The sequence below is a fragment of the Tenrec ecaudatus genome, chromosome 10 (assembly GCF_050624435.1).
Source record: "Tenrec ecaudatus isolate mTenEca1 chromosome 10, mTenEca1.hap1, whole genome shotgun sequence".
Taxonomy (NCBI): domain Eukaryota; kingdom Metazoa; phylum Chordata; class Mammalia; order Afrosoricida; family Tenrecidae; genus Tenrec; species Tenrec ecaudatus.
In genome coordinates this window covers 32718578-33284271 of record NC_134539.1, presented here as the reverse complement: position 1 = coordinate 33284271, position 565694 = coordinate 32718578, and the positions used below count along the sequence as shown (strand labels likewise).

The 565694-nt window shown below is 49.6% G+C and overlaps 26 protein-coding genes and 5 pseudogenes across 50 annotated transcripts; 18 read left to right on the top strand and 13 right to left on the bottom strand.

The window, feature by feature from the left end:
• Nucleotides 1–4330: 4330 nt before the first annotated feature.
• LOC142457874 (olfactory receptor 13J1-like) lies at nt 4331–5269 on the top strand. The gene has a single exon (XM_075558971.1). It carries the CDS (start codon nt 4331–4333, stop codon nt 5267–5269), a length of 939 nt encoding a protein of 312 aa, XP_075415086.1.
• Nucleotides 5270–14470: 9201 nt separating this feature from the next.
• On the top strand, nt 14471–17710 carry LOC142458475 (olfactory receptor 13C7-like; annotated as a pseudogene).
• A 27179-nt stretch (nt 17711–44889) lies between these two features.
• Nucleotides 44890–45828, top strand: LOC142457873 (olfactory receptor 13J1-like). Its single transcript, XM_075558970.1, has one exon. It carries the CDS (start codon nt 44890–44892, stop codon nt 45826–45828), a length of 939 nt encoding a protein of 312 aa, XP_075415085.1.
• Nucleotides 45829–63491: 17663 nt separating this feature from the next.
• Nucleotides 63492–64430, top strand: LOC142457872 (olfactory receptor 13J1-like). The gene has a single exon (XM_075558969.1). The coding sequence runs from the start codon at nt 63492–63494 to the stop codon at nt 64428–64430; it is 939 nt and encodes a 312-aa protein (XP_075415084.1).
• Nucleotides 64431–75419: 10989 nt separating this feature from the next.
• LOC142457871 (acidic leucine-rich nuclear phosphoprotein 32 family member B pseudogene) lies at nt 75420–76367 on the bottom strand (annotated as a pseudogene).
• A 12076-nt stretch (nt 76368–88443) lies between these two features.
• On the top strand, nt 88444–89382 carry LOC142457870 (olfactory receptor 13J1-like). Its single transcript, XM_075558968.1, has one exon. The coding sequence runs from the start codon at nt 88444–88446 to the stop codon at nt 89380–89382; it is 939 nt and encodes a 312-aa protein (XP_075415083.1).
• Nucleotides 89383–107409: 18027 nt separating this feature from the next.
• LOC142458474 (olfactory receptor 13C7-like) lies at nt 107410–108384 on the top strand. The gene has a single exon (XM_075559501.1). It carries the CDS (start codon nt 107410–107412, stop codon nt 108382–108384), a length of 975 nt encoding a protein of 324 aa, XP_075415616.1.
• Nucleotides 108385–123116: 14732 nt separating this feature from the next.
• LOC142458472 (olfactory receptor 13C7-like) lies at nt 123117–124091 on the top strand. The gene has a single exon (XM_075559499.1). The coding sequence runs from the start codon at nt 123117–123119 to the stop codon at nt 124089–124091; it is 975 nt and encodes a 324-aa protein (XP_075415614.1).
• A 13527-nt stretch (nt 124092–137618) lies between these two features.
• LOC142457869 (olfactory receptor 13J1-like) lies at nt 137619–138557 on the top strand. Its single transcript, XM_075558967.1, has one exon. It carries the CDS (start codon nt 137619–137621, stop codon nt 138555–138557), a length of 939 nt encoding a protein of 312 aa, XP_075415082.1.
• Nucleotides 138558–154189: 15632 nt separating this feature from the next.
• TMEM8B (transmembrane protein 8B) lies at nt 154190–177528 on the bottom strand. 6 transcript variants are annotated; one of them, XM_075560128.1, is made up of 14 exons: nt 176788–177528; nt 172364–172553; nt 171849–172056; nt 169276–169330; nt 166268–166368; nt 165678–165843; nt 164679–165004; nt 162462–162555; nt 162191–162314; nt 161973–162115; nt 161637–161815; nt 157241–157387; nt 157009–157125; nt 154190–156775 (listed from the first exon to the last, which is right to left on the bottom strand). In XM_075560128.1, the coding sequence occupies exons 1-14, from the start codon at nt 177320–177322 to the stop codon at nt 156440–156442; spliced, it is 2721 nt and encodes a 906-aa protein (XP_075416243.1). In that variant the 5' UTR covers nt 177323–177528; the 3' UTR covers nt 154190–156439. The 6 variants fall into 6 exon arrangements, with proteins under 6 accessions (XP_075416243.1, XP_075416242.1, XP_075416241.1 ...); XM_075560127.1 differs by lacking the exon at nt 169276–169330 and having other exon boundaries at nt 165678–165946; XM_075560126.1 differs by lacking the exon at nt 169276–169330 and having other exon boundaries at nt 154191–156775; nt 165678–165946; nt 166268–166401.
• Nucleotides 177529–178150: 622 nt separating this feature from the next.
• Nucleotides 178151–187484, top strand: FAM221B (family with sequence similarity 221 member B). Its single transcript, XM_075559498.1, has 7 exons — nt 178151–178287; nt 179740–180475; nt 180663–180803; nt 186185–186295; nt 186476–186673; nt 186841–187130; nt 187416–187484. The coding sequence occupies exons 2-7, from the start codon at nt 179740–179742 to the stop codon at nt 187482–187484; spliced, it is 1545 nt and encodes a 514-aa protein (XP_075415613.1). The 5' UTR covers nt 178151–178287.
• A 3777-nt stretch (nt 187485–191261) lies between these two features.
• Nucleotides 191262–193801, top strand: HINT2 (histidine triad nucleotide binding protein 2). Its single transcript, XM_075558965.1, has 5 exons — nt 191262–191396; nt 192783–192923; nt 193073–193177; nt 193281–193353; nt 193611–193801. The coding sequence occupies exons 1-5, from the start codon at nt 191316–191318 to the stop codon at nt 193700–193702; spliced, it is 492 nt and encodes a 163-aa protein (XP_075415080.1). The 5' UTR covers nt 191262–191315; the 3' UTR covers nt 193703–193801.
• Nucleotides 193802–194937: 1136 nt separating this feature from the next.
• SPAG8 (sperm associated antigen 8) lies at nt 194938–197213 on the top strand. Its single transcript, XM_075559497.1, has 7 exons — nt 194938–194975; nt 195066–195921; nt 196040–196214; nt 196446–196491; nt 196576–196690; nt 196768–196830; nt 196939–197213. The coding sequence occupies exons 1-7, from the start codon at nt 194938–194940 to the stop codon at nt 197131–197133; spliced, it is 1488 nt and encodes a 495-aa protein (XP_075415612.1). The 3' UTR covers nt 197134–197213.
• Nucleotides 197214–197343: 130 nt separating this feature from the next.
• Nucleotides 197344–214810, bottom strand: NPR2 (natriuretic peptide receptor 2). Of its 2 annotated transcripts, XM_075560123.1 has the most exons (22): nt 213340–214810; nt 212254–212459; nt 207340–207453; nt 206956–207091; nt 206630–206724; nt 206311–206443; nt 205983–206067; nt 204843–204963; nt 204600–204674; nt 204296–204373; nt 203992–204096; nt 203780–203851; nt 201832–201991; nt 201487–201642; nt 201240–201408; nt 200971–201117; nt 200383–200506; nt 200144–200212; nt 198338–198512; nt 198164–198262; nt 197807–197898; nt 197344–197676 (listed from the first exon to the last, which is right to left on the bottom strand). In XM_075560123.1, the coding sequence occupies exons 1-22, from the start codon at nt 214004–214006 to the stop codon at nt 197611–197613; spliced, it is 3144 nt and encodes a 1047-aa protein (XP_075416238.1). In that variant the 5' UTR covers nt 214007–214810; the 3' UTR covers nt 197344–197610. The 2 variants fall into 2 exon arrangements, with proteins under 2 accessions (XP_075416238.1, XP_075416240.1); XM_075560125.1 differs by lacking the exon at nt 205983–206067 and having other exon boundaries at nt 206307–206443.
• Nucleotides 214811–221808: 6998 nt separating this feature from the next.
• LOC142457867 (dynein light chain Tctex-type 1 pseudogene) lies at nt 221809–222499 on the bottom strand (annotated as a pseudogene).
• A 21869-nt stretch (nt 222500–244368) lies between these two features.
• LOC142458469 (cyclin-L2-like) lies at nt 244369–246359 on the bottom strand (annotated as a pseudogene).
• Nucleotides 246360–259008: 12649 nt separating this feature from the next.
• On the bottom strand, nt 259009–265939 carry RGP1 (RGP1 partner of RAB6A GEF complex). Of its 5 annotated transcripts, none has more exons than XM_075560118.1 (10): nt 265633–265939; nt 265142–265457; nt 264620–264756; nt 264250–264324; nt 264093–264113; nt 263837–263986; nt 263480–263626; nt 263139–263266; nt 262744–262933; nt 259009–262286 (listed from the first exon to the last, which is right to left on the bottom strand). In XM_075560118.1, the coding sequence occupies exons 2-10, from the start codon at nt 265255–265257 to the stop codon at nt 262063–262065; spliced, it is 1188 nt and encodes a 395-aa protein (XP_075416233.1). In that variant the 5' UTR covers nt 265258–265457; nt 265633–265939; the 3' UTR covers nt 259009–262062. The 5 variants fall into 5 exon arrangements, with proteins under 5 accessions (XP_075416233.1, XP_075416231.1, XP_075416232.1 ...); XM_075560116.1 differs by having other exon boundaries at nt 264093–264176; nt 265633–265937; XM_075560117.1 differs by having other exon boundaries at nt 264093–264176; nt 265142–265389; nt 265633–265937.
• GBA2 (glucosylceramidase beta 2) lies at nt 265741–278463 on the top strand. Of its 2 annotated transcripts, none has more exons than XM_075560114.1 (17): nt 265741–266623; nt 269818–269957; nt 270056–270171; nt 272236–272454; nt 272799–273038; nt 273244–273346; nt 273506–273659; nt 273747–273872; nt 274076–274248; nt 274486–274590; nt 274755–274862; nt 274945–275096; nt 275196–275302; nt 275432–275574; nt 275986–276101; nt 276195–276386; nt 276547–278463. In XM_075560114.1, exons 1-17 carry the CDS (start codon nt 266310–266312, stop codon nt 276817–276819), a joined length of 2781 nt encoding a protein of 926 aa, XP_075416229.1. In that variant the 5' UTR covers nt 265741–266309; the 3' UTR covers nt 276820–278463. The 2 variants fall into 2 exon arrangements, with proteins under 2 accessions (XP_075416229.1, XP_075416230.1); XM_075560115.1 differs by having other exon boundaries at nt 265742–266623; nt 269818–269909; nt 276547–278462.
• CREB3 (cAMP responsive element binding protein 3) lies at nt 276937–281403 on the bottom strand. Of its 2 annotated transcripts, XM_075560122.1 has the most exons (9): nt 281066–281392; nt 280776–280923; nt 280633–280700; nt 280439–280528; nt 278660–278766; nt 278495–278563; nt 277778–277862; nt 277596–277680; nt 276937–277509 (listed from the first exon to the last, which is right to left on the bottom strand). In XM_075560122.1, exons 1-9 carry the CDS (start codon nt 281192–281194, stop codon nt 277172–277174), a joined length of 1119 nt encoding a protein of 372 aa, XP_075416237.1. In that variant the 5' UTR covers nt 281195–281392; the 3' UTR covers nt 276937–277171. The 2 variants fall into 2 exon arrangements, with proteins under 2 accessions (XP_075416237.1, XP_075416236.1); XM_075560121.1 differs by having other exon boundaries at nt 280633–280923; nt 281066–281403.
• A 144-nt stretch (nt 281404–281547) lies between these two features.
• On the top strand, nt 281548–312580 carry TLN1 (talin 1). Of its 2 annotated transcripts, none has more exons than XM_075560113.1 (57): nt 281548–281855; nt 287815–287977; nt 288217–288314; nt 288558–288687; nt 288776–288928; nt 289195–289337; nt 289429–289556; nt 290130–290190; nt 290736–290840; nt 291218–291373; nt 292042–292143; nt 292319–292395; nt 292578–292758; nt 292926–293039; nt 293147–293255; nt 293425–293633; nt 293783–293881; nt 295028–295195; nt 295368–295662; nt 296196–296362; nt 298349–298477; nt 298647–298763; nt 298854–298967; nt 299164–299298; nt 299420–299548; nt 299657–299759; nt 299887–300095; nt 300567–300686; nt 300800–300997; nt 301203–301342; nt 301534–301627; nt 301729–301818; nt 301936–302058; nt 303629–303772; nt 304240–304401; nt 304568–304708; nt 304797–304978; nt 305154–305286; nt 305483–305584; nt 305664–305834; nt 305918–306064; nt 306171–306272; nt 306352–306471; nt 307118–307264; nt 307349–307515; nt 307657–307840; nt 307927–308052; nt 308150–308266; nt 309890–310075; nt 310223–310330; nt 310649–310754; nt 310917–311041; nt 311149–311274; nt 311405–311467; nt 311574–311756; nt 311832–311960; nt 312054–312580. In XM_075560113.1, the coding sequence occupies exons 2-57, from the start codon at nt 287848–287850 to the stop codon at nt 312177–312179; spliced, it is 7623 nt and encodes a 2540-aa protein (XP_075416228.1). In that variant the 5' UTR covers nt 281548–281855; nt 287815–287847; the 3' UTR covers nt 312180–312580. The 2 variants fall into 2 exon arrangements, with proteins under 2 accessions (XP_075416228.1, XP_075416227.1); XM_075560112.1 differs by having other exon boundaries at nt 305915–306064.
• Nucleotides 312581–318601: 6021 nt separating this feature from the next.
• On the top strand, nt 318602–326597 carry TPM2 (tropomyosin 2). 4 transcript variants are annotated; one of them, XM_075560110.1, is made up of 9 exons: nt 318602–318832; nt 319198–319323; nt 323144–323277; nt 323367–323484; nt 323580–323650; nt 324068–324143; nt 324286–324348; nt 324471–324540; nt 325471–325748. In XM_075560110.1, exons 1-9 carry the CDS (start codon nt 318719–318721, stop codon nt 325551–325553), a joined length of 855 nt encoding a protein of 284 aa, XP_075416225.1. In that variant the 5' UTR covers nt 318602–318718; the 3' UTR covers nt 325554–325748. The 4 variants fall into 4 exon arrangements, with proteins under 4 accessions (XP_075416225.1, XP_075416224.1, XP_075416223.1 ...); XM_075560109.1 differs by lacking the exon at nt 325471–325748 and adding an exon at nt 326450–326597 and having other exon boundaries at nt 318603–318832; XM_075560108.1 differs by lacking the exon at nt 324068–324143 and adding an exon at nt 323753–323828 and having other exon boundaries at nt 318604–318832.
• A 931-nt stretch (nt 326598–327528) lies between these two features.
• CA9 (carbonic anhydrase 9) lies at nt 327529–334504 on the bottom strand. The gene is made up of 11 exons (XM_075560106.1): nt 333886–334504; nt 332890–332919; nt 332441–332611; nt 332203–332345; nt 332025–332117; nt 330525–330591; nt 329408–329565; nt 328989–329133; nt 328849–328875; nt 328413–328494; nt 327529–327754 (listed from the first exon to the last, which is right to left on the bottom strand). The coding sequence occupies exons 1-11, from the start codon at nt 334310–334312 to the stop codon at nt 327688–327690; spliced, it is 1410 nt and encodes a 469-aa protein (XP_075416221.1). The 5' UTR covers nt 334313–334504; the 3' UTR covers nt 327529–327687.
• A 9768-nt stretch (nt 334505–344272) lies between these two features.
• Nucleotides 344273–348665, top strand: ARHGEF39 (Rho guanine nucleotide exchange factor 39). Of its 3 annotated transcripts, none has more exons than XM_075560102.1 (9): nt 344273–344456; nt 344613–344707; nt 344941–345061; nt 345293–345411; nt 346238–346308; nt 346539–346667; nt 347205–347434; nt 347685–347773; nt 347951–348665. In XM_075560102.1, the coding sequence occupies exons 1-9, from the start codon at nt 344319–344321 to the stop codon at nt 347961–347963; spliced, it is 1005 nt and encodes a 334-aa protein (XP_075416217.1). In that variant the 5' UTR covers nt 344273–344318; the 3' UTR covers nt 347964–348665. The 3 variants fall into 3 exon arrangements, with proteins under 3 accessions (XP_075416217.1, XP_075416216.1, XP_075416215.1); XM_075560101.1 differs by having other exon boundaries at nt 346220–346308; nt 347954–348665; XM_075560100.1 differs by having other exon boundaries at nt 346220–346308.
• Nucleotides 344873–352276, bottom strand: CCDC107 (coiled-coil domain containing 107). 3 transcript variants are annotated; one of them, XM_075560105.1, is made up of 6 exons: nt 352099–352276; nt 351879–352009; nt 349465–349528; nt 349293–349383; nt 349099–349189; nt 344873–349010 (listed from the first exon to the last, which is right to left on the bottom strand). In XM_075560105.1, exons 1-6 carry the CDS (start codon nt 352202–352204, stop codon nt 348909–348911), a joined length of 585 nt encoding a protein of 194 aa, XP_075416220.1. In that variant the 5' UTR covers nt 352205–352276; the 3' UTR covers nt 344873–348908. The 3 variants fall into 3 exon arrangements, with proteins under 3 accessions (XP_075416220.1, XP_075416218.1, XP_075416219.1); XM_075560103.1 differs by having other exon boundaries at nt 344879–349010; nt 349099–349214; XM_075560104.1 differs by having other exon boundaries at nt 344881–349010; nt 349099–349214; nt 349465–349525.
• On the top strand, nt 352203–357038 carry SIT1 (signaling threshold regulating transmembrane adaptor 1). The gene is made up of 7 exons (XM_075559496.1): nt 352203–352328; nt 352613–352796; nt 356082–356126; nt 356247–356382; nt 356479–356537; nt 356660–356721; nt 356805–357038. Exons 1-7 carry the CDS (start codon nt 352203–352205, stop codon nt 357036–357038), a joined length of 846 nt encoding a protein of 281 aa, XP_075415611.1.
• A 20328-nt stretch (nt 357039–377366) lies between these two features.
• Nucleotides 377367–382867, top strand: CD72 (CD72 molecule). Its single transcript, XM_075560099.1, has 7 exons — nt 377367–377448; nt 377544–377657; nt 378079–378150; nt 378370–378459; nt 378646–378978; nt 380970–381121; nt 382728–382867. The coding sequence occupies exons 1-7, from the start codon at nt 377367–377369 to the stop codon at nt 382731–382733; spliced, it is 849 nt and encodes a 282-aa protein (XP_075416214.1). The 3' UTR covers nt 382734–382867.
• A 499-nt stretch (nt 382868–383366) lies between these two features.
• On the bottom strand, nt 383367–388636 carry TESK1 (testis associated actin remodelling kinase 1). Its single transcript, XM_075560098.1, has 10 exons — nt 387450–388636; nt 387237–387358; nt 387101–387149; nt 386323–386469; nt 385928–386010; nt 385648–385738; nt 385163–385246; nt 384951–385040; nt 384716–384830; nt 383367–384490 (listed from the first exon to the last, which is right to left on the bottom strand). Exons 1-10 carry the CDS (start codon nt 387666–387668, stop codon nt 383604–383606), a joined length of 1887 nt encoding a protein of 628 aa, XP_075416213.1. The 5' UTR covers nt 387669–388636; the 3' UTR covers nt 383367–383603.
• A 3552-nt stretch (nt 388637–392188) lies between these two features.
• LOC142457866 (profilin-1 pseudogene) lies at nt 392189–392828 on the bottom strand (annotated as a pseudogene).
• Nucleotides 392829–394358: 1530 nt separating this feature from the next.
• Nucleotides 394359–396125, top strand: CIMIP2B (ciliary microtubule inner protein 2B). Its single transcript, XM_075558964.1, has 6 exons — nt 394359–394414; nt 394777–395000; nt 395092–395300; nt 395484–395535; nt 395622–395819; nt 396037–396125. The coding sequence occupies exons 1-6, from the start codon at nt 394359–394361 to the stop codon at nt 396123–396125; spliced, it is 828 nt and encodes a 275-aa protein (XP_075415079.1).
• An 89-nt stretch (nt 396126–396214) lies between these two features.
• RUSC2 (RUN and SH3 domain containing 2) lies at nt 396215–462546 on the bottom strand. Of its 5 annotated transcripts, none has more exons than XM_075560091.1 (12): nt 462254–462546; nt 406446–408533; nt 401701–402342; nt 401269–401454; nt 400970–401110; nt 399886–399962; nt 399503–399677; nt 399314–399419; nt 398360–398406; nt 397217–398027; nt 396980–397111; nt 396215–396897 (listed from the first exon to the last, which is right to left on the bottom strand). In XM_075560091.1, exons 2-12 carry the CDS (start codon nt 408463–408465, stop codon nt 396696–396698), a joined length of 4539 nt encoding a protein of 1512 aa, XP_075416206.1. In that variant the 5' UTR covers nt 408466–408533; nt 462254–462546; the 3' UTR covers nt 396215–396695. The 5 variants fall into 5 exon arrangements, with proteins under 5 accessions (XP_075416206.1, XP_075416210.1, XP_075416208.1 ...); XM_075560095.1 differs by having other exon boundaries at nt 406446–407769; nt 462254–462541; XM_075560093.1 differs by lacking the exon at nt 462254–462546 and adding an exon at nt 437954–438040.
• A 12962-nt stretch (nt 462547–475508) lies between these two features.
• LOC142457864 (phospholipid-transporting ATPase FetA-like) lies at nt 475509–560812 on the bottom strand. Its single transcript, XM_075558963.1, has 28 exons — nt 560452–560812; nt 533452–533530; nt 528097–528152; nt 527489–527602; nt 526610–526708; nt 526178–526239; nt 523628–523700; nt 523239–523309; nt 521973–522055; nt 521149–521307; nt 519278–519366; nt 506189–506385; nt 502369–502577; nt 501156–501199; nt 493919–494084; nt 492358–492546; nt 491565–491680; nt 487581–487745; nt 485467–485578; nt 484232–484337; nt 483723–483861; nt 483003–483186; nt 481236–481459; nt 479842–479925; nt 477990–478235; nt 477683–477821; nt 476498–476628; nt 475509–476394 (listed from the first exon to the last, which is right to left on the bottom strand). The coding sequence occupies exons 2-28, from the start codon at nt 533471–533473 to the stop codon at nt 476134–476136; spliced, it is 3540 nt and encodes a 1179-aa protein (XP_075415078.1). The 5' UTR covers nt 533474–533530; nt 560452–560812; the 3' UTR covers nt 475509–476133.
• Between the last annotated feature and the right edge of the window lie 4882 nt (nt 560813–565694).

Below are 565694 nucleotides of genomic sequence, written 5' to 3'. Positions count from 1 at the left end.
ATAAGAACCTGATTCCAGGGCCTTAGGTGGAGAGCAAATGTTTTGAGCATGATGAGGACAATGAATGTACAAATGTGCTTTACACAATTGATGCATGTATGGACTGTGATAAGAGTTGTATGAACCCCTAATAAAATGAGCCCCCAATAAAATGATTTTTAAATGAATAAAATGAGGATCTACTTCATATAAACCAGACCAAAAACCAAAACAAAATAAAGCAAAAACACAGTGACCAAGAAGGTGATTCAGATTCATGCTGATCCTTGTGTTGCTGACTAGACGTGTGCTCCGGAGGGCCTTCCACATGGGATAGGAGGCTACATGATCGGCTACTAACAGCCAGCCAGGTCAACAGTTCCAACTCACAAGCCACTCCGCCAGCAAAGATGATACTTTCTGCTCCTGTTCAGATGTCCAGCCTCAGAAGCCCACAGGCAGTTCTGTTCAGCCCTTGGGGTCACTATTAGAATCAGCATGCTGGCAGTGCGATGTTGAGTGGTTCGGTTTGGACCTTTCAGAAGCAGGTAACGGAGCATTCCTGCCAGGACTTCTCTGGGTTCCCCCAAACAGCTTCTCACTGAACCTATCACCATCTGCGCCACTCCGAGACTCCATGTTTGTTTTCCGCAGGTAAATATAAAAGTAACAACAGTCACAAGGCCATGGTTCGCTGACCCTGACTTAGCCCTACACTCATGGTGACCCAGGCAAAGAGTAGCAAACGTTGCCCAGAGCTACATCAGTTTTAAATAAAGTGGCCTTGCTCTTAGGGATGCGCACCAATGATCAGCAAGGGCGTTGTGAGCACAGGCCTAGAGAGCAGGTAGTCAGTGGTCCACTGAGCAGCGCTGCTTGGTGCTGACTGGGCGAGAGCAGAGAGGTGTCTCAGAGTGGCCCTTCAGAGTCACACAACAAAAACCTGGCCACACATCAAAGAGAGGCTGAGCTCGCTCCGTCACAGTGTTCGGTCTGTCCAAGGAGCAGTGGCCATGAAAGCCTCAAGACTTTCTGCTCTGATGTCCCATGATCCCTTTGTCCAGCTCCCTCCCCTGTAACATTTTCTCCAAATTTGCCACTTTCCTAAGAGCCCACTGAGAGCACCACCAACCTCTACATCCTCTCTGGGGGGAAAATATACCTATAATTTTTCTACCACCCATTCATTGATTTTTAAACTTATGCAATGAAGATGCAGTTTATACTTAATTGTTCATTCATTCACTCTGTAGTCAATCCTGGTCCAGCCCTAGCTGAGGACTTGCCTGTGAGGACACAGCCCTGACCGGGAGTCACTTTCCCCAACTTTTCCACACCAATTAAGATTTCTACAGAAGCTGTGTAATTGGGTCTTTGGGACATCATCCCTGAAGCAGCAAAACTTTCTAAGCTGGGCACATCCATCCTCTCCCTCTAAATTGCCTCGGGGATCGTGCAGTCCCTGGGTACACAACGAGCTTTAAAAGCCACCTCCTCCATCTGGCCACCTACTCCCCAGGAGGCTGTCAGCCGGGATGGAGCCCAGAGCCTCCCAGCTCAGGGGGTCCTGCTGCCCACAGTAACGACTCTGTGCTCTGTCCAGCCCTGAGCCCTCCAGCATTTCTAGGTTGCACCAAATCTGATCCAGTGCAGCGTGCATTCTAAGCCCTTGCTGTAATCCCCCCAAATCCCAACAGCTCCACCAAGTTCCTCTCAAATACTCCATGAAGTCTGGGAGGTTCTAGGCACATTTTACAGTTGGAAAGCCTGTTCAACTGACACCCAGTGTCCTTCCCACTGGCATTCCCTACACAGAGGAAGCTCAGGCCTGTATTCCTCTAGCTACAGCCAGAGAAGCAAGTCTCTGGTCTGGAAGCTTTGAAACCCCTTCAACACAGCCAGGAGCATGGATCGAGAAGAATGTGAAGGTGAGTGAGGTGTGGGGGAAGAGGAAGGAGCCTGGCCGGGAGTGAGGAGGCCTGTGCCTTGCTGGGGCTTGTGATTGCTAAGCCTGTTTGATGTGGGGCTTCAGTTTCCCTGCTGAGGAGGGGAGGCAGGGCCTCCACAGGCTGGGAAGCAAAGTTTGTCTCTGCTCAGTGGCTCCTCTTCCTCCTGCTCATGCTGGGCAGTGGACTCCCTGATATCAGGGCTGTTCCTTCTGGAGAGACAACTCTGAGGTCCCTTCCTGGTGGTGGTGGTCATCTCTGTATGCCTCATGCCAGGGCGAAGGCTTCACGCCAGCTCTGTTCAACTCTGCTCAGGGGCCCAAGGGTGGTTGACAGTGCCAGGTGTTGTGTATTGTGTGCGTAGGGGAATATGTTTGTTTGCAGGTGTGTGTGTGTGTGTGTGTGTGTGTGTGTGTGTGTGTGTGAGAGAGAGAGAGAGAGAGAGAGAGAGAGAGAGAGAGAGAGAGAGAGAGAGAGAGAGAGAACATGAGTGAAGTGTCTGGCCTCTATGGGTTTCCCTGTAGTTGAAAGTTAATCACAATTTGTGGACACTCATGAGTCTTAACTGTAGCACATTCTTTTGAGCCCAGACACATACATCTATGCAGCAAGCTGCTACTGTTACAGGACATGTAGCTGGTAGCATGTGTGTGTGGGATCCTCTGAGCATGGAGATACAGGACAAGTAGGCAGATGGCTACAAATGTTGCCTGGTAACTGGAGGATGAATTCTTGCCCGTGGCCCTGAGCACAGAGGGGGCTATGACAGCCCAGCCACCAGCACGGCAGGGGAAGCGTCCTGCTGCCTCTGTGTCTGCCTGCCCTGCTGCTCCCTGAGAAGTGGTGGTGGGGGGGGCTGTCCAGGAGCCCGGTCCCGGAGTTTCACAACTAAGTCTGGGAGGGAGCTCACCACTAATGCACCCCAACCCACAGACCCTCAGGCATAGTCAGACTGAGACAAGACCTTCTACTGAGGCCCCAGAGGGGCCCTTACGTCTCTCACGCCAGCTATCAAGGAGAGCTTGAATTACACTCTTTAGTTGGGAGAAGGATGTGGGAAGATGAGGGGGAAAGATGCCCACAGTATATGGGCAGCATCTGGAGATGTGGACGAAGGAATCTCCTGCTCTGAGTGTAGTGGACAGAGTGCCAGAAAGACTGGATTCTAGAATCATCTGACCAGAACCCCACGGTGTGAACTCATTTTCCCCGCTTGCATAGTGGGAGACTCCCAGCAGGCTTTCCACTCTGATGCCCTGGGAGAAGCTGGAGGTAGATCAGCACAGGCTCAGGCCCAGAGGAACAAGGAGGGCTGGCAGAGGACAGGCAGACTCTGAAGGCTCAGTGCACACATGGTGACAGAGGGAGCAGACGATGAGTGAGGACAAGTGACAAACCAACCGATGGCCTCAGAGACTGGCAGCACCACACCACACCCTGACCTGCGGCACAAAATATGCTTTCTGTACAGAGATCCGCATCGTCTTGACGAGGTGAGTCAGACTTCTGAATTCTGGAGGACAAAGGGCATTCAGAATATCAAGGACACTGACACCATGGTTCAGAGGCTTCCTAAGACCCTTAGCCTTCCAGGTAGCTGTAGGTGGGACACTCCAGGTAGATGAGCTATATCAACACCACCCAGGGGTGCTGAGGCAGAAACTGAGGACGGAGTACACTAATGTGTTTTTAAAAAATCACAAGGTGAATTGTAAGGATTTCTATTCCAAACCATGACTTTCCACACTGTGTTCTTGGAACCCTGAGCTCAGAAAGGGTGGCCCTGGGGCTCTGTGAAAGCAGAATCCTAGGTCAAGTCCACTCAGAAGCTCCTACCCTATGCTGCTCTCTCAGAGTCCCAGGCAGAGGAAAGGTTCTGGGCACACAGGCAGTGGAGAGCTGGGTTCCTTTGGTATTTCCTAGAAAGAAAATTTTTTAATAAATCATTTTATTGGGGACTCTTATAGCTCTTTTCAGAATCCATAAATCAATTCAATTGTATCAAGCACATATGTACATATGTTGCCATCATCCTTTTCAAAACATTTTCTTTCTACTTGAGCCCTTGGTATCAGCTCCTCTTTTCCCCCTCCCTCCCCCATCCTCCTACCCTCATGACTCCTTGATAAATTAATATTTTCATATTTTACACTATCCACTGAATTTGTTTTTTGCAGATTGTCTAGTAACATTTCACCTGAGCCCTCTCTTGGGGAAACACTGGTGAAATCAATTTGCCTATTTTTCAGATGGATAAACTGAGATCCAGGTGGATCAGAAAGAGATCGTCTAAAGTCACAGAGCTGGAAAAGAGGCTAGCAGTCTGCCTCCTCCCAGGACAGGCTCTGGGTGACTGTACATCGTCATCCCCTCCTCCCAGCCTGAGTCTCTCCAAACCCTGCAGCATGGATGCGCTCAACAGCACACAGGTCTCTGAGATCTTTCTGAAAGGCTTCTCTGAGTACCCAGCCCTGGAGCGCCTGCTCTTCCCGCTCTGCTCAGCCATGTACCTGGTGACCCTGCTGGGGAACACAGGCATCGTGGCCGTGAGCGTGCTGGACGTCCGCCTGCACACCCCCATGTACTTCTTCCTCAGCAACCTCTCCATCCTGGACATCTGCTACACATCCTCATTTGCACCCCTGATGCTGGTGCACTTCCTGTCGAGCCAGAAGACCATCTCCTTCGCTGGCTGTGGGATCCAGATGTGTGTGAGCTTGTCCACAGGCTCCACAGAGTGCCTGCTGCTCGCCATCATGGCCTATGATCGCTACCTGGCCATTTGCCGGCCACTCCAGTACCCCGTGCTCATGAGCCACCAGCTCTGCCTGCTGCTGGTGGGACTGGCCTGGTCCTTCGCCCTCCTCAAGTCAGTGACGGAGACGGTCATTGCCATGAGGCTGCCCTTCTGTGGCCACCATGTGATCAGCCATTTCATGTGTGAGATCCTGGCAGTGCTGAAGCTGGCATGTGGTGACATGTCAGTTAGTGAGGCCTTCTTGCTGGCTGGCAGCATTTTGCTGCTGCCCATGCCCCTCACACTCATCTGCCTCTCCTACACCCTTATCCTGGTCACCGTTCTGAGGATGCCATCAGCTGCCGGGCGCCGCAAAGCCTTCTCCACGTGCTCGGCACATCTTGCTGTGGTGGTGCTGTTCTACGGAGCTCTCATCTACATGTACATGAAGCCCAAGACCAAGCAGGCTGACGTTTCTGATGAGGTCTTCACGGTCCTCTATGCCGTGGTCACGCCCATGCTCAACCCTGTCATCTACAGCCTGCGGAACAGGGAAGTGAAGGAGGCTGCCAGGAAGGTGTGGAACAAGAACTGGACCTCCAGGTGAGGCTGGCCCGTGCTCAGTGTTGACAAGAGTCTCAGGGGAGTTGTCCAGGCCATCTTCTGCCTTCAGGAGTCCAGGATGGGGAGAAAGGACATGAGGCTGGTGTCTTCATGCCTGAGAGTCCGCAGGAGACAACCCACAGTTTCTGTCTGGTCCCAGAGACAACAATCACCCTGAGAATCTAGCTGCAGCTTCCAGTGCCTCTTCTGACACCCCAGTATTGTCTGGCTTTGAGAGGCTTGTTGTGGCATCCCTCCCCTCACCACCTGGGTGGGGTCTTGCCATACCGATCCCCCCCACCTCCCCTGCTGCTCAGTCCCTTTCCAGCTTTCCCTTCAGAGTGAACAGAACTCCGGGAGCACACAGTGACAACGGACTCTGGAGCAAAATTCAGATTTCTGAAAAAGACCAGGCTTACTGGATTGAAGGAGACTGAAGTGAACCCCAAGACTATCATCCTAAGATATCCTTTTAACTTGGAACTGAAGCTACTCCCAGCCAAATAATACATTATTCTGTAAAGTCTATCCCCCCTGAGGAGCATGCTCCCCTATACCATTAACTGTGAGACCAAATGTTGTGTTCCCCGCAGAGTCAACGTGAGGAGGCAAGGAAGCTAAATGGGTGGACACAGAACACACAGAAACAATGAGGATGAGAAACGCTGGGGACATTGTCACCCGAGTCACAGAAGAATTTGTAAAACCTGTGACTGGGGAAGCTTACTGTAAAGTTACTCTAAACTTTCACCTAAAATGCAATAAAGTATATGTCATTGTTTTCCAGTTCCTTTGACATAGCACACTGATTTCTAGAAATTGAGTCTAGAAAGATAATTAGAGGTGTAATAAAAGAGGTGAAAAGAAGGATATTAGTCTCAACATTATTCATTGCAACAAAAACGTAATAACTTAAATGCCAACCATAGAAAAATGCACAAGGATATCCTGGTTTATTGTTAGATTTATTGCAGTCATTAGAAATCTTAAATGTTAAAGAATCTTTGACAATGCAAACTATTTCTAGTGTGTCTAGAAAACAAAAGTATAACACTTAATTTTTATTCACTATGATCCCAATTTTATTTTTAAATTATTTTTTCATATGAGGTATGTATGTATATGGTCAACTGAGAAAATATTGAAATTGTCTATGGTTTTGTCTTGCTCGATTCCACAATCAATGCTCATGGAAGTAGCAGTAAACAAAAACCAAACGATCATTGCATTGGGTAAATAGGCTGCACACAACCACTTAAAAGTGTTGAAAAGCAAGATGTTACATTGCGAACTAAGGTACACTTGACCCAAGCAAGTCATGTTTTCAATCACCTCCAATGCATGTGAAAGTTGAACATTGAAGGAGGAGGACAAAAGAATGATTGATGCATTCGAATTATGGTGTGGGTAAGGAATATTGACAGTACCATGGACTGTCAAAGGCACCAACAAATATGTCTTGGAAGAAGTACAGCCAGAATGCTCCTTAGAAGCGAGTATAGCTAGACTTTGTTCAAGTACTTAGGACGTGTTCTCAGGAGAGATCAGTCCTCGGAGAAGGACATCACATTTGATGAAGTGCAGGGGCAGAAAAAGGGGAAGGCCTTTGACAAGATGGATGGGCACAGTGGCTCCATAAAAACATGAGTCCCATAGTGAGGATGGCGCAGGACCAGCTGGCATCTTGTTCTGTTGTACAGCGGGTCGCCGTCAGTCGGGACGGACTCTATGGCACCCAGCAAAGACGATTGGACATGACATCCATTCCCAGTTGTTCCCGCTGATACAACCTTACAAGTAAGTAGTATTGCTTAATGACAATGTTCAATGTAGTCTAATTCTTCTAAAATAAATATACTCTGACCTGAAAGGGGAATAAAAAGGTTATTTTTATGAAATAGCCGCACCTTGGCTCCAGGTGGAGGACGGAGTAGAAGAGCTGCAGACAGGGGAAGTCAGGAGGCTGTTACTACTAGTAGCCCAGGCTGGTAATGAATCCTGAGCCAGGTGGGCAGAAGAGGAGAGAAGGAAGAGGTCAGAAAGTGTTGGGATAGTTCTGGAAGGAGGGTGAGGGAGAGAGAGACAGAACTCTGGACTGAGGTCCTGGGTTGGGGCTTTATTGACAGGGAGTAGAATGCCCACTGAGATACTGAACTGGGAATCTGGGAAAAGCATGGATGGAGGCTGGAGATAATGAGTCTTAGACTCATAGCAAGAGGATGCTCTTCCATGAGGACTTAGAAAATCAATCGTAGTAAGCAATGTTCCATGAGTACTTAGAAAATAAATCACAGCAATCAAGCTTCCGTTTTATTTTTTTAACTTTTTTTGGTCAAAATTCCAAAAGGCAAATCTGCACAATGTGAGAGTTTGCAGCTTCTGTTGCTTTATTCAAAGTCAGTTTGTCATCCCTAAACTGCGTCACCTTTCCCATCATATGTGTGTCGAAGTTGTATATCCCTTCACCACACTTAGTCAATCTATATGCGAAGCAAGTCACCCAAGAAGCTCAAACTATATGGAGGTGAAGAAGACATGGGGATCGGAGGAAAACTCATTGACAACTACTGGCGATATGCAGATGGTTGTTAACGATATGCGGACACAAACTTCCTGGCTGAAAAGGCGGAAGGCTTGAAGCACTAATTGAGGAAACTCAAAGGCTACAGCCTTCATTCCAGCTCAACTTACAGAAAACAACTGTCCTCACCATTGGGCCAATCGGTAACATCATGATACACGGACAAAAAGCGAAAGCTCTCAGGGATTTGTTTTTACTTGAAACCACAATCAATGACATTGAGAGCTGCAGCCAAGGCATCAAGTGGCGCACTGTATTGGGTGAATATGCTGCAAAAGACTCCTTTCAGATGTTAGCAAGCAATGAAAATTAAGGCGAACCTGATCCAAGCCCTGGCCCTGGCATTTTCTAGTGTCTCATTTGCATGTGAAACTTGGGCAAGGAACACAAAGAGGACGAAACAATGGAAGCAGCTGAATTATGGGGATGAGAGAGAATGTTGGCCATTCATACCATGGACGTCCAGAAGAATGAACAAAGCAGTCTTGGCAGCAATACACTCACATGGGTCTTTGTAGGCAAGGAAGGTAAGGTGTCCTCTGGGGCTTGTTATCAGGAGGGGTCTGTCCCTGGAGAAAGATAGCAAGCTTGGTCAAGCAGACGATCGCTGTTGGAGGGGAAGCCCCCCGAGGGCATGGGTTACACCTTGTCTGTACTGATAGGCTTCAGTGCAGCGATGAGTGTGAGGGTAGCACACAATGAAGCACTGCTCCTGTTGTTCAGCAGGCTGCTGGGAGCGGGCGGGGACTTGCCTGGCCCTCGTGAAAACCTCACCGCACAAGCTGTGTTAACTTGTGCTTCTTTCCCGTAAAGACAAGGAAAGAAGAGAGGGTGGGGGGAAGGGGAGGAGGGAGAGCGGGAAGAAGAAGACCAAGGAAGGAAGGCATAGAAAACAAGAGAAAGTAGAGGAGGGGAGAAAGAGAGAGGTGATTTGGAAAAGTCAGGGAAAGGAAAGAGAAAGAAAAACACTTTTATGACGTTCTCAGGGCTGCAATCCTGGAAGGAGACAAGAAAGTGTTTTCTCAGCCCGTTTCAATGTCCAGGACACCCAGGCCCAGGAAGGAACAGCCATGCCAGAGCCTGTGGGCTCCTGGGCAGGACACTAAAAGAAGGGGAAGTCACCAGACCATCTTCCCAGCAGGCTCTCCTCTGCCCACCTCCCCCCAGCAAGACCTTCCAGGAACCAGCAGGACATAAATCTCGGGAGGCTCTGAGCCCGGGCTCGCAGATGCCAAACTTTGAGACTTGCTGTCCTTGCGGAGTTTGAACTTTCAACTGGGCAGGGACCATGAGGTCCCTGAGAGCACCCAGCTGTGCCTGTGGTGAGAAACCAGGAAAGGATCCTCAGGACCCCTCTGCCCCAGCCCAGCCCAGCCCAGCCTGCCTGCTCGTGATGAAGCCAGTCCTGCCCTCTACAGTCTCAACCTCCCAGTTGCTGCCCTGGAAGCAGGTTGCAGCCACCTGCAGGCACTTGTGCCACTGGGCCCCCTGGGGAGGAGGTCAGAAGCTGCTATCTACCATGACCTTTGTTCTCATTGAATATTTTTAAAGCAGAGTGCCAGAAAAACTCCTGCACCCTGCGCACCGTGTAGCCGGCGCTCCTAGCGGTGCCTTCTCCCCACGACTCCTTGCACCTCTTCAGCATACAGCGATTTTTGGAAAAGTTCCAGCTTTAAGGAAGCCCTGACCCAGATCCAGGAGCTGAAAGAGAAGGCCATGGAGTTGCTTAAGGAGTTCATCCAGCAGGGCTCAACCTGGCTTGAGCTCTCGTGACCAAGCAGCCAGACTATGACCTGGAGACCCTGGTAGACAAAGCAGATCCCCTCTCGCTGAGCTTGCCCAGCACTTTTCAGCCGTGCAAGGTGTCCTCCAGGTCCCGCACCTGACCATGCAGCTGGAAGAGTGGCCCACCAACAAATCGGCAGCAAGAAGTGGCCCCAGGGATGACTGCAAATAAAACTAAAAGTTTTCCACAAACTTTGAAGCCCCCTTGTATATCTATCACACAACTTTTGCCCGTTCAATTATTTATAAGTGTAAGCATTATTGACATCAATTACAAGAGTCCATGTCGTTTTTCCATCACCACAACCCTCCACCACTGCCACCACCTTCTCTATACTGAGCCTAGTGACCACTAATTAATTTGATAGCTATTATTTATAAATATGATTTAAGAATCAGAATCTCTGCTTGGGAGAAGGGACATAGGAATAATAATAACAGCTACCATTCATGACTACTTAGCATGAATATATGTAGCTCCATGCTGAGCACTTTGCAGATATTAGCTCACTGGATTCGCAAAACAACCCCACCAGGAAATACCATTATCATCTCCACACTTACAGGTAAGCAATCTGACGCTCAGAAAATTGGTAGCAGAGCGGGGACGTGGACACTGTTTGATGGGACTCCAAAGGTCACATCAGGCATTTGAGGGAAATTATAACAGAAGCTTTCTTCTTGTTATGCCTCCCTTTCTTTTCAAATAACCCCTGAATCATAAAAGCAATATTAAAGGCCTATAGCTAGATTGATAGGCCTGTGAAATTGATATTTGATCTTAGTCTTGCCAAGTAGGCTGAGGTTGGGCATTGCTGGCAAGATGTGAGGAGAGATTTCAGGGATGGTAAGGTGTCATTGTTGCTATTCACTGCCTTGGATCGGGACCTGATCTGTGGGGACTCCATGCACAATGGAAGGATGTCCCTAGTCCTGTGCGGTCACCCTGACCAGCCACAGATGGTCTGCTGTGACCCACGGGTTTCCGCTGCCTGATTTTCAGAAATAACTCACTTGGTGTTTCTTCCTAGTCTGGCCTAGTCCAGGAGTTCTGCTGAAATGTGTTCGTCAACATTGCTTGAAATACAGGTATGTTACCCTGAAGCAGCACAGCCAATATACTCAGGCCAAGTTAGAGGAAGAACTCCAAACTCCAAACTCATTGCTATTGAGTCGATGCCGACTCATAGTGACCGTCTAGGACACGGTAGAACTGCCCCCCGTGGTTTTCCAAGACTGTGACTCTTTCTACCCTGGAGCGTCTGATGGTTTCAAAGTACTGACCTTGAGGTTAGCTGCCCAATGCATAGCCACTAGCCACCAGGACTCCCCCAGAGGAAGAAAGAGACGTTTGTTTAGACTGTACCATGAGGAGGCCAAGGGCGCTGCCGTCTCTTTTTGTGGTGTTCTGTTTGAAATAAGAATGCTTGGAGACTACACACTTTTTGAAGGGCCCTGGAACATAGTTGCTACTTGTTCAGCTGTGATCCTCAAGGTCAGCAGTTTGAAACCATGAGCTGCTCTTCAGGAGAAAGGCTGGACTTTCTACTCCCATAGGCAGTTACAGTCTTAGAAATTCACAGGGGCAGTTCTACCCTGTCCTATAGGGTGGCTATGAGTCGGCATCAACTCATAGGACAGTGAGTTGAGTCACTGTATATGCCTTTTACTTGTATATGCCTTGGGGACCCACGGGGCTTATTCAGTGGCATTGCTTTGCTTCTAAAAGGTGTTGAATGGGAGAGTGAATTTATTTTTGGAGACAAGCAATGTCCTTTCCCTCCATGAATCTGCTTTGCCAGGATGTGACAGATGTGTAACATTGGCAGAGAGATGCTAACATTGCTGTCTGAGTGTACTATGACACTCCCTTGTGCCCAAACAGTGAGGATATTCATGGTGCTGAGCAGTAGCTCTGGATCTCCCCCATCTGAGTATGAAGTAGAAGGAGATGTGGGAAGATGGGTTGTATGCATCTGAACACTTGATGTTGCTGCTGCACGGTGCTCCCCTGTGTCTTCCCCCACCATACTGACTGGTGACTTTCTGATAGTGGACTTTGAGGAAGATGACAGGGAGCAGAGGCCCAGAGCCCTCACAGCAGACATCTAGCGAGTCATTTTTAAAGACTAAGATTATGAGGCTGTACAAGAGAGCACCCCAAAAATCCAGGAAAAAAAGCTCTACTGGGCAAACCTTTTATAATACGTATTTTTCCTGCTAGGCAAGCATAGAGCAACTCACTCTGAGTTAGTGCACCCAGTGGCATCACCTGGAAAGGTTCTCTCTGGTCACAGTGAATTTTTTCATGAAATGTTGTTTACTGCTCAGGAAAAATGCCTCAGATACTCTTGCAATGTTGAACACAGCTCACAAAGACAGTGTTATGAGAAAAACTCAAGTGTACGAGTGGTTTTCTCATTCAACAAAAGTGAAATGCCAATTGATGACAAACCTCGTTCTGGATGTCAGTCAACTTCCCAAATGGATGAAAATGTCGACTTGTAGTGCATTTAGAGTTTATTACACCAGGTCAGACCATTAGTCAAGCTTTCTGTTTAGAGGAAGATTGCATAACAGCGTGCAACAAAAGAGACTTGATTTGTGGCAGATGGGGGACTGCTTTTGCCACCACGACAATGCACCTGCTCACGCAGCCATCTCAACGCACCAGTTTGGGGCAAAAACAGCTTGCCCTTCTTGCCCCACACACCTGATTCCCCTGATCTCGCTCCATATGACTTCTTTTTGTTTTCATGAATGAAGAGGGACATGAAAGGACAGTGATTTGATAACATGGAAGAGGTGAAGAAAAAAACGAGGGAGGTGCTGTCAGCCATTCAAACAGATGAGTTTGAAAAATGTTTCCAAGACTGGAATCACAGATTTGACAAATGTATAACATATAATGGAGAGTACATTGAAGGTAATAGGTTGTTTTGTATAAAAATTTAAATACATAGCTTTGAAAAAATACCGTTTGGGGACTACCCCCTTATAAGTATAAATTATTAAAACATCTTGTGGACATCAGTCAGTGTAAGACATGAAAAATGATAATAAAGTATCAAGGGATAATGAGGGAGGCAGAGTAGGCTGGGAAGGGGAGAATTAGGAGCTGATGCCAAGGGCTCAAGTAGAAAGCAAATGTTTTGAGAATGATGAGGGCAACAAATGAACAAATGTGCTTGACACAAGGGATGTATGTATGGATTTTAATAATAGTTGTACAAGCCTCCAATAAAATAATTTTTAAAAGAAGAGGTGAAAGAAAAAACGAGGGAGATTCTGTCAGCCATTCAAACAGATGAGTTTGAAAAATGGTTCCAAGAATGGAATCACAGATTTGACAAATGTATTAAGTGTAATGGAGAGTACTTTGAAGGCGATGAGGTTGTTTTGTAAGAATATTTAAATACATAGCTTTGAATATATATATACATACATATACATATATATATCCCATTGGGGGGGGAGGTACCCCCTCATATGTTCCTGCATAGGGCCTTGCCACCCTGACAGCTGCTCGCTGGTGTCCCAGCCTGTGCCCGTGTTGCAGAGTCAAAGTTTGCAGTAATCTGGAAGCAAGGTGTTCTTAGGACACAGATTCTGCTGGTGCCACAAGCTTGTGGCCTGGTGAGCTGGTTCTACTTTCCACAAATGTGATACAGTCAGACCCATATTTGTGAGGAAACCCTACTCTCCAGATCCAGTACCCTCAGAAAGAACAGCTGTTATTTCAGACAGAAGCCTACTCCCTCCCTAGGCTTTTCTCTAGCAATCACAGTGGTCTGTGTAAGGTGGTGGAGGCAGGGCAGGATCCGGATAGGATAATTGGGACCAAGGTCTTGGTAGAACAGCAGGGCGTGGGAGGGTGACAGTGATGAAGCTGTTTGTCTCCAACAAGTCACTGACTGCCATACTCGGCAGGATGAAATTCATCGGTGTCCGTTCCGGGGAGGCATCTGAGAAGGCTGCACAGGAAAGGTGGTGTGTGAGCGGAGCTTTGAAGGGTGAATGGACAATAAAGACCAGTCCTGCCTGGGGAGAAGGCGTGAGAAGAGAGGCAAGCTGAAAGCAAGGTGGTGGGCTTGATGCCAAAATGGGGAGTGGTCTGTGAGATGATGCTGAAAGGCAGGAGGGCAGGCTAGAGCCTGGTCAAAGAAGACCTCATATACTCCATCATGGCGACATGGTCTTTGGTTGGAGACGCGAACAAGAGACAGAAATGCATAAGCGGGCGGTTTCCCTCTCGCTGCACACATGTGCCCCATTGAGAATTGAAGACCGACATAGGTCTTTCTATAACAACAGCCCCAGCCCAGCCCCCATGCCCCTGTAAAGACCAAGCCTGGGGGACACTGAGGACTGGAAAGAGGATGCATGCGGACAAAGGCTTGAATTTCATATTAAGACGCCTGGGAGGTCAAGGTTCTGAGTGGGGGGGGGGGGACCTTCACACTTGTGAGTAAGAGATGAGTCCCGATCACATCCTCATCATTCATATTAATCACAATATCCTCCCCTAAAGGTGCTGCCTTAAAGTTACCTCTTACAAGCACGTGGCTAATTGCTACCTGGCCGGCAATCTTTATCTACAGTTGCAGACATATTGTTCCTGCTCTCCTTGCTCAGGGGACAGACACCCCCCTCTACTTCCCCCAACACTAGTGTTAGGTTACTCCTCCACTAAACTCAGGGACCTCTAGGGCTAGGGTACAGCCTACTGCATTGTGTATGTGGTTACCTGTAAGTAGGGCGCTTGGGTGCCCCAAGACTATATAAGTTGATGTTAACAATACATTCACTCTCTCCTGCTCAGACCTGGTTCCTGAAGCCATGGAGGAGGTGAGCACCCCCAACACTTTTTTCTGTCTCATAATTTCTTCCCTTCAATTACACAATCGGCCTCTAGGACCCATCAGGATGTGGGACTGGATCCCACACAAGCCCTTATAATTCTTTCTAGATTACAGGTTTCATTTTGTTACTACTTCTTAGACTCAAAGACAACCAGCCTTTGAACATTCTAGAATCCAGAGAGAAGAAGAGATGCGTCCAAAGCCACCAAGGGACTAAGTGAAGGACTGTGAACTCCACGTGGGCAGGCACTGCCTCTGCCTCCCTGTATTCCAGCCTCTAGCACAGGGTCGTGGACCACTTGCTCAGTGAGTAAATGAACCAATCATCACAACCAGGCCAATGGTTGGGGTTGGTTTTGTTTTTCCTCCTAACCTCATTAAAAGAACCCTGTAGGAAAAGTTCATGTGGTTAAGATTAAAGGATCGTTGCTGACTCCATGAACCTACTTCCCTGTCTGTTCAAGACACGGCTCCATAAAGCATCCAGATTCAGGGTGGAGGACAGGAAGCCAGTGTCAGTTTGGGGGTTGGGGGCTGCTGTGAAAGACCTTTGGTGTACAAGGTGCAGACCCAGCAGGTGCCTTTTAGCTAAAGATGCAAAGTTCACATCTGGAGTCTGTATAACAACGAATGATTGTGTACCCTGGGCAGCTAACAAGCAGGTGCAATGCGTATGTCTCATGTGAGCTACCAAGCAGACCCATTTTTTCAAGGAGGAATCTCAGAGAGGTCAAGTAACTTATCCAATTACACACAGCTAGCTCGTGCCAAACTTCAGATACAAAGTTGGATTTTTGAATCATGATCCAGCATTCATGAGTGACTGTTATTGGCAGGACTTTCTGTACGAAGCTAGAAGGGAGAAGACGGAGCCCTGCCATCCGGTATACACCGCCACGATGGGATGAGGAGAAGGTGGTGGGACCACCAGAAGTTGGCAGGTAACTCTGCAAAGGGCAGGAGGTCTAGGAATGAGGAACCATGGAGTTGGGCTCTGATGATTGAGCAGGATGCCTCCACAGGGTGGGAGGGAGGACAGCGAAGGGAACTTTCTGGACAAAAATGTAGAACTAGGGAAAGCAAATGTTTATTTGGGAGAGGGGGGCCTGTAGTCTCCTACAGGTGGCAGCTGCAATCAAGTAAGAGGAATGGGGAACAGAAAAACTGCCAGCCTGAAGGACAAGTGGGGCTCCAGGACCCTGGCCTCCCTGGCAATTCAGGAGGGAAGGGAGAGAGGAGGTGGGGGTGCATCCGCTCAATGATAAAAGTTCATACTCAACTCCTACTTCTTCAGATCAGGGATCTCCTGAGCTATGAGACAGCTTTCCTCTCCTCACAGGATTGCTGTGCCTTGGGGACACTTGGGTTCCCTCTTGTGATTCCCTGACACTGACTTCTCTCAAGGAGGCAGTGGGACCAGCTCAGAACAGCAAGGTAAGTTATCTTGGAGCAAATGTAGCCTCTTTCCACTCTCAGGCTCTAAAGGTCGTCAATGAGAAGCCATGTTGCTGCCAGGTTAGAATCAGACTGTCCTCCTTGTGTGGCATCATTGTCAATACCATTTCTCCTAACAAGCAACATGGAAACCAAAAAATGAGTCACGTGGATTTCATGACCAGGAGCTAGATTAAGATACGTATCTTGTTACATGTCCGTTAAAAAGGAATTGATAGTCTGTGATTCCTTAAGGCAAGATGACCACAGATCATGTTTATACGTTCAGTGGAACTTCAATATGCCACCTTTAGGAGCCAAAAGAACTAGGTCATCCATCTAGTACTCATTTGCCTTTGAAAGTTCCTGTCACCTAATTCAGGGAAGAGGAGAAGCACTTGGGAAGATGGAATCTTTTCCCATTCATTGTTCTTAATCAGTAGTCCTAGTACTTAAAATATATTTAGCAAACAGTGGGCGCTCAATAAATATTTCATGAATGAAGTAGGGTTTGATATACTTGGGATCTAATTCAACAGTTTGGAGTCATAACTATAAGAAACGTTTCCTTTTAACAGCCCAGAGAGCTTTTTATTCCAAAGGAGCGTGTCAGATAGGAACTGCCGTCTATTGTGGAACTCCATCTGGGGAGAACAGACAGGTTCCTGAACTGGAATGTACAGTATCTTCTCCTAACACAAGTTGGTAAAACTGCAGAGCTGACAGGACCAGCTTCCAGAGCTCATGTCCAACTCTCTCACCACACAGATGGTGAAACTAAACTCCAAAGATGAGGATGACCTGCACCAGGTCATACGTCCAGATGACTTGACTCCCCTGTCAGCCAGGGATTTGTCCAAAGCCCACTTGGGAAAGAAGGAAGAATGATGGATGGGGCAAACCAGACAATCAACAGGGTGTATGTTCTGTTGGGGTTCCCTGAGCACCATAACCTGGAGTTGGTCCTGTCTCTGCCTTTCCTGGACATCTACTCCATGAATTTGCTGGCGAATTCCCTTCTCATAGGGCTGAACTTGCTGGACCCCCGCCTACACAGCCCCATCGTACTTCCTCCTCAGCAAATTAGCCTTCAAGGACATCCGAGGCAGAAAGTCCAAGGAACCATCTCCTTCCCCGGCTGTGCCCTACCGATGTAGCTGGTCCTGGCTGTGATGGCATATGACCGTTATGTGGCTCTCTGCCAGCCACTTGGGTATCCAGAGAGCATGAGTGTGCCGACGCATCTGTGCATGGTAAGCGTGAGCTTGGGCATAGCTTTTCTCTCCTGGTCTGGCACCTCCCCCTCCGTGGCCACAGTGTCATGAACCTCTTCTGTAGCTCTTAGCCATGGTGAAGCTGGCATGTGGTGACACCTCCCTCAGTGTGCTGGCAATAATGGTGACCACACCTTTTGTCCCACTGACCCCACTCCTGCTCATCTCTCTGTCCTACATCTTCATCCTCGCTGCCACCCTCAGGGTACCTTCTGCTGCAGGCCGGCGCAAAGCTTTCTCCACCTGCTCCGCCCACCTCCATGGTGGTGATTTTCTACGGGACCATCTCCTTCATGTACTTCAGGCCCAAGGCCAAGGACCCTGACTCGGACAAGCTTATTGCCTTGTTCTGTGGGCTTGTGATGCCCTCCCTGAACCCCGTCATCTACAGCCTGAGGAACACAGAGGAGAAAACTTCCCCCCATAGCTTTGCTGAAAAGAAACCTGTTCTTCAGGAAAGTGTCCCAGTGTTCATGCTGCGCTCCTACCTGTCCGTCAGGGTGAGCTAGGCTATGCTGTAGTAATGGCCTCATCGTTTTCGTGCCGTGCCGCCATGAAGGTTCAAGCTTAAGGCTCATTGGATGGTATGTGAGGGTTATGCTCTGACTCACCACATCTTTATCCCTCTGGGAATCAGGGAGACGAGGCAGCTAGCATCTGGAACATTACAATTTTTCCTTTTGTTATTATGACAAAAAGAAAAAAGAAGTGACGAGGCATGCACTTATTCTTAATGTTTACCCTCAGAAGCCTCATCTATTTTCCACTAGTGTTTCATCAGCCCATGCAAGTCTCATGGCCTCATCTAACATCAAAGAGGCAGGGAGTGCCTAGCTGGCATGTGACCACACGGAGAGAAAGGAGCAAGCGAATGAGGTCCCTACCATCCCAGGGACCCCAAGAGTTACTAGAGATTCTGCTTCCTTCCCCTGCCTCCTGATCCTTCATGCTGAGTGGAAGGTTATTCATCTCGTGACAGCCTGGACTATGAACACATACTTCGGTTACACCTACGTTTCCCCAAAATTCCCTTTCCAAGAGCACTCAGAGTTAAGGTTGATTACAAGAGAACGTTTCGTGGGATTTGAAAGGTAAACGTGGAACAGTGACTGCATTTTAATGCTCGGGTCAGTTGCAGGCACTTGAAATGATGGACATACACATTTTGCCACCCATTTGCTACATCACCTTGTTAGGACGGGTCAGAAGCTCGGTCCTCGGCTCCTGGGGCCGCACCAGATCTCTTTTGTCGGCTCTTCCGAATCCTGGGACAAGTACATCTTCATGGGGAAGAGCAGCAGCACTTTCTTTAGGCCTCCCGTGTCATTGAGGTTGAGTGAGAGAGACACAAAGTCCAGTCTGTCCTCACAGGTCCTAATGTATCTTTACTCCCCTAACCTCACACATAACTTTCCTTCCAGACTGGAAGCCTAGCTGACCGACAACAGGCACAATTCCAAACGTTGAGGCCACTGTTACGCATAGACTTCACCAACTGCTGGCCCAATCGATTAAGGTCCATTCGGCTTAACAAACCCTGTATGTTACTCACAGTGGTGCTACAACTTAGCGAAATGCCAACTATTTAATCACCTCTGGTCAGGAACTCTTGATGAGTTCCCATTACCAGAGCAGAAATCCTCATTCTTCCTCTGGTCCTCACTGTCCTTCAGAGCCTGGTCCTCATAGAGCTTTTTAAGTATAATTTGTATTGGGATACAGTTCACCTCTCATGCAATCCAATAGTTTCATCATGTCAGGAAGAGTTGTGCAGTCATCACCGCAAGTTTAGAACATTTTCTTCTTTCTCATATTTATTGTTGTTAGTCCCCAGCTCCCCTGCCATACTCCTGGGTAACTAACCCGGCTGCTGACTATAGATTTACTTATCCTGGATTTCACATACAGGGGAAAAAAGACCCATAGAAAACAAAATCAAGACGCAAACAAACAAAAAGCTAGCAACAATGATCAGGCACTGGTGATTTCTTCACCACAGCTTGCTATAGCGCCCATACCTTCAGTGATCTCCTCATGAGGGCATTTCTAGAGTGGGGCCATATCCTAAGACTAAGTGTTCTTACACAAGGGCTAGGATGAAGTGTGATCCAAGATCCATTGACATGTCTATGGTTTGTATGTGTCCTGGGTTCATTCTAGAGACAACATTTAGAAAACTGCCATTGAAAAGAAATTTAAAATACAATATTAAAAACTGGAACAAATTTAAAATGAGTCAAAAGGGAAATAAAATAAGATGTTACATGTTAACCTAGCTGTGTCTGCCATGATTGACTTTACAATACTCTCTGTCTAATAGCAAGGTAATTCTAATCTCTGGACAATGGTCATAGGCTTAATCCTCATGGGGACCTTCCGAATCGATTTGGGGTTTCTACTCTCATCCATGGTCTTCTGAAAAGTGGGTATTCAGAAGTTAAGTGCTGATACCATGCCCTCCTCCTAATTTGAATTTTATTATTAATATCCATGGATCACATAGGCTAGGGTGATCCTTTCATGCATGCGGACTTAGCTGATGACTCACTTGAATGGCTGCTTGTTTTGAGACAAGCCTTTAAAACTCCAGACACTATTTCTTCTGCTAGTGATCACCCTCTGCTTTCTACACTACACTCTGCTAGCGCACCCATATCCTCAGCGATCTCTCTCCTCACGAACCTGAGTATGGGGTAGGGCTATCGCATAAGAACCCATTGTTCTTAGATTAGGACTAGGATTAAGGGTGAGTCCAAAGTCCATTCAAATATCTATGGTTTCTGTGTGTCCCTGGTTCATTTTAGAGACAGCATTATCATTTTGTTGGAGAGCATTTCATAAATCATCTCCATGGGGCATGCTGGTATCAGTAATTTAGCCCATGGCATAGAATTTAGACTGCTGCTGAGAAAAGTTACACGTGTACAGGGCAGCTTTCTAGACCACAGTACAGAACTGTTGATGTGTACAGATTAAACGCTTAAGTGACTGGACAATATTTACACTAACAGTGAGGGCTGAGGATAGGGCAAAGCTTTCAATAATGCTCATTCACAGAGGCAGAACCATGCCTACTAAACTAACCCATATCATTTTTTTTAAAGGAGAGCATGAAAATAATAAATGTAGGGTAGTCTTGGGTGAACATACAATACACTGGGCACACTCAAAGGAAGAGATCCCAACCAAGGCCAAGGATCAGCTATGGCCTTGGGATGGTAGTCATCTGCTTCTTCTCACACTGGGGCGTTTTAGCCTTAGTCCACAGGAGTATTACAACTCTTTAAATCTACTCCTACAGGCTAGTTTAAGGTAAAGTCCCGTTTACTTAGTGGATTTTCCAAGTTGGACTGATGTGGTCTGTGAGATCAGAATCTAATGTCCCAGTTGTCTATAACATGTGGCCTGGGTTATCAAGGTCTGGACAGAAACTAGGTAAAAAAAATGTCCCATTAGGAACATGGTATTAAGCATATTCTCCCCTGAAGTTCTATGGAAGTAATGTTAAGCAGGCAGGTTGCCTCATCCAGTTGACTCATGAACAGGTGTGTAATCACACTCTCTGAGACAAGTATGCCACGTACCCTCACCCCTGCTACCTCTTCCAGTGGGGTTCACTCATTACTCTTGTAGGAGTTCCTGTTAATTTGGGTGACCATGCATCTCATTAGATGCTGCAGCTGGTTTTCCACTACCCCCATTGGCATGGGCCATTCTCCTTTGGTAGATAATCTATACTTTCACACCTCCAAATCTTCTTACGCTGGTCTAGAAAAAAAAGCCTTGGCCTAATTCTTTAGAACTTTGTTTTGAATTGAGTTAAGGTTTACAGAGCAGATCATCAGTTGTACGCCCAACAATTCATACACACGTTTCATCTCATTCAATGCCATTCCTTCAATGCGATATCACTTATCCCGCTTCCTACCTGGTTTTCCTGTTCCCATTTCTCCAATTTTACTAACCCTTCTCAACTTTGTCCTTGGGAAAATACTATGATTTTCATTCCAGATGGTCCACTATTCTAAGATGTGTATTCCTCGCTAGAGTTATTGTTCCTCTTAGCGACCTCGCTGTTGTTCTTTTGAAGAATGTCCCATGGGTGAATTCAGTTCCAGACCTAAAGGGTGACTCAAGGCCATGGTCTCAACTATCTCTATAGGAACTGCAATCCTAACACCTTTTAGGATTTTGAATTTTGTTTCACATTTTCCTTCCACTCAATCCAGAACCTTCTAATGTGATTCCTTTCGGAGAAATTGTTAGTGGTCTCAATGGCATGGAAACCAATTTTCTAATAGTTCGTTAGTCCATTGGACTAATTGTTTCCATGTGTCTTCAGTTTTCACTACTCCTCTTTCCTCTGTATATATAGAGAAACCAATAGTTGTGCCTTAATGACTAAGCTTTTAAGACCCCAGTCTCTGCTCACCAACGTAGAATCTAGAATATTGTCGTTGTGGAATATGTTATGTCCTGGGATAAGACTACAGACCCAAGACGTCAAGCCTAGGGACTCTCCCTGAATTCATTTTAAAATCCACCACATCTTTCATGGATTCCCCCTTCCAGATGCACCTGGAAATTCTTCTTTTCCCTTTATATTCCATGGCACTTGGCAGCTCTCTTATCCTGCCTTGTTTAGTTATATTATAATGCCAACACCTTATAGGCAGATTCAACCAAGCTGGTTCAATTCTGGAGCTTCTACAATGTCTTCCTTAGAGATCTGATTAACTACATCGTTGCTCAGAAGAACTCACAGTCACCATCTCTGGATCTACACCTGTGTTAGCCTAATTGCTCCAAGCAGCTGTTGACGATCAAAGGTTCTAGTCTAAATCCATGAGTAGACACATATGAGCACCCACCAATATCTGCTGGCCACAGCCATGCATTCAAGGAAGGCAGTCCTTGTTTGCATCTTGTGGTCACTCCCCTGAAGCAAAGTGAGAGACAGCCAAGGAGAGCAGGGTTTTAGGTCTGAACTAGCAACTGTGCCCAGAGCTGTCATATTTTAGACTCCCTCCCTGGAAGAATCCTCCTGAAATCTTAAACTCAAAATGTCCCAAACTGAACTAATCTCACACATTCCACCTAAAAGTCATGTCACCATCTCTTCATTGGAATGGCTCTCCTCTAAACCCTCCCTGACATATATCAGTCACACAGGCAAGCAAAGCATCAATTGTTTACAACTTAAATCCTTGCCTAATTCCTGCTTGATTCAGATATGTCCTGTATTGGTCCACCCTCAGCATTCGTGGTTTATCTCCCCTGCCCTACTCCACTTTCACATATCTTCCAGTGCCAAGTGCACTTAACTAGTTACAGGTTCTGAAGAGTTTCGGTCTTTCCTGTCCCTATGTCTTCTCCTCCTTGTGCCCTTTCCTGGTCCAAACAGGAAGCATAAACTGAGCACTTAGTCTGTGCTAGGTATAGAACTGTGCTGTGAGCTTTACCCGCTGGGGGACAAATGGTCTGAAGAACATCTCAGAGGAGATGTGAGATGTGGGCCTGGTGACCAGTGTGAACACTCGTCAATACGGCGGCAAGATGTAAGCCTGTTTTATTTCCTCTTAGCCCTCCTCATCTAGGAGGCCCCTTTGGACATAGCTGGGAAAGACCAGGACCAGCCCCATCTCATCCCAGCTGCTGACAGCGCTAACCTACCTCACAAGGAAGACCCAGCGAAGTACTTCCAAAAAGGCAGCCACTGAAAACCCCACGGAGCACAGGAAGTGGTGACATTCAAGGATACGACGGTGGTCTTCACCAAGGAGGAGCTGGGACTGCTGGGCTCCACCCAGAGCATGTTTACCGAGACATGGCACTGGAGCACGTCCAGAGCCTGGTCTGTTTAGGATATCGGGGCTGCAAGCCAGATATGATATCGAAGTTGGAGAGAGAAGAGATGACCCAGACCCAGAGAGACGGGTGTTCAGGAAGTACAAATCAAATTGACATAGAGACTCTTGAAGCAGGATTAAGGTGCCTTTCACTGGGAGACCTTTCATGCTGGCGAATCAAGGGACATGTGAGCAAATGAAGTCATAGCCAGGACTACGTGAATTCAGTTGGGTGCTGGACTCAGTGGTCATCAGAAGGTCTACACAGGAGTCTACTCACATCCACAGTGTGGTCAGGGCTTCAGGTAGGCCTCCCGTTTCACACACACCAGAGAGTTCCCACTAGAGAGAAGCGATGAGGCTGCCTGGACACCGCGTGGGTGAGTGGCTGTGAGGGCTGTGGATGCTGAATATTCTCTGGGGGAGGCAAAGAAATGGGGCCTTTGATATCAAATCCAGAACAGGTCCCATTCAGGCTAATCCCCGGATGCATCTTCCAGGACTGGAGTAGGCACCATGAGGGGCTCCAGGATGATGACCAAGAGCATGTTCACCTTAAAATGAGGACCAGGCACCCTGAGCCCTGCACCCAGGTTCTGTTGGGACTCCCCACAGTCTGCCCCAGCCTTGCCCACACTGTGCCTAAGATCCCCAGGGCAAAGAAATGGATTTCAAAAGGTCCCAGGGTTTCTTCAGGTACCACTGCAGAGCCATGGAAAGAAGCTTACCTTTCAGAAAATACAGGACTTATTCGGGAGAGAGGACTCGAGAGGCTGAGCCAGACTGGTGACAGCACTGCAGAGGATGAAACAGGATGGCAAGGGACACTTAGCAACATCTTCAGGATGAGGTTGGGAGGGATCAGAAGTCACATTTGGGCCAAACTGGGAAATTCCCAACATCCCCACTCCTGAGAAGGATGTGGTGGGCAATGTTGGTCTGTCCTGTAGGCAGTTAATTATCTGACATCCCTAACCCTTGTCCTAATTTTCACAACTGGGATATATTGTGGAGAGCACCTGCCCCGTGAGTCCAGATGTTTCAAGTTAAGACAAATCCCTGTCCTGTGTCCTAGTGTTCACTTTGGGTCATACCTGTAATCCCTGTCCCTGGCCACAACTCTGGGACTCAGTATGTTGCCCCCCACCCCAGGCATCAACCCTTCCCTGTGGGCACTGTTGGCTCTAAAGCTCAGACTCTGAGATGGGCTTTCACCTCAGGACCCTCACTAAGTGGTGCTATCCATCCTCTCCCACCAATGTCACAAAGGACACAGTCAGGGGGGAAAAATCCCCAGCATTCTGTGATGTTCACCCTCTCAGCACAATTGCTGAAGACAAAATGGGTGCACAAGCAAAGGTAGCAAAGAAAGCAGATGGTGCCCGGATATCAAACAATATGGCATCTGGGGTCTTAAAGGACTGAAGTTAAACAAGTGACCACCTAGCAGAGAAGCAACAAACCCACAAGAAAGAAGCACACCAGCCTGTGCGATCATGAGGTGTCAATGTGATAAGGTAACAGACCCAAAACAAACAAACAAAACCATATTGCTGAGAACAACAGGGGTCAGAGCAGAGACCCCAAACCCATCTGTAGACAATGGGACATCACAAGGAAGGGATGAGTCAACCAGAGTTTACTATAGCACAGATAAAACACACAATTTCCCCCTGGTTCCTTGAGGCTTCCTCATCCCCCCCCCCACCCCCCACTACAGTCCTGCTTTTCACTGTGTGCTAGACCAGAGTATGTACACAGGTAAAGATAAGAGATAAGAGCTCATAATATGAAAAAATCCAACAAAAACCTAAAGCCCTATACAAGAAAAACTACAAAACCCTACTACAGGAAACCAAAAGCGACCTCCACAAATGGAAAAACATCCCATGCTCATAGATTGGAAGGCTTAACATAGTAAAGATGACAATCTTACCCAAAGCACCTTACAAGTTCAATGCTATACCAATTCAAATACCAACAAACTTTTTCAAGTAATTGGAAAAACTGATCACCAATTTACATGGAGAGGGAAGAAGCCCAGAATTAGCAGAGAACTCCTCAAGAAGAAGGACAAATTTGGAGAACTTACCTTACCCAATTTTAATGCCTATTACACAGCCACAGTGGTCAAAACAGTGTGGTACTGGCACGACAGACACTCAAAGCAGTGGAAACGAATAGAAAGCCCAGGAATAAAATCATCAGCATATAGACAACTGATCTTCGACAAGGGTCCCAAAACCATCAAGTGGAAAGTGGATGCCCTTTTTAACAACTGGTGCTGGAAACAATGGATATCCACATGTAGAAAGATGAAACAAGACGCTTACCTCACCCCACACACAAGAATAAACTCAAGGTGGATCACAGACCTAGAAGTAAAACCCCAAACCATCAGGACCATCAAGGAGGGAATTGATGGTCCAGGGAATTCATAGGCTCACTGCATAGGGAAGGGTACACACACAGGTGGACTGGAAATCAACAAATGAGATTTAATAAGAATAAAGCACCTGTGTACCTCGAAAGACTTCACCAAGAGTGTGTCAAGACAACCCACAGACTGGGAGAGGATTTTTAGTAATGACACATCGGACAAAGGGCTCATTACTACGAACTGCAAAAAGAGGAAAACAGTTAACCCCTAAGGAAGTGGGCAAAAGAATTGAAAAGAACTTTTACTAGGGAGGAGACCCATATGGCCAATAAGCATATGAGAAATTGTTCCCGGTCATTAGCCATAAGAGAAATGCAAATTCAAACCACCATGAGACACCACCTAACACCCCGAGGCTAGCCCAAACCAGCAAATCAGAGAGCAACAAGTGTTGGAGGGGCTGTGGTGACGTAGGAACCCTCCTCCACTGCTGGTGGTTGTGCAGATTTGTACAGACACTGTGGGAAGCAATCTGGAGCTACATAAAGAAAATGGAAATTGACCCAGTCATCCCTCTACTGGGATTATACCTAGGGGAGGTAACAAAAAAAACCACGACCAGTCATCTGTGCTCCAATGTTTACTGTGGCACAATTCACAATCGCAAAGACTTGGAAACAGCCTGTTTCCACTGATAGATGAGTGGATTAGTAAACTCTGGCACATACACATAATGGAGTACTATGCAACACTGAAAGGCACGACAATCACACGAAACACGTCATTTCATGGGAAGTGTTGGAAGGAGTTATGTTTAGCGAGGTAAGCCAATCTCACGGGGACAGGTATAACATGAGTCCCCTGAAGTAAATACAATCAACACAGCAGGAATAGAAGAATAGACACGTAACTCACAATAAACAGGTGGAAGCATATGTAGTCAGGGGGAGGACAGAACACACCCTGGGAGGTACATGTGACTCCAACATAAAGAAGGGGAAAGGGGGAAAGAGGAGGCAGAATGGGGGTGAGAAGAAACTGAGACGATGACATGGGGGGAACAGGGCACTAACCCACCCAGGGGGTTATTGGTTGTATGCCCACAGAATTGGAATGTGCATACAGACCCCACCATGACACGCCAAGCCAGGAAGGCAATGTAACATGTGGAGGAATCCATAAAAACACTGGACTATAGGGCCGGCCTGAACCAGAATCAGCCTGACCCCCACCATGGAAGGGTGTGCCACAGAGAACGACAATGGAACTTCTGGTGGGGGAAAGGAACTGACCTACCATACCCAGAGGGAAGCGGAAGCAAATGAAGGGCGTGGAGCACACCCTGAGCCACCAAGCCCTGAGGACAATAGCCCTGCTCAGAGCAGCCAATGCACAGAGAGGACCATAGGGCCTGCCCCACCATGCGACACGACATCCCGTACTGACCCACAGCCCTACATGGGACAACACTGGAGACATAGTGTGGGATATGTGACCAAGCTGACCCCACCACACGAGGCAAAACACTAAGGGTGTGCAACAGAACAGCAAGGGGAGTAGAATAAAGAAGTCCCGAGGGAATATCAAAAATAGACTTTGGGGCCAGGCCATGGCACCCCATCAGACTGGACCAGAAAATACTCCTAAAGGTCAACAAACAGACCTTGAACTATTTACAGGCTGTTCTTTCTTCTTCTTCTTTTAGGTTTTGTATGTCATTGGCTGTTTTGTTGCTGCTGTCATCGCTTTGTTTTTCTGTGTCATTTTGTTTGGCATCATTGAGTTTTTATGTGCATATTATTATCTCTGCAGGTCTATCTAGATAAGATAGGCTGGATAAACAATGTAGAGAAGAAAGCAACACGACCTATGGTTCTGGGGAAACATGGGGGGGGGGCCAAGAAAGTGGTGTTAACCAACCCAGGGACAAGGGAACAATGAGTGATTCAACACTAGTGGCAAGGAGGGTGTGAGAGGCCTGGTAGGGATTGATCAAGGACAATGTAACTGAGAGGAATTACTGAAGCCCAAATGAAGGCTGAGCATGATAGTGGGACAAGAGGAAAGTAAAAAGAAATAGAGGAAAGAAGTAGGAGGTAAAAGGCGTTTATAGAGGCCTAAATACAGGCATATACATATGTAAATATATTTATATATGATGATGGGGAAATAGATCTATGTGCATATGTGTATAGGTTCAGTATTAAGGTAGCAGATGGACATTGGGCTCCACTCAAGTACTGCCTCAATTCAAGAACACTTTGCTCGACTAAATGGACATTCCATGATACCAACCTTCCCAAGATGATCGCTGAAGACAGATGTGTCCATAGTAAATGTGGTGAAGAAAGCTGATGGTGCCCGGCTATCAAAAGATATAGTGTCTGGGGTCTTAAAGGCTTGAAGGTAAACAAGCGGCCATCTGGCTCAGAAGCAAAAAAGCCCACATGGAAGAAGCATATCAGCCTGTGTGATCACAAGAGATCGAAGGGACCAGGTATCAAGCACCAAAGAACAAAAAATCATATCATCATGAATGAGGGGGAGTGCGGGGTGGGGACCCAAGGCCCATATATAGGCAACTGGACATCTCTTTGAGGAGGGGTAGCGGGGAGGAGACAAGTCAACCAGGGTGCAGTGTAGCATCGATGAAACACACAACTTTCCTCTAGTTCTTAAATGCTTCCTCCTCCCCACCCCACTATCATGATCCCAATTCTACCTTATACACCTGCTTAGGCCAGAGGATGTACAGTGGTGCAGATAAGAACTGGAAACACAAAGAATCCAGGACAGATGAACCCCTCAGGACCAGTGGTGAGAGTGGCAATACCAGGAGGGTGGAGGGAAGGTAGGGTAGAAAGGGGGAACCAATTACAAGGATCTACATATAACCTCCTCCCTGGGGGATGGACAACAGAACAGTGAGTGAAGGGAGATGGTGGACAGTGTAAGATATGATAAAATAATAATGTATAAATTATCAAGGGTTCATGGGGGAGGGGGGAGGTAAGGGAGGGAAACAAATGAGGAGCTGATTCCAAGGGCCCAAGTGGAAAGCATATGTTTTGAGAATGGTGATGGCAACAAATGTACAAATGTGCTTGACACAATGGATGTATATATGGATTGTGATAAGAGTTGTATGAGCCCCAATAAAATTATTTAAAATTTTTAAAAAGAGCTCATGATACATGGAGTCCAGGAACAGGAATGGGAATAGGGATACCAGGGGGTAGGGGGAAGGTGGGATAAAGAGGGGAAGAAGGGGGAACTGATCGCAATGATCGACACATAACCACCACCACCCAGGAGGACAAACAACAGAAATCATGGGGGAAGGGAGGCAGTGATTGATGTAAGATATGAGAATAATAATAATTTATAAATTATCAATGGGTCACAAGGGTGGGGGGAGGGAAGGAAAAAGGAGGAGCTGATACCAAGGGCTCAAAAAGAAAATCAATGTTTAGAAAATGATGATGGTAACATATATACAAATATACTTGATGCAATTGATGTATGGATTGCTATAAGAACTGTGAGAGTCGCCAATAAAATTATCTTTTAATTTTAAAAAGTAGAGAGAGCAGAGCTGTAATAGCCCCCAATAAAATGATCTTTTAATTAAGAAAAAATCTCTAAGACTGGGGAACAATATGGGTAAGAGACAGCAGCCCCCTATCCTACCTGAGAGAACATAATAAAGAGGGTAGACCAGTACTTCTCAACCTCCCTAACGTCACAACCCTTTAATACAGTTCCTCATATTGTGGTGATCCCCAATTGTAAAATTATTTTTGTTGCTACTTCATAACTCTAATTTTGCTACTGTTATGAATCAGGCAACCCCTGTGAAAGGGTCATTCAACCCCCAAAGAGGTCATAACCCACAGGTTGAGAACTGCTGGGGTAGACTATTTGGGAGGTTCAGAGAAGGTACAGTGGACAAAGGTGACATTGGATCCAGCTGAAAGTCAAGATGGCTTAAGTACTCACTGATGAAGATCAAAGACCACAGCTTTGTGCACAGAGCAGAAGAAAGAAACCTTTCACTGATCCACATCCCCAGAGCACACCCGGAAGGAGAAAGGGGAGGATTTCCTCACTCCATTTCCTACCCTATGACACCCAGACCCAAGGACCCATGGGTTCTGGACCTGTGGCATCCTAGCAGGGTGACACTGGATTGAGACCCAGTTACGGGATTCTCTTCCCAGCAGTCTCCCCCCACCCACTTCACCAAGGCAGGGCACACCTGTGCCCCATCCAGGAACCTGGAGTCTATGAATTCCAGACCCACAGCAGCCAAACCCTGAAACTTTGCATAATTGTAGTTAGAAGTTTAAATTGTACAGGGACCAAGTGGTCCCTGAGAACAACCTGTGTCTGTGACATGGGACCAGGAGAAGGTCCTTGGGGCCTCTCTGCCCAAACCTGGCACAGCCCAAACCAGCGCGCTTGCTGACAATGAGCTAAACACTCCTTCTGCCATCTCAGCTTTCTGGTCTGCTCCCCTGGCAGCACGGGCCAGCCACCTTCATGCACTTTTGTCACTGGGCACACAGGGAGGAGGTAAGGAGCAGGCACCTAGCAGGTTGACAGTCTTCGTGAAAAAATATTTTTATAAAGTTTGAAAAACAGAATCATGGAAATTATTAACAGAATCTTCCTTCTTGTCGTGTTTCCCTTTCTTTTAAAATCATCTGTGATGCACAACATTTATATTAAAACGCTAAAACTAGAATTTTCAGCTAGCGTAGCTAATGTTTCATCTCTAGCTTGTAGTCACATTGTCACTAACTGTTTCTTCTAGGAGATCTCGGCAGTGGGGAAACCGGCGTCAGGTGGTATGTATGCTATCATGAATTGTGTCCGATACATCGCTGAGGCTGAGGCTGGCCCTGGTCCAGCACATTTTTCTGTCCTGCATTTTCGTCCTTGCTGCCATCCTTTCCCCTAAGTGCCATCCCTCATGCTAGAAAAAGGTTACTTGGAAACCAATCACAATGACCTACAGATAACCCCCTCCCTGGGAGATGGACAACAGAAAAGTGGGTGAAGGGAGACGTCAGACAGTGTAAGACATGACAAAATAATAATTGATAAATTATCAAGGGTTCATGAGGAGGAAAATATGAGTTGATACTAAGAGCTCAAGTCGAAAGAAAATGTTTTGAGAAGGATGATGGCAACAAACATGCAAATGTGCTTGACACAATGGATGGATGGATGGATTGTGATAAGAGTTGTGCGAGCCCTCAATAAAATGATTAAAAATAATAATAAAAGGTTACGCATCTTGTAACTGTTTTGAACTGTCAATCAACTCACTGACGGCCATTGAATCAACTCACAGTCATAACAACCCTATAAAACTGCCCATGTGGGTTTCTGAAACTGTAAATGTTTACGGGAGTAGAAAGTCTCATCTTTCTCCCTTGGAGCAGCTGGTGGTTTTGAACTGTTACTGTTGTGGTTAATAGCCCAGCATGTAACTCACAATGACACCAAAGCTCCTTACATGTCAACCAAACCAGGGTGCAACTGCTGTGCAAGGATTTCTCCACCGGCTCCGCCCACCTCACCGTGGTGGTGATTTTCTACGGGACCATCTCCTTCATGTACTTCAGGTCCAAGGCCAAGGACCCTGACTTGGAAAAGATCATTGCAATTGTTCTACAGGTTTGTGGCACCCTCCCTCACTCCATCATCTGCAGCCTGAGAAACATGAGTGAAATCTACCACAATCGCTCTGCTGAGAGCAGACCTGCTCTCCAGGAAAATGCCCCACTTACATTGTGGCACTCCATCTCTATCAGACAGGATAGGCTAGGTTATGTTATGATAAGTACTTCAAAACTTCAGGGGCTTAAGTTCATTTCTACTCAGGCTTCAGGTCTATTAGATAGTGAATAAGGTGTTTTGTTTTTAATCATTTTATTGGGAAGGGGTCTTACAAGTCTTAGGACAATTCATCATTCGATTGTATCAAGCACACTTATACATATGTCACCATCAACATTTCCACATTGATGAAACTCACAACTTTCCTCTAGTTCGTAAACGCTTCTTCCTCCCCACTCTCATGAGCCCAATTCTACCTTACAAACAGGATACACACTGGTACAGATAGGAACTAGAAACACAGGGAATCCAGAACAGATGAACCCCTCAGGACCAGTGGTGAGAGTGGCGATACCAGGAGGGAGGAGGAGGGAAGGGGGGGCTAGAAAGGGGGAACTGATTACAAGGATCTACATATAACCTCCTCCCTGTGGGTTGGACAACAGAAAAGTGGGTGAAGGGAAACGTTGGGCAGCGTAAAATAGGATAAAATAATAATTTATAAATTATCAGGGGTTCATGAGGGAGGGGGGAGTGGGAAGGGAGGGGGAGGAAATGAAAAATGAGGAGCTGATTCCAGGAGCCCAAGCAGAAAGCGAGTGTTTTGAGAATGATGGGGGCAGCGAATGTATAGGTGTGCTTTACACAATTAATGTATGTGTGGATTGTGATAAGAGTTCTATGACCCCCAATAAAATTATTTTTTTAAACACACGAACAAAAAATACATAAATTATCAAAGGTTCATGAGGGAGGGAGGGTAGGGGAGAGGAGAAATGAAGTGATACCCAGGGTTCAAGTAGGGAGAAAATGTTTTGAGAATGAGGATGGCAACATATGTACAAATGGGCTTGACACAATGGATGGATTATAATAAGAGTTGTACAAACCCCCAATAAAATGATTTAAACAAACAAACAAAAAAATTTCCAAAACATTTTCTTTCTACTTGAGTCCTTGGTATCAGCTCCTCTTCCCCCCGCCTCCCTTTCCCACCCTTGTGAATCCTTAATCAATTATATATTAATGCTGTTATTTCGTGTCTTACACTGTCTGTTGTCTCCCTTCATCCACATTTCTGTCATTCGACCTCTTAGGGGGTGGGCTATATATCCAACCTTATGATGGGCTCCCCTTATTGCATGTCACCATGACAAAAGGAAAACAGAAAGAGGCAAATTAGCTTCTGATTTTTCAAGTTTTCACTCAGAACTATCATCTTGCTTCCAGACACATTTGATCAACCAATACAAGTATCATGGCCCCATCTAACACCAAGACGAAGAGAAAGTTAATCACCATGAGTCTACAAGGACAGAGGGAAATTTCTGAATAGACTAATGACTGTCATAAGATCCCAGTCAACCCGAGGGCTGCTAGAGATGGGTCTTCCTGTCCTGACTACCCATCCTTCATGTTTAATGAAAAGTTATTCATCTTGTGGTAATTTTGTACTATGCCAATCAAACTAGAGTAGAACTGTTGTCCAAAATTCTCTTTCCTATATAGTTGAGAGTTTGGGTTAAGCAGTAGAGAAATTGGCAAGAGAATTGAAGACAACAGTACAGCAGCATCTATTTGTAAGTTAAGGCCATTGTAGAACAGCAGACACTGGGAACACATACACATCTTGCCATTCACCTACTGGCTCATTTTGTTAGTCTGAGGCAGAACCATTTGGTCCAAATTCTTCAACTAAGTCCTCAAGATCCACCAGAATCTGACTCTCTCCCACCAGATTCTGCAACCTTGTTTTCCCTGAGGCCCATTCACGTGGGCTTTACACCTTAAGTACATTATCTGTAGTGACCCACATCCATCTCTGCTCTTGCTGTTCAATTATAAGACCTGGACTAATTCAAAGTCCCCGCTTAGAAATCACCTCTTCTACGCATTGTTATACAGGTTGAAATTCTTCTCTTCCCTTTTCTACAGCACTTTATTGGATTTCTCACTTGGTAGTGATCGCATCCTGCCTCTCATTAGTTCTACGACACAATGGCAGCTCCTTGAAGGCGGAATTCAACCAGATCTGGCTTGTCTCTGTGACTCCCACAAAGCCTTCCCAACAGAAGATTCCCTGAACTGAAATCAGCAGCCCCCACAAGGCATTCAACTGGAATTCGAGGCTTGTGTTATTTTAATTACTTCGGGCAGCTGTAGGTATTCAAGGGCACTAGTGCAGCTGGCGGCGACACACAGGAGTGTCCAACAATATCTGATGACCACGGCCATGTATTTGGGGGAATCCGGGTTCTTTGAGCTTGTTCTCTCTCTCACTGAAGTAGCTTGGAAGACAACGAAGGAGAATAGGGTTCCAGGTCTGGTTCAGCAGTTATTCCCAGGGTTCTCATACTGCAGGCCCCTGCCCCACAGAAGCCCCCCAAACACCTCAAACTCAATGTGTTCAACACTGAACTAATCAGAGACAACCCCTGAACATTAAGTTACCATCTCAAGGAATAGCACCAACAGCCCCCAAGTCACCAAGCCAAAAACATGGTAGTCGTCACAGACTTCCTGTCACTCTTTCCTACTCCACAAATCCATTCAGTCACTAGCAGAGAGTCTCTTCCAAATAGCTTTCAAATTACACTCTTTTCCCCACTTCCACGGCATTAAGATCTTTTTAGTATCTCATTCAAATAGTGTAACCTATTTATCCAACATAATCATCAGCTGCTTGCCTCCATTTCCCCACTCTATTTCTACAGGCACTACAGGCCCAGTTATGCTGAACTGGTCACAGTTCCCTGGCAAAGGTCACTTTTTACTGTCTCTGTGTCTTTCGTTTCTCATTGCCTCCACAATTCTTGCCCTTTATTAAATGCATATGAAAGACTTACCATGATTTCACAAAAATGACATTTAAATGGCTAACAAACTGTGTTGGACAGGGCTCTCTAGAGAGACAAGACCAGATTGCTAGTAATTATGTATAAATATATTTATAAAGATAGATATATAATACAAAAATGAACCGTTAAATTATATACAGATAGATAATACAAGAAATTAACAGTTAAATTATAAAGCAGTGAGACACTAGCAGTCCTTTAAGGCTTAAGAGCCGCTCGTTGCCAGTCCCCTTCTGTAGAGAGGGCTGGGCTATATATACCCAGGCAGCAAACAGCAAGGCAGGTCCCCAACTGTCATCAACTGTCAGTCCCCAGCTCCACAGACGAACATTCTAATCGTGTGGGCTTCAAGGGACCTCAACTTACAGCGACACAGTCCACAGGCTAGGCATCCCACCAGTAGTGTACCCCCTTTAAATTGAGGCACAGAACAAGCAAGGCGAGGCTCACCGAGTCATTTATCCCTCTGCCCTTCAGTTAATCCTACTTGTGTTTATCAGCCAGGATGGCACAATAAACTATCACACAATCATTAACCATCTGGGAGATTGAAATCTAAACAATGATGAGATATCACCTTCCACCAACAATGACAACCAAAAAAACCAGAAAGCAACAAATCCTGGAGATGGTGTGAAGAGAGTGAAACTCTTGTGCGCTGCTGGTGAGTCCGTAAATATGCACAACCATTGTGGGAAGCAATATGGTGTTACCTAAAATGACTGGGAATATGAATTTGATGTAACCCAACGATTATAGCCTTTGCTGACTATGTACTCTAAAGGAGTAGGAACCTTAACGTGAGCAAAGATAGGCACACACGTGTTCATCACAACACTTGTTTACAATAGTAGGAAAATAGAAACAACCTAAATGCCCATCAGTAGAAGAGTGGAAAAAGAAACGTTGGTACGTACATGCAAGCAATGGAACAGTCCTCGTTGCTCAAGAATAACGATGAGCTTGTTTTTCTTTCTTGCGTTCATTCCCAGCGTCTTTCTTTCCATCCACTTTCTTGATCCACATATGCAGGTCTTCCTTTTTTCACGATATCTGCCCAGTGTCAGGAATCATTTGTAAGCTTTTCCAGGAACCGAATCTTCCTTTGTCAAAACTTAAAAAAAGGAGAATGATGAGCCACAGAAGCACCTCATGACATGGATGGACCTGGAGAACATGATGCTGCGTGAAGTTAGACAATCACAAGAGTAAAAACAGTGTATAAGACCACTGCTATAAAATTAGGAATAAGACTTTCAAAAGACAAAAACTTGGAAGGTTCCCAAATGAGAGGGGGAAAAAGTCAGAAGAAAGAGTGACAGACTAGAGAGCTGAGGAGTATTGAATTGGGTGACAGGGAGCATGGATATCCATAAAAGAGAGACAGGGAAACGGGAGGGGATAGAGAGACTACAAGGTTCGGGCTGGATGAGAGGTTTGAACTGATGAATGGAGAACTGATGGACTGAAATCAAACGTAGGCCATATGTTAGACCAAAAGGCAAAATTTAAGAACATTCTTTACATTGAAACATTACAAAACATCTTCCCAGATCAAAATGCTATAAAATTAGAATTCAACCATTGAAAGATCAAGTGGGGGGTGGGGGGGTAGACCAAATACAAAGTAACAGCAGCAGCCTTGTTTAGAATTGCTATTTAACTGAAAAAATAAAGAATGAAAATTTAAAATTCCTTTACCCAAATGAGAACAAAAATACACTATACTAAAACCTTAGAGGCTTTTCCAAAGAAGGAAAAATTATGTGGGAAAGCAGTACCTAGAGGGCAATTTATAGCAATAAACACACACATAAAAAAGGGAGGCGAAAGAACCAAAAACAACACCTTAGTCTGACATACGCATCAATCAGAACATGAGCAACAAAATAAACCTTCCGCCACCAGAAGAAAATAAAACATAAAGATTAGAGCAGAGATAAATGCACCAGAACACAGAAAATCAATAGAGTCGGCAAGACAAGAATTTGGTTCCTTGAAAAGCTTTAAAGAAAATTGACAAACTACTCATAAAAATTTGTCAAAGATGAAAAAGGGGAAGATGAAAATATAATGAATAAGAAATGAAATGGACACTATCACAACAGCATCAGCTGAATTAAAAATGATAATAACAAAATTATGAAGGACTGTATGCCAATAAATTTGAAAACCTAGAGGAAATGGACACATTTCTAGAAACACTACCTACCTAAGCTAACAAAGATTGATGTAGAAAAGCCTCAGCAGACCTATAGCAAAAGAATAAGTAGATCAGATGATTAAAAAGCTCCCAACCAAAATAAGTTCAGGACCAGGCAGCTTAACTGAGGAATTCTACTAAACATTCACAGAAAAGTTGGCCCAAAGCAATCTGTAAATATAATATAAGTCCAGTACAGAGCCCAGCCTAATTCTTTAAAGAGATGAACCCTATTCAGGCTGTTCCAGAAAACAGACATGAACAGCACACTCCCAAGTTCATTTTATGGAGCAATCAGAACTCTGATACCCAAACCAGGAAAATGATCAGATTCTCAACCAAATCCTAGGCAATCTAATTCAACAAAATATAGAAAAACAATAATAATACCTCATGATCAAGTGAAATTAATACCAGGAGTGCAAGTAGAAAAACAATCAACAGTAGAAAAGCAATCAATATAATCCACTCTATAAATTAAAAATTACATGATAATACCAATTGATGCAGAAAAGTCATTGGATAAAATTCAACACCCGTTCCTGATAAAAAAAACACTCAACAAAAATAAATAGAAGGTAAATTCCGCAAAATAAAAGGGCATATATACAAAATTACGCTTCCAGGGAAGACACTGAAAGCATTCTTCTTGCAAATGGTAACCAGACAAGGATGCCTTTTATTAGCACTCTCAGCTACTATTGTTCTAGAAGTCTAAGCCAGAGTTACTAGACAACAAAATAAATCAGAGGCATCTAAATTTGCAAAGAAGTAAAACTCTCTGTTGGAAAATGATATAATTTTATATGTAAAAAAAAGTGTTAACTCGACAAGAAAATTTGGGGAACTAATTGAAAGAATGAGTAGTATGGCAGGTAACATGATCAATATTGGATTCCTATAAAATAATGAAGAAAGCACTGAAAAAGGAAATCAAGAAAACTACCATTTATGGTAGGCACCCAAAAGATCAAATCAGTAGGAATAAACCTAAGATGAGAAACAAAAGGCTTGTACAAAGAAAACCACAAAATATTACTACAGGAAACCAAGAGCATTACATGAATGGAGAAATGTACCATGTTCATGGATAGGAAGAGTTAACACTGAGAATATTGCAAAATTACCCAAAAGCAGCCTATAAATATAACACAATCCCTATCCAGATCCAAACATTATTCTTTAAAGAGATGGGAAAACAAATCACCAACATTATAAGGAAGGAAATGAGGCCCAGGGTAAGCAAAGTACTACTAAAGAAGAACCAAGTAGGAGCCCTCTCACTTCCTGACCATAAAACCGATGACACAGCCATGGTAGTCAAAACAGCCTAATACTGAAATGGTAGCTAAACAGACCAATGGAATAGAATAGAGAGTCCAGAAATAAATCCATCCACCTACTTCATTTTATTTTTAATTAGTTTATTTTCTTTTCTATGTTTAATTGTAAATTAGGTGGAAGTTTACAATTGAGATGATCAACAATTTCATCAACCCCCTCCAACAGTTTGCCATCACCTGATCCTTGATTTTTCCTCCTCCTCCTCCTCCTCTTCTTCTTCTTCTTTTTCTTCTTCTCCTTCTCCTTCTTCTTCTTCTTCTTCTTCACTACTATCTTCCATCACAACCCAGGTAACACCCATCAACAGTCCAGCCCATGCCCTTATCTTCTCTCCCCTACCCTCCCCTGCATGGAAGTCTGTATGGTCTGTTCCCTTGGTATTAAACTATCGTTCTTGTTTTGTTGTTCGTTTTCCCGTTAGAACAGCAGGAAGACAACTGATTTTTGACAAAGTACCGAAACACATTAACTAGGGCAGCTATAATCTCTTCAACAAATAACTCATTGCGTTGATGCTGACTCATAGGGACCATGAAGGACAGGGTAGAACTGCCCTGTGAGTTTCCGAGACTGTGACTCTTTACAGAAGTAAAAAGCCCCATCTTTCTCCTGAGGTGGTTTCAAACTGCTGAACTTCTGGATGGCAGGTCAGCTCATAACCACTAGGCCACCAGAGTTCCTCTTCCAAAAAAACAGTACTGGCAAAACAATTTCCCTTTGGAGAAGAATGAAATAGAATCCATACCCCCTCTGTATACAAAGACAAACTCAAGATGGATTAAAGACCTAAATGTAAACTCCAGAACTATAAAGAGCATCCGTGAAAAAAATAGGGACAAACGGAAGGGCCCTAATGCATGGCCCGAAACATACCATCAGACAGTGAAAAACACACGCATACATAGGAGAAGATAAACAACAACAATAATAGCTAACTCTTAGGGCTAAATGCAAAAGATGCAAAACTTACTCTTTGAAATTACAAAACATTGTTGAGATAATTGAAAATCTAAATAAATAGAAAAGGACTCCAAGGTCCTGGATCAGAAGACAACATCCCAAGGGATCTACTGATTCAACACAGTTACTGTTGCAATCTGTGTGGATCGCCCCAGCAGCCAAAACGATTTTGAAAAACAAAGCACTTCATCTATACCAATTTCAAAACGTAATGCAATGTTACTATTATGAAGATATCAAGATAGCAGTGGCATAAAGAAAGAGAGAACACTCTGTTGGGAATTTATAAATAAAACTTCCTATTTACAGTCAATTGATTTTAACAATGGTACTAAGGCAATTCAATGGGGGGGAAATACACACATCAGCAACTAGTGTGGGGCCCAAAAAAATGCACACGTACAAGAGTAAAGTTGGACAACTATTTCATACCATATTCAAAATAACTAACTAAAAATGGATCAAAATCTAAATTCAAGAATTACAACTACAAAAATAGTTTCAGAAATCAGAGGATGTGGTGAATATAACTTTGCTGTAGAAACTATTGAATTGCTGTGTATATTTTCCACAATAGTAATCAAACAGAATTCAGAGAAAAAATAAAATGGGAGACCCCTTCAGACTAACTAACTAAACAGCAGCGACCCTCAGGTTGAGTCAGACCCATGGCAACCCCATGTGTTGCATCGACTAGAAATGTGCTCCAGAGGACTTTCAAGGTACAGGTGGTGTAGAGGATTACCTGTAGGACGACAAACCTCCAGGCCAGCAGTTTGAACCTACCAGCTGTTCCACTGGAGAAGTCTGAGGCTCCTGCAGTGGAAGAGCTGTACCTTCAGAAGCCCTCCTGGGGTGCCATTGCTCTGGTTAAGACTAATGCAGCGAGTCTTGTTTTGCTGTGTTCTGTTCTCGTTCCTTCAGAGGCAGATAGCCAGGCCTTTCTGCTGACACACCTCTGGGTGCATTGAAACTGAGAAACCTTTCAGCTCATCACCATTTGCACAACTCAGAAACTCCATTTTTTTAATAGGTAAGTATAAATGTACCAATAACCATGGTATCATTAGCTGGTGTCAAGTTGGCCCCAAACTCATAGTGACCCAGGCACAGTGGTAAGAAACATTGCCCAGTGCTACATGACTTTTAAAATGAAGTGATCTTGCACTTAGAGACTCTAAGAATGGGAAGGAGTCAAAATAAAAAGAAGAAGAAGAAGGATCCACATGGGCATTTTGAGATTTTGAGCCTGGACAGAGGGAGCAGGTGGAGGCACGGGTCTCCTGGGCTGAGTTGCTTTGTGCCAACGAAAGGAGAGAGATGGCTCAGGGTGATCATTCAGGGTCACACAGCAAAGCCTGACCGTACATCAGCCACAGGAAGAGGGGCTGAGCTCGCTCCGTCACAGTGTTCGGTCTGTCCAAGGAGCAGTGGCCATGAAGGCCTCAAGACTTTCTGCTCTGATGTCCCATGATCCCTTTGTCCAGCTCCCTCCCCTGTAACACTTTCTCCAAATTTACCACTTTCCTAAGAGCCCACTGAGAGCACCACCAACCTCAACATCCTCTCTGGGGGGGAAATATGCCTATAATTTTTCTACCACCCATTCATTGATTTTTAAACTTATGCAATGAAGATGCAGTTTACACTTAATTGTTCATTCATTCACTCTGTAGCCAATCCTGGTCCAGCCCTAGCTGGGGACTGGCCTGTGAGGACACAGCCCTGACCCGGAGTCACTTTCCCCAACTTTTCCACACCAATTAAGATTTCTACAGAAGCTGTGTAATTGGGTCTTTGGGACATCATCCCTGAAGCAGCAAAACTTTCTAAGCTGGGCACATCCATCCTCTCCCTCTAAATTGCCTCGGGGATCATGCAGTCCCTGGGTACAAAACGAGCTTTAAAAGCCACCTCCTCCATCTGGCCACCTACTCCCCAGGAGGCTGTCAGCCGGGATGGAGCCCGGAGCCTCCCAGCTCGGGGGGTCCTGCTGCCCACAGTAAACGACTCTGTGCTCTGTCCAGCCCTGAGCCCTCCAGCATTTCTAGGTTGCACCAAATCTGATCCAGTGCAGCGTGCATTCTAAGCCCTTGCTGTAATCCCCCAAATCCCAACAGCTCCACCAAGTTCCTCTCAAACACTCCATGAAGTCTGGGAGGTTCTAGGCACATTTTACAGTTGGAAGGCTTGGTCAACTGACACCCAGTGTCCTTCCCACTGGCATTCCCTACACAGAGGAAGCTCAGGCCTGTATTCCTCTAGCTACAGCCAGAGAAGCAAGTCTCTGGTCTGGAAGCTTTGAAACCCCTTCAACACAGCCAGGAGCATGGATCGAGAAGAGTGTGAAGGTGAGTGATAGGTGTGGGGGCAGAGGAAGGAGCCTGGCCGGGAGTGAGGAGGCCTGTGCCTTGCTGGGGCTTGTGATCTCTAACCCTGTTTGATGTGGGACTTCACTTTCCCTGTGTGTAACAAGGGGTAGTCTAGCTGCTCTCTAAGACCCCTCTCAGCTCTACCAGGGTGTCTTCTAAGCTGCAAGAGCCCATGTTTGGCAGGTGGCTGCTCACTCTGAACTAGTGGCAGGAGTCAAGGCAAGACAGAGGAGAAGCAACAGTAAGGTGTTGTGGGGAGTCAGGAAAGACATGGACATCACCCTAGTGATGCAAACACTGGACCTGGGGAGAGAGGGCTCAGGTGGTCAGACAGGATACAGGAAGATGCCTCTCTGGGGAGACTCTGTGATGGAGATGATGGTTGAACTGATCCATAGATAGGATCTAGCCCAGGGAGAGGTGGAGGCAGAAAGGATATTTGGGGTCTGTGATTCTGCTTTGAGGACCAGTGGTACAGAGCACCCCACCCAATCCCTCCTCCCCAAATCATCCTCAGACCCCTCTACCCACTGAGGAGGGAAGTCTGAGGAGGTCCCCAGGCTGGGAAGCCAAGCTGCTCTGTGGCCTTGTCCCTGCTCAGAGGTTCCTCCTCCTGCTGCTGCTCCTGCTGGGAAGGGTGCTCCTGCTCTAGGGCTGCTCCTCCTCGGTGACACCTGCCAGGTCCCTGCCTGGTGGTGAATCTCTATGTGCTTTTTACCAGAAAGAAATACCCTGCCATCCCTGATGAACTCTTGTCACAGACCCAAAGATTTGGGCGGGGGGTGGGGGTCAGAAAATCATAAAATAAAGAATTAAATGCTTGGCCCCTATGGCACATACTCAGGCCATTCATAGACACACGTGAGCCTTCCGTGTAGCACATAATTGTGGGCACATACATACACATCCACACACCAAGCAGAGGTTTCTGTACACATGTGTATATGACAGCATATATGTGCAACCCATATAAAACTCCAAACCAAGCTCACTACCATAGTATCGATGCTGACTCACAGTGACCCTGCACGTCAACAAGTAGCCAGTGGCTGTAAATGCTACCTAGTGATCTTAGAAAATAAACAAGGGACCACGGAACAGTGCACCCAGCCGGGTGTGACCATCCAGCGCAGCAGGGGAAGTGCCCTGCTGCCTCTGTGTCTGCCCTGCTGCTCCCTGAGAAGTGGGGGGGCCTTAGTTTCACAACTAAGTCTGGGAGGGAGCTCACCGCTAATGCACCCCAACCCACGGACCCTCAGGCACAGTCAGCCTGAGACAAGACCTTCTACTGAGGCCCCGCTCAGAGCCCTCCCTGCAGCTGACTGGCCATAATTCTCGGTGTTGGATCTCAGTGTATCAGACTGCGAGCTGTGTGCCAGGTGGGAGTGGCTAAAGGGGACAGGCCATCTAATAATGGGTAGAGGTCAAGTGAGACCCAGGGAGACTCCGATCAGGAAATTTTGCAACCATCTGCAAGACTAACAGCAAATTATGAAAGGAAGAACCTGGAGAGTAATGAGCCTCCTGTCACCAGGAATATGCAAACAGACACTGGGTGAAGCTAGGCATGGAAAACTGTTGGACCCAGGAACCTGTGGTACATCTAGTTCACAGCACAATGCAGCGGCTTCTAGAGTCTGAAGTCAGTGAAAGAGGAACAAAGGGAGGGAACACACTCACACAGCTGAGGTCCTCGGCCCAGGCTGAGTCTGGCTGTGGTCCCCACAGGATGCGCTGGCACCATGCCAGCTATCAAGTTGGGAGAAGAACATGGGGAAGATGAGAGGGAAAGTGCCTGTAGTGTGTAGACAGCATCTGGGGGTGTGGAGGAAGGAGTCGCCTGAGTGTAGTGGGCAGAGTGCCAGAAAGATTGGGTTCTATGGCCATCCAACTGAGAAGCAACAGAGCCCACATGGAAGAAGCACATCAGCCTGTGTGGTCACGAGGTGTTGATGGGATCAGGTATCAGGCAACAAAGACCCAGAACAAAAAATCATATCAATGTGAATGAGGGCGGGTTCAGAGTGCAGACCCAAAGCCTATCTGTAGACAATTGGATATCCCTTTACAGAAGGGTCATGGGGAGGAGATGAGCAAGTCAGGGTGCAGTATAGCACCAATGAAACATACAACTTTCCCCTAGTTCTTTAATGCTTCCTCCCCCACACTATCATGACCCCAATTCTACCTTACAAATCTGGATAGACCAGAGGATGTACACTGGTATAGATAGGAACTGGAAACACAGGGAATCCAGGGCAGATAAACCCCTCAGGACCAATAAAGAGAGTAGCGGTACCAGGAGGGGAATGAGAAGGAGGGGGCGAGAGCAGGAACTGATGACAACGATCTACATATAACCTCCTCCCTGGGGGACAGACAATAGAAGAGTAGTTGAAGGGAGAGATGGGTCAGTGTAAGATATTAACTAATAATTTATAAATTATTAAGGATTCATAAGGGTGGGAGGGTGGGGAGAGAAGAGAGGTGAAAAAATGAGGAGCTGATACCAAGGGCCCAAGTAGAAAGCAGATGTTTTGAAATGATGATGGCGGCAAATTTACAAATGTGCCTGACACAATGGAGGTATGTATGGATGATGATAAAAGCTGTACGAGCCCCCAATAAAATGATTTTTTAAAAAAAAGACTGGGTTCTAGGATCACCCGACCAGAGACCCACAGTGTGAACTCAGTTTCCCCACCTCCCAGCAGGCTTTCCATGCTGATGCCCTAGGAGAAGCTGGAGGTGGATCAGCGCAGGCTGCAGCCCAGAGGAACAAGGAAGGCTGGCAGAGGACAGGCAGACTCTGAAGGCTCAGTGCACACACGGTGACAGAGGGAGCAGTGATGAGTCAGGACAGGTGACAAACAACTGATGACCCCAGAGGCTAGCTGGCACAAAATATGCTTTCTGTACAGAGATCAGAGGTGACCTGAAGAGACAAGTCAGGCTTTTGTTTTGTGAGGGAGACGGAAGGGAACAGAGCAAGCAATAGTTTAGAGGCCTCCGTAAAGCCAGGAAGGCCCTGAGCATTCCAGGTACCTCCAAACAGGACACTTTCAGGACAAATGAGCTAGACCAGCAGCAGCAGCATCACACAGCCCTGCTGAGTCAGAAACTCTGGGGTGGAGACCTGTCGTAGGTGTTTCAGGAAATCTCCAGATGATTCCATGCGGAGAACTGGTGGCTTAGTGGGCACCCATTGAGCTGTGATACGCCAGGTCCCCAGATCAAAGTCAGCAGCTGCTGTGCGAGACAAAGACGGGCTGTCTACTCCCATCAAGAGATCCAGTCTCCGAAACCCACAGGGGGAGTTCTAGCCTGGCCTCCATCGACAATGGCAGTGAAAGAGCTACTGCTGTAGCAGGTAACACGTGAGGGTCTTTATTCCACTCTACTGCTTCCCAAATTGTGTTCCTAGAACACTGCTCGGAAAACTGGCGCTGGTGTTCCGAGAAAGCGGGACCCCTGGTCAAATCAGGGGCAGAGCACAACACGCTCGACATTGCTCTTGGAGAGTAACCACTCTGGGAAACCGGACAGTAGAGAACTTGAGTTACATTGGATTAACCCAGAGGTTCTTCAACAATTCTTAGAGAAATGCCTATTGAACCCAATCCTTGTTTTTCAGATGAATAATCTGAGGTCCAGAGGGGCAGAAAGAGATCGTCTACAGTCACAGAGCTGGAAAAGAGGCTAGCAGTCCACCTCCTCCCAGGACAGGCTCTGGGTGACTGTACATCGTCATCCCCTCCTCCCAGGACAGGCTCTGGGTGACTGTACATCGTCATCCCATCCTCCCAGGACAGGCTCTGGGTGGCTGTACATCGTCATCCGCTCCTCCCAGCCTGAGTCTCTCCAAACCCTGCAGCATGGATGCGTTCAACAGCACACAGGTCTCTGAGTTCTTTCTGAAAGGCTTCTCTGACTACCCAGCCCTGGAGCGCCTGCTCTTCCCGCTCTGCTCAGCCATGTACCTGGTGACCCTGCTGGGGAACACAGGCATTGTGGCCGTGAGTGTGCTGGACGTCCGGCTGCACACCCCCATGTACTTCTTCCTCAGCAACCTCTCCATCCTGGACATCTGCTACACATCCTCATTTGCACCCCTGATGCTGGTGCACTTCCTGTCGAGCCAGAAGACCATCTCCTTCACTGGCTGTGGGATCCAGATGTGTCTGAGCTTGTCCACGGGATCCACAGAATGCCTGCTGCTCGCCATCATGGCCTATGATCGCTACCTGGCCATTTGCCGGCCTCTCCAGTACCCCGTGCTCATGAGCCACCAGCTCTGCCTGCTGCTGGTGGGACTGGCCTGGTCCTTCGCCCTCCTCAAGTCAGTGACGGAGACAGTCATTGCCATGAGGCTACCCTTCTGTGGCCACCACGTGGTCAGTCACTTCACATGTGAGATCCTAGCAGTGCTGAAGCTGGCATGTGGTGACACATCAGTCAGTGAGGCCCTCTTGCTGGCTGGCAGCATTCTACTGCTGCCCATGCCCCTGGCACTCATCTGCCTCTCCTACACCCTTATCCTGGTCACCGTTCTGAGGGTGCCCTCAGCTGCCGGGCGCCGCAAAGCCTTCTCCACGTGCTCGGCTCACCTGACCGTGGTGGTGCTGTTCTATGGAGCTATCATCTACACATACATGAAGCCCAAGACCAAGGAAGCCCATGTTTCTGATGAGGTCTTCACGGTCCTCTATGCCGTGGTCACGCCCATGCTCAACCCTGTCATCTACAGCCTGCGGAACAGGGAGGTGAAGGAGGCTGCCAGGAAGGTGTGGGCCAGGGCCTGGACCTCCAGGTGAGGCAGCGCAAGAATCAGCGTTGGTAGGACTTCTGAGATGGTCTCCATCATTTCCCTTCAGGGAGTTCAGAATCCAGGATAAGGTACTGAGTATACTGCCTTTATCCCCCAAAATTCCCAAAAGTCAACACCAAGCCCCACTGAAGCTACCACAGAAATAGCTCATACCTGGGCCTTCTGCTCCTTCCGCTAGCCTTGTCTTAGGCCATATCTCATTATGAATCCCTCCTGGCTTGCCTCCAAACTTTCCATCTTTCCCCTAGAGAGATTTGTTTGAAAAGCTCACACTAAACTCTTCAGGGGGGCATGCAAGGCCCCACAAACCTAATGAACACCCCCAGCCTCTGTCTCACAGCTTCCTTCCTCCCACCACCAGCCAGATGTGCGTCCTGGTGCCCCCACACCACCCAGTACTGTGCCGTTCCTGGGCTCTTCTACAAAGCAACCTCCTCTCAGCAGACAACTACCCTCTCTGGCCCTAGATAAAAGTAATGTCTAACTATGAAGGCTCACCTCTAACGCCACCTCCACCAGGAAGCCTCCCCACTTTGCTCCGCTCACTGCTCCTCCTGCCACATTGTCAGTGTTCTTCCAGTAGAGAGAGTCAGAACCCACTCCCTCCTTAGCTCCAGCCTGCCCAGTCTCGCACCTGAATGCAGTTCTTCAATGAGCACATTATTACAGTGGTGCTTATGGCAGAGCCCCGAGTCCTCCCTACATCTGAGCAGAACTGGCTAGGAATTCCCAGATGGAAGACACAGCCTAACTTAGTGGGCAAGATGAGGCCAGAGTCAAAGATGTTCAGATCGATCCAGTCCCTAGGACACTAGTTTCCCAGAGCCCTGCTCATGCCCACTTGGTAGCAAAAGTAGCCTTCAAGCTCTGGTGCAGCTTGCCGCCCTCTTCCTCAGCCCAACCCAGGTCCCCACATCCCCGCCCCACCTGCTGCTCAGCCTCTTTCCAACTCTCCTTTCTCAGGGAACCCCTAGGAGAAATGGACCCTGGGGGTCCCTGGTCACAGAGCACCTCCCTTCTTTGGTCCTCTGTCCTGGAAGGTAAGCAGGGGCTCATTTGTGCTTATTTACTTGTTTCTAGTGAACCCGTGGCACACGGGTTTCACCACATCTTTGCAAAATAGAGGTTAGGTCAATGAGTTGCCCAAACTGTAATTCCTCTTTGATTATGTTTGAGGATAGAGTTTCCACAGCAGGTTGGGTGTCTGTCTAACCACTGGCATACACATTGCTCTGTGACATTGTAAAACCCAGGTGGACTTTCCACTGCACATTAGTGAGGAAGCCCATGCTTACCTTGCTTATTGGCTGCTCCATCCCACACAGGGACTGTCCATTGAAAGATACTTTGATTCTGTAGGCAGGTGCTCTGTAGTTTGGGAAAGAGTCAGCTGTTAACCAAACTTGGTGTGAACAATGTGACATTGTTCACTGCAGATGGGGAAGCAGGCCCGAGGAAGCCTGTGCTTACCTTGCTTATTCATGGATCGGACGCTGCCTCTGGCCTCAGGGAAGCACCTCTAGGATGAGTGAGCTGGGCTTCCCTCTGCTCCTCTGGTTCCTGACGGCATGGGCTTGGTGTCCCTCCCAGGCCCTCTTCCTGCCTCCTCTGCGAGTCAGGAACAGGCCCATCGAGGGCACATGGGCGCACCGCCTGCTCTCGGCAGTTCCTAGCCCAGGGAGGGAAACACAGGACCCTCTCGGTCACCCAGCTGTGACCTTCTGCTAGGCCCTGGACGCCATGACAGGAGTCTCCCCTGGATCCTATGGATAGTGGGGGCTTATTCAGATGTACTTTTAGAAAAGTTATTGGCTAACTACCATTCCTCATCCATGAATTTGGTGGAGTGTTTGTTTTTTAATGGAATGCCTTTTGTCAGTTAAGGCACAGTCAAATACAGTGATATCACACATTGCTGTTGGGGGGGGGAGGTGATGAGAATAAATGAATACAAACTTCCTGGAAAGGACGTTGGACAGATGAACCAAATTCCCAGCTCCACAAAGGAGAAGGAAAAAGTAAAACTCCATGAAGAAACCAGTCTGCGGTACTAACAGCCGACTCAGTTTTCCCAAAGTGGGCAACACTGTCCCCTGGGGTGCTGCACCAATCCAAAGGGGCTGTGAGAGCAGATACCTATTCTTTATTCTGAATTTTGTGCTACAGTATAAAAGTGTTTACTTGCTGGGGGTGGGCACCGAGGGTTGGTTTGTTTTCCTTTAAATGAGTGGTAGTCCAAATAAGTTTTGGAGCCTGTGGCTCACAGGAAGCAGGGCTCCTTATAGCCCAAAACTGTGAGAATGAGAGAGTGCCCAACCATTCTGACCAGGAAAAGACTAGAAGGTCCCAGGTAGAAAGGAGGAAAATGTAGAAAGAGAATCAAATTCCTATAAAACACCAGACTTACTAGATGAGTAGAGACTGCAGGACTAGAGACCGTCGCCCATGAATGTCTCTTTACCTTGAAGTTGAAGCTACGACCAGAGGTCACCTTTCAGTTAAATAACAGATTGGCTTATAAAAAATTTTTAAATCACCAATACTGCTTTAAATAATGAGCTATAAAGACCTCACTGGAAATATTTTCACAAAAGGAAACATATGGAAGTGTGAGAAGGGCTCTAAGGGGGTGGTGGTATAATTGGCAGGAAGAAATTAAGAGACAGACAAAGGTTTTGGGGTCTCACCTCTGCCATGAGTTCAGGATCCAGGTCCTCACAGAGGGAGAGATCGTGTATTCCTAATATCAGCTCCTATACTCTCTTGGGGCATGGAACCCCCCCCCCCCAATGACAGGTAACCATACACATCGCTAAGTGGGCTGTACCCTCACCCTAAAGGTCCCTGAGTTCACTGGAAGAGTCACGGACAGCAGTGCTGGGGCAGGAAGGGGAGGGCCTGTCCCCTGAGCAGGGAGAGCTCCTGTAGATAAAGCTGCTGGGCAGAGAGCAACCAGCCAGGCGCTTATAAAGGTAAAGGCAGCAGTATTATGGGAGGATACAGTGGGGAACAATATTAATTATGATAATGTGATTAGGACTCATCTCTAGCTCATAAGTCTGAAGGCTTCCTTCCACCCAGAATCCTGGCCTGCGGACTTCTTAAAATATGAAAATAAAGAATTCATCCACCTCCACTTTCTTCCTGATCCTCAGTTTCCCACACAGAAGCAAGAAGGGGAAGGAAGCTAGACAAATGAGGGGGAAAAAATGCCCTTAATAGAAAAACTGTTAAGTGGGGACCTAATTTGCTGTGTAAATTTTCACCTAAAGCACAATCTTTTTGTTTGTTTGTTGTTTTAATTTTTGAGCTCCTTTTATCTAACATCTGGACTTCTAGAAACCAAATATATATTTTTAATTAGACACGCAGGTAGAGATATATGAGGATAAATATATGGACATATTAATCATAACATTAGCCGCACTAACAAAAAATGTTAATAACCTAAATGTACAGTCTTTAAGAATTATTTAAATAAATCCTTCATGTATCCAAGGATGCCACTAGAATTCAACATTGTACCAAAAAAATAATAATGACAATTAATGGATAAAAACAAAGTAGGATTCATATCAGAGATGCAAAGATAGTTCAACATTAGAAATACAGTCAACATAATCCTAAAATAAGATAGCCACATGCTCATATTGATCAATGGAGTAAAGACATTTGACATAATTCAACACCCCCTCATAATAAAAACTCAACAAAATAACAATAGATAAGAAATTCCTAAACATAACTAAAAAGATATTTGCAAATTCAACAGCCAATATTATTCTCAGTCGAAAAAGACAGAAAACATTCCCTCTGCACACAAGAAACAGGTAAAAATGCCCTACATCAACACTGCAATTCAATACAGTAGTGGAAGTCCTTGCTACATCAATAAGGGAAATCAAGGCATTTAACTTTATATGTAAGAAGTAAAATTATCTCTATTTGTACAAAACATGATCCTATAAAGATAACCTCAGAGACATAACCAGAAAAAAATTAATTAAAGGCAACAGCAAAGTGTCAGTTTACATCTTATGAAAATCTGTCAGGTTCCTTTACGATAACAATGAGAACTCTGGAGGGAGGGGGCAGGGGAAGAAGTAGGAAAGCAAGACTACTTACAATAGCCACGCAAAAAGAAATATTTAGGAGTATAACTAACCAGATCATGCAAAATTCTTCTACAAAAACTACTACAAGAAATTGAGACTTTGCCCACGGATAGAAAGACGTACTATTGTGAAAGTGTTAATACTACCCAAAGGGATCTAACCTAAGTTTTAACAGTGTTCATTAAAGACATGGAAAAACTAGTCACCAGCATTAGATGAAAAGAAAGACTCGGCACTTCCTGGAAGGTGGTGACTGTGTAAAACATACCAGAGGGACTACGCAGAAATCAACCCAGGAGAGATACTAAAAGGGGAATTCAACACTGCTGGATCGCAGGAGGAGCATCAAAAAGATAAGTAGACACAGACCCACAAGGTTTTAAGGGGCTAGAGGTTTTGGCTTACCACAGTGGAGACAAGCTAGGGTTTGACCTCAGCCCCGCCACTGTTTCGGGCAGAACCAGGATCATTTGGAGCTGGTGCATGGCTTTATCTAACCATAGCCAAAGCTTGCCACCGCCTCAGGGCAGGGATTAAGTCCTTGCAGCCCCACAGGCAGGGATTGGGGCTGAGCTACATTGTTACTTTTGTTTCCTTCTCTTTCATCTCTTTATCCCTGCACAGTCTCGGTGGGCTTAGTTGATATTTTCCTCTTTGTCTCTTCCTTGTTCCCTCACTGCTAACCTCCAAACCACTACCTTAGCTTAGGGCACTTACTCCTGCCCTAACTCAGGTGAATTCCACCCTGTGCACCAAGGCTGGGGAAAGCCTAGCCGACCTCCACCAAGAGATATTCCACCTAACTTCTTCCTGGGGAATTGTGGCCTGTGTGGCTGGGGGAGTGCCTATTTGTCCTTTGTGGGCCCATGTGACTGAGGAAACTTCCTCCTGCCTACCTTAGGGCGTTACACAGCCTAAGGTAGCTCAACCAACACTTGACAACATTTCACACTGCTGCAGGAACCTCTGCCCAACTTCCGCAGTGATCTACCTGACCAGGGCAATTCTGCCAGAATTTGTGGTGTTCTCCAACAAAGCAGGCAACACACCAGCCTTCTGGGGCACTCCCTTGAGAGAGAAGCCACAGGAGGATAAAGTGGTAGGCTAATTCTATAGCAAAATTAGTTGCAGGCAGTTCAAAGAAGCATTCCGATGAGTCTCCCAGAGATAGCCAATGCTCTCCAACTCCCTGGAAAATGGCACCTGGCTCCTCTAAAACAATGCAATGCAAACAGCAATAAACCCCAATGACTTCAACGAAAAAACAGGAGAAACAAAGGCAATGGCAGAAGATGTCCTGATCCTAACAACGTGCATAGAAGCAGACATTTATCTGCCACAAAAATAAATTTTCAAAAAGCTGCTTGGAGTCATACAGAATATGAGGGAAACAATGCAGAAAAATGATGAAATTATAGAAGAGATAAAGTCCATATATGAAAAGAAAGTATAAGAGCAGAGTGAAGAGATAACAAAAGTCAAAAGCAGACTCACAGACCTAGAGAATCAACTGGATGAATCAGAGCTCCACACCAGTGACTTGGAGGAAAACCAAGCAGACTTTAACAAACGCAGAAAAAAAATCCAATAAGATCATTAGAGAAGCTGAAGAAAACCTAAAAGCTATGCCTGATGGTATGAAGAGGAACAGCATCAGAATAATTGGATTACCAGAATAAGACATAACAAAGAAGTCATCTGCAAACTTCCCCAGCATAATGAATGAAAACCAGGCAACCATTCAGGATGCTGAAAGAAAACCAGCTCGACTGAATCCCAAGAAGAAGTCACCAAGGCACATAATAAGCTATCCAAATTTGAGGAAAAAGAAAAAATCATGAGAGCAGCTAGGGAAAAACAAGCAATCACATATAAAGTTTCCCAAATAAGAATATGCTCAGACCTATCAGCAGAAACTATGAAGAGGAGAGAGTGCAGTAACATATTCCAAAAATTGAAGGAAAACAATGCAAACCCAAGAATACTCTACCCAGCCAAATTATCTATCAAGATAGATGGAGAAGTAAGAGTCTTCCCAGACAAGGAATAACTCAAAGAATACGTTAGAAGAAACCAAGCCCTACAAAAAATCCTTGCCAACCCAGGATGGACAGAAGAACAACATTCACCAAGCAGAAATAAGAGACCGCCACATAGAACAACCTCACCGAGAGGGTAACAAAGAGAAAACAGACCCCAAGATAGCATTGGATTAAGGATGGAAAGAAGTCAAGAATGATACAAACACATGCACAACACACTAATAAGAAAGGAAGGTAGGAAAACACCCAACACAAAAAGTATAAGATGACATCACAGAGTCCACACATGGAGATAATAATACTGAATATCAATGGACTGATCTCTGGAATTAGAAGACTGGGGCTAGCAGACTGGCTTTGAAAACACAGCCAATCAAACTGCTGCCTACAGGAGACACGTGGCAAGGCTACAGACAAAAATTGCATGAGAATCAAAGGCTGGAGAAAGGTATACCAAGGAAACAGCGATTCAAAACAACAACAACAACAACAGTGGTTTAATCCTAATCTTAGATAAAATTGACCTCAAAGTGCAAACCATAAAAAGAGATAAGGAGGGACACTACATAATGCTCAAGGGAATGGTAGACAAAGAACCACTAAGCATTGCAAACATATATTTCCCGAATGAGAGACCAGCTGAATACGTCAGCCAAACACTGCAAAAGATGAAAACCGAAATCACAGCCTCACAATTATGGTGGGTGACTTCAATACACTGCTCTCTGAGAAAGAAAGATACAGAGAAAGAGACTCAACACGGAGGATAGAGATCTAAACTCTCCAATTAGACAATTTGACCTGATAGATATTTACAGAGCTTTTCATCCAAATACAAAAAAATCACATTCTTCTCAAGCCCATATGGCACATATTTGAAGATAGACCACATGCAGGAGCATAAGACAAATATACATAAATTTAAGCACATTGATATACAGACCTCTCTTTCTGACCACTACAACATAAGACTGGAAATCAACACAAGGAAGATGACAAAAACAAGAGCAAACAATTGGAGGATGAATAACTCTCTATTGCAAAAGGAGTGTGTACTGGCACAGATCGGAGATGAAACTAGAAAATTTCTAGAAACCAACGAGAATGAGAACACGACATACCAAAACTTACGGGACACAACAAAGGCAGTTATTAGAGGAAGTTTCATAGCAAAAAAGAAGAAAGTCTCATGATTGATATACTGGGACAAAATTTACTACTAGCGCAGAGTCACCAGGATAATCTTACGAATAGCAAAATAAAAGAAATAGTAAAAATCAGGACTGAGATTCAGGAGAGGGAAAATAAGAAAACTATGGGGAAAATTAATGCTGCTAAAATTTGGCTCTTTGAGAGGATAAACAGAATCAACAGACCACTGACAAACCTAACCAAAGAAAGGAGGAAAGAAATTTCAATAGCAAGAATGGGGGATGAAAGAGGGGACATTACAACAGACCCTAATGAAATCAAAAGGATAATTACACAGTACTACGAAGGACTGTACTCCAATTAATTTAATAACTTGGAAAACTTGGACAAATTCTTGGGAAAACAATCCTTCCCTAGACTATCCCCATGGACGTAAAAAATCTCAACAGACGCATATGAATAGAACAGATAGACAAGGTTATTAAGGGATTACCAACAAAAAAAATCCCTGGACCAGATGGCTTCACAGGAGAAGTCTACCAAGCATGCAGGGAAGAACTGACACCAATCCTACACAAACTATCCAAAACATAGAAAAAGATGGAAAACTCCCAAACTTCTTCTATGAAGCTATTATAAGTCTGATTCCAAAACCGGGGAAGGATCCCACAAGAATCGAGAATTACGACCAGTAACCCTAGTGAACATTGATGCAAAAATCATTAACAAAATACTGGCTAATAGAATACAAAAGTATATAAAACAAATAATTCACCATAACCAAGTGGGATTCATACCAGGGATGCAGGGATGGTCCAACATACGAAAGACCATTAGTATCATTCACAACATTGACATGAAAACTATAAGAATCACATATTAATATTGATAGATGCAGAAAAAGCATTCGACAATGTCCAACACCAATTCCTATTTAAGACACTAGCGAAGATAGGAATGGAAGGAAAATTCCTCAAGACAATTCAAGCTATATAGGAAAAACCAACAGCCAAAGTGGTAGTCAATGGAGAAAAGAGTAACACAATCCCACTGAAAAAGGGGACCAGACAACGATGCCCCTTGTCCCCACTCTTATTTAACATCGTACTGGAGGTTTTAAATAACAGCATAAGGCAAAGAAAAGACATCAAAGGTATTCGTCTGGGGAAGCAAGAGGTGAAACTATCTTTATTTGCAGATGATATGATTTTATATATGGAAAATCCCTAAAGCTCCACAAGGGGAATACTGGAAGAAATAGAGGGGTTTGGCAGAGTGGCAGGATCAACAAACAGAAGCCCATTGGACTGCTATACACATCGAATAAGACCACAGAAGAGGAGATAAAAACGGTGGTATCCTTCACAATACCCAAGCACAAAGTGAAATATCTAGGAATATACCTAACTAATAGAACAAAAGATCTATATGAGGAAAACTATAGAACACTATTACAAGAAACCGAGAATGACCTCAACAAATGGAAGAATATCCCATGCTTGTGGATTGGAAGACGCAATATAGTAAAGATGTCAGTTCTGGCCAAGGCGCTATATAAGTTTAATGTAATCCCAATACAATTACCCTCATGTTTCTTCAAAGAAATGGAAAAACTGATTACCAACTTCATATGGAGAGGGAAGAAGCCTCGAATTAGCAGAGAACTCCTCAAGAAGGACACAGTGGGAGGGCTTGCTTTACCTGATTTTGGCACATATTATACAGCCACAGTGGTCAAAACTGCATGACATTGGTATAATGACAGATTATACCAATACCATAGACAGTGGAAAAGAATTGAAAACCCAGAAATAAAATCATCAGCATTACAGACAACTGATCTTTGATAGGGACCCAAAAAAATATCCAATGGGAAACAGATGCCCTCTTCAACAAGTGGTACTGGAAAAAAATGGATATTTACCTGCAGAAAAATGAAGCAAGACCCTTATCTCACTCCATGCACAAGAATAAACTCAAGGCAGATCACAGTCCTTGAAGTAAAACCCCAAACTATTAGGACCATCAATGAAGGAATTGGGACCAACTTGAGAACTTTGGCACAGGGAATACAGAGGCTGTCAGAAATAGGGAAAGACACAAACACAGAGGAGGCACAAATTGACAAGTGGGACATACTGAAGAGAAAACACCTGTGAACATCAAAAGAATTCACCAAGAGAGTAATAGAGTCCACGGACTAGGAAAACATCTTTAGCAATGACACATCAGACAACGACCTTATTACTAAAATCTACAATACTCTGATAGCTTCCAAAAAGAAAAAAAACTAACCGCCCACTGAGCAGGTGGGCAAAGGAAATGAACAGAAATTTCACAGGGGCAGAAATCCAAATGGCCAATAAACATGTGAGAAAATGTTCCCGATCTTTAGCCATAAGGGAAATGCAAATTAAAATGAGATAGCAACTGACACTCTCAAAGACAGCCCAATTCAAATAATCAGAAAGCAACAAGTGTTGGTGGGGCTGTGTGGAGACAGGAACTTTCATCCACTGTTGGTGGACCTGTAGGTCTGTACAGCCACTAAGGAAATTGATCTGGCGATATCTAAAACAGATGGAAATCGAGTTACCATAAGACCCAGCAATCCCCCTACTGGGTATATACCCAGAAGAGGCAAGAAACAAACCATGGTCAGGCATCTGTGCTCCAATGTTCATCACAGCACAGTTTACAATTGCAAGGAGTTGGAAACAACTCAAATTTCCATCAACTGACCGATGGATTAAAAAACTGTGGTACATACATACAATGGAGTACTACGCAACATTAAAAAACAGTGATGAACGTATGAAGCATATCACCACGTGGGGAGAACTGCAGGAAATTATGCTATGTGAAGTAAGCCAAGCACAAAAGCAGAAGTACGACATGAGTCTGCTGAGGTAAGCTTAAAAAAATGCAAATGGGGCATAGGGAAAAGCTACTGTATACAAACATTCCTGGGGTGAGGACCTGGTAGGATGGCAGGGGCCAGACCAAATCCAGGGATACATATGGTAGCCAACTAAAAAGGAACGGGGAAAGGGAAAAAGTGGGTAGTGGGAGAACAGGGCACTAACCCACCCAAGGGGAGGGTATTGTTTATATTTCCACAGGGAAAGAGGGACCAGACTTCAACCCGGTGCTCCAAGATGTGAATGCAACATACTGGCATGGAGTAGGGAACCAGTGGAAAGTGCTGAGGGGCCAGCCCTAATCCCAACTACATGGACAGCTGCCCTTCCCCTCCAGAAGAATTTATTTCAGAGGACAGCACTGAAGCTGCAGCTCAGGGAGAGGTACATGTCTGATCAGAGCACACAGGAGCAAATGTAGAGGGAGGAAGAGAGAGTGGAGCACATCCTGGCCCACCAAGTCTTGAGGATGATATTCCCGCTGAGAGCAGCCAATCTATAGGGAAGACCAGATGGCTAGCCCCATTATGAGACACGACATCCCTCACTGACTCATAGCCCTACAGGGGACAACACTGGAGACACAGTGTGGGAATTACGCCCGATCTGATTCCACCACACCCAGGTAAAACACTAAGGGCATGCAACAGAACAGGAAGGGGAACAGAGCAATGAAGTCTGCAGAGAAGAGCAAAAATAGACTTTGGGGCCAGGGCTTGGCACCCCATCAGACTCGACTGGAAAACACTCTTAAAGGCCAACAAATGGACCTTGAACTAGCTACAGGCTTTTCTTTCTTGCTGTTGTTGGTTTTTTGTGTGTGTCATTGGCTTTTTGTTGTTGTTGTTTTCTTTTCTTTTGTTGCTTTGTTTTGCTCTGTCTTGTTTTTGTGCATGTTATTATCTCCGCAGGTCTGTCTAAAAAGATAGGCTGGATGAACAATCTGGAGGAGAAAACAATAGGACCGATGGTTCCGAGGGGATGTGAGAAAGGGGGGTGTGGGGGGAAAGGAAATGATGTTAACAAACCCAGGGCCAAGGGAACAACAAGTGATCCAAATCAGTGTTGAGGAGGGTGTAGGAGGCCTGGTAGGGTATGACCCAGGTTAAGGTAACCAAGAAGAATTACTGAAACCCAAATGAAGGCTGAACATGATAGTGAGACAAGAGGAAAGTAAAAGGAAATAGAGGAAAGAGCTAGGAGGCAAAGGGCATACATAGAGGACTAAATAAAGGCATGTACATAGTAAATATACTTATATATGAGGATGTGAAATAGATCTATGTGCATATATGTATAGTTTTAATATTAAGGTAGCAGATGGACATTGGGCCTCCACTCAAGTACTCCCTCAATGCAAGAACACTTTGTTTTATTAAACTGGAATTCCATGATGTTCACCTTCCCGACTCAATCGCTGAAGACAAAGCGGGTGCATAAACAAATGTGGTGAAGAAAGTTGATGGTGCCCAGCTATCAAAAGATATAGCACCTGGGGTCTTAAAGGCTTGAAGGTAAACAAGCGACCAACTAGCTCAGAAGCAACGAAGTCCATATGGAAAAGCACACCTGCCTGTGTGATCATGAGGTGTCAAAGGAATCAGGTATCAGGCATCAAAGGACAAAAATTCATATCATTATGAATGAGTGGTAGTGCAGATTGAGGACCCAAGGTTCATCTGTAGGCAACTGGACATCCCTTTGCAGAGGGGCTGCAAGGAGGAGATGAGCCAGTCAGGGTGCAATGTAGCATCGATGAAACACACAACTTTCCTCTAGTTTTTAAGTGCTTCCTCCCCACCCCACTATCATGATCCCAATTCTGCCACAAATCTGGCTAGACCAAAGGATGTACACTGGTACAGATAGGAACTGGAAACACAGGGAATCCAGAACAGATGATCCCTTCAGAACCAGTGCTGAGAGTGGCGATACCGGGAGGGTGGAGGGAGGGTGGGGTGGAAAGAGGGAACCTATTACAAGGATCTAAATATAACCTCCTCCCTCAGGGATGGACAACAGAAAAGTGGGTGAAGGGAGAAGTCATACAGTGTAATACATGACAAAATAATGATAATTTATAAATTATCAAGGGTTCATGAGGGAGGCAGAAGTGGAAAGGAAGGGGAAAATGATGAGCTGATACCAAGGGCTCAAGTGGAAGGCAAATGTTTTGAGAATGATGATGGCAACAAATGTACAAATGTGCTGACACAATGGATGGATGGATGGATTGTGATAAGGTGTACGAGTCCCCACTAAAATGATTTTTTTTAAGGAAAGAAAGCCTAAAGACTGGGGAAAAAATATTTGGAAATGACATGTCTGAAAAGGGACTAAACTCTAAAATGCATAGAAAACTTTACTACCTAAAAACAAAACACAAACAAAAATTGCTATTATCTTTTAATTCCATTTTCCATGAACTTTTGGAAATGCCTTTGTATGGGATCAAAAGGACAATAACACATTAAAAGATTCGCTTTGAATGGGTCAAGGGCAATTAATTCATGCTACTGAAGAAAGAGCATGTAAGAAAGAGGGGGAGAATAGCTGCATGACACAAAGGCTGGTCAATATAGGGAAGGAAGTCTACATGCGGAAACTGTTGAAATGCTGTGCTTCATTGTATGCATCAACAAAAACAAGCTCTTTTAATTTAGAGAGGAAAAAACACAACCATAATGAGGTACTACTTTATATGCACTAAACCAAAAACCACCAGCCACTCTGAGGAAGAATAATTCTCGTAAAGCGTTACGCTCTCAGGAACTCACAGGGTAGATGTGAGTCAACAGCCACTCAATGGCAATAAGGAGTGAAACCAAAGAAATAGAAACAGAACTCAAATCAATTACCATCCAGTTGATTCGGGCTGTGGAAACGCCCTGCGTGTGGGTTTCCTGGCTGTGACAACACAAAAGCAATCACCACGTCTTTCTTCTGAGGCACCTCTGCGTGAATTCCAACAACCAAACCTTGCAGATAGCTGAGCACTTCACAAATTGCCCAAGCCTGGGATTCGATTTTTTATAAAGTTACCTACAAATCCTCTTGTCAGCTGCCATCGTGAGTTGACCCTCAACTCATAGCAACCCAGACACAACAAAAGGAAACGTTGTCCAATTCTGCACCAAGTTTAAAATAAAGTGAACCTATTTGGCCTCCAAATCGGCTGTAGATCTCAGATAGAATCTGGATATAATCTCCAGGAGGAGCCAGAAGATGCAAGTCCTAATCAAAGGGAAGGGATACCAGGTGAGACATTGGTCTCCTGGAAGAGCTATTTGCCCTGTGAAGTCCGAGACTCAGGCAGGGCATTCAGTGTCACACGGCCACGCCTGAGCCCTGCTACAGGTTCAGTAAGGGACTGGGCTCCTGCTACTCCAGTGTTCCAAGCTCCAAGGGCTTTCCTGCTCTGATGTCCTCCAGTCTTGGGTGCCTTCTTCCATCCAGCGAGTTCAACCGTAACATGCTTCCCGATTCACCACTCACTTAAGATTCTGTGAGATGTTCTGGAAGGAAGGGAATGGATCCTTCTATTGTAGAACAAGACGTGTGGATAAGTAACCCTGACAAATATCTACCATCACAAAGTAATATCTCACAGGAAGAAGAAACTAAAATTCCTTTAGGTCAATCAGTACTAATTGATAATAAAAGTCTCACTGGAATGCCATCTTCTTGAGTCACCAGGCTGAAATGGCAGTAAGCCCTTTATTAAGACAAAGAGGAGACAGAAGAACCTGCCCAACATATCTCTTTGGTGACAATCTGATTGCCTTTTCACCGCTGAGGCCCCTCTGTGGAGCACGGCCAGAGGAACCTTGAATTGAAAAGGTTTTCTTCATGTTAGCAATGGCTGTGATATAGATAGTCTTGGAAACACTGAACTTCCGGAGTCTAGAGATTTGCACTCACTTCTGTTCATGTAATATTTTGGAAATATTCTGTGGGCATCAAAGTGTGCTAAATATAATACTATTTCTTAAGGGAGTCTGGGATATTTTATACATTATTAACCATTCACAATGCTTAAGCTAAAAGATAAGTGTAATTTCTTACCACTGATGAAGTATTCTTCAGTTTAATCAAAATGTACATTTCAACAATGATAGAAATATGTGAGGCATTGTGTATTTTATTCTCAGGTTTAAACCCCTGAACCTGTTCATTCTGAACAGCTCTGCACTTTGTACTGTCCAGTGTGTATTGAAAATCCTATGAGAAAGTCTCTATATTCGGAAGTCAGTTTATATGCTATAGTTTCAAATTATTAGATTATTAAGGGTAACCATTGAAAAAAAGATCCCTGTGAAAACTGAGCCAACATCTAACTCCCCATCTACAAATCAACTCTGACCATCATTTGTTCCCTTACTGATTCAATCATTTTTTAATTTACTCCTTCATAGTTGTTTATGCGCTTCATTGTTCATTGATGTATTAATTCCATAAACCTTCCTGGGCCATCTCTGGATGGGGACTGTGAGGATGTGGCCCTGGTCCTGAAATACTTTCTCAAACTTTTCCACACCAATTAAGACTGCAACACAAACTATATAATTGGGTCTTTGGGACATCATCCCTGAAGCAGCCCAAACTTTTTAATCTGAGGACATGTATATATTTATATATATCCTCCATCTAAATCGCCTTGGGGTTAGATAGTCCCTTGGTACACAGAGAGCTTCAAAAGGTGCCTCTTCACTTTGCAAATTATTTATGGGAAGCTGTCAGCCAGGATGTAGTGGAGAGATGCTGGGCCTGGGCTGAGGGTCTTACTTGTCCAGGAAGGAGCTGGGAGATGCCCAGCTCAGGGAGTCCTGGTGACTCACAGTATACTATAGGATGCTCTGTGTACCCTTCAGCCAATGAGAGGGGGGTTAGGATCATCCATATTAGATACCTGCAGAGTGAATTCTAAACACTTTGCATAAATTTACTAAATTTTAATGGCTACCATGACTTTTCTCAGATTCCTTCAAACACTGCATGACCTCTAGGAGAGTCTGGGTGTGTTTTCCCAGTGTAGAGGGCTGGGTCAGTGAAACCCAGAGGCCTGCCCTGTGGGGTCTCCAATGTGGAGGAGACTGCCCAGGCCTTCATTGCCTGCAGCCACTGAAGAAAGGCTCTGCTCTCAACCTTCTGAAACGCCCTCCATACAGCCAGGGCCATGAGTCCACACGACCTGAAGGTGAGCAGAAAGTGGGGGTGGAGGAGAGGGGAAACTGGACTCGGAGTCAGGAGGAAGGAGAATTCCTGGGGCTTAGGTCCCTCTGTAACTCATTTCTGCCTCTGGGCCTCAGTTTCTGCAGATGTAACGGAGGGTGGTCTAGCTGCTCTTGAAGACCCCCCTCAGGTCTATACACACAGGCCCTGGGTCGGCAACCAGCTGCTCGCTCTGTTTACCACAGCATCACGAACGAAAGAAAGAAAGAGGGAGAAGCTGGATGTGGTCAAGTGGGACGTTCAGCTTAGGCTGTATCACCTGACAGAGAAGCAGAAGGGAGAGGGTATCCCTTTCAGACTGGCACCACAAGGGCATGGATAGGGGGTGACCATGAGCATCACCCTAGTGGTGCAAACACTAAACCATGGGAGAGGGCACCGATGGGCACTCAGAATACAGGAAGATGCCTCCTGGAAGATGCCCCCCTAGAGAGACGACTTTTGAACATGGTTGAAGTAGGATGTGACCAGGAATAGGAGGAAGCAGAAAGGCTATTTGGGCGGTCTGGGCACATCTTCTTGGTTCTCCTTTAGAGACCAGCAGTCCACAGCACCCCACCACAGGCTCCTCCCCACCTCACCCTCAGATCCCTCTCCCCACTGAGGAGGGAAGGCAGATCAGGGCCTCAGCTGGGAAGCAAAGCTGCTCTGTGCCCTTGTCCTGCTCAGGCTCCTCCTGCTGCTGCTCCTGCTGGGCGGGGTGCTCCTGCTCTAGGGCTGCTCCTCCCTGGTGACACCTGCCAGGGCCCTGCCTGCTGGTGGTCTCCTAGGGCCGTGGGGTGGACACAACAGCCTGTGGACACATCTTTGCTCATTTGTCCGCCTAGTATCTAGCAATGTGATCACTTGAATGTGAAATAAATAAGCAGGTGAATAATAGAGGGAGGAAATTGACTCAGACAAGTAAGACCCTCAGCCCAGACCCAGGGTCTTCCCACTACATGACCACGCAACAGGCCAGGTGCCTCTGAGCACCAAAGAGAACTTGACACCTGCCCTTTGGTGGGTAAGAGTATGATGGGGAGGATGTGAGAGAAAGATGCTCATGTAGTTGAGGTAACATTTGGGGACAGGGATGAAATAAACATCAGCTCTGAACATAGTGCACATGTGCCACTGCTGGGAGGAGTAGATTATACAACACTTGGCCAGGGACCCACTGTGTGAACTCTGTTTCCCCACCTGCAGAGGGCGAGACTCAACCAGCTGATCTCTGAGAGTATTCCCATGCTGATGCCCCAGGAGTTCTCGAGACCCAAGGGTGCTGGGTTGGGTGCAGAGTAAGCAGGAGGAGGGCTAGAGGACAGAAGTAGAATGTAAAGGTTCCATGTGCCCATGGTGATGCACAAGGCTGGTCCTGGGGGGGACAGATGGCAAACCCAATGATGGCTTGGCGTCTAGGAGCAGTCTGTCTTACCCCACCTCTACCCCCTAATCCAACACATGAGGTAGGATTTGTGCAGGAGATCAGAGTTGACCCAAAGGCACAGGTGAGATTTCTGGGTTCTGAGGACCAACAAGGGTATTCCTAAACATGGGGAGAGAGCAAGCCAAGGCTCAGACTTCCTTCAAGTCAGCAAGGTTCTGAGCACCCCAGGTATCCCCAACACAGCCCTATGAGGACCACTGAGCTGCATGATAGTATTAGGACCACCACTAGGGGGGAATCTGAGGTAGGCACAGAAACTCTATTTGAACACGCTCTCTCGGATGAATGCACAGCAGATACCATGTGGGCATGTTGATTCCAAGCCCTTACTTCCCACGCTGTGTTCTGAGAATGCTGATCTGAAAAGGGGGCCCTGGGGCTCTGTGGGAGCAGCGCTCCCAGTCAAGTCCACTCCGAGAGCTCGCACACTCTACGCTGTTCTGCCAGAGTCCCGGGCAGAAAAAAGGCTCTGGTCATGCTGGTCGTGGGGGGCTGGAGCTCCATTAGTTGGATCCTGGAATTGATTTCTCAGATTGCTTGCTGACATTTCACCTTAACACTCTCTTAGAGAAACACTGGTTGAAATCAATCCTCCCTATTTTTCAGATGAATAAACTGAGGTCCAGGGAGGAGAAAGAGATTGTCTAAAGTCAGAATTAGAAAAGAGACTAGCAGTCCGCCTCCTCCCAGGACAGGCTCTGGGTGACTGTACATCGTCATCCCATCCTCCCAGCCTGAGTCTCTCCAAACCCTGCAGCATGGATGCGCTCAACAGCACACAGGTCTCTGAGTTCTTTCTGAAAGGCTTCTCTGAGTACCCAGTCCTGGAGCCCCTGCTCTTCTTGTTCTGCTCAGCCTTGTACCTGGTGACCCTGCTGGGGAACACAGGCATCGTGGCCGTGAGCGTGCTGGACGTCCGCCTGCACACCCCCATGTACTTCTTCCTCAGCAACCTCTCCATCCTGGACATCGGCTACACGTCCTCATTTGCACCCCTGATGCTGGTGCACTTCCTGTCAAGCCAGAAGACCATCTCCTTCACTGGCTGTGGGATCCAGATGTGTCTGGGTTTGTCCACGGGATCCACAGAGTGCCTGCTGCTCGCCATCATGGCCTATGATCGCTACCTGGCCATTTGCCGGCCTCTCCAGTACCCCGTGCTCATGAGCCGCCAGCTCTGCCTGCTGCTGGTGGGAGTGGCCTGGTCCTTCTCCCTCCTAAAGTCAATGACAGAGACGATCATTGCCATGAGGCTGCCCTTCTGTGGCCACCACGTGGTCAGCCACTTCTCCTGTGAGATCCTAGCAGTGCTGAAGCTGGCATGTGGTGACACATCAGTCAGTCAGGCTCTCTTGCTGGCTGGCAGCACTCTGCTGCTGCCCATGCCCCTGGCACTCATCTGCCTCTCCTACACCCTTATCCTGGTCACCATTCTGAGGGTGCCCTCTGCTGCCGGGCGCCGCAAAGCCTTCTCCACGTGCTCGGCTCACCTGACCGTGGTGGTGCTGTTCTACGGAGCTGTCATCTACACGTATATGAAGCCCAAGACCAAGGAAGCCCATGTTTCTGATGAGGTCTTCACAGTCCTCTATGCCGTGGTCACGCCCATGCTCAACCCTGTCATCTACAGCCTGCGGAACAGGGAGGTGAAGGAGGCTGCCAGGAAGGTGTGGAACAAGAACTGGACCTCCAGGTGAAGCCGGCCCGTGCTCAGCACCAACAGAGCTTTCTGGTTAGTAGGCGAGGCCCTCACCTGCTTTCTGGCAGCCAGAAGCAGGAGAGAAGCCACAAGTCCAGTGTTTCTGTGCCAGAAAGACCCCAGAAAGGAGCACCAAGTCCCCCTTGCCCATACAGAGAAACAGACCATAAATCGTCCACTGGTCCTTCCCCTGGTACTGCTCTAGAGCACATCTCAGCATCAATTCTTGGACATTCACACCCGCCTTCTTGACTGCCCTCAATATTTCTAATCTCTCCTCCAGGCGACGTCTGTTTGTAAAGTCATACCACCTACTGGAAGGACGCATGGCTCCCACAGCTCTAGGAAAGTACATAAGCCTCCAGACCCCACTAGCTGTCACGCAGGACAGACGCCCCAGTCTTCTGCCCCTCAAGCTCTTCCTCACACCACATCCACCAACCAAATGTGTGCCTTGGTGTCCCTGTCCCACCCAGCTCTGTGCCTTTCCCACATGCTTCCCACAAGGAAATCCTTCCCAGCATTCCACTGCATAGGTGAAAGCACTGTCTGACCTTGAAGACCCAACTCCAACACCACCTCTGCCAGGGACCTCCCCACTTTGCTCTCACTGAGCAACTCCTGCCATATTTCGCTATTATGCCTGAAGTGTCTAGTCCAGCTTCAGCCGTGGTCAACACGAGACCAGGCAAGTAGTTTTCCAATAGATAACTCAGTATTTTAAGGGAGGCGATAAAGCTTAGAATCTTCCCCACCTCTAGTGTCCTTTTCCTGGCGCCCAGGCATCACCTGGCTGTGGTGCAGCTTGCTCTATCCTTAGCTACCGCCCTCCCCCATTGGGGTCCTAACGTTCCCTCTGTCCCACGTCTCTCAGCCTACACTTTATTCTAGACCTTAGAATAAATTCTAGCACTGTAGCTCTTTATCCTAAGTACTACAGCATAAAGTGTTTGGCTGGTGGTGGGCACTAGGATTTTTTTGTTTTGTTTTCCTTACAAAGTGGATGCTCATCCGATTCAGTGCTTGAATCTGTGACCCAAGTGAGTGGTGGCTCCTTCTAGCCCAAACCCCTCAGAATGAGAGTGTGCCCAGTGACCACGATAAAACATGTTGACCAGGAGCACACTAGAAGAGCCCAGGTAAAAAGGGAGAAAATCAAAGAAAGAGATTCAAATTCCTATAAAAGACCAGACTTGGTAGATGAGTCAAGATTACAGACCATCACCCAAAGATGCCTTTTTACCTTGAAGTTAAAGGATGTCCAGAGGTCACCATACAGTCAAATAAAAGATTGGTTTATAAAATAAAAAATATTACCCATGAAAACTATATTTTTCTCCAAATGAAACCTGCAGAAGAAAGGAAAGGAGGGTATTGGAACTACTTGATAATATATTCAAAAAAATTCAATTTAGATACTTCTAGCAGTTCAAGAGAAATATCAAGAAAGAGGTAGAAAATTCCAGAAAGCCACAGGCAAAACTTTAGAAGAATTCATGAAGGTACCAGAACAAATTCACCAAAAAAAAAAAATTAGAACCTATTCAAAAACATCAAGTAGATAGCCCTAAGATTAGTATAAATATTTCAGAAATAGATAAGCATTGAAAGGGCAAATAAATAAAATAAAATAAATGCAAGAGTGAATTAGTGAGATGAAAGACAACTCTCTCATTACCAATCAGGTAGAGGAACAATCACCAATTAGAAACAAAAAGAAATGAAGAAAGCATAATGAATGCGTAGGACACCATCAAGAGGAACAGCATATAATCAGAATTCCAAAACAGGATCACACGCTTGCACACACAGCTCAGAAACACCAACAGTGTTTCTGGGGGAAAACATCCTTAACACACCACTTCTGATGAAGGAGAGGACAACTAGAAAGAAACTCAACAAAGACACAGAAGACTAAGCAACACAATCAACCAACTTGACGTGATCATATACAGAACATTCTGCCCCTATGTTGTATGTAAAATTACAACATACATTGTTTTCCAAATTACATGGAACATTCTCCAGAATAGATCACAGGTTAATCCACAAAGCAACCTCAATTAATTTGAAAACATCAAAATACTATAAAGCACCTTCTAAGATCACAATGGTATAAAATTAAATATCAACAAAAAGAAGAATGGGGCAAGAATCACATACACAGAAATTAAGTAACACCCTTCTTTAAAAACTGCTGGGTAAGGGGGAAATTTTTACATGTTCTTATGCTTAAAACACACTCACACAGACAAAACCTTTCCAAATCTTGGCACACGGAATAATTTATAGCAAATAAAAATACTCATCAAAAAAGAAGAAAGAACCAAATTGCTACTATGACCCAATACCTCTAACAAACAGAAAAAGAGCAGCAATATAACCTGCAGCCGCCAGAACAAACAAACAATGTAGACTAGACCAGAATTGAATGAAACAGAAAAACCATAGAAAGAATAAATAAGACTATACATTGGTTCTTGGGAAAGATTACTAAAAGTAACAGACCACTGGCATATCTAACAAAGGAAAAGAAGAAGGTGCAGAAAACACAAAAAAGAAATAACATTCGTGTTGTCACAACAGTACCAACTGAAATGAAAAGGACAATAGCAGAATATAGCACAGAATTATATTCCAATTAATTTGAAAGCCAGGAAGATAGGGACACATTTATACAAGCACACTACCTACCTACACAAAGACAGACTAAATATTTGGACAGATCCATAAAAAAAGAAGAAATTGAGCAGGTCATTTAAAAACACAACAACAAACAGAAGCCAGACAAGTTTATTGGTAAACTACCAAACATTCAGAGTAGAGCTGACGTCAATTCTATTCAAACTAGTTGAGATTATAGAAAAGGATACAATACTCCAAAGTTCATTTGGGGAAGGAAGCATACCCCTGATAGCAAATCCTGGCAAAAACATCACTAAAAAGGAAAATTGTAGCCCAACACTCTCCATGAATGGAGATACAAACATGCTCAACACAACCATGGACAATAGGGTTCAACTTTATATCTTTAAAAGATGGATAAAAATAAAATGGGATTGATCAGTGATGCAAAGATAATAAACAGAAGAAGAAACAAACAAAATGTATATGTGTATATATGTAAATCTATATATTTAAATGTAGGTATATTTGCTTATGTATATATTTAAATGCAAATGCAACAAGGAAGCAGATGCACTTTGGGACTCTACTTGAACCTTATCTCAGTACAAGAACGGTTTATTCTAATAATGTGGCATTGTATGATACCTTCCTGACACAATTGCTTATGACAAAATGGGTGCATAAGCAAATGTGGTGAAGAAAGCTGATGGTGCTCAGCTATTAAAAGATAGAGTGTCTAGGGTCTAAAAGGCTTGTAGTCAAACAAGTGGCCATCTAGGAGGGTGCAAAAAAGCCCACATCAAAGAAGCACACCCGCCTTTGTGATCATGAGTTGTCGATGGGAAAAGTTATCAGAAGTTCAAAAACAAGCAACCAAATTGATGTGAAAGGATGGGGATGTAGAGGAGACCCAAAAACCACCTGCAAGATAATGGGAGAGTCCCTCTCAGAAGGGCCAGACAAAAGGGATGATAAATCCAGGGTGCAGTATATAGCACTGATATAGCACATAGCTATCCTCTAATTCTGTAATATTTCCTCCCCTTACTATTGTGGTTTTCATTTGTCTTACCTCATTTATCATGTTAGATTTGTGTATGTTCATTTGTACAATTAACATAGCATGTTACATGAAAGTCAAGTAACCAGAGTAATGGTTCCCTGAGGGAATGGGAAGTGGGGGGTGGGAGTAGCTGACAGCACTGATGACTGTGTGACCCCACTCAAGGGGAGTGAACAACAGAATTGTTTGTGAATGGATATATTGGATGGTGTGGTATGCAGCAAAAAACTAATAATCATAATAAGAGTTCCTAGGGGGGTCCAGAGTGGGAGGGGAGAAAGGGGAGCTGATATCAAGGAGTCAAGAAGAAAGAAAATGTTTAGAAACTGACTGTGGTAGCAACTGTACAATAGTGCTTGGTGTGATTGAACTATGGACCAGGATATTTGTAAGTGCTCCCAATAAAACGATTGCTTTAAAATACAATCAAGATAATCTAGCATGTTAGCAAAACAAAGTAAGATAGCCACATGACCATATTGATCAATAGAGTAAAGACATTTGACAACATTCAACACCCACTCATAATAAAAATTCAACAAAATAAGGACAGGCAACCCCTAAACATAAGTAAGGATATTTCCAAAACCAACAGCCAACATTATTCTCAGTGGTAAAAGACAGAAAGCAATCCCTTTAAAACAAGAAATGGGCAAAAATGCCCTCTACTACACTACAATTCAATACAGTATTGGAAGTCCTAGCTACATCAATAAGACAAGAAAGGGAAATAAAAGGCATTTAAATTCACAAGTAAGAAGTAAAATTATCACTATTTGTACCTAATATGGCGTGGGATACAGAAAGATTTCTCCCCAGGTTGTCTCCCCCAAATATATGCCAAACCTAAGCAAGATGTTGCTTGTTACACATGGCAAATGACCATACACTTGGAGGTCATTGCAAGCAGGTCAGAGATTATCCTTCCTAAAGGTTGTCAGCTATCTAGAGCAATCAGACTGTATTGTCTGTCTCACCCTGTGTTGGTCTTGGTATACTAGGGAAACAAATCCATAGAAACCCATATGTATATAAGAGAGGGTTTTATACAAAGGGTAAGTGTACATTAAGAAAGCATCCAAATCCAATACTGTCCAAGCCCTTAAGTCCAACATTAGCCTATGTCTGACACCGATCTATAAAGTCCTCCTCAAACTCACAGAACACACACAATGACGCTGACTGTAGGGGCAAAGCCGAATCAGTGATGTAAGCATCTCAGCGCTAGCAGGAGTCTCCACGTGGCTGCTCTAGTACCCAGGGCTGCATCAGGGTAGGTGCATGTGGCTTCCCCTCAGGGATGTCTCACAGGAAGTAAGCCTTGCTGGTTGAAACAGGGAACTGGCTAAGGCAGCCACATACTGGTCCGACCACCAGAGAGCAAGAGACCCAAAGAACTAGAAAGGCGAGGCTCACCAAGCTATGTATCTCTCCACTCTTCAATTAATCCCACATGTGTTTAGCAGCCAGGTTGGGACAATAAACCTTAACTATCTCACACCCTAAATAGGGGCCACTCCCTTCTGATAAGGATGGTGGGTTGTTCCCCTGAGCGGAAACATCCCATGTGGACCACCAAGAAGGGCTGAGGTGAGCATACTACCATGATATGTCTGACTCCTTTATTTTACTCTCTCTCCTATCGCTATTATTCTCTATGACTTTACTAGGGACCTTATATCTTATAACCGCACAATGGCACCTACCAAAACTGTGATAGTGTTAGGGGCTGGTCTCCCATCACAATATGCTACTATTCAAAAATAATCCCAGAGACACAACCAGGAACATAATAAAAGGCATCAGCAAAGTGTCCGTTTACATCTTATGAAAATCTGTCAGTTTCCTCTATTATAACAATGAGAACTCTGGGGGAAGAGGGAAGGAAAGAGCAGTAGGAAAGCAAGACTACTTACAATAGCCACCCAAAATGAAATATTTAGGAGTATAACTAACCAGATCATGCAAAATTCTTCTACAAAAACTACTACAAGAAATTAAAATAGGCCTACATTAATAGAACAGACTTTGCCCACGGACAGAAAGACGTACTACTGTGAAAGTGTTAATACTACTCAAAGAGATCTAACCCAAGTTTCAACAGTGTTCATTAAAGACATGGAAAAACTAGTTACCAACATTAGATGAAAAGAAAGAGATTCTGAATAAATAAAGCACTGCTAAAGGCGAACAAAGTAAGAGAACTCCCTCATCCTAATCTCAAAATCTAGTACCCAGCCACAATAGTCAAAATATCCTGGTCAGGGTACAATGACAGACATTTAGACTAATGGGACAAAAGTGAGAGCCCAGGAGTAAATACATCTACCTATAGATATTGGATCTTTGACAAATGGCTAAAAATCATGATATAGAGGATGAGAGAGTTTGTTTGTTTTAACAATGGTTTGGCAAAACTGGATTTCCATTTGCAAAAAAAAGAGGACCAATATTTCACATTGCATACAATAAAAGAATTCAAAATGGATAAAAAATTTTAATAAATATCCTCAAACTATAAAGACTATTTGAGAAAATTTAGGATTTGTAGAAGGTTATGGAGGACAGTAGGAAACTAAAATCCATCTGGAGATTGTCTAGTCAGATTAAGCCTCTGGCAGATCCGCTCTAGCCATAGGCGAGGGAATCGAGCAACGTTACTATCAGGCGGAGTTTATTGAAAATTTGATTGTGGTGGATCACACCATGGTATAATATTGTGTTAGCATGGGTAGACTAGAGTAAAAAACCCAAGAGACTCATATGTATATAAGAAAGAGCTTTATACTAAAAAGCAATTGAATATTGAGAAAACATTCCAGCCCACACCAGATCAAGTCCATAAATTCAATATCAGCCCATGTGTCCAATACAAATCTATAAATTCCTCTTCAGACTCACACAACACATGCGATCATGCTGAATGCAGGAAGATCACAGGCCAGTGGGTGGAGAGTCTTATGGATCCAATGGCAGTAAATACATCTCAGGGCTGGCAGGGTTCTCCACGTGGCTCCTTCCGTTCCAGGGCTCTAGCGCAGCTCCATGTGTCTTGTCAACAGGAATGTCTCCCAGGGAGTGTGTGTCCCGCCTCCAGCAAGCTATTTATCTCCTTAGCACCTCCAAATGAGGTCATCAAGCTGTGACCTGATTGACAGGCTAAACGCCACCCCTTCACTCTTCAGTCTCAAACTGACAACAGATTATCTAACTACCACAAGTACGATACTTGATCAGTTGACCTCTCTCTTGACCCAGTCTGAATTTACTCTAGGCTGAAATATTTCCAGGTTGCTCCACGACAGAAATTTCATCTCTAGCTTTTTGGAAATTATTGATGGTCTTTTCTATACTCTTTATTTATATTTTTTCCTTTTTGTTTCATTTGTTTTTGTTTTTCATTGTTTCTGTTAGATTTCCAAGTTTATGAAGCACACAAGGAGTACATGCATAGAGACAATAAATTATCCAATAGTTTATCAGGAATGTGGACATGGGGAGAACAGGAAGAGAGTGTATATGGGTGAATCCCTTCTTCTCATATATTAAGAAGACTGGCAGGCTGGGTTTCTAGGGGGAAGGAAGCCTTCACCCTTGAGAATTGAAGGTGAATTCCAATCATATTCTCATTATTAATATTGTTCCCACCATGTCCTCCCATAATAGGGCTGCTTTAACGTTACCTTTTACAAGCACATGGCTGATTGCTATCCATCCGGCCAGTTCGATAATAGGAGCAGACATGGGCTATTGCTCTGTAGTCTCTGGAGACAGTCACTCACCCTTACCTGCCCCAGAACTTGTATTCCTTTACTCCTCCAATGAACTCAACGATAGTTAAGGTTAAAGTACAGCACACTTTGTTATGTGTGTGGTTACCTGATGTTAGGGGGGCTTGCACACCCCAGAGTATGTATAAGCCTTTATTGTAAATATATTCTCTCTCTTTGCATGGACCTGGCTCCTGAGGTCATGATTGTGGAGGTGAGCCCCTGCATGCTTTGTCTTATCTGATGTCTCTCTAGTTCACCCCTCAATTACACAACTGCCCCTTGGACCCATTTGGTTTGGGGTGGGGGGAGGGATCTGGTACTCCCACACAGTACTAGTTGATAATAAAAGACTCACTGTGGAATGCCATCTTCTTGATTCACCAGGCTCAAATGGCAGTAACCCCTTTACCAAGAGGGAGAGGAGACACCAGGAGCATGCCCAACACATCTCTTTTGGTGGCAATCTGAGGCCCCTCTGTGGAGAACAGCCAGGGGACGTTTGAGTTGAATAATAAATTCAACATGTTTTCTTCAAATTAACAATGGCTGTGATATAGTCTTAGAAACACTGAACTTTGGAGGAATACAGATTTGTTTTCATTTCTGTGCTCAAGAAGAGGACCTGAACCTAGCAATGTACAAAGAAGAAGCAGAGTTTGGACCACCACAGAAAGAAATCTTAAGTATGCTGCTTCGAGTCGTACAGGATATGAGGAAATCAATAGAGACAAAGGATGAAATAATAGGATAGAGTCCACATACCGAAAGGAAATACAAGAGTTAGGGACAAGGCGGTAGAAACAGAGAAGATGGAAAAAGACTTCACCAACAGGCTGGAAGAAGTGGAGAACCATGTCAGCAACCTTGAAGATAATCAAGCAGAATTCAACAAATGTGAAAGACAATCAAACAACATAATCAAAGAAGATGAAGAAAATCTGAGAATAAGGAACAATGCTATGAAAATAAACAATATATAAGTAAGTGGGATACCAGATCAAGATGTAATGAAGAAATCAACAGCCAAAATAACTTCCCCAATATAATAAAAGAGGATCCAACAATCATCCAGGCAGAAAGGACACCAATTACGTGGAATTCCAGGAAGAACACACCAAGGCATATACTAGTCAAATTATCTAACTTTGAGGAAAAAGAGAAAATCCTAAGGGCAGCTACAGGAAAAAATGAAGCTACCTATAAGGGTAATCAGATAAGAATATGCTCAGACTTATGAGCAGAGACCATGAAGAAGAGGAGAGAATGGAGTAGCATCTTCAGATAGTTGAATGAGAATTGTGCCCAAGAATCATCTACCCCACCATGGAAACCAACTCTATCTAACTCTCCAGTGAAATAGAAAGGAGTGTGTTAGTCCAGGTAGACTAGAGAAACAGATATTTGAATACTCATATATGTGCAAGAGAGAATTTTATGAAGAAGTAATTATGCATCGATAAAACATCAGAGCCCAGTCCAGATCAAGTCCATAAATTCGATATTACCCCATGAATTCCTCTTCAGAGTCACACAGCACATGCAATGATGCCAAATGCAGGAAGATCACAGGCTGGTGGGTGGAAAATCCTGTGGGTCCAATGGCAGTGGATGCATCTCCAGGTCTCTGGTTGTCTCATGGACCCATCAGTGTGGGTCCATGTGGCCTGACAACAGAAATGTCAAGCTGAGAGAGTGTGTCCCACCTCCAGGGAGGAAGAGAAGAAAACTCCCAGAACCCTCATGAGAAGGCCATGCCCACAAAGAGGCATTAATCAGGCTGTGACCTAACAGGCGAGATTCCACCCCTATAATCTATTTATCAAGTTGACATGAAATTATGTAACTACCACAAGGAGGTCAGGATTTTCTCAGATAAGGACCACTGTAGAGAATGTGTAAGAAACCCAGCACTACATAGATCACTTTCCACCTCATCCACAGAACACAAACATAAGACCACCACATAGGGCAACACTCTCCAGAAATCATGACACTGAAAGCAATGCCCAAGTTTTCTTTGACCCAATGGAGAAAAGAAGGTAAGTATGAATCTTACACACAAGTGCAATGTACCGCTAAGGAGGGGAATAGGAAAATAATTAACACAAAATATATGAGATGGCAGCAAAGAACCCACAGAAGAATGTACCTGCTCTGAATGTCAATGGTCTGAACTCAGCCATTAAAGACAAAGACTAGCAGACTAGACTACGAAATAAAACCCATCAATCTGCTGTCTACATGAGTTGCATCTCAATCTCACAGACAAACACAAGGTGAGGGACAAACGATGGTGAAAAGGATATCAAGCAAATGGCAATCTAAAGAAATCAGGAATTGCAATTCTAATCTCTGACAAAACTGACATCGAGGTGCAAAACATGGCAAGAGATAAGTATGGGCGCTATATAGAATGCTTACAGGAACAGAAGACCATTGAACATAATAAACACATACACGCCCAATCCTCCAAAAGATGCACACACAAAAAATCCCAGGATTGACAATTATAGCAGGAGACTTCAATACACCGCTTTCCAAGAAAGACAAAGCGGGCGGGGGGGGGGGGGGAAGCTAATCAAAGAGGCTACAGAACTAAATGCTACAATCAGACAACTCAACCTGACAAATACATTCAGAGCTCTGAACCCAAATGCCAAAAAACACACATTCTTTTCAAATTGACAGGTCATATATTCTACATATAGACTGTGTTAGTCTGGATGGACTAGAAAAACAAATTCATAGACACTCCTATTTGTACAAAAGCTATCTATACAAGAGCAATGGAATATTGAGAGAACATCCCAGACCACTCCAGATCAAGTCATAAATCCAATATTAGCCCATATCTCCAATACCAATCTATAAATTCCTCTTCAGACACACACAACACATGCAATGATGTCAAATGCAGGCATATCACAGGCCAATGTGGCAGTAGAGACATCTCAGGGCTGGCAGGGTCGCCATGTGACTCCTTCAGTTCCAGGGCTCTAGTGTAGCTCCATGTACCTTGTCAGTTGGAATGTCTCCCGGCGAGTGCACATGTGTCCTGCCCCCAGTGAGCTATTTATCTCTTTAGCACCTCCAAATAAGGTCATCAAGCTGTGACCTGATTGACAGGCTAAACCCCACCCCTTCATTTTTTTTTAACCAAAGAGGAACCTATTTATTTCATGTAAATTCGTAAAAATACTTTTTTTGGCAGTTGTCACATAAAATGTCCGATGTTAAAAAAAAAAAAAAGAAAGCATGAAAAACAGAACAAAAATGTTAAGATTTTATTTACAAAGCTTCTTTGTTGTACAGAAAGTAAAAATGTGGTTACAATCTCAGTGTAACTGGCAGCCATGAGTGGTTCAGACTCACTGGTTACAGCTGCCCGGGCTACAGCGGAGTCTCACACGGACACCTAACAACGTTTACAATTGTGGTGGGTGAGGTCCCCAGGCTTGGTGGTGGATTTCCACGTGGGACTAGAGAGGAAGGTGGAATGTCTCAGGAACGATTCTTTGGCTCTTTGGGTGGGCAGGTGTCCTGGGGTTCTGAATCACTGCTACTTTTTAAAACTTAAACAGCTACCAAATCCTTAGGAGCAGTCCGCCCAATCCTGAACAGTTCTTTTTCTACAGGCTAGTTGGGGTCTTAATCGTCTTCTCCTTCGTCATCTGTTTCTCTCTTCCGCTTCTCACCTTTCCCGCTGTCCTCCTTCTCTTCCTCTTCCTCTTCCTCTTCATCCTCAACTTCTTCATCTTCATCAACTTCTCCATCTTGGCCAAACTCTTCTTCCTCCCCACTGACTTCATCTTCATCGTCTTCCCCTTCTACGTCTTCATCCTCTTCTTCATCAAAATACTCCTCACCATCCTCATCTTCCTCATCTTCTCCTTCTTCCTCCTCCTCCTCCTCATGTACACTGTCCACCTCAGCATCAGAGTCAGGGGCTTCCTGGTCTTCGAGGTCATAGCCATCCAGGTAAGTCAGCTGGGGCAATTGCTTAAAGACACTCTCTCGGTAATCATTCAGGTTGGTGACCTCACAGTTAAACAGATCCAGACTTTCCAGACATTCCAATTTTTTCAAAGGTTCCAAGGTGCTAATATCTTTCAGCATATTCCCACTTAAGTTTAGATGTGTGAGGTTTGGAAGTTTCTCAGCTAACATGTCCAGACCACCGAAGATTCTTTTGTCACTGAGCTCAAGCTTTTTCAATTTCGGTAGTTTGGGGAAATTTGAAACTGAAATCAAGCCTACATTTATTAAGCTGAGGAACTCCAAGTTCACAAATTCAGGTGTTAAACCCTCAATCTTTCCATCATTTGATTTGCAGTTGTCCAGGACAAGTTCTTGAACAACCACCGGCGTCCGGTTCCTCAGCTCCAGGTGGATCCTTCTCTCCATGTTTCCCTCTTCCCCCCTCTTCAAACTTAACATTCTGTGGCGGGGGGCGGAGGAGGGAGAGGCGTCCTGGCCTGCGCAGGCCGCGGCCGTCAAAAGAGGTCTGCTCGTGACAGAGGACGGTGGCCCCCCTTCACTCTTGAGTCTCAAATTGACAATAGATTATCTAACTACGACATGGGCTAATATCGGACTTACTGGACTTGATCTGGACTGGGTTGTGATGTTTTCTCGATATTAAATTGCTTTTATATAAAGCTCTTTCTTTTACACATATGAGTGTCTATAAATTTGTTCCTCTAGTCTACCTGGACTAACACAGCAGTCACCAGAGGATTCTTCATCTCAATAAATGCACATATGAAGAACGGAGAGATATTTGTGGCTGATATTCTATCACAAACCTTTCAGCATTTGGAACAGAGTCAACAGAATAATCCATCTAATAGCAAAAGAAAAGAAATTATTAAAAATAAGGTAGAGATAAACAAAAAACAATAGAAAAATCAACTTAGTAAAAAGCTGGTTCTTACATCCTGGCCCACCAAGCCCTGAGGACTATACTCCCACTCAGAGCATCCAAAGCACAGAGAAGACCATAGGGCCGGCCCTGCTATGAGACACGGCATCCCTCACTGACCCATAATGCTACAGGGAACAACACTGGAGACACAGTGAGGGAATTGCGCCTGCTCTGACCCCACCACACTGTGGTGAAACACTAAGGGTGTGCAACAGGACAACAAGAGAAACAGAGCAACAAATATAGCTAAAACCAGGAAATCCTAAAAATAGACTTTGGTGCTAGGGCTTTGGCACTCCATTAGACTCAACTGGAAAACACTCCTAAAGGCCAACAAACAGTCCTTGGATTAACTACAGGCTTTTCTTTGTTGTTGTTTTGGCTTTTTGTTGTTTTGTTTTCTTTTGTTGCTTTGTTTTGCGCTGTCTTGTTTTGTGCATGTTATTATCTCTGCAGGTCTGTCAAATAAAATAGGCTGGATGAATAATCTGGAGGCGAAATCAATGAGACCAACGCTTCTGGGGAGATACTGAAGAGGGGAAGGTGGGGAGAAAGGAAGAGGTGTTAACAAACCCAGAGACAAGGGAACAAAAAGTGATCCTGAGAAGGGTGTAGGAGGCCTGGTATGGCTTGATTAAGGCCAATATAACCAAGAGGAATTACTGAAACTCACATGAAGGCTGAACATGACAGTGGGACAAGAGGAAAGTAAAAGGAAATAGAGGAAAGAACTAGGAGGAAATGGGCATTTATAGAGGACTAATAAAGGCATGTACATATGTAAATATACTGATATATGATGATGGGGAAATAAATCAATGTGCATATATTTATAGGTTTATTAATAAGGTAGTATTGGGCTGCTACTCAAGTCCTCCCTCAATGCAAGAACACTTTGTTCTGTTCAACTGGCATTCCATGATGCTCACTTTCCTGACACCATCGCTGAAGAAAAAGTGGGTACATAAGCAAATGTGGTGAAGAAAGCTGATGGTGCCTGGCTATCGAAAGAGATAGCATCTGGGGTCTTGAAGGCTTGAAGGTAAACAAGCAGCTGTCTAGCTCAGAAGCAACAAAGTCCACATGGAAGAAGCACACCAGCCTGTGAGATCACGAGGTGTCCATAGTATCCGGTGTCACAGGCATCAAAGAACAAAAAATCATATCATTGTAAATGAGGGGGAGTGTAGAGTGGAGACCCAAAGCCCATCTGTAGGCAACTGGACATCCCCTTTGCAGAAGGTTTGCAGGAAGGAGATAAAGCAGTCAGGGTCTGGACAGTACCGACAAAATATACAATTTTCCTCTAGTTCTTTAATACTTCCTTCTCCCCACTATCATGATCCCAATTCTACCTTACAAACCCAGCTAGGCCAGAGGATGTACACTGGTACAGATAAGAGTTTGAAACACGGGGAATCCAGGACAGATAAGTCCCTCAGGATCAATAATGAGAGTAGCGATACCAGGAGGGGAAGAGGAAGGACAGGGAAACTGATCACAATGATCTACATATAACCTCCTCCCTGGGGGACAGACAATGGAAAAGTGGGTGAAGGGAGACACTGGTTAATGTAAGACATGGAAAAAATAATGATAATTTATTATTTATCAAGTGTTCGTGAGGGAGGGAGGGTGGGTGAGTGAGGGGTAAAAATGAGCTGGTACCAAGGGCTCAAGTAAAAGAAAATATTTTGAGCATGATGACGGCAACAAATGTACAAATGTGTTTGACACAATGGATGGATGAATGGATTGTAATAAGAGTTCTATGAGCCCAGTAAAATGATTTAAAAAATAAAAAGCCAGTTCTTTTATTATTATTATTATTATTTTTAAGATATCATTTTCAAAAGCCGGTTCTTTGCAAGAATCAACAGAAATGACAAACCACTAGCAAAACTAACGATAGATAGGAAAAACAGATGTCAGTATCCAGGATGAGGGATGAAACTGGAGAAATTACAATGGACCCTAATGAAATTAAAAGAACAATTACACAGTACAATGAAATATTGTACCCAAACGAATTCAACAATGTGTAGGACATGGACAAATACCTGGAAAAGCAAACTCTCCCCATGTTATCTTATATGAGCACCAAGAACCCTTAGCAAAAGAATAAATAGATATGGTTAGTAAGGAACTACCAACTAAAAATATCCTCAGTCCAGTTGACTTCACAGGAGAATTCTACCAAGCATTCAGGGAAGAGCTGAGACCAATCCTCCATAAACTCTTTAGAAGATAGAAAAGGATGGTAAACTCCCAAACACAATTTAGGAAGCTAGTATAACACTGATACCAAAGCCAGCCAAGGATCCCACAAGTATAGAGAATTACAGGCTGATAACTCTAATAAACATAGATGCCAAAATCCTCAACAAAATTTTGACCAATGGAACACAAAAGTATATCAAAAAATAATCCATCATGACCAAGTGTGATTCATTCCAGGTTTGCAGGGATTGTTCAACATCCAAAACCCCGTCAACATTATTCATCAAATTAACAAGAAAAAGAACCACATGATGATATCATTAGACACAGAAAAAGCATTTGACAAAGGAACTAGAGGAAAGAGCTATGAGGAAAAGGGCATTTATAGAGGTCCAAATAAAGGCATGTGCATATGTAACTATATTTATGTATGACAATGGGGAAATAGATATATGTGCCTATATTTATAGGTTTGTATTAAGGTAGCAGATGGACATTGGGCCTCCACTTTGCTCTATTAAACTGGCCTTCTATGATGCTCACCTTCCCAACACCATCGCAGAAGACAAACCGGGTGCATAAGCAAATGTGGTGAAGAAAGCTGATGGTGCCCAGCTATCAAAAGATATAGCATCTGGGGATTTAAAGGCTTGAAGGTAAACAAGCGGCCATCTAGCTCAGAAGCAACAAAGCCCACATGGAAGAAGTACACCAGCCTGTGCGATCATGAGGTATCAAAAGGATCAGGTATCAGCCATCATCAGAACAAAAAATCATATCATTGTGAATGGGGAGGGGAGGGTCAGAATGGAGACCCAAAGCCCATTTGTAGGCCACTGGATACCTGCTTACAGAAGGGTCTTGGGGAGGAGAAGAGCCAGTCAGGGTGTGATGTAGCAATGATGAAACTTACAACTTTCCTCTAGTTCCTAAATGCTTCCTTCCCCGTACCCTGCCCCCCGCCTCCCCACTATCATGATCCCAATTCTACCTTACCAATCTGGCTAGACCAGAAGACATACACTGGTACAGATAGGAACTGGAAACACAGAGAATTCAGGGTGGATGATCCCTTCAGGACCAATGGTGAAGTGGCGATATCGAGAGGGTGGAGGGCAGGTGGGGCAGAAAGAGGGAACCAATTACAAGGATCTACATACAACCTCATCCCTGGGGGATGGACAACAGAAAAGTAGGTGAAGGGAGACGTCAGACAGTACAAGATACGACAAAATAATAATTTATAAATTATCAAGGGTTCATGAGGAAGGGGAAGCAGGGAGGGAGGGGAAAAATTAGAAGCTGATGCCAGGGGTTTTGAAAATGATGAGGACAATGAATGTACTAATGTGCTTTACACAATTGATGTATGAATGGATTGTGAGAAGTGTTGTTTGAGCCCCTAATAAAATGATTATTTTTAAAAAGCATTTGACAACATTCAACACCCATTCCTAATTAAGTCACTCAAAAAGATAGGATTGGAAGGAAATCACCTGAATAGAATAAAGGCCATATACAAAAAACGAACAATGAGCATCACAATTAATGGAGAAAAAAGTGAAAACTTTCCCACTGCATCCCAAGGACGTCCCTTGTTTCCACTCTATCCAACACTGTCCTGGAGGTCCTAGCTAATAATATAAGGCAACAGAAGGATATCAAAATTATATATTTGGAGAAAGAAGACGCGAAATTATCACTATATGCAGATGACATGGTTTTATATATTGAGAACCCCAAAGATTCCACAATAGGAATGTTGGAAATGATAGAGGAATATGGTAGAGTAGCAAGCTGTAAGTTCAGAAATCAATTAAATTACTATATACAACTGATGGGATTACAAAGAGGTCAGGAAGGTGGTACCCTTCACAATAGCCGACCATAAATGGAAATATCTAGGGATATACCTACCAAAAAACAAAGGAGCTGTACAAGGAAAACTATAACACATAGTCACAAGAAACCAAAAGGGATTTTTACAAATGGAAGAATATCCCATGCTCGTGGTTCGGAAGAATCAATATTGTAAAGATGTCAACCCTGCTGAAGGTACTACATAAATTCAAGGCAATCCTGATACAAATTCCAACATCATTTTTCAGAGAAATGGAAAAATGACTACCAACTCCACATGGAAGGGGAAGAAGCCCAGGATTGACAAAGACATCCTCAAGAAGAACCAAGTGGGCGGGCTTGCATTACATGACTTCAACACTTACTATACAACCACAGTTATCTAAGCAGCATGGTACTGGTACAGCGGTAAATATTCTGAACAATGGATAGGAACAGAAAATCAAGAAATAAAAACAGCAGCATATAGATACCTGATCTTTGACAAAGGCCCAATAAATAGCAACTGGGAAGCAGATACCCTTTACAACCAATGGTGCTGGGAAAACTGGATATTAGTCTGCAGAAGAATGGAATAAGACCCTTACCTCGATCCATGCACAAGAACAAAACCAAGGTGGAGCACAGACCTCAAGGTAAAACCCAAAACTACGAGGATCACCAGTGAGAGGATTGGGACAAAGCTAAGCACCTTAATGCAGGGACTACATGGCCTATCAGAAACGAGGAAGGATACACACCCAGAGGAAGATAACACAGATGAGTGGGACATTCTAAAGATAAAACACTTGTGCACACCGGAAGACTTCATGAAGAGAGCCCACAGAGTGGGAAAAGATGTTTCGTAATGATACATCAGACAAAGGGCTTATTACTAAAATCTACACAATCCTGCAAGCTCACAAGAAAAAATGAAAAGCCCTTCTGAGGAGGCAGGAAAAAGACTTGAACAGATGATTTATAAAGGAACAAACCTGAATGACCACTAAACATAGGAAAAAATGTTCCCGATCATTAGTCATCTGGGACAAACCACTGTGAGACACCACTGAACACCCACAAAGATAACCCAATTAAAAAGAAAGCAATAAATATTGGAGGGGGTGTGGTGGATAGAAATCGCATTCACTGCTGGTGCTCCTGTAGCTAGGTACAGCCACTGTGGAGAGCGATTTAGCGATACCCCAAAGAGATGGAAATCAAGTTACCAAACAGCCCAGCAATCCCACTACTGGACACATACCCAGAAGCTATGAGAAACAGACCATGACAAGTCACCTGCTCCCCAATGTTCATCACTATGCCATTCACAATTACAAAAAAAATTGGAAAAAGCCTAAATTTCAATCAATAGATGAATGAAATTAAAAACTCTGGTATAATCACACAATGGAATACTATGCAGCCCTTAACAATAGTGGTAAAAAGATGAAACTCCTCATTTTGTGGAGTTGGAGGATATTATGCTGTGTGAAATTAGCCAAGCACAAATACAGCATGAGTCCAGTGAGGTAAGTTCAAACAGCAGAATAGGCACAAGGGAAAATGCACATAACACACAATTCCCAGGCTGAGGACCAGATATTCTGGCAAGAGCCAGACCAAACTCAAAGACTCACACATCATCAACAACAGCTGCTAATAGCACCTGTGGTGAAAGGCATCTTCTTTCCCCCGTCATATGCCTTTAAGGCCTACAGAAAGTTGGGGGAAGAAAAACAAAGGTAATGTGGGGTCTGGGGGACTAAGCCACCCAAGGGGAAGATTGTGTCTCCACAGGAAAAGAAGAGCAGGAGGGGACCTCATTCCAGCAGGCATATGCACAAAGTCAATGTTCCTGAGTGGAGCAGTTCGTGCCCAGAGATGACCGCGGGGCTGGCCTCAGCACGAGGCAGTACAGCCTCTCCTCAAATGACAGTGTTGCTGAGGACAGCCCTGAAGATACAGTTTGGGGAGAGCAACCAGTCTGACCCACTCACATGGGCAGACCAGGAGTGGAAGGCAACAGACCAGTGATGGGAGAAAAGCCACGAAGTCCCTGAGGAACCCCAATTGTACACTTCTGACTCGGGGGGTAGCCCTTGGCACCCCACTTCAACTGGTTGGGGGTTACTCATAAGAGATCTACACTGAAAGTCTAAGCTGTAAATGGGGAGGGGGCTGGCTGGGTGGGCAACGAGACTGAGGAAATCGCAGTGGGGACCGATGGGAAACTTGCCTTTTGGACACAAATGCAGCTCTGTGCCATGATCCCTGTTAGTCTGCTGGCTAGCAGTACACTGTTGTTTCTGTTTGATCTTTTATTTTATTTTTATTATTGTTTTGGTTTGGGGTGTTGATCTATACAAGAAATGCAGCATGGACCATTGCATAAAGGCAGCATGGTTCCTGGGGGCATGGGAGGGGAGAAGGATGGGCGGGGGGTGGGGGGGAGACAAGGAGCCAGCAATGACAGGTACAGGGAATAGTGAGTGTTCTAAAAAGGACCTCGAGGAGGCCGCAAGGAGGGTGTAGCTTTCCTGGGTGTGTTTGATCAATCAAATCCTATCTGAGTGGTGAACAACAGACAAGCATGATAGTGGGGGAGAAGGAAAAAACAAAACCCAATATATGTGTGTGTGCATATATGTAAATATATCTATGAATATGTATATTTGTTTTAGATATATATATATGAAACAAGGAAGCAGATAGACTTTGAGCCTCTGCTTAAATCTTACCTCTGTACCAGACTGGTTTGTTCTAATAATTTGGCACTGTATGATACTCACCTCCATGACACGATCACTGAAGATAAAATGGGTGCATAAGCAAATGTGGTGAAGAAAGCTGATGGTGCCCGGCTATCAAAAGATATAGCATCTGGGGTCTTAAAGGCTTGGAGTTAAACAAGCAGCCATCTAGCAGGGAAGCAACAAAGCCCACATGGAAGAAGCACACCAGCCTATGTGATCATGAGGTGTCGATGGGAAGAGGTATCAGAAGTTCACAAAATACGCATCCAAATTCCTATGAAGGGAACTGGATGTAGTGATGATGCAGAGTCCTCTGGAAGGAGAATTGGACAGTCCCTCTTCAAAGGACCTCATGGAATGGAGGATAAATCAGGATGCAGCATGGCACTGATGAACCACATAACTATCCTTTAGTTCTTTAAGATTTCCTCCCCTTACTATTGAGGTCCATATATTTCATACACCTTGGTCGTGTTAGATTTGCATATGTTAATTTGTACATTTAAGATCTCTCCGTATATGCTAGATGACCCCTCAGAGACACTGAGAGGAGTAAGGGTTCCCGGAGGGTACGGGAAGAGAGGGGTGGGTGAGGGTGGAGTTGGTAGCACTGATGACTGTATAGCCCCACCTGATGGAACTGAACAACAGAATTGTATGGAAAGGGAAGAGAGATATTGGAATGAGTAAGCGATGTCAACAAAATACTGTTTGTTTAAAAAGAAAGAAGCAGGGATGGAAACAGAAAACACATGGAGGAAGTGGAATAAGTGATGGTACACTACAGGGACTGAATGCAAAAGTCGAAAGAAAACGATTAATTGTTCAACATGGAAGTTGTGATCTGTTCTACAAATCTTTGCCCAATTCCCAACAAAAAGTTAAATAAATAGTTAAATGATATAAAATTACTCTTGAGGACTTAGCCTCTAACTCCCCGGTTAGAAAGCAACTGTGATCGTTGGGTTTATTGTGCCAACTAGGCCAATGGGAACATGTGAGCGGAGTTTGGTCTGGTCACAGCTTGATTGGAAGATGACTGAAATAAACAAGACAGCTGGCATTGCATCTCCCTCCTGCTCCCTGGTGATTGGACCAGTGTGCTGCTGCTTTAGCTAGTTCTCTGCTTCAACCTGTGTGCTACACTACCTGTGGGGCAAGCCAACCCATGGACTGTGTTTGCTGCTGGTGCATGCAGACATTGCTTGAGCTTGAGGTTGGTGGATCCTGTCACCATGCTTGAGTTCCGGACACCATCAGGGTCTGCCTCCCTAAACTCCTGAGCTACTGACAGTTGCTGACCCACCCTGCTGTCTGCTGTCTGCTGCCAGACTCTGCCTGCCTTGCCTGAGGGGAGACTCCTTCGACTGCTGCCTTGACTTTTACCCTGCAGCCCACATGAGTTGAAGGACTTCCAATAAATTAATGAACTTCCAGTAAACCCACAAAAGTGAGTTGAACTGAGCCCTCTGCACTGCTGTGTGGACTAATTAGCTGTTATAATCCTTCTCGCTGTATAGACCACTCCATATATATAGATGTATATGTAAATATAGATGTATATACTTTTTATCTGTATATATACCATCTATATTTAATTATAAGCCGACGAAAATATCAGTTGAGGCGCCTAATTTTACCATAGAAACTGCATTGAAAATGTGCTGGAAAACGCAGCTTACACACAAGTATATGTGGTATGTGCATATATATATAAAATAAATGTCCTGGCTGGGTTTCACTAGAGAACTCTGCCTAACACAGCAACTCTGGCCATCATTTGTTCACTTATTCATGAATTTATTTTTTAATTTTTTCATGGATTGTTGTTTATGGGCTTGATTGTTCATTCATCTATTCGTTCTATAAATCTTCCTGAGTCATCTCTGGATGGGGACTGTGAGGATGCAGCCCAGGCCCTGACATACTTTCTCTAACTTTTCCACGCCAATTAAAATTCTACACAAACTATATAATTGGGTCTTTGGGACATTGTCCCTGAAGCAGCCCAAACTTTTTCATCCGAAGACATTTATCCTCCATCCAAATCGCCATGGGGGTTGCATAGTCCCTTGTGCACAGAGAGCTTTGAAAGGTGTCTCTTCACTTTGGAAAATGACTTATGGGAGGCTGTCAGCCAGGATGGAGCAGGAAGGTGCCCAGCTCAGGGGCTCCCGGCTACCCACAGTAATCTATAGGATGCTCTGCGCATCTTTGAGCCCACAGGGAGGCTTAGATCGAACAAACTGGATACAGTGCAGAGTGAATTCTAATGGCTACCATGACTTTTCTAAGATTCCTTCAAAGACTGCATGACCTCTAGGAGAGTCTGGGTGTGTTTTCCCAGTGTGGAGGGCTGGGTCAGTGAAACCCAGAGGCCTGCCCCGTGGGGTCTCCAATGTGGAGGAGACTGCCCGGGCCCTCATTGCCTGCAGCCACTGAAGAAAGGCTCTGCTCTCAATCTTCTGAAACACCCTCCATACAGCCAGGGCCATGAGTCCACACGACCTGAAGGTGAGCAGGAAGTGGGGGTGGAGCAGAGTGGAAACTGGACTCAGAGTCAGGAGGCAGGGGAATTCCTGGGGCTTAGGTCCCTCTGTAACTCATTTCTGCCTCTGGGCCTCAGTTTCTGCAGATGTAACGGAGGGTGGTCTAGCTGCTCTTGGAGACCCCTCTCAGGTCTATACACACAGGCCCTGGGTCGGCAACCAGCTGCTCGCTCTGTTTACCACAGCATCATGAGCCAAAGAAAGAAAGAGGGGGAAGCTGGATGTGGTCAAGTGGGAGGTTCAGCTTGGTCTATATCACCTGACAGAGAAGCAGAAGGGAGAGGGTATCCCTTTCAGACTGGCAACACGAGGGCATGGGTAGGGGGTGAACATTAGCATCACCCTAGTGGTGCAAACACTAAACCATGGAGAGGGCACCGATGGGCACTCAGAATACAGGAAGATGTCTCCTGGAAGAGGCCCCCCTGGAGAGACGGCCTTTGAACATGCTTGAGGTAGGACGTGACCAGGAATAGGAGGAAGCAGAAAGGCTATTTGGGCGGTCTGGGCACATCTTCCTGGTTCTCCTTTAGAGACCAGCAGTCCACAGCACCCCACCACAGGCTCCTCCCCACCTCACCCTAAGACCACTCTCCCCACTGAGGAGGGAAGGCAGATCAGGGCCTCAGCTGGGAAGCAAAGCTGCTCTGTGCCCTTGTCCTGCTCAGGCTCCTCCTCCTGCTGCTCCTGCTGGGCAGGGTGCTCTTGCTCTAAGGCTGCTCCTCCCCCGGTGACACCTGCCAGGGCCCTGCCTGCTGGTGGTCTCCTAAGGCCGTGGGGTGGACACAACAGCCTGTGGATATATCTTTGCTCATTTGTCCGCATAGTATCTAGCAATGTGATCACTTGAATGTGAAATAAGTAAGCAGGTGAATAATAGAGGGAGGAAATTGACTCAGACAAGTAAGACCCTCAGCCCAGACCCAGGGTCTTCCCACTACATGACCACGCAACAGGCCAGGTGCCTCTGAGCACCAAAGAGAACTTGACACCTGCCCTTTGGTGGGTAAGAGTATGATGGGGAGGATGTGAGAGAAAGATGCTAATGTAGTTGAGGTAACATTTGGGGACAGGGATGAAATAAACATCAGCTCTGAACATAGTGCACATGTGCCACCGCTGGGAGGAGTAGATTATATAACACTTGGCCAGGGACCCACTGTGTGAACTCTGTTTCCCCACCTGCAGAGGGCGAGACTCAACCAGCTGATCTCTGAGAGTATTCCCATGCTGATGCCCCAGGAGTTCTCGAGACCCAAGGGTGCTGGGTTGGGTACAGTGGAAGCAGGAGGAGGGCTAGAGGACAGAAGTAGAATGTGAAGGTTCCATGTGCCCATGGTGATGCACAAGGCTGGTCCTGGGGAGGACAGATGATGGCTTGGCGTCTAGGAGCAGTCTGTCTTACCCCACTTCTACCCCCCAATCCAACACACGAGGTAGGATTTGTGCAGGAGATCAGAGTTGACCCAAAGGCACAGGTGAGATTTCTGGGTTCTGAGGACCAACAAGGGTATTCCTAACCATGGGGAGAGAGCAAGCCAAGGCTCAGACTTCCTTCAAGTCAACAAGGCTCTGGGCACCCCAGGTATCCCCGACACAGCCCTATGAGGACCACTGAGCTGCAGGATAGTATTAGGACCACCACTAGGGGGGAATCGAGGCAGGCATAGAAACTGTATTTGAACACACTCTCCCGGATGACTGCACAGCAGATACCATGTGGGCATGTTGATTCCAAACCCTTACTTTCCACATTATGTTCTGAGAACGCTGACCTGAAAAGGGGGCCCTGGGGCTCTGTGGGAGCAGCGCTCCCAGTCAAGTCCACTCCGAGAGCTCGCACACTCTACGCTGCTCTGCCAGAGTCCCGGGCAGAAGAAAGGCTCTGGGCATACTGGCCTTGAGGAGCTGGAGCTCCATTGGTTGGATCCTGGAATTGATTTTTCAGATTGCTTGCTGACATTTCACCTTAACACTCTCTTAGAGAAACACTGGTTGAAATCACTCCTCCCTATTTTTCAGATGAATAAACTGAGGTCCAGGGAGGAGAAAGAGATTGTCTAAAGTCAGAATTAGAAAAGAGACTAGCAGTCCGCCTCCTCCCAGGACAGGCTCTGGGTGACTGTACATCGTCATCCCCTCCTCCCAGGACAGGCTCTGGGTGACTGTACATCGTCATCCCCTCCTCCCAGGACAGGCTCTGGGTGACTGTACATCGTCATCCGCTCCTCCCAGCCTGAGTCTTCCAAACCCTGCAGCATGGATGCGCTCAACAGCACACAGGTCTCTGAGTTCTTTCTGAAAGGCTTCTCTGAGTACCCAGCCCTGGAGCCCCTGCTCTTCTTGTTCTGCTCAGCCTTGTACCTGGTGACCCTGCTGGGGAACACAGGCATCGTGGCCGTGAGCGTGCTGGACGTCCGCCTGCACACCCCCATGTACTTCTTCCTCAGCAACCTCTCCATCCTGGACATCGGCTACACATCCTCATTTGCACCCCTGATGCTGGTGCACTTCCTGTCGAGCCAGAAGACCATCTCCTTCGCTGGCTGTGGGATCCAGATGTGTCTGGGTTTGTCCACAGGATCCACAGAGTGCCTGCTGCTCGCCATCATGGCCTATGATCGCTACCTGGCCATTTGCTGGCCTCTGCAGTACCCTGTGCTCATGAGCCGCCAGCTCTGCCTGCTGCTGGTGGGATTCTCCTGGGTCTTCTCCTTCAGTATATCACTGACTGAGACGGTCATTGCCATGAGTCAGCCCTTCTGTGGCCACCATGTGATCAGCCACTTCACATGTGAGATCCTAGCAGTGCTGAAGCTGGCATGTGGTGACACATCAGTCAGTGAGGCCCTCTTGCTGGCTGGCAGCATTCTGCTGCTGCCCATGCCTCTGACACTCATCTGCCTCTCCTACACCCTTATCCTGGTCACCGTTCTGAGGGTGCCCTCAGCTGCCGGACGCCGCAAAGCCTTCTCCACGTGCTCAGCTCACCTGACCGTGGTGGTGCTGTTCTACGGAGCTATCATCTACACATACATGAAGCCCAAGACCAAGGAGGCCCATGTTTCTGATGAGGTCTTCCCGATCCTCTATGCCGTGGTCACGCCCATGCTCAACCCTGTCATCTACAGCCTGCGGAACAGGGAGGTGAAGGAGGCTGCCAGGAAGGTGTGGAACAAGAACTGGACCTCCAGGTGAGGCCGGCCCGTGCTCAGCAACGACAGAGCTTTCTGGTTAGTAGGCGAGGCCCTCACCTGCCTTCTGGCAGCCAGGAGCAGGAGAGAAGCCACGAGTCCAGTGTTTCTGTGCCAGAAAGACCCCAGAAAGGAGCACCAAGTCCCCCTTGCCCGTACAGAGAAACAGACCATAAATGGTTCACTGGTCCTTCCCTGGTACTGGTCTAGAGCACATCTCAGCATCAATTCTTGGACATTCATGCCAGCCTTCTTGAGTGTCCTCAATATTTCTAATCTCTCCTCCAGGTGACGTGTGTTTGTAAAGTCATACCACCTACTGGAAGGACGCGTGGCTCCCACAGCTCTAGGAAAGTACATAACCCTCCAGACCCCACTAGCTGTCACTCAGGACAGACGCCCAGTCTTCTGTCCCTCAAGCTCTTCCTCACACCACATCCACCAACCAAATGTGTGCCTTGGTGTCCCTGTCCCACCCAGCTCTGTGCCTTTCCCACATGCTTCCCACAAGGAAACCCTTCCCAGCATTCCACTGCATCGGTGAAAGCACTGTCTGACCATGAAGACCCAACTCCAACACCACCTCCGCCAGGGACCTCCCCACTTTGCTCTCACTGAGAAACTCCTGCCCTATTTTGCTATGATGCCTGGAGCTGAAGTGTCTAGTCCAGCTTCGGCCCTGGTCAACACGAGACCTGGCATGTGGTTTTCCAATAGATAACTCAGCATTTTAAGGGAGGAGATAGAACTTGGGAGTGATAGGTTCCCAGATCTGTTTGGTCCCAAGACGTTAGCCACTAAGAGCTCCTAAACCTTGACCCACCCCAGACCCCTTCTAGAGTCCTTTTCCTGGCACCCAGGCATCACCTGACTGTGGTAGAGCTTGCTCTATCCTTAGTCACCCTCACCTCCATTGGGGTCCTGTCATTCCTATCTCTACCACTGCTCAGCCACTTTCCAACTTTTCCTTCTGAGAATGCAGGGAACACACAGTGGAGACAGACCTGCAGGGCGGCAGGTGCGGTAAGATCCAGGGGTCAGCTACTCAATCAGCAAGGTAATCATGCGTTTGCTTGTACTTACTTACTAGTCTGTAGTGAGTCGTGTCACACAGGTTTCACAGCATCCTTGTAAAATAGAGATGTGAAGTGAACGAGCTGAAAACAATTTTAAATATACTGCCTGTGTTTTAGGCGAGGGTTGACACTGCATATTAGGGTGTCCTTTAACAGTTTCCATACAAATCACTCTGTGACACTGCAAAGCCCACGGGGAGCTGTTTACTACACACTCCAAGTCAGCTCCTGTTTACCTGGCTGCCGGAGCATTCCATCCTTCCTGAGGATTATACATTTTAAAGACGACTTGGATTTTGGAGGAAAATGCTCTGCTGATTGGAAGACAAGATGCCACCCATTCCTAGAAGCCTTGAGGGGGTGAGAAACATGGAATTGTTCCCTGCAGATTGGTAAACTAGCTACCAGTAAGCCAGTGCTTGCCTTGACTGCTAAGTAATCTGCCATTGCCTCTGCCCTCGGGGGCACCTGGATGATAGGTAAGCTAGGCTTGGCCTCCAGCCTCAGTCCTGCCCTCCTGATCCTGGCAGTATGGCCATCAGTCTCCTTCTAGGCCCTCTTACTGATTTTGCTGCTAGTAAGAAACAAGCCCAACACAGGTACTCCGAGAGCACACAGGAGTGCAGTCCACTGTCCAGTTCCCAGCCTAGGGAGGGAGACCCAGGAACCTCTCTGTCAGCCAGCTGTGACTGTCTGTTGGGCCCTGAATCCACTGACAGGGATTTGGACTTGATCCTATGAAGAGTGGGGTTTTGAATTCTGATTTGCTTTTGAGAAAGCTTATGATTAAAAAGAAAAATAACTCTTCTTCATCTGTGGGGTTTTGTTGTTGCTGTTGTTTTTAAATGTAACGCCTTCCGTTTGTTGGCGGGACACGGAAATGCGTGATTTCATGCACTGCTATGGAGGAGGGGGGATGAGAATACATTATTATGAACGTCCTGCAAAGAAAATTGGAACCTTGAACCCAGCCACGTAAACAGTTCCAGTACCACAAATGAGAATGAAGGAAGCCAAAGACTGAAAGTAGGAACTAGACCACACGGCCACAGCCCCTTCTAGACTAAAACTAAAAGAGCTAACTGGTGCCCAGTTACCACGACCCACCCTTTTGACAAGGAACACAGAAGCATGCCCCTGGTCGAAAGTGATAAAACTACAGAACAAGAGTCGAATTCCGAGGAAAGACCAAACTTGCAGGATAATTAGAGATCGGCGGAACCCTAGAGATTATCATCCCGAGATGCCGTTTTTAACTCTAAACTGAGGCCACTTCCAGAGGTCACCTTTCAGCCAAAGAATGGGTTGGTTTCTAAAATAAATCCAGGAGGACTGTGTCCTTTAAGTGACCGAGTGTAAGAGACCTCATTGGGAACATTTTTCCAAGAGGAAATATTTAGAAGCATGAAGGGTCAAGGAAGCTAGATAAATGGAAATAGCAAACAATATAAAGGAAATTTTATACCCCCCAATAAATGGTTCAATGGTAACCTCGTTTGCTGTGGAAACGCTTACCTAAAACATGATAAAATAGCTTTACATATTTCCTTGAGCTCCTTTGGGCTCATATCTGTATTTCTAGAAATTAAGTAGATCAAAATTTTAGATACAGGAAAAGATACATGCGGATAAGTATAGGGATATAGTAATCTCTACCACAAAAAGCTTTAATGACCTAAATGTTCAACTCTAAACAATGATCTAAATAAATTCTGGTGGTGCCCAATGATGATGATGCTATTTTAAAAATTGTGCACGCACGTGCGTGTGTGTGTGTGTGTATGTGTGAATTGAGTGGGGGTTTACATTTCATACAATCAACGTTGCAGCCTACAGTTCAAACCACTCATCAACCGACTCCTCCCACCCCCGCATTCTGCCCCACTCCCTTCTCCTCTGGTTTCTCTTCTCCCTCTTGTGGTCCTCTGTCCTCCTGTGCACAAAAACCTGCACCGATGAGCCCTCTGCTGTGCTAACAGCCCTTTGACCCCGCCTGACTGGCTGCTTCCTTTTCCATCTCCATCTTGGTAATATCCAAAGTCTGTTTCCTTTAATCAGCAAGTCTTTGTCTTTTTTATTCTTATAGCAGTGATCTCATACAGTAGTTGTCCTCTTGTGATTGACAAGCTTCACTCAGCATAATCCTTTCTAGGTCCACCCAAGTCAAGCTGCTTCATGGTTTCAGCATTGGTTTTTTTGTGGTGCATAGTATTCTATTATATGTAAGTTTAAAAATTTTTAATCTACCCTACTGATGGGCATTTGGACTGTTTCCAGCTTTTTTCTATTGTGAACAGTGCTGAGATTAACCTATGTGGGATTCTGTCCACTCGTTCTGTGACTCTTGTTTCTCAGGGTATATCTCCAGTCGAATGACTGCTGTATCAAAGAGAATTTCTATTCCCAGTTGCCTGAGGTAGCACCATCTCACTTTCCATGGTGGCTGTACGTATTTACAGTCCCACCAGCAGTGTCTGAGTGACCCACTCCCTCCACACGCTCTCTAGCTTTTGCTATTTTCTGGGGTTTTTCTTCAGTTCAGCTGTCATTCCATGTAACGTGATATATCATTGCTGCTTTGAAGAAATCTTATTTTTGAAAAAAATTTGATACAAAATGCTTCCAATGTAATTAGTAGATAAAATCAGAACAACTTCTAATTATACTGTAAGATTACAGTATTATTGTGTTTTCCTTAGAGATAAATAAGTTTATACATAGAAAATTCTAGAAAACTATGATAAAAAATAACTTAACTGTTGATTCCTCTAAATGTAGCCTTACTTGTTACACAGGTAGGTATTGTTTCTTTTTTTTATTGTTCAATTGATATAAAAATGCTCTGAACTAGAAGGAAAAAACAACAACAATTCACTTTAAGAAACATCACCCTTGACTCCAGAATGGAGGATGGTGTAGAAGGGATTCCAACTGAGAAGTGAGGTGGTTCTTGCAGTCACCCAGGCAGACAACAGACCCTGAACCAGATGGGCAGGAATACAGTAAGCCTGTGTTAGTCTGGGTTGACTAGAGAAATAAATCAAAGGATACTCATTTCTGTATAAGAAAGAGCTTTATACACAAGAGCAATGGAATACTGAGAAAACATCCCAGCCGACTCCAGATCAAGTCCTTAAGTCCAATATTAGCCCATATGCCCAATACCAATCTATAAGTTCCTCTTCAGACTCACACAACACATGCGATGATGCCAAGTTCAGGAAGAACACAGGGCAGTGAATGGAATGTCTTGTGGATCCAGTGGCAGTAGCAGCATCTCAGCACTGGTGTGGGTCTCCACTTGGCTCCTTCAGCTCCAAGGCTCTGGCTGCATCAGCATAGCTTCATCAGGCTCATTGTCAGTCATGTCTCCCAGGGAGTGTGTGGGTGTGAGCTCTTTGTCTCCTTAGAGCCTCCAAATGAGGTCATTAAGCTGCGACCTGATTGACAGGCTACACTCCACCCCTTCACTCTTAATACTCTCAAATTGACAACAAATTCTGTAACTACCACAAAGCCAAAAGAGAGTTGGGATATACCAGAGGTCAAGAGCAAGGGGGAAGCCGGGACTAGATTATTTCTCCAGTTTTTGACTATTTAGGAGGAGAGTGGAGCCCCACTGAGATGCTGAGTGGAAGAAGCATGAGTGGAGGCTGAAGAACGCTACTCTTAGACTGATTGAGTTCGGACACTGAAGGCGAGCAAGAAAGCTCTGTTCCATGAGCAGGAAAAGAGGATGGGCGGGAGGAAGGAAAGGGAAAAGGGAGGGCCAGGGACATAGAGAGGAATTGAGAAAGGAGGTTTTGGAGGAGGGGGAAAAAACTTTCATAAATCCAGGTCCTCATCACCCCATTTCCTAGCTCAGAACACCCAGACCCAGGAAAGAGGAGTCATGAGCTGTCTGCACCCCCAGCTTGTGGGATTCTAGGGGTGACACTGGCTTGAGACCCAGTGCTCTGATTCTCTGTCTAGCCTCTCCTCTCCCCACCACCCCAGCAGGGTCTGAGGATGCCCCATCCAGGAATGTGGAGTCTCTAAAGCACAGTCTTAGAGCTGACAGACCCTGACATTTGGTGTAGTTGCCGAATTTGAACTTTAAATTGGGTAGGGAGCATAAAGCCCCTGAGGGAAGGCAGCTGTGTTGTGGCAGGGGACTAGGAGATGGTGCTCGGGGCTTCAGTGCCCTCGTCCAGGCCATCCCAGCACGTTGGTGAAGACCTCAACACTCCCCCTCTACATAAAGGCAACCACATGACTGATGTAGTAAAGCTGTGGGGGCTTTTACAGAAGAAACACTGTAAACACCTGGTAATAATTAGAAAGTGTAATGTAAGAAGTATGACTCTAGAAAAGGTGGAAACCTTCAAAAATGAAATGGAACACATAAAGAGCAATATTCTAGGCATTCGTGAGCTGAAATGGGCTGGTATTGATCATTTCCAACCAATCATATGGTTTAGTAAATTGGGAATGACAAATTGAAGAAAAATATGCCACATTCATGGTCAAAAGGAATATATCAAGCTTTACCTTGAGCTACAATACTATCTGTGGTAGGATAATCTGTACACATATAAGGAAATCATGTTACTGTAACTGTCACTCCAACTTATGCACCAACTACTAAAGCTAGTGATGAAAAACTGAGCAATTCTATCAATTGATCAAACACGCAGTCAAGGTGCATTTATAATGATTGATAATTGAAATGCAAAAGGTGGAAGCAAAGAGGAAAGAGTAGTATTTGAAAATATGGCCTGGGTGAGAGAAGTGAAGTGGGAGAGCACTTTGTAAAACCTATGGCATCTTCATTGCAAATATCTTTTTTCAACAACATAACCAGTGACTAGACATGTGAACTTCACCAGATGAAATACACAGGAAACAAATGAACTACATCTGTGGAAAGAGACCATGGAAGAGCTCAATATCAAAAGCCAAAACAAGGCTGGGGCTAACTGTCAGACCATTAGTTACGCATATGTAATTTCAGACTGAAGTTGGAGAAAATTAAAACAAGTCCATGAGAGCCAAAATATGACCTTGAATATATCCGACCTGAATTTGGAGGACATTTAAAGAATAAATTGGCTCATGGAGCCCTGATGATGGGATGACACCAAGGACATCACACACGAGGAAAGCAAAAGACCACTTAAAAGACAAGAAGGAAGAGGAAAAATTAAAGTGGAAGCGGAAACAGTTCTGAAACTTGCTCTTGATTGTAGAATAGGTAAAGCAAATGGAAGAAACGATGATGGAAAAGGACTCAATGGAAAATTTCAAAGGGCAGCTCAAGAAGACGAAGTATTAAAATGAAAGGTGCAAATACCTGGATTTAGAAAACCAAAAAAGAAGAACATGTCCAGTGTATACCAAGCTGAAATAAACAAAGAAACATTGTAAGCCTCAAATTTCAATACTGGGGGATTCTATGGTGATGTAGAAAGCATCCAAAGAAGATGGAAGGAATACACAGAGTTACTGCGCCAACAAGAACTGGTCGATTCCTAACTATTTCAAGAGGCAGCATATGAATGAAAGCCAATGGCATTGAAGGAAGTTCAACCTGCACTGGAAGCATTAGCAGAAAACAAGTCCCCAGGAATTGACAGAATTGAGATATTTTAATAAGCTGATAAAGCACCGAAAGCACCCACTAATGCCTAGAATATTGGTCTTTACGTGTCCCATTTTCTTTCTGAAGACTCCCACTGTGTCTAGATTCATACTTCTTACATTACTCATACCAATTATTATCAGGTGGAATAAGTACAAATATCGATTTCTTCCAGTTGATTGGCCAGGTAGCTATCTTCCAAATTTCTTGGCATTAGTGAGCTGAAATGCACTGGCATTGATTATTTCCAACCAGACATCCATATGGTTCAGTAGATTGGGAACGACAAACTGAAGAAGAATGGTACCAGGTACAATGCTGTCTGTGGACAATCAACTGGAAGAAACTGACACTTCTACCTATTCCAAAGAAAGATGACCCAACAGAATATGGGAATCATCCAACGGTATCATCAATAACAATACAAATGTTGTTGAAGACGATTAAAAAATGGTCACAGCAGTACATTGATAGAGAGGTACCATTCAGAACAGGATCTGGCATGTGGGATATGATTGCTGACATCAGATGACCTTGGCTGAAAGACTGGGAATTCCAAAGTATTTCATTGTGAATGGACCAAGACACAGATGTTTGACCCGAACAAGCGAAGGTAGGCATCACATATGTACTCCATCCCTTATTCAATCTGTAGGCTGAGAAAATAATCCAAGAAGCTGGACTAGACTGTGTGGAGAAGAATTCAGCAGCTGAGGTGGAGGAAGACTTATTAACAGCCTGCAATAGGCAGATGACACAACCTTGCTTGCTGAAAACAAGGAGGATTCGAAGCACTTGATGATGAAGATCAAGGACGACAGCCTTTAGTGTGGAATGCGAAGGAAGCAGACATCCTCGCAGCTAGGTGGCTAGATAACACATTGACAAAAGTAGAAAAGATTGACATTGTTGAGGATTTCATCTTGCTTGATCCACAATCAATGCTCATGAAAGCCACAGGGAAGAAATCAAGGGATGTCCGACACTGAAGCAAATCTGCTCCACAGACCATCTTTAAAGTGTGGACCAAGGAGGTCAGCTGTAGGACTAAGTGGTGCCTGACTCAAGCCATGGGATTTTCAATCGCCTCAGACACATGTGAAAGTCGGACAAGGAATAAGCCAGGCTGAAGAAGGGTAGATGCATTTGAATTGTGGTGCTGGTAAAGAATACTGATAGTACTGTGAACTGCAAGAAGAACCAACAAATCTGTCTGGGAGGAAGTACACCAGAATGCTCCTTAGAAGCAAGGAGGGCAAGACTTTGTCTCACATGCGTTGGACACGGTATCGAAAGAAATCAATGCCTGGTAAAATCAATGCCTGCTCGGTAAAGTAGGAAGTCAGCAAAAAAACAAAACAAAACACCAAGAACATTCTAAGAGAGATTGATTGACACAGTGGCTACCTCAATGGGCTCAAGAATAACAATTGTCATGGTAGGGTTCCATGAGTCAGGATCAACTTGATGGCACCTTACAACCACAAGTTGACAAAGAGCAAGAATACCTCTCTATTTGCAGATGGTATGAAAAAAATCCCAAAGGCTCAGCAAGAAGATTATTGGACCTGAGAAATTCAGAAAAAGGTCTACAAGATCAACAAACTTAATTTGGATTCCTTTACACCAGCAGTTCTCAACCTGCGGGTGGCAACCCCTTTGGGGGCTGAATGACCCTTTCACAGGTGTCACTCAATTCATAACAGTAGCAAAATGACAGTTATGAATAGCAGCAAAAATAATTTTATGGTTGGGAGTCCCTACAACATGAGGAACTGTATTGGGCAAGATATGAAAAAATAATAATTTATAAATTATCAAGGGTTCATGAGGGAGGGGGGAGCAGGGAGGGAGGGAAAAAATGAGGAGCTGATGCCAGGGGCTTAAGTGAAGAGCAAATGTTTTGAGAATGATGAGGGCAATGAATGTACAGATGTGCTTTACACAATTGATGTATGTATGGATTGTGATAAGAGTTGTATGACCCCCTAATAAAATGATTTAAAAAAACATGAGGAACTGTATTAAAGGGTTGAGGCATTAGGAAGATTGAGAACCACTGCTTTACACTAACAAAAAGAACTCTAAGAGCTGATACCAAGGACTCAAGTAGAAAGAAAATGTTTTGAGAATGATGAGGACAACAAATGTACACATGTGCTTGACACAATGGATGTATGTATGGTTTGTGATAAGAGTTGTACAAGCCCCAATAAAATGATTTTTAAAAATAGACATAATGGAAAGGTTGACACATTTAAATGTAAATTGGGTTTAATTTCAGAAAAATTTACACCATATTCTTCAATAGTAATAGATTTGAAGGAAAAATTAAAATAGTCACACCAAGATTTTTTTAAAAGGAGCTCTAGAAACAATATCGCTTACAATAGCCACCAAAAGAAATACTCAGAAATAAATCTAACCAGAGAACCAAAAGACCTATACAAAGAAAGTTATAAAACTGTTACATACACAATCCTGCAATGATGATGATCTACATGTCATGGACAGACGTGCCTGCTGAAAGGGTGTGGGAAGGAGAGTGGGAGTGTGTGTGTGTGTGTGTGTGTGTGTGTGTGTGTGTGTGTGTGTGTGTGTGTGTGTTTGACAGAGAATGTTTGTACATGGGTATTTTCCTTTGCTGCAAATGCAAGCATATATGTGATGGAGCATACAGGGGACAGAGTTATGAACACTTACACATACCTAAATATGCTGAGCAGAGTCACTGGGCCTGAGGGTCAGGACTAGAAACTCAGGGGGCATCAAGGTAAATTGGCATAGCATAGTCTTTGTGGATAATCTACATCCTACTTTGGTGAGTAGCAGCTTCCCTCTCAAAAAGCTCAAAAGTGGCCATTGAAGGAACAACGATTGGTCTCTCCTTGTCCAGAGGAAGGAAGAGTGATGAAAACTGAAACACATTGAAACAGCTCCATGAACTAATGGATCACTTGAACATCAGTCCCCACGGCCCTGAGACCAAAAGAACTAGATGGTGCCCAGCTACCACTATTAGCTGGTCTCAAAGGGATCCCATTAGAATCCCACTAGATGAAGTGGGGTGGAGCCCTGGTGGTGTAGTCATTAAGCTTTGGGCTGTGATCCACATCACCAGTAACAAGGGAGAAAGAGCGGGCTTTCTACTCCAGAAGAAACCCGCAAGGGGTCACTTTGAGTCAGCATTGACTCAATGGCAGGGAAAGAGCTAGAGTGGGAGAAAAATGTGGAAGAAGATTCCAAATCACAAAAGAGACCAGGTTTACTGGTAAAATCAGAATCAAGATTATAACACCCCCACCCCACCCCGTCAACCTTCAGATCCAAAAATGAACCCACCAACAGTGCTCATTTTTCACCAAAAGACAGTCCGCTCTACCAGGGAAACAGTAACACGCCCCTTAGAAGGAGCCTCCATTTGAGATGCAAAGGGCAGCATTCGCCCAAAGGCAAAGTTCAGAAGGGATGAGAAAGAAGGAGGAATGGGAACAGGAAACACAGGAGGAAGTTACATTGTCCGGTTGGGGTTGCATTGTAGGGATTGCAATCCATGAGATGAAACAAAACCCATGTGCAGTGTGTGGGCAGCTCCCGAGTGACACAGTGAGCGGGATACAAGCTGTAGCGTGCAGTGGGTGAGAACAGTGGGCCCACAAGAGACCTCCCTTGGAGGGAGGGAGGAGCCAGTAAATAGAGCTTTCAAACATTTCCCTTTACTTGGATCCGTAATAAATGTTCATGGAAGCAGCGCTCGAGAAATAAACGATGTACTGCGCTGGGCAAAGCTACTGCACGAGACTTCTTCAAAGTGTTGAAAAGCAAAGAGGTCACTTTGAGGGCTACGGTTCACCTGAGCGAGTCCATGGTATTTCCAATCACCTCATACGCAGGTGAAGGCAGGCCAGTGAAAAAGGATGGGGGAAGAACTTGTGTATTTTGAGTGACGGTTTGGGGTACAAGACAGAATGAATCTGTGTTGGAAGACATCTAGCCAGAAGAGGTTTTAGAAGCAAGATGGAGACATTTCGTCTCGTGTGCCTTGGACATGGTATGGGGGTCCAGTCCCTGGAGAAGATCATCACGTCTGGTCACATAGAGGGTCAGCAAAACCCAGGAAGACACCCAAGGGGGTGGTTGACCCTGTGGCTTCAACAACGGGTGCAAACGCAGCCCCGGTTGGGAGAATGGTGCAGAACTGGGCGTGGCTCGTTCTGCTTGATAGGGGCTGGGACACAGAACACCAACTCAACAGCACCTAACAACAACCAACAGCGACGCTTTGTAATTACTTGTTTTAAAGAGAAGTAAGACACGTAGAGAAGGAAGGAACGGTCAGAGGAAGGTAGGGAGCTGGGAAGTGGACAGAGAAGGGAAAGAAAGAAAGCTTCCGTGAATCTGGGTTCTCAGAGCCATCCTGGGAGAGGACAGGATGGATTTTCTCACCCATTTCACAACCCAGAGCACCGCAGCCCAAGCAAGAGCCGTTCTGGGCCCCACACCTGTGGTCTCCTAGGTGTGACCAGAGCCTGCCTTTAACTTCTCTGTCAGGCAGCTTATCCTCTACCCATCATACCCCAGGAGGGACTGTGTGAGCCTCTGATTCCTTTCCTGAAAGGAACTTGCAGTCTCTGAAGACGGGGCCCACAGCTGACAAACCCTGAAACTTTGTGAAGTTGCAGCGTTTGAACTTTAAATTGGGCAGGGACCATGAGCTCCCTGAGAGCGTGAGCTGAGAGCATGGCAGGGGACAAGGACCTGTCCTCAGGGTCTCTCCGTCCCAGCCCTGCTCAGCCCTGGGGGCCTGCTGGTGATGAGCCCCACACTCCCTCTGCTCTCCCAACCTCCGGGACAGCCCACCTGGCCGCAGCTCCAGCCACCTGCACGCACTCAGCCGCTGGGCCAACAGGGAGAAGGTGAGAAGCAGGCATCCACCCTGTGGATTGTCTTCAGGAAACTTACTTTAAGCTTTTAAAACCTAGACTCTCTGCTTTGGAGAAAAGACATATGAATAATAAAAACAACTCCAATTACTGATTACTGAAAACACGGCTTACCTTGTGCCAAGCCGTATGCTGACGGCCTCCCAGGCACTGGCTCACGGGACCCACCAAACAGCCCACAGAGAAACCGTCAAAGGTAAGGAATCTGAGGCTCTGGAAATGGCTAGCAAGCGGCACAGCTGGGCCTCGTTGATGGGACTCCCAAGGTTCCGCTCAATGGCTCTGCTTCACATCAAGGCGGTGGTGAAGCAGGGATCCAAGAGTCGGGCACTGGAGGGAGGTTGTAACCGAAGCTCTCTTCTTGGTGTGCCTCCCTTCCTTTTACACTAATCTGTGAAGCATTCAAAAAAATCAAATGGCTAGAACTATAATTGACCAGCTAGCGAAACTAATATTTTGATCTTATCTTGCAAAGCAGGCTCAGGGTTAGAAATTGCTAGAGGGGTGTCAGATGTTTCAGGGGTGGCAGCGTAGTGCCATGATTATTGTCATGGTGACTCGCTGTGCAGCTACGTCAGCTAGGCCGTCTCCATGGTCACAGACCAATTGGATCACCGTGACGTGTGGCACATCCATGGCCTGGTTGTCCAGGCCTTTCTTCCTCGTCCATCGTAGACCAGAAGCTCCATTGAAATTTCAGCAGCATAAGGGAACAGGCAGGACTTCACTGACTGTGAGGAATTGGGTGCACACAAGATGATTTGACCAGGAATTGAACCAGGGTAACCCACATGGAAGGCAAAAACCCTACCATTGAATCAGTGATACTTTGTACCAAGTAGCCCAGACCAGGCCTCGGCAGAATGGAGCTCACAAGCCATAAGCAGTTCTTTCGGTACGTCCATGTGATTCTGGAGTAAAATTGAAAAAATCTTAAATGATATTATTCAGAAAACGGAGATTTCATTTGTTTGTAAAAATATATTCAGGGCTCTCAAATGGTTTTTACATTGTTGTGAGGGACAGGATTTGACTCTTCCCTCTCAAAATTTGGCCAACCCTAGACCATCCAGTTTAATGTCTTCGTTTTCATACAAGGAGTGACTTCACCAATGTCACGGAGCAGAATGGGATCAAAGACAAGAGCCAAAGCTGAGTGCCCTCACCCCGTGTGCAGGCCTCATTCCACGGCATCACCCTGCCGCTGAGAGGGGTAACACTGGGAGAGTGCCATTGCTCCCAGATACTCCATGTCCGATCCCTCCGTGAATCTGACTTTCCAGGACATGGCAGAGGGTGCCGCTGGGGCAGCGAGATGGCAGCTGACTTTCTGAGTGTGTTGTGACACTGCGTGGCACCCCGCTAGAGAGGACATTCATGCTGCTGAGCGATCATTCTGGGCCTCCTCTCTCTGGGCGTGAGGCAGAATTACACACACACACACACACACACACACACACACAGGGTGATTGGCAGCCGTGGCACCTGTCATTGTGGGTCAGAGCATCTAACTCCTGTTAGAAGATGCTCCGCTGGCGTGCCCTTCCCTCGCCATCCCAATGGTGACACTCCAGTCTGCGCTGCCTCACTCAGCCAGGGACTCTGAGGAAGACGGCACGGAGCAGAAGCCCAGAGAAACCAGGGAGACTCTATGGAGCTAGATGCTGCTACAGCCAAACCTCACCCATCCCGACTGAATGCAGGGAAATAGCAGGTGCTCCACGACGTCCCCGCCTGTGCCTGTGGTCGCAGAGTGGAAGCTGGAGATATCTGGCAGCATGGTGTTTTCTAGAAGCAGGCTGATTTTGTTAGGGCCTCTGGCCTTTGGCCTTGTGAGCTGGTTCTAATGTCCACCCATGTGGTATGATCAGAATGCTGATTTCCTTTTTGAAAAAATGCTGGTTTGTGAAGATTTAGGTGTGTGTGTGTGTGTGTGTGTGTGTGTGTGTGTGTGTGTGTGTGTGTTAAAAGGGTGGGGGTGGGGAGTGGGCTATCCAGGTAAGATATTTGGGGATCAGACTTTTGGACAGAACAGAGCACTAGATCGAAACACACAGTCAGTACCTCTCACTAAGTCCTCCTAGGTCCAGAGCCTAAAAGGCTGACCATGATGAAGTCCTTTGTCTTTCGTCCCCAGGGAGAGGTACATCATGAACTAGCGACGGCAAATGGAGAATGGGGTGAATCTGCTTGCGAAAGCTGTCTTCAGAGTGGTCAAAGGTGGTATGTAAACTGAGTCTTCAAGTGGAGAGCAAGGGGCAGCCCTGCCTGACAAGACAGCACGTGGTGGGAGGTGAGCTAGGGTGTACGTACACGATTGGAACAGAGTGGCGGGGCATCGTGAAGGATGTGCAGGAAGTCACAGAAAAACCGTGAGCTACTCCCCCCTCCCCCCTGGTCTTTGGATCAGAGATCGTGGTGAGGGAAAGAAGGACAGAGTCAGATGGGACTCCATCCCTGTCCTTCTTGAGAACACCTCCCAGGTGCGTCCTGAGTCAGAACTTGAAACTCATCTAGGACTTTTTGTCCCCACACCCAGTCCTCATGGTGAGAAAAGACCAGGACTCTGTCATTCCTATTGCCACATTTCCATTTCCATCTTTTCTGAGCCTCACAGACAATAGGTCCTGGGAAGGACTTCAAATGTCCCTAGAGCCCAGAGAGAGTCACCCCGAGGGTGAGTGAAGGGTTGTCAACTCCATGGAGGCTCTTGTTGGTCTGTATGCCCTCCTTATGGACAAGAGCTGGGTGTCTGGCTTTCTTTTTGTAAAAAAAATCATTTTATGGGAAGGTGGGGTAGAGAGGAGGAACCGATTACAAGGATCTACCTGTGACCTCCTCCCTGGGGGATGGACAACAGAAAAGTGGGTGAAGGGAGACGTTTGACCATGTAAGCTATAACAAAATAATAATTTATAAATTATCAAGGATTCATGAGGGAGAGGGGAGCAGGGAGCAAGGGGGAAAATGAGGAGCTGAAGCCAGGGGCTTAAGTGGAGAGCAAATGTTTTGAGAATGAGGAGGGTAATGAATGTACAAATGTGCTTTATACAATTGATCTATGTACAGATAGTGATGAGAGTTGTATGAACCCCAATAAAATAATTTTTAAAAATAAAAAATAATTTTTGGGGGGCTCATACAACTCTTATCACCATCCATACATATATTCACTGTGTCAAGCACATTTGTACATTTGTTGCCATCATCATTCTCAAAACATTTTCTCTCTACTTGAGCCCTTGGTATCAGCTCTTCATTTTTCCCCTCCCTCCTTCATGAATCTTTGATTATTTATAAATTATTATTATTATTTCATGTCTTACACTGTCCGATGTCTCCCTTAACCCACTTTTCTGTTGTCCATCCCCCAGGGAGGGGGTTATATGTGGATCATTGTGATCAGTTCCCACTTTCTCCCCCTCTTTCTCCTTCCTAATATCACTGCTCTCATTATTGGTCCTCGGGGGTTCATCTGTCCTGGATTCCCTGTTTCCAGTTCCTATCTGCACGAGTGTACATGCTCTGGCCTAGCCAGATTTGTAAGGTAGATTGGGATCATGATAGTGGTGGGTGGGGGGAGAAGGAATATTTAGGAACTAGAGGAAAGTTGGAGGTTTTATCATTGCTATACAGCACCCTGACCGGTTTGCCTCCCCCCAGCGACCCTTCTGTAAGGGAATGTTCAATTGCCTACAGATGGGCTTTCGGTCTCCACTCTGCACTCCCCCTCATTCACAATGATATGATTTTTGTTCTTTAATGCTTGATACCTGATCCTATTAGTACCTTGTAATCACACAGACTGATGTGCTTCTTCCATGTGGCTTTGTTGCTTCTCATCTAGATGGCTGCTTGTTTATCTTCAAGCCTTTAAGATCCCAGATGCTATCTCTTTTGATAGCCAGGCACCATCCGTTTTCTTCACCACAATTGCTTATGCACCCGCTTTTTCTTCATTTTTCATGACACCCCTCTCCCCACATCCTGTACTGGTTTTCCCACCTCCACCTGAATCAGAATGACCGTTAGGGAGCAGTGTCTGTAACACTGGGACAGTTGCCTGTCCTCTATTCCCAGCACTTACCCAGAGCCTAGCACATAGCAGGCACTTGGTAGCTATCTGTTCAATGAATAAAGGAAGGCGCCATCATCACCAGGCTGTTCTTTTTGGCCAAATCTCAGCAGGAGAAAGCCTACCTTTTGTAAGAGTCCATGTGAATGAGATTAAGGACTAGTTGCTGACCCAAATTAACCACCTGCCCCATTATGCCAGAAACTGCTCCTTAGCAATCATCCTGATTCAGGTGGAGGGGGCAGGGGACCTGTATAGGGTCTGGGGAGAGAAGAGGTCATATAGAGACCGTAGTCCTTGTCCATGAAATGGACAGTGCAGAGCAGCAAGAGCCTTCTGGCTGCAGCTGCAGTCTCCCCATCTGGAACGGCCATACCAATGTACTAGTGTACCGCCTGGGCTGCTTACATGCCTCTTCGAGTATATGTCTGATCTGAGCCCCGTTTTTAAGGCAGAATCATGTCGCAGAGAGGCTGCCAATGGCGTAATGAATACCACATGGCTATAGAGTGCTACAGTTTGGGTGCAAAGTTTTGAATCGGCATTCAATAAGTATGCGTGGCTTCCGGTGGCAGCCTTGGCACTATGAAGGACTAGAAGGGGAGGACTGCCTGCCCTCAGGGTATGCACCACCCCAGGGGGAGCAGCAAAGCGAGTTGGGAGTGTAAGGAGGAGGCAGACAACCCTGTCAGGGGCCAGAGGGATAGAAGTTGAGATAACATGGAGCTGAGTCCTGCGGAATGCCACAAGACCTCCACTAGGCGGGAGGGAGGCCATGGGGTAGTCAGGGAAGCATGAGCCGGCTGGTCCCATCGAGAGTAGATGTCATTAAGTATGAGGGATGGGAACAGACTAAGCCCTAAAGAGGCACAGGGAGGCCTGCAAGACAGTGCTAGGACACTGGCCTCCCCTTCCCTTGGGGAGGAGGCTGGGGTTCTGTGACCTGAACGAGCACAGTTCCTACTCAACTCCTACTTCTTTTGCAAACCAGGGATCTCCGGAGCCATGAGACAACTTTCCAAGATGGCTGTGCCTTGCCGTCGCCTGAGTTATCTCCTGTGAAGACCCAACTCTGACCCCAGGGAGCTACCTGCTCAGAAGAGGAAGAGAGGCCATCTGGGAGAACGTGGCCAAGCTCATTCCATTGCTCCACCCGCAAAGGTCATCAGTGACTAACAATATTTCGGTCAGGTTAGACTCTGATCTCTCCTCCTTGCGTGGCATCTGGCGATGGCATTTCTCCTACAAAGCAGCATGGAGACCAAGAGGAGAGTCGCTTCATTTCATAACAAGGGTTCTCTACTGTGATCGGGAACTCTGTTAGAGTATGTGTTTTTATATATTCTTTGAAAATATCAATAGATGGTCTGAAATTCCTTAAGGAGCGGTGATCCGAATGCAAGCTGATAGTCCTACCCCGGCATTGAGTTAAATCCAACTCAGAGTGTCCTTATAGAAGGATTTCTGAAGCTGCATATATTTATGGGAGATGGGGGGTGGGGGTGGGGGAATATAATGCCATCAAGTCAATTCATACTCATAGCGGCCCTATAAGACAGAAAAAAGCTGCACCCATTGGGTTTCTGAGGCAGTGGAGCCACGTGGGAGCCTAATGCCTTCTTTCTCCCGTAGAGAGGCTGTTGGCTTTGACCTGCCCTCTTTATGGTTAGCAGCCAAAGATTATCTGACAGTATAGCCAAGGCCCCTCTCCAAGTTCTTTGGGGCTTCGAGTTGACCTTTATTGCCAAAGACCTACAATAGCATCATCCAGCCTCTGCTTTCTTATAAAGGCTCTCTCACGTAACTCAGGGCAGAGAGAGTGGGCAGGCATTTGGAGCAGGGGAATATTTTTTCCACGTACTTTCTTCTGTTATAGCCCCAAACTTAAGGCATCATTAGCACACAGGGGTCACTCAATGACGTTCAGTGAATAAATTAAATCTGAAGTCCTACGGGCTTCATTCAACCACCGGAAGTCATAACCCAGGGGAGGGGAGGAGAATGCTTCCTTTTAACATTCCAGAATTCTTTAGATTTCAAAGGAGCGCGTCAGACAGGAGCCCCATTCTTTGTCCTGGGGAGAACTGAGACATGTGCAAGCAAGTAGATTGTGCAGCACCCTCTCCTAAGCTATGTCAGTAGAACTGCAGGACTGAAGGGCCAGATTACAACCCTGAAACCAAACTCACCCAGAAAATGCTTGGTAAAACCAGAGGCTGAGCAGCGCTGCCTCAGGTCAACATACATGTTGATTGACTCCTGGACCAGCCTAAGCTTTTCCCAACATCTGTGCAGTCCAGATGCCAATGGATGAAGAATGACGGCTGGGAGAAACCGGACAGTCATCAGGGAGTATATCCTCCTGGGCTTGTCGGAGCACCATCACGTAGAGATAGGCCTGTTTCTGCTGTGCCTGGGCATGTACTCCATGAATTTGCTGGGGAACGCCCTCCTCATAGGGCTGAAATGGCTGGACCCCCGTCTACAAAGCCCCATGTACTTCTTCCTCAGCAACCTCGCCCTCATGGACATACTAGGCACATCCTCCTTTGTGCCGCTCATGCTGGTCAACTTCCTGCAAACCCAGAAGACCATCTCCTTTGCCGGCTGTGCCCTACAGATGTACCTGACCCTGGCTCTGGGCGCCACCGAGTGCCTGCTCCTGGGTGTGATGGCATATGACCGCTATGTGGCTATCTGCCAGCCACTTAGGTATCCAGAGATCATGAGTGGGCAGAGATGCACCTGGATGGCAGCACTGAGCTGGGGGGTAGCTTTTTCTGACTCACTGCTGCAGTCTATCTTGGTCTGGCGCCTCCCCTTCTGTGACCACAATGTCATTAACCACTTCTTCTGTGAGATTTTGGCAGTGATGAAACTGGCATGTGGTGACATCTCCCTCAATGCGCTGTCACTAATGTTGACCACAGCCTTGCTAACATTGACCCCACTCCTGCTCATCTCTCTGTCCTACATCTTCATCCTCGCTGCCATCCTCAGGGTACCTTCTGCTGCAGGCCGGCGCAAAGCTTTCTCCACCTGCTCCGCCCACCTCACCGTGGTGGTGATTTTCTACGGGACCATCTCCTTCATGTACTTCAGGCCCAAGGCCAAGGACCCTGACTCAGACAAGCTCATTGCCTTGTTCTATGGGCTCGCGATGCCCTCCCTGAACCCCGTCATCTACAGCCTGAGGAACGCAGATGTGAAAGCCGCAGCCAGAGCTCTTCTAGCTCAAAAAATGCCCCCCTTCCACAGCTGCATTGCTTCTCTGTCGGCCCGGAGAGGCTGATGTATAACACTTAGCAGACCCAGTGCTTATAATACATAGTGGTCCTAACACCTCAGGTCCATTGGAAGACAAATGGGGATCCTGCTCTACAGCGTCATCTTCATGCTTCTGGGAATCTGGGTGTGAAGCGCCTACCAATGAGGACGCTGCGGGCACCGCGGCAAAAGGAAAAGAAAAACGTGGCAGCGCAGGCACAGACACAACGCTCCCCTTCAAAAGTGACCTCTCTCCCGACTCCTGTTTGGTCGGCCTACACTCGTCCTGGGACCACCTCTGACATCGAGGAGGAAGGGATGTCCCGCTACCGTGTGTAGGCAAGGAGAGGAAGGACTGAGGTCTTTGTGAAGAGCGGCCATCCTGTGGGAGGATGGGCTTCCAGGCCCTCCTGGTCCCCTTTGGCTTCCTTTGCCCTGACGGCCATGCTTCTGCAGAGCAAGAGGTGACTCCTCTTTTGGGACTGTTTTACTATGTCAACACATGTAGGTTGAGACTAGTTGTGTTCCAAAATTCTGTTTTCCTGCATGGTTCAGAATTACAGTCAATCACAAAATAAATTTGCATGAGATGTCAAAGGTAAAGATGAAGCTGCAACTATTCCTTCTGCTCTGATCAGTGCATAATACACTGGAGGGGATGGGGAGAGGGCACACACAGTTTGTCACTCATCGGCTGAATCCCATTGTTAGTTTGGGGCAGAAACCGGGCCCTCCGCTCCTGTAGTTCCACCAAATATCTGCCTTCATCTACTCTGAATCCTGGGAAAAGTTCAGCTCCGTGGCCAAGAGCACCGGCTTCTTCTGTAGACATCCCCGTGTCATTAAGATTGAAAGCAGTGAGAGGCAGGCACGGTGAGAAACACAGTTTGTCCTCACGGGGCCTACTTTATTCTTCTTCTCCATCAATTCACATCCAGCTTTCCTGCCTGGTTGCCAGCCCAGTTGATCTATGTTGCTGTTGGGTGTTGTTAGGTGCCAATCCACGGAGGCCCCATTCAGAACAGAAAGAAACACTGCCAGATCCTGCACCATCCCAATTGTCCCTATCCTTGAGCCCATTACTGCAGCCACGGTGTCAATCCATCTTGTTGAGGGCCTCCCCCTCGTTCACTGACCCTCTATTTTACCAAGTTGGATATCCTTCTCTAGGGACTCATCTCTCTGACAACATGCCCAACGTATGCGCAATGAAGTCTCACTACCTTGGCCTCCACGGAGCATTCTGGCTGTACGTCTTGCAAGACAGACCTGTTTCTTCTTTGGCTGTCCATGCTACTTGCAATATTCCTCACCAACACCACAAACAATTGCATCGATTCTTCTTGCAATAGGTCTTCCTGCCTCAGGGTCCAAAATTCACAGGCATAGGAGGCTATTGAAGGTACCATGGCTTGGGGCAGGCCCACCTTCATCCTCAAAGCAACGTCCTTGTTTTTCAGTCCTCTTGGGAGGCCTTGTGTGCAGCACATACACTCCATGCTCTGATTCTCTTGTCTCTTGACTGCTACTCCCATGAGCGTTGATTATAGATCCAAGCAAGACCAGTTGGTCTAAAGCAGGTCCAAAACCAAATGCAACATCTGACATGGATTTCTCCACTTGCTTCCCCAATTGTTTAAGATCTAGTCTCCCCAATAAATGCTTAATAACACTTATAGAAGTTCTAGCTTAATAAACTCCAAATGCTTCATCGTTCTCCCCAACAAGGACCTGTGCTGGCTGCCCTTACCACAGGATTAAGTCCCAGTTCTTCAGCCGAGCACTTAGGTCCCTCAGTAAATGGTCCCCACAGATTCTGAGACCTGTGTTGCACTAGCCTCCTTTACAAGGCCGTCCCATTTAGAATATTATCTGTGCTTTCCCAATTCCATAGCTGCTCAGGCTCTTCTCTAGCACTTTGAACTCATTTTAAACGCCTGCAGAGTCACCATCTCTGTCCTGCTGCTTCCCGATGTACTTTGAAAGTCTTCTCTTGCCTTTATATTCCTATCGCCCTTTATTGGAATCACGCGCTTATGAGCGATCCCATTCTGCTTTGCTTTATTTGTGTTTCACCATGTCAGCGCCTTGAGGAATTCAACCAAGACTGGCTCATCTAGGTAGCTTCCCCAGAACCTTACCTTTGACGTTTTGATGGACTTAATTGTCACTAAATTCCTGCCCAAAGCCACTATCTGGGGATCAAACCCTTTCTTAATCAAACTGCTCCAGGAAGTTGTCAGTGGTCAAGGGACCTGGTCTGACTCTGTGAGCACATGAAGGTCCACTAATATCTGCTGGCACAGCCCTGCATTCACAGAAAAGAAGAGTCGTTTGCATCTGGTCCTCTCCGCCACTGAAACACATCAGGAGGTAACCAAAGTCAGCAGCGGTTCAGTCCTGGTCTGGAGCGGTACCCGCAGCGGTCCCCCCTCCCAAGAATCCCCAAACGACCAATGTGCAAAGATCCACACCTTTGCTGGTGACACCCATCCCCTCTAGCATGCTGGTACTCAGGGAGTACCACCACCAGTCCGGAGCCGCCAAACTAACACATGGTGGTCCTCATAGGCTTCCCCTCATCCCTCAGTGTCCCACTCACTCAACCAGTCCACCTCCCAGTGGTGTGTCAACCGGTGCTCTCAATGGTGCGATGCTTATGTACGTCCCTGTTTGATTGCTCACTAGGCAGATGTCCCAACTCATTGTCTGACATGTGAGTCTGGGATGAGATGTTGGGTAAGGGATGTTGCCCTGTGAGGGTTCCGTGAATGACAAGAAGCACAAAGTTGAAAAACTGATTTGCTCTCTAGAGTTCGCCGAGTTCACGTTAAATGTTTGCATAGACGTATATACATATACATACATATATACACGAATTCTCCTTTCCGCTGCTACTGCATGAAGAACTGTCACTAGGGCTCTCTCCAACATTACAACAGCTGTGTCACTGTACTGCTGTCCTCCAAACTCCTGCCCAAATCCGTCCTTCACACAGGCATCACACTTCAATTCAAGCTACTCTCCAGCATAAGACCCTGCTGATTCCTGTAGGCTAAAATGAGGCGTGTCCCTTATTTGCCGAACCTCATCATTACTGCCTGTCTTTCCTGACCCACTCCACTCCCAAACACTTACACACTAGGCCCCGCCCCGCTGAGAACCAGGCCACAGCAGGATTCCCCATGTCAAATGACAGCAAAGTTCTGGTTCACCAAGACCTCGACATCATCAAACATATTCCCACATGACACAGAATGGTATACAGATTTGGAAAAGGCTTTGCAATGGGAACAAGAAACTTCTCTGGGATGACGCACCTGGACCACTGACTCGGGGCCAGCCGTCATGATGACCATCTCCAGGGAGGGATGCAATATGGACACGGGACCCCAGACAACACGCTCTTGCCATCCAAGCATGATGCAAGGTCCTCAGAACTCAGCTGGGACTATGTAGGAAACAAATCCAAACTGACAAAAGTTGATGCTCCTGGTACTCAGGCAAAGTGAGCGCTCAGCATAAAAGTGACATTCTTGTGATATTTCCCACGGGTCTGACATAACTTGGACAACATCACTGACGAAATGGAAGGACAAGCCACACAATATAAGAAACTTTTGCTGGTTGCATATTTGATGCTTCTTGAATATGAGCTATATAAAGAACTCTGGCAGCTTGTCATAGTTATCCAGGGCTGTTGTAGCACAATGAATGGCTTGAACAGCAGAATTTATTTTCTCACACTTGAGGGGCTAGAAGACTGAATTCAGGGTGCCATCTGAAGGAGTGTTTTCTCTCTTTGTCTCTTTGGTCCTTGACTCTGACTGTCTGCTTCTGGGAGGTCTCCTTGTGGGTTGGCACCTCTCTTCCTCCTTCTCTTCCATGTGCTTACCTGTTTCATTTTTTAAATATTGTGAAATCTATTACACAGCCACAGTAGTCAGAACCACCTGGTACTGGTCCTGTGATCCAAAGTCCGATGGTACTATGATATGTGTACATATGCAGCAGAATAGAGGAGCCACGGATAAATCACTCTATTCACATACACACAATTACTTTAAACCTAGGGCCAAAAAGCATTAATTGACCAGTAAGCATCAATGAATATTGCTGACAAAATTGAATTTTTATTTGCAGAAGAATGAAATAGGACCCATATTTCACCCTATATTTTAAAATTAAACTCAAGATGGATTAAAGACCTAAATTGTGAGGGTTGGGTGGGGGGGAAGAGTAAATAAACACCTAAATGAACGCCCCAAAGCTATAAAGATCATCAATAAGAAAATAGAGACCAATTTAACAGCCATTGTATGAAGCATAAACATACTACCGAACAAACGAACACACACACATAACAAAAGACAACACAGATGCCTGGGAGTGACTGAAAATAAGACACTTATGTGCATCAAAATATTTCATCAAAAGAGAGTCCACAGTCTGGGAAATTTTATTTTGGAAATGGCATATTGGACAAGGGACTAATTTCTAAAATCCATAAAAAACTGCAACACCTTAACAAGAAAAAACGATGAATAATCCACTTCAAAACAGTCAAAAGACATGAACAGATGGTTCACCGAAGAAGACACCCAGATGGCCAGCAAACAGGCCAAGTGATGCTCACAGTCACTAGCCATCCTAGAGATGCAAACAAAAACAATGCGAAAATGCCACCTGACAGCATCGCTGACAGTAAAGCTTAGGGGGGGGAAGACCATCACAAAGCTGGAGAGGATGTAAAGAGATTGGAACTCTCATACACTGCTGGTAGGATAGTGAAAATATGCAACCAAGGTGGACAGCAAAAGGGTGCTATCTCAAACAAGTGGGAGTGGAACTTTCAGATAACCCAGCGACCCTTTTGCTGAGCATATACCTCAAAGAAGAACCATCTCACAAACAGATATGAGCCACATCCATGTCCATTGCAACACTGTTGACAATAGCAAGAAGATGGCAATGATCTAAATGTCCATCACTAGAAGAGTGGATGGACCTGGAGAACATTGTGTTGTGTGAAATTACCGAAGTACAAACACCGTTGGAGAATACGGTTAGAAAGAAAGAAGAAAGGACAAAGATTTTCATTGCAAAGGAAATAGACTCCGATGGATACTGAGGAAGGGGAAGGAAGAAAAGATAAAGCAACAAGCTAGAGGGTAGGCAGATATTGCCTTGGCTGGAGGGCAGGCTAGGGTTCCACAAGACAGAGGCCAGAAATCAAAGGTGGGGCTCAGGGCAAGATATAGGGGAGATTTAATAAGTAGTGAAGTTGCTGAATACAAAATTGATCATCTGAAATGTAAATCTCCAGCTAATCCACAATTTAAAAAAATCAACACCTTAAATCAACATCTTCAAAAATTAGAAAAAGAAAGAACAGTTAATAAGCTTACAGTCTGCAGAAGAAAACAAGTAATAAAGATTAGGGCATAAATAAATGCAAGAGGAAAATAATATAAAGCATAAATGGGAATATAAACTGGCTTTGTGTTTTCTTGTTTTGCTTTAGGTTTACCAGACAGGGAGCTCTTCTCTTCTCTTCTCTTCTCTTCTCTTTCTTAGCTCAACAGCTGCGTTGGCGTGTAACGCACAGGGACTACAGCGCGTGAGGTCCGGCACATCCAGAGGACCTGTGCTGTCATCAGCCCAATCCGTCTTAGGACACTGTCCTCCTTCCGGGACTCGTCGTTATTCGCTCCCCATTTCCCAACACACCCACTTAAGCTGCCTCTTCAAAAACATTAATCAGATCACTGAACCACTGGCAAATCTCACACACAAGAAGGACAAGTTTCCAACAACCCAAATAGGAAACTAAATGGGTGACATCGCAGTAGAACTTGCTCACGGATGATAACAGGATATTAGGAAGAGCTTATGCTCCAACAAGTCTGAGAGACTAAGAGAAAAGGACAAGTTTCTGAAAACACAACATTTCGCCAAAGGAACACAATCTGACATGGAAAGCGTGAACAGTCCACCACAGAAGAAGAAATTGAATACGTGTTTGCTTGTTTAATTGTTAATGTTTAACCTCCCGACAACAAAGAATGATGGTCCGGGCAGCCTCACTGGTGAAGTCTACCGCACATTTGGAGAAGAGCTAGTTCCAGTTCTGCTGAAACGACTGCAGAGCAGAGAAAATCATCGAATGCCCCAAGACTCACTCTGTGAAGCGAGCAGAGCCCTGACACAAAAACCAGGCACAAGCAGCACTCGAGAAAGATAACTGTAGGTCACTATCCTTCATGAAAGATAGCACAGTAGGGTACACATTAGGCTGCTAACCACAAAGTTGGCAGTTTGAATCCACTAGCCTCTCTCCAGGAGAAAGATGAGGTCATCTGTTTCCTTAAAGATGTACAACCTCAGAAATCCAAAGAGGTACTTCTACTTTCTACTACAGGGTCCCTGTGACTCCAAATTGATCGTTACCTAACTGCATGTCAACTGGAAGATATATAAAAGTATAGATCTGCCAATCAGGTCACAGCCTGATGGTGCCTTCTTGGGGCATGGCCTTCTCATAAGGAGGACACAGGGAAGCCCGTCACCACCTCTCTGCCTTCACCCACCTGCTTGCTGGTCACCTGAGAACTGCTGGAGCCCGGCTACATTGCCATCGACTTTGGATCCACACGACTGTACACCCACCAGCATGTGAACTTCCTGCATTCTGCATGATTGCATGCGACTGCATGAGTCTGGAGAGGGACTTATGGACTGTTATCAGACTTGTAGACTTAAGTTAGATTGGGCTGGGAAGTTTTCTTGATATCTAATTACTTCTTGATATAAAGCTCTCTCTTATGTGAGTGTCACTATATTTGTTCTTTAGTCAACCCAGCATAACACACCTCATAAATATAGATGCAAACATTCTCAAGACAACTCTACATAATATAATCCAACAGCTTATTAAAACGTAAGTTCGTACAGATGTGCTTTATACAATTGATGAATGTATATGTATGAACTGTGAAAAGAATTGTATCAGCCCCAATAAATTGTTAAAATAAATAAATTTTAAAAAAATAAAATAAAATGTGAAAAAACGAAGCCTAAAAAAAATAATAAATAAATAAATAAATAAAAGGTTAAAAAAAAAAAGTAAGTTCATCATAAGCCAGTGGAATTAAGACTAGGTGTGCAAGAATGACTCAATCCTAGAAAAATGATCAATGTAATCTAGCACACAGCAGAGCGAACGAAAAGAATAGCATCATGCTGATGTCCCAATACCTGACTACTTTACCTTATATGGCCTCCAAACAGCCCGGTCACATGTTCTCTGGCTATATAAGCACCGCCCCTGTAGCCTGGGGTGCAACTCCCCGAGCCAGACATTGTAGACCATGGGACTTCGCCCAGGCTGGGTTTTTCTCCCCAAAAAGCCTATTTGCTCTAATTTGACTGATTTGGTCTCTGGCACCTCTCGACTACCTTACAGTATCAAATATGAAAATCACAATCATTTATCAAGGGTTCATGAGAGTGGGAAGGCAAGTGAGGGAGGGGGAAAAGAGGAGCTGATACCAGGGGTTCAAGTAGATAGAAAATGTTTCCAAAAGTATAATGGAAAAATGTGTACAAATGTGTTTGCTACAATTGATATATGGATTGTTAAAAGAGGTGTAAGAGGCCCCCAATAAAATGATTTATTAAGAAATAAATTATCAAATATAACGGAAAACACATGAACAGTGGAAGGCAAACTAGATGATTGAGAGCTGCTCAAAGTCAGCCACCAGTGCCTCAAAAGATCTCACTCAAGCAGTAAAAAGAGACCTTCTAGACTGAGGGAAATGTGGGGCAATACATGTTCAACAAGAGACTCGTCTCTAAAATCAATAGGAACCTTCAACCCTCGACAAGAAAAAGGTAACTAGTCCAATGTAAGAATGGTTAGAAGACATGAACAGACACTTTACCAAGAAGACAGCCGGCAGAGAGACGACACAGCCTTGTGGACCTGGCGCCCGTGCTGATGAAGACCACAGCCCTCGGCCCATGTCACCCCTCAACATAAAGAGAGCGAAAGGCTGGGGAACGGCAGGGTGGGAACGTGGCCCGCGGGGTCCCCTCTCCAGGCTGTGTGTGCTCCACTGGCCCAGGGGTGGCAGCGCTGGAAGGGAGGGCGTGGCGCGGGCCTGGACACCACAGGAGAGGATCTGAAGGGACTGGAGTGGATGCGCCTCTAACCAGGGATCCCCGGGCCTCAGGGCGGCCTCCGCACAGAAGAGAGCCGCGCACACGGCCCCAGGACGGCCGCAGGGGAGGTGGAGCCACCAGGCCTTTGAACAGGCTTAGTGGCCTGGGCAGCGATTGTCCCCCCAACCCCGCCCCCCCACCCCCACGATAAGTCACCAGCCACACACAGGGTCTGAGTCACTTTGCACTGCCACGTAGATGTAGGATGAGCGGCGCTCCAACCAGGGACCTATTGATAAGCCTCCCTTTCTCTCCACGTTCACTTTGACGTCCAGAGGTGCCAGTTTTGCCTACAATCTGCACCTGCCATCCATGCATACAGTTAAGCGCCCTGCCGGCTGCGGGGTTACGGCTTCAACCTCATTTCACGTAGGGATGTCCCCTTTGTCCCCATCCAGGGGTTCCTGGCAGTTGCCGAACCCACTGATGGTAGGATGAGTTCCTATCTACTAGCCAGAGTCAGTAAAGTACGTTCTGTTGGTATGCGCGCGTGTTCACGGACGTTTGTTGTTGTTCAAGGTACTTTCATACTTGGCTACTCGTGGAAAGGTTCAAAACAAGTAAATTCTTTAAAAAATAATAACTGATCAAAAGATTGGCTCATACTCAGGATTCTAGTTCCTCACGCGTGGAAGAGACCATCAAAAACAGACAAAAAACAAGTGCAAAACTAGACGCTGCAGAGGATTGTTTTATCTTGTTGACATGTACAATGTCTTTCCATCCTGTTTCCCATGGGCCAAACCTCTAAGAAGTTCAGAGGACAGGAGCCAGGCCAATGGAAAGCCCACGTCTTGAGCAAGACCGAAATCATGTAGAAGGTTCTTACCAAGAGTGGAGAAAACATGTGTTCGTTTGCTCTGTCTACCGATGAGCAGAGGTTGAGAAAGGAAGTCGAGTCCCTAAACTGCAATTGTTGAGTGGGCCAATAGACCTAGGAGGCTTAGAAAACTCCAGCCACACAAAACCGTGTGGGAACACAAAACTCCACTATGTCCGACATCTTCCGCATTAAGATGAAACGCACTCACACAACATTGTAATGATGAAGCAGGAGGAAAAAAAGAAAACGAACATCCTCACAAGTGATGAACACACGGAAACTGGGAGGGGTCAAGCATCCCGTTTCACTCGGATCCGAAGCAATGCCCACGGGCGGCCACAGCATCGAGAAATGAAGGGTGTTTATTGTTACACTGGGGACAGTTGCTGCGGGGACCCCTTCGAAGGACCAAAAGGGAAAGTGTCACTCAGAATGGAGGTGCACATAAGCCAGTGCTTCTCAACCTTCCTCATGCTGCGACCCTTAATGCGGGTTCCTCAGGTTGTGGTGACCCCGCATGTGGGCGGACCCGCCTGGAGACAATAGAGAAGTGCTGTCTCAGTTCCTAGGTCCATCTGAAATAGGGTCTTAGGTGACTCCTGGGAAAAGGTCGTTTGAGCCCAAAGGGTTCGCAACCCCCATGTTGGGAACTGCTGACATAAGCCAAGCCATATATTTCAAATTGTCTCATATGCAAGTAAAAGCTAGACGAAAAAGACGATGAAGAAGAATTGGCTTATTTTGAACCATGAGTCCAGAAACATACAGTCTCTGAAGCCCCGGCCCAGAGCTGACAAACCCTGAAACTTTGTGAAGTTGCCGCGTTTGAACTTTAAATTGGACAGGGACCGTGAGCTCCCTGAGAGCGTGAGCTGAGAGCGTGGCAGGGGACAAGGACCTGGTCCTCAGGGTCTCTCTGCCCCAGCCCTGCCCAGCCCTGGGGGCCTGATGGTGATGAGCCCCACACTCCCTCTGCTCTCCCAACCTCCGGGTCAGCCCACCTGGCTACAGCTACAGCCACCTGCACGCACTCAGCCGCTGGGCCAACAGGGAGAAGGTGAGAAGCAGGCATCCACCCTGTGGATTGTCTTCAGGAAACTACTTTAAACTTTTAAAACCCAGAATCTCTGCTTGGGGAACAGACATATGAAAAAGAATCACAGCTGCCAATTAGTGATCACGAATAGCACTGCTCACCACCAAACAGCCCACAGGGAAACCACGTTATCGCTCTACATCACAGGTAAGGAATCTGAGGCTCAGGAAATTGCTAGCTAGTGGCAGAGCTGGGCCTTGGACCCAAAGGCCACACGCAATGACCCGGCTTCACATGGAGGATGTTGTGAAGCCGGGGTTCCAGATTCAGCCCCTCCAGGGAATGCATAACAGACGCTTCTTCTCGATGTGCCCACCTTCCTGATAAACTGATCTGTGAAGAATAAATTAAAGGTTGAATAACTAAGACCAGGTTTACCAGCTGGTGAAATTGCTGTTTGCTATTGTTCTTGAAAAGCAGCCCAGGGTTAAAAGTTTCTGGAGAAGGATGAGAGAATCTTTCCGGGGCTGACAGAGTAAGTACCCTGTATACAACAAAACGAAACCCTGCCTTGTCTGTGCCATGTTCGTGATGACCGACCGAGTGGATCGCTGATATCCACAAGATTCCCGTTGCCTGATTCAGAGCTTTCTTCCTAGTCTATCCTGGACTAGAAAGTCCACTGACAGACCCACAGCATCATGCATATCATGCAGATCCCACTGACAAGCAGTCAGGCAGTGGGTGCCAAAGTGAATTAGCCAGGAACTGAACCTGGGTACCATTCACAACAGTCAAAAATCTTACCAAGACCTCATGCCATCAGTTGAATGTCTCCATTTTCATAGAAGGAGTGACTTCACTAATGTCACGGAGCAGAATGGGATCAAAGACAAGAGCCAAAGCTGAGTGCCCTCACCCCGTGTGCAGGCCTCATTCCGTGGCATCACCCTGCCGCTGAGAGGGGTAACACTGGGAGAGTGCCATTGCTCCCAGACATTCCATGTCCGATCCCTCCAAATCTGACTTTCCAGGACATGGCAGAGGGTGCCGCTGGGGCAGCGAGATGCCCGCTGGCTTTCTGAGTGTGTTGTGACACTGTGTGGCACCCCGCTAGAGAGGACATTCATGCTGCTGAGCGAAAATTCTGGGCCTCGTCCCTCTGGGCACACACACGCAGATGGGCAGATGTGGGACCTGTCCTTGTCGGTCAGAGCATCTAACGACTGTTAGAAGATACTCCGCTGGCGTGCCCTTACCTCGCCGTACCGATGGTGACACTCCAGTCTGCGCAGCCTCATTCAGCCAAGGACTCTGAGGAAAACGGCACGGAGCAGGAGTCCAGAGAAACCAGGGCGACTCTATGGAGCTAGATGTTGCTACAGCCAAACCTCACCCATCCCGACTGAATGCAAGGAAATAGCAGGTGCTCCGTGACGTCCCCGCTGTGCCCGTGGTCACAGAGTGGAAGCTGGAGATATCTGGCAGCATGGTGTTTTCTAGAAGCGGGCTGATTTTGTTAGGGCCTCAGACCTTTGGCTTTGTGAGCTGGTTCTAATGTCCACCAATGTGGTAATATCAGAAAGCTGATTTGTGAAGATTATGATGTGTGTGTGTGTGTGTGTATTAAGAGGGTGGGGGAGGAGAGTGGGCTATCCAGGTAAGATATTTGACCAAACAGCAGCACTCAGTCTTTGTAAGTGGTCAGTGCATCTCACTGAGGCCTCCGAGGTGCAGGGCTTAGAAGGCACACAATGACGAAGCCCTTTGCCTTCGGTCTCATCAGAGAGAGAGGGACATAATGAACTAGCTACAGCACAACGCAAACTAGAATCAACTGTCACCCGAGCAGTCAGTTCCGGGGAGGCATCTGAGAAGCGGCACAGGAAAGACAGGGTGTGAGCCGAGCCTTAAAGAACAAGAGGAGAACAAGAGGCATGGGGGCCTGAGGAAGGGCCATGAGAAGGAGATCGAGCAGATGTCCACAGAGGGGAGCTGTGTGTGGTGCGGGCAGGCTGACCCAGGGAGCAGGACGGCTCTGGTGGAAGGGTGGGCTGCAGCCTGGTCACACAAAACCTGAGACACTCCCCCGTTCCCTGAGGTCTTGGGATTGGAGCCAAAGGGGAGAAAGAAAAATGCATAGTCAGGGGGGTTCCCGTGCATTTGCTACTTGCAAACACCCCATAATTGTGTCCCAAATCAGAATTTGAGTCTAACCTGGGTCTTTTGGGTAACACTCCAAGCACATCCCATGTCCAGCTTGCTTCTTTCTACATTTCAGCTTTCCCTTTTGTTAGGGAAAGACAGTAAATCTTAAAAGGAGCCCAAATGTCCCTAGAGAAGAACGGAGGACAGGTCAAAGTCACCAAGAGCGAGTGTCGAATTGTAGACCCTAGTAAGGGCAGAAGTTCCATCTGCCCTGGGCTGTGTTCTTGGCACTTACCCAGAGCCTGGCACATAGTAGGCACTACGAAAAATTTTGTTCACTGACTAAGTGAAGGAGGTTTCATGAGTCTTTTCAACAAACCTCAGCAAGAAAAAACGCACCTCGAAGAGTCCATGTGGATGAGAGTAAAGGCTAGTTCATCAAATTAGCCAACTGTCCAAGACACCGCTCCTTAGCAGTCATCCTGATTCAGGTGGAGGGGGGAAACCAGTGTAGGATCTGGGGAGGAAAGAGATCATGATAGAGACTGTCATTCTTATCCGTGAGATGGACAGTGCAGACCAACGAGAGCCTTCTGGCTGCAGCTGCATTCTCCCCATCTGCAACGGCTGTACCCATGTACTAGTGTACCGCCTGGGCCGCTTACAAGTCTCTTTGCAAGGATGTCTCACAGGTAGACGGTGCTAAGTTTGGATGAGAAGTTCTGAATCGTGCATTCCATATGTGTGGTTGGCTTCCATTGACAGGACTTGTGGAAGCTAGAAGTTCTAGCAGCTAGGAAATCGTCTTGCTCTCAAAGTGGGCTGTGTCCACGACTGGAAGTGAGGAAATCGTCTTGCTCTCAAAGTGGCCTGTGTCACCGAGGGATGAGCAAAGGGATGAAGGAGCACAGAGGAGGCAGAGAATTCTGTCAGGGGCAGGAGGGGGAGGAACTGAGGCCCCAGGGAGCTGGGCCCTAAAGAAGGACAGAGCATCTCCACTGGGTGAGAGGGAAGCCGTAGCTCTGAAAGGAGACTTCATGAGCAAAAAGGTAGAACTGGAAACAGGGATGGTTTATTCAGGAAAGGCGAGTGCTTTGACCACTGAAGATGCTAGATGCAGTCGAACAAAATGAGTGAGGTGGGGGTTGGGGGTGTGGAAATACTTAACAGGCACATGGGCCTCCGGGAATGTTCCAGAACCTGGTCTCTCCATCAGTTCAGCAAGGAAGAGAGGGGAGAGGTGGGGGGTTGTATCCTCTGAGTGATAAAACTTCATACTCATGTTTCTTCTTCAGACCACGGATCACCTCTGAGCTATGAGACAGCTTTCCTCTCCTCACAGGATTGCTGTGCCTTGGGGATATTTGTGTTCACTCTTGTGATTCCCTGACACTGGTTTTTCTCAAGGAGACAATGGACCAGCTCAGAACAGCAAGAGAGGCTACCTGGGGGGACGTGGCAGATTTTCATTCAACTTCTCCAGCCAAAAAGGTAGCCAGTGCCTAACAACACTTCAGCCACGTTTGACTCTGTTAACCTCTTGGTGTGGCATCTCCTACAAAGTGGCGTGGACACCAAGATGTGAGTCACTTGGTTTGGGAACACCCGGGCTATACACTGTGACCAGGAGTTCTATGGGGTTTTGTATGTCCTTAAAAGGAGCCGTTGATGGTCTGGAACGCCTTAAGAAAAAAACAAAACAAACAAACAGGATGCAGGCTTGGGTGTGCTCCCTTTGCCATCAAGGCAATTCCAACACTTAGCAGCCCTGTGTAGGGTTCCCAGGGTGCAGGTCTTTACCAGAGCCTCCTCTCTCTCCTGTGGGGCAGCTTTTGGGTGTAAGCAACCTGCCTCGCAGTGAGAAGTCCAATGATTACCAGAGAGCAGCACCATCGAGACCCATCGACCCACCCTATAATACTGATATAGTTGACCTTGATGGCCAAAGAGCTAGGCACCATGTATCACCCCCCTTGCCTTCCAAAGTCTATCTCACCAAAGTCAGGGAAGAGGGAGCAGCCCTTAGGACGGTGGAATAGTTTTTTGTATTTATCTTTCTTCTCTGGTAGTCCCAGACTTTACACCATATTGGATCGAGGTCATAGTAGGCTCTCAAAAAATATTCAGTGAATGCCTAGTGAAATACTACTGGAATCTGAAATACGATGGGTGTGATTCTGCCAGCTGAAGTCACAACTGAGAAGGGTGGGGGGTGCTTCCCTATAACAGACCAGAGTTTTGTAGATTCCAAAGGAACATGTCAAGCAGGAAACTCATTCCTTTGTCTCCTTTAAGGTTCCCCTGGGGAGAACGGAGAGACCAAAGGCCCTGGGATGTGCAGCATCCTGTCCTAGGCTGTGTCAATCGAACCGCAGGATTGAGAAGGCCAGGCAGCCATGAAATGCAACTCCCTCCTTATACATTTGGTAAAACGAAATTTGAAAGATGGGGACAACCTGCCCCAGGTCACACATACAGGCTGATTGACTCCTGGACCAGGCTGATTGCCTCCAATGGACGAAGAATGACGGCTGGGAGAAACCAGACAGTCGTCAGGGAGTATATCCTCCTGGGCTTGTCAGAGCACCATCACGTAGAGATAGGCCTGTTTCTGCTGTGCCTGGGCATCTACTCCATGAATTTGCTGGGGAACGCACTCCTCATAGGGCTGAACTGGCTGGACCCCCGTCTGCACAGCCCCATGTACTTCTTCCTCAGCAACCTCGCCCTCATGGACATACTAGGCACATCCTCCTTTGTGCCGCTCATGCTGGTCAACTTCCTGCAAACCCAGAAGACCATCTCCTTCGCTGGCTGTGCCCTACAGATGTACCTGACCCTGGCTCTGGGCACCACCGAGTGCCTGCTCCTGGCTGTGATGGCATATGACCGCTATGTGGCTATCTGCCAGCCACTTAGGTATCCAGAGATCATGAGTGGGCAGAGATGCACCTGGATGGCAGCACTGAGCTGGGGTGTGGGCTTCTGCAACTCACTGCTGCACTCCCTCTTGGCTTGGCGCCTCCCATTCTGTGGCCACAATGTCATTAACCATTTCTTCTGTGAGATTTTGGCCGTGATGAAACTGGCATGTGGTGACATCTCCCTCAACGCGCTGTCATTAATGTTGACCACAACTTTGCTGACATTGACCCCACTCCTGCTCATCTCTCTGTCCTACATCTTCATCCTCGCTGCCATCCTCAGGGTACCTTCTGCTGCAGGCCGGCGCAAAGCTTTCTCCACCTGCTCCGCCCACCTCACCGTGGTGGTGATTTTCTACGGGACCATCTCCTTCATGTACTTCAGGTCCAAGGCCAAGAACCCTGACTCGGACAAGCTTATTGCCTTGTTCTATGGGCTCGCGACGCCCTCCCTGAACCCCGTCATCTACAGCCTGAGGAACGCGGAGGTGAAAGCTGCAGCCAGAGCTCTTCTAGCTCGAAAAATGGCCCCCTTCCACTTCCGCACTGCTTCTCTGTCGGCCCGGAGAGGCTGAGGCACGTTGTGGTGCCAATGCTGCCGCTCCATTGGAAGATGGTAGGGGTTCTCCTCGGCGTCATCAGTTTCTGCCTCGGGGACTCAGGTCGATAAAGCTGCCACCATTGAGATCATTGCAGGTCGCCATGACGAAAAGATAAGTGACAAAGCAGGCAATCATTCTTAAAGTTCCCACACAGAAGCGATCTCTTCCACATTTCATTGTTTCTCAGCCCATACAAGGCCCGTGGCCACCTCTGGCATCAAGGAGGAAGCGATGTCTATCTACCGTGTGTCTGTGGGGGTAGAAAGAACTGAGATAATTGTGAATGAGCTGATGACTTCCATGCCATCCGAGTCAACCCAACAGCTACTAGCCCTTTGGCTTCCTTCACCCTGATGGCCCATGCTTCTGCGGAGCACGAGGTGACTCCTCTGGAAGCTTTTTTCAATGTCAACACAAGTAGGTTAGGCTAGGTTTCCCAAAATTCTGTGTGTGTGTGTGTGTGTGTGTGTGTGTGTGTGTGTGTGTGTGTGTTTCAGAATAAGGGTTAGGCATAAAAGAAATTTGCATGAGATGTCAAAGGTAAAGAGGAAGCTCCACCTATTCTTTCTGCTCAGGTCACTGCACAATACACAGAGAGGGTGGGGGCTCACACACACTCACGGCTTGTCACTCATCGGCTGAATCCCCTTGCTAGCTTGGGGCAGAAACCGGGCCCTCCGCTCCTGTAGTTCCACCACATATCTGCCTTCATCTACTCTGAATCCTGGGCAAAGTTCAGCTCCGTGGCCAAGAGCACCGACTTCTTCTCTAGACATCCCCATGTCATTACTATTGAAGGCAGTGGGAGGCAGACACGGTGAGAGACACAGTTTGTCCTCCTGGGTCGGTCCTAGTTTATCCTTCCTCTCCATCAATTCACACCCAGCTTTCCTTCCCGACTGCCAGCCCGGCTGACCTGTAACAGGTCCAAAAGCAAATGCAAAGGCAATCACCTGCATAGGCTTCTCTACCTGCTTCCCCAGTCGTATAAGTTTTCTATTAAAAATGTTTAGTAGCAGGTAGAGGGTTGGTAGGATCGGCCCAAATGACGGAATGCCTTGTAAGCATGTCGCATGATACCTGGAACACAGAAAGCCCTCAGTAAGTTGACACTCATCATTTTCGTGATGCGGATTGTGTGTTGAATGCATGCTTTCTTGTTAAGAGTTGTGCAGTAAAAAGCACATATGTAATCTGTCCGTCAGCTTGTAATGACGTTGCATTAGAAACCTTTTTCGCGCTGACTGTAAGTGTTGAGTACTTGCTATCTTTTATATTTGTGATAAGTAGTCACCCCATTGTTGATTACTGTCGGTGATTTGACTCTGAAACAATCGTTTACCCTTCTGATTACGGGTCCTTTGACCTGAAGAATACCAGAAGAGATTGGAAGAGACACATTTTCCCAAATGTACCCGTAACCATTTGCGATGATTTATCTTTCTGAGTTACACAGGTTCTCATTGCTGTTCAAAATGAGATAATTGTCCTCCGATTTCATGTTTTTGTAGCCATGAACAAGGCGTCATTGTTCTCAATTACTAAACGTATGTAACTGTGATAAATGTGAAGTTACAAAACAAATACATGCTAATAAAGTACTGTTTTTTCTGCAAAAAAAAATGTTTAGTAGCATTTATAGTGGTGATATTACTTTAATAAAATCCAAGTCATTCATTACTCCCCCAATCAAGGGTCTTTGATTCTTATGACCACAGCATTATGTGCAAATTCTTCCAGTGAATCGTGAAGGTCCCAGACAGTGGCTCTCTGGAGTCTGCAGCATGGTGCTCTGCAAGCCCCGTTCACTTGGGCTGTTCCCTTTAGAACGGCAAGTGGTCAAGGCCCTGGGCTGGCTGTGCGGGCAGACACACATGAGGGTCCACCTATAACAACTGGTCACAGCGCTGCATCTTGTACTCTGTGCCCCTGAAACAAGCCAGGAGACAACCAAGGAGCACAATGTTCCAGGCCTGGCTCAGTAAGAAAAAATGAGGAGCTGATAGCAAGGGCTCAACAGAAAGCAAATGTTTTGAGAATGATGAGGGCAACAAATGTACAAATGTGCTTGACACCATGGATGTATGTTTGGATTATGAGAAGCGTCGTACGAGCCCCCAATAAATGATTTTTAAAAAGAAGAAGAAGTGTTCACTAGGTCACCCTCAAATATGATAACCATGTCATTGTGCTCTTGGTCTCCAAATACTCTCCCAAATCTATCCTTCAGACAGACATGAAAACATCAATTTGACATGCCCTGGTACATCGCGGTACTATGGAGCTTTATGCATCAACAAAAACAATGACAACGCAACCGCCTGGAGACAAGGGAACACATTGGTGAACACAGAGAACACTATGCTTAGCAAACTCAGTCAATCTTACAAAGTTAACTATCAAATATCACCCCTAGTGTAAGGGATAACAAAGAAGAAATGTGGTTTATACACCAATAGGCAAGACTTTGTTGACCACGAAGAGGCCAGGAACAGGGTGGGAACAGAGAAAAGGGAGGGATGGGGGAGGGAACCCCCAAAAACCCATCCATTTAAAATACTCTTCGGCTTAAATCTCTAGTTATTTCCTGCAGGGTCAAAACCAGAGGTGTCACTTATTTGTCCAACCTCGTCATTGACTGCTTCCCTGCACTGACCCACTCAGGCCCAGGCACCTGGACTGAATGACTCACAGTGCCCCGAGAGAGAGCTTCTTTCCCCTCTCCATGCTCCAGCAAGTCTCTCTCTCTCTCTCTCTCTCTCTCTCTCTCTCTCTCTCTCTCTCTCTCTCTCTCTCTCTCTCTCACACACACACACACACACACACACACACACACACACCATTTATCACAGTTTTACTGGCACTTCATGTATATATCATGTAATTCAATAGTTCAATCATATCAAGAAGAGTTGTACAAGTCTCCAGGACCTGCAGGGCCAGCCCCAATCCCAACTATGTGGACCCCCCACCACCCCACCAAAAGAATGCACTTCAGAGGACAGCACTGAAGCTACAGCTCAGGGAGAGGGACACATCTGATCAGAGCGCACAGGAGACACGAAGCGGGAAGGAGAGACAGTAGAACACATCCTGGCCCACCAAGCCTTAAGGACAATATTCCTGCTCGGAGCAGACAATGCACAGAGAGGACCATAGGACTGACCCTACCACAAGACACGATGTCCCTCACTGAACCATAGCGCTAATGGGGACAACACTGGAGACACAGTGCATGAATTGTGCCAGATCTGACCCCATCACACTGGGGTGAAACACTAAGGGCATGCAACAGAAAAGCAAAGCAATGAAGTCCTTGGAGCATACCGAAAATAGACTTTGGGGACAGAGTGTGGCACCCCATCAGACTCGACTGGAAAACACTCCTAAAGGTCAAAAAATAGACCTGGAACTATAGGCTTTTCCTTTTTTGTCATTGTCTTTATTTTTGTTGTTGTTATTTTGTTTTGTTAGTTTTGTCTTCCTTTGTTGTTGTTTTTTGTTTTTGCATTGTTTTTGTGCTTGTTAATTTTATGATTATGAATATCTATCTAGATAAGATAGGTGAGATGAACAATTCAGAGACGAAAACAACAGGAACGATGGTTCTAGAGGGGTGGGGCATGGGAGAGGGGGAGGTGGGAGAAAGGAAGGGGTAGGGTCAACCAACCCAGGGACAAGGGAACAACAAGTGAACTAAAATCAATGGAGAGATGGGTGTAAGATGTCTAGTGGGGTTTAATTAAGGGCAAAGGAACTACTGAGACCCAAATGAGGGCAAAACATGAAAGTGGGACAAGAGGAAAGTAGAATAAAATAGAGGAAAGAACTAGAAGGCAAAGGGCATTTATAGTGGTCTAAATACAGGCATGTACGTATGTAAATATAATTTCTATAACCATAGGGAAATAGATCTATGTACTTATATTTATATGTTAAGTATTAAGGGAGCAGTTGGACATTGGGTCTCTACTCAAGTACTCCCTCAACCCAAGAACACTTTATTCTAATAATCGGCATTCTGTGATGCTCACCTTCCCGACACAATCGCTGAAGACAAATGGGTGCATAAGCAAATGTGGTGAAGCAAGCTGATGGTGCCCGGCTATCAAAATATATAGTATCTGGGGTCTTAAAGGAAAATAAACAAGTGGCCATCTAGCTCAGAAACAACAAAGTCCACATGGAAGAAGCACACCAGCCTGTGTGATCATGAGGTGTCGATGGGATCAGGTATCAGGCATCAAAGACCCAGAATAAATAATCATATCAATATGAATGAGGGGGAGTGCAGAGTGGAGACCCAAAACCCATCTGTAGACAATTGGACATCCCTTTACAGAAGGGCCACAAGAAAGAGACAAGCCAATCAGGGTGCAGCATAGCACCGATGAAACATACAACTTTCCTCTAGTTCTTTAATGCTTCCTCCCCACCACCCTGTCACCCACTATTATGACCCCAATTCTACCTTACAAATCTGACTAGACCAGGGCATGAACACTGCTACAGAAAATAAACACAACACAGGGAATCCAGGACAGATAAACCCCTGAGGACCAATAATGAGAAGAAAGATATCAGGAGGTGAAGGGAACGATGGGGGAAGTAAGGGGGAATTGATCACAAGGATCAACATATAACCCCTTCCCAGGGGGACGGAGAACAGAAAAGTGAGTGACGGGAGACATCAGTCAGTGTAAGACATGAAAAAAAAATAATAATTTATAATTATCAAGGATTCATGTGGGAGGGAGTGGAGGGGAGGGAGGGGGAAATGAGGAGCTGATACCAAGGGTTCAAGTAGAAAAAAATGCTTTGAAAATGCTGATGGCAACATATGTACAAATGTGTTTGACACAATGGATGAATGTATAGATTGTGCCAAGAGCTGTAAGAGCCCCCAATAAAAGTATTTTTAAAAGAATACTGATTGCCCTTAATGATCTCATTATTCTTTCATTAAATATATTATGAAAACTGAAAAAAAGACTTGTAGAATCATTACTACAGCCAACTGTTAGAACACTTTCTTCTTCCTTCTACTTATTGTTATTTGTGTCATTATTGTTTTCATTGTGACAAAAAATATATACAACACGGCATTCTCCAATTCACCGATTTCTACATGTACAAGCCAGTGCCGTTGATTATACTCTTCCTGCTGTGCAACCGCTATTGAGACCCTTTCCCAAATAGTTCCATCCCCGTGAACATGAACTCACTGCCCCTAAGCAAATGCTCTACCAGCCTTCCTTCCCCTTTAGTATAGTGAACACTTACCATGTGCCAGACATGCACGTGTGCCAAGTGAGTGTCTTGCTGGGGCTAAATGGAATAATGGAAATCTCAAGGGATGATGCACTGCGGACATAGTGACCAGCCAAGACACTCCCCCAATACCTTGGCATTATGTGCGATCCACTCATTCTCCCACACGCCCCCTTTTCCAGGAGACTCCGTCTGATCCCCCAAGTTGGGTGTGATCTGTCTCACTCCCATCGGAAATCCCAAAGCCTTCTATGCTCCGTTCTTTCCTGAATCCTAGCTACGTGGGTTCATATGTCCTGTGAGCTGGCTCTGTGCATCTTAGTGTGACAGAACACTGCTTACATTGACACAGTCACTTGTTTTTCTTAGCTTCTGATAAAGGCACAGAGACGTGGCCCACTTGCTTTGGTCTTTGCAACAATTCAGTTGGCCCCAGCAGTTCTCTCTAATTGGGGTACGGGGGAAGTGTGATAATAGAAAGTAGAAAACAAAGAAATTTGTTCTTGGTCTTTGGGCTTCAAAAGTCTACACCGAAAGGGAATCCAAAAGATTTAAGGCATAAACAGAAGCTGTGGGAGAAAACATGGGGAAAAAGTAAGAGTTCCCTACCTCCATTAGGATGCATTTAAATTTGTTGTGGTTTTTAGTGTTTTCTACTCTCTTTTTGATATAGGTTTTTATCTATTTCGCCTTTTTGTACTTGTTCATTTTTGTTTGCGGCGTGTGTGTTTGGTTCTAATGTCTTTCTGTGTGTGAAATCCAGGACAGGTAAATCTATGGCGACAGTAGCTGAATGAGCAGTTCCTTGGGGGTGTGGCAGGAGAGGATGGAGAGGAATAGGGAGCTAAAAACGACGAGGACACGAATGAAGAAAACCTTCTAAAGCGAATCGTGGTGATGATTGTACAACCTTCTGGATGCGACTGAGCTATCAGATTGTACGGGATGTGAATTATATGCCAATAAAACTGTTGGGGGGCGGGGGACGGTTCCCTGAAGAAGAAGGAGCAAATGTAAGGAGAGCATAGGAATAGAAAGATCCCAAACGTGAGGGGCCTGAGCTGCATCCCACAGTCCAAGTGCTGCGTAGACTCGCGGCATTTACAAATTGGAGCAGCCCCTGGCTGGAAAACCAGGGAGGTAGCAGGAGCCCCCCACAAAAAGGACCCTAGAGTCTTAGACTCATATGCAAACAAGCAGCCATCTATGGGAGGCATCAACAAAGTCCACTTCAAAGAAGCACACCAGCCCGTGTGATCCAAAGATGACCATAATAAACTCCAAATATGATGAGATTACTCTCGGACATATAGGCTAATATCGGACTTGTGGACTTGATCTGGCCTGGGCTGGGATGTTTTCTCAACATTATTAAATTGCTCTTGTCTATAAAGCTCTTTCTTATACGCATATGACTGTCTCTGTATTTGTTTCTCTAGTCCACTCAGACTTACACAAAGGGACAAGTATCAGAGCTTAAATTGTGAACACCCAATGTGCAGAAGACCTTATAGAGGACAGTGAGAGCCCAAATCCATCTGCAGAGCATCTGGTCAGATTAGGCCTCCGGCAGACCCCGTCTGCCCACAGGCAAGGGACTCAAACAGAGATTATTGTAAACTTGATTACGTTGAATCGATTCACGGTATAATATGATACTTGGTCAGTTGACTTCCCTCTTGGCCCAACCAAAATTTGCTCTAGGCTTATTTCTCACTTGTTCCATGACAGAAATTCCTTCTCTGACTTTTTAACTATTGTTGGTGGTCTTTTCTTCCTTACTCTTTATTTTTATCTTTATGTTACTAGTATTTGTCTTCCTTCTGTCTTGTCTTGTCTCTGTGAGATCTCCTAGTTTAGGAAGCACAGAAGGAGTGACTGCACAGAGATAATAGCTGACGTCAGAGCTGATTGGGGACAGGAGGATGGGAGGGTGAGGGAAATGGGGAAGCAGACAATGAAGGGGGAGCCGGGAGGAAGCACTAGAACTGCTTGTGATGATGCATATGCAACTCTTTGTTAAAGTGACTTAACGATGAAAGTGTATGAGATGTGAAAATTATACAAGAAAACTACCCCAAAAATGTAAAAGAAACCAAAGGTGATCATTGTTTATCGTGGGTGCTTAGGAGGCATTGGGTTTATGTTAAAGGGGGTGGAATAATTTGGAGAAAGGTATCAATAATGATTTCACAGCGTGAAGAGGATAATCAATGGCACTGGGTTATACATGTCGAAGCTGTTGAATGGGAGGATGATTTGTGAACACTTATGCCACAATTTTCCATAACTATGCTAATAGCAATGAGTATAGGGGAGACGAAAATGATCTAAAATTGACTGTGATAGTGACAGTACAGCGCTTCCTGATATGATTGAACTATTGAACTGCACGATACGTAAAGTGCCCAGGAAACTGGGTTTTTTAATGTTCCAGAAAATGTTCCTGTTAAGTTTATAAGGTTGTCATTAAAATGAAAACACACTACTAAAAGAAGTCTCATAGAAGATGAAAAAAAAGACTCCAGAGAGGTTCTGGGTAGCCACGGCCTTAGACACCTCAAATGCTTCCCCATGTGACATAGGAGTGGCAGGGAGCACTGAGCAAGGTTACATCCATGGGAGCAAGAACTCTCTCTGGGTCACCAACTTGGGACCAGATGCCGTGATAGTGATCGCAAGGAAGGGATGCAACGTGGACACTCGGCCGGAGAGAAGTCTCCTGCGTTAGGTATTGTGTCAGGTCCTGAGAACGCAGCGGAGGCCCAGGTAAGAAGAAAACGAATCCAAATTGACACCAGACGTTGCTCCTGGCACTCAGACAAAGTGGGGGCTCAACCTGAAAGTGACATCCTGTGATACTTCTCACAGGCCTGACATAAATCGGACATCAACAAAGTCAAACCTCGGCGATTCAAACAACATCGCTGCTGTGGTGCGGTGCACGGAGTCCGTCTTCCAGAACCCGACAGAAGGAGACACCGCCCGGGCCTGCGGCGGCCTCGCAGTTGTTCTAGTGTGCGCCCATTGTTGCAGCCAGTGTCAATGCTGCTAGTCAAGGGCCTTCCTCTTTCTCGCTGCCCCTCCACTTTAGGGACCGGTCGGTCGCTCCTGAGAACGTGTCCACGGCGTGTGGGACAATCTCGCCATCCTTGCCCCTGAGGAGCATTCTGGCTGTACTTCTTCCAAGACAGACCTGTTGGTTCTTTGAGAAGTCCATGGTACTTTCACTGTTCCTCACCTGCACACCGTTCAAATATGTCACTTATTCTTATGTCTTTCTTAGTCAGTGTCCAGCTTCCACGTGCTTACGAGATGATAGAAAATGCCAGGGATTGAATCAGGCTCCACTTAGTGCTCAAAGGCGCCTCCGTGCTTTTGAACACTTGCGCGGAGTCTCGTCAGCAGATTTTCCCTGTGCAGTGTGTCCTGTGATCTCTTGACTGCTGCTTCCATGAGCGTCGAGTATGGAGCCGAGCAAGACAAAATCTTCGACAACTTCAGTCTTGTCTCCATGCATCATGAGGTGACCTATGGGTCCCCGTGGGAGGGTTTGGGCTTTCTTTACTTTGCGTGGTCATCCATCCTGAAGGCTGTGATCCTTGAACTTCGTCAGCAAGTGCTTCGAGGCCTCCCTCCCTTCCAGCAAGCAAAGTTGTGTCCTCTGCATATCGCAGATTTGCCACTGAATCAGGATCCCTGTGAGATCCGGTCCACTCCGCCTATCATTTTTTTACCCACCCATTGATGAATTTTTGTGGATACATGCCTTTAATTGTTCATTGGCTCGTCATTCACTCCCTCAGCATGCCTGGGGCTTCATCGCCGGTGGGCGATTGGTCAGAGAGGGTGCAACACTGGCAGGGAGCCACTTGCTCCCAGTCTCCACACCAATTAAGATTGCCACACAAAATGTGTAATTGGGTCTTTGGGACATCATCCCCAAAGCACCTCAAACTTTTAAGCTGGGCACCTCTTTTCTCCCTCTCAATTACCTTGGGGGTGCGCAGTCCCCTGGGGCACAGGCAATTTGGAGAGGTGCTTACTCCACCTGGCCTCGGCGTCTCTGAGAGGCTGCCAGCCAGGCTGGGGCGAGGAGCTGGCCAGCTCCCCGGCCTGGCGGCCCACAGTCATCTACCTGGCACTCTGTCCGGTTTGAGCTCCGCAGCATTTCCGGATTTGACGATATCCGATACGCTTCAGAGTGAATTCTAAGCACACCATCTAATTCCACCAAATTCGAACGGCTCCACCGCGTTCTCTCAAACTGTCTTAAATTCACTTCATGAATTTTAGGACATCTAGGCATGTTTTCAGTTTCTGAGTTTGAATTCCGTTTCCATTTCTGTCTCCTGTCCAGTGGGCTTTCCTGTGTAGAGAAGGTTCAGACCTGCCTTCCCTGATCTCCAGTCAGAGAAGCCAATCTCTATCGCAAATCCTCTGAAACACCCTCCACGCCGCGGGGGGGATGGATCCAGGAGACTCTCACGGTGAGTGGGAAGTGGAGGGTGGGGGCAGAAAAAGGGTACCTGGCTCGAGTCAGGCAGCAAAGGGATTCCAGAGGCTTAGCCTTTTCTCTGCAATTCACTGTGTGGTGCTGGACAAGCCCCTGCCTCTCTCTGAACCTCAATCTTCCCATGACTAACCAGGGGTGGTCCAGCTGCTGTCTATGAGTCCTCTTGGCTCTACCAAGGTGTTCTCTGGTCTGGAAAGACCCTGTGTTTAGCTGCTGGCTGCTCACTCCCTGTTTGCGTTGGCCCCAGGAGCTGAAGGAAGCAGAGAGAAGCTGCCATGATCAGGTTGGGGTCTCGACTTAATCTTTAGAACCCACTGGGAGAGGAGCAGAAGATAGGGGGCACCGCTTCAGACTGACAGCACTAGGGTGTGGGCAAGGAATGAGGAGAGACATGAATATAATCTTCCAATATATGAAATGACCACAGGGCGATAGGGGAGAGAGTTCACATGGCCAGGCAGGGCGCCACAAGATAACTCCCTGGGAGGTGGCATTTGCACTTGTATTAAGGTAGGAACTGGCTGGAGAAGGTGGAGCTCTGGGTTGTATGTTGGGCTGCTAACTACAAGGTTGGCAGTTCGAAGTCACCAGCCATTTCTCTGAAGAAAGATGCGGCTTTCTACTCCTGTAAAAAGTTAGTCTTGGAAACCTACCGGAGCAGTTCTACCCCTTCCTATGGGGTTGCTATGAGTCGGCATCGACTCGATGGCTGTGAGTTTCATTTTGGTTTGAGGTCAGAGAAGAGAGAAAAGACCTTTTGGCTCTACTGCAAAAGCCTCCAGCTCTGTTTTGGGGACCAGCAGTCCACAGCACCCCACCACTTCCCTCTTCCCCAACTCATCCTCAGACCCTTCCCCCGACTAAGGAGGGAAGGCAGAGCAGGTCCCCCCCGGCTGGGAAACCAAGCTACTCTGTGGCCTTGTCCCTGCTCAGAGGCTCCTCCTGCTGCTGCTCCTGCTGGGCAGGGTGCTCTTGCTCTAGGGCTGCTCCTCCCTCAGTGACACCCGCCAGGGCCCTGCCTGGCCTTGGTCCCTTCTTGGGAGAAGGACTCCTGCCAGGTCTGCTTAGCCTTCTCACTTGTCACAGGTCCAAGAGTCTGTACTAGGCACTGTTGGTCAGTGCTAGGTGTGTGTGTGTGTGTGTGTGTGTGTGTGTGTGTGTGTGTGTGTGTGTGTGTGAGAGATATTGAGCATGAAGTGCCTGAGCCTTACATACATGAGCCTTACATGTCTATATACTCACGTGTACCTACATACACATCTACACAACAAGCAGATGGTTTTTCTTTTTTCTCTTTTGTAAAATCATTTTATTGGGCTCCTATTAGCTCATATCACAATCCATCCATCCATCCATTGTGTCACACACATTTGTACATGTGTTGTCATCATTCTCAAAACATATTTTACTTGAGCCCACAGGTGTTTTTTTCAAGAAGGTGTGGGATCCTCTGAGCATAGAGATCATGACTAGTAGGCAGATGGCTACAAATGTTGCCTCGTGACTGGAGGATGAATTCTTGCGTGTGGCCCTGAGCCCTGGGGGGGCGATGACAGCCCAGCCGGGTGTGACCACCCAGCGCAGCAGGGGAAGCGCCCTGCTGCCTCTGTGTCTGCCCTGCTGCTCCCTGAGAAGTGGGGGGCCCTGTCCAGGAGCCCGGTCCCAGAGTTTCACAACTAAGTCTGGGAGGGAGCTCACCACTAATGCACCCCAACCCACGGACCCTCAGGCACAGTCAGACTGAGACAAGAGCCTGTACTGAGGCCCCAGAGGGGCCCTTACGTCTCTGTGGGTGGGCCTCAGTGTATAAGACTGAGTACTAAGCACCAGGAAGGAGTGGCTAAAGAGGCCAGTCTGCCTATTAGGGGTTAGAGACCAGGGATGCCCTGGGAAACTTTGTGTCAGGAAGGCTTTTGTGCCCATCTGCATGGCCTAGCTGCAAAAGAAGAACAAAAGTCTAAACTAGTAGTGGGCCTCCAGTCTCTAGAGGAGTACAAGCAGCAACCAGAGGGGGTAGGACTGAAGAGTGGAGGCAGATCATTTAAGACAGTGGTTTTCAGCCTTCCTAATGCCGTGACCCTTTCCTATGGTTCCCCATGTTGTGGTGAGCCCCAACCAGAAAATGTTAATTGCTACTTCATAACTATATGTCTGCTACTGTTATGAATCGTGGCATACCTATCTGATATGCAGGATGTATTAGGCGACCCCTGTGAAAGGGTTTGTTCGACCCCCAAAAGGGGTCGCGACCCACAGGTTGAGAACCACTGATTTAAGGAGCCAGGTTTTAGGCAGTAAACTACAGTCCCCTTCTCCTCCTTTTCAACCTGACAACCTAGCACAATGCAATCACTTCCTGGTTCTCAAATAAACCAGAGAGATGACTCACAGGCAGAAACTGTCTCCTGCAATTGAGGCAGTTGACCCAGGCCCAGAATCTGGTGATGTTCCTCAAAGGACTACATGATGCCATGCAAGGTACCTCAACACACCAACCACGAGGTTGAACCGTGCGTCTTAGCTGGGGAGAAGATTGTGGGAGGACGTGGGAGAAAGCTGTCTACCTAGTTTGGTCAGTGTTTGGGGACGTGTAGGAAAGAGAACATAGGCTGCAAGTCCCACTGCCAGGAGGGCTAACTTCCAGAATCACCTGGCCAGAGACCCACTGTGTGATCGCAGTTTCCCCAGCCGCCCAGTGGGAGACTCCACAGGTGGACATCACACTGTGCCTTCCATGTGGATGCTCCGGAAGTTGTGGAGCCAAAGCCATGCTGGCTCAGGTGCAGTAAACAGGAGGATGGGTCGAGGACAGAGGCAGATTGGGAAGGCCCCAGTGGACATGTGGTGGTGGAGACAGCAGCCCCAGGGGGAGGACAGGTGATAGGCCAACTGATGGGCTGGGACACCAGCAGCATTGTACCTCACCCCCAATCCTAGGCAATCAGAGGTGACCTAAAGAGACAAGTCCAATGTCTGTTCTCAGAGGGACAAGGGTGTTCCTTAGGAGGTTCGGGCCAGATAAAGGCGCTCACCATTCCAGGCACCTCCGGGTTGGACATTTTGAGAACCACTGTGTTAGACCAACAGCACCAGCATCACCCAGACCTCCTGAGTCAGAGGCTCGGGGCTGGAGCCCTGTAGCAAGTGTGGCCACAAACGCTCAAGGTGAAGCGTACAATCTCTACCCCAAACCAGGGCTTCCAAACTGTATCTGTAGACCTGGAAGGGGGCAAGGGGATTCTCTGAAAGGGGATTACTGGTCAAATTGGTTCAGAGAGCTGGGCACATGCCCTGCTACTCTCAGAGAGGCAGAGGCAGAGAAATGGCTCTGGGCAGTCCTGTAGAAGAGAGTTTGAGTTACACTGGACTCATCCAAAATTTGCTCAAATTGATGTTTAATCTGCATAGGAATTTTTTCACATTTAACACTCTCAGGGAAATGATGCTTTAAATGTATCCTCCTTGTTGTTCAGCAGGATGAACTGAAGCCCAGGGGGCAGAAAGAGATTGTCTAAAGTCACAGAACTGGGAAAGAAGCTAGCAGTCCACCTCCTCCCAGGACAGGCTCTGGGTGATTGTACATCGTCATCCCCTCCTCCCAGGACAGGCTCTGGGTGACTGTATATCATCATCCGCTCCTCCCAGGACAGGCTCTGGGTGACTGTACATCGTCATCCCCTCCTCCCAGCCTGAGTCTCTCCAAACCCTGCAGCATGGATGCGTTCAACAGCACACAGGTCTCTGAGTTCTTTCTGAAAGGCTTCTCTGAGTACCCAGCCCTGGAGCACCTGCTCTTCCCGCTCTGCTTAGTCATGTACCTGGTGACCCTGCTGGGGAACACAGGCATCGTGGCTGTGAGCATGCTGGATGTCCGCCTGCATACCCCCATGTACTTCTTCCTCAGCAACCTCTCCATCCTGGACATCTGCTACACATCCTCATTTGCACCCCTGATGCTGGTGCACTTCCTGTCAAGCCAGAAGACCATCTCCTTCGCTGGCTGTGGGATCCAGATGTGTCTGAGCTTGTCCACGGGATCCACAGAGTGCCTGCTGCTCGCCATCATGGCCTATGATCGCTACCTGGCCATTTGCTGGCCTCTGCAGTACCCTGTGCTCATGAGCCACCAGCTCTGCCTGCTGCTGGTGGGAGTGGCCTGGTCCTTCGCCCTCCTCAAGTCAGTGACGGAGACGGTCATTGCCATGAGGCTGCCCTTCTGTGGCCACCATGTGATCAGCCATTTCTTCTGTGAAATCGTGGAAGTGCTGAAGCTGGCATGTGGTGACAAGTCCGTCAGTGAGGCCCTCTTGCTGGCTGGCAGCATTCTGCTGCTGCCCATGCCCCTGGCACTCATCTGCCTCTCCTACACCCTTATCCTGGTCACCGTTCTGAGGGTGCCCTCAGCTGCCGGGCGCCGCAAAGCCTTCTCCACGTGCTCGGCTCACCTGACCGTGGTGGTGCTCTTCTACGGAGCTGTCATCTACACGTACATGAAGCCCAAGACCAAGGAAGCCCATGTTTCTGATGGGGTCTTCACGGTCCTCTATGCCGTGGTCACGCCCATGCTCAACCCTGTCATCTACAGCCTGCGGAACAGGGAGGTGAAGGAGGCTGCCAGGAAGGTGTGGAACAAGAACTGGACCTCCAGGTGAGGCCGGCCCATGCTCAGCATCAACAGAGCTTTCTGGTTAGTAGGTGAGGCCCTCACCTGCCTTCTGGCAGCCAGGAGGGGGAGCAAGGGTATCTTCATCCCAGAAAGATTCCAGAAGGTAGCACCAAGTCCCATTGGGCCCTCATTGGGCCTTTGTTCCTTCCTCTGGCATGGCCCTGGGCCAGCTCCCAGTGTCCATCCCACGACCTCCACAGTGGCCACCTGGATGACCTCAGGGCTTGTCCGACCAGAGCATGCAATCAGCTCTCCTTCCTCATGGAACTGCATGTGGCCCCCACTGCTCTCAGGTAAAGGACCAGCGCTTCAGTGGGATGCTCCAGGACCACAGGCTCTCCCCGCCAAAGGAATGTGCCAGCCTTCTGCCACACAGTCTTCCTCCTCACACCAACCCACCAGCTAAATGAGTACCCTGGGAGCCCTGCCCCACCCAGCACTCTGCCTTTCCTGGTTTCTTCCACAAGGTACCCAGGGCCCGGCACACAACTAAAGGACTGTCTGACCTTGAAGATCCAACTCAAATGCCGCCTCTGCCCCCAAAGTCTCTGCACTCTGCCCCTCTTAGCACGCTCCTCCTGTCGCGGGTCAGTGTTTCTCCTGGAGCAGAGAGCGGCCACTGAAGGACCGCGCCAGTTTCTTCCATAATCCAATGAGCGCATTAGCAGAGAGGTATTCGGGGCAGAGCCTGGTGGTCAGTCCTGCCCACATCTGGGTGGGACGGGGTTGGAATTCCCAGAGGACAGACATGGCCTCCATCGGAGGAGGTCAGCAGCTGAGATTCCCAGATCTCTCTGGCCTGGCCCCAGGACACCAGTCCCTTGGGGCATCTAGAGCCTGGCCTATGCCCGCACATCTGATCCGATCCCCCTTCCTGGCCCTGAGCCTCACCTGGCCCTGGTGCACCTCTTCCTCAGCCCACCCCCTCCCCCAAGGGGTCCCCACATCCCTCCCCTCCTGCCGCTCAGCCTCTTTCCAGCTCTCCTTTCTCAGGGCACACACAGTAGAAACGGACCCTGGAGGCCACGGTCACTGAGCACCTCCCTTCTCTGTCCCTCTGTCCAGGAAGGTAAGCACCAAGTTGGCTTGCCTGGGCTTTGTTACTAGTTTGCAGTGAACATGCCACACAGGTTTCATTTATGATGTGCTGGAAAACATATGGAACCGTTCACCACAGATTAGTAAGTGTGCACCGTCCACGTGGGCTTGCTTGCCTGCCTTCACTGAGGACTGCATTGCGTTGGGAGAGGATCGGCTTGTAAAGGAGCCAATTCTGTAGGATGGGGCTGTGTGGTTGGAGGAGAGATGGAAACCAGCCCGACTTAGAAACAGAATCATCGGTGTGGTAAAAAACAATGTGACATTGTTCACTGCAGATGGGGAAGCAGGCCCAAGGAAGCCTGTGCTTACCTTGCTTGTTCATGGATCGGACGCTGCCTCTGGCCTCAGGGAAGCACCTCTAGGATGGGCGAGCTAGGCTTCCCTCTGCTCCTCTGGTTCCTGACTGCATGGGCTTGGTGTCCCTCCCAGGCCCTCTTCCTGCCTCCTCTGCGAGTCAGGAACAGGCCCGTCGAGGGCACATGGGCGCACCGCCTGCTCTCAGCAGTTCCTAGCCCAGGGAGGGAGACACAGGACCCTCTCAGTCACCCAGCTGTGACCTTCTGCTAGGCCCTGGATGCCATGACAGGAGTCTCCCCTGGATCCTATGGACGGTGGGGGCTTATTCAGACGTATTTTTAGAAAAGTTATTGGCTAACTACCATTCCTCATCCATTATGTCAGTAGACAGTTTGGGTTTTGGTTTGGTTTTTTACCTTCTTCTTTAATATATCACGTTTAGTCAGGTAAGACTCAGAGAACTCTGCGGTATCACACGCTGCTGTGGGGGATGGGAATGCATTATATCAGCAACTTCCTGGGGGGAAAAGTTGGGTGAAAAAGAGTCTTACATTCCCTTCTCTACTAAAGAGAATATAGAAAGCCAAAGACTCAAACAAAGAAACTAGTCCACAGGACTAGTCGCCCACAGGGATCAAACCCTCTTATAGCCAGAGACCAGAAGAACTAGATCAGAGATTCCCAAACGTGATTGGCCTATCACCCCCTTTGCAGAAAAAAAGGATTACTCAGGACCAACCCCGGCCCCTCCCTAGGCATTTACAACCTCTTCTACAGGGGACAGGACCACTTTGGGAAACAACAGGCTGGATGGTGCGTTGGTTAGCACGACTGACCATTCTGACCCAATAGAAAGTCCCAGACAGAAAGAGAGAGAGAAATATAGAACATGGTTCAGATTCCTATAAGAGACCAAACTTACTAGACTGATAGTGATGAGAGGAGGCCCGGAGACCATCACCCAAAAAGGCCCTTTGAACTTGAAGTCAAAGCCACTTCCAGAGGTCACCTTTCAACCAAATAACAAATCGGCTTATAAACAAATATCACCCATGAGGATTATGCTCCTTTAAATGATCGACTCTAAAAGACCTGATGAGGAACATTGTCCCCACGAAACACAGAGACCCAAGGATGGGCAAGGGAGCCAGACCAATGGAACTTCCACGAATGCCGACTCACTGGCCCAAGGCCAAGGGAAACGTGTGTGACAATGATGAAATGGGAATCAGATTTGCCGTGCAAACTTCCACCTAAAACACAATCTAGATTTTTTTTAATTTGGTTCCTTTGACCTAAGACCTCTATTTTCAGAAACAATAAGGACGACAGGAGGTGCAGTGAAGACAGATGCATTCGGTTATAAACCTCAACACTAGTCACAGTATCCAAACATTATAACAACTGAAATGTCCAACCACAGAAAGAGGTTTCAATAAATCTGGGTGTCGTTAAAGGTGGAATTGATGAAGCCATAAGAAATCCTATTTTTGGAAGAGTCATTGAGGTACAAAATGCCCCCAATGGAATTAGCAGATAGATGTAGTCGAATGGTAGACTTTGTGATCAGTGTGACACCAATTTGATTTAAATCGTTTCCCTATAGGTATAGGAATAAGTATGTGTATAAGACAAAACATGAACTAACTCTTAGAGCCTAGCCATAGAAGTGACAGGTAATTATTGTTTCTTAATTATTATTTTCAATATTGTCCAATTATTCTGAATGGCATGCTCTCACCTGGTTGGGGAGGGGGCGTGAGGGATATGGAATGCTCATTTTTAAGAAACAGCACCCCGTGACTCCAGAGAGAGGATGGAGTAGAAGAGCTGCAGGCGAGGGGGCAGGGCGGAGGCTGTTGCAGTAGCCCAGGCTGATGAGCCCTGGACCAGGGCGAGCCAAGCAAAGGTTGGGGGCATACAGGTCGTTGTGGAAGAGCTGGAGAAAGCGAGGAGACTGTGGGTTGGTATGCCTGCCTCATGTGGGTCGAGAGCAGAACATTCACTGAACCCATTGATGGGAACGTGGAAGAAGCCTCTGTCTTAAACATATTGAGTTCCGGCCCCGTAGGGTAGCAACTGGGTGCTGGGTGGTGTTTGTGAGCTCTTCAAAAATAAGTCATAACAATCTTTCAACTTTTACTTTCTGGATCAAATTTCCAGAAGACAAATCAACATCATGTGAGATTGTGAAGCGTGCGTTGCTTCATTTACCATCAATGTGCAGCTTCTAACTGGTTTGTTTTTCTGTATTGCAAAGGGAAAGAGAAGAGACCAGGGGCAGGAAGAATGCAAAACAGAAAGAGAGGGTGGAAAGGAGGACAAAAGAAAGGGAAAGAAAGAAAGTGTTCATGAGTCCAGTCCTCAGCACAATCCTGGAAGGAGACAGGAAGGCTTGTCCCACCCCATTTCCCAGCCCAGGGCACCCAGGCCCAGGGCAGAGCAGCTGTGGCCACCAAGCGTGTGGTGTGCATCTTAGGTGAGACCCAGTCTGCAGTCTCTGCTCAGCAGCCTCCCCTCCCCCACCACACCCCAGCAGGCCCCACCTGGGTCTGAACCAGAAACCTACAGTCTCTGAAGACTGGGCCCACAGCTGACAAACCCTGAAACTTTGTGAAGTTGCCACGTTTGAACTTTAAATTGGACAGGGACCGTGAGCTCCCTGAGAGCGTGAGCTGAGAGTGTGGCAGGGGACAAGGACCTGTCCTCAGAGCCTCTCTGCCCCAGCCCTACCCTGCCCAGCCCTGGGGGCCTGCTGGTGATGAGCCCCACACTCCCTCTGCTCTCCCAACGTCGGGGTCAGCCCACCTGGCCGCACTCAGCCGCTGGGCCAACAGGGAGAAGGTGAGAAGCAGGCATCCACCCTGTGGATTGTCTTCAGGAAACTACTTTAAACTTTTAAAACCTAGACTCTCTGCTTGGGGAACAGACATATGAAAAATAATCACAACTGCCAATTAGTGATCACTGACAACACTGCTCATCATGAGCCAAGCCCTGCGCTGACGGCCTCCCAGGCACTGGCTCACTGGACTCGCCAAGCAGCCCACAGAGAAACCGCTTCATTGTCTCCACACCACAGGGAAGGAAGGAATCTGAGGCTCGGGAAATTGCTAGCTAGTGGCAGAGCTGGGCCTTGGACCCAAAGGCCACACACAATGACCCTGCTTCACATGGAGGAGGTGGTGAAGCAGGGGTCCCAGGTTCAGGCCCCCCAGGGAATGCATAGCAGGCGCTCTCTTCTCCATGTGCCCCCCTTCCTGTTAAATTGATCTGTACTACATGACACGGATATTAAATGACTAAAACTACATTGACCCATCAGGAAAACGGATGTGTGCTATGTATCTTGCAGAGCAGCCTCGGGTTAGAAGTTGCTGGAAAGATATAAGGACACATTTGAGGGACGATGGAGCTGCGTTGTTTGTGGCTGCGGAGCCAGGACCTAACCCTCGTTTACCCCACACAGTGGGAGGACAGGCTCCCTAGGCCTGCATGATCACTATTACCCAGCGGGAGCCACAGGGTGCCCCTCGGCTGGCTGTGGGAAGTAATTCACCGGGCTTTTCTCTCTAGCCTATCTTGACCTGAAAGCCCACTGAATCTGTTGGGCACAGCAACCTGCAAGCCCCCTTGGAGTGGGATCGTGAGCTCCTGTGGGGTGGGTCGACCAGGAATCAAGCTCAGGTCTCCCACCTGAAAAGCAAGAACCCGCCCCCTGCACTACCAATGTGTCTCATGTACAGTCCTATAGATCACCTCCATGCACGGCTCCACGTCCTAGAAGAAGCTTGCCCGAAGTTACACCACAGAAGAGGCTCAAAGACAATCAAAGCTGAGCGTCCTCACTCCTTGTATGGGGCTCGGGCCACGGCATCACGCAGCTCCAAGGGATTCCAACGGGGAGAGGGACATTTTTTTCAGAGACTCGCAGTGTCCTATCGCTCCATGAGCCTGCCTTTCCCGGACACGACACAGGGTGTGGCATCGGCACATTGATATGCCGAGGGTGTGATGGCCCGCCATTGACCCCAAACAGAGAGGACATGAGCGCTGGGCTCGGGGCAGGGTTACACATGGCGGGAGCAAGCAGGCATATGTGACATGTCACTTCCAGGTCAGAGCATGAAACTCCTCATAGAAGGTGCTCTGATGTCCCCTTCCCCAGCCACAGTGACTGGTGGCTTCCCGGCTGTGGAGCCTCCCTCCGCGGGGACCTTGACGGAGGTGGCGCCCCATAGCAGAGCCGCCCGACACCCTGAGTGAACATGCAGCAAGTCCTTTGAAGGCTCTGAAATCCTTGTGACAGTGTTGAGGGGGAGAGCCTACATAAACCACTGCTGCAGGCCATCCTGGACGGGCGCCTCCCCTTGTGTGGCCACAGTATCATTAACCATTTCTTCTGTGAGATTTTGGCCGTGGTGAAACTGGCATGTGGTGACATCTCCCTCAACGCACTGTCATTAAAGTTGGCCACAACATTCCTATCCCTGACCCCACTCCTGCTCATCTCTCTCTCCTACATCTTCATCCTCGCTGCCACCCTCAGGGTACCTTCTGCTGCAGGCCGGCGCAAAGCTTTCTCCACCTGCTCCGCCCACCTCACCGTGGTGGTGATTTTCTACGGGACCATCTCCTTCATGTACTTCAGGCCCAAGGCCAAGGACCCTGACTCGGACAAGCTCATTGCCTTGTTCTATGGGCTCGCGATGCCCTCCCTGAACCCCATCATCTACAGCCTGAGGAACGCGGAGGGGAAAGCCGCAGCCGGAGCTCTTCTGAGGGGAGAGCTGCTTGCCCGAAAAATTCCCTCCTTCCACAGCCGCACTGCTCCTCTGTCGGCCCGGAGAGGCTGAGGCTGCCATGATCCCAATGCTGCCGCTCCGCTGGAAGATGGTGGGGGTTCTGCTTGGCGTCATCGGGATGATAAAGGAGCCACCATATGGAACATCTCGTGACACCAGGACAAAAGAAAAAGGAATAGAGAAATCATGCACGGACTCTTCAAGGTCCCACTCAGACGTGGCATCTTCCTTCCACTTGTTTGTCAACAACACAAGTCCCATGACCACTAAGTCCCATGACATCTAAGAAGAAGCGTATGTGCCTGCCTGGGCCTGCAGCTGATGACCTCATGACTTCCACTCTGTGTGAGTCTGGGGACTTTAGGACAACTCCACAGACTCATGTCTAAGAGAGAGTTTTATATAAAGGGTAAGTGCACATCAAGAAAACATCCCAACCCACTGCTGCCCAAGCCCACAAGTCCAGCATTAACCCATATGTCCAACACCAATCCACAAAGTCCTCCTCCATCTCACAAAACACACATAATGACGCTGACTGCAGGAGGAAGGCTGAGTCAGTGAGCGTGTAAGCATCTCAGCGCTGGCAGGGGTCTCCACACGGCTGCTCCAGCACTCAGGGCTGCATCAGAGGAGGTCCATGCAGCTTCTCCTTGGGGATGTCTTGTAGGAAGTAAGCCTTGCCAGCTGAAGCAGGGAACTGCTAAGGCAGCTGCACCCTGGTCCGACCATCATAAAGCAAGAGACCCGAGAACTAGAAAGGCGAGACTCACTGAGCCATTTATCCCTCCGCCTTTCAATTACCCCCACATGAGTTTATCAGCCAGGTTGGCACAATAAACCACCTCACACTCCATCCTAATCAACCGAAGTGCTTCTGGGAGTTCTGGCTTCCTTTCCGCAACCACCCGTCCTCCAGACAGAGGGATCAGTGGCTCGTTTTGTGGTAGCTTTGTACTATGTCAACCTAACTAGGTTTAAACTATTTTTGCCAAAATTCCCTTCACGGTGCGGTTCGGAATTAGAGTCGATAAGTAGAGAACCTTGCATGTGATTTGGAAGGTAAGGTACAGCAGCACCACTTTGATGGTCCGATCCGGGGAAGGCAGCAGACAGCGAGGGGACGCACACTGCCTGCCTCTCAGCTGCGTCACCGCATTAGCGCGTGCCCCCTCGGCTCCTCCAGTTCTCGCCGGCTCCCTTCCTTCCGCTGTCCTGACCCCTGGGCCCACTGCAGCCCCATGGGAAATAGCACCAGCCTCAGAGTAATCTCGTCACCACAATGGAAGGCAATATGAGGCAGGTACTAATGTCAATGTGGTCTCATGTGGGTCTTCCCTTCAGATCCAGTTTTCCTTCTGAACTGCCAGCCCAGCTAACCGACAGGTCGAACCACAATGCAGAGGTAAAATAGTGTTGCACAGACTCCACCGACCTCTACTCTCTGAATAGGATGCCCTGGTGGTGCTGTGGGAAAGCACGGGGCTGCTCACCATTGGGTCAGTGGCCCAAACCCACCAACCACTCAGTGGGAGGGAGATGAGGCTGTCAACTCCCTTACAGATGCACAATCTTGGAAATCCAATGGAGCAGTTCTAGTCTGCCCTATATGAGTCGGAATCTTATCGGTAGCAGTGGAGATGATTTTTGGTTTATTCTCCATAATAAATCCCTTGTGTCATTTATAATATGCTACTTTGATAAATTCCAATTAACTTTTCAATCTCCTTGGATAATGTGATAATTAAGGTTTATTGTGCCAACCTGGCTGATAAACACATGTGGGATTGATTGAAGGACGGAGAGATAAATGGCTCAGTAGCCTCACTTTTCTAGTTCTTTTGTCTCTGGTTCTGATGGTCCGACCAGTGTGTGGCTGCCTTAACTAGTACTCTGCCTCAGCTGGCAAGATTCACTTCCTGTGAGACATCCCTGAGGAAGAAGCCACATGGACTTAGCCCGATGCAGCCCTGGGTGCTGGAGATGCTGCGTAGAGACCCCTGCCAGCACTGAGATGCTTACACCGCCACTGGACTCAAAAACTTTCCACCCACTAGCCTGTGACCCTCCCGCATCAGCATCATTGTGTGTGTTTTGTGAGTTTGAGGAGGACTTTGTAGATCGGTGTCGGACATATGGGCTAAGTCAGACTTATGGGCTTGGACTGGATGTGGTTGGGATGCTTTCTGAATATACATGCACCCTTTATATAAAACTCTCTCTTATACACATATGAGGTTCTGTGGATTTGTGTCCCTAGTGTACCCAGACTAACACAGATGACTTTCCATTACCACAGCTTTCAGTCCAAATTCCTCAGATGGGTCTGACCTGCCAGGCTCCGCAGCCCTGTTCTGCACTTCCCCCTTCACGCGGCCATTCCCCCTGGGGCGGTACCTCCTTATTGGCTCATGCTGTTCTACCGGGAACTAAAGTTCACAGCCCTCTTCTTAGACACAGCCATTTACAGACATCCCTTCCTGATGCACTTCTTTTACTCTTTACCTTCGACCCTCCTTTACTGTAGTCTTCCACTTGGTCCCTATTCCACTCTGCCTTGCTTTAGCTATGTTTCCCAATGTCAACTCTTTCAGGGCAGAAGTCAACTGAATCTGGCTCATTTCTGTAGCTCCCACAGTGCCTTCTCTATTTGCTGAACTAAATTGTCATTCACAAAACCCCAGAAAGCCCCTGACTTGACTGAATTGAGCCTTTTCATTACTCTAATGGCTCTACATGGCCAGAGGTCCCGGTCTGGGTATGTGTGCAGACACACACGCGGGCCCCACAGGTCCTGCTGTGTTCCAGGAAGGCAGCGGTGTCTGCATCTCGAGCTCCCTGCCACTGAAACAAATCATGGGTCAACCAAGAAAAATGGGGTTCCAGGCCTGGTTTAACAGCTATGCCCACCCCCACAGGGATCCCCCAAACTCAAAATATCCAAAGCTGAATCACACACATCTCCCCTGAGGATATAGCACCCAGGCTCTGACTCGCCTAGCTAGAAACATGGTGGTCTTGATAGACTTCCTGTCATCCCCCACCACCCACACATTTCAGCAGCCAGTAACTCCTATGAAGACTGCCTCCCTCGGAGTTCTTAAATCAGCACCCTTCATGCAATGTAGCACCGATGAAGAACACAGCTTTCCCCAAGATCCTGGATGCTTCCTCGCCCCCAACTACCATGATCCAAATTCTACCTTGCAAGTCTGGATAGAGCACAGGTTGTACACTGGTGCAGATAGGAGCTGGAGGCACAAAGAATCCAGGTTCAGGACCAGGGGTGTGAGGGGCGATGCTGGGAGAGTGGAGGGTGAGTGGTTTGGAAAGGGGGAACTGATTACAAGGATCCACATGTGACCTGCTCCTTGGGGGACAGACAACAGAGAAGGGGGTGAAGGGAGACGCCGGATAAGGCAAAATATGACAAAATAATAATCTATAAATTATCAAGGGCTCATGAGTGAGGGGGGAGTGGGGAGGGGGGTGGGAAGAGGACCTGATGCAAAGGGCTTAAGTGGAGAGCAAATGCTTTGAAAATGATGAGGGCAAAGAATGTGCTGATGTGCTTTATACAATTGATGTATGTATATGTATGGATTGTGATAAGAGTTGTATGAGCCCCTAATAAAATGTTTTTTTAAAAAATCAGCACCCTTCTTTACTGCCACTCCATTAAGAAGCTTTCTTCTCTCAAATATTTCAACAGCTTATCATTCACCGTCCTCCAAACTCTCTCTCAAATCCGCTCTTCACACAGAAATCAAAATATCAAGGTAATCTACTCTCCAGCTTAAGTAACCTTCTTACTTCTGGTAGGCTAAAAGTCACCAGATACGTCGTTTACTTGTCCAGGCTCATCGCTGACGGGCTGCTTGCCTTCACTGACCCACTCAACCATACACACACTCCAGGTCCCGGCACACTGTCCCTTGGTAAAGTATCAGATTTCCTGCCTCTGTTTTTCCTTGCATTTTAGGCATTTTCTGTGTGGATCATAAACTATGGATAGCATTGAGAAGAAAGATATGTTAGACAGGGTTCTCTAGAGAAAAAAATAGGACAGGACACTTATGATTTTATGATTAGATAGATGTTAGACAGATAGATGATACAGCATGAAGGAATATAACAGCTAATTAGTTCACACAGCAGCAGTACAAAGGACCCAGTTCAACTCACTTCCATGGAACAATGAATATACTGGAAGTCCTTCAACTCACAAGGGCTGCTCGGTCCCAGATCAAGGAAGCAGACAGCTGAGTCTTCCATAGATCAATGCAGGCAGTCCAGTCACAGGCAGCAAACAGCAGGGCGGGTCACCAACAGTCAGTCAGATGACAGGATCCAAAAGTCCCAAGCTCTAGCAATGTATACACCAGCAGCATGGTGAAGTAGGTCTTGAAGGAACCTCAAGCTCTAGCAACACAATCCACGGGCTGGGTGTCCCACAGGTAGTGTAGCTTGAAAGTTGAAGGAGAAAACTAACTAAGGCAGGCACACACTGGTCCGATCACCAGAGAGTAAGAGAGAGAGAGGCGGGGCTCACCAAACCATTTAGCTCTCTGCCCTCCAATCAAACTGCAACCTTATTAATCACACATGTTCTTATTGGCCAGGTTGACACAATAAACCTACCTATCACAAATGGGAATTCCAGAAGACTTCCTTGTGTTTATGTGGAACTTGCACATTGCATACTACAAACCAAGAAAGGGGAGTCTCAGGCTTGTTTCCTCTCACCATACTTATTCAATCTGTATGCTGAGTAAATAATCCCAGAAGCTGGATTACATCAAGAAGAATATGGCATCGGGATTGGAGGAGAGTCTATTAACTATAGGCAATATGCAGATGACACAATCTTGCTTGCTGAAAGAGAGGACTTGAAACATTTGCTAATGAAGATCAAAGATTGTGGCTTTCAGATTACAGGTCATTGTAAAAAAAAAAAATCCTCACAACTGAACCAATAGGTAACATCATGATCAATGGCGAAAAGACGGCAGTTGTCAAGGATGTTGTCTTGCTTGGATCCACAATCGATGCTCACGGAAGCAGCAGTCAAGAGATCAAAGGACACATTGTGCTGGGTAAATCTCTCAAGTGTTGAAAAGCAACGATGTAACTTTGAGGACTGAGGTGCCCCTGACGCAAATCATGGTATTTTTGATCACCTTATATGTATATGTGGCAGTTACATAATTTCATGTCAACTTGATAAATAAGAATGGAGGGGTGAATTCTAGCATGCCAATCAGGTCACAGCCTGGTGATCCCTCCTTGTGGGCATGGGCTTCTCATGAGGTTTCTGGGACATTTCTTCCTCCCTGGAGGTGGGACACACTCTCTCGCTGCTTCCACTTCTGGTTGACAAACCACGTGGAGCCATGCTGATGGCAGCCAGAACCCTGGAACTGGAGGAGCCACGTGGAGATCTGCCCTAGGACTGAGATCCTTCCACCGCCACTGGATCCCCCCTGGCCTGTGATCTTCCTGCATTCAGCATCATTGCATGTGCTGCATGAGTCTGAAGAGGATTTTGTGGGTTAGTATCAGACATATGGGATAATATCGGGCTTTATGAACTTAATCTGGACTGGGCTGAGATGTTTTCTTAATATAGAATTGCTCTCTGATATAAAGCTCTCTCTTACATACATATGTCAATGAATTTGTTTCTCTAGTCTACCTGGATAAACACAGCATGTGAAACTTGGATATTGAATTAGGAAACCCGAAGAATGTATCCTTTTAAATTATGGTGTTGGTGAGTAATACTCAAAGAACCATGGACTGCCAAAAGAACAAACAAGCGTGTCTTGAAGACGCATGGCCAGAATGCTCCTTACAAGAAAGGATGGTGAGGCTTTGTCTTATGTATTTTGGGCATGTCGTCGGGAGAGACCAGTTCCTGGAAAAGGACAGCATGCTTGATGTAGTAGAAGGACAAGAGAAGACCCTTGACAAATGGTATTAAGAGTCTTCCTCTTTTTTGCTAGCCAAGCTTTACCAAGCACGCTGTCCATTTCTGTCTCTCCGCATAATATGTCCAAAGTCCTTAAGCCTAAGTCTTGCCATCCTCCCTTCTAAGCAGCATTCTGGCTGTCCTTCCTCCACCTTCTTCTGGCTGTCCGTGGTCCTTTCCGTCCTCTTCACCTACAACATCATTCAAAAGCATCAATTCTGCTCATCTTCCTTATTCATCACCCAGTTTTCACATGGGTATGAGGCAATTGAAAATGTTGTTGTTTGTTGTTGTCGTTGTTAGGTGCCACGAGCCAGGCACATCTTCTTAGTCCTCAAAATGGCATCTTTTAGCATTTTTAAGAAGCCTCGTGCAGCAGATTTGCCCAATGCAATAACACACCGTTTCATTTCTTTTTTTTTTCTTTTTTCTTTTCCGTTTCATTTCTAACTGCTGAGTCCATGACACTGATTGTGGAGACAAGTAAAATTAAATCCTTGACAACTTCAATATTTCCCTCATTTTCCATGATGTTGCTTATTGGTTCAGTTGTGAGGATTTTTGTTTTTATATTAAGATGTAATCCATACTGAAGACTATAGTCTTTGACCTTCCCCAGTGAGTGTTTCAAGTCCTCTTCATTTTCAGCAAGCAATCTATGCAGCACAGCTGTTGATGAGTCTTACTCCAATCCTGGGGCTGGATTGTTCTTCCTATCGCCCAGCTGCTTGGAGAATTTGCTCAGCATACAGATTGAATGGGTATTAAGAGAAGCTACAACCCTGACACACATTTTTCTAGATTTGAAGCCACTCAGCTTCCCCTTGGCTGCTTGAATGACTGCTTTTTGGTCTAGGTCTAGGTTCTAAATGAGCACAATTAAGTGTTCTGAATTCCTGTTCTTCCAAATCTTATTCATAGTTTCTTGTGGCATACACAGTTCAATGTTGAGGTAGTTTATTGTGCCAACCTTGCCGATAAACACATGTGGGATTGATTAATTGAAGGGCGGAGAGATAAATGGCTCAGCGAGCCTTGCCTTTCTTGTCTCTTGCTCTTTGATCATCAGACCCATATGCAGCTGCCTTGCTTGTTCTTTGCCTCACTTTGCAAGCTACACTACCTGTGGGACACCTAACCTGTGGTTTGTGTCACTGTAATTTGAGGTTCCTTCAAGACCTGCTTTGCCACACCATTGGAATTTACATCTCTTAAGCTGGGGACTGTCGGACCCTGTCATCTGGCTGACTGTTGGTGAGCTGCTTGCTGTGTGCTGCTTGTGCCCAGATAGCCTAAATTTCTCTACAGAGGACTACCCGGCAGCCTTCAAGACTTGAAGGACTGCCAGTGTCTCACAACTGTCTCACGGGAGTGAGTTGCACTGAGCCATTTGTACTACTTTATAATTTAACTATTTCTTATGCTATATAGCTATCTGTATAAATGTATATAAAATTATTAGCATTCTGGTTTTGTTTCTCTAGAGAAGCCTAACACAAATGTCTATGTATAGTCAATAAAACATAAGTAAGCATCTTCCTGGTATTCTCGGCTTTTAGCTAAGATCCATCTGATGTCAGCAATGATATCATTTGTTCCTATCCTCTTCTGAATCCAGTGTGAATTTCTGGTAGCTCCCTGGAGATATACTGCTGCAACTCTGGTAGAATTATCTTGAATAAAATTGTATTTGCATGTGATATGAGTTATATTTGATAATTTCCCACATACTGTTGGGTCACCTTTCTTTGGAATGGTCTCAAATAGGACCTCTTCCAGGCTGTTAGCCAGGTAGCTGTCTTCCAAATTCCTTGGCGTAAAGTAGTGCGTAAGTCCGATACTGCGTCGGTTTTGTAAAGCATTCCCATTGCTTTCCACCACATGCTGGCACCTTGTCTTTTGCAGCCTGGATTCGTCCTTCAATACCATTGGTTCTTGATCATATGCTACCTCTTGAGCTGGTTGAATGCTGCCCAATTCCTTTTATTCCAGTGACTATTTTTTTAATCTCCTTTTGATGTTTTCAATATTTTGCCCATATCAATCCTTTAATACTGCAACTCGTTTGTGTTTCTTTTCCAGCCCTTTCAGCTTGATATAACTTGAGCATATTCTTCTTCCCTTTTGATTTTCTAACTCCAAGTCTTTGGACATTTCATTATAATGCTTTATCTGCTCAAGCCACCTTTTGAAAATTCCTGTTCAGTTCATTTCTTCCACACATTGTACTACTCTACATTCCAGAGAAAGCTTCAGTCCCTTCAGACACCCACCTTGGTCTTTTTCTTAGTGATTTTACTCTATTTATATATATTCAGACTTTTTATTGTGAATTAGGTTTTATACATTTCATTGCAACTTACCCATTACAATCTCCCCGATGTCCTTTATCACTTAACCCATGTCCTCCCTATGTCTCTTGATAGTAAATGCTTGATCAGTCTAAGCTGAGGGGGAGCTCAGTTCTAGACCTGAAAGGTGACTAAGGACCCTAAGATGCATGTCTTTGATGTCACCACACAACTTGCCTGGTCTTCTAGCAGGTAAAACTATTCTTGAGATGTTCTCTAAACTCAGGTGAAATCCACTCAAGCTCTTATTTTGGTTCTAGATGACTCTCTTCATTTTTCCTCCTTCAACCTGAACTTGCATATGAGCAATTGTCTGTTCCATAGTTGGCCTCAGGCCTCATTTTGGCTGATACTGAGGTGTCCCATCATTTCTTCCCACAGATGTAGTCAGTTATTTCTGTATATTACAGCTAGCAAACTGTATGTGTATAGTCACCATTTATGTTACTGGCGGCAAGGTGGGGGGGCGCAGTATAAGTTGGTCTTGCAAAATTTTAGCATGAAATTTCTAATTCCACTTAGATTTCCATGACATATTTTCCAACTTGTGATCCTTGTTCTGTTTCCAACTTCATATTCCATTCACCACTAATTATTAATGCATCTTGAATTTTTTGGATCGATTTCTGATATAAGATGTTGGCAGAATTCTTTGGTTTCATTAGCTTTAGTGGCTGGTCTATACAGTTACATAATAATTTCATTAATTAGTTTTCCTTATAGGGGTATGGATTTTTCATTCCGGCCATAGTCAACCATACAAGTATCCTATTCAAACAGGCCAGCACATGCCCATCTCAGCTCACTAGTGGTTAGGGTATTGATCTTCAAGTGTTACATTTCATTTTTGACTTCTTGAAATTTTCTTAAGCTCATCCTTTGCACATTTCACATTCCAATTACTAATGGATGTTTACAGCCGTTTCTTCTCCTCTTGAGTAGCGCTTCATCATGAAGGCCCCGAAAGCTCTGTCCAGTTTGCATCATTAAGGACAGTCCTACTTTGAGGAGGCAGCTCTTCCCCAGTCATATTCTTAAGGTGCTTGCCGGCACTGTGCCGTACACCATTCCTGTGCTGCCCGTGTTCCGTGGCCAATCCCCCAGAAGTGAGCCGCCTCTTCCTTCTTCCTAGTCTGTTCTGTCTGGAAGCTCCACTGGACCTTGTTCACCATGGGCAACTCTGCTGGCCTTTGAAATACTGGTGGCTTAGCTTCCAGCATCACGGCAAGCAGCATGCAAGCCAGCACAGGACAGGTAACTGACAGGTGAGTGTAGAAAGACTTCCCCCAGAGAAAGCATGCATTGAACACTTCGCGTCTGCAGGCATGGAACTGTTCCCAGTGCTTTACTCACCGGGGGATCAAATGAAAGGATGGAAACCTTCAAGGAATAGACGCAGTATGTGTGATGCGTGGGGGGAAAAAACCACTCCCCAACAGCTCGGCATTGTGTCCGTTCACTTTATTCTCACTGAAGTCACCCCTTCCAGGAAGCTCCTTCTAACCCCACTCACTGGGTGTGATCTGTCCCATCTCCACTTCCTTCCTCAGTGCTGTCTGTATTCTGTTGACTGTCCTGAGTCCCAGCTACTCAGGTTCCTGTGTCCTATGGCTAGCTCTGTACATCGTAGCGTGTGGAATATTTCTCATATAGGAAGGGTTTGGGATGTTGTTTTGCTTTTTTGTTTTACTCAATATAGGAGCAGACACATGGCACACATAACCCTGGACCTTCTCGTCACTGTTGGCCCCATCATTCCCAACTCCATTCCCCAAGGAAGAAATGTGATTGCAGAAAGCAGACTAATGGAATCTTTGTCTGGCTTTGGGGCTTCAGACGCCTAGGCCCAGAAAGGAACCCAAAAGACTTTAAGGCATAGACAGAAATATGTAGGGGAAGATCTGGAAAAGTAAGGCCTTCCCGTCTCCAGATTAACAAAAGATTCCCTGAGTTAGGGCAGAGGAAGACAGAGGAAGGGCAAATCATGAGAGCATTGGCACAAGAGGATCCCAAGGGGAGGGGCCCTCGGCTGGACTTCTCGGGGAAAGTCCTGTGACTACAGCAAGTCTCTGCATAAGCAGGCAGAATTAAGAACCACAGTAACCTATGGAGTGCCAGTCAGCTGAAACCCAGAGGCAGCAAGACCCTCCAACCGAAATGGCTTCAAAGAGTTTCAACTTCAAACATCTTCCCAAGAGGCATAGAAAGTGGCAGGAAGAGTCTGAGGACATAAGGGTTGGGGGGGGGGGGGGAGTTATGCCAGGGGAACAAGAAACTTCTGTGGAATAAGGTGCCTGGGCCACTGTCTTGGGACAGATGGAGACCTCCAGGGTAGATGTAGCATGGACAATGGGACAAGAGAGAACGCTCTCTCAGCATCCTGGCATGATGCGGTCAGGCCCTCAGAACTCAGCTGCCGCCCTTGGAGAAATAAAAGAAATCCAACATCCGTAAAAGATGTTTCTGGCACTCACAAGTAGAGACTCCAAGTAGAAATTACATTCTTGTGACGATTCTTCCAGGTCTGGGATTCCTACTTGCTCCACCAGATATACCTAGACACCTTTCCCTGTGGGTATCAGTTCCATGAGGGAGGCCTGCCTCACTGATCTCAGTCACCTCCACAACCCTACCCTCCCCCCACATTCACACACACACTCACACACTTCCAGCTACTGCAGCCTGGCCTCCCTTCAACCTAGGCCAGTGCCTGGGATCAGGAGGCATTTTCGGGTATTTGCAGGGACTAGAGGGGAGGGGTAAAATGTGCATGGTGGGATCAGAGGTCAGAGAGCCTGCAGCTCCTTCAGCTCTTCAAGACTCCATCACGGTCCCGCTTCCCCTTGCCGTCACACCAGTGGCCCCAGACAAAAGGCCGCAGAACCAGCAGATGCTTCCTTGGAGACACACCAGACTCCATCGCCATCATCTCAGGATGCCAGCACTCCCTACTCTACTGAGCAGCACAGCCCAGGTGCGGTCTCTGGGGAAGGAGAGGCCGGCCATCGTTGTTGAGCTACGAGGAAGATCCGGAGACTGAGTTTCCCCAAGACAGACTCCATTTCCGCAGGAAGGAAGCCAAGAGCTCTGTCTTCCAAGATAGGAACCCACATCCTCTAGGAGGGGCTGTGTCCCTGCACAGGATCCAATCCTTCAGGAGATCCCTATGGATGAGGATGTGCGCTACGTCCCTGGGGCAGACGCTGGGTCCCTGGAAGAAGTCTGCATCCTCAAGAAAGACTCCCGTGTCCTTGAGAAATGCAGCTTGTCTCTCGACTCTGGGGCAGGGCTCTCTGCCCTTGGAAAGGTTCCGGTTCCCAAAGGGCCAGGCCCAAAGCCCCTCTCAGCTGGCGCAGATGCTGCTCACAGCAGCCCCTCCTGGACCCACAAGGCCCAGCTCCTCCTGCTCATTGATGCACAACTGGTACCCACAGCCCCGGGCCCGGACTGCCGGTGGGACCCGGTGGTCAGTCTTGGCACGAGGGGGCAGCAAGAAGCCCACGCTACCGGCAATGAGCATGTGCCAAATGCTGTGGATGTAGAAGTAGTTGTCCTGGGTCTCCACGAAAGCATAGAGTAGAACAGCACTGCCGGCGATGAGGCTGCCTGGACACAGGAAGAAGAGCCAGCGGCGCCACGTGGGCGGATAGCAATGCCGGCGGCGGACACTGCGTACTGTCTGGGGGAAGCAGAAAAGCAGGGCCCTATTAGCCACGCCAGAACCAGACACTCTCGGTTTGATCCCCTCCTCCCTAGTTGTGACCTAAAGGCATCTTCCAGGACTGGAGGATGATGGGGAGCACACCCGCCTTAAAGTGAGGGCCAGGTACCCAGGGCCCTGCACCCAAGTTCTGTTGTGTACCCGTTCCCCCGCCTCCCTCACCACACACACACAGCCTTCCCCACCAGTACCCAAGCTGTGGCCAAGATGCCCAGGGCGAAGAGACTGGGTCCCAGCAGGTTCCAGAGTCCGTGGCGGTCCAGCTGCAGAGCCATGGAGAGCAGCATGGCCCCCAGCAAGTACAGCACCTAGAGAGAGAGGACCCGGGGGGCTGGGCCGAGGATGGTAAGGGGACTTGGCCGTGCCCCAGGGAGACTCTTTGGCTAGGGTTGCCCCCCGTCCCACGACCCACCATGCACTGACCTGCTTGACCACAGGCTGTAAGCGCGCCATGGCGATGACAGTGACCCACACGGACATGAGGGAGCCCAGGAAATCACAGAACTGCAGCACGTCGTAGTCCATGATGCAGAAAACCACGATGCCCGGCTGATCGCAGGCATGGTAGAACTGGAGACGACAGGAAAGGGGTCAGAGAACTGGGGGCAGAGGTCTGCTGAAAATGGAGGAAGAGCCCGAAGGGGTGGTGTACTGCTGTGAGAGCAGAGGTCAGAGGTCACTGACGGAGCTGAATTGGGAAAGGCCCACCCACCCCATTCGAGATCGGATGTGGTAGGGAGGTCTGGCCTGCCCTGTCAGTAGTTCTAAAATCGGACAGCCCTGACCCTCATCCTAATCTTCCTGCTACTGGAATGTGTGTGGAGAGCACCTGACCCGCAGTTCAAGTCTCTCAAACTGAGACCAACCTTTCTTGTCTCTCGTGGTCACATGGGACCTCCCTATAATCCCCACCCTTGGCCCACTCACCGGCCTCCAGCACGGTGGCCAGTTCAGACCCCAAGCCGCCTGCAATTCCCAGCTCCCCCTGATAGCTCAGACACTGAGTCGGGCTTCATCTCAGGGCTGGTCCTCTCCACCTCCTCCCACCCAACGCCTTGAGGGGCGCTGTAAGAAAAATGCTTAAAACCATGGAGAAGAACAGGGCACTTCACAGCACGGAAAAAACAAGGGCAGAAGAGAGTGTCCGCCTAGCCTACTATGGTAGAGACGGTGGTAAAGGGTACTCGACTCAGGAGTCATGGTGGGGGCGGGGACACTCAGGGAATTGGATCAAACTATTGCGGACACTTTAATTAAGGCACTAGTGTCGGCTGCCAACCTCACATGATCTACCGACCGTCCCAACCCCTCTGTCTCGCCTGCATTCCAGCATGTCTGAGAAGTGTCACCCGGGGAGGGCACGAGCCCTCTCGGTCTCCATGCATCTGCTGTCTGGCACCATTCTCCGAACTCCTAAGTAGGATTTCTACACTGAGTATTAATTGGCATTCTGAGGCCAAACACGAAAAGCACCTCTCTTGTGCGTAAATATGATAGGGGCATGGAGCCTTCCGTGGCCTTCTCTAGTATTCCTGGGCTGATGAGTCCACAGAGAGAGAGAACACTGGGTAGCATCTCTGAGATCCATACTGAGAACAAGGACACGGGCTAGCTCACTGCTTCCAGGAAGAACTGGGAGAGGGTCATGGAACCAGGCGAAGAGGAAAACAGAAAAGGCTGTAAGGTGTCAGAAGCTCCAAACAGGGCTATCCACGGTGGGCGCCGTCGAATGGAGAACATGTTTAATTCGGGCAGAGTGGGCACTGTTTGCACTCCAGAAGCAATGCAACTTACTGCCCGGGGAGCCCACTGCCAGTCTCTTATTTTCTGCTTCCATTTTCTCTTGGAAAGAGTGGGAGGATTCTGCCAAGAGCCACTGAGAATTCCTTGTGATGGGCTGAGGAGCAGAAGAGCTCACGAGAACGCAGGCTTGTAGCCAGGCTGTGGGCAGCCAGCAGGGAAGGCCACGTGGCCCCTGGGTGTCAGCTCTGTCTTGCTGTGGAGGACGTGTAGTTAGTCAAACACAGTAACTTAGTATGTTCTCCCTGATGACATATTTGAAGTGGTGATACTTTCTTTCTCATCTTGGGATGGGTCATTTTTAGTTTTTAAGGCTCTGGGAAGAACTACTGAACCGAAGACTCGAACTTCTATCTAAGGTCCAGGGTTTCAGAGAAACTGAAGTCAAGTTCGAAAGTTCTCAGTGAACGCTCCCTGCCCTGCCCCGCTGCGGAGGGAGCCACGCAGCTCAGGGATGCGTGGACGATGTGGACGCAGGCTGATGGAGAATCTTGGTTACCACTCACCTTGCACTCAAAGTACTTCACCCTCCCTCATCTGCAAGGGATGAGAATAAAAGCTTCCACCTACTCTTACCGTGCTAGTGTGAGGACTTGGGGGCCCTGATGGTGCGGTGGTGGGGCGAGGCTGCCGACCAAAAGGTCTTAGCGCAAACCCACTAGCCACTCCATGGGAGAGCGATGGAGCAGCGGGCTTGGAGCCCCTCGGGGCAGTTCTGCTCTGTCTGATCGGCTCACGGTGCGTCAGGATCGACTGGACTCAGTGGTGTCTTGGGTCCCCAGGAGCACAGTGCCTGGCACACAGCAGGACTGCAGTAGGTGATATGCTCTGGCCATTACTTGAATTGTTGGGCTACATAAAACTTAAGAGCTGGATCTGCCACCTTTTTGTTTTTGTTTTTGGTTTGGGGATTTTGTTTTGTCTTTTTGTCTCTTAAACACATTTCACAGCCATAAGCTCCTGAAGAACAAACCTATGTCCTGGATAGGAGCCGATGCCCTGCTCCCAGACGGAGGCGGTCCAAGACTTAGTTAGGCCCGGGAAGAAGGCTGTCGTCTGGAGCTTCCTGGGCCTGTGAACCACAGCGTGACCAAAGGGAGAATGCTGCAGAATGCAGTCCGTCCCGGCTAAGGAAAGAGCAGGGCGGGGAAGCGGGAACCTGCCCAGGAAGTCTAGCTGGCCCACATGGTAGGAGGGGGATTTAGAGCGGGGCCGTAGGCAGCACCGCAAAGCCGGAGTCTTCCTCGCTCTTCCGCCTATTGCCTTATTTCAGACCGTGGCTCCGCAGTGTTCCTACTCGGGGGAAGCCCGCTCTCTCCTTTTCAGATGGTCACTGTGTCCAGATAGCGAGGCTGGTCAGAAACTGACCATTCTGGAGCCAGTGCCCAGGACAGCGGTGCCCAAAGTCCACAGTGACCATGCTCTCCCTACAAGCTCCGGGCTCCTGGCATCTGTGCCCCACTGAGGCAGCGGGACTAATTGCGGCTCGTGCTAGATCTGCGCGGAGCCCAGAGTGGCCTGGGGAGACAGCTGTCCTGTCAGATCTGGTGAGCCACAGTACCGAGAAGGGCGTCTGGCAACGACAAGGGCAACAGCGCCTGAGACAAAAATAGGATGAGGCGGTTGGAACAGGCCTCAGAGGGAGGCAGCAGAAGTGGGGTGTGCATATGCGTCCCACCAAGGCTCCCTACAGCCTGCTCTTCCTCATGGGTGGGAAGACCCCAAGACCCTCAGGTCCAAAGCCTGCGCCTCTGCTTTCCCCTAGAGCAGCGGTTCTCAACCTTCCTAATGTCGTGACCCTTTCATACAGTTTCTCATGTGTGGTGACCGCCCCCAACCATAAAATTATTTTAGTTGCTACTTCATCACTGTCATTTTGCTACTGTTATGAATGGGGCGACCCCTATGAAAGGGTTGTTCGACCCCCAAAGGGGTGGTGACCCACAGGTTGAGAACCGCTGCCCTAGAGGGTAAGTAGGCTGTTTGTGTAATGTGGCCATCAGTCCATCTACTCATGCTGGAGACTATGACAGCACGTGTTGTGCCCAGACATGAAGAAGGCAGAGATTCGCCTAAGATTTTTGCAGGACACAAGGCGGGCACTGTATGCTGCAGACGCCACGAGCCGAGGCAGGAAATGACGAGCTCTCTCAGTGTGGCGTCTCAGTGGGCAAAGTCACATCAGCAGGCTCAGTCCTCTGACTCTCTTTGTAATCGCTGACGATGCAGACATTTCAGACTCAGGGTGGGGCGTGGGGAAACAATGGGAACGGGTCTGTGTTGGGGGTGGAGGGTTTCATAAATAGTCACTCATCAAAGCTGCCTCTTGTGAGCTGGAATTCTATGCCACACTGCCACGAAGACAGCGCAGCACCGAGTGTCCTTCTGTCATACACAAGGTTAGCTCTGGCCCCGCGGCACCTAGCCACCACCACCTCCCATGATGCCTCGGGGAAGTCACAGAGTCCATAAAAGTTCTGAGGATTCTAAGGCCCAGTTAGCAAGCTCCCTTCTGTCTTCCAGAAGTTCCCATGAGGATTTGGGAGGCCATGGTGCCTAAAAGGAGAGACACCCTTCAAACCATAAGAAAGGACCGGCTGAAGTCACAGACGAGCCCAGGTCAGGGGAGACCCTAGCACAGAACAGAGAGCCCTCCTCCCACCGGGAAAGGGCCCGATGGAGGGCGGGGCTGTGGGCCATACCTCCCCACAGGAGACACATTCCTACACCGCACCACACACCTCCTCTGCCAGTGGGCTGGGGCAACGAGGGGAGGGCAGGGAAGCTTGAGAACCCACGCATATTATCTTAAGTGGCAAACAGCCTTGTTCATCCTCCCCACAGCACCCCCTCTACACACACACACACACACACACACACACACACACACTCCTGATGAAAAGGGGTAGGAAAAGGTTGGGAGGCTCTGCTGTGGGCGACAGACCCCCACAAGACATCCTCAAGCTCGCGGTGGGCACGGGGGCAGGCGGCGGGGCAGAGGCCTGTGGCCAGTGCTCACCGTGGAGAAGAACATGGTGAACACATAGACGGCAGCTTCGAGCACGTAGCGGCTGCGGACGGCCAGGACGACGGGCGGCAAAAACATGAGGTTGCTCAGGCAGAGCAGGAGGGTGGACAGCAGCTGAAATCCATAGGTGAGCGCGTCGGCACTGTCCGTGCAGCCCCAGCCCCGCCACCCTGCGGCGGGAGGGCAGCGTGGGTTCAGCGGGCCGTGGCCTCCCGGCCTCTGGCCATCACTAGGCCACTGCCAGCCCAGGGTGGCTTCCCAGGGGCTCCGCCCTCCCATCTTCTCCACGGCCCCCAGGGGTCACGCCGATTGGGGACGCCCACTCACCGGCCTTGCACTCGCAGGCCGCGTACAGGTAGTTGTGCGTGCGCAGCAGCTTGCACTGCCCGTAGGGCCCGCAGTCGTCCACGCACGGGGACAGGAAGGTGCGCAGCCGCACCTCCGCCGTCGCGTTCCGGCATCGCACGAACCTGCGCACACACGGCCGTTACCTGGAGGCCGGGGTGGCAGGCAGCCAGTTGTCCCGCCCACCCCCAGCCACTCACCGAGGCCCCACCCCGCACAGGGAGCGGAGGGTCAGGAACCAGGTCCCTGTCTGCGGGAAGGGGACGCGCAGCCTGGCCACTCTGGAAGTGGCGCTGACCGAGAGGAGAAAGCCGGCCAGGGTCTCTACAAGCAATGGGGGGTGTGGAGGGGGGTATCAGTGTGGTGGCAGGGCACAGGGTCCCTCACCCACCGACCTCCCTGCCCCTCTAGCCCTGGACCCTAGCGGCCACCCTGTGCCCAGGACTTCCCGCTTCCTGCCCCTCCGTCTACCTTTGGAACATGTCACTGCTGCATCCCCCAGGCTCAAAGGCACCTCATGAGTCAGGCATCCAAACACGGTCACATTTTCCTGGTGCAGGGAGCTCTGGGAAAAAGAGGGAGGGGAGGAGGTGGCCTTACAACCCTGATACTGGTGCACAAGCATGCGTGCACACACACACACCACACCATGACCCTACACCTGTTAGCTTCTCCCTAGAAGCCCCTTGGGGTCTTCCATGGACATCCCATTCTCCCAAGTGCCTCGCTCCTCCATTCTCAGGTCAGGACCCATGCTCAGACCCTCAGCAGCAGGCACTTCTCAAAGACCGACAGTGGGAAGGGAAGGAAGGACCCAGTGGAGTGGAATTGCCTCACTTATGTCCGGGTGTTCTCTTACCGGCTCCTAGCAGCCAGCAGGGGGTGAGCACAGGGGTGGGGAGAGGGAAGGGGCTTTTACAGAAACTTATTGTGAAATGAAGAGAGCCATCAGGCTTGCCACCATCGTCATCTGGGCCTGAAGCCACGCCCTCAGGTAACATGATCCCCCGGGACAAAGGACCCACTGGTGACGGAATGAATGCTTGGGGGAGAGAGTGTTTTCCTCCACCTGGCTGGAGGAAAAGGGAGGAACCAGAGGGCCCAGGAGCGGCTGTAAGGGGCTGTCTGCAAGAATACAGGTAACAGAATGCCAGGACACCTCGTTCAGGGATTTCAGACAGGTAAGAGAGTACACCTAACAGGATACCCGAAACGCATGAGGGACATCAGAAGAAGAGGGGGACACAGTCAGGTGTGTCCCCAGATGCAGGGCACCGGGGAAGGCAACGAGGGCAGCAGAGTGTGCCGTCAGAGCTGCGCGTCACACGGAAGGAAGGCTCACTGGTGTCTCTGGAGATGCCCGGCAGCCGGAGCCGGGGTCAGGAGGGTCCTCATACAGCAGCGTTGTGCTCCGCTCCACATCCTGTCCCAACTGCCAGCATGAGCCTCGGACACCTCACTCGTGAGTTCCTTCAGTGGAGCCCAGGAATGTGCCAGAGCGTCCACCAGGAAGTCATTCCGCGAGGGCACCAGAACAGGTGCGATGCGTGGGAGTTTCCTGACCCAAATGCTCAAGGCAAAAACTCAGGCTCTCTGGAGGGAACGAGAGTCTACCTACCAGAATGGACGCACCTTTCAGAAAGAACGTGACAGGCTGTCTGAGAGGGGCAGTAAGGGTCACAGCGTGCAGATGGGTGGAATATAAGCGGTGTCCTGCAGCGTGAATGGACAAGAAGAATGAGGATGGGGAGAGGGTGAAGGCTGCAAGCGGGTGAGGCCTCTATTTCAGGATACTGAGGGAGAACAAGTACAGGTGTGGAGAGAACTTGACTCGAGACATCAGAGTTCGAGACCTACAGCATCCAGGTCAGATCAAAACCTCACAGCCTCCTCTTGCGTAACCACAAACCCCATGGGACCTGGGGTTGAGGGTCATAGTTTCGTGGGGCAGTCCGATTCATTGGCCTAATGACATTTGTGGTGCTTCTGCTCTACCTCATTTGCTGCATCATGTCAGGGGTCTTAAAAGGTTTTGATCAGCCATCCAAGCCCCACAATTCCTCTCCAGTCACTTAGAGCAATAAAGGAAGAAAGGGCGTCAGGAAGAGGAGGACGTGGAAGGTGTGGCTGATTGCCCCGTGAACAGCTGGCCCCTCTCCCATGATCACAACCAGATAAACCGTGCAGTTACTGCGGACAGAACCGAGAGGACCCAAAGCTCAGAGCTAAGCTGTTGGGTTAGGGGGGTGTATAGCTCTACTTTCTGAAGGTTTTATATGTGTTTCTATTGCTTTATAATAATAATTTTGAAAGGTAAAGGTGTTTAACTGATTTGTAGAAAATAAAAACAAAAGGATCTTAGTGGAACACACGTGAAGTAAGCCTTGGGCCATCAGAGCTGCTGAGCATGGCTGCAGGGCCTTGGGAGAGGGCGAGCCGCCCATTCCAAGAGATGTGCAAGAACAGAGTGGACACATGCCAGGGAGAGAGGCCCTTACCAAGTGAGAGGTAGTCTGCCCTGCCCAGCAGAGTCCACACCCGGAGCACGTTTTCCAACTAGAATTGGGCTGACGCATGGTCCCTGACTGTAAGGTTGGGTGGGAGTAGCCTGGGCAGATTTCCTGGAGGAGATAGCGTCCCCCACCCCGGGCTCCCCCACACGACAGCTCCCTCCTCTTCCCAGAGTACCACGTTGAGCTGGAGCTCCAGACTGAGGACGCCTCCGCTGTCCAGCACAGGCAGCAGCCTCAAGGCGAACACGGCTGGGCGCTCCGGGGGAAGCGCCACGCTGGGGCCAAAGAAGATGTAGAAATGGACCGAGAAGGTATCCAGCTCATTGCGCAGTGTCGGGCGCACTGGCCAGCAATGCTCGGGCGGGGACGTGGCCCCAGGCCCCTCTGCACGGGTCCCAAGGGATGGAGGCTCTGGGGGCAATGGCTGGTTGCCCAGTGACTGGGGCATGTTCATGGCAGCTCCAGGGACCAGGGCGCGGGACAGGCTGGGCTGCGGACACTCTGTAAGGGAAAGGAAACCAGAGCTGGGGTCCGTGCCCACCCCACCTTGCAGCCCTCCCCCCTGTCCTCCCCCAGCCCAGATCTGAACCAAACAGAACTGAGCAAAGGGTAGGCAGGAATCAGGACTAAGTGTCCGGGTGAAGGCTAGAGTTTCCCATGGTCACAGCTAATGGAATGCTGTCCTGTTTGGGGGGGGGGGGGTTCCTCTGTCTCACCCCAAGGGCAGTAAAGACAATGCTGAGCCAGAAGTCAAGGGTGATGTGCCCTCCCATACGCTTGCTTTGCTGAGGCCAGTGTCCGAGAGGCCTGACTATTCCTGCCTCCCCCAGGACAGTTATGAGGTCCCTTGCAGTGGTGTGCCCTCAAGTCAATTCCGACTCGCTGGGCCCCACCCGGAGTCCTGGGCCTGCATCTTTATGGGGAAGACAGCCGGGCTTTTCTGCCCAGCCTTTCGGCTAGCAGAGGAATACCTAACCATTGTACTGCTAGGCTCTTATCTTCTGAGAGCCCTGGGTTTGCCCCATGGCCGAGAACTTCAAAGGGCTGGGGAAGTTGTACATGGAGCATGACCCAAAGTCCGTGAGCCCAGCCGCCCTGCCTGCCTCTCCCCAGGCACGGACAGATGTCTGTCCATGGATAAGTGGGGCGGCTGCCACAGATGAGGGGTTCTGACCTTGCAACCGCACACACAGCTGGAAGCGAATGGTCCTGCTGGGGCCCCGCGAGGGCATCTCCACACGCACGTAGACCCAGTGCCCCCACGGGGGCAGTGGCAGCTCCAGCTGGCATGCTGAGGCACCTCCACAAGTCACTGAGCTGGAGTTATGCAGGGGTGGGGCCTTGGGACGTAGGCGCAGGGTCAGGGGGCAGGCGGATGCCCCCCGGACCCCCACACACACCAGCTGTGCTGAAACCCTGTAAGTGAAGCTGGGCACAAAGACCCTGGGCAGGGAAGGTCGGGTTAAGAAAGGACATGGAGCAGAGATGAGAGAGGGCCCCCAGCATACGAGGAGGTGGGGGACGGGGAGGGGGGCGGGGAGGGAGATGGAGGGGGGTGGGCAGAAGGAGAAGAAGGCCTTTCCTGGTCTTCCCCTCGGTGCTAGGAGAAGGGACAGGGATCCGACCCACCCGGGGGCTCTGGGTGACCCTGAAGTCCACGCTGGCGGGAGGCAGAGCTGAGGAGTCAGGAGAGAGGCCCCCTCCCTGTTGGAGCCCCAAGAGAAGGAAGAGGGGAAGGGGCAGCCTGGGGAGCATCTTACTCACTTGAACAGCGCAGACCGATTGTGGGGGCAGAGGGTCTGCTCCGAGGGGCGGCCAGGGACCAGCACAGCCACGTCCAGCAGGCGCCGGATGATGAGCTGCGGCTGAAGGAGGTACTGACATTCATCCTGCAAACCCTGAGGTAGAAGCGGGGGGGCACGGGAGACAGCGGGGGTGCATCTAAACCACAGCCAGCAGGGCCTATGGGGCCACAGCGAGACAGCCTCCCCCCAAACCCGACCCCTGTTCTCTAGGCTCTGGGCTCGGCCAAGGTCTCTCTGAGCTCTGGGTCCCTGCTGCCTTGACAGCCATATCTGGTATTCACCACTGCCCTTTCTGGGTCGGCCGTCATCTTCAACAAGGACTGAGGTTCCCTCACCCAACCAGAGCCCAGCAGACATCCGGGCCCTGCCTGGCCACGGTCCTATCTGACCCTCCTCCTCTGCCTTCCTGAACAGAGCAGTCTCCCGTCAGTCATTCCGAACCACTTCATGCCCCACCAGGCTCTCCAGGAGGGAGAACAAGGCTCTCCTTTTGGGTTGGAAAACCCCTTAAAGGTCTCCAGGCCAAAGCCTTCCATCCCTCTGCCGCCATCAACCACTCCTCCACACCGGCTCCCTTCCAAATGCTTCTCCAGCCTCCAGCTCTCACGCCCCTGGTCAGCTACCTCCCTGGCAACCTCCGGACACTGGACAACCTGACAACAGGGGCCTTGCCTGAGTTTTGTCTCACACACACACACCCTCACAGGAAGTGCAGACCTCCCTGCTGACTGCTTGCTGAGAAGGAATAAATAAGTCGATCAATCTAACTGGGGGCAGCTCTGCCCTTTATGAAACCAAGACCTCCCTTCTAGTGCTCTGCTCTCGAGGAGCCCAAAGATCCATCAGTTCCTCCTTCCTGGCAGTTCCTCCTTCCTGGCAGTTCCTCCTTCCTGGCCTGTCCTCCCAGGTCTCTTCCTCGCATGAAATCCAGCTCAGCTGACACCAGCTCTTGAGCCTCCCAGCCTTGTGAGTCTGCAGTGAGCCCAGTCCCTGGGGCTCCCCGTCTCCCCAGGGAAACGAACCCCTGCAGCCATTGAAGCCCTGCACAGCCAGCAGCCGCCGCAGGAGGGAGAACCACAGACGGCTCCCCTGATCTCAGCAGATGGTTTCAGACTGACCCAATAAACTAGGCGCTTAATTTAACCAAGACTTAAATCCTTGTTCTAACCTAGATGTACCTCCAAGCCCTGTTCTGGGACCAACACTCCAGGCCCTGATTCTCCCCCGAATGCCTGCCTTGGCCAAGCCAGCCCAGACCCTGACATCCAGTAGACGCTCCATCAGGCTGGAAGCTTTGAGAGATGCCAAGATCCTGTCGCTCTCTGCCTGGAACTGCACTGTCCTATGCAAGGCAGCATCCCTCAGGTCTGGCACACCACCTGGCATGCCCTCAGACAGCTTGGGTTAAGGAATGGGTGTCAAGAAGAAGGGGACTCCAGAGAGCTCCTGAAGCAGCCAGGGTGCTCAGAGACCCGCATGGCAGGAATGCAAAGCAGATGCCCCGCGCCTTCAGTGCCAAGCTCTAAGGACCGTAAATAGCCTCACAAGTCCTTTCATCCATCCAGTCTCTTAGGAAGGATGAATGAAACCTGTGGGCAGGTGCTGGCGCTCATGAGGCAGCCCATTTCCTTCCAAGACAGTCTAAGAGGAAGACACCCTGTTTCATCTATTGCTCACTGTTAGTCTCACTTCAAGTTCCATGGACATGACCTCTCTGGTGTGCTTCCTCCCTGAAGCATATAATATGCGCATTCAGTACCATTCCCTTGAGGGGAGGGTTATGCCCATGGGGAGCACGAAAATGCAGGGGTGCTGCACCCTTCATACTTGTGATGGGGTCAGAGGAAGGGCACCTGAAGCCAGGCCCGCAAGAGCCGCCAAGGCAGAAGCCAAGTGCACGAGTCCAAACAGCATCGCCCATCAAGAGGTGAAAGCGGGATCAGAAACCGTGGGAGGAACTGGACCGAAGCAGAGTCTTGAGAAACCAGGAGAGCCAACAAAGAGACGTGACGGAGATGGGAAACGGCCTGGAGGATCCTGGAATGGGAGGCAGATGGATTCGGAGCACATCCCAGAAAGAGTGGGCTGGGTTTCTTCAGAACAGTCTGCACAAGGCTGCCAAGGCAAAGCTCTGGAGTGGAGCTTGCAGCCTGATGATGCCCATCGATCCTCCACCTTTTCCAGCAGCCAACACAGCCCTCGCACCCCTTTCAATCAGCATCAATCAGCATGGAAGGAAACTAGCGCTGGCCAGACTGCTCGGGGAGCAGAGTGGCTACAGGGAGCCCGCGTGGGAGGCTCCTGTGGCGGCCGAGGAGAAAGCTGGGGGAAGGGATGCTAAGAGAGAATGGAGAGAAGTAGACACACTCAGGGCATGTGCGTGTGGGCGAGTTAACAACCCCTTTGGGGGTGAGAAAGAGAAGGAGTCAAAGGTGACAGATGGCATTTAACTTGGAGCTTGAGCACTTGGTGATAGAAAGGGCCATTGTCGAAAAACGTGAGAAGGAGAGTAGGACTGGGAGAAGGGGGACGGATACCAAAGAGCCAACTGCTTACCTCGGATTTGGGTCTGATTTGTACATGCTTAGTTCGAGACACCTACTAGACATCGATCTAGGAATGCCAGTGCTTGAGATTCCGAAAAATCAGAACAGGCTGAATACACTTGCAAGGCACCAACGTATAGATATCATGGAAAACGACTCTTGTAATGTCCAGAAAGAGAATGCAGAAATAAAGGGGTGTCCCAGAGCCCGGCATGGGGGCACTCCAGCACAGAGCTGTCGGGCAGAGGAAAACCAGCGAAGGAGAGAGAGCAGGAGTGACCAGGACACTTGTGCAGAGTCGCAAGGGCCCGGGGAGATAGTGCTTCAAGAAGCAGCAGCAATACAGGTCGGAGGTGGTTACGACTTAACTCTGGGGAAGGGCTGTGGCGGGTGGAGGGAAGAAGGAAAGAGCAAGACTTACTTTTCACTGTATGCCTTTTGTACCTTGTGAATGTTGTGCCGGGAGCATATATAACCTATTTGAAATATAAACGAAATAACTTAGAGGCGGGGGTGGGGGGTGAGAAGAAGCGCCGTTAGCAGATTTAATCACTTCGGTTGCAATACTGAACCACGCTTGGGCCTAGCTGGTGGAGTTAACAGAATCGCACTCATTCTACAATCTTCTGGTTTCCTTATTTTACCTGGTTTTCCTTCCTTTCGTGTCTGGGGCAGAAGAAGAGGGCACCCTGCGGGAAAGCCTGTGCCCTGGGCCTTTGGCAGCACGGACATCTCGTGAGCCATCTGAGTGCCAGCTGGTACCCACAACCAACAAGCCAGGGCAGACTGGCGGCTGGGACATGAACGCATGTGCCGAGAAAGGCCAGGCAAGGAGATGGAGGGAATGGGGACCAGACAGAAGTGGGTGCTAGGAAGAAGGGACAAGCAAAGGAGGAGAAATACAATCCGCTTTGGACACTGTGTTTGAGAAGGCGGCAAAAGGCAACAAAATGTGCCGTGTCCTCACTGTGTGGGCAGGCCCTTGACCGGGAGCAGTGATGACTGCATTCCAAAGGGCCTGCAGAGTGTGGATTAGCTCAGCTACATGGCTACCCTTGGGCAGTCTCTCCCGGCACCCTCTCGCTTTCAGGATAAAAGTTCATCTCGGGCTAAAACCCACACTTGTTAGCCCAGCACTGTAGTCCCTTCATGATTCCCTGGCCCAACACCTGGGCCACAAGGAACCACATCCGTTTTCACGTCTAAGCTTTGGCCCATGCTATTCCCATAACCCTTGCCTGCCTTAGCAATATCGGGCCACACTTCCAACAGTCTCCTAACACCACTTCCACCGCACTGCCAAGCTGGGTTAGCCATCTCCCCCACCTCTCCTTAGCGTCCCTCTTGTGTGTCTGTGTCCTCAGCGCCCAGGCCGAGGCCTGCCTCAGAGCAGGTGCTCAAGCAGGCGGATGAGAGGCCTGAGCTCAGCCCCAAAGCTGCGGCAGAGCCCTAGAAACAACACTGCCTTCTTACCTCCGGGACTCCTCTGACCTGTCCCAAACATCTCCATCCCACAAACGCCCTTTGCGGGACCCAGGTACAAGCAAAAAGCATGAAGATGAAGCCCTGGGAGAAAGCTCTAGAAACACCCCCACGAGCTTTAGTCTGAGAAGTGAACAGGGTCTGAAGAGCTTTAGACTCTTAAGAGACTCAGAAATGATTCAAGAAGGTAATCAAGCTTAGAGGAGCCACAGATAAGAGCCTATCATATTCTGAGCAGATCTCCTGCCACTCAAAGCTTAGGAGAGGAGAGGGTCTCCGTGTGCTCGCCTTTCTCCGAGACCACACCACATCCCTGAAGCCCTCCCCTGGCTGGGGTCCCAGCTTGCAGTGTGGGCTCCTCCAGGCCCCGCTTGCTATATCTAGCATGTCCGGCCAACGTCCCTTCCCTCTGCCCATCCCCCACAGCTGGGCACTTGGAATCATCTTTTGGGCTCTGGCCAGTTTTACTCAGCTGGTATCTCTAGCTTCCCATTGTCCCTGCTGCAAGCAATCCTGACCTTGCTCAGCCAAGGCTCTGCACCCATAACCCCAGCCCAGGCCCAGGCACCAGGTTCCCTCTGCGCACCCAGAACAGACCATTACCCATAGCAGGACTTCTGGAGCATTTTCTCTGGCACTACAATAGTCAAAAATCAGTTCTCACCACAATAGTCAAAAAATCAGAGTTGCGATAAAGGATAAGCTCTTTGAGATTTGACCAAAAACCAATGAAGACATGCTTCCTGCTAGAAAAATCCTCAGTTTTGTTGGGAGTCCAGGCTTACCTAGAACCCAGAGCCCTTCCAGGTGAGCGCCTCACCTCTTCTCATGCAGAGGCCCCCAGGCCTTGATTCTCTTGTACAGCACTGTCACCAAACACAGGTCTCTGACTGAGGCCTTGCAATGCATGGCCCCCTCTCTGACCACAGCAATGCCAGTACCCTTGTCCCTGTGCAAATCTCAGCACATCCAACAGCAGTATTGCGCCCACAGACTGCTGAGCGACAGCGGGAAGAGAAGGGCGTCTGATCCAGCCTCTGTCCTCAGCAGACTCAGCCGGGAGGGATACATCCAAATCCTCCTCTGCCTGTTGGCCCTTGCTGCCCGTCTGCATCTGCAGCAGTCTAAGCCTCTCACTTTCTTCCTCTTCATCATCCCAGCCCGGCCGTCACATCCTCACTCTGCCCCTGTTCAGTCCTTCACCCGACATCACCACTGCCCTCCCCGCTCCCTCCCCCGACCTCATGGCCACCCCCCTTCCAATAGGAAGGGGTGCACTCCCCCATGCCAGAATTCTGATTCCAAGTCCTCGAGTGCTCCTTCCGCTTACCTGGTGTGTCCTCAAATGAACGCCGGCCCACCCAGAGGACCCGGCAGCCCCTAGCCGTGTCCCATCCCAGCCACCTCTGTGCTGCTTCCTCCAGGAGTGTGAGGCTGGTGACAAGTAGCCTCCGGAGGGAGAGAATTCAGCCGCTCTACAACCGCCCCCCGCCTCGGACAGCTTCCACCCACCTTGACAGAGATGTGGCCATGGGCCTGGGGAAGGTGGGCAGCCAAGAACCAGTCCCCAGGTAAGGGGCTGCTGACGTTAAAGATGCCTGAGGTGCGGTTGGGCAGTGTCCAGCTGAGGGTCAGTGAGAAAACCCCAGGCACAGCCGTGTCCCCTGGGAAGTGTGTGTGCTGGGGGTTGATGACAGGGGGTGCCCCGGACCGGAAATACCTGGGGAACCAGAATGAGGGGAGGAGGAAAGCAGGCATGGGGGTGGGAGGTGGAGAAGAGAAAGGAGAACTGTCACTTGCCATGGGTAAAACAAGTAGGGTCCCCATCACGACACATAGGACAAAGTGGTTCCAGGTCAGGGGGCAGGTCATAAGGGCAAAAGGCCCTGGCCCTTTACTCAGCTCTGCTTCCACCAGGACCCAGGGGTCCGGGGCGGGAGGTGAGTTTACTCGGTAAAGTCACACTTTCGTTTGGAAGGCAGTCAAGGGTTGAAAGCGGGAATCCGAAGGTTATCTCCGACACTCACACAGTCACGCTTTGGTCTGGGCAGTGGGCCCCAAAGGTCCCCCCCTGCTCCTTGAAGATGATGAGGTTCCAAACAGCCAGGAACGTGTCCTCGGGAACGTGGAAGTGGAAGAGTTCAGTGCTGGCGAAGGAGCGGAAAGGACTCAGCTTGCGGGGTGAGCAGGTGGAGTAATCGGTCAGGAAAAGGCCTCCTGGGGGCAGTAGAGAGAGGGGGGCAGGTAGGACAGAGCGCCGCTCCAGGACACACAGGCAGAGCATCTCCCCTCACCAAAGCCACGTAATCAGGGCCCACACCACAGAAATGCTCCTCCCAGCCCAGCCGGCCCGGGAACCAGGTCTGGTCCAGCCCAGCCACCCTCTGGCTCAATCCTTACAAAAGCCCTGCGAGAAATCAACTTTCCTGACTGGGAAGGGAACTGGGGCACAAAACTAAGATTCAGGCATGTCCAAATCCAAACTGACCCACAGCTAACCCTACTTAAAAGCCACTGTCCTCCTACTGGCAAGTCTAACAAAACAGGGGGTGGTGTGTGTACATGCACACCACTGAGCAGGCCAGAGCTCCACCGGTGGGGCTTGGGAGTCAGCCTGGGGCTGTGTGATCACTTCTCTGCTGATTTGCACCCCTTGCTGGTCCCCTGTGGTTCGTTAAGGGCCATGAAAACCTTCAGCAGCTTCACAGGGCTGGCTGGGTACTGGCTCAGGGCAAGCAGGGGGACAGCAAAGTGTGGCGAGGTTACAAGGGACCTGCTGGGTGGCCGCGGCCGGGACAGGAGCTGACAGGCCACCACGTGTGCCCCCAGGAATCAGGCCCTCTCGGATTCAGAAGAAGCAGTCGGCGGTGCCTCTCTGGGGAGAAGCCCAAGGAGACAGTCAATCAGTGGCCCTGGAGAATCTCTAACCACTTGGGTACATTCCAGCAGGCCAGGGTGGAGTGAGGCTGGAACTGAAATGCCAAGCTGCCTGATCGTGGTTGTCAGGAATAAAGCCCCAGTGAGCTGGAGAACCCCAGTCCGAGGCTGGCCAGGCAAACAGAGGGGGGCTGGGGGAAAATCATTAAGAGCTGAGCTGGGGAGGGGATGAGGGCCGCAAATGGCAGGCCAGGCAGGTCCCTTGGAGTCAAGTTGGGTGGCACGGGGGTCTGGAGGTTAACTCGGAAACTCACAGTCACACCTTGGTCTGGCAGCACTGGCCAAGGGAAGCCGCTGGGAAACTTGGCTGCTTGGGAGACTTGCAGCCAGCGCAGAATAGCCCAGGAGGAGACCCCGGAGGTGGTGACCCTGAGGGGCACTCACGCAGCTCTAGGACCGAGTAGGGACAGAGTCGTTCAAGCAGGACAAACCCACAGGGCTCACTGAGCCCATGACAGAAGAGGAGACTTCTGGGAAAGGGAGGCTGCTGCAGGAGGCTGGCCCTGCCCAAGTACAGCACCCTCCACGGTCACCCGGGGAGCTGCCCTAAGTAGGTGGTGGCTACTGGTCCCAGGTGGCCCTGGCCTCTGCCAAAGAATCATCACCCCGAGGACTAGTCTGGTCTAAGTCACATAATTAGCCTCAGGAGTCAACGAGGGCGACCTGCCACCTTGCCAGCTGCGCATGGCCCGGGACCCCAGATGGGCTCACAGGTCCGAGTGTTCACACTCAGCAGTCCCAGAGCTGTGCCTTGGGAGGCAGGCCAAGAGGTCCCTGCTGATGGAAGACAGCGGGGCTCTAGAGCACCCTCTGCTGGGGTTAGGGGAGGATGGCGCCTCCTTAAAGCTGGTACCTGGATTAGGACAATGCATTAGCCATTCCAACTGTTAGGAAAGGAAGCCTGGTGGTGTAGTGGTTACAGGTTGGACTGTTAACCCCAAGGTCGGCAGTTCAAAACCACCTGCCAGTCCTCCAGGAGGATGACAAAGCTTCCTACTCCTGTAAAGAGTCCCAGCCTCGGAAACTCATAGCGGCAGTTCTTCCTGCCCCGTCGGGTTGCCGTACGGGCAGTCCTACTGTCCTGTAAGGTTGCTATGAGTCAGACTTGACCAGATGGCAGGGCTTTGGGCTTAGAGTTGGGTCTACTGCTAGGAAAGAGATGTTGGCCAGGAGTCCAATGCCGCCGGTGGCCTTCGAGAAACAGGGTGGACAAGCTCAGTGACCTTTGTGACTCAGAGGAACACGGCATGAACACGGAGGGCTGGGAATTAGCTAAGCCACCCCCAAAGTGGCCTACAGAGGTCACAAATAGACTGGTGGGGAAAAGGAGCGGGCAGCAGTTCCGGTAAAGGGTCTCCAGGCCCCCTTGACGCCAAGCTTTGGTTTGGGGTTTTAACAGGGACTGTCAGAGCCATGTACCAGAGGTATGCAGCCCTGCCCGTACTTCCAGAACAGAACAGAACGACTATTCTCCGCCTAAAACAGACAAGGACACACACACACACACAGGCTGAGGCTGGCCCTGCACCCACATTTTTTAAGAAGTGTTTTTAAACAGTGGCCATCCAGTCAATGGTTCACGGCAACCCCACGCATGTGAGAGCAGAGCCGTGTGTCCTAGCAATTGCATGTCTGTGACCTTTCACAAGGAAACCACCAGACCTGTCTTCGGTGCCTCTGAATGGGTTTGAACTTCCTACCTTCCTGTTAGCAGCCAAGGACTTAACCCTTGATGCCCCCCAGAGACTCCCAGGCTCACACTGGGCAGCACAAACCATCACTTCCTAGACTAGGCCGGCCGTCAGCTAAGCCAGGGAGACCACTCAAGGGTTCAGGGATGAGGCTAAAAAGTCGAGGTGGTGACTTCCACTCCTGATGGGAGATCAAACCCAACGATGACACTGACTGAGGCCAAATGTGTGCAGTCCCATGCTGTGGTGCTTCCATGGCACTGCCAGACTCTACACTGCCATCACTACTTGCCAGGTCCCAGTGTGTGCTGGGTCCCAGTGACCAGGCAGTGACTACTCACTGCACCCAGTGAGCCCTGCCTGCAGTGGGACCCATGTGGTGTTCTAGGCCACCACTCTGACCAAAGCAACCACATGGGCCCAGAGTGGATCGTGTCTCCAGCTACATCTCTCAGCTTTGTATCACTGTCTGTCTGTCACACTCTACCCCTAGCCAGCCCAATGTCGCTCCAGGTGCTCATGATGGCAGGGCTGGGGGTTCAACAGTTCGGACTCCCCCTCACCAAAACTGACCTAGCTACTGCCTCTGCTGAATGCCCGATTTTTCCACGGCAGTAATCACCCTGAGCCCCTTCAGGAGAGTGGCCGGAGGCAGCTGAACTGCTTATTTGTTGGGAAGCACCTAGCACTGCCTTCAACCCAGGAGCAACCACTTCTGAAGGGGCTGCTTTAAGAAAAGCTGAAGAGATGTATGCCTGGGTCACAACATGGATCCTCCCTGTGGCAAATCACAAAGGCATTCGGGGAATGCACAGACGCACATGCACCCCAAACAACATACATGTGCATGCACTAAGCAACACACAAGCATGCACACAGGCTGCATATGCCTGGCATGCCTCAGATACACACACACACAAATGCTCAGACACATCAAGCTATCCACATTGCTAAGGCCAGGACCCCATTCTCACTCATAGCCCACCCACTGGAAAGTTGACCCTCTCCCTCCCTGGCTGCGGGGCCTGGGCTGGCAACTAGCTAGCTCAGGATGGTTTGTGAAGGAAGCCCTCTTGTGGGCAGTCAGGGTAAAGAGGGCTTGTGCTTTGAGCCTTTCCCCACTTGAGACTGCTTTCCTTTTAGGCATAGGTTGCAGTAGAAAGAAAACACAAGGAATCAAGAATTCCTGGAAAAGGAATTAAGGACACCCCAGTACTGCCATTTACAAGCTGTGTGAGCTTGGGCAAACCCACCTCCTTACTAACCCTCAGTTTCCCCAACAGTAAAGTGGCCTGGGGAGCTTGTCACCCTGCTCTTAAGAGTGTCAGAAATTATCTCTAGGCAAATCACACTTACTTAAAATAAGACTCATTACAAGAAAATGTGTTCGAATGGTGACTAAGCTACCCACGTTCATCTGTTTGTTCCACGGTATCTTTCAGCCTGTTTCCTTCACATGCCCCATATTTCAAAGGCTTTGGGCTCTATCTTCCCACACTGGCCTAGAGGCTCTCTCGCGTCAGACCATGTCTTGTCCCATCAAACTCTGAGCGCGACAGCAAAGCTCTGGAGGATTCCTTGGGAAAGTAAGAGGCAGGGTGGGGTTAGGTCAAGCATTAGGGCCACCTGCTGAATCTCCAGGCCCACAGTTACCACCCCCTCCCAACTCTGCGGGTTGTCGAAGACCTCTCTCTCCCAGTTCTTTTCCCCTGCGTCTCCCTGGGAGATCCAGTTCCCCAGGCCACCCCTGCAGAACCCCTCCAGTCCAGCCCTCCCGGTCGGAGTCCCCTCGCTGCCTCGGTCTTTCCTGCTTGTGCACTCACCAGCCCCGTGGCCAAGGACAGAGAACAGCAACAGCAGCAGAAGGGCTGGCGACAGCTGGAGCCCAGATCTGATTCGGGGCTGGGAGAGGGGCGGGGAGTGTGAGAGAGGGGGGCGTATTGGGAGAGCCTTAGGTAAACTCAGGGCTGTGGGCCACGGCTGGGCTAAGGCGCTGGGCTTGTGCGCGGTTAGGGGAAGGGATAGAAGCCTGGGTTGGCAGTGGGGATGGGGTCGAGCTAGGGGCTTAGACAGACCCTGGGAATGGGGTTGGGATAGGGGCTGGGCTGGAATGTGCGAAATGGGGTGGAACACCGGCAGGGCCGGGGACGGGGGCCAGGCCACAGGCAGGGACTGGGACGCGGTGGGTGGCCGGAGCTGGGACCCAGAAGGAAGCGAGGAGAACTGGCATCCGGTCCTTGGCAGTGGCTGCGACCCAGGCCGGGACGGGGGCCGGTTTGGGCAGCGGGGCGAGGGCGGGCCCCGGGGCCGCGGCCCGGGTCGGGATAGGACAAGGGGCCGGGACAAGGGCTGGGCCATGGCCCCGGGCAGGGGCGGGGCCGGACGGGCCAGCGCGGGACGCTCTCAGATCTGACCCGCAGCTCCGCTCCCCAACCCCAGGGTGTGACCTCCGCAGTCTTCGCGGGCCGGAGGATGGGGATGAGCCGGCTGGGACCAGGCCGGGGACCTGGGCGGGAGTTCGGGCCTGAGCGACTCCGGGCAGCGCTGGACCGGCGATCACCAGGCCCCGCGGCGGCGGCGGCGGCCTCGGCTTGACGTCAGCATGACGCTCCGCCCCCGGCCGGTTCGATTGGTCTCTCACAGTAGGACCCGCCCCCTTCCCTATTTTATTGGTTTCCAACTTGGACTTGCGGGGTCTAAGACAGACTCCGCCCCAGCGCCGGCTACCTGAGGTCCCGCGGTCCTCACCGGGTCACAGAGCCCCGCTGCCCCCCAGAGCCGCAGGGCCCACGGTGACCTCTCTACAGAGACCGCACAGGAGTCCCACGGGGCCCTGGCTGAACCCAAACACCTTGCCCACCTCCTCGCAGATCTTACCCAGACACTTCGATTTCGAAAAAATTAAATACACGCTTTCCTTCCGAGGTCCTCTCCAGGCCCAAGGCAATCCCCCTCACGAGACTTATGTTGCCGTGGAGACTACTGGGCGTTTTGGTTGCCCTAGCGACGAATCTCTCCCCTCCCACCTTGGGTTCCAGAGGCTTCCTTCAATCCCCTCCCCTCCCTTCCCTGGAAACCTCCCCTCCTGCCCTCCCTTCTTTTCCCTTCCCTTCCCTTCCCTTCCCTTCCCTCCCCTCCCCTCCCCTCCCCTGCCCTTCCCTCCCCTTCCCCACCCGCATCCAAGCCCTCTCCTCTGGCCTCTACTGACCGGCCACAGCTGACTCTCAACCCCACCCACCCTCCATCCGACCAACACTCCCCACTCCCATCCTCAAAGGAGCTCCTGACCCAAGGACTAGTGGTAGCCAGGCCGAAACCCAGAGGTACGCCTCCCTCCGGAAATCCTCAACTCCAGACACCTGCCCTTCCCGCCTTGCCGGTCCAACCTTTGCCTTCTCTACTCAGCCTGCCCCCACCCTCCTCCTCCTCCTCCTCCTCTTCCCCCTCTTCTCTCCTCCCATCTTTCTGGCCCTCCGCCCTGATTCCTCTAGTTTCTTGTGGAACCTCCGGTCCTCCTCATCCCCATCATCTACCTCTCCCCCGCTACTTTCCTTCCCAAATTGCCCTTTGGGAAAGGCTTGGGTGAGTTTAAGAAGCGATTTATCTCACATCTCTGAAGAGTGAGGCAAATAGAGAGTGTGGCAATGTTGCAAATGATGACAGGCATCGAATGTCAGGCCACGATATTTGGCCTTAATCATTTGAGTGGGGACACTGAATGGTCTTAAATAAAGGAATGCCTGTGTTTGTTTGTTTGTTAAGTTCTTAGTTGGGTTCCTAAGGATGACTAGCCTGTTTTGGTCATGCCTCCTGCATCCTGAATTTACCCCAACACACCAACCCGTTCACATTGGCATTATTGGTTCATGTGTGTCTCTGTCACACTTTCAACTGAGTTCAGCATGTAGCACCAGCCTGAGCAACACCGCAAGTTACATAAAAGAATGGACGGGAGGGTTATGTGCTAGGGCAGGTGGTATTTCACCATCCAGACAGAACATTAGGAGGACGTGGACAGAATTGGAAACAAGAGAAGGGACAGAATGGCTTGTGGGAATACTCCGAAGAGTGGTACTACAGTTCTGGGTGCCTCTTTGAAAAGGAAGGTTCCAGAACCAAAGGAGACTTCTAGCATACTTCCCAGAGTTCTGTTGTGATGCCCTTCAGGGACGTCCCATTAGATGTGTCCAGTAGGCAGCAGGAGAGAAGTCTAAAGTAGAGGGGTCTAAAGAGGTCTGGCTGGAAATATGACTGAGGAGTCCTCTGCATATTGCTGGAAGCCGTTGAAGGCCGGAACGTGGATGACATCATGAGAGGAGGGTGCTGTGTGGGGCCGAGACAAAACCAGACTGGGTCGGGCCCTGCCTGGCACATCGTGGCTTCCTCCCATACTCTCTGAAGCCAACGCCCATGCCACTCTTGCCCAGTGTGACTTGGTATTCTCAGTCCCTGGAGAGCTGCAGGCTGGCCGCCAAACTTCCGAGCTATGGACTTGCTATATCAGACTCCCTCCTGTTCCTACCGTCTACTGCCTCCACCGTTCCGCTTTTAAGTATCGGAGCTGTTACAAGCCACAGCAGCAGATCACATGTAACCTGACACACGGGTGGCCGCCTGACATCATGCTCTGAACCCAGAGCTCCTCTTGCTTCCTTCTGGTATCTCAGGTGCACTAAACACTGTCTCTTCATCCCACAACCCTCTGAGTGTCCGGGATTCTCTTGCAAATCCTCCAGTTCCACCCTAATAAAGTCTGTACCCTATTCTACCACTAGATGGAAGCGGGCGAGGTTACAGAGGAGCCTCATACCAGCAGTGATGCAGAAGAGCACCCCTCTCCAAAGGACCCCGCTGCTGAAGACTTGCAGGAGCCCCAGCCCTCTGAAGTTCCCGTGGAGTCTTCCATCTCTGAGACCCCTCTGGAGCCTCATAGCCCCATGTCCCCTCTGGAACCTCATAGTCCCATGTCCCCTCTGGAACCTCATCGCCCCATGTCCCCTCTGGAGCCATCCGGTTCCAATAGCCCTTTAGGGACCCACACCTCTGAGACTCCTTTAGAGCACAGTGCCTCTGGGTCTCTGTTGGAGGCCAACAGTTCACAGACCCCACTGGAGGTCAACACCTCTGAGAGCCTATTAGCGGTCTACCCCACTAAAATCCCGTTAAAACAAGACCCCTCTGGGACTCCCTCAAAGACCTCCCTATCGGGAGCCTCAGTGGGCTCTCTCGGCTCTAAGGACCTTGTTTTTCGGCTCTCTGCATCTTCCTCTAAAGATGATGCTCAGGGGGAAGCCCTCCACAGTGAGCCTTCCTCCAGTGAGGTTCCACAGAGCAAGATGCCCGCCCTGGAGGCGCCTGACGTGCCTCTGAAGCCCTCCCTTTCAGGCCACTCAGCCCAGGTGCACAAGGACTCCGCAGCAGGGCAGAAGGAAGAGGCTGAAAAGGGCAAGGAAGGGGCGGCTGTCAGCGATAGCACTACGCCCACTGCGCAGCCTGGATGCCAGCTGGGAAAGAAGAAGGGGAAGAAACCAGCTAGCCGTAATTGCTCCTGTCCTTCCCACCCCACTCCCCACCCACCCTGGCATCATCACCTTTCCTTGCCCTGGGAGGGCAGTTCTTTTAACATGGCCCCTCCCCTTATCTGGAAGGCTTGAAACTAGATGCCCCGTGATTACTCAGTCCCTCCCCTCCCCAGGATACACAGTTCGCCCAGTAGTCCCTGCTAGGCAGGCCGAGCTGGTGGAAGTGGCTAAGGCAATGCACAGAGGTCAGTTTGGTGCTCAGGTGAATCACCTTTTCCATTGGGAGAAGCAGGCAGCCCTGAGTGCCATCCAGACAGGTGAGTCCAGGCAGCTTTGTGACAGGCCTGTGGCCATCTCACAACAACAGTGTCACCTACCCAGAATGCCAGGGTGGATGCCAGTGAAATATAAGGATATTGATAAAAAGCTCGGTAGAGACAGCTATTTAACTCAAAATTATTAGAAGGGCATGGGCCTGCTCTAGGTCTAGGGCCCTGATAACCTACACAGACTCTCAAAGTAGAGATGGCCCCGCAGCCTGCATCGCTTCCAGGAGACTTACTGCTCTCACAGGGCAAAAGCCCTTGGCACCTCTGCTGGACCTCATTCATGAGTGCCAAGCCCATGGTCCCAGGTACCCAAAAGGTTCAGGTCTCCTCACCACAGAGGAAAGCTGGATCTTCTAGCTCTGTGGTTTTCCGTCTCAACCTGGGACCAGAACTCTTGACAGTCCTGTTCATAGCATGCTGTACATATGAATGCCTGTAGATGAACTACGTAAGTGCATGCCGTCCTGTCAGTAAGCGTGTACTTGTGATACCAAATTCCATCATCTATAGAAACTCCCTTCAGAGAAAGGGCCACCATGAGCTGCTGTGAAGATACCGGGGTTTCTAAACTAAGCCCAATCCATGTCACTATTTATATTGGTGTTCCATCCTTCCCTTCCCATTGAAGAGAACTACCTAGGTGGGTCTAAGATAAAAACTAGTTAACTGGAGCGATATCCTTCTGCCGTGTAATTGACTTTCCCCCATTCCCATCAGAGGACCCTCCCTCCTCTATCCCTGGTCGGGAAAGTCATGGTGACCACGTCTGTTTCTCGTTCTCCATGATGGCTTTGCTTGCTTATTTTAGCATCTTTTTAAAATAAATCATTTTATTGGGGGCTCTTACAGATCTTATAACAATCCATATATCAACTTTATCAAGCACATTTGTACCTATGTTGCCATAATCATTTCCAAAACATTTTCTTTCTACTTGCATCCCTGGTATCAGCTCTTTTTACCCCTCCCTCCCCCACCCTCTCACCCTTGTGAGCTCTGTCTCCCTTGTCCACTTTTCTGTTGTTCCTATCCCTGGGGCAGGGGTCAGGGAGTGTTGATTCCCTTTCTCTCTCACCTTCCCCTACCCTCATGGTATCACTGATCTCATTATTGGTCCTGAGGGGTTTATCTGTCCTGAATTCTGTGTGTTGAGAGCTCTTATCTGTACCAGTGTACATGCTCTGGTCTCACTGGATTTGTAGGGTAGAACTGGGATCGTGATAGTGGGGGGAGGAAGCATTAAAGAACTAGAGGAATGTTGTGTTTCGTCAGTTCTATACTGCACCCTGGCTGACTCGTTCCTTCCTTGTGACCTTTTCTGTGAGGGGATGTCCAATTGTCTACAGATGGGCTTTGGGTCTCCATTCAGACCCCCCGTCGTTCGCATTGAAATGGTTGTTTTGGGTCTTCTGATGCCTGATACTTGATCCCATCGACCTTCGTGATCACACAGGTTGGTGTGCTTTATTCTAGCATCTTCTGCCCCTCTTGTTCTCCTTAAAGACACAGGGGCTACTCGGTTCTCTCATTCTCAGAACATCAAAGGCCACTGCAGCCCTTCCTCTGCTGAATGACCTTCTCGGTTGCCTGTTTAAACAGGCAGTTTCCAACAGCAATTCAAACGTGGCTCAATCATAGACAGAGATATTTGGAACTCCCTTCTAATACTGTAACCCTTGAATCCCTGGAGAGTCAGCACGCCATCACAACAATTTAGGGGATGTGGAGAGAGATGTCAAGCATCAGCATTCAGTTTACACGTTTGCTTTCAATTCCTCCAACAAACGTTTATTGAGCTCACACCGTGCCAAGGATGAAGCTAGCTGTGGGGTCAGGAGACAGTGAGCTTGAAAAACAAAAATCCCTCAACTAGTGTGCTTCCCACAATAGTAATAACAAACGGGCAACTACAACTTAAGCACTGTTGCTCGAGGCCCAAGCAGAGAAAAGGGGGGCCCCAGCTTTGGGGGCTTGGGACATCTATCTTGGAAGAGGTGTCTTTTGGCTGAAATCTGTGAAATAATTATACCCAAGGCAGCCAGGTGAGAAGTCAGGTAGGTGAGAGACGACAAAGCAAGTAACCCTTGTGCACAGTGCTGGGGCAGGTGCAATTCGGCTCTGGGTGCGCAGGCTTGTGTGGGCATTTCTGTAACAAATGTAAGAGATGGGACTATACTCTGAGGGTCACTGGGGGTTGCTTTAAGTAGGAGAATACCATGAACACACTTATGCTTCTGAAAGATCACTCTGGCAGTAACTCTGGTAGACCAGAGAAAGACAAAACCAGAGACCGGCAGACCATTGGTATTGTGAGGTCCTGGTAACAACCCCAGTAAGAAGTGAAAGGGGGGGGGCGTGGAGAGTAGATTGAGCAACGCTATAAAGGTACTGTGTCAAATGAGAGAGAGGGATGCCTAGACTGATAGCTGGGCTCAGGGCTTTAGAAACGACTGGGGCGGTGGTGCCAGTAGTTGAATGCCTACAACAGAGTAGATGCTTGGTAAGTGTTTGTTGGATAAATGGAAGACAAAGGACAAGGGCAGGTTGGAAGTCATAAAACCTTTAAGTGCTCGTGGAACATGCTGGTAGACGAGTCTAGTGGGCAGACAGTTGACTATCTGGGTAAAGAGTTCAGGAGAGAGGGCTGGGCTAGACACATCATATAATATATGGAGACATTCTAAGAGCAAAGGGATGTTGTATACAAATATCATCATTTCAATCATCATGGGGAATGTGTTTTACAAAGGCAAAATGGTGTCCTGGATAAGCTACTTCCCCTGCCAGCCATACCAGGTGGGGATTTGAAATTAGGACAGAGAACTGAGGGCGCCACTCAGGAATCGGTGGGCAGGTGTCAATGGTCATTCCGAGGACACTGCCACCTTCACTAGGGCGTGAGGAGTAGTAACCATTCTCTTTAGTCAAACTCCCGTCTTGGAGTTGGACACTCCTAGTCCAGTGCTTGCACATGACACTCCCCCAGCCCCTGCGACTAAGCCTTGAGGTACGGACACGCTCTGATCACCTCTGAGTCGCAGCTGCTAACCCAGTATGTCCTCCTGCTCTGGACAGAGAATCCCTCTAGTACAGCGGTTCACAACCTTTGGTTGGGACCCCTTAGGGGGTCACCTAATTCATAACAGTAGCAAAATGACAGTGATGAAGTCGCAATGAAAATAATCTTGTTTGGGGCTCACCACCACATGAGGAAATGTATGAAAGGGTGGCGAAGTTAGGAAGGTTGAGAACCACTGAGCTAGTAGAACCTTGGCCCCCCCCACCCACTTCCATTGTGACTCTGCTATCCTAACCAAGTCTCCATGGTGTGGTTAGGGGACTGACAGTACAGGCTATCAGCAGGATCAAGACAAAGTTTACAATCAAAAGCCACGCCTGGTCAGGTTTTAGATCCTGAAGGACTATGGGTAAGACAATAAAACCTAGCAGGCCAATTAGGTGCAGAATGGCTGGTGGTGCTCCTGGCAAGCGGCAAGCGCCAGACTAACTCTCTCAACTTCCTTCACGGAACTTCAAGATCATGCCTCCAAAGAGTCCTAGAGTCCTGGGCAGCTCTTCCTTCCTAAGAACCTGTTTCTGCGCAGTCACCAGTTCAGTCAGGCAGTCTGTGTTCTCTGAGCTGGTATTTAGTGGAAGGCCCTAAGCTAGGTCCAAAAAGAATCACTGCCATCCAATTGATCCCAACTTCTGGTAGGCCCGTGGGTTTCTGAGGCTGTAACTCTTTACTGGAGGAGAAACCTCGGCTTCTCCTCAGCGCCTGTGGAGCGACTGGTGGTTTTGAACTGCTGACTTTGCAGGTAATAGCCCGACTCATAATCCACTCCATCAGCAGGGCTCTTATGGCTAGAGAGACCTTTGAGACACTCACCGACTAAAGGCACACACCACTGTGCCACATTGCACAGTCAGGGGAAGAACAGTGTCCCAGACAAGAGCAGTCAGTATGGCGATGGTGACATGTTGCTTGAGCTTTTAAGTGGCGATGAAAGTCTTTAACTAGAGGCATCGTTCCAGTGGGCTGGAAGCGAGATGTCCCGACACTGACTTGCGGTGTGAGCGGCCATGGCGCCAGGTGGCGGTGCAGCCCCCACTGCCGATGAGCTCTGGGGGATTGGGGCCGCTGGTTGGGACCTGTTCTCAGATGATTTTTTGGTTTTGTCTTTGACGTCTCAGTATGAAGTGGGGAAAGGAGCAGGTCAGTCTTCCACTCGATAATCTGTGCACATGTGCTTCCTGCCATTGTGCAGTGTTGCATGCCTTGTCTCACTGCCGGCCTCCATCCCTCCTCCTTTCCTAGCCCTTTCTCGCCTTCGGGAGTTTGCCCTTGGCCGAAGGGTGCCCTTTGGATCTCAAGTGGTTACTAATTCTGAAGCGTGTGTTACCGTTCGCCATGTAGACCTCCGTATTGTTTGGCTGAAAACGGCACCACGCATGTGCGTTAACTTCTAGGCCTGAAGGGCACTGAGGGACTGCCGTCTGAGGGGTTCAACCCAGCTCGATCCGATCGGTAAACCTGGTCCCTTTTCATGATTCTGAATCGTATTCCACATGTTTTGCCCACTCTATCCAGAACCGTCTATTGTGAGGCCGGGCCCCATCTGGGTCTTCTGGCCTCGGGCGGTCGAGAGTGAGGTTCCCACGGTCCAGCTCATGCCTGCTTCTTTTCCCCATGCCGCCTTTCTGGGCCTCACGAGCTGGACTTTTGGTGTGCACTCCCCGTCCCACCGGGCTGCCTCTTCCTTCTCCTGGCTGTGGAGCTTCCTGCGCAGCCTCCCAAGCTCACAGAGGGCCCATTTCAGCGCCAGCCACCACGCACACAGCAAGTCTGAAGGAAACCACCTGAGCAGTGAAGGGGGGCCCTTCTCCTGCCGCGAGGCCAGCCCAAGGGTCTCCTCCTTTCCAAGTCTCTTCGGAGCCAACCCGTGCCACCGTCTCTGCACCCCGCCACTCCTCCTCACCTTAGACCCCCCGAGGAAACCAAGGGAGTGGGGGCTCTGATGTGGGGAAGGGAGGAGACGAGGCCTCCACAGTCATAGAGAACTCAAGTGAGAGGCATGTTGATCTTCACATAAAATTTCATTTATAATCTTCCAGCTGTGAAACTGAAGACTTGCTTCAGCCTCTGACAGGGGTGGGAAGGGCACAGAAGACACTGTGGGGCGATGAGAAAACCTTGAGGAAAAAAGTCTAAGGGGTAGAGGTGAGGACCCCGGGGTGGAGATGAGTACACCTGGGGGGAGAGGTGAGCCCCCCCACTCCCAAGGGGAGAGGTAAGAACACTCTGAGGGAAGCTCGGTGTCGTCGGTTCCGTCTCACACTCCCTTCTCGTTCAATCTCTCCACACGCAGGTCTCTACATTGGCTGGCGCTGTCCGCATTACCTATGGGACTGTTTCCGGATTGGGGACGAGTCCCGGTGTTTCTGTGGCCACTTGCTGAAGGAACACAGGATCATCTCAGGTAGAGGGGAACTGGCCTGCGCTGCGGGCTAGGGAGGGATGACGGACTCTGTCATACCGTGGGATTTATGCGGCAGAAAGGGGACATGTGTTGGTTTGAGGGACAGTTGGCATATAAAGGTCAGCTGGGCAGGCCCCTGTCAGGTGCTGGTTCAACCCTACCCCCATCTCCACCCCCCAGGCATATCCGTGCCCTGCGGGGTGAGCCAGTGCCGCTGCCTCATGTTCTGTTTCATCCCATCGCGTCCCGAGGAGGTGGGCGAGTTCTGGCTCACTAGACGGGCCACCTTCAACCCCAAGGCCTGGAGGGCCCAATGTCGCTGCAAACACAGCCATGAAGATCATCTCGCCACTGGGTCACATCCCTGCAGGCACCAAGGTACCTTGCAGGGCAAAGGGGCTCTCGGAGGAGGGCACCCACCAGGAGGGACAGGGCTGCAAATGGGTCCAGGTGGGATGCTGGCAGGGGGGCTCTGGGCTGGTGGGGAGGGCGGGCGAGAGTGTGGCCAACCCACGTCATTCCTGCCGCTATTCTTCCCGTCCCAGGCTGTTGCTGCAGGTTCTTTGAGTCAAATTTCCTCTGCGCAGCCTGTGACCGGCGATGGGAAGAACACGAGACTTTTTTTGAGACGGAGGAGGCACGGAGACGAGGAGGGAGGCCTCACGGTGAGGGGCAGCCGGGGGGGGGGGTGTGTGACCATTCCAGAACCTATAATGAAAGCCACGCCATAAAGCACTGTCACTCTCAACGGCCTCCCCAGTACAACTTCACACCCCACCCCACCCTGCTCCCCATTTCCTCCACATCTCATACCTGCACCGATTCCCACCGCCAGGTGCAGACTACTTGCCCTTTGCAGAGATGCCAGCTCTTCAGGAAGTCATCCTACACAGCTCTGACCTCACAGCCCAGGACTCGCAGGGGCCCTCTGGCCTGCCCAGCTCCCAAGCCGCGCCCCCTGGGCTTCCTGGCCCAAATAACCCTCAGCGTCCCCCCAGATCTGACTCTCATACCTGACCCTTTCGTAATGTCACCCCCTGGAGCAGGCCATTGTGAGCCTGGTTCAGGTCGTCAATAAAGGGGAAGCCACTGGAATCTCTCCTGCCTCTGTCTGGGGCAGGCCACGACCCTGGGCTCTTGGGATCAGCGCCTCCTGGGACAGTGGGAGGGAGGCTGGATCCAGCCATGAGCCTCCATCGGCAGCAGTCGGGCTGCTGGCATGAAGGGAGAGTGGCTTTGGGGAGGCCAAGGCGGTTTCCAGATCTCAGTGACGTCCGACGGGCCAAGGGATCCGGACCGACGAAGATGGAAAAGGACTCGTCACATCTTGCACTCAGAAGGTCCTGGAGGACTTCAGAGGCCATGGCTTTAGTGGGGACAGAAACTACATGCACAGCGGCGAATCTGGAGGCACGTCTTCAAGAAGCTTAGAGGAGAAATCAGACAATAGCTGAAGGGAGGTGTGGGATTTTTTTAAGGACTTTATAGACTGAGAAAGAGCCAGAAGGATGCAACAGGGAGAGGGGAGTTGCCTGATAAAAGAAGATCTCAGAGAAGGGGGGAGAGGATGAAGTCGAGCATGGCTGAAGGGACTCACTGAGGACAGGAAAAACTGCTTCCTAAGACCCAGAGGAAGAAAGCTGGAGGCTTTGGGGAGCGGGGTGCTGTAGAAGCTCCTTGCAATGGCTTTCACATCCCTGGGAAGCAGAAAACAGGTCAACTACTGGGGGCGCGGTCGAAGCGGGAAGTGAGGGGCCAGGAACCAGGACTAGAAGGCAAGAAAAGAAAGGGGTGAGGGTTTGGGGGAGAGGGGGCCCAGAAAGGCAAAATGTTTAGGTTAAAGGTGGTGGTGGGCGAGTAGAGCAGCAGGCAGCAGGCTGGCCGTGCAGGGGGGAGCAAGAGGAAGCTGGGGACTGCCTGGCAGGTTGACAGCAGGGGCCATCAAGAGCATGCCATCAGTCTTCTGTCCCGTGGGTCAGGGGAGAGGTGGGAGGAGACATCTGCAGGGCATGGACACTTCAGGATGAGAAAGGCCCAGGGCCCACGGTCAGCGAATACAGGGGCGCGCCTAGGAAATCCACCGAGGACTCTTAGGAGAAGGATGATATTTGGACCTAAATGGGCTCTGAGGCCCTGAGCCAGTCGCTGCACCTCTCTCAGCCTCTGTTTTCAAATCTATAAAACAGGGAGAATCCTCTCTGGGCTTCCTGCCCTCTAGAACCCACAGAAATGACCGGTTTTAGAGGGCGCTGTACTCACCTACTCCTTCTGGACGGTCCCCCTCCTCCCTAGACATCAGTCCCTTCTATCTTCTGCCCTTCTCCACGCAGGCTCTAGAGGGTCCTGCTGCCCCAGAGAGGCCACGCAAACCGTGGGTGTCTGGGACACACTTCCTTACAGCCTGGGCGGCGAGGACCCCTGAGGGGAATCGCATGGTCAAATGGCTGCTCTTCAGGGAAAAACAACTTTCCAACAACACAAAGCTCAAATATAAAACTCAAACTCACTGACTCGCCGCGCCCTATAGGACAGGGTACAACTTCTCCTGTGGTTTTCCGGACTAACTCCACAGGAGTAGAAAGCCCTGTCTTTCTGAGGAGCAGACTGGTGGTTTCAGGTCGCAGCCCAACTCATAACCAGCATGCCACCAGGCCTCCTAGTAACAGAAAGAGTTCTACCTCCTGCAGTACAGAGCGAATCATTGGTTACAGGTAGCTAGTACTGCATGCGCTCACCTAAAGGAATGCAGGTAATAGAGAGGTATCAGTACTGTCCTAGGTAGTTAGCCCCACAGCAACAGAGGTATCGCAAGCGGTGGGTGGCGGGGTGCTTGGCCACCAGCTTTCTCTCCTTGGGTGCTGGGAGGTCTTGTCTCCCTGAACTTCCAGGGACATGGCATCCCTTGGCAGTCTCCAAGTGTTTGGGCGTCAACCTTCTCCTAGTTCTAAAAAAAGTCTCAACGCGGAGACCCACTCTTCGGAGACCCACTCTTTGGTTGGCTCATCCTTCGTGGTGGTGCTGAAGTCCCTCCCATCTCTGCTGTGTTTAATCTCTCATTGCTCAAAAAGGGTTGGCTCAACACGCAGCCCAATCATGTAGAAGTGACCTGCCCATTAACATAATCGCCTTTACTCCTGCCTCATTAACATCATGGAGGTAAGGATTTACAACCTATGGGCTCACACAATGGAGGTTAATTACATCAGAGACTCATGACCTTGCCAATTTGACACATATTTTTGGAGGATACAATGTAATACATAACAATTACAATGAGGTACTCATTCGAGGAAATAGTATACATCCACTATAAAGTATGTTTAAATAAACCTACTGCCATGGAGCCTATTCCAACTCCTTGGAGACCTCCCAGTGGTTTCAGAGGCTGTAAATCTTTGTGGGAGCAGAAAGCCTCATCTTTCTCCTACAGAGAGGCTGGCGGGTTTGAACCACTGAACTTGCAGCGCAGCTCAACCCGACAGTGCCACCGGGGCTTCTATATTCACACAAAGAAATAATGTGGAGCTGAAGCAATGCTGTCCAGTAAGCACTGGGCTGCTGATCACAAGGTCAGCAGTTCAAATCCACCAGCTACTGTGCAGGAGAAAGATGAAGCTGTCAGCTCCCATAATGACTTGGAAAGCCTTGGAAACCTTGGATAGGAGTTAGAATTGATCCCATGACAGTGGTGGGTTTTTAAGTAATAATAAGGAAAACTGACCATGTAGAGAATAAATATAGATGTATACCACAAAGGGGAAATACCAAATGTTAATTATTCATGTAACCAATAATGATTGTGCACCTCTATGGAACGGGTCACTACAGAGTGGTAATGACCTGTGCTGTGTGCTTAATGCCAGTGTTAAACTGTGGTATGAGTATATTAGCATTGTCAAAAATACATATTCTGGCGGCACGAAGTATGCTGCTGACCTATGTCCATGATGCACTTCACTGAACCTGCCAGCCACTGAGCTGTTTCTCTGCTTTCCCCAATTGTAAAGAACATTCAACACACTCCTCTGCTTAATTGGTAGTAAGCCAAAAACAGAACACCTGCCCCAGTCTCCCCTACATACAGCAATTATTAAGAATGCAAAAACCGCCCTAAAACAGGCCAAATGGGCTAACAAGAATATGAACAGAACTGCCCTCCGGTCTGTTAGGAAAGGGTCGACCACCCCAGAGGGCGTCCAGGGCCCGTCACTCTTTAAGGAAGCCAACTGGCAGAGCTTTCAAGCAGCTGGCAGCTTCAACCTCCCACCTTTGAGTCAGCAGCCAAGCCCTGTACCCAGCTCCCGCAGGGACCCTGCACTTTGACCAGGAAATTAAAGTCCTCGAAGCTCAAACCGCCCCTTGTACAATGTTTAGACATGACACCCCCTCAGACCCACCTTCCTCCCAGTTCCCCTGGGGCCGTCCTGCCCTCCCCGGACTCCCAGGGCCTCTACCCCCAGGGCGCAGCGGCGAATGTGGGTGTTGGGTGTCCTGGCCCCAAAACGTGCTTAGTTAGCTCAGAGCAACACCCTCCTCTGGGCCAATTCGGGGAAGGAATACACCACCTTAGAGCCGGCAGCAGGGGACGGAGGGGAGCCCCCTCCCTCCCCGCTTACCCCGGGACCCGAGCTGTTCGCGAGCCAATCACGCGGATGGGGGATAAGAGCCCCCATCTAGATGAGCCGATGTTAGGGCTCCGGGCCCAGGCCCCCGCGTCTCAACCCTTCCATGGAAGAAAAGCCCTCGCACAGCGACCCCGGCCCGGGCCGAGGGTCACCGGAGCGCAGTCACCTCCGGCCGGCCGAGCCGCCCAGGCACGGAAACACCGCCTCCAAAGCGGCGGAGCCAATGGGTGAACAGGGCCGCCTCCGGGGCGGAACCTGGTGGCCAATGGGGCGGCCCCGCTGCTCCCGGCCGCGGGCGGAGCCAATGGCGACGCCCCGCCCCCGGCCGCCGCCGGCGTGGAGCCCCGCCTCCAACAGGCCTCGAGGGCCCGCCGGGTTCCCCGTCCCCGCGGAAGATGGCGGCCGCCCTGGTGCTGGCCGCGAGGCTGCGCGCGGCGCTCCGGGCAGTGGCGGCCGAGGGGCTGCGGGGCGCGCAGGTGAGAAGGCGCGGGGTGGGTGGCCCGAGTCCCTGGCTTCTGCGGGGCCGGCAGGTGTGCGCTATGCGCGCCCCGGAGGCCTCCGCCGCCTCCCCCTGCAGACGCGGAGTGGAGAAGGCCGACGCCCGGCACCAAGATCCCGACCGGGTCTGTGCGGGCACCGCGGCCGTCTCGGGCCTGGAGTCCAGGGACGGGGTGCCGCCTGCGGGAAGTGCACCAGCCTTCCGTGCCTTTCACGCCCTGGATCTTCCCCAGCCACTTGCCTGAGCGAGTCCGGAGTCTCAAAACCAGAAAGCAAACTCATGGCCATCGAGTCGATGCCAACTCACAGCGACCCTGTAAGGCATGACAGAACTGCCCCCCCACCCCACCCCCAGTCTGTAACTCCACCTGGAGTAGAAAGCCCGTGGCCTCTCGTGAAGTGGCTGGTAGTTTTGAACTGCTGTCATGCAGTTCACAGCCCCCTGTGTAACCACTACGCCACCAGAGCTGAGAAGTCCAATGGACCCTCTTCGCCAAGTGTTTCCATGGATTGAGGCTCTGGGATTGCTGGGCAGCTGGAATTTCCTGTCCCTGAACCTGGGCAGACAGTTCACTTAGTTGGTCTCCACCCACCCACTGATCCAAGGGACACCCCACCCCCCTTCTCTTCAAACATCCAGGACGGCTTGCCAGCCCTTCTCAAGACCACCTGGGACTCTTGCGGTTTCTCTCATTTGGTGAAGATTTCCACTGACGGATTTCCACTTAGTCTTTTCGGATCTTTAAGCCCGCTCATCTATTCTATTCAGATTTTGGGCAACTGTCATTTGCCACTCGTTGATCCCTCTAGGTTTCTCTTTCCATGAGTGGTACCGCTCTAGGACAGGGATTCTCAACCTTCCTCATGCCGCTGCCCTTTCATACAGTTCCTCAGGTTGTGGTGACCCCCCCCCCAACCATAAAATTATTTTCGTTGCTACTTCATCACTGTCATTTTACTACTGTTATGAATTGGGCGACCCCTGTGAAAGGGGCGTTAGACAACCCCCCCTCGAAGGGGTCGCGACCCACAGGTTGAGAACCACTGCTCTAAAAATCTCGTCAGGATTCCACTCCCTGCTGCTCAGCCCCCCAGTGCCAGAGTTCCCTAGACAGGAGAAGGAAACATTTGCTCTGCTGAATCCTTCCTTGTAATGCCTGCTCCCTAACCAGGCTTACCACCATCTGCCCTCCCAACTACTGCTGATGCTCCGAGATTCAGGAATTTTCCCCTTGGGTGAGAATCCCTGATCTATTCACTTACCTGTGAATTTAGTGGCTGACAGAGCTCAGCTTCTGCTGGCCCTGGGTCCATAGTAAAGGTATTGCCAACTCCCTCTTTGGCTGTATCTGCCCCACCCACAGGTCCGAGGAGCTTCGGGTGTGACTAATGAAAATGAAGTGACCAGGGCCCAGCAGGCAGCTCCTGGGGGAGCAGCCCCAACCATCTTCTCCCGGATCCTGGACCGCAGCCTCCCGGCTGACATTCTATTTGAGGACCATCAGGTGGGCTACCCTGAGGACCCATCCCCTCCCCAACCCCACTCCCAAGAACGTCATAGATAACTCCTCAAAGATACAGTCCTGCCTATTTCAGTTACCTAGTGACTTCTGGCCTGGCACCGCCTATACCATGCCTTTCCTCCGACTTCTAGTGTCTTGTCTTCCGTGATGTGGCCCCTCAGGCACCTGTGCACTTCCTGGTCATTCCAAAGAAGCCCATTCCTCGGATCAGTCAAGCTGAAGAGGAGGATCAGCAGGTGGGAAGAACAAGGCCAGGGTTTCACTGGAGGAGCCCTGGACCAGCTAAAGGCTTTTCTCCTTGTGAATGACACTATCGGGCCCCCTTTCTTCTTCCTGTAGCTTCTAGGTCACCTCCTCCTCGTGGCCAAGAAGGTAGCAAAGACTGAGGGTCTGGCAGATGGATACCGACTTGGTGAGTAACTCTTGGCCCGAGAGCCCCTCCCTTGTGAGTTCTCATACCTCCTCCTTGATATAAGGTGCCCTGGTGGCGCTGTGGTCAGTGGGTCCAACCCACCAGCCCCTCCTCAGAAGAAAAATGAAGCCGTCTGCGCCCACAAAGATTGACAGTCTCAGAAACCTGCAGGAGCAGTTCTGCTCTGTCCTGTGGATTTGCTGTGGGTTTGGGTTGCACCTTACTAGAACCTTCGGTGTTTGACATGCTTCTTTCAGTGATCAATGATGGGAAGCTGGGCGCACAATCTGTGTATCACCTGCACATCCACGTACTTGGTGGTCGACAGCTCCTATGGCCTCCAGGCTGAACCATCCAGTAAACTGATGGACAGCTCCTAGCTGGATTCTTGGATGGGGAGGAATGGGGAAAGGACACTGGGTTGTCAATAAACCTCTCTATAACTTTGGAGCCGTGTCTTCAGTATATAAAGACATTACCATAGTGGGGGGTGGGGGCAGGGGTTTGATCCAGAGGTATGATTGCCCCTTGACTGTGGCCTGAATGAGAAACACTGAGGAGGCCCCTCTTGTGAATAAAGGGGTAGCTACCTACAAATCTGTAAGTCCTCGTGACTAGAAGCACTCTTTAGAGTCAGACTTCTAGAAAAGTAGTAGAAATGAGTAGGACACAATTGAATGGCAAGTATGAGGCTTGCCCAGCCCCGGCCCTTATTCAAAAGCCATTTTGGGGTGGGGGTGGAAGGACAGCTGTCAATGTGAGGATCCTGTACCTTTTATCAGAGGAGACTCACTCATTCGGCAGAGTCGATTCGGATTGTGACTCACGGTACTGGAGAAATAGTCACAATGAACCCTGCTACCACAAAGAAAACCCTGCTACCATACAAGGGGACTTCAAAAATGTGAAAATTTTTCATTTTCGATTCAGTAGTTCCATGAACTTTGTGAAGCCCTCTTGGATGTGTGCCAGAGTCTAAATTCTTAGTACCCTTTTGCAGAGGGCTATGGATGACACTGAGCTTGGCCAAGCCCATTATCAGAGTCCCTGGATAGCTGAAGCCTCCATGGAATTCTTTCTGCTCACTAACCAAGGATGGAGAGACTTCAAATTATATTTGAGACCAGTATCTCTTTCGTACCCTAAAATAGGTTCCCTTTTTTTCTAACTGATCACCACATGTATATTCGCCACGTGTTGTTTAAAAAGCACACGCAGTTTTGAGAGTGAGCTAAGGGGAAGCTACTGTTCCCCCTCCGCAAACACACCGAAAAGGCGCTAGCCTTTGATGCCACCGCTTCCTGCTTGTCCTCATCTCGAGAAACACCCCGAGCCTCCATTGCACCATACCAGGACTGAGTCCGCTGAGAAGGCGGGCCCGTGGGCCAGCGGAACCCCAAACGCGGGTCTGCGGCGGAACGGAGTCGGCAGAGGCCAGCGCACGGACAACCCGGACGCCATCTGACGGGAGACTTCCGCCCCGCAGACGACTGGCTCCGCCCACACGTCCGCTCACCTCCCGTTCTGCGCCGCCTTCTCCGGGAGAGTTGCGTATCCACGGCAACCGGTCGCTGTGGTGCGAAGATGGCGAGTCAGGAGGGTCTGGAGGAATCGGACTCGCGGTGAGACGGGCCGCCGGGGCCGCCGGGGTCAGAGAAGCTGCCGTCCCCGGCTGTTTTTTTTGACAAGACTGGCGGCTTGCTCTCTTTCAGGTCTCTAGACGTCCAGCCCAGCTCCGAAGGACTAGTGTCCACTTCAGATGGCTGCCCTAGTTCTGCCCTGGCAGCCGCAAGCGCAGCAGCTGTTTCGGCTGCATCCGCTGCATCCGCTGCAGCAGCCGCTGTAGCCGCTTCCACTGCCAAAGCAATTGCATTATCTGCAAAGGGCCCCTGCTCTGAGATTGCTCTCACGGTCCCCTCCTCTGACCTCGATCTCCTTGGGGCCCCCTGTGCCGAAACGGGTTTTACCCATAAGATAAGCCCCGAGAACCCGGGCTTTGAACCCACCTATATTTCTTGTGTTGAGCGGGACCCCCGTACTACAACTGACAGCTCTCGCTCCTGCCTTATGCATGATTCTAGCTCTGGGCCTATTCTGGAGTCTAGTTCTAGTCCTAAGCGGGGCTCTGGCCAGGACGGCTCTAGTTCTAGTCCTAAGCGGGGCTCTGGCCAGGACGCCTCTGGCGCTGGATCTGGCCCTGACTCTGGTTCTAAGCCTGGCCCTGGCCCTGGTCCTGGCCCTGACCCTGGTCCTGATCCTGGACCTGGTCCTAGTCCTGGTCCTGGTCTTGGCCCTCGTCTTGGCCTTGGTGTTGGTGTGGGCACTGGCACTAGCACTGACCTTGGCCTCAGCCCTAAGCTTGGGTACCTTAGATCAAATCTGGTCCCTAAGTACAACTCCTGGCATCAGCAAGGGTTCCCGGAGCCTTCCAAGCAGCCAGGTTGGGAGTTTTTGCCAGTCCCAGAACCTTGTGCCCAAGGGTTGCCCTCAAAGGTTGAAGAGAAATCTAATAGGCTCTCCGAAGCATTGATACGGGGCCATTGTCTCCTTCACAACTGGGAGGAAGAGGTATTAAGGTTTGGGCATGCCCCTTTTTCTTGAAGGTTACCGTCAGTTTACTCAGGGGTGTGGTGGGAGTCCTTCATACCCAAAGGGACCTCATGGCCACTCAACTTGGGACCCACAGAGAGCCACCAACCACCTGGATCAAGTCCCAAATATTCCGGATGGCTCTGAGAGTTTCTTCTTCCGACACGGACACCGGGGACTGCTGACCCTGCAGCTACAGTCCCCTGTGCCTTCCAGCACCACCCAGAAAGACTCCTACCAACTACCAGCAAAGCCGCAGCGGCCACTTCGAGGTGGGAAGCCTGAGGGACAGCCAGAATGAATCCATTAGGGGAAAAAAAAAAAAGAGAGAGAGGCAAGGATTTCCAGTGGGACCGTGGCTAGTGCAATGGATATAGAAAAGAAGCTGGGTGGGGGAACTAACCCATAGGATTTTCATTCCTTATCTCAAACGCGTTTCTACTCAACCTGCTCACACGCAGACTTCCTATTCTCTCTAACCCCCCTCCCCTGCCCTTCCACAGGGAAGAGGGAAGCCCTGCTAGAGATGACCCTGCACCAGCAGATCTGGTAAGAGGCAGGGGGGAGTTGAGAAGGGGAGGAAAGGACCCACACTGGGAGAAGGTGGCCTTGACACTCTGCAGGGGTGGATAGTAAAGAGGTACAGGCGCAGCAGGAACCCCCCAGGATGCTCTTGGAAGCCGAGTCTGTGACACACCATGACTACCGGACGGAGCTGCTGCCAGCAGGGCCTCCTGCCCCTACCAAGGTGAGAGCCCGTGCTGCCCGCCGCCCATGCCCGGGGGATGGTGAGCTCAGAGTTACTACTCAGTGTCTCCCTCCCAGCCCCACGACTACCGTCAGGAGCAGCCTGAAACTTTCTGGCTACAGAGGGCATCGCAGCTACCGGTGTGTGAAGGGAGACTCAGTGTTGGGGAAGGGGATGGACGAGGAAAGAGGGGCTGTCCTGGTTTGCCCTAGGGGCGGGGCTCTGTCCTCATTTGGGCACTCCTCCAGGGCGTCAGTACTATCAGGACACTGGACACACCATTCCGGCGGAACTGCAGCTTCACCACGCCGGTGCCCTTGTCTCTAGGGCAGCCTTTGCCCTATGAAACAGAGAATTACCCCCACCAGTGGGTAGAAATGTCTTCCCTGGCTTGCCAGGGTGGAGGACCGTGTGGTAGAGATGGGAGAACTCCTCCCACCTAAGGACCGGGCTGGGGTGTACATGTAGAGTGTGAAGGCTGTCCAGAATGGCAAGGGGGCAAGGGAGCGGATTCTGTTATTTGGGAAGGCACATTACATAAAAAATTCTACTTCACCCTGAGACTGCGAGCCCAGTGATTCTGTCACTTACTCTCCATTCCCCACGACCTCCTTCCCTTGGGGTCCCCTCAACTCCAGACCATGACGCCATGATTTTGTTTGTTTTATATTTGACCAAAATATTCTGGTTTAGATACAGATATTTACAGAAGGTGGGGTGGGGCGCAAGAGAGAAGGGCGGGTGTATGTACAAGGCTAAGCTGCGGAGGGCAACGACCTCCACACTAAGGCAGGGTTTTTGTGCACGTCGGTTTCCATCCCACGACCATGTTCGTCTTTACTGTGCAGAGAGGCGGCAGCCACTGCCTGCCCACCCAGGTACCAGCCACAGGAGACTGTTGGCCTTGGGATGAAGGAGGTTTATAAGAGTCCAGCAGGTCCTTTCTGCTCTCCTAGGAGCCAGTACGTTCGCATCTTTCCCTTTCCCTGGAAGTGGGGAGGGGAAGAGACCTCAGATTCCTCTATCTTGGTCCCTACAGTTCCTGCTCTTCCCCCAGGGCCCCCTGATCACATTAATTCTCCTGCTCCACTCCCCCTCCCTGTGGCCTGCTGTCACCTTCATCTCCACATCCCCCCGAAGCTCCAGCTGGAAGCAGCCGAGCTCGTCCAGGGCATCCTTGGTGGTAGAGGAGACATGGATCTTCAGGGCTGGGGTGGAGAGGGATGGTGGAGAGGAGAGTCAAAGGAATAGCCCAGGAAAAGTGGCAGGACTGGAGGGCACTGTAGCCAACCACCCTGCTGCCCTCAGGAGCCTCCCAGTCTCCCCACTGCACATGCACCACACCCAAACTATCCTCAAGGGCGGGGCAGTACACAACTGTGATTACTCGGCTTGAGAGGGCTGAAGGAATCTGAAAAGCCAGCGAGAGCAAGAAGGATTGAAGTTGAGGATGGGCCCAGACTAACGGCTCACCTTCTCCATTGGACTCCATTCGGGAAGCAGTGTTCACCGTGTCTCCAAAAAGGCAATAGCGGGGCATCTTCAGGCCGACGACCCCGGCGCAGACGGGCCCTATGGGAAACAACAGGTTGGGAGAGTGTGGCGAGGCTAGAGACAAGCGAGGCCCGGGGTGAGAGGCAGCCTTACCAGTATGGACGCCTATGCGTAGCCTCAGCTGGTCATGGGGCCGGTGGCGGATGCGGAAGGAAGAAACCGCATCTAGGAGCGCTAGGGCCATACGGGCAATTTCTGGAGCATGGCGTTGACCATTGCGGCCTGGGAGGCCAGAGACCACCATATAAGCATCTCCAATGGTCTCCACCTGATTGAGAGGGGGAATAAAAGGTTACCTCTATCTGTATCACTGGGGACGGGAAAGGAAGGAGAGAGGGGCATACCTGGACCCCAATATAAGTCAGCTTGGGGGCCAGGACACTGACGAGAAACCAAGAGAACCTTTAAATCTCTCCGCCGCACTCCAGCCCCTGGTGGATCCTTGGGAAACCTCTGCTGGATGAAAGGACACCCTGTCTGCAGCAGAGGGTGGAAAATAGGCTCTGCTCTCTGGAAACAGGAGGCAAAACAACAGGGCCAGATTGAAGCGCTCAGGGGGCCAAAGAGGAGGGAGAGCTGCCCGCTGCAATGGACCGCAGACAGCCCAGCTTTCACCGGGAAAGAGAGCGAGCAGGCACTGGGTTTGTTGGTTGAACTGTTATTGTTTAAGAGAAAGCCTGTGTTTTGAGGCTAGCCACAGGAAGGATTTTAGGCAGAGACCTGTGGCTGGATCCCTGAAATGATTGAGAAAATAACGAGCGTGTTTTTTTTAAAAAAGGAAATGGAGGGAAATAGAAACAAGTCCAAAGAGAAGGGGCGGGGCTGGGTCTGTATCACCTGCCTGCGGAGTGCCAAACGCAATGTTAGGCCCTTTCCATTGGACAGATACCACATCCCCATCCTACAGACCAAACACCAGCGGCAGGGTAGGGTCTGCTATTGCCCAAGGCCACACAGTGAGTGACGAGGGCAATATGCAAGTCCAGTCTCCGCCCCAAAGCTCAATGAAAGCCCGCGCTCCACCAACCCAATGACTCCAACCAAGAGCTTCGTGACAATATTTTTCAGGACTGGCCGCTCACCCTAATAAGCCTTTCTGTACCCACATTCTGTGTGATCCTTCCACGCCCAGAGGGAGCTGGAGAGAAAAGAGGGCTAGACTGTCTATCTCCTCAAGCAAAGACGCAGCAGGTAGAGGCTAGGTCCCGAGCAGGGACGGTTCTGCTCTTTGGATGGCGACAGATAGGTCTTTCTGGACTTGAATGTCCCAGCAAGCAGCCGGCTCTCCATTGTTTTGTCTGTAAAATGGGGAGGGGCCGCCGGCTCATTGGAAGGGGTCTAACATTGAGTTTGCACATGGCAGGTAGCACACATCTAGTATGTGACCAGGGAGGCCGACAGTTCATGAGGAATTAGACTGGAATGCCTATTATGGTGCCAGGGCCACGTCTGCCTACAAAGAGCACTAGGGTCGACATGGCATCTCCCCCCTGGGCCCGGACAACAGAAAAGCGGGTGAAGGGAGACGTCGGACAGTGCAAGCTATGACAAAATAACAAATCATCAAAGGTTCATGAGGGAGTGGGGAGCGGAGAGGGAGGGGGAAAATGAGCTGATGCCAGGGGCTTAGGTGGAGAGTAAATGTTTTGAGAATGATGAGGGCAACAAATGTACTAATGTGCTTGACACAGTTGATGTATGTATGGATTGTGATAAGAGTATGAGCCCCTGATAAAATGATTTCAAAAATATAGCTGAACTCACTGCCATCGAGTCGATTCCGACTCACAGCGACCCGAGATGCTTGGCCACTCAGAAAGGGAAAGCACAGGGTAAGGCTGGGTGCATCAAGAATGGGCCTTCGAGGGCTCTCAGTAGAAAGGTGGCCCCAGATCTCACCTTGTAGACGTCAAAGTTGTCAATTATGGCATCGAAGCAGGTATAGAGGTCATTAAGAAGTGTCACCACCTGACAGGGATGGAAAAGCAAAGGTCCTGAGACTTACACCCCACTTTGGAAGGATTCTTTACCCACACGCCATACCAAGACCCAGGAACGCCAATACCAAGGATCCCTTTGCCCTGATGGTGCTCCCCCAGGCCCCTCTCTCCCCTCCCCGCTCCCACCCTGGCTCTCACCTGCATGGGGGTGCTCTCTGCTGACAAGGCCGTGAAGCCCACGATATCACTGAAGTAGATGGTGACACTGTCAAAGGCCTCAGCCTGTACAGTCTCTCCCCGTTTTAACTGCTCTGCCACGGAACTGGGAAGCAAGGGTACAGTTTGCACCTGCCTCCGAGAAAGGGCTGCACATCCGGCTGTTGCAGGAATGCACTCTAGCGCAGTGGAGGAGGACAGTGGCTGGGAAGACCTCACAGTCTGGGGGGCAAGGTGAGGTGCACAAGTGGTACGGGGTTGGAAAGGGAGCCCTGGGCATGGGACGCAGTGCCTTGAGGTGGGGTGGTTGTACAGCCGCTGGCTGGAACCAGGGTGTGATAAACAGTGCCCTGAGGAGAAGGGAACGCAAGGCAAGCCAGCAAGGAGGCACGGCAGCACAGCTCGCTTAGAGGCAGAATGATAGCACGTAGTCCTACTGGGTGCCCTAGAGCAGCTGACGAAGGCATGACAGAACCAAGCAGCGGGCTACAGCGTGAGAAGTGAGTTCTCAGTGAGGCAGACTCCCTGCGGCAGAAGACCCTGGGAGCCGGGAGCAAAAGCGGCACTCACTGGGGGAGGATCTGGTAGAGCAGAGCCTCGGCCTTGCGCTTCTCCTCCAGGTAGGCCTGCGTGCGCTCCTCCACCAGCTTCTCCAGGTTATTGGCATACTGCTCCATGCGCAGCAGCAGGTTGTCCAGGATGCTGGTGCCACCCTCCCTGCAGGAAAGCCGGGATACGGGTGTCTGCTTCGAGATTCCCAGGACCCCCTCCCCAACCCATGCCCTGGAACCCCATCCTCCAAGACAGGTGAGGTTTCTTATCCCTTCGGGCCCTCTCACTTGTTAAAGCGACGAATGAAGCCCTTAATCTGCCCGAAGTCTGGCCGCTCAGCTGGGTCCTGGGCCCAACATCTCTCCATCAGCAAAACTAGCTCTTCGTTCAGTTGGGTCCGGTCGATGCTTGGCCGGAAAAACGGCCGCTGACCATTTCGGACCTTCTGGACAATCTCTAAGGGTGACACACAGTTCGGATGAGGAGCATGGCCTCTCAGCTGGAAGGGCCCGTGGATAGTGGGCCGACTCTCACCTTTAGGGCTGAGGTCCAGGCCCTCCAGGTAGAAAGGGCCGCTGCGAAGGGCTATCTCCTGTAGGATGACCCCAAAGCTGTAGACATCAGCCTTTTGCATGCCCGCGGTTGGCAAGGCGTTACCACGGAGCAGCTCCGGGGCAGTCCAGAGCTTCTCTGAAACGGGGGAAGAGCTGGCCAGGTCTCCAAAACAGGACGCTCCCGTGCCCACCCGGGCGCGTTCCCACGGGGCTCCCACATTCCTGTTACCTCAGCACCATGGCCCCCACCCCCTACCCCAGGGGTAGATGATCAGAGTCATAGGAGCAGGATAACAAGGGGCTGGGGGGGGGGGGAGGACCTCACTGGCATAGAGGGCGTGGCTGTCCTCAGGCTCAGCTGTAGATCGGAAGCTGGCCAGACCGTAGTCTGTGATTTTGAGCACAAAACGACTATCCACCACACAGTTAGAGGACTTGAGACTCCCGTGGGACGCAATGATGCTGTTGTGGAGAAAGGCCATGCCCTGCAGGACACAGACCGGGTCACGGGACTGGACCACATCTGGACTGGGATATGTGCCCGGCACAAGGCGGGACTAACCAGCTGTCCAAAGCTGCACAGTTGCTACCCGAGGGAAGCAGGCCCGTCAGAGTCCTCCCTCCCGGGACCGTGAGCAGCGGGTTAGTACCAGGCCCCAAGGGTAGGTGACATACTTGAGAGAGGAGGGAAGCTACAAGTTATGACCCTCAAAAGGGCAGTCGGTCTTTTGGGCGGTAATAAGAACAGAACTATAAAGGTTCATCCCAAGGATGCTATGGTGCCCCCATGTGGTCTCAAACGCAGGGTCAAAAATTAGGGATATGTGGCTTGAGCTCGGAACATCAAGAGTTGACCAACCAGCTGTAAACACGCATGTGTAACCACGTATGTACACACTCGCCCTAAGGCTCACGGGAGGTAGGCCAGCAGAGGAGGAATGGGATCTAGTCAAAGAGACCGAGCAAACAGCAACTCAGAAGAGCCCAAGGAATGGATGGAATGATGTCAGGCCAACAGATCAGAAACCACCTGTGCCTGGGAGGGGCTCCGAGAGGGCAGAGTGGTGCATCCCCCACATGAAACCCTGGAGGCCACAAGGCAGTTCTGAAGGGGCAGCAACCCTCTGCGGTGTCCACACATCGGAACCCAGATCACCTATGTCAGGAGGCTTAGCGCCGACCCGAAATTCTACTCTCTGCGGGCTCTTCCTTTTACACCGGGAGCACTTGATCTCACCCACCTGTAGAATCCCCCCCCCCCCCCGCATCTGTCAGTAGAAACATGGTTAGGCTTCTGAGTTTTTCTAAATGACTTTCCCATCAAACCATATTGTCGAGCTGTGTTGTTATTGTCTTCACCACGACAACCCCAGGGAAGCCCCGCACCAGCTTCGCCTCTGCTGTGCCTCTCACTTGACAGGCACCACGGTTCATTGTTTAAAGTAGTGTTGTGAGAATTAAGCAGAGAAACCAAAGTCAGCTTGAGGTGACAATCGGAAGTGATCCAGGACACTTGCTCACTGGCAATGAGATTCACCTGTCCTACCTCTGCAAGGTTCAACTTTCTGCCTCCAAAATTTCATGGGCCGATGGCCACTTGGAAAGAAAGCTGAAACCTAGAAGACTATACATGAAAATGCCAGAGGCTTAGTATAATTTCCCTCATTATATCTGTATTTTATTAGTAATTATGCTCTTTTAGATTTTGGTTTTGCTGAACAAGAGAGCAGATAAGGCAAATATTGGTCTGAGAGTAAAATGATCAGAAGAAAAATAGCATATAAAAATGTCCATAGACTTCACTCATCTTTCACTATAAGGGAATTTTAATAAAAGCTGGTACAGGTCAAAGAGATCATGGGGAGAGTCTGAGATCTACATGGTAGAGAGTCAAAACTGATAGGTATGAAATTCCCTGTGACAGATAAAAAGTCCAATTCTCCCAGGGATACGCCCCCGGTACCTTATTTACGCATCATTTCCCAACCCTGGGAGTAAGGGGAATGGAGAGAAATGGATTTTCAGAGGACCAGACAGAGTGAAACCTTCAGCAAAGAAAGAAATTCCACGGCCATTTAGTCCATGCCAACTCATAGGAACCCTGCCTGGGCACAGCAGACAGCCCCTACCTGCTCCCAACGAGCAGCTAGTGAATCTGAACTGCCCACTTGGAGATTAGCCATCCAGTGCTCACCCAACACACCGCCAGGGCCCCTTGAACAAAGGGAGACCCTTTAACGTGGATGAACTCTTACGGTGTGAAGAAGACTCACCTTCACAAGGTCATTGATGAGTGAATAACGGAACATCCAGTCCAAGTTGATACTGTCATTCTCCAGAATATCCTGGTAAGTGACAGAGGATCAAGAACGTGAGTGTCTTAGTCCCATTATCTCAGGCCATGATATCACCTAACGCCGGGTCTCTTTGTTCCCTCCCCTCACTGCCCCTCCCCAACGATCCCCTGCACCTGCCTGCCCCTCACCTGCAAGCTGCCTCGAGGACAATACTCAGTGACGATGCAAATGTTGGGGGGGTCTATGCAGGCCCCAATAAAGCGAGTGAGGTGGTTGAACTGAACATCTCTCATCTAGCCGGAGAAACAGCAAGCAAGCAACAAAGGGTGGTAAGAAAAGGGAACAGCAAGGAAGCTACACAGTAGGTACAGAAATCCATGACGATGTGAGAGGACTTTCCCCTTAGTTGTATTTCTAACTTAAAACCATTTTAAAGACCCCCCTTGCCCTCTTCCCCCACCCCCACCCTGCCATCCATCCTCCATTACATACATGTTTGAGTTCAAACAGAACCTGCCGGGTCAGCTCAATGCGCTTCTTATTCACATGCTTGATGGCAACAACATTTCCCTGATGGTGGAAATGAAGGGGGGGAGGAAAATTAACATCAGACGGAGTTGCTGGAGGCGTGCGCATGCCGGAGACCTGTGGGAGCATCCAGGAGCTCCGCTGGGCACAGAGGAAGAGGAGAAGGAGGAGGAAGGGACTAGGGGTGGAAGTGTCAGGGGCAGAGGTGGCAGATGGGGATGAGGCAGGATGAAATGGTGGGGACCAGAAGAAGCGGACGACTGTTCACCTTGAAGTGACCGGTGTTGGCAAAGATCTGGTATTTCCCATGGGCTGTCATGAGCGAGCCGTAACTGGATCCCCGCTGGGGCCAAGGGCAACATGGAGGCGGAAGGATGAGAGGAACATTAGATGGCGGTGGCAGTGCAAGGGCGGTCATTACAAGCCGGTGTGCTGGGGAAAGTCCAGGGCTCGGAAGGACGGGGACTGAAGGCAGGGGGGCAGCAGAGGGACGGCTGAGGTAATGGCTCACCAGCGACAGCGTGAGGCGACTGCCTGCACCTTTGTGACAACGCTCTGAATTGCCAAACTGCAGTTCCTCCCAGCGGATCCGCCACAGCATGCTCGCCAGCTCCTTCTCCAGCATCAGCTTTCTGTAAGGACAACCCCCCTCAGCGGGCCGCCAAGCCCAAGCCCAAGCCCGCCACCCCGTGAGCCCATGCAGTAGCTCCCACACTGACCCCTCGAGAGGGGGACAGGACTGACAGACACAGATGCACTCTCTACGTGGCTGGCGCACACCCTGTGCTCGTGGGCAAGCTCACAGATCAAAAGTAAAAGTGATTTCTTAAAACGGTAGCACCCACAGAAAATCCCTCTTTGACCCCCCCCCCCCACACACACACACACGCAAGCACAAGGTAGGATTCTCAGTGAAGCACTTATAAGTAGCCCACCACCACTGGCCAGAGGGAAGATGTTCTCCTCATCAAGCCAAGAAGCCTTCTCCAGGTTTCAGGGCCTCAGCCAGAAGTGTCTGTCATGAGAAGCTCCTAGGGTGTGCATCCCCTCTGACCACAGTTGGGGGACGTGACTCCCCAGCTATCAGACAGGGACGAACGTAACCTTGATGATGGCAGATGGAAGCAGGCTACAATGTGGAACCTGGTCATTTGCTCTCCCTTGTGACCCACTTTGGATTTGTCCTAGTTTCCAATATCTCCTGTGTTTTCTTGACAGCGGTTTTTCCCTTCCCACCTCCGGTTTATTTTACTAGTATTGTTGGCCTTTGTTTTCTTCTTCCATTGCTAAATATGTTTGCTGCTTTCGTTGGGGTTTGGTATGTTTTCCAGGATAGGAAGCACGGGGTGGGCAGATGTGTAGAGACAATGACTGGTGTAATGGCTTGCCGGGGACCCGTTGGGGGGGGTGGGTGTTGGAGTGGGGGGTTGGGGTTGGAGGGGAGGGGGAGAAATACATGGAGGAGGAGGAGGTGGGATGTTCTGGAACTGAGTGTGGGGATGGACACACAGCTCCTCTTAAGATGACCGCTATGGGAGTGTGTGACATGTGAACTGTGTTTCGATGAAACCAGTGGAAAGATGGGACACCCCGAAAGTCTAGGTGGCACGGGGGAGGTGGGTAGCGGAGCAGTGGTGCGGCCGGAACTCACCGGAAAATGAGGAAGCTCGACACCCCAAACATGATGAAGGTGACGCCCGTGCCCAGAGCCACGATGGCCAGAGTGGAGAGTGGAGCTGGAGGACACAGAAAGGGCCCCTAAGAAAGACTGTGGCCCCCAGCTGTGAGAAGGGGGGAGGAGGAGGGGCGGGAAGCAGGAAGAGTTCTGGAGGAAAAGCAGTCAGGAGGGAGCGATGGTGGCGTGGAGGTGAAAATACGGCTGTGAGGAAGGCAGCCGGAGCGCTGGGGGGTCAGTTGGGGGAGGCGGGTACGGAAAGGAAAGGGAGGAAGGATCGCTCCCAGTCCCTGCACACACCCACTTTTATCACAGGATGGGTCGTCCAAGTCAAAGGCACACGGGGGGTTGTCCAGGGGGGGCGCCCCCTTCACCCAGGGAATAGGCCGCCCTGTCCACCAGATCTGCTTCTCAGCTCCCGAGTAGTAGGCTGCAGGCTGTGAGGGAGGAGAGAGCTAGGCCCACTGGCCTGCTCCCACCGCTCGCCCACCCACGAGGCGGTCCCAGCCGAGATGACAGGTCCAGGTCCCTGCCTCTCGTGCCATGAGTCTGCCCCGACTGGGCCCTACAAAAACTGGATTTGTGGGGCCCCCACTCCTTCCCTGTTCCCCCCACCCCATCACCTGAAAGTCCCCGGAATCCAGGTCTCCCATGGCCCATAGGACAAAATCCGTCTCCCGGTCATTGTTCTTGTCCATAACAACCAGGCCAGTTACACCTAAGACAGAAAAGAGTTCCCCTTACTGTGAAACCTACCTCCGGGCCCTCCCATCCTCACCATGCCTCCAATTACCCCAGTGTCTACCCGTCCCACCCCCCACCGCTTGTTCCTGATAGATGCCACCTCCACAACATCCTCGGACCCCACTAACTCTCCCTCCTGACCCTGGCAGCTGTGCCTTCCCCTGCCCACTCCCCTTCTGAGCCCAGTGCCAGCCCTCGCCGTTACCACGGTATCTTCTCCCCTGCATCTTCTCCACGATCCGCAGGCCGTCCTCGCGGGTGCCTCCTTCCTGCATGGTCTCGTTCAGGACTTCAGCATACAGCAGGATTCCATCATAGAAGCAGCCAGCAATGAGGTTCATCTGGGAAGGCAACCTCAGCTTGCCCTCCAAATGCCCTGAAAGGGCCCCTTCCCTTCCACCTCTTCTCCCTTCTGGTCTGTTTTCTGCCCTCCTCTCTGCTGAGCTGCCACCCCTGCCTAACTGGTCCCTAAGGCAGAAGGGATGTCCTCCAAGGAAGTGGGGCTTGTTCCAGGGCCAAGGCTTGGTCGTTAGGGAGGGGAGCCCTTCGGAGCCTGGCCTGACTCTCAGGGAGCAAGAGATGGACGTACCAGGGAGGGTGTTAATTCCACGCCAAAGTCCTCCCGGGCTCGCAGCAGCAGACGATGCTGGAAGTCCTGGTACTCGGGGTTGGGGGGCTCTCGGTATGTGATCACCAACACCGTCTGCGGAGGCAGGAGGGGCGTGGGTTTCCAGAAGGCCATTGGGGTGTGGGGGGGAGCAGGCGGGGAGGGAAGGTGAGATAGAGTCTGAAAGACTGTGAAATCTTGGGGGGGGGTGCAGCACTCCCCTATGGAAGGGAGCTAGTGCTGGTTCGGAGATCAAGACAGGAAAGAGATGAAGTCAACGGCAGCCCCCACGCCCAGCCCTCCATCTTTCCGAAGCTGCTCCTACACCAGGCACTCCTACCAGGCTGGCCCAGCACGCACTGGCTCGCAGCCCACCCTGTGGGGGGCAGGGGGTAGTCAGGGACGAACCTAGTCAAGACTGGGACAAGGTGGATCAGACTACTCCCTACATGTTCACAACTACTGATGGAATCAGTGAAACATGGGCATTCTCATGTGGGCAACTCGAACACTGTCTCAATCCAGTACTTAAACTCCAGGCCCTCTGGTCGGGGGCAGGGGCGAGAATACAGAGGTACCATCTGTGAAAGGCTGTGAGACACCTACACAACAGCCCTGTGCTGCTCAGGGAAGCGGTCTTACAAGTCACCCAGTAACACTCATTCTCTACGCACAGGGTGGCATAGAGGTTGAAGTGTTTGCTGGCTAACCCCAAAGGCCATGCTTCAAGCCCACCCACCACTCACACAGAAAGCAGTGGCAGCCTGCTTCTGTCCAGAGCCCAGCCTCGGACACCCTGCGGGCGATCCTCCTCCACCTGACTGTGTGCTAGGAGCTGGCCTCCACTCAAGGGCCATGGGCTTTAATTCTCTAGATTGGCTTGTTTACTAGACTACAGGCCCTCAAACATTTGGGTCTCGGGACTTCTTATGAATGACGGCGGATTCCAGAGAGCTTAGTTTCCGGGGGTTCTGCCTATGAATATTCCCCACATTGAAAAGTCAAGTTTGGGAACACCAGGAGATCCAGGCACACACATCCCATGGCTGCTGGAAAACTCCACTGGGCACTGTGAAAGAGGGAGTGGGGGCCAAGGCCAGCAACGTCTCCCTATTACGTTGTAACTTGTTCATCCTGACCTTGTGGTCCCCTCAGAGCATTCCAGAGATCCCCCAGGTCGCGAGACCACACTTTGAAAAACTACTGGGTTGGAGTGGGGTTTGCTCTGGATACTAGCAATTTAAAATAATAATCCTCCCAAGAGTTTGTGTGCTGGCTGGGGCGGGGGCGACTAGAAAGAAGCTATGTGATTGTCCCATTTCACGGTGGATCCCAGGTAAGAAAACAAACCAGCAAAGGCTGCTCAAAATAGGTCCCCCCGTGGGTGGCCAGCCTGGAAGCAGGAGGGCACCTAAGTAAAGTGCCCTGGTGGAGCTGCCCGCCGCGGCGGGGCCACCCACAAGGAGGCTGGCTCAGGCTGGAGGCAATGCCTACAAAGAATGGTCTCCCAGAGGAGACTCTGCCTTACACAGCCCTGGCTTTGCAGCTCAGTTCCATTCCTGCAGCTGATGTTCCACCACCTGCAACCCCTCTGAGGCTGGTCACCTAGGCTGTGGGCTGGACAGAGTCTGACCCTCCGGTCCCCAGTGGGACTGCCGGGGCCTCTGGATCCTTAGCTGGTCCTGTGCTTATCTCCTTCCACTGGGTCTCTACCGTGCTTCCTATTCTGCCTGAATGTCCTGGCTTATCGTGCCTGCCTGCTCCATTCCTGTCTAGACAAAATTCCCAGGCATATCCCTGTCTCCCCAACACACACTTGAAGTCCTCAAGTACATATGTGTACTCTGACCATGTGGGACACAAAGAGGAGCATGATCTGCCCTTGAGTGCCTATGGTCTAATGGAAGAGAGACATCCTACCGATAGACTTATCCTCGAGTTGGACGCCGTCCTGGATAAGCCCTGGGCATCTGTGGCAAATCCTCCTTGTCCACCCCCCACCCCCCAGTCCCTGGCCTGGTCCGGAGTCTCGGGGAGAGCCACATCTCAGAGGGGAGGCCCCTGCTCCTTCATCCAACTTCCCTTGGCCCCTACACTGCTTCAGCACTGGAAAGGGACAAGAGTGGCTATGCTACTGGGAAACTTCATCATCCGCTGCACACACACTCCCCCACCAAGTCCTCCCCAAATTCTGGGTTTTCTCTTAGTGTCCATTCCCCAGCTCATGTTGTACCAACCCCACCCCGGTGTTCCTGCCTGTGCAATGCCTGCAGCGAGTAGGAGAACGGAGAATCGATTGACATATGTGACTGTTAGCGGACTCGATCCTCTCCCCTTACGTTGGCTGGAATGTTCACCCAAGAGAAAGCTGTGGCATCCTCCCCTAGGGAGGGTCAGAGAGACCTTCCTTGGCCTCATCAGCTAAAGCCAACACAGTGCCACCGAGTCCATTCTGACTCACAGGGACCCGAGAGGACCCTAGCACTGCCCCCACTCGGTTTCCCATGGGGGTCTCTCCTCATGGAAGCAAACTGTCACATCTCTCTGCTACACAGGTTCCCACTGCCCACTTGGTGGTGATCAGCCAACAGCTCAGCGCAGAACCCTGGTGGCCACCACGAAGCCACAAGCCCACTACCATCCAGTGGATTCTGATTCATAGCGACGCTTGCAACACAGGAGAACCGCCCCATAGAGGGACCTCACAGATGGGACATCTGGAGGGAAGCAGGCGGCCTCAGCTTTCTCCTGCGGAGCAGCAGGTGAGCTTGTTCCACCGCCCAACACTTTGCCCACGGTGCCGCCCGGGTGCCTGCTACAGGAGAATGCCCCTCCCTCTCGCCTCCTACCAGCCTCTTCTCCTTGTCTTTTTACTATCGCTCATCACGATGTGTTTGTATTTCTTTGCCCGTATATACACTGTCCACACACCCCATTAAATGCAAGCTCCCAAATGGAAGAATTCTATCGCTTACGTTCTCCATGGTCTGCAGGGCCCAGCCCAGTGCATGAAGCTCAACACATGTTCAATCGATCCTAGTAGGAGGACTCACTCTGCACATGGGTCAAGGAGTAGACAAGCACCGACTGAACCGGGCGGCCACTTCTATGGTGCAGTTCAACACCCGAGTGGGAAACTCAGGCCAACCTGAAGATTCGACTTCCCAGAAGGGAAAAGTACTACTCTGAATATGCAAGTGGTATCTAATCAGATAAAGGTGAGGTAGCTCTCTTCGGCAAAACGTATCACATGACCAGAACCTGGCACTGGCCCGTGTTCAAGTGTGACCATCACAGATGCACACTCAGCCATGCAAACAGCTACGTCACTCACAGTCAGACCCATGAGTCTGTCACAGCCACAAGCCCACTACCATGAGTGTACTTCAGGTCCACGTCTCCAGACTCCTTTCTGGCCTATTACCATTGGCTTTGCTCTAGAACCCCCTTCTTCTCATCCAACCTGAACTGTCACTACCATTTGCACACACACACACACACACATACATACACACACACAAACAACAAAAAGAACTTCATGAAATCTTACTACAGAAGAATGGCCACCTACCACCCCTTATGTAAATCCTAGAATTCAAGACTCGGGGTTGAAAGGACATTAAGGTCACTTCACAAGCTACCTCAAATCCTATGGGGCAAAAGGAGGGAGATGAATAGAGAAACAACTTAACAATGTGCCTAAGTTCATGAAAGACTGGTGGAGAATCCGGAAGCGCTTCCTAGGTAAGATTTTTGAGAGGCAGAGATTTGGGGTGAGGGAAGAAAGGACATCCCAGAGCAAAGAAAAGGGCACACAGAGGCTTGGGGACAAGAAAGCTCGGGGGTCAGCACTCTGAGAGAAGTCTAGTCAATTTTTCAGAGAAGGTATGACTGAAAGAGTGAGCTGAGGCCAGGCGACAGAGGTCTGAAATGTCCCAACAAGGAGTCGGAACTGAATTCTCTAGGGCACGTCACCGACCGTTTTGTGCAGAGACGTTGAAATGGGCGGAGTTCTTTCCATTTTTTTCTTATAATTCTTTTTCTGTAAGTTCCTCTCTTTTCATGCCCACTACCGTTACTCTACTTCAGGCCCACAACACCAGGCTCCTTTCTTGGCCATTATCATTGGCTTCGCTCTAGAATCCCCGTCGCCACTTCCAGCCTGAACTGTCACTGCCATCTGCACAAACACACTTCACAAAAGGACCCTCAAGTTCAAGTCCAAGTTCCTTAATCTGAGGCTCAGCCCTCTCTTTCCACTGATGCTACCTTTTCAACATATTTCCTGCATCGCCATTAAAGGGCTCTTTCTTTCTTGTCAGATAAGTTATCTTCTTGGTCGCCCAAGTATGCCCATTCCTACATGTTTTCTCTTTGCTCCAGGCTGTCTGGATACCCTCTCCCACTCTGCCTGGGAATACCACATCTACCTCCGGAGCCTTCCTTTATAAGGCCTTCCGAAGCCTAGCCCACAAAGACGCTTCCTCCTCTGAGCCATAACCAGTTCTCAGTGTGTGTGTCCCAGGACACTGGCTCACACTTGTGAGCCACCATGCCTGGGCTTACCAAGTTGGGTGGGGGTCCTCCCAGGCACTGTGAATGATCTCGTCTAGTCTTTTCTCCCTCACCACACAGCCTACTGTGGGCATTTCAGAAAACCAGTGCTGGGGCATGACGGGAGATAAACAACCAAGTCAGAGTCACGCAGGTGAGAACCTGGAAAAGGATGGCAGGAGACTTGGAAAGCCTGTGTTCACCTCCCTCCTATAACTCAAGCGTTCCTGGCTTGTTCCTGGGGTGCCTGTGGGCTTTGTGGGGGGGGGGGTGTGAGAGAAATAGCCTCTCCAGTGTAGCAGCTGCTCCTCCTCCTCCTCCTCCGGTTGGCTCAGGGGATACCTGGAAGGCCTCTCTGAGGGCCTGGGCCTGCTCCCGCGTGCGGTTGTCCTGCCATGGCCGGCCTGTGGAGCGCGTGGGGCCCGCACGGAGACTCTCCCCAAAGACGTCCAGGTAAAAGAAGACATAGTCCCCATTGGTCAGGTTCTCCCTCTGGGCCTGAAGCAGTATCTCATGCAGCATCTCCAGAGGGCCGCAGATATACACAACTGGGAGCAGGCACAGGACAGAGGAGCACCCTGAGAGCGCGTCCAGGTCCCCAAACAGACCCCTCCCGGCGTCATCTGTTTCCATTTTAGCCGGCAGGAGCATGCTTATCAACAGCCCAGACCAGCAGATGCTCCGTCCCTCCCCCTTCTCAGACTTTGTCACACGTACCCTGGGGCCATGTGGACCATCTGGCAGAAGTCAGAGCCTGGCTCCAGACTCCAGAGGGAGGGAGCCATCATCCTCAAGCCACACACACCCCTCACCCCTTGCTACTCACCACCCAGCCCTACACACACACACACACACACACACACACACACACACACACACACACATTCTCTCTCTCTCTCTCTCTCTCTCTCTCTCTCTCTCTCTCTTCTCTGCTATTGCCTTGGCTCAAAGGCACTGACTGCTCAGAGCTTCTTTGAGCATGAGTTTCGCCTGGGCTTCCCAGACACGTCTGCTCAGCCCTTGATCCCAGGCACAGAGTGCTTGCTGTTACCATGTATGCCACCACAGGATCACTATCCATCGGGATCAACTCGATGGCCATGGATTTGTGTTTTTGTTTCTTAAGGGGTCTTGATGCCCCAGCCTGGGAAATCTCCACTCACACACAGGGGCACCCAAACACATTCCCAAATAGGCACTCCAAATTCCCACATCTCACATCCTCCACGGGTATGACCATCTCACTCTTGTTTATGTCTGCTCCCCTCCCTACGCCTTCCCCCTTTCAGCCTTCCCCCTTTCACAGCCGCTTGGCCCGCAGGGCCCTCCTGACCTCCACCCGCAGTCTGCCTCCGCTTCCCCAGCACTGAGCTCCAGGGAGATGACCGCCCTCCCTACCCCCCAGAAGCAGCCCCAGGCCACACTCACTGCGCCCGTTGGCCCGGATGAAGTGGGTGGCTTGCTCAGGGCCCCCCGGCTCCCGGGCGTACACCTGGTGCTGCACGCTGAGGTTGCTGCCCTGAAGGGCCTCAAAGATGCCCTCGATGGTGAAGTAGTGAGGCCGGTCATCGGTGCGCGCATCCAGGTACAGCAGGGCAGCGCGCGCAGTCCAGTTGAAGTGCCCGTGCAGGGTCACGACAAACTCACCCAGCTTGGGTGCCGAGGGGCCCATGCGAACCAGAGTGCGATAATGCTCGTTCTTAGCGGTGAAGCCAGAGGCCACGGCGCCTGCGGTCAGCAGGGGAAGGTGCCAATGGGAGGCAAAACGGGCCACCGAGGCGGCTGGGTAGACGCACCCGGGGCCCAAGAGGAGGTCCGGGTCATGGTACAGCTTGAGGTCCACGGCCCGCAGCGGTGCCAGGTACTCGGAGCAGGCGCCATCCAGTTCGGAGCTGACAAAGCGCAGGTCCACGGGCAGGACCCGGCCCAGGGCCTCCACAGCTAAGGCCACGGCAGGGCCCACCCGTGGCCAGGCCCAGGCATAGCTCAGGTTGTGCTCGGGCAGCACCACCGCCAGCGTCAGGTTCCGGGCCCCGGGAGGGCGCACCCCACCTGCCAGGGCTGCCACCAACAGCAGGAGGGAGGGCAGTGCCATGGGGACACAGCAGTGACCCCACCTCCCCCAGGCTCTGGGGCCACTGTGGCCTACCGGGGAGACCCAAGCACCGCCCAGCCTGGCACCTGGGAACGCAGGCCAGGAAGAAAAGTAAGGCCAGGCTAAGTGGGTGGGGGCACAGAAGGTGGTGGGGCGGTGGGGAGAGGAGGGTACGGTGGGAGGGGGCCTCGGGGTTGGGTAAGGGGTGGGTCTCGCAGCCTCGGGCACGGGCTGAGGACCAGGCGCACGTGAGCAGGGGCGCTGGAGGAGGGAAACTCTGAGGGGGCCTTGAGTGGGATGGGGGCAGCAGGGGCCGGCCAAGCAGCCTACTGGCTCCCAAGCTGAGAAGGTCCAGGGGCTCTGCGGCTGGGATGGGGTGCGGGGAGGAGGGGGCCGGTACAAAAGCCTGGGGGGGCCTCCCGGCTGACAGGGGTTGCGGAAAAGAGAGCCCCAGGGGTAAGGGGGGAGGGTGTCCGCGCCAAGGAAGGACAGGGACCATGGGCTGGCGGGGAGCGAAGCGAGGCCTGGGCCCGAGGGAGGGGAAGGCAGGGTCAGTCTCCCCGGGAAGGCTTTCCCTGAAGCTCCAGCTTGGACTAACGGGCCCTGGGCGCTGGTCCCAGCCGGAGCTGCGGCGGCTCCGCCCGTGTGTCCCAGCTCCCCTGCTCCGCTCCTCCTGGGCCCTGCGGCCGGCGCTGCAGCCCGCCCCCCGCCTGGGCCCCCGCGCGTGCCGCTCGTCCGGGTCAGGTCGCCTGGCCGGGCCCGTCTCCGCTCGCTGCGCCGGCGGCGGCGGCCGAGTGTGACTCCCCGGGCAGGCCGCCTGCCCCCGCCCCCCGCCTGGCCACTTCCCCCGCCCCCTCCCCCGCGGCCCCTCCTCCTCCGGCCCCACCCTCCGGCGCCTGCTGTCTACCCCCCCACCCCCCAGCCGGCACCCGGGGACCTCCCAGTTCCCGAAGCTACCCCAGTGGAAAGCGGGGCGGGGGCTCCGCTGTAGGGCCTCTGGGGCCAGTGGGGTCCCTGGGTGCCCCTTCCCTCCAGGGCCTACCCCTGCGGCCCCTAAACCCCTGGTCCACCCTGCCACCCTCTTGCCATCTCACACATTCCAACGACACCCCCACTCTGGGCCTCTCCTGGCACCCTCGATTACCCCATCCTTCTTGGGGCTCCCTCTCTGAACTCCCCGGAGTGCCTCATAGACTCAGGCCCCAGGAATCCCCCAACATTTGATATCCTCACTAGCCCTTCACCCAGTAAGCTAGTGCACCCTTCTAATGGCCAGGAACCTCTCCCCTTCTGTAGCCATGCCCCCTCTCGCCCGCACATGTCCACAGGCCTCCTGGATGGAATTGTCCTAGTCTGTAAGGCCATGTGTCTGCCTTCCCTCCCGCTAATGCCCTGTCCCCATGACCCTCTGTGTCCTCCCCCCACCACATCCTGGGTCCTCAGAGGCCCATCAGAGCCCACCAGCCGCCCCACCACCATCTGTTCCAGGGCAGCGCCAGCAACCTCTTCTTTCTTTTGTCTCCTGGGGGGGAGGGGGGGTTGAGTAGGCCACAGGCCGGCACCCAATGAAAGCCTGTAGCCTGACTAAGCACAGCCTTCCCCCAGCCAGGGCAGCCCCCACTGCGCCCTGCTCCACTTCCGCCCCACTCCTCAGCTCCCTACCTAGAGAGCTCCCCCAGGCACCCGCTCCAGAGGAACAGCTGGCCAGGGATGGCGATATGGTGGCTGGGAGGACCTGCTATGGGACCTGGGGGAGTTTCCTTCAAACTGTCATCGATGAGATGGCCTGACACCCATGCTCCTGCCCCTGCCCTTCAATCCACTTCTCCAGGAACCACTGTGCCAAGAAGCCAAGCAGCGCCTGGAGGGGAGGGGGGGGGGGGATGAGGGAGGGGCGGTTTCTCCGAGAGGAAGGTGACACCTAGTGGCTCAGTGGAGGAAGTAGAGGGCAATGCAGTTTATAATGAGGCTCCGTGTTTATTACTTGAGCACCGGTGCCTTGCACGTGCCACAAGGGTGAGAAAAACACTCAAAATCCATGGAGTAAGGCAGTCCTCACCTTTAGCAACACCTAGAGCTCAGAGGCCAAAGTAGAGCCTCGCTGGGCAGGTTTCTTGCTCCAAGCCCAGTGGGGCCAACGAAAATTCTAGGATGGAAGGGATGGTAACTCTTCTCCCAGACAGACGACAGACGACACCGGCAGACAGTGAAGGAATTCTGTCCTGCGCGGGCAAGGAAAAAAGGATGGAACAGCCAGAATTGGTAACGCGGCCGTCTGAAGAAGACATAGCTCTTAACATTAGACAGAGAGGAGACCAAACCATACATTTTAAGCAACCAAACGCCGCAACTTTGCGAGCGAAGCAGAGCCTCACAGTCTCCGGGTGTGCCAGAATCACAGCAGCGAAGACGAGGGACGCCTTCCACGAGACGGCCCGACACAGAGGCTGCAACAGTGGGCTCCGGCACAGGGACAATTGTGAGGATGGCACAGGACCGGGCAGCGTTTCGTTGTGTTGTGCAGAGGGTCACAGGGGGGACCCACTGGATGCACCTAACACCACCAGTGGCCTGTGTCGCTCAAGAACACCTGCAGATACCAGCCATCGCGGTGACCCAGACTGCCAGGCAAACTTGAGCGCATGATAGCTCGCTGTTCTGAATCGTAAGGAAGACTCTGCCTGCGCGGGGATGATACAGGCAAGCAACTGGCCCTTGATATTTGAAAATAGGAAAGGGCAAGGAGATGGAAATCAAATCATTTAATATGGTCTCCTGGCAACCAGTGAGAGGCTTGTATTTTGTTTTTCACTTTTAGGGGAAGGCTGAAAATATCAAAGAGATCTTTGGTTATCCAAATATACCAATTACCCAAAACGTGATGGCTCTGGTGGATAGGACAATCCACCGTTGTCTGTTTTTGATGATCCAGCTACAGCCCTTGCAATCCATACCAACCCATCTAGGGACCCTTTGGGACCAAGAAGCACTCAGGATCCAGCCTACTCCTCAGATACCCTCTCTCTTGGGACAGGGCCAGCCCAAAGCCTCATTTCCCATCATCATCTGCACTGCAGAGCACCTAATGGCTGGCAGACAGAACCTACTGGAGTTTCCAAGTTGCCCTGATCCTTGTTGTTACTGTTGGTGGTGGTGTCGATTCAAACTCCTCATAACCCCAGGTAACAGACTGTTCTTGGTAGGAGTATGGTGCCAACCTGGTCAAGGAACACATGTGGGATTCATTGAAGGACGGAGAGATAAATGGCTCCGTGAGCCTCGCCTTTCTGGTCTCTTGCTCTTTGATGATCGGACCAGTGTGCAGCTGTCTGAGCTTGTTCTGTGCCTCAATTTACAAGCTACACTACCTGTGGGACACCTAACCTGTGGACTGTGTCGCTGTCGTTTGAGGTTCCTTCAAGTCCTGTTTTGCCATGCTACTGGAGTATGCATTGCTTGACCTGGGAACTGTCAGGCCCTGTCATCTGGCTGACTGTTGGTGACCTGCCTTGCTGTTTGCTGCCTGTGGCCGGATTGCCTGGGTTGCTCTACAGAGGACTCAGCTGTCTGCTTCCTTGACTTGCACCTGGCGGCCCTCAAGACTGGAAGGACTGCTGGTGTATTAGCTGTCTCACAGAAGTGAGTGGCACTGAGCCATTTGTACTGTTCTATAATTAGCTGTTTATTAGATATGTTATCTATCTATCTGTATAAATATATATAAAATAAGGAGTGTCCTGGTTTTGTTTCTCTAGAGAACTCCGTCTAACATGCAGCCTAAAACTGCCCTGGTAGCCTAGGAGATTACGAATGTTCGCCACAAGGCAGCGATTTGAACCCGCCAGTCTCAGAAGCCCGCAGAGGCAGTTCTACACTGTCCACTCCCGGGCAGTGAGCTGGATTGGGTTTGGGTTTAAACTTCGTGGGAACAGGTCTACAACCCTTCTCCCGTGGAGCTGCTGGGTGGGTTCCCAGCACGGACCTTTCTGGTAGCGGCCACGTACCTAACCACCGTGAAACACCCATTCCTTTGCTGCTGTTAGGTGCTGTCGGGTCAGTTGTGACCCATAGCCACCCTCTGCATAACCGAATGAAACACTGCCCGGTCCTGTGCCACCCTCACCATTGTTCCTATGCCTGAGCCCGTGGTTGTAGCTCCTTCACTTTGCCAAGCATGATGTTCTTCTCCATGGACTGCTCTCTCCTGACAACATGCCCAGAGTATGCAAGATGAAGTCTGGTCATCCTTGCCGCTAACGCAATGGTTCTCAACCTGTGGGTCGCGACCCCTCTGGAAGGTTGAATGACCCTTTCACAGGGGTCGCCTGATTCATAACAGTAGCAAAATTACAGTGATGAAGTAGCAATAAAAATAATGTTATGGTTGGGGGATCACCACAACCTGAGGAACTGTATGAAAGGGTCATGGCATTAGGAAGGTTGAGCCCCACTGCTCTAAAGAGTACACTGGTCATCCCTCTTCCAAGACAAATATGTTTCCCCTTAGTAAAAAGAAGTCCAAGCGCTAGTCCTGCTCAGGTGGAAGGAGCATTGAGACTCTAGCTGAGTTCTGGGACCATCATGCGAGCTCCCATGCTGACTGCTGGCTCAGAGCTTGACGATTTCATAAGTTGCCTGAATTGTCAGCGAAGTCTAAACTCGACTTTGTTTCAAGCCAGAGCATGGGCCTCTGGCCTTTCGGAGTCCAGAGGGGAAACCACCCTCAGTCTTCACTCTGCTTGACCAATCTGGCCTGCAGAGCAATGCTTTGACGCCTGAAATGATCGCGTACACAAGCCCTGTGCAAGAGAGCCTCCCGACAGAGGGCAGAGAACGGCTGCGGAAAGTAAGATGAAACAAACAGAAAAGAGGCTTTGGAAAGGGTGCGTTTCAGGAAGGACGGACGGGAGGGGGCAGTGGAATTAGAGGGCCTTTAGCATATAAGCAGTAACGCATATAGAAAGCAAAGTAAGAGCTTTGGAAAAGTTTACCTGGTAGGGGGCGAGGGGGGGGTCGGGTCACTTCACCATGAATGAGGGGAGCGCATGATGGGGACCCAATGCCCACCTGTAGACAACTGGACATCCCTTGCAGAGGCGTAGTGGGGAGGAGATGAGTCACTCAGGGTGCAGTGTAGCAACAATGTAACTCACAACCTTCCCCTAGTTCTTAAATGCCTCCTCCCCCCAACTATCATGGTCCCAATTCTACCTTGCAAACCTGGTTAGACCAGAGGATGCACAGTGGTACAGATGGGAACTGGAAACACAGGGAATCCAGGACAGATGAATCCCTCAGGACCAGCGGTGAGAGTGGTGATACCTGGAGGGAAGGGGGGGTAAAAAGGGGGAACCGATCACAAGGCTCTACATATAACCTCTTCTCTGGGGGATGGGCAAAGAAAAGTGGATGAAGGGAGACACTGGGAAGTATAAGATAAGATAAAATAATAATTTATCAATTATCAAGGGTTCATGAGGGAGGGGGTAGCGGGGAGGGAGGGGGAGGGAGGAAAGGAAAATGAGGAGCTGATTCCAGGAACCCAAGCGGAAAGCGAATTTTGAGAATGATGAGGGCAGCGGATGTATAAGTGTGCTTTACACAATAGATGTACGTACGGATTGTGATAAGAGTTGTATGAGCCCCAATAAAATGATTAAAAAAGAAGTCTACCTTATGTCTTTTAACCTAGTGAGGAGAGAGAATCTTGAAAAAGAGCCAGCCCATTACTGCTCAGCTGCCCCTCTCCCCTCCCCCTCCACACAGCCTTGCACTCCATCCAGACTGCAGGACCCAGCCCACTTCCAGACCTTGGGTCTAGCTCTCCTCATACCCACGGGGATACCTCCTCAAAGAACTCCGGATACTGTTTAAAGGGTCGAGGTTTTTTAAGTCATACATAGCGTTCTTTTTTAAGTCAAGCTTTGAAATTAGAAATGTTTTCAAACAAGATTCTAACTTCCAACTACCTGCCTAGATATGTGTTCTAAAAGATGAATCAGCGCGCTATGCGGAGGACCCGAGACAGCAGCTTGGTTTTTCGATGGAAAATGCTTCTCAGAGAGCGGCTGATGCCTAAAAGAAGAACCAGCCGGAGAGGGAGCCAGCACACTATTCAGGACGATCTCTGCTTCAGATGAGCCCATACTTCCCGGCCCTGCTCCATCCGGGCCACCACTAACACCTGCCCAGGAAGGTCCCAGTGGCCTCTGCTCTCCGCCACTGAGCCTGTCACCTTCCAGGGAGGGCCACATGTCGCTTCCCCGTGTTCAGTTACCACCTTTCTGCATGACTACCAGCCTCCGTAGTCACTTACAATCCACTCCTTGGGAGCGTCTGATAGCTTAGTCTCAAATATAATGTGCCTTGTTGTATATATATACTCCCCACTCGGCCTTAAAACTCCACTTTCTGCACAACCTACTTCATTGAGAAAAAGCAGTACGAGCTAACCTCACCTTTTAAAAACCTTGCTAACTTTACAAACGTCTCCCACGAAAACAAGCCAAAGGAGCATGATCACAAGTTCTTACAGAATGAAGGTGTAGGCGTCACTTTCAGTCTTCGGCTAGAATCTTAGAATTTCCTAGAAAAGCCAGCAGCAGAGAGAGGATGGGAAATCTGAAGCAAGATTTGACAAAATTGGATGGCAGGTAATCCACAAGTGCTATTTATATTACACATGCGCACACGGTATATGTGTGTGTGTATTGAAATCCATGACGAGGAGAGAGACAGACATGCCATCAAGCCACGTGTGAAAGAGTGTGGGGAAGCATCTGCCTCGGATCTCACTTCATGAAGGGGGAAAAGAGTCATCCATCGGCTGATCCCGACGGTCGGGTCAAAGCGCAGCCACTTGGCCAATGCATGACCCCTCGGATTCCCCTCTGTGCCACTTGGCCAATGCATGCCCCCATCGGATTCCCCTCTGTGCCAGTTAAGTCACCGCAATGGTCACGACGGACTCACAGACAATGCACGCGATTCTGCGATTTATTAGAGAAGTAGCAAGTTGCAATTCAGGGTCAGGACATACCGCCATACTTCATTTTAATGAGCTTCATTTCAATGCACTTGACACAGAGGGCCTTTTTAAAAACAGATGGAAGATTTATGGCAGCCCTCCGTGAAGCAGCGCGGCCAGGGCCATTTGTCAAGCGTCCTCGGTGCTCTGTCATGCGTGGAGAGCCCCACACTAGTCAAGCTCTTGCACGATGCTAGGACACACTTAGTCTGCAGCATCATGGAAGCAGAACTTTCTCTTTTTTGGGGGGGGGGGGGTTAAAAAGAAACAAACCTAACTTTTTTTCTTTTTTTAAAAAATCATTTTATTAGGGGCTCATACAATTCTTATCACAATCCATACATCCATCCATTGTGTCAAGCACATTTGTACATTTGTTGCCATCATCATTCTCAAAACATTTGCCTTCCACTTGAGCCCTTAATACCAGCTGCTCATTTTCCACCTCCCTCCCCATTCCCCCTTACCTCATGAACCCTTCATCATTCATAAATTGCTATTATTTTGTCATATGTTACACTGTCCGACGTCTCCCCCTGCCCTCTTCTCTGCTGTCCATCCCCCAGGGAGGAGGCTATACGTAGATTCTTGTAATCAGTTCCCCCTTTCTTTTTTTTAAAATCATTTTATTGGGGGCTCATAAATTCTTATCACAATCCATACATATATCCATTGTGTCAAGAACGTATATACATTTGTTGCCATCATCCTTCTCAAAACATTTGCCGTCTACTTGAGTCCTTAATATCTGCTGCTCATTTTCCCCAAACCTAACTTTTTTTTTGAAATTGGAATAATTTATTATCCTAACAAAAGCACTGAGTATGGAGAAATTAGTGTGTGTGAATTGTTTCAGAGTAGAGAAAGTTCCACACGAGCAGATTTCCGTTGGAGCACCTTTGAGGAGAGAGTCGGAGACACGTGTGGCCACACAGCTTCTGGCGACCTCATGGGTCGATGTGGTGATGCAGCCCTTTGGTTGGTGCTCTCTGCATTTGGAGAGTGCCACAAAACCAAACAGACAAAAGAAACAAACGAGACGAGAGGTGGTGGCTGACCCGTGGCTGGTGGCTGAGGAGCAAAGATGTTGAGGAGGGCCAGCGGGCGGGCAGGCACTAGATGGACGGGCCAAAGGTGCTGACGATGCAGTACATGGTCTTGTTCTCCCAGCGCACTGTGCAGCTCCCGTCGGTGGTGCTGTCCCAGAAGCAAGAGCTCGCTCGGTGTGCAGCCCGGCTCCGTTCTTCTGCATGATGACACAGGTCACGATGTACTTAAACGGCTTCCCCAGCTTGGTGAGCTGGCTCAGCGTCCGCTCCACGACGTTCGTGGTCCACTGGTTCACCTTGCTGTGCTGGTAGGCGTTCCCGCCGATTGCACTCTCGATAGACTCTTTGACGATGTTGCTCACTTCATGGACCACGAAGGCGGTCTCCTCCTCAGCCTGGTAATCCTCCATCTTCCCTCCCGCGGTCGCCTCTGCCTCAAACCTAACTTTTATATGCACGGGGGACAGAAAAAAAGCATGCGACTCGCTATATTGTGATACGTGTCTTTTTGTGGTGGTCCATGACCCCCACATGTGTCTGGAGTCAGGACATGGTTCTTGGAGTAGGACAGCCTCTCCTCAGGCAGGCGCTCCCTGGCCCTCAGCTCAGCGGCTGCCCCCACATGCAATTGCCACCAAGTTCATTGGCTCCGCTTGGCAACCCGCAGGCATTCGGTCCTCCCCGCCCCCACTGGAAGCACCTTGCTCCCTGGGTTGGGAAGCCCTCCACCCCCAACCCTCCACCCCCCCCCCCCCCCCCGTGCCCTCTCACCTGGCCTGCTGGCTCAGCAGCACCATTTCTCTGCCCCTGCTGCTCACCATCTTGCACTGCCTCCAGGGTGACAGCTCTCTCTCCTTGTCCTGAATCCAGGAGGTTCTCAGGGTAGAGATGCCAGGTCCAAAGGGCATCTTCTTCTTGGTGGTCATGGTAACTCCTTCTGCTTGGAGATTGGCTCCAAGCCTAGCAGAGGGTAAGACAGATTAATCCCTTCATTGACCTTCACATCCGCTTCCTTGGCATTGTTAGAAAGCTGTCAGCTTCCCTTGGTGGGCCGCAGTGTCTCTCTGATGTGCATTGTCTCATCCAGTCACTTGGTGGGACTTATAAGGCCATAGCTAGACTAGGTCATATGAAAGCAATCTGTCCCGCTGAGCCACACAAAGGCATGCACATTTCTGAGTGAAAGAAGCCACAGTATGAAATGCTACACATTGTATGATCCCAGTGAAATGGCATTCTGGGAAAGGCGAAACTATGTCGGGTTGTTTGGGGGTGCTGTCAGGTTACTCATAGCAACCCCATGTGACAGAGAACTGCTCCCATACAAGTTTCCTGGCCATGATCTTTACAGAAGCAGATTGAACCATCTTTTCCCCCACAGAGCCGCTGGGTTAAAGGGTAAAGTTTAAAACCAGCAACCTTCTGGCTAACAGTTGAGCAGTTAACCATTGCAACCCATGATCCCTGGGAAAAGCTAATGAGGCAGGAGCAATGTGATGGCCCCCAGGGCAGGGAGGGATGGTGGTAAATCAGTGCAGCACAAGGAGACTAATCTGTGTGCTACTCACAGTCCATGGCAGGAGGCATTTTCCAAAAATGGATAGAGCTGTATACACAGAGTGAGCCCCAATGTCAACGAGAGACTCGTTAACGATCAGATGTCAATATCAGCTCCTCAATTGTAACACATGTACCAACTGGGAACATATGGGAACTCTACTTTCTGCTTGGTTTTGCGTGTTTGGTTTCGGTAAACGCCAGGCTGTTCTGGAGTCCCGGTGTGGTACAAATGGTATGTCTTCTAGATTGGCAGCTAGAACCAGTACAGTGGGGCCATGGAAGAGAAGCTCACGGAGGGCCACGGCTTTGAAATCATACAGTACAGATGGGTGCCCCATCGGAGCCAGAACCAGCTCAAGTGCAGCCACCAACCAAGCTCTTCTCAAAAGTAAAGTTGACCCATTAAAAGCACCACGAATCGGTCCGCTTGGCATGCTGCAGTGACTTACGTGTTGCTGTGGTCCTGGAAACGGTGCCGTTGTTAGTTTACATACACAGCATTGCCCGTGGTGGGCAGGTTTTGGTGGAACTTCCAGACTAAAACACTCAGGTAAGCTACTCCTGAAAAAGACCAGGGAAAGCCTTAGGAGCCACCACGGTCCATTGAAGGACAGACAAACACTCAGATGCACTGCCGCAGAGCCAATGCCAACTCCTATCGATCCTGTAGGAAAGGGTGGAACTTCCCCCATGAGTTTCTAAGACTGAAACTGTTTACATGAATAGAAAGCCTCACCTTCCCCTCTTGGAGCAGCTGCTGGTTTTGAACTGCAGACTCGTGGATCACCCAACTTGTAATCACTATGCCACCGGGTCCCCTCATCACTGGATATTTGAAAATAAGAAAGAAAAAAAAACACTCATTGTCATCAACTCCGTGCTGACTCACAGCGACCCCTGTGGGTCTCTGAGACGGTAACTGTTGACCGGCATAGAAAGCCCAGTCTTTCTCCCAAGGGGCTACTGGTGGTTTTGAGTTGCCGACCATGTGGATCACAGCCCGACTCATAACCACTGCACCAACAGAGCTCCAACCATCACTTGACAGAGTACTGCAGAATGAGCCCTTCAGGTTGGAAGGCGACTGGGAAAGAGTGGCCTCCTTAATGACATGGCGGGAGCAAACAGTAGAGAGCTTCCTTTGCCGCTGTGGGACGGTGCAAACACGCGGGGGAACAGCTGTCAACATCCATTCCTAATCGGAACGTGGAATGTATACAGCATGAATCTAGGAAAACTGAAAGTCATTCAAATGAAATGGAACGCATTAAGGACTGAGATGCTGGTATCCGGGAGCAGAAATGGACGGTACTGGCCAATGCTAGGCTCTACTGTTATGCCAGGAAGGACAAACTGAGACCAACACGCCACATGCATCATCGAAAAGAACATTCAAGACCTGTCACAAACTACCTCGTGCTCCATGATGGCCAAGAATGGGAAACCCAGCATGCTTCCCTGTGCTCCCGTGGAACCCCTGCCCAGAGCAAGCAGCAGTTGTCCAAACAGAACCGGGGAGACTGAATGGTTTCCTCAGTAAAGGCAGGGGTGGTGTCCTCTCACCAGTGAGGCAGTCTGTACGGTGAGCAACTAATCCAAGAAGCTGGACCGTGAAGAGGAACGCAGCCCCAGGGTTGGAGCCTACAAAACCCTTGCTTGCGGAAGGTACAGAAAGGAGTGGAGGCATGTACAGATGGAGATCAAAGATTACAGTCTTCAGTCTGGATTACACGGAAGCAAAGAAAACAAAAATCCTCACATCTTGACCAATGCGCCCCCATCAGGATAAGCAGAGAAAGGACCGAGATTGTCAAAGATCTCGTGATACTTGGAGCCACAACCAGCGTCCATGCAAGTGAGCAAATCTGGTGCAAAAGACTTCATTACAGTGTTGAAAAGCAAAGAAGTCACTTTGTGGACTAAGGTGTGCCTGACCCAAGCATGTGAAAAGTTGGACCCATGAATAAGGAAGACCGAAGAATTGGTGCATTTGAGTTACGGTGTTGTTGAAGAAAATGGAATACACCATGGGCTGCCAGCAGAACAAACAAATCCGCCTTCGAAGGAATACCGCTGGCATGCTCCTTAAACGCGAGGCTTGCAAGCCTTCGTCTTGCATACTCTGGACATGTGATTAAGGGGGACTAGTTTCTGGGGAAGAACATCATGCTTGGTCAAGGGTCAATGAAAAAAGATGAAGCCCCTCAAGGAGATGAGCTGACATAGTGGTTACAGTCATGTGCCAGGTCGAGCAATGGTGGCAGGGCGGCACAGGACCGGGCAGTGTTTCAGTCTGTTGTTTGTTCACAGGCTTTCTATGAGTCAGTACCGACTCAATTGCCCCTGTGCTGGACAAGGTTCTCTAGAGAAACAAAACCAGGACACTTATGATTTTAGATAGACGATAGATAGATAGATAGATAGATAGATAGATAGATAGATAGATAGATAGATAGATAGATAGATAGATAGATAGATAGATAGATAGATAGATAGAAAGAAACAACATAAGAAATGAACAGCTAATTAGTCCCCAGAGCAGTACAAATAGTTCGGTGCAACTCACTTCCGTGAGACAGTTAATAAATACACTTTCAGTCCTTCAACTCAGGAGGGCTGCTGGGTACATGTCAAGGAAGCAGACAGCTGAGTCTTCCATGGAGCAATACAGGCAGTCCGGCCACAGGCAGCAAACAGCAAGGCAGGTCACCAACTGCCAGCCAGATGACAGGGCCTGACAGTCCTCAGTTCAAGTGAAGTATACAACAGCAGTGTGACAAAGCAGGTCTTGAAGGAACCTCAAACTACAGTGACAGTCCACAGATTGGGTATCCCACGGGTAGTGTAGCTTGCAAGGTGAGGCAGAGAACTAGCTAGGGTAGCCGCATGCTGGTCTGATCATCAGAGAGCAAGAGACAGAAAGGTGCAGCTCGCTGAGCCACTTACCTCTTTGCCCTTCAATTAAACTGAAACCTTATTAACCCCACATGTGTTTATTGGCCAGGTTGGCACAATAAACCTACCTATCACAGCCCCCCACAACAACAACTAATTTTAAAAGAAGAGTAGCTAGCAGTGGCAATTAAGATTGGTTGGCAAACAGACTGAAAGCTCCTAGAGAAATCCCGGCACAAAATGATAAGGACTTGGTGTAGAATGCTAAAATAGTAGTGGGGAAACACAAACACAAACATACACACACACACACACTGCCATCACATTGATTCCGACTCAGAGGAACCCTACAAGACTGTGCCCTGTGATTTCTGAGGCTGAAATCTTCCTGGGAGCTGACAACCTCATCATTCCCTCTCAAAGCAGCTGGTGGGTTTGAACCGCAAACCTCACAGTTAGCAACCCTACCCCACCAGGGCTGGAGAGGAACATATCTGAGATAAGTTGAAGGAAGAAACAGTGGAACTAGGTGACAGACTGGATTGCAGAATGACAGATGCAGAGGCCTACCCGAGCCAGGAAAGGAGCCCCGGTGGCATAGTGGGTTACAATTGGGTTTCTAACCTCAAGGTGAGCAGTTCAAAACCACCAGCAGCTCATCAGGAGAAAGATGAGACATCCTACTACACCCATAAAGATTTTCCATCTCAGAAACCCAAAGGGGCAGTTCTACTCTGTCCTGTAGGGTTGAGTCAGAATAGACTCCAGAGCAGGGAGTTCTCACCAGAGGCAGGCAGGAAATGCAAATGTGAGAAGTAGTTGGATGGGGATGGTGAGTGGAGATTGGCAAACATAAAACCACCCTCTGACCCCTGGCCCAGAGTAGATGCCACACTTTAACAGAACCCAGAATTGCCTGTTTTCTGATTTCTTTTTTTTTTTTGGTAACATTTATTTATTCATTTCCTAAAACTTATTATACTTTTAATGAAATACTACATTTTTATTCCTGGTTTGTTTATTTCATTAAACATATAAAAAGTGCCAAACAACCAGAGGGTGACACACTGTCGCTTGTTTTATATTTTAAAAAATGTTTTCCCCATGTCTTACACCGACTGCTGTCTCCCTTCACCCACTTTTCTGTTGTCCATCCCCCTAGAAGGGGTTATATGTAGATCATTGTGATCGGTTCCCTCTGTCTCCCCTGACCTTTCCCTTACCCTCCTGGTATCGCTACTCTCATCATTGGTCCTGAGCGGCTTATCTGTCCTGGATTCCCTGTGTCTCACACGCTTCTCTGTACCAGTGTACATGCTCTGGTCTAGCCAGATTTGTAAGGTAGAGTTGAGGTCATGATAGAGGGGGCGCTGGGGAAACATTAAAGAACTAGAGGAAAGTTGTGTGTTTCTTCAGTGCTATTCTGCACCCTGATCCTTCTATGAGGGGATTTCCAATTGTCTGCAGATGGGCTTTGTGTCTCCACTCTGCAGTCCCCCTCATTCACATTGATATGATTTTTTTGTTCTGGGTCTTTGATGCCTGTGTTAGACAGGGTTCTCTAGAGAGATAAAATCAGATTGCTGATAATTATATATATATCACAAGAAATGAACAGTTAAATTATAAACAGATTGATATATAAAACAAGAAATGAACAGTTAAATTATAAAGCAGTACTAATGGCTCAGTGCGACTCATTCCCCTGAGACAGTTGTGAGACACTGGCAGTCCTTCAAGTCTTGAGGGCCGTCAGGTAGTCCTCTGTAGAGAGAGAGAGAGAGCTAGGCTATCCCAGCACAGGCAGCAAACAGCAAGGCAGGTCACCAACTGTAAGTCCTCAGCTCCGGAAATGTAAATTTCATTCGAGTGGTCTTAAAGGGACCTCAACTTACAGCGACACAGTCCACAGGCTAGGCGTCCCACAGGTAGTGTGCCCTTTAAATTGAGGCACAGACGAAGCAAGGCAGCTGCACACTGGTCCGATGATTAAAGAGCGAGAGACAAGAAAGGCAAGGCTCACTGAGCCATTTAGCTCTCTGCCCTTCATTTAATCCCACTTGTGTTCATCGGCCAGGCTGGCACAATAAACTATCTCAATGCCTGATACCTGATCCCATCAACACCTAATGATCACACAGGCTGGTGTGCTTCTTCCATTTAGGATTTGTTGCTTCTCAGCTAGATGGCCACTTGCTTATCCTCAAGCCTTTAAGACCCCAGATGCTATATCTTTTAATAGCAAGGCACCATTAGCTTTCTTCACTATATTGGCTTATGTACCTGCTTTGTCTTCAGCGATTGTGTCAGGGAAGGTGAGCATCACAGAATGCCAGGTTATTAGAACAAAGTGTTCTTGTGTTGAGGGAGTACTTGAGTAGAGACCCATAGTCCATCTGCTACCTTAATACTTAACATATAAGTAGATTTACATGGATCTATTTCCCTATCATTATATATAAATATATTTACATATGTGCATGATTGTATTTAGACCTCTATAAATGTCCTTTGCCTCCTAGTTCTTTCCTCTTGTCCCACTATCATGTTCGGCCTTCATTCAGGTTTCAGTAATTCCTCTCGGTCACATTGCCCTTGATCAAGACCCACCAGGCATCCTATGCCCTTCTTGCCATGAATTTTAATTCGCTTGTTGTTCCCTTGTCCCTGGGTTGGCTGACAACCCCCTTTATTTCTCCCACCACCACCCCATGTCCCCCCAGAACCGTCAGTTCCATTGTTTTCTCCTCTGGATTGTTTAGCCCACCTAGCTTATCTAGATAGATATGCAGAGACAATAATAAGTGCAAAAGCAAGACAAAGTCAAACAAACAACAAAAGACAAAACAAAATAACAACCACCACACACAGAAAAACCCAGCAACAACAACCAAAAAAGCCTGTTTGTTGACCTTTAGGAGTGTTTTCCAGTTGAGTCTAATGGGGTACCATGCTCTGCCCCAAAGTCTATTTTTGGTATTCCCTGGGGACTTCATTGCTTTGCTCTTTGGACAATTCCAACAGTCTCTGTGACAAGTCTCTGTGACAAGTCTCTGGCTTCCCGCCTCACCTCCCTCTGATCCTTCCTGCATGTGTTCAGAGGTCACCGTGACCTTTCTGAACAAAATCCCGATTCTGTCACTTCCCTGAATGAGAGGCTTAAATGGTTCTCCCTGGAAGCTGTGCTTTTCAAACTATTATTTTTAGCAGCAGAACCCTCATTCAAACAAAATTTTAAATGTAAAACAGAAAACAAAAAAAAAAATAGCCCAGCTGCTCCAGATGGGCAGAAGGGGTGGACACAGAAATGGTTCCCCCTCTATCGCCTCCCCACCTCCTCGGAAAGAGCCGCTAGGCCCCCCCACTCCCCAGGAAGGGTGGCACAGCAAGGCTCCCCATGGACTTCATATGCCCGGATGTTTGCAGGGGCTCCGTTTCCAGGTGCTCGGAGCTCATGGGCACTCTTCTAAGAGCGGTCGGCCTGTGGGGAAGCCTGCCCTCAACAAGAGCCCTTCTGCATGCTCCAAAAGGGCCTGGCCCTCAGCCAGACCCAGCGCATTACGCCGTGTAATTATGATGAATGGTTCCGGGGCTTCAAACTCCTCGGAGTTTTCGGGATGAATCAAGATGCCGTAGGCTTTCTGCCTTCCCTGGTCACAGACATGTTGCTTGACATTGGAAATGGGATGTTTGGGCCCATGTTGAGATTATTTGGGATCAAAAGAGCCAGAGCTAACTGTCACACGTTTTCCTTTCAAAGCAACTAGCGGGGAATCAAGTAAAGCCCAAGCAACAGAGTGCCCTAAAGAGGTACTCAAATCTGATTGTAAAGTTATGCCTCAAACCTAACTTCAAGATTAAAAAGTAACTGGAAAGCTTTGCAGGCCCCTTAAATCCTTCGGCGACACTGACCAAAATCCATGGGTAAAAAAATTTAATAATTTACTTCGCATTTGATGTGCTTTATTCAACAGACTAGTTAAAAAATCTCGATCCAATCATCATGAAATATTGTTATGATTACAATCAACCCCAGCTTATTGCCATTTATAAAATCAAGATTTTCATTTCCGATTAATAATAGATATATTTAAACTTGTGATAGTAAATGTTAGCGTTCGGCTTAAGCCTGAGTGACGAGGATTGGTGTTTTAGGGAGTTCCTAAGTTGAAGAGCAAGCTCTGCAGCTCAAAATAACACTTGGAAATCCAGAACCTAAGCTCCTCTGGTCTAGTAAAGATCTGCAACAGCCTTGCGACTGCACTAAAATGAAACCCACAGATAGTTGTTGTTGTTGTTGTTGTTAGGTGCTGTCAGGTTGGTTCCGACTCCCAGCACACACACACACCCGTGCACAACAGAACCAAACTCCGCCTGGCCCTGCACCGCCCTCAGTTGTCCCTGTGCCTGAGCCCATTGCTGCAGCCGCCGTGTCCGGCCAGCTGCTTGAGGGGCTTCCTCTGTCCCTTGAGTGACTATGATTTAAAACGAAAAAACTTAGAAAGCACTCACATGTTTGCACCTACGGAAAGAAATGACTAAATTAGGATTTCACAAGATCACCTCCCCCCCTCCGCCCGCCTCATACACACATTACAGATTTACAGGTAGAAACTAGAGTAACCATCATGGTCAGAGGAAGCTAAGACAGACCAGACTTACAAACAGATGCGTGCTTTGTATAAGCATACTGAACGTCAGTGCAGTAGAGCGCCCATTTAGGCTGCACGGTGGCCATCATGCCATGTCCTTCTCCAGGGACTGGTCTTCCTGAGTACTGTGAACAAAGTACACGAGAGAGACCAAGTCTCACCATCTTTGCCTCTAAGGAGCACTCTGGCTGTTCTTCTTCCAAGACAGAGCTGTGTGTTCTTGTGGCAGTCTGTGGCACTTTCAATATTCTTTGCCAACACCATAGCTCAAGTGACTCCATCTTCCTTGTTCAATGTCCAACTTTCGCATTCCTATGAAGTGACTGAAAAGACTATGGCTTAGTCAAGCGTATCTTGATCCTGAAAGTGACTCCTTGCTTTTCAACACTTTAAAGAGGTCCCAAGCAGCAGATTTACCCAATACAATGAGTCAGTTTGATCTCTTGACTGCTTCTTCCATGAGCATTGATTGTGGATCCAAGCAAGATGAAATCCTTGACAACTTCAACCTTTTCTTTGTTTATGAGGATGCTATCTATCAGTCCATTTGTGAGGATTTGGGTTTTCTTTGCATTGGGTTGTAATCCAATGTACCAAAAGCTGTGCCGTCATGCTGGTACTGACTCATAGCGATCCTCTAGGACTGCAGAGAACTGCCCCAAGGGGCTTTCCGAGGCAGTAATATTGCTGGAAGCATCCTGCCACATCGCCTGCCTGCAGAGTACTGGTAGCTCTACATTGCCGACGTTTTGAGTAGCATTAGGTGACTGATGCATCCTTCTGTTACCTGTGGGTCGCTAGGAGTCGGAATCAACCAGGGAACCTGACAGCAAAAACAATGCACTCTACAAAATACCATTTCTTTAAAGCCCTAACTCTAATATAAGAAAAGAATAAAAGGCAGTAACTTATAATAAATCATTTGGCATTTTAATATGTAAATGATTAACTATGATGTTTTATAAAACTTAGAAAGCACTCACATGCTTGCACCTACTAAAAGAAATGAATAAATTAGGATTTAACAAGATCTCAAGTCATCCCCATCCCCCCACCCCCCACACACAAAATATTTACAAGTAGATACTAGATTAACCATCATTGTCAGAGGAGGGTATGACAGACCAGATTTACAAATAGATATAAATATGTGCTTTGTATAAGCATATTGAACGTCAGTGCAGTTGAACACTCATTTAAGCCGCACCATGGCCATCATGCCCGTGTCCTGAGCAGGCTTTGTGTCACCCCACTGCCCCTTTAGATCAAGACATACACATACCTACACGTATTGGAGGAGAGACTTTAAAATGTTAAGCAGGAGAGTATTTCATCCTCTCTCCTCCTCTCAGCCAATTCCATATCCCTGCAGCAGTTCCCTAAACCCAGAGGTGATCTCACGGAAGAAAGAAGAATTTCAAGTCAACCGACCACAAATCACCAAGTCAAAGAACATGAAGAACTCATGCAGGTCTGAAGACATGTCTTTGACATTTTAAATGTCTTGCTGGTGTTGAGGCACAAAGACCAACAAGACTAGGTTGCTGCTCTCACGGTTCACACAATCCAGTGCAGTGGACAGAGAAGTCATTGCTGTTGTCCTTGCTTTGTGCCATTGAGTTGTTCCAACCCACAGTGAACCAGTGCACAGCAGCACAAAACACGGTCCAGGCCCACACCAGCCTCACCGTTTCTCTTATGTTTGAGCCAAGTGTCACGGTCACTGGGTCAATCCTTCTTGCTGACGGCCTTCCTCTTTTTCCGCGACCCTTCTCCTGTACCAAGCCTGAGGTCCTTCTCCAGGGACTGGTCTCTTCGGACATATCCAAAGTGTGCAAGATGAAGTCTCGCCATCCTTGCCTCTAAGTAAACACCTGCTTTAAAACCATGCATTCTTCACCTCTCTCTGTCCATAGTCTCCAACTATAAAAAGGCCCGTAGCCTCAACTCCCCATCCAAATCACAACTGAAAATGTCCTGACAAATTTCTAAAATACTCCCCCACGGGCAGCACCGCTGCTGTTGAGAACAAAATCCAAGCATGCGCCTAGCCTACAGGATGGAGAACAAGCCCCTGAGCCCACCACCATCTGGGTCCAGGTTTCCCCTCCAGCCTCCTCTGTTTTCTAAACATGACGGAAGGTAGGGAACCTCTCAACATACAGTTGTCTCTGCGTGGGCAGGGCACCTGCAACCTTGCCCTGGGGCGTTCCATCGGCCTGAACTGCCCTGTCCTCCTGTTCAAGCTCCTGAGCAAAATGTTCTCCACACTTCGCGTTGAAACCCACTTACGTGGAGTACTGATGCGGTCGGGTCCCGGGGTTCTCCTGTACGTCTTCAGACAGGACCCGCACTCTAAAAGCTTCAGGCGTGACAGACAGAACCGCAGGGACTCACGTGAGCAGGTGAGCCGGCCATTGTCCCCAGACACCCGCCAGGTCTCTGAGAGAGAAAGGCAGAGTGGCAATGTCACACCAGCGTCTCCCACCAAGTGACACCCGAGGACATCTCCCATAAACTTGTAATAGTGACAGAACTGCCTAAGAGAAAGGACACAGGAGGTTGTCCATCATCTGTGGTTCGAGAGAACAAGAAACCCAATGGTTTCCGTTCAAATCTGGCCTTTAAACATCCGCGCAGAGATCAAATAAGCAGATTCTAAGATCCCCAGATTGAACTCTCTGAAAAAGGGAGCACAAACAGTTAAAGCACCCGGAGGTCGGTGTCCACCCAAACAAGGGTGCCTTGGAAGTAAGGCCTGGCGATCTGCTTCCCCAGTCCAGCCACTGAGCACGGGGCAGCACATGGCTACTCTGACACACACAGGCCACCAGGAGGCAGCGACCGGCTCCCCGAGGGCGTGATCTCTGTTTGTCACCAAGACAGTGAGGGTAGAATCACTTTGTACATGATCACATAGTGGGGACATTAGCTAGTTACTGTTACTATGATTAAAGGTCTTCCCAGCCCCCAAAGGGGCTGGACCCACTATCATCAGTTTCAAGTCATAGCCTAGAAGGGGGAGATGTTTCAAAAAGAAAGAAGTGATTTGCTTGTTTTTATAACAGGGTGAAAAAGGTTGTCCATGTTTTTCTTTGAAAAGTCTGATATCTTTTCTTTGAAAATAACAATTATTTATAATTTATCAAGAGTTCACAAGGGTAGGAGGAGGCGGGGGGGGGGGGGAAGAGGAGCTGATACCAAAGCCTCAAATAGAAAGGAAATGCTTTGAAAATGACGGTGGCAACATATGCACAAATGTGCTTGATCTAATTGATGTATGGATTGATATTGGGGCGGTAAGAGCCCCCAATAAAATTATTTTTAAAAGGAAAGGAAGAAAACTCCAACAAGCAGGTCCTAGAGAAACTGTTCGATTTGGTTCAGTGCAGCCAATATTTCCTGAAGCGCCTCCAGGGGACACAAAGCTGCGTGAATATAACCCCCTGCCTCAGCCACCCTTAAGATGGGACCAGAGCGAGTGCGTGATTTTGCAATTGCATAAAGTAGTGACTGGATGTATTTACCCTTCCCACACCCGATGGCTGGTCAGCTACGGCTGACTCTCCACACCCAGGTCAGACCTTGGCCTGTTCCTCGTGGACCTTCTCTCTCTCTCATGGCTCCTGCTCTGAGGGACTGGCGATGGAAAGCTGAGTCCCCAGCGCCTGTGTCAACTGGCTTTCTGCTGAAGACTGGGTGGCAGAAAGAAGCCAGACTAATAATCCCCGCCCCCCCGCCCTCTGCCTTGGTCAGGAGTTTGAAAGAAACTGAGTATTCCTCTTTGACTCCAGCTCCCTCGCCATGTCATCTTCTATTGGTGCCGCTGAGTCAGTTCCGACCCATAGCAACCCCTATATTAAAAAACAACAAGGAAACACAGCGTGGTCCTGCACCTTCCTCACAATCGTTCTTAAGTTTGAGGCCACTGTACTGTTGCACCCACTGTGTCCGTCCATCGCCTTGAGGGCCTCCCTCTTATTCGCTGCCCCTCAACTTTAGCAAGCGTGGTGTCCTTTTGAAAGGACTGGTTCTCCTAATAACATGTCCAAAGTACGTACGTGAGAGGAAGTCTCCCACCCTTGCCGCCGAGGAGCATCCCAGTTGCACTCCCAAGATAGGCCTGCTTGTTCTTCTGGCAGTCTGTGGCGCATTCGACAGCCTTCTCCAGCGCCGCACTTCAAACACCCCGATCCTTCTCCGACCCTTCCTTATCCAGTGTCCAACGTTCACCTGCATATGATGGGCTTGAAAATACCAGGGCTTGGGTCAGGCTCACCTCAGTCCTCAAAGTAACCTCCCTATTTTACACACTTCAAAGAGGTCTTGGGAAGCAGGTCTGCAGAGGTGTTTCATCTCCTGACAACTGCTTCCGTGAGCATTGACTGTGGATCCAAGCAAGACAAAAATCCCTGACAACTTCAATCTCTTCTCCATTTAACACGATGCTCCCTATTGGTCCAGGTGTGAGGATTTAGGTCTTCTTCACCTTGAGCTCTCATCCAGAGAGCTGTCCTCTTGCTCTTCCCTACGATAGGCTCTCCAAAGTTCCAGCTTCTGCGTTATCCTGGAGCCTGCTGGGCTCTGACAGCCTTGCTGGCCGTCCTTGTTCCTTCAGCAGGAGTGACAGAAGATGCCTGCTGATGCTAGTCTCTGGACCACCTTGACTTTCCTTGAATGCCTTGTAGCTCTTCCTTCTCTTGTATAGCCGACTCCCCATAATAAATCCCCTCTCGTTCCAATCCCAGAGTGACAGCCATCTTCCGGTTAGACCCCAAACCCCAAGCTAAACTCACCACCATGGAATCAATGCCAACTCAGTGATCCTACAGGACAGGGCAGAACTGCCTCGGTGGGTGTCTGAGACTATCGCTGTTTGCAGGAGTAGAAAGGCCTTTCTCCCAGGAAGCAGCCGGAGGTCTCCAACTGCTGACCTTGCAGTTAGCAGCTCAACACAGAACCACTGCCCCCAGGGCTCCTTTGGGTAGACCCCTCCCCTCCCCACCCGCCAAGTCAGTTCAAGAGGAAATGACTGCTCCGGAGGGCAACGCCTCCGATCCCAAATCACTTAATGGGAGGTGCACTGCTCTGGGCGTGAGGCCTGAGTTTACAGAGGAGAGGAGAGGAGAGGCCCACCCTCCCAAAGGCCACAGGAGAGGAAAGTGTTCTGGGGGGAAACAAGGGAGGAAGAGGCTTTATGGACTCCTGGTTCGCTGTCCTCCGGAGAATATAAGGACAGTAGGGACGGGGCTGAGTCCCTCGGAAATAGGAAGTAAAGCCTTCAGAAGCCTGGCCCAAGCACAGTCACAGCTCAACTGAAAACCCAAGCGTAAGGAACTACTGTCACATTCAAACATATGAAAATCTCCGCCCCAAATGTATTGGGTGCCCTCGCACCCACTCGGCCGGCCTCCTGGGCTTCCCAGTGATGGGCCCGTGAAGCTTGCTGGGTCCACAGGGCTGGCCATGTGCCTCTTAGGGTGGTGGCAGGCACTGGGGTGGGGGGAGCCCTATACAAAGCCAGAGTGGTGAAAAGGGGATTTTCAACTTCACGGGGGCGCAGAGGGACCAGCGGGCTTTTGAAGGGAGAGTGAGCTTTTCTACATTGTTGTGGTGGCAGAACCAGTCCCCCATCTGCCACAAACCAGGCCTCTTCTTTTCACGCACTATTATGCTATCTTTTCAGAACCTCTAAAAAGGACGCTTGATTCAGTCTGACGTGGTGGAACAAACTCCAAATGCACTAAAAGTCGACATTATCGTCCATTCAGGAAGTTGACAGACATCCAGAATGAGGTTTGTCATCAATCGACATGTCACGTTTTTAGAAACAAGAAAACCACTCATACACTTGAGTTTTTCCCACAGTGCTGTCCTTGTAAGCTGTGTTCAACATCGCAACAGTTTCTGCGGCTTTTATCCTGAGCAGGAAACAAAATTTCACAGCTGCACGCTGTTCTGCTGTTGTCTTAAATCGGGGGCCATCACAAAAAACAAAGTTCCAGCGAAACTTCTTTTACGAAAAAAAATTTACTGTGACTACAGAGAACCTTCCCGTGTGACGCCACTGGGTACACTAACTCAGAAGGAGTTCCCGGAAGCTCCCCTAGGGGAACAGGGACTTTGTTCTATGAAAGCTGAGCCCAGTTGAGCTTTTTCCGGTTTGGGGGGTACCCCATCATATAAGAATGGCTCTACATCCTTGCCAATGTTGTGTCATTGCCCATCTGTATCTGCAACCCCACTTTCAGTGCTGCCCTCCATCAGGCTCAAAGCACCCTGGCGGCAATGTCCGGTCAGCATTGGATGGTTACTGCAAAGCCAGCAGTTTAAACCCATCAGCTGCTCTGTCAGGGCAGTTTAAACGTAAAACTATGTGGCAGAATCAATTGGATGGCAGTAGGATTGGTTTTGGGGGGTTTTATTGGCTGGAGGTGGGGGTGCTATAAATCAGGTTGAGTGTCACATAAGAAAATAAGACTCACTAAGAATTACTGGTAATGTTTACCTTGTGTGCAGTATGACATGCCGGTTACATCCTGCCTGACAACCTGGGAGGTGGTGCCCTCATTTGGTAATGAGACCATTGCCCATGGTTATGGAGTGAGTAAGTAACAGAGTCATGTCGACAGTCAGTCAAAACAGCACTGCCCAGCTTGCTCACTTGTGGTAAACTGAGGGCTTGGATGAGTGTATTGGGCTTTATTTCTATGCTTGCACCCACAACTATGGAAAAGTAGCCCTATTTTGAGAAAGCTCTCCATTGATGGAAATGTTTTCAAACACACACTCTGCAGGCTGAAAATGTGCTCCCGGGTAATAGCCCTCCATTAAGGGTCAGTTCGAAAGGAGTGGTCATAAAGTATGTCTCTTTCCTGCGCCTGGCTGGGCACTATGCCTGAAGGGGTGGATAAGAGCAATCAGGGTCTCTAGCCCAGCCCACCATACAATCTCCCAAACTCTCTTCGGAAGTCCTCTTCTGACACAGACCATCTATTGCTCCCCTATGGAGGGATCAGGGAGTTCAAGGTCAACTGGCACTAGGTCAAGACTCTGAGTCATTTTCATTGCCTGTTCACTATGTTACCCGCTTATGCCAGTCCCCTGATTGCTACGTGTTCACTGTCTGGCGAGCGTGCCTTTTGGAAGAACTGTCAGCCCCAGTGCACATACCCACTGAAAATACATTCGCTCTCTTGGTCCTGACATGGGACAAGGAGACCCCATGCCACACTGTCTGTCTGTATTATTTTCTACAATTGCAAAGTCGCTCCTGAGGACCCATTAGAGTCTTGGGGACCCAAACCCCAATACTCGCTTCATTTTGAATCAATATTTCTGGTTTTAAATGGTAAAATTATCTTCAAAGTATAAATATTGTATATACATGGGAACATTTTCAGTGACTATTAAAAGTGAAATAATAATGAAAGACTTTTTTCCCCTATGGAGATTTTAAAAAAATCATTTTATTGGGGGCTCGTATAACTCATCACAACCCATACATACATCATCGTGTCAAGCACATTTGTATATTTGTTGCCATCCTCATTCTCAAAACATTTGCTTTCTACTTGAGCCCTTTGGTATCAGCTCATTTTTTCCCTCCCTCCCTACCACCCCTCCCTCATGAAACCTTGATAATTTATAAATTATTATTATGTCTTGCACTGTCCGACGTTTCCCTTCACCCACTTTTCTGTTGTCCATCCCCTGCCCCCCAGGGAGGAGGTTATACGTAGATCCTTGTAATCAGTTCCCCCTTTCTCCCCCACCTAACCCTCCACCCTCCTGGTATTGCTGCTCTCATTATTGGTCCTGAAGGGATCATCTGTCCTGGATTCCCTGTGTTTCCAGTTCCTATCTGTACCAGTGTGCATCCTCTGGTCCAGCCGGATTTGTGTGTTTCATCAGTGCTACACTGGACCGACTGGCTCTGTCTCCTCCCCACCCCATGGAGATTTTAGGACAAGCACTCTGACGTGATGAAGTGGTTCACTCGTACACTCTGGTGGGAAGGTAACGCAGAACAACTCTGAAGAACAACAGAGCAATGTGTGCTAAAACATCCACCTACTTTCACCCTCAGCTCAGCAATTCCACTTCCAGAACAATCACAGATGTGGCCTCAAGAATACTAGTCACACACATGGAATTGAGGCCAGCTAAACCTCTCAGGAACATGTGGGAGGAGTGGCATCACGAGGATAGGTCAGGGAGGGGGAAGGGGGAGAAAGGGTAAACCCATCACAAGGGTGGATATATAGCCCCCCCCCAAGGGGACGAATAACAGAAATGTGGGTGAAGGGAGACAATGGACAGTATAAGATATGAAATAATAATAACAATACATAATTAATCAAGGATTCACGAAGATAAGAGAGTGGGGGAGGTAGGTGAAAAAAGAGGAGCTTATACCAAGGGCTCAAGTAGAAAATGTTTTAGAAATGATGATGGCAACCTATGTACAAATACGCTTGATACAACTGATGTATGGAATGTTACAAGAGCTGTAAGAGCCCCAATAAAATGATTTTTTTAAAGAGTACTCATCACAGTATTGTTATAATAATGCAAAATTGGGAACAATCTAAGTCTCTAATGCTAGGACACCAAATAATTAAACATTGCGACCACACATTAAAATCTCAGGAACCCATCAACCCTAGTTTGAGAAATGTATGCTATCAAAGATTGTGCACTTCATATAGCATGAAGCAAAAACAGAAGGTTAAGCAATAGAATGAGCCTGCGTTCATTAAATTAATAACACACACATAGTAGAAATCTAGCATGGCATGAACAGTGTAATTCAAAATAGGGGGAGTGGGCTATCTCTTGGAGACAGTATAAACTAGACTTTTCTCCATATAACGGTCTTAATGATAATTACTTTTCTAATAAGGAAAAAAAAGTTTGTTTTTTAATGGCGCATAGGGTTAAAAGAAAGCCCCCCCCCCGCCCTGCACCTCCCCCCCACCCAAAGATTTTTAATGCCACTGAAATAAGTCTCTGGTTTCCATTTAACCAAACATATTAGTTAAAGTATATTTTTTTCATGTAAAAAACACTGGTGAATTTGATTAGCTAGGCATATTACTTTAACTACAACTGTATACTGTTTTTATATCCTCATCCTAGTCAGTACGCAGCTCAAGAAATAAATGTATGAATAATTATCTAGGTGAGGAAGAACCTACTTTTCAGATGAGAACTAGCCCCTCCAGTTCTAGGTCAATCACATTGGACACTGGGGACCTGCACCTACTTGTCTTGAACTTCTGACGTGGCTTCTACCACAGCCCATGCACTAGTCCCCTTCCACTGAACCCCGGACACGAGCCTTTTCTGCATTCTCCTTTCCATACTCATATCCTTGGTGAGCTCATCCTCATGCACAACGTTACCTGTCATTCCTCAATGGTGATCCATTTCTGTTGGGATGGGGATGGGGGAAATTAGCCAAGTTGTACTGGTGTGGGTGTGTGCTGTCATTGTGACTTATGTCAGGTGGGTTGATGTTGCACAACTGGAATGAGAATTTTACAGTACAACTCCCCAGGGACAAGCCTGGTCACGGTTGGCAACCACGGCTGCGCGTTGCTCCCACTCCAAACGGAAGCCAATGAACAGGAAAACGTAGCTACACAGGGGCAAACATCAGCAGAGGTTACGTGTGAGACCCTCGGGTTGATGGTGTCAGGCCTCGTCTGGGGAAAGCAAGAAACCAAGGCAACGTTATTTTTAGCCAGACGGAAGGTGGAAAAGGTGCTCAATTTATAAAACTCTTTTCTGTGAACAGAGTCAATGGGGCGGGAGGTTTTGTTGTTTTTTAGACACATCTTTGGGGTTTTTTGGGTTTTTTTCTTATGGCTTGTCCTAGTCAGTGGATGTACTCTTGTGAACTCAGCTAAAGACAGATCACTTAGCTGTCCCCCTCTCCTTTCCATCCAATTTGTCCTGGGGCTTCTCCTATGCAGTAAGAATGGAAATAGGGGACTCGGGAATGAAGGAGGAAGGGTACTGGTACCCTGAGGGAATGGCAGCCAATGCCACGCACACCTGAATGGAAAACTAATCTGCTTTATACACCTTTTAAAATTGAGACCCGGGACATTTTAATCATAGATCCTTTAATAAGGTGAGCCCTTATTAAGAGGTATGCTCTAAGACCCAATACAACACAGAGGTAAGAAACTTTAGGGACAGAAAGTGACAGTAATCTTTTCCAACTGTTGGGCTAATCATCTCTGAGAAGAAAACACACAATAGAAAAAATAATAATTAAAAAACAAAAACTTTCAACATATGACACTGTGAGAGAGAGCAACAAACACTTTAAAAATCATTAGCAAGACTAAGCCCAGATATTAACCTAGAATAAATGATACACAAAAGCCAAACTTCACTAAAGGGCAGAACCCAAACCCAAACGCACTGCTGTAGAACTGAGCCGACTCATAGCAACCCTCTGGGGCAGGGAAGAGCTGACCCTGTGAGCTTCTGAAACGGAACTCTTTATGGGATTAGAAAGCCCAATTTTCTCCCCAGATGGGTAGACTCAGCCTGAATATCTAGCTAGTAAATATTCTTCAGACAAGCAAAACGGGAGAGAATACTGACACCTCCGCAGTATTATACATATAGTGCATTGGGCCATGCACAATGGTGATTGCCTATGAGGACAGTGACAAGGAGGCAAGTTCTGGGGCTGATCAGACAAGACAAGCAACGGTGTTATTACAAGTATTTATACATGGGAGTTACTCCTTAAGAAAGGGAGATCTAGCGGGACGAAGCCAAAGATCAAGCGCCAAGGGACTCAAATAGGCATCAGAATCAGAATGTTGAAGACAGGGGTAAAGATGCGTATCATGGGGTCCGATGCTTATATTTGCATATTGAGCATAGTTGTTATGGATTTGATTGTGACTCCCCAAAATATATGCAGAAGACTAATATCTTAGACCAGGATCTTTTTTTTTACATTTTATTAGGACTCATACAACTCTTATCACAATCCATACATATACATACATCAATTGTATAAAGCACATCCGTACATTCTTTGCTCTAATCATTTTCAAAGCATTTGATCTCCACTTAAGCCCTTTGCATCAGGTCCTTTTTTTTCCCTCCCTCCCCGCTCCCCCCTCCCTCATGAGCCCTTGATAATTTATAGATTGTTATTTTGTCATATCTTGCCCTATCCGGAGTCTCCCTTCCCCCACTTCTCTGCTGTCCATCTCCCAGGGAGGAGGTCACATGTGGATCCTTGTAATCAGTTCCCCCTTTCCAACCCACTCACCCTCTACTCTCCCAGTATCGCCCCTCACACCCCTGGTCTTGAAGGTATCATCCACCCTGGATTCCCTGTGCCTCCAGCTCCCATATGCACCAGTGTACAACCTCTGCCCCATCCAGTCCTGCAAGGTAGAATTCGGATCATGGTCGCTGGGGGGAGGAAGCATCCAGGATGTGGGGGAAAGCTGTGCTCTTCATCCGGTACTACATCGCACCCTGACTGACTCATCTCCTCTCCTAAACCCCTCTGTAAGGGGATCTCCAGTGGACAACAAATGGGCTTTGGGTCTCCACTCTGCACTTCCCCCTTCATTCACTATGGCATATATATATATATATATATATATTTTTTGCATGATGCCTTATACCTGGTCCCTTTGGCACCTCATGATTGCACAGGCTGGTGTGCTTCTTCCATGTGGGCTTTGTTGCTTCTGAGCTAGATGGCCGCTTGTTCACCTTCAAGCCTTTAAGATCCCAGACGCTATCTCTTTTGATAGCCGGGCACCATCAGCTTTCTTCACCACATTTACTTGTTCACCCGCTTTGGCTTCAGTAGTTGTGTCAGGAGGGTGAGCATCGTAGAGTGCCAATTTAATAAAAGAAAGTATTCATGCATTGAGGGAGTGCTTGAGTAGAGGCCCAAGGATAGACCAGGATCTTACTTGAAAATAGGGTCTTTTAAGATACAATAAGGCGGGTCCTAGTCTCCTCCCATGGGTGTCTTATCAAATAGAACAGGCACAAAGGGTTAGACAGCAGGAAGGTGCCATGCCAACATGCGTGTACAAGCCGAGGATTGAGGAGAGCCACCAAAGCTGAGAGAGATGAGTGGGACTCTTCCTCTCTCGGCGCCCTCAGAAGGAATCAGCATGGCCAGTATTTGATTTCGGCTTCCAATTGGCACCGTGAGACAACAGGGTTTTGTGGTACGGCTGGCAGCCCGAGGAAACGAGAACAGAAGCCCCTCATAGGCTTCCCAGGTGAGCATGGGAAACGCCCCACACCTTGACCTCCAAGGTCAGACATTTCCATCAAATCTCACTGAGGCCTCTTTCAAAATCTCTGTCCATTTGGTTGGCACATTTCTTTCCTTACTACCGAATTCCAGTGTCACCAGGCTGTGTCCAGACACGGCAAGAAAGAGCAGACTGGTGGCTTCATGACGGCTGCTCTCGGCGGGTGACACCAATGGCGTATTGCTGGACTTTGATCTCTCTTCTGAAAACCCGTTGGACAACCAAATTAATCTACCCGCTTTCGTTTGTATCCACCTCAGTCCTTTTAATCTTTCTTTTTTAGTTTTGTTTTTTTCACTTCTATCAACATGTGTTTATTTACTACCTGGGCAGAGGAGAGGGGCTATTAAGGCCTTTACTCATTTTGTTCTGTTAAACACCGCAAAATATGTACATAAATAAGTACAACTTAATATAGGCAAAGATTCTAAAAATAATTTTTCTTGGTTGAACGTAATTGAGCGTCAGTCTGGGGGAGAGACAGCTTGTCGTTAGCACTGAACTCCACCACCGTCACCATGCTCATGTCTGTCCCATCTGACCTTCCGGCACCCAGCAGGCTTGGGGGTGTCCCGTGCTCAGACGTGGGGGTGCCTCGGGTCCAGGTACAGGGGTTGTGGGTAGGTGCGTGGGCTGGCCACCTGAGGGGCACTTCAAAGGCCTCGCAAATCCACTTTCCAAATTCAGAGTCAATGGCGGTCCGCAAAGGGAGCCACGCAGAAGGGACCATCAGTCACAGTGCTTGGCAGGAGGGTTGGGGACAGGACTCCATGTCCTGGGAGGCGGCTGGCCAGCAGGCTCACCTGCAGTGCCTGCTGTACCCAGGGTGGTCCTGTTCGATCATATGACCGAGAACTTACCGCCTCTTGTCTCCTAGTGACTTTTCCTCTTGTATTTCCCAGGATTGTGGGGCGTTTCCGCGAGAGGCTCCTTGAGCAAGAGGAGCTGCGGCTCCGGGACTGGGGGGCTTCTAGGCGGCTCCTTGCACGCCCGGGACTTGGTGTAGCGCCTCACCTTGGTGCTTCCTTCCGGGGCACCAGGACGCACCTGTCTGGGACAGATCTGGGACTTGGACCCACTGGACGTTGACCTGCTGTCGCTTTTTCTCCTCTTCCAGAAGCGGACCCTGACCGGGGCCTCAAGGGGCTCTGCTCTCTGGCTCCGACTCCGGCTCTCTCCCCTTCAGCACCAGGCTGTAGGGCTTGGCCTTTGAGGTCTCTGCTTTCTGCTTGGCACTATTCAGAGACAGTGGAGAGAGCTTGTTCCCTTGGCCTTCTTTGAGGGGTTCTCCTAGCTTAGGGGCTGGCAAGAACCCTGACATGCCCGCGAGCAGGCCCTTGGCCTGTGCCTTCGCCTCCTTGATGGCATGCTTCCTCTTTGCCACCTCTTTCGAGGTGCGTCAGATCCACTTTTCCCGAGCATCCAGCTGCAGGCTTTTTAAGCAGATCTCTTGGATTTCCTCTGCAGTTGCTCCAAACCAAAGAACCCAGTGGGGACGGTGAGGCAGAGGGATCTGAGTGTGTGGGCAGCCAGGTGAATGCAGGCGCAGGCGCAGGCGATGCTCTCGGGCTGGAGCCTAACAAACACGTCTGTGCCGGACTGTCGGTCATGTAGTTCCCTCCGAGGCTACCCACGACACCTGGACCAGGTGCTGGCTACGCTCATGCTTACCACCTGGAGGTACACAACAATTACCTCATGAGGGTGCTTCACGTGGACACAGAACCCAGCTCTTTGAGAACGCGCCTTTCCGCCTTGATGACCTGGTTTTTCAGGTTAACATGATCTGCATCTAACAGCAGAGCCACAGGTTTCTGCTTCTCTCGCAGGTGTTGGAGGGGATGAAGCACATTGATGACATCGCCCGGATCCGCTTGGGAGCCTCTTCGGTTTTGGAGGCCAGGTGCACACAGGCCATGGACACGTGCTCCATGGAATGCTTCATGAATGACTTGGTATAAAAGCATCGCTGGAATAGCATCTGCCCGGTAGCCATGGCCACCTGAGGCAAGAGGAGCAGGATGCCGGCCGCCAGGATGAGCTCGCAGCTCACCATGCGGAGATCGCTCTCCAGATCGGTGTTGAGGCCACTCGACATGGACAGCGTGAAGAATGCAATCTATCCCCAATCAGTACCCCCTGGGGCCCGGAGGCAGCACTCCCCGCACCCCGGGCTCTGGGGCTGCTAATGCAGCCTCCTTTTCATCTTTCAAAGCCTTAGCTCAGTCTTTTCTTCCATGAGGGTAAACTCAAACCATAAAGATCACGCTGTACTCTGAATGGACACTGAGGTCCAGTGGCACTGTAGGTTTAACAGTAGGCTGCTAACTGCATGGTCAGCAGTTCAAACCCAACAACCACTCCAGGGGAGAAAGCTGAGACAGGCTGCTCCAGTAAAAAATAAAGAAGAAATCCTCAGATCGTGTAGAGGGGCTTCTATGAGTCAGAACGGGCTGTGTGGCAGGAACTTGGCTGGTTGCTGCTGTTTTTGTTTTTATTCTTCCTACTGGTGCTGTGGTTATTTGCTCAGCTGCTAACTGGAAGTTTGCAAGTTTAAACCCACAACATGCTCCATGGAAGAAAGATGTAGCAACCGCCTTCCAGAACCCATCAGGTAGAACCACTCTGTCCTATAGTCACTGTGAGTGGAAATCAGCTCAATTGGCTTGGTTTTTACTATCTGGTTTTAAATATTAGTATGACTTTGTGTGTGTCTGCTATTTATTTATTTGTAGTTTGGGGGAAAGTTTACAGGAAAAAAAAGTTTTCCATTTAACAATGTATACCCATTTTTCATTGTGACATTGGTTGCAATCCATGTTTGTCTCAAACCAAACTCACTGCCATCCTAGGTGCCCTATGGGACAGAGTGGACCTGCCCCCTTTGGCTTCCTAAGACTTCAAGTCGTTTTTTTAATTTAATTTAAATTTAAAAAATCTTTTCATTGGGGGAATATTAGTATTACTTTATGAATGTTAATAGTCAGTGGTACTTACTACCTTCACTTGGAGTGACTTGAAAGAGGGTGGAGTCATGACTATGGAGTCTGAGTGGTTTCAGGAAGTTATAAATGGTTAGCTCCAGAAGACCTCTGGCAAGGATCCTACGTTCTCTGAAGACAGTCTACTGAACTCTTTCGGAGAAAAGATAGGATCAAAGTGGGATTGGAGAGCCCAAACCAGTTTTGCTTACACCAAAGAAGAAAGCAGAGGAGCTACAGATGATGATTTGCTATCATTTTCCATTCTGCGCCATGTCACTCACTGCTCTGTCGCTGGCTGTATGCAAGCCACGACTCCCTTCTGTCCGTAGGTCAGGGATCCTGATCCCTATTCCCCATGATCAGCTGCCTGTTCCATCGGATAGCAGAGTATTAAGGAGATTATCAGCAATCTGGAATACTTTCTCCAACTGAGAAAGAGCAGTCACAGAGGTGATCCCATTTTCTTGACTTTGCCATGTAAGTCGTGACGACTCGCTAAAGCGTCCCTGCCAGCCGCAAGTACAAAACGTAGAGACGCTCCTCAGATTACTTACCACCCGGATGCTGCTCACTCATCCTAGTCCCAGCCCTAAAATGTGCCCACCTGTCTCTGGGCCACTTACCTACCCATACTGCGGTCTGTCATGTGATACTCGGCGCATTTTTCTCCCAGGTTGTCGACCATTTTCTTACTTTGTAGGAGCTTTGTATGTATTCAAAAGCAATTTATTTATGGGGGGAAAATCTACAACCTCTCCCATTAAAATATAAACTCTATGAGAGCAAGGGTATTGTTTATGTTCATTATTAATCTCCAGTGCCTGACACATAGCAGGCGGCCATCACATAGTTGACTAATGAACAATTAATGCTTAGTAGGTACTGAATTATGGTAATGACACACAGGTACATGGAACAAAAGCATAACATTTCTGCTCTATGATCTGTTCTTTTTCATTTGATTTTTGTTGTTGCGAATGTATGCAGCAGCTTGCCACTTCAATAATTTCTACATGTACAATCTTTTTCATTATTTAGAGAATAATTTATTAGTTGCTGTAACCAAACACATGTAGGTCTGACCTTGCATATGTAATACAGTGTGTTACCCCTGTACAGATGGAAGAAAATTAAATTGAACATTTCTAGACCAATATGGCTGTTAATTCCTGTACAATGGCAACTCAACATGGTACAACTGGGATACTTTTCCAAAGTTAACAGCACAGCTGAAGTTTCGAAAAACTCAAATTCTATATATGTATGTATTTATTTATATTAAAAAGACCAATTGCAGTGTTGTGCATCAATAGCAGCAACTTATCCAGGCTCTGCAGTCATCTGAACAAAATTATAGAGACATCCAGCACACCCCACTGAAAAAACCCCCGGAACCTCAGAACACAGCAAAGTTCTGTCTGTCATTGTTGTGGCACCTGGCATCATTATTTTCATTAGCTTCTCAGTCATCTAGAAAACATTCTAGAATAACATCGGTGAAAGGCAGCTCTGATGTAGCGAGGTCACCATTACCTCTCAGGTACAATCTGTGGCTCTCGCTCCTTGAGTTGTCAAAATCCCCATCTTCCTCTTCCGAGTAGTCCTCCCTCACTAACAGAAACTCAAAGCCCTCCAAGGTCCTAGCTCTACTTTTCAGTAGCTCTAGTCAATTTGATTCTCTCTACATTGTTCTTCAAGGAACAGCAGGCTGTTACCTCGAGGGGGGAGGGAGGGGGCAGTGGAAAGGGAACTACATATAACCTCCTTTCTGGGGGGAGGACAACAGACAAGTGGGTGAAGGGAGACATCGGACAGTGAGATATGACAAAATAATAATTTATAGATTATCAAGGGTTATGAGGAGCTGATGTCAAGGGCTTAAGTGGAGAGCAAATGTTTTGAGATTAATGAGGGCAACGAATGTACAAATGTGCTTTCCACACTGATGTATGTAAGGATTGTGATAAGAGTTGTATGAGGTCCAAATAAAATGATTTTTTTAAAGTAAATCACAGCTTATGTCAAATTCGATCACTTGGCCAAGTTTGTAAGATTGCTATACTGTCGATTCAGACTTTCATCAACCCTCCCTTTCCCATCATCCCCATTCATTTTTTGGTGAGGTTCTAATATACGTGTACAGTGCTTTCAGAATTGTAACAAATATACCCATGAGAAACAATTTTATAAAATTCACATATAGTGCTTAAATATTGAAAAAGAAAAAAAGAACAGAAGGCTTGTGGCAGATTTTTTTTTTTTTACTAGTTAAGCTGCACTCTGATTCAATTTTAATTAGACTCCAGGGCCTATTTTTGGTTTCAGGTGTCAAGATGATCTTACGGCAACAATTTCAGGAGTTCAGCCATCCTCCATGACCCTAGAAAGTCCAGAGTCCGTGAGAATTTGAAATTCTGTTCTGTATTTCCCCCTTTTGATCAGAGTTCTTCTATGATACCTTTGATCACATTGCTTAGTCAGGGTAGCCAGTTTTCCATCCAGTTTTTCTGGTTCCCTGGCAAAGAAGGCAGTTGTTCAGGGAGGCACTCAGCCACACCTTCCACATCCTCCTCCTGCTTCCTGACTGACCGTCTTCCTTGGCAGCTTCAGGTTGGGGGGGGGGGGGTGCATGGGAGAAGGGGAGGTGGGAGAAAGGAAGGGGAGTGTCAACCAACCCAGGGATAAGGGAACAAACCAGGAACAAGTGATCTAAAATCGATGGCGAGGAGGGCATAGGATGCTTGGTGGGGCTTGATCAAGGGCAATGTAGCTCAGAGGACTTACTGAAACCCGAATGAAGGCCAAACATGATAGTGGGGCAGGAGGAAAGTAAAAGGAAATAGAGGCAAGAACTAGGAGGCAAAGGACATTTATACAGGTCTAAATACAGCCATGTACATATAGATCTATGTATATATATTTATAGGTTAAGTATTAAGGTACCAGACAGACATTGGGCCTCTACTCAAATACTCTGTCAATGCAAGAACACTTTGTTCTAATAACCAGGGATTCTGTGATGCTCACCTTCCCTGACATGATAGCTGAAGACAAAATGGGTGCATAAGCAAATGTGGTGAAGAAAGCTAATGGTGCCCGGCTATTTAAAGATATAGCATCTGAAGTTTTAAAGACTTGAAGACAAACAAGTGGCTATCTAGCTGAGAAGCAACAAAGTCCACATGGAAGAAGCACATCGGCCTGTATGATCATGAGGTGTCGATGGGATCAGGTATCAGGCATCAAAGACCCAGAACAAAAAAATCCTATCAATGTGAATGAAGGAGAGTGCAGAGCAGAGACCCAAAGCCCTTCTGTAGACAACTGGACATCCCCTCACAGAAGGGTCACAAGGAAGAGACAGGCAGTCAGGGTGCAGTATAGCACTGATGAAACATACAACTTTCCTCTAGTTCTTTAATGCTTCCTCCCCACCCCAACTATCATGACCTCAATTCTACCTTACAAATCTGACTAGACCAGAGCATGTACATGGATACAGATAAGAGCTGGAAACACAGGGCATCCAGACAGATAAACTGCTCAGGACCAGTAATGAGAGTAGTGATACCAAGAGGGGAAGGAGAAGGTGGGGGAGAAAGGGGAAACGTATCACAGTGATCTGCATATAAACCCCTCCCTGAGGGATAGACAAAAGAAAAGTGGCTGAAAGGAGACAGCTGTTGGTATAAGACATGAACATTTTTTTAATAAATTATCAAAGGAGAATCAGGAAGGGCAAATGAGGGAGGGGGGAAATGAGCTGATACCAAAGGCTCAAATAGAGAAAATGTTTTGAAAATGATGTAGCAATGAATGTACAAATGTGCTTGACACAATGGATGGATGGATGGATGGACCAGTAGCCTAACTTTATATTGGTCACAAATAATTTTATTTTCTAACAATTTTACTCAATGCAACTTTGGACCCCCCCAAAGAAAGTTCTTCCTTGGGGGGGGAAAGGAGGGGCAACCTATCATAATGATCGGCACACAACCATACACCCCACTCCAAGGGGAAGAACAATGGAAACCACGGGGGAAGGGAGACAGTGGTCGGTGTGAGATGTGAAAATAATAATAATTTGTAATCTATCAAGGTGTCATGAGGGTAGGGGGAGGGGCAAAGAGGAACTGATAGCAAGGGCTCAATAGAAAGTAACTCTAGAAAAGAATGATGGCAACATATGTACAAACATGCCTGATACAATTGATGTCTGGATTGTAATAAGAATTGTAAGAGCCCTCAATAAAATGATTAAAATATAATAAAAATAAAATAAATAAATAAAAGTTCTTCCTTATGAAGACAAAATGTAGCCCCCTATAACTAACTGTCAGCTAAAATAAAGTTCTTCATTCAACATCTGGAGCTAACCCAAGTAAATCTGACCCCTCCTTTACACGCCAACCCTGCAACTAAAGACAGTCCGATCATGTCTGCCCTGTCACTTTTCATTCTGTCGGGCCTGGCCCGGCCCTGAGTGTTTCATGAAGGTGGCCTGCTCATTCGTTGTGAATCTATTCAGAATTTTCAAAGCATTGAAGAGCAAGTAGATTTCCACTTATTCGTGGCTTTTAAAGGACTCAATTAAGCCAGTTGATCCTCCTTAGGACGAATGACTACCTTTGACAACGAAATATGAATAGTTATTATTTTTTGATAACTATTCTTTTCCTACTAAACATAACCTGCCCCCAGAGCAGTACAAGTAGTTGCTAAGCCGTTTGGAGCAAAGCATATTGTGATGCCATCTAGTTGGGATTCCACAAAAGATCCAGGACCCAAGGCCCAATGATGCGGGTGCAAATCACAGAAATAAATGCAGCCCATCTGGCTGCAGTGTGTCACGGGATGTTGTTAACTAACCAAAAAGTAATTCTTACTATTCCGAAATTCAGTTCTCGCCAAGGTGACATGGAATACCAATGTTAAGACTGAGAGCTTCATCCATCCCACCCATTCCAGATCCCACAACCAGCTCTACTAAATCAGAGTCCGAGGATAAGCCAATCCGGGTAGTTTCGGGGATGGGAGGTAGGCTGTAGGACGGAGTCCCTAAGTTAAAGCCAGCCAGCACAGCCTGGTGTGGGGTGCCTGTGGGAGTCCTGAACCTTCCCAGCTTCCTGTGCTCTGGTTGTCCTGGTAACCTGAGGCCTCCGCGTTTGTGTTGGCACCGGGGGTTCAAGAGCGGAAGCAAAGCTGGAGTACCAGAAAGACTGGCAGGAAAAGCTGTAGGAAGTACAGTTATGCACAGGAGGGTCAAGCCTGGGGCATAAGAGTTCCCCGCGGTGGGCATGGGAGCTGTGCCTGATAAAGCTGACAAGCTCCAGATTCTTCCTACTTGGCTTCTGACGCAGTGGGTCTAGAGCAGCGCTTCTCAGCCTGTGGGTGGAGTCCCCTTTGGGGATTCCAACGACCCTTTCACAGCGGTCGGCCTGGCCGTCTAAGACCATCGGAAAACACATAAGAGTTTCACAATACATAATTACATATTATTTTGTGATTAATCACTATGCTTTAATTATGTTTAATTATGTTCCATTTGTAACAATGAAAATGCATCCTGCATATCAAATATTTACTTGACGATTCCTAACGGTAGCAAAATGACAGGGATCAAGTAGCAACGAAACTAATGTTATGGTTGGGGGTCCCCACCACATGAGGAACGGTATGACAGGGTCGCAGCATCAGGAAGGTCCACAATCACTGCCCTACCTGCTCCAGCCAGGTCCTGTAGAGTCGATGGTGACTTCAAGTGTGTCCCACTACACTGTGCTCGCTGATTTTTTTAGAAAGATCGCCTGCAGGTGAACTCAACCACCGCCTTTTCACAGTGAAGCATGTGAACCATTCGTACCAGGGGAGGAGCCAGGACCAACTCAGGAGCAGACCATTTCAAGAGGCAAGTTACTTCCTATGAAGGAAGTCAGAAACCGCACCTTTGAAAACCAAGGATAATCAGCTGCTGGGCAGGGTAGGTCTGGTGGTGTTAAGATCAATTTCATATTCTAGCACAGTCATTCCCAGTGGGGAATGAGGAATTGGGGGAGGTAGGTGAGAGGAGTGAGCAGGTAGGAGGGATTTTGCCCTCCAGGGGACAAATGGTAAGATCTGGTGATCACACTGAGAGAGTGCTACTGGAGACCAGTGAGTAGAGGCCAGCTCCCACTGCAAAGCATTCCCAGGCCCAGCACATCAGCAGTGTCAAAGGTCAACATGTGCACGAAAGCATATTCCCTCTGCCCTCCTGTTCTCCCTTCTGGCTCCCCAGCAGGCAATGCCACATATCCTGCTTTAGGCCAGGACAGAAATGTATGTGAGATTCACCTGGGGGAAAATGTTAGGCCCTCCAACATGATTTTTGTTAAGGTGCTGTATTCCATGAATGATGTGGTCATGGACATATGAATAATAGACAACTAAGGGACAGCCACGGTGAGGGAAAGGGACTCATGGGGAGAGGAGGCAGCGAGTGACAAAGGAAACGGATGCTGCAGCCTCAGTGGATACAATCTACCCGTGCCCAGAAGGCCGATGAAGAGATAATAAGTTGATTATAAATAAAATAACCTGGCTAACGGTTCTAAAAATATCTCGATGAGCAGAGAATGAAAACCAAAAGCATGAACAAGAAAAAGAAATGCGCAAGAAGATCGTAAACGCGCTTTAGTCAAGATAGATCTGGAATGAAAAGGAGGGTCCTCTGGAAATTACAACAACTTAAAGGAATCCCCAGGGGGGGCGGGGGGGGAGAGAGAGAGAGAGAGAACTCTGAGGAAGAGGTTAGGGATATGTGAGGAGAGGGAATTTGAGTATTTACAACCCTCTCACCCTAACCTAAGGACCTGAACCATGGTGGCACGGTGGGCGCAGGAAGGCACATGGAGGAGCAGGAGTAGTCTGAAGAATTCCTCTTCAAGGAAAAGAGGGCAGATGGCAATGTTCAAAGAGGAGGACGAAGACTGTAGTTCAAGGAGAAGACAAAGGAAACGGTTTTTGAGAAAGATGCGGGCAGGGACTCCGGTGAGGAAGAGGCTAAAAGGGAAAGTTTTCCAAGTTTTGCTTTGGGGTGGGAAATGTGAGAGCGTCTAGGAAAGCTCTCATAGAAACCGCTGTTGCAAAAAACGAGGCGCTGATACCAAGGGCTCACGTAGAAAGCAAATGTTTTGAGAATGATGATGGCAACATTTGTACAAATGTGCTTGACACAATAGATGGATGTGTGGATTGTGAAGAGCTGTATGAGCCCCCGGTTAAAATGATTTTTTTTTTAAAAGAAACTGATATTGCTTATCAGCTCTTTGGGGGTAAACCCACTGCCACCACATGTATTCCAACACAGATCAACTCTGCAAGAAGGGAGAACTGCTCCCTGGGGTGCCAAGACTGAAGGTCCAGACCACCTCACTTTTCTCCTGCAAAATGGCTGGTGAATTTGAACTGCTGCCCTTGAGATTAGCAGCTCCATGCAGGACCCACAATGCCGCTAGGGCTTCCTACTTAGGGTATGCGGTTCCCGTGGTTTTTTCTCAGTTGTCGCATGTCATCTTGCCACCAAAAACAGTTTTAAGAGCCCAGTGATGCATGTTTTTCGTATGTCTGAGGTGAACACCGGCCTTCTGAAGCAGCCAAGAGAGCCAGGCAACAATGAGAGAGAGAGAGAGAGAGAGAGAGAGACACTCAACAAGATTAACCTCCAGACTTGAGAGCTATGCTGTTCAATACAATAGCCACTTGTCTCAACGGTCCTTTCGTTTTCTTCAGTGTTTTTATTTTTTTAATGCCCTACAACTTTGTCGAGGTATAGCTAGCTAAATGTAGTTCAAATTAAGTAAAACTTAGACTTCAGGTCCTCCGTGGCACTAGCCGCCTTTCAAGTGCTCAGTAACTGCCCGTGACCAGTAGCCACTGATGAGAGGGTGCAGGAAAAGAATGTTTTCCATGGCCAGGTGGTTCTAGTGGACAGCACTGGAGCACCGGGGAAAGCTTCAGGCAAGCAACTAGCAAAAGGCAAATCCTCTTCCAACGTTTTGTGAACTGCCGCGTTGAACAAGAAGTAGATTTCTTCGCTGCTTCAAAGAGCAGAACATAGGAACGGTAGACATCGTGGCATCTAGAAACAGTTCCGGGATAAAAAGGCTAAAGGCGGGCCCGAGAGGATCACAAAGTCTAGGATTAGGAAATAATCATAGTCTGACCTGTTAAAAACTCAAGTTTTAACAAAGACAAATGAGGAAAAACGAGAAGATTTCAGAGGGTGTTAAAGAGGGGACCGACCCGGGAAGGGTGGGGATTGAAACGTGTGCTATGAAGCAGTAGTGGTGGATGTTGGCAGAGACTGAAGTGGAGGGAGAGGATTTATAGTAGAGGGAGAAGGTGTGAAGTTTTCCTCTAAAGAGGCCCAGCGGAGCAGAGGAGGAATGAAGAAAAGGGCCTGTGGGAATAAGAGAGGCCAGGAGCCGAAACAGCAGGGGAGAAAGCAACAGGCCGGCCAGGAGGAAATCATTTTCTCTAGTTCATTAACTGACCCAGATTTTCTTGTTGTTGTTTGGAAGGGGGTGGGGCAAGGGCTATTGTAGGGTTTATCGATCTTTAATATAAATTATAAAGACCTTTAAGCTTTACAATTGCCCAACAAGAATGATAAGGATCATGATGGAGTTCCTGGTGATTTCTAAAAAAGTACTATTTGCCATTTATCCGTCTCCTTGTAGAAGAGAAATCAAGCTAATCAAATGTCCCATTGTGGAAACACCATGTGACTGGACCGGCTTTGGCTTCTCTCTCTTTATCCGCTGTAGGGTCAACACAGAGAAGAATATCACATGTGCACAGAACATGGCAAGAAACCAACCATGGGCTCAATAGAAAGTACATGTCTAGAAAATGAGATGACAACACATGTACAAATATGCTGGATACAATTGATGTATGGATTGTTGTAAGAGCTGTAAGAGCCCCCAATAAAATGATCTTTAAATAATTTTTTTTTTAAAGAAATGAAGCTTGATGGTAAGAGTGGGTCCCTTGTACACTGTGGCTCAATGCCTGCTTGTCCTGAGATGTTTTAAATGCTTTAGCTGGTTCAAGTTAAAAAGATGACCCCAAAATAAAGGCTGAAGACACGAGCCGAAAGATGCTGGCGAGAGGAGCAGGAGTGCGCTGTTGCTTGCCAAGCAGCCGGGACGTGACCACTGCAGACGTGACCACTGCAGACGTGACCACTGCAGACGAGACCACTGCAGACGAGACCACTGCAGAACCCAGTCAAGTTGGTGAGGAGAAAATGTCACACAATTAAGACAAAGGAAACGGCTCAGCACCATCTAATTAACCTTGGCAGCCTCACTTAGGGCTTTGACTCAAATGTCGAATTAGATGTTCCAACTTTTCTCTTTTTATTTGATTTTTAAAAACTCAACACAATCACATACTGGATCCATTTGGAGATGTAATTTTTAAAAAATCATTTTATTGGGGGCTCGTACAACTCTTATCCATCCAGCCATCCATTGTGTCAAGCACATTTGTATATTTGTTGCCATCATCGTTCATTCTCAAAACATTTGCTTTCTACGTGAGCCCTTGGTATCAGCTCTTCATTTCCCCCTCCCTCCCTCCCCGCTCCCCCCTCCCTCACGAACCCTTGATAATTTATAAATTATTATTATTTTGTCATATGGTGATGCAATTTTAAATGACTGTAAAATGAGCAAGGAACCTTGGTAATGCCGTGGGTTACATGTTGTACTACTAACCACAAGGTTGATAGTTCGAAACCACCAGTCTCTTCAGGGTAAAGATGAGGCTTTCTACTCCCCTGAAGAGTTAGCCTGGGAAAACCCCGAGGGGCCATTCTGCCCTGTCCCATGGGGTCACTGTGAACTGGAATCGATTCCGTGGCAGTGAGCTTGAGGGTCTGGGCTTCTCAGTATAAAATGAGCAGAACAGTAACGTTGATCACCTGTTTTCAGGCTACCTGCTGTTGTTCCTGCTCAGAGGTCAGCCATGGCTCGACCATAGTGTTAAGATCAAACCGAAACCCTCACTCTGGAATTCAAAGCCTTCAATGATTTGGCTACGTTCGTTTCTAGTGCAGTGGTGGTTACGGGTTGGTCTGCTAACCTCAAGATCTGCAGCTCAAAACCACTAGCGGCTCCGAGAGAGCAAGATGAGGCTTTCTTTCTACTGCGATGAAGAGCTGCGGTCCTGGAAACCCACGGGGGCCATGCTACTCTGGTCCTATAGTTGACATCGACTGGATGGCAGTGAGGTTTCTGAGTATCCAAAATAACCCTAAAACTTAGCACCCCCCCCCTCGCCCCAGGGCTCTAGACTGACCCCTCTAGGGCTTGGGCCGTCTTCCCACCCGCGGTGGAATTCTCTCCTTCCATTGGACCCCGTTCTCCAGGGAGGCTTTACCTGCAGCCCACCGGCCCTTCCCTGGCCGGGTCTCGGCGCCCACCCACCCGACCCCGGCTCCACACGTTCTCCAGGGCTCTTCCCCACCTGCCCACCTGCCTCCATTCAGCGGGCTGTGTATTCGGGCTATTTTGACATGGACGCCCGCAGAGGTCTTCCAACTGAGACCCTCCTCCGGCGGCTCTCTCCCCAAATCCCCCCACCAAACTCCGGCCACCTCCCCGAGGCCCCAAGCGCCGGCTCCCTGCCTCCCTGGGCCCGCGGCCGGGGCCTCCTATCCGGCCCTGCGGCGGGGGTCTGCGGTGACTCACCGGGGCTGGCCGGCGGGCAGGGGGCCGGAATGCGCTCACTTCCTCCCGCGCGCACCTGCCCGCCGCTGCTGGAGCGCCGCCCGGCCGGGCCTCCGGCGGATGTTTGCCTCGTCCGGGAGCGGGCAGCGGCGCGGGCCAGCCGCCGCGGCCCCCAGCCCCGCTCCTCCCCCGCCCCCCCCACCGCGTCCCCGAGCTGCTTCTGGGACAGCGGAGGCCAGCGCGCGCACACGCACACGCACAGACGCACCCGCCTCTGCCCCCGCGACCACACACCGTCTCCAAGAAGCGACACAACGCCCACGTGGCTGTGCATTCCTGCAGGCACGCAAGCTGGTGCCACCCAACGTCTCCCTGCTGCTCCCCCAACTTCTAGGAGAGGGGTTCTGGCTCAGCCCCAGCCTTTCTCACTCCAAAGCTTCGACACCCCTAAGCCCACCCCAGCCCCTACCCTCCACCAACCTGCCTGCCTCGGTTTCAGTGCTGCTGGCTGTTCTTGAAGTTGTCCAGATTTCATCTTGCTTGGATCCACAGTCAACGCTCATGGAAGCAGCAATGGGGATCAATTGGCACATCGTATTAGGTAAATCTGTTGCACAAGACCTCTTTTAAGTGCTGACAAGCAAGGATGGGGGGGATAAGGTGCACCTGACCCAAGCCATGGCATTTTTTTTTTCTTTTTTGCCATGGCATTTTGAGTTGCCTCATATGCATGTGGAAGTTGGACACTGAATAAGGGAGACAGGAAATTCCGATGCATTTGGACTATGGTGTTAGTGAGCAACATTGAAAAGTCCCAGGGACTGCCAAAAGACCAAACAGGTCTGGCTTAGGAGCACAGCCAGACGGCTCCTTAGAAGGGAGGGAGACTTCATCGCACACACAGACTTGCTATCAGGAGACCCGTCCCTGGAGTGGGCAGCATGGTTGCTCAAGTGGAGGAGCAGAGAAGACAGGGAGGTCCTGAACAAGAAGGATTGGCACAGTGTCTGCGAGCGACAAAGGCTCAAACGTAACAATTGTGAGGATGGCCCAGGACTGGGCGGCATTTCTCACAGTTGAGCATAATTAGTAGTTAGAATTAATTCAATGGTACGAACAAACTTGGCTTCTATGATCACCTAACCACCCCATCCCCGACCTTCACCTTCTCACTATGAATTGGCGTTGACTCCATCATGCCAGTAGAGTTTGGTATTTTGTTTACTATAGATTAAAGGGTTTCTGAAGGGTTAATGGCTTCCAGTCGTCTTTTTTTTTTTTAATTTTTTTTCCAGTTGTCTTATCTGATGCACTGACCCCAGAGTATGTGGGGACTGGCCACCACTAAGGAATAATGGAATAAATGCCAAGTGATTGCTCCCGTGAATAGCTGAAACACAGCTCTTTGAAGTGCATTAAAGTGTCAAAAAATAATCAAAATTCCTGCTGTTATGGGCCTTATACCAAAATGATGGCTAGCATTAGTGGGCAGAGTCCCAGGTAGGTGGGAAAAAATGGAGATCTCTAGAAAGACCCAGCTTTGAGACCTTCCACGGGAGACGTATTGAAGAGTTGGTTAGCCCCACTGTTTCTCAAACCAAACACCCAGATTTTCAAGGGTACAAGGGCCAAAACAAACATTCCCTTGAAGTTATTTGTATTTACAGAAGGTGATGGGGTGACATGGAGCATTGGGGGTACCAGGGCAGCCTCTGAAAGGACCCTCGGCTGCGGGCAGTGTGTCATTCCAACAAATCACAGCAACTAATCTTTTCTTTTTAAATCATTTTATTGGGAGCTCTTACGGCTTTTGTAACATCCCATACATCAATTGTATCAACCATATTTGTACATATGTTGCCATCATCATTTCGAAAACATTTTCTACTTGAGCCCTTGGTATAAGCTCTTTTTTCACCTCCCTCCCCACCCTCGTAAATCCTTGATCAATGATATATTGTTATTATTTCATATCTTACACGGTCCATTGTTTCCCTTCACCCACATTTGTGTTACTTGTCCCCTTTGGGGGGGGGCTATATATCCAACCTTGTGATGAGTTCCCCTTCCCACCTCCCCAACCATCCCCCTACCCTCATGATATCCCAGCATCTAGCAGAGAAGCAAACAAGCTCACATGGAAGTACACCAGCCTGTGTGATCATGAGGTATGGATGAGATCAGGTATCAAAAGATCCAAAACAAACAACCATATCGATGTGAATGAGGGGGTTGGAGTGGAGACCCAAAGCCCATCGGTAGACAATCAGATATCCCCCACAGAAGGGTTATAAGGAAGGGATGATTCAACCAAGGTGCAGTATAGCACCGACCAATCACACATCATTCCTCTAGTTCCTGAATGCTCCCCCACTACCACCACCACCACCACCACCACCACCACCATCCAGTTCTACCTCACAAATCTGGCTAGACCGGAGAGCACACAATGGTACAGATAAGAGCGCTGACTCGACACGTGGAATTCAGACAGATAAACCCTTCAGGAACGGTAGTGGGAGTAGCAACTAATCCCTCATGAAGGTAGCATGCCAGAGATGGTGCTGAGAACATTACATGGATCCTCTCATTGAATCCTCATAACAACCCCCTGACTGCACGTTATTATCTGCATTGTTCAAGGTAAGGAAATAGGCTTAGAGAGGTGAAGTGTCTTGCCCAAGATTGCATAGCTGGTAAGTAGCATCAGGATCTGCATCTAAGTCACCACAGCTTATGATCTTAATCACCCACATCTTGAGGTCCTGCAGAACCTTGGGGAAACTCAGTGGAGGCTTTCAGAGGATACATCCCTAAGAGCTCAGTCCGTCCTGTAGAGACATGGGGGGACTTTCCCACTAGGAGGCTGGCAGGAGATGCTCCTCTCTGAGAGGGAGGGCAGAACTCCCCCCACCCCAGGCATGGGTCTGCATCTGCTGTAGGTCTCGGGGTGACAAGCAGAGCAGTGTTACTTCCCTATGGGGTACCTGCAGAAGACACCCCTCCCTATCTAAGAGGGTCAGTCCTGACTCCAGGATGCTTCAGAGCCCCAGCCCCCACTCCAGGTGCCCGTTCCCTCTCTTGGAGCAGCTGGCTGTCGCACCCCACTTCAGCGCCTTGGTTTGGCCAGGACACAGGGTTAGCCATCCCCAGGAAATGCCTCCCTCCGGTCCAGGCAGGGATCCCAGCGCACACACCCCTGGAGTTTGAGGGGGGGGGTGTTGGGGGAAGGAGGGTAGTGGAATGCTTCCTCCTCTCCAGCCAGGGAAGAGATCTGGGGACCACCTGGGGGCCCTCACCCCTCCCCACGCCTTGCTGGGGAAGTGCCCAGCCCAGTGCCCCTTCCATGGCCACCTCCCTCCCGTTAGCTTTGCTGGGGCATGAATCAGCGCTCACAGCTTGTTAAAGCGAGACCTCTTGTTTTCTTGCCCTCACCTCAGGAAACAGAGTTACAGCGTTTCCAGCTCTGCTCAGCAGGGGGCCAGGGTCCTCACCCTATAAACATCACCCAGCCTGGGAGAGCAGAGGGCACTGAGAAGGTGTGAGACAGGAGCCCGGGACAGGAAGAAAGAAGCTCAAGGAGAGAAACCAAGACAAGCCCGGAGACTGAGGCCCGAGGGGTTCCAGAGGGCCGTGCTGCAGGAGTGGCCCTGAGGATGCTCTGGGCAAGACAGGCCCCGGGGGCCCCGGGAGGCCAGGGGGTCCTCTGCTTGCTGATCGCGCTGCTCCTTCAGCACCCGGGAGTCCACAGCAAGTGCTACTTCCAGGCGCAAGGTAACCCTGGGGGCCGAGGGGGTAGGAAAGGACAAAGGCACAGGTGTGTGTGTGTGTGTGTGTGTGTGTGTGATGGTGCAGTATTGGCATGTCCTCGCTAAAGCAGAAAAGGAAAACGCAACAGGAGAGTATGCCATCAACGCTCTTCCACCTCAGACCTGAAGGGTTTCTGTCTGCCCCCACCCCATGACCTGCCACACTAATGTCCCCTTCTTCCCTAGCCCCCTGCCATTATGAGGGGAAATATTTTACCCTGGGCGAATCCTGGCTCCGCAAGGACTGTTTCCACTGCACCTGTCTGCACCCGGTCGGCGTGGGCTGCTGTGACACGTGAGTGGCATGAGTGACTAAGGGCTGGCCGGGGGGGGGGGGGGGGACTAGATGGCAGAAGAATAGCATGAGGTGAGCCACACCTGGAGGTACCAGCAAGAGTTCAGATTTGGGTGACAAAGTGAGGGAGGTGAGGGTGTGTCTTCAAGGAAAACAATTTCTGTGATCACCGTGAGCCCGTAAATGGAAAGTGAGAGCTGAGTGAGGGGTGGGAGACAGCAAGGAAGTAGTGAAGGAAGATGTCGGAGGAATGCTGGGAGCGCAGTGTGGGGCAGGGCAAGGGGGCCCTCCACTCTGTTGACTCCCTGCTCCCTCCTTTGGTTCCGTAGGTCCCAGCACCCCATCGACTTCCCTGCTGGGTGTGAGGTGCGTCAAGAGGCAGGAACCTGCCAATTCTCCCTGGTGCAAAAGGCGGATCCTCGGCTGCCCTGCAAAGGGGGCGGGCCCAACCCAGAGTGGGGCTCGGCTAACAATCCTGATCCTGGGGCTCCTGCCCTTCCCCGCTCCAGCTAGACTCCACAGAGCCCCCTTCTGCTGATGCCCCACTGCTGCCACTTCCAGAGAGACCACTAGCAGCTGCCAGTTGACCCTGACTCAATAAACAAATACTACAGCTGAAAGCCTGCCTCTGATTGTCCACACCCCCGGGCCCCCAGTGGGAAAGGTGGGCCCTGCTAAGAGTCCAGAGGCTTGGGGCTCAGGTCTCAGAATCTTGAAGATCATTGGGCAGCTGGGCCCGTGTCAGATGGTTATGGTGCTGGTGCTGGGGCCGGGGGCAGCATAAGAGGCCAGGGTGGGACTGGTGGGCAGCACCTTGATGGGGAGGTCCCAGCTGAAGGTGTCCACCGGTACTTGCTCAGGCCCCGTCCAGGTGGCCGGCTCAGACTGTTCCATTGGGGGTAGGAGCACCAAACCTGGTTCTCGGGATGTAACAAATTCAAAATGTAATCGCCACTTCAGGGACACTGGAGGTGGGGGAGAAAAGGAGGGAGAGAGACATAAGTAAAGATATTAGAAGCCAGTCCACGATAGGATGTAGCTGTATGCAACGACTGAGAACCTGTTCTCAGGAAGAAAGCAGGGAGCTGGGGTCAAGGGTTTTCCCTTAGGACTCTTGTATATTAGCCAGAGAAGCGAGACAAGGCAAGCAAGGTCAACCCCAAAGAGGGGCTGTCATGATTCGGCAGCTAAAGGGCTGGGAGTCACAGATCAGTGCATCCCAAGGTTCCAACAGGGAGGGGTGAGCAAGGAGATGGGCTTAGGGGTCGGTATGTCGAGGAAACAGCACAAGCTGAAGTAAGGTTTCAGAAAGAGGCCGGGTATAGGTCTGTCCAGAGTACGTTCAGGCTCGGGAGACATTACGTTCTAAGCATGCAGAGCCTGTGCCGCCTTCCCTCACCCCCACAACCATCGGGATCTCACCAACAGCTGTGTAGAAGCCTGGGGTAGAGCTGAGAGGGATGGGGAGGGAGAAGCTGGTTCTGGTGGTATGCAGGCAGGACTCCTGGTGCCGGGCATGAGTCACGTGGGACACAGAAGGGGCACCTCCCGCCCCGCGCCGCCGCTGGTACTCAGGCTGTACCCGCTCCTCGGTCTGCAAACTTACTGAAAACTGGGAGCAAGGTGGCAAAGCATTTGGAAGTGCTACTTGTAGCGGAGAGGGCAGCCCAACCTCAAGCCCCTTAACCCACGAAAGGGACTCTGGGGGAACCCACAAGCCACTTCTACATCTGCCCCTCTTCATGCAGGTTCTTGTCCTAGGGCCTCCGTCCTAGCCCTCCAGACCTGGTGCCCCAGGAGCCCCGAGCCCCTCTCACCTGCAAACAAGCTACAGTGCCTTCCCCTAAGTCCAACGTCCCCACCACATCCTCGCCAAGTCTATAGACAGATTTGAAGATGCCAAAGGTCCCAACTTTGCCTCGGCCATCACTGATGTTGTACAGATCTGGGCAGAAGGAGAAGCTGTAAACCTGGAGTCCACACTGGCAAATGCCTGAGGCTGAAAACTGGGGCTGAGGGTGGGGTCTTTCTTTCTCAGGCAACGTGAGAGGTCAGCGAGCACTCGCTGATGAATGTAGGGGTTAGGAGACTGTGTCCCTGAGACAGAAAGGCCATCTGGGGAGGGGGAGGGGGAGGACCGCCTGGAAAGGATGCTCACGGAGGCTGCGGCAGGATGTGGCGGCCATGAGGTGCTCCCCAGCCAACTCGGTGAGCCACGAATCCTTCTTCCCACCTTCATCCTCCTCCAGGAATGGACTGGACGGGGCCACAGCCTCATCCTGGGGAAACCGGAGATCCTGAAGGCCTAGGGAGAGAACGAGGGGAGAGGGCCAGAAGCCAGAATGGAAGTTCGGATTTTAGATTACAACCCAAGAAGGGTGAGAGTATGGAGGGCACCTCCCCAGTACCTTCATGAAGACCAGAAAACACCTCTTCATCTGCTCACAAGCCGCCTAGGATCATTTCTACTTTGGTAAGCCTCCCCATACCCTTCCCTCTGGGACCCCTTACTTACCAGTCAGCACAAGGACCCTCAGAGGGACCCGGAGTAAAGTGATGGGGGAGTTGACACGCTGGCAGCCAATGGTCAGTTTGTAGACGTACTTGACTGACTGTCCTCGAAAGGAGGGTGGTCCCTCTATGGGCAGGACTTCGCTGTAGGAGTCTGGTTGGGAAGCAGGTGGTCAGAGTATCCAGGGGAATTCTCCCTCCAGGAGACTTAGAAGTCAGTGGGGAGACAGCGGGGAAGCGGGGGCGGGGCAGTCACTCACATGATTTGGACTCTCCAGGCTCTAGGCGCAAATCACAGAAGAGGATTTTCGGTGGAGTGGAAAGAATACATTGACCCCTCTCTCCTAAAAGAGACACTTAACTCAAAAAACCAAACTCATAGGAGCAGAACTGCCCCTGTGGATTTGCAGATGGTACCTCTTTGCAGGAGCTGGTGGTTCCGAACTGCTGACCTTGCTATCAGCAGCCCAATATATAATCCCACCAGGACCCCTTAAAAGAGATAAAGGAAGATGGAAATGCAATGACCCTGTCATCCAGAACTGGGCCAGCCCAGCACGGCAAGTGGGCAGTGAAGGGCTGCAAACAAAGGGCAGCCCGAGCAAGGCATCCCTTCTTTTCCTGGTGTGAGCTATCTTAGACCCCTAAAGGTCAAAGAGCCACTTCATTGCCCCCCATACCCACTGCGACAGGAATCATAATGGCCCACAGAAACCATATGATCAGTCCACTGAGGCTGAAGCCCCACCTCTCCACCCCCTCAGGCGGTAAAGGCAACATCTCTAACCTCGGTGTGGGAGGAAGACCGTCTGGCTCTCGGGCTGGACCTCTGGTTGGTTCGAGTCCGGGGGCGGCAGTGCCACGCGACTCTCACTAGCATGGAACTGACAGTGGATCTGTGCACTGGCCCAGGCCAGAGCCTCACTATGGGGAGAGGAAAAAGGGGCACGGGAGGGGGGCTTCTGACTTCACAAGTGCTTTCCCAGCCCCCTCCCACACTTTCAGGGGACACCTAGATGAGGGGACAGTGCTAGCGATCAGAGCGTAGAACCCAGGGCGACACCACTGAACAGAGAGAAGTATGCGATGTGTGTGAATGGCATGGGCCTGGGGGAAGGAGGGCCGTGCTGTTGGTCCATCCTTCAGTACATCCCAATCAACTCCACAGTCCTTTCCTACCACAAGTAAACCAGCAAGAAGGTGGGGGTCAGGGGTGTAGCTACTAGACACCTGGAGCCCCAGCCTGGCACGACACCCCAGGCTCCCTCCCGGAAGGAACACCTTCTTCCTTTGGTACCAGTATCCGCACCTGGATGCAGAAGTGGCCGTGGGGGGCAGGGGGTTGGTAACGGTCACCACACATTCCAGCGCCTCCCCCGCCAGAAACACTGGTCCCCGGCTCAGCTCTGCTACCACTTCGATCATGGCAGCTCCGCATCGGATCTAGAGAACCCGGGGCCCTCCAGTCGCAGGTCAGCACCGCTGGCCGCACGAGACGAGAGCGACTGCGGTCAGTGGCTGCGCGGTGAGACCAGAGGCGGCCGGGGGTCGGCACAGCTGCCGGGGGGAAGGGAGGGGAGTGTGGCAGCGGGCGAGCGGCTGGGCGCCTCCGGTGGCAGCTGGGACTAAAGAGGGGAGAAGGCGTCGCTCCGAGGCCGAGACCCCCGGCCCGCCTCCGCCCCCTCCCTAAAGGCTCCACGTCCCCGCCCGGCCGCCCGGCCGCTCGCGCCCCCACGCCCGGCACCGCGCACGGTCGAAACTGGGGGAGGGGGGGCGGTCTCGGCCAGCCAAGGCCCTCACCTGCGCGCCCCTCGGGGGCCGGCCAGGTGCGCGGCGAAGCCCCGGCGTAGACGACGCGCGAGGCGGGACTTCCCTTCGGCAGCACCACGGAGCCCCTTCCGGCCGGAAGCGCCCAGCTGGCCCGGCCGGAAGGGACTCGAGTGGTCTCGGCGCCTTGGGTCACCTCCCCCGGGCCGGGAGCTGGGCTCGGGCGGGGCCGCAGAGCGCGGCGGGAGGGACCCGGCGCCCGGCCCTGGGGGCGTCTGCAGGCGCGGCTCGGGGACCGGGCCGCCGCGGCCCCCGGCGCTCCCGGGCGAGCTCCCGGGCCGGCCCCGGGGGCGGTGCCTTGCGGGCTGGCCCCGGGACTCCTCCCCTCTCCGCGCTCCCAGCCGCCCTTTGGCCGGGCGCTCTGATCACCGCGGCCCAATGACGACGAGGCCCGACCCTTCCCGCCCAGGATCCGGAGAGACAGCCGAGCGACAGCCCGGGGCGACTTCATTGCTGTTGCCGCCGCCACCACCGCTGCAGCCACCTCGCCTCGGCTCTGCAGCGACACCGGCTCACCTCTTCGCATCGCAGCCCCCTGCCATCCGGGACGGCGCCTGACTGCGACCGGCGGCTGGCCAGATACTTTGTTCCAGAGGGCGCAGGACCCGGGGCCATCCAGGTCGTGGAGACCCAGGATACAGGAAACAAATATGGAAACCGGCCTCCCGGCCTCGGGGCAGACCGGCCACACCAAGAGGGAGCCGCAGGTTGGCTGCCTGGATGATACCGGAGGCGCTGAGGCTGCGCACCTTGCAAATGGGGAGAACCCCGAAGACACTCGGCCCCAGGACGCGAACCATGGGCAGCTGATGGCGTCCTATGAGGGCAAAGCTAGAGGCTACCAGGTGCCCGCTTTTGGCTGGCGCATCTGCCTCGCTCATGAGTTTACAGAGAAGAGGAAACCTTTACAAGCCAACCACATCTCGCTAAGCTACAAGATAAAGCATTTGGGCATGGGCTTGAGGTGAGTGGACCCCAGGGCTCAGAAGACCATGGGCGTCACTTTGTAGCAGCACAGGACTCCCAATAGAGATGACAAGGTCTTGGTGAGAAGACAGATGGGCTCCTGTCCAGGCCAAGGGACCTCCATCCCCAGGGTATTCTAGGCCCTGTGGTGTGGGGCGGGGAGACCAGGTGACTTGTCTTTGCAGCTGCCTCCCTCCCTCCACGTTCCTTTCCGCTGAACAGAGCTTGCCTCCAGTCTATCCCACTAGGTACCCTTCTGTACCTCTCTCTTGGGGATTAGCTATGCTTTGTGGCAAGGTAGGACAAGCTAGTGTGGCTGTAGCCGCTCGGACACAATGTTACTTTCCTTGGGAGGGAGTGTCTCTGATTCCCCTGGGCTTCTAGAGCAGGCAGGCAGGCAGGCAGGCAGGCAGGCGTTGTCAGGAGGTTTGCCTCAGGCGGGGCCCCCACTGCTTTCTTCAAGTGGTGCAGGTCTCTAAGGAGCCGGTGGTGAGCAGGGGCTACCCCTTGGGTGGAATAGATCATCCGGATATTAAAAAACAAAGCTGATTTCTCACCAGTGAGCTGCCACCATAGGTGCACCCCCCTCCCCGAACTCTTGCAAAGTCTTCCAGAGCTTGCCCTTCAAGAGTGGCTGACACCCCTAGAACTTGGCCTAGGCGGTAGAACCTCTCTAGATGCCTCCAGATAGATCCTCACCAAGACTAGGACGGGGGAGGCAGGTAGAGCAGGTAGCTGTAAAGATGGAAAAGCGTCACCCTGAGGCAGGCTACACGCTGAGGAGGCCACAGCACTGACAGCCTCTTACCTAAGGGGGTGGGGGACTTTCACTGCTCCGGTCAGCGCTGCAGGGCTGGAGGTGACGAGGCTGTGTCCCATACCCCAGCCCTCCGCAGTACGAAGGGCCAGTGGCACCCAAATGCCCGGCTCCTTTGCCAGTTCCTGTATGTGGCCTGTGCCATCTCGCTGGGTTCCTCCTGACGCCCCACCCAGCCCGATGCTGAGCCCTAAGTCTTCTGGGGAATGAAGACAGACTCCGGGGCCCGGAGTCAGAGCAGTACAATGGGGTCTACATGGTGGAGACAAGGAGGTCAAGAACTGGTGGACACCAAGCTAACCTTAGCTCCTGAGTATGAACTGAGTCATAGGGGCCTGAAACTGTGCTCAGTCCCCTGGTCTTGGCTCCCCATGCCAGCTGAGGGTGGGGGGGTGACCGACATAGGGCTTTAGGGATGGGATGAGGCCATGCACTGAGGCGAGAACCGGGGTGAGACACGGGAGAATGCTGAAGGCTAATCCTGAGTTAAGGCTGCAGTAGGCCAGGAATGGGCAGCTGCTAAGTTAGGGGTGTTTACCTGGGTAGAAGACTCTTAAGAGGGAGCTGAGGTGGGGCCGGGGATGGGGGCACACCGACACTTCTCAGGCCGTGGTGGGGCAGAACTCAACTTTGAAGTTCTCCTCCAGCCAGGGGCCCTTCAGTCAGACCCTACGGAGTGCTTATTCTAGACACCTCACTTCGGCTGCTTTCATAGCTGCCATTCCTTCTCCCAACTGGATCCCAGTTTCAAAGTCCAGTGGCCTCTGAGCTGCCAGAGGACCTTCATCTCATGCTGTCTCCCCGCCTTCCCTTCCCTCTCTACCCAAGAACCCACCTCCATTCTAATGTAAAAGGAAGAAAATAAAACAGTTCCCTCCCCCCAACTTTCATCTATCTCATTTGTAAATTCAAAGAGGACTTACTGGTTGCTGACCATGCACCCTGCCCCCTGCCCTGGGAGCTGTCAATGTCACTGTCCCTTTCCCAAAAGCTACAAGTGCGCCAGGTGCATGTGAGGAACTTGAAATCAGGAGGCAGGTCTGACTGGGCTGAGATAGTAGATAGATAGTACCGATCATGGCTCCCACAAGTGCTCCACTTTATGGGCTTTCCTACCCTTTACGTCATTTGATGTCACTTGATCTGTTTATAGCAGGCGGGATCCCACTTCATAGATGAGAAAACTGAGGCTCAGAGGAGTTACCCATTGACGTGGGTAGAAGCGGGGTGCCTGTGAGCTAGAAAATCCTGGGGTCCAGCGAATGGCAGAGGGAGAATCTGGCAGGGCGAGGGTCTTTAGAGAGGACCCATCCTGAATAGAAGTTTACAGGAAATGATTGAAAGAAGGCCGGGGCAGCTATGAGAGTAAGTGACTCAGAAATGGAATCACTTATCTATTGGCTGCCTCCCTGGAAGGTTCTGACTCGGGCTGTGGCAAGAGCAGGAAAACACTGGGGTTTCCAGAAGGCTTTATTAGGGTGCTATGAAAGCATAAGGAGGCGTAGTGGTTATGAGTTGGACTGCAATCTGTAGGGTCAGCAGTTCAAAACCACCAGCCGCTCCTTGGGAGAAAGATGGGGCTTTCTACTCCTGCAAAGTTACAGTCATAAAATAAAATAAAGTTACAGTCTTGGAAACTCATGGGACCGTTCTACCCTGTCCCATAGGGCCACTGCGAGTCAGCATCCACTCAATGGCAGTGAGTTTGGTTTTTTGGTGAAAGCTGAATCAGAGGAAATACCCCTAAATCAGTGGTTCTCAACCTTCTAATGCCATGACCCTTTAATACTGTTCCTCATGTTGTGGTGACCCTCAACCATAAAATTATTTTGTTGCTACTTCATAATTGTCATTTTGCTACTGTGAAGAATCAGGCAACCCTTGTGAAAGGGTCATCCAACTCCCCCAAAGGGGCCATGACCCACTGGTTGAGAACCACTGCCCTCAATGTAAAGCGGGGTTGTCTGGGTGAGATTCCCCCTCCTTGGCATATCCTCTAAACTGTTACCTCTGAATATTGGAAGTGGAGCGGGAAATGAAGCTTTTTAAAAGGTGACAGCTCTCTGTGGAGGATTGGTCACGCCAACTTAGAAGCAGAACCTGGCCGTCAGTGTCTCAGATGAGAGCTGCTAGCGCGGGCTCAAGCAGTGGCCGTGGAGTTGGGCAAAGGGGAAATTGAGCCACTGGCCTGAGGAGAGCTGTGAGCTGCTGTTACAGGAGCGATGAAGGGACAGTGAACTGGAGCGAGGTCAAGAAGAAGACAGGTTTGGAAGAGGAGGTGATGGGTCTTCGGGCCATTTATCGAGAGGTAACAGGTGTGTGTGAGAGGCACCAGCCACCTGCCCCTAACCCCTACCCCGTTTCTTGCTCCTCAGGTACATTCATTGGTGGTACCGGAAGACTCAGGTGGAGAAGAAGATACCGTTCATTGACATGTTCAATTCTGTGCCCTTGAGACAGATCTATGGTGAGCCTCATCCCAGCTCTGCCCTGCTCAGGCGGGGCTGCCCTCCAGGTCAGCCAGAGTGGGGAACCCCACTTTTGGTCCAGAAAGTGAAGAACAGGTTCCGTTTCTTCTTCCCACCCCCACTAACCATTCTGATCTCTCTCCAGGTTGTCCCTTGGGGGGCATCGGGGGAGGTACCATTACCCGTGGCTGGAGAGGCCAGTTCTGCCGTTGGCAGCTCAACCCTGGAATGTACCAGCACCAGACAGTCATGGCTGACCAAGTAAGCGCCGGGAGAGGGAGGAGAGGTGCCGGGGCCAGGCAGGACCTGCTGGCTCGTGTAGGATGTGGTGGTCAGATGTGTATGTGCTCCAATAAGTACTTTTATGATGCCTCCCACGGGCCAGGACTAGCGGTAGGAATCAGACCCAGGGCACACGGTTCTGAAGGGAGGAAACAGCCTGGCAACCACACCCTCCATTTTTCTAGTGACTACCTTCGCTGGCCCACCTCCACCAGCCATGGGGAGTACACAGACTTCCTGGACCACTTAACCTGGCTCATTCGGTAGGGCCTTAAAGGGAAACAAACCCCAAGCGTTACAGATGCATTCAGAGAAAGAATGGATGTATACTTAAGAGCATCTGGGGGTCTCTCTGACTGAGAACCTAGAAAGATCTCTGCCTTCTTCCCTCTTCAGACACTCCCCTTCTGTACCCACCGCTCCCTCCTCAGCTCTGGGCCCATGTTTATTCATATCTTTCTGGTGACCTCTTGTCTGAAGTTGCCCACCAAGTTCCTATTTCCTGTCTGGAAGGATCTCGCTAGCGTTCAGCTCACCTTCAAAGGGAAAATGCCTAGCCAGCCTCGAGTCCAATTAACGACAATGCCCTCCCAGTTGAGTCTTACCAGCCCTGCCCAGTGCTCCAAGCTTCCTCCCTGGCTCACCCCCTAGGCATTCCACAGGCATGCCCTCTGGAATTGACTCTCCAGTTAAAGTAATGAGGGTAGCTACCATTTATTGCCGGCGCAATGTGCGCCAAGCATTGTCCTGGGCGCTCTTGGCATACTATCTAATTTAAGATCAAAAATAGCCCTACCAAGTCAGGGCCACTATTAGAGCCACCCCACAAAGGAGGAAACTAAGACCTGAGAGGTTTAGCAGTGTGCCTGAGGTCACAGAGTCGGTCAGTGGATAGATGGGGGCTCCAAAGCCCTTCTCTCTTTGTCAAAGAGCCTGTGGGCTCAGCTGTGGTCCACTATTCCAGCAACGTGAAAACATGCTTTTCTCTCTTCAGTCCACAGAGCAGACTGTTTGCACTAAAGGAAAAGATAGCAATCCTGCCTAGGCCCCGCCTTCCAGAAGCTTAAATATGAGCGAAAATAGAGTGAGTGTAAGGCCAACTCGGGGCCCAAATGAAAGGGCCAGGTAGTGTCCGGAGGAGAAAGGCACACTGCAGAGTGCCCATCTGTCCACACACCCCAACTCTTCCACGGAGTCTTAGGGGAGAAAGGTGCACCCCTAAACTAGAAAGGAGCCTAGACAACAGCAAGGGAGACAGAATTGTGAAAGAAAGAAATATCATGTGACTGCTGGGCTGGAGGGGCATTGGGACATCCTGGAGGAGGAGGAGGAGGAAGAGAAATGGCATTTGACCTAGCCCTTGAAGAGTGATGTTTCAGCAGGTGGCACATCCTCCAACACAGAAGCCTGGAGGAGGAAGGCCTTGTGTTGAGGAGCAGTGAGGAGGACCTGAGAGCTGGCTCTGGGCAGCGAAGGTGGTCGTGGTGGGCAGGGAGCAGGGATCACGGTGGGCCCTCATAAATCAACAGACAGTAACTGGATTAATGGCTTCTTGGGGGCCCGGGAAGAGAGGTTGGAGGGGATTAGGGAGCTAATAGCAATGAATACAAGCAGGTCGGAACTGATGGTGGTGATGTGGAAGTGTGACCTGGGAAGGACAGGTCAATCAGAAATAAGAGGAGGACCCGGAAAGCCAGGCAGAAGAGTCCAAGGGTCCCCGGGTGTCACCGGAACCCAAACAGGGACTGACAGACTTTGCTTTGTCTACAAACATGGCCACAGTGACATCCAGATGGCAGGGGCATGGAGTGCCAGGCATGGGTGGTGAGGGTCTACCTTGTTAGGGCACTAGACTCCCGTAGTGGGGAAGGCAGAGGCTGCCTGGGAGATGGATGGATGGAGGGGGAGGCAGCAGGACTTGGCCATGACTCATGAGCTTTGGGGCAAAGTCTAGGGGATGACACATCGGTGCTGCAATGGGAGTGAGCTTGCAGGGCAGGGTGCCTGTGGGCTACCCCAAGCCAACCGGCCTGTTTGCTGTAGTTCACAGTGTGCCTGCGGCGGGAAGGGCAGACTGTCTACCAACAAGTCCTGTCCATGGAGCACCCAAGTGTCCTGCGCAGCTGGAACTGGGGCTTCTGTGGGTTCTTTGCCTTCTACCACGCCCTCTATCCCCGAGCCTGGACGGTCTACCAGCTGCCTGGCCAGAATGTCACCCTCACGTGCCGTCAAATCACGCCCATCTTACCCCACGATTACCGGGTGAGGCGCCCCCTCTCGGGTCCCTCTACTGCTCCCCCCACCCCTGGGATGTATCTTTGCTGGATATTCCATGACCTATGAAAGGAGGGAGGTGGGAACCGTGGGCATCACACTGGTTTCCCAGGTGTGGGGGCTGGTCCCCCACATAACTAGTTCCAGTCCCAATCTCCCGGTAGGCAGCCACCTGAGAAGATGAGGCAATGGGAGTGGACAACAGAAGAGATTGGGGGCTGTTTCAGTCAGGTCCTCTGGACCAGAAGGGGGTGGGAGAGAGAAAGAGAGTATTGGAGGTGGGGGGGGCAGGCTCCATTGAGTATCCCCTGACTCTGATCTCTCGCCCCCAGGACAGCAGCCTGCCCGTAGGAGTCTTCGTGTGGGATGTTGAAAACGAAGGGGACGAAGCGCTGGAAGTGTCCATCATGTTCTCCATGCGGAATGGCCTGGGGGGCGGGGACGACGCCCCTGGGGGGTTATGGAATGAGCCCTTCTGCCTCGAGCAAGATGGGGAAACGGTGCAGGGGCTGCTGCTGCATCATCCGACCCTCCCAAACCCCTACACCATGGCTGTGGCTGCACGTCTCACGGTAACGAGCGGGTCTGCCCCCCACCTTAGCACCTGGCCGAGCCCACCTCCACCCCACAGCCCTTCAGCTCCCGAGGCCTACCTGCACCAGGACCCGAAGCCTCTGGAATTTGGAGGCTGGGAATCTGGAACAGTAGCTGGAGAGTTTGCCCGACTCCAGCATATTTGTGGGGCTCCCCCTCACCGAGTCCTTGGCTCCTTAACAGGCAGATACCACCGTTACCCACGTCACCGCCTTTGACCCCGACAGTACTGGGCAGCAGGTGTGGCAAGATCTACTGCAGGATGGACAGCTGGACTCCCCTGCTGGTGATGCTGGGGCCTGACAGGGAGGGCTGGGAAGAGAGGCGCCCCTGTCTTGGGAACAGGGGTGGGAGGCCTAGGAATGGCTAGGCCTGGTTGCCACATCAGGGCTTCCAAGTTCTGGGGCTGGAGGGGCTTATGCTGACGCTTCCGTGTTTCTCTCAGGCCGGAGTGCCCCCTCTCCCAAAGGAGCCGGTCTCGCCGGGGCTGTGTGTGTTTCAGGCAAGCTGCCGCCGCGAGGCCAATGCCGCCTGGAGTTCTCTCTGGCTTGGGACATGCCCAGGATCATGTTTGGAGCCAAGAGCCAGGTCTACTACAGGTGATGGAGTCGAGAAAGTACACGGATCCCAGGGCTGGGGCTCGAAGCCAGACCCTGTGACCTCACTCGGCGCCCCTCTCACCCCAGGTGGTATACAAGGTTCTTTGGTCAAGCTGGCACTGCAGCCCCCGCTCTTAGCCACTGTGCACTGTGCCGATACGCAGACTGGGAAGAGAGGATCTCAGCTTGGCAGACCCCAATACTGGAGGACAGGTGCCTATGGGATCCATCTCCTGACCACCTTGCCTTTCTTGGCACTACCTGACGGGGACTCCCAATCCACTCTCTCTAGCCACCATCATGTCAGAGGATTGTGCAAAGATTGACTTTGCCCACACACCCTGCCCTGAACCCCAGAATCCTGTCCCTTGCTGAGAGGTCCACCCTCAGACCATTCCCTCCTCCTGCCTCCCCAGATCCTTGCCCGCCTGGTACAAATCTGCACTGTTCAATGAACTATACTTCCTGGCCGATGGAGGCACCGTCTGGCTGGACGTGCCCGAGGACACTCTCCCCGAGGAGCTGGAAGGGAGCATGAGGCAGCTCCGGCCCACACTTCGCGAGTACGGCCGATTTGGCTACCTTGAGGGTACGGGCTGCTGGGGAGCCCGGGCACGGCAGGCCACGCTCCTGAGGCTGGCTAGTGACCTCCGACCATGGCTCGTGGGGATGGGTCTCCCTTGGGGCTTTGGTGGGAGTATGGGGGATGGTGTTGACAGGTGATAGCATCCCACCCCCAATTCTAGGAGATAAGCTAGAGAGGGGAGTTTTTTGGAGGAAGCAGGAGTGCTGGCAACTGTGTCTCTGCCCCCCCCCTCTCCCCCAGGCCAGGAATATCGCATGTACAACACCTACGATGTCCACTTTTATGCGTCCTTCGCCCTGGTCATGCTCTGGCCCAAGCTCGAGCTCAGCCTGCAGTATGACATGGGTAAGCGCCCCTCTTGCGCCGTGCCCCCTTCTCCCCACAGGGCTCTCCATTTCCCCTGAACTCGTGGTGACTCCGATCATCCCTCCCTCCACCTTCTCCTGACACACACACCTGTGTCCCGCTGATGGGTCCCCTCTGTGCCCCTCCTCTGGCTGTCCCCCCAGCTCTGGCCACCCTCAGGGAGGACCTGACCCGACGGCGGTACCTGATGAGTGGGCTGACAGCGCCCGTGAAGAGGAGGAATGTCATCCCCCATGACATTGGGGACCCAGGTAGGAGCCCTCCACTCCTCCCCTTCTGCACCCCCTCCCCTCCCCACCAATGCAAAGAAACCAGGCCCCTTCGCTCCCGCAGATGACGAGCCCTGGCTCCGGGTCAATGCATACTTGATCCACGACACTGCCGACTGGAAGGACTTGAACCTGAAGTTTGTGCTGCAGGTTTATCGGGACTATTACCTGACGGGTGACCGGGACTTCCTGAGGGACATGTGGCCTGTGTGTTTGGTAAGGGGTTCCTGCGGAGCCGAGTGCCCAGCAGCACACCTGGCTGCAGTCCTCTCTGTAGGAGGTGCTGGGTCCTCAGTGGGTTGATCCCCTCTATAGGCCGTGATGGAGTCTGAAATGAAATTTGACAAGGACCACGACGGGCTCATTGAGAACGGAGGCTATGCAGACCAGACCTACGATGGATGGGTCGTCACCGGGCCCAGGTTGGGAGATGGGTGGGGTGTGTGTGTGTGTGGGGGGGGGTGTTCCTGGAGGTCTGAGGTAGGGGAAGAGAGACTCTTTGACAATGCACGGGAGTGGTGGGTCTGACCGCCACACCTGTCTCTGACCAGTGCATACTGTGGTGGGCTGTGGCTGGCAGCAGTGGCTGTGATGGTCCAGATGGCTGTTCTCTGTGGAGCGCAGGACACCCGGGAGAAGTTTGCTGCCATCCTCAGCCGGGGTCGAGAGGCCTATGAGAGGCTGCTGTGGAATGGTAAGAGCGGCTGCTGCAGAGAGCTGGCTGGAGGGGCTGGAGGTATTTTAAAGCAGCCCTGGTGTAGTGGTTACGTGTCGGCTACATTCTGCATGGTCAGCAGCAGCAGCTGGGTGGGAGAAAGACTTCCTACTCCAGTAATCAGTTAGTCTCGGAAACCCACAAGGGGTCGCTATGAGTCAGCATTACTCGATGGCAGTGAGTTTGGTTTTGGGTTTTTTCGGGGGCACAGAGGCGCCCTGGCCATATTGTGGATTAAGCTCATCATAAAGCTGGCAGTTCAAACCCACCAGCCTTAGCAGGCTCTTAAAATGAGGCCGGCTGCTCCCATAAAGATGCATGGTTTGGGGGCCTGAAACAGTTGTGGGGGGCCAGGGGAGCCCTATTTTGCCCTTGCTCTGCTCGCTGCAGGCCGCTACTACAACTATGACAGCAGCTCGCAGGCTCAGTCCCGGAGCATCATGTCTGACCAGTGTGCTGGCCAGTGGTTCCTGAGGGCCTGTGGCCTGGGAGAAGGAGACACGGAGGTGAGTGCCTAGCCAGAGAAGCCTGGGAGGAGGTTCTCCCAGCAGGGGGAGAGCCAAGATTAAGGGACCCCGTTTCTGTCCTTGCCCCGCCAGGTATTTCCTACCCCACACGTGGTCCGGGCTCTGCGAACCATCTTCGAGTTCAATGTCCAGGCCTTTGCTGGAGGCGCCATGGGGGCTGTGAACGGCATGCAGCCCCACGGCGTCCCTGATACCACCAGCATCCAGTCTGATGAAGTCTGGGTGGGTGTGGTCTACGGGCTGGCTGCCACCATGATCCAGGAGGTAAGGCCTTCCCCTCCCCATCTCCATCCTGGCTTCTACAAGTTCTGGATTGGCATTTTTGCTATTGGTGATCTTTCTCATGATCTGGGAGCTTCCTGAGGGCAGCTGAAGTGAGTGTCCCAGGGGAGCCAAAGTGTAAGAGTTTCATCTCTGCCCCTAGGGACTGCCCACGGAGGGCTTCCAGACGGCAGAAGGCTGCTACCGCACTGTGTGGGAGCGCCTGGGCCTGGCCTTCCAGACTCCTGAGGCCTACCGCAAACACCGAGTGTTCCGCTCTCTGGCTTACATGCGCCCCCTGAGCATCTGGGCCATGCAGCTGGCTCTGCAGCAGCAGCAGCGTAAAAAAGGCTCGGGGCCAGGAGCCCAACAGAACCCAGGACTAAACCCAAGGCCTCCGTCCAGCCCAGAGGATGTCCCAGAGGGCCCCAAGTGAGCCTTCTGACTGGGAGGAAGGAGCCCCCCACCCAGATCTCTCCTGCAACCCTGAGCCACCAGGACAATCACACTCCCTCCCTACCACCCAGCCATGCCAGTAACGAGGGGTCGGGGGTGACCCAGGCATCAGAATAATTTATTTATTTCCCTACCCCCCTCCCCTCACTGCATGAACTGTTCGAGGTGGGTCCACTGACTCCACAAGGCCCCTCCCCAGGATGACAGGGACACATCAAATTAAAAGTTCCAGAAAGCCAGTGAGTCTGGTGTCTACGCCTCAGGCTTCCTGGCTCCACCTGCTCAGGGTCCTTTGGGCTTAGACACAGATGGCGCTCCTGTGCAGGCACTCCCTAGCCTGCAGAGCTGACCTGCAGGAGGACAGAGATGGGGCTGTGGGCAGGGAGCCATTGCCCCTCTCTGGTGAGATTCACCTGCAGGAGGAGGATGGGCTTTAGGCAGGAGTGCAATGAGAAGGGGTCAGGGAAGCTCGGCTTTAGGGGAGGCTCTGCCCCGGGAAACTTAGGCACTCGACATGAGCAGCAGCAAGAGTTGCCAGGGGCCTGGAGGAGGTGGCCTGAGCTGCCCGGCCACTGGTTTCTGCGGTCTTCTGGGACCTCTGACGGCAGCGCCAGCAGCTCCAGCTGGGGACGTTCCTCACTGGGGAGGGACCGAAGCTGGCGGGACAACACTGAGGAGACAAAGATGATCTTCAAGGGCAGGTCAGGGCCTCTCCCGAGCCCAGGTCTGGATGACTGATAGCCTCAAGTCTCTCACCTCCGTGCTGGGTTGGCTGGCTCCCCTTTAACTCCGAGGAGTACATCGCCGGGGCGAGGAGGAGGCAGAAGGAGAAGAGGAGGACCTGGAGCACAGAGAAAAGGGAGGAAAGAAGGGGCTCTGGCTCACACCTGTCCCCACCCCGAGGAAAGGCTTCTCCCTCCACCAGGACCCAGCCTCACCAGCACACAGGTGCTGCCACTGGCGCTTTGGGTTGATATCTGTATCACCATGGCCTGGAGTTTCCTCAGCTGGCCCAGAAGGGACCTGGCAGAAGAGAAGGAGCAGTGAGCAGACGCTGGCCTGGCAACTGAGGGGGTGGGGAGGTTATCCCCAAGCCCTGGACCATCTTGTTCCTCTATTGTTTCTGCCAGTGACCACTTCTCTGCAGCTAAAATGCTTAGAGAACTCCATTCAAAACAAACAGACAACCTCTTGGCCTGAACAAACTCCCTTCGCAAATAGCTTCACCAGTTCTGCCTGACCAGCAATGCATGTAGTCCTCCCAGGCATTCACCCCCTCCCTGCCCTCTCCCTCTGCCCCAGCTCACCTGTGTCCACGATTCACCAAACCGACAGCCTGTGTTCTCTCTGCTTGAAATGCTTTCTTCAGCCACGGAATCCTAGCAGCTATCAAATGGTGTCTGATAGCACGCACACACCTACCCTCCCCACGTCTTTCTGGCTCTCTCCCTGCCCTTGCTGGGTACTGGAGGGTTTTGGGTGGACTGACTTGGCCTGTACTATGAGCTTCCAGGGCTCAGAAACAGTGAAGGCTAAGCTCCAGACTGGTCTACAGGCGATGCCCAGTTCAAAATCAAATGAAGAACAAGGCAAGAAGCAGGAACCTGGCGGGGCGGGGGGGGGGGGGGGGGGGGGGAAACGGTGCTGTTGCTTACAGATTCTCTTCCTCCAGGAGCTGCACTTTGTTCTGTAGCTCCAGGTTCTGGGCTGTGTATTTCAAGATCCTAGAGGAGGAATGGGAACAGCTTCTAGATTCCCCGGTGCAAAAACATTTTCACCCACCTCCCCCTTCCCCTTCACACCCCCTTTCCCCTCCATACCTGCTCTCTAACCCCCCCACATACACCTTCTTCTTCCTGCGACTCTCTTGAGCAGACTTTTTGTTTCGAATCTTCCTCCGCACTCGTTTCAAAATCTGTCCCTCCTCCTGGGAGAAGACGGGGGTGGGGGGGGATCAGTAGCTGAGCAATGGACCCAAAGAGTTCAATCATCAGCCAATAAGCCCTGGGTTTCTGTGAGCGCCTCAGGGACCAGGTATGAACGAACACCTTTGTGAACAAGCCCAGACCATTTTTACAATTGTATCATTTAACCAAATGTATCCTTTCTCCATTGGCCTTTGCTAGTAGCTAGCTCTTTCCAGACACTTGATAGTTCTTTAGACAAGCGTTTCTCAACCTGTGGGTGGTGGCCCCTTTGGGGGTTGAACGACCCTTTCACAGGGGTCGCCCAATTCGTAACAGTAGCAAATGACAGTTATGATGTAGCAACGAAAATAACTTTATGGTTGGGGGGTCACCACAACATGAGGAACTGTATTAAAGGATGGTGGCATTAGGAAAGTTGAGAACCACTGCTTTAGAGTGTGTATACACACACACACACACACACAAATGTTAGCTCCTTCGCATTGACTCCATCCTGTTAAGATCTGGGCTCAAACAGGAAACTAGAATAGGCCCTGGCAAATACAGCTCAGCAGGGGAGTCACAGCCCTTCCTATTGACCCAGCCTCCAAACCCTTCAGGAACCATGTCTTAGTGCTGGCTTGCTGGCTGCTGCTGGTCTTTTGAGAAATTAAAATTCCTTCAACTTTTCTGAGAATGAACGCTGACTTCATCCCAGCTTCGCAGTGGCATCACTCAGGAAATGCAAACACAGGGATTTACGTTTATCCTTGTCATGCTGTTTGTTCAGCCTGGGCCTCGATAAAACTGTGTTCTACCATGCAGCAAGAGGTGGAGTACCAAGGAGTCGGTGACATCTAAATATTCCTCCTGTGCACAAGGCCCTGTAGTAATATTGCGTGGGCAATTTTGAATCATGTCTTCATGAGAACCTTCCAATTTGTTGAAGCATCAGACCTCCCTGGGAGGCAGCATTTTACAGCCAGCATATTAAATGCACACCCTGGCAACACTGCTCAGTTCCCCACCTCTAGCCTTTTGCAAATTACTGATATAAAACTAACAAGAAACAAGATGGACTCCCTTATGGGAGCAGAGTTTAAATTGGGAACATCCAGTTTGCAGATGCCAATGGGTGGCAGTGGAAGGCCAAAATGCAATTGCAGGGGCCCCTCATGAACTACGCCTCCAGGGAATCCCCTCTGAATAGTCCAGGAACGGGACTAGCCTCGCCACTAGACAGACCACTGTAAAACTGACTATGGCAGATATAGTTAGGTTAAAATGGAACACACCCTATCACTCCATCACCCTTATGACCCATTCTATTCCACTGAGGTTTTTCTGTTTCGTCTACTCGTAGTTGGTTTTCTGTTTGTTTGTTTGCTTGCTTGCTTCTTGTGTATTGTATAACTGTGTATATGCATTCCAGGGTAGGTAAATCTAAAGAGACAGTAAGTAACTGGACTGATAATTACCCAGGGGCACAGCAGGGGAGGATGTAGGGAAATGGGGAGCTAACCATGAGTAGGAGGATAAAATGCTCTGAAACTGGTGATGATTGCACAAATCTTAATATGAAAGAACGATTAAATTGCATGATAAGTGAAGTATATGCCAATAAACTATTTAAAAAAAAGATTGGCTGCCTTGAGATGCCTCCAGCCTCAGCTCTGCTAATGAGAGGCTTACCTTGGTGAGAGGAAGTGTCTCGGGCAGAGTAAGGCCATCCTTCTCCAAGAGCCTCTTCTCTTCATCGGTCAGCATCAGTCTCTCAGTCTCCTGGGGCAATTGGGGAGCAGAGTTGCATGGGGCTGCCAGAAAGGAATGGGGAATCCTGCCGCGACTGCGGTACTGGAGGAATAATCCTCCTGGAAGTCAAGTACCTGCTCTTCGAGTTCCATCCCCTGCAGTGGGATCACCTGGGCCGCCGCCGCCTCATAGCTCCCACTGGCTGCAAAGGGAAAAGGTGAATAGCCAGGTCTAGGCGCCCTTTCTTTCTCATCAACCTCAGTTAAGTCGGACTCACCTAAATCTACGGAGTCATGCTCCTGTGAGAGGGAGTAATTGTGATCGTGGTGCACCGAACACGGGCTGGAGGAGCTGAGAGCGTCCGGCGATGCTGAGGGGCTGAGCAGGGAATTCAGGAAATCCTCCACCTCCCACTCACTCAGTACCTGCACCGGGTTCAAATTCAAGGGCTGTTATCTATCGCCACCGCACCCCACCGCACCCCACCCCACCCTTCCACCCCCCCACCCACCGGTAAGAATGCTTGTTCCCAGCTCAGCGTCTCACCAATTGAGAACTCCCACTCACCTCGGAGAGCGGCAGCTCCCAGTCCAGAGAGGCCTCCTCGGGCGCCACTCCCAAATCTCCGCTTTCCTCCACTAGAAAACCCAGCAGGTCCCCGTCACCGGGGCTCGGTGCCAGCTCCATATGGGCCATCTACGGGGCAGCTGGATAGAAACTCCGGGACACACCCAATCCCCGAGCCCCAGGCACGGCCCCCCGCCCTGTGGAAGGTCTCCCACGTCGGTTCTGGCCCCTCTCCGCTCCCTCGCCCGCAGCTTTCACTCTCGGGCCGGACTGCCTCCCAGACTCGAGCCTAGTCCACTTCCAACACAACGGAAGCCAGACGCCTCGCCCGCACGGCATTCTGGGACTTGGAGTTCTCGGAAGTGGCCGCGGCGCGGCGCCACGTCCCGGGGGTTATGCAAATCGCGGGGCCGGCCCCTCGGCCTCCGCACACCCCGAGGGCGGGAGTTCTGGATCCCCGCCCTCGCTCGAGCGAGGAGAGGCCGGCCGCGCACCTAAAAGGGAACTTGGGGCCCGCGGCGAGCTTCTTCACCGGATTGCACACCCCCTCGCTTCCTGCCGGGGAGGGGCTGCCAGTCTCCGGCGGGCTCCGGAGCATCGAGAGCTGGGACCAGACAGAGGAGCTTCCTGCGGTCCCCACAACCATAGAGCGCGGGTCCAGGGCGCCGCCCGCGGGTGGGGGACATTCCGGGGACGGAAGTGGCCGCGAGAGAGTCTGTCGGCGGGAGGGCGAGGCCGGAGCCCGAGAGCGACGGGGAGAAGGAGCGGGCCACGGAGCCGGGCACCTCAGGTAGGCCGGGCTGCGCGCGGCTGGAGCTCCGGGGTGTGGCCGCGAGGCCCGGCCCGGGAAGCGGGCGGGCGGGGCCCCTGCGTCCGGCTCCTGGTAGAGAGGTCAGGGTCCAGAGTAGTTGGGCTTGGTCTTGGCGGCTAAGTAGGCCGTTGTGCAGGAGTCCTCGTTGGGCCTGGGGTGGTTTTTAAGGATGGTGAGGCGTGACCACCGTGAAGCGCAGGGCAGGGAACGCTTGCAGGGGGGAGGGGGGTGTCGCTGATGGCAGACGCTTGCGTAGGGACGTTTTGGCAAATTTGGGATTGTCGGGTTGGGGTTTCAAGGTGAGCTATCGCGGTTATAAAACCGGGATCGGTTAGGGCCATTTTTGTCTGTGAGGTTTAGAAGGCATTATTTAATTTTTTTGGTGGGGGTGGAGGGGGACAGCTTACCTCAGTGCCAGAGCTCATGGTCAGGTTAAGGGTCAACAGGGGAAATTGAGTTAAAAAGCCCATCTTAGGGATCATTAGGTCCTTGGCACGATCGGTATTAGGAAATATGCAGTGATGGGGTGGGTCTGTCAGAAACCAAGCTACAAGAGAATCTTAGGGCTGGAAAACCACATCAGTCTTTGGGTCAGGCATTGGGTCTGGCTCTCTGCTAGGAAAGAGAGGCGCATCCAAGCCAGTGTCGGGGATCAGGACCTGGTTAGAGTCAGGGTTGATGTTGGGAATTAGAAGTAGCTTTGCGGGTCATGATGGAGGTCAAGGCTGTCAGTAGTTAGATATTCCTGTTTGGGGGAGAAGATGGCAGATAGTCAGAGGACTCAGAATGGTGTCAAACGAAGTCCTGGCCTGGAAGGGCAGGAGAAAGAAGGACTCCAGCCATTTGCTAAACCCAAGGCTCTTTCTGAGGCCTGCACAATGCAGGTCCAGCATTCTCGGACTACGTTCTTTACCAGATGGGACCTGAGAACATGACAGGGCACAGGAAATGTACGATGCCTAGTCATACGTCTGGGACTGGTGATTAACAGGAAAGCAGACCAAGGAGAGACTCTGTTGTCTTGGGAGAAGGGCATGACCGAACCTCCTGAAAGTCAGCCCCCCTGGTCATCTCATTCGCCTGATATTAAGCCCTCCTCCCTAGCTTCTAGCTCCAGCCTTGCATTCCATACCCTTCCTGAATATCCCCCTGCCTACAACGCCCATGTTCTTCATCTTCTTACCATGTTCCCTCCCCATTTGATTCATACATCCTGCCTTAAATTACCCTCACCCAAGCCTGAGCTTTCCCATCGTCTTAAAGCACTCTGTCACCATGTTCACCACAAGCCATCTGGTCATCAAAACAGTCCCCCAATCCAACTTCCACATACCCTCCCTCCTGCCAATCCCTCTATGGGTCACCCCCAATTCTAAGTATTCCTCCTATAATTTCTTGGTCCCACTGCAGAGCCCCTTCCCCCACTCCCCAAGCAGAAAAGAGGAAATGAGACCCAAAGAGGAAACTGGGTCTTGCAGATCCCACGCCCAGCCAGGCCACTGACCACACCCCCATCTCACTCCCAGCCTGACCTAACTACTGACCACAGCCCTATTCCATACCCAGCCCACCCAGCCACTGGCTGCAGCCCAGTCTTCTCCATTAGCCACCCTTAGCCCTTCTCCTCTGGCACAACCTCATTTAGCCACAAGCACAGCTTCATCCCTTCTCAAACCACTGTGGCCTGTCCTGGCCTCTAACCTCGCTCGTCTTTCCCTCCACGTCTATCTTAGCCACAGCCCACATATTCTCCCCTCCCTTCCCCCAGCCTGATCCAATGACTGATCACATACTCATCTTTCCTCTTACCTTCAACACTGCCTTCTGCCCCATCCCCAGTCTGCTGCAGTCACTGACCATGCCCCATCTGCCCTTACCTGGCTACTGACCACATACCTGTCTTCCTTTCCCCACAGCCTCTTTCACACACTCCCAGCTCAACCTGATCCATCTCCCCCTTATCTAATAAACTCAAGCTGCTCAGGTTGTTCCAGCCACTAGGTAGCTACTGTGAGAGGTCGCTATGGGACACCCCAGCCTAACTGACTTTGGGCCCTGGTCTCTGACAGGGCAAGCTTGTTGGCTTTTGTCAGTTCTGTGTAACAACAGTTCTACTGAGGGACATCTCTTCTTAACACTGGCTTCTATATCTCTCACTTATGTTAATAATGTATTTCTAATCACTCTCTAAGATAACAGTCCAAGTTATTTTCTAAAATCCAGTTCTGGTCATGCCTCTTTTCTACTCAGAAGCTTCCCCTTGCTGCCTGCTACCCCCCAGTAGGTAAAATACCTCACATTCCTTTCTAGTCCTCCCTGTCTTTCCACCCTAACTCTAACTCCCCCACCACTGCTCCCTTGCAGGTACCCTGTGCTTCAACCAGCCTGCCTGCTCACTGCCCTGAATGCTCCTCCGTGATTTCCTGCCTTTCACCTTTGCTTATGCTAGTGTCTGCCTGGAATGCAACCCCGACTCATCTCCAGCTGGCTGGCGTAGTGGAGCAAGCTTGGCCCTTGGAGCCAGAGACCTGAGTTCGGATCCTGGCTCAACAACTTGTTAGCTGTGTGACTTTGGACAAGTACTTTGGAAACGAATACTCCTTTGAGCCTGTTTCCTACTCTGGCAAAACGGGAAGAATGACACCTGCCTTGAATGAAGGTTCAAGTGAAATTATATATGCAAAGCAGTCGACAGCTTGCCAATAAATGACAGACCGCTATAACTTTTTTTATTCCCCTTATTTTCAAAAATCTAACTTCCATTGACACCTCTTTCCTGGAGACATTGGGCTCCCCTTCCCTGGCCTATTGGGATCTCTGCTCTGCACACACCCCCAGCTCCCAGCATCGTGCAGTTCTCTGCTTGGCTGATTCATTCCTTTCTCCTGGAGGGCAAAGACTGTGTCTTACTCATCTTAGTTCTTAGCCCCGGAAATGGGTGGCCCAGGGCCTTCCCCACAGCAGGCCCCCAAGGAGCACTGGCTGAGTGAATAGAAGGAGGGTGGAGGGGGAGCAGCTGGCGGCGCTGGGGCTGGAGGCTTTCTTGTGGGGGAGCAGTGTGCACGGGCCGGTCTCCGTGGGCAGATAAGTGGCTGTGAGCCGGGAAGCGGAGGCTGTGAGGTGGCGATACCATAGGCTGCCTGGAGAGATAGAGGTAGCCTGGTGGGAAGGAGCTCTGCTGGGGGGGGGGGGGCTGACCATGTGCCTTCTGGGAGGAGGAGTGTGTAGGACAGGGTTGTAGGCGGACAGGGGCTGGGTCAGGAGAGGTCAGGTCCAGACCTTCAGCTATCCAGTCAGCCCTAAGTGAGTTTCCAGCAGCCCGACCAACCGACCGGATGTGTCAGTCTCACCCACGAGCTCCCCCCTCCCCCATGGTTGCGGGCTCAGAGGCCAAATTTGGTAACAGGCTGAGTGTTCCTCCCCAACCCTCTCACTCTCACTGTCTTCAGCTTGCCGTCTCCCTTTGTCCCTCTCCTTGGAGCCCAATCTTCCTGCCGCTCCCTTTGGGGATATTGGCTTTGATTCTTCTCAAAATGGGACCCTAAAGCCCTTGTACCCTAAATTCCTTTCCCTCGGTATACTGAAATTCCATTCCTTGCTGGGATTTGACCTCTTGTCCTCCATCACCCTCTCCACGCCCCCTCCCCCACCAATTGCCCAACTCCTCTGGAATGCATCTTAGGAATGTCTTGAGGGAGGAGGAGTTCCCTGGGAGGGGGAGTGGGGGCGGCTGGTGTTACTAGTACTTAAAAATGATGGGAAGGGGAGCCCATGTTGAGGACCCTGAGAAAGAACAGGCTAAGTTCTCCCTACCCTCCCAGGCACCCTGTTCCATGCCACACCCCCAACTCCCTGTTCTTAGCTCTCTTCTTCCTTACTTTGTGGGGCCAGCCTGGGAGGCATGACTCAAATCCCTTATCGGGGTCTCACCAGAGGTTTCCATGCTCAAGGAAGAAGGGGGTGCCCATGTGTCCGGAGGAAGTGGGAGAGATGTGTACTTTCAGCTTAGGGTGAAGGGACCTCTCAGTCCTGCCCTGGGCTCCGGCTCCTCTGGCCCTCCAGCCTCACTCCACTGATCAACGGCCCCTGCCAGGTCTGTTCAGCTGTGGGGAGAGGGAATCCAGGAATGGGGAGGGAGAGCAGAGCTGGAAATGGGGAGACTGGGGGTTCTCTCCTGCTTTAGAATGAAGCTAGAGAGTGGGCTATGGTGTCTTCTCTGGAGGTACTAGATACCCCTGACCCGAACCTTTCTGAAGTTTTCTGCCTTCCCAAACCCCACCCCTTCCAACTCCCTGCTTCTCACCTGCTCTCTATTCTGACACTCCCCTGCTTCCCAGCCTTCCCCCCCCCCCCCCCCCGCACAAAAATGCCGTGTGCCTGCACCAGCCCCACAGGACAGTACATGCTGTCCCTGGGGTTTTCAAGGCTGTAAACCTTTACGGAAACAGACTGCTACGCCTTCCTTCAGCAGAGCTGCTGGTGGGTTTGAACCACCACCTTTTCAGTCATCAGTGGAGCACTTGGTCACTGCATTCCCAGGGCTCTTTATCCTCCCCACAAACCCAGACCCAACCCACTGTCATCAATTCATGTCCTACTCAGAGCGACCCTAACAGGGTGTCTGAGACACAGTCTACTGGATCAGACCACCTCATTTTTCTCCCGAGGAGTGGCCATAGGTTTGAACCTGGAACCTTGTGGTGAGCAGCCCAATGCTTGTCCCACAGTGCCACCAGAGGGGCTGACATTTGGCCCTGAGGGGAGTGGACAGCCTAGATTTGCTCATTCTCTTAGTTCAGAAGCAGCCAATCCCTGTACCAGGTTGGGGTTTGTCATCTGCTGCCAGGCAGACTTGTCCTCTTGCCTCATGTGCACCCCCTGCCACACTTAGTGGCTTCTCCAGCCCACCCGGAGGGCGTGGTATCCGGAGCCACACTGACAGGACCATCAGCGGAAGCAGCTGAGCTTGCGGAAGGACTTGCTGAAGATTAGAAAGACAGGAAGAGTTGTGATGAGAGCTGTTAGCCTGGTCCTGGGAAATAGCTAAGCTGACTGGGAAGGGCTGGGCCCTTGCTCTGGCCTGCCTTGAAGCTATTTCCCCCCAGGGCCTGTCTTCCCCTCTACAAAGCTGCGGTTGACTAGAGCCCTTTGGACTGGCGAATCAGAACTCCAGCTTGCTGGTCAGCACAGCCAGTCGAGGGCCCAGCTCCTGAAGGAGGTCATCAGATTACAAGAATGTTCTGGGTGGTTGGACAGCCAGTCTCAGGCTTCCCTGCCAGACTGGAGAGAGCCTGTTTGCAAGCTTTCAGAGCCCCTGGGATTCTCTGGGGTAGCAGAGAAAGAGGCAAATGCTGCAAAAGGGAAGGTCACAGGAGTCTGACTCCCGCGCCCGCCCACCGTCAGAGACAAGGAGAGGTAGCGCTTGAACTAAGAAAAGACAGGAACAAGGCAGAGGGTGGGGCTGGTGAAGGTGGTGAGCAGAGACAAGGGACACTTGGCAGGAAGGAAGGAAGGAAGCGCACATCCCTGTATTTCAGACCTGCGGCGGATGGCACCAGCTCTATGGCACCTAGTCGCACCACCAGCAGGGGTCTGCCATCTTGAAAGAACCATGGTGATGGAGTGGTTAAAGCATTTGGCTGCTGGGCAAGGGGCTTTGCTTCTGTAAAGATTTACAACCATCAAGGCAGGACAGTCCGTTCTGCCCTGAAAGGCTGGCCGGGTTTATTAGGCCTGGAAGACCAGTTTCTCTGTCAGATGTCTGATTGATATAGATTATCTTAACTTACATAAAGTATGAAATAAAACAACTACTTCATTGTTATCTGCTTTGGTGAGTCCCATTCAAGAACACCCCTTCCTGGGACTCCCTCTGGGGGGTGGGGGGCTCCTCCCCTTCCCAGAGGGAGTGTTCTGATGCCCGGGTGCCACGGGCCAGGTCTAGGCAGACTGGAGAGGAGACGCTGCCACCATGGTTGCACTCTCGCTGAAGATCAGCATCGGGAATGTGGTGAAGACGATGCAGTTTGAGCCGTCCACCATGGTGTACGATGCCTGCCGCATCATTCGAGAGCGCATCCCAGAGGCCCTGGTTGGCCCTCGTGAGTCGGACTGCCCGGGGGGCTAGGGTGGGAGTCCGCAGTCCCTTCTTGTTCCCAGACTTTGAGCCTTGAGGGGTAACCCTGTTGTCCCCCGGGTCTGATCTCCTCTTGGGTCTGTGTTCCACAGTTCCCTCCCGCCCTCTTTAGGCCGAGGGTCGGGACCGACAGGTAATAAAGGGGCAGCCATTCCGCCACACTGTAGTCTTCGTGAGTCTGAAGTAACCCGTCTTCTCTTTCAGCCAGCGACTTTGGGCTCTTTCTGTCAGATGACGACCCTAAGAAGGGTATATGGCTGGAGGCCGGGAAAGCGCTGGATTACTACATGCTCCGAAATGGAGTGAGTATTACCTCACCAGGGACCAGCCACGTCCCCTTCCATCACCTTTCCCCCACCCCACCCCCTTTTCCCTGCACCCTCCTGCGTGCCTCTGACCCCATGCCGTGCCTCTGTCACAGGCATGCGTGCTTGTAGATGAACTGTCTTAACCTCCCTTTCAGTAATCTTCTTCCTCTGTGTCCTGTGAAAAGGAAGTGGTTGCCTGGCTTCAGGGGGCCCACCTTCCTTTCCTTGCCCTGCCAGGACACCATGGAGTACAGGAAGAAACAGAGGCCCTTGAAGGTCCGGATGCTCGATGGGACCGTGAAGACCATCATGGTGGATGACTCCAAGACTGTCACCGACATGCTCATGACCATCTGCGCCCGCATTGGTAAGGGCTCTAGGCAGGGCTAGGGGCTTGGCAGGGACGAGACAAGGCTGCAGTGCCTCGGAGGCTACCTGACCATCCCTCTTCGCAGGCATCACCAATCATGACGAATACTCACTGGTTCGAGAATTGATGGAAGAGAAGAAGGAGGAGATGACAGGGACCTTACGGAAGGATAAGACGCTGCTGCGAGATGAAAAGAAGATGGAGAAACTGAAGCAGAAATTGCACACAGATGATGAGTGTAAGAAAAACCAGGAGGAAAGAGGGCCCCAGAAATGCTCCAGGCAGGGAGCTGTATTTCAGTTTATTATTTACTGAGCACCTGCTTTGTGCAATGCATTCTTTTAGACATTGGGGGTCGCTCAGTAAGTAAAACAAAGCCCCCCCCCCCACTCAGACCGCAATCTCTGGGAAGGAAGGCAATGAAGGAGTGAACAGAAAGCCAGAGGCCAGCCAGTCTGGGGCCTGGGGGGCTTGGCATTGAGGGGCGGGCTCTCTGTGCCCCAGTGAACTGGCTGGACCATGGCCGAACCCTGAGGGAGCAAGGAGTGGAGGAGCAAGAGACACTTCTGCTGCGGAGGAAGTTCTTCTACTCCGACCAGAATGTCGATTCCCGGGACCCCGTGCAGCTGAACCTTCTTTACGTGCAGGTCGGGCAGGGATGGGCCGTGGGGCAGAAGCAGGGCTAGGGTTTCTCCCCACACCCACATGCATCATGTGCCTCCTCCGTGTGCTCTGCAGGCTCGAGATGACATCCTGAACGGCTCCCACCCAGTCTCCTTTGACAAGGCCTGTGAGTTTGCTGGCTTCCAATGCCAGGTCCAGTTTGGGCCCCACAATGAGCAGAAGCACAAGGCCGGCTTCCTCGAGTGAGTGCCCCACAGCCATCCCTGTCAGGGCCAGGACTCCTTGCCATGATGACCCTAGGCCTTCGCTCTGGTTTCCTTGTCTGAGGTACCAGGGATTGGCCCACCTGGCTGCCTTCACTCATTCGTCCTCTCGCTGGTCCCACGTGGAATATGAGTGCGATCCCAGACCTCTACCCCTGCCCCACCACTGCGGCCAGCACAGAGCTTCTGGAGCTCTCCAGAGCGCCAGAAGGAAACTGGAATCGTCATCCTAGGGAACCTTACTTAGGTTGAAAAGCCTCACAAGTGGCATCCCAGGCGTTGGTCGAAACCCACGGTCATCACCCCACTGCGCCCTTTCTCTTACTGCCCCCCGGGCCAAGCCTCCACCTTCAGTCTCCGCCAGGAAAGACACAGGCCGCATTCAAGAGCTAAGCAAAGTCATCTCTGTTTGAGGAGACAATCCAGGCTCTATTCCCTCACACGCTCCCTTTTTCCCAAAGTTAAGGCTGTCTGGGCCATTGCCTCATCGCCCTAGGCCCACGTATCTCCTGATGCTATCCACTAATCCTGACCCTCCCTCTTGTGGTCTAGCCTGAAGGACTTCCTGCCCAAGGAGTACGTGAAGCAGAAGGGCGAGCGGAAGATCTTCCAGGTGAGGGGAGGCTGAGCTGGGAACTTGGTGGCCTGTCCCTAGGACTAAACAAATCCCCACCCTCTCCCTACTGCCACCCACCACGCTGTTCTCCCACGCCACCTGTGCTGAGGAGACGCGGAACGGGCTTTTCTCCTCAGCTCCAGCACAGCTTTTGCTATGGAATTTAATTCTGTAATGTCTTCTCTCTAATGCGGGGTAACAGTACCTGCCCTGCATAGGGTTGGAAAGAGAGTCGAATGAGATGGTATCCAGGAAAGTACTGTGCAGCCTTTGTAAGGCGTCTGCCCTCCTCATTGACTCAGCCCAAAGACTGTTTGTTGGCCCTTTTTCTCCCGGGCGCTCAGAAAGTCTCCATGCACCTTCACCATTGCCCGTGACACCCTGGCGCCTGCCTCTCCTGGATCCGCTCATTTCTCAGACCCTGCACTAACCTTCCCTGCGTCCCACAGGACTCCACCATGACAGCTAACACCCCCAACTGAACACCTGACCTGGGATATTTTCTCCATATTTTGCTAAATCCCTCCCCATTCCGTACACAGGCACACAAGAATTGTGGGCAGATGAGTGAGATCGAAGCCAAGGTGCGCTATGTGAAGCTTGCTCGTTCCCTCAAGACATACGGTGTCTCCTTCTTCCTGGTTAAGGTGGGTTGTGGGCCCTCCTCAAAGCCCCGTTTCCTGCCCTTGTCCTTTCTGTGGTCTCTCTGAAAGTCTCTGACCTCAGTCACAGGCATTTCCCTAAGCATCCCCTTGTTTACCTTGTCTAATGGCTTTGACCTTATGGGAACCTACCCCATTGTCAGTCTTCCTCCACCACTTCCCTCCCTGCCCTTGGCTTTCCATCCCGTTCCCTTTTCCCTCACCCAGCCTTGTCCTGCAGGAAGTACAGACACCGTGGTATCCCTCTCCTGGCCACCTCAGTTCTTCCTTGTGGTCTAGATCGGATCCATTCCCTCTCCTCCTACCTCTGTGTTGCGCCCAAGCCCTGGCTTGTACCGCCAACAACCCCCTCTGCCTCACAGGAGAAAATGAAAGGGAAGAACAAGCTGGTGCCCAGGCTCCTGGGCATCACTAAGGAGTGTGTGATGCGGGTGGACGAGAAGACCAAGGAGGTGATCCAGGAGTGGAACCTCACCAACATCAAGCGCTGGGCTGCCTCCCCCAAGAGCTTTACCTTGGTGAGTCTGGAAGCTCAGAGGAGAAAGGGTTTTGGAGTTTTCGGCGAGTGCGGAGCAAGAGAACGCTTGTGCTGAGTTGACCCCAGAAAAAAAGAGACCGGGGAACGACTCCGGGAGACGGAGCTTACGAGCTTACTGGAGTAGAGGGTGACTCCCACCAGTGGACCAAGGACACTGGGACGGGACAGGTGATGGGTCTACTTTAAAGACAGAAGTCAGCTGCCAACTGAGGGCACAGGAATCCCTGAGGGGAGGAGAGGGGCACAGCAGGAAACCCAGCCTGCCCATAGGAGTCTCTCTGCTGACTCTGTTGGCGTTAAGGATTGGAAAGTGAAATGCCCAATAAGAGGAAAAAAGTGATCATTTTCCACTTTGGTTTCTGGTACCAGCCCTCAGGTCTGGTCGTTTAATGACACCTGTGTGTGTCCTCGCAATTTGACGGCGAGTCTGAGAGGACGCGAGAGCTCCTAGAAGGCCTGGATCTGTGCAGTATGGCGTCTGCCCCCGAAGTCAGCGGTTTCCCGCCGACAAGGAGGAGACTAAAGGAGGCCAGAGTTCTGCCTGGGGGACTGCTGGCCTGAGAAGGCACCCTCATCAGCTGGACTTTGGGGGCTCCCACCGCCCCTTTCCGATTAGGAGACTCAAGCTTTCCCACCTTGTCACCCTAGGATTTCGGGGACTACCAAGATGGCTACTATTCGGTACAGACCACGGAGGGGGAGCAGATCGCACAGCTCATTGCCGGCTACATCGACATCATCCTGAAGAAGGTGGGGGTGGCCTCCCCAGCCTTGCCCTACTCTCCCCCGACCCTTCCCAAGTGCGTCCTTTGGAAATGGCAGCCCAGTTTCTGGGAAATGGCTGATTGGAGGAAGAAGAAGCTGCCTCCCCCCACTTCCCTCTTCACTGCCCTGACTGACTCACATTCCTGATTTCTTCCTACAGAAAAAAAGCAAGGACCACTTTGGGCTGGAGGGAGATGAGGAGTCTACCATGCTGGAAGACTCGGTGTCCCCCAAAAAGTACGAAGAGAGTCAGGCTGATGATGTCCCTCCTGGGGTTGTCAGGGACAGGGAGGCCTAGGAAATTACAGACCAGGGTGGCCTCATGCACCCCAGAGCACAGGGCCTGCAGAGGTGGCCCAGCAGGGTGGAGGGGCCGAGGGGAGGAGGGCGCTCTGAGCACTCCTTGAACGCCCCTCTAGGTCGACAGTTCTGCAGCAGCAGTATAATCGCATGGGGAAGGTGGAGCACGGCTCCGTGGCCCTGCCTGCCATCATGCGCTCTGGAGCCTCGGGTCCTGAGAATTTCCAGATGGGCAGCATGCCTCCTGCCCAGCAGCAGATCACCAGTGGTCAGATGCACCGGGGACACATGCCTCCTCTGGTGAGAACATTGCCCACTCCTACCCTCAGCCAGGCCTAGCAGCCAGGAGTGCAGCAGCCTCTGCCCAGACCCTGTGCCCATGCGTCTCCCCGGTCTGATTCCCCCTCGCCTTTGCATCCCTCTCAGTGCTCCACTCCAATCCCGTTATTCCTCCCCTTGTCTTCCAGACGTCAGCCCAGCAAGCGCTCACTGGGACCATCAACTCCAGCATGCAGGCTGTACAGGCTGCCCAGGCCACCCTGGATGACTTTGACACCCTGCCCCCGCTTGGCCAGGATGCTGTGAGTGCGGGGCAGAGGGCAGACCAGAGGCGGGAAAGCTGGGGCTTCCAGCACTAGGGTTGGGGCAAAGCATACCTGAGCAGCTCCTGAGATCTTCCCTCTCTCAGGCCTCAAAAGCCTGGCGGAAGAACAAAATGGACGAGTCAAAGCACGAGATCCACTCCCAGGTAGATGCCATCACAGCCGGCACTGCCTCCGTGGTGAACCTGACGGCAGGTAGGTCGGGTGCCAACCTGTGGGGAGGGGGGTGGCGCGTTGGAGCAGACAAGCACAAGCCAGCGTGCGTGTGACTGTGCCCTGACTCAGTCTGGAAGGCACAGTGTGTGTGTGACTAATTGGCTGTGACTGGGCTCCGTCCCTCACACGACTCTCCCTCTCCCCTCAGGAGACCCTGCAGAGACGGACTACACTGCTGTGGGATGTGCCGTGACCACCATCTCCTCCAACCTGACGGAGATGTCCCGTGGCGTGAAGCTGTTGGCTGCCCTGCTGGAGGATGAGGGCGGCAGTGGCCGTCCCCTGCTGCAGGCAGCCAAGGGCCTGGCGGGGGCCGTGTCGGAGCTGCTGCGCAGTGCCCAGCCAGCCAGCGCTGAGGTCAGGGACCGTGGAGTGAGGCTGGGGTGCAGAGAGGGCGGGAGCCCAAGGAGAAGCGGGCCGAGTTATGGGGGGTGGGGGTGGGGGTGGGCTCCACAGGCACATGAGCAGGGATGGGGCAGCTTCTGACTGGTGTTCGCTCTCCACAGCCCCGTCAGAACCTGCTGCAAGCAGCTGGGAACGTGGGCCAGGCCAGTGGGGAGCTGTTGCAGCAGATTGGGGAAAGCGATACTGACCCCCACTTTCAGGTTGGTGAGCAAGCCCCGATTTCTGGGGCAACATCTGATCCTGAGTCCAGCTCCTGGCCCCTGACCCCTCACAACCAACCCCTTTCTCCCAGGGCTAACACTAGGAAGTTGCAGTCCCATCGGGGGTTGAGAAGTCAGAACCCTGAGTCTAAACTTCACCTGGCTCACTAACTTTGGCCTTTATCGACCATGTTTCTGTAGTCCCTGGTCATCTTACCGGAGCCCTGGTGGCGCAGTGGTTACAATGGGGCTGTGATCCACAAAGCCAGCAGAGAGGGAGAAAGATGGGGCTTTACTCCTGTGAACGGTTACAGTCCCACGGAGGCAGCGCTAGTCTGTCCTCTAGGGTCGCTCTGGGTTGGAATCGACTCGAGTTTGGTTTTTCCATTTGGTCATCTGGCCTGTCAGCCGTTTGGTCATCCCTGCATGCCCCTGACCCCAACTGGAGGAGCTCCTCCTGAACCTGTAGACCACATCTCCCTCAGGACACGTCCCTCTAGCTCTGCCCAGCCCGTGTCAATTTCCTCAGCTGACTTTTCATCCTGGATTTCCTACACAGATATATGCACCCAGCGGGGCTGGGGTTCGATCTCCCCCCGACCCCCCCACGGTAACGGCCTCTGGCCTGGGCCTACCCAGCTCTGTCCTCTCTTGAGCCGAATACACTCGTTTCTGCCAGCCTCCTGGGGAGCAGAGCCTGATGGGAGATGGGGAGGCCTTGCCCAGCAGGACTCGGGGGCATGGGATCCGGGTGTGTAGTACGCCAGGATGACGACCTCCACACCAAGATGGAGACGATATGGAGAAACGAAGCTGGGGGTGGGAGGGACCCCGAGGGGCCACCATGCTCCCCGTCCCCTGGTGCAAGCACTGCCCCTCCCCACAACACAGCCGAGTGTATCCGCCTCCCGCATTGCCCCTTGGTGTGGGCTCTGCTGTTCTTGGTGTCGGTCTCTTCCTTGGTGGAGGTTCTGTCCTGCTGGGGGCGAGAGGCAGGGGCTAGGGGTAGATGCTGGTTGCTCCTGCTTACACTGTCCTGTGATTGGAGTCAACGGGAATAATGAAAGAGCTTATGCCTCTAGAGAAGGGTCCATGGATCCCAAGCCCACTATCTGTCAGGCCCGGCTAACTGCTGCCTCCTCACAGGACATGCTCATGCAACTAGCCAAGGCAGTGGCCAGCGCGGCAGCGGCCCTGGTCCTCAAAGCCAAGAGCGTGGCCCAACGGACAGAGGACTCAGGGCTTCAGACTCAAGTCATTGCTGCTGCCACACAGTGTGCCCTGTCCACCTCCCAGCTGGTGGCCTGTACCAAGGTGAGCCACAAAGGCCACTGGAGCCTGTGCCGTGCGGGGTGCTGTTGCCTCATGGACCTTTAGTTCTCGATGCCGCATGCTCCCTCCCAGTGACTGGCAGAGAACACCACCAATGCCTTGCGCCCGGATGCCTTCCCCTTGCCTCTCCCTCTGACATGCAGTTTGTACCCAGGTGGTGGCACCTACAATCAGCTCACCCGTTTGCCAAGAGCAGCTGGTAGAGGCCGGACGACTGGTAGCCAAAGCCGTGGAGGGCTGCGTGTCTGCCTCCCATGCAGCCACAGAGGATGGACAGCTATTGCGAGGGGTGGGAGCAGCGGCTACCGCTGTCACCCAGGCCCTGAATGAGTTGCTGCAGCACGTGAGAGCCCACGCCACAGGGGCTGGGCCTGCTGGCCGCTATGACCAGGCCACCGACACCATCCTCACTGTCACGGAGAACATCTTCAGTTCCATGGGTGATGCTGGTAAGAAACATACTTCTTCCAGCTGCCTCACCCTCAGGGCCCAGCACAGTGTGGCCTTGCCGGCATGTAAGGGTGGTCCAGGTGCTCGATCTCTGAAGTCTCCATCCTGTAGCTGTAAAACAGAAACATGCTCCCTGCTCTGCTTTCCTTAGGGAGTGTGAAGGATACGCCGAAACAAACATTTAAAATCTTATGGAAAGTGGCATTAAAAAAAGCTTTTCTCACCCCACCTCACCCACAAAAACCTTTACCAAAAAGCCATTTCATTCTCGAAAGACTGTCTGATGAGCCCCAGTGGGGGCTGTCCTTTTCTTTGATCATAAAAGCCTCCTGGGAAATTTGTCCCTTTCCCAAAGCCTAGACCCAGCTTTGTTTTGTTTGTTAAAAACTCCAAAACTAACATGTGCCAGTTTTTTTGTGATCGTGGAAGGTCCCATCTACCTCGCTACATCACTTTCCCCCCATCCTTGTCCCCCCCCCTGAAGCCCCCCTGGTGTCTCAGGCTTCCTCACACACTGTGCCTTTCCTCTCAGGTGAGATGGTGCGACAGGCACGCATCCTCGCTCAGGCCACCTCAGACCTGGTCAATGCCATCAAGGCCGACGCCGAGGGGGAGAGTGACCTGGAGAACTCACGCAAGCTACTAAGCGCGGCCAAGATCCTGGCTGATGCCACAGCCAAGATGGTGGAAGCTGCCAAGGTACAGAGCTCTGTGTGCAGAGTCCCGGACGGGAAGTAGATGCGAAGGTGGCCACTCTCATTTAATGGGGAGGCCCAGGAATGGCAGGAAATGAGCCCTAAGGTCCCGGGTGGCTGATGTAGCCCAGGCTTCCCAGGCCAGGCAACCACAACCCCGTTTCTTGCTCTTAAGTCCCAGGTCTGCTGTGCTGCCACCACCTGCCTTGGCTTACTCTCTGCCCTGGGCCCCGTGTGTTTTGCACATCAGCCTGCAGACCACAGGTCTCCACTGCTAGTAGTAAAGAAAGACGAGACAGCGTGGTACTGAAACCCCAGGATGGGAGGGTCATTGGCAGGAAATCCAAACAATTCTAAGGGTCCCGGAGCTAGAGCTCATCATCTGCAGCTGTAGTCAAGTCCCTTGCTACAGTGCTCCCGAGTTCCCTGTGTGCAACCCGGCCTTCCATTTCACAGAAAGCCTTCTCAAGAAACACACTGCCATCCAGTCAGTTCACTAGAACTGCCCCCGTGGGTGTCTGAGACTAACTCTTTATAAGAATAGAAAGCCTCATCTTTCTCCCTGGAGCATCTGGTAGTTTTGATCCCAACACATAATCACTATGCCAGCAGGCCTCCTCGTCTCTATTCTGGGTGACAAAAAACATGACCCCCCCTCCCCAAGCAGGAGAAGAAACAATTCCACCTCAAGAAGCAATCTCCGCGTCACAGAGAGAATCCTTTCATTGAAGACACTTTGAAAAGACTTCAGAAAGAAAGGAATCCTAAGAACTAGTGAGCTGAAATGGACTGAATCCACACAGTCCTGTCTACTCTGCTGGGAGTGACAAATCAAAAGGGAATCGTAGCTTTATTTGTCATCCAAAAGAATATTTCAAGATCTGTCCAGAAATTACACCACGGTCAATGACAAGATGACATCCATATACCGACAAGGAAGTATTATGCAAATTACACCCCAAACACTATTGTCAGAAATAGAGAAACTGAAGATTTGCAATGACTTGAAGATTTTCAAGCAGGGATCACATGGGAGCTCACATCGAACTTCACAAGACCAACTGCTTGTGAACTGTAAATACCCTTTTACAACAGCATGCACGGCACCTGTACATGCACAGCCGCCTCACTGAGTGGGATCCACAAGAATCAGATCGATTGCCTCTGTGGAAAGAGACAATGGAGAAGCGCAATATCATCTGTCAGAACCAGGCTGACCCTCAACTTCTCACATAGGAATTCAAGTTGAAGCTGCAGAAAGTGAAAACAAGTCCCAGGGAGCCAAAATATGGCCCTGAGTATACTCCACCTGATTACATCTCACAAAATGACAAAATCCTCACAACGAGACTAGTAAGTCCCATGGTGAACAATGAAGACAAGACGGAAGTGGTCAAGGATTCCCTTAGACATAGATGCGTGGTCAGCGTCCGTGGAAATAGTGGTCAGACGTGGAAATGGAAACTGTGTTTTGCATTAGACAGACATGCTGAATTCCTTTACAGCGTTAAGAAGCCAAAATGGCACCTAGAGGACTCAGGTGCACCTGACCCCTACCACGGTATTTTGAGTCACCTCATGGGCAGGTTCAAGCTGCACCCGAATAAGGAGGACCCAACAAGAACAGAGGCCTTTGAATACTACTGTCCGCAAAGAATGTTGATTATACCGTGGACCACCAGAGGCAAACCAGTCTATCAGGAGGACAGCCAGAATGCTAAAGCCAGTATCTCCAGACGCCCTCTCACGTCCTTTGGACAAGTGAGCGGGAGCAGCCAGTCCCTGGAGAAAGACATTGTGCTTGGTCAAGAGGAGGCTCAGCAAAAGAGGAAGAACCGCAGGGAGATGGGTGGACACAGTCCTCGTGAGGACAGGACAAGGCAGGGTTTCCTCCTCTTGTACGTCAGCTCTCTCTGATGACACCCAGCAATAGCGCATTGCGTTTAGGGATCAGAGAGGGCTGCAGGCAGTGACTGTCTACCTCTCTCAGGGGGCAGCTGCCCACCCCGACAGTGAGGAGCAGCAGCAGCGACTGCGCGAGGCAGCTGAGGGTCTGCGCATGGCGACCAACGCAGCCGCACAGAATGCCATCAAGAAGAAGCTGGTGCAGCGGCTGGAGGTGAGGATGGGAAAATAACCCGAGAGTGGCAGAGAGCGGTGTTGGTGGGATGAAGCTGGTGGCCTTGTTGGGGGAGAGTCACTATTTCCTAGGGGGCAGGTGGTATGGGCGGGAAGTCCCAGGACTACGGCTGGGCACCCTGGGCCGGTCCTGACTGTTTTGCCCTCAGCACGCAGCCAAGCAGGCCGCGGCCTCAGCCACACAGACCATCGCTGCAGCCCAGCACGCGGCTTCCACCCCCAAGGTCTCTGCAGGCCCCCAGCCTCAGCTGGTGCAGAGCTGTAAGGTGAGGTGCCAGCAAGTGTGGGGGCGGGGGGGGGGCGTGGCAGTGTAGCACGGGGGAGGCTTGGTGTGAGGGAGACGTTTTCACCCACAGGCGGTAGCAGAGCAGATCCCACTGCTGGTGCAGGGCGTCCGAGGGAGCCAGGCTCAGCCCGACAGCCCCAGTGCTCAGCTGGCCCTCATTGCTGCCAGCCAGAGCTTCCTGCAGGTAAGGATCCTCTGCCCAGACCTGTCCTGTCCTCCCAAGACCCTGCGTTACCCACAGTTTAAATCCCACCAATAGCCTCTTTCCCATTTCCTACAAAGGTACCCCAGTGCTTGCCACGGCCTGACCATCGTTGGTCATTGTCCTCAAGCCCAGAAAGAGGACAGGACACTTAATCTGCCTGTCTGTCCCCCAACAGCCAGGTGGGAAGATGGTGGCAGCTGCAAAGGCCTCAGTGCCAACCATTCAGGACCAGGCTTCCGCCATGCAGCTGAGTCAGTGTGCCAAGAACCTTGGTACCGCCTTGGCGGAACTCCGGACCGCTGCCCAGAAGGTACGGGAGCCAGCTCTGGCTGTGGGTTGCTGAGGGTAGAAGTCCTGGGATGATGAGGAATCCGTGCAGGGTAGCCCCCCCCCCCCCGACCCCCAAACCCACCTCCCCACCCTGCCCGTAGGCTCAGGAAGCGTGCGGACCCTTGGAGATGGATTCTGCGCTGAGCGTGGTCCAGAATCTAGAGCGAGACCTGCAGGAAGTGAAGGCGGCGGCTCGAGATGGCAAACTGAAGCCCCTCCCTGGGGAGACGGTAAGGCTGCTTATGGCGCCTTCTCACTCAAACCTGGGAGTCTTCCCCGAGCCCGTCTCCCAGCTCCCCCTGTGCCCGAGCCCTGAGCCTCTCCGCCTTCATCCCCAGATGGAAAAGTGTGCGCAGGACCTGGGCAACAGCACCAAAGCCGTGAGCTCCGCCATCGCCCAGCTCCTCGGGGAGGTGGCCCAGGGCAACGAGAACTACGCAGGTCTGTGCGCCGAGAGCCAGGACTGGAGCCTGTGGCAGGGAGGGGGCTGCTGTGAGTGGGGCTGGTAGGTCCAGTGGGGTCCGACCTGGCACCCATGACCCCTGTCCCTCCCTCCCCGTCTCCCCAGGCATCGCAGCACGGGACGTTGCAGGTGGTCTGCGGGCACTGGCCCAGGCTGCGAGGGGTGTAGCTGCTCTGACATCAGATCCTGCCGTGCAGGCTGTCGTGCTTGACACGGCCAGTGATGTGCTGGACAAGGCCAGCAGCCTCCTTGAGGAGGCTAAGAAGGCAGCTGGACATCCAGGGGATCCTGAGAGCCAGCAACGGCTTGCCCAGGTCAGGTATTGGGAAGGGGTCAGCACCCTCCCTGTCCGCCAGGTCCCGGATGGGGGCAAAACTGTCCCTTCACCCTAAGCCCCACCCTGACTGGCAGAGGGAGCACCTTCTCGAGTCTGCCTTAGAAAGTTCCTCACTCTTTCACCTTTCCCGTCCTAATCTAAGGAGCTTTGGTGGCCTGCTAACCACAAGGTCCGCAGTTCGAAACCATCAGTGTCTCCACAGGGGAAAGGAAGCTTTCTACTCCTATGAAGACTTAATCTCAGGAACCCCCAGGGGCAGTTCTGCTCTGTCCTGTGGGGTCTTTGTGACTCAGAATTGAATGAACGCAGTGCAGTGAGTGAGCCTCCCAGTCTCAGCAGAGGTGTCTAGACTACAGCGTGGGTCCAATCCCCCCCCTCTGGAGGAGGCTGATGAACACTCCTTGCTCCCCCTCCCATCTTGGCAACCTTCTCTCCCTGCCCACCTCAGGTGGCGAAAGCCGTGACCCAGGCACTGAACCGCTGCGTCAGCTGTCTGCCCGGCCAGCGAGACGTGGACAACGCCCTGAGAGCAGTGGGGGACGTCAGCAAGAGGCTCCTCAGTGGCTCGGTAGGATGGGGCCCCGCACACCTCTCAGCCTTCACCCTGTGATCACTCCCAGTCCGCCTTCCTAAGACGGTCTGGGCTCATGCTGTCTCTTTTCTGACCGCTCTGCCCTGCAGCTGCCCCCCAGCACTGGCACCTTTCAAGAAGCCCAGAGCCGGCTGAATGAGGCGGCCGCTGGGCTGAATCAGGCAGCCACGGAACTGGTGCAGGCCTCTCGGGGAACCCCTCAGGACCTCGCTCGGGCCTCGGGGCGGTTTGGACAGGACTTCAGCACCTTCCTGGAAGCTGGTGTGGAGATGGCAGGGCAGGCTCCGGTAGGACACAGGACCTGGTTACATGCCCCCCACCCCCATCAGAGATTAGGTCTGCGGCCCCTGTGTGACCACAGAGGCCTGCTCTCCTCCTGGCTCCCTCTTCTGCCCAGGCTCTCGCTATACTTGAGTGTCTGGGAAAGAAGATGCCTTTCGCAGACAGGTTAGAAAGGTCAGGGTACTGTGTTGACCTTCTCATCTTCAACAGAGCCAGGAGGACCGGGCCCAGGTTGTGTCCAACTTGAAGGGCATCTCCATGTCTTCAAGCAAACTGCTCCTGGCTGCCAAGGCCCTGTCTACAGACCCCGCTTCCCCCAACCTCAAGAGTCAGCTGGCTGCCGCCGCCCGGTGAGCAGCAACTGGGAAGCCCAGCCCTAAAATGTTAGAGAAAGACTGGGGAGGGGGCGTTTCTGAGAAATCCCTGTACCTTAGGAGAGGTTGCAGGCAAAAAGGAAACAGCTGGGGTCTGCCTGGACATATAAGCTCGGAAACGATGTCCTTCCTGTTCAGCCATTCACTCGGCTTTCTGTCCTTCCCAGGGCAGTGACTGACAGCATCAACCAGCTCATCACCACCTGCACCCAGCAGGCTCCAGGCCAGAAGGAGTGTGACAATGCCTTGCGGGAACTGGAGGTGGGCTTTGACAGGCACAGCGGGGCCAGGTCGGGGAAGGTGTGCTGGGCTCAGGACCGAGGGCAGCAGCTGCGATCTCACTTCTCCCTCCCCCTACCCAGACTGTTCGTGAACTCCTGGAGAACCCAGTTCAGCCCATCAATGACATGTCCTACTTTGGCTGCCTGGACAGTGTCATGGAAAACTCCAAGGTGAGGACAGCTGGGACCCCTGGAGGGAAGGGGCGGTGGGCAGAATGGGAGTATCCAGCTGCTGCGAGACCCCTCCCAGGACAGGACAGGACTCTCCTGGTGCCCTCTGTTCCGCAGGTGCTGGGCGAGGCCATGACCGGAATCTCCCAAAACGCCAAGAATGGGAGCCTGCCGGAGTTTGGGGAAGCCATTGCCACAGCTTCCAGGGCTCTCTGCGGCCTCACTGAGGCAGCTGCCCAGGTTATTCTCCTGACCGCCCTCCTCGGGGCCCCTTCCCTGCCCCCCACCACACCAACAAGTTGACATCTGCAGGTCAGCGAGGTGGAGGGTGGACTTTTCACCTCCTGGAGGCGATGTGGCCGACAATCGGACAGCGTTCTCCTCTTAACCGAGCGGTGTTAAGAATGACCAATGTTGGGGCATCTCCACTGGCAGCTTTCTCAGTATGCACTCATTGACACAGACACCGATCTTCCCTCGTAAATGTTAACATAGTGCTAGGAACCACTTCTCTAATTGCTTGAGTGACCCCTTAAATTAACCTGCCTTTTCCTACAGAACCAAGTATAGAACTGTCTTCTCTTGGCTCTGAGGGAGCCCAAGGCGGTGCCCTGCTGACGCCTGGGGTGGCTGACCAAGAGTGTGTGGCTCTGAGGGAGACAGAAGGGGCAGTCTGCTTCTGGAAGGGCTACAGCCCCGGAAGGCGCACCGGGCGGCCCTGCTCTGTCCCAGATAGTCGCTAGGGCTCCGACTCCGTCTGAGGGCAGCAGGTGTGCTTAGGCTTCAGCCCGAGAGTATTGGGCTCTAGTCTGGGACTCTTCCCAGCAGCGAGAGTTCATCTCCGATGGTTCCCTCTCGAAGCTGCCATGGACGTCCTCACTCCCTGCAGCCTCCCCTTTGCCCTTCCATGCGGGTGAAATCGGATTCAGACGCTAGGACGGTCATCAACTTGACGGACAGCCCCCTTGCTTTCCAACCCGCCAGGCTCTGGAGCTGGGAGGCCCTGTAGCCGTCCACGTGGGATGACAGCCACCCTGCTTTTCCAGCAGTGCTGTTATAGCGGAGCTTTGACTCTGTGTATGCGTGTGTTCATGTGTGGATGGCAGTTTTTACTGATACTCGCAGTGATGGCACCGTCTGCCTTAAGGCTCAGCGTCCAAATGGAAGTCTGAGGGAGCCCTCTCAAAACCAAACCAACCTCACGGGCATCTCAGTGCCGACTCACTGTGACCCTGTAAGGCAGGGTAGAACTGCCCATGGGTTTCCGAGGCTGTGAGTCTTTACAGGAGTGGAAAACCTCATTTTTCTCTCATGGAGCAGCTCGTGGTTTCAAACTGCTGGCTCTGCAGTTCACAGCCAGGCACATAGCCCACTACGCTCTGAAGGACCATGCGCCTTGCTGAAGCGCTACTCTGCGGTTTTGCTTCCGCCCCCGCCCCCCCCCCCAGGATTCTGTATGCTGAAACATGTTTCCACAAAGCAGCTTTCATTTAGTTTTGCTTAACAGTGTAACAAGGATTTGTTAGCCTCCCTGGCGGTAATCACGAGTGTGACTCGGGGTAAATGTCAACTGTCAGAAGCGGTAACCCCGAGCCACACTCCGGGTTACACTGCAGAGAAGTCCCGTAACAAAATCACTGACATATCAGACCACCAGGGAGGTTAATGTACATAAGGTCTCCTCTCACATAGATCCCTGGGGGAAAACCCTGGCCTCTAAGCTTATCTCTGCCTGCCCCCACCCCCTGTCACTCTCTGTTTCCCACCTGTGGTCCATACTCCTCACCCCAACCATCCCTTCTCTCCACAGGCTGCATACTTGGTTGGGGTCTCTGACCCCAACAGTCAAGCGGGACAGCAGGGGCTGGTGGAGCCCACACAGTTCGCCCGTGCCAACCAGGCAATTCAGATGGCCTGCCAGAGCTTAGGGGAGCCTGGCTGCACCCAGGCCCAGGTAACTCGGGAAGGAGATGCTGTGGGTAGGTTTAGGTAAGGGTGCTGACACAGGGGACCCACTCTAGTGGGGTACAAGGGAGACGTGGGCCACGCAGGGAGGGAGAAACGGGCAGGGACCCTTCATTGGCTCTCCAAACCCAGCTTCTCTCTGGTCCCTGTCTGTTCGTGCCGTGCTTCCTGTCATCCTTTCCATTAACTGCGAGTTCACGGCACTCTCCAGACGCTTGTCCTTCCTCTCCCATGCACCCTGTGACGATTCCTCCATCAGTGCACCTCTCCCCTCCCTCTCCACCTCCACTGCTTCTAGGGTTAGCTCTGGCTCCCCAAAGTCTTGTCTGTTCAGGCGACTGTCTTTCCCAAAGGGACTTCCAGTGACATAGCTGCCCATTCCCCACCCCGCTCCTCCTCAGCTCTGTGCACCTCCGTCCCACCTTCATCGTGGCTCTTCCTGTGGCTTCTCCTCAGGTGCTCTCTGCGGCTACCATTGTGGCCAAGCACACCTCTGCATTGTGCAACAGCTGCCGCCTGGCGTCTGCCCGCACTGCCAATCCCACCGCCAAGCGCCAGTTCGTACAGTCAGCAAAGGAAGTGGCCAACAGCACCGCCAATCTGGTCAAGACCATCAAGGTGCCTAGTGCTTGGAGGCCCAGCCTCTCCCCAACCAGTCCCATCTGCCCAAGCAAGCCCCTCCCAGCCATACCGATCATCACCTGCCTCTACCAGGCCCCTCCGAAACCAGTTGGGGCGGGAAGGTGGGCTGGGTCCCGAGGCTCTTTCTCCCTTCTGCTTGTAGGCCCTGGACGGGGCCTTCACAGAGGAGAACCGGGCCCAGTGCCGCGCAGCCACAGCGCCCCTGCTGGAGGCCGTGGACAACCTGAGTGCCTTCGCAGCCAACCCTGAGTTCTCCAGCATCCCTGCCCAGATCAGCCCCGAGGTGAGGCCCTGCAAGGGGAGAGCCAAGGGCCAACTTAACTCCTTGCCTTATGAGGAGTCCGCCTGACCTCCCTGCTGCCCCTCACCAGGGCCGGGCTGCCATGGGCCCCATTGTCATCTCCGCCAAGACGATGCTGGAGAGCGCTGGGGGGCTGATCCAGACAGCCCGGGCCCTGGCCGTCAATCCCCGAGATCCCCCGCGCTGGTCGGTCCTGGCTGGCCACTCTCGCACTGTCTCGGACTCCATCAAGAAGCTTATCACGAGCATGAGGTATGGAGCAGGCAGGGACTCTGGGGACCGGAGGCACACCCTCCGGAAGCTGAAAGGCTGGGCGGGTGGGGTTGGCTGGCCGTGCTGGGGAGAGCTATGCTCCAAGTGTTGGGGGCAGCCGGGCTCCCCAGGCAAAGGGAGGCGTGTTGGTGCTGGAGCCACCATGTGTCTGCAGGGACAAGGCTCCGGGGCAGCTGGAGTGTGAGGCGGCCATCGCAGCGCTGAACAGCTGTCTGCGGGACCTGGACCAAGCTTCCCTGGCTGCTGTCAGCCAGCAGCTCACGCCTCGAGAGGGTATCTCTCAGGAGGTGAGGGCAGAGGACTGCACACAAGGCTGAGATGGAGAAGTGGGCTGCTTGTGGAAGATTAGGGGTCCAGGAACGAGCTTCATAGGGGCACTGAGGAGATGGGGCGTGGCAAGGTGGGAGTAGAGGGAAGCATGGGGTTCTGGGCCAGCTGGGTCCTCTTCCTGGCCAGTCAGTGTTGGCATTGCCCCCTCCCCAGGCCTTGCACACTCAGATGCTCACGGCAGTGCAGGAGATCTCCCACCTCATTGAGCCGCTGGCCGGGGCTGCCCGGGCTGAGGCCTCCCAGCTGGGACACAAGGTAACTGGAGAGACCCGGGAGGAGTAGGGTGGGAGAGGATGCCAGACCCTGCTGACCTCATGCCGACCCCTTACCTCAGGTGTCCCAGATGGCCCAGTACTTTGAGCCGCTCACCCTGGCTGCAGTGGGTGCTGCCTCCAAGACCCTGAGTCACCCACAGCAGATGGCACTCCTGGACCAGACGAGAACGCTGGCAGAGTCGGCCTTGCAGTTGCTGTATACGGCCAAGGAGGCTGGGGGCAACCCCAAGGTACTGAGGGCTGGGAGCGAAGGAGCCTGCAGAAGCAGGACGAGCGGGGCCCCGGCACTCACTCACTGTCACCCCCACAGCAGGCAGCCCACACCCAGGAAGCCCTGGAGGAGGCCGTGCAGATGATGACAGAAGCCGTGGAGGACCTGACTGCCACCCTGAACGAGGCCGCCAGTGCCGCTGGGGTCGTCGGCGGCATGGTGGACTCCATCACCCAGGCCATCAACCAGGTGAGAGTCTTGGGGGCCTAGGGGCAGAGGCCACCCTGGACCAGGGTCCCTGCAAACAGTGGCGGAGACCCCAACACTCCTCCTTCCTGCTTCCTCCCCTCCTCAGCTAGACGAAGGACCCATGGGTGAGCCAGAAGGCTCCTTCGTGGACTACCAGACCACCATGGTGCGGACGGCCAAGGCCATCGCCGTTACAGTCCAGGAGATGGTGAGTTGGGGAGCTTATAGGAGGTCTGCCTCTGGAGAGCTCAGTTCACCCAGCACTCCACCTCTTCCATTATCACCAGGTAACCAAGTCAAATACCAGCCCCGAGGAACTGGGCCCGCTTGCTAACCAGCTGACCAGTGACTATGGCCGTCTGGCCTCCCAGGCCAAGCCTGCAGCCATGGCTGCTGAAAACGAAGAGGTGACTATGAAGTCAGCACTGCCATCCCCACCCTACTGCCGTCACGTCAGGCCCTGGCCCCCACCCCTATCACTCCCGCTTGTCTTTCTTAGCGGGGGTGCACCCACAGGGCCATGCCTCGAGTGACTAGGGGTCAGTGTAGGCACAGGAACAGAAGGCTTCCATCACAGGGGTGAGCAGGGATGTGGAGGTGGCCCCAGTTCTGCCCCGTCACCTCTCCCAGCCCTCTCCCGCGCTTCAGCTGCTCCTTGGTGCTGCTGTAAGTCAGGATCCTCTTCTTGGTTCTTCCCAGTGACAAGCCCATCAACCACTTCCTTCCTTAAGCTCCTGCTTTCCAAGAAAGGCAGTAATGGGATCTTGGTGTGACACACAGAATCCGCCCCTCTGGTCCAAACACCCAAGCGTCAAGCGCCTCTCTCCCTCCTCCCCGCCCTGCTTAGCACAGCCTCACCAGTTGGTGCCTGCCTGCTGTCATTTTCCACGTGATGGAGGTGACCTCCGGCTGAAGGGCACTTTTCTCCGGGCTCCTTTAGAGCCTGCGGCACGTTTTTCCCTGGGTCCTTACTAGCTCCACCCTAACTCCCTCCCAGGCCCAGTGGGGGCCCACTGGGTGCTCCTAGTGAAGCCCTTCTTCGTCTGCTCCCAGATTGGTGCCCACATCAAGCACCGGGTGCAGGAGCTGGGGCACGGCTGTTCCGCTCTGGTCACCAAGGCTGGTGCCCTGCAGTGCAGTCCCAGTGATGCTTATACCAAGAAGGAGCTCATAGAGTGTGCCCGCAGAGTCTCGGAGAAGGTAAGAGCACCCAGCCCGCAGACCTTGTCCTCACACAGCCTCTGCTCCCGTCCGCAGCTGGGGTGACCGCTCCCCTTCCCCCAGGTCTCCCACGTGCTGGCTGCCCTCCAGGCTGGGAACCGTGGCACCCAGGCCTGCATCACCGCAGCTAGCGCCGTGTCGGGGATCATAGCGGACCTGGACACCACCATCATGTTTGCCACGGCTGGCACACTCAACCGAGAGGGGGCTGAGACCTTCGCTGACCACCGGTGAGGGGGCAGTGGGGGGTAGGAGCCAGACGGGGCACGTTCTTCAGCAGCTCCTATGGGCCCGGCCGCAGCCAGCACCTCAGCAAGGCTGAGGGTGGCGGGAGAGCTGGGGAGAACTGACCAGGCTGGGTCCTCCCTCAGGGAGGGCATTCTGAAAACAGCGAAGGTGCTGGTAGAAGACACCAAGGTCCTGGTGCAGAATGCAGCTGGCAGCCAGGAGAGGCTGGCTCAGGCGGCCCAGTCCTCTGTAGCTACCATCACCCGCCTCGCCGACGTCGTTAAACTGGGTGCAGCCAGCCTGGGAGCCGAGGACCCGGAGACCCAGGTATCCATCCTGATACCCCTGATTCTGGCCAGAGCCCCTTCTTGCTCTCCTTTCCTCCCATGGATCACAGGCGCCTCCCCCCACAGGTGGTCTTGATCAATGCGGTGAAAGATGTGGCCAAGGCCCTGGGCGACCTTATCAGTGCCACGAAGGCGGCAGCCGGCAAAGTCGGGGATGACCCTGCGGTGTGGCAGCTCAAGAACGCAGCCAAGGTTGGAGGCAGGAGGGCACCACTGGGAGGGGGCGCGAGCTCACGTGCTTCTTGTTCCCTGCAAACGAGCTCCCTCCCCCAATTTCCCGATCCCCCAGGTGATGGTGACTAATGTGACATCACTGCTCAAGACCGTGAAAGCTGTGGAAGATGAGGCCACCAAGGGGACATGCGCCCTGGAGGCGACCACAGAGCACATACGGCAGGAACTGGCGGTGAGAGCCCGCCCGAGGCTCTGGGGCCCTGGGTCAGAACAAGTTAAAGGGGCCCCCAGACTCTGATGCTGTTCCGTTAGATGCAGAGAAACAGGAGCACTCAGACTCAGACTACATGGGTCCTTCCCTTCGTGACCTGTGGACACCGTGGCACTTCCCAGCCTCTGCCCCCTCGCTTCCCAGGGCCTCTCCTGACCCCCGACCTCCTGACCTCACCCTCTTGTGGACTTCCTCCTTTCCAAACATTTCCAACCTTTGGCACTGGGCACCAGCCTCTCCTGAAAACCGTTCTTCCTGTGGCTTCCTTGACACCGGGGCCTCTCCTGCCCTCCCAAGACCTTGCCTGTGTGTTCCTCACGGACTCACCCACTCCTCTTCTGCCGAGCAGACGTAGGGACCTCCTCAGAACGGCGTAACCACCCTTCTCTGCTCTCTCTCTGGCAGGTTTAACCACTTTCGTTATTGTTCTCCAAGAAACTAACTTCTGATCCTGACTCGAGTCATTTCCAACCGCCTGCTTGGTATCACCCCCTACATGCAGTGCCGCCAAACCTATTTTCCCTCCTGGCATATCTGGCATGCCCCTGTCCATTAGTGGTGCTAACCAGACGTCCCCACCTGCTCCACCACAGCCAGGCAGGGGCCAAGGCCTTCCTCTCGCTCTCTCTCCCTCCTCTGCGCTCCCACTGGCTGCACTCTGCATCTCGAGGGGAGCCCCAGCTCCTTCAAGGCCCCACAGCCTCGATCTGCCTCCCCGCTCATCTCACCCACTCTGACCCTCTCCGTGCCCCACACTCCCTGGGCGCACGTCAGTCCTGAGGACATGCTGCGCTTGAGGGCCTCACACTTGTTTTTCTCCAGTTTTAAAACTATCTGGCTCCCTTCTGTTCTTCCAGGCTCTAGCTGAAGCATCACCTCCCCAGAGAGGCCTTCCCTGACCACTGTCCACAAGAGGACCCCCGCTGCTCCTCACAGCAGCTTCCCTATGGCCTTCTCTTTCTGCCCCTTCGCTGACCTGTTCGCTCTCTTCATTTCTGAGCATGGGGTCCAGGCAAACCAGGACCTTGTCAGTTCTGTAGCCCATTTGCACCACCACCCCACCTTGCTCAGTATATCCCATCCAGTAGTTTACGAAAGATTGCTTTAGAATAAGCATCTGTTGACTTTTTGCCTGGTGCATAAAGGTCTAAGTTGCTCAGTCTGTGTCTCAAAGCCCAGCACCCTTTTCTCCGCCAGCGAGGGCTTTCCCACTCCAGCCTCCTGGCTAGTCGTGGGTTGCCATTTGCCTTCCTACTGCCCATGTCTCTCAAGGCCCAGTCCCGCCCTGCTCTTCCTTGTCCTCCTTGAGCTGTAGGCTCGAAAACCCAGTTCAGAAGCTGCTGCTTCCATTTGAAACAAACCAATTTGCCACTCACTTCAGTCACAAGTCACAGCCAGCTGCTTTTGAGTGTCGTTGGTGTGAATGTGTGAACGTCCCCAAGGACTTGCCCCACACGGAGTACCCCATGGACGCTTGTTGAATGAACTTGTGCACGAATTAACCAAATTACACGGGTACAAAGCACTTCATTGTCTTTGAGCCCCAGTCACTGTAAGCTCTTGCTTTTTGTTCTCTGTCAACAGGTGTTCTGTTCCCCAGAGCCACCGGCCAAGACCTCTACCCCAGAGGATTTTATTCGCATGACCAAGGGCATCACCATGGCAACGGCCAAGGCCGTTGCTGCTGGCAATTCTTGTCGCCAGGAAGATGTCATTGCCACAGCCAATCTGAGTCGGCGTGCTATTGCAGACATGCTCCGGGCTTGCAAGGTAAAATGGTGGTACTTGTCTTGGGGTGGGGGGGGGGCGGCAGGTCGGGGAGCAGTTTGGGGACAGAACCAGGAAGGAGGATGCAGTCAGGTGCCGGTGTCTGGCCCTCTATGCGCTCCTGAAGCTAACATGTGACCTGGGGAACAGGAGGCAGCGTACCACCCGGAAGTGGCCCCTGACGTACGGCTCCGAGCCCTGCACTATGGCCGGGAGTGTGCCAATGGCTACCTGGAGCTGCTGGACCACGTGCTCTTGGTAAGGATGCTTCTGGCTAGATGCCCAAGTGCACAGGCCTCACCCAAGCTCTTAGGTTCAGGGCCCACCTTCTGGGTCGCCCTCTCACTGGGCCTCCCACTCACTCCCTCCTCTTCCTCTTTCTTTTCTCTCCTGTTCCTTTTCTCCCCTCGTCACCTCTTCTTTCTGTTCACTCCATCCTTGTCAGCCGGTGAGTGTGTGTGCCGTGTGAGTGTGAAGCAGGGGTGCTGGGTGGGGCCAGGGGCTGCCCGCAGTCTACCTGGACCAGAGAACAGGCTGCAACGCAGGCTCACCTGTCCTCCTGCCCCCTCCCCACAGACGCTGCAGAAGCCAAGCCCAGAGCTCAAGCAGCAGTTGACGGGACACTCGAAGCGTGTGGCAGGCTCCGTCACGGAGCTCATCCAGGCCGCGGAGGCCATGAAGGGTGAGGAGCCAGGCGGGGGAGGGAGGAAGCCTTGTCATGGCAAGAGCTCTACTTCCTGGTTGGACGACTCGGAGCACAAGTGATACTAAGTCTGCTCCCTCCCCCCGTGCTTCTGCCTCCCCTCCCCATCTTAGCCCTTCTTTTGCCCCTTCGTCCCCCCAGGAATAGAATGGGTGGACCCTGAGGACCCCACAGTCATCGCGGAGAATGAACTCCTGGGAGCTGCGGCTGCCATTGAGGCTGCAGCCAAGAAGCTGGAGCAGCTGAAGCCCAGGGCCAAACCCAAGGTCAGCCCTGTGCAACCTGCCTGCTCACCTAGAGGCCAAACACCCCCACTGCCCGCCCCCTCTCTAATTTCACATCTCTCTCTACAACTTTCCTCATGCCGCTGCAGGAGGCAGATGAGTCCTTGAACTTTGAAGAGCAGATCCTAGAAGCTGCCAAGTCCATTGCTGCAGCCACCAGTGCCCTGGTGAAAGCCGCATCCGCTGCCCAACGGGAACTGGTGGCCCAAGGGAAGGTGTGTGCTGAAAGGCCCAGGAGAAAAGAGACAGAGCAGCAGCTTGGCTGCCCACACCCATCCACAGCCCCAGAGGCTTTGGTGTGTGAGCGGCCCAGGCCTAAGCGTGCTCACCTGTCTCCCTCCACAGGTGGGCGCCATTCCAGCCAATGCACTGGATGACGGGCAGTGGTCCCAGGGCCTTATTTCTGCTGTGAGTGCATAATACCCAACCGCTGAGCTTGAGAGACTTGGGAAGGCTGGAGAGGGAGTGGGCCGTGGGAAGAGCCATAGTCTCATCTCCCTCTCCCCGACGTTAGGCCCGGATGGTGGCCGCAGCCACCAATAATCTGTGTGAGGCAGCCAATGCCGCCGTGCAAGGCCACGCCAGCCAGGAGAAGCTCATTTCATCAGCCAAGCAAGTGGCTGCCTCCACAGCCCAGCTCCTCGTGGCCTGCAAGGTCAAGGCGGACCAGGACTCCGAGGCAATGAAACGGCTTCAGGTAAGGAACCCTGGTCCAGACCTTTGCCCCCCCCCCCGACCCTACCTGAGTTCTCACGCTGTCCTCTCCACCCAGGCTGCTGGTAATGCAGTGAAGCGAGCCTCCGACAACCTGGTGAAGGCTGCTCAGAAGGCTGCCGCCTTTGAAGACCAGGAGAATGAGACGGTGGTGGTGAAGGAGAAGATGGTTGGGGGCATTGCCCAGGTGAGCATTAGCTGACCTGTGCTGGTCCCAGCTGCCCTGCACCCCCAGTGTCCTGTTGTTCACTGAACTGAGTTCCCATTCTCTGGCCCTCAGATCATCGCAGCCCAAGAGGAGATGCTGCGGAAGGAGCGGGAGCTGGAAGAGGCGCGGAAGAAGCTGGCCCAGATCCGGCAGCAACAGTACAAGTTCTTGCCTTCAGAGCTTCGAGACGAGCACTAGGGCAGCTGCTTTTATTTAACGAAGAGCCAGCCCAGAGACTGCGCTGTCCGCTACCAAAGCTTTCTGGGCTGTCGAGGCCCAACCTACCCAGCCCCAGCACTCCCCAAAGTGCCTGCCAGGCCCACTGCACAGCCCGGCCCCCTCCCCACTGCAAGTGCCTTCATGCCCTAGGGCCCCCTAAGTGCCTGCCCCTCCCCAGAGTATTAACGCTCCAAGAGTATTATTAACGCGGCTGTACCTCAGTCTGAACCTGCCAGGGCCCCGGCTGCTCCACCCTGCCAGTCTCCACCTCGGCTCTGCGCGGTCTTTTTTGATACTGCCTCCCCACCCCCAGCCTCCTGGGAGACTGCCGGATCAGAACCCTTACTTGGGTCATGTCAATAAAGGTGATTCTCCTGCAACCTCTGCCTGGCATCCTCAGGAGCTGGGAGATTGGCCTGGGGGCAGGGCTAAGACCTAGTTCTGTGGCCTCGCCTGATCCCGGCTCAGGAAGAGGAAAGGAGCCGGGAGTTGAGGCTTTCTTGCCCCTTGTACCCAGATCCTGTTGTCCCTGAAAAGCCATGCACCCTTTCCCCCACCTCGATGGCCAGCACCTAAGCCTCCCAGGTGTCACTCTGTTGCTGGGACAGCAGCTGCCACTCCTGTTTGTGGCTACAAGGGGCACGCTGTTCTTCCTGTCTTTCAGAATATGCAGACAAACCCAGCCAGCCCCTGGCCGGATTCACATTCTCAGAGCAGCTTTCCCAAAATAATAAGCCTACAAAATACACGTGCCTGAACCTAAGAAAACAATGATTTGGTTGAGGCAGTTAGCAAAGCAGCGTGCCAACATGAGGCTGCCCCTCCCAGGCTTGGTTTCTGCACCTAGCCCAGCGCTAGAAAAGGAGTTGAGGAACTTGGCTCAGGGTGAGGCTGTCCTTATGCGGGCAGAGCGCCCCTGGTGGCCAGGAACGTGCTGGTCGGCCCTCGGCTGCCTTGCTCACTATTCCAGTGGAGGAAGGTGGTGTGTGCTGTTTGCTTCCACTTGTGCATTTATGCAGCCGCTGTCCACAACCCCCTGGACTGGGCAGCCCCCTGAGGTCGGCCACTGCTGTCATTGTGACTTCTAGCTCCTCCCTTCTCCCTCCACCTACTGCTACTCTGGGCATCTTTTGCCTCCTCGAAGCGCTGGCACCTTCCATCCCAACATCACTAGAGTGAGCTTCAAATACATGAATCGGCTTTGTTGTCCCCAGACAACCCATTGGGAAAGACGCCAACCTCCGCTTGTGCTTCATTCATTCAATATTTACTGAGCCGTGCCCGTGTTAAGCTGTGTTATCACTTCTGACGCAGGCCCACACAATCCCAGCACGCACTGCCCTCACCCCCAGGATCGGAGCAGTGAGGGTTGAGTCTAGCTGGCAGCTCACACCCCTTCTACAGCACTCAGAAGTGGAGGCACCCACATTTGATGCCCCCTAGCCAGGTACCCAGGGCCACCTCGTTCCAGCTTCCCCTTACCTGCCTGGGCCTCAAGAACTGACTTCTGCCACACACCTCAACGAGCCTTTGGGGACAGGAAAAACCATTAGGTCGACTGTCTTAAAAGCAAGGTCCCCTGGGAGGTCTGCAAGGTCTTTTCAGGGAGGGGTTCATAGGTAAAAAATATTTTCATAATACTAAAGTATTTTTCTTTTTCACAATGTTAACATTTGCACTGGGCTGGGGGTAAGACTGCCTTCACACAGAGTAAGGCAGTGGCACCAAACTGCACTGGGAGGTATTCTCTGCCTTTGTCCTTGACGGAGGTTAATAAAAGAATGTTCAGTCTTCTGCGCTGCGAAAGGAGGAAGTGCATAGGGAGCGACCTGTGGCATGCTGGTTATCTCAAGAAAAGCACTTAAAATCCTTCTTGAGATTGTGAGCTGCTTTTTAAATTTTTTATGGCATCTAATTTTTACTTAGAATAACTGAGAAGAAAAACTGATTATTCAAATTGTGGTTATTTTTTGTTTTTCAAAGGAACACACACAGTCTTGTTTTAGGGGAAGAAAACAAAACTGAAAGTGGTGGCCAATTTGAGCTTCAAGAGGAAACTAGAATCGACATCTGCTGAGAATAGCATGAGAGACTCCCCAGACTTTTCTGTTACAAGTTTTCAATATTTAAATCTTGATGTATCTGCCACCACCAAGAGTCTTACAGCTTCCCCAGACTTCCCTGCGAAACTGATGGTGATAAAAAGATTGTGCTATTTTGATCATATTTTCTAAATGCCCAGGGCATAATGCTACTGAATTCTGCATGAGTGGAAAATGATAAAAGTGGGAGGCAGGCCAATGGATTTTAATGTAAGACTATGAAAAGTCATTGACAGGAGTTCCGGTTCCACACTGCAACTAACCCTTAAGAAGTTTCTACTCGACAAGTTTAAGGACAGTGTCAAAGAAGACCCAGGATGATCTGGAAACCAATTCAACCCCCTCTTCAACTACATGCATGTATGTGAGGCCAGATGGTCTTCACTTAAAGCCACGTTAAGGGGCTTCAAAAGGTTTGTGGAAAATGGAATTGTAAAAAACTTTCCCAAGAACTCTTTGAAAGAGTTCCCTCACATAACAGTATTCACTAAGGAAGCAGATTTTGAGAACCAGGTGTCCCGAACTACAGAGCCCTAGTGGCCTCGTAGCTCATGTCTTGGGCTGCTAACGACAAAATCAGCAGTCTGAAATCCCCAGCACCTCGGGAGAGAAAGATGGGGATTCCTACTCCATGGGGGAGTCTGGGAGGAGCCTTGGTGTAGTGGTCATGAGTTGGGCTGTGACCCCCGGGGTCTGCAGATCAAAACCACCATGGAGAAAGATGACTTTCTACTCCCATAAACAGTTAACATTCCCAGAAACTCAAAAGGGGACATTCTACCCTGCCCTATAGGGTCACTCCGAGTTAGAATCAATCTCCTAGGCAGTTTGATTTTTGGGAGGGTTTGACTTTACATTAAGCTAGACATTGAAGAGCTACACATAAATGTAAAGTAGTTGCCATTCCCCCACTAGTTATTTGGGGAAATATAATTACTTTTCATAAAGTATATGTGAATGTGGTTAGTATGTAATGGGTCTACTTTTGCTACATTTTTGTGCTACTTTTTAGTTTATTAATCTTTTCAGTTTTTAATAGGGTTAGTATTGATGCTACTTCAACAAAAGCTTGATATTTTAAAAATATTTAAAATATGAAAATCTTTATTTTAAAAAACTCCAGTAATTTTTTTAAGTTAATCATTGTATTGGGGGCTCATCAACTCTTATCACAATCCATCCATCCATCGTGTCAAGCACATTTGTACATTTGTTACCCTCGTCAGTCTCAAAACATTTGCTTTCTACTTGAGCCCTTGGTATCAGCTCCTCATTTTTCCCCTCCCCATAAACCCTTGATAAACCCTTGATAATTTGTAAATTATTATTTTTTTCCATATCTTACACTGTTCAACATCTCCCTTCACCCACTTTTCTGTTGTCCACCCCCCAGGGAGGAGGTTATATGTAGCTTCTTGTAATCCAGTCCCCCTTTCTACCCCACCTGGTATCACCACTCTCACCACTGGTCCTGAAGGAATCATCTGTCCTGGATTCCCTGTTTCCAGTTCCTATCTGTACCAGTCATCAGTGTATATCCTCTGGTCTAGCCAGATTTGTAAGGTAGAATTGAGATCATGATAGTGGGGAGGTTGGGGAGAGGAAGCATTTAGGAACTAGAGGAAAGTTGTGTGCTTCATTGCTGCTACACTGCATCCTGACTGGCTCGTCTCTTCTTTGTGACCCTTTTGTAAGGGGATGTCCAGTTCCCTACAGGTGGGCCTTGGGTCCCACTTCGGTAATTTTATTTTAAAAGTGTGTTCTTGCAGTCAGGTACTGTCGAGTCGATTCCCACTCATAGTGACCCTGTGTGCAATGGAACGAAACACTGCCCGGTCCTGCATCATGCTCACTTGTTCGGTGTCAATCCATCTTGTTGAAGGTCTTCCTCTTTTTCGATATCCCACTACTGCACCCAGCAGGATATCTTTCTCCGGGGATTGGTCTCTCCTATCCTGTCCAGAGTTACGTGAGCTGGCCTGGACATCCTCGCCTTTAAGGAGCATTCTGGAAAGAGTGTAAAAAGACTTGCCTGGTGCTTGAGTATCACCATGCATTTGGCAAATGTTTACCACATGTAACTCTCTGCCTTGTGCTGTGTTCAAACAAAACTCTTTCCCATTGAGTCGATTCAACTTAAAGTCACCCTGTAGGACAGGACAGAACTGTCTTCCTGGGTTGAGACTGTAGCCCTGTTTGTTTTGTTTTTTAGCAGTTTCATTAGCACATAGTCTACACAATTCAATAGTTCACTGACTCCTTTCTCCCACTGAGCGGCTAGTGGTTTCGAACTGCTGACTTTATGGTTAGCAGCCTAAAGACTTGTAGGCCTGCTCATGAGGACTTACTATCCTACCAGTAGAGGGGACCAAACCAAAACCATCAAGTCAATTCCCCTGTGGCTTTCTGAGACTGAACTCTACAGCTGGAGGAAGCCTCCTCTGGCCGGTGGTTTCAAGCATGGCCACTACACCACCACGGACAGGAATAAAACAGTTCCAGCAAGACTCCTGATGAGAATAAAAGGTGTCTGGGCCTGTGTAGTGAAAGGGGGATGGGGTGGTGGCAAGGAAAGGCTTCCCAGAAGAGCCAAGCCTTGATCTAATGGTTAAAGGCCACAGGAAAGCAGCCTGGGGAAAGGCCATCTTACGGAAAGGGAACTGTGGGAGCTTTAAGCAAAGTATGGGTCTTTGCAGCGCCTGCTCCAGGCTCAGAACAAACGCAGCCAAGTCTGGGTGTGGAGGGTGAGGGTGGGAGCGTAGGAAAGGAGGCTAGAGAGGTAGCAGGGGCCAACAAGAAACCTTCTATACCATATTAAGAAATGTGGGCTTTTAACCTCAAAGGAGGAGGGAGGAAGGAGGGGCTGTGATCCAGTTCTCATCAGCCTTCCCAAAGATCGCTGGGGAATGAAGGGCAGGAAGCCCACCAGAGACCCGGCAGGAACTGCCTGACACACCCCCGGAGCAGATTTTGAAGGGGAGACCAACTTTTCAGGAGTTAGAATCCACAAGATTAGGAGGATCTAGAAAGAGAGCCCGAAAGGTCTGGCGTGGGCTCCCGGGTGAACGGGGGTCTCTGATGGGTTTTGCGGGAGTCCTGGGAGATGGGGTTAGCGTCCCCACCAGTGAGGTCTAGTCTGCTCCAATCCAGCAGGCCCACAACCAAGCAGGTCCCAGTGCCTTTCCGCGCTCCCGTCCCCCGCCCCGCCAGCCCGGCTCAGGTTCCCACGGTTCCCATCCCCACGCGGCCACGCACCGGCGGTCCCAGCCCCTAGGGACGCGCCCTCCTCGGCTTCCTCCGCCCGGTGCTCCCCCTCCTCCGCTCCCGCAGGGCGGTGGCCACTGCCCCTCCCCAAGCCTGCCCCGGGGACAAGCCTAACCAAACCGCCCGGGGACCCCGTCCCGGAGCGCGCGGTCCCGGGCCGCCGCAGTCGGTTGCGGGGGGCACCCCTGGTCCACCCCTGGTCTCCCGCCGCCACTCGCTTCCCGACCCCCCCGAAGCCTTCCCTGCCCCAGCCCGGCCCCGCCCCCGCGTCGGGAAGCATCCCAAAAAAGGACAGAAAAGAAATTTCAGCGTAAAGTTGGCGCACCGCTGAAGCCGGCAGGGCGTCGGGCAGGGGCGGGGCGTCCGCGGAGACGGGGCGGGGCGTCCGCGGGGGCGGGGCGGAGGCGGGGCGCGGGGAAAGTATGCGGGGCCGTGGGACTTCGGTGGGAGGTGGGGGTTCGCCCCTCAGAGCAAATCAGAGGGCCGACTCACTCCCTGCCTCAGTTTCCCCCCCGTCTCCATGCCACCACCGAGGTTAACGCCAGCCTAGAGGCTGAAACTCGGGGTAAACTGAGGCTCTTGACCTGCAGAGGCGCCCTGCCTCCGCAGAGACATTTAATCCGGAGAGGATTTACAAGAAATTTCTAAATTAAGGGCAGCGGCTGCCGCAGCTGGGGGCTGGGGGGCACGCCAGTCCCTGCGCCCGGGCAGCTGCCGTGAGCTCACGCCCCGAAATAGCCCCAGGGGCCCCAGCGCAGCTGCCACCCGGGCCCGGCTGTCACTCAGGAACAGCGTCGAGCCCCCAGCCCGAGGGCCCCCTCTCCTCCGCAGTGTCCGAGCCTCCCCGGGCCCCACTTTCCCTTCCGACGGCTGGGGGCGGGCCCCGAGAAGGAGGCGGGCCCGAGGGGTGGGCGCAGGGGGCGGCCGCGCCCCCCAGCCTGCCTGTGCTTCTGCCCCTACAAGGTTTGCGCGGCGGCGGGGGAGGGTCCCGGCCCCCGGCTCCGCCCGGTCCCTCCCCGCCTTTTAGGCGCCCGGTCGGCGGGGGCCTCCCAGTCCGGCCCGGCCCTCCTCTCCCGCGGTCCGTGCTCCAGGTCGTCGCCAGCCCCGTCAGCCCGGTCTACAGCGCCCCCCGGCCCGCCCCCCGCCGCAGCCATGGACGCCATCAAGAAGAAGATGCAGATGCTCAAACTGGACAAGGAGAACGCCATCGACCGAGCTGAGCAGGCCGAGGCCGACAAGAAGCAAGCTGAGGACCGTTGCAAGCAGGTGGGGGCCCCAAAGCCCAAGGAAGCCCCTCCCCTGCTCACGGAGGACAGGGTGGCCCTCTGCCCGTGTCCACAAGCTCAAGACTCTTGTCAAGGCTTTCCTCTCCACGGGTTCGGTCACCTGGTCTTTTACCAGACCACCATCATCTCACCCACCAGAGCCTGGGGGCGGGCAGTGCACCTCTGCCCTCATAGGGCAATGATGGGCCCTGCTCCTTGGCCTTGACGTTTTCCCCGTGGTCCAGCTCCTCCTTATACCCCTGACTGGACTGCCCCCTCCCTCTTCCCCATACCCTCACCCCTGTCTACCTTTCTGGGCCTGGGCACCCCTGCCCAGCCTGGCTGACCACAGTCCTTCTGTCCCAGTTGGAGGAAGAACAGCAGGGCCTCCAGAAGAAGCTGAAGGGGACGGAGGATGAGGTGGAAAAATACTCGGAGTCTGTGAAGGATGCCCAGGAGAAGCTGGAGCAGGCTGAGAAGAAAGCCACCGATGTGAGTGGGGCCTGGGGTGCCGTGGCAGGAAATCGTGCATGGGATGCATTAGGGGATTCCAAGCGCAGGATTGGGGACCAGGGGACCAGGTCTTCCGAGCACGCAGGCAGAAATGATTTCCTCCCGGGGCAAGGTGGCACCAGATAATCCCCTAACAGAGGCCTAAATGAAAACGACCCACCACTTTCCTCAGAAGACTTCTGGTAGATTTGAACTCTCCGAATGCCCAGTGATTAAACGAGTCATCCTGGGGGCAAATGGCAGAAGAAAGTACCAGCTACCTGTTAGTCCTCCAGCAGAAAATGGAGAGGAAACGGAAGCCGTGGTCCCACTGAGGTTCATGGGGACCGTGGCTGTGAGGTGTTGGTCAATAGGAACAGGAGAGAGAGCCAAAAGATCAGATGCTGGTTTCAGTTAAACTCCTGAGGGGCCATTAGAAATTCCCTGGCCTTGACCTTTGGCTCCAGCAACCCTGCTGTGCACGGGGGCGCCCAGCTCAAGTTCTAATGGCTCCTCATTTACCCTCATTAAGCTGTTAGCCTCAAGACCATGCCAGGCCACCAGGCAGAGGCACAGGGCCAAATGCCACGGCCGGCTGCCTTGGCAGTTCCTACCCACTCTGAAATGTCTCTGCCCACTTCCCACCCCCAACCCAATCAGACTTCTGCAGTCCTCCCTGCCATTCCCAAGCCCCCACTTTGAGGCAGGAGAATGGCTATAGGGATGTGTAGTTTCACCAGTCCCTGCCACAGTTGTTTTCCATTGAGATGAGCCTATGGTTGGGGTGTATGGGGTGGGGTGAGGGTAGCATAAAGCCTGGTCTGAACATCAGAAATGATGTCACCATCTGTATTACCTCTTCTCCATGATGCACCCCCCCCCGCCCCCACACACGATTGGGTCTTTCTGACCTGCAGCCTTGGGCTTGGGTTCTCCACCAGCCCTGGCACTTGGGAGGGGCCTGACCTGCAGCTGCTAGGCAAGACGACCCTGGGCATTTGATGCACTATAAATAACCACAGCCCAGTGCAGCTGGAGGCAGGACTGGAAACCCAAGGAGTTTGGTGGGGGCAGGAGGGGAGGAGGGGTGAACAGGGACAGAGTAGAGAGGCAGGGCAGCAGTGCCAGGAGCCGACAGAAAACATTGCCCAAACTCACTGTGTGACCTTGAACACAGTACAGAGTGCCAGCCTGTGATGGGGCCCCAGGACTTCCCAGACGAGTCATTTCATCACACATATACACCCCCAACCAAGAAGAGGGTTTTCCACTTACAGAGTCTCATCTCTTCTAGAGACCCCAGTGTCCCTAGCCATTCTTCCCACCCCCCAGTGCTGTCCGCAGAATCTCTCCACACTGAGTCAGTCACTCGGCCCTGTGCCCATGATGGGCTCTTGTCATTTTAGGTGGCCAAGCTCCAGGTGTTCTCAGCGCCTAGAGGGCCAGCTCCGCTCTACAGTCCATGTAGGGTACTGACCTCTTCCTGTCCTGCAGGGCCACCCAGGAACTGCTTTCCCGCCCATTAGCCCCTGGCACTGCTACCCGATGGTACCATCTCATTCCTTCTCAAAAACCAAATCAAATGCACAGCCACCGAGTCCATTCCAACCCATCAGGACCTGATAGGACAGGACAGGATTGCCCCCATGGGCTTTCTAAGATAACTCTTTACAGTCTTGATGGGAGTAGCAAGCCTCATTTCTCTCTCTCTCTCTCTCTCTCTCTCTCTCTCTCTCTCTCTCTCTCTCTCAGCTGATGGTTTCAAACTGCTAGACTCTGAGGTTAGCAGTCCAATTTGTAACCACTAGGCCACAAGGGCCCTCCTTCCCCTCTCCTTGCTCCTTCTTTATTGGCTTCTATGCCCCCCACACTGGTCTTTTCTCTTCATTCGTACATCTCGGGGTTCCTGTTCTCTGTGAGAACAGGAGGATCTTCTGTGAGAGTCAGGGAGGACCTTGCTGCTTAGGGAGCGCTGGCACCATAGGCAGTATGTTCAGTGCTTCTGTGTGTTGTTTGCCCCCCAAAGCCTCAGTGCTGCCACGTCATAACAACCGTGTAGGACAGAGTACAGTGACCTGAGAGAGTTTCCAAGGCTGTAAATCTTTAGGGAAGCAGACTCCCGCAGAGTGGCTAGTGGATTCTAAACAATGGCCATGCCACCAGGGATTCTGCAAGTCATTTCACACGCTTCCTGAATTGTCATTAGAAGACCTGGGGAGCTCTACAGAAAGCCCCACGCGGGAGATCCCGCCCAGTGGGTCTCCTGTGGAGCTGGAGAACTGGTTTGGTTTGCTAAACCTCCCAAATGGTCCTGCGGACTAACCAGGTCTTCAAAGTGTACTGTATCATCCCCAAACAGCCTTCCGAAGGAGGAAATGTCAACTCCAATTTCTAGAGGAGGAAACTGAGGCTTAGAGAGGCTAACTAAGTTGTCCAAGGCCACACAAGTGTTGAGTGGCTGAGCCGTGGCTCAACGACAGCGCTGGGACTCAGAGCCAGAGCTCTTAACACCAGACCTCCCTGCTTCACTCGCTGTTCTGTATCGGTAGCTTTGCCCCTCGAGCCCTGCCATCTTATGGGCCTTCTCCAAACCCTCCACGAGAGACTGAGGACAGGCACCCCTTCTTTCATTGTGCTTTGCAGGTAGCGCTTTCCAAAAACACGTTTACACAAGTTAAAGGTCTGTGGCAGCCCTTCACAGCGAGGCCACGCGCGCCATTTTCCAATAGTGCGTGCTCACTCCATGTTTCTGGGTCACACACATGTTGGTAATTCTCATAGTATCTCAAAATTTCCCATAATGCTCTTGCACATGCTCCAAACTACCTGCCCACTCACAGCGAATTCTGACTCACAGGGGTCCAATACATGGTTTCTGAGACTGGAATTCTTTACGGGAGCAGACAGTCTTAACTCTGCCCCCAAAAAGGGCTGATGGGTTTGAACCACCAACCGTGGGATTTAGCAGTCCAGGGGTTACCCACCAGTGCCACCAGGGCTCCTTGAGCAGAGGATCAAACCAAACCAACCTCATTGCCATTGAGCTGAAGCAGACTCAGAGCACAGGGCAGAAGTACCTCTGTGAGCTTCCAAGACGCAACTCTTGATGAGAGTGGAAAGCCCTGTCTTTCTCCCGTGGACTCACTGGTGGTTTCGAACTGCTGACCTTCTGGTTAGCAGCCCGGATGACTTTTATTTTATTTTTTCTTCAAATAATATTTTAGCCCAGATGCCTTTTAATTATACTGGGAAACAGAGACACAAACAAAAGAGTGAGAGATTCCCTCTTCCATCTCAAGCGGAGCCCGCCATAGCTGGGAGGCATGCTGTATCTGTCCCTTACACTGTCCTGCCCCCAGCTGCCTCCCAGCCTTGGCCAGCAAGCTGTCTATAAGCCCTGGATGTTCCACACAGGCTGGGCTTGCCTCCCAGACCCATCACTGAGTCCCCTTGGCAGCAAGTGACAAGATGCCACTAATTCAGCGACTGGCTATCTTTAGCAGCACTGGGGACTGGTCAGCCGAATCATCTACCACCTTACCTGGACCAAGCTGTGCAGTGGAGGGATCCGGGGAGATGGTGGGGGGCGGCAGGCAGAGATTCTTATTCCCCAGGGGACTAACTATGCACGGTGCTGGAAGAGGCCAGGCGTGCCTGAGACCCAGAATCTGGGCAGGTGGTAAGTTGGGAACATACAGGTTGAAAGTCCGGAAGCCAGGAAAGCTAGGTTCTACCTGGCGATACTCTTGGCACCCTCTGGAGCCTCCTGGAACCTCCTCCTAGACAAAGCCTGCCTGACCTCTGACTTTCGCCCCCCCAGGCCGAGGCAGATGTGGCCTCCCTGAACCGCCGCATCCAGCTGGTCGAGGAGGAGCTGGACCGGGCGCAGGAGCGTCTGGCCACAGCCCTGCAGAAGCTGGAGGAGGCGGAGAAGGCCGCTGACGAGAGTGAGAGGTGCGCTGGGCAGGCCCTGGGAGCTGGCCGGAGGGGAGGGCCTGTCTCTGCTGGTCCTGACCCCACCTCCCCCCCTCTCCCTGCTTCAGAGGAATGAAGGTCATTGAAAACCGGGCCATGAAGGATGAGGAAAAGATGGAGTTGCAGGAGATGCAGCTGAAGGAGGCCAAGCACATCGCCGAGGATTCGGACCGAAAATATGAGGAGGTGATGGCTCTGGTCCACTCCCTTCTCACCCCTACACCCCAGGACGTCCTGCTGGGTCCCCTCTGAGCTGCTCCTGCTGTCGCCCCACCCCACAGGTGGCCAGGAAGCTGGTGATCCTGGAAGGAGAGCTGGAGCGCTCAGAAGAGAGGGCTGAGGTGGCTGAGAGGTAAGGGGGGGACCTTGCTCAGATGGCTGCTGGGGAGGCAGGTGCCCAGGCTCAGGGCCAGGGGCCAGGCCCAGTCCTCTGACGCCTGCCCGCTGCCCCCAGTCGAGCCAGGCAGCTGGAGGAGGAACTTCGAACCATGGACCAGGCCCTCAAGTCCCTGATGGCCTCAGAGGAGGAGGTAGTGGCCTCTCTGGGCACGCGCCCTCCGCTCATCCACCCCTCCTTCTCTGGCTGCTCTCTCAGCGGGGCGTTGACGGTTGGTGGGGAAGGACCTGGGCTTCCACACTCTGCTGCTCACAATTCTACTCTTCTCTCTCTCCCACACCCCCGCCTGCCCCCCGCCCCCCACGACTGTGCCATCACCACCACCTTGCCCCACTTTGCCCTCACACCCCGCTCGGCTGCACACCCCTGCAGTAAATGTGGGGACCTTGAGGAGGAGCTGAAAATTGTTACCAACAACTTGAAATCCCTGGAGGCCCAAGCAGACAAGGTAGCGGCGGGTGGAGGGGCAGCGAGGATGGGGGTCCTGCAGGGGCGGTGATGGGTCCAGGTCAAGAGGTACTGGGGGCTTGGTGGAGAAGTGAAGGTCTCCGGAGGGGAGAGTACTGATGGAGTGTGTATGTCCCTAAAAGTATTCCACCAAAGAAGACAAATATGAAGAGGAGATCAAGCTCCTGGAGGAGAAGCTGAAGGAGGTAAGGATTTCCTTCCAAGTCCCTCTTCAAGCCCGAGGCCACCGGGGCAGGGCCTGCCCATGGGGACAGAGATGGAGAGAAAGCTTCCGTGACCACCTCCCCAATCCTCCCTCTACTCCTAGGCTGAGACCCGAGCAGAGTTTGCCGAGAGGTCCGTGGCCAAGCTGGAGAAGACCATTGATGACCTAGAAGGTAAAGGGACAGTCCTCCGTCGCTCGGGAACCTTTCCCCCGTCCCACCATGAACTAGGCTTGGCCACGCAGGACCCTGCCTGGGGTTGGGGGAGGCAGCCGGGGAGGGGCTGTTCAAGGAGTGACGGTGGCCCCCCTAGTGCTGCTCACATGTTGTTAACAGGCCTGGGGGGGTCTCCTGGGGAGCATGTAAAATGCAGACTCCTGGGCCCTGCCCCACAGAGATGACCCACTTGGAGCCTGAGAATTCCTATTTCCAACCAGCTTCCCCAGATGCCGAAGTGGCTGGTACATCCACAGATGGCGCTTTGTGCAGGGTTGACCTTGAGAGTTTCCTCCCCAAGGGCAGCACGCTAGATAGAGCTACATCCCAGACTTCCCTTTTGGTCGGCCAGCTGTTTGAACATCTGGCCTGGCATCCCAGTGTAACAGAACACATTGTTGTAAGCTAGATTTGGAGAAAGCCAGCATCCAGGTACTTGCTAATTGGGGGCGATGTCCCCCTTCTTCAACAACTTTCTGCCAAAGAGAGACGTCCTCGTCCTCACTGTCGGGCTTCAAGACCTCTGTCTTCTGCCCTCTTCTCTCGCTTCTGGTCGCCTCAGGCAAAGCTGCACGGTCGCTTGCTCCTCTCTGGCTCCCTGCCACCCTTCACACTCCCCGAGCTTGTCCAGAGCACTGTGTCCCCAGGCCTCTGGGGGAAGCTGGGTCTCCTAGAGAAGGAGCCATCTGGGGTGCAGAGAGGAGAGAAGGGAGCCTGGACAGCAGTCCATCCTGGTCGCTGGCCTCTCCCTCTCTGGCCTTGCTCGGTCCTTTCTGATTTCCATTTCTCTTCCCTTCCCTACTCCTTCCTCTCCTCTTTCCCTCCATCCCCTCTCCTCACTCTCCTTCCTGGTCCTCTTCCTCTGGACCCCACCCCTCCCCCCCTCAGACGAAGTCTATGCCCAGAAGATGAAGTACAAGGCCATCAGCGAGGAGCTGGACAACGCCCTCAATGACATCACCTCTCTCTGAGCCCCACACCACTGTGGCCCTCTGCCCTGCTCTCTCTGCTCCTTTCCAGACTTTCTCTAGGGAGGTGACAGGCTAGGGAGAGGCCCTGTCCCACCCACTGTCCCCAACACCTCACCTGGCACTGGCCTCACCCTTCTGTCCATCTGCTGTCCCCACCCCTCCCCTCTCTGCCGCTTAATAAACTGGTACCTGGTCTCCATGCTGTTTTCCTCACCTCTAAAGGAGCACTGCCACCCACCTCACCCCCCACAGAGCACTCCTCTTACTGCCTTACCACCCACCACCCCTGTGCTCACCCACAAACGCTGGGCCCCCCTTCCTACCAGGCACCACCAGTCTGTCTCACTGACTCTCACTCCTGCATGTGGCCTGCGTGTCCCCCTCCAGCACTGTGAGCCCCCAAGAGACACCTCGCCACAGGCCTGCTGGTCCCGAGCACCTAGCCAGGCCCATCCCAGGATGGAGCAGAGAGGGAAGGAAAGGGGGGTGTTGAGGAATAGGGAGGGGTGAGAGGTTGTGAAGGGTCAGGGAAGAAGTTTTAAAAAAATATATTAGGGATTAAAAAAAAAAGATATTGGATGCCAGCAACGTGGGACTTTCGCTATCCTACAGGTCTGTTTACTACCTCAAGTCTGTCTGTCTGTCTGTCTGCTGCCTCAGTCTTTGCCTTTCCTTCTGGCTCCAACTTTCTTAAAGGTGATAAAGGAACCTAAATGAGTGTATGACTCAGGCCGCCCCACCCACTTCCGTGATCCCTGACCCCTCCCGGAGGGTCCCTGTCTGTTCTGTTGTCAGTCCCTGCCATGGGAGCCCTCCGGTGTCTTCCTGTCTCCTTGTCACCTCCCATCGGGGTGTCTCCCCCCACTCCCCTCCTCACATGCCGCTTCCCCTCACAGAAACCTTGGCCAGTGCCAAGGAGGAGAACGTGGAGATCCACCAGACCCTGGACCAGACCCTGCTGGAGCTCAATAACCTGTGAGGCTGCCCTGCTCCACGTTCCAGAGCCAGAGCCGCCATCCAATAAAACGGAGGTTACCAGCATCACAGGGCCTGTCAGCCTTTCTTTCGTGTCAGTGCTGGCATCAGGTGGCTTTCCAAAGTGGTTGAGAGGAGGCCTGAGGAGGCCCTCACAGATCCGGACCTGGACTCACACTCGGGGAAGGGGCCGTGCATGGGGTGAGGGCACTAGGCTGGCTGAGAGGCAGAGAAACCCAGCAGCCTGGGGCCTACCCCACTGAGGGCAAAGCGACTGCCATCTGTGGCCTCACACGATGCCAGCAGGCAGCTGTGCCAGGCAATTCATTCTGAAAGCAACTTGCGAGAAGCTACCCAAATGTTACTTGGCCAGAAAGTCCAAATGCCTCAGTGTGACTTTAAGTCCGCGGGCCGCAACCTCCCTACACACACACACACACACACACACACACACACACACACACAGTATATCAGCCCTTTCCTCCCCCTTCCTGACTCCATCTGGGTAGGCAGAAAAATGTGCCCCCCTGCCTGCCATCTTTCCACAGTATAGGGAGAGAAGTCCGAGCCCCCATCTCAAAGGCCTGTGAATGTCACTTTAATGGCAAGAGGGACTTCACACATATGATTTAGGATGTTGAGGTGGGGAGAATATTCTAGATTACCCACATTTGCTCATTGCAATCCCCAAGGTCCTTAGAAGAGGAAGGCAACAAGGGCAAGGGCAACTGAAGATGCCACAATGGAAGTAAGACCGAAGTGATGGAAAGCAGGGCAGAGAGCCGAGGGATGACAGCGAGCTTTAGAAGCTAACAATGACAGGGAAAGGGCATTCCCCTCAGGCATCTGGAAGGAGCCAACCCTGCCACACCTGGATTCGAGCCCCATTTCAGGGTTCTGATCTGAGCAATGAGAAGAAAGAGTTTTAAGCCATGGCATTTGTGGTCATTTGTTATCACAACCATCTTCCTGTGGTAGTTACTACATCACCCTCCCAATTTGAGAGACAAAAGTGTCTTCCACGTTTTATTAGAAAATTATCTGTTTTAAATCTTCAGAGGTTAACAAAGAAGTGGTGTAACAGGCCAGGGCACCGTTTCCAGGTCCCCCGAAGGTTCTCCTAGCTGGCTTCTTGGCACATCCGCCGTGTTCCAGGCTCCTAGGTTCCCATCTCCATGACTTCCGCTGGGTCGTACCTCGCCTTCCCTTTGGGCGTGTTTAACTGTCTACACAGCAACAACAAAAACCCAAACCACTGCTGCCGAGTCAATGCCAAGCCAGAATCTTACCGAGGCAGCTTCCCGGCCTTTTTCTCATGCAGCTGGGGGTTTCAAACAGCCAGCTGGGAGTCACCCCACCCCTGCTTCAAGTTGATTCTGGACAAAGTACACCTGCTCCCTTCGATTTCTGAGGCTGTAATGTTTCACTGGAATGGCCAGCCTCATCTTCCTCCCGCAGAGTGGCTGGTGGATTCGAACCACACACTGGCTATTTGACCCTTAACTGAGTCACCAGACTCCTTTTTAATCCAAAACCAAGCTCACTGCCACCGACTCACAACAGCCCCCTGAGAGTTTCGGAGACTGTCACTGTTGACAGGAGCAGAGAGCCCCGTCTCTCCTGGGTAGCTACTCGGTTTTGAACTGCCGACCATGCAGTTCAATGGCGGCCCAATGTTTAGCCAGGCCACCACCACAGGGCTCCTTTTGCAGGTGAGCAGTGGTGGGGAAACCATCTGTGCTGCTGGGGGGCCTAGTCAGAACAAGGAGCACGGGATGGGGGAGCTGCCCGCAGTTTAGAGGACTCTTCGGGCCTCCACAATCGGTCTAGCGGGCAGCTGGCCGGGGGTCAGGGTGGGAAGTCAGGGACAGCCTGTATACTGACCTCTGCTGACGTCGCATTAGCACAAGGAAGGTGACGCTGGTCACAGCAAAGAGAAGGCCAAAAATCAGGGCCAGGATGTCACCTGGGAGGGAGAGGCGAAGGCTTCCTCAGGGAGGAAAGAGGCCTAGGGGCTCCCCAAAGGCGCTGCAGCTGGCCTCCCACTACTTCCCAACATTCTCCAGCGCCCCCTGGGCGTCTGCCTCTGGTACCAGTCCTCTTCCTGCCACTAAGTAAAGGATGGTGGCGGGAGGCAGACGCTCCAGTTTGGGAGCTTCATTCTGACCCTGCCGTGCCCTGGGCTCCCTGAGAGAATTCCGCAGCATGATCTGACAGGCTGGTAGCAGGAAAGGGAGAGGAGTCCTGGAGTGGTTCTGATTAGCCCAGAGGCGGGCAGGGAGTCCCCCAGCATCAGGGCAAGACCGGACCCCAGACTCACCAGCACCAAGGCAGGAGCTCAGACGAACTGAAGGTTAAAAGAAGAAAGACATTGTAGCCAGGAGCTGTGGCAGACGAGGAGGGGCTTGGGGATGGGGGGGCGGGGTACATGGCACTAGGGGACTCCAGACCAAGCTGTACCTGGCTGTGAGCTCCTGGGACTGCTGTCCACGCCAACAGGGAAGGAGGCCTCCACGATCCGCCCGTTCAAAGGCTGTGTGGCTCGGTAGTTCAGCTGCAGCCGAGAGTCATTGGGGCCCCACAGGGAGTCAGAGAGAGTGTGCAGCTATGGAGGGGAGGGCGTCAACAGTGGGGGGGGCGGTCATTTGACAGAAGAAGAAGCTAAAGGGTCACTGGGCTACCCACAGCTAGCACCTCTCGACTCCCCCTGGTTCCCTGCAGGCCTGTTTGTCTCTTTTTGCCTTGTCTTCCTTGTCTCACCCTCCACCCCTTCCCTGACATGCCCAGTGTCAACTCCCCACCCTTCGTCCCACCTGCTCGGCACTCAGCTCACCCCTTCCCTGACATGCCCAGTGTCAACTCCCCACCCTTCGTCCCACCTGCTTGGCACTCAGCTGCACAGTCTGGTTGAACACAGTCCAGATGACTCCTTGGGCACAGGAGGGTGTGGTCAGGGACCCTTCGTATCGGAAGTAGCGGCTGAGGTCAGAGGGCAGCAGTGCAGATACCTCCAGTCCTGGGATCCAAGTCTCTGAATCTGTGGAGAAGACCTGTGCTAGGTCCCACTTAGACCAAGCCCTCCCACCTGAAGCTTGGGGTAAAGAGTATGCTTTCAGCACCCCGAAGCAAAGCTCATTCAACTCCCTGGGACACAGGATACACGGCAGAGGAAAAGAAAGCAGCACTGCATGATGGGAGGAGAGCTCCTTAGCTCTTGCTTTGAGTACTAGTGAGATTCTAGCTTGGAATGAATTAAAAGGGAATAATTTGTCAATAAGTATATATATATTTGTGATTATTAAAAAAGGAAGGAAAAAAACCAAACAGATCCTAAAAGCCCTCTAGATTAGCCAGAGCAAGATGTCCAGCAGCCCTAGGGGCATAATGAATTACTCATTGGACTGCTAACTGCAAGGTCAGTAGTTTGAAACCACCAGATGCTCCAAGGGAGAAAGGTGAGGCTTTTTGTTCCCATAGTTACAGTCTTGAAAGCCCTCGGGGCAGCCCTGTCCTGTCCTGTCCGATTGCTCTGAGTCAGAGGGCAGAGACTGGATTTGGAAACAGCCATCGGGAAAAATGCACGAGATTCAATATGACCAGAGCAGTTGAGAAAGAAACGACTCCTAACAAAAGTTTATATTTTTAAGATATTTAATGTTTACAAAGGAGGAATTGATAGTTCTCAAGGGGGTGGGGGTGGTAGCTTTGTCTGCAGACTCCACCCGTGAAGGTCTGAACACCATTGTTTTTATAGCTGGTTTGACTTTTGTTTGGGTTTTGGTTTTTCACCCTAAAACCTCTGGGCAGCAAGCATCTGGCCTGTGTGCCTCTGTTCAGCTTCGTGGTTATTATCAAGATCATGGTCGGCTACTTCTCACCTCACCCCCCTCCAGAAAGCCAGGAATCCATTCCCACCCTCAAACTGAGGTTCCCCAAGGGGAGTTTTATATAAACAAGGGACGGATGGAGGGTAGTGGCCAGACATGACCAACTGACCTTCATCAGCGATTTCTTCCAAATGTGACAGCAACTGCTCATAGGCGCTGTTTTCTTCTGGGCCTTCCTGGGAAAGGACAGTGCAGACAGACCATACATGGGTCTAGGGCCATGGCTAGATGACCGAAGCGGAGGTGGGGCTGGTTCCCAGAGTCCCCTACTCCTTAGCTCTAAGAATACAGAGGGGACCAAAATCTTCTGTATTTGTTACTCCAAAGTGCCTCAACTCTTACTTTGCAAGCTATCTTAATAAGCTTGGTGGACTGGTTTTTGATGGCAAATTGGAGTGGGGGGGGGGGAGTGAAGCAAGTAGACTAGGAAACAAGCCCCCCAAGGACCTGGAACGTAGTAACACTTCCAGTCTCACTCAAAGCTGTTGCTACACACTCCACAAGCCCACCACACACTCAGACATAAGAAACCCAGGAACCTTAATGCAGCTTTGTCTTCCAGTTACCCCTGCAAGTTCCTTCGCTGTGTGGGACTTTTGGCGCAAAGTCACCTGACATGCCGCTTGGGAGGCACATCTTTGCACTTGGTGCCAGGTGGCTAAGGAGTGGTGAGTGAATGAGCCCAGCTGGTGTCTCTCCCCACGGGCACCCCAGCGGTCTCTACCATCTGGTATGTAGACTCCATCATCCAGAGTCCAAAGAGGTCACTAAGGACACATCTAGGCTGGAATGCACTCCACCGTGGGGAATTCGCTGGCTCCAGGACTATCAAGAAGTGATTCTGACTGATGCTGAGTCCATAGCATCTGCGGGTCCCTGGATACTGGGTCTCCACAAACTTTCCCCTCGGCATGGAAGATGTCCTTTTCTTTCCCAACAGTGAAAGCTTCAACTGTCACCTCCTCCGTGCAGCCTCCCTTGGCCATCTCTCTTGTGTTGTCTGTGTCCTTGATAGATGTCTCAAAAGGAGCCCTGATGGCCCCGCGCTTAAGCATGCCAAGGCTAACTAAAAGGTCAACGACTCCACCCCATCATCCGTTCTGCAGCAGAAAGATGTGGCAATCTGATGTCCTAAAGATTACTCCAACTAAAAAACGCAAGCAAAAATCCCCCCAAATGCCACGGAGTCGATTCTGACCCCTAGAGGCCTTCTAGGGCAGAGTAGAACTAACCCTTTGAGTTTCCAAGGCTGTACGTTTTGATGGGAGCACAAAGCTGATCCTTTCCTGATCCGCCACCCCCCACCCCACCCCTTGTTCTAAGCTAACTGCCGACCAGGTGACCTACCCCATCACTCACCCTGCACCAAGACTCCTCCCCCTAGAGTTTACAGCCCTCCCTGGAAGCCTTGGGGGCAGTCCTGTCCTGTCCAAGATAGGGTTTTCTGAGTGGAACGAACCAGAGGATGACGGCGGTAGGCTTGAACTACTCAAGGAGTGTGCAGAATAAAGGATGGAACGAGCGAGTCAGCCCCTGGCCAGGTGTCAGGGTGTGTGCGCAGGGATGCTGTCTCTGGGGGCACGCGGGGGAAAGCGGGGACTGGGGGTACCTGCAGAAAGGCCGCCAACACCGCCAGGCCCCCCGGGCGCCCCAAGGCCTCGCTCACGTTGGCGAACGCTGTGCTGATGTGGACCACGTGGATCTGCGGAGGACCGGAGTGAAGGAGTGGCCCAGATCTCGGAGCCACCCCCACCCCTTCGCCGCTCCGCGGTCAGCCCCGCGCTCACCTCGGCAGGGAAACGGTGGCCGCCGACCGTGTGCTCCGAGCCGGGGCGACCCGCGGCCCCCCAGTGCAGATGCAACTGCAGGGCCCGGTACTCCCGCCCCGGAGCCAGGACCGTCTCCAGCCCGGGGGGCAGAGTCAGCTGCACTGCGGGGGGAGGGGCGGTGAGCCGGGCCCCGCCCCGCCCCCACCACCCGTGGATGGCTCCGCCCCTCACCCGAGGCTCCGCCCACACCCCTCACCGCTGTGGCCATTGTTTCGAAGGCGCAGTTCTGGGAGTGGCGGGAGCTCAAAGCCCACGAGCTCCAGGGGTTGCAGGGCAGGGCTGAAGGCGGCCAGCTCCGGGCAGATGTCCACCGGGGACTGGAAGCGACCTGCGCAGCCTGAGGACACCTGAGGCCAGGGCGGGCCGCCTAGGGTGGGAGGGGATGGTCAGGAGGTCTGGGGACAAGGTCAGCGACAGGTCGTTTTAGGTATCCCGGGGCAGAGCAAATGAGGGGTGGGGTCAGGGAGTCTCAGAGCGGCAGATAGAGACCAGGGGGTTGGGTGGGACTAGCAGAGTCGGGTGGTGCTTGGGGCGCCCAGGATGGAGGGTGACTCTGGGACAGGGCAGCACATCTGGGTGCCCAGAGTGGGTCTGTGCCGGGGAGACATGGCTGGGAGGTGGGGGAGAGAAAGAAGGGGTGCTCACCTCCATAGCGCCATTGACTGTGACCACCCCCTGCATAAATGAGAAAAGTCTTAGAGCCGATCCCTCCCCAGGGCCAGAATGAGGTGGATCCCCCTCCCCAACTGGGGTTCACACACTCAGATACCTGCCAGGGGGCCTAGCAGGTGGCAGAAATGCCTGAAGGGGCCAAGTGTAAATTGAGGCAGCCTAGGCAGTCAATCAAGCACCACCACAGCCAAGGGAAACTGACTGCCCTGGGTACCAGGGGAGCTACTTACTGTGGTAAGGTCTGTAAGTCCGCTGGGGCCTCAGCTTTCGCCCCCCACCCCCGCCCCAGCCATTGCTTTCTCCCTTACTCACCCACCCCCCATCTCCTCTCTCCCCTTTCTGGTCTCAAACTCATCCCCCAAAGTTCCTTCGGGGCTGTTTTCCTTGGTCTCCTGGTCTATAGACTGCCTCCACAGCTCCCTCCTGTTCTTCCTCTGCCTCACCCCCATTCTTCCCTCTCCCTTTCCATCTATTAAAAATTTTAAACTATGTTTTCTCCATCTCTTCCTCTTCTTCAGCCTCTCCCTTCTCTCCCATCTCTCTAGACCTCGCTCTATATAACCCCTCCCTGTGCTACCCCGGCCCCCATCCTCTTGTAGCTTTGAAAGGGAGAAAAGATCTAGGAATAAAGAAGCCCCTGGAATTGGGGAGCTCCTGTCAAGAGTACAAGCTCCGCTCCTCTCCTCCCCTGAGAATTCCTGCAGCTACAAACAGATGACTGAAAAATTAGACCCTCCAGTTGGCGCGGAGGCACCGCGAAAGAAAGGCCTAAATGACCTACTTCCACAAAAGTCGCTCCTCGAAACCCGCGAGGAGTCCCCATGGACACAGTGCTGCCGTGCGTGAGTCAGCGAGGACTCAGCAGCAGGGTTTGGGTCTCCTCCCTGAAGCAGGCCTGTCTGCACAGGGGCATGGTGGGGGAGCAGGAACCTCGTGGAGTCTAGAGTTGGAGGACTCGGGGCTACTTACTTTTCCTTTGCCTGTGGGTGTTATTTTGAGGACCGTCGCTTTTCGGGGGAGCCTTGGTGAGTAGACCCTCTAACTTCAGGGAGTCCTCCTCCCCTGGGCTGTTCTCAGTTTCCGATGGCTGGCCCTCTCCAGGTGGCTGGCTCTCTCCAGGTAGCTGGCCCTCTCCAGGTGGCCGCTCCCCTTGCGATAGATCCCCAGGCAGGTCCACTTCAATGAGCTGGTCCTCCCGGCTGTCTGACTCCTTGCCGGGTAGATCATCTTCTCCAGAGGAATCTCCCTTGCTGGGGGTGGTCTCCTGTATCCGGGGCAGTGTCTGGGGATGGGCAGGCACCAGGAGCAGCAGCAGCAGCAGTAGTTGCCCAGGGGAGCCCAGGGCGGGGGTCCCCGTGGACAGAGGGGGCCGGGGACTGAGGCCCTGGGGAGCCATGCTGCGGGCTCTGGGATGTCCTGGGACACGATGTGCACGGGCGGAACGTGCATAGGAAATAGGAGCCGGTGGGGGAGGAGCAAGCCTGGAGGGGAGTAGGCTGACTCACAGAATGCCCTTTGGTAGAGATGGAGCCAAAGTCCCAGGTCGGGTCCGTGTGAGCCTTGTGCCCCCTCCCCTATACCAAAGGCTGGGTCCGGGTGGAGTGGGGGCAGGTGTTATCGGGGTCATGGGCTCAGCCTGGGACTCAAGGCACCACCTGGCACTATACGGGCTCTCCCTGGCACCACCCGTAGCTTGCCAGCCAGCCTCACCTAATCTTGGCCCACTTCCCAGCTCCAGGCAGGGAAGGGAAAAAACAGGGAGCTGAGGCCCCCATGTCCGCTGGCAGAGGGGAAACAGCCCATACAGCCATCCCTGGCCCAATCAGGGAGCCAGGTGAGGGGGTAGGGCTAGTGCTGGGGGAGCCTGAAGGTGAGTAGGTGGCTGGCTGGGTGGGAGGCCCACCTGAGTGTCAATAGAAGACTGAATACACGCACACACACACACACACACACACACCATAAGCCGACCCGAATATCCGCCGAGGCACCTAATTTTACCACAAAAACTGCATTAAAAATGTGCTGAAAAACTTGGCTTGTACTCGAGCATATACGGTAGATAGATAGATAGATAGATAGATAGATAGATAGATAGATAGATAGATAGATAGATAGATAGATGGATGGATGACAGGGGCTTTGATGGGATTAAACTAAACTCCTCTCATCATTGTTTTATTCTGCTGCTCAGAAACCTTCATTGGCTGCCACTGCCTACCGGAATAAGCTCCACCATCCCCTTGCAGTCACCTTCCAAGTCCTTTCATAAGCCCGTCGCCTCGCCTCGCCTTTCCACACTTCAGCTAAATTAAATGATCCCTTTCCCCAAAAACCTTTTACTGACTTTGCTCATCTTGTTCTTGATGCCTGGATGCTCCACTGTTGCAGTCAGCAAAATTTTATGTAGTATTTATTGTATGAGGAAAAGTTAAAAAAAAAGGTTGCTACCAAATCATAGAAATCTTTATTAAGCAAGAATACCAAAATGTGAAGCTATTGTTTTCCCCATCTAGGTCTACATACCTCTGAAAGTAATGCTCCCACCGCTCTCTCTGAGTCTCCTCCTCAAAGAATTCTCTGCTCATTGATTTCTACCACATCAAAACAGCAGTATGGGCACCTCTCAAAGGCCCAAAATTGCATTCCTTTGGGGGAACAAAAAGAAGCGTGAAGGGGCCGGATCAGGGCTGTTGGGTGGATTAGTAAGGGTTCCCAACTCAATTCTCACAGGACAGCCCTTGCTGCCTCCAAGAATGAGAAGGCGCATCATCATGATGCCCAAAGTGCTTCCCTGCAACTTGCCTGGCCTTTTTCTCATTGACGCAGTTTTCTATTTTCTCAAAACATCTTCATGTGACAACAAATATATAAATGTGCTTGACACGATGGATGGATATATGGATTGTGATGAGTTGTCTGAGCCCCCAATAAAATGATTAAAGACAAAAATCTTCATAATAAGACCCTGTGACTATTCTGTGTCATAGATTACCCCTTGGGAATCTAAAAACAACCAACCAACCTTCGGAGCTGACTTCTCTGCCCTGATTTTAAGTGGGCCTGTAAACCTCTCCAGAGGGGCTGATTTACATCTTCCTTGGGAGGCACTGCAAGGAGAGTAAGACAAGTCTGTGACTGAGAGTGTTTGCCGATAGGCATCCCGGTATCACAGAGGCACGCTGAACCACCTTCTGTTTAGACTGAGCAATGCATGCATGAAGTCCCCAGTGTGCTGTGGGCCCAGCACAGTCACCCAAGGGGAAGAGATTTCAATGGAGCTTCCAGACTATTGACAGACTGGAAAGAGGGGAACCCCCCCCACAAAAAGGAATTTTTTTCAAAGTTATGTATTTAATTTTCTTACAAAATAACCTTATCCCAAGGGCTCAAGTAGAAAGAAAATGTTAAGAAAATGATGATGGCAACAAAAGTACAGATGTGCTTGACACAATGGATGGATGGATTGTGATAAGAGCTGTATGAGCCCCCAATAAAATGATTTTTTAAATATATAAACTTATCACCTTCAAAGTATTCTCCATTACACTTAATATATTTGTCAAATACCCGATTCCACTCTTAGAAACGTTTTTCAAACTCGTTTGTTTGGATGGCTGACAGCACCTCCCTCGTTTTTTCCCTTCACCTCTTCTACATCGTCAAATCGCGTCCTGTCATGTCCCTCTTCATTCAAAGAAGCAAAATGAAGTCACATGGAGTGAGGTCAGGTGAGTAAGGTGCGTGGGGCAAGAGAGGCATGCTGTTTCTTGCCAAAAACAGACGCACCGAGATGGCTGCGTGAGCAGGTGCGTTGCCCTGGTGCCCAAACCAGCCCCTGGCTAACAGGTCAGGGCTTTTTAGTTGCACTTCATGCCACAATCCTTCCAGAACCTCCACAGAGAACGCTTGATTAATAAACCGACCTGGTGGAACAAACTCCAAATGCACCACAAGTCGACATTTTTGTCCATTCAGGAAGTTGATGGGCATCCAAAACGAGGTTTGTCATCAATCACCATTTCACTTTTTTTGAAATGAGAAAAACCACCCGTACACTTGAATTTTGTCCCATAGCGCTGTCCTTGTCGGCTGTGTTCAACATCACAACAGTTTCTGGGGCATTTTCCCTGAGCAGGAAACAAAATTTCCCAGTCACACACTGTTCTCAAATCAGCCATCACAAAAAAACGAGGTGCGAGTGAAACTGCTTTTTTAGCAAAAATTTGCTGTGACTAGAAAGAACTTTCCCAGGAGACAACACTGGATGCACTGAGAGAGTTGCTCGATGCTCGCCTAGTGGGGAAAATGCATACTCCAAAAGCTCTGCCCAGTGGACCTTTTGTCCGGGTTTCTCTGGATACCACCTCCTACAACTGGGGAAAGCAGGGGCCAGTGAAAAAGAGGATGCCCAATGAGATGGATGCACAGTGGCTACAGCAGGGAGCTCCAACCTAGCGACAGTGGTGAGGAAGGTGCAGGCCTGGGCAGTGCTCCGTTCTGCGGTGCGCAGGGTCCCTGTGAGCTGGCGCTGGCTCGGTACTGAGCAGCAGATGCGTGTACTGGAACCCTAGGAGTAATATGCTGGACCTGCCCTTGCATGTCAGACACTGGGCCATGGACTGGGACACAGTCCCGGCCCTGGGGGAGCTCACGGTCCAGTGGAAGCAAACATCACACTGACACTGGTTAAGAGCAAGAGCGACCCACTCTGCCTCAACTGGTGAAAAGGAGGTAGACACATTTTGAAGAGGTAGACCTTGAAGAAGGAGCAGTTCGATGCTAAGAGCAACGCAGAAATGGCCTTCCAGGTGTAGCGGGAGAACGCCATGGCGTGGTTTCTGTACAGCTGCCTGAGAGGCAGAATGGTGGAGACAGATGAAAGGGCAGGATGTGGAGGCGCAGAGCCTTGAAAATGATAAGACGTTTGGCATTTCCTCCTATAAGCAAAAGGTAACCCATTGCTCTGGAGTCGATTTTAGCTCTTAGGGAGCCCTTTTTAGGGGTCCCAAGGCTATAAGTCTTTACAGAGGCAGATATTCTCTTTCTCCCAAGGAGCAGTGGGGTGTGAGCTTCCAGCCTTGCAGTGACGTGTCACCAGCCCTCCTAAGCAAAAGAGAAACCTTACATGTTTTGAACAGGAAGGTGACTAGATCAATTCTCGTGTAGGATCATGTTGAGGGCTTGTATGAAGCATGAACTGGTGCAAGAAGACGACGAGCTGAAATAGCTACAGGACCCTAAGAACGAGCTTGGGGCTCCCAGTCAGTTTCTTCATCCAACAAACATTTGTTGCCCCTTCTCCAATATGCCACACACTGTGCTAGGCCACAGGGGAGGCGCTATTGACCCAGAACAACCTCAACTTTTCTGTCGTTGACATTCTAGCAAGGCCATCTCAGGAGATCCACTCCAAGGCTAATATTCAGTAGGTACACGCCAGTATGGTGTAGACTAATTCAAGGTGTTCAAAGGTTTCCAACCCTATGGGCAAATAGAAGCCCCCAGACCTCAGCGGCCCCATACTACCCCACTTCCTACATGGCGACCCTCCCGACTTCCTCGCAATCCCTCACGCAGGGCCCTGGGGCCCCACTTGAATGCCACCTCAGGCAGTTTTCACTGTTTGTGTGCCTGGGGTGGCAAATATTTTGAATTTTTTATATCTCCCCCTGTTTAAGTCCCTCTTACCCTCCAGGACTCATCTTTAAGGCTGCCCTTAGACCCCATTCTCAGCACCCTCTTGATCCCCAGTCAGGAAGAGATCTTTGGTGTCCCCAGGTCCCCGGCTCTCTCTGCCTGCCCTTGCTAACAACCCTGTCCACCGTCTAATGCATATCACGGTGATTTATGACCATATGTTATCTGCTCTAATAGCCTCGAACCATGTGAGGCCAGGGTCCAGTATTTAATTGATTTAGTCTTTCGTTTAACAACCACTGTGGAACCCTTTCTCCTTGCAGAGCCCCTTGGGTTCTTGAGGAATTCCTGATCGACTAAGGTGTCCTCAAGGAGCTCACGGCCAACAGCATGGACATCAAAGCACAGCTATTCCGGGAGTATAAGATCGCTCTTTTGTGGCACCTGAACTAATCTGTCATGTCAAAGTGATTGCCGTACTGCACAGCAAGGCTTGTACAGACGAACCAAGTTGCCCTCCAAACAGCTGTCTGGGGAAGTAGGCAGCCAAACTGACTCTACTTTGCCGCTGGTGGACCAAAGGAGAGCCCTCCACGGCATCTGACCCGTTCTGCACGCCGGAGGGTCCGTTGTGCTGCCAGTACCTTGCTTGGATCCTGAGAGCATGTGGTCCTCCGAACTGGATGGGCCTGCATAACACGAAACGTCGTAGCAACTAATCTCATTGAAGTGGAAGAACGCATGGAGCACAAAGGACAGAAGCCTCGTAGTAACTACAGTCTGGAATCTCTATGTCTGGACACCTCAATTCTGTTCCTTTGTCCCTTTTCCCCAACGTTCTGTTTCCCTCTCACTCTTGGTTCTTTCCCAATCTCCCAGAATCTCTCCGTACACCTCCCTGGAATGCTCTGTACGTCCATGTCTTTCTCTCAGTATTTCAGAGGGCAGGCAGATCCGTCTCTAGATGGAGAGCTCTCTCTATGACAACTATTTTTACAAACGTTCTCTGTGGTCCTGTATTTCTTTAGCTCTCTGTCTCTGAGTCTGTGTGACTGTGCGTCTCTGGTTCTGAGCGGAGACTGTCGACTCTGACCCTGAACCCTACCTTCACAGCTGGGAGGCTGCCAAAGCTTCAAACAGGTTTGCGCTCCCGAGTTCCTGTTTCCGGATCCTCCCCAGGCTGGGACAGGGCGTGCTCAGGAATGATCCACACAGCCAGCCACCTTGCCTGACCCAGGACTTCTCCGGGGTTGTTTAAGATCAAGTCTTCGGTCGTTAGGTCAGCGTCTTCAGACACTGAGGGGTCATGTTCCTCAAACATGCCACTGTCCACCCCAGGGCGGCAGAGGAAGGAGCTATCGATCGGTGGGATAGAGAAGAAGGGTCCCTTCTCCTCCTGCCATGAAACGGGAGAAAGGACTGGAGAAAGCTCATCTGCCTTCTGAGCTTGACCCTCTTCCTACTCTTCACATCACCCTTTCTCGGCCAGGCACCCCACACTGGCCTCCTCCTAGTCCTGTGTCAAACCCATAACCTCCTGCCTGGTAGACATCCCTAGGCAGACGTGCCATACTATCTGAGGTCAGCAGGTCCCAAATGGAAATTCCCTAAAAAGAGATCTCCTTCTTCAGGTAGCAGCAAGCACCATCCTCCACCCAGAGGCTCAAGCCAGACCCCTGCCACCATCTTTGCTTTCTTCTTTTCCCTCACTCCTGACCTGTAACCACCAAGCCGTCGATTCTACCTTCTTCATTTTCCATGTACCTTTCATCCTCGTCAATGCTTCCATCACCTCTTACCTGGCATCTTCGTGGGGCTTGGGGACTCCATCTGGCTGGAACAGTCTTTCTAAAGTGGCTATCTGTCTCATGATCTCACTCTGTGCTGAAGGCCCTTCTGTGACGTCCTTTCGCCCTGAGGGAAAAGTCCAAAGTATTTCGTATGGGTGTCAGGAGGCTTCTCTGGCCTCCATCATGGACCTGTGATAGCAGTTAGTCAAAACAAAGTGAAGCATTTGATGACTGGGGAAATCTGCAGTGTGCGTTGGGCAAAGCTGCTGCCATTTTGAAGACTTATAATATGCGCTTGACTCAAGCCATGGTATTTTCAATAACTTCACATGCATGTGAAAATTGGACAATGAATAAAGAAGACTGTGAAAGAATTGACACGTTTTAATTACGGGCATTGGCAGCGCCTATCGAAAGTAAGCACCGTGAAATGCCAGAACAACAAGAAGACTCTGTCTTGCAAGAAGTATGGTCGGAACACTCCTGAGAAAGTAGGATGATGAGATGTCTCCTGTACTTTGGACGTGTTTTCTGGAGAAACTAGTCCCTGGAAAAGGACAACATGACCCTTAATGAGATGGACTGACACCATGGTTGCAAACCTGAGTGCAGGGCTGGGCAGAGTTCGGCGGTGTTGTCCATGGGGTCGCTCTGAGTCAAAGCTGACTCAGAGGCACCAAACAACAACAGAATTAAGCCTTTGGTGACTGCGAAAACCTGCTTACTCTTTGCTGGACATAGACAGACACCACAGGAAGCCGATGGAAAGAGGCCCGTGGTGACATGATTGAATTGCTGCATGACAAGGGGGAACAACACTTGGGGGCTTGCTGCATCTGGGCCTTTCAACTGTATGATACACTTTGCACTGACTATGACTTTGAACAGGAATTGTCTTACTGAGAAACCCCTCCATGATTTGGCCTCTGCCATTTCTGTCTCTTTTTTCTCGGCATTTTTCCCTACATGCTCCGACCTTCCGGAATGTCTGGGAGTTCCTTGAATGCACTGCACATGGGTTTTGCTTTCTTCCTTTCTTTTTTAACCTCCAAGTCTTGGTACATGTTGTCTGTCTCCTTCCCACAACTCCCCACCTCCACCAGCTTTTATCTCAGTGTGTTTTTATTTTTTGTTATCAGTTCAAAAATCACTTTTTTTTCCCCAAAACCCCTCCCCTGACTCCTAGACAAGCTTTATTCCCTCTTTCTGTCCTTGCATGGCAGCCTCTACGTCCCCTGTAGTGGTGACTTCTTACGGTGCCTGTCATGCTAGACTGTGTGTTCCATGAGGGTAGGGTTTCTCTTGCTTACCATCTCATGCCCACGCTCAGCACAGCACCTGATCCACGAGAGGCCTGAAGTCCAACGGCATGGTTGAGGATTAGAGTTCAAAATGTCCATTGAGTTGAAAGCAGAGGTTGAAGGGGAGTAGGGATAGATAACAAGCTGGTTGGCTGCCTCCTGCCACCCTCCCCCAGCAGTTCTTTCTTTTGGCTTTGGGGCATCTATCCCTAGGGGGAATGTGGTATGCCTGGTTTGCTCTATGGGAGACTTGGTCCCCAGGGAGCCAGTTATCGCCACATATTTCAGGATAACTTCTCAGCTTGGTCCGCTTCTTCCTCCAGGGCTGGGTGATTCCCCCACCTGAGTGCACAGTACACTCTATTCCCATCCCTCATCCCCCTGCCCAAGTCAGAGCCATACACGTTCAAGCACATCCACCCCAAATTCGACCCCAGGGACTGTGCTGGGTTCCCATCTCCTGGGCTCCCGGTGAGATACTATGGAATGATGCCCTCTCCCACACCTCGCCTCTCAATGCGGCCTGTCCCACACTCAGCTGAAACTACATCACCAGTTTCCACAGTCTGACCCAGACCCCCTTTCCTCCGTCCAAGCCCCCAGGTTGCCACTCCCTGACCAGCCCAGGATTTCACCTGCTTCAAAATGCTTAGAATCAGGATCTTGATAGTTCCCTGGAGGGCTTGGAGCCTAGATTCCTAGAGATCCACATGGTAGAAATGGGTGTAAAGTGTCTAACATTCTGTTTTGGGTTTTAGTCAGTCCCTCCGCCCTAATTACAAAGTCATGCTTGCTTAATGTAGAAAACTTTGGCAGGGCGGGGGCAGGGCATGGAGGCATGGAAAGAAAAGCATAAGGGAATTTTTAAAACACTTTATTTGCCCCATTGACCCTTTGAGTGACTCAATGTCTGACACTGAGTAGGAGTTTAATATTACAGAATAAATGTGCTTTAATCCTACCACCTAGACACAAAGAAAGTCACAATGAACTTGGTTAATGTTTATTCTTCAAAACATATATATGTAAACAAATCATATATGCATATGTATTTGTTTATTAAGCCATTGGATGACAGTGTACAACTTGGTAGCCAGTTCGGTTTGTTTGCTTTTTTCTTTCTTCTCTCCTCTCAGTATACTAAGCACAGGGTCTTACAAACTCAAGAGGGGCCATCTAAATCTCAACGATTGGTCTTTCCCTGTTTGGCGGAAAGAAAGTGTCTGGAAACAGCCGTGGGTGTCTGGGCCACACGCACAGCCATTTCCATGGTGAGAACAGAAGGACTAGGGGGTGCTTGGTTACTCCCTGATTGTTGTGAAAGAGATCATATTAGAACGTTTGGGATAGAGTGTGAGAAACATAACTCAAAATCATAAAAGACCAAGCTCGCTGGCCGGAGAGAGAGCAATGGAACTCCTGAGACTCTGGCCCTTGGTCAACCCTCAGATCTAGAAATAAACTCACCCTCAGTGCTCCATGTTCAGTCAGCACAGGCAGGTCAATAAGGGGGGGGGAACACTAGTGAGGTTCAAGCACCTTAAGATAACCAGCCATGTAGATCGGAAGGGCAGCAGGTACTTACGGACGCAGTTTCGAAGGGTCCAGAAAGGAGGTATGGAACCAGGAGACACAGGGAGGAAGCAGGATACGTGATGTTACATTGTGGGGACTGCAATCAATTCATAATGAATGTTAAAAAAGACACACATTTTTATCTGTTGTGTGCATGTTTCCTATTGATAGTTTTCCATGAGATTACTTTCATATCATGCCATCAAGTGTTGTACCATCATTTTCTTAACCAATTCTCTGCCACTGGACACTCAGGTGGTTGCCAGTCCTCGGTTGCTATAAACAGCATTGTGATTATACATGCAGCTTCCGGCACATACATTCCTATCCACAACTGTTTTGTGAGGTTGCATTGCTAGAGCGGGAACTGCTTGGTCAAAATAGTGTGCGTATCTTCCTGTTTGAGACACAGGCAAGGTTTCCAAAGGAGACTCTGCTTTGTTCGATCTTTGCCTAATCAACTCAAAGCCTTTGCCTTTGTTCAGAATTACAGCAATCGGGTACCACTGGGCTGATGATGCACACCTGCGGACACAAGTTAATTGGCTGCCAGGTTTGGGATCAGCAGGAAACGAGAAAACGAGTTAGAAACTTAAAACCTACAAACTTTGGTCCAGAGGCCAAGCGAGGTCAAACCTGTAGGAGGTTGTTTCCTAGTAGGGAAAGCAGAGGGCAGGGCTGACCGCTCCCTGCGTCTGGCATGGGCCCAGGGCAGCGCATCTTCCGAAACTTTCAATCCCTCCCCAGCGCTACAGACCAGACGTGGAGACCCTGCCCGCGTGGGCACCAAGTCTCCGGACAACAGGCCAGGCTGCGGTCCAGCTCCAGGGGACTCCCGGTGGCGGCGGGCGAGGGGAGGGTCCTCCCTGGGCCCGGGCACAAGCCCCGCCCCTCCTGGCCCCGCCCCGCACCTCGAGCGCCGCCCTGGCGGTGGGCCCGGGCCGCGGCCGGGAGACGGAGGGGCTGTGGGCCGCCGCAGCCTCCGGCCGCCAGGGGGCGCGCTGTCCCTTAGGCCGCGTCCCGAGGCCCCGCCCCCCGAGCGTTGGGATTTGAATCTCCGGCGGGCTGCGGCCGGAAGGGCTGACCCCTCCGCCTGGCCATGGGGACTCCTTACCCCGGCGCCAGGTGCCCACTGCAGGAGCAGCGCGCCCGTTGGGAGCGGAAACGCGCCTGCACTGCCCGGGAGCTGCTGGAGACCGAGCGACGTTACCAGGAGCAGCTGGGGCTGGTGGCCACGGTGCGGGAGGGGGCCCCGGGGTGCGGGAGGGTGGGTCTCGGGAGGTCTGTGACTCGGAGGGTGGCGGGCCATTACCGTCGGCCTGCAAGCTCCCAGCTGCACCTCGGCGCTAGCATCTGCCTCACTAGACTGGTGCACGTTTTCTCCTTTCCCCAGTACTTCTTGGGGATCCTGCGAGCCAAGGGGACCCTGCGACTCCCAGAGCGCCAGGCCCTGTTTGGGCCCTGGGAGCTCATCTACGGCGCCAGCCAGTAAGTGGCAGGGGCACGGGGAGAGCGGGCTGGAGGGGGAGCCCAGGTTTTAGGATGGGACAAATCCAAGATTATACCTGGATGTGGACCAGCCGCCTCACCTGTGGCCTCAGCCTGGTGCCTTAACCGCCCCTGGTTCCTTTCTCTGGGAGATGTCCTAGTAGCGCAGCTTCTGGAACAGGGTTATGGGGATTGAATAAGGTAGAGCTCTTTCATGGTCTTCGTCCACACAGGGACCTGCTTCCCTACCTCGAAGGAGGGCACTGGGGACAGGGGTTGGAGAGGTTCTGCTCCCACCTGGAGCTCTACACTCAGTTTGCTGCCAACGCAGAAAAGTCCCGGATCACCCTGCAGGTAACCAGGAGAGGACTCCAGACACACCCCATCTCGCCCTCGTCTCACACGCATCAGTCATTTGGAGACGAAAGGGCACTCATCTGGCTGTCATTATAGCCCTTGCTCTGGGGGTAGGCTGGGTTTCCCAGGCGCACACAAGCTCGTTCAGGCCAGGAATGGGTACACGGATGAATGCAATATAAGGTATGATTTTGCTCCCCGATGCCGTCCTTTCCTCCCTCATTCCAGAAGCAGCTAAAGAAAAACAAACGTTTCCGAAGGTTTGTGCAACTTCAGGAAGGACGCCCGCAATTCTCAGGCCTTCAACTCCAGGACCTGCTCCCTCTGCCACTGCAGCGGCTCCAGCAGTGAGTGAACTCACCCCGACTCAGGCTACCTCTTTGTTGAATCTGCTCCCCCAGTTTTGGGATCTGTCCTAATTACCTGCCTCTCCCCTGGGCCAAATGGTTCCTATCAACTTTTTTTAAGAGTAAATATGCACCCACAAATATATATAGGTTTGACAGAGGCTACTTCTACATACTCACTATGTGGGCTACAAAGATATCCATGAATATGAGAGCATACAGGGGGCACACTTAGGAAAACATATAGCACTGAAACCACACACCCATGTCTCAGGATCACAGTCTCAGGGACATCAACGTCATAACATAGTCTACAAAGAAAAAATGGCCTACATCCAACTTTAAGTAGCAACAGGGGGTCTTAAAAGCTTGTGAGCAGCCATCTGAGGTGCAACTATTGGTCTGTCCCTTTCTGAAACGAAAGATGAGGGCAATTACAGATACATGGCAACCACCAGTCCAGCAGACATGGAACATGAGAACCCCGGCCAACATGACCCTGAGACATGAAGAACTGGATGGTGCCCGACTGCTGCTAACCACTTTGAGAGCAATCCTGATAGGAGGCCCTGGACAGAGCGGGAGGGATGTGTGGAGCATAATTTAATACTCAGGAACCCCCTGCCCTGGACTCTTCAGGGTGGGAAATGGAGGAAGGCCATGTGGTGTGAGCCAGGGTCCCAGTGTGAGATTGCAGGAGTGGATACCACAGCTAGTAGACCTTTCCAACTCAAGTATGGGAGAAGGGGGGGGGGGAAATCATCCCTCTACAAGGCAGGTGAGATTGTGCCCATCCTGCCCCTCACAGACTTCCGCCTGATTCCAGGTATGAAAATCTCGTTGTTGCACTGGCTGAAAACACAGGTCCTAACAGCCCTGACCACCAGCAGCTCACACGTAGGTACCTCTTCCTCCATGGCCTGTATCCCTTCCTAGGTCTGACCTCCCAGCCATGTTCCCCATGCCCGTCTTCTATTGACATGTGGAATGTGTCCCCAATGCCCTACCCACATTTCAAGAAGTTAGACCCTGGCCCAGGTCCACTCTAGGATAGCCCTGGGGCCTGTCTTTCACCACCCGCATCCTCCTAAGTCATGATGGGAATGGCCAGAGGGATCTTCTTCCAGGGGCTGCCCGGCTGATCAGTGAGACTGCCCAGCGCGTCAATGCTATTGGTCAGAGGCAGAAGAATGAACAGCACCTCCAGCGTGTCCAGGCTTTGCTCAGTGGCCGCCAGGTTAAGGGGATTACCTCAGGTAATCTGCAGACCCCTTCCCAGTCCTACTCCTCCACTAGTCCCCCCCACCCCCAGGGCTGCGGTAACAAAGTTGCAGTAAACCAGGTCTCTTGAAACAGTAAAAACACATCCCTCTCAGTTCTAGAGTCCAGAAAGGAGAACTAGTCGGGCCCTGTGCCCGCTGAAGGCTCTAGGGAAGAATCGGCCTCTGGGAGCTTCCGGTGACCTCAGGTGTTCTTTTGACTTAGAGACACCTCACTCCAACCCCTGCCTCCATCTTCACTGGCTCCATTTTCTGTCCACTCTCTTCCTCAGAGGCTACCAACTGAATTTAGAGCCCACCCTAAACCAGGAAGATTTACTCTCAGGATCTTTAACTGATGGCGCCATCTGCAGTGTGCCCCCCTTTTCCAAAAAGGCACATTCTGACATCCAGTGAAGTGGTGCTGGGGAATGCTGCTCAACCCCCAATCGACCTCTCCCTCCCTCTAGGGCTAGCACCTACCTCCTATTTTCCTTGGCTACTTTTCCAGTAAGAACATTCCTCACACCCTAGGGCGCTGGTTCCTGCGCCAGGGCTGGCTGCTGGTGGTGCCTCCCCGTGGGGAGCCTCGGCCCCGGATGTTCTTCCTCTTCACCGATCTGCTCCTGAGGGCCAAGCCTCGGCCCCCCTTGCACCTGCTGCAGAGCGGCACCTTTGCCTGCCAGGCCCTCTACCCCATGGCCCAGTGTCAACTCCACAGGGTCTTTGGTCACTCGGGAGGCGCTTGTGGTGGACTGCTTAGTGTAAGTAACAGGAGAGGGCTGTGAGGTAAGACTTGGGAAGGCCCAGAATAGACCTGAGGTCCGTCCCATGTAGACCGTCTATCTGCACGGCCTGATCTGCCACTCTAGGAATGGTCCGATTCACACTGGGGGAGGCCAGCTGGGGCGTGGGCTTTGTATTTCATCTGAGTCACTGCAGTGGGGGTAGTCCAGGCTCCAGCTGGAGCCTGGGAATTTCTAGGCTCTGCCCTAAGAGGTGGTCTCTCTCTAGCTGACCTTCCCCCACGAGAAGCTACTGCTTATGTCCACAGACCAGGAGGAGCTGTCGCGCTGGTACCACAGCCTGACCTTGGCTATCAGGTAAGTCGTGTCAGGAAGTGCACTCTCGTGAAGCCCATGGGACTCGAATCTCCGTTAGCGATGCGCTGTTTGGTCCTGTCTTCCGTTTTACCTCAGTTTGGGACTTCGCAACCCTGTGAGTGATGTATCTGAACTGTGCTCATTGCCAGTGCCTGCTGAACGGTCTTCTCTTTCCAGCAGCCAGAACTAGAGGAATTGACAAATTACAGAACCCAGAATGCCTTGGGGATGAGTCACAGCCAGGAGTACAAAGGAAACTTCTTCAGTATTTAAACACAGAACCCTTCATAGATGGAGGATGGTCATTTTGTCTTTTTGCTGGGACCAAGCCACGCTGGGCCATTGACCAGCTCTCAATCAGGACTCCAAGCCGGACCCTCCCAACACCAATGTGGCAGGTTTGGAACCCAGTGGTGCAGTGTCCGCCAGGTCAGTGATTCAGACCCACCAGCAGTTTTGGAGAACGATGCGGCAGCCTTGCTTCGGTAAAACTGACAGCGCCCGAAAGCCTGTGGGCGTTTGTTTGCGCACTGTTGTATAGGGGCACTGAATTGGGATCTGTTTGATGGGGTCTGGGCTTGATTTTCAGTTCGGTGTAAAGCTCAGGGCTGTGTTTACAGCCAGACGTTTTTATCAGGGTTTCTGCTTTGTAAACACAGTATTGTATATAGTTTCTATTATTTATTTCCCCCCACTAGGTTTAATAAAGGTTGTTGGTTTTCTTTTGAAAAGCCTCTCTGTTCTGTGGAAAGGGCGTGGGTGTGTTCTCTCTCTCTCTCTCTCTCTCTCTCTTTCTCTCGTGCCCTGGAGACTGTTGGCACGGTGGCATCTGAGGAACAGAACCACCAGAGCTCCCCCTGCCTTCTTCGCTTGTACTCCAGAGGCGGCCTCATTTTGTCCTAATAAGGGAAGCGTTTCCAGAAGGTCCAGTGTCCTAAGGCACCTAGTAAGGGTGTGGATACAACCCACTGGGTGGGGGAAAGCACACAGCAGTGCCCAGTCACAAGAAGAGGTTTTGCTTTACTAAACCTTCAGCTGCTGACCCTCTTGCCTTCCCCAGGGCGCTGTAACCAGGACCCTTTGCCGGCGGCGCAGCTTCTTCTCCGGAGCCCCTGCTCTGCTTCCCAGGCAGTGGTTAGGTCCCATGTCTCTGTGCTCTGGCTGACGGGCTCCTCCCAGGCCCGGCTGTCACCAGCCTCCCCTCTATAGAGGTCCTCAGGAAAGGGTATGCTGTCTTCTGTGGGGAGAAAGATCAGGCATGTTCCGGCTTCTGATGGAAGTCTCCACCTGCACCTGCACCAGACCCTCACCTCCAGCCTCCTCACCTGCTGCCTCCGGAACCTCGGTGCACTGCTCCGGCCTGCGCGCTCGGAGCAGCTGGTGAATGGTCTGCAGCTTCGTGTTCCGAAGCTGCTGCTGTGCTCCGGCCAGAGTTGCCACACTGCAGAAAGGCCCACTCAGGGTCTCACCCCATGTCCCCATCCCTCCCACCTGCCCTGGCCACAAGGTCGTCCCTCACCACTCAAAAAGGGGGTCCAGCTGGGCCATTAGGTTGTTCAGGTGCTGCTCTGTCTGGGCCAGTTGCTGAGTCAACAGGGCCAGCTGTTGCTCTGGGGATCAAGGAGAAGAGGGAGGCACTGGTGATCTTCCACTGTGCCCCGGTCCCCACAAAACACTTCCGCAACACTCACCTGACTGCAATGGTTCCTTGTCTGCCTCCTCCTCCGGGAGAATGGCTGCCTCATGTTTGCCCTGCTGGGGAAAGCGAGAAGGCAACCTCAGCCTCCAGAGCCAGTGAGACAGTTTCAAGCACACGGATCGGTTGCTTCTGTCCAGCTGCCCATCTCCAGCATGAAGCAGGATGTCATTTCGGCCCCACTGAGCGAGCAGTCAGTGTTTGGACTGATCGGTTATTCCAGGGGCAATGTTCAATGACTTAATTAGCAAGATAAACTCAGCTTTATTTGTGCAAATTTTCCAACCTGTCGTGAATAATGTCGCCATTTTCACCATAGCAGATATTCTGCTACTATGTATGTATGCCAGGCATCTTTCTCCACCCCACAGCACCTTCCCAGAGAGGCAACGTGCCTTCAAATGAACCATCCCTCACAGGGATGGGGGCATGGTGAGCGAGGGCTTACTTGCGCTTCCTCATCTGTAGCAAACCATTTCACACGTGCTGGGCTTACGTTGCTTGTTGGGTAATCTGCCCCAGGCGCGAGCAGCTCTCCAGTTTGCCATAACTGGCTGCTCTTACACCAACTCAGTCTGCCCGTGTATCCTCAGGCCAGGGTGCTTATTCATGTGCAATAATCACTCTTCAACATATTAGCCCCTCTCTAGCTGAGAAGCAACAAAACTCACATGGAAGAAGCACACCAGCCTGTGAGATCACGAGGTCGATAGGATCAGGTGTCAGGCATCAGAGACCCAGAACAAAAAGTCACAGCATTATGAATGAGGGGGAGTGCGGAGTGGAAACCCCAAGCCCATCTGTAGACAGCTGGACGCCCCCTTACAAAAGGGTCACAGGGAGGAGATGCGCCAGTCTGGGTGCAGTATAGCACCGATGAAACACAACTTTCCTCTAGTTCTTTAAAGCGTCCTCCCCCCACTATTATGACCCCAATTCTATCTTACAAATCCGCCTACACCAGAGCATGTACACGGGTACAGATAAGAGCTGGAAGCACAGGGCACCCAGGGCAGATAAACCCCTCAGGTCGGATATTGAGAGTAGTAATACCAGGAGGGGAAGGGGAAGGTAGGGGGAGAAAGGGAGCACTGATCACAATAATCTACCTATAACCCCCTCCAAGGGAGATGGATAACAGAAAAGTGGGTGAAGAGAGACATCGGTCAGTGCAAGATACGAAAAAATCATTTATAAATTATCCAGGGTTCATGAAGGAGGGAGGGTGGGGAAAAATGAGCTGATACCAAGGGCTCAAGTAGAAAATGTTTTGAGAATGATGATGGTAATAAATGTACAAATGTGCGTGACATGATGGATGTATGGATTGTGGTAAAAGCTGTACGATCCCCCAATAATTATTATTAATAAAATGATTATTTTAAAAGTTCAAAAGGGTCAGGTAAAGAAGAGGAATGAAGCAGCAGCATAGGGAGGAAGTGGGACTGTGAAGTTGTATTGAGGGGTGGTAATGAGTTACCAAATGTAACAAAATGTGTAAGAAAAGGCTGCTTTCCTCAGAACACATGTCCCCCCGGCAAGAATGAAGATGTCGGTGTCCGGATGAGCAGACAGCACAACTGCCTCCTTGTAGCTGATGTGGGAAGTGGGCTGACCCATCACACATCTCAAGTCAATGCCTCACTGGCCCTCACAGAGACTAAAGCAAACCCTTCTTTCTTCCAGTCTGTAAAGCAGGAGGGGGGGGGGAGCGGGGGTGGAAAGAGGGGGCTTCATAAAGCTTGTGGGAAACATGGAATTAAAAAGACAATGGAATTTTCCAGGCCATTTCATGGATCCCTCCTGGTCTAACAAATCTATTGGGTATCCAATTAACTATCCCTCCCACGTTGCCAGTTTGAATCCACCAAACTACTCTCAGGTCACATTGTCAGCCTCGGTCCCAAGCAGAAGGGGACCTCCTGGTACCTTGAACAGGAGAAACACTGGCTGCAGCCACCAAGCGCTCAGCCAACCCTCCACCTCCTGCACTTTCACAGCAGGGGCCATCTGGAAGCCAAGCTCCCTGCCAGGGACACTAGTTAGGGGCCTTTGAGTCGGCCCGGCAAGTCAGAAGCACCCACTGCCCAGTCCCGCGCCACCCCCACAAGGGCACCTCTGCTTGGGCCGTGGGCAGGAGCGGGGTTCCAATCAAGCCCTGCCAGGTCCTAGCTGAGTGAGTGGCTTTGTGAAAGTGACTCAATCTCTTTCCACTGGAAGAAACAAATGTGGTTGTCATTCTATTTCCAGTTTACCAAGCACCTCCGCCTTCAGTACTTCCCGGGGTGCTTAAAGTAAACCGGAACCGCTGGAAAGCCGGGACAAAGGCCTGCATTTCACAGAGCGACGGCGGGATGCGTCCTGTCCCCGGCACACGAGGGTAGCCCCCGACCCCCCGCCGACCCGCACCTGCAGACACTTGTACAGCACAAAAGCCACGACCGCTGCAGTGTACAGCGCCCCCAAAGGCAGAGCCTGGTCCTTGGGCGGCGGCCGTCGCCGGGGTTCCGGGGCCCCAAGGTCGGTCCGGGTGAGGTCCCCTGCGGAGGGAGGGCGGAGGCCGGTCAGCAGAGCTGGGGCCTGGGACTCGCGGGCGCTCGCAGCCTCCCGCCGCAGCTCCCGGTGGTACCTGGGGGAGCCCGGGGGTCGGGGCTGGGGCGGTCTCCGAGGAGCCCGGACAGAACGGACACCAGGAGCAGCCCCAGGACCCCCCACAGCGAGACCACCTCCGGCATGGTGGGCCCGCGCTGGGAGGGTGCCCGTGGCAGCGAGGAATCCCAGCGTTGGCCGGCTGCCGAAGTGCGCACGCGCGCACTCGCGGCTCGCGCGGAGGACACGCCCACCTACTACTGGGGCGGAGTCGGACTTATTTACATAAAGCAGTGTCGGTCCAGTTTTCTTAATTTAGTTAATTTCTTATCTGTTTAAGTTTTCTGTTAGCCAGACGTGCTCCGCAAGTTAAAAGTCTCAGAAAAATATATTTAAGGGTACTTTTTCATACCACAAACTTGATCACCCTACTCGTAAAATGAATATTTTTGGAGCGCTATAAAGGCGGTCTCCGTCGCAGTGGTTGCTGAGTTTCGTGTTGAAGGCCTGCTTCCTAGGCTACAAACGGAGGACTTGTTCCTTGACTCGCCTAGGGGAAAGTCCCCGGACCCCCGGCAGAGAGTGCCACGTGCGAGCGCACGCGGGCTGCCCCGCCGCTCACGGACCCCGCCAAGAGGCGAGCCTGCGAGCCTGCGGGCGAGCTGAGCGGCGTGGCGGCGGGCGGCCCTCCGTCAGCACAGCGAGTGACGCAGGCAGCGCGCCCCCCGCGCGCCAACCGCACGGGGCTCATTCTCAGCACGGCTCTGCCTTTTGCTAACTTTTCCCAAACACCTTTCCCCAAGGTCTTCAGCCCACATGCAGACGCGCTGATCTGGGGAGAAAGAAGCGGCTATCTCAGCCTTCGCACTAGCGTTGGCTTTTCACACATACTGTCGCAAACTGTAGCGATGTAGCTTACTGTTGTTATATTAAGGCCGTTACCCATGCTTGAAGACAAAATGTCATTTATTTGTAATTAGAAATAAATATTTCACAATATATAATTACATATTGTTTTTGTGATGCATCACTATGCTTTAATGATGTTCAATTTGTAACAATGAAAATGCATCCTGCATATCAGATATTTACATGACGACTCATCACAGTAGCAAAATTATAGTTATTAAGTAGCAACAAAACTAATTGTATGGTGGGCGGGGGGGGGTGGTCACCACACCACAAGGAACTGTATGGAAGGCTGAGAACCAGTGATCTCTGCTCTCCATCTACCAGGCAATGAACTGAGGCCCCCAAACGTTCTCAACACTGCTGAGCGATTCCGACTGGCAGCAAACCCACTAAGCGTGCCTGGAACTGCCCCGAGCCGGGCTGAGGCTTTCTGAGCAGACTGTCACCCAGCTTACACTGAGGCTCCTACAGGACTAAATTCTCCTTCAAAGGCAGTGGCTCTTTGAACTAAATTCCGGCTGATTCTTGCTTTCAGGAAACCTGGGCCTACTACTGTCAAGTTTTTTTGAGTGTGGGGGAGCGGGGGAGAGGTTTGTTTTATTACAAAAAAAAAACAAACCCCAGCATAAAATTGAAGGCAGGTTTGTTTTATTACTAAAAAACCCAGCATAAAATTAAATCATTTGGATCTCCCTTTTGACTCATTTTAAATGTTGGGTTTTGTTTTATTTTAATTTTCCTGCTTTCTTTTTGACTGGGGGTTCTCTCTTTTTTTAATTTTATGGGGGGGTATGTTTTCCAATTTCAATTTTTATATGAAATTCAGGATGGGTGAATCTGATTTATTGGGGGGGTGGCAGAGGAGGTGGGAAGGAAATGGGGAGTGGGCAGCAGTGGGTACAGGAAGGAAGGAAGGAAATGTTCTGGAATTGATTGTGGTGATGACCATGCAACTCTTTGATAGGACCTAACTATGGACGTGCGTGACAGGTGATCATAAGCCGATGGAACTATTATATATACGAAAAACAGCAACGAATCAGGACTTTTAAGTTCATTGTTTACAAGGAATTAGTGTCATACTTTAGCATCTTTGACACCCATATTAATCATTTAAAAAATTCTCCTCCTTTACATGACAAAATTATTTTCAGTAAGAATCATGAAATGAATAGTAAAGTTCAGAAAAGAAATTATGATAGTGAATTTTCCTTTTATTGAAACTTGTATATATAATTATGCTAGTATGCAAAATAAAATAATTAAACATTACAGAACGAGAAAAAGGTAATGAATAAAAAGTAACTTATTAGTTACATTTTGTGTTTTATGTTTGTTTTTGAGAAAAGGGGCAAAAAACCAACACTATACATATTGGTCTAAGAGATGAATAACATTACAAATTTTGTTTTTGATCCTTAACTTCTATAAATTTGTCAATGACTTTGTCAAAAGTAATATTTGAATATTCAAAAGACAATGTAGCCAGAATTTTCCAAGTATTTATCATAGTTAAATAATACTTCTTACTATTTTCATTTCAAGAAGTTTCCTTCACATAAAGTAAGTGACATTCAAAGAGGGAATGTTTTAAATAGGATACAAACAAACAAATGAACAAATAGATGGATACACTTTAATAAAGATTCATAAAAATCCCATTTCACATTTCTAGGAATTCTAAATATAAAAATTCCAAGTGGTCAGACTGTCATACTTGAAATAACTCATTTAATTTTTCCAGCTTCACAATCACTGTTCTGTTATTACTTATTTTAAATGTAAAAGTTAAATATAGGAAAATATAGTCCAGCCACAGGAACCAGTCAGAAACTATGCTCGAAGCATGTTTGAACAATTTCAAATTGTTCAGAACTGATTCTATAAATGAACGCATGCAGATGAATCTGCGTGTCAGTGACCGACTGTATCATAAATCAGTGTTCCTGATTTATTTCCCTATAAATTACAATGTTTATGAAGAGATAAGTAATAAAAAATATTCCAATTTGACATGTATATATTATTAAAATGTAATGGTTACCTTCAGAAATTTAGAATTGAAATCTACAAAATATCACACACAGCCTCTGTTTAATTTTAGACTTGCTGGGACTTGCTGATAATAAAAAGGAGGCTGGTTTTAGAAGGTTTTCTTTTTGATTTTATATTTTCTACAACACATCCCACCCACTTGTTGCCTCCAACTGGAGTGGCGGAGCCTAGATCTGCCAGGCAGCCAATTTACAGTTAAAAATTTGTATGGGCCAAACAGAACGGAGCTGTGGGCTAAGGTTTGTGTTCTATTTAGAACCTATAGTCTCTTCTCACATCAAAAGCTTCGGACACACAGCAGATACCCCGCTCCCCAAAGTGCAAGCGAGGAGTCCCGCGAGGAGAGGTTTTTAAAATGCAAGTCAGTACTAAGAGGGACAGTTCTTAGGGACAATCTGGGTGACGCAGGTGAGTATGAAAGGGTCGCGGCATCAGGAAGGGCAAGAGCCACTGCTCTAAACCCATTCCCAAGGTCCCTGGAGGATGGGGGCCGCGAGGGCCAGGAAGCCTTCTTCCTGCTCCACTTGGTGCCCTTCTTATTGAAGCACACGTTGTCCAGCCTGGGGCTGCGTCCAGGGGAAAGGCAGGCACTTTGGGCAGGAGGGGGTCCTGGGGCCTGGTGTCCTGCCCTGCCTCACTCCATTCCAGTCCCCCAAGCAAGACTTCACGCGTGGGCTGAGTGCTGACCCGAACAGTGGCCCAGTACACTCAGGCCTGCTCACTCCTTTTCGGACCAAACGGCAGGGTGTGTGTGTGTGGGGGGGGGGACGGCAGGGGGCGGGGGCGGGGGACAGGGCGGCGGCACCGTTGGAACTGTAGGAGTGGTGCAGGTGCAGGTGCAGGGCGGTATCTGTTCTTTCACCCAAATCCTCCCCTCCCCCTTCCTCCCCGGAAACCAGCGACCGTGGCACCGTCAGTTTGGAGATGCTGGGCTGTGGGGCCCGGGCCCAGGGAGGGGTAGGAGTAAGGGGGTCTGTGGCAGCTGTCAGACCACGAGCCAAAGTGACCTCTGGACTCAGAGCAGGGGGCCCGGTGACTCAGCTTTCACATCCACAGAAGTTATGTGGAGAAGTGACAACTGCACGGATCTACTAGCTCTGGGTGAGCTGGGAAAGGGGGGGGGTGGTGTCCTGGGGGAGGGTGCTCATGATGCCTAGGAGCCAGGGGCTGGGCTGGGCTGGGCAGTACCTCCCTGCCCCCCTCACCTTCTTGGGTCCACAGGAATCCCAGCCTTCAGCAAAGCCTGGGGGCTGTGGGCCATCTTAGGAGTGCTGACGCTGCTCCTCTTCCTCTCGCTGGCTGTGCACTTGTCCCAGTGGACCCGTGGCCGAGGCAGAAGCCATCCGGGCCAGGAAAGGTGAGTAGGGGGACAAGACAAGGGTGGGTTGATGGGTTCCGCCTTACCAAGGTGTCCCTACTCACCCCCACCCCACCCCCAACTCTTGTGTTGCAGCTCTGGAGCGCCTGTGGAAGAAGTGCCGCTCTATGGGAATCTGCATTATCTGCAGACAGGTAGGGGACTGGCAGAGGGCAGAGGCACAGAGGCAAGGGAAGCTGGCATGGGTGTGTGTGGGGGTGGGGTGGGGTGTATGAGATGGAATAAGAAACTGACCAGACTCCCGATTGCGCTGCAGGACGACTGTCTGGAGACAAAGGGCCAGGGCAGCCAGATCCAGTCTCAGGGGACCCCACCAGGGTGAGTCAGCTGGGGTGACCAGGAGGCATGGGAAGGAGGTGGAGGGTCCGAGGGAGCTTCTAACAGCCTTGCTGCTTCTCCAGGCTGCAGAGGAGGTGATGTGCTACACCAGCCTGCAGCTGCTGCCTCCTCAGGGCCGGGCCCCCAGTCCAGGGGTCCCCATCAAGTACTCAGAAGTGGTACTGGACACTGAGCCCAAAGCCCAAGCTCTAGGTCCTGAGCCGGAGCTCTATGCCTCCGTGCGAACCCAGGCCCGCAGAACCCAAGCTTCCTTCCCCAACGAGGCCTATGCCAACAGTCAGCCGGCACCCAGCTGAAGGGGAAGCCTGGCAAGGCGGCTTGCCCCACCCAGCATCCCTTGTTTGCTCCGGGGGTACTACACCTGGCTGGGCCATGATTGCTACCCCATCCCCGCCACTGCCCTCTCACTGAGGTGACCTTCCCCAAGGTTCCTGAACTCAACCAGGGACAGCTCAGGGGAATGGCAGGCCCCCAAAGTCTTGAGGATGGGTGAAGCAAAGACACCCCCCTCCTCTTTTCCCATCTCTTCCTCTCAGCCCCGCCCCCACTCCCAGGTTCTCTGCCTTCTGAAGTCTCACCCAATGCTCCCCATTCCTCCTGTGTCACAGGCTCCCCCTCCACCTCAGTTGTGTCCTCCGACACAGGAAGTGGGCAGTGGGGGTGGCAGGCGTAGGCGCCTGACAGAGGCCGTGGGTGGGTAGGTTCTTTTGGGACTCACAGATTGGGAGGGAGATTAGCTCAGAATCTACAAACTCAGCCCTGTCTCTATCCTGGAACCCCGGGTGGGGCAATACAAAACTCTATGCTACAACTTACTCTGTTGTGTCTCCAACTTTTTAAATAAATAAATACTGTTTCAAACAGTGGCTGATTTTTTTCTTTTCTTTTTGCCTAGGGGTTGTAGTCCTGCAACAGGCCCCATAGATTGGATTGAGGTTGGCTGTCTGCACAGAGCACTCCTGAGGGTGACTAGATGGAGCAGGGGACCCCACAAGAAGGGTTGCCACGTCTCAGTGAGCACCCAGACCTACCTGGAGCCCAGGCTTCCTTCCCAGATTAGATCTATGTCAATAGTCAGCGGGCACCCAGCTGAGGGGGAGGAGCTTGGAAGGTGGGCTTGCCTCACTGCCACCAACACTGCAGGAGTAGGTCCTGGCAGTGGAAGATTGGAGCCCAGCCCTCAGCTACACTTGCTGCTAGAATTTCTTAGGATTTGCACTCCAGGACACCCCACTGCCATCACTGGGGTCTGTATGTTCCCAGCCCCTGAATTACTCTTCCCATCACCCAAGTACACAGCCTAAGGGTCTAGCCCCTCCATCAATTCTCCCTCGACTCCCCAGGAGTCCCACATATATTCCTGTTTGGGCATCAGCCATGCCACCGTTCACATGGACATCAACATACTTTAAAAACACCCCCTCCCCAGGAGGACAAATAACAGAAATGTGGGTGAAGGGAGACAACAAGGGACAGTGTAAAATATGAAATAATAATAATAATATATAATTGAGCAAGGATTCACAAGGGCAGGAGGTTGGGGAGGGAGGGGGAAAAAAAGAGGAGCTGATGCCAAGGGCTCAAGTAGAAAGAAAATGTTTTAGAAATGTTGACGGCAACAAGTGTATAGTGTGCTTAATGCAACTGAACACGAGTTGTTATAAGATGTGTAAACGCCCCCCAATAAAATGATTAATAAAAATAAAAACAAAACAGATTCACGGCCATCAAGTCGAACCTGACTCAGAGTTAGCCTGTAAGACAGAGTAGAACTGCCGCTCAGAGTTTCTGAGCCTGTAACTCTTTACAGGAGAAAAGCTAGTTCGTTTTCCTGGAGGAGTGGCTAGTGGTTTGAAACGGCTGACCCTGTGGGTAGCAGCCCAACATGTAGCCTACTCTGCCACCAGGGCTCCTCTGTGCACCTGTACTCGTCCTCGTTTCCTGCCATCTCACTTTGCTTTCTCCATCCGTACTCAGGATTTGACCATATGGACCCCTGGTGGCACTGTGGGTTAAGTGTCTGGCTCTTCACCACAAGGCTGATAGTTCTAATCCACACCAGCCACTCTGAGGGAGAAATATGCTGTCTGCTCCCCAACAATTTACATGCAGAACCCCGAGGGATCAGTTTTAGTGGTAGTATGAGTCAGAATTTACTTGACAGCAGTGGGCTCTGGGTTTGGTATCCTGACAATAGCTTTGCTTGTGACTACTTGCATTTTAATTGAGGGATTAAATCTGCTTTGCCTATATTATCTACCGGTCCACCCACCATCTACTGAATTCACAGCTCCAGTTAGGCAGCCACTGAAGAGCTTGCTCCAACAGGCAGGCCCACACAGCATTTGTAACTGTGGGCTTGGGAGGCAGATTACCTGAGTTCAAATTCCACATCCACCACTGACCAGCCACGTGCTCTGGAGCAAGTGGGCCTCCATTTCTGAATCTATACAACAGGGAGGATGTTCATGGGAGATCTTTTTTTTGGGGGGGGGCTCTATAAAAAATCATTTTATTGGGGGCTCATACAACTCTTACCATAATCCATACATCTATCGTGTCAAGCACATTTGTACATTTGTTGCCATCATCATTCTCAAAACATTTGCTTTCTACTTGAGCCCTTGGTATCAGCTCATTTTTCCCCTCTCCCCCTGCTCTCCCTGCCTTCATAAACTCTTGATAATTTATAAATTATTATTTTGTCATATCTTACACTGTCCAACGTCTCCCTTCACCCACTTTTCTGTTGTCCGTCCCCCAGGGAGGAGGTTATATGTAGATCCTGTAATAGGTTCCCCCTTTCTACCCCACCCTCCCTCCCCTCTCCTGGTATCGCCACTCTCACCACTGGTCCTGAAGGGATCATCTGTCCTGGATTCCGTGTTTCCAGTTCCTATCTGTACCAGTGTACATCCTCTGGTCTAGCCAAATTTGTAAGGTAGAATTGGGATCATTATATTGGGGGGGTGGGGGAGGGAGCATTTAAGAACTAGAGGAAAGTTGTATGTTTCACCTTTGCTACACTACACCCTCCTCCTCTAGACCCTTCTTTAAGGGGATGTCCAGTTGCCTACAGATGGGCTTTGTGTCCCCAATCTGCACTCCCCCTCATTCACAATGATGTGATATTTTGTTCTTTGATGCCTGATATCTGATCCCTTTGACACCTTGTGGTCAAGCAGGCTGATGTGCTTCTTCCATGTGGGCTTTGTTGTTTGAGCTAGATGGCTGCTTGTTTACTTTCAAACCTTTAAGACCCCAGATGCTATATCTTTTGATACTCGGGCACCATCAGCTTTCTTCACCCTTGCTTATGCATTGGGGAGCAGGGGGGCTCTTTTTAAAAGACTGTTGTGAAGTTTGTACTCCATGTAAAGTGATGAGAAAAAAATAGGTGCTCAATAATGTTCTTATTAGGTGGCAGTAGTGTGGTAAGGACTAAAAAAAACCCAGTATCTTTTATAGGAGTTAATTGTTTAAATGATTTGTAAGCAGGGCCACAGGACATGAAGCTCTTGAGGGAGTTTGCCAGAAAATGTTCCCCAAGGAGCCACAAGGCAGGGGCGAAGGTTTTTTGGAGGAACTGTCTAGAGTAGACTGAGGTGGCAGAATTGACTGGCTGAGGCCGGTAAACCATGCTTTGGAGTTGGGCCTCTAATTTGTAGGCGACACTAAGGGGAATCACTGGCGGTTTTTAGACAAGAGATGAACACAGATGTGAGCCTTACAGAAACCCCAGGGGCTACTGTTTTCACCTGGAAGGGGGCAGAGCAGGAGTCAGGAGGGTCTGGAGGACGAAGTTGTAATAATCAAGTTGAAATCAAACAGTAGCTGTGGCAGAGGAGATGGAGAGGAGGAAATGCATTCCAAAAAGGTGAAGGGTGGGTGGTGGTGGTGGTATGTGTGTATGTGTGTGTGTGATGGAGCACTAGAACTGATTGTGATGATTTGAAAAGCTAGTTAATCATGGAAGCGTATGGTATGTGAATACTGTGTCAAGGAAACCACAAAAACAAAAAAGTAATGTTGACATAATGTGAACAATGTAACTAATGTCATTGAACAATATGTATAGACATTGTTTAATGAGAACCTAATTTGCTATGCAAACTCTTACCCAAACACACTAAAATATGTATTTTTAAAAAGATGTGTACTTGTATTAGGTTTAAAGGGGTGTGTGTGTGGGGGGGGTGTGTGTGGCGGGCCTACCTATCACATCCTCCACCATTCTGGCAAGAGCCTGGGCCTCCAAACCTCAACACAAGCCAGTGACGTCAGCTCTAAAGGACCCCTTAAACTGGTTCAGCTCATCCCCTCCATCACCCTGGCAACAGCTTCGGCCTGCCTTTGTGTCACACATACCAGGCGTCCTCGCAGTTAGAGGCGCCCCTACACCCGGCTCTTCGGGGCCAGCGGGCGCAGAGTTCCACCCTTCCCTCCTGGAGAATTCTGCACCTGCGACCTGGGGGTCCCAGTTGGAAGACAAGACCCCCACCCCCCTCGCCACCACCACACACACTAACCTAAGTGTTGGAGCCCCTCCGAGGACTCCAACCGGAGCTTCCTCAGGAAGGGCCCCTGTCGCGGTTAAGGGCGCGTAGCGGGGCAGGGTGGGGGAGGAAGGGTGGCTCGTGGGGGCGGGCACCGGATGCGGGGAACCACCGGCAGCGGCAAGCGGGGTTCCTAGGGCGGTGGTGCTTCCGAAGGCCTGGCGGGCGGGGAGGTGGGGGCGCGAGAGCTTGGCTTTGACCGAGCTGGGGGTCAGGGTTCCGCCCCAATCGGAGAGGAGGCTCGCGCTCGGGCTTCGGGAGCGCAGCCCGCGGGCCGCCTCCGCCGCCAGCCCGGGAGCGAGTCCCCAGCGCCCCCTGCGGGCGAGGCGCGGCGTCGCCCGACGCCACTGCGCAGGCGCACGACGGCCGGCCGCGACGTCCCGCGAGACGTAGGCCGGCGCTCGGGGCCGCCCCGGAAAGACCCCGAGCCGCGCCCGCCACGTCCGTGGAACCGCGCTGACGGACGCGCCTCGTCTGTGGGCTGAGGAAACTACCGCCACCCACACCCCAATGTCGCTCGTCAGTGGGATTTCTGTTAAAGGTTTTTCCCCCACTTGCCTGTCAATTTGTCGCTTGCGTGTTGCTATACAACCTAGAAGCTCCTGACACCAGCTTCAGACCAGTCAGGTCACCCCGGTGGGGTGACAGGGTTCAACGCAGCTTCCAGACTGAAGACAGGCTAGGGAAAAGGCCCTGGTGATCCTCTCCTTGGAAACAACCAGTGACAACGATGACCATGCCCCTCAGGTGGAAAGACACTCAAAACGGAACTGGGCAAGAGCTGCCGCCTCCCAGTAGAGACTTTAATGGAGTAGAAGGAGCCCAGCGTTCAGGACCTTCATTTGCTGCTGGGGCATGATTTGAAATAAGAACAGAACAAAAAACAAACCACCACCCGTTAGCAATTAGAATATGGAACGTGTGAATCGAGAATAAGTAACTGGAAGTCAAAAAATGAAATGGAACAAATAAAGATTAAGATCCTATCCTGTTTTCCTGAAAGTAAGACATTCCCGAAAATAAGACCTATTTACAGTTTGCCTCTCGCTGAAATAAAAGACATCCCCCCAAAATAAGACCTCCCTGAAAATAAGGCCCTCCGAAGCTGCCATACTCTGGACTCTGGACCATAGCACTGCTGCGCAGCTCACTGTTGGCCGCAGCACAGCTGGAGCAGACAGGTAGTACGAGGTCTTTTTAAATAAAACAATAAACAATAAATGTGTGCCACATTCTTCTAAATGGAAAAATAAGACATACCCTGAAAATAAGACCTAGCACATCTTTGGGAGCAAAAATTAATAGAGAAATGGTAGCTATTAAAGAGCTGAAATGGACTTCTTAGGCTGTTGTGAGTCAGACAGTTATATGGTGCTCTGTGCTGGGAAAGAGAATGGAGCGCAAGTGTCTCGTTCATCATCAGAATCTATTATTCAAGAACTATCCGGAAATACACTACTGTCAATGATAGGATAGCATCCAGGTGCCTACAAGGAAGACCAGTTAATACAACTCTTACTCACGTTTATGTCCAGACCACTAAAGTTAAAGATGAAAAAACGGAAAACCTTATCAGCTTTTCAAGTCCGAAGTTAATAAAATGTGCAATCAAGATACATGGATAATTATTGGTTATTAGAATGTGAAGGTTGAAAAAGGGCCTTGGTGATAGAAGCAACATGAGAGATCAAGTGATAGAATTTTGCAAGATCAACAATTTATTCATTGCCAGTACCTCTTTTCAACAACACAAATGGTGACCACTTATTGTCCTTGCTGGATGAAACACACAGGAATCAAATCATCTGCATCTGTGGAAAGTGATTGTGGAAAAGCTTAATATTCTCAGTGAGAATGAGTGCCAAAATAAGACCTTGAGTATATCCTGCCTGAGTTTAGAAATCATCTCAAGATTTGACACATTGGACACTAATTACCAAACACTAGATAAGTTGTGGGATGAAACCAAGGACCTCATATACCAAACAAGAAAAGGTCATTAAAAAGATCATGTATGCCAGAAGAGGCTAAAACATTCTTTTAATTATAGACTAGTGTGGTAGTCACCTAATCTGGTGTCAATGTAAAGATTAAGAGTGTAGGGGTGTACCAAGGGCACATGAGGGAGGGGGAAAGAGGAGGGAGGGGGAAAAAAAAGAGGACCTGATGCAAGGGGCTTAAGTGGAGAGCAAATGCCTTGAGAATGATTGGGGCAGGGAATGTATGGATGTGCTTTATACAATTGATGTATGTATATGTATGGATGGTGATAGAGTTATGTATGAGTCCCTAATAAAATGTAAAAAAAGAAAAGAAAAAATGATTAGGGCAAAGACTTTACAGATGTGGTTTACACAATTGATGTATGTATATGTATGAACTGTGATAAGAATTGTATGAGCCCCAATAAATTGTTAAAAAAAAAAGTGTAGGGGTGGAGTCTAGGCTCTGAATCTGGAGATAGCTAATGAGACTTCTGTGTTAGCATGGCCTTCTCCTGAGAATTCTGGGTAATTTGGTACTTCCTCTTTGGAGATGGAAGACACCTCTCTCTCTCTCTCTCTCTCTCTCTCTCTCTCTCTCTCTCTGCTACTTCCTGGGAGACATTGCAGAAGACAAGCTACATGGACACAACCAGACCTCGGAAGCCAGAGAAGCCACAGAGAGACCCCTGCCAGCACTGAGGTGCTTACAACGCCACTGGAGCCAAAGACTTTCTACCCACTGGCTTGTGATCTTGCATTTGGCTTCATTGCATGTGTTTCATGAGTCTGAAGAGGATTTTATAAATTGGTATCAGATATATGGGCTAATATCAGATTTATGGCCTTGGACTGGTCTGGGTTGGGATATTTTCTCAATGTTTAATTCTTCTTGTACAAAACCCTCTCCCTCATAGACATATGCGTGTTTATGAATGTGTTTCTCTAGTCTACCCAGACTAACACAACTAGTTAAAATGAATGGAAGATATCATGAAGCAAGAGGTAAACAGCAGGTTTCAAAAGGCAGCTTGAAAAGACAAAGTGAAGGAACTGTGTAAAGAAGTAGAGTTAGAACATCAAAAGGGAAGAGAACTCCGGATATTTTCCATGCTAAGACAACTGACTAAAGACAACAAAATTAGGCTTTGAATTGCAATACTGAAGGATCCTGAAAATATCGAACAAGGCAGCAAGCATCAAACAAAGATGAAAAGAACACAGTCACTGTACCAAACAGAGCTGGCGGATGTTGAACTATTTCAGGGATAGTGCTTGGTCAGGAACGGACTTTATTGAAAGAAGACATCCAAACTACACTGACAGCACTGACGAAAAACAAGGTTCCAGGAATTGACAAGACCAACTGAGATGTTTCAGCCAACAGATGCAACACTGGAAACACTCATTTATGCTATGATATTTGGAAGGCAGTATCCTGGCCAACTGACTGGAAAAGATCCATATTTGTGACCATTCCAAAGAAAGGTGATCCGACAGAAAAGGAAAATTGTTGCAATAATATTAAAATCACTCGTAATTAAAATAATGAAAACAGTACAATGACAGAACTGTCAGAATCCAAGCTTACTTCAGAATTGTGAAATGAGAGATATCATTACTGGTAGTAAGTGCTTCTTTACTGAAAGCAGAAAATACCAAAAAGATTTTGCCCCTGTCTGGACTATGTATAAGCAATCAACTGTGTAGGTCATAACGAATTATGAATAATACTGTGAAGAATAGGTATTCTAGAATATTTACTTGTGCTTATGAGGAACCTGTACATTGGCCAAGAGGTAGTAGTTCAAATAGATCAAAGGGATATGAGTAGTTTAAAATTCACAAAGGTGTGGTGGGTCAGGGTTGTATCTTTTCACTATAGATATTTAATCTGTATGCTGAGCTAATTATCTGAGAAGATGGACTACCTGAAGAACGCTGCAGCCGGGTCGCAGGAAGGCTCATAATGACCTGAAATATGCAGAAAATACAACCTCGCTTGCTGTAAACGAAGAGGACTTGAAGCATCTCTCGATGAAGACTACAGCTCAACATAAAGAAAACAAAAATCTTCACAGTTGAATCCATAAGTCACAACATGATACGTGGAGAAAAGATTGAAGGTGTGAAGGATTTCATTTTACTAGGATACACACCATCCATGGAAACAGCAGTCAAGAAACTTGAGCTATGGCCTGGCTGTGTCTAGAGACATATGCTGTAGCTGTGGACGCCTCCTCTGGAGGCCACTCACACAACTTTGAAGGGCTCCTTGCCACACCGCCATGGCCAGTCAACTTGCCTCACTCTACCAAATACCTACTATTTCTTTTCCTTTCCGTAGTTCCCGGTGCTTTCTTCAGGGGTCTTCCTTGTCTCATTGATGTGAGTCCAGCCAGAAGGTGTGCTCTATCCAGGAGGTTCCCTTGGACCAGCCACTAGTGCTTTTTGAGCTTCCAGCTTTCTCAGTCTTTCTGAAAGTCTAGGCAGGAGGATAGGTATAAGGCCCAAACTTGGAGAGGAAGGAGCTTTGGGACAGCCAATGGTTCAATGACAGAAAAGTCTTGGGGAACTACTTATAGATTGGGCAGGGCCTCAGAAACCAACTAGCCAAGGTCCACTTTGGCCTTGCCCCGCACTCTTTCAAGATGGGTGTGAATTTCCAAGCCAGTTCTGCCTCTAAGGAGGGAAAGAGCTGAAACTTGGAGAGGGATGACTTTCTCTCTCTCTCTCTCTCTCTTCTAAGTTGGATTTTTGGGGGAGGGTCTATTCTTTCTCTTTTTGAATTGTGATTTTATATATTACTATTTCAGCTGTAAAAATATGTACACTTCAGGGATATTAATTATGTTCACCATGTGTGCGAAGGTCACCATTACGTTCCACAGTTTTCATCACCTCTAACAGAAACTTAGTGCTACTTAACCAATCACTCCTCCCTTCCCCCTTCTGCCTACCCTCGTAACTGCTAATAAACTGGGTTCTTTATCCCAGATATTTCTTTAAAAAAATCATTTTATTAGGGGCACATACAACTCATCACAATCCATCCATACATCAATTGTGTAAAACACATTTGTACATTCATTGCCCTCCTCATTCTCAAAACATTTGCTCTCCATGTAAGCCCCTGGCATCAGCAAGTGGTTTTTTCCCCCTCCCTCCTCGCTGCCCCCTCCCTTATGAACCCTTGATAATTTATAAATTATTATTTTGTCATATCTTGCACTGTACGATGTCTCCCTTCACCCACTTTTCTGTTGTTCATCCCCCAGGGAGGAGGTTATATGTAAATCCTTGTAATTGATTCCACCTTTCCACCCCACTCTCCCTCCGCCTTCCCGGTCAGATATATTTTTTTCCAGATATTTCATATAAGTGGTAATGACACCCTGTTTAACCTTCTGTCTCCGACATATTTCACTTGGCATCCTGTTGTCAAAGTTGAGCCGTGTTGTAACCTGCATCAGAACTTCCTTCTGAGACAGACAGACCAAGCCTTGGTGACTGCATTTGAACTGCAGCCTTGCATCCAGCCATGCCCAGAGCGGATCGGCCTTCTCAGCCTTTTGGTTATGTAAGCTAAGAAATTCCCTTGTTTGCTCAAGTCAATCTGAGCTGTTTCCATCTCTCGTAACAAGGGCTGACTAATTCTGGAGGGGAAACACCAGCAGACCAAGGCCGGTAAAGATGCTAAATTTCTGAGATCTTCTCTATTGCTCAACTCCTCCACGAGCCACCGTCCTTGGACTTATGTAAATGCCTTAGCATGCCATTTAGCCTGGAGATATTTTTGCTGTGTGTGGGGGTGAACCCGATTTCTTGCCTAGCTTATATATCTCTAGAACGATACAGCTGAAGGAGGCCAGTGAGCCTGGTGGCTGGGCCTCATGCCCGTTGCAAGCAGCACCCTGTCGGCCTCTTTCTGAACCCTGCCACGGATGGGAGCTCACCAACTCACCAGGAGACATGCTCCAGTCTTTTTTATGGATAGAACTTGTTTCATTTGGAGCAAAATTAAAAATATATATATTGTTGTAAAAATCTCCACATTTGCCAGTTCCTTAGTACTTCTTCACCCCCCGCTGTGCCACAATCGCAGAATCCCTTCCGCTTGCATTTGACAGCCGTGCCATGAAGAGCTAACCCTCCTAATGGCCTAAGTATTTGTCCTGTTCCCTCCCACTCACCCCACTCTCAGGCAAGCTTTCTAAAATCATTTAGAACTCTTTTGAGGACGTATTGGCAGCCTGTTTATCATGCTATGCTCTAAGTCCCTCTTCACGTATGGTGCTAACAAGTGAACTTGATGTCCAGGCGCATGGGGAGGAGGGGCCTGCCTCTCTGATTGGGCACTGTGTCTATGGGAGCTTCGTCAGGGACACGCCCTCAGCCCAGTGTAAGTGGAGGAGTGCTTACTGTAAGGGCCCCTGGGGTTAGTAGGACACTTAGGGACCATGGCTCGATTGCGCCTCCGAAGACTGTCATCAGCTATGGGACTGTCACCACAGAGGTCCTTAATAGCTGCCATCCAGTGGAGTCCAACTCACCTCGACCCTATGGGTCAGAGCAGAAGTTCCCCCACGGGGTTTCTGGGCTATGAACTTTATGGAAAGTGGGTCACAGGCTTCTCTCCCAGATAGCCGCTAGGTAGGTTCCAACCGTCCACCTTCCAGTTAGCAGCGAAGTGTGTGACCGTCACATCACTATGGCTCCTTATTATAAATAGAAGAGAAAACGAAAGGATTGTAGACAACGGGAAATAATTCTTCATGCTCCTGGCCCTCCAATCCTAGGATCCGGGTATTCTTCAGCTTGGCTTCTTTTGATTGTATCCAACTTTCATCCTGCCCCGTCTCGCCATCCTTAATTGTATGTATAGTCTCTGCTACATATTTCTGCTTCCTCACAAGTGTCGTATTTCCTCTTCTGTCTTATGACCTTGGTTAAATGCTTAATTATAGAAACAGCATTAGCACACAGTTAAAAATAAATCAATCAAATAGAACAGTGATTCTCAACCAGGAGTAACTGTCTTCCCCGCCCCCTACCTTACCCCACTCCCCTCCTGGACGTTTGGCAATATCTGGAGGGCTTGTTGCACTGGGACGGGTCCTTGTGGGTAGAAGTCAAATTGCTGCTAAACCTCTTACAATGGACAAGTCAGCCACACAACAAAGAGTTACCTGCCCCAAATGGAAATAGCATGGAAGCTGAGAAATTGTCCTGTGGAGGGGAAGAAAGCAAAAGGCTCCCTGCCCTGACCCCACTTCAGGGATTAGAGGTAACTCCAATGAATGACCCTTCAATCTGTCCACAGACACTTTCCCTGTATCTGCCAGTAAGACAGACTAGTCAGGGTGAAGAGATTTGGGGTATATGGCATCCCAATGAGGCATTCCCTCCCACACCCCCTCTGACCGCTCCCAGCTACAGAAAAGGGCTCTCTTGGGACCCGTTGAGCTTTGGGAAGAGAGAATTTCCTCCAGCCAAGTTTTTGAAGAACTATTTCCGAACCAAGACCAAGGACCTTTAGGGAGGTGACATCGTCCCAGAAGCAGCCTGCTTCCCAGGCACCCTCAGTGACTTTGCTGCGTCTCCCTGAGCCCCCAGAACACTAGCAGGCAGGTGGAGTCTTCCCCACCAGGTGGCCAGGAGATTGCAGGCAAACGAGAGGGCTGTGGGCTGAGACAGAAGAATCCCTGATGGAAGTGATGGGAGCCAGCCTGAGGGGTTAGGTGTGAAGCTAACTGAGCTATAAAATGTGGTCACAGCACTTCAAAAATCCCAAAGATTAATTTAGAGGATGATTATTACCGAAACTCAAAGTAAAAATTAAATAGAAAACACATCACACAAAAAATAGAGATGTGAATCATGTGATGAGAGATTTGACTTGCAAATACCATGGGTTCCAGGAGAAGAAAGAACCAGGAAAGATTTTGGAAATAATGATGGCAAGATGTGTACAAATGTGCTTGATACAATTGATGTATGGATTATTAAGAGAGCTGTAAGAGCCCCCCAAAATGATTTATTAAAATTAAAAAAACAGGAGCGAAGTGATCATAATTAGACAATAGATAAGATTTCCTCTGACCTTGTGGTTAGCAGCCTCATATGTAACCACCAGGGCTCTAAGTATCCGTAGGAAAGATTCCACATTTCCAAGAAGAAAACTCTTTCTTTTCTCCTGAAACTCAGGAAGCTAAGAGAGAACACAGTGGGCTGTAGGCGGTTGACATAAAAGACCAGTCTCCCCAGCCCAAGGTTCTCAGCTGACAAACAAAAGGCCAGTGGCTCACCCCACTGGGGAAAGATATTCGAGGAGTTGCAAAAGTCCCCAAGAACTTCATGTGGGACAAATTGTATAGAAAGAAGCTAATGAAACACAAGTCAACCAGAGCAGAGACAGGAAAACGCAGTGGAGAGCAACAGAGCGTGACCTACATATTTATCCACATATTTAGAACGTGCCAGTGCTCAGGGAGGCCTCTTGAAGCAGCTAAAACTCTGTGCCAAGGGTATCTAGTCAGGACTAATGGATCCCAATAAAACTCAGGAATCAGGGGGCAGTAAAGTGGTTCCAGAAATTTAGTGGGGGTGAGGGCTGGAGGAGGGAGAGGGAAGGAAAGAGGTCGTTAAAGAGCTCATCTTATTTGGGTGGGAGGAAGTAGAAGATAATTAGGGCACTGGAGGGAGCCGCGTAACTGGAAGAGTCTTGTGAGTCTACGTAAGAGAACTGGAAAAGAAGGGTGACTGTACATAGAGCAGCAACCTCCAAATTAACAAGGGGGAAATGGAATAAATTGCAGTTCGTTCAATCCAGCAATGATAGAGAAGAATGAACAATGATGTTAATAAATTTAAAAACAAGTAAGATGGAAATAATAGAATTAAAGACATTGCTCATAGCATTAAATATGACTGAACTGAATTCTTCCATTAAATCAGACCGAAGAACGTATTACTTAAAAGGAATACTTAAAGTGATAAAGACTCAAAATAAAAATGTGGGAAAGAATATCAGGCGAATAAACTGAAAGCAGGAGCAAGGTTGATCTCAAACAAGGGTAATTTATTTCTCTTACAGGCTGGAGCCGGGATAGGGTGTCAGGTCGGGTGTGGATGTGGCAGGGGAGTGTGGGGTGGGTGGGAGAGAATGAAGATCGCCCTCAAAGGTTTAGAAGGAATTTAGGGGTGAGAGAAACGGTCTATTATCTTGGTGGTTACAGAGTGAATAACTGTCAAAATGCATAGGACAGTACACTTAAGAGGGACAACAAACCTCACTGTATGTACATTGCAATGGAAGAAGGCTGCTTAAAGAAAGAAAATTATTACTGTGTCCGCAAAATCAGTTGCTAAGTAAAAAAAAACCCCAACAATGTAGCATCTTAAACACCCATAATTATCCCATGTCATGTTATTTCACTGAATTTCTACAGTGATACCAGTCTTAAAAAAGAGTGACAGTACTTAGCTCAAGATTTATTTTTTAAAAAGAACAAGAAAACAAAAGAAATCAGGAAACAATAAGGGCAGAAGCTGGCATTCATAAAGTGGAAAACAAACAAAAATACTAAAAGGAAAAATAAATTTAAAATTCAAAGTGAATACAACAGATACACTCCTTACAAGATTAACTAACAGGAGGGGGGGAGGCAGAAATAAAGTAAAATTAAGCAAAATTAGTTATGAGAAAGAAAACATCATTACAAGATAGAAGAAAGAATTAAAAAAGGAATTCCAAAGTGCAACTTAAACTTCCTGGGTAATCAATCGAAAAATGTCAGGAAATGAATACCTTCCAAAATGAGTAAAATTGCCCAAGAGAAAGAGGAAAGCTAGAATAGCTCAATTTACTCTAGAAAAGACTGGAACAGCGATGAGAGATCAACTTTTAAAAAGAGAAAAATCAGATGGTGGTACCTATGACGTTTGTCTGATCTTCAGTAATCATTTCTACGGCTCTAATTTCAAACTCACTGCCATTGAGCATTGACCAACTGCTCACGGGAGCAGAAAAGCCCAGCCTTTCTCCCAAGGAGCTGCTGCTGGTGGTGAACTGCCATGTCATTCATGCTGGTCAAGAAAAAGAAGGGGGAAAAGAGAAATCGTATAGAAAAAGAAGCGAAGTCCCCATATGGAATATATAACCAAGCCCAGCATAATTTAATACATCCCCGTAAAGACTCTAACTGAGGGAAATCCCTGAAGAATAATGACTATTTACTAAAACCCAACAGCAAAGATCGTTCTCAAGAGTGACTGACTAAAGTCATTTCTATGAAAATCAGGCATTAGAGAGGGGGGGGCTGCTGACACCCTCGCCCTCACCAGGGAGGCTAGGGACTTGGTCTTATTTCTACACCAGTCCCCACCAGCCATTTCGTTGAGAGCTGCTTTTTGGGGAGGGGGTGGGGAACGCTGATTCTCCTGCATGTGTGGGGACCCACCTCTGGCTGCCATGTGGGCCCTCGCCTGGGCTGACCCCTGGGTCACGAGAGAAAGCGCGAAAGCGAAGCGGTGTTGGGCTACAGGTGGGAGCCTGGCTAATGGGCCCTGGAGGAGGCGTTGACAGAGTGGCTGGTTCATCAGCGCGTGGCCCAGATCCATTCATTGACTCACGCTGCCCTGCCATGGCTTCTTCAAGGGAGCGGCAGGTCACAAGTCAGCGAAGGTTTACCTAGCTGTTGAGGTGGCCATGCAACACTTTTTACACGACTTGCTCAGTGACATTGCCTACCGTCTTCATGGCAGACCAATGTTCTCATTATGTCCTCCCCGTGGTTTCATTTCCAGGCATCTGTCTTCCCTGCTTTGTTCTAAAGTCACTGTTAACCACCTGGTCTCGGACGGATGAGGTTTCTAAAGAAGCACAGTATGTACATACGTATGGGTTACTGTTTCCTATTAATTACTACTTTATTAATGGTATTCTACAAAGTGGACCTCAGGGTTCAGTTTTGGTTCCAGGTTTGAAGAGTATTTCAGGGAGATGGTCTCAGGGAGTCCTTAAGTCTCAATGACCCACTATCTTAAAAAATGTACATAGGAATTTGGGGTTCTGTTGTCCACTGTCCCCCCACTCAGGGTCTAGCTACTGTGAGTCTGATAAGCACAGCTGAACGTGTTAGCCGGGCACCATCTAGTTTCGGAGTAGATGTGACCCTAACTCTTAAGAAAGGAGAAGGGAAGAGAGCCAGAGAGCTGGAATAAGCGCTGGTAATACGAAGACAAGCTGCAGTCCCCATCACAGCAGGCTGCTCTGGGCATTCGTCCCAGACGCCTTCTCTCATGCTAAGACAGTGCTTCTTCCAGGTTTTACATTGCTTGCCTAGGGGGTAACCTAGACCCTCGCTTCTGAGGGGTCCCAGCATGGCGGCTCTGTCCTTTGCAGGTTATGGTGACCGCAGTGGCCTGTTTGTGCTTAATCACTGGGTGGGAGCATCAGTTGGCAGCCAGGAACCCCTGATCTCTACATGATAATCAGGTTCACGATCCGTCAGGATAGCCAGGCACCATGAGCCAGGGTGAACTCTGTGGAGTCTCTCTCTCTCTCTCCTTTCTGTTCCAGCTCCCACTGCTCAGTGATCATCTCCTTATTTTCCCCAATTCCTGAGAATGAGAATTTGGTATGTTTACATCACTTCTTACTTCCAAACCAGACCACCCCATTGGATCTTGGCTAGTCTATGGACCAGTCGGTCTTTGGATCAGTTGTCTACTTGGCTATTTCAATCAGCTGGTCAGAATTTGATATCATAAATTTCAGAGGCTAAGGCTTCATCGGCAGCAGGGGTTTGCCCCCTTCCAAGAGGCTGAAACAATGTTAACATTCTTGGTAAAGAAGCTGGGTCCTATTTGTTAAGCCAGGATTCCTTCCATCGTATACATATATAATTTACTTTGTGAACGCTTAATGTTCAATAATTGCTGGCTATTATTATCCACCTGTACCAAGTTTCTTTCTGTGGTTTGGAGTCATCATTTGCTGCAATGTTGGTTTCGGTCTCGGGTTTGCCATCCAGACCACCGCTTTTCCTTTCCGCTCTGCTTGCTCGCTTTTTAGTTTGATGTGAATTTGTTTGTCATATTCCAAGTCCATCTCAGCTCTGCTTTCTAAGTCAGTGGTCATTTAAGACAGGACTTGCCAAGGAGGGCCCTGGGCAAGTCACCAGTGGAGCTCTTTCGCTCCAGGGATTCAGAGATCTGCAGAGCTCATCAATGCTGCTGCGATGGCTCCCGTCTCACCAGTGCTCTTGTGCCAGATTTTGGAAGCCGATGGTGCTGAAGTCTAGACCTGCTAGAACCCCAGCAATGAGACATCAGATCATGGTGACGTCAGACATCCTCTACACCATCTGTAGGAAGCGACGAGAACTTTGGAGATTCTGACGTGCTCTTTCCATTGCATGGTGCTTTCTCCAGAGTTCAGGAAACTTTGTAACTTTATGTTGCGTCATTTCATGTTGCTGCTGTCACCCAAAACCACAAACCTAGCAGCTTAAGCAATACAAACTCAGAATCTCACAGGTAGGGAGGCCAGCAAGCTAATGTGACTCTCACGAAAATCAAGGTGTCAACAGGCTTGGGTTCCTTTTGGGAGCCTCTAGGTGAGAATCCCTTTTCTTGTCTTCTCCAGCTTCCAGAGGCTGCCTGAATTCCTGGGTTCGTAACCCCCTTCCACAATCTTCAAGGCCAGCACCAACTGGCTGAGTCTGTGCCATGTATCACCTAGCTACCTCATCTGCCGGCATGTGATCTCTCTTCCGGCAGCTGAGAAAGATGTTCCTTTTGAAGGACTCATGGGACTCGATTGGATTAAAGAGACCATCTGACTTGCCAAGTTTTAGGACATCTTCTGATTTCCTAGTGTTGGCCAGACTTCAGCAGGACAAGCCTCTCTCCACACCAAAAATTCCTTCGGGATGGCATCCCCTTGGGGGTTCCCCTCCTTTTGTCTCCCTTCACAACCCAGAGGCCAGGGACCCACAAGAAAGGATTCTGGCATCTACCCTCTAGAGCAGCGGTTCTCAACCTGGGGGTCACGACCCTTTTGGGGGCCGAACGACCCTTTCACAGGGGTCGCCTGATTCATCACAGTAGCAAAATGACAGTGATGAAGTAGCAACGAAAATAATGTTATGCTTGGGGGGTCCCCACCACATGAGGAACTGTATGAAAGGGTGGTGGCGTTAGGAAGGTTGAGAAGCAATGCTCTTGAGTTTCCCAGGATGGTATTATGGCCCTGGGGATGCTGACGCCGTAAAAGCCCTGGGGTGTCTCGGGAATGTGGCCTGGTGTTAGTGTCCAGCCGCCAAAGCCACGTGAATGCCGGTGGTGCAAAGGCCACGTGTCCTGCTCATGGGGAAGGGGAGGATCCCGCTTTTCTATCTGCTTACCAATGGCAATGGCAGGGTGGTCTGCTTTAGAATGGGATGCAGGATGTCTTGAGGAGCCAGGCAGCCAGCACCAAAGCTCAGAGAAAGATAGCCCCCGACCCCCTACTCACCCACCCCAGTTAGGGCCTCGAGTCCTGCCTGGGACTGGGGCTGGGTGTGGTTTAATTCACCTCAGCTTCATCTGGGTGCCACCCTGCCCTTCTTAAGGTCCCCTGAGAGCCCAGCAAGACAATATGGTCTCTTTCTTCTGCAGCGTGCATGCACCCTGGGAGCTTGATGCAGGCGCTTCACCTGGCGTCGGGTCACGTTCACCTGTGTGTCGATTCTGAAAAGTGGAAAGCGGTGTACCGTTTGTGAGAGTCATGCAAGTGCTGATGCCGATGCCGTTAGTACCCACTCACCCACCCCCATTCCAGACACAAGTGCACTGACTGTGCCCACCCACCTTGCCACCAGCTGCTCTCCATGCCCCCAAATCACCCTCACAGGCCCCTGAGGCCCCCAGGGGCTTACCCACACACTCAGCTGTGGGCTGTGATCTAGGGGAGGCTCTGGCAGAATGCCTGGAGGTGAGCTCTTGGCGCCCCTCACCAAGGCCCTCAACAGCTGCAGCGACACCTCAGGACCCTGAAGCCCCACAGAGAAACACTAGTAGGACCTGTCACCCTGGCCACTGAAGACTTTGTATTAAACTGGCCCTTCATTTCCTGGCTAGGGGGAAAAGAGATGACAGACCTCCTTGGGCCCCGGTGTTTAATCCTCCAGGCTGGCCTTGACTCCAATGCTCACCTGGGGCAGAAGCAGGGACACCCATCCACCCGCTGTCTCCCTGAACACACATTCTTCGATGCCTCAGTGGGCACCACGCCACACACCACCCAACAGACAGTGAGAACGGTTAGGCTGCTGCGGTGAGCACTTTTTCCCTTCCTTTTTCCTCCAACAGCTGCAGAGGGGGTTTCTGAGGAGCGGATGTCGCTCACCGAGGGGTGGGCTTTCCCCACCCCCACACCTTGTCTTCCCCTAGCCCCTTCCCTTGCCAGAAGTCGGCCTTTTGGAGATTCCCCAGAGGAGGAGAATGGATGCATTTGGATGCCAGTGTTGGCGATGAATATCAAAGTGCCACGGACTGCCGGGCGAAATAGGTCTGGCTCAGAAGGACAGCCAGAATGCTCCTTAGAAGCCAGGATGGCATTCTTTGGACCAGGAAGGACAATCCCCAGAGAAGGATATCATGCTTGGGAGAGAAGAGGGTCAGCCACAAAGAGAAGACCCTCCACAAGATGGTCAGACCCAGTGAGAGACTGCAGCCATGGACTCAAGCGCGGCATGAGGCACAGGGTCCTCACTAAGGGGTCAACAACAGCCGACAACCTAGGAGGGAGCGTGCTGGGGTGCATCTCCTCAGCAGCCCCCTGCCCCCTCCCCAGGCATCCTCTGTCCTCCACGGTCAGCGGGTCTTCCCCTTCAGTCACTCCTCCACTCTGCCACATGCCCCTCCTTCCTGGGTGCTGGATGAGAAAGGACAGCATGGGGGCTTTCAAAAGGTTTCTTTCTTTTTTTTTTTTCCTGGAAGAACTAGGAAGGAAAGAAAACTAAAACCAGTTTAAGAAGGTATCAAAATCGTGTCTGGTATCAAGGGTGCACCCTAGGCTCCTGGCCTCTCTTCATCTCTCTGCCCCACTGTGGGGAGACCAGGAGGCTTCAGCCCTTCTTAATCCCAGGGTAGCCACCTCCCCCCCCCACCCCTCACTGTGGCTGCACAGGTTGTGTCTCCAGAGGTCAAGCTGTGAAGTGGCTAATGCTAAGGTCCCTGTGGGGTCCCTCATCCTCACCCCGCAGCCCAGGCCTCTGCCTCCTGGGTCATTCACAGGAACTGAGCTGTAAGGACAGAGGAGGCCAGGAGACTGGCTGGCCAGATGGGGAGAGGAAGAGGGCGACTGGTTCTCTGGAGAGCAACAAGGATGGAGGGAACTGGGATGTTCACAAAGGAGAAATAGGCTGGCCCGGGGTTCCTTGCAGCCCTAGAAAGGCTGTAGGCTTCCCAGAAAGAATCTACCTGTGTGTGCTGATGCTGGTGGTGAGGAGTCAGTCCTCAGCCACTGTGTTGGGGAGGGAGTTGGGCGCATACCGAAGCTTCCAAGTTCTGGGAGAGATGAGCACTATCTGGGGACCCTCATACCCAGAGCCCCTTTCTAGAAGGGCATACCTGCTGGAAGCCCCAGAATGGTGGGGAGATTGGGGGTGTACCACAGGCTCTACCGTGGAGCCCCATCCTGCAGCGCTGAGTTCCCTCTTCAGGGGTGGGCTGAGCATAAAGAGCTCTCAGTGCACATCCAAAAGCCTCCGTGGACAGGACAGCCAGCAGGAGAGGGGACAACCAAGGGGACAGGCATTTGGAGCTGCTTGAAGCTGCCTGTCTTACACAGGCAGGACAGGCCCAGGCCCTCCTCTTCCCTCCTCCGGCCCTGCCCTCGGGGGCAGGCCCAGGGATGTCTTCTGCTTCACTGAACCCATCTGGTGGAGCCTTGCTCACATCTTCCTCTTTTGTGACTGGAAGTCACAGGGCCAGGTGATGATCTGTGTGATTACGGAGTCTACAGAGCGGCAAGGGGGCTCGGGGCTAGTGGACAGACGAGGGGGCGAGACGGGTGGATGTCGAAAGTCTCGTGGCCATGGCTGAGGCCATCACCTATGCAGATCTGCGGTTCGTGAAGGTGCCCCTGAAGAAGAGCCTCTCCACCTGGCTAGGACAGGGTCAGGGTGATATCGCCTTGCTTCTGCCTGCATTCTCACCTCCCTCAGGACCCCAGCCAGGATTCCCACCTTGGTCCCCCTTCTCTCCTCTCCAGACCCAGAGGCTGATGAAGATGGGGAGCTCACCTATGAGAATGTACAAGGGCCCTCAGCACCACCGCTACCTGGGCCAGAGGATTTGGCTCCCTGTGGACCAGGGGAGAAAGCAGGTAGGGTCCCCCTAGGGGCTGTGTGTGTGTGTCCTGAACTGGGGAGGGCAATGCCCTGGGCAGAGAAAGGGTCTCTCCAGACAGAAGCATGAGAACTGGCTAGATGGGAGGGAGGGCTGCTAGGGGGGAGGGGGGAGAACCCAGTGGGCAGAGGGGCGTCTGAGGAGGCATGGGGATGAATTGTGGTGGGAATTGAGAAAGTGCTGGAGAGGGGCCCGGAGTCATTTCAGAGGGTGTCTTTGGGTGGGCAGTGCCGGGTCCTGAGGAAGGCTAAGAGGCAAGCAGGGGAGAGAGGACAGGAAGAACTCCTGGGGGACAAGGGTGTCCTGGACCAATTGGAGAGGGCAGTGTAGGCTGGGTTGCTGGGCGGTGGGAAGGGGAGAAGGTCCCTTCTCAGGGCTTCCCATGTCCATGTTCCCAGGGGTCCAGTCGGAGCAGACACCTGTGGCTTGGAGTTCGGTGACTTCCGCGGCAGCTTGGCGGGTTCTCCCCTGTGAGCGGCGGCGTCGGAGCTCCTTCCTGGGCCTCCCCCGGCCCGCGGAGGTCCCTGAGGGTCCCCGGGGGCTGTCACCCTTCCCCCAGACCCGTCACCCCAGGGCGGCGCTCCCAAGTCTCCCACGGCCCAGCTCCTTCCCGGTCTTTCCTCCCGGGCGCCCCCCAGTTCATCCCTTCAGCCCTGCGCCTGACCGCCCTCCTCCGCTTGTCCCCCAAGGCTGTGCCTCTCACTTGCACTACGTCCTGCTCGGCCTGCTGCTCGCCTGCGCGCTTTTGGCCGTGGCCGCCACTTGCCTGGGGGTGCACTGTGAGTAGGGCGCCTCGGGCGGGGCTTGCCACCGGGTCCCCAGCGCGAGCGCGCCCTCGAGTCCCCCGGCCCGTCGCCCTTCCCTTGCAGCGCCCCGGGCGCGCGAGCGGGCGAACGGACGGACGGACGGACCGTGGAGCGGGCTGGGGCCGGGTCCCCTCCCCGACCACGCGCTCTGGCCCGCAGACCTGCAGGTGTCCCGGCAGCTGCGGCAAACGGACGCGGTGCTGGGGGCCACCAACAGCAGCCTGCGGCAGCAGCTCGGCCAGCAGAGGGCCCAGCTGGGGCGCGGCGAGGACGAGCTGCGGGCCGCCCGGCGGGAGCTGGCCCAGAGCCACGAGGCCGAGCGCGCGGCGCAGGCGCTCCACCTGGCCGCCGGCGAGCAGCTGCAGGCCTGCCAGGCGGAGCGCGAGGCGGCGGCGGGCAGCCTGCGGGCCGAGGAGGCGCGCCGCGGGCTCCTGGAGCAGAGGCTGGGCGACGTGCGCGAGCAGCTCAAGGCCCTCCTGGCCTGTTCCGCAGGTACCGGGGCGGCGGGAGGCCGGGCTGGAGGAGAGCCACACCGCCGGGGAGATGGGGAGTGAGGCGGCGGGTGGCTGACCCAGCGAAGGGGCACACTGGATCCTAGACCGAGAGGGACTGAGCCAGCTCTCAGGGGGACCCTGGGGTGGGTTTGCGGGTGGCAGCCAAGAACCCAAGCAGCCTGCGAACCTCTGAACCTCCGGTGCCACTTGGCATGCCGGCTGTGCGGGGATCTGGGACTTTGCACGGTCTGGGACTTTTTTCATTTGGTGACTAATTGTATTTCTCTTTTGTGCCTTGTCCTAAAGAGAGACTAGATTGTCTCAATACATTTGAGGCGCCTTTCCCCCTCCCTCCATAAAAAAGGGCATCTACTCAAAGTGAGAGGGGATGGAGTGGGGTAAGGAAGTTTTCTGGGGAGCAAGTCAGCCACCAGGGGGGCAGCCAGGCAGTGCTGAGACACACAGTTCAGTGGCACCAAGACACAAACTGTACAAGGTGGGCACTTGAGTTCACCCAGAGTTGAGACTGCTAGGCCCACGGGTGCCCCAAGGATGGATGAAGTGGTTGAAGGGAAGGGCTCGAGTGTCCGTGTTAGGGAGGGAAGAAGGACCAGGAGAGCTGGTGGGGAGGGAGCCGCAGGCCAGTCTCTGGTTGGAGGCCTGTGCTGTGGGGAAGGGTGGGGAAGAGTGGGAGTCTGAAGTGGTTCAGCACAAGAGCCCTGTCCCTGCCCCTACACCGAGACCCAGGAAGTAAGCCTCACAAGGGGGATGGAGGCCAGGGCTGCTTCACAGGCCCTTGCTGACTCAAGCCTGGGAGATCATCTGGGTGCCCCACCCACCCACCAGACAGAGAGCAGCCTTGCCCCAGGTCAGCAGTCCCTCAACCTCAACTTGCTGGTCAGACTGCTTTCTCCTCTGTACCCCCTCGCCCTACCCCACAGTCGGGCTGCATTCATGCTTTCAAAGGGGCAGACCCTCCACCCAGCTTCCTATACCACCCCCACTCTGGAACAAAACTCCTCTCTGGAAAACTTCACATGGACTTTCTCTTCTTTGTAATATATATACATTTCTCTCTCTCTTTTCTCTCATCTATCTACACACACACACACACACACACACACACACACACACACACACACACACACACACAGACTCCTGAGCCTTCTACCATGCCTGCCACTTAACCTATACCTTCTGAGAGAGCCACCCTGGACTTCCCATAAGATGGAATCACCAAGAAGAAAGAAAATGCTTTGAGAATGATGAGGGCAACATATGTACAAATGTGCTTGACACAATGGATGAGTGTATGGATTGTGATAAAAGCTGTAAGAACTCCCAATAAAAGTATTTAATAATAATAATAATAATAGATGGACGTGCAATGGGTGGCTGCGTGGACACAGGGCAGTGTGGTGGACAGCAGGGAGAGGGAATGAGTGCTCCCAGGAGGGTGGAGCAGGACTGGAGAGGGTTGGGCTGGGCTGGGCTGACATTGGAGAGAAAGAGGGATGCATATTTCTCATGGACAGTCAGGCAAAGCAGGCGAGAGGAGACATGAATCCTGAGGTGAAGAGGAGGGAAGTGGAGAGGATTTCAGTGGAAGGGGAACCATGTGGTCTGATTGTGGAAGAACGGATGAGGGAGGGATGGCTTGAGGGGCATGGGGAGACTTGTGTATATGCAGTTGGGGATGCCAAAAAACAATTATGTGGGGCCTGGGTGAGGCTAGCACAAATGGGGGTATAGATTGTAATTTGTCAGAAATAACGACATCGACTCTAGACTCTATTGAAATACACCTCTGATTGCTAGAAAGTCGTGTTGAATGCAAAGGCCCTTTAGGGAGTGTCCACTGGCCTAGTACTTCCAGTGGAGGCAAAAAAGAGTGAGCCAGCAAGGGCTAGGCACCACTGAAGGGGTCACATTCATCCTAAATAGGGCTAAGTCCTTTCTCCTGGGTCTGTCACACCCTCTGCTTTTCAGAAACCTGCTGTCCTGTGGGCTGGCTACCCCAGAGGGAGCGCTGCTTTTACTTCTCACCAACTAAGAAAACTTGGGAGGAGAGCCGAAAAGATTGTAAATCTCTGTCCTCCGACCTGGCTTCATTCAAAGAGTCTCCACAACTTCACTATTCCGTAAGAATACCCTTACCCACTGACGAGTTGGGGTCTGCTAGGTCAAGGAACATATGCCCTCAGACATGGCAGGGCACATGTGGCACTGGCATGCATGCTGGGCTTGCCAGGCCTGCGGTGATAGCCGACCACGCTTTACCATGGAGCCTGCTTACAGCCTGGGTATCACAATACAGCGCTCCCCGAGGCCCAATGAGCTGAGCGGAGTTGGCGGAAGAGTTTTATAAATTTATGAGCCATCTCTACTTCAACCTGTTTCTCATCCCCGGCTGCTACACAGGCTTCTTGGAGGCTCAGGGCCTCTCAGGGACAGATATATCACCTGTACCTGGTCGGCTGGATGCTGGGGTGGGCTCCCTGTGACCAGAACAATCCATCAAATGGTCCCCTTCCAAAGGCTGGCAGAGTCTTCACCAACTGGGAGGTGAAGTAAAGGGTGAGCCTGCCCCTGCAGGGTGGACACTGGACAGATGCAGGCACAAGCCCTTTTCCACAAGCATAGGCCTCCGGAGGGTGGTTATTTCCTTCCTGTATTTCTCAGCACGGTCCACAAACCTCGTGTGTCTCTGAATCTCCCTTCAGACGAAATCCAGAACAATCTCATACTTGTTGCCATCACAGGCTGTATCTGATTCGTACTGGATTGGCCTCAGGTTTGATAAGACCTGGCAGTGGGTTGATGGCACACCATTCGCTGACTATAGACTCTCCTGGTAAGTCTGTTAGGACTTTTGGTCAACACCAAGTTCCCTTCCTAATGATTTACATTTCCTCCCTAGGTCCCGCTCCCCGAAATCTTTCACAAATCAATATTGTCATTGCCCTTTTGTCCATTGATTAATAACTGTCCAGAGCAGTCTTATGCTCTATTCTGTCCCCAGCACTTGGTTCAGGCCTAAACCATCTTTCCCTCCCTCAGCTGAGGATTCAGCCAGGGCTTCACAACTGACAGTGAGGAACCTTGGTGGCACAATGGTTACACGATCCATAAGGTCACCAGTTCGAAACCACCAGCCACTCCTCAGGAGAAAGATGGGACATTCTTCTCCTGTAAAGCATTATGGTCTTGAAACTCTCAGGGCAGCTGGACCCGGACTTGATGGCAGTGAGGAAGTGGCAAGGGGCCCTGCTGGTGGGGTGGCCAGGCTGCTAAGCACTTCAAAGGCCTCAGTCGCTCCTAGGGAGAAAGAAGAGGCTCTCTGCATGTCTCAGAAACCCTATCCAGTGGTCACTGCATTGGAATTTGGTCTGGTCACAGCTGCTGAAGAACCTTGGCACCCTAACCTACCTTCCCACCCTTTGGCAAGCCTGCCCAAATGTTCCGAGTGGAGTGGGTGCTAGGGCTTGCCCAGGGAGGTGAACTAGAGAGCAATGAGGTGGCTTCAAGCTCAGCCCCAGGGCCCTGGGAGCAGGGTTTACCTCCCATCTAGTTTTCTCTTTAAGACCTTGACTTTCCCCTCCCTGGTCCTAGTGCCATTTCTGGTTGGGGTCCAGCCACTGGATCCCGAGCCCCACTCAAGCACGGCCGGTGTCGGGGATGTGGGGTGAGTTAGGGCTTGAGTAAGATTTTAAGAGCTGACTCTGACTTGACTTTACCACCGAACAGGTATGATGGAAACTGTGCTGCAGTACAAAAAAATTGGCGGTCAACACTGCAGGATATTAGGTGTTCAAACATGTTACCCTACATCTGTGAGATGCCAGCCCTCAGAGATTCAGACAGGGACCACCTTGGGCACTTCTGAGCTGGGTAAGTGTGTGTGTGTGTGTGATGGGAGACTTAGGGAAGGGGATCTCAGAGCAGGGTTCCAGACTCAGAGGGAAAACTGGTTCCTGGGGAAGGCAGTCCTGTTCAGGGGCCTCTGTAGCAGCCTGCCTGCTTGTGTCGAGGCGGGCAGGGCCTACACTGAAGGCAGGCTGGGGTGGTGGCTGTCTGGAGCCTGGGGAGGTAAAGAAGCTGCTTGAGGGTTCTGGGGAGCTCCCTGCTGCCTTACTCTTCCAGCTACAGAGGCCAAGAAAAGCCTGTGTCCCTCCTCCCCAGCCTGCAGTCTGTAAGGCCGATGGTAACCCCTCCTTGCTGCCTGATCTGCACCTGACACTTCTAGACAGCCTGCTTGAAGCCCTGTTCCAGAGACGGGAGCGTTCCTAGAAGGATGAAGAAGCCTCTCGAAGGGACTTGGGCCTCCCCAAGACACCACCCCCCAACAAAGGGGGGCGGGGGAGGAGGGCGCATGGGCTGAGTGGATAGGAGCAGCCCGGAGCCAGCCAGGCAGTTTTATTGAAATACTTTTAAATAATTTGCACGTGTTCATCTCCTGTGTCTGGTTCTGGGATGTCCGCCGGAGTGTGCTGGGCAGGCAGTGCTCTGTCCCTCAGTCCCTGCTGACGCCCGGTACGGTGTGGGGCCGGCACTGACCAGCCCCTGCGCTCTGTCCTCACAGGGTGTCCACCTTTAAGAGGCCGGAGCCCACAGGCCCCACTGCTAAGAGCGTGCCCCAGGCAGCTGCAGACTGGGCGTGGGCGGCTTGGCATGGTGCCCGCGGTGGCAGAGGAGGCTGCCTGCCTCACAGTTCAGGTTGCGGTAGCGGGCAACAGCTGGTGTGGGGCGGGGGCACATGGACAGGAAGCCAAAGCTGAAGGGGCCGAGGCAGCAGCCAGGGCAGGGCAGCCCCTCGTCGGGCTCCCGGGGAGCCGGAGGGGGTGGCGAGGGTTCTGTCCGCTCCAGGACTGCTGCCTGGGGCAGGCTATGCCGGGCCCTGGTCCAGGGCTCCCCAGCCCAGCCTTGTGGTGAGTTTACTACCACGGCTGGGGGGTTGTTGTTGAGGGGAAGTCCTGCTCGTGGGGACCAGGCTTGGGAGGCAGAGGAACAAGTGCTGATGAAGTTTTCTGTGGCCAGGGCCAGGGGTGGCTGGGGCGCTGGTCCTGGAGGAGCTGGCTCAGGGCTGCTGCCCTCACACTCCATCCCTTCTTCGGTCGGGGGACCCCTAGGGGGAGGACCAGGACCTGGCAGAGCTGTCTCTAGGCGTCGGGGGAGCTCAGGAGAGGAGGGCAAAGAGCGGCAGCGGCGAGCAGGTGTCCCAGGCTGGGCCAGGGGCTCCGGAGTGGTCACCAACGGCAGGTGGGTGGAGGACAGTGGTGATGGTGGCACGAGAGGGAGTGGGGTGACCGGCTGGCTGGGTGCATCCAGGAGCTTGATCTTGCCACCCCTGAGGTCTTCCCGCAATGAGAACGGGTTGACTCGGGTCAGATTGTCCCCCCAGCTGGGGGGTGATCCTGGTGACGGGGGCAGGAAGAGGTCTGACCGGCTTCGGGAGAGCCGGGGGTCTGGCCTGGGAAGCGTGGCAGAGAGACCTCCTCTAGGAAGAGACCCTGTGGACAGAGAGGTCTTGCATCACTGTTTCCGGCACTTGGCAGTGTTCAGAGCAGGGACTCCCACCAGACGCTTTAGGAAGGGGGGCCGTCACCTCTAGCTCCTTTTACAGCTTTCTTCCTCCGCTCCCTCAGGCTCTCGAGCCACCCCTCGCCCATCCTTCTCAGCTAACACACGGATCCAGGCCGAAGGCCTTGAGATGGGTCAAAGTTATGCCCACTTACCCAGACTGGGAGTCGGGGGAGCCCTGGCCAGCGGGGCAGGCTCAGGCAGCTGCTCCAGGATCCATTCCAGGTGCTGGGTGATTTCCGTGAAGGGGGCACGGGCATGGGGTTCCAGCTGATGGGTAGGAACAGGGGTAGCTCCTCTAAGTGCTCCTCCAATTACGGGGGACTCAAAGGGCAGCTGTGTGAGCTCGTGTGGGGGCAGGGACGGGTGGGAGGGCATGGAGGGTCTTACACTGCAGCAGTGGATGGCCAGGAGCAGGAAGGGCAGCGGGCAGTCATCCCCCACCAGGGTGCGGAATGCTGGCACGTCCAGGCCAAAGTCCTGTGGGGACCGTGGAGAGGAGAGGCCTCCACGTCAGCCTTCCTTGGGCTCTGCTTCCGCCCTCCGCCAGGAGCCCAGCCTCCCGGGTTCCCTCCTTCCTTTCCAAACCCCGACACAGTCACCTCGGTCCGGGGCAGGTAGTCAGGGTCTGCAGGGACGCGGGCGATAAGCTCACAGAGGACAATCCCAAAGGCGAACACATCAGCCTGGGGGGGAGGGGCCAAGTCAGCAGGAGGAGCTAGGCCAGGGGGCGTCCTGGCAGTTTGTGTGCGTGTGTGCGTGCATGTGTATGCTGCTTGTGAAGGACAAGTGGGATCTTCTCGTTGCCACCAAGTTGATGGCGACTTGTATCAACCTGAGAGGACAGGGTAGAACTGCCCCTGTGGGTCCCTGAGACTGGGACTCTATGGGAATGGAAAACCTCATCTTTCTCCCATGAAGTGGCTGGTGGTTTCAAACTGTTCACCTTGCAGTTAGCAGCCCAATGTGTAACCCACCGCACTTCTAGGGCTTCACTGGGCTCTCAGGGCTCCTGACTATTGGCGGGTTTGCTGAGGAGCTTGAGTATGTCAGGGGTCTCTGGAGACCCAAAGGGCTGACGGCTCACCTTCTCATCGTAGAGCTGGCCCCGTAGCACCTCTGGAGCCATCCAATACGGGGAGCCCACCACTGCCAGCGGCTCCTTCCTTGCCCCGTCTCTGCAGGGGGCAGGGCCATGGTGGTCAGAAGCAGTCCACTCAGGCAAGCCCCCACCCACCCCAAGCAAAAGGGGGTGATGTGAAGGCCCTCCCACCCTAAGGGAAAGGTCCCTGGGGGCCCAGCATTCTAGATGGTTCCTTCAGGCAGGGCTCTCTGGGGGTCTAGGGGAAGAAGAGCATCCAGCTCACCTATACACAGGAATCTTTTCAGCTAGCCCAAAGTCACCCACAACAGCGGTGAGGCCTTGGTTTTCCCGTCGCACCAGACAGTTCTGAAACATACGCATAGCACTGCCAAACACCCGTCACCTTCTGCTCTCTGGTCTCTACACCCCCCAAAGCCCTGACATTCCATCAGAACCCCAATCCCTGTTCTCCAAAGCACCCAAATTGTGTAACACCACCCATCTCTCAGCGGGACATTCAGCCTCTGGGAGGAGCACCTCAGCCCCCAACATTCTCCAACGCCCTAACATATAATCCAACGTCCTAATGTCCCTTTTACACACACTTGTTTCCATGGCGCACTTATAGCCTGACACTCTCAAACTCTCTTCCCGCCCCCAACCAAGTAGCCGGCCTACCTTGGATGTGAGGTCTCTGTGGAATACACCTTTGGCATGCAGGTACCGCAGGCCACGGGCGATGTCCAGGGCCAGGTGGAGTCTGATAGGCCACGACAGGGGCTCAGGGGAGCTGAGCAGCTGTTCCAGGGTCCCCCCATTCATGTACTAGGTTATGGCGGGGAAAAGAGGAATGAACATCAGTGCTTACCCCTGTGCCTCAGGTCCCCACTTATCATCCAGAGGCATAGCAATGTAGGGGTCCCCACTTATTTTCCAGGACCACTGTCCAATACGGTATCCACCAGTCAAGAACCATCAAACCCCTCACTGCCACGGAGTGAATCCAGGGTTGCAGTGAGCCCACACAGGGTTCCTGAGACTACAGCTTCACGGGGGCAGATGGCTTTATCTTCCTCCCTCAGAGGGGCTGGTAGGTTTGAACCACCAACCTTGCTGTTAGCAGCCCAGTGCTAATACCACTGCGCCACCAGGGTTCCCTGAGCCATCTAGCGTACTGAAATGAAATACAACTAAACACTCAGTTTCTCAGTCACATCCGACACATTTCAAATGCCACTGAGCCTCCAGGGGCTAGTGGCTACTGTGACAGCACAGACCTACACCTTTCCATCGCTGCTGAAAGTTTCCCGCGTCACTGCAGGTACAGGGGATGGGTGGGGGGTTGGTGGGCACCTGTAGTGACCTCTTTCATGTGCTTTGCCCCAAGGGAGGGCCTGCGGCCTCTCCTTATCTTACCTGTCCACCTGTCCCGCTGACTGCCCCCGCCCATCCTCACCTCTGTGAGAGCGTGCAGCTGCCCCTGGTGCACACAGACCCCCATGAACCTGGAAGAGAAGGGTGGGCTGTCGAGCTGCGGTCTCGCCACTTGCCCTCCGGCCGCCGCCGGCCCGGGAGGGGCTGGGCCCGCTCACCTCAGGATGTTGGGATGCCGGAGCCGGTTCATCAGCTGCACCTCCCGGAGCGTGTTTCCCCGGTTACTGGGGAGCCTATTCATCTTCAGCACCATGACCTGCCCTGACTGTCGGTGCCGGACCTGGGGGCGACGCGGGCCGGCGAGTCGCGCGGGCAGAGCCCCGGCGGCTGGCAGCCCGGCCCCGCCCCTCTGCCCGCCCGGCCGGTCCTACCTTGTAGACCTCGGAGAAGAAGCCGGCCCCGATCTTCTCGGCGCAGTGGAAGTCGTCCACGCGCGCCAGGCTGGACACGGCGCTGCGCAGAGCCCGGTAGGAGGAGGGCCGGCCCCGGCCCGGGCCTCCGCCCGCGCCCCCCGGGCCCGGAGGACCCTCCCCGGGCGCTTCTCCGGGCCCGGGCCCAGGGCCCCGCAGTGGGGGCCGCTCTCCGGCCATGGCCGGGCCCCCAGCCGGCCCGCTTCACATGGCAATGTCCCCGGGACCCGGGCAGGCTTCGCGCGCCACCGGCGCGGGCCAAGCCGGGGCCCGGGCGCCGAGATCCCGCTCGGAGAAAGGACGCTCAGCCGGAGAGCTCGGGCCCGCCCCCGCCGCGCCTGCTGGCCGGGCCCCGAAGGACCGCTCCGCTCTGCTCTGCTCTGCTCTGCGCAGGGTCAGGGTCTGGGCCTGGGACTGGGCCTAGGCCGGCGGCGGCGGCAGCGCTCCGGGCCCCGGCGGCGGCAGCGGGCGGGCGAGCTCCGGCGGGCGGAGGCGGACTGGCGGCAGTGGCTGCTGGGCTCCGCCGCTGGGGCTAAGGCTCGCGGCCTGCCGGGGGCGGGGCGGGCGGAGGGGGCGGGGCGGGGCGGGGCCGGGCCTCGGCTTAACTCCCTCCTGCCCGGCGCCGGCCGCGGCCACGCCCCCTCAGGTGCGCACTCCCCCAGCGGGGGTCGCGTCGCACTAGGCGACTGGGCCTGGGGCGTTGGGGCCAGGTCAGTTCGGTCCCGGACTTGAGTCACCGAAGGGAATGAAGGGCTGATGGTGGGGACCCGCCGCTCCCATGTCTCCGGGCTGCCCTGCGAGTCCTCCTCCTCTTCCTTGCTCAGGGCACTCTTCTGAGGGCCCGGGGCAGGCAGGCTCCGTGGGCCAGCCCGCCGGAAAGTCGGCCCTCCAGGCTCAGCCACGGTCAGGGGCCTGCCCAGCAATCCGCCCCTCCCCAGTCTCCGTCCACTTCCTGAGCCCTAGTCCCTAAACCTGAGCTCCCTGACGCCTTCTTTGATGGGTGGGTTGCTGGTGTTTGTAGGGAGCCCGTGACTCCTCACTCCACGCTGCCGGACCCCAGTAAAGTTTTAAATCTCAGTGCCTCCGCCTAGTGACCACCCAGGCTGGACCTCCCCTCTGCTCCCCGAAGAAAGCCCTCTACGTTTAGGAAAGCCCCTCCCTCCGCGAGATGTTAACCCTCAGCAAGGCCCCGCCCCTCAAATAACCTTCCCTCACCCCCCTCGGAGACCACGGTTCCCCCACCGCATTCAGAGGTGGGAGACTGCCACCATTCGGTGTACCAGAACCCTTCAATGCGACACCCTCTCAGTGTATATTCCTCCCACGCAGTGACCGCTTCCCTCAGCCCCCGTGACCCCATCAGTCATTGTGACCCCTCCTCTCAAGACTCCTCCCCCTGTGTGGCACAGCCCTGGTCGGAGTGCCTCCTCCTAATAGGTTCCGCCCCGCTACCCCGCAGGAATCGGATCAGCCCCTTTAGGTTTGAAGAGAACTGCAGTTGGTCCCTTCAGTGGGCACCGGGTCCAGAGGACGCACGCCCTGACTTAAGACACGGTGCGCTTGCCGTACCCTACGCTTCCGGTCCCGACTCTAGCTCCCGCCCTCTCAGTGAACGAGCCAATCATCGCTAGGAGTTGGTGACGCCACTCTATCCCGGCGGACAGCCCTTGGGCTCTCGGTGAGCAGCCTGCCCCCTAGAGGCAAATGGAGGAGGCCGCCTTGGGAGGAGAACGGGGTTGACATTTACAGAGCAACGTTGAATTCAAGAATTTCAAAGTACTGTATTTTAATTTTTATGGTAAGCCATCAGCCGCCCCGTGGGAGAAAGACAGGACCGACTTTATGCTCTTGGAAATTCACAGGGGCAGTTTCCCTGTCCTAGAGGCATGGCCTCGATGGCAGTGCAGGTCAGTGTGTTTGTGTGTAAGCATAACTTACTGTAAGCATAACTACATTAGCGGATGAATCTTCCAACGGAATCCTGAATCGAGTTTACGAGTGTTGGAGCCAAGAAGTACTACCTCTTTAAAATATTGAAAAGCAAGGATGATACTTTTGAGGAGTAAGGCGCTCCTGACCCAAGCCATGGTATTTTCAATGGCTTCATGTGCATGTGAAAGTGGGCATTGAAGAAGACAGCCCAAAGAAGAATCGGTGCATTTGAATTATGGCGCTGGCAAAGAATATCGAAAGTACCACGGACTTCCAAAGGAACAAGCAAGTCTGTCTTAGAAGAAGCACAGCCAGAGTGCTCCTTGGAAGCCTGGATGTTGAGACTTTGCCTCACATACATTGGGCCTGTTATCAGGAGAGACCTAGCGAGGGACAGCATGCTTAGTTAAGTAGAGGGGCAGTGAAAACGAGGAAGGGCCTTGACAGGATAGATTAGCACAGTGGCTGCAACAATGGATACAGACATAAATGTGAAGATGGTACAGGACATGGCAGCTGTGTTTCGTTCAGCTGTGAGTCAGAACCAATTCCGACACCTAACAACAAGGGTGAAAAGGGTAGAATTGCCCCACAGGTTTCAGAGACTGTCAATCCTTGGGGACGGAGGAGGCCTCATTTTCCTCCCATGGAACAGCTAGTGGTTTCAATCTGCTGACCTGGTGGCTAGCAGCCCAGCAGAGTTACAATCTCCAAAACTCACAGGGCAGTGCTACCCGGTCCTGTAGGATCTCTATGAAATAGAATCTATTCAGTGGCTTTGACTTTGGAATGTAAATAGAGCCCTGGCGGTGCTGTGGGTAAATTTTGGATTGCTAACTGGGAAGACAGAGGTTCAAATCCTTCACCAGCCACTGGAGGGAAGAATGATGAGGCTTTCTACGACTGCAAAGATTTACAGCCATGGAAACCTCATATGGTCACTGAGTCAGAATTCTCAGTGTGGTTGGAGAGGTGAAAACAGAGCTCTCGTAGGACCATGGTTAAGTGCTCAGTAGCTATCTCAGAAGTTGGCTGTTCCAAATCACCAGAAGCTCAAAGGATGTGACAGTCAGCTTTTGTGAATGATGACCTCAGAAACCCTATTGCGATGAGTCAGAATTGACTTTATGGCGGGTGCTGACTAATGTGAAAAGAACAAAGGTTGCTTTAATTACAGATGATGCCTTGGGATCAAGAGAAGGCCAGATGCTGACGTTGGACATTGTACAAGGAAAATTTCACAGCGGTTTGGCAAGAGAACAGCAAGGCATTAACATTGTCTTAGGGCCCAGTGGACACAGGCTGATCTCGAACCTGTCCCTGGGGCATGTGCATCATAGTCTTTTCCAGGGGCAGTGTAGTCTCAGCCAAACAAGCTCATTCATCACATTAGAGTAACAGAAGGGACTTTAAGAAGTTCATGGGAAAATGGAAAAAAAAGATAAAAATATCAACTTGTATTTTTCAACATAAACGCTATTTAGATTGAGACATTTTATGTAAGGAATAACAGCCCCTTAAGTCTCTTCCCCAAAGAACTGCCTGCAGGTCCTTGGAGGCTAGCCATTGTTAATGCCATCTTTCTCACATAAACTGAGGAAGAATGGGTGCCCTTTAAAGATTTTTTTAAGATTAGGAAACAAAAAGTCTGAATGAACAATTCAGGCCTGGAAAGTTGATTCCTAGTGATTTCCCATAGAAGCTCACCCCAGATTGCCCTTATCTGATGAGAGAGATGAGCAGACGCATTGTGGTAGAGATGGACTCCAGAAACTTTCCCAGGAATTTTTCCGTTAAAGCTGTGGCTGATGTTCTCCAAATACTCTCATAATAAATAAGCACATGCTACTCTTCATTGACTCTCCAGCAAAATGCTTCAGTATCCCCCAAATTAGTCATGACCATTGTGCTAGATCAGTCTGTTTTTGCTTTGCCTGGACCACTCCCTCCTTGGCAGCCACTGCTTTGACTGTGCTTTGTCTTTGGAATCTTTGCTTTATCTTTAGGATCCTACCGTTAAAGCCATGTTTCATCTTCTGTTAGAGGTCTTCCAAGAAGTGCGTCAGGATCTTCATCCCATGGTTTCAAATTTCCACAGGTAGCTCTACTCTTGCTGTAGCTGATATGAGCTTAACAGTCTGGCACTCACCGAGCAGAGTGTCTTCTCAGTCAGAACTGTGTAAGCTGAACCAAGTGAGATGTCTGTGGTGGTGGCTAGAGGACACAACTCTGACACACACCTTTCCTGATTTTAAACCAGGCAATGTTCCTGTGTTGTGGTCAAACACCCGCCTTGACCCATGTACAAGTTCCACATGAGCACCAGGAAGTGTTCTGGAATTCCCATTCTTCTCTAGGCTCATAGTTGGTTATGATACCATTTACATAATAAATAAAACCCAAGAAAACATATTTCTGGTATTGTTTTCAGCCACGATCAATCTGACATCAGTATCGATATCTTGTTCCACATTCTCTTCTGGGCTGACCTAAATCTCTTGCAGCTCCCTGTCACTGTATTGCTGCAACTGTTGTTGGAGCATCTTCAGCAAAATTTTACTTGCACGTGATAGTAATGATATTGTTCTATAACTTGAGTATTCTTTTGGGCCACCAAATGGGTACAAATACGGATCTCTAATTGCTCTTTATGCACGCTCCTATGTGTTTTATCCTACTCTGAGCTTTTTTTTTTTTTTTAGTAGAATCTTTTTTTATTCAGAAAAAAAAAACAACCCAAAAAACAAAGTTTTCTAACCACACACAGGAGGAGGGATGGGTAGGGGGAGGTGCCTGTCCATCCAGCCCCAACCCCCACCCCATATGGTTTTGGCAGCAATAAGGGGTATGGGGTAATGGCCCCCAAAATAAAAATGGTGTGTGTGTGTATGGGGGGGAGGTTGCAAAAGCAGTGGGAAGTGGTGGTGGGGAAGGGGCAGACGAGGTCAGTACTGGGAACGCCGCAGGTGAGAAGCCATTTCATAACATTTCTTGTTGATCAAAGCACGGTGGACCCCTTCTTTGCCCATCAGCAGGACTAGCGTCTTGGCAGTCGCGGTGACAGTGAGGTTGAAGGTGGGGGCTCCGCCAGTGCTCTTGGTGCGAAGATCCATGGTGTATTCCCCGTCCGTCAGCAGTGGTTCCCGGATCACAGAACATTTCTGGCCCCCAAGTGTCAGCCCATTCACGAAAAAACTTGACTGGTCTTTGCCAACAAGAGCTCCAACCTCGGCTGGCGTGATGTTGACGAAGGTTTTCCCGGGGACAGCGGCCCAGACAGAGGGCGAGTCCTTACAGCCCACGATGGCCGCGTCCTGACAGGTCCCGTCCGCCATGAGGTTGTCGATGTAGGCGCTCCACCCGGCCATGGCGTTGCTACTGGGGCAGCTTCTCGGTGCTTCTGCGGGGCCGCGGGCTGAGCTTGGCTGCCTCCGGCGGGCGGGGGGAAGGCGGAGAGCTCGGGGCGCGCGCTGCTGTCCTGACCGCGGCGCTGCTAGCTGTCCCTACTCTGAGCTTTAATACTAGTTTCACTACTTAACGCAGGAGAAAATTGAGGCTTGATGAGATAAATGTGGCCAACGTCCCTATCGCTAGTGAACCTATTTTTTTGTATTAAAATTTGTTTTTTAAAGTTATGCCTTTGACTCTAAGGCAAAAAAAAACCCAAAATAAAACATGTCCTTAACAATAACGAGGTTGTGAAGGGAGACGTCAGACAGTATAATAATAATTTATAAATTATCAAGCGTTCATGAGGGAGGAGGGAGGAAGGGGGAAAAATGAAGAGCTGATGCCAGGGGTTTAACTGGAGAGCAAATGTTTTGAGAATGATGAGAGCAACAAATGTATAAATGTGCTTTATACAATTGATGTATGTAAAGATTGTGATGTTGTATGAGCCCCCAATAAAATGATTTTAAAAAAATGAGTTCAAGGTCCACTCAAGGCAATAAGCTATTATAAGTCTGTTGCCTGACCTCCCACCCATGTCCTATCTTATACTACACCATATTGGCTTCATACTATTATAAGGAGCTGGTGTTGTAGCGTGTTCCGCATTGGGCTGCTAATTTCCAGGTCAGCAGTTGAAACCTACCAGCTGCCCCTCGGGAGAAAGATGAGGCCTTCTGCTGTGAAGATGTAGTCTCTGAAACCCTCAGGCCAGTTCTCCTCTGCTCTAAGTCAGCCTTGACTTGATGGCAGGGAGTTTTATTACATGTATTACACCATCGGTTTACCTGGCAGCCATCGAACTAGTGACGTGCCTCCTTCCCCTGGCTTTGCGACACAGTCCGCCTAGCCCAGTGTGTCCAAGCGGAGTGGGCTGAGTCGTGGTCTCTGCACTTGCTACATAAGGTGGTGTCACTTCGCCTCTGGGCTTCGGAGTGTGCACATTTGTAGCCGAGCTAAACAGCCTTGTGAGCAGATGCTTCCGATTATTGGAGGTACGTAATAAAGAGTCCTTGTGCAATTGAAATGTCAGGTCACTTCCAGAGGTCTCTAGGTTGTTCCCCTGTCACTTGTCCTCCATCTCCTCTTTCCTGGGCTCTGGCCAGTCTTCTCAGAGACCATCTTTCAGGAACGCCACTCTCTCCCACAAGGCTGGCTGTGTAAGCAAGGAAGTCTCCATGACATGACTCCGATGAGGGGAACGTTTAAAGGGAAGTCTTCTGAGACAGAGCAGAATGGACCTCACACTTGTATCCTGGGAGATGAGGGTGGACTCAGTATTTTGTGGCTGCTTGGGTCCCAGGGGGGAGACTGGGGAGTGGTGGGCGGCTTTGCTCTTCAGTCCTATGGGCCTGCTCTGCTGCCCTCCTCCCCTCCGCCCTCCCTCAGCCCTGCCTCCTTCTCAGGTTCTGCCCACAGCCCTGGACACAGTACACACAGCTCAGAGCCTTTGCTCAAGGGGAGACAAAAGCCCGGGTTCCCAGGGCTATGGCCAGCACCTCCATCCCAGGGCTGGACTCTCCGCAGCGTCATTACATCCCGGGGTAAGACTTCTACCAAGAGCACTTCTGGGGGCCTTAGGGCAGAGGGAGAGAGGAGTCTAAGCCTTGCAGCTTAAGCCTTGGGGCCCAAAGTGGACATACTGGTTCGGGAGGCCCAAGGCTGGGCATTTATGGTGTAGGAAAGAACTAGCCAGTGGGGAGTGCTTCCTGGGCCTGCCAAGCTTTGTGTTGTCTTCTCCATGGTAACTGCATAACAAGAGAGGCTGACCTGAAGGTCCAGAAAGAGAACTTTAAAAAGTGGCTCCAAATACACACCTGGAAAGGTCAGGGCTTTTGAGGTCTCTGTCTTTGGGGATGGTGTGGAGAGGGGGGCTCGGGGTCAGTGGGTGAGTACTGTGCTGCAGGTACACTGGACACTGCCCTCTACTGCGGTTCAGCATGGGCCAGACCTATGGGCAGGTGACTGGTCAGCTACTTCAAGGTCCTCCTGGCCTAGCGTGGCCCCCTGTCCGCCGCACACTTTTGCCTCCCATCCGGCCTCCACGGTCTCCTGAGGTTCCCAGTGGGGGCCGACCTCCCAGGCATGGGCACGAAAGGCTCAGCTCCAGCATGATCCCCGGATACACAGGTATGTACCCAAGCACGAACAGGTGCCCCGCCCCACAACGTGAGCCCCAAATGCTCATGTGGATTCCCCTGCCCCCTGCCCACCTGCTCAGGTTTTGTACCACAGGCACAGTTCATCTTTGCCAAGAACTGTAGCCAGGTCTGGTCCGAGGCGCTGAATGAGTTTGCTCAATGGCAACAGAGTCGAGAACTGCCAATGGAGGCCAAGGGAGCAAAAGAGCCAGAGAAAGACCAAGAGCCAAAGGCAGAGCTAGAGCTAGAAGCAAGGAGGCAGCCGGTGCCCGAGCTGACGGCAGCACAAGTGAGATCGAGGAGGCTGGTGGCGGGTGGGAGCAGGAGCAGAATCGTGTGTGTCCAGGCCCAGGAGTGGTGTGAGCCGAGGCATGGGGGGTCTGAGGTGTAGCCCTGGCTGCCGGCTGCCCCTGCTGGGAGCTTGTGTTTGAGAGCCTTACCTTTCTTCTGCCAGCTGCCCCTCCCCCTCAAGGCTTCTCCCTACTCCATGGATGACAGAGACCCTCAGAAGTTCTTCATGTCAGGTGAAGGAGGTGGGCAACAACCAGAGACATGGGAAAGCCCATCGGGGATGTCTTGACTCAATATCTGCACCCCGCCCTGTCCCCAGGCTTCACTGGTTATGTGCCCCGAGCCCGCTTCCTGTTCGGCTCCAGTTTTCCGGTGCTCACAAACCAGGCGCTGCAGGAATTTGGGCAGAAGCAATCAGGGGGCGGAGGTCAGAAGGTCCCCAAACACCTCCCCCCACTTCCCAGGACCTACCCTCAGAATGTGTGCCTTTTACCTCACTATGGTGGTTACGTGCCAGGTGAGGACAACTTCAGCAGAGGGCGGGGGGTGGGGGGCAGGGAGTGGTTTGGGGCAGAATGCACGTGGTCACAGTTAGGCAGAGAAGGAAAGGGAGGTAGGTGGCTTAGGGGAGTGGAGTGCGGGCCAGACAGGGCACCTCGAAGGGCCTGGGCTACTGGCTGGGAAAGAGGCCCTTCATGCCACTGGCTGTGTGACAGACCCTCCTGGCCACACAGGGTACAAGTTCCAGTTTGGTCACACCTACGGACATCTCACCCATGACGCGCTGGGTCTCAGCACCCTGCAGAAGCAACTCCTGGCCTAGGTGGCTGGCTGGCCTGCCCCAGCCTCTGCTCCCAACCAACCTTTGTGAAGAGTGGGGCGGGGGGAGGGGGACAACAGCAGAGACACTGCTTCAGAGGCGGAGCACCTTTTTTATTAATAGGTGTAATAAATAAATAAATAAATGAACAGAAGCCTGGGCTCCTCCCCCATCCTCTGACGACCAGGGCACTGACCACAGCCTATTGACAGCGTGGGGGCTCAGGGCTCAGGCCCCAATACTGTTCTCCATCCTCATCATTGTCTGGGTCACCTCCCTCCAAAGGGACTTGTCTGCACCCACAGGGAGCTTGGCCCAGAGGGCCTGGGGGATCCTGGCCGCCCAGTGCTGCGCTGTCCCCTCCTTCCCTGGGCTGAGATGCAGATGAGGTCACTGGGGCAGTGGAAGGGGTGGGGATAGGGGTGTCATTAATACTGAGCACAGGGAGCAGGTGCCAGCCCACAGACTCCTCTCGGTCCACTCTGCAGCCAAGCCAGGTGGGCTTGCAAGGGGCTCTCAGGTTCTGAGTCTGGGGCTATGAGGGTCCCTGAGGCCACCAGCATGCACAGGGCCTCAATTTTGGCTGTTTCCAAGGGTTGGGCTTGAAGTTGGGGTCAAGGTCACATAGGCCAGAGGCACCAGGCCAGTGTCAGGGCCTCGGCTGCAGCGCAGCCACTCTCCTGGGGCGGGGCCCAGCACACGGAGGACGTCGCCCTTGTGGAAGCTCAGCTGTCCGGGGCCTGAGGCCAGGCGGTGGCACAGTGCCTGCACCTCGCTGGAAAAGTAAGACACGGAAGTCAGAGAAACCCCACTGAAAGCCAATCCCAGCCCTCCCCTTTCCCATAAGCCCAGCTCACCACGGGGGTGTGGGGGGTGTGGCTGGAGAGGGAGGCGCCTGTGGGCTCTCCCGAGGTTCTCGACGGGCGCCCACCGTCTGTGCCACCAGCTGGAACATGGACTTGTCTAGGCTCAGCCAGTCCGAGGGCAGCCTGGGGAGAGAGCCAGGGCTGTTTCTGTGCTTGCCCTGGCAGGGAACAGGCCCCGTTCTGCCCCCAACCCCTGTCTATGGGAGGGGGAGGGGAGGCTGCTCTCACCTGCTTGGGGGTCGGGCCTCCCGCTGAGCTTTTCGGGACCCAAAGAGGTGTCCCCACTTGATGCCTCCAGGTGAAGCCTCTGAGGGCCTGTCCTCACTTTCTGCCGGAGGAGGAGCAGCGGGCCCCTCTCTCTCCCGACTGCGCCTGAGCTCAGCCAGCACAGAGTCAGGGGGGCTCCCCACCCAGAAGGGCCAGCCCCTCTCCCTGCCAAGGCCTTCCTCAGAGGCAGGGCAGGCCTCTGCTCCCTCCACCACGCCTTCTCGTGGGGGTGGAGCCTGGGAAGGCCCCCCTCCTCCCAGCCCTTTCTTTCTCTCACTGCTGCTGCTGCTGCTGCTGCCACCCCGTGGGAACCTAGAACCTTCCATGGAGCCATCGATGTAGACCTGGGAACTCTGCATGAGCTGGTACCACCAGCCAGCCTGCCCACCTCTGGCCGACCTGCCTTGTCTTGAGCTCCCAGCTGCCTCTGCTACCTCTTCCTCTTCTCCTCCTTCTGAGGCACCCACGCCTTTCACCCGCTCCCCACGGTCGGCTCTGTCCACATCTCCAGGGCCTTCTGGGCCCCGGGACCGGGCCAATTGCAGCGTCGAGTGGGCAGACAGCAGAAGGTCCTGGGACACCCGCAGCAGTTCCTTGTGCTGCCGCTGCTGCTGGCCACTCTGCAGGAGCCGGTGCTGGAACAGCAGGTCGAGGCTGAAGGGCAGCAGGGCCAGGGGCTGGAGCAGCAGCAGCAGCTCCTCGAAGAGGCCGGGGCACACAGTGTGAGCGGCACTCAGGAAGCCCCACGGCTGGTAGTGGGTCTGGAGGATGTCTGGAGGGAGAGAGAGGAAAGGGGCTGATCCGCACAGAGCAGGACCATCTGCTGGGGGTGAGCAACTCCGAGGCATCCTGGTACTGCTGCACAGGCTGCGTGCACTCCGGGAATTCCACATCCCTAAGCTGAGAGGAATGGGCTTCCCGACTGCTTGCATACCCTGGGGAAGGCCTGGGGTGGCAGTCCAAAGCGTGGCGGACAGAGCTTGTGTGCCCCCCCCAATCCCCCACCCACCCCACTCCTGCATCTGAAAGACTAGACCTTCCTCCCTTGGGTTGGGCTTTAGATGGAGTCTGTAGATGTAGACGGGGCAGGGGGGTGGGCATTACCTTCATGGCTATAGAGGTGGTTAAACCAGAACTCCAGAGACCGGATGCTGTGGGGAGAAGGGTGGAGTAGGGACAGAGAGTCAGGTAGGGGTCCGACACGGCCAAGGATGGACGAGACCGCCTCGCATGGCAAGGATGCCACCTGCTTCAAAATTCACCTACAGAATTCTAGAAAGTCAATCTGGATGGGGGATGGGCGTGGGGGAGGAGGGAGGAGATGGACATCCAATTCACAGCCCTTCTTTGGAAGGGAGCTGCCTTGCAGGAGGCCTGAGAAGCAAGGGCAGCTCGAGGGCACCCACTACAGAGAGAGAGAGAGAGAGAGAGGGGCACAGGCATTCCTGCTTCACGTTGGGTTGCATGCATACGCACCATGGTCTCATCAGCCTTGCCTGCTAGTTTGTTTTATAACCATGCCCCCCCCACCCGCCTTCCTCTGTGTTGGCCAGCAGCTCCAGTGGCTGCAGCAGCAGCGGCAGCGGTGGGGAGGGGAGAATGATCAGCCGTGAACTCAAGTCGGGCTTCAGTAGGGTGTCCTCACATCGAGTTGTTTCACAGGAGGTCAGGTGGATGTTAAACAGGGCACATCTGTACTGATGTGGGTCCCAGGGTGGGGTTAGGGTCAAGCAGGATTTAGAGAAACCTGGCTAACTTCCAAGTAAGGCCGGTTCTGGGTTTGTAAAGTAGAAGCCCGTGTCGGTGCCCCAGTCTGCTGAGTGGAGCTGGAGGGGAGAAGGTGAGCCTGCACACACACACACACACACACACACACACACACACACACACACACACACACACACCGTCCCAGCCTTGGAGCAGAGGCCGGCACTCACTTGAGCAGGCCCAGGATGACACACACACACACACACACACACACACACACACACACACACACACACACACACACACACACACACACACCGTCCCAGCCTTGGAGCAGAGGCCGGCACTCACTTGAGCAGGCCCAGGATGAAGGCATTGAAGCGCATGGTGTGGTTGGTGAGCTCCGGGGACTGGCTGACTTTGTTGCAGAGGCTGTGTAGGACCTTGGTGGATGGGCCTGAGGGGAAGCCAGGGTTGGAGGTCACGTGGGTAACCTCTCAAACCCAGCCCAGCACCCCCAGCTTGCCGCCCCGCACTTACCCAGCTGGGTGGAAGCCTCCACCACACTCCACGGCATGTTCTTCCGCTGCCCAATGATGACGTCCAGCACGAAGGCCTTGAGCCCGTCCTCCAGCACAGCGCGGACCGCAGGGCACAAGTACTTCAGAACCAGGTGGCCGACATTGGGGCTCACAGAACTGTTCCCCAACTTGGCCTGCAAGTGCAGAGAGGGAAGTGCAGGAAATCATTTGAGGCCAGACCTTGACCCCCTCTGACTGTTCGTCCTCTGCAGTGCCCTCTTGCCATCCCCATCCTGAAGGACACTGCTCTGTGCCAAGGGAAAGAGAACAGTGCCCGATGGTGGCACTGAACAGGTGAGGATCGGAAAGGTTAGGGCTCAGCTCTCCACACTTCCTGCCTACCTTCACCCCAGGATCCCGGCTTGTGCCAAAGTGGGCAACAATGAGGTCGACAGCCGTGTTGACAGCTTTTACCAATCCTGCAAGCAAGAATTTGATGTGTCAGGGGACGGAGCAGATGCTTCTCCAAGCCAGCTGGGGCTGAAGTCTCAGTGGGAAGGGCAAAGGCTTTCATATTTCCTCTCTGCACGTGTACAGAGCTCTCATCAAGACCCCCAAGGCCTGGCCCTCTATCTAGCTTTCAAGCCCCTTTTGTCTTCACCTCTCAGCTTGGGCCCACCTCAAGGACAGCCTTGTCAAGACCCTTAGCTTTCCCCCAATTCTGGACCAATCTAACTATCCCTCTGCCCCCCCCCCCCCCCCGTGCGAAGCAGGGCCACGAGCTGCTGTTGGAGAAAACCCACAGCCCCTCAGAGCAGTACAGCTAGCACCATTCTTTGCTAGGTGCCTGTGAGCAGCTTGTCCTCAGAAGAGCACTGCCCTGGTGCCAAAGTTAATCCGTACTCCTCTCTTCTCCTCTCTCCTCTCGTCTCCTCTCCTCAGACCACCTCCCTTCTCAGTCTCCAGAGAACAGAGGCCCATAGCCACGGAGCCTTTTCCCTTCCCTGCCCCTCCTAAAACCGTCCTCACCAGCATGCTATCTGTCCTCTCTCCCTCCTCTCAGATGAGGTGTGTATTCCCTTTCCTGAATGCCGGCGTGCCCTCTCTGCTCCCTAAGCTCCGGATCTCTGCAAGGAACTTCTTTTGATCTTTCCACAAGCTCCTTCCCTTCGGTCACAATGATGCTCAACTCTGCCCTGGTCCCACTGACAGACGTTTCTTGCGGCCCGCTGGCTGAGCACAGGGTCCTTGTTGGGGCTCACTTGACTAGCTGCTGTCATCACACTCCCCTGAGCCCCCACGAAGGACTTGAGCCCTGATTCTTAAGTAACTGATCAATGGCCCTTGCTAACCACACAACCCACAGTCCTCAGTGTACATACTTCTACCTTTCGCCTGCCCAGCACCCGTGCGCCGCTTGGAAGGGCCACGGGCGTGAGTGCTCATGACCACAGAGCCCTGGGCCTTGGCTGGGGAGGACAATCACCTTTCTTCTGAAGCAGGTCGATAGAAATGGCTTCCGAGTTACCGTCTGGGGACAGACAAAACTCAGCTGGCGGTTTCTCGGTCAAAGAGAAGGGGTCTTGGAAGTCAGGGCAGGTCAGTGGCAACGGCTTCACTACCTGACCTGGAAAGGAGAAAACATGTCCATCTCTTTTCCCAAGTTCCAACCGGTTCTGTGCCATATCCTCCCAGACCCCTGTTCCTCTAGGCATGACCCCATTCTCGAGCCTGCCCAGCTGAGGCCCAGCCTGCCCTGGGTGTCCTGGGGCCTAGCCCACACACCATTCAGCCGGCAGTGCAGATGGCCAGCACCACTGAGGGCACCAGGGAACTCAAAGATGGGGTTTCTTCGGGCCAGCTGAGCCTCCTGTGGCCTTCGGTCTAGGCTCCCTGCCAGACCAGGTGGCCCCAGCGGGTTCTTCCTTCGGTACTCCCGCCATTTGAGCGCTTGAGGGGACAGGTGGTTGGCTAGAAGCAGGGCAGATTAGCAGAAGAGACAGGCGCGCAAGAGTTAGCAGGAGACAGACAGCATGTCACAGCCACCCTGCAGGCCCACACTGAACACCAGAGTGGCGGGGGATAGTACCCACAGATGCAGGGGGCGCAGATGCCAACATGTTGACCTCTGACCCCAGGCTAGAGTATAAGAAACCATTCAAAGGAGAGGTAGGAGTGGGTGCTCAAGGCGAGGGGTAGGGGCTGAAAAGCTCATACCATTACTGGGCCTGGAAGCCATGCCACTCTCACCACCTCCCCGGGCCAGGCTCTCGGCTCGGTTGAGGCCGGATCTCCAGGCGCCCAGAGGTGGCAAGCTTCCCGCTCCATGGAGCCGGTACTCAGCCAAGGGCAGTGTCTTCGGCTCCTCCTTCAGAGACTGCTTGGAGGCGCTGGGCTGGGCAGCAGGAGAGCATGAGTGGCTCCATAGGTGTGGGCTGCCGGAGGCTGTGGCCTCCTTGGGGGGAGGGGAGCATGAAGTGGAGGCAGAAGAGTCAGTGCTGGGCCCAAAGGGGCCGGCACTCCGGATGGGGGAGTAGCTGCCCAGGGGTGACGGCCGAGAGGTCTCAGGCTCAGGCCCAGCTTTCTTGGCCCCTTTGGCAGCGGTTCGGGAAGTAGATGTCAGAGGTTCCCCAGAGGGGGCAGGGCCTGGGGCATGAGCAGGGGCGGCAACCAGCAGGGTGGGCTGCTGGGTCCGGCTGCAGCCGGAGAGGCTGTAGAGCTGGGACAGGCTGTGCAGGGCCCGGGCCTTGCTCAGCTGCTTGGGGAAGTGGTGCTGGAAGACGAAGGGCTGGATGGGCAGCGTGGTGGGTCTCTGCTCCTTGCTGTAGCGCAGGACCGGCCGGCTGTCAGCACCACCCCCTGTGACAACAGGGACAAGAAGGGGTCAGGCAGACAGGCACGGAAGGAAGGGAAAAGGCAGACACAGGAAGTGATGCCCGTCCACTGAGGAAAGAGGATCAGGACTTCCGTAGGACAGACAGCTAAACACACACACACACACACACACACGCACGCACGCACGACTGGATGGGGGAAGGAGGACCATCCCAGAATATGAAGCGTGACACCACTTCAGCCCTCTCTTATAACACTTTCCCGACAGCTTTATCTAACTACACTTGCTGGGCTTTAGCCCTTCATCCCGTCCTTGGCTTCCCAGGCAGGTGTAACCTGGAGGCAGTTCTTAGAGCTCACACTACACTGTGCGCAGCCCAGCCTGCCACAGAGACGGATTCCCGTTCCATGCCGAGATCCAGACCCTCCCACTGCATCCTTAGCTTTTAGGCTTCTGCTTTTACTTAAATTTGCACGGCCTTTCAGTTTTCCTTTTGATGTAAAGCCCCCGGCCTTGCATTCAGGTCAAAATCAGAATCACTGGTTCCTGTGAGACCTAAGGACTTGGGGTCAGAGGCACGCCGAGAGCTCTCTACTCCACCAGCACATTTCCATCCTTCACCAAGCCACCACTACTGCAAGCTTTCCTCAACTTCTCCCCTCCCTGCTGATCCGGTCATGATTCTGGCCCCTGCTCCCTGTGCACAGAGATGTGTTCCCCAAGACTGGCCCTCTCCTGTTCTCTCAGCTGCTCTTCAGAACACCAACCCTCAAACTAAGGGGCTCAGAACTCCAGGGCACTGCCTGGGGACTGGCTCAGTCAACGCACTGTGCTGCTAAGAAAGCCGAGTAAATATCCGAGTGAACAGGAGGTGGCGCCATACGCACTCACATGGCCGAAGCCCCTGGGCGTGGCACCATTGGCCGAACCACTGCTTGGCGAAGCAGCCACCAGTATCCTTGCTTCTCCCATCAATTTAAAATTCAGTGAGATTTACTAGTTTGTCTAAGGTCACACTACCCAGAGTTTGGAGTCTGAAGCTTGCCTAACCGAGGGCTTAACTTTGAGGCCAGTGCTCTGGCTATACCCGACCCGACCCCACCCCATCCATGAAATGGTACCAGACCAGGGTTCCCTAGTGATCCTTTTCTAACTATACAGCCTGTGTGCGACCTTTTCACCACGCCATTCTCCCTGGCTCTATGTGCTCCAGCTAGACATCCAGCTCTCAGGTCAAAGGCCACATCCTCAGGAAGACCTCCTCTGAGCACCCTGTCCCAATGGTGTCCACCCAATTGCTCCGGCAAACCCTCACTCATAACGCAGTTTTCTCGTCTGTTCTTTTTGTAACCATTCTAGATCACCTTACATTTTCATGGGGTCACGGTCTGTTTGTCCTCATGAGAGGACGGCAGGCTGGGAATAGAGGCTACCACACAGCAGGCACTAAAACGCATGCTTGTTGAGTTCCCACTGTCACCCCCGGTTCGAGCTGCTCTCACTGCACCCAGAACCTGTTAGCTTCCTAAAATACCAGTTTTATCTGGTTCCCAGTTGTCCCTACTTTCTTCAGAATAAAGTCTAAGCTGTGTGGCTAGAAGTGCCCACACCAGCCACTTAGGCTGTTCCCCTCTCTCCCTACCCCATCCAGATCTTTCAGCATATTGCTTTTCCTACTGTGAATGCCCTCTTCCTGTCCGCTTCCTTCAATGCCAGTCACCCAATATGGTCCAGATGATTGGGCTCTGGGTTAGGCCCTCCCAACTACAGCTGTATTTTACCTGCTATGTAAAATGTCTATTTTCGACTATCTATCCCTACTCTTTTAAAAATCGTCCTGCGAGGGTGGGGTGGGTGGGGTGGATCAGGGAAGAGGGGAGGGCTACTGTGGGAATGGATCCTGGTTTTTCCCCCAGAGAATGCATAGACAATAAGGTCTGTCGCTTCGATGGCCCTTAAGACAGGAGACTACATTTGTCTGCTCTAGCTGGAATAGTTCTCAGCCTCTGCTTCCTTCTTAAGATAGTGCCCAGAAAAAGAAAAAAACAAAACAAAAACGGATACTTGTAGTCCAGGTGAGCACTAACGGGTCCAGAGAAACGGAGGGCTACCAACGACTCCCTTCCGACTGGAAAAAGCCCTATCGAATTGCTGACTCTTTCTGAGCTTGCAATCAACTCAAGAGTCCAAATCAGCTCAAGTGCATAGCCAGCTTTCCACTGGCCCCTAGCTTGATCAGTTTTGTCCCTTCCAGATTTGATAAGGTCAGTTTTAATCTTTACTCCGCCATCCAGGATCTCAAAGCACCTTCTCAGCTTCTCACAACCATTCCCAGGCTGGACGAAGCTGCCTTCTTTCTTTATTCAATTTTGATGGAAATAAAAAACAAAACATTGTACACAAACAAGAGAAGAACCTCGTGATAGGTCACTCGAGACAGTAGATTCAATATGTAAAGTCAAACTTGACAGAGAAAACCTGTAAGGCTTCTCCCACCTGCCCTGCTCCATTCTATTCTTGCCCCCAGAGTCACAGTCACAGCACCCCTGTTTCTAGATATCCCGTCAACACTGCAGTCCAAGGCAGTTGAGGGCCCTGACCAATCCCTGATATTTCAAATCCAACCTCTGCTATTGAGATCCTTCGGAAGACCCTCTGGGCAGCTCCCTCAGTATGCTTAGGACTGGGAAATCTTCTAATGAGCTGTCATTCCCCATAGCTGGGATAATACCATCTATGGAGTCTTTTAAAACCCCTTTCCTTTGAGAGGCCAACAGTCTCGGCTTAAAATAGCAAATAACTTTTGGGAAAATTGGCTGCCCTTGCTTCTGCCCTCACGACACCTAGACACCCCTTTCCGATGTTGCCTGCAATCTTTTTCTCGGTTGACTTCTCTTCAGAATTTATTTAGTTAAATATATATATTTATTTAAAGACTCTTTAATTGCTGTGACATCATGCTCCCCTTGCTCTTTCCTTTTCTGGCAGATTCTCAGTTTCCTCACTGGCCCCCCTTAAGTGACAATATCCCCAGGGCCCTGTCCTTGGTCCTTCTACAATCCCACACGCTCCCGGATGCTTTCCCCACTCACATGGCTTCAACTACCACTTTGATTCAAAGAACTCTCAGATCTGCGTTGCAGTCTGACTGCCAGGGAGACGCCCCTTATCATCCACCCAACTGGTCTTTCTAAAATGCAGAGCCAAGCATGCCACGAAGCTGTCGTGAACACACAACAGCAACACGCCCCTTCCCCCACTGGGACACGCCCATGCGTCTGCCCCACCCCACTGTGGCTATGCCAGCTTCTTTCCTGGCCGTGCTATTCTGGGTTTATGCCTCTGTGTCTATGCTATGAACCTCGAGCGCTCTTCTCCCAAGTCTCCACAAGGTCTGTTCCTAGTTCCCCTTCCAGGCTGTACTTAGAGCTACACTGTGTGAGCTTCCAGTTGAACTTAGATATCCCAGCCCCAGTACCAATCGTGTTCTACCCACCACGGCCTCCACAGCATCTTTAGTCTGTTTTCACCTTGTGAGCAGAGACTGTCCCTCTCATCTCTCAATCACCAGGACTGACCTAGCATGGGGCCTGGTTTTGAGTAGACTTCAAATGGTTTACATATGAATGCAATAAGTGGAGAGCAGGCCTACAGAGGTGGCTTGGAGCTTAAAAACTTGGAACCACATCTGGGGCTCTTGGGAGAGTGTCTGCAAGCACTGGTCCAGGAAGGAACCTCCCAGACCCCGACATGGTCGGCCTGTTGGACATAACCCTTGTCTCTCCCTGAAGCACTGCAAATTCCCACCCGTCCCAAACTCAACTGATGCCTGGTCTCTAGTCTGATCCATGTCCACCTTTGCCTATCACTGCGATCCAGTCGTCCAGGCCTACGATCACAATCTTCTGGGCAATTCCCCTCCCGATACACCCGTGTGTGGGTCCCGAGTTCTAGCTCCTCAGCGTATTCTTTTATCCGCTATCCTCTTCCCCCACGTTAGCGGTAAGACACACATGCAGACTGGCAAGATGCTAGCTCTAGACTGAGGAGTCTGTAGTGGTGGCTGGGACCTATCACAGAGAGGGGCTGTACATAGCTGCTGCTCCTCAGTCCCTTGGTTTCTTACCGTCAGCTCTAGCTCTCGCATCCCTCTGGGTATGGCTGTTGGCTGGGGTCCCAGGAAGAGCAGGCCCTGGATCCATCAGCTGAGCCAGAGGGCCTTGCCCTGCAGCTCTCCGGCCAGCAGGTGGCATCTCGCTGGACTGGGGCCCCTGGCAGACCTGGGTGGACCAGGGGTCTAGGCCAACAAGGTCCATGGTTGGCCCCAGGGGCATGGGTGGCAGGCTATGGCTACAGTGAGTGCCCTCATCTGGCGGGCCCATTCTATCTTGATGGGCTTCTTCAATGGAGGAGAACTCCTGGGAGGAGTCCCCGGTGCTCATCCGAAGTGGGGGAGACCCAGAGCCAGAAGCCTTCTTTCGGCCCTTGGCCAGTTCAGCAAAGGAGGTCACTCTCTTGGGTGGGGAGCTAGGCGCAGCCAGGGCTGCAGGGCCCTCGCTCAGGCGCACTGGGCAGCTCAGCATGCGCTCTAGTGAGCTCAGGCGAGCAGAAGGGCTGCGCTCCAGGCTGCGGTCATAGCTTCGGGAGCGCTGCCGTCCAGTGCTAAGGGTCGGGGGTGACGTATTAGTGTACACTTGTCCCTCCATCACAGGGCGGCCCATGGTAGCTGTCGTTTCTGCTGAGGAGTCCCCGGCTGCTTGCTCTTCTGGCTGGATTTCTGGCTTCTGAAATAGGTAATACTCCGAGGGCTGGCTGGGGCCTGGGTCTGGTCCGGGAGCTGGCGCAGGGCTAATCTCCGTGTGCTCTTCTGAGCAGCTGGTGACGGAGGAGCCAGCGGGGCTTGGAGATGACTGGGAGGGCAGGTCACAGGTGACAAGTTTATAGTAATGCTGGGTGGCCGCCACAAGACGGGCCTGGCTCCGAAAGCAGGCTGTGAGGTCAGCCACGGCTGGGCAGGGCTCACAGTGTGGGCGGTAGGAGTTGCAGTTGGCATCGAGCTCAGGAGACGAGGCATTCGGACAGCCGTAGCCCCCTTCCCTTTCTCCGCTGTCAGGGTGGTGGGACTCACAGGACATCTTAGACTCGGTAGGAGAGGGCTGGAGGTCCAGGTAGAAGGCTCCGGGGTCTGAGTGGCTACCGAAGGAAGCGTCGCTGCCTGAGTGTGGGGCAGAGTTGAGGTTGGCCCGGGCGTGGCCGTGCATCTTGTTGTAGAGGGTGCTGAAGGTGACCAGCACGCCGTCGGAGCTGTTGCAGGAGGAGTCACTGACGTAGCCCATGGACTGGTCAGCCGCCTCTGACTGGCTGGATGTGCTGCTGCAGCGGCAGTGTGGAGGCCCTGAGCCTGAGCATCCCGGGTTCCTTGGGGAGTCGTCTGAACTGAGCTTCCACTCCTGGTCAAAGGAAAAGCCAGAGGTATCGCTGGCTCCGCCCCCACTGCCACTCCCGCCAGGCCCCCCACACTCATCCAGCTCCATGGTTTCCACTTCCAGCTCTGGCCGGCAGCAGTGGCCAGCACTACAGCGCCGGGTCATCACGGGCTCTTGTTCCTGCCCCTCCACCACGCCAGCTCGACTGCGCGCTGCTCCCCACGCTTTGCCCACGCCAGGGCCGGGCGGGGGTAGCTGGAAAGAGGACAGAGGGAAGGTGGACTGGCCAGCTCCATGGAGGTGGAAGGACTGCTGGGTGGCACTGTCCCCGATGCTGCCATCATGCAGGTCACCAAGTCCTGGCTCACCCACACCCTCCTGCAGCAAGAAGGGATTATGCCGCTTAGGGGCCCCAGCGCCTCGTCCATCACGACCCCTGCTCTTGGTGCCCCCTGCCGGCCACACTGATCCCCCTGGAGCAGCGTGCAGGCTGTTGTACAGCAGGGAGTCGGCCTGTCCTAGGTCTTGATCAGGCTGGGTGATGCCCAGCTCGGATGCACAGAAGGGATTGGGTCTTGTGCTCCCACCACTTCCGCTCGCCCCAACACAGCACTGCCTGTCTGGGACTTGACAGTGCACCAACGGGATGTGGTGGACGATGAGCGTCTCTCCAGTCAGCTTTGGGGGACTATCCATTCTGGAAAGTTCGAACAAGGGCATCAACAGCACCAGATACTGCCCCCGGAGCCCAGTGGGGCAAAACACATTTCATCAGGAGAGCTTGGCACCTGGAGAAAGAGGGAAAGAAAGGGAGCCTAATGTCACCTCCCTGGAAGTCAGGGACACGCCTTTCAGCATGTCATTTTCAGATGGCCAAGAGACCAGGAGGAGAAGCTGATTGGTCTGGGAGGAGCTCTGATAACTGGGTTCTTTCTCTAGGGCAGGGCTGAGCCCACCACAGCGCTGTTCTGCACAGGGCCAGCTTTTCATCTCCCCTTAGTTTTAAGCCCACCACTCCTGGGTGACTAAAACCCAGGGTCCTTTAAATAGCACGCATAGGAGGGTCTGAGCACCTGGGGGCCAGCACCTTTCCCTTCCCTTTCCAGGTCTCTGTCCTTATCTGTAAGCAACCACCAGCCTGAGCATAAGGAAATGATGAAAAGTGAAGCAGCTCGGTCGTCTCCAAGAGCACAGACACTGAGGGGACAGGGAGAGAGGTTCCAGACACAGCACTAGCATGTGGCTCTAGATGGGGGTGGGGGTTGTTGAGCAGGCTATTTTGTCCTCAAAGCAAGAGGTTATGATTTCCCAAGAAAAATATTAAAAAAGATATTCTATCACCTGACCAATTGAGTAGACCCCTTTCTCCTCTGAGTGCCAGACTCCTTGTCCCTCTCGGATTGCCCGTGGGCTAGGTGTCTTTACTACTTCCAATGCTGCGCTAGAACATCTTGAATGGAGAGAGCGAGAGAGCGAGCTGGGCATTAGGGTGACTGGTGCTAACCTTTCCCTCCTCGAAGAGTGTGGGTGCTGCTTTTCTTTCTTCTGGAGTCCTCTACCACAATTCCACATAACGCCTGCACAACTTGAGAGGCGGACTAGTCTTATTACCTGGTGCTCATGGTTAGGTGTCAGGGTAGATTCTGACTCAAAGCCATCCTACGCACCACAGAAGAAACCACTGCCTGGTCCCGAGGCTCCCCACCACTGGTCTGTTGGAGCCCATTGTTGCCGCCACTGTCAATCCATCTCCCTGAGGCTCTGCCTCTACTTTACCCAACCCGATGTCCTATTCCAGGGCTGGCTCCTCCAGATAACAGATCTCCCAAGATAGCTAAAATCTGCCCAGTTCTAGCCTCCATCTGGGCTCGGCAAGCTGTGGCCCTTGAGTCACACATAACCCTTCTTGGTAAGTGACTCTGAAGTCAAATGGAAAATGCTTAAATGCTTGAAGATAAACAAGCGGCCATCTAGCTGAGAAGCATCAAAGTCCACATGGAAGAAGTACACCAGCTTGGCTGACCACGAGGTGTAGAAGGGACCAGTTATCAGACATCAAAGAACTAAAAAATCACATCAGTGGGTGCCCACCTTGCTGATATGATCAATGAAGACCAACGTGTGCATAAGTAAATGTGATGAAGAAAGCTAATGGTGCCCGGCTATCAAAAAACATAGCAACTGAAAAAAAATATATAGCATCCGGGGTCTTAAAGGCTTGAAGATAAACAAGCAGCCATCTAGCTCAGAAGCAACAAAGCCCACATGAAAGAAACAAAGCCTGTGTGACCACAAGCTGTTGAAGGAATCAGGTATCAAGCATCAAGGAACAAAAAATCATATCATTGAAAATGTGGGTGAGTGAAGAGTGGAGACTCAAAGTCCATTGGGAGCCAACTGGACACCCCTTACTGAAGATTTGTGGGGAGGAGATGAACCAGTCAGGGTGCAGGGTAGCAATGATGAAACATATAACTTTCCTCTAGTTTCTTAAATGCTTCCTCCCCCCAACTATCATGATCCCAATTCTACCTAACAAATCTGGCTAGACTAGAGGATGTACATTGGTACAGATAGCAAGTGGAACACAGGGAATCCAGGACAGATGACTCCTTCAGGACCAGTGGTGAGAGTGGCGATGCCTGGAGGGTGGAGAGAATGTGGGATAGAAAGGGGGAACTGATTACAAGAATCTACGTATAGCCTCCTCCCTGGGGGAGGGACAGCAGAGAAGAAGGCAGGGAAACATCAGACAGTGTAATATATTACAACATAATAATAATTTATGAATTATGAAGGGTTCATGAGGTGGGGGTAGTGGGGACAGAGGGGGAAAATGAGCAGCAGATATTAAGGGCTCAAGTAGAAGGCAAATGTTTTGAGAATGATGATCGCAACAAATGTACATATGTTCTTAATACAATGGATGTATGTATGGATTGTGATAAGAATTGTATGAGCCCCCACTAAATTGATCGCATTAAAAAAAAAAGAAAATGCTTAAGGGCTATTTTTTCAGATAATGGTAATTTCATCTGTTTGTAAAAATGTACGATGGGCTTCAAATAATTTTTAAATTGTTGTAAGTACTGACTCTTCTGTCTCAAAAGTTTGCTGGCCCCAGGTCTTGATCCTTCACTATTGGGAGTCTCTAAAATATCTTCCCAGTTTCACCTATTAGGCTCACGAGTTCTCTTGTTCAAGATCTCCTAGCCCTTCAGAGTCATTCTGAGCTTCTCCGTCCTTGGCTTCCAAGCTCAGACCTAAAGTCTTTACTCTAGTAGACTCTCCCATCTAATTTCTCCTAAATAATTGATTTATTTCCCCTTTTACGCTTGTCATTTTCCTTTCACCCACCCTGGGCTTAAACCCCGTTTCTTTTATCTACCATTTAGTTCAGGCTTTCAGACCCAGATTTCTTAAGATTCCACTCATTTAGGATAGAGGCCCACAGCTGGAGTGAAGTATAGAGCTAATGCTTAAAGATATGGACAAAACATAAAAGAAAAATCATTCAACTGGACAATTAAATCTATGCATGAGGACTAAAGTATTAAAATGTAACATTAAATTAAAACTACAAATAGTTCAAATCCCTCTTCCTCTTCTCTTTTGTGAGAAGACGTCTCCTTTGGTAGATTTCTAAGTCTTGGTGTGTTGATTGATTAAAGGGCTTCTCTCCAGAATATGCAATAATACAATCAATTATAAAAAAGAACCCAATTGACAAGTGAACAGAGGGTTTGAAGAGACATTTCTCCCAAGCAGAGATACCAATGTCACCAAGCACATGAAAGAGATGCTCTGTATCATTAGTCACTAGGAAAATGCAGATCAAAATCACAAAGCGATGCTGCTTCACAGCCCCTAGGCTGACTCAAACTGAAAAACCAGATAGCAAGGGAGGCTTTGGAGAAACTGGAACCTCCACATGCGGACACGATTGTAAAGGGGTGCAGTTACTCTGGAAGACAGTCCAGCCGTGCCTGCATGTGTTCGGCAGCGAAATACTATCTGACCCAGCAATTCCACTCCTGGATATACATATCCCAAAGAAATGAAGACATATGTCTATACGTAAACTGCTATAGGAATGTTCATAGCAATATGTACAGAAGCCAAATAGTATAAGCAACCCAAAAGTCGGCCAACTGACAAACGACTGAGCAAAATGTGGCATGTTGATACAATGGAGCATTAGTTAGTAATAAAGCTGTGAGTGCTTACACACGTTACAGCACGAGTGAAACTATTCTAATAAAGAAGCTGGCCACGAAGGGCATTTTTGGGTGTGTTTGATGGATTTTTCCATTTATCTGAAATGTCTAGAACAGGCAAACGCACAGAAACAAAGTAGTGGTTGTCAGGGGACTGAGGGCATTAAGGATGGGGAGTTCTGCTAATGGGTATGAGTTTCAGTTGGGGTAATGGAAATGTTCTGAAATCAGACCATAATGATGGCTGTATAGTAAAGCCTCTGGCCTTGTACACTCTAAAAAGGTAAGTTTATGGTATGTGGACTCTATTTTGGAAAAGCTGTTGATTTTTTTAGACAGGAAGAAAAAAATAACGATTGATTATGGTACAAGGAATGCGGAGGTCAGTAAGAGACCCATGCTCCATCAGTGGAGAGAATTGGCTAGTTCAGAGACAGGTGAGAAAGAGAAAAGACTGGAAGGGTTGTTTTGAAGTGTGGGATTTTGTGGAGAGAGAGACAAGATTTTTAAGCGTTACTACAAGGTACATGAGGTAATTTCCTGTTCCTCCCTTCCCATCACGTCACTTCCTTCACCAAGACTTTGGGCTCAATTCCACACATACAAGGATAGCAGAAAGTAGAAACTTAGGAACGCCCTAAAATTCCAATAATGAGATTATTGTTTGAGTTAGTGTTACAACAATTAGCAGAGTATCATTAAAAATGTTGTGTTCAAATAAATAAAGAACAAAAAAAATGTTGTGTTCATATGATTATTGGCTTGGACGGATGTTCACAAAAGACAGTTCAAGTCGGCGAGCAGGAGCGACAGCATCTTGGGGCAATTTCAGGAGGTGCCATGGGCCCCCCCTTGATCTACCATGGGTCCTATTCTCTCAAAACCCAAACAAAACAAACTCACTGCCGTGGGGTCAATGCCAACTCACAGGGACATGAGAGGCTAGGGGAGAACGGCCCCTGTTGGGTTTCTGAGACCATGACTTTTCATGAGAGTGGAAAGCCTAGTCTTTCTCCAGAGGAGTAGCTGGTGGTTTCGAACTGCTGACCTTGCGGTTCACCACCCACTGTGTAACCATTATGCCGCCAGAACGCTTCCGTTTTCAAATGGCATTCACAAACCTGCACACAGGATTTACGATTCTTCTCTAGGAAACCATGACTGGGATACAAAGGCATCATATGAAAAAGGACTGCGGCAGGGCCCAGAATGCTAGTCAAGGATGAAGTATCAATGGATAAGGAGGGTGAAAGAGCAGCCTGTGGCTGAAGGGCACCCACACTGGACTGTAATGTCATGCGTCAGTTGTCTTACAATGTTACGGTTACGTGTCTGTCCCCCAGACTGGAGCAGTTCCTTGAGGTTGTAAATGAGGATAAAGTCAACTGTCCCTAGAGTCTAGACACAGTCCTTAGAAGACAGCAGGCACTCAGGTACTTGTCCCCCTCTCTTTTACACATTAAGGAAAAAAACAGAGTCACCTTTTTATGCCTGAGTAGTAGGAGTTCTTTACATCTTCTGGATACAAGTCCTTTGTCAGATACATGCACATATCTCCTAGTCTGTAGTTTGCCTGTTAATTTTCTTAAAAGCATTTTTAGGGATAGAGGCTTTATATTTTGAAGAAGCCCAACTTTTTTTTTTTTTTTATTACTGACAAAGCTTTCTGTGGAGAGCAAATGCTTTGAAATTGATGAGGGCAAAGAATTTACAGATGTGCTTTACACAATTGATCTATGTATGGATTGTGATAAGAGTTGTATGAGCCCCTAATAAAATGTTTTAAAAAAGTTTTTGAAGCTGTATTGACATGTAATTCACTATCATAAATTCAACAGTTTAAACAAGAGTTGTACCATTTTGTCTTGGCAGATAAATCAGTCTTGGGTTTATCCTAAGAGCACCTAGAAGATTTCCCGAGCTTTCTAATAAAAGCTTTTACTGTCAGCTGGTGTTGAATCCTATTTTAAGTTAAAGCTCTTTTCACAGTTTGATTTCACCTCATTTAATATTTTTGAATCTCGGAGATGGTCTTATTCTGACCTGATTTCCACATGCCCGAGAGAGCTGCCCACCAACAGCTCTGTCACAGACAAGTCCAGTCCCAGTCACGAGGGGGGCTCTGAGGAATCTCACAACATTTGTCTCCATGTCCTGCTCCTGGCATTTCATTATGTTTTTAAAACTGTTCATTCACTGCGATTTAGGTGAAGGTTTGATGGACGAGCATCAGTCTTACATTGAACCATTGATACACACTCTGTGTCAATCACCCAGGCCAGTCCCTTCACCCTTCCACGGCTTCTCTCACTTCTTCCCAGGGTGGCCTCTTTCCATGCCCCTTTCCTAACCCTCTTCTCTTGGGTAAATGCCACCCTTTTGATCTTAAATGGCTGATGATTTTCACACAGGGATGAGTTCAGTTCCAGACCTAAAGGGTGACAGCCCTCTCGATCTGACCAATAAGCCTGCTTGGTCTCTCTCACGATTTGGAGTTACGGCCCACATCTTCTCCCACTTGCTCCAGGGCCTTCCGGAGACTTTCCAGAGCAGCTGGTGGTGGCAGTCAGGCACCACCTAGCTCTTCTGGTCTCAGGGTGTGGAGACGATGTCTCCACCAGACTGACTGTTTCCATGACACCTTCATAGTTTTTTTTTATGATATGCATGTTTAATCAGGTTATGTACAGATATGTGCACATACTATACTATTTGAACAAAGCTGTCGATAAAATTTACTTTTTAATAAAAACATCTAATGTCAACTGTTTTTTTTTAAAATTTATTTTAACAATTTATTGGGGCTCATACAAACCTTCATAGTTTTTACAGAATACATTTTGGTCTGTAATCTCACTGATCCTCACAGCAACTAACCAAAGCAGGCGGAGCCATCTCAATGTTTAAGAACTAAGAAAATTGGCACTAAAAAAGAGCAAGTGATTTGATGATCACTCAATGACTAATGGACAATTAAGATGGAATTCAGAACGTTTAATTTTTGACCATTTTAGGGGGGACCAGTGAACAATCTGGTGAGAGCAGATTGCATATATGACTTGACTTTACACACCAAAGAACATTTAGGGAAAGTATAAGTCAAAGAGACCTCTTCCTGGGGGTGGCTATGGCCCATCCAAAAATCCCATCGTGATGAAGTCAATTCAGACTTAGAGGGTTTCCAAATCCCAATCTCTATGGAAGCAGACAACCTCATTGTTTCTTCTTCAGAACAGCTGGTGAGCTTGAATCTGCAACCCTGCAGTAGCAGCCCAATGCCTAGTCCATACCATCACAGGGCCAAAGAGCTTGAATAAAGGGTGATAAGAAGTCAGGTGAAAGAGCTTACTCCAGACTCTCTCAAGATGAAATGGAGAAACAGGGCAGGGGAACATGAGGTGGAAACTGGGGGGTCCAGAAGAAGAAAGTTTCCTCAGCAAGTGAGTCCTCTCGCTGTGCCTAATGGAGAGGCTGAGGCTCAGCCAGTAAGAAGTTAGGAATGCTAGCACTCCAGACACGCAAACACGTTGTTCAAGAGTCCCTTTTCTGGCCAGAGTCATACGAATGCCAATCATGAACGACCATTCATGGAGTACTGACATACCAGAGGAGGAGCCCTGGTGGGGCTGGCTGGGCTGGACTGCAAACTTTAGGTTGGTGGTTCAAACTCACCAGCTCTTCTCAGGGAGAAAGGTAAGGTTATCTGCTCCTATAAAGATCTGTAGCCCGGAAACCCTATACAGAGTAACCGTGGGTTAGAGTCAGCTGATGGCAGTCGGGTTTAGATGTCAGATGATTTACATCTATCCACTGCCCTCTAGTGGTTCTGATTCAGTCACCCTATGAGGACAGAATAGGGCTGCCCCACAGGGTTTCCAAGGCTATGAAGTGACTTCAAAGTCTTTCTCAGGTCAAATGGCTGGTGGGTTTGAACTGCTGACCTTTTGATTAGCAGCTGAGCGCTTAATCACTGAGCCACCAGGGCTCCTCTGCACCTCCAGAGCTCCGAGATGTATCTATACCAGTAGTTCTCAACCTTCCTAATGCTGCAACCCTTTCATACAGTTCCCATGTTGTGGTGACCCCCCCCCAACCATAAAATTATTTTCGTTGCTACTTCGTCACTGTCATTTTGCTGCTATGATGAATCAGGTGACCCCTGTGAAAAGGTTGTTTGACACCCTCCAAAGGGGTCACGACCCACAGGTTGAGAACCACACTGATCTATACTGTTCCTAATTCCACTATACGCCTTTAGAGTGGACACAATCATCCCATTTTAACAGATAAGAAAACCAACTTGGAGGATCGAAGTAGTTTGCCCATCATTACACAGCTGAGATGGGATTCAAAACCAAATCTGCCCAACTTCAGTTCTTTTTTTCACTGCGAAAGGTAAACAGTCAGGGCCACGCCCCTTTCCTGAAGTCCCCTCCAGAGCAGCTGCTACCTACCTTTCCTGCTTTAGGCCCCAGGCTCCCGTTCCTGCCCCAGCCACCCCCAAACCCTTTTCCTGCTCTATTGCCCTTTCCTACACGTTTCTGGGAACTAGCACAACTTCCCAGCATACCAGTGCTCCTCAACCATCTAGCTGCACAATAAGGAAGCACTGCGTCTTGTTGGCATCTGTTTCTGAATCTTGCATCAAGGTGTTCGGTGGAAATGGGAAATGAAGGAACTCTGTCCCTGCTTGGCAGTAGTGTAACTGCGCAGAAAAAACCATGCTAACCTCAAGAAGAAAGGTTTCCCCAGTGTTTGGTCAACAACGTCTTTCTGCCAGCCATAGAGCTCCTCCCTTTACTGGCCACTCACACAGAAATCTGACCTTGACCTGAGGCCCTGATAAGGAGCATCAATAGCACTGATAAGCTTTTTCCTGTCTCAGTCCTCCCTCCTGTGCCCTACTGGCTGTGGTGATGTGTTGGGCTGTTAGCCACAAGGTAAGCCGTTCAAACCCACCAGGCACTCCTTGAGAGAAAGACGTGGCTTTTTACTCCCATAAAGAGTCACGGGCCCAGAAACCCACAGATGCAGTTCTACTCTGTGCTCTAGGGTCACTTTGAGCCAGAATTGACTTGATGGCAGTGAGTGGAGAATCTTCTTTCCAGACAGGACACAAGGTAAGAGGGCAGTAAGAAGAATGCAGGAATCTTAGCTTAAGATTGGATTTCTTTCTGCCGGAAATCTAAGTCTGTGTAAGGAGACTAATAATATCAGGTCAAGGATCCTAGGCATTACAATACCTGTCCCCACTCCGATATACCTTGGTACCTCTTGATCAACATTTCTTTTTACGCATTTCTTCCTGGGTCCCATCTCACCATAAGATATGGTCCATTTGTCTGTGTGTGTGTGTGTATGGGTTTGATGTTTCTCAGCCCCTCCCCATGACAGCTGCGTGCCCCCCTGCAAGTCCTTCATAGACTCAAAGCTGCGGTAGGAGTGGCCCCTGACATTACGCCTTTGTCTCTCCATCTGACCCCTCCTCCGTGCTGACCCCCACCCTAGGGCAGCAGCGTCATTAGCGATGCCCAGCAGGGATCTTGGAAGCAAAACAAAAAGGAGGGTTGGGGAGGGAGGAAGGAAGGAAGGAAGGGAGGGACCTTCAGCTTCTAGACAAAATCGCCGTATGCCTACACCTCTGCACCACAGCCCAGTGTGCGCAAGGACGCGCACGCCTCCTGTCCCGGTTTCGGTGTCTGACAAAGCCAGTCATCACACGCCGGGGCCCAAATGTGCTGACCGCTGGCGCGGCCCGGCCCCTCCCCTCCCTCCCCCTGCGCTGCCCAGCCTACCTCTGCAAGGAGCCCCGAGTGCACCGGCGGCGGCGGGCCCTCTGCACTCGCCGGGCTCTACCGTGACAGTTCCCGTAGAGGCGCTGTTCCACGGGACCACACGGGGACCTGGGCCGCTTTGCTCCGCTGGATGTCTGCTAATACAATGGCATCGCCGCTAATGCAGGGAGGCTGCGCAATGCCAGCCCAGTAGCCTGGCTGCTGCCGCTCCGCTGCCGCGGGTGCTGCGGTGACGTTGCTGCTAAGGGAAGGGGGAAGGGCAGGAGCGGGCATGCCCACTGTACAGCCGCTCAGCCCGCCTCCCTGCCAGTCCCGCGGGCCCCTTAGGCCCGGGAAGGGGGTGGGGTGGGGGTGGGGGAAGAGGAGCAGCCGCCAGGCCGTGCTGTAGACGGAGCTCCAGCTCCTCGCCCAGTCTGGGCAGAGGCTTGGGGCGTCCTTCCTTTCCGAAGCCCCTCCCTACGGACTTCGGCCAGAAACCTCTCCCTCCTCTGCCCACCCTCTCTGAAGGCCTCCTTGTTTGCCCCCTCAACCACCCAGGGGTGGAGCAGCCAATCTGGGAGGGGGACTCGGAAGCCCTATGAGGAGGCTGCCAGGCACCGTGACAAGCTTAGCCCCGTGGATGCTGAACTAAGCACTCTAAACCCTGGGCTTCCTAGGGCGTGCCTCCTCCAGGAAGCATCTGTCTCAGGGAAAAGGGGGAGATTGGGCCAGAGGCTACTGTACACAGGATGGTGGGGAGCCTTCAAGATGCCCTTGGCTGCAAATCTCCTTCCTCACAGAGTCAAGTTCAGGTCTCCGCATCTTCCGAGGGTGAGCAAGCTGTGACTGCACCAGAATCTGTCCCTCTAGCAAACTCCGAGGAGGGACTGCGGGAAGCCACCGGTTGGCCAGACTGAGCGGCTGGGGGTGTCTCTCTTCCTAGGAAAAGACCTGCTATTGGGGCAGGGAATGTATGGATGTGCTTTATACAATTGATGTATGTATATGTATGGATTGTGGTAAGAGTTGTATGAGTCCCTAATAAAATGTAAAAGAAGAAAAGAGAAAAAAATGATTAGGGCAAAGACTGTACAGATGTGCTTTATACAATTGATGTATGTATATGTATGAACTGTGAAAAGAATTGTATGAGCCCCAATAAATTGTTAAAAAAAAAAAACAACTGCATTAAAAAACGGAGCAACCAACAAAAGGAAAAAAAAAAAAAAAGAAAAGACCTGCTATGGGAAAGGAGTGGCTAGAAAAAAATTTTCAGTCCGCCCTAGCCCCTTCCTCAGTTCACCTTCCCCAGTCCACAACACACCACTGCTCCCTGGCCTCCAACTGGGCTTGGCCCTCCAGCGTTCTGCCTTCCTTCCAAAGCCAGCTAGTGTGGACTCTGCAGTCCGCCCTCCTGGTTGATTTTCCCTGACTGCTTCTTCCGTCCCCTGGAGATCCACGCAGCCACTGAGGCCATGCTGAGAAGGGTTTCATGGTGGCACAGACAGTGATGAAAGAGAGGAAGAGGTTTGGTTTAGAAAACGAACCAACCAATAATTAAGCCAGGTGGGCTTAATTCAGCCAATACCATCAACCACCCCTCCGCATCCAGAGGCTTTAATACCTTGGTGGTGAGACAGCCAGCCCTTTTTGGTCTTTTCTGCCCTCTCCCCTTGACCCTGCTCCTGGGTCCGCTTGGCCGTGCTACCATCTCTCTAGCCTCAGGGATGTGGGTGCGCAGTCCCAAGAGGTTGCCCGTGTTCATTTGTGGGCCCCAGTGCGGCTTTCAAGCAGTTTGGCACGCTTGAAGACGTGAAACTTCTCCCGTCCTTCACAAAAACCCACTTGGAGCACAAATCTGACCAAGAAACAGTTGATCAAACAAAACAAGGGGCATAGTTCAAAATCAGGAAGCGTGTGTTCCAGACTTGTAACTTTTCACTGTGCTTACTCAGTCTGTGTGTTGAGCACAGAGATACTGGACAAGATGAAGAAGAACCCAGCCTCGGGACGCGCTAACTACCTGAGCTAGGCAGCGGACACCTTGGCTGATGAAAGGGGAGAGGTCTTGAAGCGCTGAGTGAGGGTCTGCGACCTTCAGTGTGGATTAGGCCTCAACAGGAAGAAAACAAAAATCCTCCCAACTGGACCAAGAGGCAACACACCATGCTAAATGGAGAGAAGCGTGCAGTTGACAAGGGCTTCATTTCGCTTGGACCTGCAAGCCGTGTCTCTGAGAACGGCAGCTAGAAATGAAAGGATGTACTGCCTGGGCAAATCTGTTGCAGAGGACTTCTTTAAAGTGTTAAAACGCCAAGATGTCACTTTGAGGGTGAAGGTGCATCTGACCAACACCAAGGTGCTGTCAACCCCTCCCATGCATGTGAAAGCGGGACAATGAATACAGAAAAGAGAGGAGAACTGATGCATTTGAATTACGGCAAAAGAAGGAGCCGATCTGCTTTGGCGAAAGTACATTTAGAAGCAAGGCTGGGGAGACTTTATCTCAGATACTTGAAGCATTTCTGAGGAACGATGGGACCCTGGAGAAGGACGTCATGCTTGGAGAAGTAGAGCGCAATGAAAAGAGGAAGCCCCTCCACGAGATGGACTGACACAGCGGCTGCAGCAACGGGCTCCAGCGTAACCAGTCCTGAGAGGATGGTGCAGAAGTGGGCAGTGTTTTGTCCTGTTGCCCGGTGGGTCTGGCTATGTCTGTGCCGACTCGCTGGCACCTAACAACAACCATCAGGAGGGACTAGTCCCTGAAGAAAGACAGCGTGCTGGGACAAGTAGAGGGTCTAAAACAAAGACCTTCAGTGGCTGGACTGCCATCATGGCTGCTGCAACAATAGACTCAAACATAGGGACGATTGTGGGGATGGCGCAGGACTAGCCACTGTTCTGTACTATTGTACGAGGGAGCGTGGAAAAAAGAGAATAAAAAGAAACAGGCTTTCCCCACCAACTTTTGAAATCCCCTTGTTTGAGTCAGAACTGATGTGTTGGCACCTAACAATAATGACAGAGTCCCTTTCCCCTTGCGGTACAGACCACACTGGGGCTGGGGAAGCAGCTGGAGGTTAGGGCAAAGCCATCCTCCATGATTCTAGTTTCTTAGTGTGAGAACTCTGGGCCCTTTGTCCCTGGTGAGTCTATAAAGCTCAGCCCTGCCTTGCACTGGATAGCTAGTACGGACAAAGCATTTCCAGTTGCAAATGGGACTCTTGTCTTTTTAATCCTTTGCTTACTCCACCACATTACAGACCACCTCTGCACCCATGTCCCAACCACGACTGCCAAAGACCAATATGGCTTTTGAGGAAAGATCAAGTTATTTTCTGGCCAGAAACAAAATACAAACATCACATTATAAACCTCAAATGCTTTCTAACCAGTCTCTCCACCTGCAATTTTCTCCATGGCGCTGCCCCACTCATCTCCCGAAAACACCCTCTTTCTTTTTCATGTCACTCCTCCTGCCCTTGAGGAGGTTTCCCATTATCCAGAGAATCAAGTTCAAAGAACTCATTTTGGCTTTCCAGGCTCTCCACCCTGGCTGCCTACTTACCTCCCTCTCCACCTAACTTAACTTTCCAGACTTCATCATCTTTCAGAAACCTGTTTCATTCAATCATCTCACTCTGCTGCCTTGGCTCATAAAATTACAATCAACTCTTCTACCAAGCCTTCCTTGATCATTCCAGAGCCAGACATTTCTCTCTGGCCTGGATTTTTCTTAAAAATTGTTTTAAATTTTTAACTTTTTGGACAAGAAAAATATCTCATGGAAACTGAAATTCAACATAGGATTCCCAACTTTTTATATTGGCAAATAGCATCAATAAAAGAAAAATAATAGAAGCTTACATTGTCTCAATCATTATTCCATAAAAGGAAGCATTGTCTGCATGTTTTTCTGTTTTTAAGTATATGAAACCCAGGATTGGTGAACTTACAGAGACAGCAATTAGGGTCCCTGGGGCTGCAGTGGGGAAGGTGGAGTGGGGTGGTGGTAGAGGGGAGCTGATATCAAGGAGTTCAAGAAGAAAGAAAATGTTCTGAAACTGATACTGCTTGATGTGATTGAACTATGGAATAATATGATATCTGTATTACTTCCCAATAAAAAGGTTTTTTGGGAAAAAAGAAATCAACAAAAGGGAGCATTGTGTCGTTCCCTTTCTTACTTCATTCCATATTGATGCAAACTTCATCAGAAACTAGCATCAGTTCTTAAGAGGTTTGATTAAGTAAGTCACGCATCACTTAACACGGCTATTATACTTTTTGCATATCTTAATCCTTCTTCTTGCCTGCTAAGTCCAAGCTACAGTCATATTTGTGCCCCCAGCGTCCAGATAAGATAGAACCCTTTTAATTTTGTATTTCCCCTAAGACAAAGCACCATGCCTAACACATGCCGAGTGTGGCCATCAAGTCGATTCTGACTCCTGGTGATCCCAAGTGTGTCAGCGTGGAACTGTGCTCTGTACCGTTTCCAGCAGCTGATTTCTCAGAGGCCGATCACCAAGTCTTTCTGGGATAGACAAATCTATGGTTGGAGAAAGCAGACGAGTGGTTGTCAAGGCCTGGTGGGTAGGAGACCAGGGAGTTACTATTAATAGGGATGGAGATTTTTTTTTAGTGTGATGAAAACCTTCTAAAGTTAGAATCTGGTAGTATATGTACCACTGTGTGAATATATTAGAATGATTGTATTGTACACTTTAAATGGGTAGACTGTGGGTATGTAAATGAGATCTAAAAAAAACCCTCTTAAAAATGGAAAAAAGTAGGCTCGAATGGTGTTGTTCACCTCTACAGAGGCAGGGGGTCTTTGAATGCCCTGTAACTGGGTTATGTGGAGGGTCTCAGTTGTGCCAACAGGTGTGTTTAATAAAACAATACTCGACCCACTTTTAAATGAAGATTTACAGCAAAGTTCAAATCTGAAGCCTTCTCATCTGTTTCTGAGACACGCTTAGCCCTTCCCATTACTTAGGCTGTTAATTTTCACAACTTAATTCTCTAGAACTTCCAGAATGTAATAGTGAATAGTCTATTAGTTAGTTACTTCTTGTTTTGGGCTTAAATTCAACATATATAAAACCAAATTCATTTTCCCCAGTTTTTGATTGTGAACCATTCATACAGCTTGTTTCATGTCATTGCTTGCTGTTTCCATTCCGAGTTCTCCCCTAGCTGTCCTTCACCGTGTCCTTGGGTAAGGGCTGCCCTTCTGTCTCAAAGGGTTGATTAGTCAAAGGTATGTGTACCTTCCGAGTGTTACTGTCGACCCAAACTCATCTTCTGCTCCAGTGTCAGCACTTCCTCGGGACTATCTGCAACATAAACTTGGAAACGCCTCTCTTTCTCTTCCCTTCACATGTAGCCAACCATCAGATCATGTTGCCACCTTCTTTCCAGTTTTAGGTACTGATGCTCAAGTACCGTATATGCTTGAGCATGAACCGACCCAAATATCAGCTGAGGCACCTAATTTTACCACAAAATGGCATTAAAAATGTGCTGAACAACTCGGTTTATACATGAGTATATACGGTACTCAGTTGCTAATCAAAAGGGTGGCAGTTCAAACCCAGCTAAAATGACACAGCCAGGAAGAGGCTGGGATTTAGAAACCAGTCTATTGAATTCCAAAGTCAATGTTCTTAATCTCTTGCTATATCGCTTCTGAATTATAAAGTCTTCTAATTAGTTTTCTTGCTTTCATTGCGGTTCTCTCCTCCTAGCTCTCCTGTATATTGATGTGAGATTCGTCTCCTTAAAGCACTGCCTTCAATAATATGTTCCTGTACTACCAAAGTGCTTTCAGGGGCTCCCAGCTGCCTACAGAAGAAAGTAAGACCCTTCTTAACGATTGCCAAGACGCCTGGTGGCGTACAGGACTACACATCAAGATCGGCAGCCTCAGACCCCACAGGCGCAGTTCTACCCTGCCCTGTGGGTCGCTATGAGTAGGAATCGACTCAATGGCACTAAGTTTGGCTTTTTGGTTACCTGTCCAATCATGTTCCAGATACAGAGATTTGGCTCATCCCACTGGGAAAATATCTAGAATGCTTCCCTTATTTCTCTCTTTCTTTTAGGATCTGGCACATTCTGGCATCTCTGGGAGCTTTTCTCGATCATGGAAGTCTTTCTTCTGAACTTTAACAATATCAGTTATTTGTAGAGCTCATTTGGCCCCAAGCCTTGGTCATTTCATTTGGTTACTTATCCGTTGATGACAACACACTTTTGAAGAGCAGGACTGGGACTTATTTTTGGATAAGCAAATCTGAACACAAAACCTTGGCACATGTGGGACACTAATAATGTTGTTTGATGAATGGCAGGTGGACAGACTACCTGGTCCCAAGCCAGATGCATATTTGATGAAGGAGAGAAAACAGTCTGGCAGGAGTAGAAGGTTGAAGGGGAGGAGGAGGAGAAAATCTGGGACTCAGAAAAGTGTTTCATAAATCAAATTTCAAGCCAAGATCTGCAACTGAGATAGAGCCCCCATTTTCCTCTGTTTTCACAGTGAGGACGGAACGATGGGTGAGCAGCTGTCTCTTCGGTCTGTACATTTCCCACTGTTTATTCCCCCCACCATGACCCTAGAGCAAAGGTTGAAAGTGACACCCCGTTAGCCACACTGTCAACAGGTCTTAAGTGCATTATTGATCCACACACTTAGAGATTTTTTACAATTAGTTGCCACCATAAGTTTTAGTTATTCCTTTGTGACCATCTGGGTTTTCGGCTTGTCTTGCTCAAACATCAGAAGGACGAATGACTGGGCCCTCATTCTTGGGTGGTAACCACCCGCTGGACCTGAAAGGAGTTGCCCCGCCCCTGCATAGGATGGGCGGTGCCCTGCAGCTGGACTTCATCTCACCACCTCTCCCCTCTGGCCAGCCCCACCGATGCACTTTCTTGGTTTGCATCCTTTTCCTGGTTCCCACGCAGACCCTACAGGGCATTTATACCGACAGACAGGCAATCATTGCTGGAGACTGCCAGCTGTGCCTTTCCTAATTGCCCTGACACCCCTGCCCTGCATTCACCTCACACTTCCACAGAGACGGTCACAGTAGCATTTCTCCTAACGGCACAAACTGGGGAAATATTCTAAATGGTCCACAATAGAACAATGGTGAAGTGAACTAGTGTAGCCAAAGCAATGAAATATAAAGACAGTTTTAAAAGTCTCATGTTTACAAGCAATGTTCAACGGCATGAAAGGGGTGAATCTGAAAAGACCGGGTGTGCCTGTCTGTCCCCCTCCCTCCCCTTCATCCCGGCATTCATTCCTGAGAACCCAGTGACTGGCCACACCATCTCCTGGAGCGACACAGAGGAATGGGGGAGGTGCAAACAAAACACACGAGAATATAACCATTAGTGACTAAGCATTCCTGTGCCTGGGTCAGGTTATTGGATGGTGTGTCACTAGGAGGAAAAACGATTTAGACACTGGGAGACGCAGCATACTTCTTGCTGCAGATCTGAATAGTAGTCTACTCAAAACAGTGTGTGAATGTGCTGTATAAACATGCAAATGTTTACAGAAGTGGAGAGCCCTGTTATTATTCTTTACAAATTCGAGGGGCACATTTTTAAGAGCTGTAATTGGATAAGAGCCTGTTGTTCTATTGTTGGAAACTGCTCTCATCATAGGAAGGCCAGGAGACCCCGTGCAGTGCTGCCAGCACCCCAGCGGAGAAACTGAGGTCAACATGGAGTCTGAAATCACAAGTGGATACACACGATTGGAGCAATGCGGACAATAGAGTGTGTTGTTGTAGGTGCCGGTGCCGGTGGTAAAACCTGTCTCCGGATATCCTACACAACGAGCACATTCCCAGCCGAACATGGGCCCACTGTTTTCGACAACTGTGCAGTCAGTTAGGATGGGTGGGGAGCCAACACTCCTGGGCTTTTTGATACTGCGGCGCAAGAGGATGAGGACAGATGCCGGCCGCTGGGTTAGCCATACACAGATGTATGTCTAGTCTGTGTTTCAGTGGTCTCTCCATCCTCATTTGAAAATGTGTAAGAAAAGTGGGTACCTGAGAAACACACCACTGTCCAAAGACTCCTCTCTTGCTGTTGGAACTCGCAGTGATCTCGGAGTCGTCCCATCCATTACTGAGAAACTTGCCAAGACCAAAGAGAAGCTTTTCCTGCCCCAGAGACTGCCGAAAAGCTGGCCTGTGACTGAAGGCTGTCAAATATGCGGAGTGTGTGCATTCACACCTGAAGAACACCTTTGCTGAAGCAATGCTGGCTGCCCTGGAGCCCCCAGAACCGAAGACGAGCCGCAGGTGTGTGCTGCTGGGACCATCTCTGCAGAGCCTTTCTGCACAGCTGTGTCAGCATCATATTAAAAGGAATGTTTATAGCAAACTAAAGATTAAAATTAAAATTAGTTTTTGCAATAATGACAAATGCAATGCACCTACTCACATGCACTTGTGACCCAAGTCCCATAGGTATGGTCCCCTGCCCTCTCCCAATGCTGGTTACTTTTGAGTAATTGTATAGTGTCAGAAAGTGATCAGTACTAGTTTTTGTTTTGTTGTTTCAAGGAGAAGATTTTTTTTTTTGGGTAAAGCAAGGCATGCCTGTTGATGACTCTGTAACAGACGAATTCAACTTTTTAAATAATCATTTTATTGAAGGCTCTTACAGCTCTTGCTGCAATCCTTACATCAATTGTATCTGACACATTAGTACATATATTCCACTGTTCTTTTCTAGACATTTACTTTCCATCGAGCCCTTGGGATCAGCTCCTCTTTTTTTCCCCTTCACCCCCCCTCGTGGCCCCTTGATAGATTGTAGATTGTTAATTATTTTCAAATCTTACACCGACCGCTGTCTCCCTTCCCCTCTGGTTTCTGTTGTTCTTCTCCCTGGATGGGGGTGTGTGATTGTGTGCCATTCATTTCAATCAGTGCCCCCTTCCCTCCCCACCTCTACTTGCCTTCCCCCTACCCTTTTATTATCTCTAGTCCCATTCCTGTTCCTGGATTCCATGTGTTGTGCATTTTATCTCTTGCCCATATCTATGTACATGCTCCCATCTAGTCTAGATTGGGAAGCGGCACTGGGGTCATGATAGTGTGTGTGTGTGTGTGTGTGTGTGTGTGTGTGGATCAGAGGTATATTGCATGACCCATTAGTGTTCTACTGCACCCTGATTGACTCACCCCTCCCTATGACTCCTCTGTGGGAGGATGTTCCATTGTCCATAGATGGGCTTTGGGTCTCTGCTCCAACCCCCCTCCATTCTCACCCATGCATTTTTGTTTGTTTACTGTTTGTTGTGAGTCTTCTGATATCTGTTGCCTGGTCTCAATGATACCTCATGATCGCACCAGCTGGTGTACTTCCTCCATGTGAGCTTGTTGCTTCACTGTTGGATGGCTGCTTGTTTAACTTCAAGTCTTTAAGACCCCAGACACTATATCTTTTAGTAGCCGGGCACCATCCTCTGTCTTCACCACATCTGCTATGCACCCATTCTGTCTACACCACATCTGCTTATGCACCCATTCTGTCTACACCACATCTGCTTATGCACCCATTTTGTCTACACCACATCTGCTTATGCACCCATTTTGTCTTCAGTGATTATGTGGGGGGTGAGCATTACAGAATGCCAATTTGTTAGAACAAAGTGTTCTTGTATTGAGGGAAGGTATGAGCTGAGACTCAAGGCCCATCATCAGCTTCAGTGTATTGCTTTATAAATATATGTACATAGGCCAATACCACTACTGTTTTGTATTAATGTATTTGCATAAGTACACACCTCTGTTAATCTCCATATCTATGCCTTTGCTTCCTAGATCTTGCCTCCATTTCCTTTTGCCCCCTCCTGCCCCACCATCACTTTCCCCCTTCTTCCATCTCTTAGTGCTTCCTCTCCACTAGCGTGGTGTTGCTCTAACACTCACAGGATCTCTACCCTCTCCTAGATGCTGGTTCCACTTCCTTAGTTGTTCCCCTGTCCATGACCCCGTCCACTCACCGCACCCTTCTCCCACCTCCTTCTTCCCCTACCTTCCAGGACCACTGGCCCCATTGCCTTCTCCCTGGGCTTCCCTCCCATGGACGAATCTGAATTTTTGAAGTGGCTCCCTGGTTCCACTGGGGCATCTTAATGTTTTGTGTTGTTTTCCTTTTTTTGCAGGGGGAGAGTGGGGAGCTCATTTTACTTAGTTTTATTTTTTAATCCATTAACCAGTGGATAGCCCCTGAGGAGAGGAAGACAGGATTGCAGTTACATTCCTCTTAGAGATCATGTTTAGATGCCAAGTTCCCTACGTGGTGTTCTTAGGAAGGAGTGAGGTAAAAGCCTCATTCGATAACATACCCCTTTTCTCCACCAGAGAGTAGGTCCAGTATTTGATGAAACTCATGACAGTGGGTGGGGCCTGTCTTGCCCCTCCCTCCTCTTTTCTATGATGCACTATATACTTGATTGTGACTTCCAAGGAAATTTGTTTGCCATTTGCTGAGGTTTTGGAAGCTAATTTCTAACTTCTTTTACTGATGAATGAGAAAAGTATTTCACCTTTTAAAACACACCAAATGAATCGAGTTCATATTTCAAAAATAAAATTTTCCCCTGTCGGTAACTTTCTAATATGCTTAGCTTAGCTGTGCAGCTTAATAGAATATAATATGGTGTTTCTAGAACACAGCAGAAGACCTGGCACACAGAGGAAGCATGAGGGGTGGTGTTAGCAGACAGATGTCTACGGAACGATTCACATCCTCTTCAAGTGATGGGAATGGAGGCCTGCTTCATGAAGAAGCTGGGGGTGGGGCTGGGGAGACCATTTAACAACATGGGGACTGGTTAGGGGAATCCCCTTCTTTCTGTTTTACATCTGAGAACCCCCAGAGCAGCCAGCTGAGGCTCTCTAGTTTAATAAATATCACGGACTGAGTCTTATGAAGACTCTACATAAGTGTTAATAGGGATTTTATCAGCTTATTTTGGTGGGGTTTCCAATTTCTTAAAATATTTCGGTTATCTTTTCTACCTTCCCCAAATCCAAATTCTTGTCGAATCATTAGTGTTGAACCACTGCTTTCTCATGTTTCACTTCTTTGTATGTGCATTCTTTTCAGATGTATTGAACAAACAAACAATAAACCCTTTTAAAAATCAGGAGGACTAACGAGTCCAGGAAAGGGAGAGAGTTCAAGACAAAGACCAACCAGAAGTACCACCTGGGAACATCCCAGGTTGTTGGAGTTGGGTATTACAATGATAAGACATTTGCACACTCGTAAGGGGACACATTAAAAAAACAAAAAGCAAGAAAAGATCACAGTGGATATTGGAAGAGACTCTGTTCTTGCTCGTAGAACAGTGAAAGCAAATGGAGGAAATGATGAAGTCAAATTGCTGGACAGGAAATTTCAAAGGGAAACTCAAGACAAAGTAAAAGATGATAATGAAATGTAGAAAGACCTAGAGTTAGGAAACCAGAAAGGAAGAGCACACTCAGCAATATATCTCGAGCAGAAAGAACCGAAGGAAAAATTCAAGCCTCGAGTTGGTGCCATCGCGGTCACACATTGAACTGCTAACCACAAGGTCGGCAGTTTGAAACCACCAGCCACTCCATGGGAGAAAGATGAGGTTTTTCATTCCTGTAAAGAGTTCTAGTCTCAGAAACCCACAGGGGCAGTTCTAGCCTGTCCTACAGGGTTGTTACGAGTTGAAAGTAACTCAGTGGCAGTGGGTTTTGAGTTTAAGGCAAAATATTGAATGAGGTAGAAAGCATCAAAAGAAGATGGGAGAAAAACAGAGTCGCTGTATCAATAAGAAAACTCCCCAACCATTTTAGGAGACGACATATGATCAAGAACCCATGGCACTGAAAGGAAGAAGTCCATAAGCAAAGGTGGTGAAGAAAGCTGATGGTGCCCAGCTATCAAAAGATAGAGCATCTGGGGTCTTAACAAGCAGCCATCCAGCTCAGAAGCAACAAAGCCCACATGGAAGAAGCACACCAGCCTGTGTGATCACGAGGTGTCAAAGGGATCAGGTATCAGGCATCATCAGAACAAAAAGATCAAGTCATTGTGAATGAGGGGGAGTGCAGATTGGGTACCCAAGACCCATCTGTAGGCAATTGGACATTCCCTTGCTGAAAGGTTGCGGGGAGGAGACAAGCAGTCAGGGTGCAGTGTAGCAACGATGAAACCTACAACTTTCCTCTAGTTCCTAAATTCCTAAATACTTCCTCTCTCGTCCCCCGCCCCCCCCCCCAAATCATGATCCAATTCTACCCTACAAATCTGGCTGGACCAGAGGATGTACACTGGTACAGATGGGAACTAGAAACACAGGGAATCCAGGACAGATGATCCCTTCAGGACCAGTGGTGAGAGTGACAATACCAGAGGGTGGAGAGAGGGTAGGGTGGAAAGGGGGAACCAATTACAATGATCTACATGTAACCTCCTTCCTGGGGGGATGGACAACAGAAAAGTGAGTGAAGGGATACAGTGTAAGATATGACAAAATAATAATAATTTATAAATTATCAAGGGTTCATGAGGGAAGGGGGAGCAGGAAGGGAGGGGGGAAATGAGGAGCTGATATCAAGGGCTCACGTAGAAAGCAAGTGTTTTGAGAATAATGATGGCAACAAATGTACAAATGTGCCTGACACAATGGATGGATGCATGGATTGTGAGGAGTTGTACGAGCCCCCAATAAAATGATTAAAAAAGAAAAAGGAAGGAAGAAGTCCAAGCTGTCCTAAAGGCTTGTTAGGTAAAGAGCAAGGCTCCAGGAACTGACAGAATACCAAGGTTTCAACAAGTGGTCAAGAAATTTGGCAGACAGCTATAGTTCTCCTCGATCCTGCAGGGTTACCAGGAGTCAGAATCAATTGGTTTGATTTTATTAATTAAACTACAGACTCCATTTTGATTTTATCACTTCTCCTCACTAATATCCTTTATCTGTTACATGGTTTAAAACCCACGACAAACAAGAAATCAAACGACTAGACCCATCACCTGTCGCGTCAGTGTGTGATACTGCGATGCTGGCAGCTCTACTATTGGCACTTCAGATCTCAGCCTGGTCACCATGGTGGACGGGTGTAGTGGAGCTTCCGGACTTAGACTAGGCACAAAGGCGTAATCATCGATTTCTGAAAACTGCCCAATGAAAATGTTATGAATCCCAGCACAACACTGTCGAGCTAGCTTGCCTGGGACATGTTGTCAGGGGAGATGGTGGTTAGAAGAGGACATCACGTTTGATGATGTAGAGGGGCAACGAGGAAACGAGACCCTCAATCAGATGGGTGGACACAGTCAGACACTGGTGACTGTGAGGAGGATGTCAGACTAAGCAGCACGTCACACACAGGGCCGCCTGGCAGCAGCCAACAACAGAGGCTTATACAGTCACATCTGCGAACGCTGGGACCTGAGTAAAGCGGAACCCGACCAGAGAAAGAAAACCCAAATCTCTTCATGAACAGACAACAAGAGAAAATGAGTTAAGACTGCACATGTAAAGGCGGAAACGGCGCAAGACCTGGAAAAACAAGGCAGCCCTGGCAAATTTTGTCTCCCATAGGTTTCATCCATATAATTCTTATAAAACAAATGATCATTGAAAAGAAAAGCGACATCAAAAGGGGCATTAAGATGTATGCTCAAAAAAAAAAGGTGTGTGCATAAGGCTGTAGCTAAACGGCTTGGATGGTGCTGTGGATCTCACTTAGCAGAGAGAAAGAGTTGAATTCCCCTCAATCAAGAAACTGATTAGTTTTGGAAACTATTGAGGCAGGTAATTTTTAGCAAGAGCAAGCAGTCCTGAAAAAATAGAGGGAAACGATATGAACTTAGTACACTTCTGTTCCTGGTCTTACCTAGTGATCACTCTGATTACTTTTTGCCACAGGGCAAGGGCATTCTTTGGAAATCTGCTTTCCAAAGAACTTCTGTTTTTGTTGATCTAGGCAGATGTTCTCTCTAGGTCAGCAACAGCCTGCATTAGGTAACTCCTTTGGGCCCTGGTTTTACCTCAGGCAGTGTGACTGATTCCAATGGCAAAGTAGACAAAGTTCACCTCATAACCAATCAAAGTAAGCGGTGGCATATTGTGCTAACTTAGAAGCATCCGGAGGTCATAAATTAATATCATCTTATGAGTCCATTAATCAAAGAAGCAAGCAATTCCCAAGCATGTACTGCATCCTACTGCGTCTACGATACTGTGCTAGATATTCAAGGGGTAGTTGGCCAAACTGAGGAGCCTACCATTTTGTTAAGATCCTTGCATGTGCTAGGTACCTACTGACACATATCTGACACATATGTGCTGTCACACCTCTCTGGAGGGCACCAAGACGGCAAGAAAGGCATTTCAGGATGGCGACCAGAGTTACCTTTCTCTCTGCGTCCCCTCCATAAAGCAGTTACTCCGTCCAAGGCAGCCGAGAGCTCCATACACTGGCTCTTAGGACTCAGGAGAGAATCCTGGAAATCTACGAGGAAAAGCCAAGGCAGGCCCAAGCATGGCTTGTTTGGTGACCGAGGAGTAGGAGTGAAACAAATACCTGATAGAAATCATGATTCTTGGCTCCCAAATCAAATATGTTTGGAAAGTGATACTGATGATGAGGTAACATCAGACTTACTTCCCAGCCCAGAAGCAAACTTTCTGCATGGGTTCGGGGAAGTCAGTGACCCATTCGAAAAGCTATCTGCCATTGCATCTCAAGGTGCCACGTGCCTGTAAGCCCTCGGTTTCCTCAAAGACAAATACTTCTTGAAATGTACAAGGGTGCTGGCAGCATGTGGCGATCGAGAACTGGTGGCATGGTGGTTCCTGTGGGGGTCTAGGGCTGAGCTGCAAGGAGAGAATGAATCAGCTCTGCAATGCTGAGAGCACTTGGCTGAGGCGTCAGGAATGTGAACCCATGTGGGTTTGCAGCCAATGCCAGGGTCATCTGTTTTTCCTCGGGGAAGGAGAGTGTAGCTGCTCTGAGCTGAGGAGGCCACCGTTCCTAACTGCTATGTTATTTTGGACACCAAGCGAGGCTAGCTAGCATTTTGGGAGTGTGCTAGAAGAGGCTTAGCCTCAAAGGACTGGCCAGACACACCCAGCTGTCTCCTTAAATTAGACCTCCCAAATAAAGAAAGAGTCCTCTTTCGAAACGCAGAACTTGCTTTGCTCTGGGCCTCTCAAGTGGGTTGCAGAAAAGCCTACCTGTAAAGTCCACCCTCAAAAGTCAAACGCTTTAGAACTGGCCCGGTTCTGAGGCAGAATGGGCTCTTTCCCAGAACCACCTGCGGTGCCTCAAGTGCCCAAGGCCCCAAATCAAGAGATAAGAGCAGGGAGCACTGGGCAATGGATGAGCTAGAAGCCAGTGACGCTCACTGAGCTGTAAAAGGTGGCTCTGCTCTTGCTGCTCAGAAGAGCTACATCCTGAGAAAAACTCTTCTGCTGACCCTTCAGCAGGTTTGCCTTTCTCCTGTAGGTCAGCCATCTGCTTCCCTCCGTAGCTCAACTCCTAGTGCGGGCTATGAGGCTGCAGCCTGACCCCATGGTCTGGAGAGGTCCCGTTCAGCTCTCTTTGCAAGCCAAGCCAAATGAACACTTGGGGACCTACGAAAAGGTTCCTTCCCAGGGTATTAATAAATGCCCACTTCTGCTACCCTTCTGACTTCCCCAGGTGCCTGGTCTCTAACCGCTACAGCTAGCCGTCTCCAGAGATTGAAAATATGCTGACACTCTATGTCTTTTGAAGCTGGAGGGGAGAGGACAACCCTAAGGACTTAGTTTTAGTTGGATTCAGGCCTACCTTAACAGAATCTTTCAGACGAGGGGATGGAGAACGCAGTGGGCTAAAGAGATGGCGAGAGAAAGCCTCCCAGAGCTGGGTGCAGGTGAGCAGCAGGCTGCCAGAAACCACCAAGATCAGTGGCTGTGAACCAGGGCAGATGCAGAAAACACAGCTCTGCCTGGTGGGCAGAGCTCAGGCTTGACCTTTCAGGAGCGAGTCAGCTCGGCCACAGAAGCCCTTTGTTTCTTGCTTCTTGGCTGTTCCGTGTGGTCAATCCTTGCGTTCCTTTCGGTCGTTCCTTCTGCTCCAGGACGCAGGCCCAAGTATTCTCTGTTCCCTAAGCCCATCAGGCAAGGACTTGTGCAGGCTGACAAGTGGTTGTCCAATCAGCTTGTCAAAAGTGGTAAATAAAAGACGGCACATGCACAGCCAAGTAGGCTATGAGAAGGGTCGAGATTGAATTACACACGCCAGTTGTGGGGCCAGGGTGGAGGAGGCGGGAGAAAGAGCAGGGAGCAGCTAGACAGAAGAGAGCACCCTGCTCGCTTCGTGTGATTGCCAGAAGCCCGTCAAAGCTTTGCTGTCCTAGAGCCCCGGGTTCTAGTCTGGCCCCAGGTTCTCCTCAGGGGAGGGAGTCAGGTCCAGACAGAGGAAAGGTGACTTGAGACGATGTTTCCTGAGCCCAGTGCACAGTGCTTGGTAAGAGTGCTGGGGCTGCCTCAGCAACAGGTGGCAGTAAAGGTCATTTCTGCCTACCGGTGTCTTAGTTACCGGTGCTGCTATCACGAAAACCTCAAGTGGGTGGTTTCACCACAACACTTTCTACTCACGTGTTGGAGGGCTACGAGACTGGGTCCAGTGCGCTCTCTCACATTCGAAGGTAGACCCATGTCTCCTGGAGCTTCTGCTTCCAGGTGATCTCCGTGTGCCTTGGCACGAGTCTTCCCTCTCTGCTGTCTTAACTTGCTCCTTTCATATCTTGTAAGAGATGACTCAAAACGCCCATTACACTGATCCCATCTCGTGACCATAACTGAGACAGAGGTGAGGGCTGACCACACAGCTCTGTGGGGCACCGTGCAATCCACAGCAGTCAGTAACTGCACTTATTTTAGGTCACGCTCAGCTGGGAGTCAGCATGCTCATGTGAGTCCGAGTTATGAAAAGCAGACGGCTGGGGTCTGGTCTGGGCCCTGAGTATTCAGGAGTCTACGTTCAATAACGATTCAGCATATGGAATTCGGCATTGTCAAGACAGGTTTCAAACAGGGCACACTGCTTGCTAGCTCTGGAACTTTGGAGAGTTATTTGGTTACCCGCAACTGTTGTTTTCTGAAAATTATAAGGCTGTTTCCCCTCAAAGGCTGGGGACTGAATTAAGTCAGATATCATCTACAATGGTGCCAAATTCACGGTGAGTGTTCAGTCATGGTAACAATTATTATTCTGTCGTTGGCACGTGATCAACGGGGTCCTTTCTTCCAGAAAACCCACAAGCTCTAGGCCCAGAGAACTGACAGGCAAGAAGTCTTTACAAGAGCCAAAGGAAACGGAAGGAGAGCCATGTGCTCACGCACTAGGATTGACTCTGTGACTCTGTGCCCATTGTACGCTGGACTGGCAGGCTCACGGCTATCCCAAAGCAAAGATGCTAATCTACCTCTAGGGTTACCTGTTAGGGGCATGTTCCCAGACTGATGGTGCTTCTTCTGGGCCCCCAATCAGATCCCAGGAGGAGGGAGGCAGCACTCTGGTGCCAGGTCTGTCCAGGCTGTTGTCTGACCATCACAGCTGCCTATGAGGCCTATGGGTTAATAATAGCAATGCTGATGCTTATGGATTAAGACAGCTCTGTGGGAGGTGTTTATTTTTACACACTGGCGTCAGTATCAAGTACTACTGGTTACTGTCCAAAACGAGGGAGGCTTACTGCTGCAGGAGGGGCCCCGGGCTCCTTCAGGTTGCTGAGCTGCATTCTGAAGGAAGCCTCATGGAAAACAGGTTAGCATTAACCTGGACAGGGAAGGGCACAGGTACAAACTCAGCTGTCCTATGTCCACTGTCTGAAGCGGGATGGAGGCCTAGGACCAAGCCCTGTAACACTGTGGCCAGGTGGGCATCAAATATGGACCTGTTGCTCGTAGAAATCTCTTGAATCAGGCAGGTCCTGGACAAGAGACCTGCCCATTTGGATTTGGCACACACTCACAGACACATACCGATTGGTTGAGCTGAAATAGTTGGAACAAAATCAAGGAAAGACTGCCACTCAAGTAACCAGGAATCATTTTGTCTGTCACTCGGCCCAGAGGAGTGTGGTGAGTGAGTGCGGCTATTGGAAAGAGAAAGGAGAAGCGTGTCTGGGGGGTTATAACATGCTTAAGACAAAGGTGGATCTTCAAGTGGTTGACGTCAGCAGAACAGCAAGTGTCTTAAAGACTTATTGGGCCCCAGCTTCTTTCCTGGACACACCAGGAGGCCAACGCTGCTCATCTTCCCTCTTCTCAGAAAGCCTCTTTACCCCCTCCCAGAAGGCTAGGGACCAGGGTCTGATTCCCACTCCTGCCCCTGGGAGGCAGCTCTGGAACAGGCAGACAGCAGCGTGAAGAGACTGACAGCTGGACTGCTGGGGAACAGACCCAGACTGGCTGACTTGGGGAGTGGGGGGGCACTTGCAAAACAGACTGTTGTGGAATGCCAAAGATGCACCACACACCAGGTAGGAATGTGGACATGCCAAGCTCACTGTAACCCTGATGCCATCATCTTCCTGCCTGTGGCTGACTCATCTCCCTTCAGTACCAAACACAACAATGCTCTCAGGGTGCTGGCGGGAAGGCAGGGCAGGTCAGCAGATCACTTGCTCAAAACATTTCCCCCTTCCTCACCCACCACCCCCACCTCCTCACACCAGGCATATCCACTTGGTCATCAAAGCAACAATGCAGCCTCAGAGACCATCGGATTTGATCACCAGATTGGGGTCTGATCTCAGCTCCCTCTGGAAGCTACCCATGGCCAGGACAGGGGCAGGGTGCCCAAGGGCAGGAACACTGCTTTCCTTATGAGCTTCCTCTCACACTTGCTGGGTCACCTGGGGGCAAGGTACCTGTCCTCTCAGAGCTCTCAGTTCCCCGTTTGGCAAAGGGGCTAATTATAGCCACATTCTGGTGGAGTGGCACGGAAGAATATTTGAACAATAAAAATAATAAATAGCAGAACATTTGTAGCAAGTGCGACAAATTCTTTAGGCCAGGCATTTCAAAAATACCTGTGTGATCCACCCCGAGAGGTGGCGAGCCCCGGCCATCTCCCGGGGTTTTCCATCTTCCTAGGTCACGGAGGCCACATTGGAAAGTGGCCCAGGCTTGTGGCCAGAGGTGCGGTGCCCTGATTTCAAGCCTATAATCCCAATCTCTGGCTTGAGGGACAGTTGAAATAGTTAGGAAGCTATTACTTAGACATAAGCTATCCCTGTCCTTCCCACTAATGTGTCATGGAGGAGGGAGAGGTGTGCCAACAGAACCCCCTTGACTGGTCCGCCTGCTCTCTCTAGGAGTCGCAAACCCGATTCTCCCTGAGGCCTGCGCCCAGGACACTGATCCGAGGCTAGAAGCAGCACTGGGCAGCAGGGCTCACACACTGACCGCAGCCTAGAGGCCTGAGAAAGCCAAGTGAAGGAAGGGCTGTATTCCACTGCCCCGTTAGAACAAAGGCAGCACTGTCTCCCACTCCCCACACAGAGATCCCTTGTCGGAGTTCACTTGCCCGGCCTCTAGGACTCTCGGAGAGGCACCTAGAAATCTAGACTGTACTCATCTGATACCGCAGTGTTCTGCTAGTGCTTACACCCCGGGATTCAGACATGTCCCTACCTCCTTTAGCCTCCAGGAATGCCCACTCTCTTTTCAGAGACCGGAAAGGGAGCAAGGTTTTAGGCCTGGTGGGCCACTTAGGTCTGCCACAGGGTTTTGATTTTTGTTTTAAAACACCTTAAAAATGTAAAAACCCACTCTTAGAAAGCCTGGGGACTGTACAAAAACACGGGGTCATGGCTCATCGCTTGTCAACCCCCAATCTAGATCTTCAAAGCCTCTCCACTCAGTATCCCCCATTCTGACTCTATTGGGTTTGCCCGACATTTAGAGGCTGCTTGCCTCAGGAGCCACGGAGGAATTCTGCAGTTTTTTGTACTTGAGCTGACACACTGGCTAATTTCCCTCGTGTACAGGGCTTCAAAAGGCACCCGTGGAATTGAGTTTAGTGCATTATCATTCTGGAGCACAGACTGAGCCAGACACCATCTTCATCTTTCTATTTAGTAGAACAATCCCAGCCCACGCCTCCACACCAGCCCACCGCTTACCCTTCAGGTGCCGGTCCCAAACTCACACTCAAGCTGGCTTAGGCCCTCCCTCCCTCTGCGCCTCACCAGTTCTAAGACGAGGGGGGGCCTGGGGATAGCGAGGACTATTCTCTGCAGACAGACAGATGTGGGCACATAGGCGCGAGGGCAGGGCTGAGCTCACAATGCAGACTTAGGGCTGACTGAGTCTAGACAGTATTACAATAGTTGAAGGCTCTGTCATCTGGAGCACACTTCTCCCAAAGCAACAACAGACTAATGTGCCAAGGGTTAGGAATCTGCCTCTCCACATACCACAAGCCTAAAGGGGCGGGTGACTTGCGGTTAGGCGCTGTTGAGTTGGTTCCGACTCACAGCAGTTTTGTGGCTAACAGAATAAAATGCTGGCCAGCCCTGCACCAGGCAATTTTAGTAAACTAGGTTCCCAAGTGACAACTTCTAACACAAACTGTCTGGTGACACTGTTCCCTTCCCCACAGTGTGTCAACATTCTCTTGCAGTCCTTTCAGGTTGTTCTGTCCCCGGTGCCCGCTTATCTTTCCACCTTTCCTTTGGGGGAGCCATCGGCCATTTGGTCTCTCAAGCCTCGGACTCTGATTTTCTTTCGGGCAGCGACCAGTCCTATGCCATTTTCACAATGGTTGCTGTCCGAGTCCATTGCGTTGGCTACTGTCCATCCATCTCAGTGAGGATTCCCATTTTCACTGACCTTCTCCGTCACCAATCACATCTAAAGACTAGTACAAGAGGGCACCCCTCCCTGCAAAAGGGGTGGGGAAAGCTCTGCTGGGCGAAGCTTTCATAGTGTGCATTTCCCTGCTGGGGGAGCATCACGCAACTTGCCCCGAGTTAGTGCACCCAGTGGTGTCGCCTGGGAAGGTTCTCTCTGGTCACAGTAAATTTTAAAAATAAGAGCAATTTTTCTTGAACCTCATTTTTTGTGATGGTCTATTTAAGTGAACATTATGAGGCTGTGAAATTTTGTTTCCTGCTCAGGAAAAACGCTGCAGAAACTGTTGTGATGTTGAACACAGCTCACAAGAACCGCGCTATGGGAAAAACTCAAAAGTGTACAAGTGGCTTTCTTATTTCAAAAAAGGTGAAATGTTGATGACAAACCTCATTCTGACCTGAAGCATGGACTTAAGTGGAGAGCAAATGCCTTGAGAATGATTGGGGCAGGGAATGTATGGATGTGCTTTATACAATTGATGTATGTATATGTATGGATTGTGATAAGAGTTGTATGAGTCCCTAATAAAATGTAAAAAAAGAAAAGAGGAGAAAAAATGATTAGGGCAAAGACTGTACAGATGTGCTTTATACAATTGATGTATGTGTATGTATGAACTGTGATAAGAATTGTATGAGCCCCAATAAATTGTTAATAAAAAAAATTAAACAAAAAACCTCATTCTGGACACCCGTCAACTTCCCGAATGGATGAAATGTCGACTTGAAGTGCATTTGGAATTCGTTCTACCAGGTCAGACTGTTAATCAAGCTTTCTATTCAGAAGTTCTGAAAGATTACATAACAATGTGCAACAAAAAAGGCCTGACTTGTGGCAGATGGGAGACTGGTTTTGCCACCACAACAGCGCACCTGTTCACGCAGCCATCTCAGTGGGCTGCATTTTGGCAAAAACCATCATGCTTCTCTTGCCCCACACACCTTACCAGTTGACCTCGCTCGGTGCAACTTCTTTTTGTATGCATGAATGCAGAGGGAAGTGAAAGGGCAGTGAGTTGACAATGTAGAAGAGGGGAAGACAGAACAAGGGAGGTGCTGTCAGTTATCCAGACAGATGAGTTTGAAAAACGTTTTTAAGAATGGAATCTCAGATTTGACAAATGGATTAAATGTAATGGAGAGTTCTTTGAAGGTGATAAAGTTGTTTTGTAAAAAAATTTAAATACACAGTTTTGAAAAAAAAATTCAGTTCTTTTTTGGGGGGTATCCCCTCGTACTATGCTTCATTTTCTACTGCTTCAGGGCGTGGCTGTGAACTGGAACCCACCAGCAACTCCATGGGAGTAAGACCTGACCATCTGCTCCTACAGACTCCAGCCTAGAAAACTGGGAAACTGAGGACCTGGAAGAGAGTGTATGGGGATGAATTATTTTGTCTCATATATAATATATATATTTTTTGATGGTTGTTCATCCATTGCTTCATTTATTCAACAAATGTGGGAATGAATATTTGTTAAGCATCTACCATGTGCCAGTTCTAAATTAGAACCCACTGTATCCAGTCAATTCCAACTCTTGGTGACCCTATAGAAATGAGTTTAGAACTGCAGGTTTCCAAGACTGCAAATCTTTACGGGAGCAGACAGACTCATCTTTATCCCAAGGAGAGGCTGATAGGTTTGAACTGGCAGCCTTGCAGTTGGCAAACAAACATTTATCCCGCTGTGCAGCCGGGCTTGCTGGATCACTGGGATTCAGAGCCCATTGTTGCAGCTGTTGTGTCAATCATCTCACCAAAGGTCTTCTTTTCTGAGGACACACAACTTTATAAGCATGATGTCCTGCTCCAGAGATTTCTCCCTCGTGATAACATGACCAAGATACATGAAATGAACTCATACCATTCTAGTTTCTAAGCCTTCCAGCTGTATTTCTTCCAAGACAGATTTGGTTTGTTTTTCTGGCAGTCCGTGATATAATTAATATTCTCAGCCACCACCATAATTCCAAGGCATCAATTCTCCTATCTACCTTACTCATTGTCCAACTTCTGCATGCATTTGAGGCAATGAAAATATCATTACTTAGATAACCCAAAATGTCATATTTGCTTTTTAGTATTATACTGAATTAAAAAAATTGTTCTTACTTGTCTTATATTTTAAAGAAGCCTGGCAGTCCAGGATTCTGGGTGGAAGCCTTCACATTTGTGGGTTGAAGATGAGTCCCAATCACATTCTCATACCCAAGATGGACCCCACAATATCCTTCCATAATAGTACTGCCTTAAATTTATCTTTTACAAGCGCATGGCTGATTGCTATCTGGCCAGCAGCTTTATCTATAGGAGCAGACATGCTGCTATTGCTCCCTTTGTTCAGGGAACAGTCCCTCCCGCTTCCTGCTCCCAGCACTGGCGTTCATGCCCAGAGAAGATATAAGGTGGTGTTGAGAATACATTTCCTGAAGCCATGGCAGAGGTGGAAGGTGAGCACCAAAGACTTTTGTCTGTCTCTTAATTTCTTTCTTTCAATTACATAATTGCCCCTTAGGACTCATCCAGGGGTGAAGCTGGATCTCACAGAAATCGCTCTGAAGTCAGTTCTGCTGTCCTGTGGGGTCCCTGTGGGTAACAATGGTGTTGTTACCTGTTCCAGGTCATAGGTGCAGTGGCTACTCTTCACAATAAGTTTGCAGCGTGGGGTTATCATCCCTATTCTGTATCGGAGGGACCTGAGGTTGCTTCAGAAATTCACCTAATTTAAGAGCACAGAACTAGAAAGCGGGTGAAGGGGGCTGGCAGTGCTGTTCAGCTGGACTCCGTCCACTCTGACCCACACCTCATACTCTGGTCAAGGGGCCCTGGTGGGAAAGTATCAGCTCTCTGCTGCCATAAAGAACCGAACAACAGAACGAGCCTTTGGAAACGCTATGTAGAGTCCCTGTGAGTTGGGACAGACTTGATGGCAGTAATATCCTTGGTTATTACCCAAGAACAACCAGCGGAAGCCTTAATTTGCTTCTTGTTCAGCCTTTGTTCGAAATGTCAGTGATCTGTGGATCTGCCCTTTTTTATAGTCTGAATGTTAATGAATGAATGTCTACTTAACACTCCACGCCTGGCAATTTTGTGTGGCAGATTCAGGTCAGATCAGCACAGCTCTCTTCATACTTGCTAACGCCTGTGAATTCATCTCAAAAACAAAACAGGATCTCCAAACACTAAAATCTTTTAACATATGTAGTGTATTATTTTAATCTAAATAGGCCTCTTTTACACAATGGCATATCCTTGTCATCTATGTTACCTTGTAAACAATTCGGTTTTACTCGGAATAAAATCGTTCCCCACCTTCCCAGGCCCCACATGGTTAGTTATGGATCAAATAGCTGTCCTTTTCTCTTTCAAATGAACAGAACCCGCGGATTCTGCTGGGGACGATTCTATATTTGCAGTGAGGTGTGGACACTGGACTAAGCTTTGGTAGAAGGGCTGGGTAGAACTTCTGGAAAATCTGAAAAATGCACATCCTTCTTCCTCCATCCTGCTGCTAGGGAGGAAAATCCAGAATTGACTCGAAAGCAGTGAGCTAGCTATAGTGATCTTTGACCATCTAAAGGTGGCTTAGGGGTGGCAGAACAACAGAACATAAATGGAAGGGTCTAAGTTTCTAATGATTGTAAAGCTGACACATCAGCCCAAGACCGTTTACCTCTGGATTTTTGTTGTTGTTGAGAAAGAAAGAAATGTTCATTTTACTTGTCATTTCAAGTCAGTCCTTCCCATCCCCATGTTCCTAACAGACAAAGCTGCGTGATCTTTTGTCTGAATGCCCACATCACCATCGAATCTCATCTCCCTAGCTTCCTTGCCTACACATCAGCGACAGGCATCTTTGAAAATGAAACCCACTCGCAATACCCTCCTGCTTAAAAGCCCTTCAAAAACTTTCCAGAAATCCCAAGTTCCTCGTGCCTACCATCTGTCCTGCAAGACTGGCCTGTCTAGCCTCACCTGTCCCACTCCGTCTTGCCCTGTAGCTCTGCTATCACTTCTGCTTTGATTGGGACCGCCCTTCCACTTCTCTTGGACAAAGATGAGGCATTCTACTCCAGTAAGGAGTTAGTCTCGGAAACAAATGCACAGGGGCAGTTCTACCCTGCCTTAAAGCGTCCCTATGAATCGGCGTTGACTGAAGGGCCATGAATTTTGAACCATTTATCAGGCTAACCCCTAATCATCCTCCAGACTATCAGCAAAACTATCTCAAATTTGATGACTCTTCCTACATTAGATTATGTGCCCTGCTTATGGGCTCTCAAAGCATCCTTGCAGATTCATGGGGCAGAAGCCCTGTCTGTCATGTGCACTGCTACAGGTGCACCTCACGTTACTGTACTCTGAGAGCGCATTTTATACAACTTGAAGGAGCATGGGAGTCTGCGGTGAGCAAGTCTATCACTTCTCCAACAGCATATTCTTATAGGTATTTCTATGCTATATTTTGATAATTCTTGCAGTATCTGAAACTTTGCAATACTGCTATTGCATACTCAATAGGCCACAGAAGAGTGTAAACATAACTTATATATGTTCCTCATATGTATGAGAAAACCTAGAAATTTGCACGATACACTTAATTGCGCAGTTCACATTATTGTGGGGATCTAGAACCAAACCCACAACATCTCCGCGGTATGCCTGTAAGCCTCCAGCTCCGCGCACAGTACGTGCTGTGAAGGAAAATTGGAAAAGGCTAGCAGAGTAATTTCTGTCAACAGTTGAAAGAGGCATACTCTTTAGTCTACTTCTAGTACATATATTTAAAAGAAGTAACAGGATAAAGAGCAAACATTTAAGAAATATTCCAAGCGCTCCCTTGCTAATGAAGCAGTTAAATAAGCAATGATGTCATCCACACAATGAAATATCCTGTAAAAGACTAAAAATATGTGCCGAGATGAAAATATGTGAATGGATTAATTTTGAAACAAAGCACTTTACAAAGTATAATTGGTGGTATAATTCCATTTTTATTTTTTAAAAGTTTATAATTTCTGAGCTTTCTGATAGTAAATGGGCAGATCGAATCTCCCAGTCTGCCCCACAAACCATGCCACATCACAGGAGACATTTATAGCCCCAAAGATGGCTGAGGTCAACAGAGTTCACTGTCATCCAGCCAATGCAGACCCGGAGTGACCCTGCAGGACAGAGGACAACTGCCCCTGTGGGTTTCCGAGTCTGTAAATGTTTATGGGAACAGAGGCCTCACCATGCTCCCATGGAACAGCTGGCGATTCTGAACTGCTAACCTTGGAGTTGAGCAGGCTAATGCGTAACCCCACTAGGCCACCAAGACACTGAATATTTTACTGAGTGCCTAGGTGCCTAACAGCTTATTTCAGGGAAGTAGAAGCCAAGGAATGGCTTAGAGGAAACTCTAATCCATTGAGAAAGCAAAATCTTACTTGGTAAGCTTCAAACTATGTTTAGCATTCTAAAATGCCTTAGATTAGCTTCAGAGAATTATGGGCTTAAAACTATTTATGCAAATACAATGTAAATATTCTTGAAACTTGCCTCTGCAGCCTTCATGAAGTCTAGTCAAATCGCTGGCCACATCTGAGGAGGGAGGTTTGTTTCTGGGTTCGTGTGTCCCGATAATTAGCAGCACGTTAGTTCATAGGCAGGCACAGCCTGGTGATAGTCACCGTGAGGGTGAGTGGAGAAGACATGGACTATGGAAAGCACAGAGGACTACGAAGCAAGGAAACCAGTCATACGAATTATATACATTTTCTCTCTCCCCTTTGTTCACGTTTAAAGAGAGTTTGTGTCTTGGTCATCTTTGCTGTCACTTTGTCATTTAACCTAGCCCAGAGCCTGGTATACACCGTGGGTGCTTAGGATGTTCACTGAATTGAACTTAAAAAAAAAGAAAAAGAAGTTGGCTCTAACTCAAGGCAACAATCCCCACTAAATTTTGGAAAACTCCTTTCCCCAGGGCAGAATTTGATTCTTTATATCCGAAAAGGTCCTTACACTGACATTTGCCTGCCTTGTGGTGCAGGGCGTCTGCTTTCTTGCTCTCAAGTGGGAGCCTGCAGTGTGAGAACCAAGATGGTGAGTTCCAGCCAGAGGCCAGAAGTAGTTCTCTCTCTCTTACCCACACCAGCCTTCAACTCTCTTGTTCACTGTTTCCGAAGGGCTTGCTGAGCAGCTAGGAAGGAATGCAGGAAGGAAGCCTCTCAAAATGTCCAGGCCTCGCTTGGGAACAGTTTGTTTCTCCCTGACAAAGGCAGTCTCCAACATTACGTAAGACCCCGCCCGGCTCACTGGGAGTCTCCAGCTCTATGTGCAGAGGCTCCTCAAGCTATTTGAGAGTTTCAGGCTCAGGGCTTGGGAACTCTGCTTGGTCAACCTAGATGTCAGCAGAGAATGCAGTCACTCCACGTTCCCATTTCCAGCTCGGTCCCCCGGGAGTTCACTGAGGGACAGGAAATAACAAGATCTGCTTACAGTCAGTCTCAGAACAAGGACAAGCCCCTCTGCCAAAACCAAAGCCCATCTGGCACGATGCTTTTGAGTTCCCACCCAACAGAGGCAGGGCCTGGAAATCTAAGTCAGGCCCAAGGGCTGGACCAATGAGCTGGTGCTAAGTATGAGTTAAGCCAGGTACTGCACCAAGTAAACAAAAATAGACCTAGATCCTGCTCTCCAGGGGCTTACCTTTACACAGAAAGACTATGCAAATAATTAAATCACCACACCCTACAAACTATTTGGCAGGCCTTCCTTTAAAGAAAATCTAACTCCAAAAAGCCAGCTCCGTCCAGGGAGGAGATGAGCACGCTCATTTGTCAGGGTTCAGTTTATACTGAAAAACCTGGCCCTTGAAGAAACAACAGCAGATTGATTAATGAGGGTCCACTTTAAATTGTGTTCACAATTAAAACGAACAGCATTTGAACTGAAAATGCTGGACCTTGAAGAATCACTGGAAACTAAATTGATGGAAATCTGCTTCCCATTGAGCATGGCTTTATTCCCAGTCATTTTGCTGGAGTTTCAAACTTATTGCTATTAAATACCTTCGTTTGAAGCCTAGGAACTCACTTCAGCTAACACATCACACCGGCGATAGTGAAGGGAGGGAGAGCACCCAGCTTTGTTTTCCTGGCTTCAGGTAATTCATTTAATAAACAGAGTTAAAACAAGGCTGGTCTATAACTGCTAAGGACTAGTTCTGTAGCACCCAGCAACTGTTTCCATCCCATTAGCCTCAGGATCTTGATGTGAAACAATAAAACCAAACAAAAAAAAGAAATGCACTGCCATCAAGCCGGTTATAGGGCAGAAACCTGCCACTGTAGGTTTCTGAGACTGTAACCATTTGCTGGAGCAGACAGCCTCATTTTTCTTCCATGGAGCAGCTGGTGGTTTTGAACTACTGACCTGTGGTTAGCCCAACAAGTAACCCCCTATACCCTACAGAACCGAACCCATTGCCTTCAAGGTGATCATGACTTGTGGTGGCCCTCTAGGACAGGGTCGAAAGGCCCCTGCGGGGTTTCCAGACTGAAGCGCTTCATGGGAGTAGAAAGTCTCATCTTCCTCCTGAGGAGCTGCTGATGGTTTCGGAATGCTGACATTGTGGTTTGCAGCCCAGTGCATCACCAATATACCACCAGGGGACCTACGTCATAGCATCTCTTTTATGGGCTAGGGTGAGGCTAGGAGTTAGTGAAAGGGAACTATAACTTTGACTAGAAATCACCTCCTCTTTTCTTCACCCCACAGCTCTCCTACTCCTTTTTGAAACTGTGCCGCTGCTCAACTGAAAACAAAGCACCTCATCACCAGTTGTGTTGTTGCTGTTGGATGCCTTTGAGTCAGTCGGGACTGATAGTGACCCTGGGTGGACCAGAACAAAATACCGCCCGGTCCTGCTCCATTCTCACCATTGGTAAGTTTCAGCCCATTGTTGCAGCCGCTATGTCAATCCATCTCTTCAAGGGACTTCCTCTTTGGCCCTGCCCCTCTACTGTGCCAACAGCATGTCTTCCTCCGGGCACTAGTCTCTCCTGACAACCTGGCCAAAGTACATGAGACTGGCCCTTTATCACCAGCAGTAGTTATTGTTTGATAGTGCCACACACTAGTCAAATTTTGCTGAAGATAATTAAACAATTGCAACAGTACGCTGACATGGAAGATGAATCTTGGCTGAAAGCAGAGACTACTAGAAAAATGTATAGTCATGTTTCATTGACTAGGGGAAGGCTTTTAGCTGAGTGGATCACAACAAATTACAGCTAACATGTCAAAGAATGGGCATTCCAGAACACTTAATTGTACTCAAGAAGAATCTGTACAAAGAATAAGAGGCAATCATTCATACTTTGGACATGTTGTCAGGAGAGACCAGTCCCAGGAGAAGGACATCATGCAAAAAAAGAGTACGACCCTCACTGAGATGGATAGACATGGTAGATGCGGCAATGGGCTCATTGTGAGGCTGATGCAGGCCTGACAGAGGGTCATTTTGGTGTCCATGGCATTCCTATGCGTCTGAGCCATTTCAATGTTATGTCATCACAACAGAGCGGAGCATGTGACTAGGGAAAGACCCTCTTCATTTCTGGCTGGACACAGATAAGCACAAGGCTGTGGGGATGCACGGGACTGGGCAGTGCTCTGTTCTGTTGCACATACCAGTGCTGAGTCAGAGCAGATTCACGGACACCTAAGGACCACATACGACATACCTCAATTATTTAACCTTTCTTTATAGTTCTGTTCTTTGCCTCTCTAAGAGTGGTAAGGTAAGAAAATACCCCAAGGGAATAGATGTGAGAGAACTTCAGAAACTTCATGGAAAAATGGAATTAAGAGACAGTGCCAGGAACCGATTACAAGGATCTACATATAACCCCCTCCCTGGGGGATGGACAACAAGAAAAGTGGGTGATGGGAGACATCAGACAGTGTAAGGCACGAAAAAAAAAGATAAATTATCAAGGGTTTGTGAGGGAGGGAGGGGGAAAAATGAGGAGCAGATACCAAGGACTCAAGTAGAAAGAAAATGTTTTGAGAATGATGATGGCAACAAATGTACAAATGTGCTTGACCCAGTGGATGTATGTGTAGATTGTGATAGGAGTTGCACGAGCTGCGGGAGCCAGATGCACTTCGTGCGCAGTGACGAGCTCCGGGAGGCCTGGCGCATCTTCACCCCACTACTGCACAAGATTGAGCGCGAGAAGCCCAAGCCCATCTCCTACATTTATGGCAGCCGAGGGCCCACGGAGGCAGCCGAGCTGGTGAAGAGAGTCGGCTTCCTGTATGAAGGCAACTATAAGTGGGTGAACCCTCACAAGCTCCCCCACCCTGGCGTCTGTGCCTCCCTCACTTCAGTAGGACTTGGGGACCAGGCACCAACCTCACATTCCCCAACCCCCTAAGCTCAGCCTTGAGCTCTCCATACATTCCAAAATTCAGGTTGTAGGCAAGGACCTTCCTGCGGGGCCCCATCCATTGTTCCCAGGCCCAGGACAAGAGGCAAGATCGTGGCCACCACCAGGAAGCTATGGGCTTACCCAGCCCCCTCAGAAAGGAGGGGTTCCATCTCTGAGAACGTGCTGCGGCACCACTAGACATTCCAGCACACTCCTCAAGGCCAGCAGCCAGCCCCCCTCGCCCCTTGCCATTAAAGCCACATGCCACCAAAAAAAAAAAAAAAGAGTTGCACGAACCCCAATAAAATGATTAAAAAAGAAAGAAATAGTGCCATTTCCTCCAGGACCTTTTGAAGATGTATGTCCCCCCCAACTCCATAGAGAGATTAGAGGTAATTTGCCAATTATCTGTGAATCAAGAAAGAATTTCCTGTCCAGTGACCATAGTGACTACTGGACAGACTCAATGCCAACAGAATATACCTCTCCCAAGGGCTGTTAGTCTTTGGTCAGAGATTCAGATGGTCCAGCAACTCCACTGGCTAGAAATACAGTGGTGAACACACTAGACACATGTAAACCCTCAAGGAGCTTACAAGCTCATAGGTGAGCGTAAACGAAAGGACAATTACAATATAATGACAAACTGCATAAAGGTCACCATGGTCTGAGGGGAGCCCCGATGGTTGGCTGACAAAGCGCTCAGCTGGAAAACCCGAGGTCTGCGGTGCCAACCCACGAGCCACTTGATGGGGAAGGTGTGGCGGTCTGCTGCCATAAAGATTAGAAGCAAACCCCAAACCAAATCGACGGCCCTGGAGTCCATGCGGACTTGTAGCGACCTTCTTTAGGATTTCTGATGGCTTCATCTTGTCCCCCAGGAGCGCTGGTCTGAAATGCCAAGGCAGGTGACCAGGCCTCCTTTCCATGAAGGTAACCTCAGGGGGCAATCCAAGTGTCTTAGAGGGCTGATGCGGGTCAACTTGATGGCCGTGGTTAAGGGTATTAGGAGGGCTGATTAAGAGGGGGTGACTCAGGGAAGACTTCTCTGGGGAAATGATATTTCAGCTGGGACTTGAAAGGTATAAGGGGCAAGTTAAACAGCTGAGGAGTAAGGACCCATATTCAAGAAGAGGAACCAAGTGTGAAAAGTTCTGAGGGAGGAAAATGGTTGGAATTTTAGAAAAACTGAAAGAAAAGCCAGGGTGGCTGAAAGGACCCAACAAATATGACAACCTGAATTTCATTGGTGATATTGCAAAGGAGGGATAGAGGGGGAAGTGAAGGAGATTTCCGAGTGCAAGGAAAACTCAGTAGAAATGGCATGGATTACCATTCAAAGTTGGCTGTTAAACCAAGTGTTGAAATAGGACAGTTACCAATGAATCTTAAATGAATTGTTATAACTTTCCTTTTAAAAAATTAACCAGGGGGACAGGCACAACCACCACAGAGAGCTATATGGCGCTATCTCAAACAAATGGGAACAAAAATCCCCCATGGCCCAACAATGGCTCTGCTGGGAATATATCCTAAAGAAATTAAGAGTTGTTTTAGGTGACAGAAGAGACCCCCCTCTCAAATACAATTTAAGAAGAACATGCATCAAGTCTTTTAAGGAGACAAACACAACAGACTCAGACACAGCATCAGGATGAGGGAGGCCGTTAGCACAAGGCCACAATGGCGTCTGAGGATCCAGTGGGGAAGCTAGATCAACAGGGCATGGAACACAGGGAACTGTTCACAGTCATGACTGGCGGCAGATCAGAACATCACAGTTACAGGTGGGATTACAGGACCCGGAAGAGGACCATGATGGGGACACATCCATGGTCAGAGGCAAGGGCTAACAAGATTATTCTAGGGCAGTGGTTCTCAACCTTCCAAATGCCGCGACCCTTTAATACAGTTCAAGTTGTGATGATCCCCCAACCATAAAATTATTTTCGCTGCTACTTCATAACTGTTATTTTGCTACTGTTATGAATCAGGTGACCCCTGTGAAAGGGTCATTCAACCCCCAGGTTGAGAACTGCTGTTCTAGGGCCTTCCTTCCGATTGATCGTCAAGGTGAGACTGGTAGGGCCTGACACATGACTATGTGACTGACCCCCTGTCCCTCATACAGTGTCCTTCATACAATGACCTCCATCAAGGACGCATGCAGGCTAGTCCCTAAGAAAGAGACTGTCCCTCCCTAGGCTGGCTGGAGAGCAGTGGAGGTAGTCTACTTTCCAAGGAACTCTACCTGAGAGGATAATTGTCTATATCCCTGGTTAGTGATAAGAAAGAATTCACTGGAGGCATAGTCTATCTGGGGACTCTGCAAACGATTGTGGGTTGTCCCTGCCATCCATAGCCTTTTGTAAACCAGGGGGCTCAGAATTTAAGCTCTAGCACAGAGCCATACCACGAACAGACGTACACACAGTGCAGTACTGTTACCAATAGCAAGAAGATGGAAACGGACTAAATGCCCATCAGTGAAAGAATGGACAAAGAAAAGTCTGGCCTGCGCAGAATGGAATACTATGCATCACTGAAAAACGATGGCAACACCATGAAGCACCTCACGCATGGATGGACCTAGAGAACATTATGCTGAGTGAAGTTGGTCAATCACAAAAGAACAACTATTACATGAGACAACTGTTGTAAGGGGGAAAAAAACCCAAAACACCCAAAAACCCAACATGAAGACTTTCCTACCAAAAGAGAACAGACTTTGGTTATCTCCCTGTGTCGGGGTGGAGTGGAGAAGGCAAGGGAAGGAAGATAAAACAAGACTAGACTGAGGATGAGTGTCAACTTGGGAGAAGTGGAAGACGGTGGTCCACAAGAGGGTGAAAGACAGACTCCAGGGAGGTTTGATTAGTAGTTTAAACTGTTAAATACACAGTTGATGATCTGAAATGTAAAGTGCTACCTAATTTATAATATTGTAACAAACAAATGAAATTTAACTAAAGGGAACGGAGGAAAGTGAATTAACCGTAGCCTCAGTTGCCTCATAAAAGCTTTGTTCTCTCAGATATGGAATTACACCAATCACTTACCCCTTAGAGGAGTGGGTCTCAACCTTCCTAATGTCGTGACCCTTTCATACAGTTCCTCATGTTGTGGTGACCCCCAACCATAAAATTTTCATTGCTACTTCATAACTGTAATTTTGCTACTGTTATGAATTGGGCGACCCCTGTGAAAGGGTCGGGCGAACCCCAAAGGGGTCGAGACCCACAGGTTGAGAACTGTTGCCTTAGTGCCTTGCCTGGGTGTGTGCCTGATGGGATTTGGGACTCTAAGTCCACACAAACAGCCCTGCTCACAGCGAAAAGGCCTACAGGAGTGGTCAGGGCTCTTCAACGCAGGCAGTCAGCGTGTGACTCATGATTATGCAGATTCTCCAAAGCCCATTGCTATTCTGACTCCCAGCGACCCTATAGGACAGAGGAGAATGGCCTCTTTGGTTTTCAGAAGCCATAAAGCTCTACAAGAGCAGAACGTCTCATATTTCACCCTCACAGTAGCTGGTGAGCTGGGCTCAGCAACCCAGCACATAACTCAAGAAAGCCGAGGTACTAACATGGAGCCTGGTATCCCAAATCTCATCAAGGACACATCTAGGCCAGTCCCCAGGGGCTAGGTTGCCCCTCCCAGGGCTGGCTAAGGGAGTGGTGGAATTCATTTTCAAATACATTCCATCTGAGGGCAAAGCTCTTTAAGGGTCAGAAAGAATTCAATGGAGGCTGACACCTCTATTGGAGCTTCAACGATGAGTTTAAGTTTTTGCATTCCCTAGCCTTTTGAAAACCTAGCGTTCAGAGGTTCAGCGCTTAGTTCTGATGCCATGCTAGGTGCCCTAAGTCCTCAATTCCATGATTTCCTCTCACTTGCCTGGTTTCTCATTTTGCAGAAGCTGCCAGAGAAAGAATACATAGGAGAAGTCAAGATGGCGTCCAGGTAGAATCACCAGCCCGGTGCTCCGGCTGTTAGACCAGAAAATTAAGAGGCATGGGAAGCCAGCCAGAGGAGAAAGCAATGGACCAACAGCTCTGGAGGAACTTAGGGGAAGGAGGAGGCAGGGAAGGGAGTGATGAGCAAATAGCACCATAGACAGGAAACAACTAGGGAATTAAAATCAATGAGGACATAGAGATCCTGGGGGTGCTGGAGCAACAGCAATCTAGCTGAGAGGAATTACTAAGAGGCAAAAGAAGGGTGAGATGGTGGGAAAGGAGGAAGGTAAAAGGAAACAGAGGAAAGATCTAGGATGCAAAACTATGAAGAGAGGTATAAACATAGGTGTGTATATACGTAAATACATTAATTCACAAAAATATAGGTATTGTCCTATGTATATATATTTATATGCTAATCCACTGAGGTAGTGGATGGTCTTTGGGCCTCTTTTCAAGCCCTGCCTCAATGCAAGAACACTTTGTTCTAACAACCTGGCATTCTGTTTTGTTTACCTCCCTGATAAAATAGCTGAAGACAAAATGGGTGCATAAGCAAATGTGGTGAAGAAAGCGGATGGTGCCCGGCTATCAAAAGATATAGCATCTGGGGTCTTAAAAGCTTGAAGTTACATAAGTGGCCAACTAGCAGAGAAGCAAGAAGCCCACATGGAAGAAGCACACCAGCCTGTGTGATAAGGTATTGAATGGATCAGGTAACAGGCATCCAAGGACCCCAAACAGAAACCATATTGTTGAGAATGAAGGGGGTCGGAGTAAAGATCCAAAACCCGTCTGTAGAGAATGGGACATCCCCTCACAGAAGGGCCATAAGGAAGGGATGAGTCAACCAGGGCGCAGCATAGCTCCAATGAAGCAATATCCCTCTGGTTCCTTGAGGCTTCCTCAGCCCCACTATCATGACCCCAGTCCTGACTTTCAGTTCTGGCTAGATCAGAGCATGTACACAGATACAGATAAGAGATAAGCGCTCACAGGACACATGGAATCCAGGAACAGGAATGGGGGTAGTGATACCAGAAAGGTAGGGAGAAGATGGAGAAAGGAGGGAAGGAGGGGGGAACCTATGGCAATGATCGACACATAACCACACAACCCTGCTCCAGCAGGGACGAACAACAGAAACCCTAGGGGAAGGGAGATAAGGGTAGGGGGAAGATATGAAAATGATCATTTATAATTTGTCAAGGGGTCACTGGGGGGTGGGGGGTCGGGCAGGAAGAAGCAGCCCAATAAAAAGTAAATGTCTAGAAAATGATGGCAACATATGCTTGATACAATTGATACATGGATTGTTCTAAGAGCTGTAAGATCCTCCGATAAAAAGTTCTTTTAACAAAAAAATGTTTTAAAAAAAGACACTCAGGAGGAACATTTTTGAAATGCAAGTCAAAAATGTTAAAAACTTTCACCACTGTACATAAAATTCTTAGCTACAAATCAATTTCTCTCCGAAATTTGAAAGTATTGCTACATTTTTTATTTAGTGGGCTCCACTGTTGTTAAATCCACTGCCCCTCTGGTTCTTGATCTTTGTAAATAGCTTTTCCTCCATCAATCTGAAAACCAGCGATGAAGAGAGGAAGACTTGGGTCTCCTTGGAGGGCGCTTCTCCGAGTGTGGCCCATGGATAAGAAACACCAGGCTCAATGAGAGCTTATTCTTAGACAGCAATGTACTGGGGCCCCATCCCTAGATTTACTGAATCCAAATATCTGGGGCTGATAGGTAAACTGATGCACGCTTAAATTTAAGGAGCACCAGGCTAGTGGAACTCCATGGAGGCCAGTAATGCTCAAAGGGAAAGGTGCCAAGCTCCCCCAATTCCCAGCAAGTCCAGAGGATGTATGTGGTCAGACTGCAAGGGGTCTGGAGAGCCTGTCCCCGTAACCATAGTCCAGGCTGATTCAAGAAATTCTAAGTTTATTCCTGCAAACGCTTGCAGAAAGAAACCAGCCGGATTTCTCCTCTGAGCTGTTTCAGAGGTCAGTCTAGTTCCTAAAAGTTAAACTACAAGAACCAGGTCTTTGTTTTTGACAATGAGGATAGGAAGAAATTAGCAGGTTTTTACAATGTCACGAGATACAATTGATACTCTAAAAAAAGCGGGTTTTGTAATGACCTTTAGGTTATCTCTACCTCCATTAGACCACCATCCCTGAAGCTTCGTACACCATGGGGTATCTAAACTGGGGCGATGCTTCATGTCCAGCTACTTTTCTTAATGGCCTTGTTAGACTCCTTTCCGAGTCGGAATGTCCTTGGGATTAAGAGGCCAATTAAGCTTACAAAGAATTTTTACTGTAAGGGAAGGAGCTGTTACATTTTGGATTTTTAACAAACTAAATCTTAAATTTTGTTTATTTCTAGTATTGATTGTCCTTATAGCATGTATTCTTTTAAAAAGCATGCACATTATTACAAAATATTCTGAAAACTATTGTTTTCATATTACACGCTAGAAAGTATGACTAGAAAAAAAATTCCCTTGCCTGTGGACTAAAAAAGATGTTTGATAAGCTAGCATAGGTCTTAAGACTAAAGAGGTCAAAGTAGTCTATTGATACCTGATTCTTGATCTACTCAGTTTATTAAATTAGGTTAATGGTTTTGCCTAGGCATTGGGGGTTAGGAGGATGAAGTCCACTACCTGTCAGTTTGTCGTATTGTGGTGACTTGTGTGTTGCTATGATGCCAGAAGTTATACCAGTTATTTAACGGCAGTAGTCACCCAAGAGGGCAGGTTCCAGCAGAGCTTCCAGACAGTTTGGCGCGCGCGCGCGTGTGTGCATGCGTGCGTGCAAGAAAATCCCTATGGATCATAACAGAACACTGTTCCATAGAGAGCCACAAGATAACCTCCCTCAGTTAGGAGGCAACAAGGGATTCAAGTACAGCAGTAAAAGGTTTGTACTCGGGACCAGCTGGCGTTTTTATCCCTTGCATATGGGGTTACCAAGGAAGATGATCGGATCCCAAATCCATCCATTTCTCTTAACCTCTCTCTGCTTCCTAGTAAAGACTCAGGGAAGGGAAGTCTCTTTGTCACTGGCTCTCGGACTGTATTTTACAGAGCTCTCTCAGAGGGCTAGGAAAGGGAATGAAGGGGATGCTGGGAAATGGCCACTTAGACTCACTCTCCACACAGCTCCCTCCCTGCCTTCGATCCAAAACAGCTCAGTTCTCTCCTGTGCCCAGTTTGCTGTAGAAAAGACTTAAACAAACAGCCCCCCTCTACCACTACCACCCCCGTCATTGACTTTGACACCTGGCAGCCTTATACAGGGTCTCCGAAGCTGGAAACCTTCTCGGAGCAGAAAGCTTCATCTTTCTCTTGTGTAGTGAGTGGCTGGCAAGCCTGAACAACTCACCGTAATCCAGCGGTTCCCACCCTTCCTCATCCCACGACCCTTTCATACAGTTCTTCAGGTGGTGGGGACCCCCAACCATAAAATTACTTTCGTTGCTACTACATCACTGTCATTTTGCTAGTTATGAATCGGGAATTATGGGAAACAGAAGGATTTCTCCCAAGCTGTCTCCCCCAAATATATGCCAAATGTAGCTGCTTGGGAATGATTATACACTTGGAGGTCATCAGGAATAGATCAGGGGTCATTCTCCCTAAGAGCTATCAGCCATCTAGAGCAAGCAGACACCACTGTTTTTCTCACAACAAATAGGGCCCACTCCCTTCTGATAAGGATAGTAGTTGTCTTTCCTTGTAGGAGACCCCAGAGAGGTCAAACCCACCCAAGGATGACCAAGGTTAGGCTGCCATCTTGTCACATGTGTACCCCTAGACCTTCCATTGCCGTGGGCACACCCCTAGCTCATCCCCTTCCTACGATGTGTGTGCCTATTTGTGACATGTGGTGACCTGCAATCACACTCCCCTAAGAGATATAATGCTTGGTTAACAATAAGCGGGTTCCTCCAGCCTCAGGCCGCGCTCTCCAACCTCCTGCTTGGTCCTTGAGCCTCCTGCTGGGTCTCCACCCCACCTCCCCTCGGCCCACACTGTGCATGGACCTGGCTGGTAAGATCATGGCCATCCAGGAGGTGAGCATGCTACTATGAATTGTGTTTGAATCCATTATTTGACGCTCTCTTCTATCTCTCATGCTCTCAATGACTTTAGTATAATATTTATATGTCTCAAATGTACAATTGTGCTTATTGAACCCACGATTAATGGTGGGGGGCTGGCACCCAAACTCATACTACAGGGAATCACGGCCTTAATCCATATATGCTTAATCCATTATGCCGCCCCGGCAGGGCTCCTTCCACCATCATCACCAAAACCAAATCTGCCACCAAGTCCACTCTGACTCAGTGACCCTATATAGGGTTTCTGAGGTTATTAATCTCCCCCCCCCAATCACTTTATGGGGGATTCATACAGCTCTTATCACAATTCATACTTTCATCCATCCATTGTATCAAGCACATTTGTACATATGTTGCCACCATCATTTTCAAAACATTTTTTTCCTACTTTAGTCCTTGGAATCAGCTCATTTCCCCCCCAGCCTCCCCTACGCTCCCTCTCATGAACTCTTGATAACTTATAAATTATTATTATTTTTTCATGCCTTACACTGTCCCATGTCTCCCTTCACCCAACCAGGGAGGGGGTTAAATGTAGATCATTGTGATCGGCTCCCCTTTGCCCCCTACCTTCCCCTTCCTCTCCTGGTATTGCTACTCTCATTATTGGTACTGAGGGGTTTATCTGTCCTGGATTCCCTGTGTTTCCAGCTCTTATCTGTACCAGGGTACATGCTCTGGGCTAGCCGGATCTGTAAGGTAGAATTGAGGTCATGATAGTGGGGGAGAGGAAACATTAAAGAGCTAGAGGAAACAGTCCCAATGTGTGTGGGACATGGCTTGCATACCCCAAATGGTACATGCTTATGAGAGAATACATTTCTCCCTCACTCTGGTTCCGGTCACCATGGAAGAGGAAAGAAGAGTGATGGAAATCAAAAATCCCACAGATTAATAGGGCACGCAAACATCAGTCTTCACAACATTGAGACCAGAAGAACTAGATGGTTGGTGCCTGCCTACCACTACCAACTGTTCTAGAAAAGATCCTGGATGTAGTGAGAGAAAAATGTGGATCAAAACTCACAACAATGAAAGAGGCCAGGCAAGCTGGTTTGGAAGAGTCAGGTGGGAAGCCTCATCCCACCCCCAGACAATGGCTTTAATTATCCTTCAGATCTGGAGCCTACCCCTTCAGCAAAATAAACCACCATTTAAGATCAAAAGGACAGCATTTGCCCAATGAAAACAGGAAACACAGGAAGAAAACAGAGCAAGCGATGGTACTTTGAGGGGATTGCTACAGATGTGTTGACACAAAATACGCATGAATCGGTGGATGAAAAACTGATGAACTGTTCTGTGAGTCTTCACATAATTCACAATGAAAAGTAAAAGAAAACAAATGCAGTGAAAGGATTAGAATTTCTGCCCACCAAAATGTTATAAGAAAATAAGGGTTACATAACTGTGAATCAAGACCAGAAAGTGTACTTTTCCTTGACAGATGAAGCAGAATGGCTTTTGGGTTTCAGCAGTTGAAAACAACCAGAATCTGTGTGTACTGAAAATTGGGGGGGAGGGAGGGAATGTTCCTAATGGATACTAGGGACAGATGGTGTGAACTTGATGTATTGAAGTCACCTTATTAAACTTATGCTAATACATTAAAAAAAACTGGAGGAAAGTTATGTTTCAATGTTGCTATACTGCACCCTGTCTGGCTGTCTCTTCCTTGTGACCCTTCTGTGAGGGGATGTCCAATTGTCTACAGATGGGCTTTGGGTCTCCACTCTGCCCTCCCCCCTCATTCACACTGATATGATCTTTTATTCTGGGTCTTTGATGCCTGGTACCTGATCCCATCAACACCTCGTGATCACACAGGCTGGTGTGCTTCTTCCATGTGAGCTTTGCTGCTTCTCGGCTAGAAGGCCACTAATCTTCAAGCCTTTAAGACTCCCAGAAGAAAAAAAAAAAAGACTCCCAGAAACTGTATCAAGGCTGTAATGGTTAAGGGAGCAGACAGCCTCCTCTCCCAGAGAACAGTCGGGGTGTTGAACCTCTGCCGTTTTGCTGACAACAGTGCCACCTGGGCTCCGTCTTCCATCCTTAGGAATGGATACACTAATAATATATGTACCAATAATCTAGTAGGCAAAGCAGTACATAAACTAAAAGAGATACCGGGAAATCTAAGAAGTCAATTACATCTATGATGTTAAGAGGATAATTTTAAAAGTAGAACAGCTCTTGAACCGCCACCAAAGACGTCCTCCAGAGTAGTCCTTTTGGGAGACAATGAATTCCACTCATGCTCCTATTATTCAAAATATTCCCAGAACTTCTTTTGGAACAGCAAAAAAAAAAAAGGGGGGGGGGGCGGGGGAACCACTGAGCCAACTTACAAAACTGTGCGAAATAATTGTTATTTTGAGTCACTAAGTTTGGGGGTGTTTTATTGTTAAGTATGACAGAGTGTGTAAATCATTATGCGGTGGGGAAATCCATATTTGTAAAGAAACCATTAGCCTTCTGGAAAACTCTAGCTAGCCAGAACCCGCAGAGGATCAACTGTCTGGGTCATAAAGATGTGTGGCATGCGCTGCTTCGTTGGATCAGACTCCATGGAGTGAGAGTCTGATGTTTCTTATTTTACACGAACTGAACATACCCAAAGCCCTCAGCTTCCTGGGGTTGATAAAAGGCCACCTCACTAAACCATGGATCCCAGACAGAAGCTTTTCTCCTGGAAGTAAGGGAAGAAGCTCTCTCCTTGAAGTATAAACAATTCAATTGTAAAAAGTATTTTGGCAGAATTCTTTCAAAAATAACTTACACATATGCCCTCGAAGTGCATAAGAAATGAATCCTCATATGCACCACGCAGACTATAACTCAGCATTTTCCTGAGGACCCACTGTGAAAACGAGTTCATGCCCTCTGCTAACACAGTCCTGCTCCCGGTGCTGATGAAGGGCGTGCATACAAGTCGCCGCGGCACAAAGTGCAATGTGAAGAGTGAGTATGGTACCAGACTACCGGGCGGTAGGGGTCTGAGATGGGCTGCGCACAGCCAGTTCAAATGCTGCTCCGCTGGGGAGGGGGGGCTGTCTGCTGCTGTAATGTGTTGGAGTCTCGAAACCTCACAGGGGCAGTTCTACCCTGACCTAGGTGGCCATGCGTCGGAATCGACTCGGTGGCGGTGACTCAGAGGTTCTGCTCGGAGCCAGCCCTTTGTTAATATCATTCTCTCTTTCGCGGGAACCCTGACTTTTGGCAATATGCTCTCGTTTTGCACGATGGGCTCATCTGACAAGAACTATGTCATATGCCAGCGCTTGAGTGGGTGTTTGGCTGAGTAACCCGACCACTGATCAATCAGATCACTTCCCCCAGCCTGTCCCGCCCTGACTTGCAGTGAGCCACTCTTTCAGTCAAGTGACTCTCCGCTGGCGCTCAGTCAGGGTGTCTGAGTAATAGGAAAAAAGGGGTGTTATTGTCCTAAATTTAAAGGCAAGCCCGAGAGAAAAATATAACCCACAAGCCTCCCACTGAACTAGAGTTGCCAGGTTTAGCAAGTTAAAATACAGGAAGCCCTGTTGCGTATCTGAAATTCAAATTGAACCAGGTGCTCGGAGCTTATATGGCGATGCTTGGAAGTAGTGGCAGCCAGGAGTGGGAGCCAGGAGAGAGGAAATCAAACAAGCCAGCAATCAGATCATTCAGTCCCACCGTTACTGAAGCCTAAGCCACACCCAAACCTCCACAAGTAGAAAAACCCACTAAAATAAACAAAAGGCTGGTCTCCCCTGCTCCATGCAGCAGAAGAGTCAGTCTCCCATCCTCCACTATGAGTTACTGTGATTCAAAATTTCCTTTACAAAGGCAGGTCTGAGGGTGGGAGAAAAAGTGAAAAAGAGATCAAAGCTCTAAATCATAAGACTCCCAAACTTATTTAGTCTACCTTTCAGAAACAGAAAACAAATCACTCCACCTTGGCCCCCCACCCGCCCCAGTAATTAAAATCTTTAGTACTGTAGTCCATCATTCAGGGGAAAATACAGGCAGCTGCTTCTGCAGCCCTCCTGGACTGTTCCAGCGCCCTCAAGGGTACCACCCACTTAGGGAAACACTGCTTTAAAGAAGTCTCCAGCTGAGCTGGCCTTTCAGCCTGGCTCATTGGTGGTGAGTGGGTGTCCTACGGGCAAAGGTAACAGTAAGGAGCAGGGCTAGTGACATGACCGCTCCTCCTTCCATGAAGCTCTCTCCCAGCTCCATTTCCAAGGAGCCTCCTAAGAAATTCTAGTCACTATTTGTACTTGGTAATACTCTGAGCCCCAGTTACCAGAAGGCTATTGCTAGTCAGGCAAGGCCCACTTCCAGGCATATCTGCTTAGCTTACGCTAAGCCAATGGTTCTCAACCTGTGGGTCGCGACCCCTTGGGGGGGGGGGGAAGGAGTTGTTGAACGACCCTTTTCACGGGGGTCGCCCAATTCGTAACAGTAGCAAAATGACAGTGATCAAGTAGCAACGAAAATAATGTTATGGTTGGGGGGTCCCCACCACATGAATTGTATGACAGGGTTGAGAACCACTGTTCTAAGCAAATTAAAGCTGCTCAGATAACTCCTCCTAGGAATCAGCGAAAACAGCTTCTGGGTTTTCTGTTTTTTGAGAATTCCATCTGTGAAAGGTTTGTGTTCTTGTGTATGAGTGATGTTGTTTACAACGCTGACACTGTTCCCAGAGGACTCCTTGCCTGGCTGGGGTCTAGAGAGAGCGAAAAGGCGGTGCAATGGTCAAGTGCGCAGCTGCTGAAGTCTGGATGCGGGAGAGGGTGGCAGTGCTTCCTTAGAGCCGAAGCCCTCGGGGGACATGGTTGCTGGACACCAACCCAATGGCCATGGGAGGTGGGTGACGGCTAGCGCACATGCCAGTAGCATTGAGGAATCTTCGAGATTTCTATCACACGATCTCTCCAGTCTCTGAGATAAGCTAACCAGGAGCTAGCCGCGCGTCCCACCCCCCACTCCCGGCCCGCAAAGTGAGATGCACCAAGCAGGCCAGCGGCTCGGAGGCAGCCTCTTAAGCTAGGCTGTGCCCTCCGTATGTAAATCCTCCCCGCGCCCGTTCCTCCCTGCGGGATGAGGACGGTCACCTGGGCAGGGCTCTAAACCGAGCAGCCCTCGCCGGGAAAGGGAGCATCCGCAGGAGACAACAGATACGTACATAGCCGCTCCCATGTAAATAACATCACAGGAATGACTGGAAGACTGAACGGACCCTGTCTTCTCCTGCAGAAGCGCCAGTAGGAAGACTCAATGAAGTCCTCACTGCGTCCGCTCCCCACCCCACCCCCACCCCAGCGCACCATGCACGGAACCAGCCTCTGCATTGAGCTCATTCATCCCTTCATCCAGTGTGGACTGCGTGCCGCTAGATGCCAGGCACTGCGCTGGACCCGGGGGGTACAAGGACCAGCAGGCCCCCGGAGCCCGCAGGGCCGGCCCGTGGAGGGTGCGGTCCCCCGGCAGCGCTGGGCTCCGAGATCGCTGCGCCCTTCACAGCAGCGGGGCCGAAGGTCCGGCGCCCGCAATGCCAGGCCGAGGGTAAAACCGGAGGCCCGAGAAAGCCCAGATCCCAACTCGGGGGCCGGGGGGCACGGGGCGGAGGGATCAGAGGGCCGGGGGTTGCATCTGGCAGCGCGGAGGCCCCCGGCAATAGCGGCTTGGGGTGCCGGGCGGCTCCGCTCCCGCACGGACGTCACAGGAGACTGGGGCGCAGGTCAGCTGCGGGGGCAGTTTAGGAGGCGGTTGGGGAGGTTCTGGGGTGGCGCCCGAAGGGATGGCTCAGGGTGCTCAGGTTCACGGAACGGTCGAACTGTAGGGTGCCGAGAGCGCCTGAGGCAGAGCTCGGTCTAGCTAGAGGGTCGCGGCCGACGGAGAGCGCGGGGCTTCGGGGACGAGGGGAGAGGGTGAGGTGACGCGAACCCAAGGGGACGGCGGGAGCGCTAGGTGGGGAGCCCGAGGGCCTTCTCCTGGGCGTTTGGAACGGAAAGCCAAAGGGTCCCTGGGATCCCGCAAGGCGCAGAAGGGGCGTACCTACCTGGTTTCTCGCCTCAGTGCCGACCTTCCGTGCAGGCGTCCGAGGCGGCGGCGAGGTCTCGGGTCCTCCCGGGGTCGCGCGGCCGCTAGCCTAGGCCGGCGCCCCCCTCCTCTTCGGGCTGGTGGTAACGCCCGGTCTCCCCTGCAGCCGATGGTCCGGTCCGGGTTGCCTTTTACTCGCCGCTTCTCCCCCCGAGATGCGCGTTGGTTCCGCCCGCGGGGCCTGCGGGCTTGTCCCGTCCCCAGCTCCCGCGGCGACCGGCCCCGCCGGAGTCACGCGCAGAGCTTTCCCGCGAACGGGACGACTGGCCCCGCCCCGGCCCCGCCCACGCCCGCCCCTGGGCTGCAGCCCCGCCTCTGACCCCGCGGTCCACCGCACCCAGCCCGCGGCCAAGAGCGGCTTGGTGGAGTTCCAGGTTTCCGCTGAAGCTGCGCTTCCCACCGCGGCTCCACGGCGGGGCATCTTAGGGAAATGAAGACCAGACGAAACGAAAATCCTGAGGTCTGACCTCACTTGAGCCCCACGGAATCAGAATCACTGCGGTGGAGACTGATTTTGCTATTTTGTAACGCGCCCCGGGAATAGCCAGGCTTCGGCAACTGGGGTGAAGCCTAGAACCCCAGCGCCTCCGGGACGTAGACGCGGCCCCTTGTTGCTTTCTGGCCGGCGACGGGGTGACACCGCCCTAGCGCGACAAGGGAACGGGGGCGGGTGGCCAGCCGGCGCACAGGGAAGACCCGGTTCTCGCGTCCTGGCTCGGTGAACGCAGCTGACCTGCTCTAGGCGCGCCAGGTCTCGTCGGATCACAGCCAAGGGGGCAAATGTCACACCGGGCGACTAATAGGAACTTCGGTGGCTCCGCGGACAAAGCATTTGCGCTATAACGTCAAAGTCAGGCATTCAAACCCACTAGCCATACTGCAGGAAAAAGATGCAGCTGTCTGCTCCCATTTAGACTTACGGTCTTGGAAACCCTTCTCTGCCCTGTAGGGGTCTTTGAGTCAGGGTCGACTCCGTGACAGTGGGGTTGGTTTCTATACTCTGTTCTCAGGCTTCACGGAAGTGGAGTGAGGTGAGTTTGGAGATGAAGAGGGTGAGGGTGTGGCAGGAGTGAGAACCAGCATGGAGGCAAAATCATCTACAAGCATTGGGAAGCAATGGGGAGAGTTCAGGAAGATGGTCAGGGGTTGGTAATGAAATGCCTCCTGCGAGCATTAAGGAGCTGGGGCTCATCAGTGGAGACCATGAAAGGGCTTTAAGGCGGCCAGGGAATGGCCAGACACATTGTCTGCCAGTCATTATAAACTAACTCACAGTGACCTGGCAGGACAGAGTAGAACAATTCCATACTCACTGTCAACAAGTTCAGTTCTGACTGGTTAAAAAAAAAAATCACTGTCACCCAATGGATTCTGACTTCCAGGGCAGAGTAGAACTGCCTCTGGGTTTCCAAAGAGGTCAGCCTATGGGAGCAGGCAGCCTCATCTTTCTCCCTCAGAGAGATTGATGGATTCTAACAGCAGACCTTGCAGCTAGCAGTTGGCTGGAGGGTTCAAAATTCAATCTGTTAGTAGGCAAACATCACACTGGGCACCACCAGGGCTCCTTGGGGGATGGGAGGGAATGGCAGGGACAGGGAATTCAAATCATTTAGAAATAAAGTACTGGGAGCTGACAGGCAAATGAAGTAGAGAGAGTTGGGACTGCCAGCAGGGGACCCAAGAAGAGACACATGTTTATGCAGGGTAATCTCCTTGGATTGGTCCTGAGGTAGGCCAATCAAAATCCTGTCGCTGAGAGTTTGGGATTGGGAGAGAGAAAGCAATTGGCCTCTTCGTGGTTGGACTTAAAACTAGAATTGGAGAGTTCTGAGTGGCCATCTTCTAACTGTCTTATGGCTGAGAAAGAAGAATCAGCCTGTTGCATACTGAAGCGTAGACACAGAGAGACTACTCTTTGTGGATTCTTGGGGCCTTCGAGCAGAGCTAGCTGCTCCATTCTTGCCCTGGGTTTATGAGGCAACCTATTCAAACCGGTTCATTTGGGGTTTCAACAAGTGTGAGCTAGTTCTCATGTTCGAGGATAATTTTCAAAAAGGCAAAAACAAAAAACATGACTCTTAAGCAAATATAAAATGAACATGATTCAAAGACTTTATTAAGCTCACTAATTGAGGAAGGAGCCAGCAAAATATTAAACCCCATTCAAACGAGGAAGTGACTTTTAAACATTTCTGTTTTCTACCAGCAAAATTCAATTGCATTGTCATAAACAGGAATTCTGGGCATGGCTATGGAAACATTTCATATGCTACCAGGATTCAACAACTCAATTTTTAGCTCTATAAAGTTATAAAATAGCGAAGCAAATAAGCCCACATGGAAGAAGCACACCGGCCAGTGCGATCACGAGGTGCCCAAGGGACCAGGTATAAGGCATCATGCAAAAAAAAAAAGATATAAGTGTGTGTATGTATGTGTATATATGTATGTGTATGTATGTATATATATATATCATATTAAATGAAGGGGGAAGTGCAGAGTGGAGACCCAAGGCCCAAGTGTCGACCAATGGAGATCCCCTCATAGAGGGGTTTAGGAGAGGAGATGGGTTAATTAGGGTGTGAGGTAGTATCGATGAAGAACACAGCTTTCCCCCAGATCCTGGATGCTTCCTCCCCCCAACTACCATGATCCGAATTCTACCTTGCAGGGCTGGATAGGACAGAGGCTGTACACTGGTGCATATGAGGGTTGGAGGTACAGGGAATCCAGGGTGGATGATACCTTCAGGACCAAGGGTGTGAGGGACGATGCTGGGAGAGTGGAGGGTGAGTGGGTTGGAAAGAGGGAACTGATTACAAGGATCCACATGTGACCTCTTCCCTGGGAGAGGGACAGCAGAGAAGGGGGGAAGGGAAACTCCGGATAGGGCAAGATATGACAAAATAACGATGTATAAATTACCAAGGGCATATGAGGGAGGGGGGAATGGGGAGGGAGGGGGAAAAAAAAAGAGGACCTGATGCAAGGGGCTTAAGTGGAGAGCAAATGCCTTGAGAATGATTGGGGCAGGGAATGTATGGATGTGCTTTATACAATTGATGTATGTATATGTATGGATTGTGGTAAGAGTTGTATGAGTCCCTAATAAAATGTAAAAGAAGAAAAGAGAAAAAAATGATTAGGGCAAAGACTGTACAGATGTGCTTTATACAATTGATGTATGTATATGTATGAACTGTGAAAAGAATTGTATGAGCCCCAATAAATTGTTAAAATAAAAAAATAAATAAAATAAATTTTAAAAAAGAAAAAAAAAAGTTTGGGTTGGGACTATAAAAAAAAGTTATAAAATAGCTTAGTCAAAGACTCATAACTTTATTAGAAGTAGTGCTGGGGGTCCATTAGCAGTCAACATTCCCTTGAGTGCCCACTGCCATCAAGTTAATTCTGACTCATAGGGACCCTACAGAGAGTGTAGAACAATCTTTAGAGTTTCCAATAATGAGAATGCTGATACAATGTGAAGACTGTATACTTTCACCAAAGCACAATTTATATGTTTTTCTTTTGTTAAGATAATGAAATGCAAGCTGCCCTGCTGCCAAACCAACAACAAACAAAGCCAACTTCAAACTTTAACATGAAGTGATACCTCATACCTCAGCTTGGGCCTACTGTGGGTGGCAATGATAAGTGGGCAAAAAGGGTGGGGTGGGGCTTAGTCGATACCCCTCTTTTCCCACATCTCTTTCTCCAGCTTTCTTACCATGGATTTTCTATGATTTGAGCAGGGTGTTAGGGAGAGGCTATGAGGGGAAAGTTCTTAACTCTCATGAACAGCTGACCTTGCAATTAGCAGTTGGCTGGAGGGTTCAAAATTCAATCTGTTAGTGGGCTATCTTAGCTGGTATCAATAGCTGACTCTTCCCCATCACAAGGTTGGATATATAGCCCACCCCACAAGCGGAAGAATAACAAATGTGGGTGAAGGTAAGACACGAAATAACAATAATATAATTGATCAAAGATTCACAATGGTGGGAAGTAGGGGGAAAAAAGAGGAGCTGATACCAAGGGCTCAAGTAGAAAGAAAATATTTTGGAAATGATGACAAAATATATTACAAGTGTGCTTAAAACAATTGAATGATGGATTGTTTTAAGATTTGTAAGCACCCCCCATTAAAATGATTAATAGTAAAAAAACAGCCGACTCTTTCCCAAGGAGTCCGTTTGTAGGTTCTTCTAAGAGTTTATGTTCAATGTTGGCAATCTCTCCGATAGATAGCCAGTTACTTTATTTTTTAATAATCATTTTATTGGGGGCTCGTACAATTTTTATCACAATCCATACATACACCCATTGTGTCAAGAACATATGTACACTTGTTGCCATCATCCTTCTCAAAACATTTGCCTTCTACACGAGCCCTTAATATCTGCTGCTCATTTTCTCCCTCCCTCCCCACTCCTCCCTACCTCATGAACCCTTCATCATTCATAAATTACTTTGTCATAAATTATACTGTCTGACATCTCCCCCTGCCTTCTTCTCTGCTGTCCCTCCCCCAGGGAGGAGGCTATACATAGATTCTTATAATCAGTTCCCCCTTTCTACCCCACATTCACTCCACCCTCCAGGCATCACCACTTTCACCACTGGTCCTGGAGGAGTCATCTGTCCTGGATTCCCTGTGTTTCCAGCTGCTATCTGTACCTATGTACATCCTCTGGTCTAGCCAGATTTGTAAGGTAGAATTGGGATCATGATAGTGGCGGGGGCTGGGGGAAGCATTTAAGAACTAGAGGAAAGTTATATGTTTCATCGTTGCTACCCTGCACCCTGCCTGGTTCATCTCCTCCCCGCAACCCTTCAGTAAGGGGTGTCCGGCTACCATTGGGCTTTGAGTCTCCACTCTTCACTCACCCACATTTTCAATGATATGATTTTTTGTTCCTTGATGTTTGATACCTGATCCCTTCATGCCCCTCCACAGGCAAATCCTGCCCCTCAGACAACCTCTTATCTCGTTTGAAATCCCTAGGCATTTGCTACGAGGCCCTGGTGACTTAGTGGATTCTTCATTGAGCAAGATCAATTCCAAACTACCAGCTGCTCTGTGAAAGATGGGGAGTTCTACTCCTGTAAAGATTCCCAGTCTTGGAAGCCCCAAAGGGCAGCTCTCTCTGTCCCACAGGGTCACCATGAGTTGGAATCAACTAGATGCTGGTGAATTTGTTTTCTGATTTGAGGCATTTGGCAGTTTATCTGATGCTTCCTTCTGCTGAGGGCGCCGCAACCTTTCAGATAGTCACTTTGATAATATAAAGAAATACCCATGAGGTCTTTTCTCTCATGGCCCTATATGATCTATGAGAAGCACCCGTGTATCTATCTATCCCTTGCCTCCCAAACAACTACAGACTTACAGGCCCATCTCACCATAACCAACTCATCTTGCTCTTCCTGGAACAGATACTGTTTCAGATTTCCCCTGTGAGTCAGGCATCCATCAGTCTTCTGTGTCCTTCAAGCTCAGTAAGTATCTTAATTTCTTCAAGCAATTTCCTTTAAGTCCCAACTGGAAATAACTGACAGAGTAGATAGAACTCAAAGCCCATTAACAATTCTCTCCCGGGGGGGAAAAAAAAAGAGGACCTGATGCAAGGGGCTTGAGTGGAGAGCAAATGCCTTGAGAATGATTGGGGCAGGGAATGTATGGATGTGCTTTATACAATTGATGTATGTATATGTATGGATTGTGGTAAGAGTTGTATGAGTCCCTAATAAAATGTAAAAGAAGAAAAGAAAAAAACAACAAAACAATTCTCTCCCAAGACCCGCTGAGGAGTAGAGGGTAAGTGAGGTAATAGCTACAACTTCCCCATCACTTCTTTTTTCTAAGTCATCCTGGACTTTACTTTGGACCTAATATCTCAGATCCTCGGCAGATGTTCCGAGGCTGAGACGCAGGCCTCCTAGGATGCATCTAAACCACTAGGCGAGGATGGCGAATACTCAGGAGATTTGGGGGGAAGTTATTGGTTGAAGTTGTATTTTACGAACGTCTTAGACTGGCGACCACGAGTGATCATTTTTCATAAGAAGGCCCGCAAGTAGAAACAGAGAGGAAGGAGGATGAGTGAAAGTACATTGATTGCAATGTATAAATTGGGATAAAATACATATGGACTGTTAAGTGTAAACTGACGAGCTGCTCTGTAGAGCACCTGATTAACAATACAAAGCTGTGAGGGCAGAAAGGAAAGAAGGAAAAAGGAGGGCCTAAAATGCAAATTAAAGACAGAGGATGAGATTCATTTTGAAAGGACAGGGTAGGAAGGTAGTTTAAGGTAGTAGAGTTCATGCATTCAGTCACCCTCTCACTGAAAAACATTAATAGTCTAAGTGCCGGGGAATAAGGAAAATTCGCTGCCATGGGGTCAATTCTGACTCATAGCAGCCCTACAGGACAAAGTAGAACTGCCCTGTGGCCTTCCGGGATTGTAATCCTTTGTGTGAGTGGAAAGCCTCATCTTTCTCCCTGGGAGCACTGGCAGGTTAGGTAGGGCTGCTGGCCTCGTGGTTAGCAGCTAGCCCACAATGCCACCAGAGCTGCTTCTGCTGGGCTACAGAAATACAAAACGAGACCAAGGTCTTGCCTTCTGGGAGGCGGCTCCTAGCATAGCAGAGAAGACAGGGAAATAAACCACAATGGGGATGGGTGTGTGAATGATAATGCACTCAGACCGTGGGCCTGACAGTCAGAGCTAAGTACACGGTCCTCACTCAACCCAAAAGGAAAGCCTGTGGTGTCCCTGAAGGCGCCCAGAGAGGCTGTGGAGGAAGGAGACATCGACATCAGCTAGGCAAATGGGGGAGGGAAAGGAAGAGTATTTTTAGCAGGAAGACGATGGACCCAAGGCTTGTGAAGAGATTGGAATCTTTGGGGAACTATCCATCCCCTGGCGTGACAGAAATGGGGGTGGGGTGCATCAGGGAGTGGGTGATCAAACTGGAAAGTGGACACAATCAAGGTAGCCACCAAAAGATTCACACAGGCAAACGACACGAGTGATTTGTCAAATAGAATTTTGGTAAGATGACTCTCTGTGGTGTGCCTAATGGACTGGGAAGATGCAGAATCGGGGATAGAGAGACCAGAGAGGAGGATGTCACCTTACTCTAGGTAAGAAGTGATGCAAGCAAAGGCACTGAGGATGAACAGGTGTGGGATCCAGAAGGATTTCTCCCAAGCTGTCTCCCCCAAATATATGCCAAATTTAGCTGCTTGCGAATGACCATACACTTGGAGGTCATCAGAAGTAGACCTTCCCATTCTATGGGCACACCCCTAGCTCATCCCCTTCCTGTCACACTCATGCCTTCCTACGATGTGTATGTGTATTGCACTGCCCCTTCCGGTGACGTGTGGTGACCTGTAATCATGCTCCCGAAGGAGGTATAACCCTTGGTTAGCAGTGAGAGGGTCCTCAAGCCTCCTGCCTGGTCTCCACCCCACCTCCCTTCCGCCCACACTGTGCGTGGACCCGGCTGGTAAGATCATGGCCATCCAGGAGGTGAGCATGCTCCCATGAATTGTGTCTGAATCCATTATTTGACGCTCTCTTCTATCTGTCATGCTCTCAATGACTTTAGTATAATATTTATATATCTCAACCGTACAATTGTGCTTATTGAACCCACGATTAGTGGTGGGGAGCTGGCACCCAACTCATACCACAAACAGGGAGGCAAAGATTTGAAGATCCTTCTAAGGCAGGAGTCCAGAGGAACTTGGTCACGAATGGGGAACATCCAGCCCTCGGGTTGTCGAAGGCCCCTGAAATGATCAATAATGGCTAACATCACAGGACACACCACAGAGAAGCCGTTCCAGCCACTGCAGTAGGGGTGAGTTAATTAAGCGTCAGACCTTTATCAGAGATAGTGTCAGGCCGGAAGGCACTCGAAATACGACTGCAGAAGCACTGCCTCCTGTCAGTCATGAATAAAACCTTTGGGAGCAACCCCTTCTACACCTACAGTTGCCCATGGGGAGCGACTCAAAAGGAGAAGGGGCACCCGCAAAACATCCGGAAATAATTGGCACTTGGGATGTACAAAGTACGAATCTTGGAAAATCGGAAGTCGTTCAATGCAATCGAACTAATAAAGATCAGTATTCTAGGTGTTGGCGATCTGAAATGGACCGGCACTGGCCATTTTGAATCAGAAAATCCCATGGCTAATGATGCTGGGCATGACAGATTCAAGAGACATGCCATCAGTCATCGTCCAGGAGGGCATTTCGGGGCGGCGCGGCCAGCGGGGCGCCAAGCCCTCGCGGTGCTGGGTCCGGAGGCTGGCCTGCAGACCCGCGCTCCTGTACCCGCCGGTCCGAGTCCCGCTCCCCGCGGACAGCGCCGCCGCGAGGGCACCTGCGTGTCTGCCGCCGGCGAGGCGGCCCCCGCCCCTACCCCAAGGCCAACCCCTCCCGGGCCTCGGAGATGGAGATGCGGGCCCCGACACTGCTTTGCCGGCCACTCTGCAAACAGAGTGCGTGTGGGGCACAGATTCTTCCTGAAGAACAGCACGGTCTTGCGTCTGTCGGATGGACTAGGAGGAGGGGCAGCTCAAAGGATGGCACCTTTGAGTGCCAGGTCCAGGAACGCCTGGCGCCTGGCCTGGGGGATGGGGGGGCATCCTTCCATCTGCTCCCTCCTCGGCCTGCTACCCTCCCGCTACGTTAGAGCGTCTCATCCTGGATGGATGGGAAGGACGGGAGCGACAGCCCTTCCTCCACCGCCGCTGCCTGTCCGTGTGTCACCCTCCTGGGGCCAGGCTGGGCCTGAACAGTATTCTGTATAGCTATGAGAATATATATTTATTTTATGAGAAATGGAATGTGGTTTTATTACTGGCGTGGATTAAACATGATTTTTTTTTAAAAAGGGGCATTTCAAGATTGATTTTGAAGTACAATGCTGTCTGTGATCGGATAATGCCTACCCACCTTGAGGGAAATACAATCAATCCAATTATTCTCCAAATTTATGCACCATGACTAACGTTCTACCAACGTCTTCAGTCTGAAATTGATCAGACAATGCAATTAAAATGCGTTGATAATTATTGGCAATTGGAATGGAAAAGTTGGAAACAAAGAGGAAGAAACAGTAGTTGGAAAATAGGGCTTTGGCTCTAGAAAGCACATGATTGAATTCTCCAAAACCAGGGCAAATACCTTTTTTTCGAAAACACAAAATTCAACAACAAACCCACGGAATTCTCCATATAGAATACACAGAAATCAAATTGACTGTATCTGTGGGAAGAGACAATGGAGAATCTCAGTATCAGCAGTGAAAACCCGGCCAAGGACTGACCGTGATTGGTCATATGCAAGTTCAAGTTGAAGCTGAAGAAGATTCAAACAAGTCCACAAGACCTTGAGGATACTCCACCTGAATTTTGAGAACACCCCAAGAACAGTTTTGATGCATTACACACTAATGACCATTGGCCGATAAGCTGTGGATGACATTAAGAACTTCCAAGTCTAAAAGACAGGAATGAAAGAAAAGATCAAAGTGGATGTCAGAAGAGACTCTGAAACTTGCTCTTACTCATAGAGTAGCTATGGCAAATGGAAGAAATGAAGAAGTCAAAGAGCAGAACAGCAAATTCCAAAGGGCTACCTGAGAAGACAAAGTATTGCAATGGAATGTGCAAAGACACAAAGTTAAACCAAAAGGGAAGAACATGTCCCTTAGCCTATCTTAAACAGAAGAAATTCAAGACAATTCAAGCCTCAAGTTGCAACATTGAAGGATTCTATGGGCAAAATAGGAGCCCTGGTAGTGTAGTGGTTATGCATTGGGCTGCTAACCACAAGGTCAGCAATCAGAAATCACCAGGTGTTCCGCTGGAGAAAGCTGAGGCTATTCAGCTTCTGTAGAGCGATACAGTTGGAAACCCACAAGGGCAGTTCTACCTTGTCCTATAAGGTTTCTATGAGTTGACATTAACCTGATGGCAGTGAGTTTTTTGGTGTGATGATCACAATATTGAATGATGCAGAAAGCATAAAAGAAGATAGAAAGAATATACAGAGACATCATACCAAAAAGAGCTAGTTGACAGTCCACCATTTCAGGAGGCAGCAGATGAGCAAGAACCACCAATGGTGCTGAAGGAAGAAGTCCAAGCTGCACGGAAAGCATTAGCCAACACAAGGCTCCAGGAATTGATGGAGTACCAATGATTGTTTCAACAAGCTGCGGAAGCACTCACTAGCTCTGCCAGGAAATTTGGAAGACATCTACTTGGCCATCTGTCTGGATGAGATCCATATTTGTACCCATTACAAAGAAAGGTGACTCAGCAGAATGTTCAAATGATAGAACAGTATCATTGATGTCACATGTAAGTAGGGTTTTGCTGGAGGTCATCCAACAATGGTTGCAGGAGTAAATTGACAGACTGCTGCCAGAGGTTCAGGCAGGATTCAGAAGCAGTTGTGGAACTAGGGATGTCATTGCTGATGGCAGGTGGATCTTGGTTCAAAGCAGAGAGTACAGAAAGATGTTTACTTGTGTTTCACTGACTGCAAAGGCATTTGACTGTGGGGATCATCACAAACTGGACAGCTTTGAGAAGAATGGGAATCCCCAAACGCCTCATTGTGCTCAAGCAGAACCCATACATGCATAGATCAAGAGGCAGTTGTACATATAGAACAGGGGAACACTACATGGCTTAGAATTGGGAAAGGTGCACATCAGCGTTGTATTCTCTCACCATACTTACTCATCTGGATGCTGAACAAATAATCCGAGAAGCTGGATTCTATGAAGAACAGGGCATCAGGATCGGAGGAAGGCTTATTAACAACCTGCGGTGTGCAGATGACACAACCTTGCTTGCTGATGAAGATCAAGGATTGCAGTCTGCAGTATGGATTGCATCTCACTGTGAGGAAAACCCAAATCCTCACAACTGAACTAACAGGTAACGTCGTGGTAAAGGGGGGAAAGGTTGCTGTTGTCCAGGATCGTATCTTCCTCGGATCCACAGTCAATGCCATGGAAGCAGCAGTCAAAAGATCAAATGATGTACATGATGCACTGGGTCAGTTTGTGGCCCCAAACCTCTTCAGAGTGTCAGAAAGCAAAGATGTGACATTGAGGACTAAGGTGCACCTGACCCAAGCCATGGCATTCTCCATTGCTTCATATGCATGTGAAAGTCGGACTAAGGAAGACCAAAGAAAATCGGATGCATTTGAATTATGGGGTTGGTGAAGAATACTGAAAGTACCATGGACTGCCAGAAGGCCCAACATCTACAGCCAGAAAGCTCCTTAGAGGCCAAGATGGTGCAACCTCATCTGACCTACTTTGGATATGTTATCAAGAGAGCAGTCCCTGGAGAAGGACATCATGGTTGGTAAAGTGGAGGGTACCGAAGGTGAGGAAGGCCCTCGCAGAGATGGATGGACCGTTGTGGCAACAATGGGCTCAGACGCGACAATTGCGAGGCTGGGGCAGGACCTTGTTCTGTTGGACACAGGGTCACTACGAGTCAGAACTGCCTTGAGGGCACCTAACAACCACAACGAAATGTTTGACCACACTGTTAAGTTGATAATTTTGTATGGGCCACAATAGACGTCTTAAATATCCAAAATGGCCCTTGACAGAAAAAAAAAGTTCCCCTTCCATGGAGTAAGTAACAGCAGAGAGGCACCTGAAAGACTTCCAGACTCCTGGTTGGAGCTAGTGGGTGTTGATTCTACTACTTAGGGAAACAAGTAGTATCAGCACAGCAATGGATTTGAATATTCTTTCTTTGTTCAGTCATTTGACAAACATTTAAGACTGTGATAGACAAATCAACCAATGAGCACGATGCCCCGTGATCCTGTCAGTGGCAGAGGTGTATGAATAGGAGTGTCACTGAGCAAAAAAGACAGGTATCTACATGATATCACACTGGGAAATTCGGAAGGTTTCCTGGAGAAGTTAAACCTAATATGAGTAATTTTTTCAAAATTGAAGTGAAATCCCCATATTGTTAAGCATTTTAAAGCAAAATTCATTGGCATTTAATATTGTTTAATATTTTAATAATTGACATTCACCTTGTTTTGCAACTATCACCCCATATAGTTCCAACTAACTTGAGTTTTGAAGGATGGCTAGAAGTTGGTTAGAGAAAGAAGGAGGTAAAGAGAACCATTTTGGAATGAGAAGAGCATGTGTGAGGACATGGAGCTCAAACATACTATCACTGAAGTGAATTCAGATGGGGGAAGAGTGAAGGATAACACTAGACAGGGCCCAGTTAAACGTTTGTCTTTTAACTTGGTCTGGAAGGCTTGGGAAGCCTCTGAAGGATGCTAAGTTTGGCCCTGACAGCAAACGTTGTCTTTCAGAAAGATTACTTTGGAAGCAGTCTTCGTAATATTTTAAAAAGAGGAGAACCAAAAAGATGAGTTGGAAGAGAAGTAGTACAAGTGAGAGGCGATGAAAGTGATGTAGCAACAGCAGCAATAATGGAAGGAATGGAAAGCAAAAGAGACTAAGGATGCTGAATTTACACAACTTAATAGCTGACTGAAGATCAGGCTAGAGCAAAACATACAGGACAGTCCCTGTCATTCTGCCTTGGGTGACTAGGATGATAGTGGTGGCATCTGGGGTGCAGTTTAGTGATTACAGTTGGATGGATTGAGTTTGAGCTCCCTGCGCTTCAACTCTATGATGGGACTCAGATTCCCTTTAATAGATGAATCTGGACCTTGACCCAAAGATTAAGACTAGGGATAGAGCTGGGAATTTCCTTTCTGTTGCCGAATGCAGCCATGGATGTGATGAAGTCAGCTGGGGGAAATGAAGCGAGAAAGATGAGCAGACAACCCAGGGCTGAGCTTGAGGAGCCAATTTAAGGTGTGCTCAGAGGACAGGGCAATCTAGTTAAAAAGGTGAGCAAACCAAGGCCAATAGGTTAGCAGGAGGGGAGGCAGGTGAGAGGGAGCTGGCAAAGGAGAGCAAGGGCTCTCAGGGGAATACGGGTCTGGTCAGAGGCCTCTCCGTCGGATGGGTGAGAGGGTCAGTGGGTCAACGATGTTGCTCAGAGCAGTGAATGCCACTGGGGTTCCAACAGACCAGACAAATCCCCACTCCAAAAGAAGTAATTTATTCCTCAGAAACAGCTTCCCAAGTACATCTCATTCTTTCAAAATCATTTTAGGGGCTGAAGATACATGCTCCCGAATTACGACTTACATCCCTTAATATGGATTTTTGCTCCCTGTGGTCTTCCCTCCTGCTCTGAGTCTTGGATCGATGTCAGTCTGGGGTCAAAAGAAGGGAAGGAAGCAAAACCCTGAGCTATTCAGGCAGGAATTAGCTCCATTTTTATTTTAAAATCCAGAAATTCTTCTTCAGCTTCTTAAGAACAATTCATTGTGGCCTTCCCCTTTTGCACCTCAGGGGAGGTGTCAGACTCACCCTGAATGCCCTGAGAGATCTGAGAAGGGGGCTTGGGTGGGAGTAGGTAAGGGTGGGGGCCCTGGGAAAGTGTGATTGCCTGGAGATGGGCAATCGGGTCCAACTAGGATTCTGAGGGTCTGTCTTTCCTTGCCCACCTGTTCCCTTTCCATCCTCGACTTCCACATGTGCGTATCTGGGTTAAAACTGGGAAGGCTTGGTGGAAGGGAGGCCGGAGGCAGCTTTTTCTTGAAATGTTCAAACATGGCGGACCTCCCGGGCTCCGCTCTCTCTTTACCTTTTCTTTCCTTTCCTCCAAGGGCTGAACCCCTGTAGAGAAGCCTCTGCCTGCTTCTTCTGGGCCTCCACACCCGCCTGACTACACTGCATGAACCAAGGGCAGGAACCCCACGCCTGACTCCTTTGGGGGTTCTCTGGCACGCTCCCTTTTTTTCTGGCACTGGATGTTCTTCCTGGATGCCTTGGACTTCAGGGTCCTGCCGGAGGTGATGAGCGCCCCAAAGCCCTGCTTGTGGGAGAATGCGTAGGCGGAGCGTCGCGGGTTCATGTGCTTCCTTCTGGCCGGGGCTGCAGGCGGCATGGGATGCTGCCTCATGCATTCCTGGATCCTGGATAAGGCCTGCAGCCAGAGCAGAGGGTGAGGGCAGAGGGCTCATACACAGAGGCAAAGGCAAAGCGGGGCGGGCGTAGGTTACACCGGGTGGATCCGAGGTTCCTCTCACCTTGTCCACGTTGAGAGGCCAGAACAGGGGTCTGAGAAATTGGTACGCGATCACGGGCACCATACAGAGGGTCACGGCGAGGACAATGCTGAGCCATGCTTGCGGCTGCCTTAGGGTGTTCCTGGCCACTCCTGAAAACAAGCAGGCAGAAAGAGAAAGGCCCCCTGCAGAATGGGGTGGTGGGGGTGTGGGGGTGGGGTGGGAGGCTGGTGTCGGGGCAGGGGATGACAGAACATCAATGCCATTCTGGTCCCCAGAAGAGAATGATTGATTGGGAGATCGTCTCGTCCCCGGAGACATAAAATAAATGCCCCCAAATGGCCACTGGGTTCTTTCTGTCACTATCAATCTAAAGTCACCCTAAAGACAGGGCAGGGGAGTGGGGAGGTTATGGGAGAATCCTGGGGCATTGCCCTCGACGCAAAAAGTAAGACAGAGGACTTACAGAAACAAACAAGCAAACAAACCCAAAAGCAAACGCCGACAAACCAACCACCACCAACAAAGCCCTCACTGGCACTGAGCTGATTCTGACTCATCTCTATCGATCCGGCAGAGTTGAAACTGCCACTTAGTCTCTGCGAGGCGGTACATCTTTATGGGAGCAGAAAGCCGCCTTTTCCTTCCTTGGAGTGGCTGCTGGTTTCAAACTGCTGATCTCTCCGTTAGCAGCCCAATATGTAACCCAGGACTGGACAAAGGAAAATGAGTTAATGGACTGGCAAGAGGGGAGTCTGCTACGTCTGTACCTTGACTTCCTCCCTCGGGATGTGGTCTTCAGCAGAGCAGAGGGGAGAGGGGGATTCAGATGGGAGACAATCGACAAGGTGCCCCAGTGTGAAGGACATTGGCCTGGGAGTCAGGACACCTACAGTTGCATCATTGAATTTTTAAAAAAATCTGTCTCTGGTTTCTGGAATGGTGCTACTAGTTCTTGTCTGGCCCCTATCACATACTGCTGTGAAGATCAAATTTGGTAAGAAATCTGAAGATAGCTTGAAAATACTAACAAGGAAAAATATTTCCTCTAGATTTTTATAAGCCCTTTTGATGCAGAGGTCAGGCCTTCCTCAGATCTTTAGCCACAGAACCTACTCCGTGGGAATAGCCGCACAATCAACAGTCAACAGACACACCGAGTTAAAACTTCTCTGCCATCCCACCCCTGTACGGGCAGGGCCTTACCTAGGAACTGGAAGGTGTTGGGGAACATCAGGCACAGGTTGTCACTATACAGGAAGAATATGACGCAGAAGTAGAAGGTCAGGCTACCCCAGATGAAGAGGTGGCTTATGCTTGTCCAGTAGGCTGTCTTCAGGGCAACCTAAAAAGCATCTGCTTATATCCGGTGATCTGTGTCCCGAGACCCAGTAGTCATCTCCCTTCTCTTCATCCGAAAGGAGGATGCTCCCTTCACACCCCCTCCCCTCCTTCCCTTTGTTCCAGCCAGGATCCCCACCTAGTCCCCTGACTCTCACCCCACTAGTCATACCTGCATGGTGACCACAAAGATCAAGGAGGTCTGCACCATGATGGAAAAGGACTGGTAGTCGGAGATGGCTTTCCCGTCATTGCGCACTGCGTGGCAAGTGGTCAACATGGGGACAAAGAACAGCACCAAGGAGGTGTAGATCCCGTGCAATAAGCAGTTCACAAATGTGGCCTTGTTGAAGTAGAGGTTGGTCTGGCCTGGCTCGTACAGCTCTGGGAAATATAGGCTCCAGGTCTCACTCACATCCTAGAAGAACCACAGGCAAGGAGGACGATCAGGGTTTTTCCACAGACGGTCTCATCTCCAGCAGAGAGGCTTTCCCCTCCCGGAGTCCTGGTGGTTTGTGACTGGCTCCCTCGAGGCCTCATGAGGAGTAGAACCAGAGCACAGAGCAGGGACTCTCGACCCTATCTGAAACCCTCCTCTTCAGGCAAGGACCTAGGTAGTTGAAAACCAGTGGGGCGGTGGGAAGGAGGTGGAGTCAGGGTGGAGTTAAGTTAGAAGGGCATAGGTTCGGGTGCCTGGAAGAGAGGGTTGGGGTTGGGGAGGTGGAAGGCATGAGATTCCAGGTTTAGGTTTCCTTTACTTGAATATTCTTGATATCAAAAGCCCTTAAGGAGTGCAGTGGGACGGAGGTAGGGGAAGTCAACGGAGACCAGAGAGTCCATGGAAATATCCACGTTCTGTGAGTCCCCTTCCACTCCCACAGCTGTTGGCAAAATCCAGTGGGAGGGCTCTCTGTGTGGGTCACGGTGGATCATCTTCATCTCTTAAATCTGAAATTTCTGATGACAGTGCCTGGACGTTGGCTTCGGAGATGATGCCCCTGAGCCCCTGCCAGTGAGCTGATGCCGACACTGATGAGTTTGAACCCGCCCTTGAAGTCAGCAGCCCAATCGTGTGACACACAGTGCCACCAGGGCTCAGAGCTGTGTAGCTTTCTAGATGGAGACCACTGAGGCTCCAGGGAAGTACCGAATGATATAACCCATCCCTCTCGGTGCTCTGCGGTTGACAGTTCCTTCCTAGAGAATTCTCTTCAGAATCACTATCATGCTAGAGACCGGGAACCCTTATCCCTTGACCTTCTCTTTTCGTTATTTAAGTGCTCTCTGGATGCGCTTTTTCTGGCCCATGTGCTCAGAGCAGGTGGTAGGGGTGGAAGAGGAGTAAGATGGGCACCAGGATGGTGGACATGCAGGGAACTTCTATCAGGGACAGATGATGTCACCAAGCTGAACCACAGCACCAGGCTGCAGACCTGTGCTTGGCCTTCATGACCTCTCTCCCTAGGCTTCCTTGCACTGACTTAACAATTTGTGAAGAGGCTTCGAGAAGTCCCATTATCTTTGAATTACAGTGTCCACTCGTCTTTTGAAGCCCTCCGTATATTTATTTCTATGTTGGTCTCCCCTAAATCAGTTCAGCCTGTTTCCTATACACTCAATTTGCCCAACCAAAAAACCCAAACTCACTGCCGTGGAGTGGATGCTGCTGCCTCATCATGATCTTATAGTTCTACAAGGCAGAATCACCCCTGTGAGTTTCCAAGACTGTTTATGGGAATAAATAAACCTGTCTTTCTCCCAAGGAGCAGCTGGTGGTTTTGAACTGCTGACTTTTCGGACTGCAGCTCGATGCATAACCACTATGCCACCAGGGGTCCTCAATTTACCATGTACCACAATTTCCATGTGATTCTCTACAAGGATAAAATGGACATGAAAAACAACAATAACACCCCCAAAACTGGGATATTTGCTCAGCTCTTGTTAAACTCCGCATTTGGGGGACTACTTCTCAAGAGTCCAGGGACTTCTGCAGTCACTGTGAGGCGTTCCACTGGTCTCACCTGATCAAACAGACTCAGGGCCAGGACAGGAAGGGCAGTGTAGAACAGGTTGTAGAAGGTGATGAACCAGTTATCATAAACTGCCTAGAAGGACACCAGAGAGATTTCTTAGACTCCTTCTTCTTCAAGCTCCACTTTCACCTCCCAGACTCAAGACAGCCCCATCCTCCCGCCACCATACCATTCTAACAGAGCAACATTTTGATTTCAGAAACCGGACTCAGAAGGTTGCCCCTTAGTCTCGCATCTTCCTCTGTCTGGAACCTTGATTGGCCCTGGGTCCCAGGCTGGGACAAGGCCACATGAACCCTACCTGCCTTGACCTTCTCTACGCAGAAAAGACCTCGAGTGCCCACTAGGGCCTGCAGGCTGTAATCTTCACTCCAAGGCATGTAAGCCTCTGGGCCATTTTTTCCCCCTCTGACTTACAGTGGTTTCTATAGCACTGGCTACCCCTGATATTGGCAAGGAGAATAGACTTAATGACCCTTCCCCGGCTGGATGCTTCATCCTGGAACCTTGAGAGGGCCCCCTTTCCTTACTAGCCACAAGAGGTCAGTAGCCACACACATATCCCGTAAGCCAGAGTAACTTCCGAAGTTCACTCACTGCCATTGAGTCAATTCTGACTCCTTGATCTTACAGAACTTCCCCTTTGGGGTTCCAAGACTATAAGTATCCTTGTGGGTGGGGAAGGCCTCATCTTTCCCCTGCGGAACAGCGGGTGGGTTAAGGCTGGGCATTTGACCATCATATTAGCAGTTCACTGCTGAACTCGCTAGCCCCCAGGGTGCCTTTCTCAAACTGAGGGCCATGGATGTCTGCCTCAGGTCTCCTGACTGGCCTGTTTTCTCTGGAACCTGGTGAGCAGGGTCCCAAGATCATCATTCCTACGGCTGCTTCTTTTGGGAATGCTTCTGAGGCTCCCGAAACTCTTGTCAAAGCAGAACTGACTCCTCTTACACTCTCACAATGGAGGTGTGCCCTTCCCCCATTAGAGTGGGATGGGCCGCATTCAAATGTGGAGTTAATTCATCTGAGTGAGGTATGTGTGTGGGGGGGGTGAAATGGGGGCAGAATCGGGGAGCAGGAAAAGGAGAAATGGAGTTGGGCTCCCAAGCATGGGTACAGATGGGGATGGCTCTGACGCTCCCTGAGGCGTAGCCCACCCCAAGAAGACTGCTTTGGATGCTAAGAAAACTCCCAGATCCAGGAATTTCCTCCACTAAGTTTAGGTAATGCCCGGTTGGGAGCTGGGAGGAGCATCTCAGGAACTTAATGGATAGATGGCAGCACCTCCTCCATTGATCCCAAGGAGCGGCCGAGGTGGGTGGGTAAGAGTGACGAGTGCAAGACCCAATTGCACAGAGGCGGGTTGTCGCCTGGCTTCCTACCTGTGCAGAGAAGCCGTTGTAGAAGGCATACCATATGTGCACCAGGGTGAAGGCGAAGTTCTTGTAAAAGAAGTAGCTGAGGAATTTGCACATGCGGTTGTAGGACCAGCGACCGTGGACGAGGAGCAGGCGCTGGAGGAAGTGGAACTGGGAGAAGCTGAAGTCGCTGTTGAGCATGGCCTGCACCCCTTCCTGGCCGCTGATGCCGACCCCAACGTGGGCGGCTGCAACGGAACCCCAGAAGCTTCTCAGCCACAGAGCTTGACTGTTGGGCTCCCAGCCTGGAGAGTGTCCAGGGAAGGCTGGGATCCTGTCCCCCAAGCTCTTTGCTGACAGTTGGAAAATCCTGGTAGGCCCCACTTGATATGGTACTTACTCTGTGGGGTCTTTTCTCCTCAGTGGAGTTCCCCTCCACTGAAGAAACCCACTGCCCGGACTGGGTCAGTTCCGACTCACAGTGGCCCTGTAAAGCCAGGGTTTCCAGGGCCGCCAATGCTTCTGGGAGCAGAGCCTCAGGTGTCTCATGTGCAGCAGCTGGTGGGTTTGAAACGCCAACTCCGGGCCTAGCGTAGCTGACAATGCCACCAGGCCTCCCTCTCCTATAAGTCACACAATAACTCCCACCTTGGCACTTTGTTTAGATGCTGCCACTTGAGCATGCCTGGTGGCGCCAGGGCTACAGGCCTCCCTGGCTTGTCTTGGCCTCTTCCCCACTGCCCAGATGCTGAGCTATGACTTTCCTTGTCCGTCTGGAAGCCATTCAAAGGATGTAATTAAAGATGCGGGATGGATGTTAGTCTAACAAACTATTTAATTACCTGGGCTTATCTAAGGGGCCTGAAACACAGCTGCCGAGTGCATGACTTGCATAGTTCTTGGTTGGTGAGAAACGAGTGCTACCGGAGGCCTGTGGTGACTCCCCCCTCCACTTCCCACCTCCCAGGAAAGCAAGGGTCACATTTGATGGGAAATGGAAAAAGTTCTCATTAGCTTTTTATAGTGCAGGACAGATTCATTGATCTTCTGGTATTTGAACTGTCTGGTGGGCTGATTCAAACCTCTAAGGGCCCAACCCAGCGAACTTCTAGAAACTGTAGACGCCGAGGCTGGGATAGCAGCCCGTGCTTCCTGCAGGCGAAGCCGAAAGAGGGGACCTCCAGATGGCGCCTATCTCTTACAGCCCCTCGAGTTCCTAGAGCCTCCCCACGTGCGCTGCAGGGAGAATGGCCAAGGCCAGCCTTTTCCCTTCATGATACCTTCAAAGGTATATCAGCACATGCGGGCTCCCTTCCAGCAGCAGGTACCAGGCCGAGCCCCGGGGAACACTGCCTCCACAGTAGAGGCTTCCCACTGTGGGCCTTAAGGATCATTTCCTGGCTTGCTGTGCAGGCCTCCAGCCTTCAGAAAGGGAGCAGCCCAGGACTCCTGCCCAGGGGTATTTTCTGCCAGCCTTGGTGCCATCTGAGGAAGCTGGCATGGCAGCTGTCCGGCCTACTGTGTTGTCAGTGGGCGCATGGGCTCTGGTGGGAGCTGGCCGCTCTGTGAGGGCCGGGGTGTGAATCCGAGCGCGGGGCCAGCCCGTGGGATGATGTGTGCATGTGGAAATAAGACCTGAGCACAGGGACAGGGGACCCGGATGCTGATGCCAAACCACATCCGTGTACCCGACAGCCGTGATGCAGGAGCATGTGCCTCCCTCCCGCTGTGCCCATGGATGAAGGGTCAGCTCCCCCTACCCCAATGCACCCCACCCCGCCCCACACATACCTTTGATCATGCTGACATCATTGGCCCCATCCCCGATGGCCAGGGTCACCCCCTTCTTGTATTTCTTCACCAGGTTTATCACTTGGGCCTTTTGCAGGGGCGTCATCCGGCAGCAGACCACCGCCTTGCACAGGCATGCCGTCTGCAGCAGCTCCAGCTCCAGGTTCTCTTCCAGGGCGCATGCCTGCGGCACCAAGGCACACCCACTCGGCTTGCTCCCAGAGGCCCCGGGGCAAGACAGGCCCCTCGCTCCCCTTGGTACTCTCCTGCCCTTTACATGGGACTGTCCACATCCCCCCACCCCGCCCCGGGGAGGCCACGACACCCAAGCTAGTTTTGGGGGTCCTCAAGGTGACTCAGCTTCCAGTGGGATTTGGTCAGGACGCCTCACTGAGTTAAATCTGTTGACCGGCTGTGAAGGCCAGGGACTTCTTGGAGGACCTGGTTCCGCTCATGTCCCCCTTCCCCAAATGTGAGGCCACCACAGATGGAGTGATTTGAATCAGAAGGGGGAAATGCCCTTGTTTTCTCTCTTTCTCAAGCATGCTGTCTATAAAAACCCAAGGAAAGGGGTTGATCGGTCAAGGACACCTGACAAGAGGGTGAGTAGGGTGACTCTTGGCTCAGGGAAAGACTCATAGAATTCCCCTGCAGGTGGGTGAGGTAAGAAGACAAGTTCTTTGTAAGAAGGAAACAGGGTTACAGCGCTCTGTTGCCCACCATTGTGTGGCCATTGATGATCAAGCCATAGCTTCCCGTGGGCTTCTCCTCAGGGAGTTTGAAGAGCTTTTGGGTAGAAGAAATGCTTCCTAGATTTGTTTTCAGCAGAGACGTGGGGTTAATCTGGCATCTTGCTGACCTGGAAGTCAAGAGTTGTTGATCAGCTTAGGAAACCTGACCGGGACCCCCAGAGCTCAGGGAAGACAGTGTAACCCAGACGGGTACGAGCCAGGGTTGGTGCCCAGCCTCGGTCAAGCAGCAGCCAGGAGATCATGCCTGACTGCCTCCTGACCCTGCTGCTTCTTTGGACCCCGACCATCTCCCGACCCCACACTCGAGCCTCTTTCGAGCTAATGCTTCTTTACAAATTTATCTACAATCTTTTAAGTTTCTGGCTTTCTTCTCTCCGACCTCTTTGCTCTGTCGGCAGCATGGAGGTCGTATTGAACGAAGAGGTGGGTGAGAAATCTTGGAGCCGGTGGTTGGCGATGGCAGCGTCCCAAGTCTACCTGAGTTCTTTCCTCAGAGTCTGGCTCTCTATGCCCTCCACGAGGAATACCCCATCCATTTTTTCATCAAATATGTTGCAGGAATAGGCAATGTTCACAGCCGTCTCTGTCAGAAAAGAAGTACATAGGTCTCAGGTTGACTGGGGCTTACAGACAGGGACATGGTCTGCACACTATGCAGGTTCATAGCAGCCTGCCACGGCCATTTTCCATGCGTACAATTACAGTGTGATTTTCACAAGTCATCAGAGGCAACATTTAAGTTTTCATAGATGACTGTCTACCTGATCTAGACTTATTTGAAAGTTATTTATCGATAATTAGGATCTTTCCGGTTGAGTGTTTGCCATAGCTTGAAAGCTTGAATGGCTTGAAAGCCATTCCAGTCTATGTTCACTTGGCCAGGCATCGGGATGCAGTTCCTTACGGTGCTGTGCCTGCTCCCGGGCTAGATTCCCCGGGGACCGAGACAAGTGCAGGGTCAGCCTTTTATAGGAAGGCATCTAGAGTTTGAAATGAGCTCATGTTAAGACCCCCCCCCCCCCAAAAAAAAAAGTCCTAAATCCTGGCTGAAAATGGTACTGGAATTCATAGGAAAGACTGCAACGGTCCCCGAAGCGTCTTGAAAGATGGCTTCCAAGAATGAGCCAGAAGAAAGCATTTCCAGCGGAGAAACAACACGAGCAGAGGCCCTCTAGCAGGACACACTGACGACAATGGCCAAGTCAAGATGGAAATAAGGATGTGCTAGCACCAGGAGATTATCCAAGTGCTGCAGGCCAGACAGGGGACTCTGCCCTGTACGACAGGGAGTCACCGTAGACCACCGAGTGGAAGAGGAAGCCTCTTTCAGGAAGGTGGACCTGATGTTGGGTGTGCGCTGAAGTCAACAAAGGCAAGAGACCGATCACTCCAGAAGTTCTTAAGGACGTACAACCGAGAGGAGGCCAATGCGGAACTGAGGTGACAGCCTAGTCAAAAGGCTTTTTAGAATTGGCAGGATGCGGTGAGAGAATGAATCTTTGGGTAGCATCAGAGACAACTCTGAAGTGACTAGCTTGCGAGTTATGAGATGGCTGATGGATTTTCCTCTGTGTCCACAATGCCCCACACAATATTGGGCATAAAGTGTGTGCAAGACTGAGAATGACGGTGCCTTGCCAGGACTTGAGACCTGTGCTATGGAGAATGTGTTGAGACCTGACGGTAGCACACGGCTTGGAATTTCTCTTTACCTTCTTTGTCTCCGGTTAAAACCCACACTTTAATGTTGGCTTTGTTCAAAGTGTCGATTGTTTCAGGTACTCTGTCCTGCAGTTTGTCTTCTATGGCTGTGGCCCCTAACAGCTTCGAACAAAGACAGCAGGAGGGTGAGACAAGGGAGAGGGTCATAGCATTTAGTGTTACCCAGCAAGTGAACGGCCCGCATCCTCTGTGATAAGGACCCCATGAGATCGAGTATCTAGAACTCAGCCCAGCAACCCCTCAACACACACAGCTTTTCAGTCATACACTGAAATCAAATTTAGAAGCACAGACTACGAGGACCACAGAGCAGAAAGGGACTTGTTCAAGTCATGCAGAAAGACGTGTCTACTTTGTAACTGGAAGACTCTATTGCTCACATACCTTTCACTCCAACACCCCCTGGCTTCATACCCCCTTACTTCCTGGCTCGGGTCTCCAAGAGGAGTGGGCGCCAGACAGGGGATCCTGTTTCCCACTCAAGCTGTTCCTTCAACCTTGGGGGTGTTTCATTTGTTTATAGCCACTGGGATGCTGTCATATTTTCTAGGCCTGCTCCCACAGTGAAGTAAAATCATCTGGGTGCAAGCCCGTATTTTCTCACTGTGGTACACCCATGGTGCCAACCAGAGGAACGGGCACCGCTCTGAGAGACCGAGGAACCAAGAGACAGAGCATCTGTGGGGCATCTTGAAAAACAGTCTAGAGAGATACCACACGCTGACTACGGGAGAAGGTTTGTGACCTTTGGGATCACCAAAAAGGTCTCACTCGATGTCCCTAATTTCTCTTTTTACAGCATAACCAGTTTGGTCAGAAGATACTGGGCCATCCTTAACGTCTCTTTCTATCATACCTTGGAATCGAATCCATCAGCAAAGTATGTTGGGTCTACCTTTGAAAAATACACAGGCTGTAACCATTCCTCTCCACTTCCACTACAGATCCACTCTGGCTCTGGGCCAGCTCAGCACCATGGCTCACCTGGACGACTGCAGTGAGCTTCCCCAAGGTCTTCCTGGGCCTTCCCTCGCAGCTCATATAATCTTAACATAGGCAGAGTGATTATTTAAAAAGCCATTATACCACCTCTCCGCTTTAATGGTTTCCTGTCTCAGCTTAAATCTGTACAGTGCACTATGCGGATGCCCTCTGGCACGTCGCCTCGTACGCGGTCTCCTTCACTATTCCGCCATACTGGCTGACTTGCTACTCAACTAGCAGCCTCGATACGTTCCTATCTCGGGCCATTTGTGCGTCCTCTTCCTTTTGTCTGGAAAGCAAATGCCCCAGAAACCTGCCTGGCTTTCCATCTCCGCCACATCCCTTCTCAGATGTCTCCTGCAGAGTGAAAACTAACCAGCCTATTTTTTCTCTCTCTCTCTCTCCCCAGTCCTGATTTCAGTTCATCTTTCTCCACAGCACTCTCACCTGCTATAAAAGAGAAACGAACAAAGTCACCGCCAGTAAGAGGCTGGCGGCTCACGGCTATCCTTTAGGACAGGATCGAACTCGCGCTACGAGTTCCCAGGGTTGTAACTCTTCACGGGAGTAGCAAACAAGCCCCGTCTTTCCCCCACGGAGCACGGTCGTTTTGGAACTGCCGGCCTTGCAGTTAGCAGCCCAAGGCGTAGCTCCCCCTCCACACACACAGACTGCAAATTCCCTAAGGTACGGATCTCGTGTGTCTTTTTCCACTGCTACTTGGTGCCCAGCGGTTAGAATAATCCCCGGTACACATAAGACCCTTAATATAGATGTTGAATTAATGTGTCAACATTTTTGTTCTCTAAATATGTTGATGATGCAGATCCCAATTTCTCCCCGATTACTTAGTTTCTGGTGAACAGCTTTGAGGTAAAAACTATTGCCAGAAAGATACAAAAATTACTTCCAGTGCATTTTTCATTGTTTATTGATTGTGGAACTCCAAAATAGCTGGAATCAGCTGGAATTCTAGCACCCAGCCTCTGCTCTCCTGCCCAATCCATCTCCCCTGCCTCCCAGAGAGCCTGCATCTACCCTGGGCCGTTACTCTCAGGGCCCCTGCCGTGTCTGTTGGCTGCCACCTCCACCCCTGGTCTCTTCCTGGAGGTACACTAACCAGTAGGTCTTGTTCGATCTCCTCATAGACACTTGCTAGCTTGTCCTCTCGGTGCTCTATCGACAGGCAGGCTTCGCTGTGCTTTCTGCTCCATTCCCCGAAGGTTGCGTAGTCGATCTCTCGGTAGGCCACCACGAGAGTGCGAAGGCCTTCACTGGCAAAGTCCTGCAAGACATGGGGCAGCCACGGCGGTGGGGGAGGGGGGGAGGGGGCTGCGCTCAGTAGGCCTGCACGGAGTTGCGGCACTGGCAGCCTGGGCGCGCTCCTAGATGCAGCAGAAAGTAACTGTTGAGCTTTCTTAGCAAACTGCCCCAAGGATGGCAAAGGCACAGCTGGGGGTGGGTAGAGAGTACCTGAAAGGGTGTAGACTTAAGTTGGAGTCAGGTAATTTGCTGTGTGATCTTGGGACAAGCACATTTTCTAAGTTTCTTTCCTATAATACTGGGGAACTAATCAACCCTCTGTCCCCACACAGGAAGAAAGGGTCCTGATGGTGATGGCATCGATATGAAGAGAAGAATGCAATAGAAAGGAGTTATCGGAACGAGGAATCCACGGGGTCACGGTTTTTTTCAAGCACACCTCCATTATTGTGTTCCTTTTCCCATTTGTACTGTGTATTTGTCGATTGCTGGTGGTCTGTAGCTCCGTTGGTTAGCCCCAGATGGCCATGCTGATGGGGCCCTGGCTCCAATGCTGTCTGAGCGAGTTAGCATCTGTTTGCTCCTTGGCCATTGACATAGCCGAGCCAATAATAGCTAGCCCTCTTGCAAAAACATACCCTTGGTCCTAAGCACAGTGACATGAGTGTGAGTGGCTTAGGGTAGGATATAGATGCAACTGATGGTGGGTTAGAAATAGATTTTGTATATTAAAAACTGCACATGGACACCGTTTTACGTGGTCATTGGTATAATGAGTCTCAGCGATTCATAATTCACTCTGGCACCGTGAGAGCAAAGAGCAATACCATACAAGTGATCCTCGATATTGGCTCTTAGTTCCCTACGTGACTCCTGCATGTTTGACCGTAGCTGCCAGGTGAAATGAACATAGGCACGCACGGTGCACTGTGCTGCCAGAGTGTAAGCTATGAGAAAGAACACTTAGAGTAGATCTCAGGAGATTTCTTAAGAAAGAAGTGAGAGGGCCAGAGACTGGGCTGCAAAGAACCACTGATAAGATTTGCTAAGCTTAACAATACACTGAAGTTCATTTACTCTTCCAACGAAGGTTTCACTAGCACGGCCTCCTTCCCCTTGCTTGTTTGCTTTTCTTTTCTTTGAGCAAGCTCGAGCATGGGGGACAAATTGTACCTTCCGCCTGTTTTTGTAGAACCTACTGGGCGGGTGTCCCTACAACCCACAAGGGAATTGGCCCCCCCCCATAACTATGTATTTAGATTTTTTTTTTTTTACAAAACAACCTTATCACCTTCAAAGCACTCTCCATTACACTCAATACATTTGTCAACTCTGTGATTCTGTTCTTGGAAACATGTTTCAAACTCATGTGTTTGCACGGCTGACAGCACCAACTCGTTTTCCCTTCACCTCTGCTATGTCATCAAATTGCTTTCCTCTCATGTCCCTCTGCATTCAGGAAACAAAAAGAAGTCGCATGAAGCGAGGTCAGGTAAAAAGGTGTGTGGGGCAGTTTTTCATTTGATCTCTTGACTGCTGCTTCCATGAGCACTGATCATGGATTGAAGCAAGACAAAGTCCTTAACAATGTCAATCTTTTCTCTGTTTACCACGATGTTACCTACTGGTTCAGTTGTGAGGATTTCGAAGGTATACGTTATCGATTCCCTTGGGCACGCACCTAAGAGTGAAGTGGCTGGACTACAGAGTGACATTATGTTGAGCATTTTGAGAGACCGCCAGGCTATTTTCCAAAGTGGCTGCATCATTTTATATTCCCTCCCCCAGCAGACGAGGGTCCTAATGTTCCGTCCCTCGTCAACACTGAGTAGTAGCTGACATCTTTTTCATTATAATCATCCTAGTGGGTGTAAGGTCATGTCTCATGTGGTCTTAATTTGCATTTCTGACTGATGATGGGGAGCATCTCCTTTTCTCTCTCGTATGTCATACGAATTAACTGGTAAAGCATATTAAGAAGCTTTGTGCAAATATCTCCACTTAGTTTCAGAATATTTTCTTTTCATCCTCGTTGTTAGCTCCCCATTCCCCCATTCTCCCCTGCTATGCCCCAATCCAGTTACTGTCTCTATACATCTACATACCTTGGAATTCATATACATAAAATCATACAAAACAAACACAGCCATATAAAATCATCCAAAGTAAACAAGCAAAAATGCAAAATGACTAGACAACACATAGAAAAAAACCTCAATCAAAGAGTAAGCAGAAGATATAAAAAACTGAAATATTTTTAAAATGGGTCAAAACGGAGATTAAATGATAGGGCAATACATTTCAACCTAAATAAATCTGTCATAATCGACTCTGTATGAGGGCGAGGTTATTTCCATCCCTCAACTATAGTCCGAGGGGATTCACCAGAGAGTTAATCCATATGGGGATCCTGCAAATGGATTTTGGGTTTCAGAGTCTCCTGCAAACTGGGTGTTCACAATGTAAGCTCTGATACCATTCCCTCCTTCAGATTTGGGTCTTATTATTTACTCCTTGGATCATACTGGCTGGAGAGCTTCTTCCGTGTGGACTTAGTTGACACCTCCCTTAGATGGTTGCTTGTTTTAAATGCAGACCCTTTAAGGCCCTGGAGGCTATTGCTTCTGATAACAAGGCACCACTGGTTTCTCTACCTCACTGTGCTATAGCACCCGTGCATTTAGGGATCTCTACATGAGGGCAAGCACAGAGCAGGGTCATGATATAAGAACTAATTTCTCTTAGATTGGGTAGAGTTAACTGTGAGCCTCAGATTCAAGTATGTAGCTGTGGTTTATATTTGTCTCTGGTTCATTTTTTTCAACATCGTTATCATTTTATGATAGAGAACATTTTAAATCACCCCCTGGGGACATTATAGGTAATTATGTTGATAATGTCATTAATGTAACCAATGGTATTTAAAACACTGTTGGGAAAAGGAAATTTTACACGTCTAGGCCAGCTTCAGGCTGCAATACATGAATTAATGACATATACAGATTAAACTTAAGTGACTGGACACGATTTACACAAACTGTGGGGGTTGGTGATAAGGCAAAAATTCCACTAACACTCACTCACAAAGGCAGAACCAGGTGATCAACTGTTCATGTACTTCTCAGTGACCTGTTCTCTGGTTGCTGACTTTGTGTCAATGGTCAAGCCAAAAATGATCGAATGAAATTGTGTTTTCTCTCATTTAGTTCTGTGAAATCCTTCTCAAATTGATTTTTCATTTGCCCCCTACCTCTTCCTGGCCCTCCAACCCTTAGTATATCTAGATTTATGGCTAGAAACACCAGAGAGTATAGGTCTTGTCCTCTATTTCAATGCGGGTTGATGGAGTGCTTTCTGCTACATTCTAAATTCTGGAAGGGGAAGGAGGGCGTGGCAGGGAGCAGGGAGATGTCCCTGAGCACTCTGATCCAGATGACGGCTGGGAGAGGTGTCAAGCAGCCCCTACTCCATACCCTAGAAGCAAAGGCTCCTGTCATTTTGGTGATGCCGCTCGGCAAGCTCCCTCCTACAGCAAATTCCAGGTCTGTCTTAGGCCTCCTAAGCCAGGAGTCAGAAAGAGGACTCTCTGATCAGTAAACATTCCCTCATCCTTACCATTCCCCTGGGGTCCTGCCCCACTCAACTGTTTGCCAGAGAAGCTGGCAGTGCGGTCCGTGAGGACCCCGGGGAGTAAGGGATCCATAGTTCTTCTACTGGTTAAAGAAACACAGACATCAGTAAGACGCCTCTAGAAAGACGACCACAGAGGCACACATGTGGACTTACCCCCAGACACCAAGAAATAACCAGAGATTCCCTTCCCGGCGACGCAAACACTCACGTCCAGATGGTCCATGGTGGTCTCCGTGAGGGAGCTACAGGATGGATGCAGCAGCTGGTACAGGACGGTGTCGGCGCCCTTGCAGAAGAGCATCACCCGGTTTTCTGGTGTCCTCACTGAGTATGAGCAAATTAAGCAAAGTCACCAGACAGGGCTGCTGCTACAAAATCTCATCGGGGTCTCTGAGGGACGGCTGAAGGCCACTCCCTGTGGGATGTGTCCCTGCCACTTTGAGGGCTGAGCACTCCATGGGTGATCACTCACACAGGGCATGGGATGGGTTTGTTGAGGGCTGAGTGTGAGGCCAGTCCTCCCATGGGCTCAGTGCCACCTGTGGGAGACTTGCATGAAGATCCACTCTTAGTTTCCTAAGTCCAAGTCCCAGACTAAGGATGAAAAACTACCTTCTTCCTTCTCTTTAATCTGAAACCCAAATTGAGAGCGAGGTACCATGGATGGTCCTGACTGTGGCTGTCCCCAACCCCGCCCTCATCCCATGTTTATTCCATTTCTCTCCACCCTTGGTCTTTCCCTAGTTCGTCTTTCTCTTGGCTGTGAGTGATGGCCAGCCACTGCCAGGAAGACCCAAGAGAAGGGTCCTTTGCACAGAGGAGCAAGTCCCCGTGTGTGTATAAGCGAAAGCAGGGATGGCAATGTGACGTGGAGGTGCCGGGCCTGTGAGGAAGCTCTTGGGTGAGAGAAAGCTTTTTTGTGTGGACACAAGTGAGAGTTATTATGTCAATGTGCCGGAAGGAGAAGGAAGGGGAGCAGGATGACAAGAAGGGGCACCCACCGATGACAGACATCCGCTTGCGTATATTGTTGAAGTCCAAAATAGCCAGCAGTTTGTAGACTTTGACTTGCCCCATTTCGACCACCAGGATCGTCTCAGATGTCCGGGAGCGAAACACATAGCCGAAGCTCCTGGCGGCAGTGACCAGGGCACCTTCGTCGGGGGACTGGGCCTGGTACACCAGCTCACCTGCAGGACAAAAGAAGGCAGCTCGGGCCCACAGGCGGGCAGCTCAAGTCCACCCAGCAGGGCCTCTGTTTCTGAAAAGTGGCTTCTGTGAACAGGGACGTGTCTCAGGAGAGCGCGTTTTCTTCAGTTTCCTCACTGGTTGACTCTCCGGGTCAGGTTCCATAGACTACGGCCGTCTCTTTCTTTCCCATGCTTCCGCTTATTTTACAGGCCTGATTTGTGGTCACAGAGGCACATGGGATAGGCAGTGTACAAAGAAATAAAAGGTCGTTACCCTCACACTTTCGTGGGTAGATATGGCTTAGGGAACTTGTTTAAAATGCAGGTTTCTGGGCCCCTCCTTGCTCACTGAATTCAGAATCACAAAATCTGGGAGGCGGTCCCAAGAAATTGAAATTTTAATGCGCCTACAGGGTTATTTTCATGCAAGCAGTCCGACATGAGACTGGCCGCATGTCTATAAACACTGCTATAAGATCAAAAGACTGATACTGAGCTTAGCACATGATCAGAAAATACACACGAACAACTGTTTTCACCTTGAAAAGCACATTGGGAAGCTAAATAATACACTTTAATAAAGCAGGCTTTCAAGTTGATATTACTCAAGCCATTTCCAGAACTCTCCTGGAATGGCATTAACAATCTGAGGTCTATTGTCCAATATTTCTCTTTTAAAGGTCATTTTGATTTTTAAAACAGCTAAGCATCATCGAGGTGTGGGGGGTATAATTTGAAGTCAGGACCTAAGACATATTTTCCAAACAAGGAGACAATTTTCTCATCAATGACTAACTCTGAAGCAAAGAGGAGGCCACCCATCCTAAGAGCCTGTGGGAATGGCAGCCCAGGGAAGCATCTGGCAAGGTCAGGAACTAAGAAAAGGGGCAAAATCCACTTATCTTGTTTCTGCCCTTCTTCACTCCAGGACTTTAGACAAGTCACAATCGCCTTTAGCTTCAAGTTTCTTCTCTATAAAATTGGGGTCATTTTCTTACAAGGCGATTATGAAGATTATGGGGGAAATACAAACAAAATCAATTTGTAAAACTGTCAAGCGATACACACAGATAAGCTGTTGCTACTGGTAGTATGAGGGGTGTGTTGACGTCGTCATAGAACTAGACGCATTTGGCTGCCTAACGTCTTCCATTCAAAGATGAAACGTCTGTAAAACGAAGAGCTTAGTTTCCCCTTGCATGTCCTCAGGGCCAGGAAGCTCACTACTTACCTTGTCTGTCTATTAGACACTTTCTATGAGCAAGTTCCGATTTAGATGAAGCCATTACAAATCTCATCAAATGACCCCCACCTCCAAGCAGCCTGGACTCCACACCAGGGTCTCAGTTGCGAGGCCTGCGGCCTTTCTCACCCTCCACTCTCTCCTCCGACATCACGGTGTGGCACAGCGCGAGGGAGAGGAAAAATAAGTGCACCCAGCGGTCTCCGCTTTTGACTGCTTCGACCAGTGTCTTGTCATAAAACGTAAACTTAGGGTCGGCCAGTTTGTTGTAGGAGAAGTCAACTTTTTCTGTGTTCTGGAACACAAAAATCAGGAGAAACTTCTTAGCAACTACTTAATGGAAGGTCCGTGGCCGGAGTGGGGGTGTAGGGGGAGTGGAAGTGGGGGTGCAATTCCCAGACTATGACGACGACTTTCAAGGAAGGTGAGAAGAGAAAAGCAAGAGAAGTAGAGGGGACGCTGCTGGGTACTGAGGCCTTTGTAGCTCTGATCTGGATCATCCACTCCCTTGGGCTGGAAAAGATCCTTTCCCCAGGAGACAAGTTGAGTTGCGCTTTGCAGGTCCTGGTTGACCCTGAGGCACCATGGCCGCTCTGCACGGGCATCTAGGTACTACTCTTTGAACTCTTCAGCGCATTACAATCAAATATGGCAGGATATGAGAAGTAACCACTCACTCACTATCAGTAAGACAGGGTCTGGAAAGAGTTTTGCCTTCTGCTGGCCTGAGCCTGGTTTGGGAAGCTGGAAAGGGGCAGTGGTACTATGCTAGGACATTCTACTCTAGGCCCACGGAGGTTAAGAGGTGGCTGGAGAGGCAAGACCACATAGCCAGGCAATTTCAGTACATCTTTTCTGTTTACACTTTGAGTCATTCTATTTGACCTATCAGCATATCTAATTCTTTCTGACCTTCGTCGTTAATGACCTTGTGTTTGTGTTCCTTATTTCAGTCCTGGCTTCAATCGAATCAAATTAAGTCTTCTCATAAAACTCACTGCCGTGGAGTTGATTCCCACTTCTAATAACCCTGTATTGGGCTTTGGAGACTGTAAATCTTTATGAAACAGACTCCCGTAGCCTTCTGCTGTGAACAGCTGATGGAATCCAACTGTTGCCCGTGTGTTTCGCAGCCCAGCACCTGATCCACAGCATGGCCTCACGCTGACCTTGACTCCTTTAACCGTGGCTTTGATTGCAGGTTCCTTCCAGAAGCCTTAAGTGCGTTGGTGGTGGGGTTTGTTTTTTTTCTGATTCAACTTGGTCCTGTTACTTTCTTATCTCTACCATGAAGTATGATGTTATTAGCAATTTTCTCTAGCCCATACCAGAAGGATCTTTGGGATCTTTGACGGATCTTTCTATAGTTTTCTGTAGATGCTAGCTGTAGGGGCTCTTCAGCTGGGCCCCAATCTAGTTGTCCTGTTTGGGGATATGCTGGAGAAAGGGAAGTTTGAAGTTAGTTGTATTGCTTCTTTTCTACATTTCATCTAAAAGAATCTTGTCATAGTAGGGAGAAAAATACAAAAAAGTCCCAGAGCGAAGCCCTGGAATTGGCCAACTATAGATTTATGAGCTTTAGGAAGTCTTGAGATTCACTGACTTAAGCTAACTAATTATATATCATCTCTTGAAGCATTTCCAGAATTGGACTCCTATACTAGGCCATTCACAAACCAGAGACTGGTGAGAGATGAGCCATTAGGTAGACATCCACCAAATTCTGGGTTACCATCTTATATGCAATAGAAATCACAGAGATTATTGGCTGCCGGTGACACAATCAAATTTGTATTTCAGGAAAAAAGCATCAGACCACCATTGGATTTATATTGGAAGTAGCCAGACCAGGAACAAGGGGACACGCTAGGAGGTCATTGCAATGGTCCACATGGCGATGAAGAGAGAATTAATGGGATTGATTCAGAAAATTAATAAGTTAGAATTTAAAGGATATAAAGAATGGGAAAGGGAAAAAGCTAAGAATAATTATATATTTCCTACTTAGGCCCCTTGGTAGATGGTGAGCCAGACATTGAGATAGCATGCCAGAAGGAAGATAAGACTTTTGACAGATGGAGTTTTGAACTCTGAAACCTGAGCAAGTTTCTGATTGCTCCTTCCAGATCAGCAATGCTCAAGCACACTGGACCCGGCTGGGCACCGCACTGAGGCCGGGTTGGCTTGGAGCGGCCGTGCAGTATGATCTGAGGAGGCAGCTTTCAGGGATAAGTCTGAAATTGAAATCCAAATCAGCAGCAAAACAAGGCTGAAAGGAGACATCCAGGCACTGGACAAAATGGAAATGGGATAGCAGATGACCCGAATGGATTCAGAGCGGAAGGTACGAGTGTTAATTGAGGAAATTCTTTGAAATGTGTCCTAGAGGCAGTTCTAAAGGAAATATTCTTAGCTTTGGCTATGGATGGAGAGGAAGCTATCAAGGAGAGAGTTCTCTGGGTATATGCATCTGGATTATCAATAAGTTATTGCAGTTAAAGTCATATGAATATACAAGGTTATCCAAGAAGACCTTGTTAAACAGGGGAAAAGTACAATGATAGAACCCTGAGTAGAAAATAGCTATCTACCTACCTACCTAATATAGCTAGAACTGTAGTTACATCATGTATACATCCAAAGACATCTGGAGAGACAGACTCCAACTTTACACAGCTTATCTAAGTAGAAGTCCTGGGGGGTGAAGTGCTTTTTTTAACTGAGAAGTGGGCAATTCAAGGCCACCAGACATTCCACGGGAGATGAGACAATTCTGTTCTGTCCTTTAGAGTCGCTCTACATTGGACTTGACTTAATGTGAATGAGTTTTTGGAGACTGAATTATTTGATTTCATATATTTTTGTTGTGCTGAAGTTTTGAAATAATAATCATGGGTTATTATTCTATGTAACAATCCATGCTTATTATTTAAAATATTTTTCAATGATACAAAACATGTATGAAAACAAATGACTGTTTCCTATCTCCCATCTGGCTCTCAGTTTGTCATATTGTGGTTTGTTGCTGTGATCCTGGAAGTGTGATCACTGGTATTTCAAATAGCAGGAAGATCACCTAAGGAGAACAGGTTTCAGTGGAGCTTCCAGACTAAGAACAAACTATGAAGAAGGAGCAGCCTGTCTATTTTTGAGGGGCTATCCACTGAAAACCTTATGAAAAGCAGTGGAACGCAGTCAGATAAACAAAAAAAACATGTTATAACTAGATGCAATACCAGAGACTGAGAGATCAAAATATGTCTGAGGAAGATCTGCATTTTCAAAGTGGAGTTCACCATAAGGATGTGGATGGAGTCGAGTTCGGGGGACCTTCATCTGCTGGCGGAGCATGAGATAAAATGAGAAGAAAGTTTCAAGCATCTAATAATAGTCAGAATGTGGAATGTACACAGTGTGAATCTAGGAAAATTGGAAATATGGTCAAAAATCAAATAAAGCGCTGAAGAAAAAGTGGGTGCATAAGCAAATGTGGTAAAGAAAGCTGATGGTGCCTGGCTATAAAAAATATAGCACCTGGGGTCTTAAAAGGCTTGAAGGTAAATAAGCAGCCATCTAGCTCAGAAGCAACAAAGCCCACATGGAAGAAGCACACCAGAATGCATGATCACAAGGTGCCAAAGGGATCAGTTATCAGGCATCAAAGAACAAAAAAATCATATGTGAATGAGGGAGCATGGGGAGTGGGGACCCAAAGCCCATCTGTAGGCAATTTGATATCTGTTTATGGAAGGGTCTCGAGGAGGAGATGAGCCAGACAGGGTGCAGTGTAGCAGCGATGAAACATACAACTTTCCTCTAGTTCCTAAATGCTTCTTCCCCCACCCCCCACCCCCCTGCCTCATCACAATCCCAATTCTACCTTACAAATCTGGCTAGACCAGAGGATGTACACTGGTACAGATAGGAACTGGAAACACAGGGAATCCAGGACAGATGATCCTTTCAGGACCAGTGGTGAACGTGGCAATACCAGGAGGGTGGGTTGGAAAGGGGGAACTGATTACAAGGATCTACATATAACCTCCTCCCTGGGGAACAGACAACAGAAAAGTGGGTGAAGGGAGACGTCAGATAGTGTAAGATATGACAAAATAATAATTTACAAATTATCAAGGGGTCATGAGGGAGGGGGGAGCTAGGAGGGAGGGGGAAAAATGAGGAGCTGATGCCATAAGCTGATGCCAAAAATGAGGGGCTTAAGTGGAGAGCAAATGTTTTGAGAATGATGAGGGCAATGAATGTACAAATGTGCTTCACACAATTTATGTATGTATGGATTGTGTTAAAGAGTTGTATGAGCCCCTAATAAAATGATTTTTAAAATTTCCCCCCCCAAAAATAAAATAAAGATCAATAACCCTAGGCATTAGTGAAGCTGAAATGGGTTTTTAGTGGCCATATTGAATCAGACAATCATATGGTTTACCATGTTGGGAATGACAAATTTAAGAGGAATGTTGTCTCATTCACTGTCAAAAAAGAACATTTCTCCGGCGTGGAGTCGGGAACCAGCGAAGAGGTCTGGGAGGCTGGCTCTAGTACCAAAAATTAAAATTCTTCTTGCCCCTCCCCCAAGAAGAATTTGTTTCAAAGGACAACATTGATTCTGCAGCTCCGGGAGAGGGACATGTCTGATCAGAGCACACGGGAGCAGAGGAAGGGGGAGGAGGAGAGAGTGGAGCACAGCCTGGCCCACCAGATCATTAGAATGATGTTCCTGATTAGAGCAGCCAGTCCACAGAGAGGACAACATGGCTGACCCCACTATGAGACATGATGCCCCTCAGTGACTAAGGGCGCTACAGGGGACAGCACCGGAGACACAGTGTGGGAATTGCACCTGACCTGATCCCACCACACTGAGGCAAAGCACTGGGGGAGTGCAGCAGAACAGCAAGGGAATGGAGTGGCGAGGTCCCCAGGGAATGCTGAAAGTGGACTTTGGGGCCAGGGCGTGGTGCCCCAACAGACTGGACTAGAAAACACTCATAAAGGCCAACAAACGAGCCTTGAACTAACTACAAATTTTTCTTTCTTGAAAAAAAAAAAGAACATTTCAAGATCTTTCTTTAAGTCCAGTATTGTCTGTGATGGTATAATATCTTTTCTGTGATGGGATAATATCTATATGCATGCAAGGAAATCCAGTTAATACAATTATTCAAATTTACACACCAACCACTAAAGCCAATGATGAAGTAGATGCATTCTACCCATGTCTTCAGTCTGAAATTGATCAAACATGCAATCAAGATACAGCGATAATTATTGTAATTAGAATTCAAAAGAGATCAAAGGGAGCATCGCATTGGGGATATCTGCTGCCCAAGACCTCTTTAAGGCGTCGAAAAGCAAGGATGTTCCTTTGAAGATCAAAGTGTGCCTGAGCCAAGCTATGGTATTTTCAATCGTCTCATGTGCATGCGAAACTTGGACACCGAGTAAGGAAGATAGAAGAAGAATCTATTTGAATTAAGGCTGGTGAAGAATAATGAAAGTGGCAAACACTTCTCGGAAGAAGTGTAGCCACATGTTCCTTGGCAGCAAGGATGGCGAGACTTCATCTCATGTACCCAGGAACCTTATCAGGAGAGGCCGGTGCCTGGAGAAGAGCATCATGCTTGGCAAAGTGGAGGAGGAGCATGGAAGAAGAAGGCCTTCGACGAGCGGATGGGCACAGTGGCTGCAACAATGGACTCCCACGTCCACAATTGTGAGGACGGTGCACAGTACCAGGCAGTGTTTTCCTGCCCTTGCAAAGGGCTCGCTAGGACTGGGAACGGACGTAATCGCGTCCAGCAGTGACAGCACGAGGCTTTGTGATGTGTTTCATTTCTGTGGTTGAGATGATGCACATCAGAGCATTAACCAACTCAATAGTTTCTACGACTCAGAGTCACTGATCACAGTCTTAAAGTTAGATGCTGGTTCTCACTCTCCTTTTCTAAGTTCTTCCTCCCCATTAGCTCAACTCCACTGCTCCCTAAGCGGCCTCTCTAAGCCCCCTCGCTGCTGTCCGTGTGATCCCTGTAGATAGATAGTCAAAGAGCACGCAGCTCAAGGCAGACATGCTTTCCTAGTTCGGCTGGACTGTTGTTTGGTGTTGAGAATGTCTTTGGAGATATATTTGGTTTAAGGTTTGAAGATGATCTCAGGGCAATGGCTCGGGGGTCCATGCAGCCTCTGTGGCTCCAGAAAGTCTGGAGTCTGTGAGAATAGGAAACTCAGTTCTACATTCAGCATGGATTTATTTTAAAAGAAAAGAGCTAAAAGTGAACTATTTTCATTTCATAAAATAACCCAGAGCCCCCCAATAAACATAGGTTATTAATACCAGGGTTTTCAAAAAGTTTGTGGGAAAATTCCATTATGTTTAAATTCCATTTTTCCATGAATTCTTGAAGCCCCCCTTCTATAATGTGTTCTAAAGTTATGGGGCCCAATGGACGCAAACATACCAGTAATCATGAACATGGCCCAGTAACTAGGCAGCATTGCATGCTATCGTATGGAACAGTGGTTCTCAACATTCCTCATGCCATGACCCTTCCATACAGTTCCTCATGTGGTGGTGAACCCCAACCACAAAATTATTTTCATTGCTACTTCATGACTGTAATTTTGCTACTGTTATGTATCGGCATGTAAATATCTGATATACAGGATGCATTTTCATTGTTACAAATTAAACATCATTAAAGCATAGTGATGAATCACAAACACAAGATGTCATTATATATTGTGAAATATTTATTTCTAATGACAAATATATGAAGTTTTGTCTTGGAGCATGGTGTAGCATGGGTAACAGTCTTCAAGCTGGGTACGCATATGAAGGAAGGCATGTCTGCCATGTGGGCGACCCGCCTGGAGACAGACAGAGGAGGCATGTCTCAGTTCCTAAGACCATTGGAAATATGTGTTTTCTGATGGTCTTAAGCGACCCCTGTGAAAGGATCGTTCGACCCCCAAAGGGGCCAAGACCCACAGGTTGAGAACCGCTGGTAGAGAAGGTGACCATGAGTTGGCAATGAATAACAAGAGCTTTATTACTCTAGATACTAAGGGAGATTGAAATAAGTCCTGGTGGGGTAGCGGGTTAAGCACCGGGCTGCTCCCAGAGAAACTGGCCATTCGAAACCACCAGCTACTCCATGGGAGAAAGCAGAGGGTCTCTGCTCCCACAGAGACTAACAACCTCAACCCCCAGGAGCAGCTGTTCTTTGTTCTAGAGGGCAATTCTGAGCCAGGCTTGGCGGAACAGGGCAACCCAATGTGTGTTGAAGAGGCAGCTGTGTATCACACCACACGGGCTCTCACATGCACTTCGCATGTTACCACTCACCTCAGAGGCTTCCACTTTCCATCCATTCTTGTCAGTGACAGCGCCTGTGGACGAGTAAACAGAGTAGAGACTTGGCAAGGGGTGCAAAGGAAGGCTTTTAAAATCTTCTTTCTTCTGATCCCACATCTGCTGTCAAGTTGTCCTGAATTTCCTCAGGCCATAGTAGGAAGCCATCATCCCCGGCTGCGCCTATTTCCCGCTCAAGGAAGAGTGAGGCAGAGCTGGGGACTGGTCAGCCATGGACCCCTGAGAGACGTCACACCACAACAAGCCTTCCATCAGAAAAGGCACCCAGAGAGCATGTGAAGACTGCACCGAATGCTGCTCATGTCCAGCCAGTGGGCGTACCGAGTGCGTGAGGTGGGAGACACGCAGGACCCTTTTCAACCGTGCCTAGCACGTGGTTAGGTCTGCACAGTGAGTCAGAGAATGAAGATATGAATGAAGGGGGAATTCACCTAAGTACAATACAATTCATGTATTTATGAACACACCGCCACGTCTCTTTAGTTCCAAGATTGTTCATCATCCAAAGGAACCCTTGGGAGTTCTAGCTTTGTAGATGTGATCTTTTCCTCTTTGGAGACACCAGGCATGAATGATGGCACATATGGGACTTAACACACCACACAAAGGAACATAGACTTGAGGTGTAACGTAAGTGAGGGATCGGACCTGGGAGACATCACATTTCAGCTTCAGCCATAAAACAGCTGCTTATTTGATCTAATATAATTTTTCTTCAAGGCATTAGGAATAGAGACTAAGTCTTATATATCTTGGGGGTTCCCTCTGCCCAACACAATGAATTGCATCTATAACTCACAGAATAAATGCTCTTTGATTAGAATTGAATTTGCTGTGTGTACTTAGTGAATGGGGGGGGGGGCTGCAAGAATAGAGGTACATGTGAATTTCAGAAGCTTGCAGATTTAGAAAGGAACCCTCGAGCACAAAGGTGAAACTCTCAGCTGTTCTCTTTGCAAGATTGGCAGTTCAAAACCACGCCGAAGCTCCCGAGTGATCTGCTCCCTTGATTACAGTCTGAAAAACCCAACGTGGTCACCCTACTCTGCTCACGGGTTCCTCTGAGTCAAGAGTGACTCGATAGCATCTAACAATAACAACACCGATTTAGAACTAGATCCTTCTTGAGAACAATCTACAGATTTGAATCTCCCAGGACCCAGGGGAAGCAGGAGGATATGCATACCATAGAACTTGCCATAAACAGAACACTTTTTAAAAATCATGATGTTCTGAGTCAGGGTCCCTGTTTTGTCAGAGAACACGTATTTGACTTGGCCAAGCTCTTCATTCAGGGTGCTGGTGCGAGCCTGTGCTCGTGTATTCCTTGGTGCATAATACATCTTCTGATCCCAGTTGATATAGCAACTGTTGCCCAATCGTATTATCTCAACACTAAGGAGAAAGCAAGAAGAGAAGAGCCTGGATTAGAATAAGACAAGTAAATATATTATTCTGGTTTCCTTCTTACAAGTTCCAGGGGAGGACAGGGCCCGCATCTGAAAGTTAGAGCATCTGCCTTATTGGGATCCTACCCACCTGTTGTGGCAATTACATCATCTGGTGTCAATTTGGGACTGGAGAGGATTAAGAGTGAAGGGGTGGAGTCTACTCTGTCAATCAGGATATAGCCAATGAGGTCTCTGTGTGAGCATGGCCTTTACCTGAGGATTCTGGGAACTCCTGTATTTCCTCCTTGGAGGTGGGAGACTCTCTCTCTCTCTCTCTCTCTCTCTCTCTCTCTGCTCACTTCCTTGAGACATTTCTGAGAAGTCACTTGAAGCTACTCTGAGGCAGTCAGAGTTTTGGAGCTGGAGGAGCCACGTGGAGACCCCTGCCAGTGCTGAGATGTTTAGAAGGCCACTGGATCCACAAGACTTTGCACCAATTGGCCTGTGATCTGTGATTGGCCTGCATTTGGCATCATTGCATGTGTTACATGAGTCTGAAGAGGACTTTATAGATTTGTATCAGACATACAGGCTAATATTGGACTTATGGACTTGATCTAGACTGGGCTAGGATGTTTTTCCAATATTCTAAATAATTATTTGCTCTTATATATAAAGCTCTTTTCTATACACATGAGTGTCTTTATGAATTTGTTTCTCTAGTCTCCCCGGAACAACACACCTGCCCACCACTTTTCTGTTTCCACCATTCATCTATCAGTTCGCCATATCGTAGTGGCTTGTATGTTGCTAAAAGCTACACGACTGGTATTTCAAGTAGCAGCATGGTCACCCAGGGTGGACAGGTTTCAGAAACGCTTCTAGTCTAAGATAGATTAGGGAGGCTCTGGTGATCTATTTCTAAAAACATTGTCCCCCCAAAACTCTGTGAACAGCAGCAGAATGCTGTTTGATACAGTGCTGGAAGATGAGCCCCACAGGAGGAAGGCCCTCAAAACACGACCAGGGAAGAGCTCTCTCCTTCGTGAAATGGATGGGCTACAGCCTTTGGGACTTTCATTTGTTGATGTGGCCTGATTCGAGATGCAAAAACTTAAAATGAGCACAAACAGCTGCAAACATCCACTAATAACTGGAACATGGGATATACAAAGTCTGAATCTGGGGAAATTGGAAGTCATCATAAATTAAATGGAATATATAGCGATAACTGTTCTAGGCATTGAGGAGTTGAAATGGACTGGGATAGGCCATCCTGAGTCTGACAGTCACAGCTAACTATGCTGAGAATGACAAACTGGGGAGAAACAATGTCACATTAGGTGTCAGAAAGAACACTTTAAGGTGTATCCGGAAGAATAAAGCTGTCAGTGATAGGGTAATATCCATTTACCCGAGAAGAAGATCAAATGTCAGAGATAGGGAAATTGAAGATGTTTTAGCAACTTCTGCAGCCTGAAATTGATCAAACATACAAACAATCAAGATGCATTGGTAACTACTGATAATTGGAACAGGAAAGATGGAGACAAAGAAAGATCAATTCAATTTAACTAACTGCCACTGAGTTGATTATGACAGCAAATTTATAGGACAGAGTAGAATTGCCCCGTTGAGATTTTGAGACTTTTAAATCTTACAAGACATGAAAAAAACAATAATTTATAAAATTTTAAGGGTTCATGTGGGAGGGAGGGGAAAAATGAGAAGCTGATACCAAGAGCTCAAATAAAAAGAAAATGTTTTGAAAATGACGGCAACAAATGTACAAATGTGCTTGACCAATGAATGGATGTATGGACTGCTATAAGGGCTGTATGAGCCACAAATAAACTGATTCTTTTAAAAAAGGCTCCAGGGGTCGGGGTGAGGGCGTGGGAGAGGTGGGGGTCAAAGGGAGCTGATGTCAAGGAGTCCAGGAAGGAAAAGACTGCTTTGAGACTGATTGTGGCAGCGATTGTACAACACTGTGTAATGATATATCTATATTAACTCCAAATAAAATGGTTTCAAGAAGAAGAAGAAAAACTCCCCCAAACTCCAGGAACTGATGGAATACCAATGGGAATGTTTCAACGAGCTGAAGTACTGGTTATACTCACTAGTTTATGTAAAAAATTTGGAAGACAAGACACTTGGTTAATCAAGTTAAAGAGATTGGTATTTATGCCCATTCAAAAGAACTCTAATCCAACAGTATTGAACAATATAATTCATATCCTACGTAAGTAACATTGTGCTGAAGTTAATTTAACTGTTGCAGCAGTACTTTGACATGGAACGACCAGAAACTCAAGTTGGACTTAAAAGAGCATGTGGAACAAAGGTATCATCCTTGATGCTGACGGACCTTGGTGGAAAGCCAGTAATATCAGAAACATGTTCACCTGCATTTTCTCCAATATGCAAAGTATTCAATTTTGTGGGTCGAAGCAAACTATGGATAACACTTTGATGAATGGTAATTCGGGACCAGCTAATTCTGCTCATGCAGAAGCTAGACCTTTAATTTTGCTCATGGAAAAGTTCACAGACCAAAAAGCAGTTGTTCAAACAGAACAAGGGGAGAGGTTTGGGTCAGGGTATCCTTTGACCATACTTATTCAACCTGAATGCGGAGCGATTAATCCGAGAGGTCACTAAATGAAGAAGAAAGCAGCATCGGGGCTAGAAGAAGGTTTATTAGCAAACTGCAAGGTCAAAGTCTACTGTCCTCAGTATTGAGTACAATTCCATGTAAAGAAAACAAAAATCCACACAACTGGACCAATAGGCTATATCGTAGTCAATGGAGAAAAGATTGAAGTAGTAAAGGATTTGGTCTTTCTTAGAGCTACAATCAACATTCGTGGAAGCATCAGAAAAAAATAAAACTACACTGGGCAAATCTGATGCAAAGACTTCCCAGAGTGTTTAAAAACAAAAAAAAGAAGGATTTCAATTTGAGGACTAGGATGTGCTTGATCCAAGCCCGGGTATTTTCAATCCCTTCAGTTGTATGTGAAAGCTGAACAAAGAATATCGATGAATGCTTTTGAATTACAGTATTGGTGAAGAATATTAAATCTGCCGCTGCCTGCCAGAAGCAGAAACAAATCTGACTTTGAAGATGTAGAGCCAGGATGCTCTTTTAGAAGTAAGGATGAAAGCAAAAAGAAGTAAGGGTGGTCAGACTTCATCTTACGGACTTTGGACATGCCCCCACAGGATAGCATGGTTGGTATAGTACGGGGCCAGGAGAAACCAGGATGACCCTCCATGAGGTGGATGACAGCGGCTGAGACAACAGGCTCCACTAAGGCAAAGACTGTGTAGGCCCGGGCGGTGTTTTGTTCTGCCATGCACAAGGGATCTGAGGTGGAACTGGGTGGCATTTACCAACAAGACACTTGGCACAGCAGTCTAGACAAGAAAAGCACGTGGTCTCTCTATTTCTCAGGAGTGGTCTCTATGTGCAGGTACTGGGGAAGGTAATGGGTTAAGGAACACATGGGTAGTGTAAGCTTTTTAAAAGTTTACAATCGAGTTGGGAAAATATAGGAAGTATGAAGTCAGCTCCTCCGCCCATAACCCAAAGTGATAACAGGAACCTACCTGACATAGAGGGAAATGGGCACGACAGTGTTGAGAATAATGAAATAGGACCAGAACACCAGGGTGGCTGAGAGCAATGACGAAGAGACATATTTTTCCCATGGCATATAAGTCTGGAAGTAGAAGCCTTTCATGTGTTCCCATATGCCATGTCCAATTGCTAGGAATAAACACATGCTGCCTAAAAACAGGAAAATCTATTAAAAGAAAAAAGAATGACATTAACAATTCATTCAAGCCTTATTTCTCACCAAAGCTTTTCCCGTTTCTTGGAGGCCAAGGAAGGCCTACAGTTCACGACAGGCTCTAGGCAGCAGTGCGGTGGGATGGCAGTGACAGCCCAGCTGGACCCGTCTCTGGGATACGAGAGGGAGATAATGATAAGTAGAAAATACTAAGTACCAGTTAAGCACCTGTCTCCTGAACAGCCTCCATTGGATTGTCCTAAGAGCAAGGAATGTCGTTCTGTGTAGTCATTGAAACTGAGTTTCTCTTACCTTGATTACCAGTTATCTTACTTTGATTAATGCAACTATACTATACGCCGCTCTAGACTAATCTGATACCTTCCAGGGTAATTTTTTAACTTAGGTGAGGTATAGCACACATAAATAAAATCACAAATATGGAAGATGATGGATTTTCCCCAACGTAATCACACCAACAGAACTAGTGCCCAAATGGGGAAACATTTTCAGCACTTCAGAACTCACTCCCATGTGGCCATCAAGTCACCGTGGGAAACCATGTACTGTTACTTCTAAACACCTCACTGATTTTGTGCTCTCTTCATTTGTTTACCAAAAAACCCCAACAACTTTATTAAAGTATAATCAAATTACAGTGAACGATATCTATGTTTAAAGTATATAACGTATACACTCGTGTTTAAGCCCGAGTTTTTCAGCACATTTTTAATGCAGTTTTTGTGGCAAAATTAGGTGCCTTGGCTGATATACGGATTGGCTTATACTCAAGTATATACGGTAGTCTATTAAGTATCCACTCACTCAAGGTACTGCCATCAATCAGGTCAATGCTGACTCAGAGTGACCCCTGTGGGCTTCTGAGATATTTATAGGAGTAGAAAGCCAGTCTTTCTCCCAAGGAGCTGCTGGTAGTTCTGAACTGCCAATCATGCAAATCTAAGTCCAACTCATATCCACTGCCCCCAAAGGGCTCCAAATTAAGTGTTTATCCATTAAAATATTACCACAATCAAGAGCACACCCATTAACCCCCAAAGTTTCCAAGTGCTCCTTTGTAAATCCTCCTCCATAGTTCCCATCTCTTGATTCCCAGTCAAACATGAAACTGTTTACTGTCACTCTAGATTAGACTGCATCTCCTAAAACTTTATTTAAATGAGATCATAGGGTATATGTGCCTTTTGTTTGTCTGTTTGGCTTGTTTTTTTACACTACATAATTATTTGGGGATTCATTGATGTTTTACATCTATCCATACTTCATTCCTTTTTATTGCTGAGCAAAGTTCTCTTCTGTAGATATATCATAATTTATTTACTTTTTGTAGGATATTTTAATTGTTTCTAGTCTTTGGCTATTTCAATATAATGGTATGAATATTTGTGTGGACATGTGCTTTAGATAGTCTAGGACTGAAATTATTGGCTTTTACAGTAAATTTATGTTTAACATTATTGTTTGAGGGACAATTTTGCTGAGTATATCTTTATTGGTGTGTTTTTTTCCTGTTAGGGTTTTATACATCTCTTCCCATTGCCTTCTTGCCTGCATGTTTTCTTTCTTTCTTTTTTTTAAAAATCATTTTATTGGGAGCTCATACAACTCTTAGCACAATCCATACATCCATCCATTGTGTCAAGCACATTTTTACATTTGTTGCCATTATCATTCTCAAAACATTTGCTTTCTACTTGAGCCCTTGGTATCAGCTCATTTTCCCCCTCCCTCAAGAACCCTTGATAATTTATAAATTATTATTATTATTTTGTCATATTGTACACTGTCTGATGTCTCCCTTCACCTCCTTTCCTATTGTCCATCCCCCAGGGAGAAGGTTATATGTAGATCCTTGCAATCAGTTCCCCCTCTCTACCCCACCCTCCCTTGATCCTCCTGGTATCTCCACTCTCACCGCTGTTCTTGAAAGGATCATCCGCCCTGGATTCCCTGTGTTTCCAGCTCCCATCTGTACCAGTTTACATCCTCTGGTCTAGCCAAATTTGTATGGTAGAATTAGGATCATGATAGTGGGTGGGAAGGAAGCATTTAGGAACTAGAGGAAAGTTGTATGTTTCATAATTGCTACATCGCATCGTGACTGGCTTGTCTCCTCCTCGAGACCCTTCTGTATAAGGGGATGTCTAGTTGCCTACAGATGGGCTTTGGGTCCCCACTCTGCATTCCTCTTCATTCACAATGATTTGATTTTTTTGTTCTTTGATGCCTGATACCTGATCCCTTCGACACCTAATGATCACACAGGCTGGTGTGCTTTTTCCACGCGGGCTTTGTTGCTTCTGAGTTAGATGGCTGCTTATTTACCTTAAAGTCTTTAAGACCCCAGATGCTGTATCTTTTGATAGCCAGGCACCATCAGCTTTCTTCACCACATTTGCTTATGCACCCATTTGTCTTCAGTGATTGCATAGGGAAGGTGAGCACACAATGATATCATATTTTGTTCTTTGATGCCTGATAATGGATCCCTTCGGCAGCTCATGATCACACAGGCTGGTGTGCTTCTTCCAAGCCTGCATGTTTTCTGTGGAGAAATCTGAGCTTAGATTTATTAATTCTCATTTGTAAATAACTTTTCATTTTTTCCTGAGCTGCTTTCAGGATTCTTTTGTTGACTTTAGTTTTGGAAATTTTGATTATGATATGTCTGGTTAATTTTCTTTTAAGGTCTATCCTACTTGGAGTTTGCTGAACTTTTTTTTCTTTTTAAGTAGTTTATTGGTATGTAATTCACATATCCTACAATTCAACAGCTCCATCATATGAGTGAGAGTTAAGCAATCATCACCACAATCAATTGCTTCTTTCTCGTACTTGTTAGCTCCCCATCTACCCCCAACCCCCCCTGCCAGGTCCTCAGGTAATTATTAATCCAGTTACTGTCTCTATACAGATTTACCTATCCTGTATTTGATATACCAAAAAAAACCCCAAAACATACAAAACAAGAACAAGCATACAAACAAAAACAATGACAAAGTAAAACAAAAAAAATTAAAAAGAAAGCAGGCAGTATTAAAAATGGAAACAACTTTAAAATGGATCAAAAGGGAGCTACGCTGTTACATTTTAACGGAGCCGCATCTGCCATGATCACCTTTGCAATGCTGTCTGGTAGCAAGGTGAGTCACACCCCTGGACCATGGCCAGGAGGCTTCATCCAGATGTGGACCCTGCAAATGGAGTTGGGGCTTCCCGTCACCCCTAACCTTCTGCAGACCAGTGTACGGCATTTAAGCTCTGAGACCACCCCCATCTCACTTATGTGGGTGCTTTTTTTTAGGACTCCATATGCTATTCTTTCTGATAGCCAGGTACTGTCTGCTCTTGTCATCATAGTTTGCTGTGTCACCGTATCTTCAGTGATTTATGAGGGTGAGCAGGGTCATGTCATAAGAACTAATTGTTCTAATATTGGGGAGAGAATGAACTGTGAGCCTCCGGTCCATTTGTCTATCTGTGGTTTATATATGTCTCTGGGCATCATCATCATTGCACTGAACAACATTGTAAATCAGCCTCATGGGACAGGAGGCAATTCTGTTGAGAGCATCTAGCAATGAAGCAAGCATGCTACACTAGGTGCTGGTCGCCTGTCTCTGGGTGGAAATGTGGGCACTGGTCCTTGGTTGCTCGTGCTGTACAGACACCGAGGACAGCCTAAGCAGGTGTCGGCTGCCATTTGTCACTGATCCAGTGGGGCTGGAGTAGGTGGACGCACTCACCTAGCGGGTGAGCAACAGGTGTGGCAGGTATATCTGGGTAAGGTCACTAACTTCCAACTGCTGGGGAAAGGAGGAAAAAGGGAGAGTATAAAGAGGAAGAAAACAAGAAATAAAGAAACCCACCAAAGGAGGTGTGCCGAGAGGAGAATAATGAAGAAACAAAAAGTCCGTGGGGTGTGATACAGCACCAGTGCAAGCTTGCATCACAAACACGGCTGCACTGGGAATGTGGCGCTGCTGAAGGGGGAGCGGGAGGGGTGGGACACCTGCTCCATTGGCTCAGAACAAAGGGAGGGTTGGAGGGAAAATGGGAAAGGGGAAAGAAAAGGGAAAGTGTGGGAGAGGGGGAAGAACAAAATGAAAGAGGAAAGTGTGTGTGTGAGTGTGTGTGTGTGTGTGTGAGTGTGTGTGAGTGTGTGTGAGAGTGAGTGTGTGAGTGTGTGTGTGTGAGTGTGAATGTGTGTGTGAGTGTGTGTGAGTGTGTGTGAGTGTGTGTGTGAGTGTGTGTGTGTGTGTGTGTGTGTGAGAGAGATATGTCACAGGGAGATTGTGTGGGGCAGGAGGGGAGGTACACCTCTCTGGGCCCTGATCACCAGTGTGGGTGCCAGTGTAGTCCTGAGTGAGCAGATCTGGTTGTCTGCTTCTTGCCCTGATCAGAACTCTGTTTGCAATCATTCAAATCGGCTTAGTGGGCAGTTCACTGGTCCATAAACATCTTGTTCACTGTTTCCACTCAGTCTCTTCCTCTAATCAAAGCTTTACTTACTTCTTCTTAATCCTTTCATTTGCAGCTCTTGGTTTCAGGACTGCCATTCATAGCCCATCATCTCGGATCACCCTCTCCAGTTATTATAAATGCTATCGCTCACAGCCACTGAGTCGATGAGGCCTCATTCTGTAGGACTGGGTAGAATGGCCTCTGTGGGCTCCCAAGTCTGTAACTCTTTCTAGAAGAAAAGTCTTGTCTTTCCCCCACAGAGTGGCTGGTGGTTTCAATTTGCTGACCTTGTGGTTAAGAAGCCCAACAAGTAACCAGTACACCACCAGCACTCCTTATTACCAGAGCGAGAGTCCATTGACTCAAGACAAACAAACAGTCTCCCTTTTGGTCACAGTGGTTCTAAAGGACTGAAAAGGCCTCACAATGGCGCTCCCAGGCCTTGCTGGGAGCTGCAAAAGCCAAGTACTGCTTGATCCATCAGCTGTTCACATCTCAGTGCAGCACAGTGATGCTGCTCACAAGTAAATCCTGGATTTCTCACATCATTCCAATATTAAGCATTCTGCTTGTTTGCCCCTCAAATACACTCTTACATAATAGACTACAGTTCAGAAGGCCAGCCACTGTAAGCAGGGGAAAGAAAATGCTCAGATTCACAGTTCTTCTATGGGTTCAACAGAAACCACAGTCTGAATGTTTGCTGTATCCGGCAGATTTTTCCCTACAAAACATTTCATAGGGCAGTGGGAGAGAATGAAGTGTTTAAATCAGAAAAGATTTCGGCTTTGGCTTACTTAAAGAGTAATGGGTGTTTATTGCATCTGACTAAACTGATAATGTCCTGGCATAAACATCACACGCATAAAACTGCTGAGCTGGTAACCTACCTAATTCAAGAACACTTCATTCAATAGCTAGATCCTGAGCACTACTTTGTGCAAGGCACTCTCAGGGGACTAGAGATGATTATGACATGATTTCTACCGTAGAGACTCATACTTTGGTAGATAAGATACTTATTCATTTATTTACTCATTCAACAAAGAATAACGGAGCTTCCAGTAGATATCAGGCATAGTTTTTTTGTTTGTTATTTTTGTCAGGCATAGTTTTATAGAAGGGACTACAGCGCTGAGAAAAGGCAATAGACTATCTTCAAAGAGTTTACGATCCTGCAGCTAGAGATGGACAACAAACAATTTAGGAAACGACTACATACAATTTAACTAGTGAAAGGTGCCCAAAAGGAAAATAAAACAGGCTAATGGACGGAAGAGGCCTTGGTGGGTGGCTACTTTAGATGGGTAGAAAAGGCTTCTCTGAAAAGGTAGAGTTGAATGATGAAAAGAAGCAAATCATGCACAGATTTGGGGCCAAACATTATCAGCATGTTAAAGATTAAACATTATCAGCAGTTAAAGGCAAGAACAACTGCTTTCTCACTTGATTCGTAGTTTGTCTGGATTTAGATTTATTGTACTTTTTACTAGGAATCTGAGAGGTGTTAACCCACTATTTCTTAGGATCCAGGGGTGTTTGTGAGAAATCTGATGTCAATCGGATTTTTGTGGTTGTTGTCGTTGCTATCTTGTATCTCTATGAAACATTTGAAGGTCTTCTATAGATCCGTGAAGCTCTAAAATTTCATATTATGTAACTGGGTATTTCTTTAAATCATTTATTGGGGGCTCTGACAGCTCTTATCACAATCCATACATCCATCGTGTTAAGCATATTTGTACATATGTTGCCATCATCATTTTCAAAATGTTTCTTTATACTTGAGCCCTTGATATCAGCTCATTTCTCCCTCTTCCTTGATAATTTATGAAAAAAATTTTCATGTCTTATACCAACCACTGCTTCCCTTCATCCACTTTTTTGTTGTTCATCCCTCCCTGTAATTGGACAATAAAAATCCGGAATTCATATCCTCTTTCCATTCTAAGAAATATATTTCTACTATTTCTTTTGCCACTGTTGTCCTTCCATTTTATCCCCCCATTCATATTCCTGGTAAGTGCATTTGGGGTGTCTTGATTTGGTCCCCCATTAAGACAATAAGTATTTCTTTCATATTGTCTATGTCTTTGTCCTATTGGAGTTTTCAAGTTGGAAGGAACTCAGTGGTGTCAACAGCAGCATTGGTTGTCTAGTTTCAGTAATCCCGCTTTTTCCCCCCCAATAACTTTTGTTGCTGTTGTTCTTAGATTGCTTTTTTACTTCTTCTCTTTTAGTTGTTATTACTGTTAGGTGGGTTCTGTCTGACTCATGGAGACTCTCTGTACGACAGAACGCAGCCCTGCCAGCCCCGAGCCATCCTCACAATTGTTGCTCTGCTTGAGCCCACTGTTGCGGCCACCAGGTCAATCCACCTTGTAGAGGGCCTTCCTCTTTTTCGCTGCCCCTCTGTTTGACCCAGAATGGTGTCCTTCTCCAGGAACTGGTCTTTCCTGATGACGTGTCCAAAGTAGATGAGACGGAGTCTCGCCCGTCCTCACTTTTAAGGAGAATTTTGACAGTCCTTATTCAAGAGCGATTTTTGTTGTTGCTCTTCTGACCGTCCATGGTACTTTCAGCATTCTTTGCCACAGCATAATTAAAATGCATCAAGTTTTCCGTTGCCTTCCTTATTCACTATCCAACTTTTTGAATCAGGCATACCTTAGTGCTCAAATGACATCCTTGTTCTACAACACTTTATTATTCTATTTTGACAATATATCATTTTATTGGGGGTTCTTACAGCTCTTATAACAACCCATACAGCAATTGTATCAAGCCCATTTGTACCTATGTGTAATTTTGTTTCCTGCTTGGGAAAACTGCCGCAGAAACTGTTACGTTATTGAACACAGCTTACAAGGACAATGCTATGGGAAAAACTTAGTGTACAAGTGGTTTCCTTGTTTCCAAAAAGCTTAAGTGTTTATTGAAGACAAATCTCATTCTGGACATCCGTAACTTCCTTAACAGATGAAAATATCAACAAAATTCGTGCACCTGTGCTCAAAGACAAACCATGGAGCACCGAGGAGATGGGGAGTTATCTGGACTGTGTGGGCACTCAGTTCAGCGAATGTTAACAGAAGATTTGGGGATGAGAAGGGTCGCTGTGAAATTGATGCCTCAGGCTCTGGCCGACCAGGAAAAAGCATGGGGGTGGAAACATGCCATGCTTTGATAGAACACCTCCCCAGCCACTCAGACCTTTTCCCTCGCGGTCTTTAGTGGTGATGAGACATGGTACTATTCTTACGACCCTGAAAGCAAGCATCAATCAAGATGCCATCGTCATCTCATCCAAATAAAGCTCGTCAAGTGAAATTAAAGATCAGGACAATGCTCATTTGTTTTTGTGATGTGAGGGCAGTGCATTTGGAGTTGGTTCCACCAGGTCAGACTGGTAATCAAACTTTCTATGCAGCGGTTCTGAAAATATCGCATGACAGTCTGTGACAAAAAAGGCCTGATCTGTGGCAGACGGGGTCTGGTTTCGCCACCACGACAGCGCACCTGCTCACACAGCCATCTCCGTGTGCCAGTTTGTGGCAAAAAAACCCAGCATGCTTCTCTTGCCCCATGTACCTGACCTCACTCCGTGCGACTTCTTTTGGTTTCCCGAGAATGAAGAGGGATATGAAAGGACAGCAATGTGACGATGGAGAAGAGGTGAAGAAAAAAAATAAGGGAGGTGCTGTCAGCCACCCAAACAGCTTCTTTACAAAAATGTTTCCTAGAATAGGAATCAGATTTGACAAAGGTATTAAATGTAATGGAGAGTACTTTGAAGGTGTCAAGGTTGTTTTATAAGAAAATTTAAATATACAGCTTTGAAAAAAAACCTTCTGTATTTATGGGGGTACTCCCTCGTATTCCTCAGAGTGGGATTGCTGAATCACATGGTAACTCTGTATTTAATCGATGAATGCTAGACTGTTTTCAAAAAGTCCTAGACCATTTTACAACCCCATCTGCAGTGTACCTGGGTCCTGATGTCTATACATCTTCACCAACACTTGTTCTTATGTGATATTTTAATTCTAGTCAGCTTAGTGGGTGTAAAGTGATCTCTTGGTGTGGTTTTTATTTGAATTTTCCTGAGGACAAATGCTGCTGAACATCTGTGTGTGTGCTTATTAGCCATTTGGATATCTCCTTTGGAGAAAGGTCTGGTCAGGTCCATGGCCTTATTTTCCTCTCTTCCATTTTTATTTATTTATTTTAGACCATTTTCTTCATTCTTGTACTCATCACTATTAGTTCCTCATTTCTCCCCAACTTCCCCTGCCATAGCCCCCGGGAACCCCTAATCCAGTTGCTGGCTCTATAGATTCAACTATCGTGGATTTCATATGTAGAAAAATATTTTTTAAAAACTAACAGTAGTAAAGTAAAACAGACCAAAAAAGTAGTAAGAAAACCCAACAACCTAACAGTAGTAAAGTAAAACAGAAAAGAAAGGCAGAAAGTATTAAAAACTAGAACAAATTGAAAAGGGATCATAAGGGAGATCAGATGATAAGGTCAGGAATTTTAACCTAACTGCATCTGCAGTGACCCACTTTCCAGTGCGTTCTGCACAGCAGTAAGGCCATTCACCTCCCTGCTCCAAGGTCAGGGGGATTCACCAGAGACTTAATCCACGTGTATTTCTCCTAAGCTTTTTTTTAAACTAAAATAACTTAAAAATGGGTCAAAAGGGAGGTAAAATGAAAATACATTGTGCTTTTTACCTGACTATGCCTGCCATGGTAAGCTTCACAATGCTCTCTGTCTGGTAGCAGGTCTATTGACATCCCACAACTATGATCAGATGGGGTTCACCGGGGGCTTCATCCAGATGTGGGCTCTGCACACGGATTCAGGGCTTCCACTGCCATGGCCTTCTGAAAACCAGGTGTGCACAATGTAAGCTCTGATACCATTCCCTCCGTTCAATTTGGACTATATTGTTTACAATCTTTGGAACACACAGGTATGCATTTTCTATGTGGACTTGGTTGACACCTCACTTTGATGGCTGCTTTATATAAGACCAGCCTTTAAGACCCCAGATGCTCTTCCTTCTGACAGCTGGACACCCCCTAGTTTCTTCACCACACTTGCTATAGCATGCTATCTTCAGTGATCTCTTCATGGGGGTGAGCATCAAGCAGGCCCTAGCATGAGAACTACCATATATACATGTGTATAATCCATGTGCTGAAAAACTGGGGTTTGACTTATATACAGGTCAGTAGTACCCCCGTGAGGTGTAACATCTTGCTGGGGCCCCCCCGAAGTAACAGGACGAGCTCCCGTTATCTCATGGGTGATTGCTGTTTCTCCGCTATTCATTCAAAGCCCCACTGACACTGCAGGGCTTTGAATGTTTGTTTACTCACATCTAACCAATCAGAGCCGTCCTATGATGTGTATCTTTGAATAAGCCTTTTAAAGACCATATGCAACCTTGCTCAGCTAAATGGTCATCCCATGATACCCATCTTCCTGACACGATCACTGAAGACAGAAGTGTGTATAAGCAAACATGGTGAAGAAAGCTGATGGTGCCCAGCTATCAAAAAGATATAGCATCTGGGGTCTTAAAGGCTTGAAGGCAAACAAGCGGCCATCTAGCTCAGAAGCAACAAAGCCCACAGAGAAGAAGCACATAGCCTAAGTGAATACAAGGTGTTGAACGGACCAGGTAGCAGACACAAAAGAACAAAAACCATCATTGTGTGATCACCTTCCTCACATAAACACTGAAGATGAATGTGTGCATAAGTAAGTGTGGTGAAGAAGGCTGATGGTGCCCGGCTATTGAGAGATATAGCGTCTGGGGACTTAAAGGCTTAAAAGCAAACAAGCGGCCATCTAGCCCAGAAGCAACAAAGCCCACAGGGAAGCAGCACACCAACATGTGCGATCATGAAGGGCTGAGGGGACCAGGTTACAAAGAACAAAGGCGGGGGGGTGGGGGTGGCGGGGAATCACATCACCGTGAATGAGGGGAGTGCATGATGGGGACCCAATGCCCATCTGTAGACAGCCGGACATCCCTTGCAGAGGGGTAGTGGGGAGGAGGTGAGTCACTCAGGGTTCCAGGTAGCAACAATGAAACTCGAAAACTTCCTCTAGTTCTTGAACGCTTCCTCCCCCCCAATTATCATAATCCCAATTCTACCTTGTGGACCTGGTTAGACCAGAGGATGCACAGTGGTGCAGTAGGGATCTGGAAACACAGGGAATCTAAGACGGATGAACCCCTCAGGACCAGCGGTGAGAGTGGTGACACCAGGAGGGAAGGGGGTGTAGAAAGGGGGAACCGATCTTGGGGATCTACATGTAACCTCCCCTCTGGGGGATGGGCAACAGGGAAGTAGGTGGGGTGATACATCGAGCAGTGTAAGTTATGATAAAATAATAACTTATAAATTATTAAGGGTTCATGAGGGAGGGTGGAGCGGGAAGGGAGCAAGAGGGAAAAAGGAAAATGAGCTGATTCCAGGAACCCAAGTAGAAGGCGAATTCTGAGAATGATGAGGGCAATGAATGTATAAGGGTGCTTTACTCAATTGATGTATGTCTGGATTGTGATAAATGTTGCATTAGCCCAATAAAATGATGTATTATAAAAAAATAAATAAATAAATGAAATCAAGACGGCGTGTGAAGGATGTGGCATGAATGGATGTGATCTGGTCAAGCCCGACTAACAAAAGGAGGAAATCTCATGAAGCCTTACAGAGTTAATAGCAAAGTGGGTTCGAGATGCTTGGGAAGACATTCCAGAAGACATGGTGCAACGTGCCTTCCAGAAATGTAGTATTAGTAATGCTATGGATGGCAGTGAAGACTGTGCTTTGTATGAAAATGACAGCAGTGATGGTGATGACGGCGATGTCAGTGAGGACAGCGTCTATGATGACCTCACACCAGCTGAAGCTCTGCATTGGGATACGGATGATGATGAGGAATCCAATTTTGAAGGATTTTTAACTCTTTACATTTTAGCTTGGTTGCGGATTCTGCTCAGGAAATAGCACTCTTAAGGTATCATTATTGTTTTTGTTGAACCTATTTTCCACTTACTGTGCTGGTTTACTAATGTTAAATGACTTGTCCTTTTATTTATGTTTTTTATTTAAAATAAATATTTAAATACATCACCTCACTGATGTCTCAAATTTTAGTAATTTTGTTTTAATTTGTTTTGATTATTGAAACTCACCAATAGCTTCTGCATTTTCCACCCTAGGCTTATACTCGAGTCAATCAGTTTTTCTGGTTTCCCAGGTAATAATTAGGTACCTCAGCTTATACTCGGGTCGGCTTATATTCGAGTATATACGGTGGTTTTTCTTAGATTGAGGCTAGACTTAAGTGCCAGGCCCCAATCCATTCCTATATCTATGTTCTCTGTATGTCTCTGGTTCACCTTAGAGTCATTATTGTCAGTTTTACGTTAGAGAACACCATCAATCATTCCCCTGGGGCATCGCTTCCACTGCCGTTAAGGTGATGCCGTCTATGGGACAGGGTAGAACTCCCCTCCTGTGAGTCTGAGACTGCAAGTCTTACAGGAGTAGAAAGCTTCATCCTTCTCCCATGGAGCTGGCTGCTGGCTTTCAACTGCTGACTTTGCGGTTAGCGGCCCACTGCTTGACCACCACACACTGATAGTGTCACTAGAGTAGCCAACAGTGTAGAATTTAAAACACTGTTGAGAAAAAAAAATGACATGAGGACAGCCCAGCTATGAGCCGCAATACATGAATTATTAAGTACAGATTAAACTTTGAAGTGACTTGATTGCAGTCACATAAACATTGGGGGTTGGTGATAGGCCATTGCCCATTTTTAATTGAATTTTTAAAAAACTACTAAGTTATCAGAGTTCTAGATACAAGCCCCTTGTCAGATATTTGGTTTGAAAATATTAGCTCTAAGTCTTTTGAGCTAGAACCCTCTGTTTTTTCCAACTGAAATCTTATAGAACAGACCGTGTTCTTTCTAAAGAAGGAACTATAGACTAGGAAGGCCACAACACCCGCTCAATCTCCTTGCGGCTTCTCGAAGGAAATCCAACCGGAGAATCATTGAATTTCCCTCAGATGTTCTCATCAGTCTAAGCACGATTTTATTGTGGTGATCATGTTTAAAACAGGCTGTGAGTAAATAAAAACGTGCTTCAAGTTTTAGAGCTGGATCCTCAACCCATTCTGGTACCACTAGCCAAAGCAAAACCAACTCCTTTAATAAACAAGTAAATTGGAAACTCCTTTGTGTTGATTCCTTGTTTTCTGCTTCAGATGGTTCTGAAAACGCTTGAGGATTTCAAACGACTGAATTTCAAGAGGGAAATACCAGCTGCTCCGAGAGAATGGCGTGTATTTCTAAAGAAATCGAGAAAAAGTCTTTACCTTACCCAGATCACAAAGACATTCATGAGATGGTCGATGTGTGTCCGCTTGAAGGTGGAGTTCCCACTGTTCTGCATCAGTTTGGTGTCTGGCCCTGAGTGACACAGCGAGACAGACGTTCTTAGGATCACTGTGAGCACTCAGAGCTTCAAAACTGGGCTGAAATGTCCCTGCATGATCACCTAGTCGCCTAGCCCAACACCAGGTGGAAAGCCCTAGACAAAGTCCACAGAACCAATCACTCAAAGAACGGAAATCTTCTTTTCAAGGAGGGCCCCCGATGCTTCTTTTCAGCGCAAGGCTGACTCCCCTTGGCAGCCCGTAAGAAGGTAAGTCGAGTCAGAACAGGAGCCCCAAGCTTCTCTCAGCACCGCCTGGTGCACTCAGATAAAGAAGGGGTGTCCTGGTAAGGAGATCCTCACCAACCACGTGATGCTTAAATGTCCTGATTGGGAGAAGGCAACGGGGTGGTTTCTTCCGAGGTGGAGGCTGGGGAGCAGAGAGTGAGAGCCAGGGGCTGCCATGTTTCCCCATGCCAGGGAGATCACGGAGTCGAAGCAAGCAGCTTGTTGTGCCCACCATGCATGATCACTTACTGACCAGAGATCTGGCCGTGGGAACACACAAGAGGCCTAGAAGGAACTGGAAGCAGCAATTTCTCTCATCTTTTACTATCCGAATGTTATTCTTACCTGTGATCTAACAAGGAGATAGATGCCCACAATATTTACACGGGAGGCGCAGGCACTGCTCGGATATGTGGGCAGACACCAAGAAGGCACGACCTAGGCTGGGCCGTTCTCTTCCGTGAAGCACTTCTTGAAGGACTTGGGGGTCACAGTGCTGTGTGGCTCTGAGCCTGGCAAACTCCATGAGACTTTATCTTCCGTGGATGCTCAGAGACACGGACCCTCTCTCAGGGGGGTTTGCAGGTGTCATCAGATCGCCTCTGCTCTGAGCTTCCCAACATGCCAAATGGTTTCTCACTATCACGTGATAAACGGAGACTCCAAGTAAACCTTAACTAAATTTGTGCCGGCTGGCACCCTCCCTGCGACTGCTTTAGGGGAGAAGAATCTCCCGCTGAAAGCGAGCCTCTGCTGTGTGATGGTGGGCGAAGGAACTAAGGCGAAATCAAATCACTGGAGTCTGAACACCGGGCAGAGGATGCCACTGTACGCCACGAACCAATGAAAAACAGCTTCTACTAGGCCTTTCATGGACTCTTACGCTTTTCTCTGGGGCGGGAGTCATCTTACTGTCCATGCCAGGAGGAGTCTGGGACCCAGATTTCAAGGGAGTGGAGGGCAGCCCTGGGAGCCTGAGCGGAGGCTTAGTGACTGAAGTGGTGTCAGCCTCCATGTTCCTCAGTTGAATCCAAGAACATTCCTATGCAGAATGCCTTCTCCCGAGGGGCCACAGCTCATGAACCACAAGTGGTTTTTCTTCAGCCGGAACCCTTGACACTCTATTTTATCTTCTGCTCCATTTTGAGTGTCTGTTCGCTCTCCATGGGAATAATCTAAGAGCAGGCACCCTCACACATTCATGCTCCTTCTATGTGTACTTATTTTATTTCTATACCTCGCCTCTGTCCAGACATGGCTGAAAGATTCAGGAGTATTCTGTGGTCTTGGAGCACAAAGAAAGAATCGATAGGCTGGCGGCTCATTTCTCTGTTTTGAAAAAGGTAAATCCCCACCCCCCTCCTAGAAATAAGCTTTTGAACTCTCTACATACATGGAACGCCAGAGCCATGGTGTTCTAAGGTATATCTGAGGGTCCTATCCACTTCCGGTCATCCAAGTGCGTACGCTCTGGCCATGGATGGGATCCATTGGGTTGGAAGTCGGGCTGTGGCTTCAGGGAAACGCACCGGTATAAATCACCAAGCCGTAGCACCAGTCTGTGTTCCTGATGGTGCAGCCTCGGAGCAGAAGTCTGTCATAGTCCAGAAGGTACTGATTGTCCTTATATGTCAATATGCCTGTGAATTTGTCCAACCTGTTATTGGGAGGGGCACACCTTACTTCTCCTGGAAATAAACAAATAGATAGAAATAAGCTAAAGGGTGGGCGTCCTGGCTCTGTAATCTGAGCCCTTTCCTTCCTAACAGGCAGAGGAGGGTTAATAAAAAGAGGAAAGAAAATCCTTCCTATCCTTGTCCTATCCTTTCTGTCATGGTTCACACACCCCAGCTCCCCAGAGAAAGACGAACAAAGGCTCTGGGCATCAGCCATGACGAGTGCTACAGGGGACATGGATCACCCCAAAGAGGAAAACCTACATGACACCTGCTCACAATAAGCGCCAGAGACCGTGCGAGACTCCTTAACAAGGCAGACCGAGTGCGCCGGCCCCACCAATGGAAATAATTGGACTTTTCCCTCATTAGTAAAGTAAAATGCGTCCATCACAGAAACATGTTCCATGTTAAATATATAGAGAAGGCATCATTGTTTAGAGGGAAATTATATTTATCTTCTGGAGTACATCCTTTCAAGTTTTTATTTTCTTCTCAACCTACATATTGTCCCAGACAGGTGTGTATTATAAAGAATACGCAAACTCTTTTAAAATCTGTATGCTCCATATATGTTGTAACTCTTCTTCCACGTCAATAAACATCACCTTGTATCTTTCTTTTTAGTAAATTAGGTGGAATTCTCTGTATTTAACGCCAACCTCTCCCTAACTCACCATCAAAAGCAGCGAGCAGCTCCAGGTTATCCTCCATTTCACTGGTAACCGAGATGGCCTGCTTCACTTTCAAGTTGGTTTCGCTGCAGTAAAGGACCCTTCATCACCAGAGGGCAGGGAGCCCGCAATAGCCTCACTGGTCCAGTGACTACTATTCCCTTTGGGGGGTTACAAAATAGGGATCGCCAGCAGAGTTTGGGCTGTAAGTTTGAGTCCTGAGAGGTGCCGTTTGTCCCCTTCTCTCATGGATAACATTGAGGCGGGACTTCAGGAAAGCCAAGTATTAGCCGCTCACTCTCGCTGCCTCTTGCTCCCTGCAACACATTCCCCTGCTTTAATTAGCCCGCGAGTTCTGGACACATGCACTAGAGAACTGGAGGCCTCACCAGGCAGCCTGGCGACGGCACCTGCTCTGTTCAAGAACGAGTGGAGGTCCTACACTCACCTCCTCAGAACAATGCACAGCTGTCAGACCATGCAGGGACTCTAATGACTGAGCAGATGCACAGGCAGAAGCAAAAAGAGATGCCACATTTCCAAAAGCTTGTGGGCACCAGGTGCTATAAGACACGAATTGAGATGAAACTCCACAGGACAAGCTTTTGGAAGATGGCTCCGATTCCTCCTAAAACCTTAGCCTTACCCATGAATGAACCTCTCCTTAAATCCTTTATGGGCCATGGCAGTTCCTGAGTCAATGGTTATCTCCATACTCAGTTTCCCCCCCGGAATTTTGGAACTCTATTCTGAGGTTTTAGCTTTTGGTAATTTCTTTGATGCCACTCAGCATTGCTGAGTACAATGAAGACACCAGAGCGTCTCCATTTTTCCGGCTTTGTCATTTAAAGTTCATTTGCTCAGATTCTGCACCTTGCGTTCACTATTGCCTATAGGTGCTTAGCCTCAGACATGTGGGTGCCAAGGGTCTGGCTTTCTATCTTCTGTTATCTGGAGAATTTCCAGACCTGACTGCATCCATCTGAGAACAGCATTTGTTCCCCGTGTCATGTTCTCTCTCAGTGACTGACCTCCCTAAACCCAAACCAAACCATTCTGACTCAGTGCCCCGGTAGACAGTTTCTGATGCTGTACATCTTTACGGGAGCAGGCAGCCTCATCTTGCTTCCTTGGAGCAGTGGGTGGGTTTGAACTGCCAATCTTGTGATTAGTCGTCCAATGCCTAACCCATACTGCCACCTGGACTCCTTCAGAACACCCCTGAGCTGACTAAATTGTCTTACTGGAAAGATAGGCGGGAACACTTACCCATCCAGCTCTGTAGTTTCTATGTACGTCACGCTGTAGGGCTCGCTGCTGGAGAGCAACAGCACATCTGCCTGTGGTCAGGGAGCAAAGGCGAGCATTTAACGTCACAGGATGCCGGGCACAGTCATCTCAGGAGCTAACGTTCATTCTGAGAATTTTGCGAACATTTGGTTTATGTTTTCTCTGGGGCCCGTCACTGCCATCACACCCTTCCTCCCCAAACTCCTTCCAGTTCACCTGCAGCAATGACGAGGATGAGGGCAGGCTTACCGCCAGCGCTGCGAACCTCCGGGGACCCAGTGAAGCAGATGAAGGTCGCCCAGAGGGGTGCGAGCAGGGCTTGCACTCACGCCAACAGGGGAAAAGCCAGAGCCCAAAGGGGCACTCACCATGACAGGGTGATTGTTTTCTAGTTTTACTATATCCCCCACTTGGATGTTCATCCACCTGTCTTCCTTCACCCTGTAAGAAAATGCCTCTTAAGGTCTGCTCAGAGTTTCCCCAATGCTCTGTTTTGATGATCAAAAAATCCAAACAAACAAAGCAGAAAACAGAGAAGAGACAAGCTGGCTTCTGATGCACCGACGTGCTGATCAAGAGTGCGGCCCGTCCCTTGACCCAGAGCTGTGACGCTGTGGGAGGTGGTCCTATACTTTACGGACGATCAAGCGAGCACTCAGTATTTACAGTGATAAGACAGTTCTAAAGTTCTATAACTGTATGTGTAGATATTCCCATATTATAGCTGTTTTACAATAAAAAGTGATATATACATATGGTAAAACAGTGCACCCACTCACTCACTGTCAACAAGTCAATGCCAACTCACAAGAGTGACCTTTCTGGGCAGGGTGGAACTGCCCTGGTGGGTGTCTGAGACTGTCCTTCTTTATGGAGTAGCAGCCTGCATCTTTTTCCTGAGGAGTGATTGACGGTTTCAAACTGCTGACCTTGTGGTTAGCCGCTTAACACTGTAAGCACTATACCACCAGGGCACAGGACTGTAGAACGACAAAATGAAAGTGCCAATAGATGGAAACTTTAGTTTTGTTCCCCAAAGGTGATTGCTGTAATATTTTGTAATTTAAAAAATAAAAATAAGCCATATAGTCACATAAAATATTTGTTAAGAAGGTATATACTAGATATACCATTTGCTATACTTTTCATTTAATCGGGAGCTCCGGTGGTATAGTGGTTACGAGTTTGGTTGCCAACCACAAGGTACGCAGTTTGAACCCATCAGTGTCTCCTCAGGAGGAAAATGAGGCTTTCGACTCCTAAGAAGAGCGACAGTTTTGGAAACCCATAGGCACCGTTCTGCTCTGTCCTATGGGGTTGCTGCGAGTCGCAATCAACTTGATCGCAGTGAGTTTCATTTTTGATTTGGTACCAATTTTATTTATTTATATTAAAATTGGAAAACCTTCAAGACCCCACGTCCCCCAAAAGGCAGCCTGCAATGAAGCGCAGATTCTACAATTAATACTGACTCTCGTCGCTCCTCTTTTTGAGCCTCAATGTCCCCAGCTACAAATCTTTCCTCCCTGCCTAGGGACGAGGGAGAATGCACCCACTGAGACACACATTTTGGAATCAGAGTCTCCATTTCAATACTTCTATTAGGGCCAACAAGTCAAGAGCGTGGGGGAGAGAGGGCATGTCTAGAGGTCATTAGGCATTCCACTTTTGAATGCAGCCTGGCTATCAGGAGGGTATGACATGCAGAGCCTCATTGCCAAGCATAAAGGTGAGGGTATTTCCAGAACACCTTTTCTGAAAAGTATCTAAAACCCCTCCCAAAGTCTTTTTGTAGAATCCATGGTTTCCTTCAGAGAATTTTCTGGTCATCCAGAAGGAAAGCTGTGAGCCTTGGAGGAACCCCACTTAAGAAGGGGTTTTCCCTTGTTTACTTCAGCTAGTTCACGGGCATTCAACCTGACGTGGGTTTCACCCACGGACAGGAAGGAACGGCACTGCACTCTGGTTTATCCTGGGATTGAAAGCTCCTACTTCGCTACACAAGAAGCCAGCAAACTGACAGTACTTTGTTCTTAGAAATCATAACCACCATGCGTTTATGATTTGGGAGTGGGGCCAGCAGGAGCCACTCCCTTCTGATACATTATAAGTTCATCTTTAATTTCTAGGCACTGCGTCTGAATTTTTGATTTAGAAAATATGGTCAAAGTGAAGGAAAAGGTATGCTTTGACTTCCTGGGCCCCCCTTCAGGTTAGACTCTCTTTGTATGGAGGCGGTAACTCCTGGAGCTGGACCGGACTGGACTAGATAATCTACAAACTTTCCTACTGCAAAGACTTAGAAATGCTAGCTAAACTGGAGCCAACACTTCTTTAAAAGCGCAAGGCCAAGATTTCCACAAAGTAAGCAGCTAGGGAGACTGAATCCAGAATAGCAAGCGTGCTTCACCAACTGCCAGCTTGCCGACTGAGGTCGGATTGTACATTTAGGGCATGCTGAGTCTAGAAATAGACTCTTTTCTATTGGGTTCCATCTGAGGCTCTTTCACTGCCCTAAAGTGCCACCCAGGGAGCCCCGAGGGCGCAGAAGTTGAGGCTTGTCCGCTAACCTGAAGGTCTGTGCACCAGAACACAATCCATGGGAGAATAATGTGTCAACCTGCTTCAGTGAAGATGCACAGCCTAGAAAGCAAATGTTTTGAGACCGAAGAGGGCAACAATGTACAAATGTGCTCGACACAATGGATGTAGGGACGGATCGTGAGAAGAGTCGTACAAGCCCCCAGTAAAATGATTAAAAAAAAAAAGATGTACAGCCCACGGGATAGTTCTATTCTGTTCTACAGCGCCATCATGAGGTGACGTGACCTTGATGACAATGGGTTTGGCCAGTACTATCCCGAAGCACCGGTCTTGAACACGGTCCCACATCAGTTGGCTCCCCTGGAAACACTTACCTGTCATTCACCAAGAGCAGAACAGGACGGTTGTTTACTTGTCTGTCAGACTTGTGCCTTTTCTAAAATGATAAAGGAAAATGTTCAGGAAAGTGACATGTAGAAGGACCATATTTGATGAATTGCCCAGGGTAGTTTTCCTCTTTGTTAAAGTTAAGAGAAAACAAAGAAAGAGATGGGATTTTGAAGAGGCGATGGAGGGCAGGCTGGAAGACGGGCTACCGTGTTTGTGGTAGGAAATCTAGGCATGCACAGACAGACCACTGTTCTTGGAATTAAGGGGATTATATAGTCTCCTGGGATCGAGAAAGAAACAGGACGGGAAATAATCTCTTTCATGCAGCGCTGCCTCTTTAGCACGAGGGAGTTCTGGGAAGTCCTTCTTGGCCCAGAGCTCTGTAGCTAAAGGGCCCCGAGGCCCCGGAGCCTCACCAGGTCATCGATGGCGTCTTTCACTGCTGTGATGGTCAGCACCACGATCAGGGGTATCACTGTGGAGAACCATGCCAAGGAAGAGATCTGGGGGATCAACTGTGAGGCAAAAGGAAGATAAGCTTGGGTCAGAAAATTGAAAGGACAATAGATCCCCCCCCTCATCCGCACCACCATTTTCACTTCCAAAGATTCGTAATAAACTCAATGACCGTAGTGGCTTTTTTTTGTGTAGCTTTTATACGCTTCCCAAGAGGTAAATAACCATTTTTCCAAAGGATGAAGGAAGGAGGGGAGGCCGTCTGTTGCTACCTATCTGTTCTGAACTCCACTTCTTTTGTCTGGATGGCAAAGGGCCAGATCTCCCCTGACCATGAAAGATATGAGGGAAAAAGGTAAGAAAGGACATGGTAACACCAGTTACTCTCACTTCCCTCCTGTGTAGGGAAAATTCTCTAATTTAGGCCTTTCCTGCCGGCTTCCTTGTCGCGTGCTGGCACCCCAGTGTTCTACATACTTCTCCTGCCTCGGTCCTCCTGTCCAGGACAAGACGGAAGCGTCAGTGTCAGACACGGTGACAGCTGAGGTTGGAGTGGAGAGTGCTCACGGTCTCTTATGGACAGGCTGAACTGTGGCCAGGCGGTCATGATGAGGACGCCACCTCTCTCCTTCCTTTTGTGGAGGCTAGTTTACACTGGCCAGTCTTGACCAGCCCCTCTCGGACCGGGACCGGACCGGGGCGCCAATGATCCCTTTACCTCTTTGTCTCAATAGGCGAGACACCTGTCAGCTGTGTGAGGAGGAAGGGCTGAGTAGGTACCCTACTTGACCCCAGAGGTGGGTAAAATGCTCTGTGAAGACGGCTCCAGAAGGCAGTACCTGTAGGCACAGCAAGAAGAGGAAATATGCATTTGCAAGTCTCTGGAACTGTTCAAACAGGTTCAAGGGCAGGAAGTTGAAGATATTGTATTTTGAAGTCTTGATGGCATTGTCCTGTGAATCAAAGAAAATGAGTACAATAAGAGGAAGAAAAGAAGGCTCCAAACTGGAATCAGTCTCCCCTGAAGCCCCAAGCCTCCAGTATTAACAAGGAGGGCCGAGACTGCTACTCAGTGTCTCCCTCCCTCCAGGAAAAGGGAGAGAAGAGAAGTGTCGGAGTTCCTGCTTTCCCCCGAGGCCTAGAGCCAAACAGTGCTGGGGGAAGCTGTCCTTGGGGGCAGAAGGTTGCTCTGTCCCGGCTAGAACTCGCCTATACTGATGCCACCGATGGGAATAATGAAGAACAATAAAAATGGACACGTAGTGAATATTTACTATGTATAAGGCTCTGCTCTAAGCAATTTTAATTAATTTTTTAGCAGTGTTACTGAGATATAATTCACACATCTGACAATCCAATAGTTAATCACAGCAAGAAGAGTTGTAAAGGGGAGACTGCACGAGAGAGGCGATCACTCCTTGTGAACCAGCCAGAGGCCGATACTTACCGGATACTCAAATTTACTGTTGAATTCCCTGTTGTTGGCTTGCAGTGTTCGGCTCTCTGAAACAGAGGAGAGAGGGGATGAGAGGGAGGTGCCCCTGTAGACCAGCCTGGGGCACGGGCTGCTCCTTAAGATTTCATCCTTAGATTTTATCTCTGAGCTAGTAAGCCATTCAGTCTCAATCTTATCTAAATGTAAATTAATAAATCATTATTGAGCACCTCCTGCATAGATGACAGTGTGCTAGATGCTGTTTGGTGATTCAAAAAATAAATACAACAGAATCTCTGGGTCGTGAGGGCGATCTGGCTGCGATATCTGTTACCCCATTGATCGCCAGGGTTGATTCGGCTGATCTGGCTGGCTAGGCGGGTGTCCCCTTCCTCCCTCACCGCTCCATGTGCGTCACTCCCAAAGCTGCTGAAGAAGATGACCTTCCCCGATAGGAGGACTGTCCTTCGGTCAAGGGCATACAAGTGGCTGCGTTCCCCTGCTGGAATCTCCAAACTCAGGATCTCTGACACCAACGGACTTAAAAGTTGAGTTAGTAGGAGTGAGCTTGATAACCATCGGTTACATCAGTAGCCACCTTAGGACAACCCACGTGTGTCAGAACAGAACTATGCTCCACAGGGTTGTCAGATGGGCTCTTTGGCTGTGGGTCACCAGGCCTTTCTTCCTCGGTGCCTCTGGGTGGCCACCAACTTCTCGTTGTGTGGTCAGTAGCTGAATTTGTTAATACCACACAGGGCCCCCTGATAACTACAACTCATGACAAAAGCATCACATCAAACTTAGGTGCTACAAAAGTAAGTGTGCTCTCAGTTTATGAAATTTACCATTATATATTTCTCTCCCAAATTAAAACATTCCTGTAGTCCCTTAAATTCTTCCATGACTCAAATAGAATGTATGGGTTTTTGGCCTTGTAGCAAGCCCTGTGTTAAGTCCTAGAGTTCCCAGACGACGAAGACATCATCCCTGACCATCTTGGGACTCCTGTTACTAGTAGAGGAGACAAACATAAAAGAAACATTTAGTGTAATGCAAGGGCACCTATATAGGTAAGCACAGCATGCAAGAGGAACATAGATGAGGAATAATTCAGGATTGGGGTAGAAGTGGGGGGAAGAAAGGCATGGAAGTGTTTCTGAAGAAGATGACTCAATTCTTCATCTAATGGGAGTGACTGCTATCCAGTTCTTTAAGCCTGAACCTAGGCCTTGAACCCTATCAGGAACCTTTAAAGTTAGGAAATTTGCATTTTAAAAACATGCAGATCTACTAAGGCCTACTGGGAGAATAGGAGATTTGCATTTGTAGGAGGGCTGTGTGTGGCGGTTTAAATTTCAAGCAATTTAAGCAAATCCTTGCCTAGATGCATCAAGGCAGGAAAAGACCTAGTCCTAAAAACAAAAACAAACAACCTTTCTAAGACTAGAAATGAGCGGGAGTCAGGAGTGGATGGCCTGGAATGCTGGGTGATGAGGACCACACGGGTCTTTTCAATTAGTGGATGTGGGGGAGGTACAGCAACAAAGGGAAAGAGAGGAAGCACTGGCTAGTCTGAAGTTCAGGGAGTAATGTGGGCTCCTGAGCCTATGGTGTTCCATTGACCTAGCACCAGAGAGAGGAGGGCTGGCTGGCTTGAAGAACAGGGAGATAGGTGGACCACCAAGCTTGTGGCCGGTACCTGAGGCTCTAGCTTGGATGGTTAGGGATGAGCTGACTAGAACTTAGTCAAATGAAGAGGGAGTGCTTGGCACTGTGAGTTGGTGTAACCTGCTGCCATTTGATAGCTTGTTCTGAACTGGACTTTGCTTAGAATGCAGATTTTCAAAGTTTCAACCGGAACATATTTTTCCGATCAAGAAATATGCTTTTCTTCTCACATGATTGCTTGACAGGGAAAGGCAATTTAGAACTTGACCTTCTAAAATGGGGCGTGGTTATAAAGGCATGAAGTTGAAAGGAGGAAGATGAGGGATAAAGGGGGTTGTCTCCACCGACTGCCTATGCTGGCCATGCCACAGTCAAGGGTCTGTGGAGAAGTCAGGCACATGTGAGACACCTATGGGGGCCGTCCAAAGCTGGGCATGCTCAGACCCAGGTCACCTAGGCCAGCACACCCACACAGGTACCAGCAACATTACATCATATACATGCGTATGAACTCAGCCACTGAGATTGGTCAGTATCCTCAACCACGCGCCTGACCCCACCCCAGCCAGTGGGGATAGGAAGGGATAAATAGCAGGCCAGAGGACCTCTCCGCTCTACTCTCTCTCTCCAGAGCTCTTTCCCCCCCTCCCCCCTTTTTTTTAGTTCTGAGACTCCTCTTTTGATTCTGTGGACTCTATTTTCTGTGGCCATTTTCCATGTGGTTTTTCACCCTCCCCTGAAGTGGCCATGTTCAGTGGTGAACTTTCCCATGCCCCCCATCCCACCCCGCCATGTGGCCTTGCACACTCTGCAGGGATAGAGTGTGCTACTGGATTACCTGAAACTTCCCTCTCCCTCATGAAAGTCACTTGGATTACAACGTGAATGTGCTTCTGCCGCGTGAATTCTACCAGCGTTGAGAAGTAAGAACCGAGGTCAACCATTGGCTTCTGGGTCAACCATCCCTGAACCCTAACAAAGTAGCTGGCTTCCATGCTTGCATGGGTGTGCTTACAATGACAGTGACTGCACAGGTGGGAGGTACACTTGAAGTAGGGAAGGGGCACTGGCTAGAAGAGCCAGGAGGTGAGCTGTGATGGTATGATCCGTTAGTTGGCTCTTCTGACTATAATCAGAATCATAATTCCCACTGACCCACTGCCATTGAATTGCCCTGACTCTGAGAGACCCCATCGGACAGAGAGGAGCTGCTCCTAAAGGCTCTGAAGCTGTAAATCTTTACCAGAGAGGACAGCTTCATCTTCCTCCCTCAGAGAGGAGTGGGGGGGGTGTCAAGGCTTAACTCCCAGTGGTACCAGTCTATGCAAATAGAATGTGCTGTGGCCCACACCAAGGGGATTAGACAGTAATGCAAATAAGGTGTATGGTACCCTTGTGGAGTCAGGGCTATGCAAACAAGGTATGTGGTTGATCACTGAAGACAAAATGGGTTCATAAGCAAACGTGGTGAAAAAAGCTGATGGTGCCTGGGTATCAAAAGATATAGCACCTAGGGTCTTAAAGTCTTGAAGGTAAACAAGCGGCCATCTAGCTGAGAAGCAACAAAATCAACATGGAAGAAGCACACCAGCCCGTGTGATCATGAGGTGTCGATAGGATCAGGTATCAAAGACCCAGAACAAAAAAATCATATCATTGTGAATGAGGGGGAGGGCGGAGTGGAGACCCAAAGCCCATCTGTAGGCAACCGGACATCCCCTTAAAAAGGGTCACAAGGAAGAGACGAGACAGTCAGGGTGCAGTATAGCACCAATGAAACATACAACTTTCCTCTAGTTCTCTACTGCTTCCTTCCCGCACTGTGGTGACCCTAATTCTACCTTATAAATCTCGCTAGACCAGAATACGAACACTGGGACAGATAAGAGCTGGAAATATAGGGAATCCAGGACAGATAAACCCCTAGGACCAATAATGAGAGTATTGATGCCAGGACGTAAGGGGAAGGTGGGGAGAGAAAAGGGGAACCGATCACAAGGATCTACACATAACTCACCTCCCAGGGGGATGGACAACAGAAAAGTGGGTGAAGGGAGACATCAATTAGTATAAGACATGAAAAAAATAATTTATAAATTATCAAGGGTTCATGAGGGAGGGAGATTGGGGGAGGGAGGGGGAAAAATGAGGAGCTAATACCAAGGACAAGTAGAAAGCAAATGTTTTGAGAATGATGATGGCAACAAATGTAAAATGTGCTTGCCACAATGGATGGATGGATGGATTGTGATCAGAGCTGTACGAGCCTCCAGTAAAGTGATTTAAAAATAATAATAAGGCATGTGGTTGTCAGGTCCAGATGAGTCAGGTCCTACCGCTAGTGACCACATGCACAACTGAACAAAACAGTGACCGGGTCTGCGACGGCCTCACAATTGTTCCTGTACTGGAGCCTATTGCTGTAGCCATGTGTCGATCCATCTTGTCGAGGTCCCCTCTACCCAGTAAGGCATCCTTCTCTAGGGATGGTCTCTCCCAACAGCATGTTCCAAACATGTACAATGAAGTCACGCCAGCCTCACCTCTCCGGAGGTCTCTGACTGTACTGAGTCCAAGACAGATCTGCTCGTCCTTTGAGCGGTCTCTGCCGGTCCCACACTTACAGCTCAAGCACATCCTTTCTTCTTTAGACTGAGAGATTCACGGTCTAACCTTCCCAAGCAAATGAGGCAAGGGAAAACACCTTAATCCTCCCTGCATTTCAATACTCTAAAGGGGTCTTGTGCAAGCAGATTTACCCAGTGCAGCACAATGCAAGGGTTTATGGGATGCTAATGTCAGTTGTAACTCCCACTAGGCTTTAAAACAATCCATCCCACAGGTAAAAAGGGAATCGCGTTACCAACCAGAAAGAGGAACCAGGAGTGGTGCCTATCTTTGGGCCCTGTGCGGAACCTCCTGGCTCAAGGAGACAGGAAGCTGGGACAGCGGAGACAGTGACAAATGGCAAGAGTGGTAGGAGAGGTAGCAGAACCACGAGTGATGGGTCTCTGGGCCCAGGGAGTGGAAAGCGGAGTGCCTACAGAAAGGAGGCTGACTGGGAAAGTGGGGTGTCTTCAGGCATCCGTCAAGGAGCTGGGGTTTTCACACCACAGAACTAGAGTTGAGCCCCTTCAAGAAGCTTCTTGGTAGAGTGAAAGGTAAAAGAGGAAGGTGCAAGGCATCTTCAGTGAACCAATGCCATTGAAGGTTAAACACAGCACCACGTTCTGGCTCCAGTTTTCAATGCCGTTTTGAGAGATGACATGGCTGGGATGACCTCGGCTCCCATCTGCACTCTGAGTCACCACTGGAAAGCACGGACATGGTCGCAAAGCCCCCAGCACTGCCGCCAGGTCCAAGTGCCCGGCCCACAGAAAGGCTTTGAACCAAACCGGCATCCACTTCAGCTCCGCCCTTCACACTGGAACAGACCTTCCGTCTTGGTGAGCCTCCCAGAGGTTGGGAAAGGGAAAACGAGGGGAACACGCAACGACTCAAATTAGAATTCTCAGATGACAAGAGAGTGGGGCTTGTACTCATGAGCAGAATGCATTTCCTTCTGCAAGCTGCGTTTCCCTTCCGTTGTTTGGTCAGCTGGTAGTTTGATTAATAGGTTGGTCAGTCCATGTATCAAACGCACATTTCCAAAGCAATAACTGGGACACAGACTTAGTCTCTTACTGAGTTTCCTACCTTCACTATGTTCTGCCATCATTTTGACCTTTGAATACCGGCATTGCAGAGTAGTCCCAACTCTCGTCCCATGGGATTTCTGTAAAGGAGATGAAATGATGCAGAATGAGAACGTCTTAGGTCAACCTTGTTTCATTCAAGTGTGTGCTTAAGAAACTCTGAGGGAACGTAATCCCTCAAATCCAAAATAATTCACTCCAAAATTAATATGTTACATTTTAGAATTCATTTCATATATCATTATCATAATGTTATACTCTCAAAACTTAAGTGATATATTCCACTGTCAGGCAACCAAGTCAAAATTGATTTCTAGAATCTGTCAGAATAATTATCTGAAACTTAGAAACAGTTCTTTATCTTTCAAGGAAATGGGTGGGCTTAAATTCTTGATTAATTTTACATTGATTGAATTATTTTATAAGGAACCTTGTGATCCTGCGGGAATTGGTGTTGGGTTGTTAATCTCAAGGTCAGCAGTTCAAGTCCACCGGCTGCTCTGGAGGAGAAAGATGAGGCTCTCTGCTCCCATGAAGAGTTACCGTCTTTCAAATCCTATATAGTGTTGCTCTGAGTTGGAATCTTTCTCAGAGGGTTTTGTTTGGGCATTGTGGTTATGTGTTGGCCTGCAAACCACAAGGTCAGTAGTTCAAAACCACCAGTCATTCCTCAGGAGAAACAGGAGGCTTTCTACTCCTGTAAAGAGTTAACAGTCTCGGAAAACCACAGAGGCAGCTGTGCCTGACCTATAGGGTCACTATGAGTCACAATTGACTTGATAGCGATGAGTATGGTTTTGGTTTGGTTTATAAAGGAAGAGGTTAACTTCAGATAATTATCTAGTAAAACTCTAAATATCTTGTCTAGTGGAAAAGACAACTTAAAAAGCTACAATTTCTTATTATAGTAAAGTATATATTAAATTTATGATATAAATCATATTTAAGTATACAATTTAGTGACATTAATTGTATTCACTCTCACCACTATTTCTTAAAGTTCTTATCCCTCCAAACAGAAACTCAGTACCCCTTAAGCAACAGCTCCATCCTCCCCTCTCCCAGCCCTGGTAACCTCGAGTCTACTTTCTGTCTCGATGAATCTGCCTGTTCTGTGTATTTCGTAAAGGGGCCCTGGTGGTCTCGTGGCTATAATCCACACAGGATCAGCAGTTGGAAACTATCTTCAGCTCCAAGGGAAAAAGACTGAGATTACTACTCCTGTACATGGTTACAGTCTTGGAAACCCACTGCGAGTCAGCATTGACTCAATGGCAGTGAGTTTGGGGATTTTTATATATCTCATAAGAGTGAAATCACGTGTCCTTTCTTTCCAACTTAGTTTACTTAGCATAATGTCCTCATGTAAGAACTACATTTTTATGGATGAATAATATTTCATTGTATATCTCTATATATACACACACACACCACATTTTATACACTCATCAGTTTATGGAGACTTGGGCCATTTCAACCTTTTGATTATTAAGAATAGACTGCAATGAACATTTGTATACATGTATCTGTTTGAGTTCTTGCTGGGAAGTCTTTGAGGGCTATACTAGGAGTGGAGTTGCTGGTTCATATGGCAATTCTACGTTTAACGTCATGAGGAATTTCCTTACAGTTTTCCACAATGGTTGTACCATTTTACATTCCCTCCCGGATGCATGGAGGTTCCAATTTCTTCACACTTGTTATTTTCCACTTGTTCCCTGGAGTTAGCCATCCTAGTGTATGTGAAGTGCTATCTCATTGTGGTTTTGATTTGTATTTCCCTAAATTACCTTGACCATCTGCATCTTTTCATGTGTTTATTGACCATTTGTGTACCTCCTTAGCAAAATGTTTATCCAAGTCCTCTGCCTATTTTTAAATTGGGTTTTTGCCATTTGGTTGTTGAGTTGTAAGAGTTCTTTCTGTATCTGGATATTAAGCCCTTATGAGATGTGATTTAAAAATATTTTCTCCCCCCTCCTTCAAGAATTAATTTCAGAGGACAGCACTGAAGCTCCAGCTCCAGGAGAGGGACGTGTCAGATCAGAGCACACAGGAGTAAACGAGGGGGAGTGAGAAAGAGTGAAGCACATCCTGGCCCACCAAACCCTGAGGACAATGTTTCTGCTCAGAGCAGCAATGCACAGAGACACAACATTCCTAACTGACCCATAGCAACAGGGGACAACACTGGAGATACACAGCCCACCACACCGAGGTGAGACACTGGGGGCAAGCATCAGAACAGTAAGGGCAGCAGAGCAATCAAGTCCCCAGGGAACACCAAAAAAGATTGTCGGGTCAGGGTGTGGCACCTCATCAGACTCAACTGGAAAACACTTGTAAAGGACAACAAATAGACCTTGAGCTATTTGTAGGGTTTTCTTTTCTTTTTTTGGCATTGCCTTTTGTTGTTGTTGTAGCTATTGTTTTATTTTCTATTGTTGCTTGTTGTGCTTGGTCTTGTGTTTGTGCATATTGTTGTCACTGCATGTCTATCTGGATGGGATAGGTGGAATAAACAAGCCGGAAAAGAGAACAACAGGAGGACAGTTCCGGGGTACATGGGAGAGGGGGAGGCAGGGAAAAGGAAGTAGATGTTAACAAACCCAGGGACAAGGGAACAACAAGTGACTGAAAATCAATGGCGAGGAGGGACAAGGAGGTCTGGCAGGGCTTGATCAAGGGCAATGTAACTGAAAGGAATCCCTGAAACTCAAATGAAGGCTGGACATGAGAGTGAGACAAGAGGAAAGTAAAAGGAAATAGAGGAAAGAACTAGGAGGCAAAAGGCATTTGTAAAGCTCTAAATACAGGCATGTACATCTGTAAGTATATTTATATATGACAACGGGAAAATAGAACTATGTACAGATATTTATAGGTTCAGTATTAAGGAAGCAGATGGACATTGGGCCTGTAGTCATGTACTCCCTGAACACAACAACGCTTTGTTCTAATAATCAGGCATACCACGATGCTCACCTTCCTGACATAATCACTGAAGACAAAGCAGGTGCATAAGCAAATGTGGTGAAGAAAGTTGATGGTGCCCGGCTATCAAAAGATATAGTATCTGGGGTTTTAACGGCTTGAAGATAAATAAGTGGCCATCTAGTTGAGAAGCACAAAACCCACATGGAAGAAGCACACCAGCCTGCGTGATCACGAGAGGTTTATGAGATCAGATATCAGGCATCAAAGACCCAGAGCAAAAAATCCTAATGTAAATGAAGGGGGGAGTGTGGAGTGGAGTCCCAAAACCAATCTGTAGGCAATTGGACATCCCCTTAAGAAGGGTCATGGGGAGAAGATGGGCCACTCAAGGTGCAGTGTAGCACTGATGAGACATACAGCTTTCCTCTGGTTCTTTAATGCTTCCTCCCCCCTCCCACTATCATGACCCTAATTCTACCTTACAAATCTGGCTAGACTAGAGCATGTACATGGGTACAGATAAGAGCTGGAAACACAGGGAATATAGGACAGATAAACTCCTCAGGACCAATACCGCGAGTAGCCATACCAGGAGGGTAAGGAGAAGGTGGGGAGAGAAAGGGGGAACTGATCACATTGACCTACCTATAGCCCCCTCCCCACAGAAAACGGGGTGGGGGAGACATCATGCAGGCAAAACATGAAAAAATAATAATAGTTTGTAAATTATCAAGGGTTCATGAGGGAGGAAGTGAGGGGGAAAATGAGGAGCTGATACCAAGGGCTCAAATAGAAAGAAAATGCTTTGAAAATGATGATGGCAACATATGTACAAATGTGCTTGACACATGGATGGATGTACGGATTGTGATAAGAGTTGTGCAAACCCCAAATAAAATTATTTTTTAAAACATTTCTCCCGAGGGACGGCAGAGAAGGGGGGGAAGGGAGACTCCAGTTAGGGCAAGATATGACAAAATAACGATGTATAAATTACCAAGGGCACATGAGGGAGGGGGGAACGGGGAGGGAGGGGAAAAAAAAGAGGACCTGATGCAAAGGGCTTAAGTGGAGAGCAAATGCTTTGAGAATGATTGGGGCAGGGAATGTATGGATGTGCTTTATACAATTGATGTATGTATATGTATGGACTGTGATAAGAGTTGTATGAGCCCCTAATAAATTGTTAATAAAAAAAAACATTTCTCCCATTCTGTAACTTATCCCTATTTCCTTGATAACATCTTTTGATACACAAAAGTGAGTCATGTGTTTTAACCTTTTGAAATTATACTTTATCAAACCAAGAGTTTGCTGCACAGAAAAGTTCTCTTCCCTTGTCTCTTTAGCCCAGTCCAGAAAAGGCAATAAAATATATTATTTTAGTTAACCAACTTGTTTCAGGTCCTATAAATCACCAACCCACCACTTGTCTCTCGATTTATTATGTTACAGTGGCTTGTTTGTTTCTGTGATGCTGGAAACTAGGTCGCAGGTATTGCAAATACCAGCAGGGTCACAGTAGTAAAGAGTTTTCAGTGGAGCCTCCAGATTAAGACAGATTAGGAAGACGGAGTTGATGACTGAATTTCTAAAAATGCTAGACGGTGAAAATCTTAGGAGTAACACCAGAACATGGTCTGAGCCAGTGCCAGAGGATGAACCCTTCAGGTTGGAAGGCATTCGAAACATGTCTGAGAAAGAGATGCCTCCTCACGTAGCATCAGCCTTGATGGCCTGGCAGGAGCAGAGCTGTCAGGCTCCTCATCTGCTGAGAGGCTACAATTCAGGAGAAGAAACAGGTGCACACATCCCATGGTAATTGAATACATACTGATAATTGAAATGTAAGATATACAGAGTATGAATCTAAGAAATCATCAAAAATGAAACGGAGCACTCAGTCTCCTACACATTAATACGCAGAAACTGACGGGTGTCGGTAGTTTTGAATCAGACAGTCATATGGTCTACTGTGTTGGGAATGACAAATTGAAAAGGAATGGTCTCATATTCATCACCAAAAAGAACATTTTAAGACCTACCCTGAAGCAAACAAGCAAGCAAGACGCCAAAATAGATGCCAGAAGAGACTCTGGAATTTGTTCTTGAATGTAGAATAGCTCAAGTAAAAGAAAACAAAATTAAAGAGATAAAGCAAAAGCTGAACAGATTTCAAAGGGCAGCTCCAAGTGATAGAGCTTTGTGCCCTCCCCCTGCAGCCCCACTGTTTTCAAAAACAAAATGAAAGGAGTACACACTTACAAAAAATACTTTGTCAATATCCAGTCGGTTCAGGAGATTGCACATGGCTAAGAACTGACGGCAGTAAGGAAGAAGTCCAAGTGCACTGAAGACACTGGTGGAAAAACAAGCCTCTGGCTGTGAACTGACAACACACCAAGTGAGATGTTGTAACAAATGGGTGCAACGCTGCTGTAAGCACGCACTCATCTATGTGAAAAACTTGGAGGCCAGCTACCTGGCCTACTGACTCAGAGAGGTCCAAATTAGTACGCATTCTAAAGAAAGGTGATCTAACAGAATGTGAAAATTATTGAACAATATCATATGCAAGTAAAATATTGCTGAAGATAATTCAGAACTAGTTGCAGCAGGACAGTGACAGGGAACTGTCAGGTTTAGATGAAGAGAGGGAACAAGAGATGTCCTCCTGGCGTCACATGGATCTTGGCCAAGAGCAAGAATGCCAGAAAGATGTTTGCCTCTGTTCTTGCCCATGCACAGGCATTCGACTACGTAGAGCAGGTGTCCTCAAACTACGGCCCCACCAAGGATATTTATCCGGCCCACCAGGTGTTTTTGCCTTGTTTTGTTTTTTACTTCAAAATAAGATATGTGCAGTGTGCATAGGAATTTGTTCACAGTTTTTTTAAACTATAGTCGGGCCCTCCAATAGGTCTGAGGGACAGTGAATTGGCCCCGTTTAAAAAGTTTGAGGACCCTGACGTAGATCATAATAAATTCTAGACAACATTATGAAGAATGGAAATTTGAAACACTTAGTTGTGCTTATGCAGAACCTATGCACACACCAAAGGCAGGCGTTCAAACAGGAAGAGGATGCTGCATGGTTTAAAATCAGCCAAAGAGTATTTTAAGGTTATATTCTTTTTTTAAAAACATTTTATTAGGGGTTCATACAACTCTTATCACAATCCATACATATACATACATCAATTGTATAAAGCACATCCATACATTCCCTGCCCTCATCATTTTCAAGGCATTTGCTCTCCACTTAAGCCCTTTGCATCAAGTCCTCTTTTTCCCCTCCCTCCCCGCTCCCCCTCCTTCATGAGCCCTTGATAATTTATAAATTATTATTTTGTCATATCTTTCCCTATCCAGCATCTCCCTTCACCCTTAAGGTTATATTCTTTCACCATATTTATTCAGTGTGGCTGCTAAGCAAATAATCTAAAAGGCTGAACCCTCTGAAGAAGTGAGCATCAGGATCCCAGGAGCACTCATACGCAACCTATGACTCACAGCTTGCCTGCTGAAAGGTGAGGATGACGGAAGCACTTACTGAGGATGCTCAAACAAAGACCACAGCCTTCACAGGGATCACACCCTGACAGAAGGAAAAATACCACAAGTGGATTACATAGGCAACACCATATTAAATGGAGAAAAGATGGAAGCTGCCAGGAATTTCATGTTACTTGAATCCACACTCAGATCCATGAAAGCAGCAGTTGAAATAGCAAATGGTGTCTTGCCTTGGCCAGATCTGCTCCAGAAGACCTCGTAGAGCGTCAAAAGGAGGATGTCCCACCAAGGACAAGTTGTACCTGATTCAGTCATGGGAAGGCCAGACAACAAACAAGGTAATTGAGGAGAATCAATGCCTTTCAATTATGATACTGATGGAAAAAAAAGATTTGTACAATCTTTACTGCAATTATTATTTTCTAATCATTTTACTGGGGGCTTGTACAACTCTTATCACAATCCATCCATCCATCCATTGTGTAGAGCACATGCATACATTTGTTGCATCATCAATCTCAACACATTTGCTTTCTACTTGAGTCCTTGGTATCAGCTCCTCTTCTTATCCCTTCCCTTCCCACCCCTACCGCAATTAATTTGAGAACATTTTCTTTTTCCTTGTACTCATTGTTATTCAAATCATTATTTTTTAAATTTTGGCAAAAATATACATAACACAACATTCTATAATTCATCTTCTATGTGTATAATTCCATGGAAGTGATTACACCCTTCATGCTGTACAACCATTACTAATGTCCCTCTCCAAATTGTTCCACCACCATTAACATAAACTCAACGTCCCTAAGCAGAAACTCTGTCTCCTTCACATGGGAACATAGGTCAAGCCTGGTTTTTTTTCCTTTTTAGTAGTTTTCTTGATAGAATATTCACCTATCATACACTTCCACAGTAAATCACTTTTTAAAAGAGTTACATATACATCATCACAATCAGTTCTAATGTTCCCTGCCCGCTCCCGCATTCATTGATTGCTCCTCAGTTCCCCTCACCCTCCCTGCCCCTGTTCCCCAGAAACCATTGCACCAGTTATCGTCTCTGTGCGTCCACTCCTGGGCTTCCTAAGTAGGGAAACCTAACAGAAACAATAAAAACAAACCCAAAATGAAACAGAAAGAGGGAAATAATAATAAGATAAAGATGAAGAGTAAGAAAGAACAACATTATTTTACAAGTCAGAGAAGGGAATTCTGCTGTGGAGCAGTCGAGGGATATTTGCCCCTACAGCAAATTCAGGTTGGATCAAGAGGGAGGTCAAGTGACCAAGCATCATATTGTACCATTAACCTGACTCTGTATGGCGATATTTTTTCAGTTCTGCTTTCCGGGCACCCGAGGTGACCGCACTGTGAGGGAATTTTTAGTCAGTCATCTGGGCAGAGTTGCATCATACAGCTTTTAGGAGGCAGCGTGTTAACAGCAGTCAGGTGTCCTGGGTGTTTTCAGAAATTGGTGAAGGCCTGGTTAATATAAAAGTATGCAATTAAAAATTAAATATAAAAAAAATCAAATACTATGCAGGCCAAGCAAGATTCACTTCTGGTTATGGGCAATAAGCTCTGTACCTCAAGCTAGAGTCTGTTTCTTCTGTCAATAGAGCATGTGTTTTCGGAACACATGTGACCAGTACCAGTTGCCACTGAGTTGATTCTGACGCATGTGGCCCTGTGTGTGTGAGCGCACAACTATGTTCCCCGGGATTCTCAATGGCTGACTTCTCAGAAGTCGACCGCGAGGTCTTTCTTCCACAGCACCACGAGGTAAACTGGATCCACCAGCCTGTCCGTTAGCAGGGTCGCACAGTATCTGTTTACAGCCCGAGCCAATCTTAGCAGTCGTATTTCCCATTGCCTGCACTCCCTCAGGATGCTGTGCTCCCTACTGCTGCTGAGCAAGGAGAGCCAAGGTTAGGTGGCCTGAAGTTCTGGATTCGCTCCAATCCCTGCAGTTTTGAGCGAGGACTTCGGCCAAGTCCACAGAAGCAGCACAGCTTGCAATATGTAATGACTACAAGGCACTTAGCAGCCAGCCAGGGGCCTGGCAAATGACGGATTCCACCTGATAATGTATTTATTAAGACCTTAAAGCACACTCACTCGATTCTGTGGCACTCTCTGCATGCATATTACTAAAACGGACTTTAAACCATCTTTTTGGGGGTGAATTTTATCATGAGTGATATGTATTACATACAAGGTTGCAGCATGTGATTTGGGGATGTTGTCATCCTCAGATGGTCTCGCATGAATGTTCAAAGATCAGATTTATAAAGACACTGGGTTGGTGTTGTTAGGGGCCACTGAAATGGTTCAGACTTGTGCCAACCCTATGTACAACGCAAGGAAACACTGACCGACCAGCCTCACTACTGTTATATTTGAGCCATTTTTCCAGCCACTGTGTGAGCAGCACTGTGTGAATCCATCTCCGTGAGGCTCTGCCTCTTTTTCACTGACCTTCCACTTGACCAAGCATGCTGTCCTTTCCCAGGGACTGGTCTCTCCTGATAACACGTCCAAAGTATGTGAGATGAAGCCTCCCAGCCTTGCTTTTAAGGGATATTCTGGTGGAACCTCCAAGACAGACTTGTTTGTTCTTTTGGAAATCCATGCTCTTTCCAATATTCTTTGCCAGCACCATAATTCAGACACATCGACTTTTCATCAGCCTCCCTTATTCAACGTTCATGTTTCACATACATAGGAGGCAAGAGGAAATACTCACGGCTTGGGCCAGCAGCGGCCTTGCACTTCAGCATGGTATAGAGAGCTTAAGCACAGATTTACCCAGTGCACTGCATCCTTTGATTTCTTGACTGCTGTTCGATGAGCATTGACTGTGGGTCCAAGCAAGAGGAAATCCTTGACAACTTCAATCTTTTCTCCATTTATCATGATGTGATGTATTCGTGCAGTTGTGACCATTTTTATTTTCTTTACATTGAGTTGTTTGCATACTGGAGATCACAATCCTTCCTCTCCATCAGCAGTGCTTCAAGTCCTCCTCACTCTCAGCAAGCCAGGTTGTGATACCTGCACATCGCAGGTGGTTTGTGGGGGAAAGGTCAGCCCCCCCCAACTAATCACGGGTTCGATAAGCGCAATTGTACGGTTGAGATATATAAAGATTATAATAAAGTCATAGAGAGCATGAGAGAGAGCAGAGATTGAAATAATGGAGTCACACACATTTCATGGTAGCTGCTCACCTCAGCTCTGATTGGTGGTCCATGTGGAGAGAGTCAGAGGGCAGAGGGCAGGAGAGAGGGGGAGGGGAAGGCGGACAAGGGGAAAGGGAGCAGGGGAGTGAGAACTGGGGAGAAGAAGGGCGAGCCGACAGAGAGCCGACAGAGAGGCCAAGGAGAATCTTTATTGCTAACCAAGGCTTAAATACCTTTGGGGGGCGTGCAAGCCCCCTAATTACAGGTAAAGACATATGTCACAGGAAGGGGTTGTGCTATAGGTAATACAGTAATGGGAGGAGGTGATCTAGGAGTTCATACGCTATTGGAAGAGGAGGGAATAAGGGTATACATGTGACAAGATGGGCAGACCCTAGATTCATGATGGCAACCTAACTTTGGATGTCACTGAGCAGGTTTGACCTGTTCTCTGGCTCACAATTGAAACTATTATCAGTAGGGTGAAAACCCCACCAACAGGGACCAAACATGGCTGCAAGCCTTTAGGGAGGAGTAGCCCATTGTCCTTAAGAGCAGGGAGTGGGCCTACCTGTGGTGGGACCAGTCAGTTGTCTGGCAACTGCCTTCAGGGAGGATGTCTCTAAGCATCTGACCTCCCACCATGTGCTGGCAAATAGCCTCTCGTGTTTGGAATGTCTTTGGGGGAGACAAAGCTGGGGAAAAGTCTCTTTATAATCCCACAGTGGTTAATAAGTCTTCCTCTGATCCACATGCTGCTTTTCTTCATATCATCCACTTCCCAGATTGCTTGCCCAGCATAAGATAAAATAAGTATGGGGAGAGGACACACACTGACACACACCTCTCCTGATTTGAAATCATGCCCTGTCTCCTTGTCCTTGTGCTGGTCAAACAACTGCCTCATGATCTATTCTACAGGTCCTCTTGATTCTGTCACTCTCTGCGTGCACATTACTAAAACGTACTTTTCACCATTTCATGATACGCACAGGTGAATACCTCTGCATAACCAATGAAACGCAAGTAAACATCTTCCTGGTATGCCCTGCTTTGAGCTAAGATCCATCTGATGTCAGCAATGATCTCTCTTGTTCCATGTCTTCTTCTGAATCTGACTTGAATTTCTGGCAGCCACTTGACAAGGTACTGCTCAAGCCATTGTTGAACTTTTAGAAGCATGAACTATTGATACTGTTAGATACTTTCTGCATTCTGTGGGGTCATTTTTCTTTGGGATGGGTACAAATACGGTTCTCTTCCAGTCAGTTAGCCGCCAGGCTGCTGTCTTTGAAATTTCTTGGTTTAGAATAGTGAGTGCTTCCAGGGCTTCCTCAGCTCAGCTTGAACTGAAACGTTTCCATTGGGATTCCGGTACTTCCTGGAGCCTTGTTTGGCTAAAGCTTTCTGTGTACCTTAGATGTCTTTCTTCAGCCTGTGAAGGCATTTAGGTGACTAGACCTACAGCTTCCTCCTTCTACCTGGTCCAGGCTCTGGGAAACCAACGGCGCTCCTCGGATCCCCTGCCAAGCTCCATATATTCTAACCGGAGTCTCTTGCAGCTATTGTTTCTTTACTAACCCTGCAGTATCAGCTCATATTTTCATATGTTGCTCCGTTATTCAATATCCTGTTACTGATTTCCAATCTTTATAATGTATTTATTCAGACCCTAAAGCAGGGGGCCCTCAAACTTTTTAAACAGGGGGCCAGTTCACGGTCCCTCAGACCCGTTGGAGGGATGGACTGTAGTTTAAAATAAACTATGAACAAATTCCTATGCACACTTCACATATCTTATTTTGAAGTAAAAAAAACAAATGGGGCAAAAACACCCGGCGGGCCGGATAAATGTCCTCGGCGGGCTGCATGTGGCCCGCGGGCAGTAGTTTGAGGACACCTGCCCTAAAGCGTAACACTGGTGATGTCTTACTGGCTCAGAAAGCTTCAGCGGTTTTCCACAGGCTGCTGAAGAAGAGTCTGCATATCATCTCCCACGTAGTCAAGATGCTCCAGTTTGTACCCAGACTACTTTTCTTTCCCCCTTCTCTTCCAGTACTCAGCCCTTCTGGGCCCACATGATCCCCTATACGTGACCCAATCTTCTGTTCTACTGCTCACATGTCCCTTAGGAAAAATCTTTCCAAAGCCAGCCCCTCCCAAGGAATTCTCCATGAAAAAGTCCAGCCCCTTCAGACAGAAGCAATCTTTCTCTGACCCCACTCTGTTGGTACGATCCTCCTAAATGTATGTTTTCCTTGGGTTATTGATAGGAAATGGAAAAAAGGAAAGAAAACCCCCACCGTGCAGAGATTTGTGTAGTGCGCATTTCTCCCTCTGGGTGAGCATCAAGCTACCCACCCTGAGTCAGTGCACCCAGTGGTGTCACCTGGGAAGGTTCTCTCTGGTCACAGTGCATTTTGTTGTAAAGGTCATTTTGATCAAACCTCATTTTATGTGATGGCTGATTTAAGAGAACAGCATGCGGCTGTGAAATTTTGTGTCCTGCTTGGGAAAAGTACCACAGAAACTGTTGTGATACTGAACACAGCTTATAAGGACAATACTCTGGAGGAATTCAAGTGTACAAGTGGTTTTCTCATTTCAAAACAGGTGAAATGCCGATTGATGGCAAACCTCATTCTGGACGTCCGGCAACTTCGTGAACACATGAAAATGTCAACTTTTAGTACATTTGGAATTCATTCCACCAGGTCAGACTGTTAATCAAGTTTTTCTATTTAGAGCTTCTGAAAATATTGCATAACAGTGTGTAACAAAAAAGGGCTGATTTGTGGCAGCACGGGGATTGGTTTTTCCAATACGACAATGCACCTGCTCACACAGCCATCTCAGTGTACCAGTTTTGGGCAAAAAACAGCATGTGTTTCTTGCCCCATGCACCTGACTCATCTGACCTCGCTCTGTGCGACTTCTTTTTGTTTCTGTGAATGCAGAGGGACATGAAAGGACAACAATTTGATGACTTAGAAGAAGTGAAGAAAAAAACGAGGGAGGTGCTGTCAGCCATCCAAACAGATGAGTTAGAAAAATGTTTCCAAGAATGAAATTTCAGATTTGACAAATATATTAAGTGTAATTGAGAGTGCTTTGAAGGTGATAAGGTTGTTTTATGAAAAAAAAATGTTTAGCTTTGGGGGAAAATCTGTTTTTTGGTACCTCCTTTGTGTGTGTGTGTGTTTCCTCATCTACTGGTAAGCAGAACCACGCCTAATTTATTTCTGTATGTTCCACAGTCCTAACTTAGGGGACTAAGCAGGGGGTTGGTAAGTACTATGAAGTTAAATGAAGAATGAAGACAAGCAGTAGGTAAGCTTATTAAGAATAATTTCCCAAGGAAAAGCTTTCTGGGGGGAAAAATCCATTTTCTTCTCTGATATGGTATCTCCTCCTGGCAACTCCAGGTAGACAACTGCTATGAAGAATATAACTACGTTATCTGATGATATTTAACATCAGCTCTGGAATCTGTGCCTCAGTCACCTGAGACCAATTCAAAGGCACATCCTCCTGAGCTTCCCTAGTCCATTAGATGTTGACAACGGAGAGCTCTGTGTCTAAAATCCCAAGTGATGAGGGATCTTCTGGGCCACACATGTCACCTCTCTGCTGGGGTCTTTGGTCCACCATGCTACTTCACAACACAAGGAAGAACATTTCTAATCCACTAGATGAACAAGCAGCAGGAAGTGAAGCCACTCCACTGGGAGACTCCCTGTCCTGAGGGGACTTCAAAAGCAAACGGCTGTGGCTTACTGTGCTAGCGAAGACACCCTCGTACCACACAGGGCTTGCCTGTGTTTAAGAGAGCCCACAGAGGGATCAAGTGGCACCTGCCTAAAGTAATTGAAGTCTAAGTGAAAATAATCACTTCTTTCAGAATTACCTTCCATTTGCACCAGGGATTTCTGGGCTGGGAGTCATCCTGGATCTTGGATGACTTCCCGGGGTCACTCTGATCTTGGAAACTGGAAGATTTCCAGTCGGAAAGGCACTGAGAGATATCAAGACCATCTCTGTAACCAGAGCAGTCATTTCCTGTGTTTGGCCACACAGACAGTCTTCCTTAAAGACCTCTGGTGAAGAAATCATTGTCTCTCATTATCAGACAGTGCTGTTTATAAGTTCCTTTGTTCAAACAATTTCTTCTGACTTCTATAACCCCTGGAGGGGTGCAGGCTCCAACCAGAGGGCCTGCCTAAATTCTTTCTCTCTTCCTAGCTGGTGAGCACATGGCTGAGAGGGACAAGGACCCAGCACGCACAGCACATTATTTTAAACAGTGCCCTTCACCCATTCTCCCCGTCCATCAGGTGAGACTCGGTGTGGCCACTGGACTAGGTGCTCTGCCTCGGGCGCTATGCTCAGTCCTAACATCGGAAGGATCCATCTACCTGTACATGGGCAGCAGCCAACAGAATGAGCTATGCACTTAAATGTCTTATTTTTAGTGGGTCCTAGTTCTTTGTCTTTTATAGTGTGAATATTTTTCCTATGTTCAATAGTGTGTTTATGTATTAGGGTCCTTAAGTTTGTCTGTATTTTTTCATTGAAGCCATTTGTTGAAAAAGCTGTCTCTTGCCCATTTAATGTGTTTTAGTTCTTTATAAAAAATTAGGTGTCTATAAGTAGTTGGTTGTGTTTCTGGGTTTTCTACTCTAATCCATTGGTCTTTGTAGCCATCGCTGTACCAGTAACAGGTGTTTTGATTACTGTGGCTATATAGTAGATTTTAAGGTCAGGGAGTGAAAGAGCTCCTATTTTGTTTTTATTTTTAAACAGTGTTTTATCCATGCTAGCTTTGTTTCCTTGCCACATAACATTGGTAATTAGTTTTTTCCCATTTCTTTGAAAAGTTGTGATGAGATTTGGATTGGAATTGCATTGAATTTACAATTTTGGTAATATTGACATTTCCACAGTACTTAGTCTGCCCATCCAGGAACATGGTAACTTGTTCCATTTGTGTAAATTCCTTTCCATTTCTTGAAGGAGTATTTTATCATTTTCTTTGTACAAATCTTTTGTTTCTCTGGCAAGATTTATTGTTAACTATTTTATCTTTTGTGTAGTTATTATAAATTCCATTGTTCTTTTGATATTATTTTCAGTATCATGATCCTTAATATATAAGAATACAACTGATTTCTTTATGTTGATCCTATAACTTGCTACACTGTAACATTTTTCAATTAGTTTGAGCAGTTATTGAATTTAATCTTTAGGGTTTTCTATGTATAGAATTACATCATCTGCAAATAAAGCAATTTTTATTTCTTTTAAAAATCAGATCATTGTGTGCTCACCTTCCCCATATGCTCACTGAAGACGAAGTGGGTGCATAAGCAAATGTGGTGATGAAAGCTGATTGTGCCCGGCTATCAAAAGAGATAGCATCTGGGGTCCTATAGGCTTAACGATAAACAAGTGGCCATCTAACTGAGAAACAATAAAGCCCACATGGAAGAAGCACATCAGCCTGTGAGATCACGAGGCATAGAAGGGATCAGGTATCAGGCATCAAAGAAAATAAATCATATCATTGTGAAAGAGGGGGAGTGTGGAGTGGGGACCCATGGCCCATCTGTGGACAATTGGACATCCCCTTGCAGAAGGACCGCTGGTAGGAGATGAGCCAGTCAGGGTGCAGTGTAGCAATGATGAAACATACAATTTTCCTCTAGTTCTTGAATGCTTCCTCCCCCTACTATCATGATCCAAATTCTACCTTACAAATCCAGCAGGACCAGAAGATGTATATTGGTACAGATAGAAACTGAAAACATGGAGAATCCAGGGCAGATGAACCCCTCAGGACCAGTGGTGAGAATGGCAATACCGGGAGGGTGGAGGGAAGGTGGGGTAGAAAGGGGAAACCGATTATAAGAATCTACATATTACCTCTTGCCTGGGGGACAGACAGCGGAGAAGTGGGTGAAGGGTGACGTCGGACGGTGTAAGAGATGACAAAATAATAATAATTTATAAATTATCAAGGGTTCATGGGGGAGGGAAGGAAAAAATGAGGAGCTGATCCCAAGGGTTCAAGTAGAAAGCAAATGTTTTTAGAATTATGAGGGAAACAGGTAGAAGGGTGCTTTACACAATGGATGGATGTATGGGTGGATTGTGATAAGAGTTGTATGAGCCCCAAGAAAATGATTTTTTTTAAAAAGAGAATGAACTATGCACTTTACTCTCTCAGCATTGTTCTATGACATCTTAGATTTTAGCTTTGTTTCTTACTCTATCATATGAATTCCACTCCAATGTTATCCAACCTTAGATCCTTTTAGAAACTTCTTTTTCCTAGTTCATTTCTCAAGGATTTCCAAGAGTCCTCCTGACATTCAGCACACATATTTCTGTTATAGCCCGTTAAATCCAAACCACGATGCTAGCCCAATTGGTTGAGCCCACCCTGACAAATGCTATCTGACGCAAGAGTGAGAGTCAGTTAAATGCAGTGCTGGCAATAGACACCGCTGCTCAGAAACTCCAATCTTAAAAAGAAGCTGTGACGCTCCTTGAACTTCAGTAGCTCCTGATGGACTTCTTTGAGACGTGCTTCACGGCCAGATGCCTGATTGATCTCAAGAGACTGTGTGGTACTTGATAGAAAGGCCTTAGCAATCAAAAGAAGGCGTCAACAGAGTTGGGTAGCCAGATTTCAAATGTACACTCATATCCTTGAAAGCAAGTTAGCAAGAATCAACATTAATTAATAAGTTTCACCACCTATGGGAATATTCCCTAGGAATACTCTGCCTAAGAAATTATTTATAGAAGTGCTGATAAGATTGAAGTACAAACTGGGGCTCAGAGTTCCTCTCTAAAATGCGAAGCATGAAATTAAACTATAATCTAAGAGAAGCTCTAATCTTGAGTGAAGAAATGACCCTTTTTTATCAAACAGAAAATATTGAAAACATTTATCATAATCTCACCCTTTGTCTGGGAGAAAGTTCTTTCCTTTTTAAAAAAAATATCATTTTATTGGGGGCTCATACAACTCTTATCACAATCCATACATACATCAATTGTATAAAGCACATTTGTACATTCATTGCCCTCATCATTCTCAAAACATTGGCTCTCCACAAAGGCCGCTGACATCAGCTCACTTTTCCCTCTCAACTCCCCGCTCCCCCTCCTTCATGAACCCTTGATAATTTATAAATTATTACTTTGTCATATCTTACACTGCCCAACATCTCCCCTCACCACTTCTCTGTTGTCCGTCCCCCAGGGAGGAGGTTATATGTAGATCCTTATAATCGGTTCCCCCTCTCTACCTCACCCTCCCTGTACTGCCACTCTCACCACTGGTCCTGAAGGGATCATCCGTCCTGGATTCCCTGTGTTTCTAGTTCCTATCTGTACCAGTGTACATTCTCTGGTGTAGCCAGATTTGTAAGGTAGAATTGGGATCATAATAGTGGGTGGGGAGGAAACATTTAGGAAATAGAGGAAAGTTGTATGTTTCGCCATTGCTACACTGCACCCTGACTGGCTTATCTCCTCCCCGAGACCCATCCATAAGGGGATGTCCAGTTGCCTACAAATGGGCTTCGGGTCCCCACTCTGCACTCACTCTCATTCACAATGCTATGATACCGCATCCCTTCGACACCTCGTGATCACACAGGATGGTGTGTTTCTTCCATGTGGGCTTTGTTGCTTCTGAGCTAGATGGCCACTTGTTTACCTTCAAGTCTTTAAGACCCCAGATGCTACTTCTATTGATAGTCGGGCACCATCTGCTTTCTTGACCACATTTGCTTATGTACCCACTTTGTATTCAGCGATCGTGTTGGGCAGGTGAGCATCATGGAATGACTGTTTAATAGAAGAAAATATTCTTCCATTGAGGGAGTACTTGAGTGGAGGCCCAATGTCCATCTGCTACCTCAATACTAAACCTATAAATATATGCACATAAATCTATTTTCCCACCCTCGGATATATATTTACATATGTACATGCCTGTATTTAGACCTCTATAAATACCCTTTGCCTCCTAGCTCTTTCCTCTATTTCCTTTTACTTTCCTCTTGTCCCACTATCACGCTCAATCTTATTTGGATTACATTACCCTTGATCATATCAGGCCTTTTACACCGTCCTCACCACCGATTTGGATCACTTGCTATTCCCTTGTCCCTGAGGTTTTCTTGATATAATATTTATCAGAGTGATTTGAAAAGAAATATTCCTGGCACAGAGAAGGATGGCTTATCAGAATACTGTATCAAATATTATACCTCATGAGAACATTCAATTCTCTGTGTGGCATTCTGGGAGCTGTAGTTCAGTGTTCTAGGCGGAGTTGGCAAGTAGCAGGCAACTACATGGTATGCACATAGGTACTTACATAAACGACTCTGTTTCCAAAAGAAACGAGTGAATAGATTCCCTAGGGCTAGCTTTAAACAAACATTCTGCATGTGTCAATCTTGACTTGGTGGTGGCCACATCAAGATAACAAAGTGAAAGGCCCGCCTTAAGGCAGCCTGCCCTCTCCTTCTCTCACCCACTTTCAACAATGATACATTCTGGAAAGCTCAATGAGTGGAGCGAGATTCATGAAGTCTAAAATTTCACTCCAGGTCCGGTAAGCCTACCCTCAATCTTCCCTTATCTCTGAATGAGGTGGCTAAAAAAGGCACTTTTTACTGATCTTTCCAGTCTCGGAATTAGTCCACGAGTCTATAATTTATTAGAAATAATAACATTTCAGTTAGGTGTCTAGTTACAAAATAAATTCACAATTGTCAGTGACTTTCCTTGATACTGACAAGGGAAAGAAAATGGGGGAAACCTGTCATTGAAAACATCTAGGAATAAATATAATAACAAACATACAAAGCCTATGCGTAGACAAAGCGATGGCATTCCACTGAGTGGCGCCGATGAAGACCTGAGTAAATAAAGAAGTATTGCGTTCCTAGATAGGAAAGTGCAACATGATGAAGAAACAAACCTAAGTCAAGCTACAAATCCAATGCAATCAGTCATCGGAATTGTTTTTAACTTAAATAATTAACCCTGTAAATGTAAAAGAAGAGCTCGGAAATGTCCCATGAAGAATAACGGAGCCGGGTATTCAGAAACACCGTATCACATACAAGGGAATCCAACAGCACTGCTCCGAGGGCCGGAGTTCATGAATGCACGGGCTTATTCCAAACAAGACTGTTGAAAGCGTCTCTGGGGTCAGAGACGACTGCAGACGCGTTCACGCAGTGATGCGCCCTCTTAGTTCTTTAGGCACGGGACTGCTTTGAGTTAGACCCCACTCAGTGGCATCTGACAGCAGGCAGTAGGGCACCTACGAAAAAGAGCTCCAGTCAGAACAATGGCTTCCAAGGGGATCTGCGTGGCCAGTTAAATTCAAGACAGAAAAAAAAGAGGCGCTGATACCGGGGGCTCAAGCAGAAAGCAAATGTTTTGAGAATGATGACGGCAGCAGATGTACAAATGTGCTTGACACGATGTATGGATTGTGATAAGAGTTGTATGAGCCCCCCAATAAAATGATTAAGAAAATTCAAGGCAGAAGTCAGCTCAGAGGGTCATGGCAACTGATATGGGCTTCCCCACAGGGGTTATCTTGCTGGATTTTTCCTCTTAGAACACACGACAATCACGGGGACTTCCCATGAAGTAGAAGTGCCTGGTGAGGAGAAGGCTAGGAAAGTAGCACTGAGGAATGTCCCATTGTAACAACGAACCAGCTCATTCTCCACGGGCCTCAAGGTCTGTCCTCCGAGAATTCTGTTACCTCATCTACCCAGAGTCCTGATCTTGCCCTTCCAGACTTCTCTTGCTCCCCAAATGCAAACATTTAAAAGGAACACACTTTGAGTACCTTCAGGATGTCACCCTGCTGTTTTGACATGGTACCCATAGAAACAGCACAGAATTCATTGGGAGAAGGATTAGGGAGATGGGAACACTGTCTTTAGAAGCACACAGACCTAAATGAGGATGGGTCAAGAAACAAGAGCTCCACATTTTGATACTTTTGTTTAATACATGGTTATATGATTTGGCATATAAATCACTCAAAAGTATTGAGTAAGTCAATGCCTTTTGACTTACTCTTTTATATCCATGTATACAGTAGAACATACAGGGGTGACGTTATAAAAACTTCTTAGACATAATCAAACACCTTGAAGTACTGAGTTACTGAGTTTAGAAGTGTAGGGCCAAAGCCACAGGGGACATCTGGGTAAATTGTCAAAACATCATGCACTAAGATAATGTTCTACAGGGAAGCAACAAGCCCATATGGAGGCAGCACACCAGCCTGTGTGATCATGAGGTGTCCATGGGAAGAGGCATCAGAAGTTCAAAAACAAGCAACAAAATCAGGGTGAAGGGGTGTGTATGTAGTGGAGGCCCAAAACCCACCTGCATGATAATTGGACAGTCCCTTTCAGCAGGGCCACAGGGAAGGGATGATAAATCTGGGGGGCAGTAGAGTACTAATGAACAATATAACCATCCTCTAGTTCTTTAATATTTCCTCCCCTTGCTATCATGGTTTTTATTTGTTTTACCTCATTACTCATGTTAGATTTTCTATGTTCGTCTGTATATTTAAGATCATTAGCTAGATAACCCTTCAGAAACAGTAACAGGAGTATTGGTTCTCCGAGGGAGGGGAAGAGAGGGGTGGGGAAGGAAGGGGGAACAGAGAGCAGATAGCATTGATGGCTGCAGAACCCCACTGGATGGGATCGAACAACAGAACTGTACGTGAATGGATATATTGGACTGTGTAAGATTTGGCAAAACAAATGAACAAACCAAAGAAACCACTTCAAACTAACCATTATAGGGGAAGGAAAAAAAGGGTTCCTGGGGTAGGGGGGGGGAGGGGATAAAGGGGAGCTGGTATCAAGGAATTCAAGAAGAAAAAATGTTTTGAAATGGACTGTGGTAGCCATTGAACAGCACTGCTTGATGTGACTGAATTATGGGTCTTTATAGTATCTGGAATAGCTCCCAATACAATGACAACTTATAAAAATTAAGATAATGTTCTGCATCCTGTTATGGTGAGTAATGAATGGGGTCTTAAAAGCTTACAAATGGCCATCTAAGATACAATTATTGATCTTGGCCCATCTGGATCAAAGACGGGAAAAGGGAATAAAAACCTCAAGTTAACATCAGTCCAAAGGACTAAAGGACCCCACAAACTACCAGTCTGTGACCAGAAGAACTAGGCAGTGCCCAGTTACTGCCACCTACCAGGCTGGTCAGAATCATAAGAGAAGGGTCCTGGACAGAGTAAAAGACCATACTTACTGGTCCAATACACTGGCAGACCAATACACTCACTCCCCAAACTACGGCCCTTTGATAGCCTTCAAAGCGGGAAATGTACCTACCCCCAAGATCAGCCCAAACAGATTGACCTATAAATTGAGCAATAGAGACCAAAAGGGCAGCATTTCCCCCAAAACAAAGCTCAGAAGCAAGAAGGGGAAGGGAAGGCAGATGAATGACTATGGGGAACCCAGGGAGGAAACTGCTGTTAGTTTGAAGGGACAGCAACTAACGTTACCAAGCAAACATGGATACATGATTGAAGGGGACTTTCACCGGAACTACAACAAAAGTTAAAAAGAAGAAGAAGAATAGATTATGAAAAAGGCTAGATTTAGATTGCCCCAATTGCAGACAGGAATGGCAATATTGGATACAAGTAGACAGCATCTTACACACACATTGAATATACCTGATTTCAAAAAAGTAGGTGCACAATACATAAGGCATCACATGAAAATTTTAACAACCTTCACTTCTCATGGGAGAAAGACGAGGCTTTCTTGTCCCATACAGAGTTGGTGAGGAGTTGTGGGGAGATGGCGCAAGATGGGTCCTCTGCCCAGAACTTCCCTTGCGTGGCCCAGATACCCACCGGTGAGGCGGCCAATTCTGGGAACTGACGTGGGATTGAGCCTCTCGGCACTCCAGCATTAGTTTACACCGCCCTCTCCGGATTTCCCCCACGGAGAACTTAGCAGAAGGTATCCCCTACCTCTGCAGGGTCAGAGGGGCTGCCAGTGCCAGCCTCCTCCCTTCTCCCCTTGTTCTGTGACCTGCCCGCCAGGCCAGCGCGGGAACACCCCAAGGCAGATCATCTCCAAGCCGAGCCCACGGTCCAGCGTCCTCACGGATCACTGCGAGCCCTGGTGGCCGAAGGACAGATCCTTCATAGCCTCGGCCCTTACCAGTGCCCTCTCCTCCCCTCCCTGCCAGGGCACAGCTAACTCAAAAAGCTCGGCCCTGGTAAGGCAGAACCACACTTGATCCCTCTGGGGCTTCAAGAGCATATTAGATTTTCCCCTATGTTCTTTTGAGAAAGAAAACCACAAAATTCTTTCCCACCAGAGGAACTAGACCCGAACATTCCTGTGTTTCTGGGTGGCTCCCCGTCCCTACCTCGGTGTCTGGCTGACACTAGGACTTCTAGAACTTTACTTTTTTACTTTCAATTTAATTGTTTGTTTCCTAGCCCTGAAACACACCATCTGCCCAGAAGTTAGCAGCCACAACAGAGATGTGGGGTGTGGCTCAAGGTGGAACTGCACACACCCACAGTGCAGTGCCTTTGGGGAAATTGATGGTGTGCTCAGTGTGACTGCCTTACACCCCAGGGGGATGACGGAGGACATTCTCTTTTGGTTCTATGAGGTTTTGCTTTCCTGCCTTTAGGTTGTTTTCTGGTTGGTTTGTCACTGTTCCTGATGACCTTGGTCTTGAGGGATTTTGATTTTGCTATAGTACCACTGCCAAAATAAACCTGAGTCATGCGTATCCCATGGACAAGCAGACGGAGTCTGGGCCCCCACTGAACTCTAGACCAACCCAAGAACAGCAAGTTCTGAGAGCACAGCCTGCTTGGTACTCACCTCCATGCAATGATCTCTGAGGATAAGAGTACTCCAGCAAAGTGTGGTGAAGAAAGCAGATGGTGCCCAGCTATCAATTGGAATAGTGTCTGGGTCTTAAAGGCTGTATTTAAGCAAGCAGTCTTTAAGCGAGGAGTCAACTAAGTCCACATGGAAGAAGCACAGCAGCTTGTGTGATCCAAAGATGACAATAACAAAAGTCAAATGTGACGGAGGGAAAAGTATCACACTAAAATGATGAATGCCCGATTTATAGAAGCCTGTGGAGGACAGTGGGAGCCCATGACCCATCTGCAGAGTATCTAGTCAGATTAAGCCCCTAGCAGCTCCCCTCTACCCACAGGCAAGGTCTCAAGCCTCCTTACTACCAGACAGAGATCATTCTCATCGTAATTATGCTGGATTAACCTTGACCCTTGGTCAGTTGGCCTCTCTATTGACCCCACCTGAATTTGTTCTAGGGGAAAGTCCCTCTCGTTTGATCTCTGACAAAAATCTCTTCCCTGGATTTTAAAATATTTATGGTGGTCTTTTCTTTCTCACTCATTATTTGTATTTTTATCTTAGAATTATTATTTTATCCTTACCATTTAATTGCATTTGTTTGTTCGTTTCTATGGACATTCCCAGTTTGTGAAGCACAGGAATGGATCATAAGGATAATAATTGGAGAAAGGGTTTTTAGGGGATATTGGAGTTGGGGGTGGTAGATAGGGTGTCAGAGGGGATTTCTGGAGGAAACAATGAATGTGAGAGTGGAGGAGGAAACACCAGAACTGATTGTGATTACTCAACTAATTTTAAAGGCATGGGGGGGAAGGAGGGGGAGAAATGTTCTAAAATTGTGGAAAATGTACAACTCTTCTTAATGTGATTGAACTATTGAATTGTATGATAAATGACTCTATTTTTTTAAAAAGAGCAAATAAACTGCGATATTTAATAAAACAAGTCATACCATACATGCTTCCACCTTGTTTCTGCTGGACTTTAATATTGTTTTTCCCCCTCTCCCCAGAAGAATTTATTTCAAAGGATGGCACTGAATCTGCAGCTCCAGGATAGGGACATATCTGATTGGAGCATGTGGGAGCAGATGAAGAGGGAAGAGGAGAGAGTGGAACACATCCTGGCCCACCAGGCCTTGAGGATGATGTTCCCGATTAGAGCAGCCAGTTCACAGAGAGGAACACATGGCCGGCCCCACTATGAGACATGAAATCCCTCACTGACCCATAGCCCTACAGGGGACAACACTGGAGACACAGTGTGGGAATTGCGCCCGATCTGATCCCGCCACACCTAGGCAAAACACTAAGGGGTGCAACAGAACAGCAAGGAAATGGAGCGGCGAGGCCCACAGGGAATGCTGAAGGTGGACTTTGGGGTCAGGCGTGGTGCCCCAACAGACTGGACTGGAATACACTCCTAAGGCCAACAAACAGTCCCTGAGCTAACTACAAGCTTTTCTTTCTTGTTGTGTTTTGTTTTGTTGTCATTGGTTTGTTGTATATTGTTGCTTGGTTTTGCTCTGTCTTGTTTTTGCACATGTTATTATCTCCGCAGGTCTGTCTAAATAAGATAGGCTGGATGAACAATCTGGAGGAGAAAACAACAGGACCGACAGTTCTAGGGGGACATGGGAGAGGGGGAGGTGGGGGAAAAGGTAGTGGTGTTAATAGACCCAGGGACAAGGGAATAACAAGTGATCCAAATCAGTGGTGAGGAGGGTGTATGAGACCTGGTAGGGCATGGTCAAGGGAAATGTAACCAAGAGGAATTACTGAAACCCAAATAAAGACTGAGCATGGTAGTGGGACAAGAGGAAAGTCAAAGGCAATAGAGGATACAGCTAGGAGGCAAAGGGCATTTATAGAGATCTAAATATAGGCATGTACATATACAAATATATTTATATATGAGGATGGGGAAATAGATCTATGTGCATGTATTTATAGGTTTAGTATTAAGGTTGCAGAAGGACATTGGGCCTCCACTCAAGTACTCCCTCAATGCAAGAATACTTTCATCTATTAAATTGTCATTCTGTGATTCTCACTTTCCCAACACAACAGCTGAAGACAAAGCTGTGCATAAGCAAATGTGGTGAAGAAATCTGATGGTGCCCGGCTATCAAAAGATACAGCATCTGGGGTCTTGAAGGCTTGAAGGTAAACAAGAGGCCATCTAGCTCAGAAGCAACAAAGCCCACATGGAAGAAATACACCAGCCTGTGTGATCACAAGGTGCCGAAGGGATCAGTTATCAGGCATCAAAGAACAAAAATTCATATAATTGTGTGCTAACCTCCCTGATACGATTGCTGAAAACAAATGGGTGCATAAGCAAATGTGGTGAAGAAAGCTGATGGTGCCTGGCTATCAAAAGATATAGTGTCTGGGGTCTTAAAGGCTTGAAGGTAAACAAGTGGCCATCTAGCTCAGAAGCACCAAAGGCAACATGGAGGAAGCACACCAGCCTGTGTGATCAAGAGGTGTCAAAGGGCTCAGGTATCAGGCATCATCAGAACAAAAAATTATATCATAGTGAATGAGGGGGGCAGTGTGGCGTGGAGACCTAAAGCCCATCTGTAGGCCACTGGATATCCCATTACAGAAGGGTTTTGGGGAGGAGATGAGCTAGTCAGGGTGAGATGTAGCAATGATAAGACATACAACTTTCCTCCAGTTCCTAAATGCTTCCTCCTACCCCACTATCATGATACGAATTCTACCTTGCAAGTCTGGCTAGACCAGAGGATGTACACTGGTACAAACAGGAACTGGAAATGCAGGGCATCCAGGGCAGATGATCCCTTCAGGGTCAGTGGTGTGAGTGGTGATACTGAGAGGGTGGAGGGAGGGTGGGTTGGAAAGGGGGAACCAATTACAAGGATCTACATGTGACCTCCTCCCTGGGGGATGGACAACAGAAAAGGGGGTGAAGGGAGACATTGGACAGGGAAAAATATGACAAAATGATAATTTATAAATGATCAAGGGTTCATGAGGCAGGGGGGAGGGGGGAGCGGGGAGGGAGAGAAAAAATGAGGACCTGATGCCAGGGGCTTAGGTAGAGAGCAAATGTTTTGAGAATGATGAGGGCAATGAATGTACAAATGTGCTTTACACAACTGATGTATGTATGGATTGTGATAAGAGTTGTATGAGCCCCTAATAAACCTATTAAAAAAAAGTTAACCAGATCAGAAAAAAAATTGTTTTCCAACAACCTTTAAGGTATTTTGCTTTCTTTCAGTCGCTTGGAACTTGCAAGAACAATATATACTGCAATGTGTTCTTCAAAACACACAGAGAAATTCATCTCTCTGCTATTTGATTTCTGCCATTGTGAAGTTCTTCTGTATGAAATAGTGCTATAAATAATCTTCTGTATGAATATTCTGATAGGTTTTAAAATAGTTCCAAGTCTTCCTTTTATATTTTTGGGAAATGTCAATATTTCCCATTAGAGTTAAAAGTGTCATAAACAAAATTAATATACAGATATGAAGATGTATTAAAGATAACAGCCTTAATTACCATTATTATTGTACAAATTAATAGTGAAGAAAGACTTGGAAAAGTTTTTTTTTAGTTACAATGTGGGAGACTCCCAGGGGCAGTTCAACGCTGTCCTATAGGATTGCTATTAGTCAGAATTGACTTCATGGCAGTAAATTGGGGTTATTTTTGGTTTGGGTTTCCCATTTCAATACCAGGATGATATTACTAATATCTTCTCACATTCCTCTAGCTAGCTAAAATCCATTCATTCTCCAAAGTTCTGGTTTTATAATTATAATGACAAATCTAATAGTTAAGTGGCACTGATTTGTTTCACAAAATGAAAAGCCACCTCCTCTCCAAACAACATGCTCACTCACACATGTGTCGTAGCACTATTAATCCTTTTCAAATTCCTTAAAGGCAAGCTCACAGATAACTGGGCAGAAGGATTTCATTCTGTGAATGAACGTTCCCTCCCACACAACAGTCATTTGGTCTGAAGGACAGAGAGAGTTTAGTTCCAGACCATGGTGGAAAGTACAAACTTTTCTCCAAAAACGACTCCAGCAGAGCTCAGCTGATCTTCACGAGACAAGCTCGGATATTTAGGAGAGGAGCAATGGAGCTGTTGAGTTCAATCCCCAGAGAACAAACAAGATCCTTTTGATAGTTTAGGCTCTCATGGAAAAGGAGAGGGCAAGTGTCAGGAGAAACAGAATACTGAAACCATGATTCCTTTCAATGAAATGTCCATAATAATGCAATCAGCAAACCCAGTCTCTTTTGGACTCTGCCTATGTCCCCCTTGAAAGCTTAGCGATGAGAAGCATTCTCTCACCGTTAGCTTTTGAGAGAGGATCTTTGGTTTTTTGTTTTAAACACTTCAAAATTAAACAACTTACCTGTCTGCCTCGAATCGGTAAGGAGAGCTTTCCTCTTGGTGCCCTCTAAGAACCTCGGCGTCAGTCCTAAGTGTGACCGAATCTCTCAATGGTGTCGGCAAGACTTTCCCCAGCGAACCTCAAGCTCAAGGATATGCTTTGTTCTCCTCCTGCCTTTGCAGCACATCGAGTCTGCGGTCAGCTGGGAGAAATCAACCTGACTTTCACACCGAAAACTTTCTTGGCAATCCAAAATTGCAGGCAGCTTCTCGCCGAGCTTCAGTTCACCGCGGAAGCGGTGCACAGGTCTCCCTTTGCTGGCTTTGTGGGTGGAGCACGGTACAGGGCGGCACTAAGCAAATTCCGTGACTGAGTGCTGAACTCTGGCTACTCCAGCAGGGAGGAGTTGAGTACTTACCTGAAAGAAAAGGTTTTATGTCTTTCATCTCAGAAACACCACCTAAGAATGAAACAAAGGCTCCTTATCAGTTAGACTCTACTACTATAATAGCTACCACTTAGCCAAATTTACTCTGTGCTTTATAATCTACTGAGTGCCTTACATATCTTATCTCTTGTTTTTCACTGACGCCTGGGCCTAGAAGAAGGGTAATGCCTTCTCTCTCTGCAGATGAACACCCAGAGGTTCAAGATGGTTAATTGACTTGCTCAAGATCATATACTAATCAGACAGTGATAGAAGCAGGATTTGAGTCCTGTTGGCATTCCCTGATCCTTACCACTATTCTATATCATCTCTATTATCATACAGAGAAAGATGATCCTGAAGTGAGTTTCCTCCAAACCCATAACTGAGAACTGCGGTCCAATGCAAAGGATCAGAAGGAGCATCATTCTAATCTGTAAATGCCCAGAGGTTCCTCTTGGGTGGAAGTGGCACTGAGCTCAGGTGGCAGTTCACCATTCTCCCATGTCCCCATATTTCCATAATCCCTAGTTTTTACTTGTTACTCACCATCTCCTAGCATACTACTTCTCAAAAGTGGATTACGTGTTGAAAAGACTTGAAAGAGTCCTAGTGGACAGTAGAGATAGCTGGCCCCTACACTAGGCCCCCTGGTGGCATAATGGGTTAACTGCTGGACAGTTCGACGCACCAGTCACCAGGAGCGAGGTTTTCTGCTCCTGTACAGACTTACTGCCTCAGAAACGCAAAGGGGCAGCTCTACTCTGTGCAATAGGGTTGCTGTGAGTCAGAGTTCACTCGATGACAGGGAGCTTTTTTGGTTTTGTTTCAGTTTGCTTGCTCCCGACTCTGGGGGAGGGATGTCAACAAGTAACCCAAGAAGGTTTAGGCCCACTCAATTTTAGCCTACTCATTGTCTTGGGGCATAAGAGGCAGGATAATCAGAAAGATACAAAGGGAAAGCTAGCTTCCATAACAATTAGGCTGGAATTGGGATTGTGAAAGGCATCATGTCATACTGTTGTACTGGAGCTGAGGAAGCTCTGAGAAGCCCATCTAAACTATTTAAGAGGTTTTCTCACACGGCCCTACGGGCCTTAGGAGGTTTACAGTGGGAAATGAGAGAGCGATTGGCAGCTGGAGCTAGAAATCCAAAAACGCTAATGCAGAAATTCTGCAAATATTTATTTGTAATCTGGACTTTTATGTAAGATTTTATCTGAACAAATGGCTTGGTAGATTTAAAACAAGACGTTGGCAGCACATGTGGAGTTGAAAACAAAAACAAAACTGAAGTCCAGCTTAGTCCCCAGTCTGAATAAATCCTATTTGTGGGGCTGATTTCCAGGTGTGGTTACCTTCTCAGGATCAGGTGGTTCGAACGTACACAGTCCGGGTTGAGCACTGCAGCACTCATTTAATTCATACTTCCTCTCTTGACACATAGAAAAATAAGGCCCAAAGAATTTAAAGGAGATAGGGACTAGCTAGAGACAGCATTTCTTGGCCTCTAACCCCCCAATATGCTACTGTACTCCCCTTACAAACCAGAATAAACCAGTTGTTCCTCTGAGAGAACATTTGAATAAAAATTATTATGCTACTTCCCACTTACAGAGCTCCCTAGGGTGTTCATGAGCACTTCAACACACACACACACACACACACACACACACACTCACACACACACACTCACACACTCACACACACGACTGGCTGGGTAAGAAAGGGTAGTCACAAACACAACTTCTTCGTGTTTTTTTTTTCTTCTTCGTGTTTTTATAAGACCCAAAGTCTTATAAAAACATGGGAAACAGGCAGGGCAAAGGTATCCGCTGTAGTTTACAGATAAGCAAATCAGAGCTACATTAAATTCACTCATAGTGGTTTAGATGTAGGTCCAGCATTTAAAACTCTTAGATTTAGTAAATTGTATTTTGCAAGTGTTTGTTGAGTGCCTAGACATCACCTATGCCTTTAACCAGGGCAGAATCTTCTTGGGAAGAGACATACAATTAAAACACGACAGTCCTGACAACCTTTAAACCTAGAAGAAGCTGAAAGCTTCCTAGATTGGCTTTGATGACCACGTCCAGTTCTTGCAAAATTCTATCTGTAGCTTCTAATCACTTCCTGACCATGACTACTAATACTAATCTAGCCAACCCAAGAGATTCGAATATCGCTACTACATATCTGTCTGAGGAAAGCCTGGGCTTTCTACTTGCGTCAACAGTTACAGTCTCGGGAATGCACAGGGGCAGTTCTACCCTTTCCTATAGGGTCAGCACAGAGTCAATGGCAGTGATCTTTACACACACACACACACACACACACACACACACACACACACATACACACACACAGTTTTATTGTGTATCTAAGCAAGGCCATATGGCTAAAATATCCTTGGTGGGAGATATGGATTGAGTCATGTCCTCTGATAATCTGTTTTGGAGCCCTAGCCCCTACACCTAAGGAGCCGGGAGCCCTAGTGGGCTCCCCAAGGCCAGCAGTTGGAAAACACCAGCTGCTCCGCAGGAGAAAGATGAAGCTTTTACCCACAGAGGGCTGCGGTCTTGGAGACCCATGGGGCAGTTCAATGCCCTATGCCTTGGGGCACACTCGTTGGCAGTGAGTTGTTTGTTTACACCTAAGGGCATAATCCCATTTAGGAATGGAGTTGTCTTTGTTCTGTGAATGAGGCACTATCAGGGTTTGCTTTCCATTTTGAGAGAGAAAACCATCAGGTTTAGGTACAGAAAAGCCAGCTCACATGGAGGAGATGAGAGATGCCACACGGAAATCTCCAGGGAATGCCCAGGAGAAAGTTAGAAAAGCTGAGACATGGATGTCCCCCAAAAGTGGGCCCAGAGAGTCAGTCTCCTCTAGAGATGGCATCTTGAATTGGGGCTGCTCCTCGGGAGACAGACGGGGCTTTCTACTCCTGTCGAGCATCAGTCTTGGGAACGCCCTGAGACACTTCACTCCGCCCTGTAGGACAGCAGAGGTATGGGCTGGCACTGACTCCAAGGCAATGAGTCTTTTGAAAACCTCGTGGTAGCTCTGCTACAGCAGCACGAAGAGCTAAGACTAGGACAGAAGAGGCTATGCTCCAAGCTTCTGGCTCAACAGACGTCAGAAAATTCCAACACACACACACACACACACGACTGGCTGGGTAAGAAAGGGTAGTCACAAACACAACTTCTTCCATTCTTACAACCACCAGCATTCTTACAGCTGGAAAGTTTGCAATTTACAGTATTGAACTTGACTACTTTAGCCCAAAGGGGAAAATCACATGCAGAAAACAATATTTATACGTGTAATTTGGTGTGGAGAAAGTCACCGATGCACAAGACTATTCAAAGAGAACTCTGCCATGAAAGATTCATCGGACATCACAAACTGTTGCCATCTGCATTTTAGTACATAAAGGTATTGAGAGAACTTGGATTCTTGCTATTTGTAGACTGCAAATTAGGTCAAGTATATTCTAGCACAGTTTTTCTGAAAGTTTAATGTGTCAAACGGGGGGGGGAAGACTTGTTAAAGCAGATCGCTGGGCCCCACTCCCAGTTTCTGATTTGGCAGGTCTGTGATGGAAGGTAAGAATTTGCATTTTGTACAAATTCTGGTGATGCTGATGCTGCAATATACTGTATATACATGAGTATTAGCCGACCCGAATATCAGCCGAGCCACCTAATTTTACCACAAAAACTGCATTAAAAATGTGCTGGAGAACTTGGCTGATACATGAGTATATACGGTATATATGAGAGCCAATGGTTTAGTCAAAGGGAGCCCTGGGGGGTGTAGTGGGTGATGCAGTGGGCTGCTAACCACAAGGCCAGCAGTTCAAAACCACCAGCCATTCTGTGGGAGAAAGATGAGGCTTTCTGCTCCTGTAAAGATTTGCAGCCTTGGCAACCCCAGGGAGCAGAGAAGTGGAGGGGTACTATGCACCTGAACAGATCGGGTGGACAGTGAGTGCGTTAGCACAAGGCTCACAAAATCCGTTACATGTGAGCACACACACACATGCACAAACCTGTTGTTAATTATGAAAACCAAGTTAATTTTCTATTATTGACTTTGTAGATTATGCGTTACACCCTCCCTAACAACCTCATGGCTGAAAAGAATTCTCCGTCAGGAAGACCTTACAGTGAGACACCTATAGACACAGTCTACTTGAAAGCACAAATGAGAGTTGGTGTGGGTGAGAGTTGGTGTGGGTGAGAGTTGGTGTGGGTTAAGAGTGGTGTGGGTGAGAGTTGGTGTGGGTGTTGGTAGAGGCAAAACTGATCTGTGAGAGCCTTTCCTATCTTTGGGCAGAATGGAAGATGCTGCTTTTCCTCCTGTGTGTGTCCTCGGGAACGCTTTCTGAGTCTCCCTAGCCTTGAGTGACCCAGGGTTCCACCCTCTGACCTTTGACTGCTCACTGTCACTTACCCCTTCCCAAGGCTTTACTCATGTGTGAATATTAGTGGTAATTACTTTTTTCTCAGGTAAGACAAATACCATAGATCCTGTCTTCAGAAAATTAAATATACACAAGTATCTACATATATTTTGCATTAATTTCAGATGTTCAGTTCCTCTCCAGTCAATATACCCTGGATTAAGAATTTCATATCAGTATGATAATTATTCAAAAATCTGTTTCTTTGGAATGTATTTTTATCCTGAGCTTGAGAAGTACATATCCAAATGCTCTTGAACACTGATATTTTGATACTCCGCAAATGCCTCAACATCTACATGTACAACACTGAAACCCTCTCTGTTCTCTACCTCTCACCCCACCCCTCAAAATCTGTGCTTCCTC

Excerpts from the sequence above, each read along its gene's own strand:
- LOC142457874 (XM_075558971.1), top strand. The coding sequence starts at position 4,331 with ATGGATGCGCTCAACAGCACACAGGTCTCTGAGATCTTTCTGAAAGGC.
- LOC142457873 (XM_075558970.1), top strand. The coding sequence starts at position 44,890 with ATGGATGCGTTCAACAGCACACAGGTCTCTGAGTTCTTTCTGAAAGGC.
- LOC142457872 (XM_075558969.1), top strand. The coding sequence starts at position 63,492 with ATGGATGCGCTCAACAGCACACAGGTCTCTGAGTTCTTTCTGAAAGGC.
- LOC142457870 (XM_075558968.1), top strand. The coding sequence starts at position 88,444 with ATGGATGCGCTCAACAGCACACAGGTCTCTGAGTTCTTTCTGAAAGGC.
- LOC142458474 (XM_075559501.1), top strand. The coding sequence starts at position 107,410 with ATGACGGCTGGGAGAAACCGGACAGTCATCAGGGAGTATATCCTCCTG.
- LOC142458472 (XM_075559499.1), top strand. The coding sequence starts at position 123,117 with ATGACGGCTGGGAGAAACCAGACAGTCGTCAGGGAGTATATCCTCCTG.
- LOC142457869 (XM_075558967.1), top strand. The coding sequence starts at position 137,619 with ATGGATGCGTTCAACAGCACACAGGTCTCTGAGTTCTTTCTGAAAGGC.
- TMEM8B (XM_075560126.1), bottom strand. The coding sequence starts at position 177,322 with ATGGCCCAGCCCTTGTCCCGGCCCCTTGTCCTATCCCGACCCGGGCCG. Across the intron at positions 165,005-165,677 it reads GCTGTGTGTGCGGTTGCAAG|AGTGTCCGCAGCCCAGCCTG; the intron begins GTCAGAACCCCT and ends TTTCCCTTACAG. Across the intron at positions 162,116-162,190 it reads CTGTGCGGGGTGGGGCCTCG|GTTCGTGCGATGCCGGAACG; the intron begins GTGAGTGGCTGG and ends GTGTGTGCGCAG.
- FAM221B (XM_075559498.1), top strand. The coding sequence starts at position 179,740 with ATGGAAGCGGGCGAGGTTACAGAGGAGCCTCATACCAGCAGTGATGCA. Across the intron at positions 186,296-186,475 it reads GGAACACAGGATCATCTCAG|GCATATCCGTGCCCTGCGGG; the intron begins GTAGAGGGGAAC and ends TCCACCCCCCAG. Across the intron at positions 187,131-187,415 it reads GCACCGATTCCCACCGCCAG|GCCACGACCCTGGGCTCTTG; the intron begins GTGCAGACTACT and ends TGTCTGGGGCAG.
- HINT2 (XM_075558965.1), top strand. The coding sequence starts at position 191,316 with ATGGCGGCCGCCCTGGTGCTGGCCGCGAGGCTGCGCGCGGCGCTCCGG. Across the intron at positions 192,924-193,072 it reads TTCTATTTGAGGACCATCAG|TGTCTTGTCTTCCGTGATGT; the intron begins GTGGGCTACCCT and ends TCCGACTTCTAG. Across the intron at positions 193,178-193,280 it reads CTGAAGAGGAGGATCAGCAG|CTTCTAGGTCACCTCCTCCT; the intron begins GTGGGAAGAACA and ends TTCTTCCTGTAG.
- SPAG8 (XM_075559497.1), top strand. The coding sequence starts at position 194,938 with ATGGCGAGTCAGGAGGGTCTGGAGGAATCGGACTCGCG. Across the intron at positions 195,922-196,039 it reads TTCACAACTGGGAGGAAGAG|AGAGCCACCAACCACCTGGA; the intron begins GTATTAAGGTTT and ends TGGGACCCACAG. Across the intron at positions 196,691-196,767 it reads GGCCTCCTGCCCCTACCAAG|CCCCACGACTACCGTCAGGA; the intron begins GTGAGAGCCCGT and ends TCTCCCTCCCAG.
- NPR2 (XM_075560123.1), bottom strand. The coding sequence starts at position 214,006 with ATGGCACTGCCCTCCCTCCTGCTGTTGGTGGCAGCCCTGGCAGGTGGG. Across the intron at positions 207,092-207,339 it reads TGGAATTAACACCCTCCCTG|ATGAACCTCATTGCTGGCTG; the intron begins GTACGTCCATCT and ends TTGCCTTCCCAG. Across the intron at positions 201,118-201,239 it reads TTCATTCGTCGCTTTAACAA|GGAGGGTGGCACCAGCATCC; the intron begins GTGAGAGGGCCC and ends GCTTTCCTGCAG.
- RGP1 (XM_075560116.1), bottom strand. The coding sequence starts at position 265,257 with ATGATCGAAGTGGTAGCAGAGCTGAGCCGGGGACCAGTGTTTCTGGCG. Across the intron at positions 263,267-263,479 it reads CACATCCTGCCGCAGCCTCC|ATCTGTACAACATCAGTGAT; the intron begins GTGAGCATCCTT and ends CCTTCTGCCCAG. Across the intron at positions 262,934-263,138 it reads GCACTGTAGCTTGTTTGCAG|TTTTCAGTAAGTTTGCAGAC; the intron begins GTGAGAGGGGCT and ends CCTTGCTCCCAG.
- GBA2 (XM_075560114.1), top strand. The coding sequence starts at position 266,310 with ATGGAAACCGGCCTCCCGGCCTCGGGGCAGACCGGCCACACCAAGAGG. Across the intron at positions 266,624-269,817 it reads CATTTGGGCATGGGCTTGAG|GTACATTCATTGGTGGTACC; the intron begins GTGAGTGGACCC and ends CTTGCTCCTCAG. Across the intron at positions 274,249-274,485 it reads CCGATTTGGCTACCTTGAGG|GCCAGGAATATCGCATGTAC; the intron begins GTACGGGCTGCT and ends CCTCTCCCCCAG.
- CREB3 (XM_075560121.1), bottom strand. The coding sequence starts at position 281,194 with ATGGCCCATATGGAGCTGGCACCGAGCCCCGGTGACGGGGACCTGCTG. Across the intron at positions 278,767-280,438 it reads AGACACTTCCTCTCACCAAG|GAGGAGGGACAGATTTTGAA; the intron begins GTAAGCCTCTCA and ends GTCTTCTCCCAG. Across the intron at positions 277,510-277,595 it reads CCAGCCAACCCAGCACGGAG|TGTTGTCCCGCCAGCTTCGG; the intron begins GTGAGAGACTTG and ends TTGTCTCCTCAG.
- TLN1 (XM_075560112.1), top strand. The coding sequence starts at position 287,848 with ATGGTTGCACTCTCGCTGAAGATCAGCATCGGGAATGTGGTGAAGACG. Across the intron at positions 301,628-301,728 it reads ATGCCTTGCGGGAACTGGAG|ACTGTTCGTGAACTCCTGGA; the intron begins GTGGGCTTTGAC and ends CCCCCTACCCAG. Across the intron at positions 304,709-304,796 it reads CTGCCCAGATCAGCCCCGAG|GGCCGGGCTGCCATGGGCCC; the intron begins GTGAGGCCCTGC and ends GCCCCTCACCAG.
- TPM2 (XM_075560109.1), top strand. The coding sequence starts at position 318,719 with ATGGACGCCATCAAGAAGAAGATGCAGATGCTCAAACTGGACAAGGAG. Across the intron at positions 323,651-324,067 it reads AGGGCTGAGGTGGCTGAGAG|TAAATGTGGGGACCTTGAGG; the intron begins GTAAGGGGGGGA and ends ACACCCCTGCAG. Across the intron at positions 324,144-324,285 it reads TGGAGGCCCAAGCAGACAAG|TATTCCACCAAAGAAGACAA; the intron begins GTAGCGGCGGGT and ends TGTCCCTAAAAG.
- CA9 (XM_075560106.1), bottom strand. The coding sequence starts at position 334,312 with ATGGCTCCCCAGGGCCTCAGTCCCCGGCCCCCTCTGTCCACGGGGACC. Across the intron at positions 332,920-333,885 it reads CACCCACAGGCAAAGGAAAA|GGGGTGGTCACAGTCAATGG; the intron begins GTAAGTAGCCCC and ends TCATTTATGCAG. Across the intron at positions 329,134-329,407 it reads TGCAGCTGAGTGCCAAGCAG|CTGCACACTCTCTCTGACTC; the intron begins GTGGGACGAAGG and ends TCCCCTCCATAG.
- ARHGEF39 (XM_075560100.1), top strand. The coding sequence starts at position 344,319 with ATGGGGACTCCTTACCCCGGCGCCAGGTGCCCACTGCAGGAGCAGCGC. Across the intron at positions 346,309-346,538 it reads TGACCACCAGCAGCTCACAC|GGGCTGCCCGGCTGATCAGT; the intron begins GTAGGTACCTCT and ends ATCTTCTTCCAG. Across the intron at positions 347,435-347,684 it reads CTTGTGGTGGACTGCTTAGT|CTGACCTTCCCCCACGAGAA; the intron begins GTAAGTAACAGG and ends GTCTCTCTCTAG.
- SIT1 (XM_075559496.1), top strand. The coding sequence starts at position 352,203 with ATGGTGGGCCCGCGCTGGGAGGGTGCCCGTGGCAGCGAGGAATCCCAG. Across the intron at positions 352,329-352,612 it reads CCACCTACTACTGGGGCGGA|GGGAAAGTCCCCGGACCCCC; the intron begins GTCGGACTTATT and ends TGACTCGCCTAG. Across the intron at positions 356,722-356,804 it reads TCTCAGGGGACCCCACCAGG|GCTGCAGAGGAGGTGATGTG; the intron begins GTGAGTCAGCTG and ends CTGCTTCTCCAG.
- CCDC107 (XM_075560103.1), bottom strand. The coding sequence starts at position 352,204 with ATGCCGGAGGTGGTCTCGCTGTGGGGGGTCCTGGGGCTGCTCCTGGTG. Across the intron at positions 349,529-351,878 it reads TGCTGTACAAGTGTCTGCAG|CAGGGCAAACATGAGGCAGC; the intron begins GTGCGGGTCGGC and ends CGCTTTCCCCAG. Across the intron at positions 349,215-349,292 it reads CTGGACCCCCTTTTTGAGTG|TGTGGCAACTCTGGCCGGAG; the intron begins GTGAGGGACGAC and ends GCCTTTCTGCAG.
- CD72 (XM_075560099.1), top strand. The coding sequence starts at position 377,367 with ATGGCTGAGGCCATCACCTATGCAGATCTGCGGTTCGTGAAGGTGCCC. Across the intron at positions 377,449-377,543 it reads CTCCACCTGGCTAGGACAGG|ACCCAGAGGCTGATGAAGAT; the intron begins GTCAGGGTGATA and ends TCTCCTCTCCAG. Across the intron at positions 377,658-378,078 it reads TGGACCAGGGGAGAAAGCAG|GGGTCCAGTCGGAGCAGACA; the intron begins GTAGGGTCCCCC and ends CCATGTTCCCAG.
- TESK1 (XM_075560098.1), bottom strand. The coding sequence starts at position 387,668 with ATGGCCGGAGAGCGGCCCCCACTGCGGGGCCCTGGGCCCGGGCCCGGA. Across the intron at positions 387,150-387,236 it reads CGGCATCCCAACATCCTGAG|GTTCATGGGGGTCTGTGTGC; the intron begins GTGAGCGGGCCC and ends CTTCTCTTCCAG. Across the intron at positions 384,831-384,950 it reads TGGCCATCCACTGCTGCAGT|CTGGAACCCCATGCCCGTGC; the intron begins GTAAGACCCTCC and ends CCTACCCATCAG.
- CIMIP2B (XM_075558964.1), top strand. The coding sequence starts at position 394,359 with ATGGCCAGCACCTCCATCCCAGGGCTGGACTCTCCGCAGCGTCATTAC. Across the intron at positions 394,415-394,776 it reads CAGCGTCATTACATCCCGGG|GTACACTGGACACTGCCCTC; the intron begins GTAAGACTTCTA and ends ACTGTGCTGCAG. Across the intron at positions 395,820-396,036 it reads CTATGGTGGTTACGTGCCAG|GGTACAAGTTCCAGTTTGGT; the intron begins GTGAGGACAACT and ends CTGGCCACACAG.
- RUSC2 (XM_075560091.1), bottom strand. The coding sequence starts at position 408,465 with ATGCCCTTGTTCGAACTTTCCAGAATGGATAGTCCCCCAAAGCTGACT. Across the intron at positions 399,963-400,969 it reads CGACCTGCTTCAGAAGAAAG|GATTGGTAAAAGCTGTCAAC; the intron begins GTGATTGTCCTC and ends TCTTGCTTGCAG. Across the intron at positions 396,898-396,979 it reads ACACCCCCCACACCCCCGTG|CGAGGTGCAGGCACTGTGCC; the intron begins GTGAGCTGGGCT and ends TTACTTTTCCAG.
- LOC142457864 (XM_075558963.1), bottom strand. The coding sequence starts at position 533,473 with ATGATGGCAGAACATAGTGAAG. Across the intron at positions 492,547-493,918 it reads GTCGGAGGAGAGAGTGGAGG|GTGAGCTGGTGTACCAGGCC; the intron begins GTGAGAAAGGCC and ends TTTGTCCTGCAG. Across the intron at positions 487,746-491,564 it reads CCACCATGGACCATCTGGAC|GACTTTGCCAGTGAAGGCCT; the intron begins GTGAGTGTTTGC and ends CATGTCTTGCAG.